Source organism: Schistocerca serialis, chromosome 9, assembly GCF_023864345.2.
Source record: "Schistocerca serialis cubense isolate TAMUIC-IGC-003099 chromosome 9, iqSchSeri2.2, whole genome shotgun sequence".
In the NCBI taxonomy this organism is placed as follows: Eukaryota; Metazoa; Arthropoda; class Insecta; order Orthoptera; family Acrididae; genus Schistocerca; species Schistocerca serialis.
This window is the reverse complement of record NC_064646.1, coordinates 34,241,339-34,732,367: the sequence shown is the minus strand read 5'-3', so window position 1 is coordinate 34,732,367 and position 491,029 is coordinate 34,241,339. Positions and strand designations below refer to the sequence as shown.

Below are 491,029 nucleotides of genomic sequence, written 5' to 3'. Positions count from 1 at the left end.
TTTCTTTCCCCCAACATTTGCAGGAATGAATGAAGTATTGTAAGAAAGGTTTTCTAACTGGCCTCTGACATTGCGTACTGATTTTGCACTAAAACTTACTATTTGTGGAACATGTTAACATAAAAGAGACTTTTAACTATCACAGGCAAAAGGGCATCATGGATCCCAGCTTCATGTGTATATTTTACTAAGCTAACTTATTAATAATGGATAAGAGACTTCTGTTTCTTGTTGCCTTATTACAAATATCATTTTATTTGTTTTAAAGTCCTTATTAACTGTATAATTTGTATTCAGCATTGTCATAGATAATAATCGTGACCACTGCAGTAGTCCATTATCTCTGCCCGCCATATAAGTCGACTTTTCTAAATGAATATACATTCCAAAATGACAAACACATTTGTCATTGCCACCTACTACCCGTATTCCTATGACTACACTTAATCCAAGTACTCTCGTTATTTACAAAAATAAAATTATGAAAGTTTTTCCAGGGTCCCCTGTTCACAAGTAATGCTCGACTGATTGACACCAGGGATAAACACCACCTGTTTCAAGCAAGCCTTTTCAATTGACAAGAAGACAGTTGTCTATTGAAATTGTATTTGCGATTACTGTAAATAAGTTGCAGTTTTTTTATTATTCAAGGACAATTGCATGTGCCTTCTCGAGGATGACTAAATCAACTAATACTTTTGTATCCCCTAAAGAAAGTGAAAAATAAAAAGTACAAGAAGATTACATTCTTTTGTCAAATACTGGTCGCACCGAGGTACTGTAATTGCTCTCTAAAGAATTCTGTTAAAAACTGTGAATGGGAGGATGGATACAAAGATGTATCACAAATTCATGATTATTACTTCACTTCATTCAGTTCATTTTTAAAGATGTTTTCTCTTCATCCCCACAACTATTCTTATAACCTGTGACTACACTTATTCACACTTTTTCCCAATGAATGAATGAATGAAAATGACCTGTGTTCTCCCGTTGAGGGCAAAGACTCCTACAAGTAGTGGTAGTTGCTTTTAAAGACTCACGCAGTGAGCTGGTCCATGTAAGAGTACCGCACTTAACGCACACTACACATTGAATTATACTTGATCACTTATTTGCAGTTCTAGTTCTTTCCACTCCTTTCTATTTTTGGCTATGCAGGTCCACTGTCTTCCTGTTTGTTTTCTGAATAAGTCCGACCATTTGCGTCTCGGTCTTCCTGGGAGTCTCTTGCCGATGTGGTATCTTGTGCCGTCCATCTGTCGTCCTGCATCCTTACCACGTGGGCGCCCCATTTCCATTTGATCTTCGCAACCTGTTGTGCTATGTCTGTTGTTGCTGACATCTTGTGTATCGAGGTGTTCAGTATTCTGTCTTTCAGAGAGATGCCAAGTATCTTCTTCTGCATTTTCCTTTGGCATACCTGTAGTGTGTTTCTCTCTTTGGCTTTGAGAGCCCATGTCTGACATCCATACAATAACACTGGAAAAATGCAGCTTTTGAGTGCCTCCATTTTGAGCCTCCTATTCAGGGTTCTGTCTAGCAATATGAACTTTAACGCCCAGAAAGCTTTCCAAGCTAAGGAAACTCTTCGTTTTATTTCTTTTTCCATTTTGTTGTTAAAGGAAATTATTTGGCCTAAGGATAAGTATTGTTATGCATACATTAGCTCCTTTCCTTCCCAATGACTGCACTTATTCCAAATACAGTCATTATTTAAAACTATAAAAGTGCAAGAGTTTCATATGGGTCCCCTGGTCTTGAATATTACAGATATTTTTTGAGTACACTATCCTCACTTATTACCTTTATTTCAAAGGCCACAAGTGTTTTCATAATGTATACACACGGAAAAACAGGAATACCAGAGATCTTGTTCCATTAAGTTTCGGGTGTGCAGCCGCAAGAAATCTCCTTCTTCTTTTAATATTTTGGCTGTATAACGTTCAACCATCTTCAGAGTGAGCCGCAAGACTGCGGCTCACTCTGAAGATGGTTGAACGTTATACAGCCGAAATATTAGAAGAAGAAAGAGATTTCTTGCGGCTGCACACCCGAAACTTAATGGAACAGTCTTTGCGCCGCCAAAACCTGAAGATTCACACCTGAGATCTTATACAACACTATGAATCAGGATGGATTGCTACTCACCACATAGGGGAGGTGTTAAGTGGCAGACATGCATACTTAAAAGTGCTCTAAGCTATTGTACAAAGTTCTGATTCAGATTTAGAAAACACACACCCATTCATGCACGACTCCCACACACTGTGATCTCTGGGCACTGAGACCCGTGCATGCTCCTATTACCAACTCCAATCTTGTCAGAGGCACTTCCCACCCCACAAAGGCAGGGCCATGTGGTCTACAAAATTAACTGCAACCACTGTGTGGCATTCTGTGTGAGAGTGACCACTAACAAGCTGTCGGTCCACAGGAATATTCATCACCAAACTGTGACTGGAAGATATTTGGAGCATCAAGTTGCTGAGCATGCTGCACGACAGGGTGTGCTCAACTTCAATAACTGCATCTGGATAGTTCCCTCTGGATAGTTCCCTCTGTGAGGGTATAGTGTCCATACATGGCAATGTATTTGTCATTTGTTAATAATTTAGATACATATATATATAGTTATCGATTAAGTTCATTGAGTGTGTTGTAGCCATGGGTACCAGTATAACTTAATCCCTGCTTGATGACAATATGCTGGAGACCAGTTATTGTTGTGGTGTGAATTAGTTGCAATTGGGCTCTCAGCCAGGACGGAATGAGCTGAGCTCGGATAGTGCATTCAATGGCACTGCTTGATAGCAGTCTTAATTCTTTTATAGTGTGACTGTACCATAATCAGTCGTTGCTTAAGTTTCAGTGTGGAAGCGATCGGTAGCAAATTGTGGCATGTAGATCGAAATGCTGAATGTTATCAACAGGGTAAATGTTTACTGAGTGTTTGAATGAATTATAATTAGTGACCCTTCAACGGTCGATGTTCTCACTTGAAACAGTCTTCTTAGTATCCCTGGAGGAATTATTTAATAGGATTAGCTGTACGGAAAGTTTGTTGGAAAATTAAGGCAAGAGTGTGACCTAATATAGTGGGCCTGGAGGAACATCGACATAGTCATTATACGTGGAGACTGATGACAAGGACGTCAAATCCTGCAACAATCTTTGATCCGGAGCCTGATTGCCAGCGTCTATGTATGGTGAGTGAACTACACATTTTTATTGCGCTCGACTTCCGAGCAGTGTTGGACAGGAAAAGAATGATAGGCTGTGAATAATCTCATTTTGATTATAATTTTCATGCGCAGTATATAACTGAACAACAATGCTTAATCAAGCAGATAATGATATCATAATTGACGGAGAGGACTGTGTTAATCAGGACAGTGGTGATATGGATCTTGTTAATGAATCAGATGTATGTGGGAGAATTCAAAATGTAGATGCCCTGGAAAGTGAAAATACAAACTTGAATGTAAATTTGAATCACATGAGGCAGTAACAGACAACAGTTGGATTGATTCGGGGATCAGAGTGAAATGTGACACATTCTACTCAACAGTTTCAACGAAATGATGCACTGTGGCAAGATAATTACAGATGTCAGTAGTGGGACCAACAACATGACAGTCAACAGCGACACAATGACAGGTGAGCAGATGAATGTCCAAGAAGTTACGGCATAGTGATTACCACACCTGAAACAATGAGAAGAGAGAAAATGATTTTGGTTGGTGTAACCAGCAGACAGTAGATGATTGAAGAGTTAGGGTCATTCGCCAATCATAGATACAGATGACAGACATTGACAACATGCATGATCTCCGGTAAGCTAAAAGTAGTTTGGGACGAGACCTGCTCTGGAACATCTGAACAGCCAAATGAGTCAAATAGGAGAATACAAGTGATTAAATGTGAAAATGAAGATATTAGAGCTGAGCTATTTAGACAAGATACACACAATGTAGATGAAGTGTTGTATACAATGATTGAACTTAATGTAAGTGGTCAAAAAATTACAGCAATTTTGGATTGTGGTAGGAGTAATCTCTAAAAGTTTTATGAACAGCTTTGTGAAATAGAAGCGATACCTGTTTTCCCTGTCAGTAACATGCATATCATTACAGCAACAGGACACAGAAGTCATGCTATTACTGGACAGGCATTCATTAGATGCAAGATTTTAGACAAACATTTTGAGCTGGTGGTATTGATTCTTGATTCTTTGACCATGGATTGGATTTTTGGCAATGACTGGCTGGCAGAAAGAAGATATAAGATTTATTATGGAATAGGATGTTTAAATATTTGTGATGGGTATGATGCTTTGGAGGTTAATTTCATCGGTGTAGTAGGAAAATGTGTGTGCAGGATTAGGAATTAGAGTGAGTCAGTCAAGACTCCTGTTGTACATTTTAGGCTATGGACAGACTGGGTGAAGATTTTTTCCTAGTGAGTTAGGATAAGAAACTGGTTGAGTTTTCTCCCTATGATCTGGTAGTAAGATGTCAGACTTAATTTGTTTGGGAATTAGTACTACATGAATGTACTTCAAGTTTGTCATTGCATCGCTTTGAATTGTACTGTGTGCATAGGACAATTACATTTTTTTGCGAGACGATCTGTTAAAGTGAAGTGATCCTGCATGTGTTCTTCCTGCATTTACAAGGTGCTGTAACATGACAACACTACAGCACTGCTACGTCAGAGCGTGCAAGCTGCTAGCTTACAGGAAGTAATCAACATCACAACACATGACATCCAACAGTTCGTGGATTCTCTGCCGAGCGGCACACGATGACAACTAGCTATGCTACCTTACCACCACCAACCCATTGTGACAAACAGAGCTGTCATCTGATAGTTTAAGAGTTGTCTGATGAGCAGTACTCAGTGACATCCAGTCATTCTGCATTACCAACACAGCTGTACCACAGTGAGTGGTGCAATCTTTATAACACCAGTCGACCACAGCATCTCAAGTGGACCGTTGTTCTGCCCAACAGGCCACGGATGATGGGTTGTTTATCAACAAATCCACGTGATGTGGAGCAGTAACATTGTTGTGAATCCTGTGTGAAGTGTTTATTGTATTAATTAGGTATTTATCAATAAAGTGGAGTACCCATGAGCATAGTAATTAAATGTGATACAAAAATGCAGCAGAGAAATATTGTTGGATATTGCAAAGATGTAAGGTATTTATGTATTCCAGTATTTGTTTCCTGCACTGCATGCCTCTGAAATTTTGCTCTTCTGCCTTTTCTTTTCTTTTCGAATCTGTTGATTACTAACAATAGTGGATGTCACATTGGTTAGTTTGTGTGTGTGTGTGTGTGTGTGTTTAGTAAAGCCCATGATTAATTCTCTTTTTCCTGTATCATTTCACCTTTGGTTATGATGATAGCAAGGACATTACATTTTATCAATGATAATTATGGTCCAGTTTATCAGTGCTTTATTGACTGATCTTATGAAACTGATTACTTCATTGTCTAATTAAAAAGTTGATTACTCATCAGCTACTTTAATGATGAACTTTAAAGTTGATTAATTCAGTTAGGAATTTGCATAACAGTGGTAGTTGAATGAATGTATATTGTGCATTACAGAAACTGACTGTTTATGACTTATTGATCTTTCAGGGACATAAAGTGGATTGTTTTGATGATGTTAAAAATACTTTCTCTTAGTAACGATATGGTGCAGTAACACTCTTTGAATGCCAATAACTTAATTATTTCTTTAATTAAGGTTATATTTTATACTCTTCTTCCATTTTTACTTTATGATGCCATAAATTTTGAGGCAAAATTAATTTTTAAGATTTGAGGATATGTGTGCGTACATGGCTATGTATCTGCCATATGTTGATTATATATAGTTATTGATGAAGTTTTCCATTGAGCATGTTATAGCCATGGCTACCAGCATAAGTTAATCTCTGCTTGCCGGCAATACGCCGGAGACTAGTTATCATTGTGTTACGAGTTAGTTGCAATTGGGTTCTCAGCCAGGACAGAGTGAGCCGAGCTTGGATAGTGCATTCATCAGCACTGCTCAGTAGCCGTCTTAATGCTTTTATAGCGCACTCTTGCCATGATCAATCATTGCTTAAGTTTCAGTTGAAAGTAATCAGTTGCAAATTGTGACATCTAGATTGAAATACTGAATGTTATCAAAAGTGTTAATTTTTACTGAGTGTATGAATAAATTATAATTCTTGACCCCTTAACAATTGATGTTCTCACCTGAAACAGTAGTCATAGTATCCCTGGAGGAGAGATTAGCTATAGGGAAAGTTTGTTGGAAAAGTAAGGAGGGACTGCGACTTAATATCTACATCTACATCTACATTGATACTCCGCAAGCCACCCAACGGTGTGTGGCGGAGGGCACTTTACGTGCCACTGTCATTACCTCCCTTTCCTGTTCCAGTCGCGTATGGTTCGCGGGAAGAACGACTGTCTGAAAGCCTCCATGCTCGCTCTAATCTCTCTAATTTTACATTCGTGATCTCCTCGGGAGGTGTAAGTAGGGGGAAGCAATATATTCGATACCTCATCCAGAAACGCACCCTCTCGAAACCTGGCGAGCAAGCTACACCGCGATGCAGAGCGCCTCTCTTGCAGAGTCTGCCACTTGAGTTTATTAAACATCTCCGTAACGCTATCACGGTTACCAAATAACCCGGTGACAAAACGCGCCGCTCTTCTTTGGATCTTCTCTATCTCCTCCGTCAACCCGACCTGGTACGGATCCCACACTGATGAGCAATACTCAAGTATAGGTCGAACGAGTGTTTTGTAAGCCACCTCCTTTGTTGATGGACTACATTTTCTAAGCACTCTCCCAATGAATCTCAACCTGGTACCCGCCTTACCAACAATTAATTTTATATGATCATTCCACTTCAAATCGTTCCGTACGCACACTCCCAGATATTTTACAGAAGTAACTGCTACCAGTGTTTGTCCCGCTATCATATAATCATACAATAAAGGATCCTTCTTTCTATGTATTCGCAATACATTACATTTGTCTATGTTAAGGGTCAGTTGCCACTCCCTGCACCAAGTGCCTATCCGCTGCAGATCTTCCTGTATTTCGCTACAATTTTCTAATGCAGCAACTTCTCTGTATACTACAGCATCATCCGCGAAAAGCCGCATGGAACTTCCGACACTATCTACTAGGTCATTTATATATATTGTGAAAAGCAATGGTCCCATAACACTCCCCTGTGGCACGCCAGAGGTTACTTTAACGTCTGTAGACGTCTCTCCATTGATAACAACATGCTGTGTTCTGTTTGCTAAAAACTCTTCAATCCAGCCACACAGCTGGTCTGATATTCCGTAGGCTCTTACTCTGTTTATCAGGCGACAGTGCGGAACTGTATCGAACGCCTTCCGGAAGTCAAGAAAAATAGCATCTACCTGGGAGCCTGTATCTAATATTTTCTGGGTCTCATGAACAAATAAGGCGAGTTGGGTCTCACACGATCGCTGTTTCCGGAATCCATGTTGATTCCTACATAGTAGATTCTGGGTTTCCAGAAATGACATGATACGTGAGCAAAAAACATGTTCTAAAATTCTACAAGAGATCGACGTAAGAGATATAGGTCTATAGTTTTGCGCATCTGCTCGACGACCCTTCTTGAAGACTGGGACTATCTGTGCTCTTTTCCAATCATTTGGAACCCTCCATTCCTCTAGAGACTTGCGGTACACTGCTGTTAGAAGGGGGGCAAGTTCTTTCGCGTACTCTGCGTAGAATCGAATTGGTATCCCGTCAGGTCCAGTGGACTTTCCTCTATTGAGTGATTCCAGTTGCTTTTCTATTCCTTGGACACTTATTTCGATGTCAGCCATTTTTTCGTTTGTGCGAGGATTTAGAGAAGGAACTGCAGTGCGGTCTTCCTCTGTGAAACAGCTTTGGAAAAAGGTGTTTAGTATTTCAGCTTTACGCGTGTCATCCTCTGTTTCAATGCCATCATCATCCCGTAGTGTCTGGATATGCTGTTTCGAGCCACTTACTGATTTAACGTAAGACCAGAACTTCCTAGGATTTTCTGTCAAGTCGGTACATAGAATTTTACTTTCGAATTCAATGAACGCTTCACGCATAGCCCTCCTTACGCTAACTTTGACATCGTTTAGCTTCTGTTTGTCTGAGAGGTTTTGGCTGCGTTTAAACTTGGAGTGGAGCTCTCTTTGCTTTCGCAGTAGTTTCCTAACTTTGTTGTTGTACCACGGTGGATTTTTCCCGTCCCTCACAGTTTTACTCGGCACGTACCTGTCTAAAACGCATTTTACGATTGCCTTGAACTTTTTCCATAAACACTCAACATTGTCAGTGTCGGAACAGAAATTTTCGTTTTGATCTGTTAGGTAGTCTGAAATCTGCCTTCTATTACTCTTGCTAAACAGATAAACCTTCCTCCCTTTTTTTATATTCCTATTAACTTCCATATTCAGGGATGCTGCAACGGCCTTATGATCACTGATTCCCTGTTCTGTACATACAGAGTCGAAAAGTTCGGGTCTGTTTGTTATCAGTAGGTCCAAGATGTTATCTCCACGAGTCGGTTCTCTGTTTAATTGCTCGAGGTAATTTTCGGATACTGCACTCAGTATAATGTCACTCGATGCTCTGTCCCTACCACCCGTCCTAAACATCTGAGTGTCCCAGTCTATATCTGGTAAATTGAAATCTCCACCTAAGACTATAACATGCTGAGAAAATTTATGTGAAATGTATTCCAAATTTTCTCTCAGTTGTTCTGCCATATAGTGGGCCTGCAGGAATACTGAAAGGGCCGTTAAACCTGCACCACCATCTTTTCTGAATTGCCACATATCCTTTGTTCCTGTAACCCGCCTGACCTCAACCTATGCTGGTCACTTTCTTCACATGCCCCTATCCACATCTCTGCTCCCTCTCTTGCCTCAACATGCCTTCTGTCTTCCCAGCGTCCTTACCGTTTCTCTGCTTAGCCTGCCATTCCTACAGCTAGCAGCCCACATCCTGTCCCTGCACATTCTGACAGGCAGCGCTACAGCATGTCCTTCTATCCCTACCATGCTACCCCCGCTCCCCCCCAGTCTCTTCCAAACCTCCACTATGCACCCCAGTTGAGATCACCATCACCACCACTCTTCAGCCAGATCTCAGCATTTGATGACGATAATTTTTTGTGTGTGTGTGTGTGTGTGTGTGTGTGTGTGTGTGTGTGTGTGTGTGTGTGTGTGTTTGGGGGTGGGGGATGCAGGTGTGTGTGTGTGTGTGTGTGTGTGTGTGTGTGTGTGTGTGTGTGAGTGCGTGCGCATTTCTCCATCCAATGAAGGACTTTGTTGCTAAGTTGTTTTGTGATGGTGTGATTCTTTCTTACTTCCCCCTTTTAACAGAAGTGTACGGTCATCTGCAAATATGATACTTTATGAACATCTACCTTTAGACTTAACACTGATAAGCCAAAACATTATGACCGTTGCCCAATGCAACGTTGGATGCTGCCTGGTGGCGTTATGGGCACGTGATGTGGTAACAAAAGTATGTAACTGGGAGCACTCAGATCGGGGGTCACCCTACCGAAGAACTAGGCTGCAAATGGGGAAATCCATTGAGAAAAGCAACTTTGACAAAGGGCAGATTATTATTAGCCAGAGCCCGTGAACGAATATCTCAAAAACTGCGAAGCTGGTCGAATATACACGTGGTACTCTTGTCAGCATATATGGAAAGATGGAGGAGGACTGTGAAACTACCACCAGATGCTAAATGGTTGGACATCCATGATTATTCACAGAATTTACGATTCATAGGCTTGTCTGCTGTGTAAAGTAGGACAGGTGATGATCTGTGGCATCTCTGTCGAAAGAGCAAATGCTGGTACGCGCGCAATGTTTCGGAGCACACTGTTCATCATATATTGTTGAACATGGAGTGCCACAGCATGCCACTCGTGTGTGTTCAGATGTTGACCCAACAACATTATCAAATTGTGATTGCAATGGGCATGGGACCATCGGGATTTGACTGTCAGTCGAAGGAAACATGTCAGCTCTTCGGGTAAATCACATTTTTGCTACTCCACATCGATAGTCTTCTGCGTCATCAAAGTGAATGGCAGCTATAAACATGCAGTGTGCCACAGACACAGGCTGGTGGAAGCAGTATTATGCTATTAGAGACATTCTCCTGCATTTGCATTGAACCTGCAGTAGCAATCGAAAGCACACTTGCAGCTGCAAACCACCTGCATCCCTTCATGCTTGATCTCTTCCCCAACAGTGGTGTCAACTTTCAGCAGTATAACTGTCCATGTCTCAGAGCCAGAAACTTGCTACAGTTGTTTGAGGAGCCTTATGGTGAACTCCTTTCTCCTGTTCTTGTCAATTGTTCCGTAATGCTGTTGCTGAAACTGTCTACAACTTGTGGTTTTTTCAGTTTATCCAGGTCCCATCTCCTGTCTCCTTAAATTCCTGCCTTTTTGCAGTTTCTTCAGTTTTATAACCAATAAATCGTCAGAGTCCACATCTGGCACTGGAAATGTCTTACAATTTAAAACCTGATTCCTAAATCCCTGTCTCACCATTATATAATATATCTGAAACTTTCCAGTATCTCCAGGCCTCTTCCACGTATACGACCTCCTTTCAAGATTCTTAAAACAGGTGTTAGCTATGATTGGGTTATGCTCTGTGCAAATTCCTTCCCCCCACTCCATATTCACCTACTATTTTTCCTTCTCTTCCTTTTCCTACTATCAAATTCCAGCCCCCACGAGTATTAAATTTTCATCTCTCTTAACTGTCTGAATAATTTCTTGTATCTCACCATACATTTCTTCAATTTCTTCATCTGTGGAGCTCATTGGCATATAAATTTCTACTACTGTGGTGGGTGTGGGCTTCGTGTCTATCTTGGCTACAATAATGTGTTCACTATACTGTTTGTAGTAGCTAACCGGCACTCCTATTTTTTTATTCATTATTAAACCTTCTCCTGCATTATCCTTATTTGATTTTGTATTTATAACCCTGTATTCACTTGAGCAAGAGTCCTGCTCCTTGTACCACTGAACTTCACTATTTCTAACTTTAACCTATCCATCTCCCTTTTTAAATTTTCTAACGTACCTGCCCAATTAAGTGATCTAACATTACAAGCTGTGATCTGTAGAACACCAGTTTTGTTTCTCCTGGTAACAACATCCTCCTGAGTAGTCCCCACCCGGAGATCGGAATGGGGAACTTTTACGTCCAGAATATTTTACCCAAAAGGGTGCCATCATCATTAAACCATAAATAAGAGCTGCATGCCCTCAGGAAAAATTATGGTTGTAGTTTCCCCTTGCTTTCAGCCGTTCACTGTACCAGCACAGTGAGGCCATTTTGATTGATGTTACAAAGCCAGATCAGTCAAGTCATCCAGACTGTAGCCCCTGCAACTACTGAAAAGGCTGCTACCCCTCTTCAGGGACCATATGTTTGTCTGCCTCCTCAACAGATAACCCTCTGTTCTGGTTGCACCTACGGTATGGCTATCTGTATCACTGAGGCATGCAAGCCTCCCCACCAATGGCAAGGAACATGGTTCATGGGGGGAACGAAATACAGTAGTAGAAGAATGGATAGCTTTGAGAGGTAACATAGTGGAGGCAGCAGAGAATCAAGTAGGTAAAAAGACAATGGCCGGTACAAATCTTTACGTAACAGAAGAGATATTGAATTTAACTGATGAAAGGAGAAAACATAAACATGCAGTAAATGAAGCAGGTGAAAAGGAATACAAATGTCTCAAAAATGAGACTGACAGGAAGTGCAAAATGGCTAAGCAGGGATAGCTAGAGGACTAATGCAAGGATGTAGAGTCATATATCACTAGGGGTAAGGTAGATACTGCCTACAGGAAAATTAGAGAGACCGTTGGAAAAAAGAAAGTCATCTGTATGAATATCAAGAGCTCAGATGGAAACCCAGTTCTAAGCAAAGAAGAAAAAGCAGAAAGGTGGAAGAGGTGTATAGAGGGTCTGTACGAGGATGATGTACTTGAGGGCAATATTATGCAAATGGAAGAGGAAGTAGATGAAGATGAAATGGGAGATATGATACTGTGTGATGAATTTGACAGATCACTGAAAGACCTAATTCGAAACAAGTCCCCAGAAGTAGATAACATTCCATTGGAACTACTGATAGCCTTGGGAGAGCCAACCATGAAAAAACTCTTCTGTCTGGTAAGCAAGATGTACAAGACAGTCGAAATACCCTCAATATAATAATAATAATCCCAGTTCCAAAGAAAGCAGGTGCTGACAGGTGTGAAAATTACCGAACTATCAGTTTAGTAAGCAAAATACTAACATGAATTCTTTACAGACGAATGGAAAAATTGGTAGAAGCTGACCTCGGGGAAGATCAGTTTGGATTCCATAGAAATGTTCGAACACGTGAGGCAATACTGACCCTACGAGTTGAAAGGCAAACCTATGTTTCTAGCATTTGTAGACTTAGAAAAAGAAGGTGGCGGGGGTAAAATACAGGGAGCGAAAGGCTATTTACAATTTGTACAGAAACCAGATGGCAGTTATAAGAGTCGAGGGGCATGAAAGGGAAGCAGTGGTTGGGAAGGGAGTGAGACAGGGTTGTAGCCTCTCCCCGATGTTATTCAATCTGTATATTGAGCAAGCAGTGAACGAAACAAAAGAAAAATTCGGAGTAGGTATTAAAATCCATGGAGAAGAAATAAAAATTTTGAGGTTTACCGATGACACTGTAATTCTGTCAAAGACAGCAAAGGACCTGGAAGAGCAGTTGAATGGAATGGACTGTGTCTTGAAAGGAGGACATACTCGTAAGATGAACATCAGCAATAGCTAAATGAGGAAAATGGAATGTAGTTGAACTAAGTCAGGTGATGCTGAGGGAATTATTAGAAAATGAGACACTTAAAGTAGTAGATGAGTTTTGCTGTTTGGAGAGCAAAATAACTGATGATTGCCGAAGTAGAGGAGATACAAAATGTAGACTGGCTATTACAAGGAAAGTATTTCTGAAGAAGAGAAATTTATTAACATCAAGTACAGATTTAAGTGTCAGGAAGTCTTTTCTGGAAGTATTTAAATGGGGTGTAGCCATGTTTGGAAGTGAAACATGGACGTTAAATAGTTTAGACAAGAAGAGAATAGAAGCTTTCAAAATGTGGTGCTACAGAAGAATGCCGAAGATTAGATGGGTAGATTACGTGGCTAATGAGGAGATATTGAATACAATTAGGGAGAAGAGGTATTTGTGGCAAAATTTGACTAGAAGGGATCGGCTGCTAGGACACATTCAGAGTCATCAAGGGATCACTAATTTAGTAGTGGAGGGAAGAGTGGGGGGTAAAAATTGTAGAGGGGGACCAAGAGATGAAAACACTGAGCAGATTCAGAAGGTGGGAGGTGAAGAAGCTTGCACAGGATAGAGTAGTACAGAGAGCTGCATCATACCAGTCTCTGGACTGAAGACAACAACAACAACAACATAGTGAACAATATATTGTCAACAAACTGTTGGATCACTGATATGCAGCATCAGTGATATTTTATATTTCGTTCCAAAGATGGACAAACAAGCTATTAAGGAGGTGGTGATAATGTTTTGGCTCATAAGTGTAGATCGTTAATGTACAATACAAACAGAAATGGTCCCATTAATGTCCCTTGAGCTACACCACTTTTAATTAGAGTATACTCTGGTAAGTGTTCAAAAATAATTTTAATGTCAAAATTAGTGCTCTAAATGCTACTGCTTGTTTACAACTCAGGAAGAAACTGAACCAACTCAAGTACCATACTTTTCAAGCTTTGATATCAGAATCTTATTATCAGCCATGTCAAAAAGCTTTTGATAGGTTGACAAATACTCCTGTTGTTCCTGTCTTCTGTCTATCGGGCTTAGTATTTACTTAATACACTCGTAAATGGCATTTATTTGTGACTGCTTATTTCTGAATCTGTTTTTCGTATTATATAAGATTTTACTCATATTCACATATTTCATAAGGTTCTAATACTTCTTTTAATTTTTTTAAGGCATGAGGAGATAGTATTGGTCCTGTAATTATTTATATTATTTCCCCACCTCATTTATAAACTGAAATTATCTCAACATTTTCAGTAGATCGGAGAAAGTGTCTGCTTCAACTGAGCACACACATTTATGTGTAACCATGTAACAGAGCAAGGTGCAGCTATCCTAACTGAACTGTTCTTATACCACTCCCAACATTAGTGTATTTTTTTCCTTTATTTAATGTCATTTCATTAACAGCACACACACAATTCACAAAATAATTAATTTCTTACTCTTACTTTATTTCATTGAACTTTAATATTTTCTGTATAGTTTCTCAGTTGCTAATGATTATATTATAGTTTGTTCGCACGAAATATTTTTTCTAAACAAATATTCACGATTTCAGTCATATAAAAAACGTGGAATGTGCAATTTTTATTGAGCAAATTTCTCTATTGGATTAGCACATCTGAACTACTTCTCGACAAATGTTATACTTTTTGCAAAAACTTCCTATATAAAAAGTTATTCATATTAAAAAATTTGGGTTCCAGCAAATTCAAATCTTAAGCAGTAATTATTTCCAAAATTCAGCACTAGTTTTCTATCCTGGATATTTTCTGATTCCAAAAATGGCTGCTTAGACTGGCTCTTTTGTATATGGTAATTTTGTGTCCTCTAATTTTACTGTCTTTTATGTTACTACCTAAAATGTGGGCTAATACCAAATTTTGATTTTTAAACTTACATGCATCTGTAAGTAGACACCTTGTACAATGACTGAGTCATTGGTTAGCTGTTGAAAAGTAAACTTCATTGAGAGTCAGTCAGTAGTAATCATCCAAAATGTATACACTGCATAGTCGGTATTGAGTTACTCAGAGTCCCTGGTCAACTATTACAATGTTAACTTCATGAGAGTCAGTCACTAGATTGTACCCATTGTGTGAGTAACATGTAGCGAGTTGGCAAATTGTACAATTACTATAATATCCTACCTGCGTGAAAAATTCTGTTTTGGGCCTCAACATGTGTATTTCAAAGCTGAATGGAGAATATTGTTGTGTTAATCTGCTATCAAATAATTATATGATATAGTGTTTGTGAACTTAACTATGAACTTCGTTTATATGTTTAAACTGTTTCATGTAACAAAGCTGGTCATCATACAGTGACAGTGATAAATAAACAAGAAGAGATCAAAAATAAATTATTGCAGTGTGGTGTATGTTATTTGCCATATGTTTGTAAATTTTGCTGCATCCTGTTTAGCTGTTGCTGGTGTACAGTACCGATTTTAATTGATAGTGGGTAAAGCATAAAGCATTTTCTTGGTTTTGCATAATATTCTGATGTTATTTGTAGCTCTTTATTTAGGAGCTTTTAATCTGCTTACACAGGCTGGTTTCTTAGGACAACAGTGTATGTAGTAGCCTTTGACTATGTTGCAAAATACAGTGAAGAGCCAAAGCATTATGACTTCCTGCTTAAATAGTGTGTTGGTCCATCTCTGCAACATAATAAAGCAGCAGTTCTACATGGTATGGACTCGAAAAGTCCACGATAGGTTTCCGGAGGTATTTGGTATTACATGTCTACACACAAGTCGTCCAATTCCCATAAATTACAGGCTGGCAATTTGTGGCCCTGGAGATGACATTCAATAGTGTCCCACATGTGTAGCATCGGGTTCAGACCGAGGGAATTTGGAGGACAAGACATCAACATGAGTTTGCTGTCATGTTCCGTGTATCTGCTTGGGAGAAGATATAAAGCAAGAAGTGATGTAAGTGTCAGCAATAATGTTCACATATTCCACAGCTGTCATAGTGCCTTCAGTTACTGCCTACCCATTGACACGCATGTGGACATCCCTCATAGCATAATAATGCCCCACCAGACCGTGTCCCTGGTGCAGTGCGTGTTTCCAGCAGCCTGTAGCCTGGATGATGGCATATTCACACACAACCATTGAGCTACTGTAATGAGAAATGTGATTTATCTGACCATGTGACATGGCCCAAACTCAATGATCCATTAGCCCACTGTAATCATAATTGATGGTGTAGTTACTTCAACACGGGAACATGATGTGGTTGCTGCTGCAGAACCCCATGTTCAACAATGCACACCAAATGGTGTGCTCTGAAACAGTTGTGTCTGCATCAGAATTGCACTCTGTCAGCAAATTCGTCCCAGATCGTCACCTACCTTACTTTATAGAGAGGAAAAGCCTCCGAACTGCACATTCAGTACTGAGACATGGGCTTCCAATACATTGCTGCTTACTTGTGGCTTCATTGTTCAACTGTTTCCAATAGATGCTCATGTCGGTGGCACGTGAACAGCCAACAAAATTCACTGTATCCGAAATGCTTGTTTCCAGGCACCAGGCCATAATAATCTGTCCTTTCTCAAAGTTGCCTATGTCAGCTGATTTTCCAATTTGGAGCCCATATCATAGTTAGAATTATTCTCAGTTCACTTATGGTCTTCTTATATACATTCCTTTCAGCATCACCTCCCTGCAGCACCCCAGGTAGCATTAAATCTTGCTGTGGGCAGTGGTTGTGATGTTTCGGTTTATCAGTGTAAATAATTTTTCATTTTCATTAACAACAGGTGTGTTGTGGACAACCTTCCAGATTATATTCCAGAAATATTTATTTGACTTAAAGCTGTGACTTCAAAAGTTCAGTGTGCATATAAAAATATTATTGATAGTAATGATTTCCATAATTTTTGTTGAATGAAGGGGATTAGATTATATGCGTGATTGTAAAGGTCTATAATGTATCTCAAAAACAATATTATGAGAAACAAAGTGGCCACTCACCATATAGTGGAGATGCTGAGTCACAGATAGGCACAACAAAAAGATTTTCATTTGCTTAACCAGATAATCGTCAGAGGTGTGTTTGGAGGCAACCCGTTCAGGCTGAATGCCTTAGACACACTGTCCTGCGAGTGCAACAAGGTGGAGGTTCCCTGATGTTTTGGGGTGTCATTATGTGGGGCCGAGGTATACTGCTGGTGGTGCCATAAGGGCTGTACGATACATGAATTCCATCTTCTGACCAATAGTGCAACCATATAAGGAGATATTTGCGAGGCATTTGTCTTCATGGATGACAAGTCATGCTCACATCGTGCACATCTTGTGAATGACTTCCTTCAGGATAATGACATTGCTCGACTAAAGTGGCCACCATGTTCTCCAGACATGAACCCTATCGAATGTGCCTGGGATAGATTGAAAAGGGCTGTTTGTGGATGACATGACCTTGCAACCACTCTGAGGGTTCTATGCCAAATCGCCATTGAGGAGTGGGACAATCTGGACTAACAGTGCCTTGATGAAATTGTGGATAGTATGCCACGACAAATACAGGCATGCATCAATGCAAGAGGACGTGCCACTGGGTATTAGAGGTACTGGTGTGTACAGAAATCTGGACCACCACCTCTGAAGGTCTCGCTGTATGGTGGTACAACATGCAATGTGTGGTTTTCATGAGCAATAAAAAGGGCAGAAATGGTGATTATGTTGATCTCTATTCCAATTTTCTGTACAGGTTCCGGAACTCTCGTAACTGAGGTGATTCAAAACTGTTTTGATGTGTGTAATTCCTTGTTGATCTGATTTACTGAGCTGGTAATCATACTAATGTTTCAAAAGAGGAATAAAACTCAGTATTTGTTTGGCTTATTGTCAAAGCTGTATTCACTGGGTCACAGTCAATACTATTTCTCTCCTTATCCATCCTTTCCACAAAGAACCTGTGTCCTTTACCACATGGCAAGACATGCACTTTGCTTGAATAAGTTTGTGCTCTGCTATATGCAACAATTTTCCCCATATCACTCTAGCCGTAGGATTTTCCTCCCATTTTTACTACTTTTTCTGAACCAATTTGTTATCTAGTGAAAGCTTGCTAAACCTTTGCTACATGTACATCTATGAGCAGCAGTGGCACCCCATTTTAAGACTATTTGTATCAGCTTTAAGGGGCCTAATTTTTCCTCTCCTATTCAGCTATTATCCTGTCTTGTGCTCAGGTTCTATAATACATGAAAAATCTTGCTCAGTTGAGACTTTGGCTATGGAAGAATCTATCATAGAAAGTGAAATTGACACACATTCATATGCAGTGCTTGTGCTGCCTCACAATTAGTGTTGCTTGTGGGGTCCATCAAGGATCTGATGGTTGAGAAAGTCTCTGAGTGATCATTGAACGGGGCATGTTTGGCATGTTCTACCGCCACTGCAGAGCACTAGTATTACAGTTCTGCACATTTGCAATCATCTCTCTGGTTAACAGTCTTTCCACTCATGATATTACAACTGGACTGCACCATGTATACATTTGATAGTGATTGTTCAAAATGTTTATGACTCTGAAGTCTGTTCTGTAATACAGTGTTTGAATGCAAAGAATTTTAAGCCAGCTGAAATTTGTCATCAGTTGTAGAGATTTATGGTGAAAATCTATTGACTGATGGTATAGTGAGAAAGTGGCTGAGAGAACTCAATGATGGATGAACCAATGTCCACGGAGAAGTTTGGAGAGGGTTGCCTTCTGTTATCATTGATGGTTTGATTCAGAAAGTGAATGAGAAAATTTGTGAAAATGGATGGATCATAATAAGCATATTTTGTGATGTTTTTCCACAAATTAAAAAAAAAAACTTTTTTGCATGAGACTGTCACAAATCACTTAAATTTTCACAAATTGTTTTCCCAATTGGGTTCCAAAAATGTTTATGGATGTCCACAAAACAAAGTGTCTTGGCAGCGCTTTGACATTTCTTACCTGATGCATTGATGAGGGATGTGAATTCTTGGACAGAATTGTGACTGGTGATGAAACTTGGGTTTGTCATGTCCCTCCGCAATCAAAACAACAGTTGATGAAGGGAAAGCACTACTGATCGCCCAATAACATAAAACTTGAAAACAATGTTGTCTGCACAAAAAAATGATGTGCTGTGTTCTGGGACAGACAGGACATTCTGCCCCCTAAGTTCCTTCCCAGTGCTGGAATTATCGATGCAGTGTGATACTGTCAAACATTGAGAAATCTTCGTTGCGCAATTCAAAACAAAAGTAGTGAAATGCTCAGTTGAAGCATTGTTTTGCTTCATGACAACGTATGTCCCCATTGTGCTGTCTCACTCAAAACCTTATTTGACATTTCGATTGGGAGCATTTCAGTCACCTGCCATATAGCCGTGATCTCACACCTTGTGGCTACAACCTGTTCTCCAACTTGAAGCACGCTTTTGGAGGAAGGAACTTTGACAGTGAAAAACAGTGCTCAGCAGTGGCTGTCTTCACTGGTAGCATCTTTCTGTGATAAGGGAATGGAAAAGTTGTTTTCACACCATCTCAGATGTCTGAACAATGGTGTCAACAATGCAGAAAAATAGTTTAAGAAGCGCTCTTTCTTGCAAAAATAAATTGTGGTTTGAAAAAAATGTTGTAAAAGGTTTTTTCCAAAATGGTTCTTTCTTTCTCAATATGCATCATACAACAGTTTGTCTTTCCATAAATACATGACATTTTCTTAAATATTCGGACTAATGTTCCTTTCTGCACCCTGTTGCCATCATCATAAAATTTTGTTACCCTATTCAGTTTTTTATACCACTTTAAAACACCTAAATGACAATTTAGTTGTGAGTTGCGCTTGTGTTTGTGTTTGTTGACGAAGGCCAATGGCTGAAAGCTATAATTGTGAGGTATTTTTGTTGTGCCTATCTGCGACTCAGCATCTCCACTATATGGTGAGTAGCAACTTTCCTTCACATAATATTGGTAAACGACAATCACGATTCATAACTCATCTTTAGATATAATTACTTTTGAATGTATTGCTTTTTATGATTTGTGTACAATATTTATAAACAGTTTAACTGACAGTGGTAGGCAAAAAGTTTTGAACAAAACTGGATCAGATAGGTTTAGACTACAAAAACAAACAAAGTAAAATTACGGTTTAACATCCTGTCAGCATTGAGATCAATAAAAAGGAGCATACACTTCAGTAGGATATGGGTGTAGGAAAAGGGGTGGATTGTCCTGGCTTTTTGAAGGAAGCATCCCAACCACTTATTATCAGATCTGACTTTCTCAGTTACCTACATACAGACTGTCCAGCTGACAATCTTGTATTGGGGTCTTCAGTGCAACCAAATAGGTCTGATTAGGAGAATATAGCGATGTTATGTGATATTTCATTGCTTTTAGTGGGGGGGGGGGGGGGGGGAAGTGCCTGCAAGTGAAATACAATAAACTTCAAATGATTCAACTGCAATTGAACAATGGTATATCTCTTTCCTGTCACTTAGATGATGTAAAGTAGTTCTTGTTCCAGTTCTTAAAGAGCACTGCCTCTTAATGCGTACCTGCCTGCTATGTTATGAATTGCTTCTTGAGTGGCTGTTTCGAGGTGTTACTATCACAATGTGCCATATTTTAACAGTATGGAGTTTTGCGGCAGATCGCTGTCAAATGAGTTGGTTGGAAGCTTGCTCTTTCTTTTAAACGATGAAACCACTAGTATCAAATGTGATGTATTGTATTGTATTGTATTGTATTGTATGTTAACCGGGGTCCTAGAAATGACAGAGAGGCTCCGTCCCTGCTGTAGCCACAGTGGTCCACAACCCCACGACGACTACCGCAGTCCACTTCATCCTTCCGCTGCCCCACACCGAACTATTCTTTCCAGGTTATTGTGTAGTTCGGCCCACAGTGGACCCCCACCCCCAGCGAAAGTCTCGCTCCAGATGAGTGAAACCCCTCTGTTTGCGTGATAGAGTAATGGTGGTGTAAGCACACATGAGAACTTGTTTGCGCAGCAGTTGCCGACATAGTGTAGCTGAGGCGGAATCAGGGGAACCATCCTGCATTTGCCGAGGCAGATGTAAAAGTGCCTAAGAACCATCCATAGACTGGCCGGCTCACCAGACCTCGACACAAGTCCGCTGGGTGGATTTGTGCTGGGGATCAGGAGCTCCTTCCCATTCCAGAAAGCCGTGCATTAGACTGCACAGCTACCTGGGCAGGCTGATGTGAGATATTACAAGTTGACTCCATGTCTTTTAAAATTGGTTTACTAATTATTATGGGTCTCAATATATTAAAGAAGATCATTTTTTAAGTGAGCTGTTTTGTTATTGGAAGGGTAGGGGGAAAAACCATTATGTTCAGATACAGCATTACGAGTGTACTGTTCGACACAATCACATCATTTAAATATCTGGGTGTGACATTGCAAATTGATATGAAATGGAATGAGCATGTGAGACTGTGGAAGGGAAGGCAAATGATTGACTTCTGTGAAGGAGACCACATATAGGACATTGGTGCAACCTATTTTTGAATAATCTGGAGTGTTTGGAATCCATACCAGGTCGGACTGAAGGAGGACCTCAAAGCAATTCAGGAGTTGGGCTGCTAGATTTGTTACCTGTAGGTTCAAACAACACATAAGTGTTACGGAGATGCTTCAGGAACTCAAATGTGAATCACTGGTGGAAAAGAGATGTTCTTTTTGAGAAATGCTATTGCGAAAATTTAGAGAACCAGTACTTGAAGGTGACTGATGAATGATTCTACTGCTGCCAGCATACATTGTGCGTAAGAGCCACAAAGATGATATATGAGAAATTAGGGCTTGTACGGAGGCATATAGGCAGTCGTTCTTCCCTCGCTCTTCAGATGCCCAAAGTGATTTTAAGCTTGACACGGTACAAGAAAACTTGTACTTTAGATTACATTTTTACAGCTTTGTTGTCTCCCATTTTAAGTACATAACATAGTCTCATCATTGTTTATATAGATGGATCCCAGCAAGAGAATGTCCTCGATTGTTCCACTGTTTTCCCCGATAGGGTTTTCAAAGAACGTCTTCTGGAACAATTTACAAACCGTGATGTGCAGTTATATGTCGTAATGATAGCACTGGAGAAGATTCACAGACATCACTGCACAAGGTTCCTCGTCTGTTCTGACTCTCTTAGTGCACTACAACTACTTCACCAAATGTATACAACTACTTCACCAAATGTATCCAGTAGACCAGTTGATTCAGCTCATCCATGATTCTTTACAATGGCACCAACACTGTGACAAGGAGGTGATCTTTTGCTGGGCACCTGGCCACATTGGGATATAGGGAACAACACAACTGACGAAGCACCCAAGGAAGCGTGTCGGGATGGTGTCGTCCGTCAATGTCCCCATCCTATTGCACACCGTCATCACACTTTTTGACAGACATATTATGTGTCAGTGGAAGAATGAATGGTTGAGGGTGACAGAAAACAAACTGCAGTCCCTCAGGTTGACCACACAGGCATGGTGGACCTCATGTCAGCCTCGCTGCTGGAAGGTGGTTCTGCTTACCAGGCTGCGAATCGGACGTAGCCCTTCCACCTCTGACAGGAGGATCCATCACTCAATGAGGTTTGTGATGTGCTACTTTCAGTTCGGTATATTCTGGCAGCGTGTGTCTTATATACTGATATCAGGGCAGCCCTCAGTCTCAATAGAGATCTGCCCACCACCCTTGCCGATACTGGCTCCAGTGTTACAAGAGTGTTGACTTTTGTAAATTGTCAGGCGTCATCCCTAAATTGGTGGGGAAGGGAGGCAGACTTAAATGCATTATAAACAGCACCACATGTGGTAACAGCCTTTGTCCCCACCCATGAGATTGACCTGCTTACTTTTCGTCAGGGTGCTAATGACCACGATATTGAGCACCCCTCGCCTAAAATCATCACCACCATCATCTTTAGGGTCATCACTGGCAGAATTCTAGTGACATTAAATCCACTGAACAGAGGGGAAATAGAGTCCTATTATTCTTCTGGTCCAGAGTCTCAAAATTAAGACAGCTCTGTAAATCTCATTGGTAATCTAATTGTTCAGTATCTTCTCGGACGTCCTCATTTGTCCTCAGATAATTATTTCTCATAATAATACAATGAAAGCTATGACAGTGTGAACAGTATTTTCAGATACTCATGGCCACTTGCTGTACTTTCAAAACAGACTTCTAGGTCAGTTTTTCCAAAACTGTGTTTCACGGAACACTAGTGTTCAGCAGGCAGTGAATAACAGCTCCATGAAAAACTATTAACAGCATGTGATGTTTCTTTTTTTACTATTTTTAAAAACATTATTTCTATGTTATTAATTACACAGCTCTACAACAAAAATGTTTTCTTGTTGCCAGGGATATTTGAACGTATACTGGGTATGATGAATCTGAAAGAGGATTTTCCCAATTGGCTCTAGTTTCTGACATGCAACATTTAATTGTTAAATTGTCAGTAAACTGCTTGTGAATTCCATAATTCTGTATGCCTATTCATTTTATATTTTGTGAGTGCATATGTACAAATTTAATATCTTATATGTTACATGTTTCATAGGAGAATGTGAGATTATGGGATGTGATAGTAATTTGAGACACCCTCTTGTGTCTCACAATTTCAAGTAGAGTCAGTTGGTAACACTGCTGCATTGAAGGTCAGGATCCCGCATCCACAAGAGAACACAAGAGAAAATCACACAATCAGAGTTTTTCCAAACGCTAATTGTAATGTTTCTAAAAGACTCTGTTTTTTCCTTTCTTCTTCTATTACATGCTGAATCAACAATGAAACTGCATTTTTGTTGTCCTTTTCATATGTTTTTTTTTCTCATTTTCATTTGACTGTACACAATGTGGGTCGATTAATATTTTGAATATTGAATATCTACATATTGTATGTTACCATAATAAATAGATCCAATCTAGCAAAATGAGTGACATATTCGAATTCAGAGCCATAAAGTTAACAGATTTTTCTTATTTTTTAAAAAAATTCATTAACCTTGAAATAAACAAGGTATTCCATCAAAGTACCAGGATTATAAAAGTGTTCTGTGAGCAGAAATCAATATAAAACCCCAGGGTGGGGGGAGAGAGAGAGAGAGAGAGAGAGAGAGAGAGAGAGAGAGAGGATAGTCAGTAGACGCTGCTAGTACTGGGTTATCAGCAGAATGGTACATCACATTTTTTAAAGTGTCCCAATGCTCCTGAAAACTGTTATAATGTTGAAAACTTGTCATTTGTTCAGCTTGGCCTGCAACCATTTACCATCAAGACAGTCTAACTTCAATTTAAGGCACAGCTGTTCCTGTTAGATGGGGCCAGATGAGAAAGTGGTCACTGGAGTGTAGACCACTGACCAGTTCGCACTGGACAGAAGTACCTAAGAGATATAATGACTTTTTAACTGTTCAGAAAAACACAATTCCTCCAATATTTATCGTGCAGATGTTCTCTTAACTCTAACTTCACCCACATGAACGAAAACGTCATCTACCTCTACATAAATACTCTGCAATCCATCTTGTGGCATGTGTTCGAGGATACATTATACCGCTACTAGCCATTTCCTTTCCTGTTCCACTCGCAGATAGAACAAGGGAAACATGACTGTCTATATGCCTCTGTATGAGCCCTAATTTCTTGTATCTTAGCTTCATGGTCTTACCCACAATGTATATTAGAGGCAACAGAATCGTTCTGCAGTCAGCTTCAAATGCCGGTTCTCTAAATTTTCTCAATAGTGTTTCTAAAAAAGAATGTCGCCTTCCCTCCTGAGATTCACATTTGATTTCCTGAAGCATCTCTGTAACACTTGCGCATTGTTCAAACCAACCAGTAACAAATCTAGCAGCCCACCTCTGAATTGCTTTGATGTCTTCTTTTAATCCAACATGGTATGGATCCCAAACACTTAAGCAGTGCCCAAGCACAAGTTGCACTAATATTCTATATGCAGTCTCTTTTACAGATGAACCACACTTTCCTAGAATTCTCCCAATAAATTGAAGTAGACCATTCGCCTCCTTCCCTACCACAATTCTCACATGCTCATTCCATTTCATATCGTTTTGCAGTGTTACACCCAGACATTTAAATCATGTGACTGTGTCAAGCAGGACAGTACTAATGCTGTGTCTGAACATTATGGGGTTATTTTTCCTACTCATCTGCATTAACTTACATTTTTCTACATCTAGAGCCAGTTGCTATTCATCACAACTAAACATTTTGTCCAAGTCATTTTCTGTCCTCCGACAGTGACTCAACTTCGACACCTTACCATCCACCATATCATCATCAGCAAACAACCACAATTTGCTGCCCAGCCTATCTGCCAAATTTTTTATATATAGAGAGAATACTAGCAGTCTTACCACACTTCCCTGTGGCACAAACACTCGCCGTCAAGAGAACACACTGGGTACTATAACTTAAGAAGTCATCAAGCCACTCACATATCTGTGAACTTATTCCATATGCTCATACTTTCTTTAACAGCTTGCAATGGGACACCGTGTCAAAATCTCTCCATAAATCTAGAAATATGGAATCTGCCTGTTGCCCTTCATCTATAGTTTGCAGTACTTCATGTGAGAAACAGGCAAGCTTATGTTTGCACTAGCAGAACTTTCTAAAACCGTGCATATTCATGGACATAAGCCTCTCGGTTCAGAAAATTTATTATGTTCAAACTGAGAATTTGTTCAAGGATTCTGTAGCAAACCTATGTTAGGGATATTGGTCTGTAATTTTGCACATCGGTTCTTTTGTCCTCCTTATACACTGAAGTCAACTGTGCTTTTTTCAGGTCACTTGGGACTTTGCACTGGTCGAGAGAGTTGTTATGAATGCAAGCTAAATAATGGGCCAATGCCATAGAGTACCCTTTGGAAAACCAAATTGGGATTCCATCTGGTCTCGGTGACTTATTTGTTTTCAACTCCGTCAGTTGTTTCTCTACATGAGGGATGCTTATCACTACGCCATCCATATGGGAGTCTGTTCTATGGTCAAACAACGGTACATTTGTACGATTCTCCTGCTTGAACAGTTTCTGCAACGTGAAATTTTAAAATTTGGCTTTGATTTTGGTATCTCCAATTGTCACCGACTGGTCAACAAGTGACTGTATGTTAGCCTTAGACCCACTTAGGACCAGAATTTTCTCAGGTTCTCTGCCAGATCTTTAGCTACGGTATGGCGCTGGTAGTGTAGTTGTATGCTTCATGTACAGACACACGAATCTCTACCCACCTTCGCTTTTATGATCGATTTAGACAGGTCCGCTTCAGTTGTACTAATGTTTATTTAAGCCACAAATCCAATGTGTTACCAAATACAATAATTTCATACACTGGAAGATCGGATTTTAAAATCCCAAAGCAGGTCGTGGTTTTAGTAGATATTAGTACAACTGAAGTGGATCTCTCTAAATTAATTATCATGTGTCTCAGTTGCAGATGTCCTACATACGAAATCTTGTGTAACCTTTGCTTTTCGTCATTTGTGTGTTCTCTTTTGAACTGGGAGTGTAACAATCTCTGCTTCCTCAGCAGTGTCCGAATCTTGTTACTAAACCGTGGTGGGTCTTTTCTGTCCTTAATCCATTTACTATGCACATAATTCTCTAGACCAATATGCTTAAACTTTGTCCATAATTCCTCTACATCAAACTTACTGGAAGTAAGTGATTTCAGTCCACTGTTTAAGTGAGATGCTAACAACTGCTTATCTGCTTTTTCTAGCAGAAATACTCTCCTAGTCTTCTTAACTGATTTATTAAATTTTATAACCATAGTTGCTGTAATAACATCATGATCACTAATCCCCGTTTCTGTAGTACACTGACAATGATCTCTGGCCTATTTTTAGATACAAGGTATAAGATATTTCCATTGTGTGTGTGGGCTGCTGAACTAGCTCTCAAGACAGTTTTCAGAAAATGTGTTCAAAAGTACTTCACACGACTGTGTCAGTACCTCCTGCAGTGAATCCATAGACATCCCACTCTATATGCAGTAGGTTGAAGTCGCCTCCAATTAGTAATGCATGATATGAGTATTTATGCACTATTGACCATAGACATTCTTTGAATGACTCTGAAACTGTCACAGCAGAATCGGGCAGCCAGTAAAAACATCCAATTGTTTACTTGGTTTCACCTAGACCTGTTATACACACCCAGATAATTTCACTGTCACACTCCATTTCGATCTCAATACAGGGAATATTTTTGTGAACTGCAATGAACACTCTCATTCCTATGGTCTCTAATTTGTCTTTCTGATATACATTCTGTGGCTCGCTATGTATATCAGAGCTTTCTGCTTCAGGTTCCAGCCAGCTCTCAGAGCTGAGAATAATTTGAGCACAAGAACTTCCCTGGGGCAGTAAATTCAGCAACTTTGTTATGAATATGTCGACAATTTACTGGTAAAATTTTAACAGTCAGTTTCTTTACTGTGGGCAGAGGGTAGTAGAGTCCCCAAAGCACATTTTGTGTTCGACTGGCGTAAAGATGTGCTTACAAGAACGTCACATTCTAGTGATTCACAGATTTGTGTAAGTGCAAGACTCACAGTGGAGAAACATACTCTGTGCAAGTATTAGACTTGGATTCAAGGCAGCTTCCTCTATTGAAACTGTACCATTACGTACCACACGGTGATGAAACAAATTACTTGTAAACATAAATCACAATACCATGTGGAAAGACATGAGATTGCAGGCATAAACCTAAAGATTTACCCCACTAAACTCAAGCCGTTTTTTCATGGCTGTTCATGGGTTAGCAGCAGGCTGAATCACTGTCTCACACTGTGACCACATGTAAACACAATAACCTAATCACACTTGAAACCTGCCAGCTCAGAATCAATTGCACATTTGGTGCACTACATCCTCACACTGTCTGTTATCGTTGTCATCAACTGCTCTGACCGTGAACGAAATTTAAGCAATACAAGGAGCAGCCTTGTGAAGTTTGTAACTCACACTCTTAGCTGGCTTCAATAGCTGTTAGTTCCCGAATATATTATAGTTATTGTTGAGTTTAGGGTGCTCTATGGTTTTGTTATTAGTGTCTACATCTGCATCTACATCTACATCGATACTCTGCATGCCGCTGTATGGTGTGGGACAGAGGGACCCTGTACCACTACTAGTCATTTCCTTCATGTTCCACTCATCATCATGGTCATCAGCACCCTGATGAAAAGTCAACAATCCGATCTCATGGCAGGGGACAAAGGCTGTCCCCACATGCGGTGCTGTTTATAATGAATTTAAGTCTGCCTCCCTTTCCCACCAATTTAGGGACGAGGCCTGTCAGTTCACAAAATGTCAACACACTTGTAACAATGGAATCAGTATTGGCGAGGATGGTGCGCAATCTCCATAGAGACTGATGGCTGCCCTGATATCAGTATATAAGTAACATGCTGCCAAAGTATGCTGAACTGAAAGTGGCACACCACAAACCTCATAGAGTGGTGGATCCTCCTGTCAGAGGTGGAAGCCATGTGTTAAAGGGCTATGTCTGATTCGCAGCCTGGTAAACAGAACCTCCTTCCAGTAGTGAGGCTGACATGAGGTCCACCATGCCTGTGTGGTCAACATGAGGGACTGCAGCTTGTTTTCTGTCACCCTCAGCCATCCATTCTCCCACTGACACATAATGTGTCTGTCAAAATGTGTGATGACGGTGTGCAATAGGATGGGACATTGACGAGCAACACCATCCCGACACGCTTCCTCGGGCACTTTGTCAGCCGTATCGTTCCCTATATCCCGATGTGGCCAGGTGTCGAGCAAAAGATCACCTCCTTGCCAAGGTGATGGATCCACTGTAAGGAATCATGGATGAGCTGAATCAACTGGTCTACTGGATACATTTGGTGAAGTAGATATAGTGCCCTAAGAGACTCGGAACAGACAAGAAACCTGGTTCGGTGATGACTGTGAATCCTTTCCAATGCCATCAAAATGCCATATAACTCCACATCACAATTTGTAAATTGTTCTGGAAGAGACACTTTGAAAATCCTATCAAGGGAAACAGTGGAACAACCGAGGACATTCTCTTGCTGGGATCCATCTGTACAAACAATGATGAAACTGTGGTACATACTTAAAATGAAGAAAACACAGTTTTAAAAATGTAATCTTAAGTACAAGTTTTCTTGCACCATGTCAAGCTTAAAATCAGTTTGGACCTCTGAGGGCATAAAGGCAGCAAAGCATTCCGTCCCTGGCTGTGTATTCGGAGGTCTGATAGATCCAGATCATTGAGACAGTCAGCAGCACGTATCCCGAATCACTTGGTCACAGGAGGCCGACTCCTGAACAGATGTTCAAAGTTGGGTTGGACCACTGCACTAAATGCCAATGACTGAGGTGATGCTGAGATTTTCAATGCCTGTTGAGCCAAAAGGACATGTCACCAAATCCAGAGTTGTGATCCACCAGCCTCTGCACACAGACTCTGAACTGGACTGGTCCGAAAGTCTCCAGTTGATATCTGAATGCCCTCATGGTGGACAGCATCTAACATCATGAGGTAGGAATTCGGTCTGATCTATAGACCACGCTGCCATAATCTAAATGTGATCAAAGAAATCCCCTCTAAAAATGCAGGAGTTGGGACCTGTCAGCTTTTCTGCTAAGGCATTTCAAAATATTCAATGGCTGGAAGCCCTTCATTCACAGGTCTTCCAGGTATGGGAGCCAAGTTAACTTTGGACACAGTTGCCTGAAAACATAAAATATAGTCCCCCATTGTGAGCACTGGACCCAGCAATACCCTCCAATGCCTTGTGAATATAGAAAGGGGAGGCCTTCTCAAAGGTTACCCCCGTTCTCTTGATTACAATAAAAGTGTTATGGCACACTAATGTCTTGTTACTACGAATCTGACTTTTTCTCAGGAGGACTGACCAACTGAACTCTCTCTGATGGGTGGGTGTAGGTAGTTGTTTGATGAGACCTTTCCATATGGATCGCATGAGAAGCTATGGAAGCAACCGTCGACCCAGGCAGAGCCCTGCCTGAGCAAGCCTCATACAACTGGGGGCAGCAGGTGGTGGAGGGGGTGGACCTAAAGAATTTTAAGTACTGTAGAAAATCTGAAAGAGCTTTTGCAAAAACCTGAAATGGTATGTGCTGCAGTCATAGCGACCATATTCTCTGGGGAAGTAGTAGTTGCCTGTATGTAGTCACCCATGCCTCAACAATGGTAGTGCTAGTTTTGAACAATTGTAATGACAATGGAAGTAAAATAAGGCAATGAGCTTGTCTTCATCTTCAGATATTCATAACAATGTATAATTATATGATTTACACAGTATCTATTTTTTCCTACATTTACGTTAGAAGCCCATCTTTTTATTGAAGATATTTCTTATGTTCCCATAGGATAGGGAATGAGTATATTTTACACAGTGGCTTAGCAGATGTAGGGTTCACTTTAGTATATTATACTGGTGAATCACTGCATCACATAAAGACTTTTTAGTTTAGTATTTTATTTGTTATTATGAAAACAATTTCTTTCTGAAAACTGTGTTTGGATATTAATGTTGTTTTCATGAAACATACATTGATCTACTTTGGCCACAATGATCAGATCATTGTCAGATAATAATATTTCCTGTAAGTTTCATTTAAAAAAAAAAATTGGTGGAAAGTTGTTATGATCTGTATTTTATTAGTAATAAAATGACAATATGCTACATGTTATTTTTAAAATGGTAAGGCATGGTAACTTTAATATCACTGGCACTCTCAGATTTGCATGATAATTACAGACAATGCAGAGAACAGTCATGGTTGAGCTTTCTTAGATGAAACAGTACAGAAAATACAGATATTTTACTTTGTTTTAATACATTTTATAAATTATTGTAATGTCAGTGTTTCATGTATCCATATCATTTTGCACAATAATAGAGATTTTGTAAGATAAAGGGTTTTCATTTGTCCTTCCTTACTTTCAATGTTTGAACTATTGCACATGAAGTGGTACAAATTTGGAACCAGAACTCCCCAGGCAAAATTGTATGTTTCATTGATCCATTTGTACTCAGTCGTGCAAATCACTCCAATAAAATGTAGTGCTCTTGTTGAGGGGGCAGTATACTTAGTCACTGGCTCCTTATCTGATTTTACCTCAATTGTGTTACATATGATTTAGTCACAATAAGAAATTTGCTACCAATAACAGGCTCATAAAATGTCTTTTGGAGATTACATTCTTCTTATTTACAAAAAGTGACTTAAAAATTTAAGATTATGAAACACTTGGTAATTTTCCTCCAGTGTTTATGCATTTCCAAAAGTTAGCGTTAATAAATTATATAATATAAAAGGTACCCAAGAACAATAAAGATTTCATGAAATAGAAAAATGTAACTTATTGTGGAGAGTGTGACTGATATTTTCTCATTTAGTTTCTTCTCAGGGTAGGCAGGTAGAATCCATAGCAACTGAACTATGATGATTACAAAAATGTTACACACAGATACAGTGAACGGAATGAGCCATTTCATGCTGTCCTGTCCAGTGGTCTTACATTATTTCATTAATTCCTTTGTAGTAATAATTTGTGGTTATATTTTCACAGCCTCAGCATTGTCATGTGTTACCAAACAATATAGGTATCAACTTTTAGATGTTCATTAGAGTGCAGTGTTAATATAAGTGTTGTCTTGTAAGGGTGATACTCCCTTACTAAAAAAAGCTAGAAAATTAATTTGGGGCTATGACAACAATGGAGTCGTTGTCTTCATCAATGACAAATTCACCTCTGCCTTGGTCTTCATTGAGTGCTGCCTCATCACGCAACACCTGAAAAAGAAAAATGTATGTTTTAGTGAAATGTGCTTGTGTAATTATAGTGTTTTTTTCTGAGACCGAAAGTCACATTTTTTAAGCTGTCATCCAAAGTATGTTATACATGTTTTAAATGTGAAAGTGTGTGTGTGTGTGTGTGTGTGTGTGTGTGTGTGTGTGTGTTTTACTGCTTCACTCTGAAATGGCTGTATGAATTTGTAATGGAGATAGATTATTCCCCAGATTAGCACATAGATTACCTTATATATACCTAGCTACATACTAACCAAAGGGGTTGAGGGGAGGGGAGGGAGGAATGAAGCGTATCCCACAAAGCTTTAATGTCCATAATTTATTCATCCAGTATTTGAGAATGAGAACAATTAGTGACTTGCAACAAACTTTACACATAATTTCAAACTCTTACAAAACTTTTTGTCACTGACAGCCCCCATAAAATGATGAAAGGAAAAAAGTTTACCACTTACTACATTTCACTGTTCATGTTGTGAAACTGCCGCATAAACCACGATGTTTTAATTTGTTACTTCTTTGCTGCCAACTGTATTCATGACAAATTTCACAGTCAATATTCACATCTACCACTGAATGTAGAAGCAAAATTATATCATTGTGTGACATAGTTCAGAAGTATGATGTCATAAATACAGATGTGTGACAAACTGCTGAATCGTGTATGACATTTAAATCCATTACTTCTTTGCTGCTAATTATATCCACAACATATTTCGCAGACAGTATCCACATATGTCGCTAAATGTACTTACAAAATATAATTATCATTGTACATTGCATAATTTAGGAGATATGACAAATACTGAGATGTGTGAGAAACTGTCATATCTTGCTTTGAATTTATTATTTCTTTACTACTAATTCTCTTCACAACACATTTCGCAGACACTAGTCACTATATCACTGGATGTACCTGCAAAATTATGTGATTCTATGACATAGTTCAGGAGATAACTTTGAGCTGTGTGAAAATGATACTGCAGGGCGAAATTTGCTAGAGATAGAGGTGAAATATAAGTATATTAAATATATGTGAAATATTATGAAATATATGTGAAATAGATTTGACATGTGAGCACGCAGGCAAAGCCAAGGATCAAAAGATCACCCTAAACCCCTGCAATGAGATTTAAACGAAGTTTGGTAGACATATTAATTATGACCTGGAAAATTATACTATGGACAAGCAGAGGAGGGAAGTGGTGATGTACAGTGTGTGTGTGTGTGTGTGTGTGTGTGTGTGTGTGTGTGTGTGTGTGTGGAGGGGGGGGGGGGGGAGTTTGGCTGAGAGAGGGGTAAGGAAATGGACAGAGAGAAGGAGAAGGAGGAGATAGGCTAATAGAATATTGAAGTAAATACACACTCCGGCAATGCCGGGTATTCAGCTGTCTCTACATACAGGTCTAGAGACATTGTTTACAGAACCATATTGCAGTATTTATGGCTCTTCTTACACACCCAGACAATTATGATCTTTCCTGTGCTAAGCACAATTTGCTCCCTTTTCTGGCACATTTTGTAATTCGCTACTTGGTCACATAAAAATGTTTTCTGTGAAAAGTACGTGTCAGTTCTGAGCGACGTGAGTTCTGTCAGCTTTTCCCGGCATCTCAAAATTCTGTGTCCCCCACCCTTCTGATGCCACACAGTTTGCTAGGCTGCAAGTGGCTCGTGCTGCAAAACTTCCAAGAAATAACTTTTGTGATGGTGCATACATGTCGATAACGAGCTTTTGTATTAACATTTTTTAGAAATTATTGTTTAACTGTAAGTAACACTGCGTACACAGCTAGTACCAAATAATTCTTATAGGTATAAAATATTGTTTGGTTGCGGGTTTCATTTATCCTAACATACAATAGTTCAAGAATAAAACAACAAATCAGTGTTGAAAGCAGAATATAAGATAAGATAATGAGAGTATTATAATCTAACATTATCAAAGTGGGAAAACAAGAAATAGTTTAATTTTAGGCCTGTCATTTCAATAAATATATGTAAAATAATGTTGAAAACCCCTGATTAATTACAGCTAAGTACTACACATGACTACCAACTCCAGAGATGCTGGAGTTGGTGGTTGTGTGTGTATGAGCCGCACTTGCTTGTGTCTATGAATGGTGTGTGTCTCTCTCTTACTGATGAAGGCTTTATGTGAGTGTCTTTCAATTATGCCTGTCTGCAGCCTAACGTGTTCTTTATGGTAAGTAGCAATGTGTTTTTTCCTACATTGTTGATATTCCTATCCGGAGTTCCCATTGTTTGAATATCAAATAGCATTCTCACTAAATTTTACTAAAGGCTCTTTACTAACAGCTGGCAGGAACCCTACAGTAGTGATAGTGTTATTTTTACCTATATAGCACAGGTTCTAATAGTTATACCTTCGTATACATTATCATCTTATCATATTATTTTCTTATGTTCTTATGTGCTGCGTGAGTGAGCAAGATGACTTATTTTCTCAAACAGGAACATTTCTTAATTCATTTACTTTTATTTCTGCAGATAGCGTAAGATGTGCATGAAAATGGCTTAAGTGATGACTTTTTTGACATACTTTTGTTTGTTAGGACAGGTCAGATTCCAAAAATTCCAGGATACTTTGAAAACAGTGTTGTATTAAGAGAGATTTTACAGTCATTTTAAATTTATTTAGATCTTGAATTTCTTTTATCAATGCTGGAAGGTGATTATGTAATTTAATTCCCATACATTTAAAACCATTACATTAGTCTTAAAGAGGTTTATGACCTCGTGTCATGATGGTGGCAATCCATATTTCTGTCAAGTTTGTTAATGCTTTTCTTAGTGAAATGTAATATGTTCGGTATGTATTGCCATCAAAGGGCCAATATACTCAGTTCCTTAGAGAGTGTTTACACATTAACTCTTTGCAGTTTGAATAAAATAGTTCTGATTATTGTCTTTTGAGGTTTAAATAATGTAATTGACTCAAAATTTGGACCCCAAAAAATAATTCTATAATTAAGTATTTAGTGGAAAAGAGTGTAATACAATGATATGTTTTTTTTTTTTTATAACATCCTTCACTGATCTGTTCACAAAACATTTTTACCGAGTTTTCTGCTAGCTAAATCAATGCACTTTTTCGAAGTTATGGAAACCTTCATGCCAAATTCAACATTATTTGTGTCCAGTGATATAGTTGGTACCATATGATTTCTGTTTTGGGTACTGTGAAAAGTTAGTCCAGCTGTTATTATGTAACAGCCTACTGCAGGCTTCATAGTTTCTTGTGTAGCAGATGTGAGAACAGTGGTACCATTAATATTTAAAACAGTCTTGATCACAATCTTGTTAAAATATTTTTTTTATTTGGAGTGAGTGACCGGTTTTGACGCTATGAAAGAGTCATCTTCAGACTCCAGAGTGGTGGATGGACACTGCTAGATGAGTTCCATCGACCCTCGATGCTCGTGTAACTGCTTACATGAGTGTCGAGGGTAGACGGAACTCATCTAGCAGCGTCCATCCACCGCTTTGGAGTCTGAAGATGACTCTCTCATAGAGTAGAAACCGGTCACTCATTCCAAATTAAAAAAAAAAAAGTATTTTAACAAGATTGCAATAAAGACTGTTTTAAATTTTAATTTTAACTACTTTTAAGATAGGTGACTATGTTTTCAAAAATTTTAGTGGTATCACTGGCTAACAGGAGAGTTCTGGTGTCTGGGGTATGTGGAAGATTGTTTATTTAAACTAAAAACAACAAGGGGCCTTGCTTCATGGTTTATGTGGAAGAATGTCCAGCTATTCCTGAGGGCTTGATTTCATTTAATTCAACATAATACTGATGATTCTTTCACATAGTTTTTAGACCAGCCATGTGTGTGTGGTTCCTCTTATTACATATGAATCCATCTTTTGCAGCAGTATTCTGTTGAAGGCCTTCGTGAGGTCTAGAAAAATACTTATGGTTGGAAATTTTTTGTCAACAAGCTCCAGAATTCATGTATTGCATCAACAGTTGTTTTCTTTCCTTGGAAGCCAGGTGACAAGATTTTTGCCTTGTTTACCAATGGCTTAAGGCTGATGGCCATTACATATTCAAATACTTTACTAAATATTGAGAGTATTGCTATAGATCTTTATTTCTCCTTTTATGAACAGGTATGGTTTCTGCAATTTTGAGCTTACTAAGAAATATACCATTCAAGAATGAGGGGTTTATTATGTGAGGCAATGATTTATTTCCTAAATATCTTTTTACATGAAGTACTTTGTAAATTGTTTGCTACTACCTAGTTCAGTTTTTCTTTGAGATGATATGATTATTCCTGGGGCGATCCTGGATTCCCTGTCCCTGTTTATACTTTTTGTTTTTAAGGGTAAGTTCAGAAAATGTTTCTAGGAATGCTTCATATTTGCGTCTACTTTGAGCCTCATACACATTTCGTCAATTTTCTTTCTGCTTCTCAGAGAGGTAAGTGTGCATATTGTTTTTAATTGAACTTTCTCCTATGTAAAATTTTGAGGCTTGTTGGCAGTTGCAAGCAAGAACACATGAATGTAAAAAATATGTAGTGCTTGTATAACATTTTGAGAGTATACTGTACATTCTGTACGGTTGAGCTTTTATTTCTTCTAATAAATACTTAAGTACTACATGAATCAGTTTTGTTTGCATGTGTGCAATAACATGTAGTAATTTTCCAACCCACACTTGAACAATAACAAATTAGTATTTCCTTCATTCTGCTTTTCTAGTTTCTCAAGATAGTTCAAGTGTTGTAACAGAGTCATTCTCATATTTTCAAAATAGATGATGCAAAGTGAGGACGTAAGAAGACTACATGGCCATAGAATGGCTGTCTGATAGTGAAGATGGTGTAGATTTTGACAATTCAGATGAAGATCCTAGTATAACTGTAAATTTTCTGGAATCTGCAGGTAGTGATAGCAAGCCCGAGACTACTATAGGAATTACACATATTTATTATTATTCACATATAGGCCCAACAGGACCATGCAAGGTACAATCAATCAATGTCACTTTTGATGGTTGGCCTTCCTTTGTGTCCAAATTTGTTTCATCCTTTCAGAATGAAGTCTCTTTCTTCATCAGACAACAGTTACCAGTCTGTTTTCTAATTTCCCTATGACAAACTTTCCAATCAAATATCTGTAACGTCTCCCTGAATTATACTGGCTACTTTAAGATCCTCCTGAATCACGGTGACCCATTTAATTGGCCCAGTTTTGACCTTACTTCTGTTTTTGTATAATTCTACTATTTGTTTTGCCAACATAGTGGGTGCCTTTCTTTTAATGTGCCCATAAAATTTAAGTCCACCATGCATGTCTGTGTATTCTTCTATTTCCTTATTACTTCCCAGTCTATAAGTTTCTCCATCAGTTATTTTGGGTCTAACATTTTCCTAATAATCTTTCTTTCAGATTTCTTCAATATCCCTCTTTCTAATTAAATTTCAAGTTTCTGCTCCATAAAGGAATTCAGGCTTTATTACAGTGCTGTAATGCCTAAGTTCACTGAATTTAGAAAGTGATTTTTTTATTATAAATATTTTGTGTTAATCTGATTGCAGTTGCCATTTTTTGACAGAGAACTTTGTTTGCAGCTTCTTCCACACCATTCTCTTGTAAGATTTTCCCAAGTATCCAAATTCAGAAGCCCTTTTTATTTTTCCATATTTCATGTTCAAAAACTTTGGTGCTTGTTTGTTGCACATCATATATTCTGTTTTTCCAAATGATATTTGTAGTCCTACTTTTCCACAATTTCTTTAAGAATTTCAATTTGTTTTTGAGCTGTGGTAATATCCCAAGTTAAAATTGCCAGATTATCTGCAAAGGGACCTGAACTACAAAATATATTGTGATGGATATTATACCTCAATAGAGGTATAGAACACCAAATTTCAAAATGAAAAGGAGCTGAAGAAAGAAACATGTGGATATTCTGAGCAATACATTACTACCATTAACCAAGTTTACATTTCTTCCATGTTGTATAAAGAGAATAGTATTAGCTGTTTTCTGTTTACTTTTGTCAGTGAACTGCCAGAATCGGAAGTCAAAAGGTTTGACAGAAAGAAGAGAGAACACACACTGCTACAGTGTCCTGCTGTTGTTTCTGTTTAAAACTCAAATATGGGAAATGCAGATTTATTAGATAGCAACACTGGCAGATGTCATATAAAGTTTAGATCCAAATGATGCTATAAAAAGTTTGTTTATCCATCTCACTGATATATCTGTACTAAATTTGTGGATTCTCTACAGAAGGGTACTCACTCTTAAAATGAACCAAAAGTTTAAAACTGAACTGGCTCATGCTCTTTGCCAGATTGGTCCTGGAGCAACAAAGCCAGGTAGACCAGTTAGCACAGATCCAATATGGATCAGCCAGCTTAAATACAAGGTATCATCATTACTTCCAAAAAACATTAGATACTTTAATCCCCGACCAGTGTGGAATGAGAAGAGAACAATGTGAAAACGCTCTTAAGAAGTGCAAAGAAAAATTACATTTAAATACAGACAAAACTGCTTTCTTGCATTCAAGAGCATATAAAGATATGTGCCATAAATCCATTTTCAATAGTACCATTAATTCTATCATAATATTGTTCATTTAGTGTTTGAAACTATGATTTTATATTTAACAAATGTCTATTAATAGAGTAAATTCCACACAGTTTTGCAAAACTGTAAAGAGGAAAAAAAAATATTTTTTTACTCTTTGCATTTTAAGAATGTATATTTTTTCAACATTTTCCTAACATATTTGAACAATTTCAAACACAAAAAAATTATTCAGTGTCCTAAAAAATGTGCAGCCCTTTCTCTGTTGTGGGACTATCTATGGGCCAAGTGGAGATCGCTGCTGCATTTGAGATGTAGCAACAAGATGGGACAGTCCCACTTGCCACAATTCTACTACTTAAATGCATATGTGCTCTCCCCCCCCCCCTTTTACATTTAGTACATTACAATACTTACTTGAAATATTAAATTTCTTATTTAAGGAGAGATTATCAAAACTTTATTATTAACTGTATAGTTTCTTTGTTACTGATAACACATTAATTCATCTACCAGCATTAACTTTAAAAAAGAAATATTACTGATCAACAATAAATGGAAACCACATAAAGATGAAATTTTCAGTGAGCAAGTTTCTAAATTGGATTAGTTCATTTAAAAGTCATCACTAAAAAAAAAAACTTTATATTTCAAACATTACTTCCAAAATTTAGTACCACAGTTTTGTAACACTAAATTTTCTGGTTTCAAAAATATGTGCTTTCAAGAAAATAACTTGTTAGTTGGTTAATTATTGAATGCGGAATATTTTGTCTTTAGTAGGCTATCGGAACCTCCACATAAACAGAAATCATTTTCATAAAATAGTGGCTATAATTTCGTGATTTTCGAGTTATCCAGCTCATAGTTAAACTGATTTGCTTCTTTGATGATTATAGCTTTGTGTCCTCTAATTTTGTCTTTTATGTTTATTTTTAAAAAATAATAACAAATTCTGATTTTTATTGTTACACATATCTATATGTAAATGATTCAAGCAGTGTACGGGTAGAGATCAAAAAGTCAACAACAATGCCAGGAACAAAACCCAAGACAGGCCAGAGAAGTACACAACTGATGTCCGGAGTAAACAGACCTAAGAGTATTTAACTATGTTCTCAACAAAGAGTACTGTAAGTGAACGAAAACTTTGCAAGCCACGGAGGCCAGCTGACACCCCTCCCCCTACACCTCCCACCCTTTGATAGAAATGATATTCGCGAATGCAACTTGTCATTTTGCCCTACTGCAGAAACAAATGTATCAGTTCAGTATTACTTTGAGAAAGGCAGTGCATGTAATGAATAGTGGCTGGTAGAATCTGTCTGAAAACTCAAAACTATATTGTCATTCAGTGCAAAGCTACACTCCGTCCACTGCTTCCTCAACCTCCCTCCTGTTCCTTGGCCTTGCTCCCTTCTAGAGTCATGGATACTCTTTTAGGACAAAGTACTGTACATTCGTCAACTGGAAACTAAGTGCCCTCGTTTCAAAATACTTAGCAGATAACCGTAATCAACTTATGAAAGTTTGTCAGTAGAGATCTGCAAAAAATCTCAGTGAATCCTCTAAGTATGGATGACCCATGACTCATTCCCCCCCTCCCCACGATTTCATATGACAACTGGTCTCAGTTTGTAGGCTGCCCACTGAGGTGATATTTCCAGTCTATCAAACTATTTTTAGCATTCTGTGAGGATCGGGCTATACTTTCTGTGTATTTAAGTCAGTAACTATAAACGACAAATGTGTTGCATCAGTTGCACACGGGCAGTACCTGCAGGATGGGAGACTCCTTGGAGTTAACAAAGACGGAGAGGTTCGGCTGGGGTGCCGTCGACTGCACGACTCCGGCAGGGATCACGGGCTGCGGTGGCTCGCGGTTGCCCAGCCCGTCCTCCAGGGGTGGCTGGTAGAACAGTGAGCTGGGGGTGGCCACCGCCTCGGGAAAGTCCAGTACGGTCACCGTCAGTGGCGGCAGCACCGGCCGCCGGCTCGGGGTGTACGGCACAAACGGTCTGCAGTCGTCAAAGAATTCAGTTACCTCTCAGCTGTTTGATGTAAGACATAATAACAAAATAGTTTATGAAAATTGTAGCATTCAGAAAGAATGGCCCCAACAAATCAAAAATTTGACAATGTGTAGGTTAGTGTTGCAGAAACTGTAGAGAGAGTGTGTACATGCAGCACATCACTGCCCTTCTTTTGAGTCCAGAAATGTCAACATTATATCCAGCTCATCTGTGGAGAGCTGTTAAATGAGTTGAAAACATGGAAAGTAGTGCCATAATATTTCATCAATATCAAAGGGGCCAATATGAGTACGGGAGGAATTTTAACAGAGCAGAATGAAAAGCCAGCAGTCTTCCACCAACCATGTGTGATCCCTTGTGGATTCACATACTAATCACACTGAGGGTAATTTTCTAAGAACATATCTAGGCCCCCCTTGATACCATGGTGAGTTATTTTGAGGCTGTTATTGCAATCTGGGGCTTCACACTATACTGAATTCTCAAAGTTGGCAGTCATGTTCATTTAGTTAATCCTAATATTTATGTATTTCCACACATACAGTGTGTGGCCCAAGGTTGTTTTCAGTCACATGTGGCAGTCTTGGTATTGTAATATTCAAACCAATCTGGAAAAAGAAAAGAAGGGAAAAGAGTGGAGGAACAAGAAAGGTAGGTAGCTTGAAATTTTTCGCCCCATCGGAATAAACATTGATGTGATGAGAACTGCCTGTTTTAAATTTCAGTAACTGAGATCTGATGACATTCACCTCGATGCCCCGATCATTGCAGTATTTTGTTACTTCTGTTACACCACTAGTAGCAAAAGTTTATTACACGGAGTTTAAGGGTGCTGCAATGTCATTAATAGTAATGAGGAAGGGACTAAAAACTAGATACACCTTCCACTACTGCTCCACTGGTGAACTGAAAGTTTATATAATTTTATCATCTAATTTGTAAGCCAGCTTTGTGCACTGCTTACGAGTCAACAACTATGCGACCAGAAGATATGTGGGTTGTTGCCTGCACCATATGAGATCTGAAAATCACTTTCTAAATTCAGTGAACTTAGGCATTACAGCACTGTAATAAAGCCTGAATTCCTTTATGGAGCAGAAACTTGAAATTTAATTAGAAAGAGGGATATTGAAGAAATCTGAAAGAAAGATTATTAGGAAAATATTAGACCCAAAATAACTGATGGAGAAACTTATAGACTGGGAAGTAATAAGGAAATAGAAGAATACACAGACATGCATGGTGGACTTAAATTTTATGGGCACATTAAAAGAAAGGCACCCACTATGTTGGCAAAACAAATAGTAGAATTATACAAAAACAGAAGTAAGGTCAAAACTGGGCCAATTAAATGGGTCACCGTGATTCAGGAGGATCTTAAAGTAGCCAGTATAATTCAGGGAGACGTTACAGATATTTGATTGGAAAGTTTGTCATAGGGAAATTAGAAAACAGACTGGTAACTGTTGTCTGATGAAGAAAGAGACTTCATTCTGAAAGGATGAAACAAATTTGGACACAAAGGAAGGCCAACCATCAAAAGTGACATTGATTGATTGTACCTTGCATGGTCCTGTTGGGCCTATATGTGAACAGGGTAATAAGCAAGACAGAGATAGTTAACAGAATCTTCCATCTATTCTTGGTCGAACAACATTATAATAAATGAAAAGCACCAGTTTGCTTTTGTTGCAAAGTATTACTTTTATTGTGTTAAGCAGTTTTCGGCTTAAAGGCCATCTTCAGATAGTTACTGAGTGTTGTCACCAAAGAAGTTACAATGTTTACAAATAACATTGGAAGAGATGTAACATGTCTAGACTGAAGCAGAAACATACAGTAAGTAATATCTTTGACAGTGTGGTGGTAATGCGATGAAAAAGTAAAAAATTGAACAGTAAATAAATAAAAATGGAGCAGACAGGAAAAACTTTAACACAAAATAGGAACAGCATGCCTACATAACAGGCTCTATTAATAAACAAAACTAATAAAATACAATAAAATTAGTACTTGACAAGGCTACATCAGGAGGTATAAACATGGAGAGTGATACACAAATCAATTAAAAGAAGAAACAAATATCAATGTAACTACAGAATACATAAGGAACTTATCAATATCAATAAGATAAACAGAAATAAATAAATGCGGGAAAATGGAGGAGTTTGAGGGAACAAAGAGTAAATGCAATTTTTGAGAGTGTGGTGGCACTGCATTTTAACATTAACATTATATTTAAAACAGTGGCTATGTAACAGTTTGCATTAAATAAATGAACCAAGTAAAATAGAAACAATATCTGATGAGTCTACTACAGGAGGTGTTAAAAATGGGCAATAATACAAGTACCAGTTAAAAGAAAGCCTTAACTATTAAAACTACAGTCCATATAGAATACATAGACAACTTCAATAAAACAAAAACTTAATGAATGCAGGAAAATGGGAATATGTTGGAACAGACTTTCCACTCTGTCTTTGTATTTGTGATATTTTGTGTAGCTTGTGATGTCGACTGCACAGTTATTTTACTGCTGTTTCCGTGCTGATGTGTACCAGTTGGTCGGTTGCTGCAGATGTGATGTAGCACCAGTGGGGCATGCAGCGTCAGGAGGGTGCGGGTAGCCATTACTTGCTCAACGATTGTCCGAGTGGGGGCAACGTCGGTTGACCGTCGGTCGGTCGTCTTATTAGACGACGTGTATTTGGCTGGCAACTCGTGGTTTGTCCTCGTTACTGCACAGTCACTGCCGTGAGCATTGTCTAGTCCTCGTGCAGATGTTCGTGGGGCTGTGTGTAGTTTATGTGATTTTCACTGACAAGTTTATTTAAGTGTTGTCGGCGTACTGCCTCTGAGTTAGTCAGTCGTTTGATTAAACGACATGGGTTTTCGGGTCGTCCACCCCTTATGGATCGTCTGTGATTCATTCTTTTGGGTTCTACAGTCTCTGATGTCAGCATCATTGGAATTTTGCCGCAAGTGCAGAGTGGAACCTCGGTGCAAGTGTGGGGTGGAAACCACCTCGAACGTCGGTACGTCGACTGTCGGTCGGCTGGGTTGTCGTCGGATCGTGAACGGTTGGCCCGACTGACTGTTTCACCTAAGCAAGTGGTAGTGTTTGAAGTACAGGCCAACCGTCAAACATCTGGGCGCCCTTGTGTGTACTGCCTTATTTTTTAAATTTGTTCTTGTTGTTGGTACTTGTATGGCTTCTGGCCGGTTTTGTGTTTTAAATTAGAGTTGTTTTACTCTTAAGGCCTTCAGCCTAGTTTAAAGTACTGTTTCATGTAAGCATTTGGTATTTTAAAAAGTTTTTGAATTTTTAAGTCTTTGGCCTTCAGCTGATTTGAATTTAACTTGTTTACTTCAACCTATTGAATTTTTAAGTCTTTGTTTGTTCTTAAGGCCTTCGCCTAAATGAAAGAACTGTTTCATGTAAGGACTTTGGTATTTTTTAAAAAATTAATGATTTGGAGTTTTAAGTTTTCGGCCTTCAGCCAATTTGAACTGTTGTAAGATAGGGTTTGCCTTTTAAATTTCTGATTATGCTTGCGTTTGAAGTTATTGGCCTTCAGCCGTTTTTAAATTAAAGTGGCTTTCAGCCGGTAATTAAGTCCCAATAGTAAAGCTGTGTGCTTAAAAAAAATTTTTGGGCTCTTGTAATTTCTGATCAAAGAATAAAGTTGTATGTTCGAGTGTAACTGACAGCCCCTTAGTTTGGTCTCTTTCCACAATTTATTCTACCTGTCCTGTGCTGCGGGTCAATTTCTCACAGCCATGAGGCCAAACAAAAAAATATAGCCTACATATCTGAGGGAAAAAAAGACGCAGGTTTCAAAGCCGCCGACCCTAAGGCACGTTCCTCGAACTCTTCCACAACCAAATTTTCAGTAAAAGATGACGGCGGGCGCCCTATCGCAACTCCAGATCTCTGCTCATAGTACTGGCCGTTGGTTAAAAAGTAAGTAGAAGTAAACACACGTCGAAATAGGTTCTAACGACACCAAATCTAACCTCGATTAATCGTAATGGATCAGAGAGAGAGACGCAAGTGAAGAGAGACACCACATCAACACTTAATAGATCAGAGCCTTTCAAATGCATTCCCTCTAATCGACGTAAGAAACCCGCCGAGTTGTTAAGGTGAAGCTAGTGAGCTCAACAGGGTAACAAGGTGTTTTGCTGCACGATATGTCCGAGCACCAATGTTACAACTGGCCTAAAGAGGAACCCCTTCCTTGTGGACCTTCGGAAGGCCGTGTAACCTAGAGCGAACAGCTCGGTAAGAATGAAGACTCGATAGTCTCCTGCGACAGAGAATATTTCTTGAGGAGGCTGTTAAATTTTTCTCTTAACACTTGTTGTGAAGCCAGTACCGATCCTGCGACACGCTGATCGAGTCAGCGAACACTACATCTTTTGAATGTAATTCCGGTTGTCCAAAACAACTGTAGCATTTCCCTTGTCTGCGGTTAAAATAACAATACACGGATCAACTCTAATTGGACGTAAAGCAGCCCTCTCAGCTGCTGTTATTTTATTCCTGGAAGGACGTGCCCCAGTCAACACGCGGCATCCTGTTCCTTATCAAAAAACAGAGGAGAGAGTCAATGCTACCTTCCCTCTTGGCTATAAATTTTCACTGTTGATAACTTCTGACACCTGTCATCTTTGGTTGTGTGGCGCTAGTGTGTGTGTGTGTGTGTGTGTGTGTGTGTGTGTGTGTGTGTGCTATCTTTCCAGAATTGCTCTCTAAATCGAAATTTGAAATTCACTTGCACAGCGCCTACTTCCTGCAACTTTGCTTGAAAATGTCGAAATATCGGCGGTTGTCGACGACGTCCCGCTCTGCATTCCCATACGTCATGTGAACACTGTATACGGCGGAAGAAACTCAGGTCTCACATGTGTAAAAGGTCAGCGAGTTTTACGATCGCAGCGGATTTTCTTCGACGCGGTGACTGAAAAAACTTCTCGTAGAGGCGTGGCTGTATACGGGACGAACATTAATAAAACTGACAGACGGCAGGGACGCATTTCTGACTGGAAATGGAGGAAAAAAGATCCTACGAACATGTGTCCAGAAATGGACGGTGTGCGTCCAACGAGGGCAAATCACCCTGGAACACAGTACTGAGCTGCATCGCATCTACGCCACAACTGATATTCCAAGTGGGCTCCACAGGAACCCGATGCTCGCGTACACGCGTCGCATCACTGGTTGCTGCACTCTTTCGCACATGCCGGCCCTCTCTCCGAGTAGCGTCACAGGCGTCGTGAACACGCTGTTGAAGGGTGTGCACATCAGGAACTGGTTCAGCATCACAATGCATTTCAGATGCCCCAGTGGGTGAACTGTAATGCGGAAATGGGGCGGCACTCCGTCGCGTAGAAACCACATAAGCTATCGTATTGCCAAAGGCACACTTTCGAGCAGCCCAGGCAGAGTAGTAGGCGGGACGTATGCCCTCCGTCGAGGCGTTGTGGAACGAACGCCGGTACAACTGCGTGGTCGCGAAGAACTCCTGCCCGTCCACAGATGCTGAACCGACGCCGATGAGACGCCTCGACCACTCGCAGAGGATTGTTCAAATGGTTCAAATGGCTCTGAGCACTATGGGACTTAACAGCTATGGTCATCAGTCCCTTAGAACTTAGAACTACTTAAACCTAACTAACCTAAGGACAGCACACAACACCCAGCCATCACGAGGCAGAGAAAATCCCTGACCCCGCCGGGAATCGAACCCGGGAACCCGGGCGTGGGAAGCGAGAAGGCTACCGCACGACCACGAGATGCGGGCGCAGAGGATTGTCTGTAGCCCACAGATTACGATTATGCAGACTGATGACTAGAGTTCTGGTAAAGGTTGCTTCGTCGGTAAAGAGGACTGATGACAGAAATCCCACAGTTGTGGTGGTCTGGTGCAAAAACCGTCTACAAAATCTTTCTCGTAGAGGGAAATCCCCTGCTGATAATCCTTGAACTCGTTGCAGGTGATATGGGTGGTAGCGGCTGTCCCTAGTCCTGAATCGGTAGAAGTCGGTAAACGTCGGGAGGCTTCGGTAGGCACGCAGTTTCGACTGCTGCCAACATTACGTAGCTGACTGTGTTGTCCGAGGTAGCCATTGTCGTCTGCTTCGTTATTGTTTTGCGCTGTACTGTTCTGCGTGTTTTTATTGAGCAGTTGTGCTAAACATTATCAAAATGAGTGAAGAGGCAGTTGCTGGCCAATCTCGGGAGTCGCCAACAACCCCTACCGATAGGCCTACGGTTAGAAGGAAACCAGTATTACGTAGCGATGCTCGCAAAATTATATTGCGTGTTTAAGTATATTTAAATTTTATAATTAATAGTTTAACATTGCGGGGAATGAAAAAAAAAATTGCGAGTAGTGGGAATCGAATCCGGGTGCGCTGCATGACAAGCCTTTTCCTAATCAATTGCACTACGCATGCCACAGTGACCTATCTGTTGAAACATTGTCTATTACCGCTTTCGTGTAAGCATGACGCGCAACAATTTGTAGTGCCAGCACTGCAACTGGTAGACTTGCCTTGTCCCCGCCCCCCCCCCCCCATGGCTCCTCTCCCCTCACCAGCCAATGCACTGTACAGAATCATACTTTGCCTTACACCATCTTGGCGGGCCATTTGGCTGGAGTCGACTAGGAATCGACTCAAAATCCTCTAGAACGCGGTCCTCCAAATCTGGTGTACGCACAGTCCGCCCCCCCCCCCACCCCTCCCCTTGCACGTTCGTCTGTCTGAAAGGACCCGTGATCAGGAAACTGCAGAAAAAGGATTTGAAATGTTGTGTGATGTGGTCGGCGTCTGTCAGGTACTTGTTTCGGTATAGCCGTGCTGCCTCTCGACCGTTTCCATCAGCTTGGCCGTACAGAACCACCATCTCGGCTCATTCCCGACACGAATACCGGACCATTCTGGTGCTTACAGTACGCTGCGTCTGCCACACAAGGATCTCACAGCGCGTGGTCAGAGGAGCTGTTATTCAGCACAGCTGTCTAACGTGGCAACGATGCATTTCCTGACACATGTTCTAGGAGCTCTTTTCCTCCATTTCCAGAGAGGAGCGTTCCTGCTGTTTGCTGTTTTATTGATTTTCATTCTGTATCTACGAGGGCAGTTCAATAAGTAATGCAACACATTTTTTTTCTCGGCCAATTTTGGTTGAAACAACCGGAAATTTCTTGTGGAATATTTTCAAACATTCCCGCTTCGTCTCGTATAGTTTCATTGACTTCCGACAGGTGGCAGCGCTGAACGGAGCTGTTAAAATGGCGTCTGTAACGGATGTGCGTTGCAAACAACGGGCAGTGATCGAGTTTCTTTTGGCGGAAAACCAGGGCATCTCAGATATTCATAGGCGCTTGCAGAATGTCTACGGTGATCTGGCAGTGGACAAAAGCACGGTGAGTCGTTGGGCAAAGCGTGTGTCATCATCGCCGCAAGGTCAAGCAAGACTGTCTGATCTCCCGCGTGCGGGCCGGCCGTGCACAGCTGTGACTCCTGCAATGACGGAGCGTGCGAGCACACTCGTTCAAGATGATCGACGGATCACCATCAAACAACTCAGTGCTCAACTTGACATCTCTGTTGGTAGTGCTGTCACAATTGTTCACCAGTTGGGATATTCAAAGGTTTGTTCCCGCTGGGTCCCTCGTTGTCTAAGCGAACACCATAAAGAGCAAAGGAGAACCATCTGTGCGGAATTGCTTGCTCGTCATGTGGCTGAGGGTGACAATTTCTTGTCAAAGATTGTTACAGGCGATGAAACATGGGTTCATCACTTCGAACCTGAAACAAAACGGCAATCAATGGAGTGGCGCCACACCCACTCCCCTACCAAGAAAAAGTTTAAAGCCATACCCTCAGCTGGTAAAGTCATGGTTACAGTCTTCTGGGACGCTGAAGGGGTTATTCTGTTCGATGTCCTTCCCCATGGTCAAACGATCAACTCTGAAGTGTATTGTGCTACTCTTCAGAAATTGAAGAAACGACTTCAGCGTGTTCGTAGGCACAAAAATCTGAACGAACTTCTCCTTCTTCATGACAACGCAAGACCTCACACAAGTCTTTGCACCCGAGAGGAGCTCACAAAACTTCAGTGGACTGTTCTTCGTCATGCACCCTACAGCCCCGATCTCGCACCGTCGGATTTCCATATGTTTGGCCCAATGAAGGACGCAATCCGTGGGAGGCACTACGCGGATGATGAAGAAGTTATTGATGCAGTACGATGTTGGCTCCGACATCGACCAGTGGAATGGTATCGTGCAGGCATACAGGCCCTCATTTCAAGGTGGCGTAAGGCCGTAGCATTGAATGGAGATAACGTTGAAAAATAGTGTTGTGTAGTTAAAAGATTGGGGAATAACCTGGTGTATTTCAATGCTGAATAAAACAACCCCTGTTTCAGAAAAAAAATGTGTTGCATTACTTATTGAACTGCCCTCGTAACTGTAAGCTGAGGCGCCACGAACGTCGTGTAGCTGTACATCAGTGTCTCTTACCCATCGTGCGGACTGGTGAAAGCAGAACCCGCGAGCTAGCTGGTTCGCGAGGCTGAAACACGGGCAGTCCACATGGGCGAGCCGTCGCAGAGTAGCGTCCACACGAGGTGGCCTCGCATTACGTAAGGCTCTTCTCGGGTAGACGCGAAGAAAAGAAAAGAGAAGAGAAGAAGCGGGTCATTGCGACGCTGCGGGACGGCGCAGCGTAAACAGGGGGATCAATCAGGCGCGCTGCTGCAGCCACTCAAGGTCGGCGGCCAACAGAACCCCGGCTCCCGCTCCGTTATAAGGCTACGGCTACGGCCGCGGCCACACGTGCCATTTCCCCAGTGGGATTCGATCTGGAAGAAACGCGACGAAGAGGGTGGCCAGGCAGAGCGCCGCCGCTGCTCGCGTGCGCCCCGGCCTGCCTGTAGTTCTCAGCAGGAACTCCAGCTGACTGGCGGCAGTGTGCTCTCGACCTCCCAAAAGCGAGAGTGCGGGATGCGGAAGTTTTTATACTTGCGTCTGATACGTCCACACCAACGTTTTTGCAAGTGGCGTACAGTCCGCCGCGCGCTCACGACCAGATCGCCTCAGTGTTGATGTGGAACATATATTATGCGCACAAAAATATAAACATAGGAGTATGAATACAGAGTCGTGGCTAGCAATTACCATAGAGCTTACACATTTATTTACGAGCAAGTTCTTCAAGTTCCAATTCTCCAGGCAATCGCGTAAGATGTAGTCCTTACAGAAGATTTACTAAGTCTCTGATCGACGAATAGAAGAGAAATAGTTTGTAAAATGACCTTCGACAAATTTTTTGTTCGTGTCGCCTCCAGTTCCACACGTAGACCTGTTGTCACGCACACATCAGATTGTCGTCAAAGCTGTAATTGTCAACAATCCCCACTAACTGTGAGGTACACACGTTGCAGCTACAATGTGCGTCAGAAATTTCGGTCAGTGATCTCAGAATACGAAGGAAGGCCGGCCGAAGTGGCCGAGCGGTTCTAGGCGCTACAGTCTGCAACCGCGCGACCGCTACGGTCGCAGGTTCGAATCCTGCCTCGGGCATAGATCTGTGTGATGTCCTCAGGTTAGTTAGGTTTAACTAGTTCAAAGTTCTAGGGGACTGATGACCTTAGAAGTTAAGTCCCATAGTGCTCAGAGCCATTCGAACCAATACGAAGGAAGCAAGAGTTGCGAACAAAATATTTTTACTGGCCTTCAAATTAATCACTCGCTCGCTTACACGTTATGGCCCAAGAACTGGACCAACAGACTAACAGACCTGTTACCACTCGCCAACCACTCAGTTAACGTGCTACACACGGGAATTCCGAAATGGTTCCCTTTGATACATATAATTCCCCACTTACATCGAAATACCAGGTGAACTAATGGTCTTTGAAACTTGTCCTCGGAAGCTTATTTATTAGACGAAAAAAATTCGCCCTTTATCAAACGAATGTATAAAAATGCGACTGTTGGTTTTACGAAAAGGCCTTGCTCTGAACAGTTTTCGGCACGGTTTGCTCTTTTGACTGCACAAAAAACTATTTTCAAAAAATCATTTACAGATGATGCAAGTGACTTTGTAACTGATGTGGAATGTGTTGCGAATGGTTTACCAATATGATAGTCTGTTTAAAAATACGAACTTTATGGAGGCTAATTGCAACAGAGAATCAAATATTGATCACACATGACGACGAGATATCGTACTCGGAAAAAAATTATCAACACTAAAACGAAAGGCTTCTCTGTGACATATTCATTTGATTATGGATTGAAGTCCATCGCTGTGGCTCAGATCCTGTCGGTGTAATGTGTTACCTATTTCTATACACTGCAGCAGAAATCTTTGTTTACAGTGTTTGCTCATTTTCTAATTTCTTTGTCAATTTTTTTACTCACATTCTGCATACAATATATTAACTCGTCGCATTGCCTTGTAACTTAGTTCGTAGAACTTAAAAAAGAATTAAAATAATTTTTTTACGTCGTTAATTAAAATAGCTGTAGAGTGACCCATAGAATATTGTGACGCTTACAGAACTGCTGCTGTTGTCGGAATGTTAACAACACACGCCGTGCAGCTGAGTAAATGCATGATGGAAGTTTTGGAGGGCATCAGTGATGGACTAACTGTGGAACACGCGCAGTACAGAACGTGCCGAAATCAAGATAGAAGAAGACAATGAAACCAGTTTCATCCAATGAATGGTATGTGAGCGTACTAGAGGGCTACGAAATAGGAGCCGTACAGTAAGTGGCTAGAAATTACAACGTGGCAGCATATGGAAAGCGCGTTGAAACGTACAAGGTGACCATTATTGAACTATATGAAATGAAATCGTCATAACTTCTGAATCGCTTGCGTTACGACGTTCACGGTTGACCGCGGGGCAAGATGAGAACCAGCGTGTGAATATCGTTTGGTTTAGCGACGAAGCCCACTCTCGTTCGGATGGGTTCGTCAATAAGCAAAATTGGCGCATTTGGGCGACTAAGAAACAGCATTTCGAGATCGAGAACTCTCTTCACCCTCATCGGGTGAGTCTGTAGTGTGCAGTGTCCAGTCACGGAATAACCGTTGCGATATTCCTTGATGGCAGGGCGACTACCGGAAGGTACGTGAAGGTTTTGAAAGATGATTTCATTCCCGTTATCCAAAGCGACCCTGACAAGATGTGGTTCGTGCAAGACGAGTTAGACTCCATCGAAGCAGGAGAGTGTTCGATGTCCTGGAGGAGCGCTTTGGGGACCGTATTCTGGCTCTGGGGCACCCAGAGGCCACTGGCATGGGCCTCGATTGGCCGCCATATTCTCCGGATCTGAAGACATTCGACTCCTTTTTGCGGGGTATATTAAAAACAAGGTGTACAGCAATAATTCCAAAACCATTTCTAAGCTGAAAACGGCCACTCAGAAGATCATCGACAGCATCGGTGTTCCGATACTTCGGCGGGTCATGCAGAACTTCGCTGTTCGTCTGCGCCACATCATCGCCAATGATGGCAGGCATATCGAACAAGTCATAACCTAAATCTGAATATCTGTAGTGACGTTTACCTGCCGAATAAAGTGTTGCACGCCGTTGTTTGTAACTTATTTTCGTTTTCTTTTATATGTTTAAATAACTGTCACCCTGTGCTTGCACAACGTAACAATATAGGCTGCACTACTGTTCCGCCAGTTGACTCGTGGAGGACAAGTAAATTAGTGTCACTGATGAACAGTAGTTTAAGGAATAATAGAAACAGGGTTAACCTTGCAGGTAACAGAAATTTTGGATAGGACTTCTTTTATGGAATTGTAAGGTATGTCATCCAGTAAAGGGAAAGAATAGGTATATTGGCACGCTATGAAAAATCATAAATATCCCATCACAACCAGCCGCCTTCCCTCTTTTGAAGGACTTTAGTTGATTTTCCATCTACCAGTATGTTATTTCGACATCTGTCATTTTGGCATTCGTGCGAAGTTTGAGGGGACGAATTTGAAAATGGAATTTAATATTTCACCCTTCTCTCTGTCATCGTCCGTTTCAATGCCGTTACGCTCACTGAGTGTCTGGATGACACCAAAACTTCTTAGCATTTTCTGTCAGGTCGGTGGATAGGATTGTAGTCTCGAACTAGCTGAACGCTTGATGCATGGCTGTCTTTCAGGTAATTTAACGTGGTACGCGCAGTAACAGGGTCTCACAATTAACGTCACAGTTTTCACGGTGCCCACCAGCAGGAACCCCCATAGAGAAGGAAGATTGATGTGGATATCTCCTCCCCCCTCCCCTTTCCCCATTCATCCGATGGCGTACCGTGTTAATTGGTGTCATTATAGTCCGCATGCTTAGCTGGGTGGAAACGTGCTTGCCTCCCAGGCAAGTGCGCCCGGGTTCGATTCCCGGCCGTGTTGGAGATTTTCTCCGCTCGTGGACGGCGTGTTGTGTTGTCATCACCGGCACGCAAGTCGCCCAATGTGGCGTTAATTCAAGTAAGACTTGCAATCGGCAGCCGAACGTCCCCGGATGGGGCCTCCTGGCCAGCAATGCCATACAATCATTTCATGGTGTCATTGTGTGCCCAAAGAAAACTCTCCCTTTGCAGACGGATGAGTGCGAATATAAAGCAGTGTTGGAGTGTTCGCCGTGTGGTTGGCGGGCTCGCGCAAGCGCAAAACGCGTGAGATAGGTCCACCTGGAGGGTAGCCTATACCAGCCCTCATACCGTATGGCACAAATATTCCGAGCTTTCCCTGGTTGGTATTTCAAGGTCGCCTTCACGACTACAGACCTCAAGTGTCCACGTGGAGGACTAGGGTTGAAAAATATCTAACAGCAAATCAGCGCTTTATTCATAAGCAGAATCACAAAAAAATCACACAACAATCTAACGACACTGACGAGCAAACTGTTTACCAGTCTTGAACCACTAGATAAAGCAATTCCAATAAATCTCGCCACTATACATTCAGAACTGCACCATGTGCTCTAGTTGTACTTAGAATTACGTTATGTGCAAGTAATGAATTCCGATCTGTAACTATGCACTGTGCTCACAACGGAATCCACACGGAAGCCAATTAAACGCAAGTATCCAAGTGTAAATTGGAAGAATATCTGGCATAACATAAATAATACAGTTATGAATAGCGGAGATAGAGCAATGTGCTATGATATAGAACACGAGGTCGTACTGACAGCAGAGGGGCTGCACAAAGTAAGTCCTTCACTGGAATGCACGAAATGTCAACTAATTGAAACCTGCCACATATCTGTATTTGCGACGAACAGACTCAGATTTGGACATGTACCACGAAAAAAACTGGCAGTCACTGACAGAACCAGTTCAAATACCACAACAGTGCAATTTCAGCTACTACATTCTAAGTTTCGAAACTCTGTAAAAAGCCAACTACTGCTCAGAATGATACCGAATTTCAACGGATGTTGTCGAAGAAGGAGGAAACGTTACGGAGAAAAAAAATTAAATTAAAAAACTGAAAAAATAAAATAAACGAAAATTTTACCACTAGATGGCTCTGTAAGCGGGAGAATAAGCAAAATAAAAGACGCGGGGTACATAGCTGCTACTCAGTCGGCAGGTACATCGATGGGCAATGCTCCAGCGTTAGACGCCTGCAGGAAGGTCCCCCATAGAGCTCCGTCCTGTCCCCAACTCTTTTCATCGTTTGTGTTAACGACTCACCCCACCCTGCCCCAGGTCGTCCTAGCTCACTTTACCTGTGCCGCAACGGGCAAACGCTGTGACAGTCTTTTGCACACCAACGTCACCTAACCCTCCAACAGGATCATTTTTATTGAAGATAGTGCTCCAACGCACACGGCTCAGCCAATGAAGCGACTGCTGCAGAGGAATTTTGGAAATACTAGAATTATCATTAGTCATATCCCTACAGCCTGGCCGTCCAGATCACCTGATCTTAATGTCTGTGACTTCTGACAGTGGGGATCATCTGAAAGATACTGGGCCAATTACGAACGTCGCTCAGTTGAAGGCACGGACTGTGAACGCGACCCCCGAGGCACTCCGACCTGTTGTGGGACATTCCGTTTCTCGGTTTCAACTAGTAGCACAAAACGGCGGACGGCGTACTGAACATACATATCTTGTGACAGTCTCACGACAGTTGAAAGACGATTACACTGTTAGTTTTTATGCAGTTTCCCGTCTCAGAGCAATTAAAAAGCGATGTCTTTTTTATTTTTTATGCAGTTCTTGGCCTCAGGACAATTGAACACGGATTATTCCCATCCGTTGTGACGCGATCTTGCCGTGGTGGATGGGCTTACGTAACTGACAGTGCCAGAAGTGTCGAAATGCCGAACTTGGGTGGTGACGCGGATCGAACAGTACGGTCGGTGTAAAGCGCGACTGACGCCATAGCCGGACTGCCATTTGCAGCCGAACCCGTTTACGTTATGGCGATTACGGCGCCAAGAGTGGGACAGTTTGCGATAATTTCTATATTTTTTCTTGTTTTGGCAACTTTTCCTCGTTCTTCGATATGATTCCCCTCAAATTTGATGTCATTCTGAGCAGCAGTTCTTTTTTTAAGCGTTTTGAAATTGGAACTTTACTTATTATAATTCTGTATATTACATATCGGAAAAAGACAGAATTCTCCAGAATAAACGAAACTATAAGACGTGGTGCAACAACTTCGTCGCCGAGGCATTTTAGAGGAAATTAAGACTCCCTATCTGGAAAAGAAGTAAAGTTTATTCCGTCAGAAAAACAATGCAGTTTTCAGAGTAAAACTGCGTTCAACAGGACGGGAAATGCGTGGATTTGTCCAGAAAGAACGTAACGTTCCATTTTGAACCTTAATTGTAATTGCGAACACAAATGAACGGTATGAGGTAGCAGTCAGTAATGATCTGCATGTTGCAACTTAAAACTCACATAATACACGAGCGTTTGTACGTATTATGATGCAAGGCACTGTTTACTGTTTCTACACTGTTTTTTTTTAATTTTTTTTTATTTTTTTTTTAGCGATGTAGTGTCTGAGCCGTAGTAAAGTTAGCTTTGAAAAGCGCGCCGCAGCGCGTAGCGTGAAGCAGTCGCCCTCCTTTTTCTAGTGGTGGCGCCTTTGTCGCAGTTGAAGGCCTCGGTGTCTCCCTCTAGCGGGAAAGGGGAAAAGTGGGCTGTTGGCGTGGGTTTAAGAAGTGGCGGTATGGGCTCTCGGGAGAGTTGGCAGTCGGGGCATCAAGAAGCGACGCGACTTCTCTGCCGGTGCTAGAGGGACAACACACAGACTGCGGCATCAGCGTAAGCGATGGGGCGTTAACTGCTCGTCGCGAAAGGACTCTTCCTGAGCGTGGGTCCGCGAGGGGCCTAGTCTGCAGTTCGGCCGTATGCTGTCGACCGGCGAGGAGGTTCTGAGGATCGGCGCGCCTTCCTGCGTCCGTTGAAACGGCTGGCAGCGGGCGGCTCGGCAGAACATTTGGAGGTGCTACGTTGGTTCAGTCCTGGGCGTGGCAACGAACCAGAAATTGAGTACTGATTGTCAACAGATTTTATGAAGTTTAACTGAATTCAATTTACTTATTATTGTTAATTATACCAGCCGTATTTTTGGGGGTTTCCCGCCATTCATTCTCGTCTGCCCACCCGTCTGGAAGGTGTAACTCACGTAAATTTCTGTTTATGTATATTTGGCTATAATCAAGCAGGTTGTTAATGTACGCCGTAGTGGATTTTTTATATTGTTTGTAGTCAGCAAAAACTGTTGTGTGTTTTTCCAATTCAATACCTTTTAAGGCTTTTACTCAACGTCCTTGTGTGTTTTATACAGGTAGTTGGTTATTAGTGTGTTTTCTTGCCATGCAAAAGTTTGCCATTTCATTACGGGTAGAAATTGTTGCCTCGAAAGAAGAGTGTTGTAAAAGTTAGCAAGTCCTACTTGGTGAGCGTGTGTGTTTGCCGTAAGTTAACTGGCAGAAATTTGTAAAATTTGTTTTTTTTTAAATATATTTTGGAAATGTTAATGTTACTAACTGTGAGTGTCCTCCCCCCGTGTGCACGACTTGTGCGTTTTGGTTTTTCTATTTTGAGAACTTTCGTAAATAGGATTGTCCTTACAAGCTAGATTCTGCGCCATTTAATGAATGGAGTGAAATTCACCTGTAATGTAGCTGAGCTCGAAATATTATACAGCTTCGCGTTGTATACGTTAAGTTGCATGCCTGTACTTGCCTTTTACTGGCGTCAAATTTTTTATAATTAATAATTTAAAAGCTCCTTTCCTATCGTAAATGGTGACTCATTTGTTAAATGATTGTTGGTCCTTTTTTTTTAAAAAAAATATCGTTAAGTCTTGCACCAAATTTGAATGAAGAGTGTTATTGAAATGGGTGTGTAATTTCAAAAAATGGTTCAAATGGCTCTGAGCACTATGGGACTTAACTGCTGAGGCCATCAGTCCCCTAGAACTTAGAAGTACTTAAACCTAACTAACCTAAGGACATCACACACATCCACGCCCGATGCAGGATTCGAACCTGCGACCGCAGCGGTCACGCGGTTCCAGACTGAAGCGCGTAGGACCGCGCGGCCACACCGGCCGGCTGTGTGTAATTTCACCAGTTATTGATTGACACCTACTTTCACTTTACATTTTGTGTATTGATAGAGATTAAAAACCTTTGTTGAACCAGTAGTAATTGTACGGTTCAGTGTCCTAGTAATTGTATCTTTACGTAAGGAGTCTGCTTCGTGTTTGAAGTACGGGCTGGGGCAGCCCGCCACAGGAGTCGTAGTGTGGGCGTGGGCGTGGGGATTACCTGAGAGCGAGCGGCTGCACGGGCACGGCGTACAGCACGCGCACGGGGAAGTGCAGCGCGGCGGAGGCGGCGGGGGCGGCGGCGGCGGCCGGCACGGGGGCGATGAGGGCGCCGACGCGCAGCGGCACGCGGCGGCCGCCGTGGCGCACCGTGAAGGCGGCGGGGAACGGCACCGAGCACGACGACGCCGCCGGCACCATCAGCGGCCGGCGCAGCACCACGCGCACCGCCGGCAGCATCTGCTGCTGCTGCTGGCCCTTCCTCGCGGACGCCCCCTCCACCTGCCGGCACACGAGCAGAGCGTGTCTAGCCCATCTCCCATCTGGCAAAGGCCAACTGCAGTCTGTATAAAATGGTGGCAACTCAAATTCTGGCGGGACATCGAACAAAAGTAGAGCCGTCGTCCTAAGTATAAATTGGCAGCAATTTCAAAACGGTGTATTGTCACGCTGGCTGACTAGGAATACGAGCACACGATCACCGGCCTAACTGTGAAGTCAGAATGCGAGACCTCTGGCCGGGAATGCAAAGTGGCGACTGGGGCACACCTCTACGGCGTAACACTCCACTTCGGACCCGTCGGGCTGTTTGTGCAACTGTGTGCAAATCTGGCATAGTGGCCCACAGCTGCAATACTGGCTCCGGTTCTATGACGGCACAAAGCTGCTCTGACCCGTTGTGCTATTTATGTTGTTGTTGTTGTTGTTGTTGTGGTCTTCAGTCCTGAGATTGGTTTGATGCAGCTCTCCATGCTACTCTATCCTGTGCAAGCTTCATCTCCCAGTACCTACTGCAACCTACATCCTTCTGAATCTGCTTAGTATATTCATCTCTTGGTCTCCCTTTACGATTTTTACCCTCCACGCTCCCCTCCAATGCTAAATTTGTGATCCCTTGACGCCTCAGAACATGTCCTACCAACCGATCCCTTCTTCTAGTCAAGCTGTGCCACAAACTCCTCTTCTCCCCAATCCTATTCAATACCTCCTCATTAGTTACGTGATCTACCCATCTAATCTTCAGCATTCTTCTGTAGCACCACATTTCGAAAGCTTCTATTCTCCTCTTGTCCAAACTATTTATCGTCCATGTTTCACTTCCATACATGGCTACACTCCATACAAATACCTTCAGAAACGACTTTCTGACACTTAAATCTATACTCGATGTTAACAAATTTCTCTTCTTCAGAAACGCTTTCCTTGCCATTGCCAGTCTACATTTTATATCCTCTCTACTTCGACCATAATCAGTTATTTTACTCCCCAAATACCAAAACTCCTTTACTATTATAACAGTGTGGAATTCAGGCGTGCTGGCCTAGACTTTAGAGACAGGGACAGGTTAGGTTCTACGACGTTGGAATTCCCGTTCCGGAATACTGGCGCTATGACGTCCGAGACAAAGATGCTTGTGAAGCTCTTATCCTGCGTGGCACGTTTTCCCTAGCTTCTACTCACTGAGAGCTCCGTGGTCAGTTCTTCTCCTAGCTCTAAATTTGTTCTCTCCGCATTATATCTTTAACACCACAGTGGGAGTGAAAGCCTTTCACACAGAGTGCACGGTTACTTATAGAATTCGAGCGTACTGCTTCTGCTAACTCCTGTTCCTCTAAATCGCCCTGGAGTTGGACTGGTGACAGTTCCGTGCGCAGAGAGGTAGCGCGGATACCACCGATTCACCTACCACAAGCCAAGTGGGGAATGTCACTGCCGCTTGTCCTAAGATTGGCCCCGTATGTGCAGTGTTTCAAACAGCCGCAGGAAATAGAATACTAACGAATCATCTTTGTTTAAACAAACAAATACCCGGCCAGGCAGAAGTCCCGGTTCCTCGACTGCAGAGTTCGTGTTCGAGAAGTGCTTCCGCTGTCGGTGAGAGCCGCGTCGCCGCGCACCACTGTCGAGGCTGCAGGGCCGCACGGGCCCCTGCACCGCCTTCAGACGCGCCGGCCCCGACTTAAAACGTCGGGAAATGTGAAAGCGCCGTGCATGTTGCGCACCCGGAAAGAGATTTCATTACATAAATGTGTGTGGAGCGCATAGCGATAATAGCATAACAGACCAACTCAGAGCTATCGAACACGCAAATTTGTATGTGGAAGCCGTATGGCATCACTATTTGAGAATCAAACACGCTTATACGAATTTACAAGTTGAAACGCACCCACAAAAACGCAAATACGTATGATGGAAAAGTACGATATTTTCTACGACAGTAATCGTCAACAACATCCTCGTACATCGCATTTCGACACGAAAATATGAACTGCCGCCACCAACAGGGTGCAGCGCAAACTGGTTGCTAGCTCCATCTGCTGGAAGTACGGACGCTATGCCTCGGGAATGCCAACAGAGGCCAACGGGAGTGACGTGTGAAAGCCCTAGCTGCTGCGTGGCGTCACATACGAATCGTTCACGCTAAGCCGCGCCTACTCCTGTTGTAAGTCGCCGCTGCATAAAGGCTTCCATCAGACGTTTCCACTGCATTTCTACGTCCGACGTCGAAATACCGTGAAGAAAGCGGTGTGGTTTCCAAAGAAATCGGGAAACATATGAGATTTGCTGTCAGTTCTTGAAAAACGGAAATGGATGTTCAATAGCACATCAGTATTCATTGCAGCCTCGGTTCTGCGTTACACCAGAAAAATACGTTGCTAATGGCACAGACACATTTCGAATTTGTCACCCAAAACGTAGAATCCATCCTTTTATCTTGTGTTATTTTACAGTAAGTGCTGCAATTTATGAAATCAAAGAACTACCCACTGTAAGGGTGAAAGGTTTCTTTTCGGGGGTGGGGCAACCCATGACGTCATCGGTGACATACTCTGTGCCTGAACTCTCCTTGTTGAAACTGAAACTGTTCTTCTTGCAGATGACCTAATGAAAGATGGGAAACGTAATATAAATAATGTATCTAAATAGAGTGGTGAGTAACATCAGCATGTGGCTTTCAGTGAACATCTACATCTATAACACTACTTTACAATTCACTCTTTAGTCCCTTGCAGAAGGTTCATCCCGCGTCTGCGGTTGCAGTAAAGGCTCTTAATGACCTGCCAGGGGGCAGTGCTGTAAGTATGAGCAGGGCAACGGCCACTGAAAAGTGCCTACTTTCTGCTCCGGCCTACATTTGAAACAAGTTCGTGGGGCGGTGGGACGCCTGGACATCATGGCAGGCAGCCGAAGTGGTGTGCCCTCTGGGGCGGAGGCCGTGCTTTAGGGTGTATTTTGGAAGTCTGGGTTTCGTGATCAACGAGGCCATTGAGTGCAGTACGGAAGACAGAGTATCTGTGCCGTGTTCTCGTGTGTAGGCAGCGATTTCTGCTTTCACAGTATCCGGTTGTGCTTTGTGAGTGGTGAGGAGTAATAAGTGTGGGCTTTGGCGGTAACGTAAGGGCTCTGTCGAAACTTGGAGATTTTAGTTAGCCCGAAGTGGAAGTCAAATGAAAACGAGACAGATAGAAGTAAAAACTAGCCAGGTGCGAGTAGGACTAGCGTATTGAGGCTTCGGTGCGAACTTAATTCATCCACTCTGGGATTCGAGAATCTCTACGATTTTTGCATGTTTTCGATACAGTTACTGGCAAGATATCGGTCCCGGGAATTTCAAGACCGTATCAAAATCTGTACAGTAGTTCCTCACACTAGCCCAGACGTACAAACAGATGCTATCAGAGGACTTCAGTTTACGTCTATAAAAATAGAAGATTTAAGAAAATACTTTTATTTACTAACTAAAACATGACTACAACTTACATTTTATGTTTGCATGTAGTAATGTTCGTTTGCGATGCTTTGACAGATGACGAATGCAATGTATGTTCTAATGGCAAAAAATATTTTTATTTGATGTTATTACTGTTTAACAATTTCCAGATTTTTGTACTTTACGTGTACTGTGAAACCTTGCTTCTTGCTAAAGGTTTTGTCGAGTGAGTTTGCGAGTATCAAAATATGTGACATAAATGAGCGAATCTTTTGATTGCATTGACTTAGAAACTTCAATTTTTTGCACCACCAAAGGACTATACATCTTAGTAAGTGACATGTTCACCAGAAAAAGGGGTCTTAATTGAGGGTCAAGCAAACAGACAGATAAAAATGACAAAAAAATTGTGTTCGTGTTTTATAATTACAAATTAACAATTTTCGGATTTTTTTCCCTTTACTTGTACTGCAAAGCCTCGCTTCACGCCAAATTTCATGAATCTAGATCAACGGGAAGTACCCTGTTGGTTTTGATGAGTGAGTTTGGAATATAAAAATATGTGACATAAACGACCGCATCTTTTGATTGAATTGACTTATAAGCTTAAAATTTTTACAATGCCGAGGGGCCATTGACCTTAATATCTGGCAAGCTGATACGCCCACACCTTCCTGAAGAAAGTGGTTCTTAACAGTCGGACAGAGAGACACACAGCGACCCTACAAGGGGTTTGTTTTTTTACAGAGTGAGGCACAGAATCCTGAAAAGTGAGTAAACTGTGTGTTATTTCGAACGTGATCGCCATAACTGTTAACGCATTTGTCCCAGTGTGAGACAAGACAATCAGCACCTTCACTGGTGCCTACGGAACCACGATTGCACTCGGGCACGTCCCTCTTGGTCCGAAGCACATCGACAGCCACCAGTGTCTTTCTTCCGGTATTCAAAAATCTGGAAGTCGAATGGGGAGCGATCGGTACTGTACGGAGGGTGTGTAAGGGGTTCCCAGCGAAACTTGTGCAGCCAAGTCGAAACAACCTCGGCAGCATGTGTGCGGGCACTGTCCCGCAACAGAATGATGCCGACCGTCAACTCTCCTGGGCGTCTGGACTTTATGGGGCGCTTGAGTTTCTGCAGTGTCCACGTGCCTCTCTACGCTAGTATTCGGGTAGTGTTCCAGAAAGGCAATGATCAGTGGGGTCTTGCAGCCAAAGAAAAACGTTATCGTACCTTTCCCGGAACTGCCGTGTCTGTTGTTTCGACTACGCTGCAGGAGTTTCGTTACGAAGTCCTTACACATCCTCCGTACAGTCCCGATCTCTCCCCACGCGATTTCCGTATTTTTGGACTTCCGACTGAAGACACTGGAGGCGATGGATTTGCTTCGAATAAACAGACGCACGCCTGATTACAATCATTTTTCCGTAGGCGACCAGAAACATTGCTCCAGGAAGGCGTTGACCGCCTTGTCTCACAGTGGGATAGACGTGTTAACAGTCATGGGGTTTACTTTTGGAATAATAAACAGTTTACTTACCTTTTTTTCCATGTCTCTCGTTTTCATTTTTACAGATAAAAAGTGACGGACTTGGCTAGTGTTGTTCTAAACTAATAAATGTCATCTGTATCAGTGCAAATCTGAGAGTGACGTTTTCAGAGTGGCGTTTTACCTGTTGACACTGAACTGTTTTTGAGTCTGGTTGTCGAATAATTGTCAACGGTAATTGCGAGCAGCCAGCTGACAGTTATTTATTGAACTCTTAAAAAATGGCTCTGAGCACTATGGGACTCAACTTCTGAGGTCATTAGTCCCCTAGAACTTAGAACTACTTAAACCTAACTAACCTAAGGACATCACACACATCCATGCCCGAGGCAGGATTCGAACCTGCGACCGTAGCGGTCTCGCGGTTCCAGACTGCAGCGCCTAGAACCGCACGGCTTGAACTCTTAGCCGTTCCAAATCTTACCTGAAAGTAGTCGCGTAGCAATAGGTGTTTTTAATTGTCGACTTTGGAACTCTCGCCGGCCAGAGTGGCCGAGCGGTTCTAGGCTCTTCAGTCTGGAACCGCGCGACCGGTACGGTCGCAGGTTCGAATCCTGCCTCTGGCATGGATGCGTGTGATGTCCTTAGGTTAGTTAGGTTTAAGTAGTTCTAAGTTCTAGGGGACTGACGACCTCAGAAGTTAAGTCCCATAGTGCTCAGAGCCATTTGAACCATTTTTTGGAACCCTCCCTCGCTGGTCTAGGAGAGGTTAGCTGCCCTTATTTAATCTGACTGGACAGTGTGGCACAGTAATTAATACGGGTCCGCCAAAGACGTTTCCGTTTATATCCGCGGAGCAATACGTCGGATCACTGGTCCCGTGGGTCGCACACCTCTATGAGAGTACTGTGGGTTTTGGCGGCGAGTGTGACTCGGCGCAACGCCACAGATGCTTTCGAGTACGGGCGAAAGGAACGTTGCAACGAGACTCCTAAAAATCGAGACATCCGGTGGAAATCGCGACATCGGGCTGCACTACAAAGGCTGGCCCACAGGTGTGAAAGAACAGCCGTCCACGTGTTCCCGTCAGTCAGAGCGCGGCGTAATGGCGACAAACGCCGGTGCCGAATCGCAGCTGGGGACCTTCACGGCCGTGTTACACGCGTGTCGTTCTGCAGCCGCTATACCGACAGAGTTTCACACACTTGTCGAATGCGAGCCTCATACATAATTTATTCGCTCCCGCCCGGGAAAACATTTCCATAGAGATAGGTGCGCGGCCCTGAGCGGGGCTGGTAATGCCCCGGCACAGTACTTAGGCTAATGCCGCCCGCGGGAGGTCTCTGCCACGGCCGTAAACTCGGGGGCGGCCGATACTATCGCCGTTTGTAGCAGATACCATCACAGGCGGTTGGCGGTCCCCTTTCTGTCCTTTCCCCTTTTACGCCCGCGGCGGTAAACGAGACCGTCGGTGTCGCTGTTGCCCTTGCCCTACGGCAGGTCTACACATCCTCTCTCCAAACTAGGGCTTCGTACACGCGCCACCAATTTTCGGGGACCGGTCATAGGCAGCAGTCTTCGGGAAAGTACAATGCTGGTGCGCAGGAACTACAACCTCAGCCATTCTTAGCGGTCTGAGTACTGTCACAAGTTCATCCGTAAGTGCAGCTTGCACGGCGATTTCGACTATGTTCCGCTTAACACCTCCAGATCGTGTGGGCGCACCGAAGTCGTAAGACAGAACGAAGCGCAGAACAGGCAGAATAGCAGTTTCCATTTCTCAATTGTTCTCTGTCGTATGACGTCTGAGTAAAGATGTAGGACTTTTGTTCTGTGTGTTACATAAACAGCTGACAAAGCAACATTTTGAATGCAAGTAGCTCCGTCACACATTCATTCCGTTCCAGTTATTTCTGGATGTTCACGTAAGTCATTCAAGAGATATCACCTTGTTTTGTGCTGACGGAAAGCGTGCGTTAATGAAGATATGTAGATACTGGGTTAGCGAGATACAGTCTCAGATCTGCACAGCCGGGAGGATCACGTAATATTGGCTTTAACCGCCCACAGAGAAGATGGTATTCTTCGCGCCGTCAATTGAAACCGCTATTAACTAAACACGCCTTTCTTACATGCTTAATGACCAGGTTCCTTGGTAGCAGTCGAGGGTTTATGGATTCCAAAAATGTTCAAATGTGTGTTATTCCTAAGGGACCAATCTGTTGAGGCCATCGGTCCCTAGACTTACACACTACTTTAACTAATGCCAAGAAACACACACACACACACACACACACACACACACACACACAAACGATCGTTGTAGTGACCTGCACAACGACAACATCGATGGCACCATGGGGGGGAGATTTAGCGATGACTGCAGAGATGAAGGCTTCCCAGTCCGCCTTGTTTACAGCCCATCTGGATGGGCGTCCGTGGGCATGACGCTAGGGGAGTGACAGGAAGATGGGGAAGTGGTCACTATCACGCAGGTCGTCATGTGCTCTCCAGTGGACAGGTGGGAAAAGGTCAGAACTGCAAACCGAGAGATCAGTGGCCGAATATGTGCCATGTGCCACACTGAAATGTGTGGGGGCACCTGTATTTAAGAGGCAGAGGTCGAGTTGTGACAGTAAATTTTCGACCTCCCTACCTCAGCCAGTAAGCATGGCGCCACTCTACAAGGGGTTTTGCACGTTAAAATCTCCCAAAAATAGGAAAGGTTTAGAGAGTTGATCAATCAGTGCAGCCAATACTAACAGGGGTACAGCACCATCTGGAGGAAGATATACATTGCAGACAGTTATTTCCTGCATCGTCTTATCCTGACAGCCACAGCTTCAAGAGGGGTTTGAAGAGGTACAGGTTCACTACATACTGAGTTCAGGACATAGACGCAAACTCCACCTGAGGCCCTATTATAGTCGCTACGGTTCCTATAATATTCCTTACAGCCGCAGAGGGCAAGGGTCCGCATTGCTGGGAACCAGGTTTCCTGGAGGGTAATGTAGAAAGCAGGTGTAAAGCTTAGCAGTTGCCGTAGCTCAGCCGAGTGGTGGAAAAAACCGCCTCAATTCCACTGGAGGATTACGTGATTGTGAGACTAGGAAGGCATGAAAGACTCAATGAGGCAGTCTACGCCTCAGGGTCACCTGCTGCCACCAGATAAGTACCTGTGCGATCGACATCCATTGTGTCTGAGGGCCCAGCGAGATCTAGGTCCTCAGCAGACGCCATAATCTCCACCTCAGACACCGAGCTTGTAGATAGTGGTGGTGTCGTTGGCACCGCAGTGCCTTGATTCTTGAGGGTCTTTTTCTTTTTAGGTTTCTCTCGCTGCTATTTAGGTTTGTCCGGCTGGGAGGATTCAGCCTCAAGGACTGAGGAGGACCCAAGGGATCCCTACTTGGCGAGAGGAGCTGAAGAAGACTTACACTTCTCCAGCTGAGAAGTTGGGACTGACGTCCCCGGTGGTTGGGGGGGTTGCTCCTGAAGTAGGTTGTGCAGGAGCAGCAGGGAGGGAAGTGCCCCACCATCTAGGGGGCAGGAGGAGTGATTGCTCTGAGAGCCAACTGTATGTGGCGCAATGGAAGATCGTAGAACTGTTGTCGTAGCAATAGCGTAGGTTGACGTCATATGCACAGGATGTAGCCTCTCATTTTTTTCTCTTAGCCTCGGTGTAGGTCGATCGAGGGTCTTTCTTTCTGGAGAATCCAGCAGTCTGGCGAGCAAGGCAAATGGTGCTCTCCGCAGTTGTCACAGATGGGAGGCGGGGAACAGGGAGTATTGGGATATGAAGGACGTTCACAATCCCAACATCTGATGCTGGAAGTACAGCGGTAAGACATATGGCCGAACTTCCAGCACTTACAGCACCGCATCGGGGCAGTGATTTATGACTTTACGTCACATGGGTAGACAACCACATTTACCTTCTCAGGTAATGTCTCACACTCGAAGGTCAAGATGAGTGCACTGGTGGCAACCTGATTATCCCTCGGAACTCGGTGGACGTGCAGGACGAAATGGACACCTCGCCGCTCTAAATTAGTGCGCAGCTCATCGTCAGACCGCAAAAGAAGATCCCTGTGAGATATGATACCCTTGACCATATTCAAGCTCTTATGGGGCGTGATGGAAATAGAAACATCCCACAGATTGTCACAGGCGTGTAGTGCCTGTGACTGGGCAGAGGACGCTGTTTTGATCAAGACCGACCCTGACAGCATTTTGGACAAGCCCTCCACCTCCCCAAACTTTTCCTCTAGATGCTCCACAAAATCTGATGTTTCATTGACAAGAAAGATACCCCACCAAATCTTGTACATATGAGGTACCGGGGTGAATAAGCTTCGCTGCCATCCTTAGCCTGGAGTTCTTCCCATGGTGTGGCCAATGGGAGGGGGTGGGGGTGGACGATTTGGTGTCACTTAGAGACTGCTGGTGTTTGACCACCAGCAAGAAATGATATACTACACTTAATGCTGTGCCATCCGCCCCAATGCCACCCACTCCGACTAGGACCCCTCCCCACAGGCGCCACCCAGCCGCAGCAAGGGCCACTTGGCAGGAAGGCCATTGCCGGGAGTTCCGATGCCCCAGGGTGATGGACATCTATCTATTGCTTGTCATACGTGAGGAGTTAACGGCGGAGGCATCAGCAGAGCGATCCCAGTGTGGTCAGGGGGCTACAACCAACAGGGTACTTGGCAGCTTCACCGCAACGGACTGGCTTCTGTGCTGAATATCAGGCACAAACGAGCTAAGAAGTCCATTATCGTCGACAGCGCAGAAAGCGATACTGCACAGAGGATGGAGGAAAACGCACCTAGGAGGGTGACCTCACTCAACAGCAGTAGAATGAGCAGAAGTGCCGATCCACATCGACGAAGGATGAGAGAAGTCTCAGCACAAGATGGACGCTACGCACCATGTAAGGCGCCCATCCCCAGTTGGTTCGCTCTTCGGGAAAATTTCGAAAAATGGAGGTCAAACCCTACTGGGGACCAGCACATAAAGGCCGATACGTGTGAGACTCCTTTTAGTCGCCTCTTACGGTAGGCAGGTATACCTCAAGCCTGTTGTAACGTCCGGACCCGCAGGGGGAAAGCCAGTATTCTCTTACACAGCGACAGAATTTCAACATTTAAGAAATCGATGCCATCTTGACTATTATCAACTAGTCGAAATGTTCATTTTTACTAACTTAACCGGTCCTTCAGAATGTGTCAAATTGTCAGTGGGTTATTGTTATTTCCATTCAAAGGCTCACGATTGATGCTTGTGCGAAAATTCTCTAACGGTAATGAACACCTTCACCGAATGTAACCAATGCCCATGTTAGCACATGATGGCCACAGTGATTGTAGCACCAGTGGGTCTTTTCAGATGGATGTTTCAATACCGCAACACCACGCGCACAGAGCACGGGCACGTGCAACTTATCGCCAGTTTTCAGACTTTGGGGAAGGTCGAATTATTGGCTCGAGGTACACGGGAGCACTGTCAACAGATGGCTGTCTAGCAGCAGCAGCAGAACGAGCGCCGACGAAGCGAACAGTGTGGCGAGAGCAGCCGGCATGGAGGGACTGCACGACAACAAGGCTGTACGTCTGTTCGACTGGCTTTGACAAATGAAGCAGATTACGAGCAGAGTCGGGAGCAGTTTACTGGCGGCTGGTTTGACGTCTCGAGTTGCCACGCGTCAATTACGGCTGACACCGTACCGCAGACAGCAGAGACTTGTACGGTGTGAAGGAAAAGTCAATTGCGACACTGAGTGGCGTTCAGCGACGAGCCTCGTTTGTGCCTGTGGCGGTGACGTCGACGCCAACCTGGTGGCAGGTCACAGGCAGCAGCCACTTTCCTCCCCAACTCCTGGAGACGTGGCGAGGGGTGCGAACACGACTGCCTGAGGAATGCACGGTCTCCCAGTTTGTCGCTGACAGAGCATATCTGGGATGCGATGTGAAGAGACACACACTGAAACGCATCGATTAGAACTTTTTCCATACGGAAGGGTTCTCACTGTGAGCATTATTTTCAGACGGCGCTACAAATTACCTTTGTGTGATAGTAATATACCTTCGGAAGGAGGAGCTTTTATGTCCATCTACAGTGCCGTTTGCGAAAAGTGCAACACCGAGAAGGAATTACCCGAATAGCACCTTGCTTGGTGGAAGTGGCGACGGATGTGCAAGCAATGTGTGGTAAGTTTTGCAGCGAGATGGGGTACACGTAGGCCGAGCAGAGCCCTCTCGTGTCGGTCCGACAGGGTCGGTGTTGCGCCTAGTGTAGTCTGTGCAGAGCTGTCACACGAGGTGGGAACAATACAGTGAGTGCCAGTATGCCTCGTCGACATCAAAGGGAGCCATATCGGAATGTGAGGGAGTTCCAACGGGGCAGAATGATCGGGTTCCGGGAAACGGGGTTGTCATACCGTGACATTTCGGCTCGCACAGGGCATACTGTTACGACAGTGATGCGTTTGTGGAAGCAGCGACGAGCGGGAATTGGACCACGGAACGTGACCACAGCACGGGATGACCGTCATCTTGTCCGCACGGCCAGTACGGACCGTACAGCGTCTTCCACAGTGTTGGCTTGTCGCTGGAGCACTGCAACAGGAGTGAACTTGTCTGCATCGACGGTTCATCGCCGTCTGCTGCAGGTTGGACTGGTTACACGTATGCCATTACGTCGGTTTCCATTGTCCGGAAACCACAGCTCCTCCGACTGCAATGGGCAGGTGAACTCCGTCACTGGAGTGCTGAGTGGCAACAGGTTATCTTTTCGGATGAGTCCCGCTTCAACGTGTCCTACAGTGATGGCCGCATACGTGTCCGGCGGTACCGTCGTGAGCGCAACCTGGAGGGCTGCATGTGACGGTTTGGGGGGTCCTCGGTTACAACAACCGATCTCGCCTCGTACGTATTGCGGGCACTTTGAACATCAACTGGTGCCTAACGGAGGTTGTGGAGCCTGAGGTACTCCCCCTGCTTCAGGCATCTCCACAGGCCACATTTCAACAGGACAATGCCCGGCCACATTTTGCGAGGAATGTACAGGCCTTCTTCGAAGAGCGACGGGTACCATTGCTTCCCTGGTCAGCACGTTCGCGAGGCATGTCACGCACCGAATATCTTTGGGATATGGTTGGTCGGCACCTGGTGCGTCGCCGGCCGGGATGGCTGAGGGGTTCTAGGCGCTACAGTCAGGAACCGAGCGACCGCTGCGGTCGCAGGTTCGAATCCTGCCTCGGGCATGGATGTGTGTGATGTCCTTAGGTTAGTTAGGTTTAAGTAGTTCTCAGTTCTAGGGAACTGATGACCTCAGAAGTTAAGTCCCATAGTGCTCAGAGCCATTTTTTGAACCTGGTGCGTCACGATCCTCCAGTAGCTGGTGCCACGGACTTGTGGGCTTGGATACAAACTGCGTGGAGGGAACGTATGTAGAACCTTACCGATTCAATGCCACGGTGTATAGCAACTGTAATTGCAGCACATGGTGGCCACACAACATACTGAATAGTACGGCTCAAAGGACATGCACAAATTTGAAAAGGTAATCATTTGTTACTTGTTATGTAACTAACCTGTGGTATTAAATAAATTGAATTCGTGCGTTTCCTTCTCGGTGTTGCAATTTCCACAAATGGTAGTGTCGTATTATGTGAGGCATAGTCAAATAAAAACCGAATATCCTCCACAGCGGGACCACGGAATGGTTCGATTCTAAAGAGATGACAACACGCGTTAACAGATTTATCCCACTGGGAGACGAGACGATCGATTCCTGCTTCCTAAAACGCTGTCGGCCGCTGACGGATCCGAAACTGCGCGGACTCTTGCACTTTCTCGTGCGACTGAAACCGACGCCCACGCGTGTCTTTCTTCACGTCATCAAAGACGTGAAAATCACACAGTGAAAGAGCCTGGCTGTATGGAGGATGTTTCAGTGTTTTCCGCCTTGGTTCGACTGACGGTGTGGGAGCGGGCGTTATCGTGCAACAGGACGACAGCACTGCTGGGCGCCCCAGTTTCTGCATTCTTTTTGATTCCGCGCTCGAGGAACTCGAAGAGTAGAGGAAGCATCGAGGGTGGCAATTCCCCCCCACTGCCGATCGGACGAAGGCTACGCTTCAGTGATTTGGTTCGGAAACACAACAGCACTCCCCATAAAGTCCGAATCTTCCACCGTGTGATTTTTACGTCTTTTTTGTGACCTGAAGGAAGATATGGGTGGAAGTAGGTTTCAGTCGGACGAGTAAGCGCAAGAGTGAGCGTGGTTGTGGATCCGTCAGCGGCCGACCGTATTCCACGAAACAGGAATTGATCGTCTCGTCTTTTAGTGGGATACATGTGTTGACGTGTATGGTGATTACTTTTGAATGCAACCATTCAATCGTCCCGTCGCGATGGGTGTTTTCATTTGACTGCCCCTCGTATTTTTGTGCCTGTACCCCTCTGTTCGTGAAAGCAAGGATGAATGAACGTGTGATTGAAACTTTCGCGGGTAACTGTAACCTGTAGCGTATGGCAGTCCTAGCAGCACGAGATGGCGACGATAGGAAGCACAGGCGTTTCCTAAGTCCGCAGGACACGCCAGTTATTCCAAGACCAGGACAACACAAAGGCGTGCTCAACAGTGGTTGGTTCAAATGGCTCTGAGCACTATGGGACTTAACTTCTAAGGTCATCAGTCCCCTAGAACTTAGAACTAATTAAACCTAACTAACCTAAGGACAGCACACACATCCATGCCCGAGGCAGGATTCGAGCCTGCGACCGTAGCAGTCGCGCGGAAAACAGTGGTTGTTCTGTAGTTTCAGTTATCTACCGTAAAGTGGACACCTTTAGGGGAAAGCTGAAAGAATCTTAAAACTGTCAATAAGAGGTTGACGTTGACCGTGTGTAGAGGAAAAGCAAGACGTTAAGCGTTAATGTTCTTTCGATGACAACATCATTAGAATGCGAGCCAAGTTCGGACTGGACAGGGTTTAAAGAACCATTCCGTCATTCATCTTAATCGATTTAGGAAAACCCAAGGGAAACTTGGGTGGGCAGACAGAGTTTTGCCCCACTCCTCGCAAAGGCGAGTACGGAGCGTTTAGCACTACACCGTGCCGTTCGGTGAATACGACGGGATGGTCGAGTAAGACAAAGTCTGAAAATGATACTTATAAAAACAAAAGAAGAAGAAGTCACAAGTGCATTTACTTTTACGGAATATTCCGTCGGTACTTGACGAAACATACACATATTAATAACTCAAATACACATTATTAATGTTCCACAATAATTCGTAGTTTATATGTTTTTGCGAACCGAGTTTCGGTTTTGTTGGCCGTCAGCAGGCAACTTAAGACTGAACAAATAGTCCACGAGAGCTTACAGCTGTACGAAGACTTATCCCCCATGGTGCGTGAACTGACTGTTGAGTGTTGACTGACCGTCGAGTGTTAAGTTGCCTTTGGTGGCTGAAAGCCGGACTGGAACGAAATATAAATTAAATATCGTCACTGCGCAGGCTTTCCAGGCGGAATAATTGTTGGTAGCCTCCTCAGGTTTGCTGCCGATTCCTAAAATCGACACGTCTCGATATTTCGGTGACCCGCCTGTCCGCCAACTTTACGAGAATGATGCTTACTCCCGGGGAATCGCCGAAATAGCGATTCTTGTCATTTTAGGATACGGCAACAAACTCGAGGAAAATATTTAATATCATAGTAGAACATTAATATTGTGTGTTTCAGTTATTAATATATTTATTCTAAGACTGGCTCGAATCGAGATACTCTCCGTTAATGTCGCTGCGCTATCCGTGATACGCGGTTCGGCAAATGAAGACGTGAACTCTAAATGACAGTGCCGTATGACTGACAAATAACGGGCTATCGCTACCGGGGGCGCCGTGGATGGAAGTCGGTGGCGGCTACTTGTAAACACGTGGCCTACGCTCCTTCAGCAGGTACGGACGAGCGTTTGCTCGCTGCTGGTTCGGCTGCGCGCGACGGAGTGGCCTTTTAAAGGTAGACGCCCTAAGCTATCGAGCTATCGGTAGGAAGACGTGCGTAGCGTAACAATTAGGCTGTGAGAGCTCCATCTTGACACGTAATGGACTGTGACTGCCGGAGATTACGGCATTCAGTCTGGCGGCCGGCTACTCCCCACACAGAGTGTTTGCGGTACTTATTCTCTACCTCTGCCCCGTCCAGAGTCGCCGCTTACAGTAGTCGTTGAGTACACACACACACACACACACACACACACAGGGAGGGAGGCCCGCCGTGTCATTACGCGCCCGCCGGTTGGCTGCGTGGGCGGCAGAACTGAGCAGCTGGCCGTCCCGCCTGCGGCCGCGGGCAAATTGCTGTGTTTGCTCTCGGCCGGTAATGACAGCGCTACCTGCAGCCTGCTCTACACACACACACACACACACACACACACACACACACAGACCCGCCCCCTCCCTCCCGGCTGGTCATAGCCACAACACAGTAAAACACGGAGGAGAGACCAGGCACAGTGACACCAACTGGAAAATGCTTGTACAGAATTCAGGGTTTTAAACTCTGCCTTCTGCAATTTTCTATTTACCCAAGCATGTTTCGACACCTGTGTGTCATCTTTTCTGGGTCTCTATTTAGTATTTCTGTAAATTATCGAACAAAGTTCGATCGTTGTTTTATCCATCTTAGGCCTAAAAATGACGACAGGTGCGTTTTATGTTGTCTCGTTTCTTTCGCTCACCTGACACTAAGTTACTGGCGAAAAGTGGATTTCTACAGATTAGCTTGTTTTTATGAGTTTTATCGTTTGACGATATGTCACCCGCAAAGCAGTCTGAAGGCGTTGCTTATTTTTGAAAATATGTTTTCGTGACTAGTGGTTGTGTATTTCCTGTGCTTACGTTTTTCGTCCAGTTGTGCGTCTTTCTTGTGTTTTCTTTCTCTACTGTAATTATATACACGGTTTCCGAAGTTTTTCATTCTTCGCGCTCACGTCTTTTCACACAATTTTTACGCAATGCGATATTTGAGAAGATGCTTGCATTCCTAGACTTATACCTAAGTCTAGGTATGTCGCTATGTCGCCAGCCGGGGTGGCCGAGCGGTTATAGGCGGTACAGTCTGGAACCGCGCGACCGCTAAGGTCGCAGGTTCGAATCCTGCCGTGGGCATGGATGTGTGTGTGATGTCCTTCGGTTGGTTAGGTTTAAGTAGTTCTAAGTTCTAGGGGACTGATGACCTCAGAAGTTAAGTCCCATAGTTCTCAGAGCCATTTGAACCATTTCTTTGTCGCTGTGTCACTGTCGCCGTTCACTTGCCCATCGTTTAGTTACTGTTCAGCGTGGCGCTAATTTTGAATGTTTGATGAAAACGTTTCGCGGGGTGTGTTTTGGGGATGGCGGGGAAGGGGAGGGGGAGGAGAGGACGACGACGACTTATCTGACGTCTGCGTGTGTATAAGCGGATTTTATGCGTGCCTGTAATGAAAAACAGAAGAAAAAATATGTGGGAATACATCGTGTTTTGCAAAAGGTCAAATTTCATTTGCAGGCACGGGGAAGAAAGATCAATAAAAACTTCAAAACGCAGCAAGACGATTTCGTCGCACAGAAGGTGCAACTATGTAAGTTAGCAAACGTTCCTATTTTGTTTAATTTCTCACCTGTGAACATGAAATGAAATGCCAACATACCAGCATTGTGAGGTAGCAGGCGAAATTTTGAGACAGTCTGACAAATGAAGTGATAGACGTTAGAGTGGATGATCGTTTCATCAACTGAGGCAGGGGAGTCAACTTAAGTAAAGCGAGAGGTACGGCCATAGGCTTCCTTAAATAACTTCGGAAAACATCTCAATCCTCTCTCTCTCTGCTGATATGTAGTGCCTATTAGATGTTTTCTGGCCATTGGTATTGTCGTAGCGCGTTCAGTACTTAAATAACTTTTCACTTTTGGCATCTGTGGTAGTAATAACTTTTTACTTTGTGGCGTCTATATTAGTAAACTGGTAACCCGTTTCATGCCACAGGCACTGATTGCAGGTCGCGTATCTAAGAACTATCTCTGGAAACAAAAATATAATTGCAGTACTTCATCTAATTATCGAACGAATTTAAAATTTGAAAATGCTGTCATAATCTGGACATTAAGACGCTAAAGGTTTAACACAATAGGTCAAGTTGGAGACTGTGTGCGTGCTGAGGCAGCGTCAACTCAGTCGGCGCAAATACACGGATTGTATACGGAGGACAGAAACAGTCTGAAACACTTGTAAATGCGTTGCAGGGTACATTGTTCTGGGAAGTAATTGTTAAGCAAAAATTCGATACGTTGCACAGTTTGCGAGTAAATTAGCATCGGAGTTATCCAGTGACGCCGTTGCGTGCGCCAAATCGAGCGGCCTGCCAAAGGCGGTGTCGCCAAACGCGTTCTTCTTTTGTTTTCATAAAACCGAACGAGAGATCGATACAAAAAAACTGGATCGTACCCGAGCCAAAGGCCGGGAAGTCTCGTGCGCTATCATCTACGGTATGAGATCAACTGACGCCAATGGTATCTGGCGGTTTGCGCGCGCCACGGCCTGATGGCCTAACTGCAGTACTAATTTACTCGGAAACAGAGCAATGTATGGAATTTTTTTCTTAATAATTATTCCTTTCCACAACCTACTCTGCAACACCCTTGCAAGCTCCTCACACTGTTTCTGATCTCTCTATGTTTGTTCATTATTTGACAATGAAAGCTCTTATGGAAGAGGAGTCAAAATAAGCGAACACGTGTCTCAGCTTAGACGTAGATACTCGACCGTTTCTGAAAAAACGACTGTCCAAGTTCTCGAGGTATTTTCGAGGTACTTTGTGTGTCTTTTACCGCACGATAATACAGGTAGTAGACGAATAAGGACAACGATATATCAGTATACATCAGAAAACATTCGTGTTGTAACCTGCTACAGTCGTATGTATATATCGAGGTATTTTGCTTCGTGATATCATGAGCTGAAATGGTGGCTCGGTGGTTACCGTCGCGGCGTTTTAATTTTGCTCCCGGAATTCGAAACCCGATTATTCCGGGAGAAAAATTAAAACGCCGCGACGGTAACCACCGAGCCAACATTTCAGCTCATGATATCGCGAAAAAAATACCTCGAAAACTTTGAATGTCGTTTCTTTCAGAAACGGTTGAGAATCTACGGATCAGCCGAGACACGTTTTCGCTGTTTTGACCCCTCTTCCACTGAGCGAAGTTTCTGGACATCGGGTTGAGGCACTTGCCCTGTTCTCCTCGTTAGTGCCAATAAACTTTACACACAATTTCAGACCTTCTCCAGTCCGGCCTGGTGGTTAGCGGCAAAGCGTGTGTCTGGAAACAGAGGTCAACGGACTTCTGAGTCTTCGTTTTAACCTAGCCTTCATTTCTGAACGATGTGAGGAGTCGACAGAAACGATGCTTGATTCAGGTTCCACGTTAAAATCCCTTTTCCACGGATGAATAACGGTTGTAGGTTATGGACATGCAAGTCGCCAATGTAGCGTCCAAGCGTTAGGCCACTGAGCCGCACGTAATTTTTACACTTCCTCTAAACTTTTTCTCGCTTACATGCTTAACGTCAAGCATATAACACATTAACTTATTTGTAAAATAATCAGACGTCAAGAGCTGTTTTATACATGGGATTTAGGTTCTTTAAGGAATCGGGTATTTATTGGGAGCCATTGTTCTGTTGTTTAACGTTGCCGGGACGAGCGGCGTTCACACTCTGGTCGGAGTCCAAATATCGAGCAAAGGAATCTGCGCTCCACACCTGTCGAAATATCGCGAGAAGATAAAAACTACTTGGCCGCAATCCCTGAAACCTGTAGACCACTAACAACGCCGAAAACGACTGAAGGATCACAACACTGCTATCTTGCTGCAACGCAGTTAGTAATCATATCAGCACTGATTCGGCACGCTACACGTGGCATGGACTCTGCCAATGTCTGACACCATGAATCCTGCAGGACTGTCCATAAATCAGAAAGAATACGAGAGGTTGAAGATCTCTTCTGAACAGCTCGTTGCAAGGCATCCCGAATATGTTCAATAATGTTCATGACTGGGGAGTTGGTGGCCAGTGGAAGTGTTTAAACTCAGAAGAGTGATCCTGGAGCCACTCTGTAACAATTCTGGACGTGTAGGGTGTCGCACTGACCTGCTGGAATTGCTCAAATCTAATGGAATGTACGATGTACGTGGAGGGATGGAGGTGATCAGACAGGATGCTTACGGACGTGTCACCTGTCACAGTCGTATCTAGACGTATCAGGAGTCCCATATCACTCCAACTGCACACGTCCCACACCATTAAAGAGCCTCCATCAGCTAGAACAGTCCCCTCGTGACATACAGGGTCCTTGTATTCGTGAGGTTGTCTCCATACCCGTGCACGTCCATCAGCTCGATACAATTTGAAACGAGACTCGTCCGACCAGGCAACATGTTTCCGGTCACCAATAGTCCAATGTTGGTGTTGAGGGGCCCAGGCGAGGCGTAAAGCTTTGTCTCGTACAGTCGCGAAGGGTACACGGGTGGCCCTTCGACTCCCAAAGCCCACATCGAAGATGTTTCGTTGAATAGTTCGCAGGCTGGCACTTGTTGATGGCCCAGCACTGAAACTGATGCAATTTACGGATGGGTTGCACTTCTTTCACGTTGAACGATTTTCTTCAGTCGTCGTTGGCCCAGTTCTTGCAAGATCTTTTTCCGGCCGCAGCGATGTCGGAGATTTGATGTTTTACCGGATTACTGATACTCACGGTACACTCATGAAATGATCGTAGGGGAAAATCCCCACTTGATTGCTACCTCGGAGATGCTGTGTCCCATAGCTCGTGCGCCGACTATAACACCACGTTCAGACTGACTTAAATCTTGATAACCTGCCATTGTAGCATCAGTAACCGATATAACAACTGCGCCAGAAACTTTTTGTATCATATAGGCGTTGTCGACCGCAGCGCCGTATTCTGCCTGTTCACGTACCTCTGTACAGTATTTGAATACGCTTGCCTATATCAGTTTCTCTGGCGCTTCAGTGTAGTTGTTAGGAACTCATAGGACAGTTGCTTTGACATCATCTGAGCCAACTGAGTTGACGTGAGTGGAGCATTGGGTCCCTAAATAAAGTATTTCTGAAAAGGAGAGAGATACACGTACAGAATGTGTTAACATCAGGCATAAATATAAATGTAAGTGTTAAGAAATTTTTTATGAAGGTATTTATCTGGAATATAGTCTTGTACGGAAGATAAACATGGACGATAAGCAGTTCGACCAGGACAGACACTTTTGAAATGTGGTGCTACACAAGAATGCTGAAGATTAGACGGGTATATCGAGTGACTAATCGAATTGGGGAAGAAATGAAATTTACTGCACAACTTGACTAAAAAAAGGCGTCGGTGATAGGACACACCTTAAGGCATCAAGGAATCGTCAATCTGGTAATGGAAGGAATTCAGATTCAAATGGCTCTGAGCATACGAGACCTTACATCTGAGGTCATCAGTCCCCTAGAACTTAGAACTACTTAAACCTAACTAACCTAAGGACATCACACACATCCATGACCGAGGCAGGATTCGAACCTGCGACCGCAGCGGTCGCGCGGTTCCGGACTGAAGCGCCTAGAACCGTTCGGCCACACCGGCCGGCAAGGAATTTAGGGAGGGAGAACAAAATTGTAGAGGGAGACCAAGGCACGACTACAGTAAGCAGGTTTAAATAAAGGTAGGTAGCAGTACTTATTCGGAGAGGAATAGGCTTGCACAGGGTGCACTAGCGTGCAGAGCTGCATCAGACCAGGCTTCGGACTGAAGAGCACAACAGCAGTACGTATTACGGAAACAATCATCGCCGGCAGTGAAACAAATTCCCCGGTATTGTCTTTAACTGCGCACGACACTGTGTCCGCAGCGGAGTACGTGTGTGGAGGCGTGGCACACGTGCCACGGCGGCCACCAAGAGGTTCTCGGGACCCGGCGCCTCTTCTGAGAGTGTTTCCTCTGACTCGTCTCCGACGCAGCCACCGTGTCTCGTCGCCATTCGTGTGATCTGCCGTAACACCTAATGAAGTTATAATGCCCTGCTCAGACTAGGTCTCTAGAGACGGAGCACAAGGCCTGACTGGGGAAGGATGCGGAAAGACATCGGCAGGATCCTTTGGAAACGCCGCGGTCCAGTATTTGCCTCTAGCAATTTAGGGAAACGAGAGAAGGCGTAACTGTCTGTGGCCGGAAGGGGATTTTAAGCACCATCCTCCAGGATGCGATGCGAACGAGGCTCAGCCTGGTTCGCGTGATATAGGCGTCGATCAAATTTCACTGCACAACAGGACTGTTTTTCGTTAAGCAAACTGCGCCGTTGTTCCATTTTTAGTTTGATCTTCGGTGTACGCCTCTCATTCGTATTATGCTGTGCTATGCCTGACATTCGCTTGTACCTGGCTTTCACCACGGTTTTGTCTCTTGTACCATTATCAGTGAAGCGTTTAGCTGAAATATACACTTTCCCAAGACAGTTTCACATGTCCATCGCACATACGGATTTTTCCGTTAGTGAAGAGCGCTAATCTGGAATACTCGATCCGAAATTCGTTTTGTTGCTGCTCGGCGATCCTATTTGAGACAACTGCCGCTATATTCTTGAAATTTCATTGTTTGTTTACTGAATTCAGACATTAGTGTGTATCATAGAGGAATGGTTTTTGGGGGCCCATTTCACACGTTGACCCTACCAAACATCAGTTGCTGCCCTGTAGCTTCTGACATTACCGTGTGAAATCTCAAGCGAGGCTCATATATTTACTACGCGAACAGCAGGTGACTTGCTTTAGTGAACCTTTCATTACCAACGAAACCCGGTTGTCAGTTTTCGTGTTTGGTGAGTTCCAAATTCTCCCAAGTGCGCTCCAGGAGAGCTACAAGAAGCGCCGTTTGTCGGCTAATACTTCAGGTATGTTATTCTTGTCAGGAACGTGAAGAGAAAGTGGTGCAGCTTGGTAGTACGGACTTGATCAGCCGTCTGCCGTCTGGACAGAGCACATGAGCGTTCTCGCTGCTGCCATTATCAACTCAAATAACCGAATCTTGATATTAATTATATTGAGTTTTCTATGTGAAGAATCGAATTTGTCCCCGTACAGAATCAAGCAGGACCGAACAATTCAATAATTTGAAAATACCGTAAAATACGTTGCTTTAACTACTTTCGTTCTTAGGAATCACACTGTGTTTCCAATTAAATGAATTTTTTGTAGATTCTCTTTTAAATGTCTTTAGGGCTGTTGTGTTCATAAAATTCAAAATTCCTGGAAAAAAGCATGTCAAGCTGACTTCTTCCCATGTGTGGCACTGTAGACGCTTCGATTCGACTCCCAACCGCTGTAAGATGCCACACACACTGCTCCGCTCAGAACTCTGAAGACTTGCAGTGGGACAACGAGTGTTACAACTGAGTAGCGCGATGCTGTAGTGCAAGAAACTCATATTCAGGGATCAGCATTACCGTACAGACAGAAGTCTAATTTTCACCGTGCAGTCTCTATCCTGCTGCAGACACTTTGGAGAGATCGTCGTTTCCTGCCGACCCGATGCGTGGTGTTGCTGCGGTTGTAGCGGCTACTGCTGCGGACACACCAAGAGTCTCGGTCGTTCCTGGATAGCTCCGCCGAACTCTCCGCTGGATAACACTGACGTCTTGTATTGTAGTACAGCTCCGTACTGTAGTACAGTACAGTACTAGCGTGCAGTGATACTACAGCTGCGTACTATTCGCCGCACGTAACAAGTGACGTGCGACGTACTTCGTCGTTGGCTCCCTGTAACAGCAGCGTACTAGCTTCGCCTGGCGTGTATGCAGTCCTGGTCACCTACGATGGCTCAAGGGTAGACTACGCACACGGGTTGACATGAGCGCACCCCCCCCCCCCCCCCACTCAAAAAAAAAAATCCTTAAAGACTCGAACTCCCACGTATAAAACAGCTTCAAACTTCTTAATAAAGGAGCATTTTTCAGCTGGTTTGCAAATGACTTAATTGTCAAATATTTGACGCTAAGCACGTAAACGAAGAAAATTTAGAAAACGTTTGAAATTATGCTTAATGGCTGACTATAGTTTGGGTAATTTGCGCTTCATTTTTAAGCAAAAGCTAGATTTTTCACGCATCTCAGTTTTATGACGTCATATCTCTTACCTATGTGTCGTACAATGACATAATTTTGCATGTTCATTGAGTGGTACATTGTCTACCAAACGTGTTGCGAACAGAGTTAAAGTAAAGAATAATAAATTAAAAAGCCATGCTGTTGGTAAAGTTTTACTGCATGAACAGGGAAAATGTAGTAAGCAATGAACCTCGTTTTGTGGGGAGTGTCAGCGAGAAGACGTTTCGTAAATGTTTGGAATTAAGTGTAAAATTTATTGGGAGGCACTAAGTAAACACATTCTCAAATACTGGGCGAATATAGTCCGAGTACTTGTATGCTGTGAGTTACATGTCTCAAAACATATACACAGTTTATAATTTCTATAATTTTAAATCTCTTAATCAGTAGATAATGACAGCATTTCAAGTTTTTAAATTCACTCAATAACTATAAATTCAAATTTTTTACTGCCGCTGAAAGCTGTCGGATAGGCAACGTTCAAATGACGCCGCGTACCATGAACCAACTCAGCCATTTAGTAATATACACTACGCTGAACAATTACAGGATCACTTTTTCGAAACTCCGTAATTAGCTGCCATTGCGACGCAGAAGCGTTAAATTTGGATAAAAGGAGCCTGCAACGTTCCTCTGCAGTGGTGCGAAAGCGTGGCGTCCTGCAACGTCACACTCGGGCGACGCTTCCAACAGCAAGTATCGACACGTGTGAAAAAAAGACAAGAGCTTAGAAGTTCGTGTGAGCTCTTTAGCTGCGTTAACGACGTCACATCGGCGCTAAAATTCACAACAACTGTGCCCAACGCCACAGCAGACGTGTCACACGTTGGGAAGGTCGTCACAGCCCCTCTTATCCACATTTCACACCTTCGTTTGACGCCTCCCCGGAGCAAGTCAAAATCGCGGCTCCCGGCGTTGAAATCACGCGGTTTCATTATCGGTGGACAAGAAAAACATTTCAGACACACCGCCGCTCAGAATTGGCAGGGAAAGGACTCAGGAGGTAGCATAAGGGCCGACCATGGACCACCCCTTCCCTAGGAGAGTTCTTTTTTTACAACATTATTTGGTGCTCAACCCTTGTGCGACTGCAACCCAACTGAAAGTGATTTCGCCCCTTTGGGGTACAGGGTGGAACCAATAGGAACCGTTCAACACCATTCAAGGAAATTTGAACATGCTCTGAAGCAGAAAAGAGTAGGCGGGGGTGGGGTGGCGAGAGAGAGAGAGAGAGAGAGAGAGAGAGAGAGAGAGAGAGAGAGAGAATCTGCGACAGCGACGCGCATGTGAATCAAATGGCAAAGCGTCACTCTAAGGTGTCCCAGCTGGGCAACACCATGAATACCACCTCTATAACTTTTTTTGGGCATTTCAGAAATGTCTCTATCCAGAGACACACATCTTCCGATCTTTACCCACCGGTGAGGCAGGCAAACCGCTCCACAATTGCGCCTGATGGCCGCATACGAACCGGCGGCCGGGTAGGGATCGGTAGAAGGGTGTCTTTGCACAAAGACTTTTTGAAGTCCCCAACATGTGTGGTGGTGGTACCGATGGAACTGCCTAACTGGAAAGTCTTAGAGGGACCATTTGCCATTTCATTCACATGCGTGTCAATGCCTCACATCTCACATCCCTCACATCCCTCACCCCCCCCCCCCCCCCCCACGAGAAAGGAACGACGAAAGAGCATGAAAGATTTTTCAGCTTCAGATCACGTTCAAATTTCGTCGAATGGTTTCGAACGGCCCCTAGTGTTCCCACACTGTACATCAAAGAAAAATTTGCGGCAATGATACACTCCTAAGGGCCGTGGTGACGTTAAACGGTGTTGCAGCTTCACGATGGCCTTATAAAAGGTCGTCCAGCGGGCGTCAGCAGCGCCAACATTTATCAAGAACGTCGTCCCGTAGCACATCGCACTGTTAACTGTCGTTTTCGAGGGCGAAATAACGTTAAAAGAGGGAGTGGTGGTTCAGTGGAGGCTCTTATGCCACCTCCTGAGGCCTCTTCGTGTCGGTCTCGTGTGGTCTGTGTCTGAAATGTTTTCTTCGCCCACATGTAAGAAAACTGTGTGATTTCAACGCTGGGCGTTGCGGTTTGGACGTTCATCGCAGAGGCGCCAAACGGAGTGGTGAAATGTGGGTAAGAGGGGGTGCGACGAGTGTCCCATAGTGTGACGCGCCCGCGACCGTGTCAGGCAGAACTGTGGCAGCGTGACCTCGTTACCCCACGTCAACTTGTGGGCTCTGGTCCACACCTGGCTGTCCGAAGCGTCGCCCAGCTCGAGGGTGACGTCAGGGGGCGCCTCTCGCTTTCCCACCACCGTTACAGAGGGACATCGTAGCCACCTCTGAGTTAAATTTCGAACTTAAGCGTCACAACGGGAGACAATTAAGGCGTTTCAAAAGATCGATACTTCAACTGAGTTGCACAGTGTAGATGAAGTACAACGACCACATAAACTCAGTTGTATATAAAGGCAGAAAAATGGAGCTCGGCTACAGGTGTATAGCCTGTTACTGGAACGTTGCTCAAACCTGGGGGATCCGTATCAGGTCGGAGTAACGCGGGACACGGAGCGCATACAAAGTAGGACGAGGCGTGCGCGTTTGGTTGGCGAGAGAGAAACATAACTGCTGCAGTGTCTTAACTGGAAAGTTCGTAGATTTCGCGACAGCCCGCTTAAAGCATTTCGAAAAACGTTAACATATCCACCACACAGACATCGTGCAAATACAAAATTATACTAGCAACAGCTTGCAGAGAAGAGTAACAGCCAATCAATCTTCCCACGCCCCATCCGCGAAAGGAATGTGAAGCCTCCTCTGTGTATGGTGGATTATAAAGTACACTCTTCCATAGAGTTTATAAAGATTGACGGGGTTCAGCTGTAAAAGTTTAAACTTAAAATTTTATTAACTCCTTGTTCCAGTTTTTATATAATGAGAGTGCATGTACACGATATCGATAAAGAAATACCGTAACTGCCTAAATAATAGGTGATGAATATTAAATTGGGTAAGGCAGTGAACGCAATGGCTGAACGGTGTAATTTCATTCACACGTGTGATCTCTCACGAGAAAACAGTACAGTTAGCAGCAACTGGACCCACTGTAACTTGATCGCGGTAACCACCAACGTTCTCCGCCGGAGATTAAAACACTTGCCAGCCCAGGCACGCAGGTGCGCCTCTGGAAGCCGCCGTCTCCCGCGCCGCCGGCGTGGCGCTCCTATATATGGCAATGAGTGGCATTCCGAGGCGTCTCATTATACGCGAACAAGATCGCGAGCCTGCAACCGGACTTGTGTACCTGCGTGGTGGTGTTTTATCTCCGTGTATGACACTCCGCTGCAGCGCTGTCACGATGTCTCACATTGACATTAGCGCCGTGCGTTGCCATATGGCAACGTTTGTAACACTTTTTTAAAATCGTTGGTTCCACGATACCAACGAAGCGGGAGTGTTGGCAGCACTGGATTCCGTTCCGCAAGACTGTAAAGATCACTACAATGCAACAGTTTTAACAATACATTTAAATTCTGCGGCGTAAGCAGTGTTGGAAGTCGTCGTTTCCTGAATGACGAAGAAAAATGTGGTATAAGTTCGAGTAAGTATGTTTTACACAGTAACTTACGATATATAATTTGGTTTTTTAGTATGGTTGTGCTTTAAATACTCAAATATATATTGTCTGGAGGTTACTGCTTGCTGTGAAATAAATTACCTTCATTTAGGCCGTTTGAAAGTCGGTGTTGCCATATGGCAACGCTAGGCGCTTGTACTCAGTAAAAGGATGAATTTTTCTTTTTTGTTTTACAAGAGGTTTCTCGCTTGCTGAGGCGCTGGAGATTCTTTATAATGACGATATGGAAGGTGATGTGTTTGTTGAGCCCCCAGATCCGAATGTAGACACAGATGAAGATTCGGGAAATGAACAAGTTGGCGGTTAAGTATGCCTATCATTGGTTTGTAATTGTTTGTATACTGATGCCGAGTTTATTATGATTTGCTATTTCATTTCTTATTTTTACAGATTGTTAGACAACCTGTCCTCTCGTCAACTACGAGCTAATGCTGAAATAAGGATGCCAAATAACGAAAGGATCGGTGTTGATTATGAGCACTGTAATCCACCAGCACCATCAATGCGTACTGCACAAGATCCAATTGTACCTGAAACAACTACACAACGTCCAAATATACCAGAGCCATCTGTATCTGAGGTAACAAACCAAACTATTTCTCAGCTTGACTTCAAGAGAGAAGTAGGAACAGTGTACTTGCAAGGACACCAAGCTCTACCAAAAGGAGCCGGGAGACCATCCGCATCAAGGGCATGTTCCGACAGCCACATATCAGATTCAATTAGGTTTGATAAGACTGACCACCTCGTCCAGCACACAGAAGGAAAGAAGAAGAGAAGGTGTGCACACAAGGACTGTAAATATATTGTGAGAACAATGTGTTCAAAGTGTAATGTGTGATTGTGTATTGACTTTTTTATTCCATTTCATGTAAAATACTGCTGAGTTCAAGGTTTGATTTTTGATTATTAATTGTACTGTGTTATTAAGTATCAATTGTACGATGAAGACTGAATAATAAATTTGCACAAAACTTGTGATGTAATAAGAAATTTCAATAACCTACTTATTTTAATTGAAGTTGTAATCCATATAAATTTAGGTAATGAAAGCGCCTAGCGTTGCCATATGGCAACATCAAATATCTCGCTAATGGCGGTAATGACTTTCGTCGAAACAACTCTGTTGTGTAATTTATGCCTTTTACAGACATAATAACGCAATTTTTTTAAAAAATCACAAAAAAATTAATTCCAGCGGTAATGGGTTAACACTGCTTCAGTCTCGGTCCAAAAGTGCATCCGTGGCCAGTTCGTAGTGTAAAGTGAACTTCCTCTTCGGCTCCTTCCAAGCGCGACCGTGAAACTGTGGAAGAGCAGAGTACTGCGGCTCAAATCTACGTCTACATCTGTACTCCACTTGACGGTGGGTGGCTGTGTGTGCCTCTGTCACTTGCGTCCCTTCCTGTACATACGCGAACGACGGACGCGAAGGAAGAGTGTTGGAAAGCGTCGGTATGACCTCGGGTATCTCTTAATTTATCCGCATCATCTTTTCGCGAGGTACAAGTATGAGGAAGCAACATATTCCTTGGCTCTTCTGGGAATGTACGCTCTCGCAATTTTAACAGTGAAGCGCATCGCAATGCGTAACGTCTCTCATGTGGCTGCACAGCTCCGTGATGATCCCGCGCTTACTGAAACGAACCGACGACGAAACGCGCTGCTCTTCTTTGGATTTTCTCTATTTCCTCCATCAATCCTATTTCATTAGGGTTCCCGACTAACAAGCAATACTCAGATGAAGATCGAATGAGCGTTTTGTAACCTACGTCCTTCGTGGCTCGACTGTACTCCCTGAAGATTCTTCCAGCGAATCTCAATATGGCATTTGTATTTACTACGATTAATTTTATATGGTCTTTCCAACTTAATTCGCTTCGTACGCATACTTCAGGTATTTAATGGATGTGACTGCATCTACTGATTGTTCGTCAACGGTGCAATCACACAATAACGGGCTAAATTTATTTCTGTTGGGTGTGAACTGTCAATCCCTGGACCAGGAAAGTCATCCTGCGTTTCGCTGCAATTTTCTAGCGTTGTAACTTCTCTGTACACGACATCACTATCCACTAATAGCCTGCTGGAGCTTCCGACGTTATAAGCTAGGTGATCTGCATACGTACTGTGAACACTAATTGTCCAATATTACTCCACTGTCGTATCTCCGAAGCTACTGTTATCTTACTTTGGTCTTCTTGTTCACAAGAAACTGCATTATTTGATTTATCAGCTTCACCTGGTCCATGCGAAGGATGTGTCTGAAGAACACGGTCCTCTTTTTCCCTGGCTGTGTCCGACAGCCTCTCACTATCTGGTTATACAGTTCATGGTTCGCTCGTCTTCGAGACTGAACATTCCCGCTCTTCTTCGTGCCAACGCCCTCCTGAGAATCCTTCACCCCACAACTTTTAGCCCCTTAAGTAAACCTACTTTTGCGAGATCCAGACTTTCTAGTGCGTATAAGGGTTTAGGATCGATCACCCTCTGGTAATATCTCAGTTTCTCATTTATCGAAACATTCTGCTTAAGCTAGGCCTTCGTATTGAGTTTGTATCCTAAGTTCGTCTTGTTTATCCGGGCTGCCATAGCTTCTTTTCCTGTCAGAGCAGGTTCTGTGCGTTCACCTAGGTATTTAAATCTTTCTCTCTACTTTCTGAATATCCACTCTATCCACCGTCATCCATTCAGGAACTGCCTTGATGTCCGTCATATACCGTGTCGTCTCGACACAGATCTGTGGGCCAGCTTTAGCCGCTAGTTTCTGCAGTGGGTGATTAAATTGGTCGCTTCTTCTAATGGTTCCGACAATATCACGATATCACCTGAGAATGCCAGACAAACTACCCATATCCCTTTTTTCTTGCATTCCAGTCGTATTCCATCACTCCTTTCGTCTCTCTTCGCCGTCCCCTGATCACATTATCAAAACCACATTTAAGGAGTAAGAGAGAGAGAGAGAGAGAGAGAGAGAGAGAGAGAGAGAGAGAGAGAGTCTGTCCCAGCGTCTGATTCCATTTTTGGTCTTCTAGATCTCTGACTGTTTTCCTCTCAACTCAACGTCTGAAGTCAGTTCGATTAAGATTTTCTGTCCAAACTCATCTTCCCCAAAATTTGGGACAGCGTTGGTCCATCTAATGAATCATAGGGCTTCATGAAGTCTACGAATGTGTACACGCAGTTCTTCTGTTTTTTGGGAAGCGATTACCAGTTTCAGATTGAAGATTTGTTCCGCTCATGATCCATCCTTTTTGAAGCCTCGTTTGTACACGCTAGTTTGAGCATTTAGTGAACTTTTCACTCTGTTCAGTAACGCTTTTGAGAATATCTTCTAAGCCATTGGTGTTAACGATATTCCTGTGTCGTTACCAGGCTGCAACTTTTCTTTTTTGTGTAAATAATGTATTGTGCCGACGTCCACCCTTCAGGAATCTGCTCTTCTTTCTAAATTTTACTTATGATATGGGACAGTCCCATGATCGTTTTCTCGTTAGCACACTCCAAAGTTCTACAATGATCCCATCATCCCCTGAAGCTTCACTGTTTTCAGAATGAACGATTCCTCAGGCAGTGGCTAGTCATGTCTCCGCTATATCCTCTCTTCCAGGAGTTTTACTCCCTCAAGGTATGCAGGAAAGTTTGGAAGGCCGCCGATGAGGTTCTGGCAGAAGTAAAGCTGTGAGAGCGATACTTTAGTCGGTGTGTTAAATCGCGAACCGTAAGACTACATTTTAAACACAGATTGCTATCGTTCTATTAATAATGGTTTTGCGGTAAAAGATCAGATAATTGTGTAGAGACATAGACACACAGGAAAAAGGGTACACAACCTAACATGGACACGCATAGAAAACAGAAGCAGTGGACTTGGCTTATCAAATATTTAAGAATTGGGACGTCGTATAGAAATGTTTTGGCTGGTGTATTTCTACGTATTAACTGAGACGGTTACGTAATTCTTGGCTCGTGCAGCGAACGTCTGAAAACTGGAAATGGTGTAAATATGGATGAGACAGGAGTGATGGAACCGGTAATGTCTTCTGGACGTCATATAGTATTAATATCCCTAGATGAAGTTATGAAATTGTTCAGGACGTAATATGGTAATGTTATATGAAATTACAAGAAGGTAAAGTGGTAACATGTAACGCCGGAAATGCATATCCTCCTATTTCCATCTATTGTACTATTATTTTTTTTTCCTTGTTTTGTTACCTCAAGATATGACATTTCTGTCTCTTTATATATTGTAATTGTTTTACTGTTTGTATGTATATATTTATGCACTCATGTCGATGTATAATTGGTTTGTTTCGTAAATATTATTTGTATTTTTACGCTGGGTCTTGCCTAGGGAAAACTGCTATCGAACGATTACATCGATGGGTCGTGTGAAGAATCAAAGTGTGTAGGATCTTTGGGAGTGTTAACTCTGCCGAGTGGAGCGCGGGCAGAGGGAGTCTGGCTGGAGTAGCGAGTGGAGCAGGTGTGCTGTGTGACGCTCCCGCGAGTTGCCGCGCTTTCGGGGTTTGGCAGCATGTAATTGCGCTCGACTCGCGATGATAGTTTCTGACATGGTGTCGCGGACGGGAAGCATTAGCTGGCGCACATCAAGAGCCCGTTTCGCCTGGTGACCGTGTCGAGAAGAAGGCGCGCCAACATCCAGCTTCTGCAACAGCGACGGCCGACAATGAGTGACTGTCGCCACCTCCTCGATCGACGGCTTCAAACCTTCAATCAACCAACAAGGAAGACTAAAGGCACGTAAAGTTTCAGAACTGTATGGCAGACCTCAGCTTTTCAAATTGTTCCATTTGCCTCGCAAAATTACAGCAACTTAGCATGAACCTTTGTTGCTCATTGTCCCAATTGCATTGCCAAGCAGGGTCCCTTCCTTTTCCGAAATGAACCCGAGTGTCGTTGAAATTCAAACGCCAGCATAATTCCATTTCACTGCTTTAATTTCAAAGTTCAATTTAAGCATTAGCTGGCTACAATAGTTAGATTACACAAGCACAAATTAAGAGTGCGAGTTTTGTTACCCTATTTTAGCTTACCTGTGACTGCAGCTCAGCTTGGTACGTACTAAATTTTACTATTGTTAATTGTTCAGAATCGTTTAATTCAAGTTCAAAGTTAAATCCCTTCTTTCTAAATTGCGTAGATTCAAGTAGCTTTTGAAATGATTGTTGAGGTAGTCCAAGACTAACCTTATTTTACTGAATGTCGATGTGCTTCAGAAAGAAAGCTCACTATTAACTTCAGTCACTAAATTAACTTTCGATTTTCCAGTTTTATTAATTCTTTTGCTAAATTAAGTCAGAGTGTAGCGAAATTTATTACTTCTGACAAACTTTCAGTTTTCACACTACACGTGTCAACCTTCAGTTGCCACGCTTCTAGTGCTAATTATATGTGTAATTACCTTTCTTTTTCAGTTACTATAGTAATTGTCCTTAGGACTGGCGACCGTAATTTCCCCCAAATCTCAAATATCTAATTACCGCTAGTTAATTGTTAACGTAACGGCCGCACATTTACTTTCTTCATTAACTTTACCCCTTTTCAAAATTAATTTCCACCAGTTTCATTTGCATTTTTCCTTTCATTTAGATGTAACCCTTTCCTCCCTCTTTACCGACAGGTTAACTTCGGTGACGATTGCTTTTCCAAAATTCCCATTAGGTACACGCGGTTTCATTTTTCACTGTCATTAAGGCCGATAAGTGAGGGGGAGGTTACACGTGGCGACCTGGTGACAGGACAATCTTCGGATTTGAGGTTGTTCTGGACACGAATTTTGTATGTTGCAAATCTTGTAACGAAGTACTGGTTACGTACAGGCCGTTACGTCAGCGAGAATAAGTAGTGGGAGTAATCCTAATTTTATTTGAGATTTGGCATTTATATTGAAAATTATTAAAATGAGTGAAGGCAACAATTACCAAAATTTGGTAGACTTGGATACGGAACAATCGGTCGAACAGTGGGAAACGCGCACCGCGGTACCCATCGTTCAGGGGCAGGCGGCGAACATGAAAGACGCGACCGCCGAAACGCAACAAAGAGCAGAAATGGAATTCCAAACTTTAGAAAATGTTTCGGAATCGGAAGTGAAAATCAAATCTGAATCCCTTGATGACGAATACGGGGGGAAAATTAAAGAGGAAGCCGCTGCGGAAGTAAAACCGGTAGTTTCCGGGAATTTAACTGATTTATTGAATGTTTTGATTAACGAAATCAAGAGTCAATCGGCCAAGCAAGAAGATCAGGCTGCCAAGCAAGAAGCTCAGTCTGAAAAATTTGAACGGATGCTAGACAATCAGAACAAAGCTATTAACGTTGTTATCAACAATGTTGGAGTTGTTAACACAAAAGTTGATAAAATCAAAGAAGATATTGTTGTAATTAATACCGAAATCGGTAATCTTAAACAGGAAATGATAGGCGTTCAGGCGGAAATTGCGAGCATAAATACTCGTTTTTAATTCTGAAATTAGCAGAATCGAGAAAAGTGTAGGAGAATCAGTTGCTCCGATCATCGAGAATAAGGTGACGGAACAAATTCAATTAGTGAAAAAAGAGGATCAAAAGAAGGTGGAAACTTTAAAGGCTTTAGTATCCGAAGTAGATACCAAAGTGACGAAGCAGGCTAATACCTGCGAAGAGAAAAAAAGGGAAGTAGAAACGTTTGCGACAACCACTTGCCAAGTAATTACGAGAGTGTCGGAATTAGAAAAGAAACTTGACGAAAAACAGAGCTATGTGCCAATCTGTGCACATAGTTCGGAATTGTTGACGAAAGAGGAGCGGTTCGACCCCTTGAAAAAAGGCGGTATACAAGCGACGGATTTCATTAAGAATTGTGAAAGAGTTTTACCCAGATCATGGACTGATGAGAGAAAAATTAATGCGATTATTGATGTGTTGGCTGGTGATGCCAAGCGTTGGGGCTTAAACCTCAACATTACGAACCTGACTTTTGACGAATTTAAAAATTTGTTTCTGGCTGAATACTGGTCAGAGCAAAAACAGCAAAGTGTCTGGCGCGAATTTGTCGTATCGAGGCCTTTCGATGCGAATTCGCGCGGTTCAATGAAGGAGTTTTGTGAGGGCTGGATCCGCAAGTTGGAATATTTGCGTGACCGCCGCTCGGAATCCGAAATAGTCTGGGAACTCTACAAGAAGCTTCCAGATGATACAAAACGATACGTAGGAAGCAATTACAGGACAATCAATGATTTCCTGGAAAGAGTGGAGGACGAGGACAATTGGCGCAATAATCGCGACAGTGGCAGAGGCCGTGGTAACAACAACGGGTACCACAGCAACCACAACAACGATAACCACGGGAATAATGCATACCGCAACCATGGCAGCAATAACAATAATGGTTCGGACCGTAATAACAATCGGTACAATGCAAATAATAACAGGAATGACGGAAACCAGTATCATACTAACGTGATACGGGCTTCACAGAATAGTAATAACGCCAGAGGGTGTGATCAGCCGCCTCAGCAGCATCCGGGGAGCGTATCTGCTGGGACGAGACAGGGAAACCATTAGCCGCGCCGGTGAGGGGCCGACCAGGCGTGGAGAAATTTTGGCGACCCAATAACAGGAGAAAACCCAGGTGTCGTCGTTATGAAAATTCCGTGTGGAATAATCAACGGCGGGAGAGCGTGCCAGTGTTAGGAGAAAGGAGTGCGCCCGCAAGTAATAGATCAACTGTATACACGGCAGTAGAAAATACATCCACTGTCACTGAGAACAATTTAAGTAGTGTTCCGGAAATCGATTATAAAGGGGCAGCTGTAATACCCACAGCGGAACTGGAGATTGAGTTTAAGAATGATTCGCAATTGTTGAGAGAAGATCAGATGTCGGATAACACGTCAGTCATTGAGCGAGGGGATGCAGAGAGGGATGAGGTCTGGTTAAGGCAGTTCGGTCGCTTATACGACGAACTAAGAGATTATAGGGGCCTGTACGGGAGAAGCATTTATGGAGAGCGCGGGCAGAATTTGCCGCGTCTCGTCCCGCAGGAAGATAGTATTTGTGAAGTGATGGAAAGTTCTGGCCCTAACCGGCAGACTTTACCAGAAATAGTTGATGTTAATGGGGAGCACGAGCAAGATTCGTCGTGTTTCGTCCCGCAGGAGTTAGATGTTGAAGTAGTAACGGAAAGTTCTGGCCCTAACCGGCAGACTTTACCGAAAGTTATAGTGATAGAAGTAGCCGACCCATCCGACGCAAACCTCCAGTTTAAACGTTGCGAGAGTATTAAGGAGAAAGATTACGAAAATTTTAGTGATAGCCGGACACGATTGGTAGAAAAGCACATAGATTACAGCGTGTATGAGGTTAGAGCTGACATTATACAGTCAGACGATAGCAGTGTGGGTTGCGCAGATCCAGAGGAAGTAATTTCAGATGCTACTGGGCACATTCCTCCAGGTAGATTGGCAGATGAGATCAATCTGACCAAAGTGGAATCAACGAAGGTGACAATTAGTGAATTGATAGCAAAGCAACACTCACTAGTTGACGAGTTACAGGAAAAGGTTTCGGTATTGGAGGCGAAGCTAGAGACTAAGCCTCAGGACAAACGTGTTGAAATTAAAACTGTAAGTGGACAGAGGCTGAAAAAGCCGCCAGATAAACCGGATTTAGGATCAAAGCCGGATGGTTTGTTCTGGAATGACCTGGATATAGAGGAGGATTTACTGTGGGAAAATAAAGAAACAGTCGAGGACAAGTGTAGACAGATAGTAGTGTCTGTTAATATGCACGACCTACAACTAAACGCGTTGATGGACACCGGTGCAGAACTGAGTGCTGTATCTGGGAAAATATTTGAGTTACTGAAAAACAGACCCGGCATCGTAGTTATGCCAGTAACAGGAGTGAAAATTATCGGTGCTACTGGGAAGGCCAGTAAACCGGTCACAAAACAGATTTTTGTCAACTTCGAGATATGTGGGGCACGATTTGAGCAAGAGTTTGTCGTCGTGCCAGACTTAACTAAGGAAGTAATTATCGGGTTAGATTGGCTATTAAAGTACCGTGCAGTGATTAATTGCGAAAGCAAAACTTTGACATGTACGTCCCAAGATAAAACAATAGTAGTTAGTTTTGACGAGGCAGGAGACGGTGTGCATAGGCAATACCAGGCTATACACATTGTTAACTGGCCCAATGGTATTGACGTAGGTATGAATTTGAACTACTGTAATGTGAGGAATCTCGGCATTGACAATAGTATAGAAAGTGAGGGTTACCTATGGGACCGTAAGGTGATTGTTCATACGGACCATAAGGCGCTCACTTATCTGAAGGATTGTAAACTACTTCACGAAAGACTGACTAGGTGGTCGTTGTATTTACAGCAATTTAACTATGACATCTGTTACGTAAAAGGGACCGACAATTGCGTAGCGGATGCGCTGTCGCGGTTGCCCGAGTCTAATCAAGGTCTATTGAAAGATGAGGCAGATGGAGTGGTCAAATTGTACTATTTTAAAGAAGTTGAGGGACGTAAATTAATAATGAACATCTGTAAAAACCCGATATGATGAAAAGAGTCCAGAAGGAGAGAAATTAAGGAAGTATTACAAGATATACGATCATATCTTGTACATACGTAAGGGTGAAGATAGTAATATTTGGCGGGTATGCTGGCCCACCAAATACGTCACGGAAATAATAGACTACTACCATTTGGCGTATTGTCACTGTGGACCAAAGAAATGTACGTAAAAGCTGAGTGAAGTAGTGCATTTTAACAACATGTTAAAACGAGTTACTGACAGAGTGAAAACTTGCGATTTATGTCAGAAGGTGAAGGTTACCAACTGTACGAGTCGTGGTCCTATGCAAAGTATAAGGCCTAACGACACCTTTGAGTTACTGTGCGTGGACTTGTACGGACCTTTGCCCAAGTCATCAGGAAACTTTGCCTACATTTTAGTAGTGCTAGAAGCTTTTTCCAAGTTCATCAAACTATACCCGATTAGGAAAGCTACAGCCAAAGCGGTCTATAGCAAGCTTGTGAACGATTATTTTGTTCATATTGGTAAGCCCAAGGCGATTCTATCAGACAATGGGGCACAATTTACTTCTAAGTTGTGGAATGAAGGCATGGAAAGTAATGGGGTCGAGGTGATCCATATTTCTGCTTATTGTCCGGCTGGGAATCCCGCTGAGAGGTATATGCGCGAGCTAGGCCGACTGTGCCGTACCTATTGCCATCACAACCATAGGGCATGGGGCAAATATGTAGCAGTATTTGAGAGAATTATGAACACCTTGAGACATGAATCGACGGGATTTTCTCCAGAGGAAATCCTGTTGGATGACAGAAGTAAAAGTTTAGTGGAAGAGATATTCAAATTCCCTCCACGGATTGACATTAGTATTGGTGTGAAAAAAGATCGTTTGCGAGAAGTAATGAAGCTTAAAGCCGATGCTCGCATACGTCGTCATGACGCTAAAGCGCGTTTTGCTAAGTTTGCGATCGGAGACTTAGTACTTGTAAAAGCTCATGAGAAATCGAGCGAGATAGACAATGAAATCTCTAAATTTAAGTTTGTTTATAATGGACCATATAAAGTCATTGGTATACCTCACACAAATGCTTATTGCTTAGAGTATCCAAGCTCTGGAAAGCTATTAGGTATACGAAACATTGTAGACCTGAAATTGTACCAACCAAGGATTGATTAGTACCACAGATAGGGTAATTTGTACAGTATGTAGATATAGAGTGTAAGATTTAAGGATGTGCCATGTGGCGATGCTTTTGCCTGACCTAGAGGTCATTAAAGAAGTTGTAATTAATAAGTAATTTATGTTGATTAAATGATTTAAGAGTTACTGAATATTAATCAATTTAAAAATCCAAGCTGCTAGTTTAAGTTTTCAGCTGAGTCACAGTAGATTGAGCAATGTAAATATGATTTTGTAACTAGCTGTAAGATTCCATGAATATGTGTTTTACTAGTCATTGCCGATGTACTTAGACGCTGTTTTAAGTTTCAGGCTTGTACATGTGTGATGATGGACAGTGTTGAGTTATCCACTGTGATAGTGTTAATGGACTCCTTGAGATTACTCGGGAGTGAGTTTTTCCGAAAGAATTCAGTGAAACGGACGTTCTGGAAATGCCGTTACACAGGCGAGTGAGATCAAGCGTGCCGCACAGGCGGGCGCAACAATACTGGCGAGGCGGTGCCGCTGTCGGCTCTTGTGCCGCTGTCGGCATTCTTTGTACTTGCGAGTACGGAAGGCGGAATTGTTTTTCTTCCCGGACAGATGATGTGAAAGAATTCTGCTGTCAATACTTACGTTTTTTTCGATCTACTGAATATTATTTTCTTGTTTAGCATTAAGTGGACTCTCATGGCAAGCGTATTAATTACGAAAAGGTTATATATAAAATGTGTATTCTATGTAATTAATAATTAATTTGCGTATTTTGATCTACCTGTTTTTATGACCATGTACTCTGATTAATTTTGTAAATAGTATTCCATTTCATGATAGTGTTACGGATTTTGACGATTTTGGAATAGCTAAACCATTTTCTATATCTTCTATGAATTTTAATATGTTGTCAACCTGTTTTATTTTGTGCAAGATGACAGAGTGGAATAAGATTAGGAGTGTCTCCACTCAATTATTATGGTCTAAAAATTGATTTATGATTAATTAGACGATTGCTAAATTTTGTTGATGTTTTGAGCATATGCATTTCCGCTGTTTCTTTTTTGGGACATTTTCTGAGTCTGTTTACGTTACACGAACATCCTCAGACAATGTGGGGCACGTGTAACGCCGGAAATGCATATCCTCCTATTTCCATCTATTGTACTATTATTTTTTTTTTCTTGTTTTGTTACCTCAAGATATGACATTTCTGTCTCTTTATATATTGTAATTGTTTTACTGTTTGTATATATATATTTATGCACTCATGTCGATGTATAATTGGTTTGTTTCGTAAATATTATTTGTATTTTTACGCTGGGTCTTGCCTGGAGAAAACTGCTATCGAACGATTACATCGATGGGTCGTGTGAAGAATCAAAGTGTGTAGGATCTTTGGGAGTGTTAACTCTGCCGCGTGGAGCGCGGGCAGAGGGAGTCTGGCTGGAGTAGCGAGTGGAGCAGGTGTGCTGTGTGACGCTCCCGCGAGTTGCCGCGCTTTCGGGGTTTGGCAGCATGTAATTGCGCTCGACTCGCGATGATAGTTTCTGACATGGTGTCGCGGACGGGAAGCATTAGCTGGCGCACATCAAGAGCCCGTTTCGCCTGGTGACCGTGTCGAGAAGAAGGCGCGCCAACATCCAGCTTCTGCAACAGCGACGGCCGACAATGAGTGACTGTCGCCACCTCCTCGATCGACGGCTTCAAACCTTCAATCAACCAACAAGGAAGACTAAAGGCACGTAAAGTTTCAGAACTGTATGGCAGACCTCAGCTTTTCAAATTGTTCCATTTGCCTCGCAAAATTACAGCAACTTAGCATGAACCTTTGTTGCTCATTGTCCCAATTGCATTGCCAAGCAGGGTCTCTTCCTTTTCCGAAATGAACCCGAGTGTCGTTGAAATTCAAACGCCAGCATAATTCCATTTCACTGCTTTAATTTCAAAGTTCAATTTAAGCATTAGCTGGCTACAATAGTTAGATTACACAAGCACAAATTAAGAGTGCGAGTTTTGTTACCCTATTTTAGCTTACCTGTGACTGCAGCTCAGCTTGGTACGTACTAAATTTTACTATTGTTAATTGTTCAGAATCGTTTAATTCAAGTTCAAAGTTAAATCCCTTCTTTCTAAATTGCGTAGATTCAAGTAGCTTTTGAAATGATTGTTGAGGTAGTCCAAGACTAACCTTATTTTACTGAATGTCGATGTGCTTCAGAAAGAAAGCTCACTATTAACTTCAGTCACTAAATTAACTTTCGATTTTCCAGTTTTATTAATTCTTTTGCTAAATTAAGTCAGAGTGTAGCGAAATTTATTACTTCTGACAAACTTTCAGTTTTCACACTACACGTGTCAACCTTCAGTTGCCACGCTTCTAGTGCTAATTATATGTGTAATTACCTTTCTTTTTCAGTTACTATAGTAATTGTCCTTAGGACTGGCGACCGTAATTTCCCCCAAATCTCAAATATCTAATTACCGCTAGTTAATTGTTAACGTAACGGCCGCACATTTACTTTCTTCATTAACTTTACCCCTTTTCAAAATTAATTTCCACCAGTTTCATTTGCATTTTTCCTTTCATTTAGATGTAACCCTTTCCTCCCTCTTTACCGACAGGTTAACTTCGGTGACGATTGCTTTTCCAAAATTCCCATTAGGTACACGCGGTTTCATTTTTCACTGTCATTAAGGCCGATAAGTGAGGGGGAGGTTACAAACAGACACTACTGTCTTTTTCCTGTCGAAACGATGTTCACAGGTATGTCTCTATTTGTGGACCTAAGTATATTCGTTAGTGTTTCGCACTTGCCCGCAAAAGGAAAAGTTCCCACGTTGGAGTCTCGGTCCGGGATACAGTTTTAATATGCGCACGAAGTTGCAGCTTTATTGTTCTTCGAGCTCCTAATCTCTTCTACAGTTGCTGGTTCCGAGTCCGGATTTGGTTCTTTCCCATTACAGATGAAAGTGAGACAGTACTTCAAAATTCAGTAGCTCTTCAAAGTACTTAGCCAACATCTCGCATGACAGTTTTCCTTCCTTGTTTTTAAAGCTGACGTTTGATGGGCTGTACCTACATAAGTTAGTGTCCTATGTTCAACGGAAGTCTCGCGTACTGGTGTCTCGGATGTTCTCCTCTAATTGAGTTAAGCGTACCTCCTCATACCTTCACTTGAGATTTATGGTTGTTTTGGGGCGATGTTTATGAGAACAGCAACCAACCAACGCTTTCGGACGCTTTCCGATTGCCCTCTTTCAGGAGACAACCACGCGTGTCGCCTCCTTTTCTCCAGGGGAACTGTTTCCTTGACGCTTTCAGCTAGATCGTCTATGTTCTTTTCCCATTCTTCAAAATACTACTTATTCTGGATCAGCTTCAAAGCTTTATTGGTTCTACGTTTCTCTGAATCACAGTATTTTTAGTACGCTAGCCTCCTGCTAGAATTTTTACCGTCATGTCGGAAAGAAACCGATGCATTCTAGGTTTGGCCCTTGAGGAGTTTGAAATTATTATTATTATAATTATTATTGTGCATTTACTAATGGGAGCTTCGCTCATTTCGCCGTCTACGGTTCGCATTTCATTTTATAATCGAGAGGGGAACGGATAGGTAATCTGAATATTCCTCCTGCATCTCCGACGTTGTGACCTCGTCTTTGGCGCTGGAACCGTATCGTGTCGACGTGGCTGCAGCCGACGCAGCTGGAGGCAGACAGTGATATTTCGTGACGGATCGGCCCACGCGCGGGCACACTGCGAGACGGAGTCGCACTGCTCGTACATCGCAGCAGGCCATTACGCCGTCAGTCGGGGCCCGCTCCGCTCCCACGGCTTTTTCTTTGTTTTCTGCCCTCCCCCCTTTCCTCTGTTTCTGGTCGGGGGACAATCTGCATAAATTCCGAGAGGGAAAGAGCGGGCGGCCGCTCGTCGAGCTGATCAAGGTCTCTCTGGTGGAGAGTTCGTCGCGAAGGACAATCGACAGCCGCATGCGTGCAGCTTTATCCCCACCTGACAGTGGTGACGCCGTAGCGATGTAGAAGTGCTCTTTCAAAGTATTTGCAACAGACGAGTAGGGGTGATAGATCACGTCACGGAGAACAACTTCTGCAACAGATAAAACGTTCGCAGATACTTCCCGATGACTCTAGGCGTTCCTCTACTGAATTCGGTTGCGTGGGACGGCGAGATTCACCGAACTAGCAGGTGTGCTGCAGCTACCATAGTACCGACCCCAAGGAAATTGATAAAGTGATTTGGAAGAAGTAAACCTTGAGAATGAAGGTCTCTAAAGAGAGATAGCTGATTTAGAACCTCTGCCTGCCCCTCTTTCACACGGAACAGATGACTGGATTATGCGCGCGCGCGCACACACACACACACACACACACACACACACACACACACACAAATAAATCTCACACACGATTAATGTCCCTGGCTGCGGAGGCCAGAGACAGCGGTCATGTGTGTCTGAGTTGTGCTTGAGTGAATGTGTCGGTATAGTCTACTTCAGAAGAAGGCCTATTGGCCAAAAGCTCACATGTTTGGCGGTCTTTTTGTTGTGCCCGTCTGCGACTCAACATCTCAACTACATGGTGAGTAGCAATCGATCCTTTTCATTATATTGTCATTATTCCCTCCTGGATTTTCTACTGTTTAATACAAGAGTACGATAGACAATTTACAGTGCGATTAGCTTTAAAGTGGTTTAAATTTTGAATACCGATACAGTTAATTTCATCCATCCAGAGACCATATTACTGGGCGGATAACTGCGTGCAACTTCATTTTTTTGTAACGCGCCAGCTATCTGCGAGTGCTTCCGTATACTAGTATCCCATAACTTGAAATTCATGCATACGTATGAGCATTTCTTAAGAACCAGGAAATTCTTCGTGTAGCACGACAGTCAGATGCGTTAACTGTAACTGTAGTTACAGGTCCATTACTTCAGTTGTGCTGCAGAACCTATGTTCAAGTACGTGCTTCCACAGGGTTATACGTTATACGTTGTGAATCGTATTGCGGCGGTATAGTAAAATGCCTTAATTAAATAAATTACCTGTATGGAGGTATTTCGATCTCGTATATAGACTGTAATGCTTCAGTATACTTTGCAATGAAAGTAAGTTAAGCAGTGCTCCTGCATCGGGTTTTGTGGCTCTGGTTCGTGGAAGCATACCCCCCCCCCCCCCCCTCCTTGAATACCTGCTATGCCATTGCAAATAAGAAGAGGTGGTTCTGAATTTTAATGAATGTTAGTAATTGTGCGAATAATTTCTAAAATATAAACAAAATGCTTAAACTCGACTCTCACGAACAAAGCTATTAAAGCAAGTCTAAGTGAAGAGGTTGGTCTGAAAAGAGGCAGATAATTTCAAGCAACTTTAAGTTGTAGCAGACGGTGTACGTTATGTTACATCAGAACCCTCTTTAGTTGCACAAACATTTAGGTTAAGAGCCTTCGCTCTGTACCTGTCGATTAGGTATTGTAGGAGCGTTTGTAATATACGTTTCATTTACAAATAGACGAGAAAATTGAATAGGATTCTGTGCAAAGGTGTCTCGGCAGTAAAGATGCCGGACTTTGGATTCGGAAGACGTGGTTTTGAGATGACCATAAGGTGGTTAGATTTATATTTTCAGTTATTCCTCCAAATAGCTGGAGGCGAATAATGAAATGGTTCCGTCAATAAAACAACCGACGATCATAGTCCGCAGTGACATATAGTTGTGTGCGTTGGGATGTACTGACAAGAGGTAGTTCTACGTGCGTTTCTGCACCTAGTGGTCAAATTTGATTTTCAGAACGTTAACCAGTAATTTTTTAAGAAAACCGGCATGCGAAGAAAGAGTGAAAACTGGGAAAATAGGAGAGGAGGGTGAGCGAGAGAGAGATATGGAAGAAAAAGAGCGAGAGGAATGGGAACGGAAGGTAGAACAGTGACGTAGGGTAACTGACAAAGAAGCAAAATACGAGCTCCTAAGTAGACAATATTTTGACTGAGACAAGGGCAGGCATTTCGCTACCTGAGTGCAATGCGTTTCTACATCACTCCAGGACAATACCGAAGGACAACTCTTCTGTGAATGTCACCGCCAATTTCTTCTTTCATCACCTTCGAACTTCTCAAATTTTCTTTTTTTTTCGCAAAAGGCTAAATCGGAACAAAATAAATCAAGCAACTGCGTCTGTTGCCTTGACCATTCTGTATGTAGAGTTGCACAAAACTGTCAAAAACCTGCAGCTGTGGTTTCAGAACGTGTTAAAATGGTTTGATATACGAAAGTCATATTCTCCAGTGACTCATTGTTTAGTAACTGCGTTTCTTATTCCTGTTTTAAACTCTATAATCTTTGTGTACGATAGTGCGGAACTAGTTTCAGTAATATGTCTTCTATTTATGGCGATTATGTCATGTGCGTTGCAGTGTGCCTTAAACTAATAAATATTTGCATTGTATAATCATTCGAAATGTGCTACAATTATCATCATTTGCCTAAAAGTCAGCTGTTTGCTATCTCGACTATAACGTGGCTACACAGATGTTCAACGTAATGTGAGTATGGAGGCGTACTTGCTAGTTTTTAAGCCAGCTGCTTAGTCAGAAAGAAAGTACTAACAGACTTGTTTAGGTATTTTAGGTGTCGAAGGTGGAAGCCCAAACGCTGTTGGGAAGTTTAAGGATACAGTGTACTTATAAATGGTGGAAAAATCGAAATTTTTTATGACTTTATCAAATTCTATATTCTTTCCTGATTACATAGATATATACATTATAGGGTTTCAAATGAAAAATGACCTATATATACAAAATTTTGAAGTTACAGTTGTGTATGCCACCACGCTCCCTTTATTTCTATTACAGAAACCAGTATTATTTCGAAAAGAACTGTTAACTCTCTGTTTCCAGCGATTATACGTATGATACATTGTATATGTTGGTAACAGTACAGGTTTCCAGTGTCTGCAAATGATTTTCTTTGCTAGTATTTACTTTTGTTTCGCTGAAGGAATTTGTTCACGTGTTACTGAATGTTTGTTGCGCAAGTGCTACATATATTCGCGGAAGTACATATCCAATACGAACTATGCCACGCATCAAGAAATTCAATAAAAGAAAATTCCGTTGTAACCAGCTCACAAGCAAAGCAAGCCACACTGTTGAAAGTAACCTATTTATCAGTTCTTCAGGGAAGAAACTCCCACCTGGCATGCCTCCTGGTGATTCAAATTTTTGTGTTAACAATGACGCTGTTTGTAATGGATTTGTTGTTGTTGATGTGCGCCTCTTATCTTCTTTGATAAAGGAAGTGGCGAAATGTAAACAAAGTGATGGTGTAGGCTGTCTGGAAATAACTCAACAACAAAGAAACAGGAAGGGTTTAGTGTCAAAATTAGTTGTTCTGTGTAGATCCTGCAATACATCTACCTCGAAAATGACTTCGAACATTGTGCATACTTCATATGATGTGAATTTGAATTGAGTGTATGCGATGGTTGCAATAGGAAAAGAAAAAAGGCTGCTCAAATGTTTTGTGGTTTGATGGACCTTCCTCCTCCTCCCAGTAGGTTCAGCAAGTACATAAAAATACTTTGGTGCCTTGATGGTTGTGTATAAAGCATCTATGAAACGTGCAGTAGAAGAAACTGTAAATATTAGTGGAACCAGGGACATTGTAATTGCACTTGATGGAACACGGCAACGTCGAGGACATCGTCCCTTGAATGGTGTTGTAAGTTCTACTTCTCTGGAGAATGGAAAAGTTGTTGATGTTGAGTGCTTATCTTAGTACTGCCACACCTGCCTTGGTAACACTGAACGACATATTAAACACCAGCACGGTTACAGTGGAGGTATGGAGTGTGATGGAGGTCTAAAAATATTTCAGAGGTCGGTGCCCGTTTATAACGTTAGACATACGAAGTACCTAGGTGGTGGGGACTCTACAGCTTTCAATAAAATTAATGAGTTCAATGTTTATGGTGATACCTTGGTAACAAAACTGGAGTCTTGTGGACATGTGCAAAAGAAGTGGGTGCTAGATTGAGAAATGAAATGGAAGTTTGCTATCTGATGGAAAATCTCTGTCTGGCCGAGGAAGATTGACATAAACTGACAGACCTTCTGGCCATTAGACGAACTGCACCTCTGAATGATGTTACAGTAATGAGATAAGCCGTATGGGCCACCTACTTTCATAAGTTGTCCACAGATGACCACCCTGTTCACGGACTTTGCCCTAAAGGAGCAGATTTTTGGTGTGGTTACCAAAAATCAAAAGAGTGGTCAAATATACCATCATAAGCATTCTCTTCCTGAGCCTGTTATGTATGAAATAAAACCAATTTTTAGAGACCTGAGTGACCCTGTTTTGCTTAGTAAATGTCTTCGTGGAGGCACTCAGAATACAAATGGAAGTTTCAACCTTTGCATATGGGAAAGAGTACCCAAGAATGTTTTTGTAGGACTAAATACATTAAACGTTGGTGTACTAGATGCAGTGATATGTTTCAATGATGGAGTGATGGGAAGGTTGGAAGTCCTGAGAAATTTAGGCAAAAAAATGTGGCTCTAATATGGAAGATCAATTGCTTTCGTGTGACAGACAACTGGTGCATAAAGCTGAAAGATTCGCTCTTCCAGTTACCAAAGAAGCAATAAGTGCTAAGAGGAATGTCAAGAGGAAGCGTGAAGATGAAGAAATGCTGCAGGATGAAGACTATGCTTCAGGAATGTTCTGTCGCGCAGTTTAATTGGACTCATATATTCATTCGCAATTCCCGCAAGTTGTGTTTTTAAGAATTCAGGTAAAATATTTCCTAAAATTTATAAAGCATTGCTCTAATTTTTTTCTGTAAATTGCAATAGTCCATACTTATGTAGTAGACCTAAGTTTTATTGTAGAATCAACTAAACTATAGAAAAAATAACATTTGTATTAGGAAAAAATTACAAAAATTAAAATGTAAGGTGTGATATTTTTTATCGTTGTAATATACATAATAGGTGGAATTAAATAGGTCTGGTACCTCAGCCATCATGTCATACATATCTGGTAACAATCTGGTCTCTTTCAAATGTATAACATTGGATTAAATGGTACCTCAATTTGAAGAAGCGTTTTGGAAAAAAATTGCATAAATTTCTTTGTAATTTTTTTAATAACCCTAAGCAGGTTCAAAAATATTCGAAACACTTCTCATTTGTTTAGAAAGTGTGCTGCATTACCTGATATCAACAAAAAATCTGTAAAACATATACATTATAAACAGTGCCTGAAAGAATTAGGTGTTGATTTTTACATAATATTGAGCCGGAAAAGCACCCTATATCCTTAAAGCACCGGTATTCGAGACGGGCTACATACGATTCTCCTGTCTTTGTCGTGTATCTCGTATGCATGGAAAGGATGATAAGAACAAGGCTACGCAGATTAGGATGCCAATTCCCTCCCACCCTTGTCTGAAGCTGATAATCGATAGGGATAAACAATGGCATGAAGGACACGGCGGCACACATTAGATGCAATGGGCTGCGGATTGCTTTTGTGGACTATCTTGCAGACAGAAATTCTTCTTCATTTGGGAACGCTCACCTTCTTTTCCAACGTCGTCGAGAAACTGTTTACGCACTTACAGAGAGCCATAACCTTAACTGTCGTATTACGTTTAAGTGGCATTAACTATAAACATACAGCATTTCTGGATATGTATTTACGATAAAAATTAGCCGATTTCTTTCAATAACTACGTAGAGATTTGTTCCGATTTGTTGTTAACAATAATTGAACAAACGCAAGAAAACATTGGCTCTAGACGAAAAGGAGAATGTTTGTAGTTATTTTTCCGACTGAGCAAACTTCCCTTAAGACTGTTGTCTCGCATTCATCACCAGAGTGGAATTTCCCGTCAAAGCGCTCTTTATCTGAAAAACGCAATTAACAAGTAACTATGTATGATTCCTGGAAGCACCATTTATTAGTTATTTTACGGTTACCACTAATGAGAGTATGGAGCTGATTAAATGTGCTGAAAGAAAGAGGGCGGTATTTGTTTGTATATTAGAAAGCGTTCTCCTTAAATCGTTGCTCGTTTGTCGGCATGTGTAATTTTCAAATAGTCACAGCTAGCAGAAGAAACCTATCCAACCCCACCAGCACAAAAAGCTAATGGTAGCACATAATAATTATGATAATTTGTGCCGGGCCTGTTCTCCGAACGACAGAAAAGCAATTTAGTTAATATCATGGTTGCGAGATGAAGATGGATCGTGTAGGTGTCAGCTACACACTACGCCTGTTAAATGATGTAAGCACACAAGAGGGGGACCGAGGTCGGCGCCCTTCACAGATTTCTTTCCGCTGCCATCGTTACACGTATTGGGCATTCACTGAAAAGACACCAAAGAGAGCTTTAGGCAGTGAACGACAAAGTGACACGACTGAGCTTGAGCCAGACAAAAAGCAGACTGCCTAACGTGTCTTCAAGGGACGCTGTACCACTGACCTTAAAAAGGAAACCGACACGGACCAAAGACGCGTTTGAAACTCACTGCCTCTGACAAGGCGTGACACTCGACAAGCATCCCTGCTCTTAGGGGATACAGGTGTTCTCAACCAGTTTCCGAGAGAACACTGCGAAAGGAGCTGCATCGAGTGGACTTCAGGTGTCGTCGGGTAAGTGGCAAAAGGCCACGTCCCACAACGGTACACTAGGGGTGTGGTTCTGATTCAGAAATTTGTAATACGGTGTTTGGCATTGTGAGGGAGCCCTCTGTGCTGCCTGACCGGCCCTTTGCTCATGAAAACACCAGGGAGGCACCAGGGAGGCGCCACAGAGGCGGTTCCGGCCGTTGGAAGAAATCATTCTCTGGCAACCTAACTCAAGCAAGCCTCTGTCCGGAACGTACAAATGAAGGCAGTAAGGTTGGCTATGAAAAGCAGAGCCCTCTGTGCAGTCGGCCGTTTGATTTGAAACCCGAGGTGTTAAAAAACTACCATGACAAAGGTCTGTCTCACTGGAACCCGGTTTCTTCTGCCGGCATGACGCGTTTCCCTGGATAGCAGTACTGCCAAGCTCCAGAGCACATGGCCGTCCCGATTATGCGTCATGTAGAGAGAGTGTAACTAAGTTCTACAGGAAACAGATGGCCAGCTAGTCGGAGAAACAATAAATGATTGTGTCACTCGCCAGTTGCGACTACAAGATCATCCAGAATTTCGGTGGCAACTCGTAATTACGATTGCATTCCAACTACCGGGGCCCCGACGTCTCCGCTCAGATAATGTGCAACGTTCCACTGTCTACTGCTCGCCCTCAGTAACGTGTACAGTTATTCCGACTGACAGACTATTGTCTAGCGATCCAGCAGCAACTTTCCGGTAGGCAACACTTAAGCTGAGCTATGGCATCCCTTCAGTCCCTCATCTATCCACTGCGACTGCGGAGACGAAGTCGAATAACGCCTGTGGTACGATATGTACCGACAGGGCAGGGAGTAGGGTAGTGGGTGTTCGTTTCCAAATGAGACAGCTGGAAACGCGGTTCCAGCTTTCCAAATAATTCTGGAAAGAAGAGCGAGCAGAGAATGAAGAAATACTGGCGAAAGAATCTACGATGTGAAAACAGGTGGTTAATCTTAGGGAACAGTCGGCTGAAACAAATAAAGTACATTGCTTAAACATTTTTAACGGACACTGAAGAGCGGCAGACTGATCGTTGCCAACCCACCCTCCTCCCCCTCCAAAATAACGAGAAGTTAAAATGTCGACGAGCGGTCTAAGGCGCTGCAGTCGTGTGCGGCTGGTCCCGGCGAAGGGGTTCGAGTCCTCCCTCGGGCATGGGTGTGTGTGTTTGTCCTTAGGAAAATTTAGGTTAAAGGGGTGTGTAAGCTTAGGGACTGATGACCTTAGCAGTTAAGTCCCATAAGATTTCACACACATTTGAACATTTTTTTTAAATATCGAGCAAAAAACATGCGGATTGGGAACAAATTCGTCCTAAAGCACGATGTCGGAGGCCCCTCGTCGAAAGCAGGGCCTACTATAGATATTTTGCCGCACCGTGCGAAAATTTCAAGCGACCCCCTCCCCCCCCCCCCTCCGCAACACCACCACCACCTTTTGTATTTTCAGACAGTCAACTGTTTTCACAATGTCCTTCACCAATTGCGTCTTTTTTCACATCACATTTATATCACTGACTCATATGTCTTTCTGACTTAAGGGGGGTAGAACGTCAAACGGGCCGACTTGGAGAAGGAGAGGCACCACAGGACATTTTAATTTGCACTGTCTATACTTTTACAAATACATTCATATAACTTTGTCAGCGTGACCAGGAAGGATTCAGAATTCACACTCATAGCCGTGGAAGTTCGAAAACATAACGAAGAAATTTTTTTTACATGCGAAATTTCATCATTGTTTCACTTACTAATGGCAGCATTTGTTGCTATAGCTACACTTTTCTTCATAAGTAAGAGAGATTCTTCGATGAATTTTGCACAGCATACAAACCATACTTAAAGGTGTATGAAACTCTAGATTTTCCAAATCTATTAAAAACTGTGGTAAAAGTTGAGGTAATTAACTATAAAATTTGTGTTTTTCCTAAACATGAAGTTTAAAATATAACAGCTCATTCGTTTTTTCACAAATTAAATGAATTCTAGAGTTTTATACACCTGTAAGTATGGTATGTACGCAGTGCAAAATTCATCGAAGAATATCTCTAATTTATGAAGAAAAGTGTACCTATAGCAACAAATGCAGCCATTAGTAAGTGAAAAAATAATGAAATTTCGCGCGTAAAAAAGAAAATTATTTTGTTATGTTTTCGAACTTCCACTGCAATGAGTGTGAATCCTGAATCCTTCCTGGTGATGCTGACAAAGTTTTATGAACTTATTTGTAAAACTATAGACACTGGAAATTAAAATGTAGTGTGATGCCTCTCCTGCTCCAGGTCGGCCCGTTTGACGTCCTACCCCCCTTAATAAGTATGAAAGGCCAGATCCAGGTATGGGGCACCAGGATGTGAAACGTCTACAGTGTACTACATTTTGAAGTATAACTCCAAAATTTATTATATCAGCCACAGTTAAGTTACGTCACACGCTGATTGTATAATTAAAACCTGTTCACACTTTCTCGTTCTGTGAGCAGACGGTAGCGTGCGCCGTGAGAGCTGCAGCAGCCGGTACAGCCGAGCACTGTGAGTACCGCATTGTCGGCGCTTCTGCTGCGCAAAGTGGAAGGTAATAGGACGGTCGGATGTCGACGAGCCGTGCTTTCCAGCATGCCGCGACTTGGATTTATTGCTGAATACGAGCAGTTTTGAAAGCATTTTTGCTATCTTTGAAAGTAATTATATGCACTTATATTCCTCAATTCTTGCATACCAGTTTCATTGGAAGTCACGTTGCTATTCTAAAGAATTTAGGCCGACGTGCTCGGAGCAGTCGTTATATATTCACTAAATGTAGAAAGTGCTACTTGCCTTCAGAAATTAGTGGAAGGTCTCGTGTTTGCTTGCTGCAGTTGTAATCCAGGGTAGTTATGCAATGTGACTCCGATAATTGGCGATTCTGTGGACGAACGTTGAGCAGGAAAGGTAGGTTTTCGAGGAGAAGCAGTACTGCTATATACATGGTGTCCCAAAAATGTTGCGACAGACTTCGAGGGGTTGTAGAGGAACAAACCGAGCATAGGAACCCGTGCCCGGAAACGTCATCCAACGATGCCGGCGCCTGCGGCAGTAAACGTGGGTCTGTACGCTGACGGTCCGTAGGCGCAACGTCACGCAATGTTGCTTGTCCTTCAGTGGTAGCGACCGATTGCCACGATCGCCAGTGGAGAAGATGGAGTTAGGTGCCGCGTAGACAGTCCTTGTACCCTACGAATGCGATGTCCTGTTGCCTCGCTGGATGACGGGTTCGGACACGGGTTTCCATCGTCGGTTTATTTTTCTCCTGGAACCCTCAAAATTTTGCAATGTGTTTCGGTGCACAGGAGGTGTCTGAAACCGTACTCCAGCAGGGCAACAGTGCATTCGATTCGAAGGGTACAAGGCCTGTCTACGCGGCAGTTAGGTCCATCTTCTCCACTGGCGATCGTGGCGTTAAGTCGCCATCACTCGACGACAAGCGACATTGCGAGGCGCTCCGCCTACGGTTCGTCAGCGTTCAGATTCACGCTTGCTGCCGCAGCGGTGGCCCAGTGATGGTCGCCGGCGCCTGTTGACTTCGACGCTCTGTAGCGTCTTTGGATGACCTTTCCGGACACAGATTCCTATGCTCGGTTTGTTGCTCAACACATACTCTACAACCCCCTCGAAGTTTGGTGCAACATTTTTGGGACACACTATATACAGGGTGGTCAGAAACAGTGTGGGAAGCTTGAAAGGATGTTGCAGGGTAGGTTGAGTTGGGAAATAACCGTTAAAAAAATTCGGTACGGTGCGCTCTTTCGGTATTAATTAGCATTGAGGTTAGACAGTCAGGCCGTCGCGCGCAAATTCGAGCTGTTGGCAGATATTGTCAGTTGTTCTCATATTGGAGATGATAGCGCACGAGCCTTCGGCTCGGGTTCGATCCCATGTCCGACTTCTGTATCGCTCTCTTGATCGAACGGACACGTTTGGCGACTACCTTGTATGTCTGTGGCGCGCAGCTTGAATTTCCGCGCACAGCTGCCTGCCTGACTGCATAGCTTCAATGCTAATTAACTCGGAAACGGGGCAACGTATCGAATTTTTTTTCTTAACAGTTATTTCTCTGTACACCCTACGCTGCAACACCCTTACAAGCGTTTCAGGCCGCTCCTGACCACCCTGTATGAATTGTGATTGTCTGGTGGACTGTATTGCCGCGCGGGACTAGCCGGGCGATCTAGGGCGCTGCAGTCATGGACTGTGCAGCTGGTCCCGGCGGAGGCTGAGTCCTCCCTTGGGCATGGGTGTGTGTGTGTTTGTCCTTAGGATAGTTTAGGTTAAGTAGTGTGTAAGGTTAGGGACTGATGATGACCTTAGCAGTTAAGTCCCATAAGATTTTACATACAAATGAACATTTTTTTCTTTTTTTTTTGGACTGTATTTCTGGTCAATTATGCAGACAGAGTGCGCATGCCCCTAGAAATGCAGAGGCTATAAGCGACGTCGCATACACATTTTCACAGAGAGTGGGACGTTTATTACAACTATTCACGTTCATGTAAATTCACTTTCTTTTGCTAGGACCACAGCTAACCGTTGCACTAAAGTAAGTGTTCGGTACTTAGTGCATATTCTATGAGATTAGCAGTCAGATGACGCTACTAATTTGCTTCTTGGGACAAAATATTGTACACCAGAGGGAAATTTTTTGATTTGAGGCTTATTCGGACTTACTTTCGTGAGTAACGCGTATTTTAAATCCTAACGGGTATCTTAGCTATCTTACAACGTATGCGAAAGACACCTGTAAATGTCAAGTTACACTCTACCTAATCTACGGTTCGATAGTTTTCGTGCAGTACATAAATGACATAATAAATAGTAAAAGATTACCGGCAGTACTGGTTCCACTGGTAGGAAAAGAAACATAAATAAATGTGTGAGAGAGGAAAAGTTAGCCGACGACTCCTCTTTGTTTTTTGATTGTTTGTTTTGCACTTAATTAGAACAGCGCATCGTTCAGTGTGAAACGTCACCTTTGAACAATTTATACAAGACTGTGCTTAAACTGACACACAATGTTTTTAGCGCAACGCAATCTGACTTTCAAAATTCCCTACAAAAGAATGGCCTTGACTAACATTAAACTATACCTTTCACAAAAAACACTTACCTCACAAAAATCTTCGCTACTCAAGCTACTGCAATACAGCAAGCGCCACTACTGCCAGCTAAATAAAAGATTCAAACTACTGAAGGCACTAACTACTGATAGGGATAGTTAGCAAATGAAAGATATTAATAAAGAACAAACAATGTATTTACCTTGATATCATCATATATAAATATAGCAGTTCATGAAAATTTCAAAACTCCGTCATCTCTCTCCCCACATCCACCACTGCTGGCGGCTCACCTCCAACTGCCAACGCTACGCGCTGTTCACATCCAGCTGCCGCTGCCCAACACTACAATGGCAGACAACAATGCAAACTAGCCACAGACTGCACACAGCACAGCCAGTGATTTTCATACAGAGGTGGCGTTACCAATAAAAAAACCTAAACAGCCTACTTACATAAAGAAAACATGAACAGCCTACTTACATAGCCCCCATGCTCCCCACAAAAAAATTTTCAAATTGGATTGGGCAGTGGCCAATACAGATTTGAAAAGCAGTGGTGGATGTGGGGAGAGAGATGACGGAGTTTTGAAATTTTCATGAACTGCTATACTTATATATGATGATATCAAGGTAAATACATTGTTTGTTTATTAATATCTTTCATTTGCTAACTATCCCTATCAGTAGTTAGTGCCTTCAGTAGTTTGAATCTTTTATTTAGCTGGCAGTAGTGGCGCTTGCTGTATTGCAGTAGCTTGAGTAGCGAAGATTTTTGTGAGGTAAGTGATTTGTGAAAGGTATAGTTTAATGTTAGTCAGGGCCATTCTTTTGTAGGGAATTTTGAAAGTCAGATTGCGTTGCGCTAAAAACATTGTATGTCAGTTTAAGCACAGTCTTGTATAAATTGTTCAAAGGTGACGTTTCAAGTGTTAGTCCATTGTGCGTTCTACATCTTTACGAAATATAAACTGCATTTTATAAGTACAAAAAAGCTACTAGCGTAATTTCTGAACTTTTATGTAACTAAAACAATTTATTTTGATGGAAGTACGGTTTACACGCACAATAACAAGAAATCTATATACGAGTAATTATTGTGTTATTTTGTACTCAACAGAACGCTCTTCCTCATAATCAAAGACAAGGGATTCCTGTTATTGGTGAAAGTTGTTTATGAATAACAAAGGTATGTTTTATATATGCTGACCCCAGTAGTGAGGCGATGTTATGTTTTTGTTTTGCGGTTTTTTTTAAATTTGCATTTTTTGAGGAAATTGCGTTTCTGGCACTATGTGATACATCTGTATCTTTTTTTTCACTACAACATCGCTCTGTTTCACGTTACAGATCAACAGTTTTTGATTGAAACATGAATTAAACAATGAAACTTTCCATTTTGCTATAAATAATGTTTATTTTCTGCTACGCGACAGGAGTATAACAACGTAGAACTAAAACATTCTGTAGGTCACGTGGCCCTTTATACTCTTGTATCCACACTCACATTCCAGACGGTTCACGGCGTCTGGTTTCTAGGGGAACCTAGTGACACACTGATCGCATAGGCATACGAAGCCAACGAAATGATGTAACGCCCGACGGATATGCAACACACTTAACGTGGAGGTAACGCGGTAAAACTACTAGGAAAGCTACCGCAGTCCGCGCTTACTTAAGTATAGTCTACGGTGGCTTTACAGCTATGTCTGGAGGAATGTTCGGACGCTGATATGCCAGGTGGCAGAGAAGCGAATGAAACGGGACGGGCAGGAGAGGCTAGGCAGTAGTGCGAGGTGTCCTGATGAACACTTACCAGTCGACGTGCAGGCATGGAAATCAGGACGCGCTCACTCTAAAGATACTTCAGCTATCAAGATATTAGCAGTAAATTTTCAGAGTGTTCGGAATAAAGTTCCTGAATTTACTGCCCTCCAGGAAGCGTGTGACGCGCAAATTATTCTCGGGACTGAGACCTCGCTGAACCCTGAGATAGGAAGTTCTGAAATATTTAGTGAGGGTTGGAACGTGTATTGGAAAGACAGATTAGACAGCGTAGGAGGTGGTGTCTTCATTGCAGTTGACAAAAATATGTGTCTAGTGAGATCGAAGTAGAGTGTGATTGTAAAGTTATCTGTACACGTTTAACAGGGTTAGGGGAAATAAAGTTAATTGCGGGGTGCTATTACCGGCCACCAGGTTCCAACGTGACAGTTCTAGAATCATTCAAAGGGACTCTACACTCTGTATCGCAGAAGTACCCGGATCATGCTATATTAGTCGGAGGCGACTTCAACCTACCTAGTATAGACTGGGATTTCTATGGATTCATTACAGGTGGTACAGACAAGGCGTCGTGTGAATTACTTTTGAACACATTATCCGGAAACTGTCTTGAGCAGCTAAATCGACAGCCAACGCGTAATGGAAATATTTCAGATGTGGTAGCCACGAACAGACCAGACCTCATCGACGGAGTCAGTGTTGAGACAGGGATTAGTGATCATGATGTCATTACGACTATGGTTACGAAAGTTAAAAAGTCGGTGAAGAAGGCTAGGAGAGTATTCTTACTAGAAAGAGCAGATAAGCAGTTGTTAGCATCCCACTTAGTAAATGAATCGAGTTCATTTACTTCCGGTACGATGGACGTGGAAGAATTATGGGTAAATTTTAAACACATTGTAAATCACGCATTGGACAAGTACGTGCCGAAAAAGTGGGTTACGGACGGAAAAGACCCACCGTGGCTTAACAGCGCAATTCGGAGAATGCTCAGGAAGCAAAGGCAGTTGCACTCGCGGTACAAGAAAGATCGGGAGAATGAGGACAGGTAAAAGTTAGTAGAGATTCGTGCTGCCGTAAAAAGAGCAATGCGTGAAGCATTCAACCACTACCACCGTCATACCTTAGCAAAATATCTTGCTGAAAACCCAAGGAAATTCTGGTCTTACGTAAAATCGGTAAGCGGGTCGAAGGCTTCCATCCAGTTGTAACGCCGGAAATGCATATCCTCCTATTACCATCCATTGTACTATAAATTTGTTTTCCTTAATTTTGTTACCTGAAGATATAACATTTCTGTGTCTTTGTATATTGTAATTGTTTTACTATTTGTATATATATATGCATTTATGTCGATGTATAATTGGTTTGTTTTGTGAATATTATTTATATTTTACGCTGGGTCTTGCCTAGGGAAAACTGCTATCGAACGATTACATCGATAGGTCGTGTGAAGAATCAAAGTGTGTAGGATCTTTGGTAGTGTTAACTCTGTCGCGTGGAGCGCGGGCAGAGAGGGAGTCTGGCTGGAGTAGCGAGTGGAGCACGTGTGTTGTGTGAAGCTCCCGCGAGTTGCCGCGATTTGGGGGTTTGTCAGCATGTAATTGCGCTCGACTTGTGATGATAGATTCTGACATGGTGTCGCGGACGGGAAGCATTAGCTGGCGCACGTCAAGAGCCCGTTTCGTCTGGTGACCGTGTCGAGAAGAAGGCGCGCCAACATCCAGCTTCTGCAACAGCGACGGCCGACAATGAGTGACTGTCGCCACATCCTCGATCGACGGCTTCAAACCTTCAATCAACCAACAAGGAAGACTAAAAGCACGTAAAGTTTCAGAACTGTATGGCAGACCTCAGCTTTTCAAACTGTTCCATTTGCCTCGCAAAATTACAGCAACTTAGCATGAACTTTTGTTACTCATTGTCCCAATTGCATTACCAAGCAGGGTCCCTTCCTTTTCCGAAATGAACCCGAGTGTCGTTGAAATTCAGACGCCAGCATTAAAGTACAATCATTCCATTTCACTGCTTTAATTTCAAAGTTCAGTTTAAGTATTCATAGCTGGCTACAATATTTAGATTACGCAAGCACAAATTAAGAGTGCGAGTTTTGTTACCGTATTTTAGCTTACCTGTGACTGCAGCTCAGCTTGGTACGTACTAAATTTTACTATTGTTAATTGTTCAGAATCATTTAATTCAAGTTCAAAGCTAAATCTCTTATTTCTAAATTGCGTAGATTCAAGTAGCTTTTGAAATGATTGTTGAGGTAGTCCAAGACTAACCGTATTTTACTGAATTTCGATGTGCTTAAGAAAGAAAGCTTCTTATTAATTTCAGTCACTAAATTAACTTTCAGTTTTCCGGTTTTATTAATTCTTTTGCTAAATTAAGTCAGAGTGCAGCGAAAGTTATTACTTTTGACAAACTTTCAGTTTTCACACTACACGTGTCAACCTTCAGTTGCCACGCTTCTAGTGCTAATTATATGTGTAATTACCTTTCTTTTTCAGTTACTATAGTAATTGTCCTTAGGACTGGCGACCGTAATTTCCCCCAAATCTCAAATATCTAATTACCGCTAGTTAATTGTTAACGTAACGGCCGCACATTTACTTTCTTCATTAACTTTACCCCTTTTCAAAATTAATTTCCACCAGATTCATTTGCATTATTCCTTTCACTTAGATGTAACCCTTTCCTCCCTCTTTACCGACAGATTAACTTCGGTGACGATTGCTTTTCCCAAATTTCCATTAGGTACACGCGGTTTAATTTTTCACTGTCATTAAGGTCGATAAGTGAGGGGGAGGTTACACAGTCACTCACTGATCAGTCTGGCCTGGCAACGGAAGACAGCAAAACGAAAGCTGAAATTTTAAATTTAGTATTTGAGAAATATTTCACGCAGGAGGATCGTACAAACATACCGCCGTTTTAGTCTCGTACAGATTCCCGTATGGAGGACATAGTGATAGACATTCCTGGGGTTGTGAAGCAGCTGAATGGGTCGAAAATAAATAAATCGCCAGGTCCTGATGGGATTACAATTCGGTTTTACAGAGAGTACTCTACTGCATTGGCTCCTTACTTAGCTTGCATTTATCGCGAATCTCTTGCCCAACGTAAAGTCCCGAGCGACTGGAAAAAAGCGCAGGTGACGCCTGTATATAAGAAGGATAGAAGGACGGATCCTCAAAATTACAGACCAATATGCCTAACATAGGTTTGTTGCAGGATTCTCGAACATATTCTCAGTTCCAATATAATGAATTTCCTCGAGACGGAGAAGTTGCTGTCCATGCATCAGCACGGCTTTAGAAAGCATCGCTCCTGCGAAACGCAACTCGCCTTTTTTTCTCATGATATCTTGCGAACCATGGATGAAGGGTATCAGACGGATGCCATATTCCTCGACATCCGGAAAGCGTTTGACTCGGTGCCCCACTGCAGACTCCTAACTAAGGTACGAGTATGTGAGCGGCTCGAAGACTTCTTAAGTAATAGAACCCAGTACGTTGTCCTCGATGGTGAGTGTTCATCGGAGGTGAGGGTATCATGTGGAGTGCCTCAGGGAAGTGTGGAAGGTCCGCTGTTGTTTTCTATCTACATAAATGATCTTTTGGATAGGATGGCTGGCAATGTGCGGCTGTTTGCTTATGATGCTGTGGTGTACGGGAAGGTGTCGTCGTTGAGTGACTGTAGGAGGACAGAAGATGACTTGGACAGGATTTGTGATTGGTGTAAAGAATGGCAGCTAACTCTAAATATAGATAAATGTAAATTAATGCAGATGAATAGGAAAAAGAGTCCCGTAATGTTTGAATACTCCAGCAGTAGTGTAGAGCTTGGCACAGTCACGTCGATTAAATATTTGGGCGTAACATTGCAGAGCGATATGAAGTGGGACAAGCATGTAACGGCAGTTGTGGGGAAGGCGGATAGTCATGTTCGGTAAAGGAGTCCGCTTATAGAACGCTGGTGCGACTTATTCTCGAGTACTGCTCGAGCGTTTGGGATTCCTATCAGGTCGGATTGAGGGAGGACATAGAAGCAATTCAGAGGCGGGCTGCTAGACTTGTTACTGGTAGGTTTGATCGTCACGCGAGTGTTACGGAAATGCTTCAGGAACTTGGGTGGGAGTCTCTGGAGGAAAGGAGGCTTTCTTTTTGTGAATTGCTACTGAGGAAATTTAGAGAACCAGTATTTGAGGCTGACTGCAGTACAATTTTACTGCCGGCAACTTATATTTCGCGGAAAGACCACAAAGATAAGATAAGACAGATTAGGGCTCGTACAGAGGCATATAGGCAGTCATTCTGTCGTTCTGTTTGGGAGTGGAACAGGGAGAGAAGATGCTAGTTGTGTTACGATGTACCCTCCGCCACGGACCGTATGGTGGACTGCGGAGTATGTATGTAATGTAGATGTAGGTGTGGGTACCTGCTTGGCGAGGGCGGCGGAGTCGTGCAGGACGCGGATGCGGTCCCCGGGCACGGCCAGCAGCGGCACGGCGACCAGCGTGTCGTCGACGGCGGCGGGCGGCTCGGCCAGCACGGTGAGCAGCGGCTGTGCGGCGGCCGGCCGGTGGTAGAGGTGGCCGTAGCCGAGCCCTAGGCCCAGGCCGTAGCTGGGGTAGGCGCCCGCGTAGCCGCGCCCGTACGCGCCCGACCACGACGCCGCCGCCGCCGCCAGCGCGCACAGCAGCCACGCCGCTCTCGTCTGCAACACCACCGACACACACACACACCGGTCAGCCACTGTCACCACTGAATGTGAAGCCTAACTTAACACCGACACACTGCGTTGCCAAACTAAGTTTCAGAACTGGGCTCCCAGCCACTACGGATGCGCGACCTGCAGTCGCCAAACTCTGCGGCGAAACTATCCACTTTCGTGGCGTTCCAAATTCCGCGAACACGAAGCTACACTACTGGCCATTAAAATTGCTACGCCAAGAAGAAATGCAGGTGATAAACGGGTATTCGTTGTACAAATATATTATACTAGAACTGACATCTGATTATATTTTCACGCATTTTTTGTGCATAGATCCTGAGAAATCAGTACCCGGAACAACCACCTCTGGCCGTAATAACGGCCTTGACACGCCTGGGCATTGAGTCAAACAGAGCTTCGATGGCGTGTACAGGTACAGCTGCCCATGCAGCTTCAACACGATACCACAGTTCATCGAGAGTACTGGCTGGCGTATGGTGACGAGCCAGTTGCTCGGCCACCATTCACCAGACGTTTTCAATTGGTGAGAGATCTGGAGAATGTGCCGGCCAGGGCACCAGTCGAACATTTTCTGTATCCAGAAAGGCCCGTACAGGACCTGCAACATGCGGTCGTGCATTATCCTGCTGAAAAGTAGGGTTTCGCAGGGATCGAATGAATGGTAGAGCCACGGCTCGTAACACATCAGAAATGTAACGTCCTCTGTTCAAAGTACCGTCAATGCGAACAAGAGGTCACTGAGACGTGTAACCAATGGCACCCCATACCATCACGCTCGGTGATTTTCCAGTATGGCGATGACGAATACACGCTTCCAATGTGCGTTCACTGCGATGTCGCCAAACACGGATGCGACCATCGTGATGCTGTAAACAGAACCTGGATTAATCCGGAAAAAAATGACGTTTTGCCATTCGTGCACCCAGGTTCGTCGTTGAGTACACCATCGCAGGCGCTCCTGTCTGTGATGCAGCGTCAAGGGTAACCGCAGCCGTGGTCTCCGAGCTGATAGTCCATGCTGCTGCAAATGTCGTCGAACTGTTCCTGCAGATGGTTGTTGTCTTGGAAACGTCCCCATCTGTTGACTCAGGGATCGAGACGTGGCTGCACGATCCGTCACAGCCGTGCGGATAAGATGCCTGTCATCTCGACTGCTAGTGATACGAGGCCGTTCGGATCCAGCACGGCGTTCCGTATTACCTTCCTGAACCCACCGATTGCATATTTTGCTAACAGACATTGGATATCGACCAACGCGACTAACAATGTCGCGATATGATAAACTGCAATCGCGATAAGCGGAAACGTGATGGTACGCATTTCTCCTCCTTACACGAGGCATCACAACAACGTTTCACCAGACAACGCCGGTCAACTTCTGTTTGTGTATGAGAAATCGGTTGGAAACTTTCCTCATGTCAGCACGTTGGAGGTGCCGCCACCGGCGCCAACCTTGTCTGAATGCTCCGAAAACCTAATATTTGCATGTCGCAGCATCTTCTTCCTGTCGGTTAAATTTCGAGTCTGTAGCACGTCAGCTTCGTGGTGTACCAATTTTAATGGCCAGTAGTGTATTAGATGCGTGAGTTTTTAAATTAGGTGGTGTTTCACTTATTCCGACACGTAGTCGGTAACTGATAAAAATGACAGGTTTTTTTCGGCAGGTAACACTGTGTACTGGTGCATGTGGGACGTTTTGACAATCGTTACGAGAACGAAGTGCCACGAACTGCTCCACCCGAGAAATTTCTTCGTCATTCTTGTAAAGTCGTCAGATGATCGAAACAAACTGCAAAATGATTTACACAAGATACCTGTATAATGCAAAAAGTGGCAACTGATTCTAAATCATGAAAGTTTGAAGTTATCCACATGACTATTAAACGAAATCCGCTGAATTTCCGTTAGCCTATAAATTACACAAATTTAAAGACTGTAAATTCAACTAAATGTTTAGGGATTACAATTACGAATAACTAAATTGGAAGCATTAGATAGATAATCTTGTGACGAAAGCAAACCAACGACTGCGAAAGATCCATACCCAAAGACTGGAAAATTGCACAGGTCACAGCAATATTCAAGAAAGGTAGTAGGAGTAATCCACTTAATTACAGGCCCTTATCATTAACGTCGATATGCCGCAGCATTCTGGAACATATAATGTGTTCGAACACTGTGAATTACGTCGAGGAAAACGTTGTATTAACACACAGACAACACGGATGTAGAAAACATTGTTCTTCAGAAAGAGAACTAGCTCTTTACTTGAACGAAGTGTTGACTGCTATTCCCAAGCGATTTCAAAAAAATTGGAAACTTGTGGTAAGATCTTATGGGACCAAACTGCTGAGGTCATCGGTCCCTAGCCGGTCACTGTGGCCGGCCGCTGGTGGCCGAGCGGTTCTGGCGCTACAGTCTGGAACCGCGCGACCGCTACGGTCGCAGGTTCGAATCCTGCCTCGGGCATGGATGTGTGTGTTGTCCTTAGGTTAGTTAGGTTTAAGTAGTTCTAAGTTCTAGGGGACTTATGACCTCAGCAGTTGAGTCCCGTAGTGCTCAGAGCCATTTGAACCGGTCACTGTGGCCGAGCGGTTCTAGGCGCTTCAGTCCGGAACCTCGCCGCTGCTACGGTCGCAGCTGCGAATCCTGCCTCGGACATGGATGTGTGTGATGTCCTTAGATTAGTTAGGTATAAGTAGGGACTGACGACGTCAGAAGTCCCATAGTGATTAGAGCAATTGGAATATTTTGAACTACCGGTCCCTAAGCCTACACCCTACTTACTGGAATTCCGGAAGGCTTCTGACATTGTAGCACACATGTGGTTTCTAGTGAAATTGTGTGCTTATGGAATATCGTCTCAGTTATGTGACTGGATTCGTGATTTCCTGTCAGAGAGGTCACAATTTGTAATAATTGGTGGAAAGTCATCGAGTAAAAGACAAGTGATTTCTTACGTTCCCCAAGGCAATGTTAGAGGCACTCTCCTGTTCCCTATCTGTATAAACGATATGGGAGACAATCTCGTCGTTTGCAGATGACGCTGTGGTTAATCGACTAGTGATGTAATCAGGAGATCGAAAAAAATTGCAAAACAATTTTAAAAAGATGTCTGTAAGGTGCGAAAATTTTCAAATGACCCTAAATAATGAGAAGTGTGACGTCATCCACATGAGTGCAAAAGGAATCCGTTAAACTTTGGTTACACGATAAATCAGTCAAATCTAAAGGCCGTAAATTCAACTAAATATCTAGGAATTGCAAACTGCGTTTTAGTGGCAGAACACTTAAGAAATGTAACAGATCTACTAAGGAGACTGCCTACACTGCGCTTCTCCGTCCTGCAGCGCGGCCTGGAATCCTTACCAGATAGGATTGACAGAGCACACCGAAAAAGTTCAAAGAAGGGCAGCACGTCTTGTACTATCGCGACATAGAGGAGAGAGTGTCACTGAAATGATATTTGGGATGGACATCATTAAAACAAAGGCGTTTTCCGTTGCGGCGGAATTTTCTCACGAAATTCCAATGAACAATTTTCGCCTCAGAATGCGAAAATATTTTGTTGGTGCCGACGTACATAGGGACAAACGATCACCATGAAAGAATAAGGGAAATCACAGCTCTTACGGAAAGATAGAGGTCCTCTTTCTTTCCGCGCTCTATACGAGATTGGAATAATAGAGAATTGTGAAGCTGGTTGAATGAACCCTCACCCAGACACTTAAATGTTGTTTTCAGCGTATCCATGTAGATGTAGATGTAGATATTGGCAGAACACTTAGAAAACATAACAGTTCTACTATTACGCTTTTCCAGCCTCGTCTGGAGTATTGCTGTGAGGAGTGGGATCTGCATTAGATGGGATTGACGGATGACACTGAAAAAAGTTCAAAAAAGGACAGCTTGTTTTGCACTATCGCGAACCAGGGCAGAGTACCATAGATATCATACTCGATTTGGGATGGCTATCGTTCCAACAAAGATGTTTTTCGCTGTCGCAGCACCTTCTCGTGAAACTGCAAACCACCAACTTTCTCCTAAGACTGTGAAGATACTTCGTTGGCGCTCGCCTACATACGGAGAACTGATCAGCATAACAAAATAAATCATAACTCACACGGAAAGGTTTAAGTGTTCGTTTTCCCGCATACTTTTCGAGAGTGTTACGGTAGAGAAATATGTTAAAGGTAATTCCATGAACCCAGTGCCAGGTAGTTAATAGTGAATTGTAGAGTAAATCATGTAGATATGAACATCAAAGGACTGAGGATGAGCAGTTACTGGTCAACAGTGGATATTCCTTTCATATAGCATCTTAAACTCTGTGAATTGTTCTGGCGTCAGCCGGCCGGTGTGACCGAGCGGTTCTAGGTGCTACAGTCTGGAACCGTGTGACTGCTACGGTCGCAGGTTCGAATCCTGCCTCGGGCATGGATGTGTGTGATGTCCTTAGGTTAGTTAGGTTTAAGTAGTTCTAAGTTCTAGGGGACTGATGACCTCAGAAGTTAAGTCCTATAGTGCTCAGAGCCGTTTGAACCATTTGTTCTGGCGTCATTGTAGGGTAGTTGAAGTAGGTTCTGCAGTAACCTACTAAAATTTTGTCGCTCAGCACTTTACCCAGCATTCTCTCTCTATCCAGTCAACTACCAATGTAAGTGCCACAACATTCATTTCAGAGACGGAAATGTTTTTTCGCTATTAGTTTCGCAACGCTTGTTTCGAAAAATTAGTTTCGCAGCTCAATGGCTCCATGTATATCAGCCTCAAGTACTGTTCTAAAGACTGTGACGTTAGGTGAACACAATGTAAAATTAGCAGACCGGACTAAACACGGGTGCCCCCTGAGGAGCCACCCCACCTCTGGCCTCGATAACGTTCGCAGACGAAGCCAGTCCACGAGTTTCTTCAGGTGTGCCACATACAGCTGGGGACAGTCAGTGACGCGGAGCTACCAGTCTGCGGGGACTTGAGTCGGTACGTTTCAGCCGCTATTCCACACAGCCCCAGACGTAATGTAGGTGATTAAAATCGGGAGATACAGCGGGCCACTCGGTGGTGCGATTGGGCGCTCGAGTGTTCGTCATTCCAGGAACAAATGCTTGAATGCCTGTGAAACGGCTGTTCTCCTCACAAGAGGACTGTCCACAGCATTCTCAACATGCAGATGTACGAGACGGTGCAACGCGGGAGAGGGCCCAGGACATGGAACGAAACACACGCACAAAACATCACGGAACCACGTCCGGTCTCAACTATACCCTCTGTAATCGTCAAGTTGAAGCCCTCCTCCCTGGGTGGCCGGCGCCATCGCTGCATCCAGTAGTCGGCTAGTGTCCTGTGTGTGTTTTGTTTTTGTTTTGCCCGCTGATGTTGTTCAGCTTTATGAGCAGCTCTTAGGCTGGAACGTACCCTACTCCAAACGTCCAGGGCACGCAGTTCCCTCCGTAATGTTCGTTCGGAAACTATCTGAGCTGGACCTGCATTCACTGACAGCTTGGATTCCTCTTGGTTTTGAGGCCGATTGTCACTGACATGGCGCGATACTCGTCTCCCGTCCCTGTCGGTGAAAACCTTTTTGCGACCATTGTTTTTTGACGCCGTGTTACAGGGCTGCCAGCAGCGCAGCATTCCTATTAGACACGTTGGACAATCCGCGCTGATACAACAACACACAGGACAACGTCATTCGCGGCGTGGTGATGGGCACCTCCAAACATGACAGCTCACTCCTCGCATTCTGACACCTCCCCCCGTCGACCAATCTTACTGCGCTGAATCCATATATACATATCCATATATACATATCCATATATACATATATACAGACCAGTTCACTGCCGAGACTTATGTCACGCCGTAACGTGGGTTGCGGAGTATATGGATGTAGATTACAGTAGTCCAATATGTCGCCTATCTGGGAAGCCCGGTTTTGGATAGGATCCTCTGCTAAAATTATTCTAAAGAGCAATCCTATCGGTAAATATTGTATTTAATACAGTTTTGTCGACCATGTATACTGCCCAGTAATTAGCATTAAAGTGGCGGAACTGCATTGTAAAAACTCGCTCCATTGGTGACGTAGCTCGTTACACCTGGAGGATTTGCAAATGCAATAGCGCGTGAATTCCTAAGGGACCAAACTGATGAGATCATCGGTCCCTAGACTTACAGACTACTATGCTAGGAACAACACCCACACACCCATGCCCGAGGGAGGACTTGAACCACCGGCGGGAGGGGCTGCGCATGCGGGAAATGGTGCCTCAAACCACGCGGCCACTCCGCACGACACGTTGTTACAAATTAGTCTCCAAATCTTAATGACGTAAAGTGTCAATATGTGTGCACGGTACCCTTAAGTTTATTTTTAAGTAGGAATAAACGTGTCAACAAATCACCTTTATCGTCACAAAACCCCTTAAGGGGGGTAAGACGTCAAACGGGCCGAGAAGGAGAGGCGCCACAGGACATTTTAATCTGCACTGTCTATACTTTTACAAATAAATTAATAAAGCTTTGTCAGCATGACCAGGAAGGATTAAGGATTCACACTCATAGCCGTGGAAGTTCAAAAACACGAAAAATAATATTTTTTAAATGTGAAATTTCATTATTTTTTTTCACTTACTGTTGGGCTGCATTTGTTGCTATAGGTACACTTATCTTCATAAATAAGAGAGATTCTTCGATGAATTTTGCACAGCTTACAAACCATACTTACAGGTCATACAATGTAAGCTTTCATGGCCGGTATGTCTTCACTTAAAACTTCCGGGCTGATAGGCCGTGGTCAGGCAGTTCGCCGCTTTACCTCCGAGGATGTCTCCCGCAGTCGGAGACGAAACGTCAGGAGAGAGTTTTATACTTCGACCACGGCCTATCAGCCCGGAAGTTTTAAGTGAAGACATACTTACAGATATTTGAAACTCTAGAATTTATTTAATCTATGGAAAAATGAATGGGCTATTACGTTTTAAACTTCGTGTTTAGAGAAAACTCGAATTTTATAGTTAATTATCTCAATTTTTAGCACAGTTTTTAACAGATTTGGGAAATTCTAGAGTTTCATGCACCTGTAAGTATGGTTTGTATGCTGTGCAAAATTCATCGAAGAATCTCTTACTTATTAAGAAAAACGTACCTTCAGCAACAAATGCAGCCAATACCAAGTGAAATTTCACATGTAAAAAAAATTGTTTTGTTATGTTTTTGAACTTCCTGCACTATGAGTGTGAATCCTGAATCCTTCCTGGTCACGCTAACAAAGTTTTATGAATTTGTTTGTAAAAGTATAGACAGTGTAAATTAAAATGTCCTGTTGTGCCTCTCCTGCTGCAAGTCTGCCCGTTTTACGTCCTACCCCCCTTAAATTCCATAGCCTCAGTTGCATTTAACGTCAAATATAATAGCGTCATTGTTAGTACATTTTGCGTGAGTCCATATCTTGTACTGCGTGCGCTGCACCCATTGTTGCCATATGTCAACAGACATCGAAGTTTCAGTCATGTGAGGCGCACAGAGTTAAATCTTTGCCATTAGAACTTGACGGTAAGTGCTGTAGTTCTACAGGCTGTTTTCAATAAGTAGGCGTAGATTCGTGCTTCTTCGACTTCATATGCATTTGCTTTCTTTTTTGTTTTCGTGATTCTGCTTTTATGACTCTCTTCATTGGAGTACTAGTCGAGAAGGCAGATTAGTTTTTCTTTCCGATTGTCTGCTTTCTGTTCTCTTTACTCCGTGAGTGTGGGGCAAAGATCCTGCGGACTGAGTTACAGTGCAACATGCTCTCCCACCCCTCTTACAACATGCCCCAACTCGTGCCGTGACGTCACAGTAAACAGCGCAGCACTATGCATTGGTTTTACCATAAACGCGCTCCCAATATTTCAGTACGTAGTTTAACTGCGCATTGACTGTTTAAAACGGTTTTGGAGCTGCAGCATTCGTAAGAAGACAAAATATCTAGGTTCTAAGCAGGATTTTACAACTATCGTAGCAATTTCACACGCTAGTGCTGACAATAACAGCCTCGAAATTTGTCTTGTCCTAAAAGTGCTGCTGCTAGCGGCCTTGGGGTAAAACAGACTGCAACAGAATACTCTTGTCAAAATTTATCGTCCTTCATTGTTGGTGCGACAGTTAAGTACTGTGTGAGCACGAATGTATTTTTGATACAGAGGCAGTAACGAGGCGATGAAGGGGATTACGGCAGGGGGCATACGAACGACAGCTCCACCAAAGCACTCGTCACTTTATCGCCGAGTAACGTCAAGCAGCGAGCAGCCGTATCATCCAGAACCACCTCCTCCCTACAGAATAAACGTGTGCCTCTGCTCGTAGTACGTCACAGCCACAGGTAACTCGCAAATACATCACCACTGCTATCTCGAAAGGACGCCTAGCTGATGAGTCGCAAAACGGGCTAGAAGGGTTCGAAGACCTGGTACGACAACGTCAAAATCGCGCCATGCTAATTGTTATTTAGAGCTTTTCCTTTTTGATACTGACCTCAAGAAACGAATCGTACGGATATTCACAGCAAAAAATGCGGGATGCATATTGAAGAGAGAATCTCTAGAACGGGCCTTGAATGCGTTACCTGTAGTTTAAGTGAGCACAGCCAGAAGACATTCTCATCCAGATTCTGGTCTCCAGCTTCCGCTGCAACTGTCTGTCCACACTACACCGTGGCAGAGCACTGCTGGAGTGTTCTCCGTAGTTGGGCCGTTATTTACGCTATCGCTGGGATTGGTAATTTAGATACGGCCAGAACGCTGGTGATTAAAGACGAGGCAATTTACTGGATGGATTCTGTCTTATAGGCGTAGGTGAAGGAACGGCCCTGACCTTTGTCGGAGTGCGCGCGCCCGCTCTCATGAATCGCGATCCACTGTATCTTATTATCTGGGACTTTGTACTTGAGCGATAAGTCTAACCTAAGTGGAAGTCTCCTGGAGACACAGGTGGCAATGTGACTGTTTACCACCACGTCTCCAGGTTTACGACGTATTCGTACAGGGAAGAAAGTCGCCCAATTCTCAGATGGATAAAAGCTAACGTTCGTCGTATTCTGGATGTTCTACGGATCAGTGCAATAGCTGCGTAAAATTTTCTCGGTTTCCTTGTAGTGTAAGAAATTATCTAACTTGCAGCTTTAGAAGTGTTCGGCAGATCGGTGGGTAAGGAGACGGCAGACATATTAGTGTATCATTGTTGCTCAGAGACGGCAACGTGAACGACAGGTTGTCTTATTTCTCGATGCTTATTCGAAACTAGTGCCAGTGGTTGTATGATTCCAATACCAACGTACAGGCTGGCAACGTTTCTTTTTTATTGGGGATCAAAGACTCCAGTTTTCGACTTGACGCGCTTTTACTCGTTGTATTATTATCAGCAACAATTGGTAGGATTTTACTTCAGTCAGTCATAAGCAGTTTCAAATATTCCTGCCCATCATGAAGTGCTTATGAATGCAAAAGCGTTCTATTATAGTCTGGTGACGACTAGAAATCCTAAAAAGTTCAGTAAAATGTCAATAATTTTCGTAGTTGTAATGAGGAACATCGTCCACGATAAATACACTCCTGGAAATTGAAATAAGAACACCGTGAATTCATTGTCTCAGGAAGGGGAAACTTTATTGACACATTCCTGGGGTCAGATACATCACATGATCACACTGACAGAACCACAGGCACATAGACACAGGCAACAGAGCATGCACAATGTCGGCACTAGTACAGTGTATATCCACCTTTCGCAGCAATGCAGGCTGCTATTCTCCCATGGAGACGATCGTAGAGATGCTGGATGTAGTCCTGTGGAACGGCTTGCCATGCCATTTCCACCTGGCGCCTCAGTTGGACCAGCGTTCGTGCTGGACGTGCAGACCGCGTGAGACGACGCTTCATCCAGTCCCAAACATGCTCAATGGGGGACAGATCCGGTGATCTTGCTGGCCAGGGTAGTTGACTTACACCTTCTAGAGCATGTTGGGTGGCACGGGATACATGCGGACGTGCATTGTCCTGTTGGAACAGCAAGTTCCCTTGCCGGTCTAGGAATGGTAGAACGATGGGTTCGATGACGGTTTGGATGTACCGTGCACTATTCAGCGTCCCCTCGACGATCACCAGTGGTGTACGGCCAGTGTAGGAGATCGCTCCCCACACCATGATGCCGGGTGTTGGCCCTGTGTGCCTCGGTCGTATGCAGTCCTGATTGTGGCGCTCACCTGCACGGCGCCAAACACGCATACGACCATCATTGGCACCAAGGCAGAAGCGACTCTCATCGCTGAAGACGACACGTCTCCATTCGTCCCTCCATTCACGCCTGTCGCGACACCACTGGAGGCGGGCTGCACGATGTTGGGGCGTGAGCGGAAGATGGCCTAACGGTGTGCGGGACCGTAGCCCAGCTTCATGGAGACGGTTGCGAATGGTCCTCGCCGATACCCCAGGAGCAACAGTGTCCCTAATTTGCTGGGAAGTGGCGGTGCGGTCCCCTACGGCACTGCGTAGGATCCTACGGTCTTGGCGTGCATCCGTGCGTCGCTGCGGTCCGGTCCCAGGTCGACGGGCACGTGCACCTTCCGCCGACCACTGGCGACAACATCGATGTACTGTGGAGACCTCACGCCCCACGTGTTGAGCAATTCGGCGGTACATCCACCCGGCCTCCCGCATGCCCACTATACGCCCTCGCTCAAAGTCCGTCAACTGCCCATACGGTTCACGTCCACGCTGTCGCGGCATGCTACCAGTGTTAAAGACTGCGATGGAGCTCCGTATGCCACGGCAAACTGGCTCACACTGACGGCGGCGGTGCACAAATGCTGCGCAGCTAGCGCCATTCGACGGCCAAAACCGCGGTTCCTGGTGTGTCCGCTGTGCCGTGCGTGTGATCATTGCTTGTACAGCCCTCTCACAGTGTCAGGAGCAAGTATGGTGGGCCTGACACATCGGTGTCAATGTGTTCTTTTTTCCATTTCCAGGAGTGTATATTAGTGTCATGTGACACTAGTTCATGAAAGGGGAACAGTATTTGGTAAGGTAGTAAGACACGGTTGAAGCCAATTCCCGATGTAATTCAATCTGTAAACTGAGCAAGCAGTCAAGGGAACTCGGAAAAAATTTGGGAACGGTATTATAATTCAGGGAGAAGAAACAAAAAATTGAGTTTAGCCTATGGAATTATAACTCTGTCAAAAACAGCAAATGATTTGGAAGATCAATTGAACGGAAACTACAGTGTCTTGCAATGTATTTGTATTACAAGGTCAACAAAAATAAAACGAGGATAATGGAATGTAGTCGAATCAAATCATGCGATGCCGAAAGAATTGGATTAGGAACTGAGACAATAAAAGTTGTACGTTAGATTTTGTACTTTGGTAGAAAAATCACTGACGACGGCTGAAGTAGAGGGAATACAAAACGCAGAGTAGCCAATAGCAAGTATGGTATCTCTGAAAAGAGGAATTTATTTAACATCAAAGTATTTTCTGAGGGTAATTGGCGTGAAGCCCGTACGGAAGTAAAACGTGGACAATAAAAACAAAAAGTGAGTAGAAACTTTTCAAATTTGTTGTTAGAGAAGAATGCTGATGACTGAATGGGTAGATCGACCTACTAATAAGGAAGTAGCGACTGGAATTGGGGAGAAAAAGAATTTCACTAAGAGAAGGGATTGGTTGATAAGTCACGTCCAAAGGCGTGATGGAATATTGATTGGGTAATAAAGGTCAATACGTGTGTGTGTGTGTGTGTGTGTGTGTGTGTGTGTGTGCGCGCTCGCGGTGTGAATGGGGTTGAGGTTTGGGGGAGGGGGGGGGGGGAGCACTTGCAGGGTGAGTTCAAGACTTAAAATGAAATGAATACCCTTAGATGCTTACAGGCGTTGACATACGTCAACGGAGACAGATGAAAGTGTGTGCCCCGACCGGGACGCGAACCCGGGATCTCCTGCTTACATGGCAGCCGCTCTATCCATCTGAGCCACCGAGGACACAGAGGATAGCGCGACTGCAGGGATTTATCTCTGGCACGCCTCCCGCGAAACCCACATTCTCAACGTATTGTCCCGCACTATATTCGAAGTGGCCCCGCCCATTATCTTCCATTACTCGCGGCGCGTTGCCGATTCCCGTAAGAGTTCTGACACTGTTTGTGCATTCGCATAGAAGAAGAAGATGTTCAAGTGGCCGGTGAGCCTTAGATAGATGCAGGTTTGAAGGCTACAGCAGTTATGCAGAAACGAAGAGGCTTACGCAGGAAAGACTTTTTTGGAGAGTTGAATCACACTAGTCTTTGGACTGGAGACCACGACAACGTGTGATGTTAGTCACTTTATTGACGAAGAAATGATTAATTTAAAAAATGAATGGGCAGTGGAAACGACGGAAGCAACCGTCGTGTAATACAACTACTCTAACTACGAAATGTGTAGCGTTTCAGTAAGAAACTCTTAGAACCACCTGAGGAGAACAACTTGTAACCATTTTCCCAAACAGCCGTCCTCGCCACAAAACGTTCAAGAACCTGCGACGAGCGGTCGCTTTTGCGGTCACCGGTTCTGAAGGCTGCGTCCGTGACTCCCGGCGGCCAAGGTAAGACACAGTTACCGCATCATCGGATCCTGAGGACGTAATCCGCAGATGGGCGGAACGTGAGGGGGCGGAGTTTTATGGTGGTTTCACGACGGAGCGGGCTGCCGTGCACCTGCTGGCGGACATCACGGAAGGTCATCTCTCGGCTCATACGGCCCCCCTGCCTGTTCCTGGCTCAAGGCGACTAGAATAGACGCCTCTGTCGCCGAGGACTGTCTAGCGCTTCTGCAGTGGGCTCACAGGACACAGACCTCTGAAAATTAAGAAACTGCCTTTTCCTTTTTTTAAAAAAAAAAAAAAAACTGCAACAGACTGCAAAAACACGTTTTGGTCGAGCCATTGTGTCTATATGTCATCCAAAGAAACTTTACAATTTGTATCTACGTCTACATCGTACTCAATAAGCCACCTAGTGGTGCGTGTCGGTGGGTACTTCTGACAGCACTATCTGATTCTCCCTACCCTGTTACAATTGCGAATGGGGCGTAGAAGAGAGACTGGCGTTAAGCCTGTGTACTGGCTCCAATTTCTCAAATTTTCTCTTCGTGTTCATTACGAGAGATGTATGTGGGAGGAAGTAATATGTTGTCTCACTCTTCCTCTAATGTGCTCTCTCGAAATTTCAATAATAAATCTGTCTGTGATGCCCAACGTCGACCAAATACGACTGACGCTGCAGCAAAGTCTGTAACTACACTCCTGGAAATTGAAATAAGAACACCGTGAATTCATTGTCCCAGGAAGGGGAAACTTTATTGACACATTCCTGGGGTCAGATACATCACATGATCACACTAACAGAACCACAGGCACATAGACACAGGCAACAGAGCATGCACAATGTCGGCACTAGCACAGTGTATATCCACCTTTCGCAGCAATGCAGGCTGCTATTCTCCCATGGAGACGATCGTAGAGATGCTGGATGTAGTCCTGTGGAACGGCTTGCCATGCCATTTCCACCTGGCGCCTCAGTTGGACCAGCGTTCGTGCTGGACGTGCAGACCGCGTGAGACGACGCTTCATCCAGTCCCAAACATGCTCAATGGGGGACAGATCCGGAGATCTTGCTGGCCAGGGTAGTTGACTTACACCTTCTAGAGCATGTTGGGTGGCACGGGATACATGCGGACGTGCATTGTCCTGTTGGAACAGCAAGTTCCCTTGCCGGTCTAGGAATGGTAGAACGATGGGTTCGATGACGGTTTGGATGTACCGTGCACTATTCAGTGTCCCCTCGACGATCACCAGTGGTGTACGGCCAGTGTAGGAGATCGCTCCCCACACCATGATGCCGGGTGTTGGCCCTGTGTGCCTCGGTCGTATGCAGTCCTGATTGTGGCGCTCACCTGCACGGCGCCAAACACGCATACGACCATCATTGGCACCAAGGCAGAAGCGACTCTCATCGCTGAAGACGATACGTCTCCATTCGTCCCTCCATTCACGCCTGTCGCGACACCACTGGAGGCGGGCTGCACGATGTTGGTGTGTGAGCGGAAGACGGCGTAACGGTGTGCGGGACCGTAGCCCAGCTTCATGGAGACGGTTGCGAATGGTCCTCGCCGATACCCCAGGAGCAACAGTGTCCCTAATTTGCTGGGAAGTGGCGGTGCGGTCCCCTACGGCACTGCGTAGGATCCTACGGTCTTGGCGTGCATCCGTGCGTCGCTGCGGTCCGGTCCCAGGTCGACGGGCACGTGCACCTTCCGCCGACCACTGGCGACAACATCGATGTACTGTGGAGACCTCACGCCCCACGTGTTGAGCAATTCGGCGGCACGTCCACCCGGCCTCCCGCATGCCCACTATACGCCCTCGCTCAAAGTCCGTCAACTGCACTTACGGTTCACGTCCACGCTGTCGCGGCATGCTACCAGTGTTAAAGACTGCGATGGAGCTCCGTATGCTCCGTATGCCACGGACGGCGGCGGTGCACAAATGCTGCGCAGCTAGCGCCATTCGACGGCCAACACCGCGGTTCCTGGTGTGTCCGCTGTGCCGTGCGTGTGATCATTGCTCGTACAGCCCTCTCGCAGTGTCCGGAGCAAGTATGGTGGGTCTGACACACCGGTGTCAATGTGTTCTTTTTTCCATTTCCAGGAGTGTATCTTTTAGGCTGGTGTCGCAGGAATTGGCGATTAGCAAAGACAACCTGAACGCCATCGTTCACCGTTCACAAATAACTGGGGAAGCCATCGACCTGCTCCCTGTTTGTGCCGTATAAATTGATTGACGAGCACTGAGACGAATTTTTCCTCCCTGGAAGCTGTCGCCATCTGCTTCACAAGAACTGCCACAGCACCAGCGCGACAGTCTGCGGAAAGATCTCTGCGTCTCGAATTTAAACTCTTTTCGAGTGTTTCCTGTCGGATTGTTGGCAACAAGTCTTGCTTCCACCTTTAAGCGACTGCTAATCGATGATGAGGCATTCTGCGTCGTATTTTGACGGATATAAAAGTATGTGTGAGCGACTACGTCTGACCCTGTTAGATGTTAGCGCTTTCAGTTGTTACTTCTGTCGCAAATGCAAGGTGGGATGTGTTATGCTATAGTTAAGATAACTTATAACGTGTATTTATATCGTTTAATGGCACAAATCGTTTTGTACTTTCGAATTGTTTAAAGCAACGAAAAGCAGCTGTCAAGTTCTTCAAGCATGCAATATTGACCACTGAATGTCCATACTGTGATGAAAATAAAGTACATGTGTGCGGACACAATTAGTTGCATCATTTCTCGGACTGCGCATACTAATTTAACAACCGTGTGAAATAACATAACAGTGATGTGACTGACTACAAGATAGACGTTCACTCGCTCTTCCCAGTAGATTTGTAAACGTTTTCAGAAACGTGTCTACATCACTAAACGGCTAAAACGCAGGTTGCCATCTAACGTCTTTCGCGGGTCACAAAAATTTGATTTTCAATATTTCACACAATTAATGACCGAATTTAAAAATTTAAAATGCCGTCTGTTGTACTCAATAAAAGGTACAACCTTACGTTTAAGTTTTAACTCAATAAGCTACGTATTAAAATTACAGACTGTGTATACGTGTTGACCAAATTATTAACACTATATTTTCCCAGTATTTCAGAATGAAAGCACTTAGCGCCTTCCGACATACTTCAACCGTAGTTTCAAGCCTTTTTGAAACTCTTCCTCGCTGACACCCCCCACACTCACAAAATAATGAAAGGAAAAAGATTAATTACTTACTACATATTCGCTATTCATGTAGTAAAACTTCAACGTCAGATATGACATTTTAATTTATTACTTCTTCACTACTAACTCTGTACGTAGGCCACTTAGTATCTACAAATATCACTGAATGTACCTGCAAAATTATGTCACTGTACGAATCATAGTTCACGAGATATGGCGTCATAAACATCGTGCTGCGTGAGAAACTAGCTTTTATTAAAAGGGAATCGATTATTTGAAGAATCGGAGGTGTGGTTGTGTCTAATGGAGATCATTCTGAATGCAAATAAGGATATACTAATTATATATTTTGTTTCATTCACTTTACGGTATGATTACATGGCTACCCGTCATTACTTGTTACTTGCTTATCTCCATCTTCTATTCGAATGTGATTGATTGGCGACGCCGAAAACTATGGATTCAACACTAAAATCGGTCACTTTCTATTATTTTTAAGCATCACCTACTTTCCACATCCTATGGTCCTCTGGAAGGGCTAGAGCAACCCAACCCAACAGTACCATCTTCCAGACAGTAAGTCATATATGTGGGATAGAAAAAAACACCGCGAGAAACGCATGATCTAACATAAATGCAGGTGTTAGCTAAGCCTGCAGGTTGCGCTGTTGTATCTGACTACGAACGGCACCTGGACAATGTCCTCAAGTGTCAGTCGTGGTGAGAAAAACGATGCGTGTAGTTCTGAGCGCACCATGGTGGAGCTAACTGAATTCGAATGTGGGCAAATTGTTGCTGCTCGCATGGTTGGTGCACCCGTAACCAAGGTACCCGAAGTTTTTAATGTTGCAAGAGACACCGTATCGAAGATTGACACCGCATATAGAGAAAGCGGAAAACCATCATCCGCTAAGTCACAACGCGGATGAAATTTTATGTTGGGTGATCGTGACGGACGGCCACTGAACAGCAGTGTGACGAAAAATAAGAGTACGTCAGTTGCAAAAGTCATTACAGAAGCCGGCCGCGGTGGCCGTGCGGTTCTAGGCACGTCAGTCCGGAACCGCGTGACTGCTACGGTCGCAGGTTCGAATCCTGCCTCGGGCATGGATGTGTGTGATGTCCTTAGGTTAGTTAGGTTTAAGTAATTGTAAGTTCTAGGGGACTGATGACCTCAGATGTCAAGTCCCATAGTGCTCAGAGCCATTTGAACCATTTTTCACTACAGAACTGAGTGTAGCACTCGCGAAACCTTTCAGCACCAAAAGAACATGAAGGAACTGCCGGCCGAGCTGGAATTCGAAAACCACGTATCAGTGACGCAAATACCCGTATAACTTTTGACCTTTACAGGGTTTTATATTCAGGGCCACCTGGAAACGAGCTAAGTGTGGTAACCATTACTGCACTTTGTTCGTCTCTTTTCCTGTTTTTTTGTAATCAAATGGTGTGATACGCGGAGCCACAGTCCGTGAGTCCGAAAACTGCCGCGGCCAAATGTTTCTCAGTGACGGTAGGAAAAACGGAAGACTATCGTTGCACGCTGGCTTTGTTTAACTGGTTGCTGGCCGTAAATTTGAGAAAATTTATAAACATAATAAAAAATTCTAGCTCGTCCTCGGCTCTCGTCGCATCACGTGACAGCTGACATTTCGCGAGTACGGCTAAAGCTGCTGCCCGTCTCGCAGAGCTGTCGGCAGCCGTACGGCTAGACAGCAGAAGCACGGAGCAGTCCAAAGGGGGCGCAAGAAGAAAGACAAAACACTACAAGTTGCGGACGGGAACTCGAGCTTCCAGATCATTAATGAGCTCTCTTTAACGTAGCGTTTCCCTTGTTTTTCTCCCAGTAACTAGTTTACGGCGCGTTTATAGGCTATTAGTTTGTCTCATCAAGCGTTTCGATTATGGGCGGAGATAACGTTAGCGTCAATTAACTCCACCCGATCTCGACACGCTCTAGGATATGAGCAGTTGTTCACAACATATGGTGTCAACAATGATTACGGTGTGACCCCTTACCTTCGTAAAAGTGGACATACTATTTGTACAGTGACCCCTAATTGCTTTGAAACTTTCGACCATTAGTACCTCCGAACAGCAGATCGAGAAACCCTGATAGGGATTTCAGTATACAGGCATGTATTTCTTTTCCTCTCTTGCCTTTCATTCCTGATGTAATTTATAGCTGCGTCTATTTTTCTCACAGATCTGTGATATTGTGTCCAGCAAGTTCTTTGAAACCCGACTGATGCAATGAGAGAACCACAGACGTCACATTCATTATGGTCAGAGCCACCTCTTGGCAACCTACTCTTTGGCATCATGTCTATATCATATCGTTTTAACATTAACAATGAAGACTGCCGTGTCTAATGCTCTTTTCACACTCAGAAATTAAAAAGAAATGAAGATTAGAGTTTCACGTCGTTTCGACAACGGGATCTGTCCCAGCGTTGTTCCCTTTTTCAGAGTATTAAATGTAATTACCGATTTGTTCTCCCACCAGCACACATGTGACAACAGGTGAGAGTGCTGTACCCAGGTGACAGTGTACCTTGGTACAAGTGATGCTGCCGGGACGGTTCATCAGTCTCGTGACTGCTTTAAGAACCGCCTACAGAACACCATAAGCAGCAATGCATTAAAACTAATTGGAATATAGTTCTAATTCTTCAGTTGCAATAGTTTATGGCGAGTAAAATGCTACGTATTTTTATGACTACTTATGTAACATTCGGAGTGATAATGTCTCAATAATTTTAGCTGCCTCGAAAACGCAAATCTGTGTTAGTTTCCAATAGCTTCTGCTTCAAAATCTATTTAACACGTAACTGTTTTTTTTACAATAGTTCTGTTTTGTTTGATTTCTGCTGCTGATTCGGTGCGTAGCAGAGTAATAATGTACCAGATAGACGATTAAATACATTACTGACAAGATTTTCTCAACTGAAGCGCTTTTAGATTTCAATAGAACACTTGTTCCTAGGTAAATGACCTTGGAACATGTTTCACATTTGGAATAATTTTAATTTTCCTGGGTAATTTATGTAATTTCAGAAAAAAGACTAAAGGATAAAAAGTGAATGCTATCATTTCAAATTGGAATAAGAAAATATATTAAACTTCTATTGCAGGGCTGACTAGAGGTGGAAGCCTGAAAAGGATACTCAGCTATAACACTCTCCCCTACCAAACACGGATGTTTCCTCTTAACTGTTTGAGTGGCACTTGTAAATGACAATCGATGAAAGGTACACATTACAGTACAGATCCACCAATAAGACGTAAAAAAGAACTCCAGTAACAATCCCTGGATCGACACTTTCGTCACATCATCCCGTGATGAGAGAACCGTCTTCTGAAAGGTAATTCGATGAAATTACATAGGAAGAAAACTGAAGATCTTACGTACAGGATGTGCTTTGGGGTGTACATTGTCTAAAACGAAAGCTGAAGCTGAAGATATTAACGCTATTTGTCATTCAGTATCAAAAGTTTTTGCATCACACAACAGTAATATGCTCAGATATAGGCGCTGGATGTTCGGACAGAGCAACCATTAACAGGATGAATGGCGTGCTAAACGAACACCATCAAAGGCTTGTTAAGGGACCCGTCTGTCAGTTACATCACTTATGATAGTAGTGGCCGAATTAAAATGTGACCGTACTGCTCTTTAACGCGATCTACACTGTGTGATCAAAAGTATCCCGACACCTAGCTGAAAATAACTTACAAGTTCGTGGCACCCTCCATCGGTAATGCTGGAATTCAATATGATGTTGATGACAGATTCCACTCTCTCAGGGATACGTTCAATAAGGTGCTGGAGGTTTCTTGGGGAATGGCAGCCCAATCTTCACGGAGTGTGGCACTGAGAAGAGGTGTCGATGTCGGTCGGTGAGGCATGGCCCAAAGTCGGCTTTCCAAAACATCCCAAAGGAATTCTGTAGGATTCCGGTCAGGACTCTGTGCAGGCCAGTCCATTACAGGGATGTTATTGTCGTGTAACCACTCCACCACAGGCCGTGCATTATGAACAGGTGCTCGATCGTGTTGAGAGATGCAGTCGCCATCCCCGAATTTCTCTTCAACAGTGGGAAGCAAGAAGGTGCTTAAAACATTAATGCAGACCTGTGCTGTGACTGTGCCACGCAAAAAAACAAGGGGTGGAAGCTCCCTCCATGACACGACCACACCAAAACACCGCCGCCTCCGAATTTTACTGTTGGCATTACACGCGCTGGTAGATGACATTAACCGGCCATTCGCCGTAGCCACACCCTGCCATCGGATCGCCACATTGTGTACCGTGATTTATCACTCCACACAACGTATTTCCACTGTTCAATCGTCCAATTTTTACGCTCCCTACACCAGCCGAGGCGTCGTTTGGCATTTACCAGCATGATGTGTAGCTTATGAGCAGCCGCTCAACCATGAAATCCAAGTTTTCTCACTTCCCGCCTAACTGTCATAGTACTTGGAATGTATCCTGATGCAGTTTGGAATTCCTGTGTGATGGTCTGGATAGATGTCTGGCTATTACACATTACGACCCTCTTCGACTGTCGGCTGTCTCTGTCAGTCAACAGACAAGGTCGGGCTGTACCCTTTTGTGCTGCACGTGTCCCTTCACGTTTCCACTTCAATATCACATCGGAAACAGTTGATCTAGGGATGTTTAGGAGTGTGGAAATCTCGCGTACAGACGTATGATACACGTGACATCCAATCACCAGACGACGTTCGAAGTCCGTGAGTTCCACGGAGTGCCCAAGTCTACTCTTGGCTGGTTCAAATGGCTCTGAGCACTATGGGACTTAACATCTGTGGTCATCAGTCCCCTAGAACTTAGAACTACTTAAACCTAACTAACCTAAGGACATCACACACATCCATGCCCGAGGCAGGATTCGAACCTGCGACCGTAGCAGTCCCTCGGTTCCGGACTGAGGGCCTAGAACCGCTAGACCACCGCGGCCGACCAAAGTCTACTCTCTCATGATGTCTAATGACTACTGAGGTCGCTGGTGTGGCAGCACAATGCACCTCATATGAAAAACATACGGTTTTTGGGGTGTTTGGAGACTTTTGATCTTGTAGCGTCTATCAAGTACGTCCACAAGAATTGAAAAACTCATTATGAGAACATCGATAAAGATACACAACAGGGAAAACTAGACGATCGGCTTTTAGAGTTGTATGAAATAGCTGATGCTAAAGGCATGCAAAACGAAAGAACACGGCGAATTTTACATGAACTAGGAGAGAGGGCTATTTGAAAAGTTGTTGATACGAGTGCTGAATCGTGAGTTTAATTACGTGAAGAAATGAAATTTCTCAGCAATGTACGGACTGTTTTAACTAGACCCCAACTGATTTCATGCACCTATTTATGACTACTGATAACTGGGTCACCACTGCAGGCGAAAAATGAAAAGCAGTGGATGAAAGCCAGTTATTCGGCACCAAAAAAAAACAAAGTGTATTTCATTTACCGAAAACGTAGTGTCCATTTTTTGAGATATAAAATGGAATTCTTCCAACAGATTACCTTTGAAAGGGTGAAACAAAAACTAGCGAGTATTACTCAAATGATTTGGATGAAGCGAATGAAAAGACTGAAGGGTAGTACAATAATAGCGACTATTACTCAAATAATTTGGATCTATTGTTGGTGCATCCACCCTATTAATGTATGTAATTTTGCACCGAATAACTTTCATTTATTTCCACATTCGCAGAAATTTTCAGCTGAAAAACGATTTGAATCTGATGAAGAGGTTATGGCAGTCGTAGATGGGTATTTTGCAGACCTCTTAGATTCCCGCTTCACGGATGAAATCTATACTGGTGGTGGGAGGGATGGTTCAAATGGTTCAAATGGCTCTGAGCACTATGGGACTTAACAGCTGTGGTCATCAGTCCCCTAGAACTTAGAACTACTTAAACCTAACTAACCTAAGGACATCACACACATCCATGCCCGAGGCAGGATTCGAACCTGCGACCGTAGCAGCCGCGCGGTTCCGGACTGCGCGCCTAGAACCGCGAGACCACCGCGGCCGGCGACGGTGGGAGGGAGGGAGGGGATTGGACGCCCATTAAGACTTCTCCAATTCATTTAAAATTTATTACAGAAGTAATACATACGGAGTGCACGGAATCGTTACAGATCAACAGGTCAAGCGGCTCAGAGGTACCAGGTACCCATACTGAAACACCCACATTAGTGCGCAGTGTAGTCTCTACGGGTTCTAATGCAGGCACTGACAGACATGGAATCGATCATAAATGTGTTGAATATTGTCTCTGGATGCGTTATTTCGCACCTACTCGCTCAGTTCCCGCTGTGGGTGGCGGAGGTTCAGCAGTCACTTGTCGTCCCACAGCTTCCCACAAGTGCACATTGCAAACAGGCGCAGCGGTCGTTCTGACAGTGAAGTTGCTGCCAGCCTTGCAGAGCACACAATGTGTGCGCAAGATTTATCCTACTGGGACAGCACTTTACCTTCCTGTTGCAAGAGCGGCAAAAGACTTGGACGAGTGCTGTTCAGTGTTCCCTCCACAAACACCAAAGGCTACAGGAAACTGCAGCTTATCGAACCCCAGACCACAAGGCCCAGGGTGGGCCCAGTGTGTGGTGGACCAATGCACTTTACGAGACAGCGCGCACCAGGTGTACGACGTACGCGCAAACGACCGTCACTTTTGTGCAGGCAGAATCTGCTTTCATTTCTGAAGACCACGGCGCGCCATTACATCAGCCAAGTAATCTTCTGACGAGAGAAGTCGAGTCGTGAACGTCGAAGCTGTGGCGTGAGTGGGTGACGTGCCCGCCGTACCACTGCTGGTCACCGGTCCGCGACACTCCGTGTTGACGCTTGAGGGTCCAAATTTTCTGTGGAAGGTATTCGATCTGCCACTGCTGCACTTACAGTTCGACGGTTGTGCTGTGTGGACGTTCTGAACGTCGTCTGTGAGTGCGAGAATGTTCACTAGATCCACTTTTGGCCAGTCGCACGTCCAACGTGTGTGGCAATTCTCCGAAGAGAGCAGGCCGTCATTCGAGAGGCCACTCGCTCTGTTGGCTGTAGGGACACCCGTGCGTCTCTGTGACGTGGCGCCTGCTTGCTCTACACGTCTGCAACAAGTTGAGACACTCCCTCCCCCGATGGGCATTCTCTTTCAAGAGTACACAAAGACGGAGTTCTGGTAGCTGCGTCACTACTCCATCTGCTGATGCATGACGTTCATACTGATACTGTTACCACTACTTTCACAAGCTTCGACAGCGTCGCGAAAAAACACAGTGACCCGTATATGTAATAAGTTTCCTTTGATTTACGTCTATGGTCACAGTCTTTTTTGTTTAACAGATTACCGATTTCGGTCTTCAATGACCATCGTCAGACCTGCAGCAAAAATGGGAAAAATATAAATACACTCGCAAACTGTATACAGCTTAAGAACAATACATAGAGCATATTGAAAAGTAGTACTGACAAAATTTACATTTGTGCGCTTTAAATATGAAGAGGCATACCTGTTTCGCAAAAACAAAGTCCTAATGTACTGCAGCCATAGTGGCATCGTCAAATGTAATATGCGAAATCAGCACCAGCATCGTCAAATACATATAAATCACATCACATGCACGATTCATGTTGTCAGTAGTACTACTGTTTAAAACAAGCTGCCGCACAGTAGCCACAAGATGTTTGTGTTGTAAGTTGACCAGATATCGTTAATGTCGGCATACGCTAGCTTTCAATAATTAATTGAAACATCTACTGTCCCACAGATGGCATATCTGTCACCGAATTCACACCAACGTCGACATTCAAGGTACGCTATTTTTCCGCACCAGCATATTTATTCCTCGCCGGTTCCCGTGAGATCAGCGAAGTTAGACGTTGAGGGCTGGCCTAGCACTTGGATGGGTGACCATCCGGTCTGTCTAGCGCTATTGCCAAGCAGGGTGCACTCAGCCCTTGTGAGCCAAACAGAGGAGCTACTCGATTGAGAAGTAGCGGCTCTGGTCACGTAAACTGACATTCGGCCGGGAGAGCGGTGTGCTGACAACATCGCCTTCCATATCTGCATGCAGTGACGCCTGTGGGCTGAGAATGACACGGCAGCCGGTCGATGCCGTCGGGCCTTCGTGGCCTGCTGGGGCGGAGTTTAGTTTTATCGTATTTATTAGATAAACAATGGATAAGGTGCACCGGTGTGAAAGGTGGCTGCGTCGACTCGTGCCTGCTCGTGGTGAGACGCGTCGGCGTGCCCTCGCGGATGGGCTCCCCCAACGCTGGTAGCGGCGGCGGGGCGGGGCCAGCGGCCGGCTCATTTGTGTGCTAATGCGCGAGATCGCAGCGCGAGGTAAGTGCAGCAATTACTGCGGCCGGGACCACCGCCCGTTCTTCGTGGGAGAGTGCGCGGCCGTGCGGAAAGCCGGTGGCAGAACACAGGGAGCCGCCAGCCGGCGCACTCACTTCCCGCGTTACGCTCCTGTCGTGAGCCGTGCTGCACGCCCGTACATGACCCGCGAACGACGCCCCGCCGTACGCCCTCTGAAGACTTTTCCTTTTGGCGTCACCTTGCTGCATTCCGGCAAACTGGGGAAGCCTGCACTCTGGTCACGACCGCTATTCAAACTTGTGCGCTCGGCGTTAGTCTTCGCGGTTGCACGATCTGTTCGATGTACCGGAGTTGCTACCTTTCAGGCCACTTGCAATCTGTTGCATCCCCCTTGCTTTAATACGCGAAGGAGATACACTGTCTTTCACTCAGTAGCACCAACATCGACTCGAAGGAAGGCTTCGGCGCTTGTTGGTGACGTCACGTCAGCTAGGCACAGCGAACGCCAGGTCTGCTGCAGGCAGAAACGCCTGGGCGTGCTTATCACTATAAATCTCTTATTTTTGGACGAACTGTTTGGTATTGTTTTGGATTCTGCAGTTTTATTTAGATGAAAGATTGTCTTACTATCATAAAGCTACAAATGAAGATCATAGTTCTGTATTACTGAATCCTGTCGAAACAAACATAGATCAATATGAGAAGACGCTTTGCCCCATTGCAAGCTTCGGAATTTTTACATTCCAGTAACTATATTTACTTGATCCATTTTGTTACCGAAACTTACCCCAACCCCCTTACAACGAACTCGTTTCTTTTATTTCTTTATTTTCGTTTGACATCGTCACTGGAAATGTGAACTAATTTACATGTATAAATGTCCAACTGTTGCCAGTCATTAGATTACAGTCGTTTTCAACGAAAGGAATTCTAAACAGTACACAAAATAGCTTCGTACATCGAAAATACTGCTGAGCTTAAACTTTTTTAAACATGCACATTAGGAAAGATAAATATTCCCCTCTGGCAACTGAAAGGAGAAACTTTATAAGATAAAAAAAATTTATTTGATAAAACAAGTATCTCTCTTCTGCCTTTTCTTCTGTCCCCCACCCCCTCCCCCAACGTGTACAATCGCAATATATTTCATTAATATTCAGTGCTCCTCACCCCATAGCCAACCAAGATACCTAAAGAAGAGCACCAATATGTTCACAGTTTCTTGTAAAAGCAACCCAGTACAAACGTAACTTCCTCAGATTTCCAAATAATGTAAAGAAGCACGAATTCTGTTTCTGCTGGACCATGAAGTTGTTTTTGTATGTCAATCCTTAAAACAGGTGGAAATTTAAGTTCAGGAGTACACTATTTGTTAAGAAGTGTAATGAATTGCACAATTAATTGATTGCAGAAATCTCTCAGAACAATGTGTGTCGGTCAACTACCGCGAATAGTTCCACATTTTCCTGTGTCAGAGAGGGAGACACCACCATTATGAGTATGCCTGCAACAGACCTGGCGTTCGCCGTGCCTAGCTGACGTGACGTCACGAACAAGCGCCGAGGCCTTCCTTTGAGCCGGTGTTGGTAGCACACGGGGTAAGCTGTTTTGACACTGAGACACGTATCCTTCAGAGAGCACAGCTACATTTATGAAATTGTGTGAAAAATAAATACGCGCCTCTCCAGTTGATATTTACTGCTGGAAACTTTCCGAAACTATTTGGGGGTGACGGTCTTCGAAATTTACAGAATATCTCTGTCTCTGACTGTATCGAAATACCCTGTAATTTAACTGAAATCTAGCCTCGTAATTCTTAACACAAGTACCTTAAGCATCTTTCCCGTATTACCCTAAGAAATTTAGTATCGACGATGGCAAAACGGCGCGTTCTCTCTTCCGTTTTGCAGCGACGATACAGGCTTAAATAATTCTCCCATTAATCTTCTTTTCGTTTCTCGCTTCACTCAAACAGCACTGTCTCTGTTGCCAAAATCACAAAACTTCAATTACTATTACCACTCCTACTGTCACTGTCGACAATTTCCTTTCTTTCATTAAAAATGTTGTTATTACAGTTAACAGTCTCGACAAAGTTCAGTGCAAATTCAACGCATTTTGAAGCATTGTGAACACCAGACTAGCAAGACTGACTACGGAGCGCTCATGTTGAACACATTTAATAAACGTTTTTAGAAACTTCATCACAGAACAACAATCTCTCTAGATGCAAATCATTGCAGTCTATCAAAAACAAACGAAGTGTCAGACAAGAGTTCACTTCACCACCCGCTTATTTACTTCCAACAGGATAGTACGGAAACCACGAGAAGTGAGAGAGCAGTGTGACGCATAAAAGTGAAGCGGGACTCCAAAGCGGCATTGGCCAAGCCGTTGGCCATTTTTGTAGTGTGCCGCTGTATTCGGTGTGGCGAGTACGAGTTTATGTAACAAGTTCATCCGAAGTCTAAAATGCGAAAAGCAATCCGTGGCTCATAATCTACGTTAGTACGCTTCACCATTAATTTCTTCGCCAGTGAAGCGTATACTAAATTGCGAAATTGGATATTTTATAAACCCCGTGTTTCATACTCCTCATCCCAACTCCGACATGGTGTCAACACGAGGGGCTCAAAGGCCTGGGCCGCCTCCGTCTTTCAAGCTCCTTCTCTACGGCATCGATATCGCCAACAATTAAATCTCTGGTTTTAATTCCACACTCTCTGATACCTTCATGACTTGTGAACTAGTATAATGTCGAACATTTAATATAGTGAAACGAGAAACAGGATAACTTCATTACTGAACTGAATGGAAGGGCTATAAATGACCAGTCACAGATATCAAATACACTCCTGGAAATTGAAATAAGAACACCGTGAATTCATTGTCCCAGGAAGGTGAAACTTTATTGACACATTCCTGGGGTCAGATACATCACATGATCACACTGACAGAACCACAGGCACATAGACACACGCAACAGAGCATGCACAATGTCGGCACTAGTACAGTGTATATCCACCTTTCGCAGCAATGCAGGCTGCTATTCTCCCATGGAGACGATCGTAGAGATGCTGGATGTAGTCCTGTGGAACGGCTTGCCATGCCATTTCCACCTGGCGCCTCAGTTGGACCAGCGTTCGTGCTGGACGTGCAGACCGCGTGAGACGACGCTTCATCCAGTCCCAAACATGCTCAATGGGGCACAGATCCGGAGATCTTGCTGGCCAGGGTAGTTGACTTACACCTTCTAGAGCACGTTGGGTGGCACGGGATACATGCGGACGTGCATTGTCCTGTTGGAACAGTAAGTTCCCTTGTCGGTCTAGGAATGGTAGAACGATGGGTTCGATGACGGTTTGGATGTACCGTGCTCTATTCAGTGTCCCCTCGACGATCACCAGTGATGTACGGCCAGTGTAGGAGATCGCTCCCCACACCATGATGCCGGGTGTTGGCCCTGTGTGCCTCGGTCGTATGCAGTCCTGATTGTGGCGCTCACCTGCACGGCGCCAAACACGCATACGACCATCATTGGCACCAAGGCAGAAGCGACTCTCATCGCTGAAGACGACACGTCTCCATTCGTCCCTCCATTCACGCCTGTCGCGACACCACTGGAGGCGGGCTGCACGATGTTGGGGCGTGAGCGGAAGACGGCCTAACGGTGTGCGGGACCGTAGCCCAGCTTCATGGAGACGGTTGCGAATGGTCCTCGCCGATACCCCAGGAGCAACAGTGTCCCTAATTTGCTGGGAAGTGGCGGTGCGGTCCCCTACGGCACTGCGTAGGATCCTACGGTCTTGGCGTGCATCCGTGCGTCGCTGCGGTCTGGTCCCAGGTCGACGGGCACGTGCACCTTCCGCCGACCACTGGCGACAACATCTTGTACTGTGGAGACCTCACGCCCCACGTGTTGAGCAATTCGGCGGTACGTCCACCCGGCCTCCCGCATGCCCACTATACGCCCTCGCTCAAAGCCCGTCAACTGCACATACGGTTCACGTCCACGCTGTCGCGGCATGCTACCAGTGTTAAAGACTGCGATGGAGCTCCGTATGCCACGGCAAACTGGCTGACACTGACGGCGGCGGTGCACAAATGCTGCGCAGCTAGCGCCATTCGACGGCCAACACCGCGGTTCCTGGTGTGTCCGCTGTGCCGTACGTGTGATCATTGCTTGTACAGCCCTCTCGCAGTGTCCGGAGCAAGTATGGTGGGTCTGACACACCGGTGTCAATGTGTTCTTTTTTCCATTTCCAGGAGTGTATATCCCATTTCTTAAACATAGTAGAAAATATAGCGACAAACAATTCAAGAGAAAAGCATAGCAGTAAGTTGGATAAAACAGCTGTCATAAAATTCAATCTTACGAAAGTATCACCAATTTATTCTTCTGAAATTAAGAATCATCCGGATTTGATGAGGTTTCCTGTAGAGTGCTAAAGATTGGTTTCCTTATAATAAACGCTATCGTATCTGAAATATGTAATACATCACTAATTCAAGGCATTTTCCAGATTGAAATATGCCGTTGTTAAACCCCTGTATAAGAAAGCTGATAGGAGAGATGTCGGTAACTGCCCACCTATCTCACTACTGACGTCATTTTCTAAAATTTTTGCGAAGGTGATGTGTTCAAGAATAGCATCTCACCTGAGCAACAATAATATCCTCCGTAAATCAGTTTGGATTTCAGAAGAGTTGCACAATTCAGAAAGCCATTTACACGTTCGCTCATCAAATTTCACAAGCGTTAAACAACAAAATTGTGTCAGTTGGTATTTTCTTCGGCCAGTCTAAGGCATCTGACTTTTTGAATCACAATATTCTCCTAGATAAACTGAGGTTTTATGGTACTGGTGGTATAGCCAACTAATGGATTAGGTCATATCTAACCAAAAGAATACGGAAAAAGTTGTGCTTTGGAGTTCGACTATCGCAGTCCGGGGACATTATTCTGGTTGAGGATTCATCACATAATCACACATGGGGTAGTGCAAGACTCAGTCTTGCATAAAAAGAATATTCGGTTCTGCACATCTAGGGATACTACACCAATGATAAGAGTAATAATTGATGAGGAAATAATAAATAAGGTGGAAACTTCAAAATTCTTAGGTGACCGTAACGATGAGAATTTAAACAGGTAAACGCACGTTTTGGAACTCCTAAAACAACTTAGTTCAGCCACATTTGCACTTAGAATCACTGCAAATCTTAGGGAGAGGGCAAATCAGTAAGTTAACATATTTTGCATATTTCCATTCAATAATGTCATATACGATCATGTTCCGTCACACAGAATAATGTTCCGTGGGGTAACTCATCTTCAAAAAAGAAAGTCTTCATTGCTCAAAAGCGAGCTGTAAGAATAAAAATGTGGTTCAAAAGGTATAGTGATGTACATAATTACAGTTCTAGAAGGAAAAAAGGACTTTTACTACAACACATTAACGTTGTCTTCAGAACGAAAAGGTGTGCACAATGCAGCAAACAAAACTTTTGATAACTTATCCAGTGACAGAAAATGTCTGACAGCCAGCAAAGTAAAAATTGAAAAAACAATTTAAAAAACAAAAGAAAAAGGAGCTGCTTGTGAATGATCAGCATGTAGGCATATTTATAAAATAATTTAAAGTGACTCTTTCCACATCATTACCATTTAGCCTACAGGTGATCCATGGGACATGGAACTAAGTAACTAAATTAGGAAATTCCAGAGCTGGCAACATGTCCCATGTTCATAGTAAGAGGAGGGAGGCAAGTACTCGATGTGTGCGTTCTGTTCGATGTCTAAATAATTAATGACGGAGGGATAGATCTGTTGGAGGAGACTGGTGGAATTTTAACACTGAGACTTTCCATAGACCGAATGTCGAGTCTCTAAACGTGTCCAGCCCAGTCCCTCTACAAAGAGGGATAAAACAGAAACGAAGAAGCTGTTCCGATCACAGGATCGGGTGGCTTATACGACACGTGGTAGGCGCGAGGCTGCACAGCCGTTTATTAAAAATACGACGGATTTAACTCTTTTACGAGTAGAGAACTATCAGGTAGTGCAGACGGGGAAATTTCTGTGACCGATAATCAGTTAATTCACAGATCCCTCAAAATGGCTGAAGTTTCAGTGGCCGTCGGTTTCAAAAACCTACGGTAAGGCGGCGGTTGCGCAGACTAATGCCAACATGCGGCGCGGCCTGGACGAACAGCCCCCCGGCTGAAAGCCTAGGCTCAGAGGCAACACGTGTCTGTGGGGACCTTTTGTTCTCGGAGGAAGCACACAGTGTGTGAGGACCAGAGTCTACAAAACTGCTGAGAGGCGCCCTCTCGGCCTCAGTTCGTGACCGGCCGTCGCGCGATACTAACTGTCATTTTGCTTTTCACATGTTTCTTACCGTCATCGCCTTGGAAACAATCACGCACAGCTACGCTCAGTTTTTACCAACTAATTCGCGGTAGAACGCTCTTAGCGAAGCCGAGTGTACCCATAAAAGGGCAATCACTGTGACCTACGGCGTTAGTTAGCGAACGTCGAGCAGGTCGTTGCTCAAGTGTTTCGCGATTCCTACTCTGCCGTCCTACAACATTAAGTCTGTCATGAGATTTGCAGCAAATAAAATGGAGTCATTCAAAAGGAACTGCCACATTAACTACTGAACAATAGATGGAGAAAAAAAATTGCACTCTTTAACCATTGTGTAGAAAGGTGAATGGTATTCTGCAAATTTGATTTTCGGCAGAACTAAAATATTTGTGATCTTCAAAACTGATTTGAAAGGCAACAGCTGAGAACTCTGCAGTGTAACGTATTATTCGTGGAACATACTTGTACAAATCTTTGTGTTTTTTATATATTTTTGGTTCAGTTAGGGCCTTCTGTGGGTGACGTCAATAAGAACTGTTTTAACTTTCGGTTGAACCAATAATCTTTCATTCGATAAGAGCGTTGTTTTTCTCCCGAATTTCTGACCCCTTTGCTCCAGCTTTCTTTTGAGGTTTTCTCTGGAGACGGTTGTTTAAAACCATCTTTTGAAATGTATCTCTGTTCATAATTTATATTGTCACACTATTCTTTCCTAACTTTCATTTTTTATAATTTACTTTCTATAAATTAAGTAGTAGTTCGTTCCACGGTCGGGTATGTTTGGCTCACGCGATATTATGGAACCTGATGAGGTGAATAACAAAATAAAAGAAAAGTTCTTACGTGCAGCGTCACACTGCTCTGCCACATATAATGGAGAACAATTTCTTTCGCCTAATTAAGTTGCTCCGCTGGCCTGCTCGTAGAGCCCGACGCGCAGTGCGAGGGAGAGGAGGGGTGAGAGAAGGAAGAGACAGACAGACAAGGAGTGAATTCGCGGGGGTGTAGCGACCACTGGTCTGGCGCACCTGATAGACTGCGGGCGATTTGTAGGCGGTTTTCCACAGTCAATAACGTAAATGCCGGGCTAGTCCCCAATTTCGATAACAGATACTGCACACGAGTTCACACGATTCGTAGTCAGGCGGCGCAGAAAACTTCCCTCCCTTAGTTTTACCGACTACTGTAGCAACAGGAAAGTCGTCCGGCCACAGATGTAAAATAAAATAAAATTTGCGAAATCTTGAAAATAACGAACCCTGCAAGACCGCATAAACCCTAAGAAATACAATTAAGTCGTTGAGGCACGATGCGTGGTCAGTTACGCAGTTACGCGCAAGAAGACGAGAGAGGAAGAGACGCCACGCGTGGTTTAGTGGATGGATGGGGTCTACTGCCAGCATCTCTGTAGCACGACGCTGCAGCCTTAACGCACAGCTACGAACAGTGTAAGCGGTAACTGTTTATGACGTACTGCAGTAGTACAGGACACCTGCGGTCTATGAAGCCAGGAAACAACCTCAAACTGGCCTCGAAACGCCGCCTCAACTACAGCGCATGCGTGCCGCCGTGCCGCACGGAATTTTCAATATTCTCTCGCTCTCTTACGCCACCGGATTAGTCGGCTACTTGGTTAACATTATGAATTCGAGCTCCTCTCTGAGGTATGTGAAAGAAATGGCTCAAATGGCTCTGAGCACTATGGGACTTAACATCTGAGGTCATCAGTCCCGTAGAACCTAGAACTACTTAAACCTAACTAACCTAAGGACATCACACACATCCATGCCCGAGGCAGGATTCGGACCTGCGACCGCAGCGGTCGCGCGGTTCCAGACTGAAGCGCCTAGAACCGCTCGGCCACAACGGCCGGCTATGTGAAAGAAAAACAGACTTTTGTAAACATTAGGCAAAATCTAAATCTGTTTGCAGTTTGATGTAAACTTAATAGTTACAAACACAGTAGTTTCGTAGTAAGAAGGTCAGACAAACAAGGTGATTTAACTGTTAACTTGACAGTGTTGAAATTCACAATGTTGTGAGATAAAATTTACAGAAAGTGGAAGAATAAGGAGTTTTTAATATTCGAGGACGTTGTTATGTGTGTAGCACACACGAGTGGGTGTGCCGCCCGGGGCAGAAGCGTGCACCGGCCACAGCCGTAGCCCGCCTGCCAGGTGGACTGCGCAGCTGGCCTTGGGCACATGGGATCAGAGATGGGCAAACTCGTTCATCCTTGGGAACTAGTTCACTCCTGATCGTTCTTTTTTGGGAACCGTTCATTTTTACTCGTTCACCGCTCATTTGTGCTTGGTATATGGTTCTTATGAAAAACTGAAAACAAATAGTGTAGGTGGCTGAAGGATGGAGGGCACCAAGAGTGGGCACTTGCCTCTCCCCTGGAGTATACAGTTTTTATTCATTACAGAATTCTTACACACTTTTAGAAGTAATTTCTGTGATTCTGCAGAACCTCTCGTTTAGCCAACTGTAGCGTTGTGTGACTGATCGCAGAGAAATAATATAGGATGGCGCACGGAAAACCGGCCACGAGTACAGACTGCTCGCCAATTACGGACGATGTGTTGCCCGTTACGAGCAGATACAACAAAAAGACAAACATGTAATAATTAGGCAGTGAAGAAATAACAAGCTAATGCAAGCAACAATGGCGAAACAATCGATGACGATGTGTAGAGAGCTGGAGAAGAGAACATGAAAATCTCACGCGACGCGCATGGGCTATAACTCGTGTAGCCTTGTAAACCTGTTCGTGGCTGTTTCCAACTTAATAGACCATAAGTGTCTTGTATAAAATTCTTCGTTTCGACTTCCACTACATAGCTATGGTACGTTGTAAACAATAATCGTTTACACCCTATATATACACTCCTGGAAATTGAAATAAGAACACCGTGAATTCATTGTCCCAGGAAGGGGAAACTTTATTGACACATTCCTGGGGTCAGATACATCACATGATCACACTGACAGAACCACAGGCACATAGACACACGCAACAGAGCATGCACAATGTCGGCACTAGTACAGTGTATATCCACCTTTCGCAGCAATGCAGGCTGCTATTCTCCCATGGAGACGATCGTAGAGATGCTGGATGTAGTCCTGTGGAACGGCTTGCCATGCCATTTCCACCTGGCGCCTCAGTTGGACCAGCGTTCGTGCTGGACGTGCAGACCGCGTGAGACGACGCTTCATCCAGTCCCAAACATGCTCAATGGGGGACAGATCCGGAGATCTTGCTGGCCAGGGTAGTTGACTTACACCTTCTAGAGCACGTTGGGTGGCACGGGATACATGCGGACGTGCATTGTCCTGTTGGAACAGCAAGTTCCCTTGCCGGTCTAGGAATGGTAGAACGATGGGTTCGATGACGGTTTGGATGTACCGTGCACTATTCAGTGTCCGCTCGACGATCACCAGTGGTGTACGGCCAGTGTAGGAGATCGCTCCCCACACCATGATGCCGGGTGTTGGCCCTGTGTGCCTCGGTCGTATGCAGTCCTGATTGTGGCGCTCACCTGCACGGCGCCAAACACGCATACGACCATCATTGGCACCAAGGCAGAAGCGACTCTCATCGCTGAAGACGACACGTCTCCATTCGTCCCTCCATTCACGCCTGTCGCGACACCACTGGAGGCGGGCTGCACGATGTTGGGGCGTGAGCAGAAGACGGCCTAACGGTGTGTGGGACCGTAGCCCAGCTTCATGGAGACGGTTGCGAATGGTCCTCGCCGATACCCCAGGAGCAACAGTGTCCCTAGTTTGCTGGGAAGTGGCGGTGCGGTCCCCTACGGCACTGCGTAGGATCCTACGGTCTTGGCGTGCATCCGTGCGTCGCTGCGGTCCGGTCCCAGGTCGACGGGCACGTGCACCTTCCGCCGACCACTGGCGACAACATCGATGTACTGTGGAGACCTCACGCCCCACGTGTTGAGCAATTCGGCGGTACGTCCACCCGGCCTCCCACATGCCCACTATACGCCCTCGCTCAAAGTCCGTCAACTGCACATACGGTTCACGTCCACGCTGTCGCGGCATGCTACCAGTGTTAAAGACTGCGATGGAGCTCCGTATGCCACGGCAAACTGGCTGACACTGACGGCGGCGGTGCACAAATGCTGCGCAGCTAGCGCCATTCGACGGCCAACACCGCGGTTCCTGGTGTGTCCGCTGTGCCGTGCGTGTGATCATTGCTTGTACAGCCCTCTCGCAGTGTCCGGAGCAAGTATGGTGGGTCTGACACACCGGTGTCAATGTGTTCTTTTTTCCACTTCCATGAGTGTACTTCACGTTGTCTCTGAGTTCGTAGGCGAAGTAGAGACTTTATGGAAGCATAAAATAAAATGTGGTTTTCTCATCGTACTTGCGTCACACGCTTAGTAAAAATTAGGTTTTTATGTTGCATTATTAATGTTAATGCAGCAATAATAATAATAATAAAGTTCGCAGTAATAAAGTTTTTGGTTTGGAAGCTCCTTCTCAACAAATGTTTTTGAGATAATAAGTAAATACGATGTTATGGCAATCATGTCTTTTCAAATGGAGAGGCACCGCTTTTCCTACTGAGCCAAAATGACCCGCAACCCACTGTTTTTTTTTTCAAAGAAACCTAACTAGCAGGTAATGCAAATTGGAAACAACCAAACTTAAAAATAATTGGAACCATCCTAAATGTAATGTTTCGTATATGAAGGATACAAGAAAATCGTTTTATATGAATTTTCTTACACTAAAAATTAAGCAAATTATTGAAAGTTAGTTGCTAAATCATGTCGATGAAACCAAAAAATATATGAATTACAAAAAAATTGCCTTGTTATAAGTATGTCTTCTGCTGTTGATCGATATAATGAAGTGAGCTGATATGCCCTTTTGTTACCTGAAAAGACGTATCTATTAGATACAACGTAACTATAAAATACTTTTTGATTACCGGTCGTGGACGCATAATAGCCAGAACCAAGAGCAAGAATAGTTTCTAACACATGTAAAATGGGCGAGCGCAGTGAACGAAACGAACAACTGGATACTGAACTAACTAGGAGCAGTCGGCAGTGGAACTGCGACAGGTGGTGATGCGAAGAACGACGAGTGCGGCCGAGGGAGACCGAGACTGAGACGAGCACGCGACCGAGGCTGGAACGAGAACTGCCGAAGTGTCCGCCGCGACCGAAGCGAACTATGAACCGATCGTTCCTCGTTCCCGGGAACTATAAGTAGACCGCCGCGACCGAAGTGAACTATGAACCGATCGTTCCTTGGAATTCGTTCCTCGGTCCTTTCGTTCATCTCGGTGAACCGTTCCTTTGCACCCTTTCGTTCTTAACACGGGATCGCGGCAGAGCTGTCGCTCGCAGCGCTTGCTCGACCCGCGTAATTTAAGCCGTAAAGCCGGCTGAACGGCAGACCGGCCGCCTTTTCTGGATAGCGCAGACCGCCCGACCACCACGCGCGACATTCCCGTCGCTGATGATGATGATCTTTGGTTTGTGGGTCGCTCAACTGCGCGGTTATCAGCGCCCGTACAAAGTCCCAGCCTTTGTTCAGCCCAACCTCGCCACTTTCACGAATGATGATGAAATGATGAGGACAACACAAACACCCAGTCATCTCGAAGCAAGTGAAAATCCCTGACCTTTCCCGTCGCTAATGCCGCCATTTCGATTAGGCCGTCCACGACTGGGCTTCACCGAAGGTAATGTGTAAGACAGCACGGGCGTAACAGCCGCAGATTTAAGGGTATGAAGAACTATGTTACATGTTTAACATCGTAGCTGCGTTAATGTGACACCTAATTCCGTATTACTCGAATTTGATAGCTAAGGATACTAGAGACCACAATCTTAGCTCGAATGACGCTATCGCGGTGGAAAGGGCGACACACTTCACAACGATACGAAAAATTTGTCAGATTACTTCGGCGCATACACACGCACCTACGTGATAGTACATTTAGATATTTTTCCAGTTCTGTGATTGAGAGATGTTTCCTTTCGTTCTATGACAAATCCGCAACTTGAAATATCCTCACAGTTATTACAAGCTGGGAACCATTCCCTCGCTTCCAATCTTGAGACACTCCCTGCTTGCTGGAATATGGCTGACAACAGCCAGACTCCACAATGAGTGGAGGTCCAAGACAGCCCGCTCCCTCCATTTTTGTTCCTCTTCCATTGGTCAGATAGAGTTGAGCAATTGAACGAATGTAAACTGCTGCTGAGTCTGCGATATTAATGATTGGGTCCTTACATATTTGTAATCTGAATGTCACTTGTCGATACGTGAGACGGTAATCCTCACCATCGACGATTAGTCTTGCACCATGGTAACATGATCTCATTGCCCGGGAGAAGAGTCATTAGGTCCACACTCCTAATTAAAATTACGAAGTGCATAACCGAACACAGGTGTGTGTGTGTGTGTGGCACCACCAGAAGACAGCGTGTGGAACACCCCTTGAAATGAAACCGTGACATGTTCATCCACATCCATTGGCAGACGCTACAAGAGAGGCGTTTTGCACCACGGCCTACTCTGTAACTACAATTCCGAGAGCGTACGTTACTAAGAGAGTATATGTTTTCCACACGTAAGTACAACTGGCAGAAAACACCACGAGTGTAAAGCTAGAGAGAGTCAAGCTGACACGGAGGCTTACCGAACAACCGTTCTTCCCGCGGATCGTCCGCGACTTCAACGGGAGAGCGGAAGCTGACTCTGGTACACAATAGGACACCGCCGAACACCATACTGTCGCTTGCTGCTTACAGATGTATAACGGACAGTCAAATAAAAAGGAGACATTAGGAGAAAAGTAAGTAAACTGCTTATTACTTCAAAAGTAATAGTCGCCACTGTTAATACATTTACCGCACTGTGAGACACGAGGCTCAGTCCCTTCGTGGGAAAATGTTTGCGGCTAACTACGAAACCGTGACTGTACCGAGGCGTCTACCTCTCCGTACGAAGCAAATCGACGGCCAGAAATGCCTTTCTTCAGGAATCCAAAATAATGGAAATAGCACGAGGAAAGCTCGGGACTACACGGAGGATGTAGAAGGGCTTCCCAGCGAAACTTCTGGAGCGCAGTGCAAACAACCCTAACAAGTGGGCCTGCCCACAATCACGATCCCGTTGCCAACTGCGAGCGATTTTCCACGAAGGCACTGACCATCTTCTCTGACAGTGGGAAAAATCTATTAAGTTACGGCGATTACTTTTCAAACAATAAACAGTTTATTCCTCCAGTAAGTTTGGGGTGAGCAGCTGCAAGAATTCTCCTCCTCCTAATATTTCGGCTGTATAACGTTCAGCCATCTTCAGAATGAGCCGCAAGACTGCCGCTCCAGTGCTGGCTTCGTCCCTTTATACTCGTGTACCGCGCGACTGCGCATGCGGCCACAGATGCAAATGCGCCAGAGACGTCGGTGGGCGGCAGAGACGTGCACAGTGCGTCGCACACAGCACGGGCGTGAACTGCCGCCGGGCTGTCAGCCGCGCATGCGCAGTCGCGACCTTGGCCGCGGTCAACTCCGTGCCGATGGCGGCTGCAGATAGCGGGGTCGCTCCCAATGCCGTAAGCTCTCCATTAATAACCGCCGCTGCACTTTAATGCCGCCGCAGGTACGCTATCGATCTCTTTCGCAACGCTTTCTAATGACAAAAAAGAGCAGAGACATTTCTTCCGAACGGCGTGGATTGAATGAAAGGGATTACTTCTACAAGCGTGCGAAGCATAATGCCGAAGGGGAGTGCGGTGCTGTCAGAGGCAATTGATGTGACTAACGTAGATCTTCAGGTAAGAAATGAGGCTAATACATTCCGAATTTTTTCTTCTTACAAGTACTGCCCCGGACTGACGTCTCAAAAACGTGCAGGTAAACTTTATTACAGTCGGTGCAGTTTGTCGCAGAAGGTGCGCCGAAATGTTTGGTGAATGTATGGTAGTTACCGTGCCAAGGTGTTGGACGTTTTATGAATTTTTGTTAATTGGGTATCGGGTGAACTTAGATTTCGATACGCGTTACAGTGACTCCAACTTGCTGTACGCGTGCAAGGCTACTGTTAAAAAAAAAAGGGGGGGGGGAGCACAGGCGGAGTAGAGTGCGACAGATAGTGGGGGTGGAGTGGCACGAGGACCGGCCGACTCCCTGAGGAAAGCTGTTGGTGCGTACGAGCAACTGGGCGGCTGCTGAGGCGCCGAAGCGAAATTATCTAGCAACGAATAACAACTACACTCTAAAAATAAAAAATAAAAAAAATCTATCACTAGGCAACTACCCGAATGGTACCGATATTTGCATCTACATCTACGTGATTCCTCTGTTATTCACAATAAAGTGGCTGGCAATGGGTTCAATGAACCACATTCAAGCTGTCTCTCTACCGTTCCACTCTCGAACGGCGGGAAAAACGAGGAGTTAAATTTTTCTGTGCGAGCCCCGATTTCTCTTATGTTATTGTGTTGATCATTTCTCCCTATGTAGGCGGGTGCCAACAGAATGTTTTCGCAATCGGAGGAGAAAACTGAAATTTCATGAGAAGATCCCGTTGCAACGAAAAACGCCTTTGTTTTAATTATTGCCACTCCAATTCATGTATAATGTCTGTGACACTATGTCCCCTATTTCTCGACAATACGAAAAGAGCTGCCGTTCTTTGTACTTTTTCGAAGTCATCCGTCAGTCCCACCTGATGCGGATCGGTAGATGTGATGTACATATGCAAACAAATAAGTGATTACCATTTTAAAAAGTGGATGATACTTTCTAGGTTCACAAGTTGAGCAAGTCAATAACGCGTTGATCCACATCTTTCTCTTATGCAACCAGTTATTCGGATTGGCACTGATTGATAGCATTGTTGAATGTCCTCCTGAGGCATATCGTGCCAAATTCTGTCCAATTGGCTCGTTATATAGTGAAACTCGCGAGACGATTGGGGGGGGGGGGGCGTACAATGTTCCAAACTACCTAAATCGGGGAGAGATCCTGCGACCTTGCAGGCCAAGGTAGGGTTTGACAAGCGCGAAGACAAACAGTAGAAGCTGCAGCAGTGTCCGCGTGGGCAGTATCTTGGCGGAATACAGGCCCAGGGTGGCTTGCCACGAAGGGCAACAAACCGGGGCGTAGAGTATCGTCGACGTACGGCTGTGCTATGAGGATGTCGCGTACGACAAGCAAAGCAGCCTCGTGTAAAGAAACGGCACTCCAGGCCGTCACTGCTGGTCGTCGGACCGTAAGGCGGGCGACGCGCAGGCTGCTACTCCACCGCTGTCCGGGGCGCCTCCAGAGTCGCACTGGCTGGAGTAGAGTTGTCTTCAGCGATGAGTTCCGCATCCGACTGATTCCCGATGGCCAGCGAAGACGTGTGTGGAGGCAGGGCAGGGCAGTCACTACTCGCGGCCGCCCGCCTCACTCCTCGCCAGACACCGGCCGAGCGGCGTCGCGGTCAGCGGTCCCTCCGCGGCACCGCGGTTCCAGTCCTGGACCCGCCATGCAGATCTGTGTTGCCCAGATTTCTCTAAATCGCTTAAGACAAATAACGGGACTGTCGGTCTAAAGAGAACAGTGCCGATTTCCCGCGCTCCCCCCATACACACACCACCTCCCCGCCACAGGATCACGTGCTCTACCACCTCTAACGATCGGCGGACGCTAAGCTCTGATCTTCCATTCCTTCCACGGACGTGTGACGTCAGTGCTACGATCAGTTCCAAAATAACTCTCGTCGGATCATTTTCTAAAGTTTTATAACGCTGTCAAAAGGACGTTATGTGGCCAACAGTGACCATTTTGAAGACGAATAAAGGTGCACTTTTTACGAATTGAATCGGTACAGTCGCTTCCGCTACATAAGCAGCAGGTTTCGCTGCCAGTTTTATTGCACAGCACGGCCGGCTGCGGGTGCAACAGAACCCATGTGGACGGGTCCAAAGAAATGTGTCGGGCTTCATAATACATATTTATATGTGTCGTGTATTATGCATTTCTTGTACGTGGATATGAATTTGCACATGAACTTTCCTAATCCTCCTCACACCTTTCTGTAAAGCGTGGCCGAAACTTAGTTGGGAAGTAGTTCTGTAGTACAGTAGTGCCAACCTGACTCCTGGGTGGGGGATGAGAGAGACAGCACAGGCAGGTAAAAGTCAAAGACGTTCCGGTGTCACAAGATTTGGGGTGGAGAGGTTGGTCACGGCCAAGTGGTTCTACCACCCCCTCCACCGGGGCCCAGGAAGACCTCCGGGTGGCCGCCATATTCGAGGAGTGTTACAGAAGACGGGTAAGTGAGCAGACGTGCCCTCATTGCGTTTGTCTCGACGTTCACGCGTGGAAGGGAGGTATTAGAATATTTGGACTGATTCTTTTATTTCCAGCTTCGGATTGTGTAAGGAAATGTATGTTCTCGTTTAATTTCGGAAATTTGACACCCTGTGTTAAAGTATCTGGTCCCAAGTTTGCCCGTTATCCTCCTCAATAGTGGATGTCCCACGCAAAATATTGGGAGACTTTGGTGGTATACATTTGGCCAACGCAATTCCGCCTTGCCTATAGAAATGTGTGTGCAGATTAGTACACAATATACCCGAGCTGTAAGTTGTAAAATTGTAATATCTGTAAACTGGAACAATTGCTGCAATCGCTGTAAAGTTGAGTGATAATGTTTAAAATAAATAGGTAACCAGTTGTGATCTATCTTTAACATACCCCAAAAATCACATAGGAGTCAAGTTAAAGGAATTTATTTAAAATAAAAGCTATAGAATACAGGGACCCACAAATCAGCGTGTGAGCCCTCCAGCTCCTTGCCTAGTATCGTACAGGAAGGGCACACTCTCTAGGTAGCGCTCTCAAGCTCCCCTCCCCAGTTATGCGTTGTGCAATTTTCATTCAGTGCTTGGCGGCATCTACTTTCCTCTGGCGTCCCTAAGCAAGGAGGTTTGACGGTAATCTTTCAGAATAAAGGTGGACTTTTTACACAGTTTCCTGTAGAAATACGGAAGCCGTCTACTTTTTATATAATTTTCTTCACGCAAAGACACGTTTCGCGGTTGCATCCATTTCCAGTAGGCGTAATATCTTCATCACTACGAAGCTGTAGCTACTGAATTTCTCGAGTTTCTTTTTTTTTATATACTGACGCTTGACTTCCAGTTAGATGAATTTTTTCTTATTGTGTTGTTCGTAGCTGCCTGTCTCGCATTTATATGTGCAACACACACACTCTGGATTCACTGGTAGGCTGATGCTGCGCAGCATTCGCCTCCTGGCGTCTCCCGCGTTCGTTTACATAAGGAAATAAGCACGCAGTCGACATAAATTCAGCACTGATGAAAACATGAATGTATTGCGCCAAGTGAGAACTCGAAAAAGTGTCTTGCCATAAATAAAGTTGTATAAAAAGTGGGTGGCTGCCGTAATTTAATCCGTAGCAACGGAGCTCAACTACCATTATCCTGGATAAATTAATGTTATTACTTTGTTTCCGTCTTCCGTTTTATCATTTTTTCGTGCAGTGCCTTCAAGACCAGAGATAACAAGCAACCGCCTTTATTTCCCGTCCAAGCAACTACAAGGATTAAAATAAATCTTACGACAGCATTGGCCACAGGCGGTACATCGTTCTCTCGTTTAGTAGCTTTGGCAGAGCAATTACGAGTGAGTCCTGAGCCGCTGCCCTTCGCTACTCCGCTTCCCACCGCACTCTCTGACTGCCACGTGGAGGTCGCGGGGTCAGCACGTAGAGGCGAAGCTAATGCCAGCTACAGCGCCGATATCTCGCGACCGTTTAAAATCGATTTTGTTGCGGTCTGTCGCGTGGGTGCGGGACAGTAACGGCCTATAAACCTGTCCTGTGTGGAAAGGGCACCGTACGAAACAAAGTGACTCGCTGTTGGGGAGCACTGCGGCTGCCGTCGCAATTTAAAGGCCTGGCAGCCATATTTCGTGTCCTGTCGAGCTAAATATCTCAATGTGAACGAGCAACTCGTATAAAATGAAGTAATAGGTATTTCTAGACGTTTAAAATTTCTGCTGTATTATCCGATTCTCTGTGCATGCAGACGTAAAAACTCCACTGGACGGACTCTGGCACCCATCCAGCCTGGACGAAATTTTTTTGCTGCTCGCCCACATCGATCTGGGTGAACTGAGTGGGAGTCCCAAGTGCGTCACCACTGCAGGGTAGGCAAGGGGCGGACACTGACGGCAAACACGAGGACAAAGATACTCAGGAAGGTAGTCCTCTTTGGAAATTTCAAAAAATCGATTTTTTTGTTTAAATGTTGTCTGGCTTGTCTATCGTAGTAATCATCTCAAGTTCGCCGAAAACTCCGTTATCTATTACAGGGCCATTTGTGAAAAAGTGTCTCCGAAAAGCATTCGCAGTGGGAACAAAGTAGTCGATATGTAGTTTCAGCATTATGAATATTACGAACGTGTTCGCACTTGAGATCGGACCGGCCTGTTAACAACTGCTGCACAAAGGCGCATGGAGTGGGTGTCGAGCGAGCGGAGCCGCGGGTGACGGAAGCTGCCAGAGGCCCACAGGACCGCCTTGGCCACGATGGAGATGGACAACGACCTCCTTTTGGACCTGGGAGGATTGCTGTATGGTCCGGGGACTCCTGACTAGAAGTATGTTTAACTTAAATATAGAAAATGCAAATCTTTAAATGCGTTCTGATTTGTAAATTGTCTTCTTGAAATTGATGGGAGACGTAACTTGAGAACGGTAAATACGGCTTTGGTCGAAATTTCAAGCCGGCATCCAAAGTCGAATTTTCTACCACCATACATACCCGTTTTGAGAAATCTTCAATAATATATTTTCGGTGTACGTTTTTGTCTCTATTTTGTGGACGAATAAAATGACATTTGTACAACACGTCACCATTTTGTTAGAGCTTAACATTTTTCAGCTATCCTATGAATGCTGATACAATATATATTGAAAATGACGTAAAAAAATTTATTTTGCTGCAAATTCAGTAGGAGGGCTTCGGGAATACCCGCCGTTGACCACCTTCTACCAGGTGCAGCGGCTACAGGGAGCGTTAGATGTGGACACAAAAAGGTTCCTTAAAGACAAAACTCTAAGGAATAAACCTATATCACCAGGTTTAGCATTACCTTTTATTTTACGTGAAGAGGAAAAGAGGACAACCCCCTCAATACGCAGACAGTGGTGACGTCCTGCCCTGCAATCTCTCTTATCTTTCCTTTCTTCTTCTTCTTCTAACGCTTGCAACGCTAAGAAAAGAGCCTGCAAGTGCATTATTTAAGGAATTATCCAGGCGCTTGCCTCGAGTCTTTCGTCTGAACAGTTGAAGGAGCTTGCTGAATATCTAATTGGTTATTGCTTTGCTTTGAACATAGTGAACGGCAGTGTACAGAAAAAAAAAACCAAATGGGCAGTCAAAGGAATCTTAAGAAAAACAACAAAATTGTGTGAGTTCTCTGCTTGATTTCAGTACGGCTCTTTTTTCAAATTTTAACTTCTGTGAACAAACACGACCCTTTAATACATGCACAGAGGAAGACGGAATACAAGTAGACTAACGACAACAGTAAAAATAGGATCACGTAACGTTCTACTGAAAGAATTACAAATCGTGATTTATACATCACTTCTAAGTTCCTCTACAGCTAATCAGAAAAAGTAAAAAAACATATCCACAAAACCTGTTTATTTGAGATGCATTATGGGAGAAACGCACAGAAGTACTGAATCTACAGATAAAAAACTCGGAACACCAAGAACGGACTGTGCGACATAAAGTTGGCAGCCGTGTTTCTGCATCTGAAAGAGGTCTATTCAAATTTTGCGCCAGTTGCGTAAGAGAGGCGCTAGTAGTGCCATTATGAGGATGCAAATCACGTTTGCTTCAAATACACGGTGTAACGGCAGTGAGCGTTGGTTACCTCTGAGACTGGACGTGGTGAGTAGATGTTAGTCAAATTCAAATGGCTCCGAACACTATGGGACTTAACTTCTGGGGTCATCAGTCCCCTAGAACTTGGAACTACTTAAACCTAACTAACCTAAGGACATCACACACATCCATGCCCGAGGCGGATTCGAACCTGCGACCGTAGCGGTCGTGCGGTTCCAGACTGTAGCGCCTAGAACCGCTCGGCCACCCCGGCCGGCTAGATGTTAGTCAACAATGCCTTTAAGGTAACAAAGACGCTATTATCCACACCTCACTGAGCTTGAACGAGGTCGTGTAATAGGGCTACGATAAGCTGGATACACATTCTGCGATACTGCAAAGGACTTGGCGGGAATATATCCACTGCCCATGGTTGCTGGCAATGGTGGTCACGGGGCCCAGAACGGCCACGTGGGACCACCGAGTGGGTGGATCACCGTATTCGGCGTCTGGCTCTGGCGCATCGTACATCATCTGCAGCTGCAGTATGAACAGCAGTTGGCACCGTAGTGAGACAAGGAACTGTTACACACTGGTTACTTCAAGGACAGCTCCGAGCATGACGCGCTTAGCACGCATTCCACTGGCCCGAAACCACCCCCATTTGCGCCTTCAGAGATGTCAAGCGTGAATCGAGAGCTCATTGGAGGGCAGGGTGGAGGTCTGTTGTGTTTTCTGATGAAAGCTGGTTCTGCCTCAGTGCCAGTGATGGCCGTCTGTTGGTTACGAGGAGGACAGCTGAGAGTCTGCAACACACCTGTCTGTGTTCTTCACATACTGGACCTACACCTAGAGTTATGGTCTAGGGTGCGATTTCGTATGACAGCAGGAGCACTCTCATAGTTATCCCACACAGCCTGAATGCAAATCTGTACGTCAGTCTGGCCGCGCGGGATTAGCCGACCGGTTGAAAGTTTAACGTCTTACCTCCTTGCCTAGGGACGCCAGATGAAAGTTGATGCGGTCAAGCCCTGAATCAAAGTTGCGCAACGGATAACTGGGGAGAGGAGCTTGAGACCGCTACCTAGAGAGCGTGTCCTTTCTGTACTGTACTAGGCAAGGGGCTCGAGGGCTCACACACTGATGTGTGAGTCCCTGCATTCTATAGCTTTTGTTTTAAATAAATTCCTGTAACTTGACTTCTTTGTGATTTTTAAGGTACATTAAAGATTGATGACAGTTGATTCCCTATTTATTTTAAACATTATCACTCGACTTTACAGCGATAGCAGCAATTGTTCCAGTTTACAGATATTACAATTTTACAACTTATAGCTCGGGTATATTATATACTAATCTGCACGCACATTTCTATGGGTAAGACGGAATTGCGTTGGCCAAATGAATACCACCAAAGTCTCCCAATATTTTACATAGGACATTCACTATGTGAGGAGGATAACGGGCAAACTGGGGACCGGATACTTTAACACAGGGGGTCAAATTTCCGGAATTAAACGAGCACGTTCATTACCTTACACAATCCGAAGCTGGAAATAAAAGAATTAGTACAAATATTCAAATACCTCACTTCCATGCTTGAACATTGAGACAGACGCAATGAGGGCACGTCTTCTCACTCACCCGTCTTCTGTAACACTCCTCGAATATGGCGGGCACCCGGAGGTCTTCCTGGGCCACGGTGGACGGGGTGGTAGAACCACTTGACCGTGACCAACCTCTCCACCCCAAATCTTGTGACACTGGAAAGTATTTGACTTTTACCTGCCTGTGCTGTCTCTCTGATCCCCTAGCCAGGAGTAATGTTGGCACTACTATACTACAGAACTACTTCCCAACAAAGATTTGGCCACGCTTTACTGAAAGGTGTGAGGAGGATTAGGAAAGTTCATGTGCAGATTCACAACCACGTACAAGAAATGCATAATACACGGCACATGTAAATACGTATCATGAAGGCTGACACATTTCTTTCCACCCGTCCACACGGGTTCTGTTGCACCCGCGGCCGGCCGCGTCGTGTAATAAAATTGGCTGCGGAGCCGCCCCTGTTTCGTTTCTATTTCCCGGTGCGAGCGAGCAGCGAAACCTGCTGCTTATAGAGCAGAAACTACTGTACTGTTTCACGGTCTCCGACGCTGCAGTCATGGACTGTGCTGCTGGTCCCGGCGGAGGTTCGAGTCCTCCCTCGGGCATGGGTGTGTGTGTTTGTCCTTAGGATAATTTAGGTTAAGTAGTGTGAAAGCTTAGGGACTGATGACCTTAGCAGTTAATTCCCATAAGGTTTCACAAACATTTGAACTTTTTTGAACGTCAGTCTGTTCCGTTCATGAACAGCATGTTAGGGGGTAGTTTCCGACAGGATAACGCTCGCCCACAGACTGCTCTGTAACCCAACGTGCTCTGCAGAGTGTCGACGTGTTGGTCTGGCGTACTCGATCACCGGATCTGTCTTCAGACGAGCACGTATGGGGCATCACCAGACCAGTGTCGTCCGCAAAAAGCATTAACCGTCTTCTGTGTTGACCGACCGAGTGCAACAGGCATGGAATTCCACTCCACAAACTGACATCCGGCGCCTGCACAACACAATGCACGCACGTTTACATGCTTGCATTCAACATTCTGGCGATTACAACGGTTATTATTGTACCAGCACTTCACATTTGCAATGGCTTATCTCGCGCAAACATTAACCTGTGTTTATCACCTAAATATGTTATCTACACAAATGTTTTCTGGTAAATTCATTACTCTGCATTAATTAATTTTCGGTGTTGCGATTTTTTTCTGTCAGTGTATATCTCGATTTCGCTTATAAGTAATCTTTACACACGAGACACTTCCGAATTCGTCACAGTTTTGAAATTTTCCGCTCATCCGTTCTTTTCCCATATCACTGCCAACTCACCGACAAGCTAACTTAGGTTTACAGCAGACTTTGGAAAAACTGAAAGACCAGTATTATTAATTATGAACTGGAAGCAGTAGTCGTTTAGCGGTTTCAAGCTCAATATGCTGATCTTATTTCTCAGTAACACAGTTTAGGCATCGACTCAGTGTACAGCAGAACACGGGGCTGCTGTGTTAGTTTCGCAAGCAGCGGCGTTCACGCCCAGTTATGACTACAAGAAGCTCACGGCGAGCTGTTTTTAATAATCTCGATTAAGAAATGCGAGGAGGACTACTTAATGGAGAATTGTGGGAGTCCTTGAAAACGGAGGAGTTCTGACACGCAAATAAATTGGTACAACATTCTTATGGATGAGCTGTCTTGCGTGACCTCCATGTTAAGTGACGTTTGCTGACACTTGTTCGGATATCTTTTTTGTGAGTAGCCAACTAAACTGGCCCTGCGCAAATCAGATGAAACGGAAAGAGCGTGTTACGTGACTCAGCAGACAGAGAACCATTACTGAACGTCCTTGCATCGGCAGGTTTGATTCTGGCTCAGTTGAATAGTGAAGTGTGGATTAAAAAAGGAAGCAACACATCACTTTGGCATCTGATGCGAAATAAAAATATGTTTTCCACTCCCCGAAAAGATGTGATGACTGATATATTTTTTTTAAATAATTTCAGTAATGGCATTTTCCAAGACCAGCGCACAGAATACACAGTTTCAGGCGAAACTGAAGACATCTGCTTGAGCATATTAATTAATGTCAACCTAATCCATCAGCGTAGGCCATCACTTGCTAATGTGAATGGTGTCTTCTTTTGGGACCTCTCAATTTTCGTACCCCAAGCACTTCCACAATTTAGATAAACGTTTACATTAACGACAGCTTCCTCAGGCGGTTGTTTATCCGAGAGGTCTTTCGTTCCTTCTTTGCCCGTCGCTTATAAATTTCATGCTTGCGACGTGTCTGTTCCAAGTGTCGTAGGTCTTCACAAACAATTCCGCGCCAGGCTTGCCTAGTAGAGATTTCGGCCTCCTAGTTTTCAGTATTGTTCAAGCACTACAGAGCATGTTTATATCCTTTACGTCATCCCCACATCTCCAGCGTACAGGATTCTGCTAGGGAGACGAGGGTCTGCCTCACGGACCAAATGGCCATACTTTATTATTGTTGCCTCAATGCTTATAGCATTTGCCCAATTATTTTTTATCTCAATGAAGTACACAATTTTCCAGCAATTGAAGTATTAGGTCAATAAGAGAAAGGGTACTGCAATGCGCCAAAATTGCAATCTGAGCTTTTGTGAGGGCGAGCAGCTGTTAGGATAGAATTCGCAATAAAGGTTAAGACTTTCAAGAGCAGCAGATACGAAATTATCTAATCGCACATTGTCGAAACACATTGCAGAATGCAGATCAACTGCAGGGAGTGTTACAACCTCTTGCAAGACGGAGAATATCAACCCTCTTGTGGTGAACAGTATTTTTCAGAATCTCGCTAACAAACTTTGATGAACGATACCCGTGATTACACTTCGTTAAGGAACAACAAATACTAAAGACTTCTGAGCAGGAGACGTCCGTAAGCTCCAGAGAATGAACGACAGTAGTTATACACATTGGTCATATTACTATAGGTACATTCCAATAACTTTACAGCATGTATATTCAAACTTACTGCCACGTTTCCAGACTAATATTCACACTGCAGCTGAGTGTGCGCTGATATGAAACTTTCTGGAAATATGAACAATTAGTTCATGAGCCCACTCGAAGCGTAAATGGTTGTGAAAGCATACTTAACCTCTTAGCAGTAAATAATCCTGGACACATAGGGAGTGTCATGACGAATACAGGGATTAGGGACCACATGGGAGGTGCTGCTAGGCTGAATACCGTAATATCCACAACCATAAAAAAGAAACGCAAAGTACATCTACTTTAAAAAATCTGATAAAAAATGCTCTTAACGCCTTTTTAAGAGACAGTCTCCACTCCTTCCGATCTGATCACGTAAGCGTAGAAAAGATGTGGAATGATGTCAAAGAGATAGTATCGACGGCAATTGAGAGATAAGTACCACATAAATTAATAAGTGATGGTACTGATCCCCCATGTTACACAAAACGGGTCAGATCGCTGTTGCAGAAGTAACGAAAAAAGCATGCCAATTTGAAAAGAACGCAAAAGATTGGCAAAGTTTTGCAGAAGTTCGAAATATAGTGCGTGCTTCAATGCGAGATGCTTTTAATAATTTCCACTACGGAACTCTGTCTCGGAATCTGGCAGAAAACCCAAAGAGATTCCGGTTATATATAAAGCACACCAGTGGCAAGACGCAATCAATACCTTCACTGCGCGATAACAACAGTGAAGTCAGCTGATGACAGTGCCACCAAAGCAGTGTTATTAAACACGGTTTTCCGAATCTCCTTCACCAAAGAAGACGAAGTAAATATTACCGAATTCCAATCAAGAACAACTGCCAAGATGAGAAACATATTGTAGAAGTAGATATCCTCCGTGTAGCAAAGCAGCTTAAATCACTTAGTTTAGGCAAGGCTCCCGGTCCAGATGGTATACCAGTCAGGTTCCTTTCAGAGTATGCAGAAGACTGGAAAATTGCCCAAGTCACACCAATACCCAAAAAGGGAAATAGGAGTAATCCGCTGAATCGCAGGCCCATTTCACTAACGTCAATCGCAGTAGGATTTTGGAACATATACTGTATTCGAAAATAATGAAGTACCTAGAAGAAAACGATTTATTGACACATAGTGAGCACGGATTCAGAAAATATCGTTCTTGCGGAACACAACTAGCTCTTTATGCTCATGAAGTAATGAGTGCTATCTACAGGAGATGTCAAATTGACTCCATATTTTTAGATTTTCAGAAGGCTTCCGAAACCGTTCCTCACAAGCGTCTTCTAACCAAACTGCGCGCCTAGGGAATATCGCCTCATTGTGCGACTGGATTCGTGATTTCCTGTCAGAAAGGTCACAGTTCGTAGTAATAGACGGAAAGTCATCGAGTAAAACAGAAGTAATATCCGGCGTTCCCCAAGGAAGTGTTACAGGCCCTCTATTGTTCCTGATCTATATTAACGACATAGGAGACAATCTTAGTAGCCCTCTTAGATTGTTTGCAGATGATGCTGTCATTTGCCGTCTTGTAAAATCATTAGATGACCAAAACGAATTGCAAAATGATTTAGATAATATATCTGTATGGCGCGAAAAGTGGCAATTGACCCTGAATAAGGAAAAGTGTGAAGTTATTCACATGAGTAATAAAAGAAATCCGCTAAATTTTGATTAAGCGATAAGTCACACAAATCTGAAGGCTGTAAATTCAACTAAATACTTAGGGATTACAACTACAAGTAACCTGAATTGGAACGATCACATAGATAATATTGAGGGTAGAGCAAACCGAAGACTGCGATTCATTGGCAGAACACTTAGAAGGTGCAACACATCTACTAAAGAGACTGCTTACTCCACGCTGGTACGCCCTATTCTGGAGTATTGTTGTGCGGTGTGGGATCCGCATCATGTGGGACCGATGGATGACATCGGAAAAGTTCAAAGACGGGCGGCTCGTTTTGTATTTTCGCGAAGTAGGGGAGATAGTGCCACAGACATAATACGTGAATTGGAGTGGCAATCATTAAAACAAAGGCGTTTTTCGTTTTACGACGGGATCTTCTCATAAAATTTCAATCACCAATTTTCTCCTCCGATTGTGAAAACATTCTGTTAGCACCCACCTACATAGGGAGAAATGGTCATCACGATAAAATAAGAGAAATCAGGGCTAGCACAAAATAATTTAAGTGCTTGTTTTTCCCGCGCGACGTTCGAGAGTGGAACGGTAGAGAGACAGCTTGAAGGTGGTTCATTGAATCCTCTGCCAGGCACTTAATTGTGAATAGTAGAGTAATCATGTAGATGTAGATTAAAACTGTCTGCCGGACTGAAACTCGAACTCGGAACCTTTGCAAGAACTGCGGAAGGTCCCGAGTTCGAGTCTCGGTCCAGCACAGAATTTTAATGCCAGGAAGTTTCATATCAGCGCACACTCCTCTGCAAAGTGAAAATTTCATTCTGGAAACGTACCCCGACTGTGGTTGAGCCATGTCTCTGCATTGTCCTTTCTTGCAGCAATTCTAATTTTGCAAATTTCTCAGGAGACCTCCTTTAAGTTTCGAATGTAGGAGCCGAGGTATTGGCGGAAGTGAGGCTGTGATGATGGGTCGTGAGTTTTAATCTGCCAGGAAGTTTCACTCTGTCATGTGTCGCATGTCACGCTTGATACTTTGGCAGCGTGGGCGGTCAACTATGCCGGACGTAGCCGGATTCCGTTTGATGTTATGTAACGCTTAACTCATTCAGACAATCCTCTTTCCTCTAGTGGCGATTGAAGTAATGTACATTACACTGATGACATACCTCCAAAGATTACAAAAAGAAAACAAAAAAGAAAGAGCACACTAATTACGGTAACTAAATCGTGTTAACAGACTAGGTAAGCAATAGCTTCTGCTTCCATTGTTTACCAGAGTCCACACTCACGCCAGCAGCCGGCCGGCGTGGCCGAGCGGTTCTAGGCGCTACAGTCTGGAACCGTGTGACCGCTGCGGTCGCAGGTTCGAATCCTGCCTCGGGCATGGATGTGTGTGATGTCCTTAGGTTAGTTAGGTTTAAGTAGTTCTAAGTTCGAGGGGACTGATGACCTCAGAAGTTAAGTCCCATAGTGCTCAGAGCCATTTGAACCACGGCAGCACCCCAAATGTAAATAATATGTCGTAAGGCATACAGAATACCCGGGACAGAAGAACAACAAAGATGGAAGTACTTACGCTCTGTTGCAGACTGTGAGTAATACGCGCTGCTCATGCGGGACATCAGTAAACGGCCGCTTAGAAACGACAGGTCGCCGTTGTCGTTACTTTACACACACAGCCATTAGGCTGTTTGCCCGTTTCTTTTTGATGAGCTCATGTCAATGCGTCTTCGGTCGCCGTATGTCTCTCCTTCCTTTCGGGTTGTTGCTCAGGATTTTCTTGGCTTATCTTTCATCTCCAATTCTATTCACATGCTGTTTCCACCTCTCTCGATATTCACTTATTTTCTCATTAACAGCATACACAGTAAATTCGAATGATTTAGAAAGTCTTTATTCTGAAATTCTGATTAATGTTCTGCCCAGCCACTCACGTAAAGTCAGTCTAAACAACTGTCGTAAGTCACGCTTTGACCCGCGGGACATGGTTGAACTCCTTACTATTCCAAAGTAAGTAGTTAAATGCCGTGCATGTATCCAACAATTTTAAGGATATATTTCGAGATCCCGATCACTGTACTGGAATATGTGCACCACTAACAGTTAGTGCGCTACCTCCGACTGGCTACCAGCGACTCCCACCGTTCATCTACCAGCCCCCCCCCCCCCCCTTTAAAAAATTCGTTTAAAGCCAAGGGGAAAGGAGTCACACGAAGAAAACACCACTCTCAAATTTGCACAGAGACGAACATAATTTATTATTGGCTCCTTTCAACCCTCGCCAAGTCCATCTCATTCACTGAACACCACCGCCCGGCTAACTAGTTGTCTGCACGACTTAAAACGAGGTCTCTGGCTACTGGATCGAACGAGGTGGTGCAGTGGTTAGCATACTGGATTCGCATTTGGGAGGACGACAGTTCACACCCGCGTCCTGCCATCCTGATTTAGGGTTTCCGTGATTTCCCTAAATCGCTTCAGGCAAATACCGGGATGGTTCCTTCAAAACGTCACGGCCGATTTCCTCCCCCACCCTTCCCTAAACCGAGCTTATGCTCCGTCTCTAACGACCTTTTTGTCGACGGGGCGTTAAACACTAATCGCAGCTAGAAAACCAGAAGGTTCAACCCGACATCCACGGCTGCACTGGGGAAGCAACTACTGAAAGTTTCGGCTTTCCGTAATGCAAGAACAAACTGGGCTGATCACTAAGAACCAACTTCTCCACTCTCGGCCCAGACGGCACACGACTTTTGCATCTCACCAGGGCTGTCGGCCGACTCCTCGACTTCGTGAACTCCAGTCCTCTCGCGAAATTGTTGTAACATTAAGGCGTTTCAGCCAGTTAAAATCAGGAGTAGTAAAGCAACCATTTCCTCCGACCATTGACAGAAGTCAGTAAAGGTCTCGATCCGACCACGGCTTTCCAAGTTTGTTTCCCAACCGAAACGCTGGCCATCGTGCGTAAATCATTAACCCTTAAACCAGCCGTGCACGCCACTTAGGAGGACTAGAGAAAGGCCGGTCCGTCATCTGCAGGCTGGAGAACAGCTCTTTCCTCTTCAGACTGGCTATGGAGGACTCAACAGCCTGGCCGAGCGGTTCTAGGCGCTACAGTCGAATCCTGCCTCGGGCATGGATATGTGTGATGCCCTTAGGTTAGTTAGTCTTAAGTAGTTCTGAGTTCTAGGGGACTGATGACCTCAGAAGTTAAGTCCCATAGTGCTCAGAGCCATTTGAACCATTTATTTGAGTCAACAGCCACCTGACGAACGCTTGTGTAAGCGCTTGTGTAAGCGTGCGCGAGCGAACACCACCAGGGTGCAGCCCTTTACCCTCCTCAGCCCATGGCAAATGGATTCACTTTGCATGTACAAGAGGACGAAAGACGGGCCTCTGGCACCTTAAACCTGCAACTTTTCGGCTGATGGAGACAAAAAATGGTTCAAATGGCTCTGAGCACTATGGGACTTAACATCTGTGGTCATCAGTCCCCTAGAACTTAGAACTACTTAAACCTAACTAACCTAAGGACATCACACACATCCATGCCCGAGGCAGGATTCGAACCTGCGACCGTAGCCGTCGCGCGGTTCCTGACTGAGCGCCTAGAACCGCTAGACCACCGCGGCCGGCGGATGGAGACAACCCCGAAGAAAAACTGGTAGACTGCTCCATTAGACAAGCTAACTACCCCAGTTATAGAGTCGTATTCGACATTGGAGGGTAACCTTTTACATACAATCTTTACAAAGTAATTCCGGTTGGATCTAATATAAGAAAATGACGTAACTTTTGACGTATAAGACACACCCTTTGTATGTGAAATCAGTCATGTGTCAAGTTTTTTGGTGAAGTCCCGAGAACTGCTGTATTCAGGACGAATTCTGTGGTCCCAAAGATACCGAGGCCTTGAGGTCACTGGGCCACTCGTTTGAGCAATGCTGGAGGAACAGCAGCAGCCTGCCCCTGCCCTGCCCTGCCGGGGGAAGCACCGCACCGCACCGCACGCGACAGTCCGTCACTCCGGCCGGCGCACCTTGCCAAGTCCCGCACGGCCGTTCGTCCCCACTGTCGGTCGCGCCTCGACTGCGGACCGTTAGGCGTGCACCGACGGCTCGTGCAGACAGCGGACACCCAGCTCACTCTCGGGTCGTGCGTCCCGGGACGTCGTCTTCTCCGCAGAAGCTACTGGCACAAATACACTCTGTGATTTGGAAGAACTCGACGTGTATTCTCGGAGAAAAGGGCTGTCACGACGAATGATAAACGAGCAGACGGATTTTAGTAAAAATTGATTCTTTGACATCTTCTATGATCTGTTGTGACCTCTGACTGCTTTAACAAACCGACCCCACCCCCACCTCATTATCTTTTATTGGTTTCAGAAGGATTACGCACCAGTTGCCTTGGAGGAATTTTACCTACCCTTTTCACCGAGCGAGGTGGCGCAGCGGTTAGCACACTGGACTCGCATTCGGGAGGACGATGGTTCAATACCGCGTCCGGCCATCCTGATTTAGGTTTTCCGTGATTTCCCTAAATCGCTCCAGGCAAATGCCGACTTCCTTCCCAATCCTTCCCCAATCCGATGAGGTCTCCTCCCTCAAAAGAACCCCCCCCCCCCCAACCCTACCCTTTTCTCATTGCTCTTTATTGTATTTCTGTTAATGTCTCTGTTTTTTGCTAGATTTGAGCTCCACGATTTCTCTCTTTTTTGTCTGCAGTTTTGCGTTTGGTGCTTCAATATTTTACTGTAGGTTGTGTTACGTTCTACCACTCTTCTATTACTTCATGTCTGTCAAAATCTCGCGAGAGGTAGGTAGATGTACATGTATTAATGCACTCGGATTTGTCATGTTAATGTTTAACACAGTAACAAAAGAAAGGAAGTATATTTTCAATTCAATTGACATTTTATTCGTGTCTGCACTAATGTTTCATCTATCAAATAGAGTGCGCTGTTGCTGTGCTTTGGGTACCACCTGATGGCGCAAGTAATGTGCGTCTACATATACACAATTATTGTGCGATTCACAATTAAGTTCCTGGCAGAAAGTTCATCGAATCACCTTTAAGTTACTTCTCTACTATTCAACTCTCGAACAGCGTGTGGGAAAAACGAACACTTAAATCTTCCCGTCTTATCTCTAATTTCTCTGATTGTATTATGATGATCATTTCTGCCTATGTAGGTGGGCCCCAACAAAATATTTTCACACTCTAAGGTTAAAGCTGCTAACTAAAATTTCATGAGAAGGTCCTGCCGTAGCGAAAAACGCCTTTGTTTTAATGATTGGCACCCCAATCACATCCGTGGCCCTCTCTCCCCCTATTTTGCGAGAATACAAAACGAGCTGCCATTCTTTGAAGTTTTTGGATGTCCTCGGTCAATCCTATCTGATACGGATCCCACATCGCACAGCAGTACTTCAGAAGAGGGCGGACAAGCGTACAGTAAGCAGTCTTTTTAACAGACCTGTTACATTTTCTAATTTTTCTGCCAATAAATCACACCCACAACATTATCTACGTGATCGTTCCAAGTTATTCGTAACTGTATTTAGTTGAGTTTACAACCTTTCGAATTGTGTCATTTATCGTGTAACTGAAATTTAGCTGATTCTTTTTACTGGTACTCTGTATGACTTAGACACCTTTCATGGTTTAGAGTCGATTGCCACTTTTTGCGCCATTCAGATATCTTGTCTAAATCATTTTTTTAATCATTTGATGAGTTTACATGTCTATTAATGACAACCCAGGTAGCACAATGACTGTGTGGGGAGTTAAATGGGCTACAATGGTGGAACAGGTCCTCATAAGCAACACATTTCTGCAGTCTGTAGTAGGCGGCACTTGAGGCAGTGTGACGGGTAACGCCACTGGTCGGTGAATGACTGGAAACGAGTGATTCGGAGTGATGAATCACGCTACACACTTTGGTAATCCTGCGGAAGGGTTTGGGTTTGGCGAATTCCTGGAGAACGTTGCCTCCCACCGTGTGTAGTGCTAACAGCGAAGTACAGAGGAGTTGGTGTTACGGTTGGGGGTGTTTTCCGTGGTTAAGGTGTAGTTCCCTTATTCCACGTCAGAAAACACTAAATGCGGAAGCGTGCGAACACATTTTGAAGCAATGTGTACTGCCTACAGTAGAGAAGTAGTGTGGAGAAGATAGCTGTTTGTATCAGCCTGACGATATACCCTGTCATTAAGCAGCATCCACGAGGCACTCGTTTCTTAACAGTAACATTCCTGAAATGGACTGGCCTGCCCATACGCCCGACCTGAACCCAAGGGAACACCTTTGGGGTGAGTTAGATAGTCGACATTCAGGAGATACCCGTCTGGATTCGGCTCTTGAGGAAGAATGGGCTGCCATTCTTCGACAGATATTCAAATACACCACTGGCCATTAAAATTGATACACCACGAAGATGACGTGCTACAGACGCGAAATTTAACCTACGGGAAGAAGATGCTGTGATACGCAAATGATTAGCTTTTCAGAGCATTCACACAAGGTTGGCGCCGGTGGCGACACCTACAACGTGCCGGCATGAGGAACGTTTCCAACCGATTTCTCAAACACAAACAGCAGTTGACCGGCGTTGCCTGGTGAAACGTTGTTGTGATGCCTCGTGTAACGAGGAGAAATGCGTACCATCACGTTTCCGACTTTGATAAAGGACGGATTGTAGCCTATCGCGATTACGGTTTATCGTATCGCGACATGGCTGCTCGCGTTGGTACAGATCCAATGACAGTTAGCAGAATATGGAATCGGTGGGTTCAGGAAGGTAATACGGAACGCCGTGCAGGATCCCAGCGGCCTCGTATCACTAGCAGTCGAGATGGCAGGCATCTTATTCGCATGGCTGTAACGGATCGTGCAGCCACGTCTCGATCCCTGAGTCAACAGATGGGGGGGTTTGCAAGACAACAACCATCTGCACGAACAATTCGACGACGTTTGCAGCAGCATGCACTATCAGCTCGGAGACCGTGGCTGCGGTTACCCTAGACGACGACGTTTGCAGCAGCATGCACTATCAGCTCGGAGACCGTGGCTGCGGTTACCCTAGACGCTGCATGACAGACAGTAGCGTCTGCGATGGTGTACCCGACGTCGAACCTGGGTGCACGAATGGCAAATCGTCACTTTTTCGGATGAATCCAGATTCTGTTTACAGCATCATGATTGTCGCATCCGTGTTTGGCGACATCGTGGTGAACGCACATTGAAAGCGTGTATTCGTCATCGCCATACTGGCGTATCATCCGGTGTGATAGTATGGGGTGCCATCGGTTACACGCCTCTGTCACCTCTTTCTCGCATTTACGGCATCTTGAACAGTGGACGTTACATTTCAGATGTGTTACGACCCGTGGCTCTACCCTTTATTCGATCCCTGTGAAACCCTACTTTTCAGCAGGATAATGCACGACCGCATGTTGCAGGTCTTGTACGGGCCTTTGTGGATACAGAAAATGTTCGACTGCTGCCCTGGCCAGCACATTCTCCAAATCTCTCACCAATTGAAAACGTCTGGTCAATGGTGGCCGAGCAACTGGCTCGTCACAATACGACAGTCACTACTCTCGATGAACTGTGTTATCGTGCTGAAGCTGCATGGGCAGCTGTACCTGTACACGCCACCCAAGCTCTGTTTGACTCAATGCCCAGGCGTATCAAGGCCGTTATTACCGGCAGAGCTGGTTGTTCTGGGTACTGATTTCTCACGATCTATGCACCGAAACTGCGTCAGTTCTAGTATAATATATTTGTCCAATGATTACCCGTTTATCATCTGCATTTCTTCTTGGCGTAGCAATTTTAGTGGCCAGTAACGTATCTCACTGAAAGTGTCTCCAGCAGAATTCAAGTCGTGATAAAGCGTGCACACACTCCGTATTAATTAGCACTAATTGGTGTCGGACCACTTTCGATCTCGTAGTGTATAGTCTGCACAGTGCGCCTACTGTAATTGAAGGAATTTACGCAAAATAGTTCGGCTCTGGGGAGACAGTGTGCACGAGCGCAGCAGTCAGAGCACTCGGAGCCCCTGGTGCAGCCGTGCTGGCGGGTTACCGTCGATACGCCGTCAGGTGCAGACGGTCTGCTGGCCCGGCTCCAGGAATGCCGCGGCCTCTAAATTAGGTTGGCGACCCTGGCGAATCGGCGGCTCGGCTCGGCCCGCGGCGACATCCGCCGCCGGGTGACATTCCACCTGCCGCCTTTATAAGCCGGGCGCCCTTGGCTTCCGGGGCCGCCCGCGAGTCGGAATAACGGAAAGCGGAGAAAATGACGCCAGCGAAAGGAAGGGCGAGAGGAGGAGGAGGAGGAGGAGGAGGAGACGGCCGGCTGGCGGCGTAATCGGGCGGGCGCGGGTGGCGCACGGGCTGCGGTTTGCGCGACCCCTGGAGCGGCGGTGCGGCCGTGGCGGCGCGGCTAGGGTTCCCTCCCGCAGAAATAGAAACCAGTCGGCCACGCCTCTGACACACCACCCAACGGCAACTTCGCTGTCGCCCCTGGCCCTTATGACACTCTACTGGCCTAATTTGTCCCTCTCGTTCTTGTACCGGCAAGTAGCTTTCTGGCCCAACAGCTGTTGCTCGTAACCCTCATTTTCTACCGCCAATACTCCTCGTCGTTCCACTATTTTATCAGACTTAATTATATACGGTTTCGTCGACTTCCTTCTTCACGCATTGGCGTGTTAGTGAAGAAGTCAGCTCTCGAGATAACTAGGGCCTTTTCTCCAGCAACAACTTTCCTGTTTTTGCATTAAAAACAATGACAGTGGAAATTTGTGCTGGACCGGCACTCGAACCCGGGTTTTTCCGCTTATCGCGAGCTGTCGCACAGACGCACGGTTGACGACGTATGGGAGTTTGGCTCTGGCCGTCAGACGCGCACGGTTAGCAAAATGTTAAAAAAGGTAGGCGACGGCTCGCAATCTGGGTTCGAGTCCCGATCCACAAATTTTCATTGTCGTCATTCGTCATTCTATTGTACAGCTGATGGTCGTCGTTATTCGCATTTACTGTATTTCGTAACAGATGTAGGCCACGCGGGATTAGCCGAGTGGTCTAAGGCGCTGCAGTCATGGACTGTGCGGCTGATCCCGGCGGAGGTTCGAGTCCTCCCTCGGGCATGGGTGTGTGTGTGTGTGTGTGTGTGTGTTTGTCCTTAGGATAATTTAGGTTAAGTAGTGTGTAAGCTTAGGGACTGATGCCCTTAGCAGTTAACTCCCATAAGATTTCACACACATTTGAACATTTTTGAACAGATGTAGTCGCCGCAGTGCCTGTTCCTTTGGACATGCGTGGATGTGCAAAGGAATTTTGCATCGTATTCAGAATAACACAGACGCTGCAATATCGTCTCGTACTTTCCTATTTGTCGGTCTCGCAGCTTTTCACTAAATATTAGTTACTTCTTGATGCAATAATTTACAAACAGCCGTATGTATTGTAAAAATTTATTTTATTTTATGAACTTCTATGTGCTACCAGTTTCGTGGATCCGTGAATCAATCGTCCTGCAACAGTTTGAGCTGTTGCAGGACGATTGATTCACGGATCCAGTTACATGGCTCCTTCCGTGAATAGCGATTGTACGACTGACGAGTGGGGCCTGAAGATGGCATCAATGTAATGCCGAAACTGGTAGCACATAGAAGTGCATAAAATAAAATAAATTTCTACAATACATACGGCTGTTGGTAAATTATTGCATCAAGAAGTTCATGCCAGCCGTCGTCCCACGATCCATAATGGATCAACGAAGATTAAATACTAATAAAGTCCATTTCGTCTTTTTCTTTCAGCAGAAGATGCGCTCAAGAGTACCGCAGTAGAGTGCGGTGCCGCGTTATTCAGCAACATTCGTGTCCGCTGTCTCAGATGAGTTTCTGTTTATCAGGGCGTGACAGTTTCGTCCTAGACGTGAAGTTCTTTAAAACCTGTTCCCGTTACGGACGTCGGAGGGTGTAAAAAAGTCTTAAATCACACTTCGTCTATTGGAAGAATATCAACAAAAGTACCAACGATAACGAAATGTAGGCAAACTACATTCATAGGTAATCATAAGGGAATAAGATTAGGAAATGAGACACTTGAAGGAAATCAGTTTTCTCTTCTGAGCAGCATGAAACCGACAATGCCACAAGCAGACCAGTCGTCATACTGAAGACAATAACAATTTAGAGTGTCTTACCAGCGTGATGTAGAGTAAAGTGACGATGTGCTGAGCACACTGGACTCTCGCTTTAGAGCGAAAGCGCGCAAAACTCCGTTCTTTGTCCAGTCGTGATTGCAGCTACAGGTTTGACGGATTCGATATATTTCTCCAACGTCCCTCGGGCTCCTTCCTCGCACCTCATTTACGACTCATAACTGTGAAGAAACTGCAAAAAGGTGGGAATTTAAGGAGATGGGACCTGGATAAACTGACTAAACCAGAGGTTGTACAGAGTTTCAGGGAGAGCGTAAGGGGACAAATGGCAAGAATAGGGGAAAGAAATACAGTAGAAGAAGAATGGGTAGCTTTGAGGGATGAAGTAGTGAAGGCAGCAGAGGATCAAGTCGGCAAAAAGACAAGGGCTAGTAGAAATCCTTGGGTAACAGAAGAAATACTGAATTTAATTGATGAAAGGAGAAAATATAAAAATGCAGTAAATGAAGCGGGCAAAAAGGAATACAAACGTCTCAAAAATGAGATCGACAGGAAGTGTAAAATGGCTAAGCAGGGATGGCTAGAGGATAAATGTAAGGATGTAGAGGCTTATCTCACTAGGGGTAAGATAGATACTGCCTACAGGAAAATTAAAGAGACCTTTGGAGAAAAGAGAACCACTTGTATGAATATCAAGAGCTCAGATGGAAACCCAGTTCTAAGCAAAGAACGGAAAGCAGAAAGGTGGAAGGAGTATATAGAGGGTCTATACAAGGGCGATGTACTTGAGGACAATATTATGGAAATGTAAGAGGATGTAGATGAAGATGAAATGGGAGATATGATACTGCGTGAAGAGTTCGACAGAGCACTGAAAGACCTGAGTCGAAACAAGGCCCCCGGAGTAGACAAAATTCCATTAGAACTGCTGACGGCCTTGGGAGAGCCAGTCCTGACAAAACTCTACCATCTGGTGAGCAAGATGTATGAGACAGGCAAAATACCCTCAGACTTCAAGAAGAATATAATAATCCCAATCCCAAAGAAAGCAGGTGTTGACAGATGTGAAAATTACCGAACTATCAGTCTAATAAGTCACGGCTGCAAAATACTAACGCGAATTCTTTACAGACGAACGGAAAAACTAGTAGAAGCCGACCGTGCGGAAGATCAGTTTGGATTCCGTAGAAATGTTGGAACACGTGAGACAATACTGACCCTACGGCTTATCTTAGAAACTAGATTAAGGAAAGGCAAACCTACGTTTCTAGCATTTGTAGACTTAGAGAAAGCTTTTGACAATGTTGACTGGAATACTCTCTTTCAAATTCTGAAGGTGGCATGGGTAAAATACAGGCAGCGAAAGGCTATTTACAATTTGTATAGAAACCAAATGGCAGTTATAAGAGTTGAGGGGCATGAAAGGGAAGCAGTGGTTGGGAAGGGAGTGAGACAGGGTTGTAGCCTCTCCCCGATGATATTCAAAAATGGTTCAAATGGCTCTGAGCACTATGGGACTTAACATCTATGGTCATCAGTCCCCTAGAACTTAGAACTACATAGACCTAACTAACCTAAGGACATCACACAACACCCAGCCATCACGAGGCAGAGAAAATCCCTGACCCCGCCGGGAATCGAACCCGGGAACCCGGGCGTGGGAAGCGAGAACGCTACCGCACGACCACGAGATGCGGGCGATGATATTCAATCTGTATATTGAGCAGGTAGTGAAGGAAACAAAAGAAAAATTCGGAGTAGGTATTAAAATCCATGGAGAAGAAATAAAAACGTTGAGGTTCGCCGATGACATTGTAATTCTGTCAGAGACAGCAAAGGACTTGGAAGAGCAGTTGAATGGAAAGGATAGCGTCTTGAAAGGAGGATATAAGAGGAAATCAACAAAAGCAAAAGCAAAACGAGGATAATGGAATGTAGTCAAATTAAATCGGGTGATGCTGAGGGAATTAGATTAGGAAATGAGACACCTAAAGTAGGAAAGGCTTTTTGCTATTTGGGGAGCAAAATAACTGATGATGGTCGAAGTAGACAGGATATAAAACGTAGACTGGCAATGGGAAGGAAAGCGTTTCTGAAGAAGAGAAATTTGTTAACATCGAGAATTGATTTAAGTGTTAGGAAGTAGTTTCTGAAAGTATTTATATGGAGTGTAGCCATGTATGGAAGTGAAGCATGGACGATAAATAGTTTGGACATGAAGAGAATAGAAGCTTTCGAAATGTGGTGCTACAGAAGAATGCTGAAGATTAGATGGGTAGATCACATAACTAATGAGAAGGTGTTGAATAGAATAGAGGAGAAGAGGAGTTTGTGGCACAACTTGACAAGAAGAAGGGACCGGTTGGTAGGGCATGTTCTGAGGCATCGAGGGATCACCTATTTAGTAATGGAGGGCAGCGTGGAGGCTAAAAATCGTAGAGGGAGACCAAGAGATGAATTCACTAAGCAGATTCAGAAGGATGTAGGCTGCAGTAGGTACTGGGAGATGATGAAGCTTGCACAGGATAGAGTAGCATGGAGAGCTGCATCAAACCAGTCTCAGGACTGAAGTCCGCAACAACAACAACAACAACTGTGTCCTATACATCAACGGAACGTTAAGAGACGATATCTTGTAAACAAAGCGATGGGTATGTGACTTGTTCAACAGTAAATAAGAGGACATTTTTTATACTTTGAATGTGGGTAGCAGTCCGTACTAATGGCCTCTTATATGAAGCTATAACAATCATTACATCTGGAAAGAGGGAGAAAGATGCTGGCAGACCGAATATTTGAGCCTGTACGCCTGGATGGCTCATCTTGTAAGGCTACTGCCTGCTGAATGCTAGTGTCCTGGTTATAGCTGCGTTCCTGAAAATAATTTTGATATCGCAGGTAATTTTGTAACGCTGCTATTTTCAAGAGAGGCCTTAATCCTTAACACTATGAGTTACTTACATCTGAACACACGGCAATTTATCACTCAAATTATCATCGCTGTGTAATGATGCAAATGGTTAGGTTTCGTTTCCGTGTTTTTCTCTCTCGGAAAGGCTTGGACAGTGGTCCATTCAGACTTGTGAGGCCAATGAGCAAGTAGTAAAACTGATACTCAGGCGAGTGAGGAGCCGTAAAATGTGAAGGCCAGGCAGGGAGACACACCATACTTGTCTTTCCCTGCACAGAAATTCTCTAGGAAAGGTACAGGCAATTTTGGTAACTATGTTCATAAGTAGATTACATAATTGGGCAATTTGAGGAAAAAGCCGGTATTTGCACTAGCAAAAGATAAAGTATGTACGGATTCGAGGTTGGTACATACACGGGTGTTTTAACCACAGTTTGGACTGCAGAGCTTTGAACCCGCGCTTTCTGGCACTCTCCGCTTATTCGTGCGCAGTGCGTCGCTCTTCTGTGAATATTATCAGAGCAGTTAATCGTGGCACGATTTGGCAGCTTTCTGAAGGTCTTTTCGGGCGTGCCTCGCTGTCGTTTCCAAGTGACAGCCTCTCCCGCTCGGCTACGCGTGGGAATATTCCACGTTAGCGAGTTTGTTAAAATCACTGATATCTGAATACAATTGGATTTGGTGTCCTGTAGCGTCGAGCCCGACGCTACACACATCAAGTTTTCCTTGCAGATGCTGACAGTAACGTGAATCCCTAACCAGGATCTGAAAGGACCCTCATTCTTTTCGAGTACAACTGAACTCAGATAATGATGTGACGAATTACAAAATTTCTCACCTGTGTTTTCCTATTTATTTACAGATTCTGTAACTTCGCGCCAGAAATAAGTGATTTTTTAACTGGTAAGACAATGTCTATGATATACTGCCAGTTTATTAGCAAATGCAATTGTAGGTTACACTCTGAGAGGCCGGCGCTGTGAAGCAAAAAACAATTTCTTTTCTTTTGTGCATACGATAACTTTACTTCTATTTATTTGAAAGAAGCTGGTAACAAGATTCTTTTGCTGCATTAAATGAAAAAGCAGAAGTTAACTGCCGAAAAAGTACGTTTCTTTGATGAAGGAGGCTGCGGAGCAGAGAACTGAATAAAGAAATTGGGCGTGATGACGAGTGAGGCGTTTCGAAACGTGAAACTGATCAGTACGTGAGTGCTGGTAAAATGTTTGTATTTCCATACACTGACTATTAATGCAGCTAGAGTGTTGATACAACTCGCCTTCAAATTTCACTTGTTGCTCGGGATAATTCTGAAAGAAAAACAGAGCAAAGTCCTCAGGCGGATCGTGCAGCTTTTGAAATAAAATGTAACTGATCTTAGCGTTTTATTGCTTCAGTAGTTAAATGTCCGCCCCGGTAGCTGAGTGGTCAGCGTGACGGGTTCCGCCCTACGGGCCCGGGCTCGATTCCCGGCTGGGACGGGGATTTTCTCCGCCCAGGGACTGGGTGTTGTGCTGTCTTCATCATCATTTCACCCCCATCCGGCGCGCAGGTCGCCCAATGTGGCGTCGAATGTAGTAAGACCATCACCAAGGCGGCCGGACCTGTCCCGTAAGGTGCCTCCCGGCCAATGACCCCAAACGCTCATTTACAGTAGTTAAATAGCTAAATAATGCTGAGACACTTTCGAAAAAGGAATTTCGCAGAGAACTGGCGAATGAATCTGGAAGCACAGGAAGAGCACCTGAAAAAAAATAATGCTGCAGGTTATTTTAAAGGGAGGTCTTCGCGTTCTGAAAGCCTGTAATGAAATGTAGTTATGGTTTAAGAGCCATATTTGAGCCGTATCCAACAAAGTTTCACGAGGAAAGTGTTGCCTTTCAGTGATTTCCATTTAAGTTCACTCACATCTCCGTAATAACTTCCTGTGACCTAGCTGAAGTGGTTCCACGTTTCCACATTACGCTTCTGACCGACGTGCTCCTTTACAGATTTCGTCTCGTTTATTTAATCTCACAATACTTCTTCGCATTACTTCCACCGGCCGCTGGTGGCCGAGCGGTTCTAGGCGCTTCAGTCTGGAACCGCGCGACCGCTACGGTCACAGGTTCGAATCCTGCCTCGGGCGTGGATGTGTGTGATGTCCTTAGGTTAGTTAGGTTTAAGTAGTTCTAAGTTCTAGGGGACTGATGACCTGAGATGTTAAGTCCCATAGTACTCCGAGCCATTTTTGAGCATCATTTCCGGTACTTAATGAATATGCGAGTCAAAAGATTTACCGCTGCTGCAGTAAAATACAGTGGTTGGCTGGGAGACCCTCCGGGGTAGTTTCAGCTGCCCAGTGTCTAAGGATTTTCTTCTCTCGTGCCCAACGCTATTTTACCAACGCTAAATATGAGAGGTGTCTTTGGTGTACCTGTTAGCTTGGCGACTAAGAGTAATTGTTAGTCAGAACAGCAGAGGCTCGTACGTGACCGGACCCACCCACTATTTACTATTTGTTCTGCCAACAAGGGCGGACTCAGTAGCATCACGAGACTCGGAGTAAGGGAGGAAAAGTTATCTTTGAAACAAAGTCAGTGTGGAAATATCACTGGTGTACGCCATGACGGTGTAACGCGTTCCCGCGTGATCAGCCCCACCCGTATACGTAAGGGTAGGAGCTTCCAGAAGGATGGGGCCGTGCGCAAAGACGGATATAAAAGAGCTACCTACCCTACTTCTTGTTGTATAGTCGTCGAGAGGTGGTTAGCTAGGGTCACTGTGGACTTGGAAGAATTCGATGTAGTCGACACTTAGGCCGGAACGCTCGCCTCTGCACCACGAGACTTAGGCTCAGGGAAGAATAGGAAGTCTTACAACCAAATGAAATGGATCTGAGCACTATGGGACTTAACATGTGAGGTCATCAGTCCCCTAGAACTTAGAACTACTTAAACCTAACTAACCTAAGGACATCACACACATCCATGCACGAGGCAGGATTCGAACCTGCGACCGTAGCGGTCGCGCGGTTCCAGACTGAAGCGTCTAGAAACGCTCGGTCACAACGGCCGGCACAACCAAATGAAGACACTTTGTAGATACACTTGTACATAGAGAATATGCCAGGGGGTGCTTCCAGTAATGGTAATCATCTCCCGCTTTATGTAATCCTCCGCGGATCCCTGAGATTCTTGCCGAGTTCCGTACTGTAACCCACTAAATAGCCTAGTTTACAGTCAAGCAAGTGAAGAGCAGGCGGCCCACGAGCAGAAGTTGTTCTCGACGTACCTTGTCGGTGAGTTCCATAACGCACTTTCGTGCAGTCCTTCCGCCTCCCTCTCAGGACTCGTCAGTGCGAGGCAACAATGTTGTCGTATTTGTATTACAGGACGACGAAAACAGTGAGGTAGAAAACGCAGCGCCGGATCGCAGACGGCTCTCCTCAATGAAATCGCAGCAAGGCGGGCGTCCGGCTTAGTGTTCCAGTCCGAGGGGCGGATCATCGTGAACAGCGTCTCAGGCAGAGGCACTGCGGAGGTGTTTGCTACTCGGTCCACGTCACTGGACCGAAGTGTGGTCAGCAGGAGATGTGCGCCTACGCCGCTCCTTCCGTCTGCAGGCAAATACTGGTGAGGAAAATTTTCGTCTCCACCAGGATAAGACGTACGCAATCCTGTGCGTTCGTCACTTGTGCCAGTTGTGAAACGACGGAGGCCACAGTATTAATATTTAGCCACTGTGATAACACATGGTATATTTTCTGAAATATTGGAATGTGAAAGTTTGTGTTAAGAAGTGCTACTGTTAATAAATTAACAAGTCTATTTCTAAACATGACGACCATTATCAGGGGTATATGTGCCGTGTTGTCATTGATGTCTATGCTGTAACCTAATGACAAGGTTCACATCAGACCAGGAAAGTATTAACGCATTAAATGCATTTACATATTGCGAGAGTGAAGAATGAACGACAAGAAAGTAACGCGAGAGTACGAGTGCTAAGGTAGTAGTCGTAGAACCAGCGGGAAATTGCACCCGGCGCAGCACATACGGCGAATATGTTCATTTTTATAAGACTGGCACAAAAGTGGAAACCAGGTGCCTCAACCATCATTACGTCTTCCTCACCAAAAACGTTATGATGCAAACATTTTCGCGCTCTTTTAACACACATTCCAAATCCTTTTATCCATACTCATACTCAGCATCATACTCAGCATCTCCCTCTCACTGCCACTGTCTATACAGGCTGAACACTAATAAAACCGACAACCTGCGCTGCAGTCATGGACTGCGCGGCTGGTCCCGGCGGAGGTTCGAGTCCCCCCTCGGGCACGTGTGTGTGTGTTTGTCCTTAGCCTAATTTAGGTTAAGTAGTGTGTAAGCTTAGGGACTGATGACCTTAGCAGTTAAGTCCCATAAGACTTCACAAACATTTGAACATTTTTTTTACAAACCTTCAAGGAAATGCTAAACGCTAACTTGGATTCAGATTAGCACACACTGTCCAGAATTATCACACTCTTGGGGAGATATTCTGTATGACTATACGTTTATCAGGATGTCAACTGGGCATAAATTCCTCGGTCAAATGCGGAATCATGTCAGGAGCTGTTTACGCCTCTGGGTCTACTGCCACGTTCGAAGTACGTCAGTAAAGAGAGCATTAAAATATCACTGTTACACCTACAAAAAATAGTTTCCCCGAGACGCTACGAACCTGCTGACCTGTGGGTGAGGCGAGCGCTGCTTGTAAAGCGCACCTACACAGCGCCCGTCCTGCGACACAGAGGTGCGTGGCAGGCTGTGGGGGAGGGGGCAGCTCTGCCGAAGCCGACGTGTGGTGCCGCCGCTGCTCACGCAGTGGCGCGTGCGTGCTGCGTCCAGCCGTACTGCAGGCGGTATGCCAAGTACATTCCACGCCAGCATCGAGGCGCCTCTGCGTATGACAACCAGCTTACTCTGCCCTTTCCCGTACGAGAATTTCGGAGAATTTCAAGGCGAAGTCTGCATTTCATCTCTGTGCGGTAAATGTCAGAATTTCTGTCGTAAATAAACATCTGTCCCCCTGGATTCTCCCGAGGAGGTCGAAGTGAGTGGAAAGTTGATACGGTGCGCCACACGGCCCACGAAGTGTAGAATGAGATTATACGAGGTGAATCCGAACTGCAAAGACAAGTTTTAGGAGGTTGTTCAGGGATATTTTGGAATGAGGGGCCCGTCGTTTCTTGTTTCTTTCCGTATCTTGCGTCCATTTACAAAGCCTTACAAAAAAAGTGAAGCATTCAGATGGAGAAGAGGAAACGAAACCTTACGGTGTAAAGTCTCCCTTTACGTAACCGGCTTTTGCGAAAACATGTTTGACCGTGTTCGCGTGTGCCTAGCAGAGAGTAGAATTTGGCAAGGGCTATGATTTTCGAAGGAAAATGCAACACCGGTTAGTGAGGGAGAGGCTTACAACAACTTATGTCTGAGGAAAACTTATTCCGCCTACTCTACTTTCAGTTAAATTACCAAAAATTGTTCAGTCATTCACGTATTGTGCCAATGAAAAGGGGTAACACGGGACTCGAGATATAAACTTCATTAATACTTTTCGAATGACTGGAAAAAACTGTCGCCAGCCAAACTGGACACTGTCTGTTCACCGAGTAATTACAGTTGCGAACAACCGTGAGTAAGGAATAATCTGAGTACGTGCGGCAACAGACGCGTGCACGCGCGTTTGCAGTAACAAAAAACGTCACAAAATATTAATGAGAGAGAATTTCAGTTATTACTGCACCCGTTATTAAACACAATCAAATGAACCTGGAATAAATAAATCTCTCACTGAGTAACAGGAGACTGCTAAACAGTGGCGTAACCTCACGGTAGCGTTTAGGCGCTTTTGCCAACTTGGCAATTGGCAATGAAACAACTAGCGCTGAATATCAACACAACTGCAACGTCAAAATATAAACCGGACTATCAGACAAAACAGCATCACAAGTTTAACTAAAATTAGCAAGTATGAATAACTGTTTTCTTGTAAATAAAATCTTTAGTCTGAAGTCCCAGGAATTAATTTACTTTCAGATAACTTAATTTACTTTTGATCTGCAAGATTAATTTTGCCTCAAACAATACTGATGTCAATAGTGAATCTACTGAAGCTCATTAAAAGATACTTTTATCCTGTTTTCAAAACTGTTAAAAAATATAGAAACGAACTGGCAATGAGATTAGTTTTAATGTATTCCTTTCTTTTGAACTAACCGATACTGGGATTGCGGCAGTAACAGGAATGGATGTGGGAGCTACTTGGTCATAATGATTTGCGATAATTATTAGGTTATTTTTACAGTAATTACTACTAAAACTAAAAATTCGCCAATATCAATGGGTAATGCCGTTGTAGTTGTAAAAACCGTGAGCTGAGTGGAACAGTCTTGCAGTCGTTCATTGTTGAAGAGATGGTGCCTAACCGTCGTCGACAATGCTGCAGTACCTCCACACAAAAATTTGCAAAGCTTTGCTTACGAAAGACCATTGGAGGACCTGGATCTCGGTGTAAATGGAGCTGCCTTTTCACCTGACCACGCTGGTCAAATGCTATTGTGCCGCCAACTAAAACCTCCCTTAAATTGACACCCATGACGTCAGAGTCGTCACTCCACTAGCGTCCGGAGACGCCGCTTCACAATGCGTTCTTACCCTTTCATACATGTCCGTGACATTTCCCCAACACTTCCCTAACCAACACTGACCCAGTATAAATTATTGTTTACACAGATCAATAACTTTTCTTTACATGCACAAATAGCTTGTAAGGTTTAAAAGAACATAGAAATACAATGTCCGCAGTATATAAAGGAAAAAATTTGAAATACGTACATATTTATTAAAGTGTAACATCGGGGTGAGAGAGTTTGTACTGTTACATGGGTGATTACAAAATCCAAGGAAGGAAGATTAGAGTTTAATGTCCCATCGACAGCGCGGTCTTTAGAGATGAGCTCAAATTGCGAGAGAATGGGACAGTAAACCGGCCATGCCCTTTTCGAAGGATCCACCCCGTCATTTTGCCAGGAGTGATTTACGGTCACGGAAAACCTACAGCTGGATGCGCGCACGGAGATTTGATCCTTCCCTCCCCACCAACGCAAGTCCAGTGTGCTATCGTGGCGGTAAGAGTCCATTTATCAGTACACCCACTACGGCCTAAATGCATTCTCTGATTTGGTTGCGAGGGGTGTCACGAAGCAGTTGTGTCCGCTCCTGAGGCCAGCTGGTCCTGAGCTGTTGCTACTGGCCCTCGACATCCTGGAGTTGATGTCCCAGCTGGTGGCAGACAGCTTCTACACTACTGGTCACTAAAATTGCTACACCACGAAGATAACGTGCTACACACGCCAAATTTAACCGACAGGAAGAAGATGCTGTGATATCGAAATGATTAACTTTTCAGAGCATTCAAACAAGGTTGGCGCCGCTGGCGACACCTACAACATGCTGACATGAGGATCGTTTCCAACTGATTTCTCATACACAAACAGCAGTTGGCCGGCGTTGCCTGGTGAAACGTTCTTGTGATGCCTCGTGTAAGGAGGAGAAATGCGTACCATCACGTTTCAGACTTTGGTAAAGGTCGGATTGTAGCCTATAGCGATTGCGGTTTATCGTATAGCGACATTGCTGCTCGCATTGGTCGAGATCCAATGACTGTTAGCAGAATATGCAATCGGTGGGTGCAGGAGGGTAATACGGAACGCCGTGCTGGATCCCAACGGCCTCGTGTCACTAGCAGTCGAGTTGACAGGCATCTTATCCGCATGGCTGTAAAGGATTGTGCAGCCACGTCTCGATCCCTGAGTCAACAGATGGGGACGTTTGCAAGACAACAACCGTTTGCACGAACAGTTCGACGACGTTTGCAGCAGCATGGACTATCAGCTCGGAGACCGTGGCTACGGTTACGCTTCACGCAGCATCACAGACCGGAGCGCCTGCGATGGTGTACTCGACGACGAACCTGGTTGCGCGAATGGCAAAACGTCAATTTTTCGGACTAATCCAGGTTCTGTTTACAGCATCATGATGGTCGCATCCGTGTTTGGCGACATCGCGGTGAACGCACATTGGAAGCGTGTATTCGTGATCGCCATACTGGCGTATCACCCGGCGTGACGGTATGGGGTGCCATCGGTTACACGTCTCGGTCACCTCTTGTTCGCATTGACGGCACGTTGAACAGTGGACGTTACATTTCAGATGTGTTGCGACCCGTGGCTCTACCCTTCATCCGATCCCTGCGAAACCCTATATTTCAGCAGGATAATGCACGACCGCATCTTGCAGGTCCTGTACGGGCCTTTCTAGATACAGAAAATGTTCGACTGCTGCCTTGGCCAGCACATTCTCCAGATCTTTCACCAATTGAAAACGTGTGGTGAATGGTGGCCGAGCAACTGGCTCGTCACAATACGCCAGTCACTACTCTTGATGAACTGTGGTATCGTGTTGAAGCTGCATGGGCAGCTGTACCTGTACACGCCATCGAAGCTCTGTTTGACTCAATGCCCAGGCGTATCAAGGCCGTTATTACGGCCAGAGGCGGTTGTTCTGGGTACTGATTTCTAAGGATCTATGCATCCAAATTGCGTGAAAATGTAATCACATGTCAGTTGTAGTATAATATATTTGTCCAATGAATACACGTTTATCATCTGCATTTCTTCTTGGCGTAGCAATTTTAATGGCCAGTAGTGTATTAGACACAGGGGAGCACCTCGTTATCACGCAGACAGTTGACAGAGAAACGTGCCACATGTGGCCGACCGTCGTCCTCTTGGGGAATGGGGGCAGAGGGCACTGTGGCGTGAGAAGTTCGACCGGAGGAAGCAGGATGTCCGCGATGAGCCACTGTGCAGCCACTGGCAGCCGTCACCTCAAGTCGTACCCGACGGCTCGAGTAACACCGCTGTGCCTCCTCAAAACACTGGAAGAGCAACACTCCTCCCCTCGTCGGCGCCATTCTCGTCGGCGATTGTCGTTCGGGGGTCGTGCAGAGCTGCGATTCGTCGCGGAACACAGTACGACGCCGTTCGTTAGGAGCCCGCGCTTTCCGATGACGGCACCTCTCCAAGAGCGACCTTTCGTGTTGCGGTGTTAACAGTCGCATTCCACGGAGTCATCGGGGCACGTTTTTCTTTCATTTTGCGAAAACTGGAAAGGTGGCCCTGTAGATGTAGGCGCCGAGGTGGGTGCAGACGAGGCCAGTGGAAGACGTCCGCTGGCGGGTGCGTGGGCGGTGGGGTGGCGAGGGCGGCGTCGCCGTGACAGGCGTCGGCGAGCAGCCGAGCCCAGCGTGGCGCGGCGCAGAGTGGGGCAGGGCAGGGCAGCGGCAGGCGCTGTCTGTCTGGCTGGCTGGCTGTGTGTGTGTGTGTGTGTGTGTGTGTGTGTGTGTGTGTGTGTGTGTGTGTGTGCTGCGGCAGGCCGTGGGAGCGACGTGCTCCGGCCGACTCGCGAGGACAGCCACCCTCTCAGTCACCAGCTCCACACTGGAGCTGGAAGCGCGACGTTAGTGTTTCAACTTTCTTTGCGGTGTGGCGCGCTCAGCCGCACTCGACAACCCATTGACATCCGCCTCGACTTGTACAAAGATATATCGATTTCACGAGTGCTCCATTGTCGCTTTCGAGAGGATCTTCGGGCAAAACTGTAAACGGTCTAGCTCAGGACGTCTTAAGACACCTTACTATGGCGAATAATCTCCCCAAATCAATGTACGACCTTGTTACTGAGCTATCCAACGTTCCCATCGGTTTCTTAATTCTAGCCGCAAGCACAAGTGTACTGTCATCACACATGGCTACGGAGGAAAAAAAAAACACGGAACATCTGTTAGACTCAACACCCTCTCTAAATCGCTATTAGTATTCAATGATTTGCATGGAAGTGTGTAAAATATAAGAAAAGGGTGAAAACACTAAACGGAGGCGCCGGCCGTAGTGGCCGTGAGGTTCTAGGCGCTTCAGTCTGGAACCGAGCGACCGCTACGGTCGCAGGTTCGAATCCTGCCTCGGGCATGTATGTGTGTGATGTCCTTAGGTTACTTAGGTTTAATTAGTTCTAAGTTCTAGACGACTGATGACCTCAGAAGTTAAGTCGCATAGTGCTCAGAGCCATTTGAACCATTTTGAACTAAATGGAGGCCTCAAAATTCTTATTACTTCTAATCTCCTCCTAATAGTTCTAATTTCTTTGATCTGTCAAAGGTGCAAATGTATTTATTCATTACACTCTGTCAAAGGGATCCTCAATGATTCTTTATGTTTTACGGAATTGGGTCCTTAATTTCGGTACTTATGCAAAATGTTATCTTTCAACGACACAATGTTCTATGTCTTTATATTCATGACAAGAAAGTGAACGATATTACAACAAATTCCACAACGTCCATGTCCTATATATAAACTATTCACAACTTAATTTTGCTTCCTGCCTTTGTATCTTATACTTGGTTGTACACATAATTGCCAGAAACCATTTAAAATAAAATAAATGGTACTTAGACTATGTTGTTGCCTGTAGAGGGGGACAGGCGTGTAAAAGAAAATATAGGGAAGGAGAATGGCAAACTTACAAAGTCAGATATGTTGGAAACGTTGTAGCAAAGTATGTCGCATGTGAAAAAAAAAAAAACAACAAGGAGCTTGTGCAACCACTTCTCCTGCACTGTCGCAAGAGTCCTTATCGAATATCCGTGACAGCAGAACACGGACGAATTCGTGGACAAATTGCAGGTGACATCACTTAAGCGCACAGGAAAGAGGAACACAGATGTGTAGGGAACTTAAAATGTGAATCATTGCATTAAAGACGATATATATGACTCCTTAGCATATCCGACGTAGGGATTGTGAGAATATGGCAGATTAGGTCGCGTATTGAACAGCTCATGTACTCGTTGGCTTCGTGAAATAAACGGAAAATCAAGTTGTTTTCGATAGATCCAGAAACTGAATTCCTCTCGAAACAAAAACACTCTGACTGAAACTTATAAATGCTTGATTCGGTATTACAATAGAAGAAACGTTTGCTTTTATTATTAGTGTAGCTAATTACGGTGCAGACTGAAAGCTTCTGAGTTTCAGACTTGCCAGAAGGTGATGTGGGATACTATTAAATACGTAGAAGATATACTAGTAATTACAAAAAAGCAAAAAATCTCGCTCCCCGAAAAGTGCCCGCGCTGTTAAACGCCGCGGCAGGGGAAATTAACTGGGGCGCTGACAGTCCTCGCTCGACTCTCGAGCATCCCTTGCCGCGCCCCACGCTCCCCGCAAACTGTGTGGGGCGAGAGAGCGGCGCCTGGCAGGCACGCGCTGGCCGTGGTGCGGCGTTGCGTAAGCAGGCCGAGGCTGAGCAGCTCAGCCCGTCAGCCCGCGGGGTCGAGAACGCGGAACCGCCGACGGCCGGGGACGGTCCCGCCCCGCAGCCGCGACCTTGCCCGCACCTGCTGGCCCTCACATCTTCCTCTCCGATAACATCAGCCGCGATACAATTATCCGCCTACAGTCTCGCATACCCGTAATTGCTACCACTCACAGTGATCGTAGCTTTTTGGGGCTTTCAGTGCGAAGGACGCAAGAGCACACGTTTCACTTTACTTAACATACTTCAGGGAGATGTTTCCCTATCTTCGTGATTAGTTACGGAGTACATTTCAACATGCTTGTGACTTCTTTTTGCGGATACAGTGTTGTAGTTCGAAGCGATGTCTATCCATACGCTTCTGCCCCCCGTAACTGGATTTAACAACAAGGTAGGAGCCCAACACTGTGGATGACGCAGGCAGGCCTGTAGAGTCGTCCTAGAAGTAAAAGCGGCACTCGCGGTGGAGGGTTTGCCTTGCCTACAGAGACATGGGCCTACGTGCGATTCTTGGCTGTAGTCTCCCGAGCATCCCTTACACAGCAGCTGCAGGAACACTGCTAGCATGAAGACACTCATAAGCATGTCTGCATCAGCACTGAAGCGAAACGACGGCCACCCCAGTGCCAGGGGCACGCCCACTGGGGTTAGCTTGGTGGGCAAGGCCAACAACAATTAGGTTTATAGATTACTGGCACACCTGTAACGCTGCATGTACTATAGGGCAGGAGGATAAATTAGATGTATCTTAATAACAGATTTCAGAGAAAGATATATAATACCTAATACTTACACATAGGTAGAAACTAAATAATAGAAGAATGGAGATCCCTGTAGTAGTAGAGTAATTATAAGTACTTATCTGTAGTGTAGAAACAATAGCTGCAAAAATGTAAAATATGAAATTAGGACCGACTAATGTATTTAGGTAGTGGGTTAACATGTATAGGGACAATAATTGAATAAATAATTTTTTTAACCAAAAAAAAGTCTGCCTCAGCTGGCGGTCACTTGCAAAGACTTCCGTGAGGCACTGCCCCTTTCTGTAGGCGTCACCCCGTTTCACTGACGTCCGAAATCGAAAGAGCTCAGTAATGTAAGAATGCCTTCGAATGTGCTCATGCACTTACAAAAAAAAAAAAAAAAAAAAAAAATCCGACTGAAGAACGACATGTGAAAATCCATGGACCTCTTTTCTGGGTGGTTTACGATATTAGTAAGGTTCATAATTTGAAACACCAACCACTCCTAAGTATAGTTAAATAAAGTTCAAACCATTACCAGTTTCGGACTAATTATAAATCCATCTTCAGATGATATTACGCATTTTCATCCCTTCCTGCTGGGGCCGCGCATTGTATTATTTCTATAATTATAATTTTACTTTCTCTTTTTGATTTCAAATTAATTTCGCAGTTCTAGCAAAGACATATGTTACTGTGCTCATACAACGTTTGTAGTTCAGCAGTAGTGGAGCGAAGAGAGCACAGCCCCACTCTCCATTGTTGCCAAATTAATTCAAGATGGCGGAACCAAGATGGCGGCAATAGATATGGCCACATCACAATGACGCCATGGCGGGTAGTTCAAATTTTGGCGGGAAAATAGGTCAATTAGGCTATCTCCACTAACATAACCCCCTCCCCTCCCCACACCCAGAAAATGGCGGGAAGTTCATATTACACCAGGACAATGCAACATACCACAGCAACCTCCACTAACCCAAGAAAATGGCGGGAAAAAAGGTCACTTGGGCTACCTCCACTAACCTAAGTCATCTGACCGTCACCTCTTCCTAGGAATTGGTGCGAAGAGGACTCAGTCTCTGCTGGATAGGATAGATGTAAGTCTTTATTTTACAGGCAGTCCTTATTTATACAATTTGAGGCACTAGCTCCATCCACAGTGTTCACCACGTGGATTGGATACTAACTGACCTAGTGCACAATAGTGCCACCAGAGGGCGCTGTCGTCCATCCCATGACGTAATCCAAGATAGCGGTTTGGAGGAAAAATGGTGGGAGAAGGACTCAGCCTGCACTGGGCTCCTCGAGAGAGGAAAGAGGGTTCTTTATTTATTTTTGGAATAATTTATTTAGGGACGAATTTCATGTGGTTTACTTATTACACTAATACAAAACACTTGCTCTGACATACTTGGGCTCACAGTATACAGTTTACAGACATGCCAACTACTCGTAAATCACCGAAATAATGCGGTACACTGATGTACAGTCAGCAAACAAATCGTGAACTGTGGAAATAATACATTGCACAGCCTACAGACAAATCGTAAATTATCGATATAATGCAGTACACGGCATACAGACGTGCAAACTACTCGTAACTCACCGAAATAAAGCGGTACACTGATGCAGAGACACGCAAACTACTCGTAAACTGTCGAAATAATGCATTGCACAGCCTACAGACCTGCAAATTCATCGTAAATCACCGAAATAATGCAGTACACTGATGTAGAGACACGAGAACAACTCGTAAACTGTTGTAAAAACGCATACAGTTTATTGAGGGACGGATTTCACGTAGTTTATTTATTACACTGGTTCAAAATACTGACCCTCACGTGTTTGAGGTTGCAGTAAATGGTCTACAGACCTACAGACTACTCGTAAATCACCACAATAATCCGCGCGACTGCTACGGTCGCAGGTTCGAATCCTGCCTCGGGCATGAATGTGTGTGGTGTCCTTAGGTTAGTTTGGTTTAAGCAGTTCTAAGTTCTAGGGGACTGATGACCACAGATGTTAAGTCCCATAATGCTGAGAGCCATTTGAACCATTTTTTGAACCAAAATAATGCACTACACTGATGTGCAGAGACGCAAACAGCTCCTAAATTGTCAATATAACGCATGTAAAAGGCTATGCAAAGAAGCTTGCTAATTGTCAACTGTCGAAATCGAGCATTGCACACCCTGCTCATCTGTTCGCAAAATAATGCAACAGACACTGAAACAGCTCATGAATTGTCAAAAGATAATGCATGTGTAATGCAATTCAAACACGCTCACAACGCTTGAACACCCGAAAATAATATAGTCCACAAACACTTAGTGCACCTGAAAAACGCGACGTATCAGCGAACTGTTCCAACACGTGCACGCACTTTGCAGGGCCAACCGAACACAAGTCAGCGCCAGAGCGCGACCTATTGCTCTCAGGCCGCTGCCGACGGCAGGTGAAAGTTGCGTCTACAGTTAGACTTCTTCGAGTGTTATACTGACGTCACATGTCTATGTAAATAAGCACCGAGTCACCCTCTCGACCATGTGCACGTGTTCATCATTTCTGGTATGATCCTTCTCTCTACCTACGTTACAGCGAAAACGTAATTGCTGAGCGACTCACCCTCAAAGACACTGCAGAAATCCGTTCCATTGCTTCCCACAATAGCACTGGGTGCACTGTTCCTAGCGATCCTAACGAGACACCCAAGCTGCGTCTAGCCATGCACGCATGCTTACCTGCCCACTGTGGCTGAAGCATTGTCTTGAAATGTTAGTCCTGCTGTCAACATTCGTCTCAGAAACGTTAAACTTTCTTTACCGCTAAAAGCCTTTATCATGTCTGTACAGCTACTGGTCTGGAGAAGTCCTAATGCCACAGTGGTGGATGAGTGTTGGCATCCATGCCAGAGAGGGATGGTCTGCTTCAACTTGTCTTTGAACACTTGCTTTCTCAAAACTTTCCATAGATACCTTGCCTCCATCTTGTTCGAATCAGTTTGTAGATGCTCCTGTGTCCCAGCACAAAGAATGTCTTGTGAATGAATGGGGCATTATGATTGGCTCTTATTGAATTTCCCTGCCGAATTGCTGATACCACTGGTGTGGAAGCACTGTCTGCCTTTTTTTTTTTCTTTCTTTCCGCAGATGAGACTTTCAGCAGCAAAAAACTATTTTGTACAGATCAACATATTGCGCTGACAATTAAACCCTGTAAAGTAGCCTAGAGATCGTCAAATACGGAAAGACTCTTACTGAATTACACTGCTCTGCCACCGAGGACGGGAGCTTGAATACTAGAGCGTGAAGCCGATCTCCAACCTGGCAATATATCACTGCGTACCATGTCGATGTAGTAAACATACAATTCGCATCCTGCGCCATACAAAGTTGCCCTTTTTACATCATTTGTGTAGCTATCAACTGCCAGACACTGGTACATATACCACGAAGACAGAAAGCATAAGCAATTGTGCCAAGGACATACTCCTCACTGCACTGGATATTTCGTGCGAGATCAGGCGGTCATCCACTCCCGACACATGACCAGAACGCCCTCAGTGGACCGAAGTCACCCTCAGAACTGTTGTACAAAGGCTGGGTCGGTTCCCCTCGGATCAAAGACGTTACTGTTTCTGGTCCCAACTTGCTTGCTTGCTTGATTTTCTTCACCCATCTCCAGACTATGGGATTACAAGAACACATATAACTTCACATGGTTCGACAGAATATCATACCATTTTCGCTATACTTCTCGATATCAAGCACATAGCAATATCGCTTGCATGAAAGTGCCACTCGCACAACATAATTAATAGAAACCCAAAACTTTAGCCAAGTGGAGCATGCTGTAAACCATTGAGTAACTAGAAACTTATCCCATCTGCAAAGATCATTACGTGAAAACTCGAAAAAAACTAGAGAAATTGATATTTCCACTCGCGAATACCGATGTCGGTGATATAACAGATTCCAAATCATCCCTATAATTCTTTATCATGTCTAGAGGACCAACAAACGTATCTTCCATCTGTCTTTCACCTGCTAGATACACACACCACAATCAATGTTCCTCAACAAAATAAAGGCGCGATATGTGCAGAAGCAGTCAACTGGGCAATTTACATAGGAGGGAATAATGGTGCAGCACAAACACATGTCCATATTGAATCTTCTCAACCTGTGACCTGTGGTGGGAAAGATTCACATTTCTAGCTAACAGTAGGAGCTGTCTGAATGGAGAGGCCTGTTGGGGTGTAGGAATACAGCTGACTTAACAGTACCGTCCTCTAGTCGGACGAATAGTGAACTAATACTTGGTATGTGTTGGACAGCTTTCATGATCGCGTGGAAATTTGAGAAGATTCAGTATGGACATGTGTCTGCACTGGACCATTATTACCTCCCATATAAATTGTCCAGTTGACTGCTTCTGCACGTATCGCGCCTTTATTTAGTTGAGGAACATCAACTGTGTTGTACGCATCTAGCAGGTGAAAGACAGATGGAAGATATGTTTGCTGGTTCTCTAGACATGAGAAACACCTTAGTTGACTTTGTAAATTATAGGGATGATTTGGAATCTGTTATATAACTGACATCAGTTTTCATGAGTGGAAAAAACCAGTTTCCTCTTTTTTTCCGTGTTTTCACAGAAGGTTTTTGCAGACGGGACAAGTTTCTAGTTACTCCATGGCTTACAGCACGGTCCACCTGGCTAAAGGTTCAGGTGTCTAGGAAAATAATTTCCAGTCTATATCTTCGGAATTGTGTTGCACAAGCGGTACAGGTATGCAAGCAATGTTGCTATGTGCTTGATATCGAGAAGTGTCGCGAAAATGGTCCGATATTCTGATGAACTACGCACCGTGTGCTATTCTGGGAAGCAATGGAACCGATTTCTGCTGCGTCTTCGAGGGTGAGTCGCTCGGCAATTAGGTCTTCAGTGGACTGCAGGTAGAGAGATGGATTCCACCAGCAATGGTGAACACGTGCGTGCGGCCCAGACAGTGACTTGGCATTTATTTACATAGACATGTGAAGTCAGTATAACACTCAAAGAACTCTAACTATAGACACAACTTTCACCTGCCATCGGCAGCGGCCGGAGAGCAATAGGTCGCGCTCTGGCACTGGTTTGTGTCTGGCTGGTCCTGCAAAGCGAGTGCACGTGTTGGAACAGTTCGCTGATATGTCACGTTTTGTACGTGCACTTAGTGTTTGTGGACTATATTATTTTCGGATGTTCAAGTAATGTGAGTGTGTTTGAATAGCATTACACATGCATTATGTTTTGACAATTTATGAGTTGTTTCTATGTCTGTTGCATTATTTTGTGGATAGGTGTGCAGGCTGTGCAATGCATGATTTCGACAGTTTATGAGTTGTTTGGATGGCTGTACATCAGTGTACCGCATTATTTCGGTAATTTACAAGTAGTTGGCACATCTTTAAACTGTATATTGTGACCCCAAGCATGTCAGAGCTAGTGTTTTGTACTAGTGTAACAAATAAACTACATGAAATTCGCCCATAAATAAATTGTTCCAAAAATAAATAAAGAACACTCCCTCCTCTCTCCAGCAGCTCAGAGCAGATTGAGTCTTCTTCCCATCATTTTTCCCCCAGACCACCGTCTTGGATTACGTCATGATATGGATGACAGCACTCTCTGGTGGCAGTAGTGTGTACTGCATTAGTTGGACTCCAGATGTCATAATGGATACAATGGATGGAGCTACTGCCTCAAATTGTTTAAATAAAGACTGTATGCAAAATAAAGACTTATGTTGATCCTATCCATCACCCCACCACAGGCTGAGTCCTTTTCCTACCTATTTCCCCATCCCTGGGACGACAGCTCCCTCTGGTGGCAGTACTGTGCACTAGGTCAGTTGGTCTCCAATCCTCGTGCTGAACACACTGTATGGAGCTACTGCCTCAAATTGCATAAATAAGGACTGCCTGCAAAATAAAGACTTACACCCATCCTATCCAGCAGAGCCTGAGTCCTTTTCGAGCCAATTCCTATGAAGAGGTGGCGGTTGGATGACTTAGGTTAGTGGAGGTTGCCCAAGTGACCTTTTTCCCCACCATTTTCTTAGGCTAGTGGAGGTAGCTGTGGTATGTTGCACTGTGCTGCTGGAATTTGGACTTCCCACCGTTTTCTGGGGGTGGGGAGAGGATGGGCGAGTAGATGGGGTTAGGTTATGGAGGTAGCCCAATTGAACTATTTTCCTGCCAAAATTTGAACTTCCCATCATGATGTCATTGTGATGTTGCCATATCTAATCTCCGCCATCTTGGATCCGCCATACTGAATAAATTCGGAAACAATGGAGAGTGGGGCCATGCTCCCTTTCCTCTACTACTCTCAGCATCTTTGCCACTTCTTTGAAACCAAAGTTTTGTTAGTTATGTGAAGCTGGGCCAAGTTTTGTAAACGTTGACTCGTGTGTGTGTTCAACCAGTTTCCCGAGAATTTAACAGCACTTATACTGCGCACATGCCAAAATGTGGAAACTTTAAAATGTATAACTGAAATATACGATTGTTTTATTAACTTTAAGACCACTTCGTATACGTTTATGTGAAGTACAAAAATAAAAATAAAAATTTCTCATGTCCACCGAATTTTGAAAGAAAAGCTTTTTGTTTTTCTTAGTGCACAAAACCAACAACTATGACAAACCCCGGCACCAGCAGCAAAGCAAGAGAATCTGTAACAGCCATCTGAAGACAGATTCGTAATAAACATGAAACCAACACAGGTTTGGTTTAAATAAACATTTTCAAAACATACTTGTTGCTAGTTGCTGTTTCAGATTATGAATCTTATAATACAACCACAGTTCTCACGATGTCTGATTTCGACAAGGTATCGATTGCGATATTGGAGCTGCTAACTGCCGAACTTGAACTACGTGAGAAAAGCGAATATTTCCTTCTCTCTTTGATCAGCAAGTACAAGGATACTCTGAAAAATCACACTCAAGATCCTGCAGAGGGTTGATCGAACCACCTTCACAATTATTCTCTATTATTCCAGTCTCGTATAGCGCCCGGAAAAAATGAACACCTATTTCTTTCTGCGTAAACTCTGATTTCCCTTATTTTATTATGATGATTGTTTCTCTCTAAGTAGGTCGGTGCCAACAAAATATTTTCGCATTCAGAGGAGTAAGTTGGCGATTGAAATTTCGTGAGAAGACTCCACTTTTGTTTTAATGATGTCCAATCCAAATACTGTATCATGTCAGGGACACACTCTCCCCTGTTTCTCGATAATACAAAACATGCTGCCCTTCTTTGAACTTTTTCGATATACTCCGTCAATCCTGTCTGGTAAGAATTCCACACCGTGCAGCAGTATTCTAAAAGAGAACGGAGAAGCGTAGTGTAGGCAGTCTCCTCAGTAGATCTGTTACATTTTCTAAGTGTTCTGCCAATAGAAGGGAGTCTTTGGTTAGCCATCCCCACAACATTTTCTATGTGTTCCTTCCAATTGAAGTTGTTCGTAATTGTAATACCTAGATATTTAGTTCAGTTTGCGGCCTTCAGATTTGAGTGATTTATCGCGTAACCGAAGTATGATGGATTCCTTTTAGCAATATGTGGATGACCTCACACTTTTCATTATTTAGGGTCAATTGCCAATTTTCGGACCATAGAGATATCTTTGCTAAATCGTTTTGCAATTTGTTTTGTTCTTCTGATGACCTTGCTAGTCGGCAAACGACAGCTTCATCTGCAAACAAGCTAAGAGGGTTGCTCAGATTGTCTCCCAAGTCGTTTATATAGGTAAGGAACAGCAGTGGGGCTGTAACACTTCCTTGAGGAACGCCAGAAATCACTTGTGTTTCACTAGAAGACTTTTCTTCAATCACTACGATCCGTGACAGGAAGTCACGAATCCAGTCACATAACTGAGACGATATTCCATACTCACGCAATCTCACTACAAGTCGCTTGCATGGTACCGTGTCATAAGCCTTCTGGAAATTTAGAAACACGGGATCAATTTGAAATGCCTTGTCAATAGCACTCAACAGTTGGTGTGTGTAAAGAGCTAGTTGTGTTTCGCAAATCCGTGTTCAAGGTGTGTCAATACACCGTTCTCTTCGAGGTAATTCATAATGTTCGAACACAATATATGTTCCAAAATCCCGCTGCATATCGACGTTAGTAACATGGGCCTGTAATTTAGTGGACTACTTCTACTACCTTTCTCGAATATTGGTGGAACTGTGCAACTTTGTAGTTTTTGGGGACGAATCTTTCGTCGTTCTTATACTTGTTTTCTCGAGAAAGCCAAAACAAATGGACTGTGAATGAACTTAATTTGTAGCCCGGAGTGGCTGTCAGCAGACTGTCTGGTAACGAAACCGTTCCGCCCTGTGATGGTCGCAGAGAGACTTTGCTATATAGAAACTGCCGAAGATATCCTTACGGGTGACCTAGGGATTCTCAGCGAGTACTTTAGAAAATGGAGGCTACAACCTAGTGTTACAAAGACGGAAGTATCTGCCTTCCATTTGAACAACAAAATGGCCAACAGAGAATTACATGTATATCTAAACGGGAAAATACTAAATCACAACAAACACCCAAAGTACCTTGGGGTTACCCTGGATAGGACACTAACATTCAAAGAAAACCTTACGAAAACTGCAGCGAAACTAAAAACATGCAACAACATATTGCAGAAGCTCTGTGGCACCACTTGGGGCTCCACAACATCTACCTTAAGGACATTCGCATTTGGCTTGGTGTATCCAGTGGCAGAACACTGTGCCCCAGTGTGGCTCAACAGCAAACACACACACATGGTAGATAGCCAACTTAATGCAACAATGCGTATTATATCAGGCATAATCAGGCCAACTCCTACAGTGTGGCTGCCCGTTCTCAGTAACATAGCCCCTCCTAACCTGCACCGAGAATACGCTCTGGTTAGAGAATTTCATAAAATCATGACCAACCCTGAATTACAAATCTGTGACGATACTCACGACATCCAAGGAAACCAACTCTGGTCCATGCATCCTCCACTAAAGACCGCACAGGCGCTGCACCAAACCAACTTTGAAATAAATGACCGATGGAAAGAGGAATGGGAGAGCAGAACAGCAGTAAACTGCCACAGTATGCCATGCATCTTTAGTAAACCAAAAGGATTTGATTGCCCTCGCAAAGTTTGGTCAACTCTTAATCACATCAGAACCAACTGTGGGAGATTCGCCGACTCCTTACACAGATGGGGTAAACTTCCTTTGGCCCATTGCGACTGTGGCGCTGAGAGACAGACGGTCAAACACATCGTGTAGGAATGCCCACTAAGGGCATATGAGGGTGACCCACAGGATTTCCTAATGGTGACCCAAGAGGTAATCGACTATATATTATCTAAGCTGGACGTTTGTTTGTGATTGCTCGTCTGTGAGTGTAAATTTACAATTGGTGGTGTCCTTATATACAAACTGTTATTAATTGTTCTGTTTATACATATGTGATTTTTTTGAAATCGGGTTGTTTCTGTGATTTTTATTGTGATAAAAAAAACTGCCAGCCTCAGGCAGCACGCGCTCCCACACACAGTGTGGAGCGCCCGACAGGTGGCAGCCGGCCGGTACTCCACAGCGCAGCACAGCACAGCACAGGACAGCACAGCTCACTACGGCACAGTACGGTACGGGGCAGCCTCGCCACTGTAGTCAGCCAGTGCTGGCCCATGCCCGAACGCCGGCGCGGAAACACGGGGCGCCGGCAATACTCCAGGCCCTGCTGTCTTCGCCTCGCCGAGTTATTTCTCGAGACTATCCCACATGTCATACATTTAAATTTACAAAGTCCCACAGAAGAAAATAAGAGACGTTTACACATCCAGGGGCTGGAACATCATACAGAGGCAACATTTTTCCTTGTGCAACACATACTGCACTTTCATCCACTGGTAAGTATAACAGCCAGTATGTCTCTGATGCACAACTGTACACATACGTTTGCTGTTTACTGTCCTGAGAAACTGCAGCGGTATCTAGAACAACACCTATAGAGATCATCGTATGTAGTGGTTCCTAAAACTGTTGATTTGAGATGTTTTCGTCTTTCCTGAAAGCGGAGTTTAATTAGTGCAGAGGAGATTTGTCGTCTAGCCTCGGCACATCTACATCTACATACATACTCGGCAAGGCTCGTCTGAGGAAACTTCTAACACTACTGGCCGTTCCCTTTCTTGTTCCACCTGCAAATGGAGCGAGGGTGAAGCGACTCTCTGTGTGCCTTCGTACGAGCCCGATTCTCTTGCCTTCGACGTCCTTACACAGAATGTACATTGGCGGCAGTAAAATCGTTCCCCAGTCAGCAGCAAATGTCGGTTATCTAAGTTTTCTCAATAGTGTTTCGCGAAAAGAACGTCGTCTTTCCTTCAGGGATTCCAACTTTAGTTCGCGGAGCATTCCTTCATACTCGCGCGGTGATCTAACCTGCCGGTAGCAAGTCTAGCAGGGAAGCATCCGAATTTATTACACGTCTTCTTTCTATCTGACCTGGTACGAATCCTAAGTACTCGACAGTACTCAAGAATGGGGCGCACAACCGTTATATACGCTGTCTCCCCTATACGTTAACTACACTTTCCTACAATTCTCCCAACAAGCCTCTCCTATAACTGACCTTTCGAGCGACACAGTGGCGGCTGCGCGCTATGACGATCCCGCAGCTCCTCCCCTCCCCTACCGTCACCTTCCCTCCCATTTTGATGAGGCGAGCCGGATCTGCGCCGACCTTCCACTTCTGCAGACGCGACCTTCGGTAGGCCATTGTGCCTGGTGGCCGTCGTGTCCATCCGGCATGTGCCGGAAGCTCACGGCTGCCTCGTCTGCCGCCTCCGCCAGGGATCTTCTACTGCGCCTTTTGTAACTACAGGATACGCCAGGCTGTCGCCGGTGCCCTCTGGAGGGCATCGACACGACACCGATATATCGTCTCTAACGTCGGTCACTCGCCTCGATCCTGCCGCGAGGAAATTATCCGAGCAGTTTCGAACGCCACAGTGTCAAGAAATTATGTTTAGAAAATAAACTGCTATGTTCGACAACAGTAGCAGTTCATCTCGGTATACTGACAAACACAGAATGAAACGACAAACCCTAAGAGTGAGTGCCTTTAAGCAGTGAAAGGTACTTTAGAAGCTCGGCCCACACCCTTTCAATAGGAGCAGATGCCTAGATGACAGACAACACACACAGCCTACGGACGCTGCGAGTGTCTACACACTGCACCTCTCAGGGGCGCAACCAATTATAAAACACGCCGAGCGGTCTAAGGCGCTGCAGTCATGCATTGTGCGGCTGGTCCCGGCGGAGGTTCGAGTCCTCCCTCGGGCATGGATGTGTGTATTTGTCCTTAGGATAATTTAGGTTAAGTAGTGTGTAAGCTTAGGGACTGATGACCTTAGCAGTTAAGTCCCATAAGATTTCACACACATTTGAACATTTTATATCGGCACGTGCGCTTCTCGTCAGGTCTAGTGGTGAATTCTTTATTGCAGAGTGGTCTCCCGAGGCTTTTGAACAGACAGTGTGTGTTTTAACGTAAAAAAATTCAGAAATGACTGACACACACTCCTCTGTATTGCGTTTCAGAACTGAAACTGGAATAGGTTCAAGTCGAAGAGCTTAGATGGTAACACGTGGAAAGTGCAGACTGTCAACTTCACATGTCTTTTATTGAACATAATGCTGGCACTGTCTGGTTAAGGTATCCAGATCTTCGAGACGGCGTCTGGACCGCGTCTATAGTTCAGAAGTGCCCAATTGGACTTTCTAGGAAGGAAGATTGGGTTTAACGTCCCGTCGATATCGAGGTCACTACAAACGCACCAAAAGCTCGGATTGTGTCAAGGATGTGGAAGGAAGTTAGCCGCGTCCTTTCAAGGGAACCATCCGGGCATTTGCTTCGACCGATTTAGGGAAATCACGGAAAACCTAAATCTCGTCCTCCCGAATGCGAGTCCAGTGTACAACCACTGCTCCACGTCTCTGGGTTGGGCACTCTAGTAATTATATTAGTTACTGTTCACTGGCTTCAGGACTAGAGCAGAGCTTAAGCCAGGCCAGTGCAAATGAACACTGTCATGCACCAGTTCCACGCCAAGTTACGCAGTGTATAATTTCTTCTAATACATTATTGTAAATTGTTGCTGAACTGTATTGCCATATATTTTGTTTACCTGTTTGTAGGCGCATTTTGACTATGTGACGAGGCTGTACAGTAGGTGCGTTCAACCGAACTACCACATAACGGCAACTACTTTCGATGACACGGAGTTCTCTTCCTGCCACGTTTGTATATTGGACGCCAAGAGTGTTTGGTGGATACAACAATTACATAACGAATTCATAAAACTTATCCTGGAAGCAAAAATCCGGATAAGGGGAACAAGAAACTGGTCCCGAAGATCTATTCTAAAAGTGTGAACTCTAGGATGAGCTACGAAAGTTAGAAACTAATGGTACGGAGGGCCGCAGACAAAGAACGACGGCTGTATCAAACGAGGAAGTGTTTCAAGTACGATAACTACGACGATTATTGATGGCTATCTGGTATTTCAATTAAATTTGTGCAGCAGAGCCTGGAAGCGGAACAGACGAGTCATCAAGCCGGAGGGACGGTGGGAGAGGAAGTTGGAGAGGAGGCCGTGTAACTGGTCAGGGAGGCGCGTCCTGCGGGCCTCCGCAGCTGCCCGCGACCGTCAGGAGACGCCGTCACTTGCAGACAGAGACGGCCAGTCACGGCCGCCCACCGCCCGCGTCTGCTCCAGCACACAGACGTCATTGTTTCGGCTTCGACGCGCCGCGGGGGTCCCGACGTCTGCTAATTGACGGCCGGCCGAGTCGCCCGCCACTCCACAAGAGCCGGTCCAGGTGCGCTGCCTGCTCACAAGGATCTGCACACACCGCTAGTAATGCGCAACTGACCGCCGTATTTCACGGACATCCAGCACAAAAGGAGGTGGGGAGTGTGTGTTGACAGTAGACAACTAACAATATCAGCCAGTCAACCACTGTGCGACGCTGATGGATATACCTCATCTTATTCAACGTCCGACACTTACGAATAACACACTGATGCCAGGTGAGACAGTGTCTGAAACTCTGCACTTGTGTTGGAAAGAAGCGCGGTTAAAGGCTCCCTATATAACTTTGGACGAGGGACGACATGTTTCCTTCGAACACGTAAAGGGTCCTCATAATAATGTGAACTGTTTAGGTACGTTGTTACGAGACATCTACGTGAATTCTAGGCGCTACGGTCTGGAACCGCGCGACCGCTACGGTCACAGGTTCGAATCTTGCCGTGGGCATGGATGTGTGTGACGTCCTTAGGTAAGTTATGTTTAAGTACTTCTAAGTTCTAGGGGACTGATGACCTCAGATGTTGAGTCCCATAGTGCTCAGAGCCATTTGAACCATTTTTGATAACAGATATACAGCAGCTTACGCTAAAGATGGGAGTGCAAACAAATACAGGGTGAGTCACCTAACATTACCGCTGGATATATTTCGTAAACCACATCAAATACTGACGAATCGATTCCACAGACCGAACGTGAGGAGAGAGGCTAGTGTAATTGGTTAATACAAACCACAAAAAAAAAAATGCACGGAAGTATGTTTGTTTACACAAACCTACGTTTTTTTAAATGGAACCCGTTAGTTCTGTTAGAACATCTGAACATATAAACAAATACGTAACCAGTGCCGTTTGTTGCATTGTAAAATGTTAATTACATCCGGAGATATTGTAACCTAAAGTTGACGCTTGAGCACCACTCCTCCGCTGTTCGATAGTGTGTATCGGAGAGCACCGAATTACGTAGGGATCCAAGGCGAACGGTGATGGTCCTTAGGTACAGAAGAGACTGGAACAGCACATTACGTCCACATTCTAACACCTTTTTATTGGTCTTTTTCACTGACGCACATGTACATTACCATGAGGGGTGAGGTACACGTACACACGTGGTTTCCGTTTTCAATTACGGAGTGGAATAGAGTGTGTCCCGACATGTCAGGCCAATAGATGCTCAATGTGGTGGCCATCATTTGCTGCACACAATTGCAATCTCTGGCGTAATGAATGTCGTACACGCCGCAGTACATCTGGTGTAATGTCGCCGCAGGCTGCCACAATACGTTGTTTCATATCCTCTGGGGTTGTAGGCACATCACGGTACACATTCTCCTTTAACGTACCCCACAGAAAGAAGTCAAGAGGTGTAAGATCAGTAGAACGGGCTGGCCAATTTATGCGTCCTCCACGTCCTATGAAACGCACGTCGAACATCCTGTCAAGGGTCAGCCTAGTGTTAATTACGGAATGTGCAGGTGCACCATCATGCTGATACCACATATGTCGACGCGTTTGCAGTGGGACATTTTCGAGCATTCTGTAGAAACGCGATGTATGTTGCAGCTGTTTGGGCCCCTGCAATGAAGTGAGGACCAATGAGGTGGTCGCCAATGATTCCGCACCATACATTTACAGTCCACTGTCTGAGCCAGCGAGGATTGTCCACGGACCAGTAATGCATTTTCCGTAGATTCACTGCCCCATGGTTTGTGAAACCCGCTTCATCGGTAAACAGGATGAACTGCAACGCATTCTCTGTTAATGCCCATTGACAGAATTGCACTCGATGATTAAAGTCATCACCATGTAATTGCTGATGTAGCGACACATGAAACGGGTGAAAGCGGTGACGATGCAGTATGCGCATGACACTACTTTGACTCAGTCCACCGGCTCTCGCAATGTCCCGTGTACTCATGTGTGGGTTCATGGCAACAGCAGCTAACACACCAACTGCACCCGCTTCTCCTGTGACGGGCCTGTTACGGACCCGTTTGCGTGCTACGACCATACCTGTTGCATACAGTTGGCGGTAGATGTTTTGCAATGTGCGGCACATTGGATGCTCTCTGTCCGGGTACCGTTCTGCATACACCCTGCAGGCTTCAGCTGCATTTCGTCGACACTCGCCATAGATGAGTATCATCTCCGCCTTTTCAGAGTTCGAATACACCAAGGTCACAGTTCCTACAACACTACACTATCACAGACGTCTGGTAACACGGTGTACTACAGTTGGTCTGCGTGCGGAGACGAATGCAGAATAACAATAGCAGCAAGCGCTACATGCGGACACTGCGACAGCTAGACCAAACCACAACAGTGCACTACAGCCACACTCGTAAACACGGTCGTCAGCGTAAACATGTCCCTGCAGATGCTGCTTGCCGACCGTGGCCCGTTTTTGTTACAACACGCAACTGAACGTCGGAGGTTTCAAGCGTCAACTTCAGGTTACAATATCTCCGGATGTAATTAACATTTTACAATGCAACAAACGGCACTGATTACGTATTTGTTTATATGTTCAGATGTGCTAACAAAACTAACGGGGTTCCATTTAAAAAAACGTAGGTTTGTATTAAAAAACATACTTCCGTGCATTTTTGTATGGTTTGTATTAAACAATTACATTAGCCTCTCTCCTCACGTTCGGTCTGTGGAATCGGTTCGTCAGTATTGGATGTGGTTTACGAAATATATCCAACGGTAACGTTAGGTGACTCACCCTGTATATGATGAGGACTGCATTTTGACTACGACAGTTATTCGTATTGTATTTGCTAACAAGCAGAAAACGTAGCCTCTAGAAGACCTGCTACGTTAACAGCGCGTAGCCCAATATTTGACAAGTCCTATATAATATAGATTGTTAATCTATATTAAATGACTCTCAGATGATGGACTCGTGGACGAAACGTGTTTCAGCATGGCGACAATTAATACACACAACAAAATAATCTAAAGGATGTACTGCCGGCTACTGGGGTCCAAAGGAAACCCTTTAGACGTCGGCAGCCGGCAGCGGTTTTCTCATCAAGTACGCTGTGAGAAACTGAAGGACGATAAAATTCATTACGTACCAATCCACGTTTGTGTACAGTTCGGATCATTATAATTTATCATGACAACAATACTGTAGTTCAGGTTCAAATGGCTCTGAGCACTATGCGATTTAACTTCTGGGATCATCAGTCGCCTAGAACATAGAACTAATTAAACCTAACTAATTTAAGGACATCACACGCATCCATGCCCGAGGCAGGGTTCGAACCTGCGACCGTAGCGGTCGCTCGGCTCCCGACTGTAGCGCCTAGAACCGCACGGCCACTCCGGCCGGCTGCAGTTTAGAATCATTGTTGTTAGCGCATATTGGCAATTTGGTTGTCAGACAAAACCTTAAGTTTTTGCATTCGATCCGCACAATGTAACAGAATTTTTCGTTGTCACAGTGACAATGATTTTTTGTACGTATATAAATAAGCAACCTAATTCGAGCTGGACGCTGAACTGCAGGTCAGCTAATAACGCTTCAGGGTGAGGAAACGGCATCGCACGAGCAACAGGATGACGGTCACAAGGGAACCTCCCCGTCGCACCCCCCTCAGATTTAGTTATAAGTTGGCACAGTGGATAGGACTTGAAAAACTGAACATAGATCAATCGAGAAAACAGGAAGAAGTTGTGTGGAACTATGAAAAAAATAAGCAAAATATACAATCTGAGTAGTCTATCCACAAGATAGGCAACATCAAGGATAATACTTCAGGAGCGCCGTGGTCCCTTGGTTAGCGTGAGCAGCTGCGGAATGAGAGGTCTTCCCTCGAGTGAAAATTTTTACTTTATTTATTTTCACAAAGTTATGATCTGTACGTTCGTTCATTGACGTCTCTGTTCACTGTAATAAGTTTAGTGTCTGTGTTTTGCGACCGCACCGCAAAACCGTGCGATTAGTAGATGAAAGGACGTGCCTCTCCAATGGGAACCGAAAACATTTGATCGCAAGGTCATAGGTCAATCGATTCCTCCACAGGAAAATACGTCTGATATATTCTATACGACACTGGTGACGGCACGTGCGTCACATGACAGGAATATGTTGTCGACCCACCTAACTTGTACACTTGGCGAATGGGTAAAAAAGATTCTTCTACCTTGCCCGATTTAGGTTTTCTTGTGGATGTGATAATGACTCCCAAAAAAGTGATGAAAACATAAGAATTTGTCACATAAACTGCAACAAATGAATGCAACAGTTTCACAGTCGCACAGTTTTCCCTGTGCTCTGTCAAAACGTATGTTTTTAACGTTTTCAAAAGTTCCGTGTGTAGACCGTCAAGTCCTGCATATGTCCAAGCAAATCTGAACATGTCCTGGAATTTTGGAGAGCGAAGTTGATTGTATAAAAAATTAAACTTTTCACTAGAGGGAAGTCTCGAACCAAGGACCTCTCGTTCCGCAGCTGCTGACGCTGACCACGGGCAACGACGCTGCGGAGCTGACACTATCCTTGATGTTGCCTATGTTAGGCATGGACTACTCAGTTTGTATATTTTGTTTACGTTTTTGATAGTTCCACATAACTTCCTCCTGTTTTCTCGATTGATCTGTGTTCAGTTTTTCAAGGCCTGTCCACCGTGCCAACTTGTAACTAAATCTGAGGGGGGTGCGATGGGGAGGTTCCCTTGTCAGTAAACGGCTGTCGTGTTAAAACCGACATTCCGCTTTCCCTCGGGCACGAGACGACGCGGCAGCGCGACACGCGGCGCAGGCGGGCGACAGCCGTGGACGGCGCGTGGGCGCCGGCGCGGCCTTGGCGGACCAGTCGGGAGTCGGGAGTCGACAGCAGTTCGCAGTCGGGACCGCGGAGGCTCTGCTCTGCCCTGGCCTGCCCTGGCGCGTCCCGCCGTGCTGACCTTTGAGGGTGCGCCTCCCAACGTTTACGGGCTACTTTCCGCCAACCTCGGTGCAGCGGGCATTAACTGCTGCACAGACGCTCGCTACAAAGTTTTCGTGCTGACCATCTTCTTAACACGGGACGCTGATTCAAGCAGCCCGTCCGGTTTGTGCCGGGCAGCTGCCGTCCACATTACGCGGAAAATTCTACGTTCTTATATGCTGCTCGGTGGACGGCAAATAAAATAAACTGTCGGATCCGCAACCGCCGTTGCACTCCACAGATTCGAGATCCGACCGAGTACCGGCTCGCGAACTCCGCACGTGTCTGTAACATCCGCATCCCGAAAATTCCTCGGCTTCGTAGCACGTCAGCCCGTTGGCCACTCGGTCGTGCAGCGGGTTTAGCAGTAGCAACCGAGTAAGAAGGAAATCTTGTTGAAGCAACAGGAGATATTAAACACCTGGTTTTACGGTCACCTGTCATTTCTGTGACTGCCGTGCTCTCTCTTTCGATGTTTACGTTTCGCTCCACGTCTCTGTAAATTTTATTACCCTTCCTAGGTGATGTCAGCAAGTCACAGCGATCACAAATTCCACTTAAAGCACTTTAATTACAAGCCGGCCCATTCGTAAAATCTTTTTTATTTTATTTGTTTATATCTTTGAATGACGTTGTCGCCATTTCACTAATAATTTTTATTTTACTGTTATGCGATCCAGTATTCGTCCTTAGGTCACTTTCAAATACAAAAACTGAAATAAACAATAAAAGTATAAATAACAAAAGCAAGACAGGACAACAATGAAAAATAGTATATAAATACCATGATTCTTTACGTTATATTTTGTACGTCAAAATACATCAGACTGGTATGAAATATAGCTCTTTGTCGAAGAAAACATATCTGGTCATGTAGGCCAGATCTGTCACTAGTAGCCGGCCGGAGTGGCCGACCGGTTGTAGGCGCTACGTTCTGGAACCGCGCGACCGCTACGGTCGCAGGTTCGAATCCTGCCTCGGGCATGTATGTGTTCGATGTCCTTAGGTTTAAGTAGTTCTAAGGTTTGAGTAGTTCTAAGTTCTAGGGGACTGATGACCTCAGCAGTGAAGTCCCATAGTGCTCATAGCCATTTCAACCATCTGTCACTAGTAAAGGTCAGAACATCTCTAAAACGCGTAAATATACTGAAGACTTTCATTTCTGGTTAGCAGTTTCTGTTATATGAAACTGCTAACCAATAAACGGGTATGCGCTATACTATCGTGGCTTAACCACATCTGACATGGATATAGATTAAAGGATCTTCCAAAGACCGCCTGAGAGACATCGCAGTCTGCACGATGTAGTCAGTGGTCTGTTAGGGAAGAAGGTACCTAAACTGTCTATTTTGCTTGATAAGTATATTATCTTTGCGTACATTGGTACATAATAGTGTTTACAATATATGACGTGGAGGTCCACTCTTGAAGTTCACAAGTAAACATCGTGAGGTGTCTTATCGTAACATATTTCTAAAGAATATGGAATTTCTACCTTGTAATACAGTTAATTACGTACAATATGGTGCACTATATAGGCGTTACGAAATAAAACTGCAGTACGCAAATGCTCCCAGACGTCCCTCACATCAGCGCAATAAACCAAGACAACCATAACGCAATGTTACGGAGGGGGAAGGAACATGGATCCAACTGTAGAGTCAACAGAATACGAAACATTATTGAAACTAGATAGGCGTGGCAGCTGTGTGTGGGTGGCAAGGCCGAAATCAGGATCATATAACAATAAAATAAAAATTTTTACAGTCAAATGGCGATAGCATCATTCAAAAAGCTTCACTATGACTATCGCTCCAGCCCAAATAAAAATCATAATATATTCTTTGTCTAGTTTTAACAAAGAAACAAAAAAAAGAAAAAAGAAGGAAGATCAGCAATCTACGTCGCATAGGCGGGGAGAATACTAAAGACAGACCACAAGATCTGAACGGACAAAAATGGCGCTGGGAACAGGTCATCACCCTTTCAAGAGAACCATCCCAGCATTCACCTAAATCCATGTGGGCTGTCGGAGGTTTGAACACCCCTCCTCCGGAATGCTATGACAGAGCACGTACCACTGCACAATGTCTTTGGACGCAGAAGAAGTGTTAGCACGGCTGCGCTCCATCAGTGGTTTATTTATTTAACAAATATATGAAAGGAAAAATGTCTACGGGTAATGGTTGTTCAAAAATTGTGTATATATGGTGTGTTTCCCATTTATCTCCTTTGTATCGAAAATCAATTACGGGTACACACCAGAGGCGTCCCAGATTACATGACCGACGGACAGGTCTGAGAGAGAACGTCAATCGTACATATCACGAGAAGGTATATCGGTGAAAGAGACGACTTCGTTTAGAGGCAGTGTAATGTTTCAGAGATCACAGACTGGGACTCACTTGTCAGTACTGCACACAGCCTCTGTGCGGTAGTCTGTAGATATGACATGCGTGAACGTCCCTGGCCTCTTAACTTCGTACTTGTTGAAGTAGATAGCATAATGTCTAGAAATTTCTAACTGTAATCGCATTCTAAATTTTAAATTTATCGCAAAATTTTGTCGAAGTTGCATATCGATAAGTATTTTAATACTGCTGCTCTTATAAAATTCTTACTACTTGTATAAAAAAAATTCTGAAAAAAGCGCTCGAATGTTCTGTGAAATGTTTTGTCTGAAAGTAAGAAATGAAATACGTTAGAGAAACATTTGACAAAACTATGAATGATGCTCGAATTCATGTACAGCTTGTGAAACTGCTTTTTCTACAGAATCCTCAAGACAAATATCCAATAAAGTCTTTACAGTTCTGAGATAAACACTGAACATTAAATTGTCAAGAGGCACTTCATATGCTGTACATCATTTCGACCATCATTCAAATGCCCATGAAATGTTTCTCTGATCTGGTTCATTGGTTACTTTTAGCCAAATAACTTGACGCTCTTTTTTCAATTATTTTATCTAAAAAATTTTTATTCGTAATTAAATATCACAGCAGCGCAACTTTTAGCGTAAAATAGCCAGGCGTGCTGAAGAGAACTTTTTGACAATTTATTTACATAGCTAGCAGCAGCTGTCCGTGAAATATTTCAATTTTCCTTCAAATCACTAATACTTTTGCCCAATAGTATGGAATAGAACGGCCACATAAGCCAAAAGATACGGAAATCTACTGCTATTAACTAAAAATGTAAAATTATTAAGTCGCATTGAAAGTAAATCGAGGTTTAAACCCTCAATTATTTCCGGTTTTATTAACAGTAGCTCCCATTCCCGAAATTCCTTTCAGTTTATTCTTCGCACCTTCCGTGTTGAACCGTAAACTCGTAAATAGTGACGACAGAGTACAGCAAATTGTGATGAAAAGATATCTGCCAAGAAGGGACATGTCATATTTCCTCTTAACTATGCTGCCTCGCAGTAAATGTTCAGTATGGCAAAGGAAGAGCGTGAAAAGACAGCGCACAGATAGCTGCACATTAGGCAAAGAGGTTAAAACCAAGATGAGTCTTTCACTATGTTAAACAAACAAAAATGTTAAGATAAATAAACAGCTTCATCTTTGAAACTTCTTGGCAGTTTAAAACTGTGTGCCGGGCCGAGACTCGAACTCGGGACCTTTGCCTTTGGCGGGCAAGTGCTCTACCAGGGCAAGTGTTCTGCCAGGAAGTTTCGTATCAGCGCACACTCCGCTACAGAGTGAAAATCTCATTCTGGAAGCTTCACCTTTGTCTGCTATCGAAAATTTGATAAAAATTAATAATTTAGCTGTGCGGACTGCCTCTCAGTTACACACACACACACACACACACACACACCGAGAAGAAACTGAAAGAAGACAACGAAATGATTGTAACGAATCATAGCGACCTCTAAACCAAAGGAGAGCCCGGGCACAGCCTTTCACCGCTGACAGCTGAAAATCGCAGCCGTAGACTGCCTGCGGCCCGCCGCGCCGTGTGGAGGCCGCACGCAGGCCGCCGGTACTGCAGTGCATCAGAGGTCCGTTTGCGGAAGCGGTTCTCTGCTCGGTCTCCTTTCAAGGTGCGACCGCTATTACCGAAAACTTATCCGCCGTGCAATCGGCAGGTGGAATGATACACCGCCGGCCGCTGCGGTCGCGGCGCCCTTGCCCTGCATCCTTACACGGCGATTCGCCGATAATAATCGCTCTTCAGCGGTTCTCACAATTGATTTAATGGCAGTATGTCTGTCTGCCGAAGCACTTCCGTCTGCTGGCGCCTTCGATTTCTTTCTTCATTACCATTCCTCACCAATTTTTGTGCAAGATTTTAACAAGTACTGACTTGACAATAAGTTATCGTATCTTAATGTCGCGATACTGCTGTTTCTTAGGACTTATCTTTTTTTTGTCTGTTTTATTTCCCGAGACACAAAGACAGATGGTGCAACTAACAAATTCCGTAGAATGGACTTTAAAGCGAGAAGAACGATTCGTTTTCGTCTGTGTAACTAACAAGGAACAAAACCCGCGGCGGAGTCTCGAAGTATTGGTATTGTACACTAACAGAAATTAATAAGTTGAAGCACAATTTTTTGAACGTTATAAATGGACTCGCTCTTACTTTAAGAACTTCCTTATGTTCAAGAAAATCGTTGGCGTACATTGAGAATATTTAAGCACATTGACTTTTCGTTATACTTAGTCTCAGATAGGTGAGAGATGCGATGGACTGCGAATTATATTACCCTGGCAAATATTCAGAAAGAAATTCTTCTACAGTTAACACAACCTTTATAAAAACACAATAGACATCAGAATACGCTATCTGATCAAAAATATCCGGACACCCTCATGTAATGCGCAAATGACCACTATATGTCACGACAGCCGTACCCGCCAGTTGTCAGTGAAGAAGCAGTAACAGAGGAATAAGTCAGTCAGGATAAAGTTTAATACTGATTGGATGTCACCTAACAACTCCATCAGGGACATTTAAACCTTCTAAAGCTGTGATGGTGATGTGATCGTGAAGTGGAAAAGGGAAGGAACGAACACATCTAAAGCAGGACCAGACAAACCTCATGTACTGCTGGACCGGGACCATCGAGCATTGCGGGACATGGTTGAAAAACAATCACGGGACCAGAGGATGGAATCACCAGTGACTTCTAAAGTGCTACCAGCACTCTAAGTAACACAATCACTGTGCTTAGGAAGTCCAAAACAACGCCCTACGCTGGTCGACCAGCTACTTATAAGCTACACCATTATTGTTGTCAGTATTCAGAGATTCTTGAGCTGGATAATGGACGACTGGAAGCAATTGATTTGGAGTAATAAACCGCGCTATAGCCTGCGGTAATCCGATGGAAGTTGGCGAATGCCTCGAGAACCTTACCTGACATCACGTGTAATGCCACCAATGAAGTACGGGGGAGGTGGCGTTGAGGCATGTTTCTCGTGGTTAGGGTGTGACCTCCTTATCGCGCTTAAGGAATCGCCAAATGCGGAATTGTATGAAAACGTTTTACAGCGTTGTGCAATGCGTACAGTAGAGGAGCAGTCCGGAGAAGATAGCTTTATATCAGCGTGCAGTGTACCCCGTCATAAAAAGCTTCTGAGAGGCAACGATTTGCGGTCAATAACATTCGTGACACGTAGTGACTGGCCCACAGTCCCCACATGAAGCCGACGGAAAACCTTTAGACCCGCAGCGCCCAGCTCTACCTGCTCTGGCTTCGGCTCTTGAGGAAGAATGGGCCGCCATTTCTCCACAGGAACTGAGACACTTCATGCCGCAACAAAGGCGAACGGTCGACGTTAACGTTCCATTAATAGGCGTCCAGGCGCTTTTGATCAGATACTGTCGGGCAAAATCTTAGCTCGTTCGTTATCGATGAGCTAATGAGAAATACCATAATTCCTGTTTGTGTCTGTTAGTTTATGTTAACGTAAAAGAAACAGAAGGGTGATCGAGCCTTCACAGGAAAGCAACTTTCCATCCAGAAGAGGAGTGCAGTTCAAAAACATTCGCCCACACAAGCGACACATCATCTCATACCCCTGTCCTGCTCCCTACTCTTTCCTTGGGCTCTTGGTAAGACTCTTAAATATCGGGTGGCCATAATCAAACTTTCGCTGGGGTATCCAACTTTATACTAAAGCAGTTAGGAATTGTTTTGTTAGTAGTGTTAGTGTTATCACATGGCGTTAGGCGGCGACACTGAAACGTTGACGTAGGGCTGAAACACAAGCATGAGTGTGCATTACAGTCGCTGACAGTCAACACTGGTCTGGACAAGGTGAGCAGGGCTGTACTCGTGGAGATGTTTTATCAACACAGCAGCAGTAGTCCTGCCGCTTTTCGCGTGTGTCTACGCATTAAAACAATACAGAGAGGTCCCTCTTTCCGCACCGGTGTTTTCGGAAGTTCCAATCAACTAGCGATTTGGGAATTGCTCCTGGGACAGGCCGACGGTCAACTGCGCCACAATTTGTTGAAGTTTACAGTTGCCACGGCTGAGAATGCTGGACGCAGTGTGCGATCTTCACGCAGCGCGCGAGCTGCGTCACGACCGTTCGGAAAATGCTGCGAACAATTATTGTCAAACGGTACCTCCAGTGCGCATCCAGGCTGTCCTAGATGCAGACAGCCGTCACACTCAGCAATGTCTGTAGCCTGGAACGTAAACAACTGACAAATGTTACCCTCTCACTTGGAAATTGAAATATGTTTACTTTGGATCATTTCTGTTCCGTATGTGCTTACAAACGTTTCCAATACGTTTCACTGTCCCTCGATTACATGTTTTTCACAGGGGCCCTCTCAAGCAGCGAAACTTTAATAATAATCACCCTGTATTTTGAGTTTGCTGTGCCCCTCCCAGAGGGCCACTTGTGTCGTTTGGGCCTTAAACCGGCCTTGCTGGTAAGTCAATTATGGCGCTGTGGTTGACAGGTTCTGACTAGGAATCAAACTGGTGATGTTCACTGGTAACAAAGCAAACATCTTGCTACCAGGTTCAATAGAAACAACCCAAAAGAGTGCAAAATACCTCTAGAATCGGTCAGTTTCACAGAAAAGTGCTTAGGAATTGGCAGTACTTACTATCCACTTACTTTATTTCACTGCCTGTTTCAAAATTCTCTGTCCTGGAACATTCATTTGACGACAGAATCGTTTTTCAAAATCTGACTGGTGACTGCTCCTCGGAATAAGCGGATTTGTTGAATTTCCGTACTGACAGACTGTCTTGAGCAGTGAAAACCCAGTTGTTGCTAATCAGGGTGTGTTTTAAGACATTATATCACTAGCTGCCAGCACGTCGAAAATACGCGGACTACGTATCTACTTCGCTACATGCATGTAGCTATGAAACTTAAAGGACTGCAGACTGCCTTCAGCTTCCTTGCAGTGCTTGCTGAACTGCATAAAATGAAAATTCTTAAGGAATTGGATACACCTTCACGGATAACGCTTTGTAAATCGAATGTAGCCGTAACTGGTTACATAACTGACATGCTGGACTGATCCTTTAGAGGCACTTTTAGTTACTGTAACAATAAACTTGATTCCATTACTACAGTTACTAACAAAGGAACACCCAGGGTCATTTTTTCATATTTCCAAGACACAGTTCTTCAACAGAATACCGCGCGGAGTGGCCGCGCGTTTTGACGCGCCACGTCACGGATTGCACGGCCCCTCCCGCCGGAGGTTCGAGTCCTCCCTCGTGTGTGTGTGTGTGTGTGTGTGTGTGTGTGTGTGTGTGTGTGTGTGTATGTGTGTGTGTGTGTGTGTGTGTGTTGTTCTTAGCATAAGTTAGTTTAAGTAGTGTGTAAGTTTAGGGACCGATAACATCAGCAGTTTGGTCCCTTACGCATTCACACACACACACATTTTATATATACATATATATATATATATTTATATATATATATATATATATATATATATATATATATTTTCCAATAGAATCTAACGATCTGTGAGAACAATTAGTCGTTGCCAAGAGCAAGAATCTCAAGTCTGTAACAGAACCGAGTCGTTTAAGCTGTAAATTTTAAATATTTTCGTTCCGTAATAAAGTAAAATAAATGGTTCAAATGGCTCTGAGCACTATGGGACTTAACATCTGTGGTCATCAGTCCCCTAGAACTTACAACTACTTAAACCTAACCAACCTAAGGACATCACACACATCCATGCCCGAGGCAGGATTCGAACCTGCGACCGTAGCGGTCACGCGGCTCCAGACTGAAGTGCCTAGAACCGCACGGCCACACCGGCCGGCAAAGTAAAATACTCTTGACATCTGGTGCAGTATACTTTACTTATTGAGACCTGGACTACAAGCACTCTCATCCATTAACTGAGCACTGTGTTATTTTCATATGGTTCAAATAAACCCCGTCAACAACAACAAAAATCCTGAGCTACAAAATGGATAATGACAGCGATACTCAAGAGACAGAGACACAACGGCTATATTTAATACCGTCCGACATTGCTAATTCGAAAAAGAGGACTTTGGCAGAATTTTTTCGGGGCCAATAAATCTTGCGAAGAGGTACAATAAAATAATGCTTTACAAAAGTGTTAACGGCTATGATCGAGAATTTTCAGTGATCATCTGTATGGGAATGAGTCACATTTACTGTTACGAGATCTGAGAAATGCAACGATTATTTTTATAAACCTTCAGTTATGACAACTCTAACGCCACTTAATGTACTCAAAAATATAATTTCATGCACATTGTAATATCAAATAAACCTGTCACTAATGCCAACCGTTTTCAATCTACTGCTTCAAAATTATACCAACCGTCGCTACACTGCACAGCATAAGGTACTTCATAATATTCTTAATCACAATTTATGGTCTCTCCTCTACGCCACTCGGATTTTTTTACTATAAAAGTAAAAATAGGGAACACGTAATGGCGTAATGACGTAATTCTACAGTAATGAGACAAGACTGAGATGACTGAATGCTATTGAAAAGATGTACTTTGTTATGGGTTATTGCTACTTAGCCGGTGTTCATTATAGCCACGTCGAGGAAATTAGTTCACTGCCTTATTATCAGAAATACCTTTAATTACAAATTCAGACATAGCTAAGATGATTAGCATTTGAAGTATTGCTGCCTATACGAAACCGCAAGGTTCTGTACACTTTGTGGCCAACGCAATTCAGCGATGCCAGTGTTACCCAATTTCGGCCACTGAAATTCTACAGCCTACACTGAATTTCACTGAGGAGAGCAAATACATCTTTCTTTTATTTTACACATAACATGTACTGATTATGACTTACATGTTTATTTACTGGTGGTTTGTAGGAGAGTTGTTCGGTTTACACACAATTCAGTGCGGTAGCGTTCTCGCTTCCCGCGCCCGGGTTCCCGGGTTCGATTCCCGGCGGGGTCAGGGATTTTCTCTGCCTCGTGATGATTGTGTGTTGTGTGCTGTCCTTAGGTTAGTTAGGTTTAAGTAGTTCTAAGTTCTAGGGGACTGATGACCATAGATGTTAAGTCCCATAGTGCTCAGAGCCATTTGAGCCATTTTGAACCACAATTCAGTCTTTCACTGACATGTTTATGAAATTGCTGAGGAGACAAAAAAAAAAGACATTCCATGACGTTTTGTCACCTGTCATGGGGGACATTTTCGTACTACATATCAAAGTGCAGAATATTCTTCCAATTACATTTATTGTAACATCATAATTAATACAGTAAATATTTTGTACTGATTAACTCTGTTTAATGTCAAGTATGTATTTTTTAATTATGTAATGTCTTTGACCTATTGTAATGAAGCGGAGAGTTGTGTAAAACGTTCTCTCTTTACCATTTAAATTCTTGTATTAATTGGAAAATAGTAGTATTTAATTACAGTTATTTTATTTTGACTTAAAATGTGTTTAAATATTGGGATTTTATTAAATATGTTTTCTTACAACTCTGTATAAGCTGGTTCATACATAGGGACTTGCAGAGTATAAAATGAAAAGCAACAGTACTTCGCATCTGCAACGGAAGTGAGTTGGCGAGCTAGGAAGAGGTGGATGTGGCGCTCAGTCTGGGCGCCAAGTGAGAGAGCACAGTCAGTCGGCAGCTGGCTACTGGACATGTCTGGTCTGGTCTGAGAAGCACTAGAGTGGGCTGCACAGGTGCCGGGTGAGGCTTCCAGTACCTGGATGTAATATGGAAAGGCCTCTGATGTGTGTGCGGCTATAAAATGGTGCTCTGTTAATGGAAAAGGCTCTAATGTTGGAAATGTCGTCGCCAAGTAGAAGATAATACAGCCAATTACATCCAGAGGAGAGACCAGTAGCCGTTATGTACTCGCCACCGATACTGCGCAATCACTCCGGCAGGTATAAGAGGTCAGAATTTTGTCAAAGTATGAATCAGTACATTTAAGTGTTGTTTAATTTGCAATAATCAGGCAAATTATGTGAAACTTGTGAACGATCCTTGATTTAGTTCCTCTCATGATACCTCTTAGGACCCACTCCACATAAATACTGACATCCGAGTATCCTCTGTATTAAAATCTAACGAAAATATGTTTATTTGCATAATTCTGAATGCAAAAAGATCTCTAGAGATATTGTGGTTTCAACTGAAGTTAAGGGAGGAAGTTAGTGTTGCATTTATGAAAACCTCCTTAATGACTGATTTGCTTTAAGTCAAAGTGTTTGTGCTTTAAAGATAAACTGCATTAAATTCTGTTAATGAAAATTACTGGTTGTATCAATGACAATAAGACAGCACGTTGTCTTGAAGTTAGAGTGTAAATGCATTTAAACTCATACTTAAGAACCTGCATAAAAGGTCACGGCATTAACTGTTTTAAAAGTCCTGCAAGATGAATGAAACTTGTGAAAGAGTAATACCATAATTTGCATCTTACAAATTTTCTTAGAAAAGTGTGTTAGTTTGCTTTACGGTAATGGACAATTTTGAGTTGCGTAAAATGAATAAACCTGCTTGAATAATGAATATATTAATTGCAGTTGAAGTAAATTTTGAATTTTGTGTACTTCGTGTGATGAAAATTGGAAAGCCAGTTTGAGAGCCTCCACCAACGATTTTGCTTATTGAAGATTAAGTTACTTAATTGCCCTTATCCATAAAAAATAGAAACAATATTACTTCTTAAAGAGTGTAAAAATCCTATTGCAAGTGACTTTTAATTATATTTGTACTATTTGGAAAGTTACTGTTGAAATAGGACTAAATCCATGTACATTGCTGGTTTAATATTGACTTTCATAACTTTTGGTGATCACGTAATTCATATATAACAAAGTAATTACTATTGAGAAGAAATAAGCTGTTAACTGTTTCTATGAGAATTTGCATATACTACTTATAACTGCTAGCATCATTGTACCATTAATCCGATTATAGTCGAGTTCATTGCACTTCTTTGGGAAAGAAGTAATAGTAGGTTTCCTTTATTATAACTCTATACAAATTATATAAAAGTAATGTTTCACATTACTATGCCTAATTAGGCTGGCGATCGTTTTCTATTTCATTTAAGTAAACTTGATTACTTAAAATATTTTTCAAATTTCAATCTTTAGCTTTCTCGTTTCTTCTGTAGTACTGAATTCAGGTCCGATAAGCCAAACCCATTAAGGTAACTCACGGTCAATTTTTCTTAAATCCTCCCAGACGGTAACATTTACTGCTTCGTAATACCATATTTGGTAATACACATTTTATGTTGATATAATACGCGGTGCAGTATAGTGTTATACAATGTACAGGGCTATTGCAAATGATTGAAGCTATTTCATAAATTCACTGTAGCTCCATTCATTGACATATGGTCACGACACACTACAGATACGTAGAAAAACTCATAAAGTTTTGTTCGGGTGAAGCCGCACTTCAGGTTTCTGCCGCCAGAGCGCACGAGAGCACCGTGAGACAAAATGGCGACAGGAGCCGAGAAAGCGTATGTCGTGCTTGAAATGCACTCACATCAGTCAGTCATAGCAGTGCAACAACACTTCAGGACGAAGTTCAGCATAGATCCACCAACTGCTAACTCCATTCGGCGATGGTATGCGCAGTTTAAAGCTTCTGGATGCCGCTGTAAGGGGAAATCAACGGGTCGGCCTGCAGTGAGCGAAGAAACGGTTGAACGCGTGCGGACAAGTTTCACGCGTAGCCCGCGGAAGTCGACGAATAAAGCAAGCAGGGAGCTAAACGTACCACAGCCGACGGTTTGGAAAATCTTACGGAAAAGGCTAAAGCAGAAGCCTTACCGTTTACAATTGCTACAAGCCCTGACACCCGATGAAAAAGTCAAACGCTTTGAATTTTCGGCGCGGTTGCAACAGCTCATGGAAGAGGATGCGTTCAGTGCGAAACTTGTTTTCAGTGATGAAGCGACATTTTTTCTTAATGGTGAAGTGAACAGACACAATGTGCGAATCTGGGCAGTAGAGAATCCTCACGCATTCGTGCAGCAAATTCGCAAATCACCAAAAGTTAACGTGTTTTGTGCAATCTCGCGGTTTAAAATTTACGGCCCTTTTTCTTCTGCGAAAAAAACGTTACAGGACACGTGTATCTGGACATGCTGAAAATTGGCTCATGCCACAACTGGAGACCGACAGCGCCGACTTCATCTTTCAACAGGATGGTGCTCCACCGCACTTCTATCATGATGTTCGGCATTTCTTAAACAGGATATTGGAAAACTGATGGATCGGTCGTGGTGGAGATCATGATCAGCAATTCATGTCATGGCCTCCACGCTCTCCCGACTTAACCCCATGCGATTTCTTTCTGGGGGGTTATGTGAAAGATTCAGTGTTTAAACCTCCTCTACCAAGAAACGTGCCAGAACTGCGAGCTCGCATCAACGATGCTTTCGAACTCATTGATGGGGACATGCTGCGCCGAGTGTGGGAGGAACTCGATTATCGGCTTGATGTCTGCCGAATCACTAAAGGGGCACATATCGAACATTTGTGAATGCCTAAAAAAACTTTTTGAGTTTTTGTTTGTGTGTGCAAAGCATTGTGAAAATATCTCAAATAATAAAGTTATTGTAGAGCTGTGAAATCGCTTCAATCATTTGTAATAACCCTGTATTTAACTTCAGTTGCGCTATTTCATCTCTACTGGTCTGCCACAAGATGGATATTCCCTTCACTGATTTTGCTTATGGGTTCGGTTAATTTAGTATACGAAATTAAGGAAACGTTCAAAGCGCACACAAAAATAGAATACTGATTGTTCATGTCAAGAGCTTAATAAACTACACAAAGATAGACAGTTGTAGTTGTGAACACTGTAGATATCGCAAGACTACGCATGTTTAGAAGCAGTGTATTAGCATGTTTAAATTGATGAACTAACTGTTGAATTGGATGAAACTGAAGTGCAACGCATGCTGTGCGTCAAATAAAGATTTTGGGAACAGTTGCATATTATCTGTTTCATAACGGAAATGCAATTATCGATCGCACTGACTCGAGTCAGTCGACAGTCTTATTCGATAGAATTTCTTGCATTGTTCATTGCATTTCAAACATCGAAACTGAGCAAAATTTACGTCAGGGATTAGTGTAGTCAAAGCGTTATTATATTTCTACATTTCTTTGATTTCTTTGTAGACTGTAGCGCAGTAATTCTTTGATTTGACCAGAAATTTATAAAGCGGTAAACTGAATTACGATGCGTCCTATGAAAATTGCATGTTTGACAAATCCCAATATAAACTGTAGAGCTCACAGGCTTGGTATATTACTTCATTTAAACAGCTAAATGGTTCACATTTACAGCCCCTCAACAGATCTACAAGAGGATAATAAAAATGAAGATTTTTCACATTTGTGAAATATGAACATGAACCTACTACACAGAAACGGAAAAAACAACTGAGCTTGTTGCGTAACATTGTTTAGCCATTCACCTTTACCTTTGGCTCTTCAGTGTAACTACTCAAAACTGAAACAACTACAAGCACAGTGCAGGACTGTAGTAATGCCGGCAGCCTAATGATACTCTTAAAACGCGTCCACTGATACTTCTTACTGTTATGTCTGGTCAAGATTCATTAAGCTGGAAGTCACACAGTGAACAACTTACGACCTCTAGTGCGTTACGAATACGTAGTGCCGGATCAGTTAGTCGATAAATATACTAGCTGCTGGCTCGTTGAATGAAATAGCTGCATGTGCAGGATCTTAGATAAGCGAGCTCGGCCGGCCGGCCGGCAGTGGTGTACATAATGCTGCAGCGCACGTGACTCTAAATAAAACCGCCGAGCCAGGGACGGGTAATAGAATTACGGGCCCGGCAGTCGGCGCGCACGCCCGTCTCAAGGCGAGCTGAACCGGTTACCTCGATCCACAGCGCGAGAGGCGCCGAAGGTGAGATCGAAAATATGCGTCCAGCTACACCCATACCGGTTAAGACGTCGATACACTCGGACGACTTGCGTTACAGATGTAGACTGAAAAAGAACTTCGTTACTCCCCTGTGTTTGTTGCGAGCAATATTCCATAGTAAAAGACTCAGAAATGGAGACCACAAAAGTTGCTCTTCTAACCGCGCATTGAAATCTCCGAGTAGTACAAAATCTCGTTTGGAGTGAACTACATTTTGTTGAAGACTATATCTACAGAAGATGGGATACAAAAGTTGCTCTTCGAATTGTGCACTGAAGTCACTAAATACTCTAAACGCTTCAGTCATAAAACTTGTCACTCCCGCCATTAAAATACATTTGATAATTACCATTTGTTGATGCAAGGTGTTAAATATAGTGTTTTTCTAAAACGATAAACTATCTATCAATTAATTCGAAAAATTCGTGAGTTCCGTACCATCTAGCGGATAGGTTACTGTCACCATGTGAGCCGCAGATTCTTTCTATGGTCTTTCTCAGAGGCATTAATTTAATTCTTTGACTTCATAGTTAGTTTTTAAATGTCGCCACCTAATATTGCGCAACGAATGTTGAACACTTCTTACTTTAACTTTTTACGTTTTTTCGATACCAGCAGTCGGGACATCTGCACAGATTCTCTCGTGACATGTCGCGAAGTGGTGGTAAAATGATGGTTTTCACGAATAATCTGTACAGCTTATTAAAGAAATGTAGAATTAAATGGGCACCATGCGGCTGGTATACGTCCAGTAACAGAATGTGACAGAAGAAGGTTCGCACATTTAAATTTTATTACAATTTTCCGTATGGTGCTGTTGGTGACTTGGGAGTGTTTTTTTTTGTTTTTTTTGTTTTTTTACACCAGCAGGCAAAGATATTGCCCTTTTTGTAATAAATAATCCACGGAAAATCTAAAAAACCATTTGCTTTTTGAATCGGGCCTACCACCTAAATGAAGTTCCGTTGCCTTCCAAACGCTTATTAGGGTGTCATCTTAATGCACTCATGTTAAAAATGCACAAAGGAAATAACAAAATTAATTCTGCCTTCGAGCACAAAATGTTATTGATTTTTAGATAAGTTGAATTAGAAATTAGAAGTTTTAATTAAAATTAATGCACCATACAGCCGTGTGAAAACGAATGTAGGAGAAGTTGTCAAATGTGGAATTATTATGCGGTTTATTTAAAGTAGTATTAACGCATTTACATGAAGCTAGCACGTTTAGAAATACAAAAACATGGCCATGAGTTACAAAACGCATATATTGTTTCCAGAATGTCGCGCAATAAGTGGCAAATAAATTTATTTCTAGCTGTCAGACACGCAAGCAAAAATGGGGGAATAGTTTATCGTTCCGCTGGAATCTGTCACTAAAGAGGGAGGGGGATAAAGGACTGACTGTGGTTGTGCTTACAGAATTAGTCGGGAATTCAACTGGACTGATTTGATGAAGCTATGAAGCTTGGACCAATGACTTCTGAAGAACATTGCAGTTTCTTCTTCATAAATGCGCCAATTCGCTCAGTGATAACGTTTTTATACAGGACAGAATGGAATATCGTGAACACTAGTGTCCAGAACGATATCATACTCAATTAACGAGAGCAAGATCTCAAATGTTACGGACTGAGGCAGAGATTAACCAATAGACATTCAGTAAAACACTGGGCGCAAGAGACCTAGACGTAAAAACTAGATACTGTATGATAATCACTGCGTTACTTAATCCAATAACGTTCCTTGAGTTGTGGTCCACGGTTTTGATAACATATGTTTCTACATGTGACGCCAAAAAATTGGTATACAACTTAATTTTTACTGTCTGTAGTCTCGATTATTTCGTAATAATCTCGCAGGTTTTGAAGCTGAAAATGTGGTATGTTGACATACAGTACCGTTGCAAACTTTCAAACTTGCCATATTACGAAATCGATTAAACTACTAACGGTAAATTAAATAAATAAATACTTAGGAATTAAACTTGGCCGTATACTTTTATACAGGCACCACCCAGAAGAAGTGAAGCAGAAACTGAAACAAGCAGGCAGTTCATGGGGAAGCGAAGCAAACACAATGCGCACATCAGCATTGGCACTGGTATATCGTATACTGAAGATATTGCGACGCAGTATGGGCAATAAATCTATGAGGATCAACGTGGCTCACTAAAACCGACTCCCACAACCTGGCTACCAGCGTAGCCAATATCCGACCACTAAGGATCTGACGCAAAAAAGGAAGAACATGTGAAACCAATTAGATCTCCCAGCTGATCATCATTTACACGCAAAGGATCGAATGAATTCGAGGACGTCTCTCTCGAAAACCATCCAAATATTAGAAGTTTTTGAGGAAGAAAGCGACTGGCATATTGGGCTCGAAAATGTAGGGATGGAAAAGTACAGAACTATTTGCCACTTCGAATCACGTCGAATGGGATTTAACAGCCCGTAATGATTCAAAGTTGTACAGTAGAGCAAAAATTACGGTCGCTCTGCGCTCCAAAGGAGTCAGAGCCCGTTCGGTGGGGTAGCAGCCCCACGACGTCCTCAGAGTAGGGTTAAGACGCCCAGAGGGGGGTGGGGGTGACAACAGTGAACTGTGTCGAACGTTATGAAGAGAGCCGTGCTGTTACTCATCGCACTGCGAGCTGTCGTTTTCGACCGCGAAGTGTCTGGGAATTAATGGCACAAGCGAAGGGCTGGTTTTATTGACGTTCTAATGCCGCCCCCTGAGGCGTTTTCGTGTCGACTGTGAGCGGCGATATGTCTGAAACGTTTTGCGCCGCCACCCATAAGAAAACCGCGTGTTTTCAACTCTGGCTGTCGCGGTTGTGACCTCCGTCACTGAGGCGTCAAAGGAAGGCGTGAAACGTACGTAAGAAAGGGTGTGACGACCTTCCCATCGTGTCACAGGTGCGTGGTGGCTCTGGGCAGAATCGTGGGGAACTTTGGTGCCAATGTGACGTCATTAACTTTTGAGCTGTGGCCTTTTCATCTGCACGTGTCGACACCTTGCTGTTTGAAGTGTCGCAGAGGCCCTGGGTGAGGTCACAGGGCACCAGCCTTCGTTCCAAAGGAAGACTGTAGGCATCTTTGAACCAAGTTTCAAACTTCAGAATGGGAGACAATTACGGAGTTTCGACAAAATGATCCTCTAATATTGTTTGCATTGTATGTAGAACAGCAGCATTCAGGTGGTATATATAAACTGTAAAGGCAACTATTTACAGCGAACCACAGTGGTGTAGGGGAAATCGAGACGATCAGTTTCACACAGCACACTTGCGTGTCTCAGGCCCGGAATCAACCTCAAATTGGCTTACACAAGCCAGCAAAGTTAGAGCGCATGCGTGCCTCGCGAGATTTTCAATATTCTCTTGTTCTCTTAAGTCACCTGACTTGTCGACTATTTCGTTAACACAATTAACTTGCCCTTGAGGGTGATGAGAGAAAAAAGACTCCTGTGCAAAAACCAATCACGTTTACAGCGTAAGCTGGAAGATTCACCCTTTTAAGCGCAGTAGCTTCGTAGTAACAAGGCGAGACGAACATAACGATGTAACTGGCAATTTTATGCTGTTGAAATTCACAATATGTTGGGGTAAAATTTACACACCCGTAATTTTTACATTTTGCAAGTGTAAGAACAACGGGTTTCTCGTATTTAAGAAAGATTTTAGCCAAACTTTGGCGCAGCAGGCATGCGCTATAGCTTAGGTGGCTTTTGCAAGCTAATCTGAGGCCGCCCAGCGGCGTGACGGACCGCGAGTGTGCTGCGAAGAACTGCACTCTCCCCACACCACTGTGATGTCTTCTAAACAATTACTGTATGTACACTTGTATAAAGGATGAACCAGAACTCCACCGACAAACATTCACAGGTTGTTCGCGGAAACCTGAGTGCTTTCGTGCAAGGGATCCACGAGCCCCTGCGGCTCGTTGTAAAGATTTTCCCATTTCTTGCCCCAATTGGATTTGTAACTGTAATGCACTGACAACAGCGCACAACAGTGCAAATATCGACGGTGTTATTATGGATAGGTTTAGTGGCAAAGAGTCTGTCGATGTGCACCTCGTGCGTGAATTCTCTGAATGCCACGGAACAGCGACACAACGACACTATCCACGGACGGCAACCACGTCACAGTAATGTTGCAGCTGTGCGTTGTGTATTGTACATTTTGGTTATTGCACATTACAAGCTTCTTCACTCTTGAGGAGGTATTTTCACAGAAACCACTTTGGTTGCGATAGCAAACCAAATAAACCGTAATTACATTATTAGTCTGTAACGACCCGCCGGAGACCGTGGGTCCCTAGTTCCAAAACGGACACGTGACATCCCTGAGCATAGTCAAATGGAAACTAGACAGATGGAAAAATTTAAGTAATCTGTTGATTAGCTCAAAAGTACTCGCCATAAAAGTTAATAAATGTATCCCACTGTGAGACAACGTTAATGCCTTGATGCAGAAATGTTTGCTGTTACCTATGGAACCATGATTGTACCCCCGCGTCAACCTCTCCATCTAAAGCAAATCGACGGCCACGAATGTCTTTCTTCAGAAACGAGATATCGTATGGCACTGACGGCCGGGAGGTGTCTTCCGGGGGCAAGTCTGCAAGTCTGATTCAAGGTGTCGCCACATTGGGCCAATTGTGCGTCGGTGATAAGATGATGACGAGGCCATCACAACACCCAGTCCACGAGCTAAGAGAATCTCCAACCCGGCCGGGAATCGAACCCGTGGTAGGCAAACACGTGCCACTCAGCTAAGCAGGCGGACTTCTTTCTTCAGAGCCCCAAAAATATGGAAATCGCGGGGGCAGATATCGGCACTCCATGGAAAACGTGTAAGCGCCCACATGTCGCCAAGGCTGTTTCGACTACGCTGCACAAGTTTTGCTGGGTAACTCTTCCACATCCTCCACACAGTCCTGCTTTCTTCCCATGTGATTTCCATGGTTTTGAAGACGTTAAGAAAGACATTCGTGGCCGCCGATTTGCGTCGGACGAAGAGGTGCACATCTGGGTGCAACCATAGTTCCGTAGGCAGCCGGAAACATTTCTCCATGAAGGCCCAGACGGTCTTGTTTCACAGTGGGATAAATGTATTAACAGTGTTGGCAATTACTTTTGAAGTAATACACCGTTATCCATCTGTCTCGTTTTCATTTGACTGCCCCTTAGGCGTTTCAAAGACTTTCCATGAAACGTCTAGGGGTGAGAGATCTGGTCATTGAGAACATCTTTCCTTAGAGACAAGAAAAGTTCGCTGACGCTTTCCACCTGCTCTAGGCATCTTTTCATTGAATTCGCCGGATCTGGGACGACAAGATTTCACAGAACTAGCATGGTCTACCAATCAAGTGTGATGCTTTGGCTTACAAATCACCCAGTAAATCGATAGAGTGGTTTTCAAGAAGAAAACGTTAAGAATGAGTGTCTCTAATCAGGGGAAGATATTTTAGAAGATAATCAGGAACTCGGCCAACCCTTTTTCAGAGGAAGCATACGACCGTACGGCAGACAACACACATGGCCCACGCACAACGCTGAGGGCCCGTGTGCTGCCGCGTCTCAGTGACACAACCGTTAAGAAAAAGACGCCTAGCGTCTTAGAAACAGCCACTCTAATGTGCCGCTCACAACGGCACTTTGCTTGCACTTGATGCTCGTGCGGTGTCTAACCTGCAGTAATTGGACTGTTGATGTGAGTTAGTTCCTCGCCACACGTTACTCGAAAAGTCTGCGGTAACTTTTCGCATTCTGTTTCTTGAATAAGAACTAAATCAGGCGAGCGCTGAACTACATTTTCCATAAGAATTTAACTTAGAATACTGTGCTGACATATCTTCGATAAGTCGCAGAAGATACCAGTCGGTTGATATTGTATCATTTAAAGATTTTATTATGGGCTGAGTGAATTTATAAGGAGGTGACTCAGGAGAATGATAAGCGTAAGTTCCACATTCTGGCCCTAGATGGTTCAATCGCCTTCGACCGACCGCCGTGTCATCCTCTGTCGATGACGTAACGGATCCAGTTTCTTGACGTTGAAACCGAGACTAATTGGTCGAGTGGTTCCTGGGCCGATCTCACGATGCTGTGTGCACCCTGCGCCAGTCCTCCCACCGAGGAAAGACCTCTGGCAGTACCAGAAATCGAACCCGGCTCCCCCGCATGACAGGCAGCCGCGCCGACCAATAAGCGACAGAGGCGGACTGTCAGCAGGATGGTCCTTTTCAAATTCAAATGTGATTGACTAAGCGACAAACATGGAGTACATTACAACCCTCGAGTACATCATCATCTCAAAAAAAAAAAAAATAAAAAAAAAAAATTAGGAAATGATGTAGGGAGCGACGATGTGGAGTAGATATTGAGGTCCGTGAAGCCTAAGAACCCCATATTTGAATATTTCTGTGAAAACACCCTGAGTGACTAAGAACGTTACATATTATAGGCCCACACCTTTTTGTTTCTTATTGGAGATGTTATCACCCAATACGAAGTTTTACTTTTTAGTGTGTCGTCCATGATTTTCGGTTTCTCAGATGGGGATGTGAGATTAATTTTTACTTCACTAAATGTATTCTGTGTTTCATCTTGGATGTACTGTTTTGCTTTCTCTTCTGAAGCATTCTCATTAACTTTCTCATCTATTTTTAAAAAGTGCTAAAAATGGAAGGATTCCAAGGCAGGAGGGAGAAGAATACAGGGTCAAAATGGTCCGAGGAGAGAAAAAGGATATATAGTGAAAAGATGAAAGAATACTGGAGGAAAAAGAAGAGCAACAAAGAAGGAAGCATTGAAATTGCTGCGTGGTCCTTAGATGACCCAAGCGAAGAAAGAAGAAGTAATTATTAAAACAGATGATACACATGACATATTTTTACACTCATGCAGCTCTCTATAACGGAAATAGTTTCATCTTCTACGGATTCTCTTTTAACAATATTCTATATTGATTTTGTTTTATCATCTTATCCGTCAATTTCACATTTTCTGGATTTTTTACAACTTTTCTTAATACGTCGCAGCGTTGTCTATAGTAAGATAGTACTTTTGGGTCATACTGGAGAATGTTGCTCACTGTTGCCTACGAAGCTGACGTATTACAGTTGGCGTAGGGACACCAGCAGCGGTCACGGATGAGTATAAGTGGTTCATCTGATCAAACAACTCACATCCATATTTGTTTGTAGGTGATGCAAGGCGCCCACTTCTGGAAGTCTACTGGAAGGGACTCCAGTTTCGAGTTGTTTTGGGGAACGTTTGTTGACTCTACAGAATGTTGTCTTGTTGAGGTAAAAGGTACTGTGTACAGAAACAGCATTATCGACGTGTGGCGTGCCTAATTTTGTCCAATGCTTGTACTTCTACGAGGACCGTAACATACCAGTTCAGTCTTAGAAACAATGCAATTGACTATGAAAAAGATACCTTACAGAATACATGGACATCCATTAGCTGTTTGAGAGTGTTGGGATCCACACTTTGTTGGAATAACAGGGAGCAGTCGGACTGAAGGAAGAGGCCAACCATCCCACAAAAAGACATTGTTTACGGTCGTTCTTCAACTCCGCGCAGTAATATTCACGGGTGTAAAGTGCAAATGCGCCTCAGATCGACGACTGGGCGGTTCCCGGGTGACGGCGGTAATGGATCCGCGACAGGTGGTTGCACAGCTGGTGGCCGCAACTTTCCCCGGCAGACCGCGGTCCTGACCCGCGCCAGATGACGCCAAGCATTGACCCACAAAAGCCACACACGATACCTGACACTAGCCGCACTCACAGCTGAGGGAGATACCCGAACCTTATTTGTCTGTGGCGAGCCGAAAAGAAACCACCTCCAGCCTGCAGTAACGGGACGACCGAACCGGGAGGGGGCCAGATCTGCGGTTCGGCCGCCGTTGCTCCCCGTCCGGGAACCGAAGTCGGGCCTCCAAGGCGAGGCGGCCGCGTCCCTGTACCGTTAGGTCCCTCTCGCCTGTCCCGTCAGAACTGAGCTGTGATTGAGTTACCGCCACGTGAAGCGCCGGCCTTCATCAGTATGCACCGGTCGACGGGGACTTAACGCTAACGACGCCGAATTTAAATTTTAATTCCATCGTGTATTCGTGGACGTACCATGTAAAAGCTGTGGCAAAAATGGAAACTCTTGCTCCCTGTTGTCTGCGACATTTCCAGTTAATGCCGTAAGGAAGGAGGTGGGAGAAAACAACTGACATTTGGTCTAGTCGTATCATTAATGCTTCTCCCGAGACCTACAGCCAAGATTAGACTGTTACTTCCTGAGAGATTCTACGATTAACTGACGAGAAGAGATTTCAGCTGAGTACACTTCATCGATAGAATAATATATTTTGCCCCACCCGGTTTAGTATTTAAAACTATTTCTGCAAGAGAGTAGGGCGTTGCTGGCTGGGATCTCCACAAGTGTTGGTTCAGCCGCATAATCTCTCTGTCCCCTCAAAATGCTCGCTTTCCTCGTAATGTTTGAGAGTAGTCTAGTAAGTGTGTCTGTTGAGTGTAATGTTGAGGGACGGCGTGGTGTCTTGTTTGAGTCGTATTACGATGAGAGTAGGGAGAGGGTGAAATTCACTGCCGGAACGTATCCTGTTTCACTCGAACAGCACCGAGGGCGCCGCCGAATATAACGTCGCCATCCGACGGACGGATTATCATCAACAGTGACGCATGCTGTCACACAATAGGACTCCGAGGACCTTAGAATTTAATCCAGGGTATGGTATTGTATTGTATTGCATTAAACCGGGGAGTTACAAAGGACGGAGAGGCTTCGTGGCGCCGTAGCCCGCAGTGGTTCACAACCCCACAACAGGTTACAGCAGTCCACTCACCCCACCGCCGCCCGACACCGAACCCAGGGTTATTGTGCGTTTCTGCCCCTAGTGGAACCTCCGGGGAAAGTCTCATACCAGACGAGTGTAACCCCAAATGTTTGCGTGGTAGAGTAATTATGTTGTTGAAAGGTGGCTACACTGAGCCACAGCGCCAGAGATTGCGCCAAAGAGTATTATTCAGCCGCCTCCACTGGCAGTGCTTATCGAAAAGTCGTGGTGGAGAGTGCTTGTTGAGATGTGGCAGTAGCGAGTCGTAGTTGAGAAGTTGCGGTAGTGAGTGCTTGTTCAGAATTTGTAGTTGTTTTGATGGGCTAGACAGCAGATGTTGTTCGAATGGAGATATTGTAATGATCAGAGTGCTTTTCGTCATTATATATGAAGGTAAAAAAAATTCCTTTTTTTTTCATTATTTCAATGTCTTAAACAATAATGCCTCTTGGTCACAGGTTCAGTCAAAAAGCATCTGGCTCGTGTTCGTGTATTAGACTGTATTTCTGGTTTCGAAGTGCAATTATAGTATTTCTGTTTATTTTTTTAAATTACTTCAGTATAAATGGTATTTAAAATATCTTGTCTTGTTGAGGAAGAACCGTGCCAGATGTGTACGTTGAATCACGCTTCCACACACAGAACAGTTACACTTGTGCTTTGGTTTCGTAGGTTTTATAGTTGCTGGGGACTTAATTAATTAATTGAGTTAATGGAAATTTTTCTTTCATTCTTTGTTATTATTCTATGCAGTCAGATTGCGTAATAATACTAGTCAGGGCCAACCGTTTACAAGATTTCGTAATCGGACAGACAGCTACTAAAAAATAAAAAAATTATTTGCATTCATTATATAATTAAGCCCCCATGCATTGTACACAATCGTGGAAACAGTGTTTGCGCAGCAATCGCCAACATAGTGTAACTGAGGAGGAATGAGGGGAACCAGCCCGCATTCGCCGAGACAAATGGAAAACCGCCTTAAAAACCATCCACAGGCTGGCCGGCACACCGGACCTCGACACTAATCCGCCGGGCGGATTCGTGCCGGGGACCGGCACGGCTTCCCGCTCGGGAAGCAGCGCGTTTTTTTTTTTTTTTTTTTTTTTTTTTTTTGTGCTCTACCAACTTTTTTTTTTTTTTTGAGTGAGGGTTTTTTTTTTTATTTATTTATATGAAGGAAGGTAGGAGAAACAGAAACCTTTATTATTCACAAAATAAACATAGTACGTCCTGTTCGTTAAACCGCGTGGCTAGCCGGGTGGGCTCTTAATCCAGGGCACTGGGGCAAAGTATGATGAAAGCGAACGTTATCCTTCCCCAACACGGTTGGTGACAATTTCTTCCAGCATCAGGATCCGAGTTCCTACCTATCAGTTGATAAGGATGCATTAGTGATCTCTACTAAAGTGGTGGGACAATGTAATATTAACAGAATTTCTCGCTTACAAGTCTGCTGTGTGAGAGCGTGGAGAAAAGTGATGCACCTTGGAGATGAAGACATTTCTCCCATCGAGAGATCAATTTGTTCATTCCATCACTGTAGAATGTCTTGACTTTGTTCACGAAGCCACAACCTCCCCTCTGCTCGCACCGCCTCATCAGTATCAAAGTGAAGCCCTTGAAGGTGTTCCTTAAAGTTTGGAAACAGATGAAACTCGGATGGTGTCAAGTCTGGAGTGTACGGAGGATGGTCGGTGCCAGTGAACGCAAGGCATCGGACTGTTGCAGATGTTGCTGCGCTTGTGTGTGGTCTGGCATGTATTGTCATGCTGAAGGAGACAGTGCTCCATGTGTGGGCGAACACTTCGAATTCGAACCTCGACTCCAGCACGCTGTGTCTCACGCAGCGAGACAGTCATGTTACACACCGCTACTTTAAACGCTACAATTGGGAACCCTCTAGCGGCAGAGGGTGGCAAATGGCGTCAGTGAAGCGGAAAAGTCGACCGAGTGATATGCATCACATCTAATATCTCAGCCCATATCACCACACTCCCGTATATGTTAATTGTGACATTAACTCCTCCCATTTATGTTAATTGTGACATTTATTCGAAAATAAAAGATAATTGTAACTGATTCTTCCCGGTTACTTGTAAAAGAAGTTCATAGCTATAAATGAAAAGCACAGTGCTGTGCATTTTATATGGAATTAAATTTGTTTTGTTAGCCAGTTTTTCGCTAACAAAGTCATCATCGAACTTTAACTGACCACCTGTGTCAAAGATGGTACACTATTCGTACACAAAATTTAAAAAGGTTTATACATCGAGAGTTAGCCACGAACACAGGCTAACTACCATATTTGATAGTGCAACAGGAATGTAATTACAATATGAAGCAGTAAAAAATGTAAAGGGAACAACCAGAAAAAAATTAACACTAAACCTCGAAAAAACATTGCCTATATAGCAGTTTAAATTAAGAGCCACAACGAAATAAATTTAATGCAACAAAATAGTGCTGAAAAACTGTTGAAACAGGTATTACACATGAAAGATGATACCACAACAGAATGAAACACCGATTACGAATGTGGAATGCACTCAATGACTGTGATTTGTCTTTCAAAATAATGAAGCACAGCAATCAGTGGTCCTTTCCTTTCAGGCTTTATTGAAGGAATATTAGATTTCGACTAGTGCCCAGCCATTATCAATGCACTATTTCACGGTGTCAGTACATGTCCTAGTACGGCAGTCCCCTATTCGGGCTTCCGTCACAGTTCATTTGAGACTACTGTATTGCAGTGGCAACTTCTGCCACCGAAGGTATCAGGATGACCAAATGTAGCGGGAAGAGGTAGAAGGCACCGTATTAAGACTTGTCCGAGCTTTCCGAGTGATTTATTGTTTCAAAGTACAGTGCCGCGTTCCCCTCAGTGTGCGTCACCGGGTCCCGCACTGCTGAGGACACCACTTGGCTGTCTGTGAAACGGCTCGGTGCGGACTGGCTGCCTCAGCAACCCGTGCACACACTGTGTGTCGGCCTCGTACGCCAGCGGAGTCGTGGCGTCGTCTGGATGCCGGCAGTCTGCGTCCCCGCCGACTCGTGAGTCGCAGGCGGCCAGCCGCGCCATTCTCGCCGGCGTGGCCGAGATCGCGGCGACAAAGAGCGCCCGCCATCCGGAGTCCGAATCTGCGGCCCTCGCCTCGGGATGTCTCCAGGCCCTCGCCTCGGGATGCCTCCAGCGTGTGTCGGAAGCCAGGACGACTGCTGCGGTAGCGAGCCGCGGAGTGACCGGCCGCTGGCCGGCTACGGACCCCGCGTCGGCCTCAGAGGGTCGAACCGGCGACCCGCCGTGGACTGGAATGCTGGCGCCCCATTCGCTGCTGCGTGTAGCTGGTGGTGTGACACGCCCCGCCAGCCAGGAGAGCTGCCACACTCGAATGAATCTCGGACCTGTTTATACGCAGCTGTGCGCCTCCATTTTACCATATGCACCGCTCTGCGTCACATACTTGTAACACGCTAGTTTGCCCAGTGGGCCCCTTCTGCCTGTGATTTGTGACACGCAAAACCGCTACGTATACTCTTTCAGCAATTTGACGGACCTGTGGCCTCTATTCTACTTCGCAACTGTCGGTATGCGTAACTCACTGCAATCCGGCCCGCACCTGGATGTAACTTGTGCTCAGAATATTGCACAAAACTAACTTTCCCTAACCTGAATGGTGGTGCCGCTACAGTATAACGAAAGTAGGCTTTGCACAGAACACTTTCATTACAGAGTAGTCTCGAATTAACTGTGGCAGAAGCCCGAACAATAGGGGACTGACAAACTAGGAAATGTATTGAAATTATGAAACAGCGCACTGATAATGGCTAAGCACTAGCTGAATTCTCCATTTACTTTAATAAAGCCCCAAAGGCAAGGACGCTTGATTGCTGTGCTGCATCATTTTGACAAAACTGACTATTTCAACGGGAAATACATATCATTGGCATGATAAATTTCTCTTACTATAGCGAAGATGAGCGTATTATAAAACAACAGAATATAATCACAATAAAATAAATACAGGAAAAATGGGAGAATAGAATGGAACTAACTCGGTTTAGGAACCATTAAGGAAGTGTAACGAGTAAGTGAAGTTTAGAGGAGGAAAAGTGTTGAGCTGTGGTTGGTCATTCAATCTTACATTAGAACTGTGGGCCACATTTTTGTTGACTTCCAGGGCTTTTGATAGATTTTTTACTGGTTGTGATTCTTGAGTTTCTCCCGGCGCATTTGATAATCAAAATATCCACGGGTGTATTGCTGGTCTACAGTGTCCAACGGGCACAATATTTCGGCGATCATACATGTCGCCATCATCAGGTGAACTGACGGACTGAGCTCCTGTGAACGTGCCGGCACGGTGATTCGTACGCTATGGCTGCTCCTGAGCTGGTTGTTTGCTAGATGGAGGACATGGGACTGTGGCAGGTAAAAAATCTGTGTTAAGGTCTTGTGGGACCAAACTGCTCAGGTCCTCGGTCCCTAAGCTCGCCCACTACTTAATCTAACTTACGCTAAGGTCAACCCGTGCCCGTGGGAGGACTCGAACCTCTGACGGGGGGACCATGACCGTCACCCCGCGCGGCTATGGCTGGTAGCTGTGCCCCTTATTCACTAGATGCTCAGCAAATGCGTCAGACTTGTGCAACTCCAGCTGCGCTCACATTCGGCGAGCCTAGTTCCTCTCTCTCTCTTTAACTCACCAATATTAGTTTGTCGTAATCGGGGCAAGTAATTTTTATAGCCCCTGTTAAAGTGCGGGCCTGGGAGTAAGGGAATTGCATGCCGTCCCCAGCTGGACCGTGTGTGGAAAAAATATTTGTTCAAACTAGCTTTCACGTTGTGACATCTTTGCCTTGTCTTACCAAAAGAACACTGCGTGTTCCTTAGCCAACCGCAGGCACTGTTGTCAGTGGCTGGCCGGTGTGGCGCAGCGGTTCTAGGCGCTTCAGTCTGCAACCGCGCGACCGCTACGGCCGCAGGTTCGAATCCAGCCTGGGGCATGGATGTGTGTGATGTGCTTAGGTTAGTTAGGTTTAAGTAGTTGTAAGTTCTAGGGGACTCATGACCTCAGATGTTAAGTCCCATAGTGCTCAGAGCCATTTGAACCCTTTGTTACCAGTGCACCGTCCAGAGGCAGCCCCAGACGGACCGGTTGACCTGAGAGATCAACGCTCGCGAGACGACCACCCGGTCCCCCTCGGCCACTTTGGATCCCCGCCGTCTGTCGTTAAGGCAGCTGGCAGCGCGGAACCCGCCACGGCGGCCGGCGCGTCTCTGGCCGCTCGCACTACATCACCGGGCGGCGATCGTAACTCGCCAGCGGTCAGCGGCGAGGGGGCCGCCGTATGGACTGAGGTAGGCGACGCCGCGCCGCCTCATTAGCGCGGCAGAGTGACGGTCGCGGGCCTGAGTTAGGTGCCGGCTGTCCGGTGCTGTAAAAGGGCGGGCCCCGCCGGCCGCAGTCCGTCATCCCGCGCAACAGGATCTGCCTGAGCCTCGGCCGGGCGTGGGCGACGCGCGGAGTGCGATACCCCCTGCGCTCGGCTGGGCGCCGCGAGAGAGGACCGGCCGCGTCAGACTGGAGGACGTGTGCCATGGCACCGTCACGAATGAGGGCTTCGATTTTCTTCAGACCGAAACTGGATAACAGGGCTGGCGCACTTTATTGGGCGTGGGACGACCAGTGGCGGCACGGGTACATCTACATCTACATCTACGTTGATACTCCGCAAGCCACCCAACGGTGTGTGGCGGAGGGCACTTTACGTGCCACTGTCATTACCTCCCTTTCCTGTTCCAGTCGTGTATGGTTCGCGGGAAGAACGACTGTCTGAAAGCCTCCGTGCGCGCTCTAATCTCTCTAATTTTACATTCGTGATCTCCTCGGGAGGTATAAGTAGGGGGAAGCAATATATTCGATACCTCATCCAGAAACGCACCCTCTCGAAACCTGGACAGCAAGCTACACCGCGATGCAGAGCGCCTCTCTTGCAGAGTCTGCCACTTGAGTTTATTAAACATCTCCGTAACGCTATCACGGTTACCAAATAACCCTGTGACGAAACGCGCCGCTCTTCTTTGGATCTTCTCTATCTCCTCCGTCAGACCGATCTGGTACGGATCCCACATTGATGAGCAATACTCAAGTATAGGTCGAACGAGTGTTTTGTAAGCCACCTCCTTTGTTGACGGACTACATTTTCTAAGCACTCTCCCAATGAATCTCAACCTGGTACCCGCCTTACCAACAATTAATTTTATATGATCATTCCACTTCAAATCGTTCCGCACGCATACTCCCAGATATTTTACAGAAGTAACTGCTACCAGTGTTTGTTCCGCTATCATATAATCATACAATAAAGGATCCTTCTTTCTATGTATTCGCAATACATTACATTTGTCTATGTTAAGGGTCAGTTGCCACTCCCTGCACCAAGTGCCTATTCGCTGCAGATCTTCCTGCATTTCGCTACAATTTTCTAATGCTGCAACTTCTCTGTATACTACAGCATCATCCGCGAAAAGCCGCATGGAACTTCCGACACTATCTACTAAGTCATTTATATATATTGTGAAAAGCAATGGTCCCATAACACTCCCCTGTGGCACGCCAGAGGTTACTTTAACGTCTGTAGACGTCTCTCCATTGATAACAACATGCTGTGTTCTGTTTGCTAAAAACTCTTCAATCCAGCCACACAGCTGGTCTGATATTTCGTAGGCTCTTACTTTGTTTATCAGGCGACAGTGCGGAACTGTATCGAACGCCTTCCGGAAGTCAAGAAAAATAGCATCTACCTGGGAGCCTGTATCTAATATTTTCTGGGTCTCATGAACAAATAAGGCGAGTTGGGTCTCACACGATCGCTGTTTCCGGAATCCATGTTGATTCCTACATAGTAGATTCTGGGTTTCCAGAAATGACATGATACGCGAGCAAAAAACATGTTCTAAAATTCTACAAGAGATCGACGTAAGAGATATAGGTCTATAGTTTTGCGCATCTGCTCGACGACCCTTCTTGAAGACTGGGACTATCTGTGCTCTTTTCCAATCATTTGGAACCCTCCGTTCCTCTAGAGACTTGCGGTACACGGCTGTTAGAAGGGGGGCAAGTTCTTTCGCGTACTCTGTGTAGAATCGAATTGGTATCCCGTCAGGTCCAGTGGACTTTCCTCTATTGAGTGATTCCAGTTGCTTTTCTATTCCTTGGATACTTATTTCGATGTCAGCCATTTTTTCGTTTGTGCGAGGATTTAGAGAAAGAACTGCAGTGCGGTCTTCCTCTGTGAAACAGCTTTGGAAAAAGGTGTTTAGTATTTCAGCTTTACGCGTGTCATCCTCTGTTTCAATGCCATCATCATCCCGTAGTGTCTGGATATGCTGTTTCGAGCCACTTACTGATTTAACGTAAGACCAGAACTTCCTAGGATTTTCTGTCAAGTCGGTACATAGAATTTCACTTTCGAATTCAATGAACGCTTCACGCATAGCCCTCCTTACGCTAACTTTGACATCGTTTAGCTTCTGTTTGTCTGAGATGTTTTGGCTGCGTTTAAACTTGGAGTGGAGCTCTCTTTGCTTTCGCAGTAGTTTCCTAACTTTGTTGTTGTACCACGGTGGGTTTTTCCCGTCCCTCACAGTTTTACTCGGCACGTACCTGTCTAAAACGCATTTTACGATTGCCTTGAACTTTTTCCATAAACACTCAACATTGTCAGTGTCGGAACAGAAATTTTCGTTTTGATCTGTTAGGTAGTCTGAAATCTGCCTTCTATTACTCTTGGTAAACAGATAAACCTTCCTCCCTTTTTTTATATTCCTATTAACTTCCATATTCAGGGATGCTGCAACGGCCTTATGATCACTGATTCCCTGTTCTGTACATACAGAGTCGAAAAGTTCGGGTCTGTTTGTTATCAGTAGGTCCAAGATGTTATCTCCACGAGTCGGTTCTCTGTTTAATTGCTCGAGGTAATTTTCGGATAGTGCACTCAGTATAATGTCACTCGATGCTCTGTCCCTACCACCCGTCCTAAACATCTGAGTGTCCCAGTCTATATCTGGTAAATTGAAATCTCCACCTAAGACTATAACATGCTGAGAAAATTTATGTGAAATGTATTCCAAATTTTCTCTCAGTTGTTCTGCCACTAATGCTGCTGAGTCGGGAGGTCGGTAAAAGGAGCCAATTATTAACCTAGTTCGGTTGTTTAGTGTAACCTCCACCCATAATAATTCACAGGAACTATCCACTTCTACTTCACTACAGGATAAACTACTACTAACAGCGACGAACACTCCACCACCGGTTGCATGCAATCTATCCTTTCTAAACACCGTCTGTACCTTTGTAAAAATTTCGGCAGAATTTATCTCTGACTTAAGCCAGCTTTCTGTACCTATAACGATTTCAGCTTCGGTGCTTTCTATCAGCGCTTGAAGTTCCGGTACTTTACCAACGCAGCTTCGACAGTTGACAATTACAATACCGATTGCTGCTTGGTCCCCGCATGTCCTGACTTTGCCCCGCACCCGTTGAGGCTGTTGCCCTTTCTGTACTTGCCCAAGGCCATCTAACCTAAAAAACCGCCCAGCCCACGCCACACAACCCCTGCTACCTGTGTAGCCGCATGTTGCGTGTAGTGGACTCCTGACCTATCCAGCGGAACCCGAAACCCCACCACCCTATGGCGCAAGTCGAGGAATCTGCAGCCCACACGGTCGCAGAACCGTCTCAGCCTCTGATTCAGACCCTCCACTCGGCTCTGTACGCGGGCGATAAGAGCCGGAGGGACTGGGGCAGCTGAGCCCCGTGTTTGGAGAGGTCGGCCAGATTCGCACAGTAGCAGAGTACGGCCCGCTCGTGGCACCATTGCGGGTGCCTCACGTTTTCCCCTTCTGCAGCGAGGCAAGCAGGGGGCTGGGACGTCGGCAGCGTCGGAGCCGGCGCCTCACGTATCGTTTTTAGTGCACTGCGGTCCACAGCTCGCCTACCGGGCGACGCCGGGCGGCTACGCATTGTCTCTGTCGGCTAGGAGAATTTCAGTGTCTGCATTCATGGGGGTCTACATTAGAGTACAGCGCCCATTGCCGTCCGACGGCCAGAGGCAGTTTCAGACCTACGCTTTCCCGCGCGCAGACCAAAAACGCCAATTAATTGCTAGACTGTTTCGATGTGTGCTGATATAAAAGAGCATACTCCGAATTTGGCGGGATGACTCGCGATAGGAGGGCAATTTGTTGTAATGGTTTGGACGGGGAAGAACGGCAAAATACGACAGTATGATGGGCGGCTGTTTCTGTGTCCTCCCACGATTAGAAATTTTCCTGCGCGGTGGGGACAAGGCGCTAGTCTTTTGGTGTGAAGGCAAAGTGAGGAGTTCACGGGATTCGCATCCGGATGGCCTGGGAGATCGGTTGTGTTTTGCTTCTGTACCGCCGCAGCGAACATTACAATTCCTCGCTTCTGGTATGAAGGTGATCGCAGGAGCCACAAGTATTGCTGTCACGGTAGTTGGCGCAGTGCCAGTCGGTTACCATTTGTTGTCAACAGTCGGTACTGTCCCTCGTTTCGCGCTCACACTATTTCAGTCGGGTCTTCACCCACGGACGCGGACCTCCACTGACAGCGCATGCAACATCACCCCTGAGCTCCCACTCTTGCAGGTGGTAATGCAGTCGCAGTAACGGCGCAGTAGGAACTTGTCTAATTAATCTGAACTCTATCAGCTTACACTGTCGCCATACAAGCCGGCCGGAGTGGCGGAGCGGTTCTAGGCGCTACAGTGTGGAACCGCGTGACCGCTACCGTCGCAGGTTCGAATCCTGCCTAGGGCATGGATGCGTGTGGTGTCCGTAGGTTAGTTAGGTTTATCTAGTTCTAAGTTCTAGAGGACTGATGACCACAGCAGTTAAGTCCCATAGTGTTCAGAGCCATTTTTTTGTCGCCACACATAGTCACGGCTTCCGTGAGAGGTCTGTATCAAGGACTCTCATTCCTGATCGATGTTGTTCGTAATAGTCAGGAATAACGTGTTAAGGCATACTCACCAAGTTGTAGTATTCCTTGCCTCATCCCATTCCTGTACACGAGTTCAGCCAACATCTCATTACCAAAGTTACATTGTTCTTATTTACATTCCATTCAATATTTGTGTCTAGTAACACGCAAGGAATTCTCGTAATAAATAGTCTTGTAATAACAAACTCTTCGTATTAATTAATACAGTATATAATATATATACGGTATACAACAATAATAGTTGAAATTCACCTTTATTATCATGGCCCTTTGCCAGATACAAGTGATCAGCTACGAAATTATCATAAATGGAATTATGTCGAAGGCGCAACCATAAGCAGGGCCGTATGATAATTTCCTGCATGTCTGATGCGTGACAGAAACTTCAATCACAAACTTTCTCCCCCGAATGCGAAGATATTCTGTTGGCTTACACTTACTGTACGTAGGCAGAAACGATATCGTAATGAGTGAAAAAGAATCAGAGCTCGTACAGAAAGATTTAAGTGCTAATTTGTCCCCCGTGCTATTCGAGCAAAACGGTCGAGAAATAGCCTGGAAGAGGTCCTCAGAACTCTGTCAAGTACTGGACATGTATATGTGTATTTAAATGAACGGACGAGCATCCTAGCTCACGCTTCGAACTACTAGGACTGTGTTGTGGAAATCCTCAGGGCGTAGAGTTTAGTGACAGTGACAGAAGACTCGCCGATTTAAGCTCGCCCTGCATGCTGACGACGCTGTACTATATACGCGCAGCTCGGACGTCCAGGCCATGCAGCTCACATTCCAGGCCGCCTAAAACGACACGATGTCATGGGCGACACAGCGGATTTTTGGCCTCCAATAGCGTAAAGAACTAAGCACTTGTAGTAGCGAGATGGACATCCTGGGTGTAGCTCAGCAGTAGGTAAGCATGGCCAAGTACCAAGGTGCCATTCTCGACAAGCGTATAATTGGCGCCAACAAGTCGAAGAACTCAGGGATCGAGGGGTGTGGAGGCCTCGCCAGCTCTGCTCCGCGCTAAACCAGACGTCGACAGCTGCACAGGACGCTTGAGTTGTTCCGTACAAGACGTTGCAGCTTCCAGTTTTGAGGTCTGCGACTGTTGTCTGGGAGAAATACTGCCGACGCGCACATTCATCGCCTATAGAGGGAGCAGAACTGAGCACTGACGCTCGCTTTACGCCTATTTCGTGATTTGCCGACACCGGGTGGCCGGAACACAATGCCCTCGAAGAGGTCTGGGCGATCGGCCAGTGACTTGTAAGAGAACTGCAGGGCGTCACGGAACCGTTGCATGTGAAAGCTGGCCGCCAGGGTGCTGCACCGTAGCGCTGTCACGTGGCCGCTCCTGCTGCCGGATTGAGATTATCCTTACAGCAGCGTTACTTCGCGTGTTTCAAGTCGCCAGCAGATACGGCAGCCAAGAACAAAAGTCGCTAGAATTGGATCAACGGACGTCTGAAGGAACAGTCTAGAGGGCTAAGGCAACAGGAGAATTCCCCCTATGAAGATCCTGCAGGGTTATGACAGTCAGACTTGCCCCCTGACGATTATGGAGGCAGGTACGGAAAGCTTGGAATTTTATCCGGACAATGGCGGCAAATTAACCGTAACCTTTAATCCATGTACTGATTCGTGAAAGGTGTAGAGTAGCCACCCCGGCATTAGCCGCAGCTGGTTTAGGGAAGCAACACGAGACCCAAATCTCAGCATTTTTTGGGAAGGAGGAGGGGCCCTGTGCGTCCCAGTCACCCTCATCTGGTTCCTTTCCAGAGTCTCAACCACAGCACCATTTCGTCTGGAGAGAGCAGTCGAGGTTCGATGCGATCATTACGTCACGCACATAAACATTACCTAATGCACTGAAAACGTTTCAACAGAAAAATCTGCAGGCCGAATTCTTGGCAAGCTAATATATTATGTTCACTAAACTCTGTACCCCAGCCGAATTAATACTTCAGAGTCCTGTCTGACATAGAGTAGTGGCGAAACAAGCGTCGTACCATTGTGAGAGATACAGAGGCGAGTGGATGTGCCGGCACTTTTCCCAGTTCACTGCTACAAGTGCCACGTCATCATAATGCAGCCTCGCGTAGCATACAAAGTACTCCGCCATAATCTACGAATGAAATTAAAAATTAAAATAATTTTACGAAACTTTGTCAGTGTATGATTCAGCATATTAATGTTGACATTGTGAAGTATCAGAATGACTTAATGAATATGTTTCGCTAAATATATTATTTTAAGAAAAAATGAATGGCGCTTAAGTAGTAAAGCTAGAAAGCTAAAAATTGTTCAGAATGTACAAATGTATATCAAAATCAACTTGATGGGAGCAATATTTTGGTCAAAATCGCCGTTTTTACGCAAATTTGAAAGTGCTTAATATTAGGCTCAGAAAAATGAAAATTCGTATCTATCCTCATTTTGTTATAAAACATTAACTAAGTGGCTCCATTAAGCTACCTCTCTTAGTTTTCAAGTTATTTACTGAAAACTAAATTTGGAACGAAAATGTCTATTCAAATTCGATTAAGTATCATTTATATTTTTTAATAGAAAGTTGTAATTGCAACACTTGATTGCATTCATTAAATAACGCAGGTGTACCGACTTTTAAAACTTTATTGTAAATAACAATCGTTATAAGAGATCTTAAAGAGGCAGTTCAGAGGTGATGTTTTACTGTCGATTTTATTCTAAAAATTCTAGCCGACAAAGTTTAGCTAAAACTTTTTCATTAACTAAAGCCAACTTAACTCTTTTCACACAAAATTTATGATGATTGTGAATTGTTACTGATCAGAGATATTAATTAACACGTTTTCGAAAAAGGGGCCGTTGAGATGCTACTACTTGTGCCTACGGCGGTTGGTAGCAGATGCTCCGTTCGGCGGTCGGCTGCGCCCATATACTGTATAAAAAAGGCCAGAGAGGCAGCGAAAAGTGAGGCTCGGCACCGAAGTATCAATCTGTCCACGTCAGTCAAACGCCTGCGCGCGGTGTGCCTCGGATGAAGTCACAGTCAGGCAGCTACTAAACGTGTTTTCGGTAGAAGTAGTATGTGAACTCGCGAGGCCTGTAGACCGTCCTGGATCGCTTACATCTCACGGAAAGAGCTGTTTGTGTGCCGCCCGTAATGTTGATAATACCGCGTCGCAAGTGGTGAGATTAGTTTTCCACTTTTTAAGTAAAGCAATTAGATGTCAGACCAGTTTAGTTGGAACTTCCCGCAAGGATCGCCACTGAATTGTCAGTAGTGCTGTTTCCGATAGGAACATTATTATTATTAGTATTATTATTATTATCATCAGGAATATTATTAGGTATTATGCGTGTGAACTTTTATTGAATATAGCAACCAGTTTAAAACTCTAAACTTTTATTTGTGGTGACAGTTTCCAGACCCTGATGAGTAAATAGAAACTAGGAACATTTTCTATCAGTGGGCACAATGAGTAATGTGGACTTTCAGAATGGAAATTTGTGATCAGTATGTTCTCCATCGCTTTCTGGCTGACCACGAAAACAGTTTTCAGACTCTTGTAAACGGCGAAGGTTATTGATTGATTGATTGCCGGCCTGGTTGGCCAAGCGGTTCTAGGCGCTACAGTCTGGAACCGCGCGACCGCTACGGTCGCACGTTCGAATCCTGCCTCGGGCATGGATGTGTGTGATGTCTTTAGGTTAGTTAGGTTTAAGTAGTTCTAAGTTCTAGGGGACTGATGACCTCAGAAGTTAAGTCCCATAGTGCTCAGAACCATTTGAACCATTGATTGATTGATTGATTGATTTACCCGCCGTCCTACAGAGTCAGAAATACTACTTTTTACGACTTATTGGTATTTTCACATAACCACTAATGGTGTATGTTGTTCTATTACAGTGTAATAATTTTAAAACTTGCAACTACCTAAGGAAGAGAGGACAGAAAGGCGAAAGACGACTGGGAAAGAACAAAAGTGGAAGAAGAACGCTACCAAAAGTACGCATAATGCTTTGAATTACAAATTATAGGGAAATATACGATGTACTAACATGTTGTCTGGGACGCGCAATTTGAAAATGAGGAAACGTTTAATTGCGAGGAGTTTATTCTGTACTCGGAGGCTTCTAACACAGGACGTCGTTTACGCACTCACTTTTGCTCCTAAGGGGAGGGCTGAAGTCGGATGTAAGAATGTAATGTGTCCCGACTGTTGTTCATGGAGGGATGTTGTATTCGGCCTAACGTAAAAGTCTTAGAATCGAGAGCATAACATCAGGAATTACGTCAGCCTAAAAAACTGTGCACCCAGCTACACCGATTCGCGTTTTTTGTGCTTTCTCTAAATTAATCTGGGGAACTGTTGCGCTCTCTCTTTAAAGAAGCAATGCTTTATTCGTTACCACGGGTTTCTCTATCGTAAATCACTGATATGGACCAGATACTGATCTCTAGCCTCTCTTGCTTTCTTCCATAGCGAAGGTTTTGTACGGTGTAATGTGTTACGTGGGGATGTACGGTAATCTATACTAAAAATCACTGTAAGATGCAGCGAATAGAAGCTTAGCTAAATGTACGTAGAAAAAGCGTAGAGTAAAAGGGAATTATTATATGTTTGTTACAGACCGTCTTTAACGTCGTCCTGGTAGGTCCTACATTTATCGCCATTTAAAATTACCAAATCTACTGCGACAAACCTACTGACACGACTTAGTTTGCCCCCAGTACCAGCATATACAGACGCGCGTGTGGTTACCTATCTTCTCCCTGTATTTGCTCACAACTTGTGTGATGTGTAGTGAAATGGAAATGAGCGTATGGCATCGTTGGCCTGGAGGCCCCTAATCGGGGAAGTTCGGCCGCCAAGTGCAAGTCTTACTTCATTCGACGCCACACTGGGCGACTTGTGCGCCCGTGATGAGGATGAAATGATAATTAGGACAACTCAACACCCAGTCCACGAGTGGAGAAAATCTCCAACCCGCCGGGGAATCGAACCGGGCCCGCTTGTATGGGAGGCGAGCCACCCAGCGAAGCAGGCGGACTTTATGTGTAGCAATGAGCGTTAACTTAATAAATAGCAATGAGCGTTAACTTAATAAATGTTTCTTCCTCAACAGTCAAGTTAAAGCATATTTTATATCCACAGGATACGGTAATACGGGCAGCCGTAAATAAACATTATTGTAAACTAGTGTTTCCTAAAAGTGATGATATTTCATGTATCAGCAAGCTAAGAAGGTTGTTTATAATGTTATACCTGTTCCATGGACAGAAAGACTGTCAACCTCTTGCGGTGGAATATTAGAAAAGGTGTGCCGTAGTTTTTTCTTTGGTTGTTCTGTTAACAGTTTTTTCTATTTATTTTACTGTTTCTGTTTTTCATTTAGATTTCACGAAATACCTATATCTGCAACTATTACTCCGGTGTGTGGCTGAGGATACTTGTACCGCCATCACTTCCCTCCATGCCTTTTCCATTCGCGAAAGCCACGTGGGAACAATATTTGTCGGTAAACCTTCGTATTAGCTATAATTCTCTCACTTTCCCGTCGTTATCATTTTGCGAGACGTACGTAGGTGGAAGTAATACGTTCCGTTGCTCTCCTCGGAACGTACTCTCTGAATGTATAGCAGACGACTCTGTAAGCCGCCGTATAAACGCCAAGAAGGGTAACAGACTATGCGTGAGATTACAGTCGACCTGAGTGCAAAGCTTATGAAAAAGAAATCTGAACGAAAAAGAAATCCGAACGAAAGCTCTGTTGGTCGAAAATTTAACTTCCCAAAGTTTGTTCCCGTAACGAGTCTTTAGTAATTCTTTTCCGTGAAGAAAAGACGTAACTGCCCTACCTAAGAATAAGAAGTGACTGAGAATTCTCAGCCTAAAATGCGTTGATTTTCTCGGACGGGACACTTCGTAGGGTGCAATTGTAGGTTGTGTATGAGTCACTGCTTAGATTCCTGCCGTAGTCGCCCAAGACTTCTAGTATAACATGTCACCGCCATTCTGCCATAGGTATACTGTCGAAAGTACGCGGAGAGGCGGAAAGAGGTCCAAGGCACAGTGTTCTCCTTTCGATGGGAAGACGGAATACAGCAATGACAGAAAACGGAACGAGGATGCAAAACGCTACAGAAACCGCCACATTACAGACAGGGAAAGTGCATACACAGGAAATGTAGCTTGTCATCGAGAAAAGTCGTGGTGAGTCGCATGAAAACGTCAGAAAACTGACGACAGAAGGAATGTCTACTTGAATCATTTGTCTAGCATTTGCACTGCCACGTATATATTTATCTAAAAATCCTGAGATGTTTCGATTGTATAGGGTTACATAAACGCCGCGAGTGGGTGCTGATGTTGCCACATTCCTGAATGCGGGCTGTAAATAAATACTGCCTAAGTCGGCCGTTGCGAAATTAATTCCTCGTCCTTGAAAGTTAATGAAGTGCCCGTTATGCGGTCTAGGCACAGATTATGATCTTTAAACAAAGGCACGTACGTTCCTCTTTTTTCCTTGTATGTACTGCTCGACGCGAAATTATAAGCTATTTCGCTTTTCACTGGCCTGCTACATTTTACGCCGTCTAAAGATTGTCGTTCGCGTGACTAGTAACTTCTGTCAACTAAAAAGCACGTTGAACGGCAATGATTTTGTCCGAGTAAGCAGATTACGCAATCAACATTCTTTTCAGGGATGTACAAAATATAAGAGAGAATTCCAGGCCACGACTGCTCAAAGAATTTTGCGTAATTTGGCGGACTGGGTACTATTTTCGCTATGTCAACGGAAATTACAATAATTAGTCGTTCTGTTTAAAATCTGCTGCAGTCGAGATCGGGATTTCTAAGTATTGCTACTTAGATCATACGCTTAATTGTTTCACCTGTAATTTGCATGCTATGTCGCTCCAGAGTGGAGCAGGCCTCAGAGTCTTCCGTGCATCCACCTGTGTGCCAGTTGACGACCGCCGTCGTGGTCTAGCTTGGCTCCTGTTGCAGGTGCCCACGTTTAATGTTCCTACGGTGGGAAGCTCTGGGCCGGGGTCCACTGAGCCCTGTGACGCGGTCTGTGTGGGTTCGGACGCGGCAGCATCACCACGGACGACGCAGAAGTACACACAAATGTAAAGACTTCCACACTGGGTGCGGGAATATAGGGGATGGAGAAAAATATGGAAACACGGCGAGAAAAGCGTGCTTGAACATAGAAGCGGATGCCGGCCAAGCCTGCAGACTGCACTGCTGTCGTTGACCACGAACGGCGCCTGTGCAGTGTCTCCAACTCGTTGCAGGTGTCAGTTACGCTCAGAAGAGTGTTCTGTGCAGTTGTTAGTGCATTGTGTAGGAGCTAGGCGAATTCGAACGTGAGAGAGTTATTATCGCCCGTACGTGGGTGCTTCCTTAAACAAGGTAACCGAAGTATGTTTGGTGTTTCAAGAGAAACTGTATCGAAGAATTACTACCACATACAAGTAAAGCGAAAACATACCATCCGCTAAGTCACAATACGGACCGAGGTATGTGTGTTGAATGATACGTAGTGACGGACGGTCGCTGAAGAGAAATGTGACGTAAAATATGAGGCAGAGGGCTGCGAAAGTCACTGCGCGACTGCATGTCGCACTCGCGAAGCCTGTCGTCTCCAAAACGGCACAAAGGGAGCTGCGTAAGCTGGGAATTACAGACCCAACTGGAAATTCAAAACCACTCATCAGTGATGCAAACGACAGTAGCAGTAAAAACTGATGCGGAAGCCATGAGACCCATACTGTGGAGTAATTGAAAAAAAGTGAGCCGGCCGGTGTGACCGAGCGGTTCTAGGCGCTTTCGAAATGTGGTGCTACAGAAGAATGCTGAAGATTAGATGGGTAGGTCACATAACTAATGAGGAGGTATTGAACAGAATTGGAGAGAAGAGAAATTTGTGGCACAACTTGACTAGAACAAGGGATCGGTTGGTAGGGCATATTCTGAGGCATCAAGGGATCACCAATTTAGTATTGGAGGGTAGCGTGGAGGGTAAAAATCGTAGAGGGAGACAAAGAGATGAATACACTAAGCAGATTCAGAAGGATGTAGGTTGCAGTAAGTACTGGGAGATTAAGAAACTTGCACAGGAGAGAGTAGCATGGAGAGCTGCATCCAAGCAGTCTCTGGACGGAAGACCACAACAACAACAACAACAACAAACATTTAAAAAGATTTTCTCACTCATTCTAACTTTATCTCTATTTCAGTTTTAACTTAACGTCATAGAAACACGAATAAATATTTTTTGTGAAAATTTTCTAGCTTTATTTCATAACTCGCTGAATACCGTTGGTGTAATTTTCAGATTGTTGAATCAACCATATTCATCCTAACATAAAGGAATGCAGTTTGATGTCCAAACAATAATCTTGTTTCAACAGTATATACAAAGTAATCTGTCTTAAACGTAATACACTGGTATGAGTCGTTTCTGACTTAATAAGATTTCTTATCTTCGCACAAAATTTAGGACTTGAAGTACGGGCGGCCGGGGTGGCCGAGCGGTTCTTGGCGCTACACCCGGAACCGCGCTGCTGCTATGGTCGCAGGTTCGAATCCTGCCTCGGGTATGGACGTGTGTGATGTCCTTAGGTTAGTTATGGTCAAGTAGTTATAAGTTCTAGGGGACTGATGACCTAAGATGTTAAGTCCCATAGTGCTTAGAGCCATTTGAACCATTTGAAAAAAGTCATTTCATCGGATGAGTGTTGTTTGCCGAGTTTACCTCCCAGACGTGAAACATGGCTCGGGTTCGGTGATGATTTGGGCAGACGTTTCCTGGTGTTCCATGAGCCCCACGGTTACTCTGAAACGGTGCCATACTGCAAAGGATTATGTGAGCATTTTGGCTGATTATGTCGCCACACTGGCAAAGTGTTTGTTCCCAGACGATGGCGCCGCCGCTCACGCAGCTTGCAACGTCCAAGACTCGTACTGTGAGCGCGAGGAGAGTGGCCGCCACAGTCACCAGACCTCAGTGCTGACGGGCTTCTGTGGCCTAGCTGGGACAGGAGGGAGCGTCACCTCCACCATCGTCAGCTGCACTTGCCACTATTTTGCAGGACAAACGGGACGAGGTTTAAGAGGAACTGTATTTATCCATTCCGAGACGAATGGAAGCTGTTTAGAATGCCAACGCTTTTCCTACATCGTATTAGCCAAGCTAACGTGTTGTGTTCTGAGTGTTTCCACATTTTTGTCCGCTCCCTGTACGTTTATTTACAAATCGCAGTACTGGGTGTATCGTAACAACGGGATGCTAGATAATGAAGCGAGTGTAGCGTCATCTGAAAATCAGTGAAAGTATGGCAGACAAATTTTAAAACGTCCTGACATTTGCAAGCTGGTGAGAAATATTCGTTTGAAATTTTGTACAATGCGAACACATTACTTTGCTTTTTTTTTTTTTTTTTTTTTTTTTTTAAGGCATAATTCACATTTCTACTAAGATATTGTGTTCATTTCTTTATTTTTTTATGTACGCTAAGAAAGAAGGCAAAGGCGAAAGTAGTGGCTGTTCATGCAGTTACTTCCTCTTTAGCGGAAGTGTCAAACCGTATGTGTGATGCATCTGGGCAGAACGCTAGTAAACTGCTTTAACCATTATGCTGAAACTACGAGCGATTCAGTCGCGGTGTCACAGAAATCTCCAGTGATTTGTATTGAATGTAGAAAAATATATCCAGGTCACTCTTGGAAAAGTTCGCGTTGCTGTCACTGACTGTTTAACGTCCGGAGTTTACAGGACTGTAGTCGTGAATAGAGTTACATAATACAGATTAGCGTCTGGACTTGGTTATCAGTTGGGATCAACTTCTGACAGTTACCACTGCTTCCAGCAAAGGTACTCTCATGTACGAACAGCAGTACGAACATAGCTGTAGCTCTTTCGTTCCCGAAGTGCGTGCACCTGAAAACAAAGCACAAATGTGAAAGGAGGTGACACTCGAGTGACAGAACGAATGAGCAGTCAAATTTCGTACTGTACTGTACTATCAAAGAGGGCTTTTAACTACGACACACATACTGTAGGCCTCTAGTCGCACATCATCATCGAATACATTTGATACGCCAGCCGGTCGCTGCATTTGGTAGTAAAACAGTGAAACGAGAAGCACTTCCCTTACTTAGTTAGGCACATGTTCCATACATGATTTGAAATTTTTTATAAGGAATTACGTGGAACGAGTCAGATTATAGCACCTGTATAGGTAAAGAACCCCTTTTTTTGTACAGGCTGCCGGTTTTTGAAATAAAAATTCGTCTATGCGATAGGAGGAGTTGATCAGACGAAATGATTTTTAGTTTAAATTCAGAATTTGATTTATTGTCTACCAGACATTTTATGTTACTGGGCAAATGAACAGAACTTTTGTTGATTCATATTGACGTCCTTTTGAGCGCTGATAATGTAATAACAGTAACACTCCCCTCTCTCACAAAAAATGTCTTATGGAATCGAACTCCCATGTATTAAACACCTATTTAACGTCTGATTACTTTACATATCAATTAGTATGTGAAATATTTGACTTTAAGCAGGTAACCGAGAAAAATTTTAGAAATGGTTTCGGACTATACAGGGTGATTCACGAAGATATTTAAATTTTTTAATAGGTTATTCTACAAGTAAAACTAAAGAAAAAAGTTCGTATAAAGATATGTTCGCAAATGTTTAGTTACGGAGTTACGGCTAATAAAAGATTTTGGCTGAAATTTAGCAACTTCGCTAATATGAAGCCATCGCAAAACTGTACGAGGTTAAAGTAAAGGACGATTTGTTGTTATTGGTCTGGTGAATCTAATGAAACAAGTCCCAGACGTGTATGTGCAGTAGTTTTCCTGAACACACACAGAAGTAAAGATTATTATACAAGTAACTTTTTTTTTTTACTTTCCATTACGAATGTAGAAATGTTTATGTCATTGTTGACAACCGTTAGTGAGTTGTTTCAGTCGTTTCCTAACCTTGAAACGAGTTAGTTTTCTGTATTGTTCAGTGGAAGAACATAATAACAGTGTATTTAAGTGAAATCACATAGTAACTGTTTTAGTTTGTTGTAGATTATCTGACACACTCATACAGTTTTAGTTAACGTTATTACCATCATTTTTCGAAAATTAAATTCTCTGCAGCTTCTGTTGAAAACTATGTGTAATTGTCTGGAATTTAAAAAAACAAATTGGGCCAAGTAAATCGGAAATATGTGGTAAGTTCTATGGGACCAAACTGCTGAGGTCATCGGTCCCTAGGCTTACACACTACTTAATCTAACTTAAACTAACTTACATTAAGGACAAAACACACACACACACACACACACACACACACACATACACACACACACACACACACACACACACACACACACACACACACAAGGGAGGACTCGGACCTCCGACGAGGGGAGCCGCGCAAACCGTGGCAAGGCGCCCCAGGCCGCACGGCTACCCCGCGCGGCTGGGCCAAGTAGTTAATAAATTTAAAATTTACGAAATTACTTCTTTGCTTCTCTGGATGTTCTGGAAAACTACTGCAGATACACGTATGCGACACGTTTTATTAGATTCACCGGATCAATAACAACAAAATAAATCGAAATCCTGCTCTACTTTAACCTCGCACAGTTTTGCGATGTCTTCATATTAAAGAAATTTCAGACAAAATCTTTTATTAGCCGTAACTCCGTAACCAAACATTTGCGGGCCTATGTTTATATGAACTTTTTTCTTTAGTTTTACTTGTAGAATAACATATTAAAAGTTTTGAACAGTTTGTGATTGACCCTGTATTTACAGTGTGTGGGAAGACGCTTAAGGCTCTCGTTATGAAACACTGCGTGAGTATAATATGGGTAGTTTAGACTCCGTTTTAAGCAAAAGGTAGTTTCTCGCGCATTTTTAATGATTACAATGTCACACCTCCTGAACTATGTGTCGTACAATGATGTGGTATACATGGATAATGCCTGCAAAGTGTGTTGCGAATGGTGTTAGTAGGAAAGAAGTAATAAATTAAAATCATTATGCGTGACGCTGAAGTTCTACTGCATGAACAGCGAAAATGTAGTAAGCCATAGAGTTTTTTTATTTTCATCATTTTGTGGAGTGTGTCAGCGAGGAGAAGTCCGTAAAGGTTTGACATCATGTGTAAAGTTCGTTGTAAGACACTAAGTGCTGCAATTGTCAAATGTGAGGAATTTGCTCCCTTTGAGTTACGCTACCTCATCAAATAAACACAGTTTCCAAGTGCAATACTTGTCCTACTATGTTAAACTTTTAGCATAAGATCATGTCTCTTAATGATTTGATTATGACAGCGTTTTAAATTTTTTAATTTGGTAAATAATTGTTTGAAATATGAAAAGTAAAAGTTTTGTTGCCCCTGAAATCCGTTAGGTAGGCAACATGCAATAGGAAGCGTGGAACATGAATCAGGTCAGCCGTTAGTAATATACACACTGTCTACTCACGTTACTGTGACCACCTGTCAAATCCCTGAACAACAACCTTTTTCAATGACTATGATGTCATACCTCCTGACCTGTGCTACGTGTCGTACAATGATGTGATACGTATGGGTACTGGCTGCAAAATGAGTTGCGAATAGAGTAAGTAGTGAAGAAGTAACGACCGACAGGGATGTGGAGCGAAGCCGACTGCAGTGCAGTGGCATGGTCGGCTGCACTGTATTTCTCGGTTCAGGATCGACGGCGAGAACAGCTCGATCGAGGTGGTCCCGCAGAGTCTCGATCGCGTTTCAATTCGGGGAGTTTGGTGACCAGGGGAGTACGGTGAACTCGTCTTCGAACCACGCACGTACAGTGCGAGCCGTGTGGCAGGTTGCGTCGCCCCGCTGGTAGGCGCCGTCGTGTAGGGGGAAAACAAACTGCGTGTAGGGGTGGACACGGTCACCGGGGAAAGATCCACTGTGCCTTCGACAATGACGGGATCGCTCAGGGAAGGCCACGAAAACATCGCCAGACCAAAACGCTCGCTCGTCCGGCCTAGACCCTTCAGACGACTGTTGCGAGGTGTTTGCTGTCAGACGTTTCACGCCTACGGAGCATCAAACGTGATTGTCCTGTGAAGACCACCCGTCGCCACTCAGTCAGGTCCAGTTGCACTACTGGTGCGCAAATTCAAGCCGTCGTCGCCGACGGACAGCGGTCACCAGGGGCGTACGCAGGAGGCACCTGCTGCTCAGCCCGGTGCTCGGCAACGTCCGCCAAACGGTTGTTGAGCAGACACTGTTGGTAGCCCCTCGGTTCCCCTGGGCTGATAGCTCGTCAACAGTTGCCGTCTATTCTCCCGTACAATGTCTCCGCAGCGGCCGTCCACCTCTGCCTTCAACGGTCCGTGAAGCATCACAGTTGAGTCGGCGCCGATTTTTGGACAGCGTCATTTTGCTATGCGCGGTATACCTCAACCACGGCGGCACGGTAAGAGTTGACAAAGTTAATAATTTCGGAGATAGTTCCACCCTCGGTTTCGAAAGCCAATGGTCACGTCCTTTTGGACGTCAGGTAAAGCGCTCCGCTTCCGCACTACGACAACGACTGCACTGTTTGCCGCGCTGCCACCTGCGGTGTTGGAGTGGCTGTTGCACGCTGACATTAGCGAGACTTGGCCCGTGTGTATCGTGGAGGCGCGTGTAAAATGTACAGCTGCTTACAAAGCCACGTACAAAACGGCAGCGTGTGAGCGCCACATGTTATTCTTGCTGTTCGCTTTGGTGCAGTCAATACATTCTTTCGAAGTGATATGTTGCACCAGAAAATTATGCCGATGACCTGCTCTACGTATAATTGGTAATCTTAATTGTTTGAGATCATTAATTTTTCTTCCAGTTCAAGTTTTCGTCAATGTGTATATCCAAAACAGTAGCTTCGCCCGGTTTTTACGAGGTACCTGCGTACGTCGTAGACGCTGTCGATGTAATGGTAGGGAGAGCGTGCGCCAGCAGCTGGTGGCAGCCACCGTCAGAGGTGCAGCAGCGGCCTTGGGCGGCGCCGATGACCCGCTGCTGCTAGGTGGACGGGTGGGTGGGTGGGTGTGACGCCCACGCCGCTACGCCGCGCCGCTCGGGCCCGACCCGTGGGAGCGCCACACTTGTGTACAGTAGTCACGTGACACCGCTGCCACGCGGAGGTTTGGAGATGTAGCCGTTAAAGAGCACACCGGACAAACAGTTCGTCAGTCCGCGGCGAGATCGCGCTGACACCGTACGATAACGACTCTAACCGTCGCGGGGGCCGCAGTCCGGCGGAGAAGAGAATCCGCAAGTTTGTTCAGATACGCCGGTGACCGCTTTAAGGCCCGAGTGACACGAAGGGGACGGCTTCTGGCGTAAAGCTGAGTGGGGCTCCAGTGGCGGCCGAGTGCGGTTTTTGTATGCAGCTTGTATCCTGATTAGTAATAAAAACTGGCAGACGTGAAAACATACGATAAACTTTGTGTTCTGCCTTACGGCAGGTCTTGTCATGGGGAAGCCTCGACAGAGAGTTCCACCGCATGAGCGTCTAGGGATTGCAGTGGTGGTTTCCCGTTGCCTTCCAGGGCTGATGATGAAATGATAATGAGGACAACAAAACACCCAGTCGCTGAGCGGAGAAAATCCCCGACCCAGCCGGGAATCGAACTCGGGCCCATTGGCGTGACAGACCGCCGCCCTGACCACTCAGCTATCGGTGCGAACAAATATACGATAATAGTATCAATAACGTTTCAGAAAACATAGTTCCGCGAGCGCGCCATTTGCGAGATGATTGCCAATGCGTGGTTACGAGCGACCACCGACTTCAATGTCAAATGTGTTCGCAGTCGGTACAAATATAACCGACGCTCCCTCGGCGGCCCCCTCACCGCGATTTTGCGTGGTTTGCTCACGGTGGCGCAGGAGAATGCCAGGGGGAGCGAGTTACGTGCACCCACCAAATGCGAGCACCGGCAAGCGAGGAAGCAGGACTGCAGGATGCTGACGAATGCGGCCGCGGCCGGCTCCATCGCCCCCTCCCCCTCACGACTCCGAGGGAGGGGTGTCGTGTACCGAGCAAAAGGTACCCCGAGCAGCCGCCACCACACCAGCACAATCTCTGGAGTCCGTGCTTCTCTGCACCACCTCCTTCAGTGCGTCGTAGACGCCATAGGATAACAGCCACCACAGAAAGAGCTGACAACCGTCGACTACACTGCTCCCAACTTGCACTAACAGCCCTGCAAATTCTTCCGGCAAGTGGCACAAAACATGACGCGTAGCGATCTCTCAGACAGTTACGAACCAACAGTCTTGACAGTTAAGCCGCGCGTCGTAGCTGCGCGGTTTGAGGCGTCATGTCACGGACTGCGCGGCCTCTCCCGCCGGAGGTTGGAGTCCTCCCTCGGGCATGGGTGTGTGTGTATGTTGTTCTTAGCGTAAGTTAGTTCAAATAGTGTATAAGTCTACGGACCGATGACCTTAGCAGTTTGGTCCCTCAGGAATTCACACACATCTCAACATTTTGAGTTCAGCTCAGCGTCCGGAGCAAGCGCCGCACAGTACTCTAAAGACGTTCCGAATTGGCAGTAATTGGACTATCAAGAATATCTGCAATCATTACTTTCCCTCATAGCTACAATATCGTACACTGCCGAGACGGCACAGTTATTTACATTTCATTGTATTACCTTTAGGATATCAACTGACACGCATCAAACGGTACCAAAATTAAGCACTGTACTACATTGTGACACACTTCTAATAAATGTTACTAGTTACATGTCATAGTGTTGCCAAAAATCTGTTACAGTACTGCCCCTTTTAATTAGCAAGCGTGCAGTCAGTCACCTTTAATAAAGTACAGCATGGAAACACTTTTCTGGTACCGTGGATGTTTGGGCTGAGTTAATAATAGCATTCACTTGCTACATTCCCAACACAGAATACATCTCACGGCTAATGTTTGACCAGTTTTTAAATGAACCTTTATCCACTTCCCTCAATCAGGGACCCCTTGGAGCTAGGTACAAAGCCGATACTTTGAGCAGCTGGGACTGAGCGGGAAATTAATCTTAATCCCAGTTGCGTATTCATCTTACCTCTTACCCCCCCCCCCCCCCCCCCCCCCCGCCTCCCCCGTTTCTGACGACTGCGTGTGTCCCACGATAATTTGATAAGTTACCTTACTGCAGAATGAAGCTTCCCTACTTTCCAATCCCACCAGTGTAGGCGAGTTTCACTGGAGATCGCCCGGTGCCATTCACCTTACCTCACAGATCGTTCCAGACTTCAGGTTCTGACATCATACCCTGCTGAGGCACTAACCAATCGTGCTAACAGGGCCAAGGTTATTTTCTCAACTGAGTGCCCGAGCCCACACAGTCTTAGCCTCTGTTCGTGTAACAATGTCTGATTTTTATCTGTAATGAGAGCGGATAATAAACGTTATCCTGTCTTACACACCCCATACAAACTGATTAATATAAGTTCTGGCCCTGGTTTCAGACCTGTTGCGTTGATCTAGAGTGGGTCTGTCTGCGAAATAATGTTTTCTCAGCATTTGCTTCAGGCATCTTTTCTCAACTGAGGTGGTAAATTTTCTAGCAACGATGTGGTTTTCACACCACAAAACGAATCAGTTATCATCTCTCTTAGCTGAACAACTCTTTCTTTGACAAAGCGCTGTGTCCATAACAGTGAGATGTTCACACTGATACACAACGTAGCTCATCGAGAGTAATATTCATTGCAGATATTTCAGCCGAGATTTTTTTAAAGGACTTACGTCACTATCAAGCAAATGCAATTAAGGACAAGCACTACAGCATTTACGAGTTGATAATCTGAGAGATTGCGATCGGTGAACTACACCCACGAAATGTGGCACAGTGATAAAAAAGTGTTAATGACTTGCCTCTGCCCATCTAGAGACTTAGATAGGGCAATGGAACTGATGTATTCGTCAAATCATAACCATGTATTTGGAGACGTGCTTCCACTTACCCTGTCGTTAGCTGCGCCTCTGTAAATGAGTGAGAAGTAAACATTGAATATTTACTATCAGGATGAAATTGAAAGTATGGGATACAATTAACAGTGCAACAATACTCTCTCTAGCAACGAGTCGTGCTGAGACTATATGGTTTCCTAAAAAAAAAAAAAAAAAAAAAAAAAAAAAAAAAAAAAAAAAAAAAAAAAAAATTGCAACTGTAACTAACTGCGATGTAAATCTGTGATAATTATGTATACCGTCACACAATTTTCATGCGTCGAGAATGGGATATCACATATGGACGTACCGCATAAGCAACGGGCGCTTGTAGCTGTATTTACATAATGGAAGCGCTCACCTCCGACCTTCTGACGCTATCGTCTAGTTGGTAACAAAATTTATGTCCGCAGGAAACTGTTTTAAAGAAATTACTGAGCGACAACAAACTGGTCCCGGGAATAAAGAACAGTTTACAAAAGGCATGTTTTGATATACTGCGTCATAATTTCGGTAGCAAGGAAACATTGCTAAACAACTTACATCGAGTGGACAGTTGGCAGTCAGATGGCAATTACTGGTCCAACCGCAACCGCCTACAGCTCCAAGTCCGGCTCACAACGGCTTACTTCGTCACCAAAGCAAAGCGAGTCCGCGCCTCTTCCAAACCAATTATCTTAAAGATGTGGTTTTACGGCTCGATCGGTATTCACGACTTACTTCCCTAATAACCTAGGAAAACCACTACATCGCTAGACTACGTAACAGCTTGCCATTTTGTCGCGATTTTATTTGTGATTGTTTTAATTCTCTCACAAATGGTTCCGTTTAATGGTAAAATCCTGAGTCAGCTCGATACGGGAGGCAACAATTTTTGTTATCCACTTATATCGGCTGGGCTACGCTTTCATTTCCTTTAGGGGCTCGGTAGCGACTTAAACCTCTATTTGTTCTTTCGAGAACGGCTATAATTGTGAAAGAAAAAAAATAGTCGGATCGACAATAATTATTCTTAGATAATTAGTATCTTTCTTTGTTCCCTAATAGACAAGTCTAAAGATTGTGAGAATAAAGTTTCTCGCTCTTCACGTGAAATTTAAGAGAGATCTTAGACTCACAACGAACGTCTGCTAAGCATGGATTCTAACTCAGGTCTCTACGAATACGTGAACAATACTGTCTATACGATCGCGCGTCACACATTGGATCAAACCACGTTTGCCTAAAATGGAACTCTTAGGAACTCAGTAGGCAGCGAGGCGACCATGAAATTCTAAGACTGTATTTCCATCATCTGGAAGGCCAAACGTGTCAATTCTTGATGGCCGTCAATTCCGTCCACTTCGCAACAATATTATGCTGGGGAGAGCCGTCGTCACCACATATTGTGGAAAGAAAGGCACCCGTAAACTGTGCACTTGGACGGTCTTAAGTGTATCCTGAAGTAGACAACATTCTCTCAGAATTGCTGAGATTTGTGGGAGAGCGAGCCATGACAAAATTATTCCATCTTGTAAGCAAGATATACGACACACGCGGGATACCCTCAGACTTCAGGAAGAACATAATAATTTCAATTCTGAAGAAGGCAGGACCTAACAGATGTCAATACGATCGAACCATCGTTCTGATTCGTCATGCTTGCAAAATATTGACACGAATTATTCATTGTAGAACAGAAACACTGGTAGAGGCTGACTTTCGCGCAGACTGGTTTGGGTTCCAGAGAATTGTAGAAACAGGCGAGGAAATGCTGACCCTAAGAGCTATCTTAGAATACGTGTCGAAGAAAGGTAATTCTAAATTTATGGCATTTCTAGATTTAGAAGACTAGCCTATTCTCTTTGAAATTTTGCAACTTTTACAGATACCACAGTGCAGTTATAAGATACGTAGAATAGGAGAGGGGAGCCATAACTGAGAAGGGAGTGAGACAGGTTTTGTAGTCTATCCCCGATGTTATTCGCTTTGCACATTGAACAAACTGTGAAGGAAAAGCAATGAGAAATTTTGAAAGGCAGTTAAAGTTCAGGGAGAAGGAATTTATTTTAATTATCCCAGTCCAAAGAAAACGGAAACACAATGTAATATAAAATTACAATCTAATATTAAGGCCTGAGAGAATTTCACACTTTGTGAGTCCAATTTTCAGCCAGAATGACGCTGTCATACGGTGCACGCAAGTCCTCCATGTCACAGACTTCTTTCAGGTTACTGCAGATCAGCAAGTGTTCAGAATCTTGTCTTGCCCCACATTCGCATAATTCATCACCATGATACACCACTTCTCCAAATTAGCCTTCGCATCGTCACCCCCGTTCTCAACCTGTTGAGGGCCTTCCATCTCCCGTCTTGGAGATGGCAGCCCGATACCAGCTTTTCGGTCTGCGGTGCTGCCAGTCTTCTTACATGTGGAGGGATAAAAACTTTGCGGTTTGCCGATGACATTGTAATTCTGCCAGGTAGGACTAAGGTCTCGGAGGAGCAGCTGAATGAAGTGGATAGTGCCGTGAAACGAGATGATAACATGAATATCAATAAAAGTACAAGAAAGATAATTGATTGCAGTCGAAGTAAGTCAGAATAGCTGAGCGAATTATATTAGGAAAGGAGACGATAAAAGTGGTAGATGAGTTTTGTTATTTAGGCTGCAAAATGACTGATAATGACAGCAGCAAGGAAGAGATAAAATGCTGACTGGCAATAGCAAGAAAGACGTTTGTTGAAAAAAGGAATTTGGTAACCCCTAATATAAATTTAAGGAAGTCTTTTGTGAAGGTGTTTGTGTGGGGTTTAGTCTTCTATGGAAGTGAAACGCGGATGGCAGGCAATACAGACAAGAAGAAGATGAAGTGTTTGAATGTGGTGCTATAGAAGAAAATGATTCAAATGGCTCTGAGCACTATGAGACTTAAGGTCTGAGGTCATCAGTCCCCTATAACTTAGAACTACTTAAACCCAACTAACCTAAGAACATCACACTCATCCATTCCAGAGGCAGGATTCGAAACTGCGACCGTAGCTGTCGCGCGGTTCCAGACTGAAGCGCCTAGATCCGCTCGGCCACAGCGGCCAGCTGCTATAGAAGAATGCTGAAGATCAGATTGATAGATCGATTAACAAATGAGGAGGTACTGAGTCTAACTGGAGAGAAAAAAAAATTATGGCGCACCTCGAGTAAAAAGCAGGATCGGGTGACAGGACACATCTTGAGAGGTCAATGAATTTGGTAATATAAGGAAGTGTGAGTTGGGTTGGAAGGGGAGTGGGGGTAACAATTGTAGAGGGTGAGAGTAAGGCACGAGTACAGTAAGGAGCCTCAAATGGATGTAGGCTGCGGTAGTCGTGCAGTCGTGAAGAGGCTTGCACACGACGAACTAGCGCGCAGGGCTGCACGAAACCAAGGCCGCCACCACTGCCACAACAACAGCAGCAGCAGCAGCAGCAGCAATCTAAAGTGCACGTAGAAGTCTGTAAGCTGCTTCAAACTAAGTGTGCTGTTTCATCAGTTTTACTCCCTATACAGTTTTGGCATTGTGCTCCTTTTATGACGTCACTGTAATCCAGTGTAACTGTTGCTGTTAAACAAACTGTGCGGCAAATGGTGTTTGACCTCAACTGATCACTTATTAATGAATACTTTTAAGAGCAGGTTACGATGCTACGTGTCATTTATGAAAACCGTGTTATATAGTACAAAATGGTGCCTTCAAATAACAAGAAGTCGGCTATGACTGAAAACTGAACCACCGGGACGTGTTTGGAGTAAGCATCCACGTGCTGAACTGCACGCAATGCATAATCTGAGACGGTAAATGAGAATCTGTGGATTATGCAGCAGACGCCGCCGTTCGGCTTTTGTCGACAGGCGCGCCGGCGCTCCCAGCCACCTTCTGTCAGGCTCGGAGGCCGCCGGGCCGTCCTGCGACGCCATTGTTGCGAAAGCGATCCCCACCTGCAGCAGCTGCAACTGCTGCTCCAAATGCGACCGTCTGGCCCACTCCAGCTGCTGCCTCCTGCTGTCCGCAAATGGAAACGCCGACACTCTCCAAACTTGGTCAGATTTTTTTTTCCCCTGGCAAAGTCTTCCCCCTGTTTACCTGCACCGCTGCCTTTCTTATTGGAATTACTCGATTCATCTGCTGCTAATGGGCGTGGGTTACAGGCTGCCTGCCTGCTTCACTGGTTTCAGTTTCGCTCGTCCTGCATTGCCTTTAAGGGGCCCGCAGGTCTTGACCAGCTTCGACCAGCTGCCTGAGTGTATGTGAGGCGACGCTGCCGGCGCGCGGGTCGTTGGCAGCCGCCTGCCCACGGCACCTGCGGCAGCGCCGGCCGGGTCGCGGCTTCCTCTCCTCTCCTCTCCTCTGCGCCGCGCCGCGCCGCGCGCTCCCAAGGCCCGCCCCAGACCTTCCTTGGAGCTCACCTTGAAACCGCCTACTCGCCTCGCCCGTTATCCTCCGCTACGGCTGCCAGCGTCTCCACTAACCAAACAAATACCGCCGGCTCACACTCCGCCGCTAAGAAGACGTATTTAAACTCGAGAGTTCGTTATGTAATGTGACGCCTTATAGGTAACACGAGACGGGCGGCAGTGTACTGATGAAGTCTGCAAAGGTAATTGCAGTTCGGCGGTCTCTGTGAACTAGCTCGACGTTACCGTTGAACTCGTCGTATCTGCCACACGGTATCACGCTGTCTACACCCTTACGTCGTAGTGCACTGAATTCGTCAACCAATGGTGGCGAATTTACTTGGATTCCCACAAGAGGGAGAATCAGATAACGAGGAATCTAAACCAATGTCGTATGCCATCCTAGGCTTGTAATACATACACGCACGTGTGAAACAACAGACAGTGCAGACGATCCACAGCTGTACGAAATAATTCGAAATTGTTGTGCTGAATGCGAATAGCTTGGCCTCAGCTGTATTAGGTACCGGTCTACTGCCCATAAATTTTCGTATAACACTATTGGGTAGTAAATATGCATCTAATACAGCTTATGTCAAGGAATACCCATTCAGCGAATTAGTTTCGAATTCGTACAGCTTCCGATCGTCAACAGTGTGTGTGTTCTTTCAGGCGTACGTGCAATGTATCATGCTCACTGAACGATTCTACTTTGAGCGCTGATTTGCGAGAATTTTATTAAACAGGCAACGGATCCACTAACACGTTTAGAGAGAAACTGCTTTATTTAATTACCTTTCATTAAAAGCATGATACGGAACTTCTCTGTATGTCGTGTGTTATCACTACCTTTTTCAGTTAATGTCCATCACGACAGCATAAAAATTCAAATAGAGAGTGTTTCAAACTCTTTGCACCAAAAGCAGAGATGACGGACCAGGCCGCGGGGAACAAGTTACTCTTCGTGTTGACGCTAGGCGTCTTTTTGTATCAATATGCCCCTGAGAGAAGCAAAGAGTAGGCACTCCGCCGTGTGCGTACGTAGTGTGTGTTGCCTATAACACAACTATAACAACTTCCGGTCAAACGCTGCAGGCCAAGTACCCGATTCGTTTCTAAAATAGACTGCGCAACAGAGTTAAAGGATCACTCTTTCGTAACCCTTCCTACTGTGAAGGCTAAGTTTAAAATTTGGCTCAAAGATGCGCAAAACCTTCCTTACTAATGGTGCAAAAGCGTGGTGCCCTGCGACGTCACTCTTGCGCTCGACGCTTCCAATGGCGAGGTGTCGACACGCGCGAGAAAAGGCCACAGCTCGTATGTTGGTCTGACGTGTCAATGGAACCAAATCACCACGATTCTGTCCAGCGCCAACACGGACGTGTCGCGCGGTGGGAAGGTGTCAACACTCCCCTCTTACACACCTTTCATAACTTCTTTGGACGCCTCTGCGACAGAGACCAGAACCGCGACGCCCGACACGCGCCAACACGGACGTGTCGCGCGGTGGGAAGGTGTCAACACTCCCCTCTTACACACCTTTCATTACTTCTTTGGACGCCTCTGCGACAGAGACCAGAACCGCGACGCCCGACGTTGAAATCACACATTTTTGTTATGACTGGACGAGAAAAACATCCCAGACACACCGCCGTTCAGAATCGGTACGATAAGGTCGCAGGAGATGCCATACAGGGCGTCAATGGAACCGCCCCTTTCCCTGGAGCGTCGATTGCCAAGTATTTCGCAGTCGAAAACGACAGTTCGTAGTCCGGTGAGCAACACGAACACGTGCTTCACAACCATTGACACAACACGTGTTTGACAGCCTTTGACACTGCCGACACCCTCGGTCGTTTCAACCCTCACTGAGGACATTGCAGGGCTGCATCCCCCTCGGACGTGACCGCAATTTTTGCTATAGTGTACAACTTGGAACCACTAGCGACTGTTCAACGCCATTCGACGAATCCTGATCACATTATAATCGTCAATATTCGACCGGGACAGGGTGGCGAGTTGTGGTGTAAATTTTCTGACCACCAGACTCTGCGACCGCGTCGTGGATTAAATTCGAGACTTCTCCGCAGTGTCTCGTGAAGTGATGCGACGTGACACTGTCGACGGTGATCGGTCCGTCGGATGGGCACATAAAGCTCGGCGGCCCCCGGGGTGCTGTTCGAGAAGATTAGGCTACGTGCCGGCACCGGATTTAACCCTCTCTCTTCCCTCAACCCCGTTATGCAGGACAAACTCACAAATACTCTCTAAAGCATCCATTACACACAGCTACACTGTACAGGAAGACATACGACGCAAATTTCACACATTCGCAAGGAAAGGGACCAGTGTGCACGGAGGAAGAATACATTTCCCGACAGACGTCTGAAAACACTGTGTGCGATAGCCCAACCAACAAAGCTATACGACGTTTGCGATTCTTAATACGGCCGTGACGTGATAGGAAACCTGTCTTCTGTGATGATTGTTCTTAACCAAAACAGGACTTATGGAGTGGTACTAGTCATGAATTTCATTAAATACCTAATAACTCTCGGCAATCTTCTTCAGAATATGTGTAACCTCTTTAACTGCGTTGCTAACAAGAAAGTTGATGTATTGTGCACTTAAAGAATTTTGCTGTAATAGGTACTGAGAAATAACGGTCTTCTACAGGCTGTTGACAATCGTCCCTCGAATGCGAGGACGATTACGTCGCAGAGATCATTAGAGGTGGAACAGAAGCTCAGATTTTGGAAAATACGGGGGCGGAAATCGGTGGTGTACTTTCAAGGGAACCACTCCGGCATTGGCCTTAAGGGATTTATGGGAAACTTCGACAAAACTAAATCTGGCAGCACAGCGGTTGTAACCAGCGACTGCTGAGTGCGAGTGCAGCGCCTGTCGCGGTCCCGACTTTCGGCTTTGTTATATCGACTCACTGTAACATCCACATACACCTCCAAACCAACGCACAGTGCATGCTGAAGCTTACTTCATACCGATACTACATAACCCACTCATGTACAGGGCTGTTCATGAGAACGTCTGAGGTTTCGAGAGACGACTCTGCGGGAACTACAAAACATACGAAAAACAGACACGTATCAGTGTACAGAGCACCACTCCAAGCTATTGGCTGACATTACAGGCGCACATTGTGGGTACTGCCGGTGACGCAGCAAACGTCAGTACGCGCGTACTACTGAGTGAAGCGGCTGCTGCACGAAGGCGTGACGCTGCCCGCTGTTTACTGGGCTGCCCGCCTGTAGGTGCGAACTACCTCGATGCGACAATAGGGAGCAGAGCGGATGATCTGCCTGCATGCTGCCGATACGCCTGATACATAGAAGTGTGCGCTGCATTTACGCCACAACGCATAGTTACGGATCGAAAACTGGCGAGATGCTCTATCGACTGACCGTGTCACTTTTGTGTATATTTTGTAGTTAATACGCGTTCGACTTCTGAAAGCCGGGAGATAACTATGGACACCGTTTATTTCTTCGCTCCAGGCAAATGCCGCGATGGTTCCCTCGAAAGGATAAGGTCAGTTTCCCTCCCCATCCTTAACACACTACGAGCTTGTGTTCCATCTCTAATGATCTCGATGTCGACGGGACGTTAAACACAATCTTCCATCCTTTTCGTGTCTTTCTCTTAGTCTCACGATCCCTGAGCGATGAATAATTACGTATGTTTCAGCAGGCTGATCGAAACTCACCAGTAGAAAAATTGCCTATATAATGCCACCTCGAGGGACGTAACTATTATTAACTGAAGACAGGTAAAAATTGTCTGCCACAACGGCACTCGAATCCCGGACCTTTCCTTTCGGCTGCAACGATTTCACCGCCTGAGCTATCCAGGCGCCAGTCACGACCCGCTTAGACGGATTCAGTTCTGCCAGCCTTCTCTCCCACTCCCCAAAAGTGCACAAACGTTCTCTGACATATCATACGGGACTAGCATTCCGCGAAAAGAAGTGTAGAAACAGAGCGAGTGAAAGCTCATACTGGGCCGTAGCTTCGCAGGAGCAGCCGCTGCACTAGCGACTGCAACACTCGGGCACGCCTCGCGGACCGACTGAAGCCTTCAGCTTGGCTCAGATTTCTCTTCACACTTGTAACACTACACTGAGGAGCACAAACCTCTCTTTAACTGAAATCAAGTCGAACTCTGCCCTGCATGGAGCCACGAGTTATGGCCGAACGACGCAGTTGGTAGTGCGCTGCCTGTCGCTGGTAGGGATGAGGGTTTCAGTTCTGTTTTTACGTTATCTTACTTGTGGTGCATATTCGTAAGTAATAGAAGGAAAATTTGAAAGACTTGTATAATGTACCTCCTGCATACTCAGAATGCTCGTAGTACAAGTGCACTCCCAGCAACGATGGAGCATAGATTCAACCACGTTTGTTGTTTCAGTAGGTTCTCATTGAGTTTTGCTGAAGTGTAAGTCTTTCTTCGCCCACTGATTTCGGAATTCGAAACAAAAAAGCTCTAAAATAAACCAAGTCTCTTCTGCTTCTCTTTCTGGAGCTTATATTCGCTTCAATAATGAGAGTAACTCCACCGCACCAATCATTCTCATGGATGCTGTAAATAAAGTTGAATTGTAGTGAAAGCAAATCCCAAGGCGAATCATGACAGTTGCTCGCAAGTTACTTTTACTGGAAACACCTATCAGTCGTGGGATATCTGCAACCACCTAAACACATTTTGTTCAGGTGCTAAGAAAGAACGCGTACAAAATAAGGATGTAAGTTTTTCCTTATCGATTTGTCCCGGCATCAGGTACAAACGAGAACACAAAAGTAACAAGAAGTTATCAAATACGGTTACTGACTTTCCCAGGAAATATATGAAATCGTATCGCGTATGAAATAGTGCCTCATCCAATTCTTCATAATCCACATTGTTTATTATGTCGTCTAAAGATATAATATGTAATCCACTCCGTCCACAGGCCACGAGTGGCCCATCGGGACCATCTGACCGCCGTGTCATCCTCCGAGCAGGAAGCGGATAGGAAGTGGCAGGGCGTCAGCACGCCGCTCTCCGGGTCGTTATGACGGTATTCATGACCGAAGCCACAACTATTCGGTCGAGTAGATCCTCAATTGGCATTACGAAGCTCAGTGCACCCCCAAAAATGAAAACAGCGCATGGCGGCCTGGATTGTCACCCATCCACGTGCCGACCACGCCCGATAGCGCTTAACTTCGGTGATCTCACGGGAACCGGAGTATCCACTGCGGCAAGGCTGTTGCCTATATAATATGTAATGCTCCCAGCGATTTTAGTTCCAGCGCTTCTATGTTGTGAAAACGGTTCCGTTTTAAGAACCTTTTTATTATAATAAACAGGAAAATTTACAGGGGTCCATCGTCGGTTAGCAGAGTGAGTGCGAAACTACTGTTATCTTCTTTTTTCGCCGAAAATTTCTATTTTTACCCCATCGCTTCTCATGAAATGATTTAAGCACGTTTTCACGTTGTTCTTCTACACGTAGAAAAGGAATGATCTTTCCTCTTAGCCCTCTCCCACCCGCTCCTCGTATGCTACGTTGTGAATACATTCAGGCGCCCTGTAAAAGTAGATCCCATTGTAAAATATACGAAGAAGGTTCACAAAAACTACCATACAGAGCGGTTTTGGATTGTTACAATCGATATTGCAGAGATGATTGCTATCGCAAACTTCCGAGATTCAACTCATGTGATATTAGAACATCTACCGAAATAAAAGTTGGGAAAGTTGCAGGAATGCAATTCTGGGCAAGGTCTGAGGAAAGGTTGTTCGCCTTTGTCTTCGACCGACCTGTTACGCAGTCTCTAGTGTATTAGTACGTCGTGCGTACGACTGATCAGTGCGTATTCCGTGTGGTATTGTGTTTGTGTTGTTACGGAAATGTAGGGCAAACACCTTCCAGAAGCAGGAGTCGAACCGGCAAGTAGCGAGCGGAGCAGCACACTTGCGGGTCAGCAAACTATGCTTTGTAGGTCGGATCATTCTTAGACGACCAACTAAGTTTAATTACAGATCGTGTTCCTGATGGGCGCTGAGATCAACACACACTTTCCTTCAAGACTTGAATAGGCTTCCCAAATACAAGAAAACAAGTCGGAGGGTAGGAAAGTTATTTTCCCGCTGTGGTGATTAGGGAGGGAAAATTAGCTTAGGACGGTGTAGGTTGAAGAAGAACAGTATCTTTGTTTTGCCACAAATGACCCAGGAAAACCACAGAGAAACCACTTCAGGATGACGACGTGCAGGCGCCAACGCCGTTCCTCTACCAAATGAGACCCGTTTTTCCTAACCGGGTGCGAGGGCCATCTTATGGGTTATTTGCCAACTACTGTTTGCCCTCGCAGTAGCGTTTACCTGCTTGATCGTGTCCGGTCAACAAAATTGTTATCTTCGCTACGTATTGCGGAAGGCTCGTAGTAACCACCCACAAATGACTCGCCAACAAAACTCGTGAACAGAAGTTTCTCAAATAAGGCTCCGACATTCCATTTGGAAAATCGTCGCATTTTACCTAGTGAATATTAAATAGTGACGCTACGGAGGACATCTACATTCACTTCACATACGGCTATAGATGCTATATCCAAGTTTGGTTTGTGAAGATGGTGACTTCGACATTTCGTAAAGTATGAGACTGGGGATATTACGAAACCCTTCAGTCACGGAAGAGCAGTTTCCTTGCCATTAGACTACAAAACTACAGCGATCTCATAACAACCCTGGCGCAATGTTCAGTGTTGATGTATTACCGATGTCGATTACTGTGAGTCTACTTATTCTGCTACCTCGGAGACGTTAAAACCTGTCAGTAAAACTTCTATATGCGAACGTAAATAGGTAAACATATGGGTCAATCCACATCCAGTAATAAGAAACTCAGCATTAAAGAAAAACCCATTGGAGAAATTTTCCAGCAAAGATTAGTATCTGATTGGGTCCCGACAGAGGTTAAAATATGGAGACGGTTAAACTACTGGTACTAAAATGTGTTAGCGAGTGACAGATGGGTCAGCGGATAGTGATATTACCAAATGGCGCAGAGTAAACATTGATGCTGCGGTGTAACGAACATCACGATGGGCATTCAGTGCGACTAAGAGTTCCGACCAAACTGCGATTTGCCTCCGTCGATCGACGTTGTCACGAATCGACGACGGAGCTACTTTAAGCACGTGATAACAGCATCAGAACCCCCCCCCCCTTTCTCCTTTGCCTCTCTCCCCTAACACTTCCGCGCGCTAGGGCGTTCTTATTAATACTGCGTGCTGTAAAAGGTTTCAGCCAACGCACATATAAAACAGAGAGGGAAATTAATGGAATACGCAACACGAAAGTTAACCGGTATTTTAGAACGATGGGCGTTTCATTCATGGTGGAGACGTTTGTGATTGATAAAATAATTTTTAATTGGTTTATTCTCAACATATTCACGTAAAATTTAAACTACTGATTTCAGTCCTCAGAGGAGGATCGGTTACGGCCAAAACAGGTAATTATATTTTAAATAAATTTTACGTAATTGTGGCACTGAGTAAGCAATTTAAAAAGAAATTTTTGTAATTTTAGTATTGCTGCTACGTGGAGCTATACGAAAAGTCAAAAATAGGTTTATAATTAGGTCGTAGGTATTGGAGCAGGGAGGGAGACAGAACTGCCGTCTTCGGGGAGCTCCTGGTTTGCTCTCAGCTTCGCCTTGCCCGTTATGAAGTGTCAAGTGTGTGTCTGTGTCGTGTGGATGACTGGAGAGCTGAGTGCTTGTGAGGTGTTGTGTTTGTTATGGATGAGTACGAGATGAAAGAAATGGTGGGGGTGAAACTCAGAGCTGACACAACTGGGAAATGTGAGCTACTTTTGGTAACGCGCGATGCTTCCAGGTAGTGCGACAGTAAATTCTGTAAGCAAACTAATTGTTTCTTTACGAAGCCACTTTATTCGGACCTAGGAAATCTGAAGAAACAACTTCTCTCATTGGTTATATTATAACTCAGACAAGGATGTTGCAAGCGTTTACCATTCCTATTCGTACAAGTCCATTCAAAGTCCCAGCTGGCGAGACTCGTGGTACTTGTACTGTGTCGATTAGCGCTGCTCTTACGATTTTACAGGTGATGCTACCAGATCATTGTTTCATTGTCGTAGAATTGTCAAGTCATTCTGAGAGACGGCGTCAGAAATTGTCCACAAATATATAAAACAGGATTAACGGCGCACTGAAGAGTTCGTTGCCTGGACTCCAGCCACACTGCATTAGTTGTCAGAACAGTGTGCTCAGTAGCAGAGTCAACACCCAAAAACATACCACAGATAAATCATGCCGACGAAAACTTCATAAATATAAAAAGTTTATACGGAAAATCTAACGAAACAATAATTTATGACTGTGCGTTTTACGAAACTGAATCAGAAACAGACACGCAAGGTAGTTAGAAAACATATGTGAAAAGGACGGACGTAATACGGCATGTAGGTGATATCTCAACTCAAACTAGAAGGAAGTGATAGTCAATGCGGCAGTTGTAGCACATGAATACGGTTAGAGTAAAATTCAAATCTGAAAAAGCACCTTCTGATAAAGAGATCAAATATGAGGCGACACGAAGTTTAATAGTTGAGTGCTGTATTTTCTCCGCTACTTATGTGTAACACAGCTATGGAAGGGAAAATGATCAATATTCCACAATATTTGCAACAACTATACTTCGTAAATCCGGGATATTCCTTTACATATCCAGAATAAAATATACGCATATAATTAATTGCTTCACTGGGTTAAAAATAAAATCCGCGTTGAGTCACGCGTGTTCTTTTATTCATACATTTCGGATACTGTTGGGCCATGATCTGTTTGCTCAAAGCTCTGGGTCAAGATAGTTTCACAGCTTGGACTACTGGGTACATCGTCCGTTACTAAACTAAGAACTATGACTATAGGCGGGCTCTATTTTGTGAGTCAGGTTTGAAATATTTTCAAAATGCATAGAAAAAAAAACTCCTTGCAACGTCAGGGTATTACAGTGTTATATCAACCATATGCTAGTAGCCTGAATGAATTGTTGATGGTTGAACTACAATTTAGTATAATACGAGCAGAACATATTTGATCACTTGTGAATTGCAATGGCTACGCCACCTCTAGACTTCCTAAATGCATGTCTAAATCGTCATGAACAGTACTTGTTTTCTTTCACTGTTGCTTCAGACGTATTATAATGCTTTATATAAACAACTCACCAATGGGATTATAGTTTCAATTACTGTTGTAAACCACGCTACGTGTTTTGGAGGTGAGTTTATGTAGGTTGTTAACTACAGTTTCAGTCGTTGTATATGTAAATGAAATATTTGCGCCGGCAAGATCTCTCCAGAAACGCGAAGAGAAACACGCAGCAATAACAAAACTTGTAATGTGAAGGTGCAGTCCCGATTATATAGAAAGAATGTGGATTCAGGCAAGTATGAGTACTTGTACATAACAAAGAAACTGACAACACAGATCCATTTTATCTGTCCAGATAATAAAGGGTTTTGGCAACATCAGCGGATTAAAGACGTTCCGTATAGTCTACAGGAGGACACTCTTTGTAGATTCATACTCATGTCCAGTAGCTGTCGTAGTTTTTGGAAAAAAGTCAAAACTATTTGTTACGAACAGAAGGCATACTTAACAAGTTAGGCTACGTTTCCAGGTTAGGAGACTATTTGCTGGTAACAGCTCGAGTGTTCCAGAATTTGACGCTGTCGTAATATGTAGCGGAGAGTGAAACTTCGGGTTAGTCAGGCTAGTTCAGGAGTCGGGCGTACTCACCAGGTGGTGCGCTAGTCCCATGACTCGAGGTGATCGGCTAGAGGAGAGCGGAGAAGAGCAGAGTACAGAGGAGGAGCAGGTGGAGACGCCGACTGGCCCGTCAGCTGATGGCGGCTGCTGCTCGTCGGGGGTAACGGACCGCACTGGGAGCGCCACACTCAAAACTCTACCTTTTAATATCGGGCTGTCGGTATAAAACTGGCATTAAACAAAAACGGTATCGCTGTCCGGAGGAGGAGGAGTAGGATGGCGGGCGGGGTCCGCGGCGAGGGGTGGGGGTGGCGAGCGCCGGCTGCATGCGACACATCACCGAGGACGCACGGCGCATGCGCGAGCCGCGGCGTGGGCAAGGTCGCGGCGCGTGCCGGCTGGACCGGTTCGCGGCGTCCTCCTCACCACCCAGGGGGGCAGGGGGGCTATGGGGCCGGGGGGCAGGGGGCAGGGGGCCGGCGCGAGAGCGGGGCCGCTCCCAATTACCGCACTGCCCTGCCGCGGCCGCAGTACCGCACGGATTACGCCAAGGGCGCGCGCGCGCTTTGGGATCGGCGCGCCATTTAGGAGTGGCCCGCCAAATGCCGGACAGCGCTCTCACTTTCTGGTGTTTCGCAAGGCAGGAGCCTCTAAGCGACTTGCCTACAACAAATAACTGCATAGCCGCCCGGTATAATGAGTTAACGAAAAAATATTTATTCGCAAAAACTCACAATCAGAAGAAACTAAACACCTGTCTCGGACGATGTACTGAGCGGTGTTTTGGTATGCTCTGCGTCCATCATGTGTTGATGCACTGCTGGTGTCAGAGGTCGGAGAGGGTAAAACCCGTGCTGGCTCGACACGCTCAATCGATACCTTTGTCGGAACACCGTTGTACATAATGTCCACGGTATGCTTATTTCTACTCAGCACCTGAAATGGGCCGGTATATGGTGGTTGTAAAGGCGATTTGACTGAGTCTAATGGCTCTGAGCACTGTGGGACTTAACTTCTCAGGTCATCAGTCCCCTAGAACTTAGAACTACTACAACCTAACTAACCTAAGGACATGACACACATCCATGCCCGAGGCAGGATTAGAACCTGCGACCGCAGCGGTCGCGCGGTTTCAGTCTGTAGCGCCTACAACCGCTCGGCCACTCCGGCCGGCTGACTGAGTCTGTTTGAAACATTACGTGAGAGCAACTGTATGAGTCTTTGTGTACAAACACCTTACGGTTGCCATGGCGAGAAGGTGGCGGGCAACGTATATTTGTGCAGTGACGTTTTAGCTGCTGCACCCAGTGTGTGTGGCCCTCTGATCCAGGTAATGAGGTTGATACTAAATAATCTGCAGGAATCCGTAGCTGCTCGCCGTAAACCATCTCGGCAACTGATGCGCCAATATCGGGTTTGTGAGCTGTCCGCAGGCCTAAAACACTAATGGTAATACTTCCGTCCATCTCTCTTGATGACACATCAATGCTGCTTTGAGTGTTCTGTGCCATCGTTCGACCGTACCATTACTGGCAGGGTGATGAGTAGTCGTGTGGTGGCGTTGGAAACCGCACATTTTGGATAGCTCGAGGAACAACGTTGATTCGAACTGACGTCCTTGGCCAGTTGTGACATGAAGGGGCATCCAAAACGGGCAACCCACGTACACAGAAACGTCTTCGCAGTAGTTTCGGCTTAAATATCGACTATTTAAGTTGCTTCTGCCCATCTTGTGCACCTATCTATGGCCGTAAACAAATATCTGTAACCCTCTGACTGTGGGAGAGGTCCAACCAGGTCCACGTGAACGTGTGCGAATCTAGCAGAGGCACCTTGAAAATCTCCAATATCAGCACGCACATGTTGTCCTACTTTACTTTGTTCACAAGGAATGCAGGACCGTACCCAAAGCCGCGCGTCTCTTTTCATAGAAGGCCACACATAGCGGTCTGTCAGCAGCTTGATTGTAGCGTTGGCTCCTGGGTGCGATAGTGTGTGGACACTGTCGAATACCGTCTTTCGCAATATTTCTGAAATGAATGGTCTTGGTCTGCCTTGAGAAAAGTCGCACCACAGCTTCCGCTTGGAGTTAGGCACCAGAATTTGCTCGAACTTCAGACCTGTAGACGGGTCGTTTAACAGCTGACGTAGCTCTGCATCCTTGATCTGCTCCACTGCAAGTTTATCATAGTCTATAATTTCTGAAATCCCGCAAATACGTGAAAAATATCACTGCCACAAGCCATCAGCAGGTCTGAACAACTCTGGCAGGATATACCATTCGTCTTACGTTATTGATTTCAAGCAGGTCTGTCTATATACAGGTGAATAATACGTATTTTATCATGCAACGCGTGTCTCGACTTTGTATTTTGCAAGGCATCATCGGTGGCCTGAAATATATGAATGTATACTATCGTTATAAATGACTATCTGTTACGTTTTCGTGACCAAACCGCTGACCGATTTTGACAAAAGTTGACATGGAGATAGCTTGAACGCCGAGGAAAAACATAAGCCTACTTTATGATATGTGAGGAACAACATATTTATTGATTTAGAGAATATAGCGCGAAATATGGAACAATGATTACTCTTTGAAAAAGCTATTTACTCTTCGAATTTTGGAGTTCATCATTTCTGAAAATGTTTTTATTGTTTGATATGTTCTACATAATACGATTCGACGTAATGAATACAATGGTTGTACAGTCCTCACGTGGTTAATCCATACTAATACCGCTATTATTAATTGCGAAAGTAACTGACTCTTGTTAAGTTTTCACTCTACCGGTGAACCGATTCCGATGGTATTTAATACAGAGGTAGCTTGAAACCTGAAGCAGACCCCAGGCTAGTCTAAATAGTTGTACCTTTTTCTGTATTCATTAACATTATGAAATATCGTATACGTGAATAGCATGCATAGGATGCTGGCGCGACTCTTAATGTTTATAGATTATTCCGTGAAAAAACATATCCAATGTTGTTGTGCACGTGGTTTGTAACACTGAGTTCCTACACCACCTGGCATAGCTGGAGAGTTCTACTGCAGATACAACGATATAATCGGACGGTAAGCCCGAGAATCGTATTTAAAACTATTACTACAAGCATCGCAGACGTAAGTCTGATTGAGCGCATAGTTCTCAGGGAGCTCAAGCTACGACAGAAAGTTACTAGAGTCCAACAAACTTCAGTGCAGTCTCACGCCCGCTGAAACATAGGCGCAGAACGTCGGGCGGCCTTAAGAGCTGCAGAGACATTAGAACAGTCACAGACCAGTCGGTTTTATAGGCATTAAGCGTCACGCGTCTCTTACAGTTTCCAAGACGCTTCAAGACTCACAATGACGGCGTCATTTAAAGGCTGTACGACAAACACAGAGTCGTACCTTAACATGTGGAACGTGCGAGGTTTTTGGTGAGGCTGAGTTCGATTATGATCTACTAACTGACTGTGTTAATCATAAATTGATCACCATAGGGGGATGGATCAAAAATGTAGACAACGTAGCGCATTAAAATGGAAGGGAGAAACGCTTGATATGTGTTGCTCTTGTGCCAAAATCGCATATCCAGTACCAGGTGAGCCAGAAAAACCCCTAATGACTACTTCAGTATGAATGTAATTAATTCAGGCATTTTTCAAATATTATTAGAAAATATAATGCGTGCTTTCAGATTCGACATATAGCAAAATTACAGAAACACATTTATTATGTACCTACATATCGGCATTGTATACATTTTTATGTATACAACACTATATATACAGTATATACAGACATCTCATAAAATTATTAGTTTACTTACTCATCATGAACAGAAATACTGACGTGCGAAAGAAGCAGCGGGTAACAGCTACTATATACACATTTTTGTAAGCATCGTTTTGTTTGATGTATCACACCTGTACACTGAGGATAGAATAGTTCTCATTTCTACTTACACTGAGTTTGTACACGCTGCTCTGTTCATGTTCCTTTTCTGGTTTTAGAGTTGACCTTCTGCTTTCTGCCATTCGAGGTTTTTTAGCACGGCACTGCACCTCCTTTACTTCATGTTATATTTGGAATGTTGTTGCCAACTGTCTAGTACATGTTTGTGATATTTGTGGTACGCGCGCTCGCTTGTGTTTTCTAACTTTGATGTTTCGTGTTTGCCATGTAAACCAGAATAGTATACACTAAAATAAACGTATATAAGTTAGGCCACTGAAGATACCTTTCAAAAAATAAAGGTGAAACACATAGTGTACGGTAAAATTCGTTTTGTTCAGCTGCATGTAATTGGACCTATCTGAAAATTATCAACGCTTACTACACGCAACTGAGGACAACGGCCCAACAAAACTTGACGATGTTGCAGCAGTCGCTCGTTTCTGCCACAACAGACGCTACGGACACAGCAGCCGTTAGGAATTAACGTACTGTCCTTGGTCGCTTTTACTCGTCTTATTGCTACGAGGGTATATAAATATTTTCTATCCCCTATCGCCCGCGAAATTAAAACCACAGTGAAAATCCGGTGAAGCTTTGCACACATGTGCCGCAATGTCCCTGGTATGGCCTTCTATAGCGTCACATCGCACTTTTAAGTTCTGGGCGCACAGTGAGCGAACAAAGGTGCTCAGAAAACAGTGTCTCCCGCCAATAGTGAAGTCCTGCTGTGGCGTTCCGCCTGATTCCATGCAGCCCGTATAAAGTAACTGCCGTGTGTTTCTTTCTTCACGACAGTTCTCGGCCACACATCGCATGGGCAATGAGGACGCTCCTGCAGCGTTTTCCACGGGAGGCGTTCCATCACCCATCATACAGCCCCGGACTTGGCTCCCTCTCATTTTCATCTCTTCGCTCGCACGAACCGCTGGCTACGGGGATAGCGTTTTGGCACAGACAACGAGCTGCAGACCAGCGTAGAGAATTGGCGAAAAGAACAGGGGGCTGACTTCTTTGACGAGAGTACTGGATAGTTAGTAGCACGCTATGTCTTAGTCAGAGCGGCGACTGTGTAAAGAAGTAGCCGGAAAATATATCTAATGTAGCACAAAAAAAAATTTCTGACTGTCACTGTGGTTTCCATTTGGTGACCTATCTGAAGATGAAAAAGGAAAAAATACCCCTTGTATTTTCGCTCATCAGACGCGAGCATCTTCAGCATCTCTTTAGAGTTTTGAATACTCACTCAGTGCCGTCTTCAGAAGAAGGTGGTGTGAGTTTCGCATATTGTTTGGACTGGTGTATGAGCCAAAGCACAAGTGGAAAAACTATCGCGTGTCATTTGGAAAGCAAGAACAATATCGATATGTACAAAGGTTGTAGGTGTTGACACTGCCAGAGTCACGCACGATTTCTGGTTTGATGAACTTTCGGGCCCCGTATCTTACCTCCACTGGAGTACTATGCACCTCGATCTTGTTCCTACACCGACTATTTGTAACAGAGGATTAAGCATAGCAGTCAACACGCCCCCTCCCACCCCCCACCCCCCAATCTGGTAGAGCTCCGTTGGCTCTCATCGTGAATGGGTGGATCAGCTGCATACGACACACTTTCAGAAACTCGTGCTCCCCGCCTCGGTGAACTGACGCCAGCCTGAAGGCCACAACCATACGGTAGTACGTGATATATCCTCTCCTTTCTCACAATCAGTTTTAATTACGATAGCAGGGCGTACTCATTTTAAACGAGTTTAGTTCCCAATCAAGGTTTAGTTCTAATAATAATAAGAAAGGCTAAAGACCAGATAGAGATTGGTTGATTGATTTGGAGGAGGGGACCAAACAGCGAGATCATCGGTTCCATGGGATTAGGGAAGGATGGGGAAGGTAGTCGGCCGTGCCCTTTCAAAAGGACCATCCTAACATTTGCCTGAAGCGATTTAGGGAAATCACGGAAAACCTAAATCAGGACGGCCGGATGCGGGTTTGAATCGTCGTCCTCCCGAATGCGAGTCCAGTGTGCTAACCACTGCACAACCTCGCTCGGTCCAGACAGAGGGCGGAGGAGGAGATAAATCTGGGGAGGGGGGGGGGGGGGCTGGACACAGAGAGGGGTAGGAGTAGACGGGAGAGAGGGGGGCGGCAAGAGGAGATGGGAGAGAGGGGGGGGGGGAGATCAAGTCGTGTATGCAATTTCAATACATATTTAGTAATTCAGAAGCACTGCTGGGTTCGCTAGTAACACCATACAGACCAAGGATGTAACGCAAGTGCCCTCATGTAGGACAGTCTGTAAAAGATAAGAAGTGTTCAAACAAATGTCAGAAGGACAAATGGTACCTCGCTAAGTATAACGCTTCAATGTCTAAGTACCTAGGTTAGTTAATTAACTTACAAATGATATGTTCTACATCTACATCCATACTCCGCAAGCCACCATACGGTATGTGACGGAGGGTGCCATGTACCACTACTAGTCATTTCCTTCCCTGTTCCACTCGCAAAGACAGCGAGGGAAAAACGTCTATCTATATACCTCTGTATGAGCCCTAATTTCTCTTATCTCCTTGGTCCTTACGCAAATGTACATTGGCAGCTGCTGAAGGGTTCTGCAGCCCGCTTCAAATGTAAGTTGTTTAAATTTTATCATTACCGTTCCTCGGAAAGAACATCGCGTTCCCTCCAGGGATTCTCATTTGTGTTCTCGAAATATCTCTGTAATACTTGCGCGTTGTTCGAATCTACCGGTTATAAATCTAGCAGCCCACCTCTGGATTACTTCGATGTCCCCCTTTAATTCAAATTAGTGTCAAACACGAACATTCGAGCAGTACCCAAGAATAGGTTGCACATGTGTCTTATATGCGGTCTCCTTTACAGATGGACCACACTTTCCCAAAATTCTCTTGACAGATGATCCACACTTTCCTAAAAGTCTCCCAATAAACCGAAGTCGACCATTCTCCTTCCCTACTACAGTACTTACATGCTCGTTCTATTTCGTATTGTTTTGCAACGTTGCGGTGTCAGACAGACACTACTAATGCTGTATTCGAACACTATGGGTTTCTTTTTCTACTCACCTGCGTTAACTTACATTTCTCTACATTGAGAGCTGGCTGCCATTCATCACACCAATTAGAAATTATATCTGACTCATCTCGTATCATCCTAAAGTAACTCAACGACGACACCTTCCCCTGAACCACAGCACCGTCAGCAAACAGCCGCAGATTGCTGCTCATCTGTCACCCAAGTCTGTTATGTACACAGAGAGCAATAGCTGTCCTGTCACGTAATCCTGGTGCAGTCCTGGCGACGCCGTCGTCCCTGATGAACACTCACCATCGAGCTAAACGTACTGGGTTCTGTTACTTAAGAAATCTTCGAGGCACTCACATACCTGGAAAGCTATTCTGTACACGCTCGTACCTTCGTTAACAGTCTGTAGTGGGGCGCCCTTTCAAATCCTCTTCGGAAATCTAGGAATATGGAATCTGCTTGTTTCCCTTGATCCACAGTTTCCAGGATATCGTGTGAGAAAACGGCAAACTCAGTTTCGCAAACGCGATGCTCTCTAAAACGGTGCCAATTCGTGGACAAAAGCTTTTCGGTCTCCAGGAAATTAATTTTATTGGAACTCAGACTATGTTCAAGAATCCTGCAGAAAACCGATGTTAAGGATATTGGTCTATAATTCTGTGGGTCCGTTCTGTTATCCTTTTTATATACAGCAGTGCCTTGCGCTCATTTCCAGTCGTTTGGGAATTCGTTCTGGGGGAGAGATTCGCGATGAATAGAACCTAAGCAAGGGGCAATGCCGTGGAGTATTCTTTGTAAAATCGAATTGGGATTCCAGTCGAACATGGTGACTTATTTGTTTTCAACTCTTTTAGTTTTTCCCTGCACCTCGGATGCGTATTACTATGTCCTCCATACGGAGGTCTGTGCGATGGTCAAAATACGGCATGTTTGTAGGATTCTCCTGCGTAAACGATTTCTTAAACGCTCAGTTTAAAACAGGAACGTTAGAACTTTACGTACATCTTCAAACATTTCACTGGTTATTACTTTATGGTGGTTTATATGAAGAAAATACTCTGCACCCTATCACGTCTTATCAGTAATAATAGTTCCCGTCGTTGTACTTAAAATATTCTAGCTACAGTACCTATGTTTTCTGCTCAAATTACATTTCATTTGAATGCGATTGTGCTCATCTTGACAATCACATACAGTTAATTTTCGCTATTGACCCCCATGTATCGCATTACTTGGTTGTTAGTTATTAGTTGTAAAGTATCAGTAAATTCTGCCATTTGAAAAAACGCATGCAAGAATAATTCGATTCTTGATGTTTTATTTTCAAGCATACTATCTGGAAATAATCATACGATGTAAGCTCCGCAATACGGGCCACCACTCCATAGTCAGTGCTGTGACAGTGTCCCATAAACGTACAGGTCACTAATTCCCTGGAAGTGTTTTGTGCTCTTACAGCCGCAGCAGTAAGTGCAGTTGTTAAACCATTTATTTTCCAAAATGCATGTTTCAAAAATGGCTCTGAGCACTATGGGACTTAACTTCTGTGGTCACCAGTCCCCTAGAACTTAGAACTACTTAAACCTAACTAACCTAAGGACATCACACACATCCATGCCCGAGGCAGGATTCGAACCTGCGACCGTAGCAGTCGCGCGGTTCCGGACTGAGCGCCTTAACCGCGAGACCATCGCGGCCGGCCAACGCATGTTTCTTTTGTTTACGTAAGATCATAACATCTCTGAGATTTGATTGCTTCATCACGTCATGACGAAAAGCGTCGAGTGTACCTTCCAAATCTTGACGATGGAGCTATCGATTCGAAACACGCATCGAAAATAAAAACCTGAGCAACCAAAATAAAGGATTTTTATTCGTTAAATCTATATTTTTCACTGTCTGTGTGGCACGTGAAATCGTTATGGATTCGTTAGAATGAGTAATGCTTTATGCATGAGGTAGATTGCCACCTACTCTGTTTTACGTGACGCGACAGTTGTGCCACCAACTCCTCTTCTGTGAGATACTTACCTCGTTTCAGTGGTAGCAAGGCATCAAGTCACTGAATATAGTTATTGCTGTAATTGTTTCGCGACGTAACAACTTACTAAAGGAATGAAGTAGCTCAAAAGTGACAGCCTGTAACATTTTTAGTTACAAACAAACAAAACAGAGTAAAAAGGAAAGAACGGGATCCTATGCAGCAAGGTGGTTGTGCCTTGCTACGAAATTCCGAACCGAATCATCTTCTAAAAATCGATTCCACGCGGGTCTTCGGACTCTTCCCGGATCTGCTGTCAGAAGTTCCCAGCCCGCCGGTCGGAGACGGCTTGCAGCTAACGCCCAACAGGTTTCCCATGGCGTAATGGCCACTGCTTAAGTCACCGCGGCCGGGAAGCAACGCGGGCTCTCGTGCGGGATGTACTGTCTCATTTTGGGGAAACACAAAAATTCCGTAGTCGTGTTCCTTAAAAGTACTCGTTCCCAAGTTCCTGTTCCGGACTTAACTAACGTCACAGGAGTACTGGGAACGACTGTGTGCTGGCTTAACAATTTCTGATACGTGTTACTGAAGTTGTGTTCACAAAGGTCAAACGGTAACTTACAATCCACAGAAGTTCGATAACGGTATGCAACGCGAAAATGAAATTTCGTAAGCAGAAAGTTCAGTACCTTACAAATGTCTGTCACTGTATAACTGACTGCCTTCGTTTGCATCACAAGAATACACTGTCCCAAAACTGCTGAAATGGTTTATCGTATCACTTTTCCACACATGAAGCGTCATCTCCAAACTGTTTCCTACAGAAATGAAGGAAAAGAAATACATGGCGCTAGGTCGACACTGCATGAAGGTTGCTATATGTCCATCTTTTCAGAGATGGTTGCGGGACTCGGCTGTTCGACACAAGATGTCAAATCCAACACCTTTCAGCCGTATAGTTTCCAAACTTATTTTATTTCGCTACCAGTTTCGGCGAATTACTACGCAATCTTCAGGCCTCTGACCGACGTGTAGGAAGATTCCACTTCGGTTCTGGTAAAAACATAGACCAACATTCGAATACTGGTATCTGTAGATTTCTGCTTGCTATAGCGGTCACTTCAACCATCACCTGTCGACCAAAACGAAGGGACTTGAAGCCCACCGCACGCAGCTCCAACTGCTTCACTGCTAGCATACTCCATTGCGTGTCCAACAACGAACATTCCTAAGCGGTGTTATTCCACGTTCGAGGAAGTCTTACACAGTCTCGCCCCCGCCTTTTAATGACTAGTTAGTATTTTTCTCTCCTTTTAAGAGCAGACGTAATAGTCTGACTATGAAGTGTGTTATTTGCTGTTAAAAGAAGGCTCACGAATACGAAACATGAAGTAATAAGTTTGGAGGAACAAGTAAGTTATCTTTGTAAAGCAATATCCGTCTTTCGTCTGACATACGTCACTTCTCTTTACCTTTCTTACCTTTCCTCCTCCTAGCCGCGATTAGTTAAGATGCGTATATTAAAGTATGTTACCTTAACTGAGGATAATTACTCATTTTTGCTGAAACATTGTGCCATGTTCTTTTATCTTCTAACATCGTTGCTATGTTATTGACAGGTTTTACAGTAGAAGTGCGGATGAGTCTTATTTTATGAACGGGAATAACCGGTTGGGGCGATATCCGCTTAACCGCCATTGCGGCCATCTCACCGAGATAATCACGAAATGTAGTAATTACCTACAACGTGCTTGCAATTAAGTTCTCGAAGTCTGATTGCTCAGTGCGAATAAAATTGCCACATTTAAGATAGTCGGAACTTCTATGATGGCGAAAATAAGGAGCCAAAGCAGAACTCCTAAAGAGTGATACCGTGTCTTATGGGAATGCCATATGTAGATTTCTTCGTCTGCTCAACTCGCTCTCTGAAAAGCAACTTACTGTGAATTGATGTTGCTGGATAATCCCGACGTGTAGGAAATTACGATCGCCCAGCGTAGTTAACTACACGAGGCTGGTCATCCACAATGGCTTACCTGAAACAAAAAACGACAACAATCAGATCGACGGTAGGTGATACAAAAGCCAGTGCTTCTACCTACAAAATATTTCTCCACAGCTTAACTAGCAACAGTGGATTATACCTTACTTTCTGACCGACTTTTGTAATACGTAACTGAAATATTGAGACACTGTGTCGGACTGAGATCAATATGGGGCTTGTTTTTCGCAGAACGTGCTTTCAGCAAATGAAGTACTCAGACGCGCTTCAAGGGGATCAAAATACACTAACTAAACCTATGCGGACACACCTGTGCAATGCGGAATCTATATTAACATGTTTTTATTACGTCGCTTTCTAGTCTGTCTGTTCGGTACAAATTTTGCAATAGATTTTAAACAAACTTCCCGATGAGATGGATACTTGAGACTTTGGATATAGTTCAGAAATGGACGGCAATGCAATATTAACTCGCTTTCGTGTCTGGTGCGAAGCGGAGGGTACTCTGTGTCCCATTGCTATTTCCCCGTCTTCCTGTCCCAGCGGCGAATGTTTCGCGGTAAGAAAAATAGCCGGTAGGGCTACGTGTGAGCTCGATTCCCTCTAATTCTTACTTTCACGGTCTTATCGCAAGATATACGTAAATATACATATGGGTTCACTCAGCTGAAGAGAGACTGAAATAAACCAGAAATTTACCACATGTCTCTATTCTCATTCCTTCAAAACGTATGAAATCGACTCAAAATTTCCACACACAAAACACTAAAAAGCAGAAAACAAAAAAGATTTTTGATATAAAATGTTTCTAAAACGGAAAAAAACTATAAAATAATTTCTTCTAGCCCCATACAGATAATACTGAGAAGTTGTGCTTGTGCTGTATGACAATACTTGTGAAGTTTGAAACGAAAAACGCTTGGCGCGTGCAGTAGATATTAGTAAGGGCTGTAGAGATTAGCTGTCGTTGCGAAAAATCGCACAACAGTGAAATAAAATAGTTACTGACTTAGATACGATAACTGATGCACGAATAGTTCACCTATTTCCCGGGCCCCACGTTTTACGCTTTAAATTTTATTTGTATTGTCATGTTGTTGTAGTCTTCAGTCCTGAGACTGGTTTGATGCAGCTCTCCATGCTACTCTATCCTGTGCAAGCTCCTTCATCTCCCAGTACCTACTGCAACCTACATCCTTCAGAAGATGCTTACTGTATTAATCTCTTGGCCTCCCTCTGCGATTTTTACCCTTCACGGTTCCCTCCAATACTAAATTGGTGATCCCTTGATGTCCCAGAATGTGTCCTACCAACCCATCCCTTTTTCTAATCAGGTTGTGTCACAAATTTCTTTTCTCCCCAATTATATTCAGTACCTCCTCGTTAGTTACGTGATCTAATCTTCACCATTCTTCTGTAGCACAATATTTCAAAAGCTTCTATTCTCTTCTTGTGTAAACTGTTTATCGTCCATGTTTCGGTTTGATACATGGCTACACTGACAAATACCTTCAGAAAGGCCTTCCTAACACTTAAATCGATACTTAATGTTAGAAAGTTTCTGTTCTTCAGAAACGCTTTTCTTGTCTTCGCCAGTCTATATTTTATATCCTCTCTACTTCGACCATCATCTCTTATTTTGCTGTCCAAAAAGCAAAACTCATCTACTACTTTAAGTGTCTCATTTCCTAATCTCTCTCAGCATCACCTGATTTAATTCGTCTGAATCCTATTATCCTGATTTTGCTTTCGCTGATGTTCATCTTATATCCTTCATTCAGGACACTATCCATTCCGTTCAACTACTCTTCTAAGTCTTTTGCTGTCTCTGACAGAATTACAATGTCATCGGCAAACTTCTTCTCCCGGAATTTTAATTTCTATTCCAAATTTTTCTTTTGTTTCTTTTATGCCTGCTCAATATATAGATCCAATAACATCGGGGACAGGCTACAATCCCTGTCTAGCTACCTCCTCAACCACTGCTTCCCTTTGATGACCTTCGACTCTTATACCAGCAGTCTGGTTTCTGTGCAAATTTTATATAGCCTTTCGCTTCCTGTATTTTACTCCTGTTACTTTCAGAATTTGAAAGGGAGTATTCCAGTCAACATTGTCAAAATCTTCTTCTAAGTCTACAAATGCTAGAAACGTCTGTCTTCTATGAGAAGGCGCAGGGTCAGTATTACTTCGTGTGTTCCTACATTTCTCTGGAATCCAAAATGGCCTTCTCCGAGGTCGGCTTCTACTAGTTTTTCCATTCTTCTATAAAGAATTCGTGTCAGTATCCTGCAACCATGACTTATTAACTGATAGCTCGGTGATTTTCACCCCCATCAGCACCTGCTTTCTTTGGAATTTGAATTATTATATCCTTCTTGAAGTCTGAGGATATTTCGCCTGTCTCATACATCATGCTCACCAGATGGAAGAGTTTCGTCATGCCTCGCTCTCCCAAGGCTATCAATAGTTGTAAGTGAATTTTGTCTACTCCGGGGGCCTTGTTTCGACTTAGGACTTCCAGTGCTGTGGCAAATTCTTCATGTAGTCTTGTATCTCCCACTTCATCTTCATCTACGTTTCTTCCATTTCCATAAACTGCCCTCAAGTACATCGCCCTTGTATAGACCTTCTATACACTCTTTCCACCTTTCTGCTTTCCCTTCTTTGCTTGGAACCGGTTTTCCGTCTGAGATATTGATATTCATACAGGTGGTTCCCTTTTCTCCAAAGTTCTCTGTAATTTTTCTGTAGGCAGCTTATATCTTTCCCTTAGTGAAACATGCTTCTAAATCCTTGTTTGTTCTCTAGCCATTTCTGCTTAGCCATTTTGCACTTCCTGTCAGTCTCATTTTTAGACGTTTGTATTCCTTTTCACCTGCTTCATTAACTGCATTCTTATATTTTGTGCTTTCATCAATTAAATTCAATATCTCCTGCGTTATCCAGGGATTTCACGTAGCCCTAGCATTTTTACCTACTTGATCTTTTGAGTGTGTGTGTGTGTGTGTGTGTGTGTGTGTGTGTGTGTGTGTGTGAATTGCTGAAGGACCAAACTGAAATGCCGAGGTCATTGGTCCCGAGACTTAAACACTGCTTAAAGTAACTTAAAGTAACTTATGCTAAGAACAAGACAAACACCCATGCTAAAGGGACGACTGGAATCTCCGGCGGGAGGGACCGCGCAATCCGTGACATAGCGCCTCAAACCACACGGCCACGTAGCGCGACACTTGATCCTTTTCTGCCTTCACTATTTCATCTCTCTAAGCTGCCAATTCTTCTTCTACTGTATTCCTTTCCCCTGTTCTTGTAAGTAGTTATCTCTGAAACTCGCTACAACCTCTGCTTCCCACCACCTTAACATTCCTGCCCTTTTGCAGTTTCTTCAGCTTTCATCTACTGTGTGTAAACAATAAATTATGGTCAGAGTCCACATCTGCCCGTGAAATGTCTTTACAATCTAAAACCGTTTCCGAAATCTCTGTCCTACCATCATATAATCAGTCTGAAACCTTCCGGTGTCTCCAGGTCTCTTCCACATATACAACCTTCTTTCACGATTCTTAAACCAAAATTTATCTATGATTAAATTGTGCTGTGTGCAGAATTCTACCGAGCGGCTTCCTCTTTTATTCCTTTCCTCCAGTCTATGTTCACCTACTACCTTTCCTTCTCCTTCTTTCCCTATTATCGAATTCCAGTCCCCCAAGACTACTACATTTTCGTCTCCCTTAACTAACAGAATAATATCTGTTATCTCATGATGCATTTCTTCAATCTCTTCGCATCTGCGGAGCTAGTCGGCACATAGACTTGTCCTACTGTTTGTGTACTGTCATAACTATTAAAAACACAATCACAATTTTTCAAGACTATCGGTATGGGATTAGGAATCTGTATGGGGGCTAGGAAAAATTCTTTTATACTCTTTAGTCCGTTTTAAAACGTGTTATACTAAAAATTAATTTTATTTAAATAAATCTCACTAATCAACTAAACCGGTTCATGGTTCAGAGAGCATGGAGCACTAAAATTGCTTACAGGTTGCCTATCTCTCAGAGACAAAGAAATTTGATTTTCAATATTTCATATAATTTCATATAAATAAACGGTGCACCGATTATAAAAATTTCAAATTCTGTGATAATCTACTCATTAAGAGGTATACACTTATGTATAACACATTAAGACGGGTATTACTGTTAGAAACTGTGTAGTCTTGACGGAGCGTAGCTCATGGCGCTCAAATACGCAGTTTATGTTCGCGCAGTATGTAAGAGTAAGAACACTTAAGTGACTTGAAGCAAATTTAGCACGTAATTTCAGACCTGTACGAAACTTTTCCTGGCAGATTATCCTGATTATATTCATCTACTCTTTAACAATGAGAGAACTTAAGCGACTTCCAATAAGGGTTAAACATAATTTCAAATATTTAAAAAAAATTCTCTCTCACTTAAAGTCAGATATTATCTCATTTGTAATGAAAAGTCTGAAGCGGACCCGCCAGTATAAAAGGAGGCAGGGAATACTGTGTTGTAACTGGAGAAGCAGTAACAGTATAATAGGTCGGTCAGTAGACTAAAGTGACTTCGAACGTGGATCAGTCACTGGACGTCACTTGCCTAACAAACCAATCAGGGACATTTCAATCCCTCTAATACTGCCCACGTCGGCTGTGGGTGATGTAGATGTGAAGTGGGAACGCCGAGCATTGTGCAAGGTCGTTCTAAAATATAGCAATAATTAAACTGAGAGAATCACTCGTGGGTTCCAAAGCGGGAACAGTAGTCCAGCTAGTACAGTGACTGTGCTTACGGAATTGAAAAGAACGGGGTACACTGAGCAAGCAGCTTCTCATAAGCCACATCTTTCCGTAGTGAATACTGTGCGGCGTGTGGTGTAAAGAGCGAAGCCACTGGACAGTGGATGACTGGAAACAAGTGATTAGCGCTCATGACCCTGCGGCAATCCGATGGAAGGTTTGGATTTGGCAAATGCCTCGAGAACGTTACCTGCGGTCAACTGCATTGCTAACGGAGGTGGTTGTGTTACAGTACGGATGTATTTTTCGCGGCTAGAGAGTGGGCCTCTTATCACTAAATGCGGAAGGATATGGACACAATTTGTGTACTGAATACAGTACAGGAGCATTACGGAGAGGAATGATTGTTTCAGCACAATAATGTACCCTGTTTGAAAGCAGTACATTTGGAGCAACGGTTCATGAACCACAATATTCCTGAAATGGACTGGCCCGCCCAGAGTCCCGTCTAGTGAGACAACTTCCAAATGAAACACCTTCTGGACGTGTCAGAACGTGGGCTTCATTCCAGCCCCAGCGTCCAACATCATCACTACCTTCTACACTTTCGGTTCTTCAGGAATTCCTCCGCAGACATTCAGACGCGTCACTGGATGCGCTGCCGGCAGGACTGAAGGTGTCATAAAAGCGAAGGATGGATATGGACGTCCACCACTAGGTGTGCGGATACTTTTCACCAGGTGGTGAGCCTTCCACCTGATTTCCATATTCCACAGAGTCGCGTGTGCTGCCTGACTAGAAACTTCAGGAGGTGGGATGTGGTGAAGAATGGCCGATCCACAGCCTCTGCGTCGTTGAGCATTCACTCTGAAACGGAGTGTAACCTGCAACACAATGCTGCACCAAGGTAAGCAAACTGTACGGGTCATTCCGAAAGGACGAAGTTAGCCTCACTTGTCTCCTTACAGGGCAATGTTTTACGGGACAGGGAGTTATACTTTGTGGGAGGAACCAATGGTGTGGTGTTGTGGCTTAAAAGTCACCTTACACCACATTATAACGCAGACTGCCTGGAGGTTTTGGTGTGTTGCGGAATTGCCGTTTTATTTAATGGGACCTTTTCATTGATTTAATCAAACTTTTATGATAAGACTGGCTTCAGAGCGGTGGTCGAAGACATCTCATTCGCCCTCGTAAAGGCCATCAACTTCTGCACCAGTCTCATTTTCCCTATTTTTATTCAAATGGTTCAAATGGCTCTGAGCACTATGGGACTTAACATCTGAGGTCATCAGTCCCCTAGACTTAGAACTACTTAAACCTAACTAACCTAAGGACATCACACATATCCATGCCCAAGGCAGGATTCGAACCTGCGACCGTAGCAGTCGCGCGGTTCCAGACTGAAGCGCCTAGAACCGATCGGCCACCAACGGTTGGCCCTATTTTTATTCAAGAACGTGTAACTAGGCTGTCTATGTTTTCTTATTGGCAACGTTACGTAGCGCTCTGTATGAAAATCACTGTCTGTGCTGTGTGCAGTCTGTGGCTAGTTTGGTTCAAATGGCTCTGAGCACTATGCGACTTAACTTCTGAGGTCATCAGTCGCCTAGAACTTAGAACTAATTAAACCTAAGGACATCACACACATCCATGCCCGAGGCAGGATTCGAACCTGCGACCGTAGCGGTCACGCGGTTCCAGACTGAAGCGCCTTTAACCGCACGGCCACACCGGCCGGCTGTGGCTAGTTTGCATTGTTGTCTGCCATTGTAGTGTTGGGCAGCGGCAGCTGGATGTGAACAGCGCGTAGCGTTGCGCAGTTGGTGGTGAGCCGCCAGCAGTGGTGGATGTGGGGAGAGAAATGGCGGAGTTTTGAAATTTGTAAGACTGGATGTCATGAACTACTATGTATATTATGAGTTTTCAACACTATTAAGGTAAAGCCGGCCGAAGTGGCCGTGCGGTTAAAGGCGCTGCAGTCTGGAACCGCAAGACCGCTACGGTCGCAGGTTCGAATCCTGCCTCGGGCATGGATGTTTGTGATGTCCTTAGGTTAGTTAGGTTTAACTAGTTATAAGTTCTAGGGGACTAATGACCTCAGAAGTTGAGTCCTATAGTGCTCAGAGCCACTATTAAGGTAAATACATTGCTTGTTCTCTATCAAAATCTTTATATGAAACGTCCCCTTTGAACAATTACTGACACACAATATTTTTAGCGCAACGCAATCTGACTTTCAATAATCCCTACAAAAGAATGGCCCTGACCAACATTAACCTATACGTTTCACAAATCACTTAGCTCACAAAAATCTTCGTTACTCGAACTACTGCAATACAGCGAGCGCCACTACTGCCAGCTAAATAAAAGATTCAAACTACTGAATGCACTAACTACTGATAGGCACAGTTAGCAAAAGAAAGATTTTGATAGAGAACAAGCAATGTATTTACCTTAATAGTGTTGAAAACTCATAATGTACATAGCAGTTCATGACATCCAGTCTTACAAATTTCAAAACTCCGCCATTTCTCTCCCCACATCCACCACTGCTGGCGGCTCACCTCCAACTGCGCAACGCTACGCGCTGTTCACATCCAGCTGCCGCTGCCCAACACTACAATGGCAGACAACAATGCAAACAAGTCACAGATTGCACACAGCACAGCCAGTGATGTTCATACAGAGCGCTACGTAACGTTGCCAATAAGAAAACAAACAGCCTACTTACAAATGTAATGGGGGAAGAGAGATTTTTCAGTAACTCTTTGCGTACGCTCTAATTTTTCGTATGGTCCCACACTGGTAATTACTCGAGAGTTTTGTTAGAGGAAGCAACATTGCGTTTCTAGACTCGGTGTGGAATGTGGAATCTGAGTGATACACAAAGCGTTCTGGTTGCGTATCCCTCTGCACTTCTGCGATACTTTCGAGCTGACTAAACCATCCCATCACGTGAAAGGGTGTCTCGTCTGATAACGCAAGTAAAAATTGTCTTCCAGCAGGTGTATGTGCCATCACAAACTATTCGCTTTCTTTCTTCTCGGGGCCGGCCGAAGTGGCCGAGCGGTTTTAGGCGCTACAGTCTGGAACCGCGCGACCGTTACGGTCGCAGGTTCGAATCCTGCCTCGGGCATGGATGTGTGTGATGTCCTTAGGTTAGTTCGGTTTAAGTAGCTGTAAGTTCTCGGGGACTGATGACCTCAGAAGTTAAGTCCCATAGTGCTCGGAGCCATTTGAACCATTTCTTCTTGGGACAGTTTGGTGACAATAATGCAGCTCTATTGGTCTGTTACATACCAATTACCTTTAAGTACTGTTAAGTGATGTTAGGTTTAACATTTTGCTCTTCTTACGATCCCTTCATGTTGATCCTGCCTTTTAGTTCTTACGTCTGGTACCAGTAACAACATCTACGTCTATACTTCGTACATCATTATGACGTAAGAGTTATTTTCCATTCCATTCTCGAACGGAGCGTCTGAGGAAAATTTATTTATAAAGCTCTGATGTGAGGTGCTTCTGATATAATTTCATCTTCAGATTCTCAACTGGAGAGGTATCTCGAGGGCAGAAGAGCAACCAGTAAACCGACTCTTGGAATTCTCTGTAGATTTTTGTCTCCTCCTTCAAGATGTTTTTAGATTTTTCAGCACTTCTGTTACCATCTCCCGATTCAAACACGTCAGTCACCATACTCAGCCATTATAAGCAAAATCTTTCGATGTCAAACTAAAGTTCCTCAGTACTGCACCGATAAATCCAAAATTGAAACCTGATGTCAGCTTTACCTAAAGTGAGGATTCGTGGTCCTTGCAGTTAACATCCTGATGCATTCTTACTCCCAGGCACTTTATGTAAGACGACGTATTCTAGTCGTGACTCGATTTGTAATTAAAGGAAGAAAAAATGTGTCGTGTACTTCACAACTGGACATCAGCCCACATTAAGAACTAGTAGCCACTCTTTAGCTTAAGCTGATGTTTTTCCAAGATCTGACTGACTATTGTTGTAATTTTTAGTGACACAATACTGTCTCTGCTCAACGACTGAGATTACGGGTAGTACCATACGCCAAATTATTAACTTACAACATGAACGTAATGGCCCTATCAAACAGTGGCACAGTCCAAACTGAACCGTCCGCATGAACAACACCGCATGGCACGTCTTGTCGAATGTTCGGTTTCTGAATGAATAATTCTGTTTGCAACTTCTCGTTACGTGAGTGGCAGTGGTTCTGACGATACCTATCCGGGTGGGCAGTCACTTGTTTCGCACGCTGGACCACCAGCGGCGGGTGAGTCCAGAGCCTCTGAGAGCCAGGACTGAGCCTGGGGCAAGGTGTGTGATGGGCCCCATTTCCAAACATACCAACCATATTTCATTGTTATTTTAAAACAAGGTTTGACATGATTTAAACGTAAGGTACGGCAGTGCACGGTACCAATATGTTCCGTAAAGACGCGCGGAAAAAGCAATTTTTCAGAACATACCTTGGGTCTTATTGATCACAGAAATAAGGTGTCAACGATTTCGGATAGCCCTTGGTCTATCGACCATTTGTATGCCTATCGGAAGAACTGGTATACTATAGCTATCCTGCAATACAGGGTCAAAACTTGAACATCATACACTTTCTTCAGTCTAGGCAAATTGAGCAAATCAGTTGGTTCTTCTGCATTAGATGTGGTCTAGGGTGCACCCGAGACGGCTTATAAAAGCGCCATTTGTTCATGGGCGATTCTACATCTACATCTACATTTATACTCCGCAAGCTACCCAACGGTGTGTGGCGGAGGGCACTTTATGTGCCACTGTCATTACCTCCCTTTCCTGTTCCAGTCGCGTATGGTTCGCGGGAAGAACGACTGCCGGAAAGCCTCCGTGCGCGCTCTGATCTCTCTAATTTTACATTCGCGATCTCCTCGGGAGGTATAAGTAGGGGGAAGCAATATATTCGATACCTCATCCAGAAACGCACCCTCTCGAAACCTGGATAGCAAGCTACACCGCGATGCAGAGCGCCTCTCTTGCAGAGTCTGCCACTTGAGTTTGCTACACATCTCCGTAACGCTATCACGCTTACCAAATAACCCTGCGACGAAACGCGCCGCTCTTCTTTGGAACTTCTCTATCTCCTCCGTCAACCCGACCTGGTACGGATCCCACACTGATGAGAAATACTCAAGTATAGGTCGAACCATTGTTCTGTAAGCCACCTCCTTTGTTGATGGACTACATTTTCTAAGGGATATCCCAATGAATCTCAACCTGGTACCCGCCTTACCAACAATTAATTTTATATGATCATTCCACTTCAAATCGTTCCGCACGCATACTCCCAGATATTTTACAGAAGTAACCGCTACCAGTGTTTGTTCCGCTATCATATAATCATACAATAAAGGATCCTTTTTTCTATGTATTCGCAATACATTACGTTTGTCTATGTTAAGGGTCAGTTGACACTCCCTGCGCCAAGTGCCTATCCGCTGCAGATCTTCCTGCATTTCGCTGCAATTTTCTAATGCTGCAACTTCTCTATATACTACAGCATCATCCGCGAAAAGCCGCATGGAACTTCCGACACTATCTACTAGGTCATTTATATATTTTCTCTCCTGGAGAGAGAAAAAAAAATCCGATAAATTACAACTTTTAGGTACGAAAAGTGGAGACTGCCACTTCTGTACTTACTATTCAAAGTAATTCGACGAAAAAAATATTCTCGGAGAACTTAGACTTTTTTTGGGTATCATTATCAGTTACCAAGGTCCAGAGGTTCAAAGTTGTCGTACTCATGCAGTAAAATATGCATGTAAAATCCGGTCTGAGGTGTAAATGTTCTTTTAACTGACATTGTGGGCACGAGGAAAGAGTTCTAGGGTCATCGCAAGGGTTCTGAGGTCACCAAACTATGTTTTCGTCGACATTTTTATACCAATAAGGCTTTATGACACACTGTCTCTCTATAAAGGGCACTTCACGCCTATACAAATATGCCCAAGGTGGTATTGCAGTAACAAAAAACGGGCTAAAAAAGTCTCAACATACCTGAAAAAACTTAAAATTACTGCCAAAAAATTATGTACAACTGCAAAAGACTGCAAATCCAGAAAAATATTTCTAATAACATTTTTACTCATTCATTTCCGATGAATACCGATCAATGAGCTACATATTGAAGAGAAATTTTAATCTTATGTTATGGGTACTTTTTTGTTATTTACGTGTATCAAAGTTTATAAATGTGTCGAAATATGTAAATAAACTGTCAGAACTTAAGTGATCTACAGAATTTATTGTATAGAAGCTGTATACGCTGCTATAGCAGGGAAAAGAAGGGAACCGGCGGAAAAAAGCTCGCGTCTGAGCATGAAAAGGCGAATATGCTCGTCTTGGAAAGACTATGACAGAAAATCGGGGAACGAGCAGCCACAAATCTGAATCCGCCTTCCTCACCAAAAATTTTCGCATGTGAACATAGCCGAGCTTTTTTGTGCCGAAAGAGAATAGCAACAGACAGTGACGGTGGAAGGGAGAGAAGACAGTGCCAGTGGGGAGAGAAAGAGAGAGGAGGCAGTGATGGTTAGAAAGCCAGAAAGCGAGATGGATGAAGAAGATAGCAACGGCTGCCAAAGACAGAGCAAATATTGATTGTCGGTGAGAGACAGAGACAATAAAAGAAAAGAGATCCATGACTATAGAAACAGTGGGAGAAAAAGAGAGAGAAGACGTTAGAAATGAAAAAGATATGAATGGACACCATACACAGGCTGTGAGGGGGGTGGGGGGAGGGGGGATCTGGAGTCTTCTAGCCTGGCGAACTTCAACTCGTAGGTGTATGGGGAGGGAGCATTGTGGACCGAAAAATTAAAAAAGTCTGTACAGACTATAGGGGGAAAAATATGCTGGATCCCTCAGAATTTCTGAGCTGCCGATGTATGGTGTAGACAGTGAGAGAGGATACAGTGGCTATGGGATACACCGTAAATCAACGGGAGAAAAATGAGACGGTAGGTGAGAGACTCAGACGGTGGCAGTGAGATGGATATGCTGTTGTCTGAAGGTTTCACTGCAAAGAGAGACTGGATGAAAGGATTCTGAATGTGCTGTCAAAAGAGTTCGAATATGTTCACATGCAAAAATTTGTGTTGAGATACGCGAAATGAGGACTGAGGCAGGTGTTTTCCCACTTTTCTGTAAGAGTCATTTCGAAAGGAACATATTCGTCTCTTTGCACTCTGACAGGAGCATTGCCCCGCTGGTTTATACGGTGATACTTACTGTATGTTGCACGAAATACTGGTGGCAGAATTTGAGAAAATTAGCAGTTGTTGGTGTTTCAGTAGGTTGAATCAGAGTGCTCACTAGTAATATACACCTGTATCATACAGCGACTGTTAGCAGTACTAACTTTAGTTCCATGTTGGATAGTGTGTTATTTTGTATTACAAAGCATGTGAACATTCCGGGATATTACACAGAATGTGACATGTCATTGCACTGTATTGTATGTAGAAAGTGGGTACACTGAACAAATAGAACGACGCAGAGCAGAAGGTTTCTGCACACATGTTTCAGACTAACTGATCCTAATTTTTTCATGTTGTGAAGGATAAGAACGTAAACATCACTAATCAATAAAACACTGTCTACAATTTCTTTTTCTATACAAAACTCTATACATAACTCAGAGGTTTACATGCTTTTGCTTGAGCTGTTATTTTTAAGACGGAAACAATGAATTACTGAACTTAGTTTGTTACTATTGGTCACAGAATATATTCTACGAAACTTGTTTGATTAGTTCCGGGTATTAAAACACGTAACATTGTTTTATATGAAAGTTGGGAAATACAAGCATTCTAATTACAGAACGGACACTGAAAGTTAAATTTGCTGCCTCGAAAATGTAATTTTTTCCGAGCACATTTTCCGCATTCAAATTTGATTTCCATACACACTTTCTAGCGGAATTAGAGGAGATTGCGGTAGCTACAAATTTAAATAATGTTTATAAATATATTTGCAATTTTCATTGTATTTAATTATAAAAAATTTCGTAGAAAGAAAACAGTTAGTAGCACACCTGTATGATGTGCCCTCGCCAACATCGTGCTCTAAACGTCACACTCGTTTTCCAGCGAAGACCTTCCAGCACTTTATTACAATATGCCGTTTCCTTCATCCCAGTACAAGTTCAAAACAACTCATTACTGGACACTGTTTTATTAAGAAAAACGTTTAATTTCAAGCTCTGTTATTTCAGAAAACTGGTAATAGCTATTATGATACACCTTGTATAACGTTCTATTACTATTCAGAATGTAATAAAAAAATAGTCACAAACCCACTCTCTAGATTCCCACTGCGTCGAGCTAACACACAAATCAGATGAAAGAGTGTGCAAAGGTTAAATATCTCGATAAAGAATATTAGTGCTATAACGTTTACATGGAGTAGCAGACTTAAAGTACAGTAGCAAAATGCTTTGAATAGTAGTAACGAAGACAGTTATCAGGAGCCCAAACCACCACAGCTAGGGAATTGGATGATAGCTTAGCCATGACTTAGAAGGCAAGGGAGAAAACTGAGATGGCTGACAAACTTATAAGTTAGGCTTCAAATGCTACTCAATAATGAATTATTGTAAAATGTATGTAAGGCCCATTTAATTTAATTTAATTTTTGAAACACGTTTAATTTTCTTCCACTTCACTTTAAAACAAAAGGCTAAATATTATACTAAATTGAACGTTGACGAAATGTCTGGTGCTAGTAACGCTGCGTTATGGAGTTTTCTGTCCCCACTCGGTCCTTGGCACACCCACACATTTTAGGAAATAGACGTCAGCACATTCGCATGTAAACTGCCATGGGTAGCGTGTTATAACCTACTTGTCTATAACACTGTCTAGGTGCTTTGCGAGCCTTTTGTGTAGGAAATAGTACCGATACGCTGTACAGAGTGTTGAATCGTGCAGCGACAAATCGGACACAAAACAAAGTAAAATGACAATTTTAAAACTCTGAAAATGTTCGTGTAATTAACTGTCATAACGGTAGTTTGTAATGAAACGAAATAATAATGGTACAAACAGATTTAATAAGAGAACTGTATAGAATCCATGTAGTAATGTAATTGTTCTTTTACTCGCTGGTCCAAGAAACCAGAAACACCAGCGTTATTACACACTCTCTCCTCTAGCCTTGAAGATAACGCACGCTACGGCAGCCATCTCGCACTGTAAGTTGTGAATTTTAAATAATGTATCGTAATTTATTCTAATCGTGCATTTTTCTTTCATGTGTATAGTGACCTTCATGCAGAATTAAGAATAAGGTCTATTTTCAAGATTGTCATTACGCTGGATAAACAACAAGAACGCCGAACAATCGACAATTCTTGACGGACATCTTGCGCAGGAATAATTTTATTATAATTTCATCAACCGGCGCTTTAAAAGACTCGTATCATAAATAGTAAAGGAAAGAAAGTGCATAAATTAATTTATTTCGTATTAAAGTAAAAAACTAAGAACATTCAGTTGAGTACAGACATTGGCTGCTTCTCGGCAAAACAAAGATTATCCCGTTTAAAAAAGGAAATACTTTCTTTAATTCAAAGGTTTCTTTTAATTGAATCTTGCTACGGTAACGATATCCCGCAGCAATATTTTTAATGTGATAACACGAAATATAACCCCTGAGAGTAGTTTAAGTCTTTTTGCCACTATGAACGCCCCACGTAAACATCAATTTTAACAAATTCTAAAAGCACCTCACCCAATCCTGTATTAACAAGGCGGTGAGTCGCGCGGTGTTAAGTAATCAGAGCTCAGACATCTGTTTTATTAAAGTATAGATTCCGCCCCCCCCCCCCCCCCCCATATTATTATGATTCTTTCTTGTGTCCGCTCCGCCAAATAAGTGCTCTATTCACGCTCTTGCCGCGCGTAAATATCAGTAAAGTTAGGCGGTAAGATTTTCTTATATTCTTTTCGTCACGTCCTTTGAGTCTATTTGAGACGGTGTCCGGATCTGTGCGGTAGCGGTGCAAAATGTCTGAATCACACAATCAGTCTAGTTGTTGCCAGATTATAGTTAGCTGCTCTGGTTCCCGAATCTGTGAGACGTTGTTGATTCATAGTTGATCCGAGACAACTTTTAACACTAGCCAGCTAAAGTTATTGGAAGAGTGTAAAACATGCGTATAGCTACACACACACACATTCGAAAACAAGCTTAAAATTTTAAGCTCGTGTGTCTTATTTAAGGACTCTCATGGTTCCAAAGTTATGTATTCAAACCACCGGCAATGGACGGTGAAACTTTGACAATGCCAGCCACTCGTGCTGGCGAAACGTCAGAAAAACCATTAGATGAACGTCGGCAGAAGAACCCGAGACAGAAGCCAATGGGCAGTTTGTCAACAAGTGACCACGAAAGCCTTAACAATTATGTATTCAAAGTTAGAAGTGGACTATGAATTGATTTCAAGTATTTAATTTCGTCTTCTAAATCTGTTGTGACATTATGGTATTCATTGATAAATAACGTGCATGCCTCAGCGACATTGTCTTTGAGTATTTCCATAAAACCTAAATGTTTCATTTAAAATCTTCACTGTTTCATATTGGGTTTTCAAGTCATACTAGATTGTCAATAATGACGTCAAGTACACTTTTCTTGACTAAATCTTCTGAATTTAAATCTTTTACTACATTCTTGGTTTCATCATGAAATGATTCCCTCTTCCGGAATTAATTGCACTGACAACAACTTTAGATCAGGTAGAATTGCATCCCAATTTTCGCGAAGATATTTCAAGACATGTAATAAGTTCTCGAAGGATCTTTCCTCAACATAAATTGTAGTATTTCGAGCTTGTAGTAATTTGCTTCTGTAATCAATTTGTACCGACAACTTTAGCTAAACCGATGCCATGAACAAACAGTTGAATGATCGCACATAGCCCATAATATCCCGTACCACAGAACATGTTTCAGGTGACAAATTTAACTCAGTGAGAGTTTCAACAGCAATGGCAGCCTTATTCAAGTGAGCTGCAATTAGTGTTGCAGCTTCAGCTCGAGCACTCAAACAGGTGTCAGGTATGGAATATAGAGAACTTCCAACACACTGTTTCAGAGCTTCCCACCGTTGTGGACTGCTACTGATCTACTTCATGACAACTCTCAACCGTATGTACTCCATATTAGGCTACAACTTTAGATCAGGGAGAATGGCGTCCCAATTTTTGCGAAGATATTTTAAGACAAGCACACAGTGAAAATTTTGCAGGAGGACTTCACTGAAGAAAGTGTGCCTGAACTCCTTTATAAGACTCACAAATATTTCTTCCGTTACCATAATCTTGTCCACGGCATTTACCGGTAGGAACTGAGTGTTTCACAAGTTTTGATTAAATTAAATGTGCAATAGCACCTCTTGCTTTCTTATTACAATCTACGAATGCCGAAAACCATTCATTTATTTCACGTTTATCAATTTCCTTCTTTAAGTAAATATAACGCAGGATGAATGTTGTTCGTTCAATATGATTAGAATCTGGAGTTGTACTAACAATAGTTGAACAATACTTCTAATTTTCTCCCGCTTCCAGGATGGCACTTCTGACTTTATGGGCATTACTACAAATAAACTCATTCTGGGTATCAGTTGACAGACAGTACACTTGAAAACGCTTTCCAGCTTCTTGTCGTTCTCTGACATTGCTAATGTACTTTACAAGCAGTGGATCATTGTTACACAAGATTTCCATTATTTGGATATCCACTTTTCTGAGCTGAACCTCTAAAGGCCAAGCCTTTTTGACGAAGAAATAATGTCACATCAAGTCACGTGACTATACCCCTGTAAGTTCGCTAGCCTGCAGACGAACAAAAGAAGAACATTACCTCTGTACTCCGAGTATTAGCATGGCTAATGCACCTCGTTCATGTCAATTCATTTCTTCACTTTCGCGATTCTTCCAGGACAGCTATAGAGAAATGGAAATATTTTATGTTGTGTTTACTCCTGAACGCAAAAGATTTTCCATATACTCGTTTTTTGTGTAAAATAATCTTGTGATGGAATCAGAAGTGCCTTATCTTCGAGTGTTATCGGCGAAACTACTACATTTAGCAATGTTTCACAGTTGTTGCCGTGTACATTTGTTGGGGTTATTTTTAGTAGGATTTTCAACACCTTTGAAAAAAGCGGATTTTCGACTCCAGCACAACGTGGCTTTAGTGCTCGCCGCCCAAAGAAAATACTATGCACTGAGGATTAAACACGAAATATAACTAAATGCAATTGACTGGTATGAGACATATAACTGAAGAACCAAAGTGAAAAGGAAGATCTAGACTGGCTATGCTGGTGTGGGGTAATGATGCCTTATTTTTTGTATGATACAGAATTTATTTTACAATAGCGGTCTAATAATTCCTAACTTAATACCATGGGGGACCTGATACCATGAGAGACTGCCCCCCCCCCCCCTGCCCCGTCCTTTTGTCGGCCCTTGGTGAGTCTCGCGCATACTGTAATGTAAGATGTGACAATAACGCTCGAGTAAGAAAAAGTAATCTTAGAGGTTCGCCAGGAGAAGCAACCTCCAACAAAGCTGACTAGAATAGCGCTGTACAGCAGTTTTTATAATCAATGTGCTTAATGCTGTAGATGTACACTGTACCTTGTAAGGAATACAGCCTGTCACTAAAGATAGACGTGTAGGTCACAAGAACAATCGTAATACAGGGCTGTAACGAAGCGGATATCAATGAAGCGAGCAGGTTTAAAAAAGAGATTTGGTCAAGGTCCCAGAGCCAAAATAGAAGCGATTTTGTGAAACTCTTGAATGTCAACAATGACTCCATACGTTCAAAATGACTTGATTCATTATTCTAACAGATATGACAGAAAGTTATTCTTTACTATTCTGTTAAGAGCATCGCCATTTCTTCAGTTTTCTTTCTGAGTTCTCAGATGACTTAATGCAGGTAGTACATGTTCATTTTCAAACAATCAGCTGAGTCGTTCTTGTGTTGGTGATGAAACAACATTTGAAGACGTCGAGTTGTTCTCAACAGTTAACATTTCAACATTCTGTGTCCTTGGTGCTACCAACTACTACATACTGATATTAGTCAGAGTAAAATAGCATCAAGGACACAGAATGTTCAAGTCAGTAATAACACTAAGTAAAGTATAACTATTATGTGTATTGAGTGGTTTTATCGTACTGTATCCAGAGATATTCGATAGTCTATAAAGACTGAACATATTTGTTACCCTGCGTTAAAACTTTTGATATAGCACGGAGAAAATTCTAAGTTGTGAAGAGGGTTGACTTTATTTTGTACGAACGATGTTTTCAGGAACTGAGTCGTGCTTCAAAATTACGAACAGTAGAGCTTTGTAATAGATGCAACCTAGTGATGTAACAGTAGAAACAAGCAGCACTTCCCAATAGACTAAGTAATTCAGCTCGCAGGTTATTTCAAGCAAACACCGATGGTGATGTAATACACGGTGAACAAGTTTAGACTGAACGACATTGGACAAACTCCTAACCGATAATTAATTAAGATTTTGCATAAGACGAGAAAGGCAAGCTACGGCTTTTGTAGAGCAATATATTATCGTTTAAATTGATTACGTTCACACCACGTCATTACTAATTATGTAGGACGTCGCTGACGGCTCGTTTCCTCGGTTTGAACTGCAGTGTGCTCTGGTTCTATACACGGGAAATGAGTGGCCGTGTGGTCAACTGGAGGGAAGTCCCATGAGGTTACGCAGATAGGCTTTGGTATAAGAGGACGAGAGAAAGCCGGTCGACGGGACGGGACGAGTCCTGGTACGGAAACCCCTGGTTCAGGGAAGCCCGCCTGCTGATTCATATGCCGCCTGCAGCGGACACCTAGCGTGCTGAAGGGGACCGCCTGCCAAGGAAGCGAGGGGCGCAGCGCCTGCCGTTAACCCGCCGTCGCGAGCAGCGGCTGCATAGCAAATACGGCTTGGGTACGAACGAGTACATAGCGCTCCTTCCCTTACACTCATCTCGTAGGTCTCTACCTTCTTTCATTACGGATCAGGAAACTGTTCTACACGAGGATTCCTATTGATAACAACAATAATATTCTTGCTGTTAGTTCTCTCCAATATTGACATCTACACTGCGCAAGTCACAGTACGGTATGTGGTTGAGGGAACTTCGTCACTTTCCGCATCCCAGTTCCAGTAGCGAATGATTCGCGGGAAAAACAATTGTTGGTAAGGCCCGAATTACACTATAAAAGATCTTTCTTAAATATCTGTTAAAATATTTGTAATAAAAGACGTTTTTTAAAATCTTTAAGGCTCTGCTGCAGCACTTTCTTCGTAACCTTTACTAGATTTTTCTACCTTAATGGTGTTTTCGCGAGATGTAAGTAGAAGGCAGAGAAACATTCGTTGACTCCTCCAGCAACGTTCGCTCTAGGAACTGTAATAGTAAACCACACCGTGATGCAGAAGCCTTTTTTTGCTGCGACTGCCGCTGGAGGGCTTGGTAACCACAGGCGTCCGCCAACGAGGGAGGGGCGGGGGCGGGGGCGGGGACGACGACAAGAGGTGTGGCTCTTGATCCCACCTGGAATCTAAATTCTAATTCGTTGCAGTATTCTCGCTAATGACCAGCAATCAAAGTTTGCGACTCCACCTAACAGCAGATCTGACATTGCCGAATATGACGTAAAACACTGACTTTATCTGATATTATATGGCCTGATGTTTTTAAGCCGTTCACTGGAAACTATACTGAATCTTTGGCGCGGCGGCGGTTTTGGGACTTTTCTGCAGTGAAGGTGGATGCGAATCGCCTTAACAGAATAGTACCGTTAATCTTCTGTCTGCCACTTCCGCGTAACGCCCTTATCGAACTGCAGAAATGGGCCGAGCCGACACCTTGCTGTGTGGGTTCCCAGCACAACATAATAAACACGGCAGCAGGAAACGAGCTCAAATGTAAAGTTCTGCGCACAAAGAAAGTGTTGTAGAAAGCACCAAAGTTGGATCGGTCTTTTCTACTGTTTATTCCCTGTTTCTCCATTTCGAGCAGTATCTTCTGTTCGTTATTTTCGTCGATATTCAAAAAGATTTTCTCGCTCATTGTAACTTTCTCTCTATTTCAATTTCAACTTAACGTTATGGAAACATGAATAAATATTTTATGTGAAAGTTTTCTAGCTTTATTTCATAACTCGCTATCAGTAGTTTCTGACTTAATAAGATTTCTTATCTTCCCACAAAATTTAGGACTTGGAGCATGACAGGATTTCAGACTCGCCGAATCAGTTCACATAACGCTATCTACCACTGACTTCAACGGTACTATTCGACCAGCAGTTTCATTGAACACTGACCAATTTTGCACGACCAACTTCCTCATCATCGTCAGGTGAGTCATCTCGGAGCTAAATTCTCGCGACCGAGCCGTACAACGCCTCACTAAGACAGCTCGCCAACGACTCTGCCCACCGACCGCCGCTCTAAACATAGAGCGAGGCGAAACACACTAACTGTTCTGGACAGATATGCAGTTTCACTTATTCTCACAACCCCCGATGCCATCCCTCGCAAGGTTCGTATGCATATATCGATGTTCCATCGAGCTGTAAGAAACGGTGACAGTAACAAGTACATATGTTCACTCCGATGGTTTATTTATTTCTTATTTTTATTATTTAAAAATAATGCAGCAATTCTGAATAGAGGATACCACACTGCACAAAAGATTTTACAAGAGGACTACCTCTCACATTACTTAAATTGCAGTACACATCACATTTTTCTCATTTTATGTATCAAATTACACAGTTCTCTCAAAATCCTTCACATATATCGGCAATAAGTGCTGATAACACTGAGGAAATCCAACGTTGTTGTCCAGGTAAGATCCTCCAACGTAGCACAAAATGTCAACTGTGTATCTGTGCCCTGTGTATGATGACGACGACGAGTACTAAACCAGAATACCGCTGCACGGAAGAGTTGTGTACGAAAGGAAAGAAGGGAGTACCAGTTGCAGCTCATAACCTCCTCCCACGGAGTAACACAAGGGATGCTGCTGAGTTCCTCATCTGACGGGCGGATCACTGTCACATCCTCTTCTCAATGAGATACACCATAGATGTTCCACATGCACAATCTGATGATGACAATAAGGAACTTGATCGTCGTATTCTCCAACTCCCGGCCTGTCGACCAGGTACTGTCGATGAAGATTTCTTCCGTTACCAGTATCCACGTCGACTACATACTAGCCGCCTCACTGGCTTGTCTGGTAACACTCCTCTCGTTTCACTCGAACCTTCAGTCGAAGGGAAGGCGACTCTCGGGAATTCTGTTGGACACGCGTGCTGCCGTTCAGTGCAGCTCCCTTCCCGTCGTTTCCTGACGTCGTTTGTTTGTCGTGGCCTTGGCCTACATCTAAATTCACTTTTATAGGTCATGTTTCGCAAGCTTAATCTTTTTTGTCGCGTATTTTAGTGATAATACAAGGCAGACAAAAGAACGATTTGCAACTTTTCACCAGTTTTAACACAGCATTATGTTAAGTCTATAACTTTGCTTCCGCCGTTTTCTCCCGAAGTTCGAGGCTTTATTGTGGAAAGCTTACAACAAAATTTACTACCGAAAGTATTGGTTATCGGTCGCCACTACTTTCTCCCATCTTTCTGGCAACATAAGAACCACGTGGGGGAAGAACTGGGCGTCTTTTAAGGAGATCCATTAATTGATCAAATTTTGCACTTATTCATATGACCGTATGTGCTGATCAGCCAGGCTGTGTGTCAATGGTTGGAGAAGGTGGTAGACAGTGTGAGCAATGTCTGAAGAATACGGTGGCTGGGGTAGGACTTCCCATTTCAATGTTCCCAAATATGTTTTGAAAGGTTTGCGATATGAGGTCGAACACTGCCATGCTGCAAATTCACTGTTTCATGTTCATTGCTCTAATGTCACCGTTTGTCTTTCAGTGCTCGGCTGAAACACATCAGCTGCTTTCTATAACGATCTCCTGCGATTGTTTCCGTCGCTTTTAGTAGCTTCAAAAACCTTCTCTTTTCCACCGCCATGCTGGTCTTCGATGTCAAAGTTACTATTCTTGTCGCGTTGAAATCATTCTCAGCACGTTCTTTCCCTAATAGGTGCCTCACCATAGATACGTATTACCCAGAATATTACGACCCGCAGCCGCAAATTTCTTGACGAAGAAAATTAAAATTTCCCGCATATGACGAGAATTGGGCTCGTAAGTTGACTTATTCAAGCGAAAATTAGTTTATGGTGCTGTCGCAAATCTACTACTTTTTTGGTGGCGTTATGTTTACAAATGTCTTAGTTTACTGTATGACACGACCTACGAGCTGCACCACCACTTGCCGCTTCCGCCATCTACTGCAACAGGGCGAAGCAAAGCTGTAAACCTAACATACCGTTCTATGTACACTTGAGTCCACAGCTCGTGGTCTCGTGGTACCGTTCTCGATTCCCGAACACGGGGTCCCGGGTTCGATTCCCGGCGGGGTCAGATTACTGCGTTTTGTTGTATCGCTTTCATCATCATCATCCATCTCCATTACGGTCGAAGGTAGGCAACGGCAAACCACCTGCTTAAGGACCTTGCCTAGTACGTCGGTGCAGGTCTCCCGCATCGTTCCCCTACAGTCTGTCAAGAAGCATGGGACTTCATTTCCATGTATACTACAGGCGGATTTCCGAGCTGATTGAAACATACATGGTGTTTCAAAGTCTTTGTCACAAACGCCTAGGGATGGTAGAGCACCTCACGTGAAACAACTTTTGTTACAGACAAAATGCTCGCCGACGTTTCCTGGCGACACTGTCATTAACGGTTGTGCCCCCTGAGAAGCGACAGGGCTACCGCACCCTGCGGTGTGCGTATGCAATGTGTGTTGCCTATAATCCAGTCATCTGCTCCTTGTGACAGGCTGTTGGCCGAACAAAATTAAAGGTATTAATTCACTTCTAAAATACCTTTCTGAGCTTAGAGACAATCGTTCTTAAGGTCTCTTTGTTGAAAATCACTATAAGTTTACTGGGGCAGGTACTATACAGATGCAGGCACCCGGTTAGTCCAAGTCCAGTGGCTACAGTAAATAGACACCTAGCGTCACCGAGTAGCGTCCGCAACCATTTTGCCTCTAGCAAAAGTTGTTCTATGTGAGTTACTCTACCACCTCTAGACGTTTTATGCAAAGCCTTTTAAACACCCTGCATATATGAGGCCGTATATGGTCTAATTCTGCAGTAATAACTACACCGCAAGGACATTGAAATTACAACACCATGAAGGTAGCATAAATCAGACCTCAAACTAGAATCAAGCGTACTACATGTTTAAATGTGCAAATGATTATCATCTCAGCTTAACAGCACAAAGTGCGCTAAACTAACGCTGTCTATGTTCTGTGAATAAGGAGAGGTTATGCAGCGGGTTTCTCATACAGAGTTCGCATTTGAATGTTTGGTTGTCAGGGAATGGGGTTGCACTTCTTGTGAGAAGCAGGAAAGTCTACAAGCACGTGTCGTAAATCACCAGCAGCAGTACAACGAACGTAGGCAGATGCCACTAGCCATACCGGCCATGCACTGATATGCAGTGCCATCAGGTACACAGCAGGGTCACATCTGGTAATCTGTACAGCGGGCGTTATGTTTTATGTCGTGTTAAAACCGGTTGCTGTGTCCTACAGTTCACACCTCCGTGCCGTTACGTTCCAACAAGATAACGCAAGACCGCATGTTGACCGTGCAGCCCTGACATACCCACTGGAAATATCTGTCGGTGAGTTGCGGGCAGACTGGGACGCCACAGCCGCCAGCCACTACGACTGGTGGCCTCTGGCATGGAACTGAACTAGCAGTCAACAACGTACCCGCGTCTGCCACGAAAGCTCACTTCGACTCGATACTCGGCCTGGTTGGAGCCGTTGTCTCTGCCAGGGCTGCCTCCTCCATTTTCTAAATTTCGCTCACTCTACACTCGCATATCACCCGTAAATATAGATGATGATGATGATTTTGGATGCAAGGTGATGATGATCTTCGATGCGGGGCGCTCAACAGCATGAATATCAGCGCCCTGACAAAAAGTCAGCATGTGATCCTCATGTGGGGGACGGGGGGAGGGGGACGAAGATTGTCTCCAATACTATTTAAGTCCGCCTCCCCTCCCCAACGATTTAGGGACGAAGCATGACGGTTCATAAAATTTCAGAACCCGCATAACACTGGTGCCGTGTCGGCGAGGCCGGTGGACAGATCTCCAGCCTGACCGAGGGCTGCCCTGGCGTCAGTATACAAGACACACGTAGCCAAAACATGCTGAACCGAAAATGGCAGATCACAAACGTCGCCGTGTGTTAGGGGCTATGTACTATGCGAAGTACGGTGAGCAGCAATTCCCCCCCATCAGTGTGGTTGCCATGAAGTCCATTATGCCTTGTGCGGCCGATTTGAGTGACTACAGCTTGTTTTCCGCCACCTGCAGTTTCCCACCGACGCATAATTCGTCTGTCAGGTAACGAGATGATGGTGTGCAAGGGAACGGCACATCGACGTACAACATCCCGACACGCTTCTTTGGCTGCTTTGTTGCCTACGTCGTTTCCCCGTATCCCGATGTTTCCAGGTACTAAGAAAAAAGACCATCTTCTTGCCACAGTGACGGACCTGCTGTAATGAGTCAGGATGAGCTGAATCCACTGGTCTATGGAATACATTTGGTGGACCGCCTGTAGCGCACTGAGCGAGTCAGTGAAGACAAGAAACCTTGTATCGTAATGCCTGTGAATCAACTCCACTGTCGTCATAATACCATACTCGTAATTTGTAAGTTGTTACAGAAGTAGAACTTTGAAAGCATTATTAGGGAAAACAGCTGGACAACCAAGGGAAATAGCTTGCTACGATCCCTCTGTAAAACCAACAGAAAAACTGTTGTGTGTACTTACAACTGAAGAAAATGAGTTGTAAGAATACAATCCGGAGTTCAAGTTTTCTTAAAATGCGTCAAGCTTGATACAACTTTGGGCTTATGAAGACGACAAGGCGGCAGTTTGTTTCACTCCTGGCTGTGTATTCGGAGACAGTCTGTAGCACGTATCCCGAACGGCTTGGTCGCGTGGGGCCGATATCTGAACAGCCGCTCAAAGTTGTGGCGGACCGCCGCACTAAACGTCAATGGCTGAGACAGCGCTGATATTCTTAGGGTCTGTCGAGCCAGGAGGAGGCGCCGCCGAATCCAGAGTGGTGGCTCACCAGCCTCTGTGCACAGGCTCTGCACTGGGGGCTGGTCCGATAGGCTCCACTCCATATACAAATACCCTCATTGTGGGCAGCGTCTATCATCTTGAAGCAGGAAATAAGAGCTGAACCATAAATCACGCTGCTGTAATTTAACCGTGAGCTGACAAATGCCCTGTAAAATTGTAGGCGGCGGGACCTGTCAGCTCCCCTCGCCTTTCTGTTGAGGTTGGTGCGGCAGCCAGATTAATCTAGAGCCAAATAGTAGGCCCAAAAAGGCGCACAGTGTCCTTAAAATGAAAAATATTGTCATCCTTTGTGAGCTCTGGTTGGTTAGAACTCCGACGAGGAAGGATAAAATTGACACACGTAGTATTCTCTGGTGAGAACCAAAGACCAGTTTTATTGGCCTATGCTCTGAGCCTCCTCCATAAATGTATGCATTCTGCTATCTATAATTTATCTGCCGTCCTTCCAGGTGTTGTGGTATATGCTGCTTCCGTGGGTATGTTTAAACTGCGCTGCTTTCCATCACAATTAATGTTTTTGTGTAATGACACTTGGGATATTCGCTAAAAGCTTATTTTCTGCAAACTGCTCTCATTTTATTAAGTATTTCATTCAGGCATCATAACGACCGTATGGAATGGGAGTTCCACGACTAGGCCGTTAGTCTGAGTGGCTGCTACGGCAGATTGCTTTGCACTGGAACGTGTCGAAGTAACACACTGTTTAATCAGAAGCCGAACGAAACTCAGGCTGACATTATCAAAATGGGGCTGTTGAACAATGCGGTACAACGGATATGTAACAATAATTTTTTCTCTTTTCAGTAGCGTGTAAATACACGATCTTGCCGTCGTTGATAAGTTGGAGATATTTGTATGTGAAAATAATAGGGGCCAAATTTCAAAATATGAATCTCTGGTAACAAGTTACTAGTAAATATCACTACTGAAGATTTGCAGAGGTGCTCGATTTATTGCCTGCAAATACGAGAACAGTTTAGTCATCTGCTAGTCCAGAGTTGGAGTTTCTCCTCCTGCGTGAACACTCAGATGAGCAGCCCACTATTAGTACGATGACACTGTTTTGCGTTAGTTATGTGGTCTAAGTCAACGGTGTTTATTCTCAGTATTTTCTGAGAAAACAAATCATACCCTACTCTGTAAGTGGTCTTGGCTATTTACTCTCTCTCTCTCTCTCTCTCTCTCTCTCTCTCTCTCTCTCTCTGTCCTTCTCCGCTCGCCGACAGCGCCCTACGGTTTGCATTTCCTCTGTGCAATGTCCGTATTCATATGTAGCTACGAGCAGCCTGATTCGAGACACTCACAAGTATTTTTTCTCGGTACTAGGATTAAAAGAGTGTCCTAGTGCGAAGTACGATGTCCACCCACCCATCCTTTCTAATACATCTGCAACAGATGGTTAAGGTGAAACTCTGTCTCCGAAGTTTCAACGCTGATATTAACCACAGGCTGAGCGTTGTTCTGACTACGTTGCGTAACAACACGTATTCAGCACTCCAACCACAATGCTCTGCCCTTAGCTCCTTGAGGAACAGCACTATTCGTATTTTAGTACTTTTGTTTCTGAAGAACAATGCCTGGAAGACTTCTGTCGAGAATTCACGCAGCTGACGTAAAATGAATTTGTTTAAAGTCGTTCGACGTTCACGTAACTTGTTAAAACATATACGAAGAAAAAAGAGACTCAGAACCTGACGTTGATGCGAAGTTGGTATTTTCGTCAGAGACAGCCGGAAGATTGATGGCGCCAGACGGCTATCTCCTTACATATAAAATACATAAGCCGCCATCAGGCATGCGCAAAACGTTCAGAGAGTGTGTCTTGACTGAAGGACGCGTTTTCGGCCGTATATATTCATTATGCTGCTGACCATGGGAGCTGCAGCTGAAACTGCTCATAATTTTCTGCCGGAGATAGCTTCATTTTGGTTCAAGCAGGTCCATAAAAAATTCATTCGTGTTTGAAATGTCCACTCTTTAGATACATATTTGCTATAACAGAAAAAAACCTCGCTGCGAAAACAACAAAAAAAGTGTGATATGTGAACGTAGCAACCACAAGGTATGTGTATGCGCACAATTATAACATTCAGAGAAACATACGAACCAACAAAGGTTTATCAATAACTTTATTAACTGCCTAGGTCAAGTCATCATATTATTCACACCTTCTGAAAGATAGGGCGTTCTTTCAGAACTGTACATGTCTAAGTTACGCTTGTGATTCCCCAGTTTCTGCGTGCTCCATCACAAGTACCGAAACAGTCGCCGAAATAGTCGTACTTTTGCAGTTATTGTCATGAATCTTGATGAAGCAAGTGCAATTCTTAGGTAGAAACTGACGCGCCTCAAATCTGCATATTACGAAAATTTGTAACAATATGATGTCATACTGTGCTCTATAAGGTAAATAAGGTTATTAAAACAACATGAAAAGTAATTTCGACTTGTCTCGAACAGGCATAGTGTCAGTGATGTTTAAAAGTTAGTTTGTAGAAATGTTGTTAGGGAGGAGAGAGACTAGTCTACTAATATAGCAAGTACTTACTCGCATCAACTTTGGAAGTCTAACCGCAAAAGGAAAAGTCAACAGGAGACTCAGCACTGCGTGTATGTGTTAGTACAAAAAAGGGTGATACGTCGATATAGTTGTTTTCTGCAGACCTTCATATTTAGGTGGAAGTTGACTGTTTTCCTTTCACTTTAAATTAAAAACTCTGGTTTCTACTTGTACGCATCTGTGCAATGAAGCAGGAATAATAGTAAGTTCTGAACGCTGGTTCACTGTTTAATGGCAGTTTTAAGATATCTAAAAATTGAATTCACTTGGAACAACTGTAGAGAAAACTAACAGTGCGGTACGATAAGAGTAAAAGGGGTAGTGAATTTCATTCAAACTGCTTTTGCCTGTACTTGTAGAGAAAGCACAGAGGGACTTAACGCCAGGTAGGCAACTGACCTTGACTTCTGTGGAACAGCCAGTACCCAGAGAGCGCGAAACACCACCCAGTGACACAGTTACAGTTATCTCCTTTTTCCTTATTGATCAAAGTAGTCAGGCAAAATTTCACCATCTTTACAAATTCAATGAACAGCGCCAAATATCCGTTCATCTCAGAGTCACGCTTATGTCCATATCTCTGAACGATTTAACGTATGGTAGGAACAAAGCAAGTGTGAAATTAAAAAAAAAAAGAAGAGAAATATTTCCGCTTATCAACGATTTTATCACATGGAGGAAGCAAAATGCATGTCAGTATGTATAAAATAAAAAAAAATAAAAAAAAAAACATGATCATATGTTGGATCTTAATTACTGTCTTTCGTGCCTCTTCAGTAAATCTACTGCTCTGAAGCTGTAGAGATCACAGTCGACAGGTGACGAATAGAAATGAATACTAATGGCGACAGCTTTTCTATTTCCTACACGCAACTAAATACCACTAACATCACCAATAGTAACGTATTCACAATGTCAGTAATTTGTCCCCAACCAGTTTATACGGTAGACACGGAAGGTTGTAATGGTTAAATCTTAGGTGACTGATCATTGTGGTGAAACAGTAGCTGGTCCAGATTTTATCGAATCAAAGATGGAATATCTAGCCGTGTAATACATACTTTGTTGTACATATAGTTCCAACCATTTTGCCCCCTTCTACCGCTCTTCTCCTTCTCTGGGCATAAAAATATGAATTATATAAGGCCGTAGATACTGCGATAATGAACATCACAGTAGGCAGCTCACCTGCAGAGAAAATGGAATCTCTAAAAAGGGCAATCACAAACGTTGGCGAGAAAAACATAGACACAAGGAAGTTAACTCGAAATAACCTTGGGTAACAGAACAGATACTCCGATTGACTGACGGAAGAAGGACGTACAAAAATGCTTATGAAGAGACAGGAATACAACACTGTAGGTCACTTAGAAATGAAATAAATAGGAATTTTACGAAAGCTAAAGCGAAATGGTTACAGGAAAAAAAAGTGAAGAAATGATCGTCAGAAGGACAGATTCTGCATATAGAAAACTCAAAATAACCTTCGGTGAAATTAAAAGCAAAGCGCCAGCATCAAGAATGGAGGAGGAATTCCGCTGCTAACTTCAGAGCACGGGGTCCCGGGTTCGATTCCCGGCGGGGTCAGGGATTTTCACCTGCCTCGAGATGACTGAGAGTTTGTGTTATCATTTCATCATCACTCATGAAAGTGGCGAGATTGGACTGAGCAAAGGTTGTGAATTTGTACGGGTGCTGATAACCGCGCAGTTGAGCGCCCCATAAACCAAACCATCTTCATCATCATCATCATCCACTGCTAAACGCAGAGGAAAGAGTAGATGACAGGAGTACATCGAAGTCCTCTATGAGAGGGATGAACACTCTAATGGTGTTGGAAGAAGAAACTGAGTTGGTATAAATCACATAGGTGATCCATCAATAGAACCAGAGATTAACAGACTTCTGGAAAACTTGAGATCAAAACAGCAGAAGGAATAGATAACGTTCGAGTTTCAGAACCATTGGGTGAAATGGTAACCAAACGACTATTCAAATTGGTGTGTAGAATCCTTGAGAATGGACATAACATCAGACTTTCGGAAAAAATATCATCCACACAGTTCTGACGATAACAAGGGGGGTTAAGTGCGAAAGCTATAGTGCAGCTCACACATCAAAGTTGCTGAGAAGAATAATATGCAAAAGACATTATTAAGAGGAATCAGGACTTTAGCCACCTACAGGCACTGAAACAAATCAATGGTGAAGCTTGAAAAGTTGAGGCGCACCAGGACTCAAACCTGGATGCTCCACTTCTCTAGAACTGTTGCCTTAACCGACGCGAACCTGCTACTCCCTTCACAGTTTTTCTAGGTAGGGGAGTCAGTTTCAGGCCAGTAGAGACAGGACGAGCAGGGGTCGAAACTCGAGGCTTAGTCACGATGTATCCCCCTTCCCATCCCTAAACATCACCTCTGATTATTATCATAATAATTATAATTATAATAATAATAATTATTATTATAGCAGGAAGGAGGGTAAACAAAACATCTTTATTCTCTATGCAATTGTGCCCTTCTAGGGGTAAAGAAAAAATGTAAACAACAAAAAAGCAAATTAAAGCTTAAATACAACACAAAGGCCGCCCTTCGGGCTGAACCAACATTAGACTCTACAACCGAAGGGAATCCTTCAAACCTGCCATTGGGGCCAGACGCATCTTCACAAAGAAAGATTCTGCATGGCTCTGTCATTTTTAGGGTCTTTAAAATTGACATGCGCATAAGATTAACTTTTCATACCCATTATACCCCAACTGCAACGAGGGTCCACAAAGACACTACACAGGTAATTAGCAAAGTATTGGCTGTAGAGCGGGTAGCGTCAGGGATGAATGAGTGGTACCAATAGGAATGTCCAAAAGTAGAGGAACTGCTTGTCACCATCCTGGCAAAGGTACAAGATGGTCAAACCATTGATCTATATCACTGCACGCATCTTAGTAGGTCGTATCTGGGATAAGAAGAGATGTCGGTGTCACTGCAGTTGGGGTGGTCTGCTGAATAAGGGCCAACATCAGTCTCGTAATCATCCATATCAGGCATATGGCACTGGAGGCATAATGGAGAATCTGCCATACATATGGCATGGAGTCTCTGGCGATTCATCGATTCATATATTTATGGTTTACCACCAAATACCAGGCCGCTCTAGCATCCGAATCGAGGAGATTCGACATGTGCAATGAACGCCAGATCACCGCCCAAGTAACCGAGGGCAGACTGCTTTCAATCGGATTTCAGGGGTGGTGTCGCGTCATCCAGCAATAAACATCGTTGCCCCACTGCAACCGCTCACACGTCAGGTCGGTGTTTGACTTAACTGAAGTCCACAAAAAAATTCTTAAAGTGATATTGTTTCGGGGGAATATGTGCCAGTGCACTTTTTGGTTCGTGAGGGGTGGGGGCCAGTTCTTCGATCAGTCCCCATGAACCTGAGCTCGTTATGAGCCCACGTCTTCATAATCGTGGCGACATATAAAGCAGTTGCTGTAACCTGCACTCTGGTCGTTCCAAGACCTCCCTCTGTGGTAGGGAGGGTGAGCACTTTCATTGTCATTCCCTCACTGGCGAAGTAATGAAAGGCAGCCTGTAAACTGTGTGCTATCGTCTTTAGCACTGGGAAGCACTTAGCGAGATGGCGAACCCTGGACGCCAGATAGACGCTGAAATAAGCCACCTGCTGGACCATGTTCAAAGATTCTAGAATGTTGCTATGGACATGCAAACATATACCTTGTAGGAGACGAGCATAAGTAAGGTACACTGACCATCGATTGTCGTGCATGTTGATAATTTCCAAACATTTGAGGCTAACCTGGAGTGAGTATGGAGCCAAGCTACCTTCTGGGAGGCCCCTGTCGATGGCCATCCCCTCAGACGTCCCCAACCTCATGCAGGTTACAGCTGCAGAACCACATTGAGCAGTCCATTCCAGTGATCTTTGGACTTTGTCTGCCGTATGCACTAAAATACCAGACTGTCCGCAAATATGCGGCAAATGAAAGGTATGGTCTCTCAATGTAAGCTCCTGCAGCTGGCATCATAGTCCATGTAACAGTCACTCCATCGCAATGGCATACATAACCACCAACATGGGGCAACCTCGTCTCAAAGAGTGGGTGATAGTGATGATGCGCACTGTATGGCCATTCATCATGACCTGTGAAGTTGTGCCACACAGAAGGCGCATGATGATGTTAATGAAGGACTGGGGAAGTACACCCACTGCAGCACCTTTTCAACATAGTTGTGCTGTACCCTATCGAAAGCATGGTCAGAGTCTACTGACACCAATGGCCTGTGCACGCCACATGCCTCCGTCAGTCTGATAACATTGCTTAATTACCACGCGCCGCCTTGATGTTGCTGTTACCAGATAGACACGTCTGGTCTGTAGAGACGACTTAGGGCAGGACACTCGGAATGCAGGCAGCTAAAATACTCAAAGATCGCGAAACCGCTGTTGAGCAGTGTAAGGGACCAGTTATGTTCAACTCCCCGACCAGGAGATGGCTCGGGGACCAATATAAGACTTCTGTCAACAAAGGCAAGTGGCACCTGTACTTCATCAGTTCTTGGTGCGTAGTAACCCCTCAGGGCATCATAAAACCATGGAACATATGATAAAATTCTATCAGGAGACCATCTAGGACTGGCGATTTGTTGATCACTCCCTTAGTGAGAGTGTCACCAGCATCCTCCACCATTACAGGGTCCTTGAGGGTTACCATCATGTCTCCATAGGACTTCATCCATCCCTGGAGAGTAGAGGTCTTTTGTGATGTAGAACTGCTGGGAAGGATCCAACAAGGCGTTGGTGATATCATTTTGGGCGCCAGGTACCGACCATTCAGCATGGAAATCAATGCCCTTGACATCTGCAACATTTGCAGATAATGTGTTGCATGGCCAGTGGCGACCCCTGACCTGATCTTGACGATGTGTGAGCACAAGTGTGCCCTCAAGACATCATTGTGTAAGTGGAGAAATTCTTGTTTGCAGTCACTGAACGCCAGCCTAACATCTTGGCAATGGTGGTTGGGCGGATATCTCCAATAGTAGCATAAAATGATATTCCACAGTGTGCTTTTGCCAACACATAGCCTCTCGAACACAGTGCACCATCATGTGCTGCAGAGCAGGTTTTTTTTTTTGCACAATGGAGCCACAACTGTATTGTGGAAGGAAATGTCCGATGTTCTAGGCGCTTCAGTCGGGAACCGCGAGACTGCTACGGTCGCAGGTTCGAATCCTGCCTCGGGCATGGATGTTTGTGATGTCCTTAGGTTGGTTAGGTTTAAGTAGTTCTGAGTTCTAGGGGACTGATGACCTCAGACGTTAAGTCCCATAGTGCTCAGAGCCATTTGAACCATCCGATGTCGCTTCTCACAGTTCCCCCATGTCTCCACTATTTTCTGCCAACAATCTATTTTCTGCCAACAATCTGGATCCTCAAGCAGCGTGATATTCATCTTCCTGAAGCTCCTGCTCCAACAGCCCTCCGTTTTAGGAGGGAGATGGTGGAGAGGTAGGCATCACGATCGGTAAAGGCTGTCAGCCATATCTCAATGTCAGGAACTTAATGTCGTCGCCCTAAGTCCCTGGGAAATGTAGACCCAGTCAAGGTGACTAGCCAAATGTCCAGTAATGTATGTGTATCCCTGTCTGTCGCCATGAATCCTCATACAGGTATTGACGAGGTGAAAGTCTCGCACCAGCAACTGCAGTTTCCACACTTTCTAAACTGTGGCATTTGATCTGTGGTGACATGAGACAATTGAAGTCACCGCCAAGGATGATATGATCATAGCATCCCTCGAATAAGGGTATGACCTCCTCCACATAAAACCTCAAATGGTGGTCTCTCCTCTTGTCTATACTGGACAGGGTGTACACATTCATGACCCTGATGCCCTGATATGTGATACAAAGTCCTCGTGGTGATGAGATGTAGGTCACACCTTCGATCATAATATGTTCCTTCACAAGAATGGACATACCACTGTCGTTGTCTGTGCATGCTGCCTCATAAACATTGTATCCTAAACAGATGGGAACTGGTAGAGACACATATCCTGTAGGTGTGTGACATCGAGATTCGCCACCCACAACACGTCACGAAACATCTGCTGGTTTTCCTTGGATTTGATAGTATTGAGGTTGATGGTGCCAATCCGTTAGGCCTGGCAAGGGGAGGCGGTATTGTTTGCACCCATTGGGATGGACAGTGGTGGGGGACCTAAAGAAGGTCCCACTGTTGACAACATGGCCCTCCACTAACTGTCGTGATATGAAGCAACTGCAACTGGTTTAGCTATCAAAGCAGTCTTCGCATCCTGAATATCGTCAGCACATTCAGTCAAGCTTATGCAGCGATCATCCCACAGAATTTATGGGATGGCTGAAGGTTGCCGCATGTCTATGATTGTAGCAGAAATGATCTGCCGTCCATCATCCAAAAGGAGGACACTGTGAGAGCTTGCCTGCAAATCTGCTGCTGGTCGAATCCCATCAGAGGAACTGACGATCAAGGGATGGTCGCCACCACAGAAATCTTCGTCCTCTGTGAACATTTTCCTCTAGGTAATGAATGTATCCAGTTGGCTTTTTGTCCATTGTTTTGGAGCCCAAGGTTTATGGACATGAGTGTCGATATACGACTAGAAGTTGGGGTCGTTGCCATCGGCAACAAAAGCGACAGTTCTCACCACCACGTCTGTGGCAGCCAACCTGACCTGTGGGACCATTCCCCCTTCAATTGACAATAGCGCTCTGGCAATGCAGACTGTCCATCCATAGCGCCCTGCCGCAGCATCAGGGGCTGTTCAGGTCGACTGAAGATGATACTACTGTCGACAGTCAATGATCAGATGGTACAGACTGGAGGGCCCCCATGTATGTCAATCAGAGCACCGCCAGATGAGGCGACATATTCACCTTCCCTGGAAGTATGCAACTTGATCTGAATGCCCCTCTCACCTATATCCAAAATTTGTCTTTGGCTGATCGTCGTAAATTACGACGGCATGGCATCTGTCTATGTTCAAATACAATGAGACATGTTTAGTAAAATCCATTTGCACCTGGCACAACTTGTTCAGAATGGGGTACGTGGAAAAGTGTGCCCATTTTCGATAGTATAACTTACCATGATACCATTGGGTCTCAATGCTGTGATCACTATCTCTGCTGGCGTCTCAGATTGCCGAACATACACAGAACCACTCTTCTGGCCGAGACCTGCATGTTCCACATTCGTGGTGCCAATGTGTCCACCCGAATGTGAAGGTCACTCATCTTACTGAGGAACCTCTGACAAGCTGCTTCAGCCAAGAGTTTCATCTAGACAATGATCATGAGGTGAATCCCTATTAGCCCATGATAATAGATGTGTACATCATCTCATAAAAATTGTCTAATTCCCAATGCTTTTGGTCACACATAATTGGTCTTAAAGCTGAACTTCAATATCGATTTTCGTTGTGAAAATGTCATGGTGTATATAAGGAAGTAAGCTGCATGGAGACGAGTAAATCACAATGAAACCACGCACACACTAACGCATCAGAGACATAAGCAAGATGTCCGTGCCGCTTCAACGCCCAAGACAAATTTGCCATCAGGTACCGTCTCGGCCAGTTGGACACGCTTCCGGTCTGACCCAAATTCTCAACCACCCACGCGAAAGTAGCGCCTCCATCCATTAACCCCATTGATCGTAACATTGGCTAAGTCCCGCAGGGGTTTGTGAGATTTGGTGCATCCGCTCTGAAAGTACCTCAGACACACGTATATATATGAGATGTGTGCTCTGCTGGACTTAGCGAATGCTGCCATTGCATCAGTGGGGCTAATGAATGGGGGCGCCACTTGCTCGTGACATATTGAAAATTTGGATCAGACGAGAAGCGTGTCTGGCTGGCCGAGACAGTTAAGGCAACCGTTCTGGAGAGAAACGGAGCATCCGTGTTTGAGTCCTGGACCAGCAACCTTTATCATTGACTTATTTCAATGCCTTTAGGCTGCTGAAATCCTGATTTCTATTGATAATGTATTCTATATGGCTGCTGTAACACCAGTGGTGTCTGTTCTGTTGGACATGCGCAATAGAAAAAAAAACACTAAGAACTGAAAATAAAATTGAGGACCTGTTAAATGATGATCATTTGGCTTTAGGAAAGGTAAAGGTGCCAGACAACCAGTCCTGATAATGAAAGCAGGACAAGTTCATGTCGTTTATCGACCTAGAAGGAGTGTTCAACGACGTAAAATGGTGCAAGATCTTCGAAAAAATAGGTATAAGTTGCACAATATGTACGAAAACCAAAAGGGAATAATAAGAATCGAAGGGCAAGAACGAAGTGCCCGGATTAAAAGGATGTAAAACAGGGATGCAGTCTTCCACCATATTGTTCATTTTACACACTAAGTACGAAATCATGTAATAAAAGCAAATTTCAAGAGTAGGTAAAGGAGGGGAAGTGGTGGTGGGCCGAATGAAGCCAGTCAGACTGTTCTTGTACTTCAGGAAGACATTCTGTGTAGCTACGCACTGTCACCTAAGAGAATAAGAGCTTATGGACTGGACATGTGTGGTGACTAGGCTGAGGCCTTCCTAACAGATAAATCTCAGCACGTCGTTTGGGGAGAAACAGTAACATGTGGAAGTCATTTCGAGAGTGCCTGAAGGGGATGTTAAAGGTCAGATCCTACTCACGGTATATGTAAATTCTGTAACCGCAGCGAGACTGTCTGCTGCTGCTGCTGCTGATGATGATGATGATGCTACTCTTGTATATAGGAAAGTAGCAAAGACGAAATACAGTAGCAACCTGCAGGAAGACCTCAACGATTGGTGAGGGAGAAAGAAAAAGAAAGAAAGCTCCGCCGTTACGGCCACAGACGGGCCACTCGGGTCCGCCCGACCGCCGTGTCATCCGTCAGCCAATGGCGTCATGTGGACACGGCATGGATGAGCGCGTGGTGAGCACACCGCTCTCCCGGCCGTCCTCTGATTAAAATGACTTGCAGCCGTTCCTTCTCGGTCAAGTAGCTCCTCAGTTGGCATACGAGGCTGAATGCTCTAACTTCCAGTCCTCCCACCAATAAAAAAAAGTCTGGCAGTACCAGGAATCGAACCCAGGTCCTCCGCATGGCATCCATCTGCGCAGGTCATTCAGCTACGGAGACAGACGCTAGTGCAGCGACTGACACAAATGAATCTAAGGACAGATCTGTAATCGTGCGATTACATTAATGGTGATCAGTCGCTAGAATCGATTACAATAGTGAGACAACCAGAAATGTGCGTCCATATGGCCTAAAGTAGAATGACCACACAAAACTGGTTGCATAAAATGCCAACACCGAGCTGATACTCATTGGAACAACCTTACCGGTAACTAAATTTTGTCCATCCACAGAAAAAGTGACTCACAAAACCCTAATTCTTGAATATTGCTCAACACTTATCAGGTAGTGATTAAGAGAGGACACGGAGTGGATCCAAAGAAGAGTGAATACTTTCGTGGCAGTTTACGTTTGGTAAGCACGAGATCATCAGAGGTGCTCATCTACATAATTTCAATGTCAGACGCTGCGAGAAAGCTGTTGCACTTCGCGGAGAGGTTTACTATTACGTTCCGAGAACAGTCAATCACCTGTATCTCGTGAAATAATCACGGTGGTAAACTGGAATAATTTCAGCCTCACACGGAGACTTACCCAATCAGCCTTCTCGCATACCATTCGCGCACTGAACACCAAGGGGGGCTATGACAGTGGAAGTACTTTAGAATCTAAACGATTTACCTTAAGGTGGCATGTGGAATATTGATGCTGAAGATACTGAGATTGACTGATGTTCACAGAGTGTTTCTGGAGAAAACGAAAGGGGGTTCTTCTCATGGAAAACTTTTGCAATTACAGCATTTCACCTCAGAGACAAGAAACTAACTGTCACGACAGGGTTCTTGCAGTGTTCTCCGTTAGTTATTTTTATCAGACTCAATGACAATACATAGGCTTTCAAGTTGTGTAACCTCCAGTACAGAACTTGTTGAAGGACACTATATCACTCATTATTTTCATGTTGGATTTCGATGCGCTGCTTTACTTAACATACTCGTCCAGTTTATTTGTACTGTGCAGATAATTACCGGCGGTAATCGAAATTGAGCTGCATGACAGTCGTTTCTTGCAGCGAGCTAATATTCGTGGCTAGTTCTTGAAAGATGCAAATTGTACTTAATTCTGCCGCAACTCGGTGATTCGGCATTTTTGCCTTGCACACATGCACATACCTCTCGCCTTCGCGCAGGCACGCTCACATCATTTACACAGCTGTCAACCAGGCCTTTGATCGGACACCTCTGGCTCTTTTCTAAACATTCTTGTTTTTTGTTTAGTACTATTATCTGCCTTGATACAGCTGTCTCCGACGGCTTTTCATGCATCCTCCAGCCAATTACAGATTAACAACACTCCAAGAGTTAACTTCTTCACCTGTCAAGCGGTGTAATTCCTTTGTAATCCCCTCCAGCATAGAAAATCTTAACCAGTTAAAACTGCGTATCGGATCGTCACTCGAACCTCCCTAGCAGCTATGGTATTCAAGCACGCCTGTCAGTTTAGTCATAACTTCATTCAGATATTGGTGTCCGTGAGGCGTCTTAGAACTGTTCACTTGGTGAACACGTTGTATCTAACCAAACAGTTCACTGTAGCTTATACCGTTACTCCACTTAAGAGAAAAAAATTAAAAATTTTAAGAAAATAGTAGACATTTATAGGAGTAGAAAGGATTTAAATTTACAATTACATTGGCTCTTTGTGCGAAACTGGCCGAAAATTTGATAAGAAACGAATTTCATAAATATGGACCCATTTGTTATAACGACCAAATAAGATAATGTAAGATTGTCTTATTTTTTTAACACATTAGTGCATTTTCGTGACACATTTCTGCATAGGTAATGTACTGTTTTGTGTAGGGTGCTATCCCGAAACAAGAGCACACAGTTAGCGACCGAATATAAAATAATGATCAGAATCTGATAAAGTACTAATGCAGTTCTATGCGATTTCACAGACGATTTCCCAGTGCGGGGAAGCCGAATTTGATGTGTATTTTGCAATGAAACATCTACAGCTGCGTTTATCTCTTCACTTGCTCTAAAAAAATTTTCCAAACGAAAAGCTCTTAGGACGTGGGACTTTAAGTGGTAATCAGAGGATGCCGATTGTTGGAGATCAGGTGGTTACCCAAACAGTGCCACCCTAGCAGGACGTTCCCTTCACCTCGTGGAAGACTTTTTTTTTTTGTTTTATGCAAAACGGCGCACTCTCCACAAAGCCGTGTGAATTCAAGAACGAAAGTGCTATTACGAGAACAAGAATAATTATTGAGAACCTAAAACTGTTTCAGTGGAACTCTACAGTCGTATCTTCCGACTGCAGAGTAGAGTATCGTGGTATCGTAGGCAAGGACGTATTTTCTATATGTCTGTACAAGACAGAAAGAAGTCGTCAACTGGAAAGTTACTTAGATAGTGCTTCATTAGGAATAGACGAGATTACTCATTTAGTTGTAGGAGAATATAAATACACTCCTGGAAATTGAAATAAGAACACCGTGAATTCATTGCCCCAGGAAGGGGAAACTTTATTGACACATTCCTGGGGTCAGATACATCACATGATCACACTGACAGAACCACTGGCACATAGACACAGGCAACAGAGCATGCACAATGTCGGCACTAGTACAGTGTATATCCACCTTTCGCAGCAATGCAGGCTGCTATTCTCCCATGGAGACGATCGTAGAGATGCTGGATGTAGTCCTGTGGAACGGCTTGCCATGCCATTTCCACCTGGCGCCTCAGTTGGACCAGCGTTCGTGCTGGACGTGCAGACCGCGTGAGACGACGCTTCATCCAGTCCCAAACATGCTCAATGGGGGACAGATCCGGAGATCTTGCTGGCCAGGGTAGTTGACTTAAACCTTCTAGAGCACGTTGGGTGGCACGGGATACATGCGGACGTGCATTGTCCTGTTGGAACAGCAAGTTCCCTTGCCGGTCTTGGAATGGTAGAACGATGGGTTCGATGACGGCTTGGATGTACCGTGCACTATTCAGTGTCCCCTCGACGATCACCAGTGGTGTACGGCCAGTGTACGAGATCGCTCCCCACACCATGATGCCGGGTGTTGGCCCTGTGTGCCTCGGTCGTATGCAGTCCTGATTGTGGCGCTCACCTGCACGGCGCCAAACACGCATACGACCATCATTGGCACCAAGGCAGAAGCGACTCTCATCGCTGAAGACGACACGTCTCCATTCGTCCCTCCATTCACGCCTGTCGCGACACCACTGGAGGCGGGATGCACGATGTTGGGGCGTGAGCGGAAGACGGCCTAACGGTTTGCGGGACCGTAGCCCAGCTTCATGGAGACGGTTGCGAATGGTCCTCGCCGATACCCCAGGAGCAACAGTGTCCCTAATTTGCTGGGAAATGGCGGTGCGGTCCCCTACGGCACTGCGTAGGATCCTACGGTCTTGGCGTGCATCCGTGCGTCTCTGCGGTCCGGTCCCAGGTCGACGGGCACGTGCACCTTCCGCCGACCACTGGCGACAACATCGATGTACTGTGGAGACCTTACGCCCCATGTGTTGAGCAATTCGGCGGTACGTCCACCCGGCCTCCCGCATGCCCACTATACGCCCTCGCTCAAAGTCCGTCAACTGCACATACGGTTCACGTCCACGCTGTCGCGGCATGCTACCAGTGTTAAAGACTGCGATGGAGCTCCGTATGCCACGGCAAACTGGCTGACACTGACGGCGGCGGTGCACAAATGCTGCGCAGCTAGCGCCATTCGACGTCCAACACCGCGGTTCCTGGTGTGTCCGCTGTGCCATGCGTGTGATCATTGCTTGTACAGCCCTCTCGCAGTGTCCGGAGCAAGTATGGTGGGTCTGACACACCGGTGTCAATGTGTTCTTTTTTCCATTTCCAGGAGTGTATAAGGCTTTCATATTTAACTGTTATACAGTCATGGATAGAACCACAGAGGTTTACTTTTGTATTCCGGCACTTATCTGCGCAGTCGTCCAGACGTGTGGCTGTGTCTGTAACCAGGCATCAGGTCGCCAAATATTGGAGCGGAGTGGTATTTCTAATATAAACACGTATCGTAACCGAATACGCTACAGTTTCCTTGAGACAAAAATTTCATTGTGTACATGCAAACGAGATTGTCTGAAAATACCAACACTGATTTCAGATGACTGAAATTTTATTTCAAATTAAGATAGCATAGTTGAACATAATGTGGAATCATCGGTCTACACTATTATCGGTCCTGATTAAATACTGAAATATCTATTTGATCTGGCACTATTACGTATTAGTTGCCGCACTGTAGGGAGGTGGAAGGGAATTCGTTATGACACACCAGGGCACAACCTTTCCACACGTCGACACGCTGAAGTACACAGCGAAGCACTGCGCAAAATGCCGCTACTATATAATGTAAGGCAAAAGCGCGATCGCACAGAGATGCCTGAGCACATAATTTTCAAGTGCTCTCGTGGGACGAACCGAAGAGGGGACGTTGGCTCGCGAACTGTGTCTACTATGATACACCGCATTTCATTTCACTACATCTTACTACCTTCCAGACGGGGCGTCTTCGCACTGCCTCCTTTCCTCATCACGTCCCGGCTACTGTTCCCCAAGACACGCTACCGAACTGCCACCCCGGATGATGGAGCGGGTGATGTAGCCCCTTAGGGAAATAGCGGAAAGGTCGGGGAAGATGGTCAGTGTTCACTCTGTCTGCTTGCCGGGGGTCTCATCCGAGATGTGGAGGAGGCCCTGCCGGCGGCGATAGAGAGCACTGGGTGCACCCGACTGCAGTTTGTTGCTCATGTCGGCACCAATGACTCCTGCCGTCTGGGTTCAGAGGTTATCCTCAGTTCGTACAGGCGGTTGGCGGAATTGGTGAAGGCGGAAAGCCTCGCTCGCGGGGTGGAATCAGAGCTAACTATTTGTGGTATCGTTCCCAGAACCGATCGCGATCCTCTGGTTTGGAGCCGAGTAGAAGGCTTAAACCAGAGGCTCAGACGATTCTGCAGAGATCTGGGGTGCAAATTTCTCGACCTCCGCTATCGGGTGGAGAAATGTATGTTCCCCCTGAATAGGTCAGGCGTGCACTACACGCCGGAAGCGGCTACAAGGGTAGCGGAGTACGTGTGGAGTGCACATGTGGTTTTTTTTAGGTTCCCTCCCTAGGCCCGAGAAGACGCTTCCTGAGACGCGGCGAGGTAGGAGTAGGCAAAATGCAACAGGGAATAGCAATATTAATGTGCTAATAGTAAACTGCAGGAGCGTCTACAGAAAGGTCCCAGAACTGCTCTCATTAATAAACGGTCACAATGCCCATATAGTACTAGGGACAGAAAGTTGGCTGAAACCAGACGTAAACAGTAATGAAATCCTAAACTCAGATTGGAATATATACCGCAGACAGGCTGGACAGTGAAGAGGGAGGCGTGCTTATAGCGATGAGAAGTGCAATAGTATCGAAGGAAATTGACGGAGATCCTAAATGTGAAATAACTTGGATGAAGGTCACGGTTAAAGCAGGCTCAGACATGTTAATTGGATGTCTCTATAGACCCCTCTATAGGCTCAGCAGCTGTTGTGGCTGAGCACCTGAAGGATAATCTGGAAAATATTTCGAGTGGATTTCCCCACCATGTTATAGTTCTGGGTGGAGATTATAACGGGTGGCAGGGACAAAGAATACAATGAAATTTTTTAAGTGCATTATCTGAAAACTACCTTGAGCAGTTAAACAGAGAACCGACTCGTGGCGATAACATATTAGACCTTCTGGTGACAAACAGACCCGAAATATTTGAAACAGTTAACGCAGAACAGGGAATCAGCGATCATAAAGCGGTTACTGCATCGATGATTTCAGCCGTAAATAGAAATATTAAAAAAGGTAGGAAGATTTTTCTGTTTAGCAAAAGTGACAAAAAGCAGATTTCAAATTACCTGACGGCTCAACACGAAAGTTTTGTTTTAAGTACAGATAGTGTTGAGGATCAGTGGACAAAGCTCAAAACCATCGTACAATATGCGTTAGATGAGTATGTGCCAAGCAAGATCGTAAGAGATGGAAAAGAGCCACCGTGGTACAACAACCGAGTTAGAAAACTGCTGCGGAAGCAAAGGGAACTTCACAGCAAACATAAACATAGCCAAAGACTTGCAGACAAACAAAAATTACGCGAAGCGAAATGTAGTGTGAGGAGGGCTATGCGAGAGGCGTTCAATGAACTGGAAAGTAAAGTTCTATGTACTGACTTGGCAGAAAATCCTAAGAAATTTTGGTCTTACGTCAAAGCGGTAGGTGGATCAAAACAGAATGTCCAGACACTGTGACCAAAATGGAACTGAAACAGAGGATGACAGACTAAAGGCCGAAATACTAAATGTCTTTTTCCAAAGCTGTTTCACAGAGGAAGACTGCACTGTAGTTCCTTCTCTAGATTGTCGCACAGATGACAAAATGGTAGATATCGAAATAGACGACAGAGGGATAGAGAAACGATTAAAATCGCTCAAAAGAGGAAAGGCCGCTGGACCTGATGGGATACCAGTTCGATTTTACTCAGTGTACGCGAAGGAACTTGCCGCCCCCCCCCCCCCCCCCCTCTTCTTGCAGCGGTGTACCTTAGGTCTCTAGAAGAGCGTAGCGTTCCAAAGGATTGGAAAACGGCACAGGTCATCCCCGTTTCCAAGAAGGGACGTCGAACAGATGTGCAGAACTATAGACCTATATCTCTAACGTCGATCAGTTGTAGAATTTTGGAACACGTATTATGTTAGAGTATAATGACTTTTCGGGAGACTAGAAATCTACTCTGTAGGAATCAGCATGGGTTTCGAAAAAGACAGTCGTGTGAAACCCAGCTCGCGCAATTCGTCCACGAGACTCAGAGGGCCATAGACACGGGTTCACAGGTAGATGCCGTGTTTCTTGACTTCCGCAAGGCGTTCGATACATTTCCTCACAGTCGTTTAATGAACAAAGTAAGAACATGTGGACTATCAGACCAATTGTGTGATTGGATTGAAGAGTTCCTAGATAACAGAACGCAGCATGTCATTCTCAATGGAGAGAAGTCTTCCGAAGTAAGAGTGATTTCAGGTGTGCCGCAGGGGAGTGTCATAGGACCGTTGCTATTCACAATATACATAAATGACCTTGTGGATGACATCGGAAGTTCACTGAGGCTTTTCGCGGATGATGCTGTGGTAAATCGAGAGGTTGTAACAATGGAAAATTGTACTGAAATGCAGGAGGATCTGCAGCGAATTGACGCATGGTGCAGGGAATGGCAATTGAATCTCAATGTAGACAAGTGTAATGTGCTGCGAACACATAGAAAGATAGATTCCTTATCATTTAGCTACAAAATAGCAGGTCAGCAACTGGAAGCAGTTATTTCCATAAATTATCTGGGAGTACGCATTAGGAGTGATTTAAAATGGAATGATCATATAAAGTTGATCGTCGGTAAAGCAGATGCCAGACTGAGATTCATTGGAAGAATCCTAAGGAAATGCAATCCGAAAACAAAGGAAGTAGGTTACAGTACGCTTGTTCGCCCACTGCTTGAATACTGCTCAGCAGTGTGGGATCCGTACCAGATATGGTTGATACAAGAGATAGAGAAGATCCAACGGAGAGCAGCGCGCTTCGTTACAGGATCATTTAGTAATCGCGAAAGTGTTACGGAGATGATAGATAAACTCCAGTGGAAGGCTCTGCAGGAGAGACGCGCAGTAGCTCGGAACGGGCTTTTGTTGAAGTTTCGAGAACATACCTTCACCGAAGACTCATGTATTATATTGCTCCCTCCTACGTATATCTCGCGAAGAGACCATGAGGATAAAATCAGAGAGATTAGAGCCCACACAGAAGCATACAGACAATCCTTCTTTCCACGAACAATACGAGAATGGAATAGAAGGGAGAACCGATAGAGGTCCTCAAGGTACCCTTCGCCACACACCGTCAGGTGGCTTGCGGAGTATGGATGTAGATGTAGGTGTAGATGTTGTCTGAATTGCCACGTCCCTATTGGCTGAAGGCCAGCCTCGGCCTTCTACAATCCTCAGAACCGATCTTTCTGAAGTCTCTCAGGCAATCCCTGTGTTAAGCTTCCCTAGTTTCTCTTTTGAGAAGCCTACTGCATCTACTGACAATCATCTCACCTTTCTAAGCCCAACACATTACGCAACATGCCCTCGTACATATTGGAAAGGTACAGAGAGGACGGGGAAGTGTAACACATTGAAAAAGCAATCGAAATAAAACAATTACCTTTCCATGTCCGTTAGTCGGGTTATTGAAAAAACATGTAAGTATCATATGGTAATGCTGCAATCAGCTGATTAATTTCTGATGTCCCTCAACTGGGATATATTCAACTCAGGTATGTTTTGGGCTGACGAAGTATACTCACATTACCGCTTCAATATTTCTGACTTGTCGCCATCACGAGTGGCTGGCATTGTCCAAGCTTCACCCTGCATTGCTGGTGGCAGACTGTCCGCCATCAGCAATATAGGGTGTAGCTTGGACAATGCCAGCCACTAGTACTGGCGAACGAAACGTCAGAAAAATCATCATACCGACGTCAGTCGAAGAACCGAGACAGAATTCAACAGGTAATTTATGACTGAATGATCGACAAACGGTTTTGATCACGATAAAGATAAAATTGTGTGCACCTGGAAACGAAATTCTGTATTTTGTAATTGCTCTGGCTCTAGTAGAAGAGTAAATTGTAAGTAGGCTGTTTATGTTTTCTCTATGTAAGTAGGCTGTTTATGTTTTCTTATTGGCAACGTTACGTAGCGCTCAATATGAAAATCACTGGCTGTGCTGTGTGCAGTCTGTCGCTAGTTTGCATTGTTGTCTGCCATTGTAGTGTTGGGCAGCGGCAGCTGGATGTGAACAGCGCGTAGCGTTGCGCAGTTGGAGGTGAGCCGCCAGCAGTGGTGGATGTGGGGAGAGAGATGGCGGAGTTTTGTAATTTTTCATGAACTGATATATTTATATATGATGATATTAAGGTAAATACATTGTTTGTTCTCTATTAATATCTTTCATTTGCTAACTATCCCTATCAGTAGTTAGTGCCTTTAGTAGTTTGAATCTTTTATTTAGCTGGGAGTAGTGGCGCTTGCTGTATTGCAGTAGTGGGAGAAACGAAGATTATTGTGAGGTAAGTGATTTAGTGATTTGTGAAAGGTATAGTTTAATGTTTGTCAGGGCCATTCTTTAGTAGGGAATTTTGAAAGTCAGATTGCGTTGCGCTAAAAATATTGTGTGTTAGGTTAAGCACAGTCATGTAAGAATTGTTGAAAGGGGACGTTTCATATGTCGACCCTTAGCCTAGGATACCTCACTGGAATCTTCTGACTTTTCTTGTAGTTTGTGTATTTAGTGTAGCTTTTGTTTATTGCTAGCGCGTAATTGTAGAGAGAATCTCCTTTGTAGTTGTAGTTTTCATTGTTGTAGAGTAAAACAGTTGTGGCATGCATGTAGATTTGCACCAAGTATTTCGCAGCTGCAATTAACTAGACATTATTTCCATTGCTACGTTATTTTATTTTGCTCTTCAAATTGTGTTTTTCTGTGTTGTCGTGTGAAATACTGTGACAATAATGGCGTGTGAAAAACGTAATACTAGGCTCCAAAGTAAACTGAGAAATGACAGTGAAGACGAAGGCAGTGTGTTAGCGCCGCAGAGTAATGAATTAACTGATGTTCAAAGTAGTAATTTGGTAATCGTGCATAGGGAAATGGAGCGGGCGGCAAACAATGGCACGGACAGTGAAACAATTAGTGAAGAGGGAAGCATTATCGATCGATCGGTCGGCAACAGCTCGCCTCAGGAATCCGAAATGACAGGACACAATTTCGCAAATACTGTAGATTCAGGTTTTGGGTCATCACCGTTTTCTCAAATAAGTCAAGACACATTTTCTGCTTGTCAAAATGTGAATGTTGTCGGTGCAAATGCACTGCCGAAAAGCGTAGAGAAACAGATTCCAGACACTAATACATTATTATTGCAATTAATGCAACAAATGGAACAAAATCAGAGACAAACACAGCAAAAGCTTGAAAAGTTAGACACAATGGAACAAAATCAGAGACAAACACAGCAAAAGCTTCAAAAGTTAGACACAATGGAACAAAATCAGAGACAAACACAGCAAAAGCTTCAAAAGTTAGACACAATGGAACAAAATCTTCAAAAGTTAGACACCACACTTGAACAAACACGTGAAGATTTAACTACTGAGTTGCATAAAATCGAATCGAAATGTCAAAAAGTCTGTAACGACGTAAAAACACAAATTTGTGAGCATTTTCAACCTATTTTTTCGCGGCATGAAAATGCATTACAGAATCACGAAGCAGCCATAAAAGAACTGCAAATTATTGTTCATGAAAATCATGAGACCTTGCAAGCTAAAATTGACTCAGTTGCATCTACCGATTCGGTTACGCAACTTGCAAAAACTCAGGAAAACTTAAAGGACACAGTAGAAAGACACATGGAGGAAATTAGTTCATTATCAGAGAAAGTAGTTGAACTTTCGGATCAGCTAAATAATTTATCTACGAAGGTAGACGATAATCTGAATGACACAAAACCGGTAGTCTTTAATAACACAGAAGAGAGCGAACAAATTAGGAAATTCAAACAAAATCAAAATCAAATCAATACACAGTACAAAAGAGAAATCCGGGAAGTGCAAGATCAGTTGGCACAAGTAGTACAAGAATTACGTATTTCAGAGGACACTCGCGCCCCAATACGGGAAGAGGGACATACAAATACGGAACAGACACAAAATAACACAGGGCATTTCGGAAGTAATGAAAGAAATTGGGAATGTGCACCGAATTTTGAGAGGGAACGGCCGACACGACCTAACAATGACCGATATGCGACTCGCCGACATGATGATTTTGACTATAAGCTGTTCATTACTACACGTAAATTCAAAACATTTAAGAATTCTGGCAACGACATTCATCCACAAGCATGGCTCCATCAATTCTCTCATTGTTTTCCTCCCAACTGGTCGTTGGAACACAGATTAGAATTTATGTGTGGCTACTTAGAGAATGAACCAGCTGTAAGAATGCGATCGGTCATTCACGATTGTCACAGTGAAGGAGATTTTTATCATGCCTTCCTCTCTGCATATTGGTCTCAAACTACACAAGAACGAGTAAAACATAGCATCATAATGATGAAACGTTTCGAACAATCTGAATTTTCCAGTCTTATGAAATATTTTGAAGACATGTTGCATAAGAATCAATATCTTTCAAACCCATACAGCCCCTCAGAACTCATCCGCATTTGCTTAATCAAAATGCCTGAACATTTACGACATATTATTTTGGCAGGACGTTGCAAAGACGACATTGAAGCATTTCAGGGACTCTTACAAGAATTAGGAACTGACACTGACAATCGCGGAAAGCGGAAACAGGAACATAACAATTACAGGTCATATCCGTCGCAATTCCGCGATGAAAGAAATAATAAGTGGACACGACGAGGCTATTCTTACAACGCAAATCGTGAACAAAACAGACACCACCCATATGACAACCACTAGCAGAGTAATAATAGTTACAGAGAAAGATCGCATTCCGGTAGTAATGAATATGACAGAGACAATCATAGAAATAGACAATATGACAACCAGAACTATTATTATCAAGGGAGACAGAATAACTTCAGACGCAACAGTTCAGCGCGCAGTTACGACTCAGGGAGAAATTCTCCACCACATGACCGACAAACAAGAAACTATGTAAACTACCGACAAAACGACAGACGTGAATTTCATCAGAACTGGCGGGATTCTAACAGAGCTGGGCCCTCTCGGCAAGGCGAATTCGTAGACGTTAGATCTCCTAATCCCAATAACGACGCGCGCCAACAAAGAGACAGACAATGACTCGCACAGCAGGCAGCCGCGTGCGCCAGGTGGCTCAGAGAAAAATAACATAGACGCTAACCTTGAGAAAAATTCCAGCATTCCTTACCGACGTATACAACATGATAATTGCATTCAAATCAAACTGTGAGTACTAGGATGAGTAAAGGTTTACACCACATTTCACATGTAAAACCATTTATTGAGAGATAATCTGCTTTTTAACTTTGTCTTTGCCATAAAACTTTTCACTTTACATTACTACTATGCTTTGAAAGACTTAAGAATCTGTTAACATACAACAATGTTTGAAGTTAAATATCCAATCAAGAACCAAGAGAACTTATTTAAACAGAAATGACGAATGCATTGTTATAGTAAACAGACGTCACAGTGTTATTGTGTGTGTACATTCTTGCTTGTTTGTTGCACGATTACGTAACGACTATAAGGCTCACATACTTAGAACATTTACCAGTACTGCTAATGAGATTTTAATGCAACATTTTGGTTTATTTGAAAATACATTCTGAATTTAAAGTGCTTTCTAAGAGATACCAGATGACACAGAGGTTAGTTTATGTAACAGCTACACGATTTTTATCACGACGCTACTAATGAGTGACAATTTACAATGTTGCTTTTGCGGTGTATCTGTTTTATATCTGCACAGTTTTCTGAATTCTTCTGGAAATCAAAACATGTTTTATTAGTAACTTTTGTGGTATAGCTACAAGGAGACAGCCTTTTCCATAGCACAACAATACGTTACAGCACAGTACTTTCATCATCACAACAATAAGCGTAATAACTAAGATATCTCTACGCAAAGCATTTCACTTTTGTTTATCATGAGGTAAGTACATTGGCTTCTGCAGAACTTAGCTTTTGGAGGAAAATAACTACGACACTTTCACAGAGATTATGCACATTTAGCGCTACAGGACACGCATTTCAGTGATTAATTTTGTACTTAAAACATTTATTTTTAAAGATTTTTGAATTACAAAGAAAGTTTTCCGTGATACATTTAATTCCATTGCTGTAATCTGTAACACCTGAGGGTATAATTACATTAATCCTCAGGGGGGTACACGCCTGCTTTGGGTACCATGTGTTTGGCAAGCACAAGGAGCCCTAGCTAATATGGTATTTGCTTATACAACTTTACACATCGGTACCATATTTCTCTAACACACAAATTACACAGCTATCTGATTATTTAACTGAGAGAGACAAACCTTTTTACTACGTCAGTGACAGATGTTTACGCAATTACACAGTTGGGTAACTTCACACTTAAGAAATTGTATTTTGTCTGTACTGTGTGAACTCTTCATAGTTTTTCGGACCCATTGTGATACTATGAGAGATTTGAATGATGTATTTGGTATGGATTCATGATTTTTAAAGTACGTTTGAGGCAGATGACACTTTTGACATGAGCAGAGAATTTTTTAGGGTTTGAAATTATTGCAGAAAGCTACGACGTTTTTGAGATTTGACTGAGGTGTAATGATGTTATTTTTACGACGACGATGTGCACTATGCTGTTGAGGTATGTTTATGGTCACTAAGCTGATGTTATATGAGGAATCTGATTATGCTATGTAGTTATTATGTGTTGATGAATACGAATATGTATATGTGTAATAAGGTAAGGAATAATGAGTAGTGATTAGGGACTCTGATTTGTGGAAAAGGTTGTTGGAAACCAAGAATCGTACTTTAAGAGTTATGAAATGTGTGACTGTATCACAATGCTGACGAATATTTTTTTTGGATACTTATATTTATAGGATTTTGTTTCTACAGATTTGCAACGCTAATTCTTGACCTGTGAATTATGTGAGACTGTTACCGTAGCGGAAGCTGGTGTCGTAAATATTTCCGTAAGAACGTTAAGTGACCACCTGCACATAATGCGTCGCGGGCACCCACCTGGGCAACAGCCGCCCGAAAAAAAAAGCCATTAGCCTTTCCGGAAGCACAGGTAGAAAAAAAAAAAGGGAAGGCCATTATCCTCGGTATTGACATTTCCTTGTTGAAAGTATAATGTGGAGCTCGTAATTTATGATATTTACTGAAATGCCTAATGAAATGACGAGAAATATTCGTACATCTGCACACCTGATTATGACAAGCGTCTTTCTACGAGAGTTGAGAGAATTTCTACTAACTTATGAAATGTCACATGACTATTGAATGATATTTTTATGCTTTGGTTTGCGTAATTGCTTATTTCATTTGACATCTGTTTTCCAGCTGTGTTGCAGCTTTGCTTTTATAAAATGAAATGCATTTGCTAATGTGAACACTTTCTGTCAACAGATCTATTAAATAATAATTTTATGATCCACATTCTTTAAAAAAGGAGCACTTGGAAAGGAAAGAACAATAAGAAGGAACTAGTAACTGCATTCATAATTTTCTTTTCAAGTAATTGGTAACTTTTTGGTAGAATAACTTCTTGTGGTGCACCACTTTAATTACATAGACATTAAGATGATACATTTCCCTTATCTTCATTGTTGTTTAATGTAATATTTTTTCTGCTTGCGCTATGTCATGTTTAGGTATAAGTTGCTGCTGTTTGCCAGGCATAGTGTTATTGAATTTGACTTTTGCTCATTTATGCTGCTAGCTTTGCCAATTTGCATTTTTTGCATTGCTGTTTGTGTTGATTTGTTACGTGATGCTGCATTGCCTCGTCCCTTAGTTTAGCATCTGAGCTCAGTAGATTTAAGTTAGCTTAAGAGGGGGTAGCCTCTAAGAGAATGAGTTGCGATGAATTGGAAGAAATGCACTGAGAAAACAGGTTTAGGTAGGTTTTTCTTGGAAATAAATAATGAGGTAAGAAATATGTGAACATATAAATACAGAAAGCATGCTGGGATAGGATTTTTTTGGTGGAAACAAATGTTGAAATAAGAGGAAAGATATATGAAGTTTTGGGTTGGACCGCAGTACCACATGTTACACTGAAAACGAACCCTGTCCTTTCCTTTTGTGTTTTCCCACTATGTGTTTGTGTACCCTTGAGTATTTGTTTTCTTCCTGTCTCTGTGTACTGTTTCATAGAATTTTTTTTCTCTTCTAATACTAAGCTATATTCACTATGAGGAGGAATACTGTTATCCTCAAATATAAGTTGCATTAATAATATGTTATTTTCTTTGTAAAGTTGTTTACAATTCTGTTCTGTTTCAATGTTCATGTGTGAAATTAATGTTTCGAAAACTATTCTCATTATTTTATGTATGTACTTATGTCACTATTTTTGTAACACTGATGTATATGTTTATTTCTATTCTTTTGTAAAGCCTGTACTACAAATGTTATCTGTATTATTATGTTCTTTAATGATGTATTTTGTACCTTTGTAATTGTATTTTCATGTTGTAAATTTATAAAATTGTAATTGTCACCAGTTCATCTTATTATTAACTTGTAAGTTACATTTCACTGCACACGTTTCTGTTGGTCATAGTATATGGACAATATGTGAGAAGTTGGGACTGTTAGTGTTTGCACGTGTGTTGATAATTCAGCAAGGGACTGGATAACAGCATTGCTGGTTCTAAGGACAATTCCAAAAACTTTGTGAGTGCACAAGTGGTGGTTTATGGACTTGCTATATTCTCTGCAAGACTCTTTGCTGTTGAATGTGCACCTGCACAATCGCAACAGATGGCTGCTGGCCGTCTCTACAAGGACTACAGTGGGTCTGCACCTCTGGTGGCCCACCAATACCATTATCTCTGCAAGGACTGCAGTGGGTCTGCACCTCTGGTGGCCCACCAATACCACAATCTCTACCAGGACTCCAGTGGGTCTGCTCTGTGATGACCTACCTACCAATATTCTTCCAAACTTCGAATGACTCTGCTGTGGGTTTGCTCTGTTGTGGCCCATTACCTGTCAGCATGTCGAGAGTCAGCACTGTCTTTCCATTGGAAGGACAACACTACTTCTTCAAGACTGCATGGAAATCCACTACTTCCGTGTGCATTTTCTTTTACTGCTCAGACTTTGAGACAAACACTGCTATTCTCCTGTTATGTACGATTAGGACTGTCTTTAGGGACTGTGAGAAAATTTGAGCTTTTGACCAACGTTGTATCAATAAGTGTGTGCATTTTATATCTTTGTTATTGTAATTATGAAAAATTTTTTTCAAATCTGTATTGGCCACTGCCCCATCCAATTTGTAAAAATTTTTGTGGGGAGCGTGGGGGCTATGTAAGTAGGCTGTTTATGTTTTCTCTATGTAAGTAGGCTGTTTATGTTTTCTCTATGTAAGTAGGCTGTTTATGTTTTCTTATTGGCAACGTTACGTAGCGCTCAATATGAAAATCACTGGCTGTGCTGTGTGCAGTCTGTCGCTAGTTTGCATTGTTGTCTGCCATTGTAGTGTTGGGCAGCGGCAGCTGGATGTGAACAGCGCGTAGCGTTGCGCAGTTGGAGGTGAGCCGCCAGCAGTGGTGGATGTGGGGAGAGAGATGGCGGAGTTTTGTAATTTTTCATGAACTGATATATTTATATATGATGATATTAAGGTAAATACATTGTTTGTTCTCTATTAATATCTTTCATTTGCTAACTATCCCTATCAGTAGTTAGTGCCTTTAGTAGTTTGAATCTTTTATTTAGCTGGGAGTAGTGGCGCTTGCTGTATTGCAGTAGTGGGAGAAACGAAGATTATTGTGAGGTAAGTGATTTAGTGATTTGTGAAAGGTATAGTTTAATGTTTGTCAGGGCCATTCTTTAGTAGGGAATTTTGAAAGTCAGATTGCGTTGCGCTAAAAATATTGTGTGTTAGGTTAAGCACAGTCATGTAAGAATTGTTGAAAGGGGACGTTTCAAAATAAAGTACCCATTGCAAAGAAAGAACTTTCCACATATTCTAGATTTTTAAGTTGTGGACCAGGCACCCGTCCGTCATCTAGACGCAGAAAGTCAACTACGAGGGTTGCCCCGAAATTAATGCATCGCATTTTTTTTCTCAGCCGTAAGCAATGCTACGAATGCGAGACGTTACGTATGCATTATTTGAAGTGTCCTGAGTGAGTGCGCCAAGTTTCCGTCACTTCCGACAGACAGCTTAGCTGTAGTACAGTTTCAAAATGGCGTCTGTAGTTGATGTACGTTACAAGCAACGCGCAGTCATTTAATTTCTCACTGCTGAGATGGAAACTGTGGGGAATATTCACAAACGATTGTGCGAAGACTATGGAGCATCTGCTGTCGACAGAAGTGCAGTTAGCCGCTGGACGCGGAGGGTGAGGTCATCAGAGGGCGGTGCGGCGGAGCTCCACGATTTGCAGCGGTCGGGGAGCCCATTCACGGAAGACATTTTGAGGAGGTGATTCACACTGTGGATCACTGTCTCCACCACCAGGACAGGGATTGGTACCCCTTGTTTCGCGCTGGAGGAAGGCCATAGAACGGGATGGAGATTACGTGGAAAAATAGGGTGAGTAGATAAAACACCATTCTTTCGGTGTGTAATTCTCATTATGTTCAATAAAGTATTGTTGAAGAAAAAAATGCGGTGCATTACTTTCTGGGCAACTGTCGTAGATACCCGCCATGGCTGGTAGTTCCAGGAAAGAGCTGGTCCCGTATAGGCGGTAACGCACCAGCGTGCATTGTTCGGGAAGTAACCTTGAGGGACCAAACAGGGAGTGTGAGAGCCGTGGCCAGGTTCCGCGGCGCGCTCCTGTCTCACGTCCAGGTCGCGTGTTCGCATCCCCGCGCTCTTTTTTTGCCCGCTGCGGATCGAGCGCTCCCGCTGAACGGGTGCGAGCGCAGCAAATTGCTGCCGCAGCGGCGCCTTCTCTTTTTACCCGCTAGCTGCTGCATCAGCCGCCATCATCCTAATACGCGATGTCGCTGTCCTTATAATAGCCTAACGCAAAAAGCCACAAGGGAACCCATTTACTCGGTTTTAAAAGCCTTTAATTTCGATTCATATTGAAAGGAAGGGGAACCAAACTGCTTTGGGAATCGTTGGCTTATCTGTATTACACTGCCTGTTCAATCTTCGTGTCGTCTTCATTATTCAGAAACTCATCACATGCACTGTACACAACGTTTTCCCAGTAACAAAAAAAGTCCATAGCATAGGAATTCCATAACGACTGGCAGATTTTGGTTCTGTCTTCGAATAATGTAACTTCCGAACCGCTCAGAAAGAAGCACTGGCGAAAGCGCAAAGTTTGTTGATTGGTTCGAACCAGTACCCCCCCTCCCCCCCACTCCCATCCTTTACAGAATCGAACATTTGCGCTACGTCGTCAGAGCTGTTTGTTTAGTACGCATCTCAGTGTTGATGACGTCACATCTCCTGAAATACATGTCGCACATCGATACAACTTTGCAGCTAATTCACCAGTATATATTGGCATTGTCTGCAAGATGTGTTGTGGCTAGACTTAGTAATAAATTAAAACATCATGCCTGATGCCGAACTTTTACTGCATCTACAGCGAAAACTTAATAAGAGATGACCTTTTTCACGTTCGTTATTTTGCAGAGTGTGTCATCGAGAAAAATTTTCGAAAAAGTTTGAAATTGTGAGGAAAGATTGTTGGAAGTCGCCAGGTGCTCTGATTCTCAAATGCCAAACCAACATATAAGGGGCGTTCAAAAAGAAACGAGCCGGAGGTATAATTACGGAAACCGCTACCTATATGATAGAATTATTGACTCTGGCTGTTGATACACTTGTCCCACTGTGACACAAGACGGTGAATGGCTGTCTCATAAAATTCCTGGGGCTGCACGAACAGCTGGACGTCATCATCCACACGACTGCAGGAAAGGTTATGCTGATGTTCTTCTTTGACCAAGATGGTCCCCTTCAGACTCACTTCCTTCAGCACGGGACAACAGTGAATGCCCAGCGTTACACGCAGACCTTGACCACCCTTCCCCAAGCGATAAAATCTGAACGACCAGGCAATCTCACCCGTGGGGTCATTCTTCTCAATGACAATGCAAAGCCTCATACGGCCAACACTCCTGCAGAAATTCAAATGGGAGGTTCTCGGCCACCCTCCATACAGTCCGGACCTCTCTCTCTGTGATTACACCAATTTTGCCCCCCTTAAAAAGGCTCTGAGGGGCAAACGATTCACCTTGCACGACGACGTCCAGCTGAACGTGTGGAAATGGTCAACACTGCAGCCCCAGGAATTTTATGAGACAGCGAGTCATCGCCGTATGTCACAGTGGGACAAGTGTCTCAACAGCCAGGATAGGTGCTTTCAACATACAGGTACTGGTTTCTATAATTAGGGCTCCGGGCTGTTTCTTTTTGAACTCCCCTCATAGTTTGGATAATTTGCGCACTATACCTTTATGTATCTAGTGAGGTGACAAAAGTCATGGGCTAGCGATACGGACATATAATGGAAATGCTGTGTGGCTGGGGCTTCCCGTCGGGCAGAGCGTTCGCGTGGTGCAAGTCTTTCGAGTTGACGCCATGTCGGCTACTTGCGTGTTGATGGGGATGAAATGATGATTATAAGGACAACACAACACCCAGTCCCTGAGCGGAGAAAATCTCCGACCCAGCCGGGAATCGAACCCGGGCCGTTAGGTATGACAGTCTGTCGCGCTAACTACTCAGCTATCAGAAATCAATGTGAAACGTACTACGAACTTTAATGGAAAGGGCTATGGCAGCAGACAACCGACGCGAGTGCCTTTGCTAACAGCACTACGTTGCCTGGAGCGATTGTGATCGGTCCGTGACGAAATCGGTTGGACCCCTGACGACAACCGTGGCCTGGTCATATGAGCCCCATGTCAGCTGGTAAGGGTTCGAGTGGGGCGCAGACCACACGAAGCCATGGAACCAAGTCGTTAACAACGCCTTGTGCAGGCTGGTAGCGGCACCATGATGGTGTGGGCGGCGTTTACATGAAATGGACGAGGTCCTTTGGTCCAGCTGAACCGATCGTTGATTGGAAATGGTTATGTTCGGCTACTCGGAGACCATTTGCAGCCGTTCATGGACTTTATGTTCCCAAACAACGATGGAAAGCCACAATTGTTCGCAGCTGGCTTAAAGAACATTCTGGACAGTTCAAGCGAATTATTTGGCCACCCTGAACCCAGATCGCCCGACATAAATCTCATCGAACATTTACGGCACATAATCGAGAGGTAAGTTCATACATAAAATCCTGCAGCGGCAACACTTTCGCAATTATGGACGGCTATTGAGGCAGCACGGATCAATATTTCTGCACGCAGTTCCAACGACTTGTTGAGTCCACGCCACGTCGAGTTTCTGCCCTACACCGGGTAAAAGGAGGTTACCTCAGTATATGCATAGTTTCGAACTTGAATACTTGTGCTAAACCCCTGCCGTAATTATACCTAATAATGAGTAGATTAATTTTTAAAGTCAGGAAATAATACACGAAACATCGAAATCATATTTTTGGTGCACCTAGGAGACGTTAAGTGGGCAACCTTGCAACCATCAGGATGGCCAGGGTTTGCCATTTACCAATCTAGATTACCTTCGCTGATAGAGCATTTAGATACATTCAGTAATCAATAAAATGTGCGCTCCTATTTACGCAGAAGCTACGAAAATAATGTCGGTGGTTAATTTGCTTGATCCAAGTAGAGTACATACTGCTATGATTGTGAGTGCGATGGTGTGACCGTCTGCCAGACCGGGATTCGAACTCCGATGCCTGCCTATAGCGGGACTGAGACTTTTAATCGCACCTCCTCACGACCCACTCGAAGCTCCATGGATCCATCCTCTTGGAGGTGCTAACCTCAAAATATCAAGGAAAACCTTTATATAGTTTCGAAAAGAAGGAAAAAGCCTGTGACAAGTAGAAGCTTTGAGTCGGTCTGTGAGGCGTGGTGTAGTGCGCTACTCCTATACCGAGGTATCCAGATTCTGATCCCCGTCCCCCCCCCCCCACAAAACAACTGCTAGGCCGATCGACGGTGTTGGTATTGCTTAGGAAAACAAAACCCAATAGTCTGCTTTGTATCAGCGGTGTTCCTGAACGGTTGTCAAGATGCAGCATTACTCGTTAAGAGAACCTGCAGACATGCATTTAACATGTGGCTCAGCACGACGTTTTGCCGAGAAAGCCGAGTAAATGTACAGAGGAGGATCATTCCTGAGGATATGGTTTATGATCGTGGGAGACACGATCAACCAGTAAGCACTAGTCATCGTACTTGTGAAATATACGCTTCAAGCTGCTATTATTATTATTAATTGTATCAAAAGCATCGCATGTATTCCAAAGCCTATTTCCCGACTGACTAAAAATAATAAATGAGTACAAGTCCTTGTACTATATAACTTTAGCGCAGGAACGGAACACATTAACTTCCTTCGGATGAGCTGATATAATTTCTTCACGGGAATACCTACAACGTCTGTTTACATTACATTCGCAATGTCTACGAAACCCCAGGCGTATAAAGTTTCATTGCGACTAACAACATCAAGCAGAAGCCAGTTCAGAGATTTCCATTTGGTGGTAACTCTCCTTGCATCGATTTGCAAGCTTTTCTGATGGTTGGATTCAGCGGTGTTCCTGAACTTTATACACCTCTTCAGTCGGGAAGGGGCTTCACCTGTATCTGATTCTGAGTCTGCATATACATCTACATCTACATCTACATCTATACTCCGCGAGCCACCTTACGGTGTTTGGCGGAGGGTACTTATTGTACCACTATCTGATCCCCCCTTCCCTGTTCCATTCACGAATTGTGCGTGGGAAGAACGACTGCTTGTAAGTCTCCGTATTTGCTCTAATTTCTCGGATCTTTTCGTTGTGATCATTACGCGAGATATATGTGGGCGGTAGTAATATGTTGCCCATCTCTTCCCGGAATGTGCTCTCTCGTAATTTCGATAATAAACCTCTCCGTATTGCGTAACGCCTTTCTTGAAGTGTCCGCCACTGGAGCTTGTTCAGCATCTCCGTAACGCTCTCGCGCTGACTAAATGTCCCCATGACGAATCGCGCTGCTTTTCGCTGGATCATGTCTATCTCTTCTATTAATCCAACCTGGTAAGGGTCCCATACTGATGAGCAATACTCAAGAATCGGACGAACAAGCGTTTTGTAAGCTACTTCTTTCGTCGATGAGTCACATTTTCTTAGAATTCTTCCTATGAATCTCAACCTGGCGCCTGCTTTTCCCACTAATTGTTTTATGTGATCATTCCACTTCAGATCGCTCCGGATAGTAACTCCTAAGTATTTTACGGTCGTTACCGCTTCCAATGATTTACCACCTATGGCATAATCGTACTGGAATGGATTTCTGCCCCTATGTATGCGCATTATATTACATTTATCTACGTTTAGGGAAAGCTGCCAGCTGTCGCACCATGCATTAATCCTCTGCAGGTCCTCCTGGAGTACGTACGAGTCTTCTGATGTTGCTACTTTCTTGTAGACAACCGTGTCATCTGCAAATAGCCTCACGGAGCTACCGATGTTGTCAACTAAGTCATTTATGTATATTGTAAACAATAAAGGTCCTATCACGCTTCCCTGCGGTACTCCCGAAATTACCTCTACATCTGCAGATTTTGAACCGTTAAGAATGACATGTTGTGTTCTTTCTTCTAGGAAATCCTGAATCCAATCACAAACCTGGTCCGATATTCCGTAAGCTCGTATTTTTTTCACTAAACGTAAGTGCAGAACCGTATCAAATGCCTTCCTGAAGTCCAGGAATACGGCATCAATCTGCTCGCCAGTGTCTACGGCACTGTGAATTTCTTGGGCAAATAGGGCGAGCTGAGTTTCACATGATCTCTGTTTGCGGAATCCATGTTGGTTATGATGAAGGAGATTTGTATTATCTAAGAACGTCATAATACGAGAACACAAAACATGTTCCATTATTCTACAACAGATTGACGTAAGCGAAATAGGCCTATAATTATTCGCATCTGATTTATGACCCTTCTTGAAAATGGGAACGACCTGCGCTTTCTTCCAGTCGCTAGGTACTTTACGTTCTTCCAGCGATCTACGATAAATTGCTGATAGAAAGGGGGCAAGTTCTTTAGCATAATCACTGTAGAATCTTAAGGGTATCTCGTCTGGTCCGGATGCTTTTCCGCTACTAAGTGATAGCAGTTGTTTTTCAATTCCGATATCGTTTATTTCAATATTTTCCATTTTGGCGTCCGTGCGACGGCTGAAGCCAGGGACCGTGTTACGATTTTCTGCAGTTTCGGAACACTGAATTCAGTATTTCTGCCTTTCTTCGGTCGTCCTCTGTTTCGGTGCCATCGTGGTCAACGAGTGACTGAATAGGGGATTTAGATCCGCTTACCGATTTTACATATGACCAGAACTTTTTAGGGTTCTTGTTTAGATTGTTTGCCAATGTTTTATGTTCGAATTCGTTGAATGCTTCTCTCATTGCTCTCTTTACGCTCTTTTTCGCTTCGTTCAGCTTTTCCTTATCAGCTATGATTCGACTACTCTTAAACCTATGATGAAGCTTTCTTTGTTTTCGTAGTACCTTTCGTACATGATTGTTATACCACGGTGGATCTTTCCCCTCGCTTTGGACCTTAGTCGGTACGAACTTATCTAAGGCGTACTGGACGATGTTTCTGAATTTTTTCCATTTTTGTTCCACATCCTCTTCCTCAGAAATGAACGTTTGATGGTGGTCACTCAGATATTCTGCGATTTGTGCCCTATCACTCTTGTTAAGCAAATATATTTTCCTTCCTTTCTTGGCATTTCTTATTACACTTGTAGTCATTGATGCTACCACTGACTTATGATCACTGATACCCTCTTCTACATTCACGGAGTCGAAAAGTTCCGGTCTATTTGTTGCTATGAGGTCTAAAACGTTAGCTTCACGAGTTGGTTCTCTAACTATATGCTCGAAGTAATTCTCGGACAAGGCAGTCAGGATAATGTCACAAGAGTCTCTGTCCCTGGCTCCAGTTCTGATTGTGTGACTATCCCATTCTATACCTGGTAGATTGAAGTCTCCCCCTATTACAATAGTATGATCACGAAACTTCTTCACGACGTTCTGCAGGTTCTCTCTGAGGCGCTCAACTACTACGGTTGCTGATGCAGGTGGTCTATAGAAGCATCCGACTATCATATCTGACCCACCTTTGATACTTAACTTAACCCAGATTATTTCACATTCGCATTCGCTAATAACTTCACTGGATATTATTGAATTCTTTACTGCTATAAATACTCCTCCACCATTGGCGTTTATCCTATCCTTGCGGTATATATTCCATTCTGTGTCTAGGATTTCGTTACTGTTCACTTCCGGTTTTAACCAACTTTCCGTTCCTAATACTATATGCGCACTATTTCCTTCAATAAGAGATACTAATTCAGGAACCTTGCCCTGGATACTCCTGCAGTTTACCAATATTACGTTAACTTTTCCTGTTTTTGGTCTCTGAGGACGGACGTTCTTTATCAACGATGATAGTGTCCTCTCTGGTAAGCCGTCAGGTATTTTATCGTTTCGCCCAAGGGGGGGTCCCTCTAACCTAAAAAAACCCCGTGTGCACGCCACACGTACTCTGCTACCCTAGTAGCTGCTTCCGGTGTGTAGTGCACGCCTGACCTGTCTAGGGGGGCCCTACAGTTCTCCACCCAATAACGGAGGTCGATGAATTTGCAACCATTATAGTCGCAGAGTCGTCTGAGCCTCTGGTTTAGACCCTCCACACGGCTCCAAACCAGAGGACCGCGATCGACTCTGGGCACTATGCTGCAGATATTAAGCTCAGCTTGCACTCCGCGTGCGATGCTGGTTGTCTTCACCAAATCAGCCAGCCGCCGGAAGGAACCAAGGATGGCCTCAGAACCCAAGCGGCAGGCGTCATTCGTTCCCACATGTGCTACTATCTGCAGCCGGTCACACCCAGTGCGTTCAATAGCTGCCGGAAGGGCCTCCTCCACATTACGGACGAGACCCCCCGGCAAGCACACCGAGTGCACACTGGCATTCTTCCCCGACCTACCCGCTATTTTCCTGAGGGGCTCCATAACCCGCCTAACGTTGGAGCTCCCTATAACTAATAGGCCCGCCCTCTGTGACTGTCGGGACCTTGCCGGAGAATATATAGTCCGCAAGCCTCTGCATAGTGCATGGTCGAGGGTACATCTCACCAACGTGAGTTATTTTCGATCCTGTTGCATTCGCGAATTGAGCGATAGACTGACAGTCGTACTACATCTACAGAGGGTGGACAAAACTATGGAAACAGGAAAAACACATTATGATGCCTAATACGATGTACGAAAGCCCTTGGCACTCAAAGCACATTCCAGTCGTCTCGGAATGGGTAAATACAGGTCCTGCATGGTTTTGAAGGGAGTCTGATACCATTCTTCCTGCAAAATAGTGGCATGTTCAGGGAACGATGATGGAGGTGAACAGCCATCACCCACCCTCCTCTCCGAAGTAGACCACAAACGTTCAGTTGTATTGAGATGTGCTGACAGTGGTGGACCGGGTAGATACGACACGTCATCCTCGTGCTCACAAAACCTGTCATGGACGGTGCGAGCTATGTGAACAGCGATCCTGTCATCTAGGAATATAGCTTCACTACTGAGGGACAAACATTGTACCAGGGGACGGACCTGGTCAGCAGGAAGGGTCACATAACTCTTGGCAGTAATGCGCCTTTGCAGTGTAACCATGGGGCCCACGGAATACCACGACATGGCTGCCCGAGTCATCAGTGATTCTCCGCAAACTCGGCTATAGAACCTGGAAATAGTATGTAACACGAGTCATCCGATCAAATGACTTCCTTCCATTGTCCATGTTTTATGATCCCGGCACCATGTTTACCTATCACGGAGATGTACATCACTGGTGAGTTTTTTGAAATTCCAGTTCGCCCTGCAGTCCCCTTCATGTTGTTCTGCTACTGACAGGGTTCGCGAATGACAAATTCACTTCTGCAGTGACTTTTGCACCTATCGTCTTATTTTTCGTCACAATCCTGTTTAATGGCCGTCCGTCACGATCGCTGAACACACACAACTTCTCGTGTGTTGTGAGTTACCGGATGGTGTTTCTCCCCTTTTCTGTGTGCGGCATAAACCTGTGTGTGTTGGCACAGAAAACACTGCGACTACCTTCGTTGCTGAAGCAGCAGCAATTTGTCCACGTGCGAATTCAGTGAGCTCCAACAAAGTGTACTAGCTGTACAACACGCCGTTCTGAGCACCACTGACACTTGCAACGTACTGAAGACACTGCACAGGTGCTGTTCGTGGTCATACACAACAGTGCAATTCGCAGTTTGGCTGGCATCTGCATTTATGTTCCAGTATGCATTTCTCGCGGCGTTTCCGTATTTTCCTCCAGCTTTTGTACATGCTGGAGACTGCAATAGATCGAAGATATATCAGTTACATCCATTAATCCTTTATGACTTATGTTTTCAGAGCTGCGACTGCCATGTAAAAATGAAGAAAAAAATAGTTCTACGTCAGTCACGAAGGTAATAAAGTAATTCAGTCAGTTCTAATAAAATTGTTTTTGAACTTGAGTTCTGGAGCAGCTGGTTGTACACATGGTTGTCACGTGCAAGTAAGAATTTCGGCTCTCTGCTTGTAGCCCATTACTTGCCTTCTCTTTGCTGGCAGTTTCTCAGCTGCGGCAGTTGCTGTATTTTCCAAGAACGTTTAGCGTCGGTGACGAATGTGGCAGAAAGAGAGCCTGCTCCCGCCGAATGCCGCTGCTGTTATGAAGTGGCTTACTTGCACGCAGCAGCTGTGTAGCTTCTTGTTAGAGCCCGACAGGGTTAGGTAACAGCTATGGCTTGAATATATGACAACGCAGATTAGCAACAATTTAACAGTTATTTATTAGGAGAAAGTATACGCTACGTAACTTGAGTGTAAGGAGGGTGCATGGCTATGTTATATGTTCACTGGTACTGATGAATCTTTACACTCATATCTAGTCCTGCATCCAGTGAACGATGACCGGTATTGCTAGTAGAACGTACAGTTGCGCCTTTCTGGGTAGCTGCTGTAGATGCTTCCTTGAGGCAATATATTGATAATACGCTTCTGACTGCGGATACTGTGCTGATATTCGGCGTATACTGACACGAGTAGAGCCGTCCACCCGCTCATAGGCTCGGACTGACGACCACTTCGGAACAATTTCAGCGATGTACGGCGGAAGCGCGGTGTGTGCGTCCTCTACGGCGCCTGACCACGACTACAGCGCTTTGTGCCCTGCGGAGGCTGGCCTCGGTGTGCGGCGCAACTTATGGCTGGCACAGCAGTTGTTCGTAGGCTGCCAATTATCAATTTGGAACTTCCGGTCGACTTTCTTGGTTTGTGCTGATGTATACCACACTGAAAGGGGCGCGCTGACTGCTGAATCTGTAGTTTCCACAACTGTCCACTGGTCAGTCTCCGAGATATGTTAAAACTGATCCTAGGTAGCACAACACTCCTGCATGGTAACTCGCCGTTCAGTGCAAATTTTCGGCAGAGACGACCAGGAAGTCAGCTTTTACAAAGGCAGCACTTCCACACTGTCCGTGAAGCCTATCAGTCATCAACCGCAAGCTTTGCAGTCTTAGCCATTTGCCCACAATACTGTGTCAGTCCCCTGGATATCGCAACTATGTTTCGTGCATAATGTGTGCAGAATTTCTTCTTTGGAGTTGATCAGGCCTTCTGATTGTAATAAATGATGGCAGTGCAACTCCTCAGATGGAATGTTCGTAACTGACTTCAAGGAATATAATGTGGAAGGTCCTAGTGAAGCAGGAATTACATTCACAAAACAAAACAATACGTACAAGCACTAGCGGCAAATGATTTTGAGCGCAGATTTCAGTTCGTCAACGAGTCTTGTACAAGGTGGCCAAAATGAAACTGGCCTAAAAAATATTTGGACATAACCCGTTTTCCAACTCACAGAGTCAAAGTTTTTTCATGACACGTTTACCGGGGATACTTTAACACCTGTACGTATGGTATGGCATAAAAGAGGGTCATGTCCTATCAACAGAAGAGATCGTTAGATGGGTATTGAGTCAGAGAAGGGCCCATGTCCAGATAACCGAGCATATAGCGGACCTGTTCCAATAAAAAATAAGAAACTAGACGATGTAAAGAAAATTTTGCAATAAATACCCGACGAACCAGTGGCCAGCACAGGATGGATAAGATGAATATGACTGAAGCACAACCATCACTGTCTACTTTGCTGTATTTTGACTGTTGTTGTATTTTGGGTACATTACGAAAAACCTGTATGCTCATAACACACTCTTTTGTTGCTATATGAATACGAATAATATAAACGTACATGACAATCCTTCCACTGCAGGCAGAAAGATGTCGTCAGGTCCGTGAAACGGTCATCTATAGTTCATTCACACTGAATTACTTAGCACACTGGATGGCTAGAGTATGCTGTAATGGTGTATATTGTTTCACCTTGAGGCCAGTTGCTTCATAGCAACACGACGACAACATGCTTAAGCCCCATTGTGTAGTGGCTCTGAGCACTATGGGACTTAACATCTATGGTCATCAGTCCCCTAGAACTTAGAACTACTTAAACCTAACTAACCTAAGGACATCACACAACACCCAGTCATCACGAGGCAGAGAAAATCCCTGACCCCGCCGGGAATCGAACCCGGGAACCCGGGCGCGGGAAGCGGGAACGCTAACGCACAACCACGAGCTGCGGACCCCATTGTGTAGTAACACAATTATTGTGTCTCCTGCAAAATTTACTTTGTTGGACATGACTCCTTTTCCGACTCACAGATTATTTTACACGAGATACTGAGGTGGTATTGACCGTTGCTAATGAACAGGAGAACATCCTATTACAGAAAATACTGCAAACTATGGTCGTTGGTAGTTGTCACACGTCTGTGGGTACCAATATCCCGCATACTCCGTCCCGAGTACTTAGCTGTGTCATTATGTTTGAGTGATTGAGAGGAACAGACGTGTTTAAAGATCAGTTGCATACAACGCAAAATACTGGTCACCACAACACAGCGTGTGTTCATTGTCGAGTGCTATGCGAAGTACAAGTTGTGGAAAACGTGTGCTGGATTATTTGCTTAACAGTGTAAGATCGGAAGCGTTTTGCCAAAACCTTCATAAACGTGTGCAATCCAAAATTTAGTGGCAAGCAAAAATTAAGAGTGGTAGTGTCGAAACATTATTAAAAAAAGGGCCTGCACCTATATCGTCACAAATTTAGTGCCGTTCATGAGTTAAAGCGTTCAGACGAACTTTCACGTGTTGATTTCCGCCGGTGGTTACTGAATGAAGCGGAATGACGACTTTTGGAACTTCAGATTTTCATGCCTTCACATCAGGTCTGGTTCAGCACCTTTGGGTATGTATGTGCACAGAATATGCGCCATTATCCATCAGAAAAAAATCCAATAGGTACTATGGACAACAGCTGCATTATCTCCAGATTGGTGTTTGGTGTGCTACGTCTGATGTCCGCATCGTAGCAAGATTCTTTCACCAAACTGTTGACATAAACTGGTATCTACAGAAACGGTTTAATCCATATGTGGGTCACCTTTCAGAAGATGGAAGGCAGTACAGATATTTTCAGCGAGACGGAGAAAACTTGTCACAAGTGCACGAGGAGAGGACAGTCAGCAGACGCAGAGTAATCTCCAGGCCACCACGATCGCCTCATCTCCTTCCCTGTGATTTTTACCTGTGAGCCAGTTGAAGGGTCAGGTATAGTAGCACAGCGGTGCATCGGTAACAGTGGCCATTTCCAGCGCCTTCCATTAACAAAGGTCAGTCCCGCATCAATCTGCTGCAAATATGTACATTGCGGTCGAGTTTCACTGTGGCCAGCCTGTAACGCAAGCCCTGAGGCAGGCAGCCTCCACTCTGAACACGTGCTGTGACCTTAAGCGATCGCTGGGGGGGTTTATGTTGGAAGTTGTTAAAGTCAATTAAAGAAACTAAATCTTCATTTCCCACCATCAATTCCGGATCTCGAGATACCCGGTGTAGGGTTCTCTATCATTTGTATAATTTTGAGCCTAAAGCTTTGTGGTACTCTGAAAATTCGTTCCTGCAGGAGTTAAGCGGTCTCAAAGCACGGGTTCCTACGCTAATTGTTATCTACCGGTAGCCAGCGATTCCTGAAAGATCGAACTCCCAGGTATGAAATAGCTACAAATTTGACAAATGAGTTAATGTATCAAATATTTCACGTTAAACATGTAAGCGACAAAAAGTTGAGAAATGGTTTGAAATTATGTTTAAAGTTTGTTGGAAGTAGCTAAGTGCTTGCATTGTGAACCACTGGGTAATTTGCGCCCCATTATGTTTTTGACGCATCTCGTTGTCTATGACATCATATGTCGAGAATTATGTATCCTACAAAGATATAATTTTGCAGATACATTCATTGATATATGTGAATACTGTCCGAAAACTTTGTTGCGAATAGTTAGGAATAAAGAACTAATAAATTAAATGCGTAAAGTTGTTTACTGCACGCCATTTTAAGCACAAGCTAGTTTCCCACGCATCTCAACGTCTAAGACACCTCATGCACTGTGTGTCGTACAATGAGAGAAGATTGCAGGTAGATTCAGTGCTATTTGTGGATTCCGCCTGCCGGCCGGTGTGGCCGAGCGGTTCTAGGCGCTACAGTCTGGAACTGCTCGACCGCTACGGTCGCAGGTTCGAATCCTGCCTCGGGCATGGATGTATGTGATGTCCTTAGGCTAGTTAGGTTTAAGTAGTTCTAAGTTCTAGGGCACTGACGACCTCAGCAGTTAAGTCGCATAGTGCTCAGAACCATTTGATACCGCATGCAAACTGTGTTGCGAATACAGTCGGTAGCGAAAGTTAATATATTAAAACATGACCTCTCATGCTGAAATTTTACTGCATGAACCCTGAAATTTTGTAGCAAGCGATAAACTTTTCCTTTTCATCATTTTGTGGAAGGGGGCGGATCAGGTTTGTTAGAAGTCGATAAGCGGTCTCATTATCAAATACTGGATGAATATATAATCGATATTTGCACGTGGTAAACTATGTTGCTTCAGCACGTATACACTGTCTCAAGTCATGATACTTTTCTTATTGTGTTAAACCCATAACATAAGATTATAGCTCTTCGTGGGTAGATTATGACAAAATTTTAAGTTTTTAAACTCTGTCAATAAGTATACGAAATATTTGAAATCAATTTTTTGTCGACCCTGGAATCCAGTAGATAGGCAAACAGTAAGTGACGCCACGCAGCGGGTTAGCCGTTTAACAAACTGAGGGACGGCCCAGCAGCTGAAGTTTCATCTCTCCTTTTGGGAAAATTGTTTCCTCGTGTCCATAGAACTTGACGAACTGCACTTGAGTCAATAACGAATACCTTGCTGTACTCCATCATAACGTTACTGCTCAAGAGAGAAACGAAGAAGCGGCCTTCCAGGAGTGAATGACGAATGTACGCCACTTGCTGCACAGACGTTATGTCGGTATTTTTCGTCTAAGTTTAGCGGAGAGCCGGCAGAATGCTGAAAGGCGCAGGGTAGTTAGTAAATTAGTGCGTCAGAGCCGCGCGGCAGGGCGATTTAGCATCGCGCGGGAGACTGGCCGGCGCCCGTGCGAGGCCCCGCACCGCCTCGTTATGCAGAATTCCGGATGCGGGGTGCCAACTCCTCCGGCAATAACTCGCCCGCCATATGGAGAACTGCCAGCAGCCGTCACGTCCGGACGCCACGAATTTCAAAACAGGTGGCCGCTTCGTGCAGTACTCGCAGTCGCCTTAACGACGGGGATGAAAAATGACCGCCAATTACGATCGTATGGCGTCAGCGCCAGCATATACGGAAACAATTATCTTCCTAACGATGCGATTGTCTATTACGGGAAAATTAATTACGGCGAGGCTGTGGTTTTCGGCATTTTCTCACCGCGGCGTGGCGGCGTCAACCGCCGCCGCCACATATCCGGGTAATAAAAGTTTCCTCCCAAAATATTACGCTTAATAAAAACCCGAACAGGTACCAGAATTTCTCGCACTACTTAGCGCGGAGTCTGTCGCGGTGATTTGCATGAAACGGCTCGTTCAGAGGAAATTTATTCCGCTGCAGTAAAAATTAAGTGAGGGAAATTAAAAGTGTTTGGCCTTGCGGCGGAGTGGCCATACAGACCCGCATAGGGTCGTATGAAAGCGGTCCTAGTAACGGTGGTGGTCGAGCGTATGCGGCAACGACTGCGAGGCAGTTTGAAGAGACAGGTGGGGATCCGAAGAGGGCGCGCCCCTTTACCTGACAGGCTCCTTGCGTCGAACCCTGTTTAGGCAACCGATATTATGTACTTACAGCTATGCTATTGAAGAAATAAGAACACTAAGCAGAGAAGAGCGGACAGCTGCTCGTCTACATCCTGATGGTTAGAGGCGGCATAGGAGCTCAGCTGCATAGAGAAAAAGGGGGGCGGTTGGTAAAACGGTGGCCTGGTTTATTAAATAAACTTGGTGTTCGCCTCAAGTGATTCACTGAACCTTTATGTCATCAGTCTTTTGATTGGTTTAACGCCGATCACCAGGACTGTGTCCTTTGTCTATCTCTTCACCTCAGAGTAGCACTGTCGTCAAACTTTCTCACTTATTTAGTCTATCTCGTCACTCCAAAAAAGTTTTTAATTTGGATTATTAAAGAGTATAAAAACTTAAAATGATGAATTTAATACTTCACATGTTCTACGCAATCTCCCTCCACTTGACAACAAAGGACAGGGAGTTCTTCCAGTCATAGGATAATGTCAGAAAAGTTGCTCTTTGGGATATTGCTCAACTCGCACGTGACATTGGCTTCCATGTCGGTTATGTCGTCAAAGCGACGACCTTTCATGCGAATTCCTGTACTTTGTCATTTTTTGTAGGTTCGCCTTGAGAACAATAAGTCTCCCCACCCGTGATGATCTTTTCCAGGAAAGAACTGTCCACTTTTTGCACTCCTATCAAGTTGCAGCGAGCGTTCACGGTCGTTGCTTGTATTCGGGAGTCAAGGTGTACGGGAAAAATTTTGCACACACTTCTTTCTTCGTGAAAACATTCTGGAGAATGTCTGGAACACTTGATTCGAGGCACTGCGGCCGCACGTCCACTGCTTAGCATCGCCTGCTCACGAATGACTGGCCGAATCTGCATCTGTTTTTCACGGTTTCAAGCAGCCGTCATAGCCACAGCGCTGACGTTGCTTATACGCGAGGTACAAAATCAGTCTCGAATTTTCCTGAGCCGGCGGGCTATATGGTTCAATCTCTATCTGCCCCTACATTTTTTTGCCTCCATTCAGTTTCACCTACACTTAGTCTTTTTTACATGACACAGTGCGTTTATGTGAGTAGTATAGCAGGAAGAATGCACGATTTGACTTATGATTTCAGTTCAGACAGGGTGTCAAATTTAGTGTGACTTTCCGTATAGACGCTTTGCGCAAAAGCTGAATAAAGTAACGTAGCTACTGCATACAAAATAAACGGTAAGAGACCTTATTGGTTGTTACCCGACTGATATTCAGTTTCTGGTAACACTCGTAAAAACCGTAAAATGCATACGTGTGTGTTTCTGAGCGACTTAGAGCGGGACAACCGCATATTGCTAAGTCTCCCATGTACTAGACCGAGCATAATCTGAAGAACCCTAAGGAAACGCAATTCATCAACGAAAGAAGTAGCTTGCAAAATCCTCGTGTGAGAAATTCTTCAGCATTTCGCATCACTCTGAAACCCTTAGAATATCCAAAGGAGAACAGCGCGTTTCGTTTAGTGATAGTGAGAGCGTCAGCGAGATCCTCATCAAGCTCCCACAAGACAGTGCGCCTTCAAAGAAGAGCCACGCAACATTTTACTTCATTCCTCATATATTTTGCAAAATTACCAAGGCGATAAATCAGATGTATTCGAGCTCATACAGTCGTTCTTTGTTGATTGATTTATTGCATTCGCTGTTTACATTCAACTTACAGTTAGCCATCACAGGGGATCTTTTGACCCTTTCGTGCAATCTGAAACTGCTTTAGTCTCGTAACGTTATTACAGGGTGCCCCAAAAGTCCGTTAACATTTGGAAACGTACTAATTCACGGAATAACGTAGATGGAGAAGTAAAACTTGACACACAAGCCTGAAATGACACGGGGTTTTATTGAAACTGAAAACAAGTGCAAAACCGGCCAACATATGGCGCTGGGCAGCAACACGCCAGCGCCAGCCACTGCCGCGTGAGGATCGTGTATTAATATGAGAGAGGGAGTCAGATGCGCCACCAATCACGGCGTGTCGGCTTTACTAGGAGAGGCACTGTCAGCAAAGCTTTACTATCGAATGGAGAATCCGCTGCTGCAGCTTTATTATGCTATCGCTATAAGAAGCATATTCGAACCAGTGAAGGCCCTGTGACAAGTGTCGTCGTGAAGAAAATGATCACGAAATTCGAAGCCACGGGGTGTTTACACGCTCGGCCCCGTGGTGTGGGTCTAGACACAAGTGCTGCTACTCCTCGGGCAGTTCTGGAACAAATGGAGACCTTGGCGGGTTCACCTCGGCGTGGTGAATTCAGCGCTCGTGAAGTTGTTATTGTTTTTGGGGGAGGAGACCAGACAGCGAGGACATCGGTCTCATCGGATTATGGATGGACGGGGAAGGAAGTTGGCCGTGCCCTTTCAAAGGAACCATCCCGGAATTTGCCTGGAGCGATTTAGGGAAATCACGGAAAACCTAAATCAGGATGCCGGACGCGGGATTGAACAGTCGTCCTTCCGAATGCGAGTACAGTTTGTTAGCCACTGCGCCACCTCGCTCGGTGCTCGTGAAGTCGCACCGGTTTTCCGTGCAGTGCTGTCACGAAAGGGCTAAGGCGTATCCTCCAATGCCATCCATACAAAATCCAGTGCTATTATGAACTGTTAGCCATGACATTACTGGTGGTGCGGTTACCTGAAGTCTTCAGTCTACCGCGACGGATCTACCTCGTTAGGGATGCTAAAAGACAACATCCCACGGCAATTTCTCACCATACCTACTGATACGTTGTACAGTGTTGTTCACAAGATTGTCTCTCGACTACAGGTATTGTTGATGAGCAACGGCAGACGTGTTGAGCACGTGTTATAAGATCACCGTCTTTGCTCAGAATCAGTTATGCTAATTACTACTTTTGCATCATATGAAGCGCAGTTTGTTGATCATTCTGTGCAATTTCTTTTTTTTTTTTTTTTTTTTTTTGCTTTCAATAAAACTCCATCTCATTTCAAGTATGTGTGTCAGTTTTTATCTCTCTACCTTCGTTACTCCGTGAAGTATTGAATTTTCAAACGTTAACGGACTTCGAGTCACCCTGTACATTCTGGAAGCATCCCTATTCCTCCGAAAGATGAGAAACAGTTGATGATGAATCTTCTAGGAGTGAACACTCGGGTGCAACATGGATACTTCTTCCTTCACGGCAGGTTTCCTGGGTCAAAGATCTTTTTCATGTAAATAACCGCAGCCACTCAAGAACCGAAGTGATACAGCTACGAGACAAATCGTGACATACAGTGGACTTGACTTCGCTCCAGGTCGACTCGGCACGCCATTCAAATGAGAATCTCGGCGGGAGATTGGTTTCTGCTGTAGAAGGTAAAACCGGTCGGCAGCACTGCCTTGTTTTAAGATCCGGCTTATGTGCAGCCACGATCCTAGGGTGAAAGGTAGTCCGAAAACACAGTCTATGTACGATGATTACAAGATTCCACAATACAGTAGCCTGTATGACTAGGACAATGAAAGGCCTAGGGCTCAGACCGACCTTTTTTTTTCAGATATAGAGGTCCACTATTGTGCCGACCGATTACGGCTTAAGAATAGCCTGAAAAGTTCGTCTTCCAGTGCCTTTCCGCGTAGCCATCGTCGCAGAAGCGTGTGGCACAGAAGGGCTAATTAGCAACCAAGAGGTAAGTTCCATAACGAAATATAAATTTGAACAAAATAACGCAGTGATCAATTGTTTATGAAGTGAATAATCAGCTACAGAGTGAAAATGAGAAGCAGTGTTCTTCGCCTTCATGGACGGTAAAGCAGTTGTCGACATACGTACAGCGGCCCGTTCCCAGAACCACCTGGCTGCCCATGTTTAAAGCGTTAATCACTAGCATTTGGACTAAGACATCGTGTCGCTCTGTTCTATCCCATCAAACTGCCGCTTTTTTATCAGGGTGCCTCCTCTTTTTCAAAACTGCCTCGGGCCCTGTCTGCTTGCTGTCACACAGCTAACGTACGGTACTACGGTTTGGTCAAATTCTATAGTAGATCTGAAGCGTGTTCACGAGGGCGTGCTGAAATGTAGAGACTCCGAATTTATGTGAAAACTCTTAAAGCTTTAAAGAATCGTTAATAACGTTCTACATCTTAGTTGTTCACATCTACACATTGGCAGCCCTCTGCCGCTGGAGGGCTCCGAATTGTAGCGTGTAACATGGCGGCGTGGTGTGTGAGGTGGCAATGTCGGTGCGTGAGAAACAGCGTGCTGGAGTCGAGTTTCGAATACAGAGAGTTGGCCCACACGTGGAGCACCCTCTCCTCCAGCATGACCACCCACGAGCACAGCCACATCTGCAACAGTCCAACGCCTTGTGTTCACTGTCATCGACCATCCTCCACAGACGCTCCACTTGGCCCCATTCGATTGTCATATGTTTCCAAAACTTAAGGAACACCTCCGAGGACTTCACTTCGATAGTGATGCCATGCAAGCAGAGGGGAGGTTGTCGCTCCATCAACAAATTCAAATATTCTACAGTGACGGTATCAACAAATTGGTCTCCCGTTGGGAGAAATGTGTTCATCGCCAGGGTGACAATGTTGAGAAATAAATACGTCGACATCAAGAATTAAGTTGCAGAATGTTAGTAAAGTTTGTTTTGTTTTAAAAGCTTCAAGAATTCTCACATAAAACGTTCGGAGGCATTTCTTTTCAGCACGCCATCCTACATCAGCGATTGATGAAACTTTTTGACGCAAGTCGGGTTTATATCAGTATTAGAAACGTTCCAGCATCCGTTCTGGGTATCTCACCGTTTGTACATTTAACACGCGGCCAAATCTATCCGTATGATCTGCTACTTCGAGTCATTCAACAATATCAAGACACCTCGACTTTCTCTCTACCCCTATCACCTCTAAATCCTCTTCGACTCTTTTCGGTGGGTGAATATTTCAGAGATGCCCTTGGATGTTGCTCATTTTCCATAACTGTCTTTCCTAAAAGCGTCTCTGTATTCTTTGTAGCCCGACGAGGATGTTATTTCTGTCCTATGTATCGCGTCACATAGTGCACTTTGCATTAAATAACGGCGAACGATTCATTAATAGCTTAGAAGAGAACGTCTTAAAATAAGATAGATTATTAGAAACATTATTTAGACGACACACTGAGGCTCGCATTAATAATTAAATTTGAAATGAGGAAATTGACAGCACTGTAGAGCACTAAAGTAACGTGGTGACTGCACTGTAGAGCACTAAAGTAACGTGTTGAACGTTTAGACCTAGCTGTAATAAAGAAAGAAAAATGGCACGTCTTTCAAGTGTTCAGGAAGCCTTCTAGAACAGACGTCCAGCCTGCAAAGGAATTGTGCTCCTCGCGAACTTACAAAGAAGCTGAGTTCAGAAATTCAGTGCACAAGGTGGACAGCGTAATTATAGTTTAGGAGCAAAGTCAATAATAGGTATGACAGAGTTATATATAGGGATATTCTTTTGTACTGCCTCAGAAGAGCGAGCTCGTCTGGTCGGAGGTAAGAGAGGAGTTGAACAGATACGACGTGCATCAAATTAGAAGCTAGGAGTAAACAAAACTAAGAAGAAAAATTATGAAGGGTAGCATAAGTTCCGGTCACCATTCCTGATGTTCGATACGGTATTGCACTGCCTGTGTTATTCCGAACTACGATGCACAAAGTAAGCACTACGCAATGCTCAATACGTTTATGAAATATAGCCACATTGCGTTGTAAATTATTTAATACATCAAACCTTTATCTATAAAGGACCACTAATATCCAGGGCATTTTTTTGAAAACATATTTTCCTGTACTTAGAATGCTACCCAAAAAGAGTAGATGACTTACAGTTGTCATGGAGCACCGCCCCAGAAAAAGGGCCAAGTTAGTGGAACACCTGTTACGGCATACAAGAATAGTAAACTTCAGGGATAGAGAGGAAAACTTGGTGGAAGTGGGAGAAAACTATAATATGTAAACCCAGTCATGGAACTTGGTGAATGCAGAAGGTATCTACAGATAGAGAGATTAGAGTAAGTCAGAAAGAGATTGAGAACTGAATAAAACAAGACACAAGGAGATCACTTGAAACAGGAAGACGGTAAGGTAATACAGCGCAGCAAGCGTCAGATTTGGTGTGGTTCGAACCACGCACAGGACAAGAGTCCATATCCAAGTAGACTCACATTTGATTTGAGAAGAGCAACGAAATTTTTGGACATGTTCTCTTTTTAGGGGCACGAACTCTGCGATGACAATCCTGTCACACGTACACGTCACGTTCTTTTCCTGTGTGCCTCACTTACCTTCGCCCTTCCCTATCAGCGATGTCCCATTTCGTATGCAAGGAGTACAGAAAGCGTAAGTGCTAGAGCACGGAAGCCGGAGGGTAAAATTATCTCAGTTTACCTGAAAATACACGAAATCACCACCCAAATCTGTTAGCCAGCAGAAAATACTCTGCCTGCCGAAAAAAAAGAAAAAAAAATGAAGCACCCAGAAAACATATTCGGATGTCCATTTTACCTCATACGCGTACTTCTAAATGACTGGGGTTGTGAGTGCAGAGAGAATTAGTGTTGTTTGTGTATAGTGTCGTTACAAGGCCTGGTACGGTATGTAACGGGCGTGAACAGCTCCAGCGTTGAGTGATCACCGCGGAAGACACGGAGAGCCTGCGTACTCGTATGGGACAGTGTTATCAGCACCTGATAGAGTTTGAAAGGGGGAATCACTGAGTCTCCACTTAACGGATTGTTCGATTCGTGCAATGTCCAGATTTGTAAGGTATGCGGATGTGACAATGGCCCGATATAGGACTGTATGGGAATGTGAGGACCGGTATATTTGTCATCAAGGTTCCAGTCTTCCACATTTGATCACCACAAGGGAGGATCACCATACTGCGCACTGACTCCTCAACATCTGCGCCTGCCCCCACAAAGCACGGTACTCCCTGCAACATTCTGTGTCATCCTGCACCGTTGGTCGGAGACCAGCGGCAGTTGGAGAAGGGAATTATTGTCCCTTGAGTAGACTGCAATTAACAGCTCAACACTACGGCTAAGTTTGTAGTGATTTCGTGATCGAAAGCATGGACTGCTGATAAATGGCGTCAGGCTGTATTCAGTGATGAATCACGGATAGCGTTACCGCGGACGAACATCGTCGGAGGGTATGATGGCGACCTGGGAGAGGCACAGTGGGTTCATGGTGCAGGGAGCCATCAGGTGTGATTTCTGATTACGGCTGGTGGTGACTGAGGGCTCTCTGATGGCGACAGTAGCGTGGCACCGTTTTCCTATAGGACGATGCTCCTCCACTCATGGCACGTGTCCCTATGGGCTGTTTTCGTGATGCTGCGGTACTTCTGTAGCCAGCAACATCCCCAGACCTATTCACGACGGAATGTGTGGAACCACCTCGGACGTAAACTCCGCCCCAGTTCCAGAATCCAGGATACTAAGGGCCAGTCAGAATATTTTTGAACCAGCTCATCATACATGTTGTTGGATGTGGACTTCGGAAGACAACGCACCTAGTTCAATCACTCTGTGATGCACTTACCCTCTGTTTTTTTTTCAGGTCGGCTTGTCCAACCGGTCTTCTTAGTTACCGTTGGACAAATGCCAACCCAATCTTTGAACTTACGTCACTTGCGTCAACCGTTCAGACGGCAAAGTCAATATAATCGTTTGATCGATGTTAAACTACAGATTTTAGGAAGACAGACGTTTAACTATTCTTTCTCTTTAAATTGTAGTCTCTTAATGATGTGCCGGACGCGGTGGCCGTGCGGTTCTAGGCGCTGCAGTCCGGAACCGCGGGACCGCTACGGTCGCAGGTTCGAATCCTGCCTCGGGCATGGATGTGTGTGATGTCCTTAGGTTAGTTAGGTTTAAGTAGTTCTAAGTTCTAGGGGACTGATGACCTCAGATGTTAAGTCCCATAGTGCTCAGAGCCATTTCTTAATGATGTCAACAAATACACGAATATAAAAGGCGTACTTCCTCCTAGACCCACACGTCAAGAAAGCTTTACTGAACCCCCATTTGGCAGTTTGAACAGGTGAGGGAGTTTAACATGTTCATTCATAATGTAAGAATCTACTTCGCTTTGGCAACAGTCGCTCAGTCCAGAACATAAAGAATGCAATTTAATAAGCATCTAAATTTCACCACCTACGACTGTTGGAGATAATTTATCGTAGAGGAAAAGGTGTAAAAATGGACACAGGTGTAATTGTGGGCACCCCTCACGGAGAGGGTATGAGACGTGCTGCGGTCTGGCGACCAGGACTGGAAACGGTGCCTGTTATTGGCAGACAGTAACAGTGAACAGTTGGAAGCATTGTTTCAAGCAGTGCACTTACAGCGTCGGTTATTGTGAGAATCGGTGTTTGTTCAAGACTGCAAACGTTTGGCAGGTGTGTGACATCGTTTTCTTTCTATATCCTTCTGATTAGTTTAAAACAATTTCTCAATGATAACCGGAATAACGGAATCGTAAGCTACTTTTAGAAACACGTTTTACGTTACACACGCTTTTAGGTTACACGTGATAGTGGCCATGTTGCTTAAGAATGGTTTGTACAAATATGTGACCGTTGTGTTGGTGTAAAAATGGGTCCCTATTTAAGAAGGGTCCATAATTACAACATCGCTTCTCTTAAACAATATGAAACATTTAAATAATTCTATGGAGATATGGTTAGTCGAATTTAGTTTACAGTTCATATATACATCTCACATGGCAACATACAAACAAATAGAATTTTCAAATTGCGGTAATACATCCTAGTGCTTGGAGAATGCTGAGAACGAAGAAGCGCTATGAATGTGAGAACCAGAGGCATCAGTGGCATAAATTTGAGATGGTACGTGCCATAGCAGTGTAAGTAGGCTGTTTATGTTTTCTTATTGGCAATGTTACGTAGCGGTCTGTGTGAGAATCACTGGCTGTGCTGTGTGCAGTCTGTGGCTGGTTTGCATTGTTGTCTGCCATTGTAGTGTTGGGCAGCGGCAGCTGGATGTGAACAGCGCGTAGCGTTGTGCAGTTCGAGGTGAGCCGCCAGCAGTGGTGGATGTGGGGAGAGAGATGGCGGAGTTTTGTAATTTGTCATGAACTGCTATATATATTATGACTATTAAGGTAAATACATTGTTTGTTCTCTATTAAAATCTTTCATTTGCTAACTATGCGTATCAGTAGTTAGTGCCTTCCGTAGTTTGAATCTTTTATTTAGCTGGCAGTAGTGGCGCTTGCTGTGTTGCAGTAGTTCGAGTAACCAAGATTTTTGTGAGGTAAGCGATTTGTGAAATGCATAGGTTAATGTTAGTCAGAGCCATTATTTTGTAGGGATTTTTGAAAGTCAGATTGCGTTGCGCTAAAAATATTGTGTGTCAGGTTAAGCACAGTCATGTATCATTGTTCAAAAGGGGATGTTTCATATGGCGACCCTGCCAGGATACCTCACTGGAATCTTCTGATTTTTTCTTGTAGTTAGTGTAATTACTGTAGCTATTGTTTATTGCTAGTGCATAATTGTAGAGAGAATTTCCTTTGTAGTAGTAGTTTTTCATTGTTGTACAGTAAAACAGTTGTGGCATGCATGTAGATTTGCACCAAGTATTTCGCAGCTGCGCTTGCAATTAACTACTTATTATTTTCAGTGCTATGTTAATGTGTTCTCTTATTTTTGCTGTTCAAATTGTGCTTTTCTGTGTTATCGTGTGAAATATTGTGACAATAATGGCGTGTGAAAAACGTAACACTAGGCTCCAAAGTAAACTGAGAAATAATAGTGACGACGAGTGTAGCTTACCAGCACCGCTGAGTAATGAATTAGCAGACGTTCAGAGTAGTAATTTGGTAAGTGTGCATAGGGAAATGGAGTGGGCTGCAAACAATGGCGTAGACAGTGAAACAGGTAGTGAACAGGGAAGCATTATCGATCGATCACTCGGCAACAGCTCGCCTCAGGAATCCGAAATGACAGGACACAATTTTGCAAATACTGTAGATTCAGGTTTTGCGTCCTCACTGTTTTCTCAAATGAGTCAAGACACATTTTCCACTTGTCAAAATGTGAATGTTGCCGCTGCAAATTCACTGCCGAAAAGCACTGAGGAACATGTTTCAGACACCAGTACATTGTTATTACAATTAATGCAACAAATGGGACAAAAGCTTGAAAAGTTAGACACAATGGAACAAAATCAGAGACAAACACAGCAACAGTTAGGCACAATGGAACAAAATCAGAGTCAAACACAGCAAAAGCTACAAAAGTTAGACAGAATGGAACAAAATCTTCAAAAGTTAGACACAATGGAACAACACCAGAGACAAACACAGCAACAGTTAGACATAATGGAACAACACGAGAGACAAACACAGCAACAGTTAGACGCAATGGAACAAAATCTTCACACCACGCTGGAACAAACACGTGAAGATTTAACTACTGGGTTACATAACATCGAATCGAAATGTCAAAAAGTCTGTAATGACGTAAAAACACAAATTTGTGAACATTTCCAACCTATTTTTTCGCGTCATGAAAATGTATAACAGAATCACGAAGCAGCCATAAAAGAACTGCAAATTATTGTTCATGAAAATCATGAGACCTTGCAAGCTAAAATTGACTCAGTTGCATCTACCGATTTGGTTACGCAACTTGCAAAAACTCAGGAAAACTTAAAGGACACAGTAGATACTCTGAAAATTGGTTCAGAAAGACACATGGAGGAAATTAGTTCATTATCAGAGAAAGAAGTTGAACTTGCGGATCAGCTATATAATTTATCTACGAAGGTAGATGATAATCTGAATGACACAAAACCAGTAGTCTTTAATGACACAGAAGAGTGTGAACAAATTAGGAAATTCAAACAAAAGCAGAATCAAATTAATACGCAACAGCAAAGAGAAATCCGCGAAGTACAAGATCAGCTGACACAGGTAATACAAGAATTACGTATTTCTGAGGACACTCGCGCCCCAATACGGGAAGAGGGACATAAAAATACGGAACAGCCACAAAATAATTACGCAGCGCATTTCGGAAATTGTGAAAGAAATTGGCAAGGTGTACCGAATTTTGAAATGGAACCGCCGAAACGACGTAACAATGACCGATATGCGACTCGCCGACATGATGATTTTGACTATAGGCTGTTCATTACTACATGTAAATTCAAAACATTTAAGAATTCTGGCAACGACATTCATCCACAAGCATGGCTCCATCAATTCTCTCATTGTTTTCCTCCCAACTGGTCGTTAGGACACAGATTAGAATTTATGTGTGGCTATTTAGAGAATGAACCAGCTGTAAGAATGTGATCGGTCATTCACGATTGTCACAGTGAAGGGGAATTTTACCATGCCTTCCTCTCAGCATATTGGTCTCAAGCTACACAAGTCCGAGTAAAACATAGCATCATGATGATGAAACGCTTTGAACAATCTGAATTTTCCAGTCTTGTCAAATATTTTGAAGACATGTTGCATAAGAATCAGTATCTTTCAAACCCATACAGTGATTTAGAACTCATCCGCATTTGCTTAATCAAATTGCCTGAACATTTACGACATATTATTTTAGCAGGACGTTGCAAAGACGACATTGAAGCTTTTCAGGGACTCTTACAAGAATTAGAAATTGACACAGACAGTCGCGGGATGCGAAAACAGGAAAACAATCACTACAGGTCACATCCGTCACAATTCCGTGACGACAGAAGCAATAACTGGACACGACAAGCCTATTCTTACAATGTAAATCGTGACCAAAACAGACACCACCCGTATGACAACCACTGGCAGAGTAATAGTTACAGAGAAAGATCGCATTTCCGTAGTAATGAATATGACAGAGACAATCATAGAAACAGACAATTTGGCAACCAGAACTGTTATTATCACGGGAGACAGAATAACTTCAGACGCAATGGTCCACCGTGCAGTGATAATTCAGGGAGAAATTCTCCACCACTTAACCGACAAGAAAGAAACTACAGGAACTACCGACATGACGATAGACGATATAATCATAACGACAGACCTGAATTTCATCAGAACTGGCAGGATTTAAACAGGGCTGGGCCCTCTGGGCAAGGTGAATTTGTAGAAGTTAGACCTCCAAATCCCAATAACGACGCACGCCAACAAAGAGACAGACAATGACTTGCACCGCAGGCGGCCACGTGCGCCGGCTGGGCTTGAGAAAAATAACATAAGCAACCTTGAGAAAAGTTTTAGCATTCCTTATGGAGGTATACAACATGATAACGGTTTTGAAGTTGAAACTCTGCTTACTAGGAAGAGTAAAGCATTGCACCACATTTCGCATGTAAAACCGTTTATTGAAAAATAATCTGCTGTTTAGCTTTGTCTTTGCCATATAACTTTTCACGTTACATTACTGGTATGCTTGTCAGACTTAAGAAACTGTTAACATGCAACAATGTTTGAAGTTAAATATCCAGTCAAGAACCAAGAGAACTTATTTAAACAGAAATTACGAATGCATTGTTATAGTGAACAGACGACCCAGTGTTGTATTTGTACATTCTTGCTTGTTAGTTGCACGATTACGTAACGAATATAAGGCTCACATACTTAGAACATTTACCAGTACTGCTAATGAGATTTTAATGCAACATTTTGGTTTACTTGAAAATACATTCTGGATTTAAAGTACTTTCTGTGAGATACCAGATGAGACAGTGGTTAGTTTATGTGACAGCTACACGATTTTATCATGACGCTACTAATGAGTGACAATTTACAATGTTGCTTTTGCTGTGTATCTGTTTTATATCTGCACAGTTTTTCTGCATTATTCTGGAAAGTAAAACATGTTTTAGGAGTAACATTTTAGTGGAAGTTGAAACTCTGCTTTCCGTAGCACAACAATACATCACAGCACAGTAATTTCTTCATCACAACAATAAGTGTAATAACTAAGATAACTATATGCAAAGCATTTCACTTTTGTTTATCATGAGGTAAGTACATTGGCTTCTGCAGAACTTAGCTTTCGGAGGACAATAACTACAACACTTCCACAGAGATTATCTTACAGCAAGACGCACATTTAGCGCTACAGGACACGTATTTGAGTGATTAATTTTGCACTTAAATCATTTATTTTTAAAGATATTTGAAGTACAACGATACAAAGGTTTTCAGTGACACATTTCATTCCATTGCTGTAATCTGTAACACCTGACGGTATTATTCATTAATCCTCAGGGGGGTACACACTTACTTTGTGTACCATGTGTTTGGCAAGCACAAGGAGCCCTAGCTAATATGGTATTTGCTTATACAACTTTACACATCGGTACCATATTTCTCTAACACAGAATTACACAGCTATCTGATTATTTGACAGAGAAACAAACATTCTTTTTAGTACGTCAGTGACAGATGTTTACGCAATTACACAGTTGGATAACTTCACACTTATGAAACTGTATTTTGTCTGTACTTTGTAAACTGTTCATAATTTTCCGGAACCATTGTGATACTATGAGAGCTTTGAATGATGTATTTGGTATGGGATCATGATTTTTAAAGTGCGTTTGAGGCAGATGACACTTGTGACATGAGCAGAGAATTTTTTTAGGTTTTGAAATTATTGGAGGAAGCTACGACGATTTTGAGAGTTGACTGAGGTGTTATGATGTTATTTTTACGACGACAATATGTATTATGCTGTTGTGGTATGTTTATGATCAATAAGATGATGCTACCGTATATGAGGAATTTGATTATGCTACGTATTTCTTATGATGAAGTATTGAAGAAGTGTCGACGAATATGTATATGTATAATATGGTAAGGAATAATGAGTAGTGGTTAGGGACTCTGACTTGTGAAAAAGGATGTTGGAAACCAAGAATCATACTTTAAGAGTTATGAAATGTGTGTACGTGCGTGAATGTATCACAATGCCGGCGAAAATTTTTTGGACACTGTTATATTCGTAAGATTTTGTATCTACACATTTGCAACGCAAATTCTCGACCTCTGAAATTTTTATATGAGACTGCCACTGTAGCGGAAACTGCTGTCATAAATATTTCCGTAAGAAAGTTAAGTGACCACCTGCACGTTATGCGTTTTGGGCGCCCAGCTGAGAGGTAGACGTCTGACAAAAGAAAGCCATTAGATGCAAAAAAAAAAGGGAGGCCATTATCCTCGCTATTGACATTCCTTTGTAGAAAGCATCGCAAATACGACACTCTCAAACTTGGAAACATATGATTATACTGTGGAGCTCTTAATTTATGATATTTACTAAAATGCCTAATGAAACGATGAGAAACATTTCACGGCTGTTGTCTTGCTTGTTGAGAGAAATGCCATATGGCTTGCTTTATGTGTTTATTTACTCATTTTGTTTAATATCTAGTTTCTAGCGGCACTGCAGCATTGGTTAAAATAAAATTTTATAGATGTACTAATATAAATATTTTCTGTCTACAGATCGAGTAAATAATAATTTTTTTAAAAAAATGAGGGAGCACAAAAAGACATTTACCTTCACAGGAACTGCATTCATAATTTTCTTTTCAAGTACTTGGTAACTTTTTTGGTAGAATAACTTCTTGCGGTGCACACTTTAATTACATGGACATTAAGATGCGATTATACACTACCTTTATCTGCATTGTTGTCTTTAGTGTACTATTTTTTCTGCTTGAGCTTTGTCATGCTTAGGTATACGTTATAGCATTTACTGCTGCTGTTTGCCAGGCATAGTGCTACTGAATTTTGATTTGTGTTACTCTGCTAAGCCAGTTTACTACTGATTTATTTTTCTTGTTTGCTGCTCATTGCCTTATATTAGTTGTAATTTATGCTGCTTGCTTTGCCTTTTGTATTTTTTATCATTGCTGTTTGTGTTAATTGTTTTGTGCTGCTTCATTGCCTCGTTCCTTAGTTTAGTATCTGAGCTCAGTAGATTTAAGTTAGCTTAACAGGGGTAGACTATATAAGAGAATGAGTTGCGATGAAGTGCATTGAGAAGTCATACGAAAAAAGTACAGAAAGCAGGTATAGATAGGACTTTTTGGAAATAATGAAGAACGAAGGGAGATCTCCGAGAAGTAAAGAAAGTTTTGTTTGCAAAATACTGCAGTAAAAGAAACCCTGTCCTTTCCTTGTGTTATCCCACTATGTGTGTGTGTACTCTTGTATATTTGTGTTTTTCCTGTCTTTATGTGTTTAGCTGATGTTCTGTTGTAGAATTTTTCTAATACTGTGTTATTTACTTTGTAAAGATGTTTAGACATTATTTATTCTGTTTTGTTTTCATGCTCATGTGTGAAGTTGATGTTTCGAAAGTCATTCTTATCTTTTATGTATGTACTCATGTCATAATTCCTGTAACACTGATGTATATGTTATTTCGATTCTTTTGTAAAGCCCCTATTACTACAAAAGTTATCTGTATTGTTATGTTCTTTAATGATGTATTTTGTACCTTTGTAATTGTATTCTTATGTTATAAAATTGTAATTGACACCAGTTCATCAAATTAAGTAACTTGTAAGTTACATTTCACTGCACACGTTTCTGTTGGTCATAGTATATGGACAATATGTGAGAAGTAGGGACTGTTAGTGTTTGCACGTGTGTTAATAATTCAGCAAGGGACTGGATAACAGCATTGCTGGTTCTAAGGACATTTCAAATAAATTTTTTGTGAGTGGACATGTGGTGGTTTATGGACTTGCTATATTCTCCGCAAGATTCTTCGATGGTGATTGTGCACCTGCACAGTAGCAACAGATGGCTGCTGGCCGTCTCTACAAGGACTACAGTGGGTCTGCACCTTTGATGACCCACCAGTACCATTATTTCTACAAGGACTGCAGTGGGTCTGCATCTTTGATGGCCCACCAATACCATTATTTCTACAAGGACTGCAGTGGGTCTGCATCTTTGATGGCCCACCAATACCATTATTTCTACAAGGACTACAGTGGGTCTGCACCTCTGGTGGCCCACCAATATCGTAATCTCTACCAGAACTACAGTGGGTCTGCTCTGTGATGACCTACCTACCAATATTCTTCAAAACGTCGAATGACTCTGCTGTGGGTTTGCTCTGTTGTGGCCAATTACCTGTCAGCATGTCAAGAGTCAGCACTGTCTTTCCGTTGGAAGGACAACACTACTTCTTCAAGACTGCATGGAAATCCGCTGCTTCCGTGTGCATTGTCTTTTACTGCTCAGACTTTGAGAAAGGAAACGGCAGTTTCACTGTGATGAATGATCAGGCCTGTCTTTATGGACTGTGAGAAAATTTTAGCTTTTGACCAACATTGTTTTAACAAGTGTGTGCATTTGATATTTTTCTTACTGTAATTATGAAAAATTTTTTCAAATCTGTATTGGCTAGTACCCAAAACAATCTGTAAAATTTTTTGTGGGGAGCATGGGGGCTATGTAAGTAGGCTGTTTATGTTTTCTTATTGGCAACGTTACGTAGCGGTCTGTGTGAGAATCACTGGCTGTGCTGTGTGCAGTCTGTGGCTGGTTTGCATTGTTGTCTGCCATTGTAGTGTTGGGCAGCGGCAGCTGGATGTGAACAGCGCGTAGCGTTGTGCAGTTCGAGGTGAGCCGCCAGCAGTGGTGGATGTGGGGAGAGAGATGGCGGAGTTTTGTAATTTGTCATGAACTGCTATATATATTATGACTATTAAGGTAAATACATTGTTTGTTCTCTATTAAAATCTTTCATTTGCTAACTATGCGTATCAGTAGTTAGTGCCTTCCGTAGTTTGAATCTTTTATTTAGCTGGCAGTAGTGGCGCTTGCTGTATTGCTGTAGTTCGAGTAACCAAGATTTTTGTGAGGTAAGCGATTTGTGAAATGCATAGGTTAATGTTAGTCAGGGCCATTCTTTTGTAGGGGTTTTTGAAAGTCAGATTGCGTTGCGCTAAAAATATTGTGTGTCAGGTTAAGCACAGTCATGTATAATTGTTCAAAAGGGGACGTTTCAGCAGCTGTGAAAGCAAAGGAGGCTACTGTGAAAGGTTCTGCAAGAACATTCGAAATGCCTCGTACCACTTTGCAGAGATTTCGTAAACTTGATAAAACCCCTGAACAAGCGGTTCAAGAGACAAACCTCGGAAGGAAACCTATTTTAAATGCAAACACCGAAAAACAGCTAGTTTATCTCCTTTAGATGGAGCAAAATTTCTTTGGGTGCACTTTGGCGGATCTGAGAGGAATGGCTTTTTTACTTGGCCAGAGAAATAATCTGACCACCCCTTTGGAGGAGAAGCAGGACAAGCTTGAGCTGATCTTTTTCTTGAGAGACGCAAGGATCAGCTGTCTATTCGCAAACCTTGTGGAACTTCATATGGCAGAGCCTTAGGTTTCAAGAAAGAGAATTTGTTGGTTTTCGTTGATTTAGTGGCAGACTCTTTCAACACACACTCATATCCAGCAGACCGAGTGTATAACATGGACGAGCTACGCTTGTCCATTGTCCAAAGCAAAATTCCAAAAGTGATAGGGATGAAAGGGAAGAAACAAACTGCAGCTCTAACATCTGCAGAAAGATGCGCCACAACCACAGTTATCGCAGGCATGACCACTTCGGGACATTATTGCCCCGCCAATGATAGTTTTCCCAAGAACTGACATGTCCCAAGTTCTAATGAGAGACTGCCCCCCTGATGCAAATGGTAGCGCCCATCCTTCAAAACAATTTGTTCACCGAATGGTTCGTTCACTTCATTGAGAAAATATGTGCGCCTGCTTAGCTGGATGGTAACATGCTTGCCTCCAATGCAGGGTTCCCGGGTTCGATTCCCGACCCGGTTGGAGATTTTCTCCGCTTGTGGACTGGGTGTTATCATCGTTTCACCCTCGTCACCGGCACGCAAGTCTCCCAATGTGGCGTCGACTGAAATAAGACTTGCACTTGGTGGCCGAACTTCCCCAGATGGGACCTGCCGGCCAACAATGCCGTACGCTCATTTCATTTCAAAGCCTATTCTCTTCATCTCGGATAGTCATTATAGCGACGTTCGAAATCCAGATGTGATTAACTTGGCGAAAGAACACCGCGTGACCATCATGTCACTTCCTCCACATTGCACCCACAAACTGCAGCCTCTAGATAAGACGTTCATGGGACCTCTGAAAACTTACTATATCGTCCTCTCACACCTTACGACGTTATGGAGGTTTTTGGCGAAGCCTACCTTTGTACTCAATCACCTGAGATAGCAATAAACGGATTCAAAGTAACTAGGTTATACCCTATGAACCGTTACATTTTCACCGACGTTGATTTCATAGCTGCTCAGTTGGTTGCAGTGAAAACTTGCTCCACAGTGGAACATAGACCTGATGCTTCTGAATCACATGCTCCTCTACTTGCTATCTGTGGACCATCGACATCATCTGCTTCTTCTTCGAGTTATCCTGATGTACAGTCACATCAAGCTCTAGCTACGCCTGTTGATGAAGCCATTGAAACACCTGGAAGTTCTCCAGGGACTTCAACAAATGCAGTTTCACCATTCGGCATATCTCCTGTCCCCAACCTTAAGAAGAGAACCACAAAGCGGGGATGAAAAGCAGCAACCCCCTGCCACATCACTGGAACGCCATACAAAGTACAGTTGACAAAGTCGCTTGACAAAAGTGCTGTCGAGAAGAGGTCGTTGAATTTCAAGAAAAAGAAGGCCTTCTGATTCATCAACGGACTCTTCAGCCCTTACCTTGTGGACAGCGATAATGACCTTGATGTGAACGACGGGGATACACCAGACTCAAGCGATGCGACTTGAATCTTTTGCGATGAAAAGTTCTCTCGAGACAGGAGAGGAGAGGTGTGGATTAAATGTGTTATGTGCGAAATGTGGGCACACTTAGATTATGCTGGCGCTGAATGAGCTACTTAAGTTCGCGATTACTGTAGATAATTGCAGATTTCATGCATAAATGTAAGAAAGTTGCTTTTTGTAGACTATACCATTCTGTATTGTTTTAACCCATTTGACTAAAGCATTTCAAAATATTTCTTGCACTTTTTTATGGATGCCGGTACACACACCCTCTCTCTTTAAGTTCCATTTTACAAGCTTTTTGTAAATCTTTGTTTTCGAATAGAAATAATGGATACTAATTGTTGTTTCACCTCTCATCATTTCTTAAACTTGTTATAATTGTTAATGAAAGTATAAAACGTAGAATTTTTACAAAAGAAGGTACCTTTAAGTCAAAAACAAAAGAAGGTGTCCATACTTACACTTTTTGCAGTATTGCAATAGTGTGTAGTTAATATTTACTAAATAGCGTAAGTTCTCAGAAAAGCTGGCGTGTCTAAAGTGATACATAAAGAAAAATCACCTGGCTGCTGTAATGCGCAGCTGCGCATGGAAGAAAATCTTACTGTGTTCCTTTCTCGAAGCTGTGCTTCTGTAGGCGGACAAACCGTATTTTCTAATGACGAGGGGTTTCTAAGCTGAGCGATAAACTATCATTTCAAGTGCAGATAGAATACTGTACAGTATTCAGGAGATTTTTTCGTTAAGAGAACGTGGAGAGTATCCCCATTATAAATCTAATGCATGGCTTGGAGAATACGTGGTACTTTTTTTGCACGTCTGTCGAGTAATGGTGGAGTTTAATAGCCAGGCAGCTACAAATGGTCACGGTACATTGATCTAGTACGCCTATTGGACGTAAATACTAGGGTAAGTCAATTATTATCCGCAATTTAGTTACATTTTTGGTTATTTTGGCAGTTGATGTATGATTTGTTTATTTGTTCTTATATATTTGCAATTTTCAAGCTGCTAGGTTAGTTTCGTTGTCGCTGCCGTGCTGTTAATCCTGGCTGCTCCGCTGTCTATTTGCACCAAAGAAGAGCTACGTTCAGTGATCCGTTTTTTTGTGGTCAGTAGGCGTATCAGGGGCCGAAATTCATCGAAGACTTTCGGTACAGTACGGGAACAGTGTTTTGCCATAACGGAGTGTCTACGAATGGATTGAAAAATCCCGAAATGGTCGCACCAGCGTTACGCCCGAAGAAGGAGATGGACGACCGTTCACGTGAAATGATTCTTGTAGACAGACGATTAATTATTGACGAAGTGGCACATCGTCTGCAAATTAGTCACGGTTCTGCCCACGAAATCATCCACAACAGACTTCGGTTTCATAAAGTTTGTGCAAGATGGGTCCCAAAACAACTCACATAGTTGCCAAACGCGCTTGGACATCTGCAAAAAACATTTGGATCGCTATGGTAACGAAGGGGACAACTTCTTAGACAGGATCGTTAATAGTGACGAAACATGGATCCGTAATTACGAGCCGGAGAGTAAACGGCAGAGAATGGAATGGAAACATCCAAATTCTCCGTGCAAGAAAAAGTTCAAGACCCAACCGTCCGCAGGAAAACTGATGCTTACGGCTTTTTGGGACGCACAAGTTCCAGTAATGGAACATTATGGGGAAAGGGGGACAGCAACAAACACTGTACGTACATGACAGTGAAATGCTTACTGCTAGGCTAAAGCCTGCAATTCGAAGCAAACACCGAAGATTGCTGTCAAAAGGTGTTGTGTTGTTGCACGAAAATGCCCACACTGCTGAAACACTCCAGAAACTCAAATTTGAAGTACTGGATCATCCTCCGTATAGTCCCGATCTTGCCCCTTCTGACTATCACTTGTTTGGTCCACTCAAATAGGCATTAAGGGGCCGTCGATTTGCCTCGGACGAAATAGTGAAAGAAGCGGTGAGTGCATTCCTGGCTCGCAGCACAACCAAGAATGTTCTTTTACGAGGGCATCAGGAAGCTTGTACAACGATGGACCAAGCGCGTTGAAATGCAAGAAGACTATGCCGAAAAATGATGTTCTTGTAAAGTTTCCTATTTCATAATAATAAAATGTTGTAATTACTTTGCGGATAGTAATTGACTTATCCTAGTATCCGATATGAGGCTGTCCGAGTCGCCACATTAATCACGCGATCCACTATTTCCAACTGCTCCACAAAAACGGCAAAGCCAATGGCATTTAACAGCCATGACAGTACCCTGAAACGCAAAATTACTGTGAATCTAAATACAAAAAAATACACGTTGTGTTGTAGTACTCGCCTCTGCAGCCTATGTCGCTCACGTTCACTTGTGCAGTGGCACAGATATCTGTTTCGAATACTGACAGTGGAAGAAATCTTCCTCGAGAGCATGTTGCCAGCAAAACGTGAAGTTAGTGATTGTTAGAATATGCACCAGTGTTCTGGGTTATGTTCTAAATGTGCGTGGAAAATCTCGTGGAGTAAGAGTAATTTGACAACACCATGCTTTGAGGAGTGTTGGCTCAAGGTTGACGTGAATATGGTTTCTTTCTGACACAAAAAGGTCATTAATGTTGTTAGACACAAAGGAAAAAAAAAGTTTGAATGTGACATAAAATGTGCGTAATATGAACAGCGAGCTAACCAGAATTTGAATCGTCGAGTCTAAATATGCTGATGAACTACAGAAGGAATATGTAAAGAGATGTACTTCAACTTTAATTCTAAAAACTACAAACAAGAAAACAACAGAACCGTTGTGCACTTAGCTGCAGAGTGAAACTCATTATGAGAGATCAGTCTTGGTGACAATAAATTTATTCCAGCTTGTGACACAATTCGTAAAGAAACAATGGTAGTTTATTGTTTTATTTCGAGCATCAGGCATGACACGATAGAAAAGGGACGGGTTTTATAACAGGACTAAATTCTTGGTACTGACTTCACTCAGAAGTACACTCGCATTAAGGTCAACTAGCATTATTATTCCAAAGAAAACAATGAGGCAGTATTTGATAAACGGTTTTAAAGGTGGGACAATAAATTTTTACAAAGCGAAACACTGTCAGCATGTCTTGGTGGGTAACAAACGATGAAGAGTGTTGTTAGTACCAGAAGAAACAAAGTCTGCAATTGATTTTTTGTGAAACGTTGTTTGGAACGATTCTGAACAGAAAATACATACGTTCTGTTCTGTTCTTCTGTGAGTAAGTCGTCAATCAGTAATCACTATATACATAAATGACAGCACTACACTCTGAAAGGATATGGTGCCTCTCTTTATCCAAATCACAGGGAGTGGTTGTTGAGGTGCCTCATGCTTCGTTAAAGAACCATACACTTTGAAGTGGCTTCTTACACTGAAGCCCCTGGATGATAGGCAGCTTAAAACACCCATGTGTTGGCTGGGTTGCGCAAAACAGGTCTGCGTTGCGTCCTTGTCACGCTGCCACATACTCTGCGTGTGTCGATTTCTAATGATATATTATCTGTTAATTTCTAATGATCTCTCTGCTGTTTTTTTATGTTGTCAGAAATTGCCGAATACATTTTCGGGACTTTTTTGTTATCCTGTATCACAGATTAGACAGTCTTGTGGACGTTTGCCGTCTCTTACGTAAGTGATTAAGAATCTTGGATATTTGGTCATAATTCACTTAGTTTAGAAAAATTGAAGACAGGAAGATTAAAGTTTAATGTAGATCGGATCGGAGGGTCGAAGGAATAGGGACGGAAATTGGCCTTGTTTTCAGAGGAATCATGTCCCCAATTTTCGATAACCGATTTAGGTTCAAAATGGTTCAAATGGCTCTGAGCACTATGGGACTTAACATCTATGGTCATCAGTCCCCTAGAACTTAGAACTACTTAAACCTAACTAACCTAAGGACATCACACAACACCCAGTCATCACGAGGCAGAGAAAATCCCTGACCCCGCCGGGAATCGAACCCGAGGGGAAGCGAGAACGCTACCGCACGACCACGAGCTGCGGAGACCGATTTAGGGAAATCAGGAAAAACCTAAGCCCGCATTCCCTGTCGAAGATCTGAACCGTTCCACGTCATAATGTGTTCTCCCGTATTCCTCTTTTTAACTGCCTTCAGGAGTCTGGTAACTCCCATCTCCTTAGAAAGCACGACGTGAAGTGCTGCGGCGGTTAACGTACTGACTTCAGTTAAGTGGTGAGATGGTTCCTCCAACAGACCACGGCCATTTCATTTTCAGTTCCGAGTCCACTCTGAGTTAATATTCCATCTACAAAGGCCTTTAAGTCGACAGTGCCTTAATCTCTATATTTCCTACTTTTGTAGTCAGACCCTGCTTTCCCCTTTTTTCTGATCTCTTTTACTTTTCCCCTACTGCTCCTCGTTAATTTATTATTCATCAATTATTTCACTTCACAGCTTCGAAAACACATTACTGTTCTCTGTATACGCAGCGATCTTTCGCAGTCTTTGCGTCTCTTTTACGACACGGATTTTTTTCTCCAGAGCGTATGTATTTTTATATTATGGCATCTAATAACATTCTTGTCGATATGTCGTCGTGTACGACACCGTAAATTTAAAACCGAAATTTTGCCCAGAGTATTTCTTTGCTATTATAGTTATAGACATAATTGGCGTGCTTTTTGGCATTTAGTGATTCTGTTTAGTCGGGAGGTATTTTGATTTTATAGCTTTAGGATAACGATTTGAAGTGATCTGTTGCCTTTTGGAATTTTTCGAGTTAATATACCGTTGTACTGAAATACTCATGTGTACTGAGCGTTATTTTTCTTTCATTTAACTTGTCTCCAAACGTATAAAATATCTTAATCGAAGATACATTGTTGTCTGAAGCCTTCCTCACTACCACATCTGCAAATTTTTGGGTTGCATAATTTGCAACTGTTTTGATCAATTGCCTGTTTTTCAGACCGGTATCTCTTCTCACGCTAACGTCGCGCAACCTTAGTCTAACAAAGTTAAAGAAAGACAAAATGAGGGTGTTAAGGTCTTTGCATCACACGCCGAGGGGTGATGGATCATATCATGGAGAATAGGTTTCTTTTAAATTTTTTTAATGAGACAAAATGAGAGCTGACACATACTAGCGATGGTAATGGTCGTTTCGTTGAATTCGCCGGTCCTGGGACGACGAGATGTCACCCAACTAGCACGCTCTACTAGCCAGGTGGGCTGCACCTGCTGCATACTGCCGGCCCCAATGAATTGAGAAGAGTGGTTTTCAACAAGAATGCCATGAGAATGATTGTCTCTAAGCGGAGGAAGATAGTTGAGAAGCCAATACGGAACTTAATTTTGCTAAGCCTAACCCTTTCCTACAGTGCCTACGCCCTCCTGCCTCTCAGGAAAATAAAGAATAATGAAAGATCAAGATGTCACTAGATCAATAATGAAAGACTAATAGAAGCCTAAAGCTGGCGGGAAACATCCATGAACATTATGTCTCTAACAAAAGTTATTCCCTATTACGTGATTCGTCTCTCCTAGACGGAATATTTTAAGTGAATTACTGTCACGTGGTAAAGTTGTTGAAAAAATTCTAGAAATTTCGTTAGTAAAGACGTATGCATCATGAGATGAGGAACTGATATTGTCGCACCAGCTTCCTCTTACCGCCCACAAACACAAACTCTACTGGAGCTGTTAAGAGGAAATCCATTAGAAATCGTTCCTTGAAAGCCACGTACTCTGTTGGCAAGGTAACTCCCTACTGTCAAAAATATCAGTCCGAATGGAGGCTTGTAAATATGACATTCCATACTGAGGCGTAGCGCCGTATACCGATCCTGCCTTGGAGGCGGTTAAGTGGGAGGTGCGTCTCAGAGCTGCATAGTGACAGATGGTGACGCGAGACTGGACGCGCACATAGTTTATGTATCAGCCGATAGAGGACACTATTGGATAGGGGACTGTGATTTTAGATTCGATTGTGCCCACTAGAGTGCACTAAAGTAATAGAATGTGTTTCATAATCTGTTCTAGTATTTTAATAAAGTGTTATTATGTCCTTTTGTGCATGTAAAATGTTATGTGTTTTAGCAATATGAATCATGCGTGAGTTGGTTTAAGTTTAATATGAAGATAATTGTTTAACGAGTTATGTAGTGGGATTTAGTGTGGGAACATTTCGAAGAAGTATGGATGTGGGCAAAGGGGATTTTAGTAGAACAGATTTGCAAAGTAAGTTTACGGTAAAGGGAAAGTTAATTCAGGTATAAATAACAACAGTAAATAACTTTTTGCTTAAACAAAACTTCAGCATATTAGATAATTACGTCAGTAAAAAGTGCAGTCGTTAGGTTTACTATTTTGCGATTGGTTATTGACGAAAAGCGCGGACTGACGCGGGAGAATGTTGTTTTGCTGTTGACTGTTGAGTAAACTGACCAATGGTAAAGCAATATTCTTCACGCGCCTTTCTCTGCTGGCAGAGAAGACATGGAGTATTCTAGAGAGGAGTCGGAGCCTAGCCATCAAACAGTTCGGACGTGTGTAGTAGTAGTTCCGATGGCAATGATAAGTTGCCGGATCTAGCAGTGTTTCATACATCAAAAGTGTTGTAAAGTGACGGCATAATTATTTCGATGGGTGTGTAGAAATTTCGGAATTTTTAAGTGCATTTTGTGACGAGAAAAGTATTATATTATTGTATTGTATTAAGAAGGTCGGTGGCTAAAACCTGTGACTGCATTAGGTTCCGACAGACTTAATATTTGTCGAGCATTCTCAATCAAAAACAATCCGTATTTTTGTAGCTATTACGTTTTCGGGAAATGCAACACCATAAACTTGCTAACGTGAGTGAAAGGGATTGTGAGTGACTATGTTAAGACTAGCACGGGCTTGGCAGTGGTACTTGTTCACCTAACGTTCAGAATATATTAATTAAGGACAAAATTTCCAACCTTTCATTTCATGTGAAAACTTTCTCCCGAAACGTAGATTAGTGACTTTAATTGCAGCCTGGTTCACGTCGAAGTACAGTAGGTTTCGCTCGGCTTCCCTGCTGATGATCTGCTGGGACAATGTTCACAGGTAGGTGCAGGTTCGTCGTAAAGGGACGGAAGGAACCGCGCCGCCGCAATACGTACTACTCTTGCTTGGCGTTTTCAGTTGCTTTAGCCATTAATGTTCCACATATGATTCTGAGAAGACTTTCGGTGATATGGGTAATGGGGGTAGCGAATCGATAAAAATCAATTATTGTCGACGTGTACTGAATTCTTTCCGGTCGCTACCAACGTCAGCATGGAGACAACAATGTGTTTAACTCTGACAGTATGTCAATAATAAGATTATTTCCAGTTCGTTTACATGAAGATTTCTACGAGTATCAACTCAAGAAATCGCTTGTGTCTTCGCAGAGAGCCGACCGCCGTGGCCGAGCGGTTCTAGGCGCTTCAGTCCGGAATCACGCGACTGCTACGGTCCCAGGTTCGAATCCTGCCTCGGGCATGGGTGTGTGTGATGTCCTTAGGTTAGTTAGGTTTAAGTAGTTCTAAGTTCTAGGGGACTGATGACCCCGATGTTAAGTCCCATAGTGCTCAGAGCCATTTGAACCATTTTTCTTCGCAGAGAGAGAGAGAGAGAGAGAGAGAGAGAGAGAGAGAGAGACTGTCACGCCTGATAGCTAATGTTGGGCGTCGGCAGAATTCAGTGAAATACCAGTCACTGCGATATGGTTTGTATGGAATCAGCTGCGCGCATCAGCCATCTGACCGAGAGTCTTCTTCGACATCGTTCCTGTCTGACATGTTGGTGGCACGGGGCTGGAGAGAGCACACTACATTAGATTACAGGGGACTCAATAGGAAGGCTGAGGAGATGAACGCACATACTGATGCAGTCATCAGCTAAGGTCTACTGAGAAATGACACCACAGTCTAAACCGGCGTAGCCGACAAACAGCATATGTGAGCAGTGACTATTAACTTGTGTAGTGTTTATTGGACTTGCTACACGCCATTTGTCTGTCAAGGCCAGGCAGAGGAAGGCAGACAGCAGCAGCCCCTTCCCACCCAGGGTCACGTGAGCGGGCGGAAGCCGCCAGGCTGTGTTGTGTGCCAGCCGCCACCAGTTGTTTGCCCCGGGCGAGGCAGCCGTGTTCGCCAGCCGCGCTTCGTCTACTGCTTCCGTTCCGCTCGCCACGTCCCAACACAAAGACGCTCGTGTGCAGACGGACCCCTTTTTGTTTTGCTATAGTTTCATCCTCCTGCCCTATGGGTGGTGGGTGGGCTGGCATCGGTACAACACCCGCTCATCCAAAAGTTTTAAAATATACGTAAAGGCTGAACAAAACCGGCTAGAAGGTAAAAAATTCACAAGTGTTTTAAAAATCTGTAAGAAGACGACTTTTTATGGTACTTGCATAAAGGTAAACTGCTGATTACTTCATTTCTTAATTATATCAGAAAGACTTAAAAGTTTAAAAACGAAGACACTGCAGAAACGGTGACGTTCTTTGAAAAGTATCACTGCACTTCCCTTCAATTGCCGAAGGACCTGCACTAGGGAAAAATTGTTTTTGGGGAGGGAAACATTAGGTGTCCTGTAGAGTCGAAGAGTGTCGGCATAAACGCAGGAGTCCGCTGGAGTAGAAGGCAGGTTTTTTTATCTGGGAAGACAGAAAGGAAGGAGAAGTTTGATGTTTGGGCACAGCCATCGTCTGAAGCGGAGGGGAGGCAGGGAAGGATGTGAGTCGTGGCCTCTAACCTCTACGCCACGTGTTGCCAACCCCAGTTTGGTTTATGGTTTAACACGTCGCAAATCAACGGAGCAGATGTCTATATTGAAATGTCTGCTGTTACAAGCTTTCCTTAAGACAAAACTGTAGAATGTAAACTAGCTACGGTGTCGTGAAGTATCCGCACAAAATGTGTGGTTCGTCAGTGATACTTCCGAAAACAAAAACGGTGTTTTCAAGCCATCGTGGATTGATTTTGTTGCAGGCGAATTTGAAAGGTAGGCAAACAAGGTAGAAATGCAATGCACGAATAGTGCATTTCGTAATGTATTGCTTGCTGTATTGAGGTACCTGTGTTCCTGTCCTCGGCAGACATGCAATTTTTACTTAACACGAGTGTTTTCCTTGGTCAAATCTGTTATCTAAAACGAAATGGCGTGTTTTAGAGCCTTTTCCCAACATGTTAAACATCCTTGAATCCATTGATGTCTCCACGAAGTGTTTTCGGAAATTATCTCCATCGATTATCGACAGTTAACGTGTCTATTTCACGCATGCCCATTTTCTAAAATAAAATCTGTGATGTTGACGCCAGATGTGCCTTCGATTTGTTCTCCAGGCACATCACGTTGACGAACAAGTCCCATGTTATCGCTTCTAATCACTCACCAAACATGCAGTAAACCACGCGCCTTTCAGTTCCACGTTAGCGCTCGCGTTTCGCGTATGGAAGGCTTTACATGCATTTTGTGGGAATTCCTACCTTTACCGCCGCTCATCTGCGCGTCCAATTTTACAAGAAAGAATACGTGACGCCATTAGCGCGTTTGTTCCTCACATAACGGTACAAGCGTCGCCGCAGGTGAAATTGTAACACAGAAACTGAATGAAACCGTGGGCTGTACAAAGGCCGACAGTTCCACCAAAATCATTAATGGGAACCCACATGGCGTCAAAAATTCATTTTCGTTATTCAGATGATCATGAACCCTAGTGATGTCATTGAAAGAAAGTACGTGTTTTAACAAAATCCCAATACCAACGATATTATTGTGTGAAGAAAAAACCACACAGCGTTTGAATGTATACTTTATTCTGGTTCCAGACAACAGGTGTCGTTTCCCGTTTCCCTTGTGGGCACACGTGGTGCCATATACCACTGCTTCACAAACAAGCGAATGTGAGTGCATACATTACGTACATATATGATTCTGTCTACTGCAATAACTCATTTTCAGCAAATAGGTTATGAAGCATCTGGAGCCTTGGGAAATCAGAAGGAAGTGATCGACGGAAATTCGAACAAGGTGGCGTGGGTATTTTCTGCTGGTGGCTGCCGATGTTAGAGACCCCGCAGGACAACGCAAATCAGTTGTTCAAAAGGGGTTGTGAATTTCAGATGTCCTAAAAGGGGATATCAGATTTCTTCGAACAAAAGACCTCGTGATACAAAGTTTAAACGATATGCATTCACCTACAAGTGATTCTTATAATACGCCGCATATGTTTTGTATTTAACAGCGCTTGGAAAACTAATTTTCAAAGGTGATTTTTAGAGAATTTTGCCTTTAGTGAATTAGGTAATTATTGACCTTCAAATTCTGTAAGCATGGAGCAAATGAAAGAGGGCCAGTTCTTGTTAGTGTAGCGGCTTATCAAACGCTGGAGTGCTCACACGATGAGACGTATCAGAGATGACACAGTTATCACAGCTTTGAATTTTCTCGCCATTCCGAAAATCCTGTGGGCAGTAGTAGCCCAAGAGTGGTGCCTTCGAAGTTTCGTGTAAGAGCAAAACTTCTACACCAAATCAAGAAGATTATTACTGACGATTTCAGTCAGGTGACTTTGCGGTAAAGAGGGCGAAGTGCGAGAATTGCTCAAGGAGAGAGAAATAGTATCGGGAGAGTTGAGAAGGACTTTGCAGCTTCCACTTTCACACCGTTACTAGAGGAGATGCAATGCGATTAAGAAAGCGTACGCCGACTCACTGACGAAGTTGGATGTGCTGGCACTTTTACAAACGACACCCCCAACTATGGAAACTTTCTCTTCAGCCAAAAAACAGTATAAATACCTAGTACTATATCCCTTCCTAGGCTAGACTGGTTCAGTATTTTCCAACTAACCACACACGTCAAGTACAGATAATACTTTTTGTGTATGTCTCTAGACAGCTTAATATATATTTTTTTCATTTATGGTTTCGTTTCGGCTGTTGCCATCATCAGTTCTGTAATTAATATTAAAGGAGCATGAGAGGTGCGTTAGAAGACTACAAAAAAATGTATAATTAAAAAGTTAAAATTTTTAAAAGATCACACACCAAAGCAAAGAACATCTAAAACAAAAACCAGGAGATCCTGAGGAAGATCCCAGCAGAGGGGTCGAAACGTCGATTAGCAGGTGGTTCACAGCCGTCAGCGTGACACATTACTACCACAGATCCCACGCAAGTGCAGGAGAATGCTTCCCACTGCACTCTACTGCTCTCACGAGCCTGCGTCCGTGGCGCGCTGCATGATCCGAGCCGTCGTTCACCTCGATGACGGCGATTGTGGAGACGACCATCGACCTATTGTAGCAAAACTGTGATTCATCCGAAGATTTCAACGATCGAATCACGAAGGTCCCGTGCCCACTGCAATCGTAACTGACGATGTCGTAGGATCAACAAGTGAACACGTAGGGGTGATCTGTTGCGGAGCTCCATGTTCAACAATATACGTTGAACGGCGTGCTTCAAAACACTTGTGCGTGCACCAGCATTGTATTATTTCGGCATAAATGCCACAGATCACCGTCTATTCTACTTTACAGATCAGACAAGCCTCCGTACGCCACGTCCAGTGAAGAGTCGTGGACGTCAAACCATTTAGCGCATAGTGGTAGTTTCAATGTCCTACCCCTTCCCGTAAAAGCTCACGGCAGCAATGCAGCTCATATCTTTGCTACAGTGATTCCACAGGTGTCTGCTCCGCTTATATACATTTGTCAACCGGTCACTTGCCCGGAACGCCAGCATGTGGTATCCAACGTCACGCTGGGCAGTTGTCATACTGTTTTGGCTTCTCAGGGAATGATCGCTGGTGAATGACTGTGCGCGTATGGATACAGTGTGACTATGCCAAAGCGAATGTAAAAACGAGTGTGTTATGTGTGTCTGTTCCTTTGGTCTTACTATTAAGTTTCAGTTGTTGTGATTATGTGATTCTTTAAATTCTCCGACGCACTTCAAGACGAAACAGTTCAGGGATGAACTGCCAGATGTCAATGTCGAACGGACACAATATGTAGTCAAGCGATGAGTTTGATCAGAGCTCCTGATGATGGTAAGGTGATCGCTTGCCGAAATACTGCGTCCGTTGCACACTGACATCCGGCCGTTGGCCCGTGGACTATGCTGTGATACTGCTGTGTCGTGCGTAAATTGGTGTTGCAGGAACTTGCGCTCACTGAAATCATATTTTTAGGCAATAATTGGATTTTTCGATACACATGGTGGAAATACCTCAGGACATTTTAATTTTCAGGGAGTTTAGTGTTATTTTGACACGGCCCTTCTATTCTTACGCTAACTGCGGTTTTAGGCAATTTTCAATTTCAATTCCCGTAATACCGCATACAATATTTGAAAGCTACCACGCTAGATGTTCTTGGCTTTGGTGGGTAATCTTTTAAAAATTTTTAACTTTTTAATTATGCATTTTTGGCAGTCTTATGATGATGAAGTCCCATACTCTGAAGAGCGTAGGGGACGATGCGGGAGACCCGGACCTCTGTACTAGGCAAGGTCCTAGTGGAGGTGGTTTGCCATTACCTTCCTCCGACCGTAATGGGGATGAATGATGATGATGATGATGATGAAGACGACACAACAACACCCAGTCATCTCGAGACGGGGAAAAATCCCTGACGCCGTCGGGAATCGAACCCGGGACCCCATGCGCGGAAGCGAGAACGCTACCGCAAGACCACGAGCTGCGGACTGGAGTCTTATGACGCATAGCAAAAACCTCTGATGCTCCTTTAATATCAGTTAAAGATCTGATCATGGTAACAGCCGAAACGAAACCATAAATGAAAAAAAAAATTATTAAGCTGTCTAGACGGCTTCATACACGAAAAATATTATTTGTACTTGACGTGTGTGATTAGTTGGAAAATACTGAAGCATTCTAGAGTAGGGAGGGATATAGTACTAGATATTTATACTGTTTTTTTCGGCCGCAGGCTGGAGAGAAAGTTTCCATAGTTGGGGGTGGCGTTTGTAAGAGTGGTGAAAATGTGTGTTCGTAAAGTGTACGCGGATCAATGGTGTTAAAGTAAACAAAGGTTACTTAGTAATTCTGTTTCTATTCATATGTTTCCTTCGCTGTAATTAGTTTGCTTCGCTTAGATGTTTTTGTACGGTGTGCTTCACTGTTTGCCGAGCTTGTCTGTTGAGGATTTCCGCGCATTTTTTGATGCTACGGTCTACTCTGATTTTAGAGACTTAGGGGAGAAAGTTTAGTAGGTTGACAGCCTATGTCTCACGTGGTTTGAAATTAAAGCGACGCTGACGACCGCAGTACACCACCTATGAGAGATGGAAAAACCCTTAGTAAGGCCAGTTAGTGCCGTCTCTAGGGAAGGCAGTACTGTTTCCGAAGAATATGGCTGGGAGAAAATACGTATGATAGTCACCACTTTTAATCACTTCTTTTTTGTAACATGTTTTCGGGTCAGTGGAGATCAAGTTTTCCGGTTCGGCGTTTTTCCACAACTGCCAGCATTGTCCGAAAACTCTGATGACATTATCCATAAAGGCGTAAATACAGGGTGTTTCAAAAATGACCGGTATATTTGAAACGGCAATAAAAACTAAACGAGCAGCGATAGAACTACACCGTTTGTTGCAATATGCTTGGGACAACAGTACATTTTCAGGCGGACAAACTTTCGAAATTACAGTAGTTACAATTTTCAACAACAGATGGCACTGCAAGTGATGTGAAAGATATAGAAGACAACGCAGTCTGTGGGTGCGCCATTCTGTACGTCGTCTTTCTGCTGTAAGCGTGTGCTGTTCACAACGCGCAAGTGTGCTGTAGACAACATGGTTTATTCCTTAGAACAGAGGATTTGTCTGGTGTTGGAATTCCACCGTCTAGAACACAGTGTTGTTGCAACAAGACGAAGTTTTCAACGGAGGTTTAATGTAACCAAAGGACCGAAAAGCGATACAATAAAGGATCTGTTTGAAAAATTTCAACGGACTGGGAACGTGACGGATGAACGTGCTGGAAAGGTAGGGCGACCGCGTACGGCAACCACAGAGGGCAACGCGCAGCTAGTGCAGCAGATGATCCAACAGCAGCCTCGGGTTTCCGTTCGCCGTGTTGCAGCTGCGGTCCAAATGACGCCAACGTCCACGTATCGCCTCATGCGCCAGAGTTTACACCTCTATCCATACAAAATTCAAACGCGGCAACCCCTCAGCGCCGCTACCATTGCTGCACGAGAGACATTCGCTAACGATATAGTGCACGGGATTGATGACGGCGATATGCATGTGGGCAGCATTTGGTTTACTGACGAAGCTTATTTTTACCTGGACGGCTTCGTCAATAAACAGAACTGGCGCATATGGGGAACCGAAAAGCCCCATGTTGCAGTCCCAACGTCCCTGCATCCTCAAAAAGTACTGGTCTGGGCCGCCATTTCTTCCAAAGGAATCATTGGCCCATTTTTCAGATCCGAAACGATTACTGCATCACGCTATCTGGACATTATTCGTGAATTTGTGGCGGTACAAACTGCCTTAGACGACACTGCGAACACCTCGTGGTTTATGCAAGATGGTGCCCGGCCACATCGCACGGCCGACGTCTTTAATTTCCTGAATGAATATTTCGATGATCGTGTGATTGCTTTGGGCTATCCGAAACATACAGGAGGTGGCGTGGATTGGCCTCCCTATTCGCCAGACATGAACCCCTGTGACTTCTTTCTGTGGGGACACTTGAAAGACCAGGTGTACCGCCAGAATCCAGAAACAATTGAACAGCTGAAGTAGTACATCTCATCTGCATGTGAAGCCATTCCGCCAGACACGTTGTCAAAGGTGTCGGGTAATTTCATTCAGAGACTACGCCATATTATTGCTACGCATGGTGGATATGTGGAAAATATCGTACTATAGAGTTTCCCAGACCGCAGCGCCATCTGTTGTTGAAAATTGTAACTACTGTAATTTCGAATGTTTGTCTGCCTGAAAATGTACTGTTGTCCCAAGCATATTGCAACAAACGGTGTATTTCTACCGCTGCTCGTTTAGTTTTTATTGCCGTTTCAAATATACCGGTCATTTTTGAAACACCCTGTATACGCGTCTGATGGAGCTTCGTTTTCAGGATCTGAACCATTGGTGAGATCGTGATGTTACCTCAAGCCTACAATTACGTTCAAGTAGTGTAAATTGGCAGCTGAAGATTTGGGGTTCAGCTCACGTCCTGCTTAGAAGTTTATCTTCCTGTTGCGTGATGTCAAAACCGCTACCGCCGCTTCACTTTACAGTTCTTTGCTTATGTGAAAAATTCCATCTCTTACCTTAACTGGGCTTCTACGTTAAACTGTACATCCCGCTATAGAAGCCTGGGTAAGACAATGCAAAGGCCGGAATAAGGCAACGGCACACCTGCAATGGAACTCTTACATACAAAGCAAATTTCTGTCCTGACTAACGCCTCAACTGCCAACTCCTGTTTTGTTTGATCCACCAGCTACGAACAGCTATACCGAATTTACGCTTTCAGTGGTGAGATATTGCCTGTGAGTACGAGCTGTAAGTCACGTGAGGTTTTATTTGATGCAGTAGAACAGAGTTCCACATCGAATCCTTTCTTAATTAAGACCCCGCAATGGCTGCTACATTCTCCACTGACCTGAATATGATAAGTGATGGTGGCCGGGTCAGCTTTGCAAAAGACTTCTCGATCGACGCGATTCCAAAGCACATAAAATTGGCCTGTCTACCGCGACTAGAAAGGCGTTCATTTGTATTCCGTCCTGGCTACTTGCTGTTACGTAGAAGTTCGCCACAACCAACCAGCATATAATTTTGCTCATAACCTAGCACAGACTGCGCACATAAATTCATTGTAACTGGCAGTGGTACAATAATGACTTTGCTCATAGCGCGGAAGGAGTCTATCATAGATATACGGCGGCGTGACTCACGCTAGAAACTTGTGCGCCCGTACGTTACTGGTGGGGGTCTCGCGCACTAGGTAAGCCATTTGCGCCAAGCTGGCTAGTCTAGCCTCAGCTGCGTTGCAGTGCGCCGAGTAGTCTAGTCTTGGGCTTGATGCGGTGAACATTTGAAAGCGGGCAGTGTTTTAATTCGCGGAAATAGAACTCCAATAGTCCCTCACAGAATGCAAGACTGTGTCGCGATAGTGTGTCGTTTGTAAAAAAAATACGTTTCTCAAAGTGTCCGTATATACTGTATCACCAGAGAGTGAAACTTCTCGTTTACCTTCAATAATTATGCATCACCATGTGTTTTGCGTACTGAGTTCCTGTTACATCAGCACACAAGGATGATTCTTGATGCGTCTTATTACAACCGTGGTAGAAATCTGTGGCCCAGTGAAGCGGAGCTACAAGTAAGTATATGAAGGAGTGAAAGTATTCTGAAGTATTGCGACATATTGATGCAGGCTGAGTTTTGAAGCTCCTTTCCTCTTCACTGCAACCTTTCTGCTTTCTTACTGCTAATGGACTGAGCAAATGAAACGTGGACTATTTCTGTATCCGATGAGCTACCGTTCCGCGACAGGTTTAATCCCATTATAAATATGTCAGTGGATCCGCATTGCCGAAAACAAAATTTCTCAAATATAAGTATTCTCACGCAAATCCGGGCGTTAACAGCTAGATTATGCAAATTAAACAACTGTTGAGTGCCATTCGCAGACTGATTTCTATGTAACCACCGACAATCCTTTAATCTGACTCGTCTCTGGTGTCGCAGTTACCCTTAGTTTTGTTTGTTGAGAATATGAGGCAATGTGGGCCCTCACAGGCGAGGTGTTGACTGGCACAGGTGCGCGTGTGCTCAGTACCGAGTTTGACGCGGCTGTGGTTAGGCCTGCAGCTCTAGACTGTTCCACTAGTACCTGGTAAGAGAGGCGCTACACTCCATATAAGATTTAATTCGTTCATGATTTTACGAAATTATTTACCGAAAGTCGGGACAGTTCCTATAGCGAAGCCGACTAATTCGCCAGTTACCACCACGGACAAGTCTTTAAGGCCTTCCATATGACGATACGTTGATTCACCCCCCCCCCTCCCCCCTCTCTTTCTCTGTCTTAGTGCGAAGGTAAAGCACCGAAAATCAGTGCTTCATGTTCAAAGTTCCACGTGAAAATCAGATAAGTGTGTTTCGGAACGGGCTGTGGCGAGTGAAGTGGGAGGAAGCTTACGGTGAGAAGCTGCGATGTGACGTGTTGCCTCTGCTCAACAGCGTCGGATCTCGCTCTTATTTTCAATTTTTAAGTAATATCTTTTTACTTTCGACCCATGGCGGACACCGAAGAGAGTCCAGGATCAAGGGAGATCTCATTTTGTTACTCTTACTAACTTCTGATCTATGGCTCAGAATAACAGTGACTTTACAGGACAGCTACCACAGAAACAAAAAATCAGAAATAAGCTCTGTCTCGCCATGCGTTCTTTCTACATGTCTTGTCGCACAACGTCTGTGTCTTTGACAGCTTACAATTTTCCGAGCGTTGTTAACTACCAAACATTTCGTCTGGCTTACTGTATTGTCGGTGGCTGAGTAAGTTTGTAATTTCAAAGTCGATGGTTCCAAGCTGGGTAGCAGTCACATTTTTTTGTCTTTCATTTAAATTCTTCCTGTTTCTGCTTGTGTCAGATGTATGCCTGTTATGCCCTCTCAGTTAAAATTATTCACCTTTCCATCTTTTCTTCCATCTTCATAGAGATCTTCTGCCCACTCGGCAATAATTAACTGTAGTATTCTCCCATCTTCCATTCTTGTGACATGGTTCTTACATTAGTTTCTGCATGCCTTAATCAACTCACATAAGCTTTCCACTATCAGCTATTCTCTGATTCCTCCTCCAGTTACTCTTCTCAGCAATCGCATCTCCAATGCTTGTATCCTTTGTTCATTTCCTTTGTTTATAGTCCAGGACACAATTCCATACTGCATGTCATGATTGGTACGTTGTTCTGTAGAATTTAGTTTCATTATTTCTGAGGGTTTTATAATTGTTCAGTTAATGTAATTAAACCTTCTTACTTTTTGTATGTACATGTTCGTCATTTATTAAGAAATGGAATTGTTAATACGGAAATAATGAACCATGATGTTCTAATGAAAATACCGTTTCATTTTTAATTACCATTCGTTTGAAAAACTTAAAATTTGACATATACATGCGAAATGACCTTTTGTTGTACGAAAAAAGATCATAAAAATTACATCAACATCACTGTTCGTTCTTTAGAAATTAAAAAAGTATTTCATTTTCTGTCTGATGACTCGCATAAGTCTTTTTATCAACTTTTAATTTACTTTGAGCACTTGTATTTTGGTACGAACACTAATTAAAATTAAAATGTTACTCTTATTGAAAAATAACGTTAAATATTTCTTAACATTTCCACTTGTTAATACGTTAGGAATTTAAGTATTAGAAAGAAATGCCGGTAGCGAGGTTCGAATTAGCAGCAATACGATTAATAACTCATAATTGGATTTCGTCTTCCGAAACTGTTTCATCATGGAAGATCGTAAAATGGTCCCTCCTTTCAATCATCGTACGAACGTCGAAATGGCAGATATTGAGGTAACAGATCGCGCAGTCCAAAAGCAACTACAATTGCTTAGTAGTGGAACGGCTGACAAATGCGCAGGTCATTCCCGTTTTCAGGAAGGGTTATAGAACATACAGGCCTATATCATTGACGTAATCTGTTGTAGAATTATGGAACATATTTTATGGCCAAGAATTATGACGTTTTTGGAGAACTAAAATTTCTTCTATAAAATCAACATGTGTTCCTCGAACACAGACCTTGCGGAACTCAACTCGCTCTGTTCCTCCTCGAGATCCACTGTGCTGTAGACGACGACACTCAGGTTGACTCTGTGTACCTTGAGGAACGCATTTGACATAGTCCCGCATTCCTGCTTAATGAAAAAAATGATAGCTTCCCGAGTATCGGCCCACATTTGTGACTGGATTCAAGACTTCTGTGTGACTGAATTCAACACTTCGCTCTTAGAGGAAAAACAAATCGATAGATGTAAAAGTAATTTCCGGAGTACTCCAAGGAAGTGTGATACGACCGTCGCCGTTTAAAAATGACGCGGTTGTTTATAAGAAAGTAACAACGCCAGAAGACAGTATCGATTTGCAGAATGATCTGCGGAGGATTGATAAACGGTATAGTCTCTGCAGATGACCATGACCGTAAATAAATGTAGCATATTGCACATACACAGGGAAAAAAATCGACTACTGAACTGCTACACTATTCATGCAAATTGGTGGAACAGTATTCACCGTAAAATATCTATGAGTGGCTATCCAGAGCGACCGTAAGTGGAATGACTTTATAGAGGAAATAGTAGTATAGAGGAAATAGTAGGCACAGAAATCCATAGGGAGAATTGTAAGGAAATGTATCTCAGTCACGAGGGAAGTAGCATACAAGGCGCTTATTCGACCGATTCTTAAGTATTGTTTATCTGCCAGGTATGAGTGGTAGAAGAGAGAGAGAAAAAAAATGGCTCTGAGCACTATGGGATTCAACTGCTGTGGTCATAAGTCCCCTAGAACTTAGAACTACTTAAACCTAACTAACCTAAGGACATCACACACATCCATGCCCGAGGCAGGATTCGAACCTGCGACCGTAGCGGTCGTGCGGTTCCAGACTGAAGCGCCTTTAACCACGCGGCCACTCCGGCCGGCAAGAGAGAGAGAAGATCCAACGAATAGGGGCGCGTTTCGTCAGGGGACAGTTTAGTCGGCGCGAGAGCGTTACAGAGATGATCAACAAACTCCAGTGGCAGACGCCACAGGAAAGATGTGCATCACGAAGAATCTTACTGTTGAAGTTTCGAGAGAGTACTTTTTGGGAAGAGTCTGATACGTTACTTACACATACATCTCGTGAAATGACCACGATGAGAAAATTCGAGAAATTAGAGTTAATACAGAGGCTTACCAACAATCATTTTTCCCACGCGCTATTCGGGACTGGTACAGGGAAGTTAATACTCGAAGGCGAATTTTTCAAAGTACCCGTATTTTTCGAGAATTGTGTCGTACTGCTTCAGGAAATTGATATCGGGGCACAGACTTTCATCTACATCTACATACATACTCCGCAATCCACCATACGGTGCGTGGCGCAGGGTACCTCGCACCACAAATAGCATCTCCTCTCCCTGTTCTACTCCCAAACAGAACGAGGGAAAAATGACTGCCTATATGCCTCTGTACGAGCCCTAATCTCTCTTATCTTTGTGGTCTTTCCGTGAAATGTAAGTTGGCGGCCATAAAATTGTACTGCAGTCAGCCTCAAATGCTGGTTCTCTAAATTTCATCAGTAGCGATTCACGAAAAGAAAGCCTCCTTTCCTCTAGAGACTCCCTCCCGAGTTACTGAAGCATTTCCGTAACACTCGCGTGATGATCAAACCTACCAGTAACAAGTCCAGCAGCCCGCCTCTGAATTGCTTCTATGTCCTCCCTCAATCCGACCTGATAGGGATCGAGCAGTACTCAAGAATAGGTCGTATTAGTGTTTTATAAGCGGTCTCCTTTACAGATGAACCACATCTTCCCAAAATTCTACCAATGAACCGAAGACGACTATCCGCCTTCCCCACAACTGCCATTACTTGCTTGTCCCACTTCATATCGCTCTGCAATGTTTCGCCCAAATATTTAATCGACGTGACTCTGTCAAGCGCAACACTACTAATGGAGTATTCAAACATTACGGGATTCTTTTTTCTATTCATCTGTATTAATTTACATTTATCTATATTTAGAGTTAGCTGCCATTCTTTACACCAATCACAAATCCTGTCGAAGTCATCTTGTATCCTCCTACATTCACTCAACGACGACACATTCCCGTACACCACAGCATCATCAGCAAACAGCCGCACATTGCTATCCACCCTATTCAAAAGATAGTTTATGTAGATTGAAGTACGGAGAGAAGTGAATTAGACCAGTAAGTAAGGAGCGTAAGTTTCCAGCAATGGAATGATGCCGTTGTTGGCCCTGCAACCGACTCAGTTCGGTTTGTTGCGGTTCTCCATAGCTGTTGCTTACCAGCTATAACTTCATTTCATTCCAGCATAACTGTCTCATACTACGACCACTGTACGGTATTCTCATATGCATGCTTGTCTCCACTATGCCTACCCTTCTTTTCCAGCCCTTCTAGTCCAGTTTTCAGTAATGACTGATACGGTAATGTGTCCCAATCCATTCTATTTCGATCCACAGAGTCCTTTATTCGGCATTTTTCCCACTTACTCGAAGTAGGACTCGTTCCTCCTGGGCTCTAAGGGAATTCAGTGCTGCATGTTTACAGTGAGTGGGGGAACGCATTCAGTATGGAACCGTAATATCCGCTTCCATGCTCAACTGCAGTACACTTTCTTATTATGATCCACGTTTAGTGTTCAGTATTCTCACTCCTGCCTCCAATACTTATCAGAAAAATTGATGGTAACCGTGCGTGTGCTAGAGGACAGTGGCACCCACGCAAAAAGGAACTTTTAAGTAGTGATATTCGGACGCCGCGGTTCTAGCCATCTACATATTTTTTTCGCTTTGTAAAAAATTAGTCGCTTGAGGTACACGTATTCTTTGCCTCAGTAATCAGAGACATGTATTGACTGTTTTAAAAACTTATTTTGTACAAAATGTTTGGTTGATAATTTGCTATAATTATTCAATTTGTTCGTACAGGGTGAGTTACTAACTATTGCCACCTAGAGTAACTCCGAAAGTATGATAGTAGATGAAAAGTTTGTGGGACAGATGTTGCATGGGACAACGGGGGCCATAACATGACGTTGGTGTTTCGTTGCTAGGTGGGGTCGCGTCACAGACAGGAAGGTCAACTTCGAACACCTTCTGTAAATGTACGTTCATGCCACCTTTTGGACCTTCGTTGACCTTCAAAGACCTTACTGTTACACATCATTGGATTCGTCTCGATAGCCGCTATCAGAAAATAAGTACCAAACTATAGCACTCCACTTAAAAAAAAAAAAAAAAAAAAAAAAAAAAAAATTGACCTTCATATCTCTGACACGACCCCACCTAGCAACAAAAAACCAACGTCTTATTATGCGCCCGTTGTCCCATGCAACATTTGTCCCACAAACGTATCAGCTCCTATCACACTTTCGGAGTTATTCTAGGTGGCAATCGTTAGTGACTCACCCAGTATATTCACAACGTATAACGCTGTGAAATGCAGCCGGCCGGAGTGGCCGAGCGGTTCTAGGCGCTTCAGTCTGGAACCGCGCGACCGCTACGGTCGCAGGTTCGAATCCTGCCTCGGGCATGGATGTGTGTGATGTCCTTAGGTTAGTTAGGTTTAAGTAGTTCTGAGTTCTAGGGGACTGATGACCTCAGATGTTAAGTCCCATAGTGCTCAGAGCCATTTGAACCATTTGTCAAACGCGCTTGCTTGAAAAAGGTGGCCGGGTAGGCACTCTCGCTGTCTCCACACACTGACCACTGCTGCACACTCAGGCACTGGGAGACAAAAACAAAGCAGACAGATTTATTCAACAAGAACAGACGTACGCCCCAGCAGCGAATTACATTTCTCACAGATTTATTACTTATTGTTTTATTTTGTGCCAAAGTGTTTCAGTGTTTCTAAATTATTTCGTAGTTTTGGTGGGGAATTATTTCATATTTCATATTTCATTATGTTCAAGCAATGTCCTGCCGAAGGAACTGCCAGTCTAACTCGGCCGTAAACAATTTAGTTGCATTTCAAACAGAATATTACGCCTATTTAGCCGTGAGGTTTACTCTATCGTGTGTGTGTCGTCTCCGCTTAATTTATTTTATACAGGGTGTTACAAAAAGGTACGGCCAGACTTTCAGAAAACATTCCTCACACACAAATAAAGAAAAGATGTTATGTGGACATGTGTCCGGAAACGCTTAATTTCCATGTTAGAGCTCATTTTAGTTTTGTCAGTATGTACTGTACTTCCTCTATTCACCGCCATGATTTCATACGGGATACTCTACATGTGCTGCTAGAACATGTGCCTTTACAAGTACGACACAACATGTGGTTCATGCACGATGGAGCTCCTGCACATTTCAGTCGAAGTGTTCGTACGCTTCTCAACAATAGGTTCGGTGACCGATGGATTGGTAGAGGCGGACCAATTCCCTGGCCTCCACGCTCTCCTGACCTCAACCCTCTTGTCTTTCATTTATGGGGGCATTTGAAAGCTCTCGTCTACGCAACCCCGGTACCAAATGTAGAGACTCTTCGTGCTCGTATTGTGGACGGCTGTGATACAATACGCCATTCTCCAGGGCTGCATCAGCGCATCAGGGATTCCATGCGACGGAGGGTGGATGCATGTATCCTCGCTAACGGAGGACATTTTGAGCATTTCCTGTAACAAAGTGTTTGAAGTCACGCTGGTACGTTCTGTTGCTGTGTGTTTCCATTCCATGATTAATGTGATTTAAAGAGAAGTAATAAAATGAGCTCTAACATGGAAAGTAAGCGTTTCGGGACACATGTCCACATAACATATTTTCTTTCTTTGTGTGTGAGGAATGTTTCCTGAAAGTTTGGCCGTACCTTTTTGTAACACGCTGTATACACTCTAGTGACCACGACGCGTCGTCGCACTGCTGTCCGCCGTGAAGTTAAATTTTATTCTGCGGGTTTTGACTTCTCCCGCCTTTCTTGTCTCGTCCTTCTTTCTGATAACCTTATTATGTGTGAGTACCTACTGTACAAGCACCCTCAATAATCTGTTTTCAAACTGTTATTTTGGGAAGGAAAATAATTGCTTTGTACCGAAATCGCGAAATTGGTCGTTATAACATACAGTATTGCTGCCAATGTCTGACCATAAACCGCCGTTTTGCATAAAACAACGCGTACAGGCATTAAGGTTCCCACACACGAGGGATGGATTGCAGCGATCCGTCTAATTGGTCGCTTCGCAGATCGCACGTGTGTGGGCAAATCGCAGCGATTGGTCGCTGATCGCATGGAAATTACAGGCAGTCTGATGGGCCGCATGCGATTCGTGCACGCAACATGGCTGCCTGGCTCTTTAAAAAAATTGTGGTAAGGTATTATGGAACCAAAGTACTGAGATCATCGGTCCCTAAGCTTACGCGCTACTAAACCTAACTTAAACTGGCTTACGCTAAGGACAACACACACACCCGTGCCCGAGGGAGGACTCGAACCTCCGACGGGGGGAGCCGCGCGGACAGTGACGCTACGCTCTAGACCACGCGGCTACCCCGCGCGGCTCCTGGCTGGTTAACAGTGATGTGTTGCAATATGAATGCGACTCGTTTCCTAAGTACGGTTGTGCATTTTTGTTTCGTTTCACCTTTTCAACATCGAGTAAGAAATTAACGTTAGAATTAATAATTATCCATGAACCATGAACCACTCGAAGAACTGCCATAGTTGCCATTTGTATTAAGAAATAAAACAGAATATACACTCTGGTTTTGCACTGATTAGCATTTTGAAGCTTGTGCTATAGAAGTAGAATTGATGGGAGCTTCATTTTAATGGTCGCGATACAATGGCCTCAATCTGATGATTTTGAGTTATTTATGAAATAATTATACGCATTATTAAAACTTTTAACCCCTAAAGATAATGACATACATCTTTCACATGTACTCAAGACGCGTGTCATTTAAAATAATCAGAATCTCGCTCCTACAGTAATTTTTTATAGTAATCAGTACTGAGGCTATTGACAACATTTCTACAGATACACTGACACTAAAAACGAATTATGCAAATCATTGAAAAACTATGAGATTAATGAAAGAAAGAGGAATTGAGGACCAATCAAAGAGAGATGAACTGTATTAGCACACTGGCAAGATGTGCACAATCCATTCTGCGTCACTAAAAACGCAATTTAGTCTGAAAAATAACATATAGTTCCCACGTAAAGCACTTCAGAAGAAGTTTAATAAATAACAACTTGTTGTTTTGCATATATTCATGGGGATAAGGAAATCAAGTGCGTCAGCTGCTGAAGATAGCAGATCCTTTTCCAACTAGAACTTCTCCACAGAGTGACGTTCGTAATACTGTTTGAAACTCCTTGGCAAATGGCTGGCGTGTGACGATGTGGACGCGGTCGGCTGCATCGGTATAACATGCGAGGGGTGGCTGCGATCCGTCGCTCACATGTCATACCTTTTAAATTTTTTATGACAATTCCACTTTGTGGTAACGGCTAGCTTCTCTGATATTCTTCCGTGTGTATATTATTTGTCCCAAAAACACTGTTCATATTTTACAGTATTTTCAGGACACTGTATAACGTGCCAGGTTTATTCATCGTGGTAGGAAACAGTCTGGAAAGCTTCCCACGGTGTTGTTGCCACCACGCGGGGTAGCCGCGCGGTCTCCTCGTCAGAGGTTCCAGTCCTCCCTCGGGCGTGCGTGCGTGCGTGTGCGTATGTGTGTGTGTGTGTGTGTGTGTGTGTGTGTGTGTGCGTGTGTGTGTGTGTGTTGTTGTTGTTGTTGTTGTTGTCAGCGTTAGTTTAAGTTAGATTAAGTAGTGTGTAAGCCTAAGGACCGATGACCTCAGCAGTTTAGTCCCATAGGAACTTACCAAAAATTTCCAAAGGGGTTGCAGGGTAGGTTGTGCTGAGAAAATAATTGTTAAGACAAATTCGATACGTTGCGCCATTTGATAGATATTTAGCACTGAAATTAGCCATTCAGGCCGTTGCTCGCGCAAATTCAAGCAGCCCGCCAGATAGAATTACTATCCGATCAACGAACGGTGCGGTACGTGCATACACGTGTTTTGTGTTTGATGTAAGCGCGTGTCCTGCAAATTACATCTCTCACTTGCTTGTGTAGATTTTGTCGGTTAACACCATCATCATCCATGAAAACTCGCAACAAACGGAACAAAAGATCGCTAAATAACTCACTACGGTCAACGTTTAATGCTCGCATAGGCTCGACATTCACCCCAGCGCGCTCAAAACGCTACTGAACGCTCACTGGCTGTCGGAGAATTTCGTGACGTAGGTGGGCAGAACGAGCCTAATCTCGGCGGGCGTCATTTGTGGCTCAGACTATAGTGTCTGTTGTTATTATAGCGAAGATGACAGAGCACGAGACTGCTCCTTTGGCTCAGGTGCGATCTTTACTACCGTCCCGTGTCCCGTTTTTGTATCACTCTTGTTCGGTTTTAGGAAACCAAACGAGGAACACATACGGCGACACCGTCTCCGGCGGGCCGCTCGAATTTGCGTGCGCAACAAGTGGATTGCGTAACTTGAGTGGTAATTAACTCGGACACGGTGCAACGTGTCGACTTTTCTTTCTCGGCACAACATACTTTGCAACACCCTTACAAACTTTTCAGACTGTTTCTGAACACCCAGCACATTCTTCGCCCAATATAGTTTTGGTGAACCAATCAGCGACAAACCACTAATATTCCTTTCCTTCCCTGACGTTTACTATCATTTTCGCGGAACTACTTGTATACTTGTACACTATTTGGTTGTAACCATAGTTGCATACTGACAATAAAATAATAGTTTAACAAAAGAGTATAGATTTTATGAAACCGAAAAGTAATATTTGGGTTATTAAATAAACCCATTTAGGGAGAGTTCTGCCATATTGGCTACGCATTTTTTCCCATGAGGTAGGAAATTTTGTATTGACACAAGGATGTCTGTATGTCATTACGCTATTTATGTCTTCTTGCTGCAATGGTAGAACCGAAAATAAGTGCAATTGCGTTCGTTTATCGTCACTGAGTTGTGCAGTATTACACAGAAACGAAAGTGAAGCATCTCATGCAGTTCCTGAAACCGGTCACACAAATTTAGCTCTTTATATTACTAAACAGGTAACTCTGTTCATGGTACACAGTGGCAGTTGCGTTTCTAACACCTTCCAGCGCCAGGAAAAAAATCGATTTTCAATATTTCATACAGTTATTTATCGCATTTAGAATTTTAAAGTACTACCACAATCTACTCAACAAGAGCTGTAATGTTATGTTACGGTTTAACACAGAGGTGGAAACAGTGTATACTTCCTGAGGCAGCGTCACTCGTAGCGCACAAGTTACTGAGAATGTATTCGACCAGTACTGGAGAGTCAGGTTGCTCAACGACTTCTAACAAATATTACGGTATATTGATAATTTTTACTTATGGACCCTCTGACAGCAACTGAATAAAACACAATTTTAGTGCCATACGCGTTTCGCCTTTATTTTCTGCAAGACTGTCTCACATACGTCCAAAGTGACGTTCATGACAAAGGTCTCAGAACCATCCGAAATCAAGACAAGATTGAGACTGGGAGATGGTCTGTCACCCATTCTGTTTACTCATTTTTAGAGAAGATAATCAGGACATGGAACAAAAGGGGGAAAGGTGGCTGGAGATAAGGAAAGAACCATCAACATAAAATGTCTGGCCTTTGCTGATGACATTTTGATCATAGCAAATAAAACAAATGAAGCCAATGAATTTCCAGAATGAGATTTTCACTTTACAGCGGAGTGTGCGCTGATGTGAAACTTGCTGGCAGATTAAAACTGTGTGCCGGACGGAGATTCGAACTCGGGACCTTTGCCTTTCAAGGGCAAGTGCTCTACCAACTGAGCTACCCAAGCACGATGAAGTACTAGATACACTACACGAAACCTCAGCGAAAACAGGACTACAAATCTCATATAGAAAAATACAATATATAGGCACAAAATCCACAGATCGCGCCACTGTAAACTAAGTATGGAAAGATAACAAAAGTATAAGGTATCAGATACCTGGAAGAGATTATACAGTAAACAGCACTGCACTCGAAAACAGACGAGGAAAGGATCACAAAATTACAGAAAGCATATAAACTTACATGGAACCACTACAACAAAAGAAGTGTGTCCACCAGTCGCTATAATAAGTTAGTGTTACCAGAAGCCTTGTACGCCTCAGAAACAACAATAATCAAGGTAAGAACAAAAATCGAGTAGACACAAGAATAAGAGGAAAGTGGTGGGAAAGTTCTGCGGGCCAGGTCCGAAAAAGGGGATTTGGATAAAGAGACTGACGAAAAAACTGTAGGAACAGACAGAGATAATTACAAGCATCAGAAGAAGGAGGGCAAAGTCCCACGGACACTAAAGAGAACGGACGAAAATAGACTGCCCAAGAAGGTTTTATAACACGACAAATACACTGAAAAGCAACTGGGTAAAGGAAACCATCAAAGGACTCAAGAAACAGGATGTCTCCACAGATGACAGGACAGACAGGAAACAGTACACAGAGAGAGAAAAAAAAACGAATGTGGAAAAAAGGGGAAAGACATGGGCAGAAGAGGATAAGAAGAGGGGAAGAAGAGACACAATGAATACATGGGAAGTATATATATATATATATATATATATATATATATATATATATATATATATATATAGAAATAACATCAAGAAGGATATGGAATTCATCAATGCCACCTATGAAGATGCCCTAGGCAGACCCAAATGGAGGCGCACCCTGCTAGCGCAGGATAAACGCTACGAATAATAATAATAATATAGGAATGTATGGTATTATAAAACTATTTGTCTTCTACGGTGTTCGGTTTACCACGAGGAAAATCGTATTTTTTCTTCTATACCATTGGACAAATATGAAAGGAATATATTACATTTATTTCTTCATTTTGGCTTTGGGTTATAAGGATCATACAACCAACAACGGCTATAAAGTGCCAAAGAAACACAAACGCAAAACAGCAGAATAGCACAAAATTACCAAGTTACCAGATAAAATAAAAGCACAATTAGACAAAGACTAGACAGCCAACGAAAGTGATGACAATGGAACTGCAGCACAATTACAAACTGCACTTCACAGCAACATATGCTCTTACAGAAAAGGCAAAACATTGAAGGACAAACACCTTACATCATACAATACGTACAACGATAGCTGAAGAAAAGAATTGCAAATAACACCGTACAGCAACGTGAGAATTGCAGCATACAGACAGACGTACTTAAAATGAAAGAAAAACCAAAATGACAAACAACACAACCGAAGGCATGTAGAATAGTGCCAGTAGAACAGTGGCATAAAATGCATGAGACACCAATAATGAAAATTTAATGTACAAGAACAACAGAGGTACGTACGCAAGTTAAAACAATAATTACAAATCCGATTACGAACCGGTCTGATGCCATTTGAAAAATGAAGATCTCGGCAAATCAAATTAAATTTGGATCCTGGTGGCTTTCAAAGTCTGTGAGCAAGTTATATTTATCAAAACGGTGGAGTAAAACAGGAACTACTGGGGAGGCGGTAATCTCCCGCAACCAATTTCTTATACAAGTCTGATTGTGCAGTCGTGAACTTGGAACATGCCAATATGGCGAAGTTAAGATCAGCTACTGCCGTTGTGTCCTGGTAGCAGAACGGAAGATAAGTAGAATATTTAACAGAAAAATCAGGTATCACACTGCTCACAACCGAAGATCGATTCAGTAAAATATTTATTTCAAAATAACGACTTACACGTTCAAGCCATCATGTTACGTGACTGGTCGAGGTAGCTCCGAGGAAAAAATCTGCGTACATGAAGCTCTGTTCATCGTGTTCAAAGTGCTCAACACATTCGGAAGACTAAAATTACGAGTCTTGTACCGAAACTAAACCTCTGTTCGAAATGTGTAAAGTATGGACGTAATTTTTATGTGACGAAAGGTTCTGGATATTTCCAAAAGTGAAGAACTTGAAATACCCGTATCCGAGGAGGTGGGTTGGCGTGTTGCCATTACTTCAAAATAGGCCGCTTCTCCTTTATTTTTGTTTACGATCCAGGAGCCAAAGGACGACCACATTAAGTGCTCCAGCTGCCCGGTAGCTGTACTACCTGTCTTACCCAATAGCAAAACGTATAATGTAATCTCTGCAGGCATCTAGAAATCTTCAGACTGATTTACAGTTCATAATAAGATGGGCACAGCGTTTACTAACCGAGTTTGTTAAAAGCAGCTTTTCGAATAACAAGCGTCAACCGTTTTAGAGTTTTTACACTGCAGAGAAACTGCTGACACGCTAGAAACAGGGTATTTATCATCTGATGACGGCTGTCATGATCTTTTGCGGTTCGGACGACGTAACAAATAAGGAGCAACGTAATTGCTACTCGCGTATCACAGTTTTTTCGAAAACAGAACAACTCCGTGTCAAAACGACGTTCATTGAAACCGATCGTGTGAAACTCGGGTCGCTCTTTACATTGTTGAGACAAGTTAATTTCTTCTTTGTAGGCTTGTGGAAAGTCAAATATGGAAAAACACTGGCTTACGGGATATAAGAATTGCCTAGGTATTCTGCCCGCTTAGAACAGAATGACGACAGTTCTTGGACCTTCGTCACACAAACTGAGATGCTGAGGAAGGCTGCGCGTTTTTTCGGTTTAGGGTGTCTCACGAGCTACAATTTGTAGCTAGCGGCACTAAGCTGGTGTAGTTGACAGCTGGCGACCACTGCGAGACGGAAGTTCCAACGTTTCGGGTCCCGGCGTACAGTTTCAATGTTCGTGTACCGCAATTCGGCGGCCAAATTCTAGTGCCGACATCACTTGCTGCCGTGTGCACGTACGGACTAAACTCGAAACGACCGTCGAGGTATACTGACAGACTGACCAACGGTTGTAAGCCGCAGTATCTCGTTCACGCTTGGAGTCACTGTGCGCTCCGCTGAAGTGCACCGAGAGTGCTGGCTTAAATTTATCACCATTACGCAGGTGAGTGTCCGTAGCGAATTTCAATAGTCAAAAGACTGATGACCAAGAAGGTATCAGATTTTTTTAAAAGCATATAAACTGCCAAATCATGAGGGAGGCGCAAAATTTTCTTGAGCAGCTTACTACCGCAGGGATGATGGTGGGTCGCTACTCTAGGAGAGTGGATAATCGGGTTCATTCACCGGGATTATGACGACAGTACAAACCTGTCATACACAATGAAGAGCTCAAACATTATCACCACTTGCTTAGCAGCTTGATGGCCCATCTCTGGAACACAATAAAGCAGCTGTTCTGAATAGCACAAATTCTTCAAGTCGTTGGCAGGTAGCCCAACGTACCCGGTACCAGATATCTACACACACGTCCCGTAATCACAGGCCAGTGGTTTGTGAGCGCGGAGCTGGCGCCCGATAGCTTCCCAGACGCGTTCCATCGAGTTCAGATCAGGCGAATTTCGTGACCGAGAAAGAAAGTGATACCGCTTTCATGTTGCTCAGACCACTGTAGCACGATTCTGGCCTCGTGACACGGACAGTTATCCTGCTGGAGTATGCACAGCCGTCGGGGAAGACATTCAGCATAAGGTGATGCAGGTATCCGCCATTAACGTTCACGTGGTCCACAGCTGTCTCGCCGCTTTCGATTACAGCCACAGGTCCCGTTGCAGCCCAGATGAATGCCCTCCGTAGCATGAAGTTACGCCCACCAACCCGCATCCGTGGCGTAGTGCATATCTGGAGTAACCTTTCTACTGCATGACGATGTATCCATACCTATCATCAACGTGATGTAACGAGAAACGTGATTTATCCAGTCGTGCCACACGTTTCCGTTGATTCACAGTCCAATCTCTGTGATCCTGTGCCCAATGTCATCGTAACTGACCGTGTCGTCACTTCAACGACGCCACACGCAGTGGCCGTCTGCTGCCGATCTCCACCTTCAAGAATGTGCGCTGCGAAGCAATCTGCCGTCAGATCTGCCACAGTCGCTTTACAGAGTAGGCAAGCCTCCGACCTCCACGTTCTGCTGTGGGGCGGGGACGTCGCCTACTCGTGGTTTCGCCGTCCTTCAACCATTGTCCACAGATTCCTCAACAGCAGCACGTGAACAGCCGACCAGCTTCGGCATTTCCGAGGGGATCGTTCCCAGGCGCCGGGCCATTAACAGTCTGCCGCTTGTCAGAGTCGCGTAAGTCACTGTACCTGTATCTCCCTCAGTCACGGTCCGTATTGTCCTCACACGGGGGATTCGTCTCTGCTTCGCTCGTATGTTCTCCTTATGGCTCGCGTGCCCGCTACCTCAGCAGGTGGCGGGAAATCTCGCGTTGGGCACTAGTCCTAGTGCTTTGTCTCATAACTGTACGGACCATCGGCAAGTACTTACCAAATTCCCACGAGACCTGTACAGCGAAACCCTACTGAGCAGTTTTAAACGACACTGAAGATCAGAACCGATTTCCCCTTTTGAAATGAAATTACAAGTTCTGCTGAAAAGAGTTGCAAATTTATATACAAGATCGTGTAGTTGTCTTTTTACAAATTCCTGTTTCTTAATGATTGTCATTTTTAATTTTTACAAATACAAGTAAATACACAGTCTGAGTCAAAGTTCCTATTACAGACTTCTAGGGGCTGTAGAGGGGCTTAGTAGGTGAAGTTTTGATAAGGAACCCATACCCGGAAATGTACCGTTTGGATGTAAAATAAGTTTGAAGATCGGGTCATTTTCGAGGATCCCACTTCACAGTACGCACACAAGCTGACGACAGGGCGCCACCTTGAGTCCCGGTTGTAATTACGACAAGGCGTAACGCCTTAGTCCGACTACAACGACGGCTGCGAGGAATTCGTACGTTCACGAACAGGGGGTTGACTGTGGTCCTCCACGGACACGCTGCACTCTCGACTCTGAAGACGACGTCCTTCGTCACGTAACAGAGAACCCGAGGACAAGTACTCCAAACACTGCACATCCCGTCTGCTCCTACAGCACACGTGTCAAAGCACATCCTCTCTACCGTGTAGTGGAGCGTAAATTTGAAAATTATCCGATCCTCAAACTGATTATTCATGCAAGCGGCACATTTACCGACAAGGTTTCCTTATCAAAACTTCATCTGGTAAGTTCCCTCTACAACCCCTAGAAGCCTGTAACGAGAATTTTGAATGACGCTGTATGAACACAAAAATGTTACACGCGTACCAATCCCACCAACAACAACGATCTCTGCCACGCACAAAAAATAAATTAATTTCCGTCCCACATGAGACGAAGACTTTGGACATGGCGTGTGGCGGGGCTCAGGCCAGAGCTGGCGTAAATCCAGACACGTGGCGGCTTTCTGCGAGCTGTGACCACTGCGTTCCGACGGCACATCCAACAGGACGCCGGAAAGATTCACGGCTGGCTCATAGAGGGCAGATTTATTTGTAATGAGTTTGTTTACACAACAGGGGAGTGCCTCTCGCATGCAGAGTGGTCGTAAAAGGAGCCATTAGTGTACGGGCAGCAGCAGGTGGCACATAAAGCAGACGCTGTTGGTTCTGGTCCCATCTCGGACAGGGCCTTTGCCTTTAAATACGGTGCCGCTTTAAAGCTAACGATGCATTTCAAATTACCTGTATGTCAGCCACAGCAGTATTAATCTGGTTGATTTTCGTATTACCTAAAGGCGACTACATTTTTAGAGTCAAAATAATGCACACGTTATAGGAACGTAACTTATTTTGACATAAGGAGCCAATGGTGAGTGTGCCGTGAGAATCACCAGTTACCGAAGGGGAGGGGGGGGGGGGGGGGAGCGCTACAGTTTGGACTACGAATCATGATTAAGCTCGGCATATTTCACACTAAAACATTGTCAGAAGTAAAGAGTAATAAGTGACAGATTGATGTCTTAAGACTGACCCGGGATCGAACTCGAGACCTTGGGGTCCTTGATCTAATACTTGACCACGAGCCAACCTAGAAGACAATGTTAATAGTAATCTCTGACTTTTTGCAGATGATGCAGTTACTTATAATGAAATACTGTCTGAAAAAAGCTGCACAATTATTTAGTAAGTGCTTCATAAACCATCAGACTAATGCAAAAATTGGTAAATTGTTTTAAATATTTAGAAATTTTAAATTGTGGACTTAACAGAACAGAGAAATACAGTGCCATATGACTACAAAAATCAGTGAGTCTTATTTGGAAGAGTCAACTCATAAATACCTGAGTAACAATTTCTGACGATATAAAATTGAGTGATCACACAGTAGTAGGTAAAGCAGGTATCATGCTTAGGTTCATTGGTAGGACACTCGTAAAATGAGATCAGCCTACAAAGGAGGTTGTCTACAAAATACTCAGGTGATCCATGCTGTAATACTTCTAAAGTGTATGGGTCCCTACCAAACAGGACTAATCCTGTATAATGCGTGTATAGAAATCAGGGCAATACGGCTGGCCACAGATTCGTTTCACCCATAGGAGAACATTATAGCCTCACTGAAAAAGTATGGGACATCTGAAGATATACGTCACTATGTTATGGCAGCCTACTTACAAAGTTCCAAGAACCAGTACTAAGTGATACATTTAAAAATTTACTGCAGCGCCTACATATCGCTCCCACAGGGACAGCGTAGAAGAGATTATACTAGTCGCAGCACGAACAGGTGCCTTTAAGCAGTCGTTCTGCCTAAACTCCATAAGGGAATGGAAAGGGTAGCAACCATGAAGGGTCTGTCGCACAGTTCAGAGTCGGTTTACAGAGTGTGGGTATAGATGTAGATGTAGTTTTGGTATGTAATGTTCGCTCACGCTTGGGGTACATTTTAAATCGCAGCCTTATAAGATACACTCATAAAAACTACTTTTTTTATTGGCGCTGAAACAATTTTTCGGCTATCTGACATCGTTTTGTTTATGATGTTGAGTTTGATTAAATAATGTAAGATCTGCTTATTCAAAAGCGAACGTTAAGGACTGCAGAAAAGCTCATTCTATGTAGATATTTGGCACTCCTTGTTCCAGCTACTCCAAGAGTCGTAATCGCCGGTACACTACGCACATCAGTGCCTCACCTCACCCTCCCCCCCCCCCCCCCCTCACCACCCAACCGACCACACCGCTTTCACTTTCAATATTTCTCGTATTTGGGCGTTGCGCATGAAAGTGATACGTCGCAAATTAACACTTATTACAGTCATACCACTACATTGTTATATTAATAATTAATTAATAATTGTGGTTGAGAATGGTTCAAAATTTTTAATTTTTTCTGCCTAAAATAAAACAGTAGTATCTTATTCAGTAATAAATACAGCAGTGTAAGAGTTTATATGATTAAACATCGCCTGTGTTCTAAATTGCCTCAGGTTCTCAACAATGACAGGCTTTTGTCTGATCTTAATGACGTTCGCCCCAGCACAATCTATCTGCTGTGTAAAAGACTCAAGTGCGTACATCTTTTTACCCTTGAACAGTTTTGTGCCGTATCTGACAACTTGAAAAAAAAAATCGAAATATCTTCGTTTATATAAATACTCTGCAAGCCACTGTATACGGTGCACGGTGGAGGATACCCTGTATACACTGCTAATCACTTCCTATCTCGTTCCACTCGCAAATAGAGAGAGAGAAAAATGACTGGCTATATGCCTCCGCGAAATGTACATTTGCGGCAGTAGAATCGTTGTGCAGTTACCTCAAAGTGCTGTTTCTCTAAATTTTCTCAGTGGTGTTTAGCGAAAAGAACGTCTTGTTCTCTCCAACCCCTCCCATTTGAGTTCATGAAGCATCTCCGGAATACTTGTCTGCTAATTGAACCTACCAGTAACAAGTCTAGCTCAAATTTTTGAATTACTTTGATGTCTTTCTGTAATCCGAAATGGTAGGGCTCCTACAAACTCTGCCAGTACTCAAGAACGGGTCACACTAGTTTCATGTAAGCTGCCACCTTTATAAATGAGCTGCGCTGTTCCAAAATTCTCCAAATAAACCAAAGTCGACCATTCACCTTCCCGCCTGCTGTCCTTACGTGCTTATTCCACTTCACGTCACTCTGCATGGATATTTAATCGACGTGACTGTGCCAAACGGCACACTACTAATGCTATATTCGAACATTAAGGTTTTGTTTTAGCTACCCATCCACATTTAGAACTAGCTGCAACTCATCACACACCCAGAAATTTGTCCAAGTCAGCCCGCATCTCGTGGTCGTGCGGTAGCGTTCTCGCTTCCCACGCCCGGGTTCCCGGGTTCGATTCCCGGGGGGGTCAGGGATTTTCTCTGCCTTGTGATGGCTGGGTGTTGTGTGATGTCCTTAGGTTAGTTAGGTTTAAGTAGTTCTAAGTTCTAGGGGACTGATGACCATAGATGTTAAGTCCCATAGTGCTCAGAGCCATTTTTTTTGTCCAAGTCATCTTGTATCTTCCTACAGTCACTCAACGAGGACACATGAAAGTAGCATAGCGTCGTCAGCAAACAACCGCAAATTGCTGCCTGCTCTGTCCGCTACATCATTTATTTTATAGATAATGATAGCGGTCCGATCACACTTCCCTGGGACATTCCTGACGATACCCTCGTCTCCGATGAACACTTGCCGTCGAACGCAACGTACTGGATTCTATTACTTAAGAAGTCCTCGAGGCACTCACATATCTGGGAACCTACTCCATATTCTCGTACCTTCGTTAACAGTTTGCAATGGGGCATCGTGAAAGTGCTTTTCGGTAATCTAGAAATATGGAATCCGCTTGTTGCCCTTCATCCATAGTTCGCAGTATATCATGTGAGAAAAGGGAAAGCTGAGTTTCGCACGACCGATGCTTTCTAAAACTGTGCTGATTCGTGGACATAAGTTTCTCTGTCTCAAGAAAATATATTAGAACTGAAGATTTGTTCAAGGATTCTGCAGCAAACCGATGTTACGGATATTGGTCCGTTTTTTGGCCCTTCTTGTATAAGGGAGTCAGCTGCGCCTTTTTACTAGTCGCTTGGGACTTTGCGCTGGGCGAGAGGTTAGCGATAAATGCAGGCTAAATAAGGGGCCACTTTCCTTACCTGTCCTTCCCCAGATCTGGCTCGTGTTCCGCCTCTGGTGATATCCTCCCCCCTTCCTTCGGCGCCTAACAACCCCGAATGCAGTTAACGGTGGCTCTGGTGTTTCAGGAAGCATTCCGGCATTCGCACGGACAGACGGCGCTGCCCAGCTCCAGCTCCAGCTCCAGCCAGAGATGGCAGGTTCCTCCGGAGCACCGCCATTGGCCACGGCTGCTGCGCGCTGCTCTCTTCCCCGCCCGATGGGCCGCGCTCATCGTTTTGTTTCCGCTCCGCCGGCTGCTCGTGGCAGCCACTTCCAGTTCCAGCTCCAGTGCCGGCCTGCCGGCGACGCCGACAGCCGTCCGTCGCTGCGCGTCCCAGCACCAGGTGAGTGCAGCACACCACGGCACGGCTTCCTCGCCGCTCTGTTAGACCACCCTACCGACAGCCCTAGACTGTTCTGGCATTCCTCGACTTCAGTGCCTGATATGACGTCGCTGTAGCAGTCACCACGTAAGTAGAAACGAATGAAGGTTAGAGTTTAACACGTTGTCAGTATCGAAGTAACTAGAGGCTGGGCGCCGATTTGGATAACGACAAGGACGGGGAACGAATCGACTGTGACCTTATTCACGGAATCATTCTCTGATTCGTCTGAAGCGATTTAGAAAAACTATGGAAAACAAGTCCGAATCTCACGACTATCTGCTCACTCTCTTTCCAATACAGTCACAAAGAAATAGGTCAAAAATTAATAATGGTATTCCACAAGAACGAAACAAAAATTATGTTACTGTAACCTACACAGTCAGAATTACTGTTATTATTGTCTTCTAGGTTGGCTGGTGGTCAAGTGCTAGACCAAGGACCCCAAGGTCTCGAGTTCGATGCCGTGTCAGTCTTAAGACATTCATCTGTCACTTGTTACTTTTTTCACTTCTGACAATGTTTTTAGTGTGAAATATGCCGTTAAAACTTCTAGGAATTTTAGAGGTAAGTGATTACATAACATTTTGAATAAATACCCACGTCCGGAAAAGTACCGTTTCCGTTCTGCGACGGTTTCATTTGAGAAGTTAAACTCATCCACTTCTGCCTTCTGCCGGAGGAACTGAATTAGGCGTGACCCAGTTCAGTTATTAGGTAACAATTCGAAAGAACACATAACTAAATATCCATTTATCACTTAAGTACATTTGTTTGTTTTGACACTTAAACATTACGTGTTTACATTATTCCAAAACTTAAAAAAATGGCTCTGAGCACTATGGGACTCAACTGCTGAGGTCATTAGTCCCCTAGAACTTAGAACTAGTTAAACCTAACCAACCTAAGGACATCACAAACATCCATGCCCGAGGCAGGATTCGAACCTGCGACCGTAGCGGTCTTGCGGTTCCAGACTGCAGCGCCTTTAACCGCACGGCCACTTCGGCCGGCAAAACTTAAAAGAATCCAGCGTACTGTACGTACAGAACAGTAGTGCAGTACAAAAGCGGCTCGATGTGGCGACCACCAACGTTGTTACAGACAAGGTGTTCTGCCACACACTCTCCATCCCACCTGGTGTCTCCTCAGTTTCTAGCGCAGCGACCAGAACTCGTGCCAACAGATCTTCCTCTGTCTCTACAGGAGAGGGTTAAGTGGCGTCAGTACACGTCACCCCGTCTGCCCTGCTGCACACCGGGACGAGCAGCTCTGACACTTTTCTCTTTGATTCAGCACAGGTGGAGGCGTTGCACATCTGAACTGAAACCGTCGTAGAACGAAAACGGTACGCTTCAGGACACGGGTTTCTATTCACAATACTACGCACTCACTCGCCTTTGCAAGTCCTGGAAGTTGATAACGGGAGCTTCCGAACACACCGCTTTTGAATTATTTTAGATGCATTGTTAACTAAAGCCATTAAAATGACAAATTTTTGAAATAATTATGAAATTATAACTACAAAATATTTTTGTAGTCTAGGAATAACGATTTAACTTATCTAAAAGACATTACATTTTCACACTTTCCGGAGCAGCAGGAGTGAAACAGCGCAGGAGAAGTAAAAATAAATGTAGCCACAGCTTGCCACTGAAGAAATCAGAAGTGTTTCCAAAGCTAAACGATGACGAAATATGTTTTCTTTTTTATTTTTGTACCCCCCTCCCCCCTAAATTACGGCAAGCGAAACCTGAACTCGAGAAAATTGACGACTCAGGGACCAAGAAATCATGTATATACGAACAAGCCTGGGGATTACGACAGAAGATTTGCAAACTAAGGGGAGAGTACTCCTTGACTGCAAGCGACAAGCGGTAACCGATTTAGATTTATTATTGTTGCGTTTTTGCGGTGTGTGGACTCTGAATGATTTCTTGTTAGCTACGGTATTAGCTACGACCTCTCTCGCACGTTTTACGTGACTATTTGCCAGGCAGGTAATAATGGACTTTCGAATGTCACGTATATTTAACAGAATGTGTAAAAATTAACACTGAAGGACAGAAATTTCGTAAAGAGAAACTTGAAGCACAACGCAGGTGTTTGAATATTATGCCACTTTCAGTGCTATCTTTAGTAAAGAAATGAATAGGTAGTTAAGGGTATTGCTTGAAATATAAAAATGCGCTGCCAAGCTGCCACGTATTTTTACTACACTGCACCTTTTACTAATAACTTGACTCTTAGCTTAGCTGTTAAATACACAAGAATCACATTAAGACGCATGGTTCGCCTTCACAGCAAATGCTCGATATTTTAGAGGTTGGATCACAGTTCAACTCGTTAATTAATTCATCGAAGAATTGATTTATGTACGGAATTTTTTATTAACATCCGGAACGGTTATATCATTCTAAAAATAATTGTTCAACCACAAATGATTTAAGTTATATTTTTCAAGGATTTTTGTCCTGCAGTAAGACAGATGGAAATTGAAGAAACACAAACGACATGCTGTAATTCGCCCGTAATTGTTTTTGTGGAGCTGCGAATGATTAAGCCTACTAATAACATCAGTTGTCTGTTTAGTTACTGCTTTACGTGTTTGCGGGCCATATCCTCGTCAGAGTAATTTCGTATTGTTATACATTTTGGACTGCGATTGTGATGTGTTTTTAACAGCCAGTGATGCGACGAGGTGCCTCCTTGCATTAGTGGCAAAGTATTTAGGGGAAAAAGAACTGAAGCTGAAAATCGATATCGTTTGTGCACAAATTTTCACACATTTAACAGTAGCTGGGATGAGAAGGAAAATCTTGCAAGGTAAAATAGACGATGGAGCTTTCGAAATAGAACTTTTCCATCTACGACTGGAGACAAAAGTCCGAAGGAACAGCGTCCCATATTGTAGGAACCAACACGGATCCTTAAAAGAATGATCGTGCGAAACCCAGCTCGCTCTGTTCGTCCACGAGACCCGGAAATCAGTAGATAAGGGCGCCCAGGTAGATGCCGCGTTCCTTCACTTCTGGCAAATATTCGATACAGTTCCGCAGTGCAGCCGAACGATCAAAATACGAACATATGGAATATCAGACCAACTGTGTGACTGGATTGAAAAGTTTGCTACAAACAGAACACAGCATGTTAGCCTGAACGGAGAGAAGCCTTCAGATGTGAAAGTAACTTCGGCCGTGTTCCAGGGGAGTGCCTTAGGACCATTACCTTTCACAATAGATATACATGACCTATTAGCTAACGTCGGACGTTCCACGAGGCTTTACGCGGATGACGCTGTTGAACACACAGAAGTCGCGACATAGGAAAACCTGCAGAGGATCTGCGCTTGGAGAGGGAGTGGTAATTGATTCTCGTCAGTATGGGGTGCGTACCAGGTGGAGATTCAAAGAAGAGCATCATGTTTCGTTACAGATATAGGTGCGTAAGTGCGTAGCCTTTTTGTTTTGGATGTTGTTACTCCGGTGGCTACGGGTTTATTTGTCGACTGTCGTTTTGTATTTGTAGTTCACTATTGGTATCCGAGTTTACATATTGTCATTTTGTCGCTTGGGGTTAGTAAGTGGAGCTATGGATGCTAGATGGTGCAGCGCCAAATGGAGAAATCGGAACATATTCCGACATATTCTCCTATTTGAGTTCAATGGAGGGGTGACAGAAACGGAGGCGGCCAGGAACATTTGCACCGTGTGTGGGGATAATTCCATCGAACAGTGCATGGCCAGGAGATGGTTTTCTTGTTTTAAGGAAGATCGTTTTCAAATTAGTGACTCTTCGTGTCTAGGAAGACCTTCTGGGTTTGATGTAGATATTTTAAACGCATTAATCCACAATGATTCACATCAGTGAACTCGAGAACTGGCAAATGTGATCAACTGTGATCACTCCACCGTCGTGCGACATTTGCGTGCAAAGGGAAGGTTGAAAGATCGAGTGCATGCTCTAAGCCAAAATCACAAAAATCAGACGGTGGTCGCGTGTGCATTTCTACTCCCTCGTCATCAATTGGCTCGTGGACGACACCGACCTCTCCTGTCCTGTATCGTTACTGGTGACGACAAATTGTATCTCCATAAGAACACAACGAAAAGAAAGACAAAGAAATTAGCAATTCTCCGTACAAAGACCTGCACGTATGAGCAAAAGGCCGTGTAATGCACCCGGTGGAACAAGGACTGTGTGGACTACTACCAGTTTCTTCCCCGAGGTGTGAACATAACTGCTGATATTTATTTGTGAACAACTGAGACGTCTTGCAGACACAATCCAAGAACAACGACCAGCAAGACTACGTAAAGTTTTGCTACTCCACGTTAACGGACGCCCGCATTCTGCTAGGCTAACAAAAAACACTACACAGGAGTTGGTTTGGGAAGTCATTCCTACCCACCTTATTCTCCCGATCTGGCACCCTCAGATTTCCACCTTTTCCGTTCTCTATATAACAAGCTTCGGGGAACACGCTGCTTCCCGACGGATTAGTGTCGAGGTCTGGTATGTCGGCCAGCCTGTGGATGGTTTTTAACCGATTTTCCATCTACCTCGGTGAATGCGGGCTGGTTCCCCTTATTCCGCCTCAGTTACACTGTGTTGGCAATTGCTGCGCAAACAAGTCTCCACGTATGCGTACACCATAATTACTCTCCCATGCAAACGTTTGGGGCTACACTCGTCTGGTATGAGAAGTTCCCGGCGGGGGGAGGGACTCGGGGCCGAACCGCACAATAACCCTGGCTTCGGTGTGGGACGGCGGTGTGGTGGGTGGGCTGCTGTGGCCTGTTGTGGGGTTGTGAACCAGTGAGGGCTACGGCGGGACGAAGCCTCGCCGTCGTTTCTAGGTCCCCGGTTTAATACAATACAACACAATGAATCTTATGCCACTTCAATCGGACGTGTTTAATGAGCAATGTTAAATGTTTGTCGATAAATTATGTTTTTGCCTGCTTTGATTGACTTGTTAGTTATAGATAATGCAGTAAAAGCAATTTCAAAAATGTTTTAAAATTTGCTTGTTACTGTGCAAGTATAAGGAATAGCCCGTGGTTGCAAATGAGAAAACTGGAATGGATTCATCCTCTGGAAATGGAAACTGCGAAGAGGAGAAATAACCTGAAAGCTAATTCCATTCAGAGGAGTTTGCAGTTGCGCGCGGTGCTAGTTAGATGCAGACCTCTCTAGCGGGCCCATGCTGTCTGCCAGCCCGTGAGGGGGCTCCGGCAGTGGACTAGCATTCCAGAGAACGGCGGTTCAAATCCCAGTCTGGCCACCCTGAGTTTGGTTTTCCGTGGTTTCCCTAAATTATTTGGGGCAAATTGCCGCGATGGTCCCTTCGGGAGTCGAAGTGATGGTTGATTTCTTTTCCCTCAGATATTTGAAGATATGCGTGGTGAGTCTGTTTTGATAAATTTCAGGATTAATTCACAATTTCCTAAATGCTGCGTTTTTCTGAGGAGCTAATATTTTCCGTATAATTATTCTTTCTAATACCTTAATTTATCAAGCTAATAATTCGATACTAGACGGTCTTCAGCATCCAGACATTCTGGATTCACCACTGTGTTGGTGTGCTGCTTCAGATAAACATTATTTGTTGTACGTGTTCTTAGTTATAACATACTCTTTTTCCATCTGTGTATCCTTTCCTCTAAAGCAGATTTTTCTGAATTGTTTTCTTGAATACTCTCCAGCAAATTTTGAATTTTGTTGTAAGTGTATTACGTGTGTGTGTGTGTGTGTGTGTGTGTGTGTGTGTGCGTGTGTGTGTGTGTGTGTGTGTGTGTGTGTGTGCAGGTGCAGTTACGTCTATCTTCTTTAAGAGGTTTCTGCAAGATGACCGGTTCCTGAAAGGGACCATGGCTCCTTTTAATCTGTATTCATGTTTTAAGGTGATATTCGTTTTTGGATGAAGTCTGTTGCGAAGCGAAATTGGCGAGCACCATGTATAAACCGTGTGTTAGTAGCGTGTATTTTGTCACACAACTGTTAATTAAGAACGTGGAAAAAGCGGTCCTGGCTACCGGCTGCTACTCAGAGGTGCCGCAGAGAGGACTATGTGTGAGTGGAATTGGGGGGGGGGGGGGGGGGGGGTGTTGTCGCTGCTATGCTAGCACACGCCACACTGCGTCATTTGCATGCGACGAGATGGGGGCACAGTCACAGGAGCACAGGCTGCGTGTGCTGTTTCACGGCTGGTCAGTTAACGAACAAGGCTGCATGCTGCGTTCACCACATTACTCGCTCCCAGACTTTACCATTATTAAGAAGCCATCGCTGGCTTATGAGAATAAATCGGCTGTACTTTAAAAAAATTTGTCCTCACTCTCAGTAAAATAGGATTAACATCAATTTAGTTTCCCGCAAATCACAGAGAGAAAACAGTTACTGGAATATTTTTTCGGAGCTTCTGCACTTTGGTATTTGGGTCATCATCAGTGATACAGAATTCTTTTTACATATCGTCTCAAGTTTCAGGATACATTTTTATATGTATTAAATTTCATAAAAAGTTGTCCTTGTGAATTTCTATTGCAGGTGGTTTGACTCAGAAGTGGTTCTAAATTCAAAGACAATTTAGAACCACTTTCGTGTCTAACGACCTGTAATAGAAATGCAAGAGGGAAAGTCTTTACGACTAGCAATGAATATATTTAAAAACTGTCTACTGCGGCTGGAGGCGATACGTACACAAAATTATGTCTTTGGCTACGGCCCAAACCCCAAAATGTAGAGGCTACACAGAATACGTTGCAAGAAATGTTTTCTTTTATGATGTGGGGTAAGCTTAATTCTAGAAACTTAACTAAAATGTGTGATGAGGTCCTCAAGACCACGCGGTGTCGACGAAATCAGCTTGATACTAATTGTCCCCTATGTTTTGCGAAGGTTCAAATGGCTCTGAGCACTATGGGACTTAACTTCTGTGGTCATCAGTGCCCTAGAACTTAGAACTACTTAAACCTAACCAACCTAAGGCCATAACACACAGCCATGCCAAAGGCAGGATTCGAACCTGCGACCGTAGCGGTCGCGCCTCTAGATTGTAGCGCCTAGAACCGCTCGGCCACACCGGCTGGCTTTTGCTAAGGGAGGGACACGATTATTGTTCGTATTGCAACCAAAGTTATATGTAATAAGAGTGTTTAATGAAACATAGTGAGTAAAATGACATGGAAACATACCTCTACTTTCGAAACGATGAATATAGTTCTGGGTATCTTAGAACGTCACACAAATACTAAGAGGGAACTTGCTCCCTAACGTCCAGCAGAAGCTGACTAATTAATGCTAAGTGCTCCAGAGTCCCTACACGTCTATAGTCACACATTTCTGAGTGTCGTTTCGCACTCTTAAACATGTATTGCGGGAAGGGGCCATTATACTGAGGCGCACTGCTCCGAGACTTGGCTGGAAGTGTTTCAACTGTAATCTTTCTCTGATGTCAGGGGATACGTGGTGAACTCTTCTGGGGTCCTCAACTCGTGATCCAGTGCTTAGCGTCGCTGCCTCTATATCACGGGGCCTCGTGTTCGATTCCCTGGCCGGCTTGGAGATTTTCTTAGCTCGCGGACTCTATGATGTCCCAGTCACGTCACCTAATCTCAAAATCAAAAATGGCTCTGAGCACTATGGGATTTAACATCTGAGGTCATCAGTCCCCTAGAACTTGGAACTACTTAAAGCTAACTAATTTAAGAACATCACACACATCCATGCCCGAGGCAGGATTCGAACCTGCGACCGTAGCGGTAGCGCGGTTCCAGACTGAATCACCTAGAACCGCTCGGCCACAGCGGCCGGCATCTCGTCTCATCTCCATCGCAGAGACGCGCAAGGCGCCGAAATGGCGTCAAACAGAAAGACTTGCATCAGGCGGCCGCACAGACCTAGAAGCGGTCTCCCCGCCAATAATGCCAGGCCATCATTCATTCATTAAACTCTTGTAGCTTTTTTAATTTCATGCCATTCACACTGCCATTCATTTACCTTGTAAAGATTTGGTCTACGTTCGTCCGCTATTTTGGGACATGTAATTTCTTCAGCCGGCGTAGTCCTGAAAGCCGGAGTGAGTCTACACACGCACATATTTAACTTGTTGGCAGCGCCGCCCTGCCTTGTTTCTGCGTCAGGCCGTGTTGGTCGAGTCGCAGCTTGGTATAACAAAGAGCAAAAACTCTTAGGCCTAGACAAGGTGAATGAAAGCTGTGGACATAGACACGGTTGTTTCAAAGGAAGAAATTCACCCACGCTTAGTTACTGAAGGACACGACGATTTCCGAATTTTTTTAACCATGGACGAGAAACGCTCTTTTGAGCTGTGAAAGATCGCTGAGCCTCATTTGACGAGAAATAATGCCGATAATGTGATGTGGTGAGATTCACTGTAAGCTATGTTAGGGGTACTAACCATTTGCAGACTTCTAATTCACTGCAGATTATCTGTACAGTTACTATGTAAAATTACCCCTGAAACCTGCAGCGTTATTTATAGCTGCCTGAAGAAATAAATCATGGTAAAGCAAAAGAAATAAAGCAAATTATGTTAAGGGGCTCCGGAACGCCTATACTTGCAATGTTAAAATAACGCTTATAAATTACATCTTTCCTTACAAAGTATTTGAGGTAGGAAGTTGAACCTTTTACAGATTATTTATTGGAATATGGGCTACAACTTAACACAGGGATTTTACAAAATTTTAGTTCAGTTATTAAAGATGATTTTTTTTCAATTGTAATGAAAATTCACAACTTTTTTGCAATTTTTTATTTATATATTCAAAAATATACAGTTTTTTGGAAAAAGGCTGTGTTAAATTATGCAGAAGGTACTGTGTAACATTTACTGAAAGTTTGAAACAAATATGTTTGGAAGATCCTTAGAAAACATGTAATTAGTATGAGAAAATAAAAGTTTTGGGAATCGAACGACAAAGATTGGATTAACTTTTTAGTGCATTCCAGGTCCATAGGATGGATTATCTTCATCCTCTGAAAACTCCTCCTCCAGCTTCCTCTTGTTCCTCCTCCTGTTTACTCTTGCTTGTATTTCTAGACTCTTTACAGCCCTGTCTGCAGCCCGAAGGCGTTCCTTGTCTAAAGCAAGCATCGCTCGTTGTTGTGTTCGTAGATTTTGCTACCATTTTCTTCAGTTGCAGTTAGTGCAACACTGTTCCAAAAGGTGGTCATATATGAACACTTATTACATTTCATTTGTATTTCACTAGCAAGTCCTACGTGCTTTATTATGGAGAGTTCCAGACCAACTTCACTACAATAAATACATCTTACACAGTTTGAAAAAATTCCTTTGAGAACCGACATATCAAATATTTCATTCACATCCGATTCGCCCATAAAACATTCATAGTTTTCACTCATTGAACCAAGCTTCTTCTGTGAAGTATTTTCTTTCCCACTTTGACCGCTATGGGCAGGTGTACTTGAGAGGTTAGGTTCACTCACTTGGTTATCGTATTTATTGTTTACACTAATAACACATACCTTTGGCTTTCCAACATTTCTCCTTTTCTTAAAAGCCTTCAGAGGATTTCTAATAACTTTACTTTTACTCATTATTATACTTCAACAAAACAGAGACTCAAGAAACAGAATTAATTACGAATATTTTCGAGATAACGACAGAGTAAATAAACATGAAACAATCGACAATCACACCAGCGATATATATTCAACCATCACAGGTTAGCCACAACACATACTTTATCTCACATCACTAAAATGTACCTGATGAACACGGACGTTAATAATAACACCATTTGACAGCAGTTTAACAGCGCCACAGTGCGTCACGCCCATGTAGAACACATTTCAAAAAAAATTTAAAAATAGTTGTAGTCTTCGGAATTGAATAAATTATATATCTATTAAAACGTAATAGTCTGCAGATTCAGAAAACGCAAAAAAGTAAAAATTGAACTTTTCATGATTTTGAGCCTTTCCGGAGCCCCTTAATCTAAACTTAAGGTGTTTATTTATTTATATATTTAGTAAAAAATGTCACTATAAGTTTAAGAAAAGGATTTCAAATTCGAAGCAGAAATATTACAAATTGTCGTGGAGCACATAATGTAATAAATGCAGCAACAGATGAACAAGAAATGAAGCATTTAGCAACCGTTAGAGCAGAGAAGGAAACAAGAACAAGAAGAAAAAAAGTTCAGGTCTACACTTTACTTTTCTCAGCAGAGGACGCAGTGTTCGGCCGGACTAACACTTCTTTGAATGAAGCAAGTTTTTTTTATGGAAAAAGTACGTAGACTGTGTGCAAAACATAAAAATCAAAGTACAGTCAGTCCACGGTCTACTATTTCTAAAATGTACCTTTCACTGGCGCTGTATGCTACATGAAAACCATTACGCTACATTTATTGCATCTCTGTTCCCATATTTCTCGCACGACGTGTCGCACGTATGCAGTCTTTTAAATTCCTCCAGAAATTCTGTCATCAAAGTTTCGTCTGCCTCGCACTCTATCATGTTAGCCATATGTAAACATCTTTTATTCCCGTGCGCAATTCGAAAACGAACTTCTATCTGGCGACTGTCACGACAGCTCCACATACGGTAGAATTTGTTGGGCGAGATGGTGGGGAGGATTAACTATCGGTGGTCAGACCCAACCGCCCCACCACTCGATAAACAAACTCTGTCTGTCGGTCGTCCAGCAAGCCCGCGCACGAGTAAACTGTTGGTCGGTCGCCGACAAATCGGAATGTGTTTAGGGCTCTTCAGCGCTCGCTTCAGTATTCTGCATTAGTTTTTCAGTCACAATCAATGTGCCCATACGCTTGCTTCTTGGCTCACTACTACAATGAAGATTCGGTGGTATTTTGTAATCTGCAGTGCTGTGCATTATTTTCACTGCCTTCGGGCGAAACTATGCTTATATTTGCCAATTTGCAAACCTAGGTTCTTGCATACAGTATTTCTCTGTATTAAAGGAGACATCTTCAAAGGTAGTTAACATGAATTTAGGACGTTTACTGTCCTTAAAAAGTGAATACTTTAAACACTGTACTGATCTAGTTGACCAGTACAGCTGATCCGTTTATTCACAGAGGTCCAGCGGCCATCTTGTCATGATGTCATCCGAATACTGGCAGAATATCGTAAAGTCGTGACTTAGACCCCGTTAGGCGGATGGCTTAACGTTCTTTGATCTTATTAACACTAAGGATCACATGTTGTCTAATTCAAGTCCTTTTCCGTTTAAGTTCTCGTGTTTTTGAATTTATGTGGCCTCTCACGTTGTATCGCAGTGATTACTGCACTTGTTGCAAGCTTATGAAAACCATATTTGGTGGTTTCGTAAGCTGCTGCTGCTGCCGCCGATGTATGTCACCCTGCAGCCAATTTTTCTCGTGTTTTTTCATCTGACTGTTGACAATTCTTCCCGCGTTTCCAGGGTAACGAAAGCAACTCTTTTGTGAAATTCAGGTATTTATGCTGCTTTATTTTAGATTTGAATACTGTCAGTAGACTTTACTTGTTTTTGTTTTCACGAACTGAAGGGAAAAATGTATTTTAGAACGCGGGTTTTCACGACTGGTATTTACGTTGTTGCTGACTTCTGTTTTCTGTGCTTTAGGCCATAGTCCAAGGCATATTTCTCTGCCTAGCGTTTCGTCTTCCAATGCTGTGGCAATCTCAAACAAGGTCAGCAAACTCAACTGTTTATACGTATCCACGCACGATCTCATCATTCCTATGCTAAGATGTACAGAGAGACTACAGAAATTCGAAACCACAAAACAACTTTGACAGAAAAGGAGGAGGATTGACATCATACAAGTGCTAAATAAAACGAACAGCAAGAATAGACAAGACGAGATGACGACGCAGCTGCTTGGATATGAAGATGATCTTGAGTGATCAAAACATGTAACCTAATTAAAAAAATAATGTGCAACTGAGACGGAATAAAACATATGCCGGCGCGACAACCCAGCGGTCTGATGCGTGTAAACAATTCGGATAGATAAGATTCTTTAAGATGGTAACTGCTTCCTGAATTTATAGCCTCTTATGATGTCTTCAGCACTAGAAGAATAAACGTCAGAGAGGGAATTATACGTTGGACTACGCCCTAATGCCCTTAAAACAAAAATTACCAACAATGAAAAAAACGTAGCCACAGTCCTGACAGAAGTTCTGAGTTTTCAGAATCTTGTACTCCATTTCTCTCTGACAGAGCAACCATTTCATCTAAAGATTTAGTTGTTTCTCAAGGTATTCAATAGCCTCTGAAGATCTCTCTCTTTAATCTGAACACGTCTCTCTTTATTCTTAATACCGATGCACATGGTGCGATTTTAATCTTTGCTGTATAGACACAGTGTTGACAATGCCCAGTGAAAAGAAAACAAGCCACGTCTCATCACCTGTTAAGGTACTGCCTGCCTTTGTGACACAGTTCAGATGTGTCACAGCAAGCTCCGTTGTTTTTCTCTTGTTCTGAATGTCAGTGTCTTCAGCAGCCATGTGGTACCCAGCTTCCGTAACCGCAGAGACTTTGTGGTAGTCACTTATAAGAAAGACAGGGATATTTGGGGGAAACTGCTGGCGGCTTTTAATTCGTGAAGCGACTGCTTCCTGAACGTGCTGCTGCACCTGCCCCACGGTGTGGTGGTTAGCGTCGGACGGCGCGCTCAGTGTGCTGTTTATTTTGACAAACTTTCGACACGTTATTGTAGTAGTATAATAATCGACACACTGAAACCCACCGAAAGGCATAGCCGAGAGTACTTCCTATTGCACTGCGTGTTAGTTTCCTTCCATCCGGTTCCAGCACGACGCTCAGGAAGAAATGACACCGCATGTGTTGTCATTAGACCAATCTTGTCTTCGCGATCCCCACGGGACTGATAGATAGGAGGCTGTATACTCCTCACTTAATAGTGCTTCTTGAAACATTGTTAGTAAACTTTCGCAAAGTATACAATCTGCGTTACCTACGATTGAGCGTATCTGATCATTCAATTTCATACCCCCAGAAATAGGTATGAGTTTACGGATTCCATTTGTGAATTCTTTGTATTTTAGGTCTAAGATTCATGTTTTTGCGTTTTGTGAAGCGCGTTATTTTACATTTGTGAACGTTTAAGGCAAGCTTCCAATCTCTGCACCACTTCCAAATCTGATCTGCTAATATTTGTGAAGCTTTTTTCAGATAACGGTAGATTTAAGATAACTGCATTATCTAGAAATTGCACAATACTTTCTCGTCTCGGGGATTAATTCATCTAATTGTGATCTGTTTACCTCCATAGCTCCTAAGATAATACGTAACTTTTCACTTTCGCTTAATCGGTAGCGATTAATACAGCCATCAATTGACGAGAACATCCAGTTTTTCAGTACTTACGTGTGCTCGCCAACAAATGGACTGATGCAGATTGTGAATTACCCAGGGAGTCTGGAAAACAATCATCATGAGACGGCCGTGTGGTGACGCAGGTAATTTCGGCAAGTCTCTGTCGTTTCACAGTATGAACGTCTTGACTAGAAGACTGCGTCCCGGAGAAGGTAGCGAGAGAGCAAGCACAGAGGAGAGTGGGCACGAAATAACTGCAGCATAGATCGGAAGACCACGCATTGTAACTTCTAGATAAGAAGGTATGATCGTTGGGTCTTTAAAATCCGACACACAGAAATACTCGAACCTCGCGCAAAATGTATTTCTTTAATGTTGTCTCGCAGACGAGGCAGAAAATTAAATCACTCGTGTAAACTGGCGTGAGCAGTCTTCCTTTCCGTGTGTTCCAATCGAGATACACTGTCAAGTTTATTTCCACCGTTGAATCACCAATCTTATCATCTTGTTGTGACGAAAATTTTTTGTAGAATGTTTAACGTGCCTCACCATTCCTTCAGTAACAGCTACAATAAAACAATGTCAGTCGCGTAAATGTGAAATTGTGGATTCCAAATAATGTCGGGAGATTAACTGAAAATCTGGTGTGGTGCACGTAGAACGCTGTGTATGTCAAACTGCACTTTAGAAAATAACTTCGTAGGCTTATAGCGAGCGAGAAGTCAGTGGAAAGCTTAAACTAGGTAACGCGTTGTATTGAAGACAAGACACGGTACAAGAGACAGCGAAAGTGAACGTAAGTATACAGATAAAACCGAGCGGTTCTCTGTGGCGCCGAAACGTTCTAGACCTGACCACTAAAGTAATTTAGTGTGAAGTAACCCTGGAAAATGTCCTATTGACAGAATTTAGAAACAACTATAGTGTGCGGCTAGTCCAGTTTCCGCGAACGCGACAATCGACGGAACAGTACTATGAAAGTTACGTTGTGCTCTTCATTATGAGCATGTTGTCCACTTCGAAACGCCTTCAGAAATATCAGGGCAAGCGGGACTATCCATGCCTCTCCACTACAGTCACGGGTGCGTCATTCGGTGGCCGTAACTTATAGGTTAGCAGTACTTTTGTGGGTAATATGCAATCACAATTTTTAATTTATCAGTTTTAATCGCATATGTTTGGAGGGGTACAAATCAATTTTCAAAAACTATGCTTATGATTTTCAGGAGTTACATCTGTTTCAGTTTACCACCTAGCAGTAAATGACATATCACATGAGATAAAAAAATGACGTTATTAATGGATACCTTTATTTAGCCACGAGATGTTCACCTTATAAATAGGCGAAAGACTTCGACATCTGCACTTACACTTCAAATAATATAACGTGTTTATGGCTGTACCACATTATTATCATCGCAAACTTTAATTTGATTCTGGGATGTATTAAGGAAGCGAAGGTCACAGTTATCGTATACACAAACAGATGAAATAAAATTTAGAAGTTCACAGTAGCAGTAGTTACAAATTATTTTTATTTTCGTGCCTCTACTACACATTATGTACACGATAATAATAAGACTTCTCCATCAGTAAATCATAGAACTACAAATTAAATTATTCATGCTGTACTATCATAAACATGTTGCATTATTTGGAGTGTTAAGCGCAAACATGGAATATTAAATTTTGATGGCCAAATGAAGGTAACTTGACAACAATTAATTCATTTATCTCATCAGTGGTGGATTTCCTGAAAAACTAAGACTTTGTCGTTTGCTTACTGGTAAATGATTGGACATAAATTGAAGCACATGTAACGCCCAAAAACAACAATGTAGTCCTAGAAAATGCAACTCCGAAACGTACTGCACTAAGTTAAGGAAAAACTGAGGGCAACACGTTAAAAGAAAAATAATCTTAACCTATAGTAGATAAGTCTGCTTGGACTAGTGAAGGCACGTCTGGATGCCTTCCTCGTAAACTAGTGTGATGTATCGCATACAACCACAAACAGAGTCCCTGCACTGAATAAAAGTTCATCGATATGCACACGTAACCTATTGCACACTGTTTTCCGCCGTCGTCTTGCAACCTGTAGCTATAACCGTTCTAAATAAACATTTGAGTAATTTTCTGTTATGTAAATAAACTCTTTTATGATCCCTGACTTCCAGGTTCCTACTGGAACAAACTGCAAAAGCAATTTCATATCCACAGATAATATCCACAGATAATTTCCACAAACTTCCGAGCCACACACACCTTGCTCAGTCAGAAAATTTGCGTATCCGAATTTATAAGACATTTTAATACTATATTAATTTAAAATCTGTGGCGCCACGCTAGTGGGTTTATATTGTCAACTGCCGTGGCTTCATGACGTTTCAGATAAACGATCAGTAATAATTAATATTCTGCTCCTCAGAGAAACGTGCGCCATTTTGAAATTTAAAACTGTGTCAGACCGGGACTCGAATAGTCGGTGTTTCCACGTATCTGCAAAAGGAAAGAGTGGGGATTAGGATGTAACATTCCGTCGATAATGAGGCTATTACAGACGGACGACTAGTTCCGAAAGAAGATGCACGAGAACAGTCATTTTCCCGAAAGAACCACAGCGGCTTTTGTTTTGGGGGAGCCACGGAATACCTAAATCAGGATGGCCGGATGGGAATGTAGCTCGCTGTCCCCAAAACTGCACCTCCAGTGTGAAGGCTCGACAGGTGGATAACAAGGTACCTAACTTGGGAAAAATATCGTTCAACTTCTGCAATGAAATTTTCCTTAAGAGTTCCACGGAAGTCTAGCGTTAGCCAACACATCGCGATAGGTAATCCCCGAGGTTAAACTGTGTTTTCAATGGGGCTAGATATTAATTTTCCACATCTACTTAATGCTCTCATAATACAGCGAACGCTACTTAAACTGTAACGTTTGCGTCCTCGTAACTAGCACACTATATGTTTTAACTCTCCCGCGGCTATCAATTCTCCCCCCCCCCCCCCCCTCCCCGCACACACACTTTTGTACATCCGGTGCTATCGCCATAATTATTGGCTGGTGTGTGGGCCTGACCCTGAGGAAGTGGCCGTAACTACAGGGTCGCTAAAGTGTTGGTTCAGACACTCTCTCCACTTCTCCAATCACCGCTCAGTTCGCTACTTCTTGCCCAACAGGTAAATTAAACCCTGACCTCTTCTGAGAGCCTCATATCGTTTTCCGATCTCTGCATTTAATCTCATCGCAAGCCATTTGAATAATGGGAGGTCGGCAGCTCCATGACTTTTGCCTCCCCGCCAGATGCTGCGTATAACCACCGCCTTCTCCATGTTCCGTCACAGTAAGTCCGTGAATGTGAACAACCTGTCCTCGAGACGCCTGAACAATAGAACGTTTGTGAACCGGAGTGCTTGTTTCCTAATATCCACTTAGTTATTCTAGTAGGAGTTTCATCTCAGAAAAAAGTTGGCAGCATTGTGTTCCTCTGTTTAATAGCCCCTTGTTCCTGACGTAAACAAAATATTATGTACTGCTATGTTTGTAACTTTGTTAGTCACGTAAGGGTCATATAGCGGACTTCAGAGATGTTAAGCCAAAGCACTGCGGAAAAAATCCATTTAGGACTCCATCAAAGAAGTGTTGCAGCATTCGACTGAATTTGTGCAGTTCGCTAAGGGCGACGGATGACGTCGAAGAAATTCAGATCTATATCTGCATCTATACTCGTACCCTGCAAAGATGCGTAACGTAGGATAGCTTATCTTGTACCACTCTAGTGATTCGCTTTCCTGTTCCACTTGCTAATGGAACGAGGGGGAAAAGAGACTTTACATCCTTCCGTACGAGCACTGATTTCTTTTACTATGCCTTTACCGTTATTACGCTGTGTGTTCGTTGGCAGCGGTAGAATTTTTCTGTAGTCTGTCGCAGAATGATTCTATTGCCACATCAATGGGCATCGTAAAATTACAGCCCATATGAGAAACGTTCCGGAGTCGATAGAAATCGTTTGACTCCGTTGCTGAAAGGTTAGGGTACTTAGTGTAGTTAAGACGACTGGAATTTAGCTCCAGAACTGAACAAAACGTTGTTGTTGTTGTTGTTGTTGTGGTCTTCAGTCCTGAGACTGGTTTGATGCAGCTCTCCATGCTACTCTATCCTGTGCAAGCTTTTTCATCTCCCAGTACCTACTGCAACCTACATCCTTCTGAATCTGCTTAGTGTATTCATCTCTTGGTCTCCCTCTACGATTTTTACCCTCCACGCTGCCCTCCAATACTAAATTGGTGATCCCTTGATGCCTCAGAACATGTCCTACCAACCGATCCCTTCTTCTGGTCAAGTTGTGCCACAAACTTCTCTTCTCCCCAATCCTATTCAATACTTCCTCATTAGTTATGTGATCTACCCATCTAATCTTCAGCATTCTTCTGTAGCACCACATTTCGAAAGCTTCTATTCTCTTCTTATCCAAACTATTTATCGTCCATGTTTCACTTCCATACATGGCTACACTCCATACGAATACTTTCAGAAATGACTTCCTGACACTTAAATCAATACTGGATGTTAACAAATTTCTCTTCTTCAGAAACGCTTTCCTTGCCATATTATTATTAACCTGCTAACGACATCCTCTTGAGTAGTCCCCGCCCGGAGATCCGAATGGGGGACTATTTTACCTCCGGAATATTTTACCCAAGAGGACGCCATCATCATGTAATCATACAGTAAAGCTGCATGCCCTCGGGAAAAATTACGGCTGTAGTTTCCCCTTGCTTTCAGCCGTTCGCAGTACCAGCACAGCAAGGCCGTTTTGGTTATTGTTACAAGGCCAGATCAGTCAATCATCCAGACTGTTGCCCTTGCAACTACGTAGAATGGAATAATAGTTTCAACATCGGAGCTCCCTGGAGCAGGTGGCTCCTACCTCCCTGCTCACAGTGACAACCAGGACCTTAAATTGTCTTTGTGAAACTGGGCAGACAGCTCTGGAAAGGGGCGAGACGACTGAAGCAGGAGGTCTTATTCGCCACCTGGTTCACTCTTCGCTCTTTTTTTTTTGTTTTATTCTTCTCCGGCAGTGTTTCACACATTCGCATTCACATTATACCAGCTTTTTGTGCCGAGTTTTGATGACAGCTCTTTAAGGTAAGTAGAGCCGCTAGGCAGCTGGACTCACTGAAGCGCAACGACAAGGTATTATTAAGTTATCACAAGATCAGGTAACGATGGCTATCATCTCAGGAAATTTTTTTCGCGTTCTTCATGAATAAAACCCAGTATGATTCTTGTCACACTTGTCCAATTGTATCCACAGCCTTAAAACTGTTGATTTTCGTGTAGGAAAAAGAATAATATGGTCCAGTGGATAATAAGACCTCGCTTTCAGACAGGCTGCGCATAATTACGAGACGAATTATGTAAGTGCTTGTGCTAGAAGTCCAATACGCAACTGATTCTGAATAAATCTCCAGCACATTTATCGCATATGAAACTAATAAACTTTTACAAGTGCACAAAAAATGTGGACAGTTTTCCTCTAGTGAGTACAACCACGCCCTTTTTCTCCTCGAACATTTGAAATTATTGTCCTGGACCAGTAAACAGAAATCGTACGTACCAATTTCCTCCTTTTGAGACATTTTAATGTGGACAGCTACAGCCGCATGGCAAGGGGTAAGTAATGTACCAGCGTCCTGTTTTACTTGGGCCGTGGTACCAGGAAGCTTAGCATCAAGAGCACATACAGCAAGATAGAAGTACAACATACCGCACCGCCATCGTAATGGCGAGTGTCCAGTTGTGTACGCCCGGTATATGAGCTCTTGATAGTAATCTTCCTGGTTACACGACACAAACAAAAATTTAAAGGTTGCCGATTGAGCTAAACACTTAAGAGATTACAATTACGAACAACTTGAACTGGAACCATCACTAAAAAAATATTGGGGAAGGTGGACCAAATGCTGCGTTTTATTGGCAGAACCGTTAGAACATGCAACAGGTCTACTGAAGAGACTGCCTCAGATACGTTTGTCCGTCCTCTTCTGGAGTACTGGCAACCGCACCAGACAGGATTGACGGAGGACACACACCAAAAAAAAAAAAAAATCGAAGAAAGGCAGCAAGTTTCCTATATGCGCGAGACAAGGGAGAGAGTGTCACGGATATGATAAGCGATTTGGCACGGTAGTCATTAAAACAAAGACATTTTTCGTTGCGGAGATCTTTTAACGAAATTTCAATCAGCGATTCTCTCCTCCGAATGTCCGCCCGTTTAGCTGGGCGGCAGCGCTTCTCACTGGAGCAGGCCTGGGGCCGTATTCCTGTCCGGGTTTGAGATTGCCTCCGCTCGGTGACTGGGCGCTGTGTTGTCATCATCACTTCATTATCATCGACACGCAAGTGGCCCAATGTGAGGCCAACTGAAAAGACTTGAAACTGGGCGACCGAGTTTCCCCAGATGGGGCTCCCGGCCATCAGTGCCATACGATCTTTTAATTTCATTCCTCTGAATGCAAAAACATTTGGTTGACTCCCATTTACATAGGCAGAAATGATCATAGTACTAAAATACGACATATCAGAGCTCGCACGAAAAGATTTTGTTGTTCATTTCTCCCCGCGTGCTATTAGGGAGTGGAACGGTGGAGATATAGTAGGAAAGCAGTTCGACGAACCCTCTGCCAGGTAATTAAAATTGAACTGAAGAGTAGTCATGTAGAAATAGACGTAGATGACCCAAGTAAAATTGGCGGCTGGTATATCATGCTTTGCCAAATGACTGCAATCGTTCACCTTAAAATGCCTAAAGGCATAGGAAAGTTGTAACATTATACGTAAGACATCGTGACAGAGGTTGAATTTTTTTTACTACATTCAATAACCACCATGGACACATCGCCGCACGGATAAGCTTATATTCCCGAATCATTAGACCAACCGTTCTGTACTGATAAAAACGCTGAAGAAATAATAATAATAATAATAATAATAATAATAATAATAATAATAATAATAGTCTAATAATAGTACCCGGACGGTAGTCATAGTACACGCTTTGACAACACATGGGACGCTCGCGTAGCTTATGTTGTCGGCTGTTCGTTGGTGGTTCAAATGGCTCTCAGCACTATGGAACTTAACATCTATGGTCATCAGCCCTCTAGAACTTAGAACTAGTTAAACCTAACTAACCAAAGGACATGACACACATCCACACCCGAGTCAGGATTCGAAGCTGCGACCGTAGCGGTTGCGCGGTTCCAGACTGAAGCGCCTAGAACCATTCGACCACAGCGGCCGGCCGTTCGTTGGTGGAAAATATACACGAGCGTGTCTGCTTTTGTCATTACAGGGCCCAGTACTTCCCTGAAAAACATGTATGAGGGGCATTTTGTAGCTTGAAATAGGCTGACAAGACGGTTTTTTCATCGGAAATTATACAGTTCGCGACCTAAAACAGACACGACATTCATCATTGACGATTGTCTTTTATACATTGAAGGTCGTCTTTTATCAATTGAGGAGGTGTGAAAGCTATACCTAGTCACGCCAGTTGTTACTCTGCGGCATTCTTTAACCTATGACATAGCGTTATATTTACACCAGAAGATGCAACTTAAAAGTCTGTAAGTGACCTGAACAAATGCAGCTACAGCCGACCACTGGTCATTTCAACCAGTTTCATTTTAATAGTTTTAACACTTGTATTTTTAAAAACTGTTCATTGTATGATCTGTCAAGCAATCATGTGAAATAATTTCCTCGTGACAAGCCGATTCCTCGCACTTATCAATCCTGTAACTCACAGTTACAGAGCCGGTGCCAACCAGTAAATACGGCAATGTAGGACATTGTATACGAGCCAAAATCAAAAGCGATACAGTAACTCAAGTAGCAACCTGTACGATGGCGGTTCGCGCATGTCGAGGCTCGGACGGGGATTGCATTCTTTGCGATTCCAAGCAACAGTTGCGGTACGCGCATGAAGTGTGCTTTCCGCTTGAAGACAGCGTATATCCTGCAAATTATGTCTCTCGCTTGCGTATGCAGAATTTATTACTTACCACCACTATAAGCGATGACAACTCGCAACAAATGGAATAGAAATTCAGTAAACAACTCGCTACGATCATTTTAATCGCATTAGATACTGCATACACACCAGTGTGTTCAGATCACTTCTGAACGCTCATTGTCTGTCTGAGAATGCGTGACGTAGATGCGCAGAACAAGCCTAAACTCGACCTCCATCGTTCTTGACTCCAACTATAGTGAACAGTTTTCCACTAGGTTCAAAGGAATTGGCAACTAATTTTCGGTGGCAGCATGTCTCTTAAAGTAAACAATTTGCAGTTCAGTCTGTCACGAGAATTTCGTGAACTGAAGTTCCGATAGTGGAAGCGAAGCGCTGGTAAGCCGAAAGGCGGGTATTTTTTTCTTACCTCTGGAGTCATCTCGCGCGAGGGGTTCAGCTGCAGCGGCCCGGGTCACGAGGGGAGGGACTGTCAGCACGCCGTGCCCCCAGCACAGCTTTTATACTCCGATTAATGCGGCCTGCCAGGCCCCTACCTACCGTGTCCGCAAAGCCAGGCGGGGCGCCAAAAAAGCAAAACGAAGCCGCCCCGCAAAAGGAGGGAAAAATAGAAGGACGTGACGGGACGGGACGGTAGCGGCCGACGAGACGCGAGCGGCTCCCCACCCGTGAGCCTGGACACGTGGCCACTCCCGGTATTGCGCAAGCGCGCGCGTCCCATAGGTCAGGTCCGGCGAGCAAGGCGGGGTCCGCCGCGGGGTCAGGGGTCGCGGCCACGCGCGAGCGGCCAATCTCCTGCCCGGTAGGCAACCCAACCGACGCCTGCGTGACTCAGCGCACCACCAGTCGGCCAGTAGGCGTCCAGGGCGTGCAGAGCCCGCAGCTGACGTCCTCGGCTAGGAAGCCGTGTCGATCTCTAAAGCAGAGACTTGCAAATACACCGAGTACCCATGTCGCGGGCAGACACTGTGAATGGGAGTCGGTTATCGTCTGCTCAATCTTGTGCGGCGCATTTGTCTCCATACAGTTTGGTAGAAAAGGGTTCTTGGCGCCGCACTTTCAAATGGACACCGATCTGACTCACAGAGAACCACTCGCCCCGTATGGTTCTAAGGACGCGACGTGACGTTCGCCACACAATTTTCGTCGGCGTCGCTGTGATACGCACGTTGGTACGTGAACATGTGATTGCGTACCGTGGATATCATACTTCACTCCGCTGTTTGTGTAAAAGTATAACTGTATTATATTTGTTATACATGTGTCAGTCTGTGGTTAATCCGTGGGTCACAGGCAGCGATCGCAGGTAATATTTTCTTTAGAAACTCATTAGCGGGTTCAGTGATATGAAGACGGCAATACTTCTAAAATATGCAATGTACCAGGCGTAAGAGCAAAATTAAACTCGGAAGTCCAATTGCATAGGAGTTAGAGATACAAAAGACTCAATGCAGGAGTTCCACGGAGTCAGAGTTACTACTGTCTCGCATTCAACTTTATTTTTTCGACGTGAATGGCTGCGTGTAAATGAAAACTGATGAGTAAGTAGCTTCTTAGATTCTACATTAAACAGTAGATCCTCTACAACTGAATGACCCAGACAAACTAGTACCTAACATTCCAGCGGAAAATCTCGTTCTACTTTCCTCAGCACCTTTAAAAATTTCCCAAAAATTTCAGCCACTTTCTGTGCGTTGCAATCTTGGAATCAACGGCTCGGTATTGGTACGAAAAAGTAGTATATATCCTCATTTTGGAATTTCTAAGGAAATGGCCGCGACCTAAGCCCCGTCAGGCCCACCATAAGCCACATCAAATGTAAAAGGAATCGACCGATTTGCTCCATTTGCATGAGCAGGAGGAAGTGTGTAATATTCATCCAGCGACCCCGTACTTTGGATACTGACACTACGACGATCCTTCTGCTGGATGTACAAACTGTCTCTCGCCAAAGGGCTATGCAAAGCACTTGACCCTACCATTCTGTTACCAACAGAACCCGAGGTAGGAGCACCGGTAGAATCTCGTTTTGATGCATGGCGTTTTGGAACATATTAGGTAAGCGTGCTGTCCAAGCGTGCCGATAACACTACCTTAACCAGCAATGAACTGTGGTTTTGAACTTTTTAAGCATTCCGTGCTGGAATGCCATAACGAAAAAATTACACGTTTAATTAATATCACAGTTAACCTACACTTAAAACTTGTGCTGAATCTCGAAACATACAAATATCTGCTTTCGGTAAAAGACAATTTCGTGCCTCTTCTGTTAAACCTTACATGTTTACGTAATTTTAAGTCATCAGAGGTTTTTCTTTTTCGTACTGTAAAATGTAAGTCAATAAAGAATTAAATTTCATGTGTGTTGGTATTATATCCATCAGATTCACCGAAATGTTTCACCTGATTGTACTTTTGTGGTGATGGTGTAACATCGATGAAACTAGTACGGGAAAACAGAAAAAGCCAAGAAATTCTATTTTCCTCGAAGCAGAATCCCATGTACAAACGAACAGGTACCAAAACTGTGAGTATTCTGATGAGAACTGCCTCAAAATGAATATCTCAAGTCCTCGAAGGAACAAAGATGTAAATGTTTGCCACGAAGTAATGAAACTGAAGGGTACGTTGTTTAAACATCACAGAAAGTGGTTAATGTGATACACGACTAATATACACGGTATATTCCGCGACTCGTAGTATAGTTAAATGAACATGTTATCCTCTTCCTGTTCCATTCGCGGATTCCTTGGAAGGAGCGACTGACAGCGCCCTTTTGCGTGGGCCCCATTCTCTCTGTTTTACCATTGTTGTCATCATGTGACACGTACATTGGAGGAAGCAATATGTTTCTTTACCGGCTATCAGAATTTGAAAATTAATACTCTTGTCCACGCAGTGCACCTTCCTTGGAGCGTCTCCCGATGAGGGGTTTGACGAGCACTTCAGTTCTGTGACGCTCTTGCCGTGACTATATACATCCATGGCGACCAGAGGAACCCTCGATAAAGACGAACATTCCTGTACAAATGAGAGTTTTATAAGCGATCTGTATTGTGGTTCAATTTTTTTCTTGTGTGACGAGTCGAATGGACATGTCTTCCCTTAACTGGTCGATCCACCTGAAATTACTCCGGACATAATATACTGCTAGGTACTTGACGACTGAACGATTGCGTTGACTGCTCACCGATCGTGTGGTCAAACTGTATCGGGTTTCCTCGTCTATTGTCAAGCATGTAATTATGATGAGCTTCAGCTGTCCCACTTCTGCACCAAGCACTCGCTATCCGCAAATCTATCTGCATCTTGCAACATTTTTCTACGTCACCTCCCTTATGAGACTCTGCCGCCAGTTAACCCCGGTTGTCGCACTTCACTACTCTGAGGATCACCAGGCACTCCACTTACTTTCGGAAAATCCCATTTGTAAAGACATTCTGAGTTCTGTCTGCTAGAAAGTCTTTGATCCAATCAAATGTACATTCAGACGTTAGGTACGCATGCGTTAGTTACAAGGCGAAGGTGCAGAACCGTAACAAAGGCTTTCAGGAAGAGAAACGCAGCATCAACTTGTCTGCTGCCACCAACCATCTTAAAGATCTCCAAAGTGAACCGAGCAAGCTAGGTTCCACACGATCGACGGTTATGGAAAACATATTCACACGGGCAAAGCATATGTTCCACAATTTCTTATCACATTGACGTTAATGAGATTGACCTATAGACCTGCGAACTTTCATTCCCTTGGTACCGTTCATTGTTCCTTAAACCTACGACAAACTCTAGTTAGAAGTTTATTCCGTATATTCGACATGGAACCTAACGTGCACTTCATCAGGACCCGTTCTTTACGTGTGCACTTTCCTTCATCGAGAGACTACTCGATTTTCATTCTACACTCATTTATTTCTATGTATGACATTTTTACATCTGTGTGTCCGTCAAACGTCGGAACTCCGATGTGATTTCGTTGAAGCAATTTCGGAGGAAAGAATTTAGCATTTTGGTCTTCGTTTTATCGCCATGATGATCCGGACAAATCACTGTTTCGCAAATTAAAAGTGGGACAAAAACATTTCAGTTTGTTTCACAACTCGACAGGTTAGATCTGACTACTGTTTTTAAGCAGGTATGAATATGAGACACGGGTTTGTTTGCACTATTAGTAGCTTTCTAATACTGTTATTCAACCATGGTGCTCTCCCCCATTCCTCACAATCTCCTCCGTAACAATCTACACAGTCTCTGCATGTCTCTGCAGTTCGGAAATAGTAATGCGACGAAATGTGTTTTATGAATATCTGACGGAGGAACTGAACATTACTGCAGTCTGAGACACGGTAACAAAGTGTTGCTGCATGATCGAGCAATGGCTGATACGTATGTAAATGTCTACTTGATTTAGGAAAAACAATATAATTGCGTATTAAACCATTAGGATTATATTAATATGAACTTTGAGATCCATTAAACCGTCTATAGCAGCGGAAGAACAGGTCGAAAATAAAGTTTGGTTTAATTTCCCAGTAAAACAGCCGAACTTCTGCTTCCGAGAAGGGCAGCCGGCTTACATGAGGTGGCGCCGAACAGAGATCGATAACTGGAAGAAAGGGTGGTTGTCGAAACCCAGGCACGCTGCAGGCGTCCCACAGGCAGGGGACTTCGTAAACTACAGAGAGCTTGTTGACGAACTTAAGTGGCATAATGATGAATACGATAATTCTGGCCACTGATCTCCACAAGATAGCTCTGTCAGTCTACAGATCGTTCCGCTACGAAAGGGGGGCGATGACGAGAACGAAACAAGCAAATAATCGTAATAAACTACGTCCAGAAATCAATGGTTTCCCGGATACGGCGTATGCACAAGTGTAGTCACGCCAGTGCTACAACACTTAACGTCTGAGGCGCAGATAATGCTGCTGCTGTTCCTTTCGTTGAAGTGGTACATAAGTGATGACGCACCAACACACTTTCTTGTGGCTAATGGGGAATACGTAGCACGAATTTTCGACAAGTGTATTCGACGGGCTCGGCAATACAACAGCCTCCCACGACCCCCGACTTGAATCCGTTTAATTTTCTTATGTGTGGTTATTTAAAGGCTTTGGTGTCTTCCGACGCTGTTTATAGGATCAATGAACACCTGGACCGCTATTATGGATCGTTATCAACGCATTCGGAACACGATTTGGATTTTTGATCGCATGCAGACATCGATGAGGAGACGTGCTGAAGCCTGCCTTAACGTGAACTGTGACCATCTGAAAACCTGTTGTACTATGTTTGTCCTCAAGAGCATATCTGTGGTTTGGATCATCGATCGGGGACTCGGTTGTAAGATGTTCACGTACTCAATAGTAATAAGCTGCAGCGGAGAAACCATTTCCTTTCGTTTGTTCCTATAATAGTCAAACGCTGTGCATATTACGTCTAGGTACTACAGATTAATGTCAGTTTGCTTTTTAGCTGTTTCCCTTTAACAAAGAGATTTCTCTGCTACTTCACCACACTTTGCGTTTTCACTGCTTGTGATCACAAAAAAACGGACAATAAAACTTGTGAAGAAAGCTACAACCCCACATCACAAGAATAAGAGCAGATCCGCCGAAAATAAACGTTACGCAGCATTCAGTACTGACTGGAAACGAATACATATTTTTTGTGAATGTATAATCTGAAGAATAAATAAATAAATAAATAAATAAATGTCTTCTCACGATGTCGCAACTGTGACTTAGATCAAGAGAAACATAAAGCTATGTTCTGCTAGAAAGCCGTTACCATATCTACGAGAACTTCTCGAACACGATTGCAGCTAAAGCCAGTTTAGACAGACGCAGCGCAATAGTCTGCAATGTTACTGAGTCAAAAGAGTTACGGTTTACAATGTGGCACACTATTTCTGCAATTTTCCGAAACATTCAGTTGTAGACAGTTTTCATATTTTATAATTTATGAATTAACAACCAACTTGTATGGACAGTATGTTGTTGTCTTCTTCTCCTTCTTCTTCTTCTTCTTCTTCTTCTTCTTCTTCAGTCCGAACACTGGTTTGATGCAGCTCCCCATGCTACTCTATACTGTGCACGACTCATCTACGAATTACAGCTGCAACCTACATCCTTCTGAATCTGCTTACTGTGTTCATCTCTCGGCCTTCCACTACGAATTTTACCCTCCATGCTTCCCTTTAATACTAAACTGGTGATGCCTTGATGCCTCAGAACGTGTCCTACCAACTGATCCCATCTTCTAGTAAAGTTGTGTCACAAATTCCTCTTCTCCCCAATTCTATTCAATACCTCCTAATTAGTTACGTGATCTACCTATACGATCTTCAACATTCTTCTGTAGAACGCCATTTCAAAAGCTTCTATTCTCTTTTTGTCTAAATTGTTTATCGTCCATGTTTCACTTCCATACATAGTTACACTCCATATCTCTACTCGATATTAACAAATGTCTCTTTTTCGGAAACACTTTTCTTGCCATTGCCTGTGTACATTCTATATCCTTGCTACTACGGCCATCAACAGTTATTTTGCTGCTCAGATAGCAAAACCCATCTACTACTTTATGTATATCGTTTCCTAATCTAATTCACTCACAGCAGCACCTGACTTTGGTCTACTTTCCATTATTCTTGTTTTGCTTTTGCTGATGTTAATCTTATATCCTCCTTTCAAGACACTATCCATTCCGTTCAACTGCTCTTCCAGGTCCTTTGCTGTCTCTGATAGAATTACAATGTCATCGGCAAACCTCAAAGTTTTTATTTCTTCTCCATGGATTTTAATTGCTACTCCGAATTTTACTTTTGTTTACTTTACTGCTTGCTCAATATACACACTGAATAACATCGGAGACAGGCTACAACCCTGTGTCACTCCCTTCCCTAGCAGTGGTTCCCTTTCACGCCCCTCGACTCATAAATGCCATCTGGTTTGCGTACAAATTGTAAATAGCCTTTCGCTACCTGTATTTTACCCCTGCCACGCTTAGAATTTGAAAGAAAGTATTCCAGTCAACACAGTCAAAAGCCTTCTCAAAGTCTACAAATGCTATAAACATAGGTTTGCCTTTCCTTGAACTATCCTCTATCAGACGTCATAGAGTCAGTATTGCCTGGCATGTTCCTACGTTTTTCCGGAATCTAACTGACCTTCCCCAAGGTCGGTTTTTATCACTTTTCCTTTCCTCTGTGAAGAATTCGTGTTAGTATTTTGCAGCTGTGACTTATTGAACTGGTAGTTCAGTAGTTAGTTGGTTAGTTAGTTACGTGTTTTCGTGTTCCAGTGATCAATCTCACGGAATCCGTTATGATGTGGAACGTGTCAAGTGCATAAGATATGCACATATGAATGAAGGTGTTTTCCTTTTGTTTCTTCTTTTTTAGCTTGAAATTTTTATTACCGACCCCATTCCCTTGAATGGCACAAAATGAATATATTTAACTTACAGATTTATTTATTCCTATTCAATAGTTCATTTATGGTATAGAAGAAGTTCCCGTGGAGATATGAGTTCAATTTATTTTTGAAACTATTACTGCTGTCTGTCAGACATTTTATTTAATCTGGTAATTTATCGAAAAGTTTTACACCAGCATATTTTACACCTTTGTGTGCCACAGATAGGTTAAGTAGAGGATAGTGTAAGTCTTTCTTTCTTTCTTTCTTCTGGTATTATACTACTGGCCATTAAAATTGCTACACCACGAAGATGACGCGCTACAGACGCGAAATTTAACCGACAGGAAGATGATGTTGTGATATGCAAATTATTAGCTTTTCAGAGCATTCACACAAGGTTGGCGCCGGTGGCGACACCTACAACGTGTTGACGTGAGGAAAGTTTCCAACCGATTTCTCATACACAAACATCAGTTGACCGGCGTTGCCTGGTGAAACGTTGTTGTGATGCCTCTTGTAAGGAGGAGAAATGCGTACCATCACGTTTCCGACTTTTATACAGATCGGATTGTAGCCTATCGCGATTGCGGTTTATCGTATCGCGTTGGTCGAGATCCAATGACTATTAGCAGAATATGGAATCTGTCGGTTCAGGAGGGTAATACGGAACGCCGTGCTGGATCCCGACGGCCTCGTATCACTAGCAGTCGTGATGACAGGCATCTTATCCGCATGGCTGTAACGGATCGTGCAGCCATGTCTCGATCCCTGAGTCAACAGATGGGGGGGTTTGCAAGACAATAACCATCTGCACGAACAGTTCGACGATGTTTGCAGCAGCATGGACTATCAGCTCGGAGACCATGGCTGCGGTTACCCTTGACGCTGCATCGAAGAGAGGAGCGCCTGCGATGGTGTACTAAACGACGAACATAGGTGCACGAATGGCAAGCATCATGATGGTCGCATCCGTGTTTGGCGACATCGCGGTGGACGCACATTGGAAGCGAGGATTCGTCATCGGCATACTGGCGTATCCCCCGGCGTGATGGTATGGGGTGCCATTGGTTACACATCTCGGTCACCTCTTGTTCGCATTGACGGCACTTTGAACAGTGGACGTTACATTCAGATGTGTTACGACCCGTGGCTCTACCCTTCATTCGATCCCTGCGAAACCCTACATTTAAACAGGATAATGCACGACCGCATGTTGCAGGTCCTGTACGGGCCTTTCTGGATACAGAAAATGTTCGACTGCTGCCTTGGCCAGCACATTCTCCAGATCTCTCACCAACTGAAAACGTCTGGTCAATGGTGGCCGAGCAACTGGTTCGTTACAATACGCCAGTCACTACTCCTGATGAACTGTGGTATCGTGTTGAAGCTGCATGGGCAGCTGTACCTGTACACGCCATCCAAGCTCTGACTCAATGCCCAGGCGTATCGAGGCCGTTACTACGGCCGAGGTGGTTGTTCTGGATACTGATTTCTCAGGATCTATGCACCCAAATTGCGTGAAGATGCAATCACATGTCAGTTCTAGTATAATATATTTGTCCAATGAATACCCATTTATAATCTATATTTCTTCTTGATGTAGCAGTTTTAATGGCCAGTAGTGTATAATCATGAATATGACTGTTGTTTTTAAACTGGTCAATGTTGATGAGAACAACTTTCATTACTGAGTACATGTCCTGTGAGGCTATTGTAAGAATTCATAACCTTTTTAAACGGATGCCTACAAGATGTGCGACTATGTTTCTTTTGAGCAGTGAATACTGTTTGCCTAACTGTTGAGTTACCCCAAAATATTATTCCATATATCATGGAGTAAAAGTATGCAAAGAATGTTACCTTGCTAATTTCTAGATCCTCAAAATTGCGAATTACTCTGATTGCAAAAGTTGCTGAACCTAGACACTTTAGGAGATCCAAAACATGAATTTTCCAATTAAGATTCTCATCTATATTTGCATCTAAAAACTCAGTATGCTCTAACCTGGCTACTGACTTCTGTTGATGTGTTATATTTATTGAAGGAACTGTACTCTTTGCAGTAGAAAATTGGGTGTACTGTGTTTTTTGAAAAGTTCAGAGCAAGCCCATTCGCAGAAAACCAAATAATAACTTTTCCAAAGACATTATCTGTATCGTTTTCTGTTGAAGTTTCTTTTACTGGATTAATAATGAGGATTGTGTCATCAGCAAACAGTGTCAGTTTAGATTCTTGTTTGAGATAACAAGCAATATCATTCACATACATTAAGAACAAAAGGGGACCCATGATCGAACCTTGTGGGACACCTAATGTAATTTTACCCCAGTTATATCAAATGGGAAACTTCCTTAAATCACTTAAATTACATAAAGAAACTTTTTCCATCTTGTTCTGTAGATATGGCTTAAAACACACATATGCTGTTCCATTTATACCATAGAATTGTAATTTCTGTAACGTGATGTTATTCATACCTGCCAGCTCCTGCTTTCTTTGGAATTGGAATTATTACATTCTTCTTTAAGTATGAGGGAATTTTGCGCGCGTCACACATGTTGCACACCAGAGGGAAGAGTTTTGTCACGTCTGGCTCTCCTAAGCTATCAGTACTTCTAACGGAATGTTGTCTCCCCCTTGGACCTTGTTTCGCCTCACGTCCTTCAGTGATCTGTCAATTTTCTTCTAGCAGTGTCATAGCCCGCACCTCATCTTCTCTTCCATTTCTATAATATTACCTTTAGTTCATTTCCCTTATGTAGACCCTCTATATATTCCCTACATCTTTCAGCGTTCCCTTCTTAGATTAACTGAGGTCTTCATATTCATACAGTTGCTTCTCTTCCCTCCAAAGGTCTCTTTAATTCCCCTGTAGTCGGCATCTATTTGTCCCCTGCTGAAATATGCTTCTAAATCCTTACATTTGTCCTCTAGTATATGATCTCATAAAATTTGTGACTTATCATGGGTGCGTTATCAGGGGTCATTCAACGTAACTCATAACGCGCTATATTGTAAGGGCATAGAGGCCTAACAACATTTAGCGCCGTTTCTTCTCTATAGACGATTGAACCATACTTTTATTCACGACGTATACACAAACAAGATTATGTATCAATAACGCTTATGTAGTGGCACACGAAAGGAAACAAGATTAGATTAGTTTCTGTGCGAGTTAATTATGGATCATGTTTGGATGGTAAAAGGTTTGCGTGTACTGAAAACCTTACGATACTTTGCTGCTATGGTGTGTGAAGCAGTTTAGGTCACTTCATCTGGAAGAACACAAATCGTAGAGAGTTCTGTCAGTTGTTCGTGGGTAGAACGGAAGACTAAGAGACTCGGGAACAGACGTTTAATTGTCAGTTCACAGAACTTCGCACCTAGCGTTAGTGTTACTGCGCTCTGCGCTTATTTCGTTGTTTCTGGGTCAATTAACCTGCCCTGATTTTTTTTTTCAGCTAAGCCGACAGAGCAGCAAAAACTGTGCACTCCTTATATAAGCGACTTTTACAGCAGACTTTCACCTCGGGGAGGAGCATGTTCTGCTGCAGAAGGTCAGCCGAAACAAGTCTTCCCTTCCGGTGACACATCCGTAGATACGCGAAGGTAGGGTTTGCTGCTATACCAAAGAATATTTAGAGAAGCGTTATATAAGACTGAATGCTGTGAGGCCGTTTTGCCTTCGTGCAGGAATTTATACTACAACAATCGTGTCGAGGAACCTGATGCTTGGTTCTATAAGGCTTATTTTGCTACTTCTCGGTGTTGTGGAATACTATGTACTGCGCTCCAAAGAATATGCTGGACTCACTCCAGAGCGTTCCATCAATAATGATCCTGGAGGTGTGTTTAGTGGAACACTAGTAACCCGAAACCCCCACATCACATTCGTTGGAAACCGAACTTACATGTATATAGTGTGCAAATTGAGTAGCAAACTGAGTTAATTGTAAAGAAAATATAAACTAAAAAGTTATGCTTGATGCAGAAGTTCTGTCACATGAATGAGGAAGATTTATTAAGCGATATACTCCAGAATGAGATTTTCACTCTGCAGCGGAGTGTGCGCTGATATGAAACTTCCTGGCAGATTAAAACTGTGTGCCCGACCGAGACTCGAACTCGGGACCCTTGCCTTTCGCGGGCAAGTGCTCCACCAACTGAGCCACCGAAGCACGACTCACGCTCGGTACTCACAGCTTTACTTCTGCCAGTACCTCGTCTCCTACCTTCCAAACTTTACAGAAGCTCTCCTGCGAACCTTGCAGAACTAGCACTCCTGAAAGAAAGGATACTGCGGAGACATGGCTTAGCCACAGCCTGGGGGATGTTTCCAGAATGAGATTTTCACTCTGCAGCGGAGTGTGCGCTGATATGAAACTTCCTGGCAGATTAAAACTGTGTGCCCGACCGAGACTCGAACTCGGGACCCTTGCCTTTCGCGGGCAAGTGCTCCACCAACTGAGCCACCGAAGCACGACTCACGCCCGGTACTCACAGCTTTACTTCTGCCAGTACCTCGTCTCCTACCTTCCAAACTTTACAGAAGCTCTCCTGCGAACCTTGCAGAACTAGCACTCCTGAAAGAAAGGATAATGCGGAGACATGGCTTAGCCACAGCCTGGGGGATGTTTCCAGAATGAGATTTTCACTCTGCAGCGGAGTGTGCGCTGATATGAAACTTCCTGGCAGATTAAAACTATGTGCCCGACCGAGACTCGAACTCGGGACCCTTGCCTTTCGCGGGCAAGTGCTCCACCAACTGAGCCACCGAAGCACGACTCACGCCCGGTACTCACAGCTTTACTTCTGCCAGTACCTCGTCTCCTACCTTCCAAACTTTACAGAAGCTCTCCTGCGAACCTTGCAGAACTGGCAGAAGTAAAGCTGTGAGTACCGGGCGTGAGTCGTGCTTCGGCGGCTCAGTTGGTGGAGCACTTGCCCGCGAAAGGCAAGGGTCCCGAGTTCGAGTCTCGGTCGGGCACACAGTTTTAATCTGCCAGGAAGTTTCATATCAGCGCACACTCCGCTGCAGAGTGAAAATCTCATTCTGGAAACATCCCCCAGGCTGTGGCTAAGCCATGTATCCGCAATATCCTTTCTTTCAGGAGTGCTAGTTCTGCAAGGTTCGCAGGAGAGCTTCTGTAAAGTTTGGAAGGTAGGAGACGAGGTACTGGCAGAAGTAAAGCTGTGAGTACCGGGCGTGAGTCGTGCTTCGGTGGCTCAGTTGGTGGAGCACTTGCCCGCGAAAGGCAAGGGTCCCGAGTTCGAGTCTCGGTCGGGCACACAGTTTTAATCTGCCAGGAAGTTTCAAGCGATATACTTTTTTCCATTGATTGCGTGGTGATAAGCGAGGAAAAGTTAGGTAAAGTGTGAAATTATGTTTACAGTTTGTTTGAAGTCGCTAAGTGCTGTCATTGTCAAATGCTGGATGAATGTACGCTACTTTCAAGCAGACATTGTCAGGATCGTGCTTCTAGTATAATTATAACGTACAAATTGTTGAGGGGTACAGCGGCAACGAGCCACAAATTTGTCTCGGTTTACCATCCTGAACAGGCGGCGTGAAACAATTCATCATAAGACGGCACGCATGCTTTCGTCGAAACATGTTATGTTGTTTTAGAGGTGAGTTGCACTAGGATTTACAATAATTCTCCGATTTAAAAGCGTAATAATGATGGCTGCGGTAGAGACTTGTGTTAGAATGCAACTCACGTTAAATGTCCGCTTGGGAAATTTGTTTTTAAAATTCCTCTCCAAATGTTCCAGGCGGAAGCAACGAGACGACCGGAAGGCGAGGATCCGCCGGACCATCGGCAGGATGCAGAGGCAGAGGCAGAGGCAGGGTGGCGCAGTCGGCTGCTCAAACAGCGGGCCGCCAGTGTAGCGGGGCGCTGAGCAGACCACCAGTCATTACTTGTTGTGTAGTATTCACAGTTTCTTGATCGCTCTTATGTACGTATTGTTTGAATATTCTGGCATTTTCAACGTTTGCACTGATAGCTGTACTCTCCGTCTGGCAGACCCGTTGGTGTCGGCAACAGACGTGCTTTCAATGTCTAGTGTTGCACTTCGCTGACGGACGTGGCTTCGCATTTGTACTTGCCAGTGCTTTCGACGTGACAATACTTAACTGCAATCAGAATTCTTTTGATCACACGGTGTATGTGATACTAAGTCCTACGCCTTACAGTGTGATTCGCAGTGCAAAGTTGTAAATTCAAACTACGCTTTCCTTAAGCCGTCGACACACGGACCGTACATTCGAAAGTTGAGCGTGCCCAGATTCTGCCGTCAAAGCGTGCGAGAAGCAACTTGGGGAGTCTTTCCGAACGTGTAGAGCAATATATAACACGGGAGACATCCTGAACGTGCGTTTAAACGATGACCAGTGTAGTGGAAGAACGCAATCTACATCACATGCACGCCATCTCTCTTCAGTACAGAGTAGCGGGACGCCATATTGGCTTTCAGTTGAAGCCCATACTTACGTACGCCGTATTCAAACGTCAGCAAATTGAGGACTTTTCGAAAAGCCGTTGCTAATTTATGATTTGTTGCAATAAAACGACAGGAAACGTGAATTGTCACAGGAAACGTTGAATTGTGTAACCTGCGTACTATGAAAGTATGCCGTTTCAGGCAACGCTCACTGAGTATCTCTGAAGCCTGGTTTACACGACATTGGGTTGCGCCACTCGTTGCGTGGAATGAGTTGTACGCAGATGGTTGCATATTTGACAGTACACACGGCGAAACCAGTACACACTTCAGTTTTGTCGTTCTGTGGGTTCCTGAGTCCTCTCTGAAATGAAAGTTTTGGAAGCTGTACGTCTCACGAGTTGTGTTGGAGCTAAAGCTTGTTGCGTGGAATCGCTGCATGAGAAAAAAATAAGAAACGTGTTTCGATTCGTCACTGGATGAGGAAAAGACGTCAGTTCGATTGCTCAGTATCCTTGCTGAAATAATTTGTGATGGAAGACCCAAGAAGTTCTTTTAATTATCTTAGAATGTCACCAGTACTGTTATAACGTTTCTTCTAAATAGTTAAATAGTTGATTATGCGATGTTGTTGTTGTTGTGGTCTTCAGTCCTGAGACTGGTTTGATGCAGCTCTCCATGCTACTCTATCCTGTGCAAGCTTTTTCATCTCCCAGTACCTACTGCAACCTACATCCTTCTGAATCTGCTTAGTGTATTCATCTCTTGGTCCCCCTCTACGATTTTTACCCTCCACACTGCCCTCCAATACTAAATTGGTGATCCCTTGATGCCTCAGAACATGTCCTACCAACCGATCCCTTCTTCTGGTCAAGTTGTGCCACAAACTTCTCTTCTCCCCAATCCTATTCAATACTTCCTCATTAGTTATGCGATCTACCCATCTAATCTTTAGCATTCTTCTGTAGCACCACATTTCGAAAGCTTCTATTCTCTTCTTGTCCAAACTATTTATCGTCCATGTTTCACTTCCATACATGGCTACACTCCATACGAATACTTTCAGAAATGACTTCCTGACACTTAAATCAATACTGGATGTTAACAAATTTCTCTTCTTCAGAAACGCTTTCCTTGCCATTGCCAGCCTACATTTTATATCCTCTCTACTTCGACCATCATCAGTTATTTTGCTCCCCAAATAGCAAAACTCCTTTACTACTTTAAGTGCCTCATTTCCTAATCTAATTCCCTCAGCATCACCCGACTTAATTAGACTACATTCCATTACCCTTGTTTTGCTTTTGTTGATGTTCATCTTATATCCTCCTTTCAAGACACTGTCCATTCCATTCAACTGCTCTTCCAAGTCCTTTGCTGTCTCTGACAGAATTACAATGTCATCAGCGAACCTCAAAGTTTTTATTTCTTCTCCATGAATTTTAATACCTACTCCGAATTTTTCTTTTGTTTCCTTTACTGCTTGCTCAATATACAGATTGAACAACATCGGGGAGAGGCTACAACCCTGTCTTACTCCCTTCCCAACCACTGCTTCCCTTTCATGCCCCTCGACTCTTATAACTGCCATCTGGTTTCTGTACAAATTGTAAATAGCCTTTCGCTCCCTGTATTTCACCCCTGCCACCTTTAGAATTTGAAAGAGAGTATTCCAGTCAACATTGTCAAAAGCTTTCTCTAAGTCTACAAATGCTAGAAACGTAGGTTTGCCTTTCCTTAATCTTTCTTCTAAGATAAGTCGTAAGGTCATTGCCTCACGTGTTCCAGTGTTTCTACGGAATCCAAACTGATCTTCCCCGAGGTTGGCTTCTACTAGTTTTTCCATTCGTCTGTAAAGAATTCGTGTTAGTATTTTGCAGCTGTGACTTATTAAGCTGATAGTTCGGTAATTTTCACATCTGTCAACACCTGTTTTCTTTGGGATTGGAATTATTATATTCTTCTTGAAGTCTGAGGGTATTTCGCCTGTTTCATACATCTTGCTCACCAGATGGTAGAGTTTTGTCTGGACTGGCTCTCCCACGGCCGTCAGTAGTTCCAATGGAATATTGTCTACTCCGGGGGCCTTGTTTCGACTCAGGTCTTTCAGTGCTCTGTCAAACTCTTCACGCAGTATCATATCTCCCATTTCATCTTCATCTACATCCTCTTCCATTTCCATAATATTGTCCTCAAGTACATCGCCCTTATATAGACCCTCTATATACTCCTTCCACCTTTCTGCTTTCCCTTCTTTGCTTAGAACTGGGTTTCCATCTGAGCTCTTGATATTCATACAAGTCGTTCTCTTATCTCCAAAGGTCTCTTTAATTTTCCTGTAGGCGGTATCTATCTTACCCCTAGTGAGATAGGCCTCTACATCCTTACATTTGTCCTCTAGCCATCCCTGCTTAGCCATTTGGCCCTTCCTGTCGATCTCATTTTTGAGACGTCTGTATTCCTTTTTGCCTGTTTCACTTACTGAATTTTTATATTTTCTCCTTTCATCAATTAAATTCAATATTTCTTCTGTTACCCAAGGATTTCTACTAGCCCTCGTCTTTTTACCCACTTGATCCTCTGCTGCTGTCACTACTTCATCCCTCAAAGCTACCCATTCTTCTTCTACTGTATTTATTTCCCCCATTCCTGTCAATTGCTCCCTTATGCTCTCCCTGAATCTCTGTACAACCTCTGGTTCTTTTAGTTTATCCAGGTCCCATCTCCTTAAATTCCCACCTTTTTGCAGTTTCTTCAGTTTTAATCTACAGGTCATAACCAATAGATTGTGGTCAGAGTCAGAGTCAGAGTCCACATCTGCCCCTGGAAATGTCTTACAATTTAAAACCTGGTTCCTAAATCTCTGTCTTACCATTATATAATCTATCTGATACCTTTTAGTATCTCCAGGGTTCTTCCATGCATTATGCGATAAGGTTCAAAAAATGATTCAAATGGTTCTGAGCACTATGGGACTTAACATCTGAGGTCATCTGTCCCCTAGGCTTAGAACTACTTAAACCTAACTAACCTAAGGACATCACACACACCCATGCCCGAGGCAGGATTCGAACCTGCGACCGTAGCAGCAGCGCGGTTCCGGACTGAAGCGCCTAGAACCGCTCGTCCACAAGGGCCGGCTTATGCGATAAGGAATCAAGATATTGCAATGTATGAAGCACTGTCGCCAGAACTGAAATTACATATCACATTGCATGCATTACAATAGAGAACACTCGGCATGCTATAAGATGCGGTTTTAGTTGGTGCTGACGCTTTTTCATTAACACCAATAATTAACAGTAATAATTATTAACATTAACAGCAGTAATTCTTCGAAGCAGGCCGTATCAAGAAGAAATGGTTTGCAAACTACTCTCTTGAAGATAGATCTGTACAGTGGCAGTATTTCACAATTCTAACATATGTGAATGGGGAGTACTGCTGCGACGTTTTAAATAGATTAATATTAAATAAACAATGCAGCTTCTTTAATTGTGTAGCCTTCCCTCCTGTCAACAAAATTCCTTAAAAAAAAGTCTGCCAACTCGAACGATGGGATTTTAGTCTTGTAGACAAGAGCATTTGTACAGCTAGAATTACATTTGCTTGTATTTTTCTTAATTCAGTTGTATATGTGCTCCTAATTCAATAAATTTTGCCCTGCAGCTCAGATATTGTCGAACTATCTATGTTCTGATCGCACGCGACGGTCTCATAAGCAGCAACACTTTGCTTATTTTTGTAATCAGCATCACTGAAATCCCACAAACACCTACGCAAAGCATAGATATCCAAAATGCGAACATTATTCTCCGTTCCCCACTTCACATTTCAGTTTGTCTACACTCGACGAACACACACAACGTCAGAACTCATGCAACTAGTGTCGGCAAAGTGGAAACACGCCTAAAGTGTTTAGTTTCACAGACGAGTTGCGCAGTGGCCGGTTGCGCAGTTGCCTGCAAACTAGGCTTAAGAAACGCAATTTGTTCTTGTTACAGTATGTTGCAATTAAGTGTCAGTTAATAACATATCTTCGATTGAAGCTTATAACGTTGATAAATTAAGGGGTTCTGAAAGCGGTGCTGATATTCAAGACAATAAAAGCGGGTTAAAAGCTGTGAGCTATCTGGGGAAGTTAACCTTGCATTACTGAGCAACTGTTTCACCAGGTATACAGTCTAGCTTACCAAGTTCCCAACCAGACTAACATTAATTATAATCTTTTAGTACTCGTCTTACGATAACCGGTGATTTTTATATATATATATATATATATATATATATATATATATATATATATATATATATATATATGGACAATTTAAATAAAAATAAATATATATCAGTTTATATTTGGACATTTATTTTAACATTGATCATTGTTCCGTTAACATTTCAGCATATCAAACTTCATTCATAACTAAACTGGTGCCTTATTTAGGATTGTGAAAATGTGAGTTTGTAATCTTACGGAACATATCAAATATGGAGCCAAGATTGGGAGACTGCATACAACACTGCATTCATAAAATAACAGACGAAGAGTGTTGAAACATATGCAAGAGGAAATTAACCAGAACCAACCGATTCAATTTTCACCCAAAGAAGTTACGTTCATAGCGCAATCCTGTCCGTCATGAAATTACCACACACTGGTATACTAAATTCATACTAACTCTTTGTGAAATCTTCCCGAAAAGAATAGCTGAGGGCTACTTTGATGCTTACACCACATGCTTCACGTGGTCAACTTGGTTTACACAAGGAGTGTAAATCCACAATAATTTTGGTAATTAAAATAAATTACATCGAAACGCAATTTACAAAGGAAAAACCTCGAACTGGTTACTATCGTCTTACTATTAACCTGATGGGTCAAACAATTGTATAAGCACGTGGTACTGGTCTCACAAAGTATACCCCACGTGGATTGAACATAAAGAAAAGTTGCTATACTGAAAAATATTGTCAAGACGAGACGTTATAATCTCACGCACATTCGCATTTAACATTGATGATCTTAGTTAGAGTTACTGATCAACACGTGGTTCCACTTTACTCACAAAGTAGTGACAAATCAACTACCGGAAGATATTCTGAACTTCACACGCGAATTACACTGCGTTGAAATTTAAGATAACATTAGATATTTTAGATCTAAACCTGAAATAAAGGTGATTAAATTTTCAGTTAGGCTGAACTTAAGAAATCCATTGTCCTAGAGACTTAGCAGAGACGCGCATAGCCGGAGATCTTACCACTTCAGACGCTCGTCTCGGACAGACTGGCCTGGGCCCCTACTGAGGGTGCTTCACAGATACAAACGGAAGTGACCAGAGAGGCAGCTTCCTATACCAACATGACAAGGGACGGACACGACCATGCTAAGAATAGAAACCTCTTTGCTTTTAGAAAGCGTAGCTACCCGTTCCGACGTTGGTCCTACTGTTCTCTAGCAGACAGGCTTGCCTGCTACCAACAAGCATGCAACTAGAAATACATTTGCTCATTCATCTTTCACACAGAAGGGAAGGAGGATGACAGTATCTTATCATATACAGTATATAAAAGAAAGCGGATGTAGGTTCCGTATGAGACTGTGTGACATGAATTATATATAAACTGTGTTTTAAAGTGTAGTAGTGTGACAGATCGTTCTTGTTTATGTGTAAAAGTAACGCGCTCCTGTGCTCAGTCTCCTCCCAGATACAGTCAGAAACACCACAGTAAATTCAGAAGTGGAATTTATGCCGTAAATGACAACAGATTTAAGAAATAAACATGAAAGGAATCCGACAGAGACCTTTCAAGCTTTCATTTAATAACAAATCTACGAATAAAGCTTTCACATAAGCCACGGTCGAAAGAGCACAATGAGCGGAGCTGTCGAATTGCAAGATATCGGCTGATCTGTTGCTGGTTCACGTCTCAATGCATTCAAAAGCTGCGCGGGATTAGCCGAGCGGTCTAGGCGCTGCAGTCATGGTTTGTGCGGCTGGTCCCGGCGGAGGTTCGTTTTTTTTTTTTTTTGCATTCTAAATTTTTTCTTAAGAGTCTTCGGGTTTATGTTCGATGTTATGTAAACGTAAGTGCGCTCTTCCTGTGAAGTAAGTTTGTTCGATTGGCTTAATCTACAGGTCAGCTTTCACTACTTCTAGTAAGATATTTTGCATATTCTTGTTTTATGTTTTGTAGTAAAAATGCTGCTGCTGAGTAAGAACGGTGATAAACTAAGAATGACCTTAGGATTTTGCATGTAGGAACGATGATCGAGTAACAATGATCTTAGGATTTTGATACAAGTGGCAATGATGAAGTAATTTGTGTGTTATGTGAAGAACCATTGTAAAATTTTATTGCGCTATTTGTAATGCAACCTTTATAAGCCGATGTCCTTATTGACTGGACATGGTACATCCCTTTTTTCCTCATAACATGTTCAGGAATACTGAAGTTTTTATTTACGTACACTACAGAGAGAAGAACATGACTGTCATGTGGGCCACGGGAGAAAAGTGAGTTTTCATAGAGCTAGCTCAGGAATTTAACGTCCGCCCACTTCGTAAAGACATTTGCGAGGCAGACACAGCCGACAACTGCCGCTGCGATCGCGCACACCCCGTTACCGCACTCGTATCGTGTCCACACGTCGCGTCGTTTCTGAACTGCTGACGTTCGGCAGCCGCGTCGCTCCTGCTGCGGCGGCGGCCGCGCCCGGCCTTGACCTGGGGTCAGCCGTGATCCGGCGGCGCGGTCGCGCGCGCGCCGGTAGCTCGCCGCCCACGCGTGGGCCGCGCCCAGCCGTGCCCGCTGCCCTCTGCGGGGCGACAACCGCCGGCGTGGGCGGCGCGGCGGGCGGCGCCACTAAATCCCGGCTCGGCCGGCGTGCGTCACGCGGCGCCGACACACCTCCCCCCCCCCCCCCCCCCCCCCCAGGCCGCCGGTGCATCAAAGCCGACCGTGACGAGACCAGGCGTCGGTCCTCCAGCCATTTCTTGACATCAACCCTTTAAATTCTAATCTCCGTCTGCCTTCCTACCTTCCATAAACTCACCCAAAATTGCTTCTAACACGCCCATTTCTTCCAGTAACGTACCTACTTACTGTAAGTAACAAACATTAATACAAACCTATTTCTAGCAACATAATTCATTTGAAGGTTCCCGTGGATTCATCTTCTCCAGGTAAGATAAATATCAAGTTTCACATTGAAACACGCTGAAGTCCATTTACTTTTTCTCTTGTTAACGTGAATCAATCGTTCATGTTTTTGCAAACTTTCATTGAATCTTCCCTCGGTCAAATAGAGACACACAGAAAGCACGCACTACTCGTGCGAAGCTGGGCCAAGCTTTGTAAATGTTTATCGTGTGTGCTGCTGTTAAACATATAATGGTGTGGTTGTAGCGTTTTCCAGTGAACTGAACACGACTCACATAGTGCACATCCAAAAGTGTGTAAATTTTAAAATTCGGGACAAAAACACAGGGAGATTTCGTCACAGAGTTACACATCCCTGCAGCATACAAAAACGAGGCCCCAGCAAGAAAGCAGAGAAACCTGTAACAACCATATGTAGATGGAGTTTTAAGAAATCCGAAACCAGTCGTGCTTTGATTAAAGTAAACTTTTTTAAACCACATTTGCGACTGGTTGCTGTTTAAATTATGAACCTTAGGCCACAACACTGGTTTCCATCGAAAAAGTTTTATTTGTTAAACTTTCTAGTTTTATTGAACTTTGTATCATTTCCGCCTGACGTTGCATACCTCCCTGCAAAATTTAAAGTAGAACGTTATCGTAAACGCCTGAGCCAATATGGCTACTTATTTTATGTAATTGGTGAAATACAGGGTAACGAAACTTTAACTAAAAGACGAACAGAAACCAAGCTACAGTTCTAAGAACTGAAAGACGTGAAACGGTAAAGGAGAAGGGAGTGAGGCAGCTCCGTAGCCTATACCCCAACTTCATTCAATCACTACGCAAAGAAAGCAGTGAAAGAAAGTAAGGAGAAGTCACTAAAGGAACTGAAGTTCTGGGAGAAGAAATAAAACATATTGTTTCTGCCAGAGACAGTAAAGGACTTGGAAAAAGAGTTAAATGGCACGGACAGTGTCTTTCAAGTTGAAGATCATCATAAAAAGTAAGAACAAGGTAACGGAGTGTAGGTGATACGTGACGAACTACTTTACGAAATAAAACGCTAAAAGTGGTAGACCAGTGTTGCTATTTGGGTAACAAAGTGCCTGACGACAGCGGAAGTAAATAAAACACAAAATTCATTGGAAACATCGATGTTACCGTTCGGGTCAAGGTTCGTTACAGGTCATTTCTCAACCCCTTGAGTTTACATCTCTCTCAGCAAGTATCAACACACTACTACATCTTGCTCTTGCAAACAAAAGCAGAGGCCTTTCATAACGTACCTCACACTTATCTGTAGCCGATTAACGGTGTTATTCTCTTGGCTGTCCCTTAACACCGAGTCCCTCCGCTTCCATTTTTCTACCTAGTAATATCCCGTGCAGTTATGATATTACGTTCATATTTATCATTGGAACCGCAATTTCACAGAAAGGTAACGAAACTGCATCTCATCTGACGCCTGTTCGATCCGCTACAGATTATGCAAAACAACTGTGCCTTTCCAACACCAGTTTAACATATGTCTCCGCAGGAATAAAGCGTCCAAATTGATGAAACTGGGGCATGCCTATGAGTGACACCCAACAGAAGAGAAAATTGTATGCCCGTATCACTAACGCCAGTCTGGCGCAGAATAACACGACGCTTTTTCTTGCGGTTCACCTCCTCGGCGTGAATCAGTATGGATTCCACAACAGGCGGCCACGTGGAGCCGTCCACTGCTGCCCCCAGTCGATACCGCGTTCTTTCACTTATGGAGGCAATCGGTACAATCCCGCACCGTCGTCTAGGTAACAAAGTATGAACTTACTGTGTACTCGGTTCAGGACTTCCTAACAGATACAGCGTAACACGGTCTTGACGAGGCGAAACCGTCAAATGTAAATGTAATTTCGGCCATACCCAAAGGGAGTTGCATTGGACCGTTACTTACTTTACTTTACTTTTTCGTGTCCGGAGATTTGTTTCAAAGCCTTTCAGCCAATGTCGGGCCAAGTCCAATGTTTCTCTCTTCTCAAGCCATAGTTCGTCAAGGGTACACCTTGTGGGGCAGATGGAACACTGTAGAAGGTGTTCCATATCCTGAACTCCACCACAGTCGCATTTGTTGTCTCATTCGTCCTTGAAACCCCATTTGACTAGGTTTGCTTTAACTGGTGCTACGCCTGTTCTGATGCGGTTCAGTGTTCTCCAAATCTTCCAGCTTGATGTACTGCCGCTGAATATTTCTTGTGAGGCAGGGTAGTCCTTCGGAGGCTCGTTCAATTCACTAGTGAGAAATTTCTTGCGGGATTTAAGTCTGCTAAGTCCACATGAAGAGCCATGCAGCGGGTGGCGCTCGTCGAAAATCTGTTTAAATTTTTCTGTATGTTCGTGCGCAATTCTTCGGGATTCAGGAGATGAGAATCCAGCTGCTTTGTATATTTTCCCAAGTGGAGTGGGTTTCATCCATCCTGTTGTTAGCCTGCATGTTTCATTAAGGACTGTAGTGAGTTTTTTGGCATGTGTGGATCGAGACCATACAGGGCATGCATATTCTGCCGTGGAGAAGTAAAGTGCTTGAGCAGTTGTTCATAATACAGTAGGACTAGCTCCCCATTTACTATTCGTCAGTTTTCTTAAAATATTGTTCCTGCAGCAAGTTTTTGGCAGGTTTTTTCACCGTGATATCTGTACGTCAGTGATCAAAGCAGCACGACAACAAGGTTTGTTGGTTTGTCCGTATGGTCCAGTTTGTTGCCATTCCAGGTGACGTTCAGCTTCCTGTTTGCCTGTTTTGTGCGGAGGTGGAAAGCGCTAACCTATGTCTTAGACGGATTTGGTTTGAGGGAGTTCTCTTTATAGTATTCAGACATTACGTGTAGCGAGCTTTCTAATTTCCCTTCTACTTCCTCGAAGCTATTTCCTTGCGATGTAATGGCCAGATCATCGGCATACAAGAAATGGGTAGTACGTTCCGGTGTTGGTTGATCATTGGTGTATAGGTTAAATAGTAGGGGGGCCAGCACACTGCCCTGGGCGAGGCCGTTCTTTTGTCGACGCCATCGGCTTTTTTTCCGTCCAGCATTACATAGAACTGTCTGTTTTGCAGCAGAGATGCAATGATTTTTGTGAACTGATGATCCTTAAATGTACAGTACAGTTTTTCCATGAGCTTTCTGTGGTTGACGGTGTCGTATGCAGAACTTAAGTCCACCAATGCTACACCTGTTATTCGTTTGTTTTCAAACCCTTCCTCTATGTGTTCTGTGAGTGCTAGGATTTGATTGGTGCATGATTTCCCGGGTCTGAATCCTGCCTGTTGGGGAATGAGCTTTTGGTCTGCGATATTTTCTATGCGGTTTAGGATTATTCGTTCGTACAGTTTGTACAGGTGGCACAGGAGTGCTATTGGGTGGTAGTTCTTCGGTTGACCTGCGTCTTTCCCAGGTTTTAGTAGCGCCACTACCTTTGATTTCCTCCACACTTTTGGGACCTTACACGTTTTTAAGCAATGATTAAAGAGCTGCAGGATCCATTGCTTGGCACTAGGTCCGAGCTGTTTGATCTGTTCCACGCATATATCGTCGACTCCCGCTGCTTTCCCGTTTTTCATTCAGTTCATTCCATGATTAAGATCTTTCATGGTTAATGGTATTTCGAACATGCTTGACTCTTGACTCTGATTTCTGGTGATTTTTATTTTCTGACATTTCTTGTTGGGTTTTCCATTTAGTAGGAGCTGATGGGCAATTTGATTGGGTGTTACTGAAGAGCATTGTTTATCTGTCCCAAAGTAACAATTAAGTTTTTTTATTAAGTTCCAAGAGACTTTGCTACTATGGGTCATATCCATTCTTTCCAGAGTTTCGACCCACTTCCTTTGTCTTGATTCAGTAATCATTTCCATTAGTGTTTCTCCACATTGGACTACTTCTTCACAAAAGGGGTCCTGTTCGTAAAGCATTTCGTACTCCCTCAGGATGTTCTTTGATTCGTCAGAGAGACCTGGGATGAAATGCTCTCTGAAGCCTTGGGGTATGTGTCTTCGAGAAATCTTTTAGAGAGTCTCTACGAAAGTTTGATAATTTTCTGGAATTGGGTGTAGATTTTTTATTTCTGCATCCAGTTCCACAGCATATTCTGCCCATTTAGCTTTTTTAAAGTTGAAGCGTCTGCGGAATGGTATTTGCGTTGTTCTCAGAGCAGCGTATATTTGGATTCCGATAGGTCGGTGTTGTGTTTTAGGAAGAGGTGCGTATGCACTTTTTAAGTATCGGTCTTCCACGTTTGCGCTTACAAAACAAATATCAGGGTTGTATTCGCGCTTCCAGATTTTGCTGCTGAACGAGCATGGTAGCTTGGGATCATGGATCAGGGATAAGTTATTTATTTCCGCCCACTGCTCTAATTTATGTCCGTTGTCGTCTGTATGTTTGTAGCCCCATGATGTGCTGTGGCAGTTGAAGTCTCCTAAGATGAACTGTGTTTTCTGGTTGTTGAAGTTTGGTGGCAAAGTCAAGTTGAACTTCTCTCCGGGAGGCTTGTATACTGACGTTACGGCGAAGGTGCTACACTCGACAGTCAGTAATTCTATGTTATTGTATGTAGTTCTGTTAGTTGATATTATGGCCATCTCAGGTTTTGTGAAGACAGCGCTGCCATATTTAGGATGTGGATTTTCTATGGCTAATTTCATTCCTTCTGTTTCTGGTCTTATTGCCCCTTCTTTCTTGTGTGTTTCTTGTATACACAGTATGTCCCATTTGTGCGTGCGGCAAAGTTGTGATATGATTTGTTTGTTTTTGGTGATACCCCCTACGTTTACGCTTGTAATCGTCAGAGTTTGCTCTGAGAAGGGCCCATTCTTTTTGCTTTTGCGGTGTTGGAAGGATTGGCCGTTGCCTTTTATTGCAACGTTTCCGGGGGACGCCGGCATTATCTGACAAATGATTCTCGGTCTCTTATCTCAGATAGTGCTCGCGTGGAAGCTCCTTTACAATATGTATAGATGACGTACTCGCTAACTTAAAGACGCTCTTTGAGGCTGTTCTCGGATGATGATGTATGTAGACGAGTTGAAAGCCGTTAATTTGAAAACGTCTTCCATTTTCTGTATCTTTTGCAACTTGTTAGTCGCTGGGGATGTGCACAGACACTCTAAGCACAGGTTTCGCCTGCTAGGAACGCCACCGACTTTCACGGTAGCGTGAAAACACATCTATACACTACACTTTGGAGACGCTCCCTGTCTGACCAGTTCTGTGTCACCGCGTTAGAATGTTGAGTTAACGTGCCCATGTGGACTGACAGATAGATACTTGTTGTTCCCGACTGCTTGGGTTAGACGCATCACGTGAACCCGCGTCTCCACTTTTCATGGCTTACCTCGACGACTTATCTAATGTTTCATTTCAGTGGACATTTCAACACTGCAATACATGGGAAATTATGGTGAGAATGTTGCTTACAAGCGCGCTATGGCATAATATCTCATTAGCAGAATTTTCAGGTTTACAGACCTACTTTCTTTGTGATTAACGTTAAATCCGTTATTCAAAGCGTGACACTTTGTTCCATGTTCGAGGATCACTTATCAATAAACGAAAGAACGTTATTGAATATAGGTCATGGCATATCTTCCTATCCTACTCATTTAGCATTATTACGCATATTAGAAATTATGTGGGGTTTTAGTTTTGTTCTGATTTTGCTCCTCCCCGGTCTTCTGAACCACGTGGTCCGTTGCAGGACATACGTAGCGTTTCTACTACATTTTCCTACTCTTTTATTCAATAATAATACGAAATGCTTCCAAATTTCTCTTTTCTCACCTTGAAGCAATTTATACTTTATTACGTTTTTCCTGGGTTATTGCCGTGAACTCAATTGTGCTAATTTGAATGAACAGTTGATGCGGGGGCAATTTATAAAGGCCGAGATCAGAGACGACCGGCCTTCAGCGGAATCGTTACTCAGGCGCGCTGCCATCCGCACGAATATATTTACTTTCTTTGCATATTACAGCAAGTATAAGGTAGGTTTGTGCCGATGCCAATTCGTAAATTCCTGCTGATTCTGAATATATTCCGACTGAATATTGTGAATCATGTTTTCTGCGAATAGGTATCAGCCTATACAACGTCGGTTTTACATCCACATCGCACACGTTGTCTCTGTGACGGAGGATGCAAATTTACTTTCAGATCGCGCTGGAAGATTTGAGTGTGTTGATAACTTTGCATTCACTTAAGATGATGTTCACGATACCCTTATACTTTCCGTTGCGCCATAAACGCCCATTCTACTCTTGACTGTATCAACTGAAGTTAGACAGCGTTATTAATCACGGGTTAAAATTTTGTATTAAAAAGGGAAATATTTACAGAGCACTTACAACGAAGTCATACTAATTATGTACTTGGCTTAGGATGAAAAAGGAGAAGTGTTTCAAAGACGCAACGTAGAAAGTAGCACGCTAGGTACAATTACAAGATCCATTACTGTTTGATTACATGAAAGACGATCAGTCACCGGAAAGAGCAACACCCATGAAGTTGGAAAGTAGTATCCGATCGAAGCTACATAAAAGTACAACAACTACATAAAACTGATGGTAGGATAACCAGATCGCAGACATGTACATTGGGAAAAACTAAGGTAAATATAACTGACCTACGAAATTCACTTTCGACCGATTCTTTAGTATTGCTCTTCACTATCGAACCTTAACTAGTCAGGAATACTAGTGCAGACACAAAAGCTGAAGAAAGAGCACACTAGTTTCGCGCATACGACAGCGTCGCGGAGACGTCGCTCGAACTGCGGTGGCAGATGTTACAAGGTCGCGAAGAGACTCTATTGAAGTTCTGAGAGCGGATGTCCCAAGAATGGTAAGGAGAGAAACTTGAGCTCTTACCGAGACTCTCTTCTCGCACACTGCTCACGAGAGGAGCGAGATGAGTGGTCAGCGCGGAAGGTTTGGTTTAAAAGAGGGGAAAGGGACCAAACTACGAGGTCATCGGTCCACTGTTCCTAATAAAACAATGCCACGAAGGAAAGGCAACGAACACTAGAAGAAACAAAAGAGGCCAAGAAAACACAGAGACGCAAGAAACAGAAGAGAGTAAAACAAGGAAGCAGATTACAGTGGCTGGCCGACCACGAAAATTAAAATGATAAGCCAGCCACCCTGCAACACATTAAAACCTCCACCCTAAAAGCACTAGGGTGGAGGACACAGAGGGATAAAGGACATGCGCTAAAACCTACATAGAAGTATAAAACCCACTCTCACGGATAAAACCTAAAACAAAAGCTGCTGCTGAGGCATCGTCGCCCAACACCGAAGATAGGGTGCTGGGAATGTTCAAAGTACGCCGCAGAGCGGCTAAAAGTGGGCAGTCCAGTAAGAGGTGAACGAATGTCATTTGTGAGCCATAGCAACACCGATGTCGGTCCTCGCGACGGAGGAGGTAACCATGCGTTAGCCACGTATGGCCAATGCGGAGCCGGCAGAGGACTACTGATTCCCTGCAAGAGGACCGCATGGAAGACTTCCACACACGTAATCTCCTTAATGACACGCAGTTTGTTGTGCGTAATGTTATGCCATTCCGTCTCCGAAAGCCGGAAAACCCTGCGGCGTAAGACAGAACGCAAGTCAGCTTCGGAGATGCCCATCTCCGGAAGCGGTTTCCGCGTCGCCTGTTTGGCCAGCCTGTCGGCATGTTTGTTGCCTGGGATTCCAACGTGTGCTGGGATCCACTAAAAAACACCACTGAACGACAGGACCGTTCCAGGGCATGGATGGACTCCTGGGTGGACACTACCAGAGGATGGTGAGGGTGGTACTGGTCGATAGTTTGTAGGCTGCTCAATGCGTCAGTACACAGGAGAAATGACGCGGCAGGGCACGAGCGGATGTGCTCAAGAGCACGAGGTAAGGCCGTCAGCTCTGCAGTGAAAACACTGCAGCCATCTGGCAAGGAGTGCTGTTCAATACGTCCTCCATGAACATACGCAAAGCCTACATGACCATTAGCCATCGAGCCGTCGGTATAAACCACGTCAGAGCCTCGAAACACGTCAAGAATCGAGAGGAAGTGACAGCGGAGAGCGGCGGGGTTAACGGAGTCCTTAGGGCCATGCAAAAGGCTGCGGCCGAGGCGTACACCATGGAGGGGCACGTGAACGGACCGCAAGTAGAGGTGGTAAAGGGAAGACCTCCAGTTCGGAGAGAAGGGACCGCACGCTAATCGCAAACGTTAGTCCCGACCTGCGCCGCCGATGCGGCAGACGGACTGCCGCGGGTGGGAAAAGGAGACGGTAACTCGGATGCTCAGGAGAACTACGAATGTGTGCTACGCAACTGGCGAGCGATTGTGCACGTCTGATCTGCAATAGAGGGACCCCAGCCTCCGCCAGTGCGCTGGTCACTAGACTCGTCCTAAAAGCTCCTGTCGCTTGTCGAACCCCGCAGTAGCGCACAGGGTCGAGTAAATGCAACGCTGAGGGCGCTGTCGAACCATAAACTGCACTCCCTTAGTCAATTCTGGATTGGACAAGGGCTCTGTAGAGCTGCAGCAGCGTAGAGCGATCTGCACCCCAGTTGGTGTTGCTCAGGCAGCGGAGGGCACTGAGATGCTGCCAGCACTTCCGCTTAAGCTGACGAAGATGAGGAAGCCAAGTCAATGGAGCTTCTAAAACCAGTCCTAAGAATCGATATGTCTCCTCTACAATGAGTGGATCGTCATGTAGGTAAAGTTCTGGGTCCGGATGAACGGTACGACGCCGACAAAAGTGAATGACACACGACTTTGCGGCTGAAAACTGGGAGCCGTGAGCTAGAGCCCATGACTGCGCCTTGGGGATGGCTCACTGTAGACACGCTCAGCCAACACCAGTACTGGAGCAGCAGTACGAAATGCACAAGTCGTCTGCATACAGAGAAGGGGAGACGGAGGGCCCGACAGCTGCTGTTAGACTGCTAATGGCGACTGAAAATAGACACACTCAATACAGAGTCCTGCGAGACTCTATTCTCCTGGATATGGATGGAACTATGGGAGGAACCAACTTGGACGCGGAAACTATGGAGCAACAGGAAGTTTTGGATAAAAATCGGGAGCGGGTCCCGGAGACCCCACTCATACAATGTGGCAGGGATATGATGTCGCCAGGTCGTGTCGTATGCTTTACGTAAGTCAAAAAAGACGGTAACCAGGTGTTGCCGTCCGGAGAAGGCTGTTGGGATGGCAGACTCGAGGGACACAAGATTATCAGTGGTAGAGCGACCCTAGCGGAAGCCGCCCTGACATGGAGCCAGTAGGCCATGTGACTGCAGGACCCAACCCAACCGCCGACATACCATACGTTCCAGCAGGTTACAGAGAACGTTGGGGAGGCTGATGGGCTGATGAGAGATGTTTAATCGTCTCGCTGTGGATGCGATCAGGCCCAGGAGCGGTGTCGGGGCAATGTGCAAGGCCACAGAGGAGCTCCCACTCTGTAAATGGGGCGTTATAGGATTCACTGTGGCGTGTAGCGAATGAGAGGATGTGTAACCTCCCTCTTACTAATCGGCCATCCTGCTTGCGATATAAAATATGACCGTGGATCGCGTGTACGCCTAATGGATTTTTTTATAATTGGATAAGGCTATCGTTCCCGAAGAAGTGATACCGATAAGGAGGAGGACAGTGTACAACCGACCCTTCTGATGGAAAGTCTACTAAAAATAAAAGGTAATTAAACCGGACAGGGCTATAATTTGGAAAATATAAGTTATTTTGTGCATTCACTAACGGACAACACTGCACAGAAAAGGACTACCACTGAATTCATAAGTTAATTAATGAACGAAAGAGAAATAATTAACGGTCGCCAGCCCACTACGGCAATTTACATCCAAAATCCTGTACAACTCGATGGGAAAGAAAAACATGTATTATTAAACACTGACGTGGCAACTGAAGGTTGTCACGTTTTCACACGAATTTTAAGTGAGTATGTAATGATAAACAAAACTGAGAAGTCACTCTTACGTTATGTTTGGCATGCAGTCGAGTAATGATTTGAAAATATGCACTTAAACTGTATGTTAGTACTAAACTTCGATACGTGAACAATGACTGTCAGTGACCTCAGCATAACGTCATCAAAGAAATTTAGGAAAAAAAGCAAGCACTTTTTACTTTACCGTACTTATTTTGCAAATTGGATTTCATATTATTGTCTCAACAACTGAGCCTTTTTTTACTGACTTGAACAGAATTGTATACTACAATAGGTACCAAACCAAACAGCCATGTGCTCCAAGCTATATGTAAAGTAAACAAAACTTCTGCACTCTTAATTTGTGCATTTCTTTACATTTGGATTTTTTCCAATGATTGATTCTCAAACTTGAAAACTGAAATTGCTTTACTTTAGTCATATACTGAAGCCTCTGTTGCACAACAAATGGTTCAAATGGCTCTGAGCACTATGGGACTTAACATCTGTGGTCATCAGTCCCCTAGAACTTAGAACTACTTAAACCTAACTAACCTAAGGACATCACACACATCCATGCCCGAGGCAGGATTCGAACCCGCGACCGTAGCAGTCGAGCGGTTCCGGACTGAGCGCCTAGAACCGCTAGACCACCGCGGCCGGCTGTTGCACAACAGTTAATTGAAAGTATACTGAGGCTAAAATTCTTACAAGAGAATTTATTCATTAATAAACTGGGTGTAACTATTCAATTTGGTTCTTATGACACACAGTTAGCATATTAGGGGAAAAAAGGAACAAGGATCCTGCTTGGTAACAATGTATGGGGGCAATGAGGACACAATCGCCCTGAGTTTAACTAATTATTATTTTAATAAATCTTATCAATCAAATCACATTCAGTTGTGCTGCTGGGTTAGCCGTTAATACTTTCTACCAATGAACAGTCTTACTTCAGTGCTGCGCACACGACGAAACTCTGAGCCAACCACGAAACTGTTGCTGGAACTGTTGCCGTTGCTGCAGACGGTAGCACTTTGTGGAGCCATGGCTAATTACAGGAACGGGCAATCGTAACTCCTGCTACTAGACATGTGGCCGGCGCGCGTACATGATGCCGCCGAAAATGGTACTCCCTACTGCGAGAGCGTTAACACCACACTTCCGCACACTACAAGCGCTGGAACCCGTCTCTCGCTCTCTCCGCCCGCTCTGCGCAACATCTCCCAAAGATTTTACAACGCACAAAAAGCACTGCTATTATCGTTGCTAGTAAACGCAAATAGCAATTCCTTTGACTTTTTCCCAGAGCTTATAAGTTTCACAGTAAAACGCAGATAAATACAATGAAATGTCAACAGACTTCTACCTAAATTTACACATACAGTGAAGCAATGTCCTTACTTATTAAAAGAAAGCATTTAAATTACAAATATTTACATACAATTAAAAAAAATTATATATGGGTAGCAGGTGCCATGCATCCTGCATTTTCGGTGCACACTTCAGAAACCGTTAAGTAAAAGTGTGAGGGTGCTCAATCCGGTATCCATAGATCACTTCAGAGAAAGTTTAAGAAATGTAAACTTGGAAGATGTATATAATGAGCCAAATGCTAATGATAGAAGCAGCATATTTCTTGATAAATTTATATCCCTTTTTGAACACTGTTTTCCAAAGAACATTACTAAATGTAACACCAAAAACTTTTCAAAGAAACCTTTGATTACTACAAGTATTAAAGTGTCTTCGTAAAGAAAAATAAAACCGTATGTGACACCAAGAACTAGTAAAGATCCAGAAGTAGTTTTACACTATAAAAATTATTGTAACATACTGAGAAAAGTTGTAAGGAAATCAAGAAATGTGTGTGTTAGAGTAGAAATCAACAACTCCAGCAATAAAATCAAATCAATATGGAATATTGTTAGAAGGGACACAGCAAAAGTAACCTCTGGCGTAAGTAGTATTACTGTTAAAGAGAATGAGACCATCTTAACTAACAGTACACAGGTAGCCAATGTATTTAAAAATCACTTCTTAAGTGTAGGAGAAAAAATTGGTGAGAATAGCTCAAAAGAAAAAAACCAGGCAGTACATGGAAGAGTCAGTTTTGAAAAATTTTAGTCAGATTAAGTTTCATCCAACAACCTGTTGTGAAATAAGGAAAATTATTAAATCTTTGAAAAATAAATGTTTTGTTGGAGTAGATGAAAACAAGTAATTAAAACAATGTGGAGCAATTACAGCTGATGTTTTGAGCCACATATTTAATGCATCACTGACTCAGGGTATTTTTCCAGACAGGTTAAAATATGACATTGTCAGGCCTCTCTACAAAAAGGGGGAAACCACAGATGGCAATAATTACCAGCCAGTATCGTTACTTACAGCATTTTCAAAAATCTTTGAGGAAGTAATGTACTCAAGAGTGGTTAGCCATCTCAACAGTAATGGGATACTTAGTAAATTACAGTTCGGATTTCGGAAATATTGTTCCACTAAGATATGCAATTTCACTGTCCACATAATGGAGTCTTTAAATAGTAAAATGTCACCAGTAGGAATATTCTGTGACTTATCCAAAGCATTTGATTGTGTAAACCATGACATTATGTTAGAGAAATTACAATTCTATGGTATAAATGGAACAGCATATGAGTGGTTTAAGTGATATCTACAGAACAGGAAGCAAAAAGTCTCTATGTGCTTCAAGTGATACAAAGGAGTTTGCCACTTCATCTAACTGGGGTGGAATTACATTAGGTGTTCCACAAGATTCAATCATGGGTCCCCTCCTGTTCTTGATATATGTGAATGACCTCCCTTCTTATGTGAAACAAGATGCTGAACTAACACTGTTCTCTGATGATACAAGCATAATTATCAGTCCAGTAAAAGAAAGTCCGACAGAAAATGATACAAATAAGGTCTTTGGAAAAGTTATTAATCGGTTTTCTGCGAATGGGCTTGCTCTGAACTTTGAAAAAACACAGTACATCCAATTTTCTGCTGCAAAAAGTATAATTCCTTCAATAAACGTAACATCAAAAGAAGTCAGTAGCCTGGGTGGAGCATACTAAGTTTTTGGGTGTACATATTGATGAGAATCTTAATTGGAAAAGTCATATTTTGGATCTCCTAAAGCGACTAGGTTCAGCAACTTTTGAAATCAGAATAATTGCCAATTCTGAGGATGTAGAAATTAGTAAGCTGAGATACTTTGCATACTTCCACTCTCTGATGTCATACAGAATAATAGTCTGGGGCAAGTCAACATTTACACAAAAGGTATTCACTGTTCAAAAGAAAGTAGTTACAATAATGTTAGGGGTTCGTACTCGCGCATCTAGTAGGCATCTGTTTAAAAGGTTAGGAATTCTTACAAATTACCAGATGAAATTAAATGTCTGACAGACAGCGGTAATAGTTTCAAAAACAATTTAAAATCATACCTCCTTGACAACTCCTATACCATAGATGAATTCTTGAATATGAGTAAATAAATCTTGAGATATAATATATGCATTTTGTGTCATTTAAGGGAATGGGATAGGTAATAGAAATATTTAGGTATAACACTGTAATGTAAAAAAAAGAAAAAAAAACAAACAAAAACTTCTTTCCTGTGCTCATTTCTTGTGCATTTGACACATTCCACATCATAACGGTTTTTCCGTGCTATTGATCAATGGAACACGCTAACTAACTGACCGACGTTCCCTTCCAGTTGCCGTTTGAGAGTGCGAGAGGCTGGAGGGTAATTCTCCGACGCAGAGGCTCGAGTAAAGTGCTCGGCATTCGCATTTGCGTCGGTAGATACACGCCATTTATGGTAACACCGGGAACGGCTGTTGGGGAGTGGTACCCGAAAACATGTTTGATCTTTGCCCAGACTTGGCAAGGTGACGTATGGCACCCAATGGTGGGCGCGGAAGGGCTTAGGGTGGAAAATGGCAGGGCTAAGCGACGTACCCTCTACCACACACGGCTAGGTGACCTGAGAAACATGTGGGAGCGTATTCCCTTTGTTCTCCATTGCTTCAAAAGTGGACATAATCATGTAAAATACGGTTTTCTTCTTGTACCACTCTCAGATTGTCATCAGATCGTTCCTCCTGCTATGTAGGAGCACTTTCATTATATTCTCTATGAACAGGTCAAAAAGATACAGATACGATGGAGACGTGCGTGGCTCGTGTTCCCGCCATCATGTATTTTACATCCTGTTTTTAACGTACTTCCACCTCACTACGTTAATTTAAATTACTACTGTCACTGAGTTGCTCCTTTGCCTGACCGTGAGCGGCGTTAGCAGCGCGTATCGGTATATCTCCTCTCGTAGTATCTTTGCTTGACTGCTATTACTTCCCGGTCGTTGTCTGTCGTAGGGCAGTTCGTCGAGAGTTCGGGTTGTGAGTTCGGGTCTACCAGTCAGTTGGAACGTGTCTGGAGCGTAGTCCGGACCTGTTAGTCGGGGAGTTGTGATGCGGCACTAGTGCAGTCGGGTTGGAGCAGTGAGGTTTGCGACGACATTGCTCGCCCGACCATTGCCGCCATGCATCACTTGAGCCGGGCCATGGTCTTGGTGGATTGTCGGTCGGTCGTCCTACCGGACGACGCGTTTTGGCTCGACGATCGTTCATGAGTCGGCTGTGTGTGTGTGTGTGTGTGTGTGTGTGTGTGTGTGTGTGTGTGTGTGTGTGTCTGCTCCCGATTTCACTTCATGCGTGCTTAGTTGCTGTTGTATCGTTCAGGTCTTCGTGCAAGTGTTGTAAGGTTGTGCGTCTAGTTGACGTTAGTTCCACTGCCGATTATGTTAAACTGGGCCCCTTCAATTACCTTCTTGTGGAACTTGGGTCCCTCCTTTCCTGGTGCAGGGATGTCGCTTAGCCAGTGGGCGTGTTCCCTTTGCATGGTTGCGTCCGAGCCAGTATTTCCTCCTCGTGGGTCTGGAAGTGAGTGGGAGACGCACCAGCAGTGCAGTCGGTCGGTTGCTGCGGACCAGGTAGTTATCTCTGCGCGGTGCAGTCGCCGGGTCCGCTGGCGGTCCCTGCACAGTGTCGGAGCGTGTGTGGAGCTGTCCGATCGCTAGGAGCTTCGTGGTTCACCGACCCAGGACGTCAAAGTTGAGTGGTGTGTTATGCACCCAAGCCTCGTCCATTCATGTTGTGGTTCGTTTCGGTGGTCCGCTGTTGGGGTGGTTTTCCTGTGAGCGACACCGAGTGTTTGTACATATTCCATTGTGCATTATCACGTTTGTAACTTTTTTCTGTTTAAGTTCTCATGTACTGATTGACGGGAAGCTAGTCGTTGTGCCGGTCGGTCCGTGGCTGTCCCCTGGTTGCGTTCTGACGGGTCAAGTGTAGCTGGGCTCGCCATCTGTCTGTTTCGCCTAAGCGGACGAGGGCAGACCGACCTCCCTGGAGACTTCCGAGTGCCACCGGTGTTTAATTATCTGTTTTCAGCTACTTAAAATTTAAGGTTTATGGTTATTTTTTTCTTTTTTTCTTAAAAATTTTGCAACATTAATTGTTAAATTTATCTTTCAAGCTTTGACATTGCGGCCTTCTGTCTTTAAAAGATTATGGTGATATATTTTAAAATTTTGAAACTTAATTGCTGCCTTCAGCCATTTGTATTGCACCTTTCATATGTTTGTTCTACTTTGCTCTGGTGTTTTTTTAATTATTTTATTGCTATCTTAATTGGATTTTTTATCTTGATTAGTTAAGATTTCTTGTTTGGAGACCTTCAGCCGTGAAAGAGTTGCATTCGGTTAACGTCCGGCTATGTGCCGCTTTGGTTGTAAAAGTTATTAAATTACAATAAATTACGATTAGAAGGTGAAACTGACCTCAACCTATGTGGCCCTTTCCACAATCCTATTACCTGTTTTGCCCAGTGGGTTTAGCGGGCACATCAGCGATTTTTCAGCAATACGTGGCGTGAACAAAATCGTGCAAAATTTTGAGGTTACAAATTTAAATTTCATCACATTATTTCCCCGAAGGATGTAAGTAGGTTTGGCCGTGTAGCGCGCTCTTGCTCGCAGGGTAGCAAACCACTGATGGAGCAGTAAAGACGAGCGTTACCAACCTGGGAATGCTGAAGACTGAAAAAACCATTGTGTGAAACACGGAAAGCTTGTCCCAGTGTGTGCTGTGCTCGCAACACCAACATGTTTGCTTTCATGTAAGATGTTCTCTGCACTTGATTCGCAGTTGTGGACTGTTACAAGATGTAATTATATACGTTAGCAGTTCTGAAAATTTTTCTTTTTTAGTCCACACAAGAATTGAGAATGAATTCTATAATAGCTGTACTTGAGAGAGACTGATGCCAAACCAAAGTTACAGTAGTTTTAAATTTCCAGTGGAACGTAATATAACGTCTAAATTCGTAATCAAAGTTAAGTTATGGTAATGAACAGGGTACAGACCCTATTTTCAGTAAGAATGCTAACAGTCTCCTGGCAGCCGGAAAGAAGAGGCTGCAGCAGCGAACAGGTCGATAAAAAGTATACGGAAAAGTGCAGTGAGTGCTATTTTAGGAACGATTTGTTGCCTTAGCGATATTCCTTCCACAAGTGACTAGTAAAAAACGCTCAGATACGAACACGCTTGTCATAGATAGGGGAACGATTTGCTCAACGTCGACGGTGTGCACCCTATTTAGTAAGCACGACGAAGCTGTGCGCTCGCCAGCGTCGCCTCGTCATTGCAACGTCAGATATGGACATCGCTAATAATGTCCCCATTGCGGTACAATGACTGCGTAGACATCTTGTGGCAGGCAGTCGCCTTCATGCGTTACATCCGTGACAAGATAATGTTGTATTTTTATTTTCTCTTTAGCTCGCACTTTATAATTGGTATGCATGCGAGAGAATGAGTACCTAATATGATTGAAAACGCCGCGCATACAAACGGGATTTTCCGGTGCTCATACCGCGGGTTCTACTGGCGATAAAAAGGTAGGATCAGGTGTTTTGGACAGTACTTGGGCTGGGGACCATTTGTATACCCAGCAGAAGGATCGTCCTACTGTCAGCATCCTACAGTACAGAGTCGAAGTATGAATATTACACAGTTCCTCCCCCTTAGGCAAATGGAAAAATCGGTTGGTTCTTCTTGTATTTGATATGATCTACCGTGAGCTTTGTACGACTTATGGGAGCACCATTAGTTCATGGGCGGTTTCTCGGAAAACGCTACAAAAAGGATTTTTGCTTTATTTTCACAGTCACTAGCTAACCAAAAACCAGTCAAGGATGTATTCCTCTCTTGATATATATATCCGTTTCCAGGATACAGAGGTTCAAAGGTACCCTATTTCCAGACGTAAAATACGGTCTGAGGCGAAATCCAAACAATACGTAACCGCATCAAATTTATGAAATTTCAAAGGCATATTTCTAGACAAGTCATCTCCCGGTTTTCAAAAACCTTTATCCGTTATCGGCAAACACCTCAAAAATTGATACCAAAACCGAGCCGCGGATTCCGAGATGGCTATGCATAACAAACGGTTGTAATTTGGCCAATGTATTCCTAAGAGACCGATCTTCAATAACCTTGAGAATTTTTTCCATATTTTTATCTCTTTCTAAGATACAGAGGTTCAAAATTATCCTACTCGTAAACGTAAAATACGCACGTAAAATCCGGCATGAGTGAAAACGTAATAAAGTAACGTAGCAAAGAGAAATATATTGTAAAATATTTCCGTTATCATAACGGTTTTGGGAACCCCATGCCGTAGTACTGAAGGACATCTAAAATTCTTTTGCACGTAAAATCCAGTATGAGGTGTAAATTACTTTTGTGTTATTTCAATTTCGCATAAGTATACTATATATATTTCAGTGACCAATATATCCTCTTCGTATGAGTTACATGTCCTGCTGCAGCATGGAAAAGTAGGGAAGCAGTGGAAAAACGCTTCTATCGGAGCACAGAAAATGCGAATATGTTGTAAGTAGGCTGTTTAGGTTTTTATATTGGTAACGCCACGTAGCGCTCTGTATGAAAATTACTGGCTGTGCTGTGTGCAGTCTGTGGCTGGTTTGCATTGTTGTTCGCTATTGTAGTGTTGGGCAGTTGGCTGTTAACAGCGCGTAGCGTTGCGCAGATGGAGGTGAGCCGCCAGCAATGGTGGATGTGGGGAAGTGAGATGGCGGATTTTTGAGAGCGGATGATCTGGACGTGTGTCCATCAGAGACAGTAAATTTGTAAGACTGGATGTCATGAACTGATATATATATTATGACTTTTGAACACTATTAAGGTAAATAAATTTTTTGTTCTCTATCAAAACCTTTCATTTGCTAACTATGCCTATCAGTAGTTAGTGCCCTCAGTAGTTTGAATCTTTTATTTATCTGGCAGTAATGGCGCTCGCTGTATTGCAGTAGTTCGAGTAACGAAGATTTTTGTCAGGTAAGTGATTCATGAGAGGTATAGGTTATTGCTAGTCAGGGCCATTCTTTTGTAGGAATTATTGAAAGTCAGACTGCGTTGCGCTAAAAATATTGTGTGTCAGTTTAGTGATGATCAGAATAAGTTAAGAGAAAAATGTCTGAGTACGTTCAGTTTTGCTCAGCTGTTTGAAAATCAAATTACGTAAGGGGTTTATCAGCACAGTCATTCATAAAATTTTCCAAGGGGACGTTTCAATGTTCCTGTTTATTTAAAATACTCTGACTGACAAGTGAAGTACCATAGCTACCTCATTCTACCTTCCTCAGCAACTTCAAAGATTTTCCCAAAAATTTTGGTATGCAAACTTATTCGTGCTTTCAATGCTGAGACAGAAGGAGGCAGTGGCAGTGGTAAACAGACAGAACAACAATAATAAATACTGGAAGATAGTAGACAGTGATTTTGTTATAGAAAGAGCGAAGGGGGCAATGGCAGTGTGAGAGAAAGAGAGGAATACAGTGGCAGTGGACACACCGTTGACGGTGACAGAATAGCTAGGAAAATAGTGACCGAGACGGCGCCAGAAAGAGAGGAATACAGAGAAAGAGAAAATGGAAGTGAAAGTGGAAGTGGGTGAGAGCCAGTGATAAGGAGAGGCAGAGTGTATGACAATGACAACGACAAAGAGAGAAATAGTGACATTGAGAAGAACAGCAGCAGTAGGAAGGAACGGATGAGGTATTAGCAGCAAGAGGGAGATAGCCACAGTGGTGGGAGGAGACATTAGTAGTGGGGCAGAACGAAGGCGGCTGTAGCAGTGACGCAGGGCAGAGTGACGGAGAGGCAAAAAAAGATAACGACAATGTGTTGGGTTGAATGAGTGAGTGAGAAAGAGCAACTGGGAGTGGATGGGTTTGAGTGACTTACAGCGATGGACTCGTGGCTTTGAGCCAGTTACGGTTAGGGCAGTTCGTAGGAGTTTGAGGTGGCTTGCAAGTTAACAAAAGGGCTAGTTTGTTCGCATGTCAAAAATTTGTGGGAAGTATTTAAAGGTGCTAAGGAAAGTAGAATGAGGCAGCTGATACCTCACTCTTCAGTCAGTCTTTTGAATAAATAGGAACGTATACGCCATTTTTGTGTTCCGATAGAAGCATTTTTCCTGTAGTACTTTTATAACTGTTTCTCTTTAGAAGTAATTTTTTATTTCTTTTCTAGATTTTTAATTCTGATTTGGACCCATTAGGAGCGAAAGTGGTTAACTGAAATCTATCAGTCAAATGCGACCAAGACATTCTCGAGAGAAAAAAAAAAAAAGGTAGTTCAAATACATTATTTGCTCCAGAATGACAGTGCAAACTTTCTGATGGTTGGCTTTGCTGCAATTAACATGCTCCTAGTAACACATTCACAAATGCTTATACTCGTATTTTTAGGATCTGTAACGCTGCCGACGCAGACACCGATACAAGGGGCTGCTGGTACCACTGATTAATCTCCTCCTCCCTATCCCACCCGCAAATGGCGCGTGGGAAGAATGTTTGTCGCTAAACCTCTCTGTCAGGTCTAATTTCTCCAATTTTCGTCTCGTGGTCATTTCGTGAGACGTATGTGGAAGGAAGTGATATGTTATCTAACTCTTCCCGGAAAGCGCTCCCTCGAAAATTCAATATACGATAAGTACTTCATTATTTTTAATAAATTCATTTCGACTTTTTAGCAGTCTAAACATTTCACGCTTTCTTCTCATTCTATGCAATCGTTGAAGTGGTCAGTTGACTTCCGACTGGCCAGTCGGTGGATCTCCCATCAATCTGAATCCATCGAATCGTCTTCTTGTGTGAGGCTATTCGTGTGTGTCCGCTTGTCAATCGAGTCAACGTGACGTGCTGCGTGTTAACTGTTTATTTGCTGCTGACGAAACGATATAGTATCTTTCGTTGTCTTGTTACCGAGTGGTGTAAGTTGCTAAGCAAGAACCATGGATCTTAAATGTGATGTGAAGTGACACTTTATGAAACCAGTAGAATTGATGTTAAAAGTAACATTTGTGCCAAAGTGAGTGCTACAGGGGACCGATCCTTTAGATACGTGGTAGCATCACAAGTCGATAGGACCGAACACAAACTAAGAGAATGGGAGTGCGTTTGTCCCATGCTACAAGCCTGAATCAGCAAAATATCCCTCCACTTGTGAACACTTTTAATCGTCAACAACAGAGCCAATCCTTTAGAGATATGTGGAAATTTCAAGCGTGTTTGCCAAACAGTGTATAGTTCAACAAAGCAGTACTCGAATGTTGTGACTCCTGGTTCACCTGACGGGCTATTTTCGAGGGGTGACAACACCTTCACTGAAGAAAGAAACAGTGCGGCGCTCTCTTGCCAATGTTGCTCATGCCAGATTTCTGGCATTGCTTAATAACGTCTGATGTGAGGTAGCGCTGCGCTGTCCCACGAAATCGCCAACACATTTGCCTTCCGTACTGTTGTTCAATAGGCCTGCTTTTTCACTTCTAGTTATGTAAGGGAAGGGACACACTGCGTATTCTACCACTAATCCTGTGATCGGGAAAAAAACGATTCGTTTCCCTTGTTTACTGGCGTTGCCTTGCATGTATTCACATTTATCGAGAGTTACCACTCGATACATCAAGTGGAAATACTGTCTTAATCGTTCTGAATTTCCTTACATCCGGTGAAGACAGTATTCTGAAGAGAACAGATACGCGAGATTGTAGCACGCATGATGAATCTGGCAAGACAGCCGTACAGTGTTCAGTATTCATTCCTCGCTCTTTGAGAATTACCTCAGATACATTTCTCACAATAACTACGAAGGAAAAGCTTAAAATTCTTCTCCAGTTGTTCATGTTGAAGTAAAACGGAAACGGTTTGGGAATTGTAAGTGTCTTGGAACACTGGTGTATACTACGCAGCGTCGTGCGTAGCAGGCAGAACAAACATCTACGCTGGTGGGCGGGCAGAGTACCTACTTGGTTACTGTAGGAGGCGTCTGTCTTTGTAACTGACATGAAAATGACAGGAAACGAAGGCTAACGAAAAATCAACAGTGGAGTAGCTGTGTACCGAACTATCGGTAAGTGCTGGTTACCGCCTCGCGCTCACAGAGTGGCCAGCTATTTCGGTCTCGTACACAATAATTTATTAAGACATCGGTGCTTATTACGATCTCTATCGAAGCGGCTGGCAGACTGGAGATTGCAGCCATTACGCTGCGAGGACCTTGGCGAGAACTGTGTGCGTCGGCAGGTGCAGCGGCGTGCGGCTGCCAGCTCCCACGCCCCCGGAGTTAGGCAATTCTGGCTACCGCGCACGCTTCGAGCTGTTCCAGTTAACGATACACGCCCCACACCATTTCCTTGTTGGCCGAGTGGAACCGCCAATCTACCACCGGAACTAATACTACTGCAACCCTACACGCAACTATCGGCAGTAACAGCTTAAAGATTCGTAGCCATAATGTTACGGACGCATCTTATCTGTTTCATAATCTTAGACCCCCAACCTATATGTCCAAAAAGGGAGAAGGAACGAAGATTAGAATTTGACGTCCCATCAACAGCGCGAGCATTAAAGACGGAGCACATGCTCGGATTACGAGGAGATGGGGAAGGAAATCGGCCGTGCCCTTTTGAAAGGAGCCATTCAAGCATTTGCCTCGAGCGGTTTAGGGAAATCACGTAAAATCTAGATCTGGATGGCCAGACGGGAACCTGAACCGTCGTCTTCCCGAATGCGAGTCCAGTGTGCTAATTACAGGACCATCTCTCTCGGTCTTTAACATTCACTTTCGTTACTATCTCGAAAACGGGGAGACTTGCACGTAACTGCTAACGATAGAGTACCGTTTCAGGCATGTATGTCGATTACACTAGTCAACAGTCATTTTGCATCTGGTTCAAAAAAGGCTCTGAGCACTATGGGACTCAACTGCTGAGGTCATAAGTCCCCTAGAACTTAGAACTACTTAAACCTAACTAACCTAAGGACAACACACACATCCATGCCCGAGGCAGGATTCGAACCTGCGACCGTAGCGGTCGCGCGGTTCCAGACTGTAGCGCCAGAACCGCTCGGCCACCAGCGGCCGGCTTTTGCATCTGGGATGTGATACATCAACTAGTATGTATTTTGGTGTGCAGAATGCGAATATACCTTTCAAAATGTTCTAGCACGTACCATTTTGAGTTTTTAAAGGTTTTTTATTTTTCGGATTCAGTATTTCGCTTTTTCCTGTTCTCCTGTTTTGATGTTTACTTGTTTTCGATTTGCAGAGGAGAGCTAGAAGATCTACAAATTGTCAGTAAATGGTTGGTGTAGTAATCCAGTGGTGTGAAAGAGATCCTCAGTGAGTGTTTCCTGTGAAAGACTCACTAGTGCAAACTTTTTGTGTTTAAAACTAACACTAAGAAAAATAGTAACTAGTAAATCTCGTTGCTGTGTAAACCACCCTGACAACTTTTGTTATGAGTGTGGGAAATTCACTCTAAAAGCCCAAAGGAAACCAATCACTGATTTGGTTAAGAAGGCATATAAAATTTATTTTGATTGTCCTGTTGATCATCAAGATAATTTTGCACCTCATACTGCCTGCGTAACCTGTACTACAACCTTAACCGAATTGCTGAAAGGAAAACGCCGAGCCATGCCATTCGCTGTACCGATGGTGTGGTGTGAGGCTAATGACCATTATTCAGACTGTTACTTCAGTCTTACAAATATTTCGGGACATTCGGGACATAAAGTATCCAAATGTATCCTCAGTGCATTTTCCTGTGCACCAGGATGAGGGGTTGCCTGTTCCTATCTGTAACTTGAAAGCCACGAAACCAGACACCGTGTCAAGTGAATCAGAAAGTATTGAACATAAAGAAGAGTACTGCCCTCAATATCATGACACTTCGCCTCAGGTTCTTAATCAAAAGGAATTGAACGATTTTCTCGATCTAAAACTTTCGAAACAGAAAGATGAACTCTTGGGGGTTAGGTTAGGTTAGTGTTGTTTTAACGTCCCGTCGACAACGAGGTCATTAGAGACTGAGCGCAAGCTCGGGTTAGGGAAGGATGGGGAAGGAAATCGGCCGTGCCCTTTCAAAGGAACCATCCCGGCCTTGGGGGTCGAGACTGCAACAACGGAACCTTCTAGCTCCAGGGACAAAAGTTTCCTGTTTTAAATCAAGAGGTGCTTCATTCGCTCAGTATTTCGATATGCAGAATTCAATGTGTGTATGTAGAGATGTCAACGGTCTGACGATGCAGCTAGGTGTACAACATAATCCAGAGGAGTGGCGACTATTTACTGACTCCATCTTGAAAGCAGTACTACTGCATAAGGTACATATGAAAGAAATTTATGAAACCATAGCTTTGCTGTTAGAGGCAATCAAATAGAAGGATCATGAATGGCAGCTTTGCTGTGATTTAAAAGTCGTTGCACTCTTTACAGGTTTACAGGCTGAATTCACGAAATACTGTTTCTTTTTGTGCCTTTGGGACAGCCGTGAAACCAAGAACCACTACACAGTCAAGGAATGCCCTATAAGGAAGTCATATGTTCCTGGAAACGTAAATGTGAACAATACCCCATTGGTTGAGCCCCAATAAAATCATTTTGCTTCCCCTTCATATCAAGTTTGGCCTTATCAAGAACTTTGGAAAAGCTCTGGATAAAGAAGGTGAGGCCTTCAATCACTTAAAAGAAAAGCATGCCAAATTAAGTGAGGCAAAGCTGAAAGAGGGTATATTTGTTGGACCACAAATAAGAAAATTGCTGAAAGATCCCACCTTTGATACCAAACTCTCAGATATCCAATGAGCTGCTTGGTCTTCTTCTAAGGCAAGTGTGAAGGACTTTTTGGGTAACAGAAAAGACTAAAACTATGTTACCATTGTGAATTATTTGTTGGGCAACTATAAGAACATGGGGTGTAGAATGTCGCTTAAAATTCACTCCTTACTTTCTCATCTTGATTTCTTCCCGGAAAGTTTGGGAGGCGTAAGCGATGAGCATGGTGAACGCTTTCACCAAGACATTCTTACCGTGGAACACCGTTACCAAGGCCATTGGAACCCTTCGATGATGGGTGACTACTGCTGGGATCTTGTTAGGGAGAGTGCTGAAACGGCAAACGAAAGAAGAGCTCCGTCGTCGCATTTCTCAAAAACCAAAGACGATTAAAGGCAAAAATATCTTCTGAACTAATTTGGACCTTTTATTGGCATCTGCCCATATATACATACAAAATAGTGTTGATTTCAAACGTTCTGAATGTGTGTTTTCGTTTGAATGAACTGTGTCAATTTTCGCTGTTACCACTTTTTATTCTGCTGTGTATCTAGGAAATGTGACGTCATAGAGAAAAACCGATTTTACCAGTGCATTCAGCGCCCCAAAATGAGGTAAATCCTCCATTTACAAACCAGATGCAGAAAAAAAGCTTAAATTTGTTAATTAGTGTTATCACCTCTGAAGAGTTATAACAGCCCGGTCGTGCATCCGTGAACAATCTCCTGAAAACCAAAGTGAAGCGTATTTTTTTTTCCTACACGAATATTGCAGAAGCCATGGCGTGCACATCAGAGGCGACGGCAGATCACCTATATAAACAGTGTGGTCCCTGATTAGCTGAGAACTCTTGTTTCTTAGCTGTCTTCTATTTCCTTCGGCTAGTACTGTGTGCAGTGACGTTGAAGACTGCATTACAGTTGCAAATACAGATTACAGGGTACATTGTTTGTAGAGAATGTAATAATTCCAATTGCTAAGATGCCAGGTATTGACAGTTGTCAACACTACCCAGTCATCAGTGTAATAGTCATGGTTGTAAAATACTGACACGAATTATTTACTGAAGAGCGGAAAAACTGTTAGACGCCAACGTTGGGGGAGAACAGTGGGTTCTGTAGAATTCCAGAAACGCGCGTGTCAATACTGTTCCTGCGACTTTTCTTAGAAGATACGTTGTAAAACATTTTTAGATTTAGAAAAAGCATTTTGTCAATACAGTGTAACGTTCTTTTAAAGAAATGAATATAACAAACTTTACGATTACGTTGACTGAAGTCTGTACTGTGGAATGGATACAAAACTCGAATTGTCGTGTTGCGTGTTGTAAGAGCAAGTGGTGTGATTACTCTGTCTTACTGTTAGCAAAATTTTACACGAATCGATTGGGCAATGCAACTCCTAATATCAATAAAAAAATACAGTCACTGCAAAACACATTCAGCCCCTTAGCTCTGAGTCCTAAGGCCCTGTTCACATAACAAATAAACTGAACTGTCTTACCTCTAAAGCAACAACGGAGTATGCGATATATTCTGGTATCTCATAAAAAATACGAATATGCTAACCACAGGCTCAGCAGCGTGCAATGCTGGTCATAATACTTGAAATGCCCTTGAAATTCTTTTGGCTGATAAACGATAACATTTAAGAAAATTCAACTTCCTTATATATATATATATATATATATATATATATATATATATATATATATATATATATATATATATATATATGACCTGGACTGGGAGGCGGTACTGATGGTGGTGAAATACTAACACGCTTCTTTTTAGCAGAGTTATATTGCAAGTTAAGTTTGTCTTTCCAAAAACATCTGACAGTTGATGTTACATTACTCACAATTGATTCACAAACAATGAGATTTAAACAGAAAGTACTATCTAACTTAATTAATCCAACATAAGTGCAAATCGTCAAATTACACAGAGCTCTGTTAACAAATCTTAAAAGCATTACAACAATGAAATATCTAACTAGCCTTCTTATCAAAACCGTTTACGTACATTCTGGGGCTACTCAACAATTACAAATTATCAGCCAACTCATCTATACTAACGCGCTAGCAAAAACAGAAATCATAATTATTTAAATCTTTACCTTATTTGCCTGAAGACTTCTGCTTCCATGTTCAACAATATTGACATACCTACATTAATCTAATTCTTGGTGGCTTCGCACAGCACACCACAGAGAATGCCTACTCATTCACTATTTATAGTACACTAGTGTCATTTTAATTTATTAATGTTCTTATCTTATTCTGGTGCCACATAAAGTGTGTCCCAGTATATTCCTTTCAACAGAATGGACTACACTCTTTTACATTCTGAAGGTAGTATATGCAAAACGTAGGGACCGAAAAGAACCCTTACAGAAACCAGACAGCAGTTACAAGATTCAAAGGGCATGAAAGAGAAGCAGTTAATGAGAAGGGAGTGAGACAGTATTGTAGCCTGTCCCCAATATTATTGAATTTGTAAATGAAATCAAGGTATAACCTCCCCCTCACTTATCGACATTAATGACAGTGAAAAATTAAACCACGTACAACTAATGGAAATTTGGGAAAAGCAATCATCATCGACGTTAATTTGTCGGTAAAGAGGGAGGAAAGGGTTACATCTAAATGAAAGGAAAAATGCAAATGAAATAGGTGGAAATCAATTTTGAGAAAAGGGTAAAATTAATAAAGAAAGTAAATGTGCGGTCGTTACGTTAACAATCAACTGGCGTTAATTAGATATTTGAGATTTGGGGAAATTACGGTCGCCAGTCCTATGGACAACTACTATAATAACTGAAAAAGAAAGGTTATTGCATATATAATTAGCACTGAAAACGTGGCAACTGAAGGTTGACACGTGTTGTGTGAAAACTGAATGTTTTTCCGAAGTAATGAATTTCGCTATACTCTGACTTAATTTAGCAAAGGAATTAATAAAATCGGAAAATTGGAAGTTAATTTAGTGACTGAAATTAATAGTGCGCTTTGTTTCTGAAGCACTACGAAATTCAGTAAAATAAGGTTAGTCTTGGGCTACCTCAACAATCATTTCAAAAGCTACCTGAATCTACGCAATTTAGAAATAAGAGGTTTAACTTTGAACTTGAATTAAATGATTCTGAACAATTAACAATAGTAAAATTTAGTACGTACGAAGCTGAACTGCAGTCACAGGTAAGCTAAAAAATGGTAACAAAACTCGCTCTCTTAATTCGTGCTTGTGTAATCTAAATATTGTAGCCAGCTATGAATACTTTAACTGAACTTTGAAATTAAAGCAGTGAAATGGAATGCTATTGCTTTAATGCTGGCGTTTGAATTTCGATGACACTCGGGTTCATTCCGGAAAAGGAAAGGACCCTGCATGGTAATGCAATTGGGACAATGAGCAACAAAGGTTCATGCTACATTGCTGTAATTTTGTGAGACAAATTTAACAGTTTGAAAAGCTGAGGTCTGCCATACAGTTCTAAAACTTCCTTGTTGGTTGATTGAAGGTTTGAAGTCGTCGATCGAGGAGGTGGCGACAGTCGCTCATTGTCGGCCGTCGATGTTGCAGAAGCTGGATGTTGGCGCGCCTTCTTCTCGACACGGTCACCAGGCGAAACGGGCTCTTGATGTGCGCCAGCTAATGCTTCCCGTCCGCGACACCGTGTCAGAAACTATCATAGCAAGTCGAGCGCCATTACATGCTGCCAAACCCCGAAAGCGCGGCAACTCGCGGGAGCGTCACACAACACACCTGCTCCGCCGCCCTACTCCAGCCAGACTCTCTCTGCCCGCGCTCCATGCGGCAGAGTTAACACCACCAAAGATCCTAAACACTTTGGTTCTCCACACGACCTATCGATGTAATCGTTCGATAGCATAGTTTTCCCTAGGCCAGACCCAGCGTAAAAATACAAATAATATTTACAAAACAAACCAATTATACATCGACATAAATGCATAATTTATAGTACAATAGATGGAAATAGGAGAATATGCATTTTCGGCGTTAGAAAGGATTAATTTGCAGAGAGAATTAAAGTTCGCGAAGAAGAAATAAAAGTACTGCGGTTTGCCGATGACATTGTAATTCTGTCGGATACGGCTAAGGACGTGGACGAGCAGTTGAACGGAATGTACAGTGTCTGGTTATAAAATGAACATCAGTAAATCAAAACATTGGTACTGGAATACAGCTGACTTAAATCAAGCGCTGCTGAGGCAAACTGATTAAGAAATGAGACGATAAAGTAGTAGAGGTGTTTAGCAATCTGGGCAGTAGTGTGGCTAATGAGGGAAGAAGAGAGGATACAAAGTGAAGACTGGCTACAACAAGCAAAGCATTTCTGAAAAACCGAAAATCGTTAATATGTATACATATTACTGAAGTCCCTCGCCACGTTTTTCTGTATGTACGTGAAGGCTAATCTCACGAACTACTGTCGGGATCTTGCGAGTCAGTCACTAGTCCAATATAAATTCATGAACTACGAAGTCTTTTCTAAAGGTAATTGTCTTGAGTGGAGCACTGTACGGATGTGAATCGTGAACTACCACTAGTTCAGGTAACAAGAGAATAGAAGCTTCTGAAACGTGGCGGTACAGAAGAACACTGAAGATTAGGTGGTTAGATCGAGTACCTGCTAAGGAGCTAATGAATCGAACTAGGGAAAAGAGAAGTTGGTGGCACAGCTCGATGAAAAGAAAAGACCAGTTGACAGGGCACATCCTGTGGAAACGTCAGTCTGGTAATGGAGGAAAGTGCAGTTTGGTGGTCGCGGGGTGTAAGAATTGTAGAGGGAGACCAAGGCATTAATACAGTAAGTAGGTTCAAATATATGTAGGTTGCAGTAGTTACTTGGAGATGAACGGAGCAGCGTGGAGAGCTGCATTTAACAGCCACAACGCCATTTTTTGCGTACGGAAATTGGGGTACATCTCGCCGTACTGCTGTTCGTCTTTTCTCGTTCTATTCTACGTGATTCGGCATCGATAAACACTTGTGCTGTAAGTTTTATCTACGGCGATAGTTTGCGAATTTGACTTTGACAGCAGTTTTTGTGGCCTATTTAAACAAGCAATTTGCTGACTAGAACTGGTACGACCCAGATAATTATTAGCGAGATTCTAATGATGTGCCGGTTTGTTCCGCTATTTGCTACAAAAGTAGAAATGGAGATGACTTCATGAGCCTGTTATTTCCAGAAAAAAAGTGGATGCAGTGGACAGTGGGTGTTTAATCTGGACCATGAAGTCTTAAAGCTGGAGTATGGAAAACGACAAATAATTCCTTTCTGTATAAGGTATAAATACCTTGCATTGTGATAAGACATTAGTAATGCTCAGCCAATAATATTTCTCTGCATCTATTGTTGAAAAACCTGCTACTGCTGCAACGAGCAATTTTTATGTCGTTAATGGAAAACTATGATATGATATTTTCATCGCCAAACAGTCGATATCCTGCAATCTTAATGGTGCAGTGATCTTTGAAATCGCTTCCTATTATATGCACAATGGACTGCAGGCATAGATAGGTAATGCTGTATTACATAATAATGATCTATCAAACCACGTTTCAACCCGACCTTTTGATACTTGTTGATATTCCACCAGAGAATTTCTTATTGGTTCCGTTGAGATAATGACAAATGTTTAAATTTGCCTCATATATATTATTTTTCATTTTGTCTCCTTTGACGATGCTTCGATGTAACGAATAAGTGTTACAAAACTTATATATATGATTGGAAAACAGTGATCTAAATTCAGTTTTAATAAGTGATCAGTCTTGATCGCAAAATATTTTATTCATGGTAACCGGATTCAATCTTTGAAGATCATCTTCAGACGTCAGAGGTCTCCGTCAGCGATCTGCATAGAAGGCGAGCGGAGCCAAACATAGGCAGGAAAGTACATTCGTAGTCCGCTCAAGAGAGTTGGGTGGGGGCGGAAAGAAAACAAAATGTGATAATCTATTATGGAAGGCAGACCTATGAGAAAATGTTAGGAACATCTGAAGTGGTACCAAACACAATGTAATAAGTACGAAAGGCGTGGTACGAGGGCGATGGGAGAAGACTGACGATTCGAAAGCTCGACAAGAGTCCACCCAGATTACACAGCAGGTTTTTAGCGTGCGCGGCCTGCAAATGCCGCAGTAAAAGATCGAATGGCTGTTGGTTTTCAGATCCAGTTCATGCATTCAGTCTTCTTTAAAGTGTGTTCTGTATCAACGAATAATCTTGTTATAAAAGGGACTGAGCAATCAGCTAACGAAATATTTGTAAGTATCAATGGGTGTTTCACAGCAAATGGATTGTCACTGAGTTTTGACAAGACGAGTACATACAGTTTAGCACCTCACAAAGAATATCTGACTCTGTAAGTATAATGTATTCAAACAATGAAATTAAAGCTGTAGATAGTGTGAAATTTTTAGGGCTACAAATTGACCACAATCTAAATAGGAAAGCTCACACTCTAGACTTAATGAAACGTCTTAGTTCAGCTGCATTTGCAGTACGCATGATAGCAGAAATAGGTGATTTAAAAATGAAGAAGTTAGTTTATTCGGCTTACTTCCAATCACTGAGTTATGGAATCATCTTTTGGGGAAACTCCTCTCACAAAGAGAACGTTTTCAAAATTCAGAAACGAATCATTAGAATTATATCTGGTGTCAGTCCTAGATCATCACGCAGAGACCTCCTTAAGAAACTTGGTATTCTAACTACTACTTCTCAGTACATATACTCATTGATGTCCTTTGTCGTTTCCAACATATTTCTTTTTTACACCAAATAGTGCAAAACATGTTAATACCAGAACCAAAACCGATCTGTATAAGGACTATAAAAGCTTAACATTAGTACAAAAAGGATTCAAATACATGGGTACTCATATATTCAGTAACTTACCAGAGCATATCAAAGGTCTTGTAAGTGATAAAGATCGCTTTCAAAGTGAATTAAGGAACTTGCTGTTGGGTCAACTCCTTCTACTCCATAGATGAATATCTTCACAAGGATTATAGCTCAAAACTCTGTCTGCATTAGAATTGTACAATATTAATGTATCTGAGTAAAAATAAATAAATAAAAAAAAAACACCTTTAACTCTTTCCACATCCCAGAGACTCCTCTCCAAGGGATCCGTGGAAAACGATAAATGTAATGTAATAAGTACGCTTAGACTATGCGCATTGTCTTACGTCGTTTCGTTTCTCCATGTCAGTGCTTTTCCGCTAATGACCAAATAGTCGCAGTATAGCGCACTCAGTGAATGCGTAATACTCTACTTAAGTTATCAATGTGTGAGTGAAACATAAAATGGTCTGTATAGTGTTATGATAACTTTATTTCACCCAAGGGGCAAAGAAAGTAACTTTACAGAATGTTAAGGGTACGAGCAAGATTAGCTCCGCAACCTCTGTAAAGACGAAGTTTCACTGGGTTCCATAACTTCATCCTGGATACGCAGGGAGAGTGTATTCTTCGTTTTCTGTGGGGGCTCTTTGTGTTACTGTACAGAACACAGACTACGCCAATGTGCTACTACCACACGCCAAGCAAGACGTTTAGAGGCGACTTTGTCTCCATAAAATTTGTTTGCAGCAACATTTGGTTATGCTCTTGCTTGTATGCCGTATCACTCCCCATCCCTGCCCTAAACACACTGTGGCGTTTTGACGTCAAACAACTGTGACCAGACAAACTCGTTATCTGGGAGTGTTCTGGTAATCAGGTAGGTTCACAGGATGGCGTAGTGCATCACTAACCAAGCAATCAAAATTAATGTCGCGGCGAAGTTCCCTGATAAGGTCCACTCGGATGAGGCCGTCGTCAACCGCACACTGGACCATAGTCAGCAAAATGGTTCAAATGGCTCTGTGCACTATGGGACTCAACTGCTGTGGTCATAAGTCCCCTAGAACTTAGAACTACTTAAACCTAACTAACCTAAGGACATCACACACATCCATGCCCGAGGCAGGATTCGAACCTGCGACCGTAGCGGTCGTGCGGTTCCAGACTGTAGCGCCTTTAACCGCTCGGCCACTCCGGCCGGCCCATAGTCAGCAGCCGTGTACTTAACTGTAGGCCGTACTATAGTAAGCACTAAGGACAAACTGTTCAACAGCATGAAGAACTAAAGTTGTCTACTAGGCGCTTTGCAAAACTTTCCACTGCCTACCGTTTCAACAGATTGTTGCACATGCTAGGAATGTATGAATCATTTTTTTCGCTAATCTACAAAGAAGCTGAACTGATTTTCTAGGTGAATCACCCTTAGTCTAGGTACAGGCATCCAGAACGCCGAGCGACTGAGCGATTCGCTGTACTATTCTGATTTCTGGGTGACTCAAAACAGCTGCATCCTGACGAGAGATTCTCCTCTTTGTTTCAGTCGGTCCGCTCTTCGCCGTCTGACTACTGCGACGTCTGTGGAGGCGGTAGCGGGCTAACCTAACGAGGCGCCAGATAGCATCTGACACCGCATTTGCATCCACACCTCGGCGTGCCGGGCCAAGCAGGGTCGTCGCACCACGTCCCGTGCGCTCACTCCTTACAAGTACTTCGTGTCTCGACAGACAGGACTGGCTCAGCACAAACGGTTCAGCTACGCTCTCTCTGTTTTGTACCATCATTTGGTCTTCCACCCTAATTGATGCAGCAGTCGATTTTACAAATACTTAATCTGTCCATACGGACCGCAAATGGTTCAATTACCTGTGTCATACCACCCCAAGTTCCTCTCGCCGCACCTCCAAATGTTACTCCCAGCCCACTGTCAGTTACCTGATGTTGGATGAAGAACGGCATCCTTCGCTCTACAACAATGTGTCGCTTGAATGAACGCTGTTGACAGACCGCAACTTTAGACACTTCTCTCGGGTTCGGGATGGGCAGGATTACAAATCCCTGCGTGGCCATCCTGCTTAAATAATTTCGTGGCCGTCTATACGCATTTTATCACATCTCAAAAACAGTTTCGGCAAGTGCAGTAACGCAAAAACGGACTCACATCATTCCACTACGTCCATTTCCACCGTTGCCGCCTAACAGCTATTGCAAATACCGTTTACTAGGTGTCTGGCACGCCCCATGTACCCGACACAGGAAAGGTGTGCTATCGTCCGAAGATAGCGGCGCCACACCAAAGTCGGCAACGCTCATCGGTAGCAAGACATTAGCGATGTCTGCCTGCAATCTGCAACGATGAATGGGAGAGGCTGAAGAAGATACGCCCTCTCTCCCAGCACAGCAACAACTCCTCACGGAGGTCGATATAGAGCCGAGCTACGAAGTTCTCAGCCCAGTTCGTGACCCCAAATGACGCAATTAACAGCGTCGGGTAGAACTAAAGAGTTATTGGAGTCTCAAATAGAAATGTTCTTTTGTAAATGGTGAAAATTATATTTCAGAGTAGACTTTGTCACTTAATGCAAGCGATGCCTTAATAGTCAATGACAGCTGTAAATAATCAAACGCTCCTGTGGCAAAGGCTTGTATCAAGTCAAGTAAATCTTTCTATCATTCATGAAATAAAATGAATGAATACCTCATGTTTTAGTTCAGATGAGCCATTTTCCAGAGCAATCAAAGAATCCACGGTTATGAGCGGACGATAATAGTTTCGTCTGGTCATAACAAAACGAAGCTGCATTTACAACGGGAAATGCCACGGCATTCTAGCGCGAACTGCTGGAACATCATAACAGATTATTACACACGTCTCTTCGCTTCCAGCAAACCCCAGATGCAAGTAATCTGCGACTGGAAAACCTATTTAGTCGCCGGCCGGTGTGGCCGAGCGGTTCTAGGCGCGTCTGTCTGGAACCGCGCGACCGCAACGGTCGCATGTTCGAATCCTGCCACGGGCATGGATGTGTGTGATTTCCTTAGGTTAGTTAGGTTCAAGCAGTTCTAGGGGACTGATGACCTCAGATGTTAAGTCCCATAGTGCTCAGAGCAATTTGAACCTATTTAGTCGAGTGTGAGGCTGTGGCAGGCAGTGATGGATATGTTGGCAATCTTCCAGTAAAAAGTTGCCTTATTATCCTGAGATGGGACTACGCCGAAAGATAAGCGCGCTCTTTACTTAACAGACGCTGCATTTCTCTGTCATGTTGACGTCCACATCGCGCCTGACACGTTAACTGCACTGTCGGCTTCCGACACTCCAACGATGGGGAAAGACGACAAATTTTATCCCATCAACATATTGCAGAATGTGGTTGACCTATGAAAGTGTGCAATGTCAGCGAACTTTGTGTGCCAACATATCAAGACAGCCCACGAAATGAGTAAGTAGACTTCTTCACAAAGGACGCACAGCACAACGGTCAGTTACTTGTTCCCGATTTCAACGCATCCGACCTAAAGTGAGGGCATGTAAAGCGCGGAAAGAAGAGTGGGTAGAAATACGACGGGTCAACAGTACGGTGATATACGAACTGTGCCTTCCAGAAGATCGTGGTCTGTAGATTGGACATGCCGCACACTTTTTCAGTAACTCATTAGTCATTTATTTTAAAATGGTATATAAAATCATCAATTGGTTCAAAAAATGGCTCTGAGCACTATGGGACTTAACATCTGAGGTCATCAGTCCCCTAGAACTTAGAACTACTTAAACCTAACTAACCTAAGGACATCACACACATCCATGCCCGAGGCAGGATTCGAACCTGCGACCGTAGCGGTCGCGCGGTTCCAGACTGAAGCGCCTAGAACCGCTCGGCCACACCGGCCGGCAATCACCAACTAGTGTCTCGATTTCAAGTCAGTACCTGGAATGAAGAGGAAATTATTACACGCTGTTCTATTCTACTCGTGGTGTAGATAAATACAATTGTACGAAAAGAAAATTTCTATCCTTTATCTGTTGAGAAAAAAGGCGTGTAGTTTGATTTTTCCTGCCGGCATAACATAAGGAAAAGCTGGAAAAGATGGTAGATATTGGCTACAACCAACTCATCTGGAAGTCATCGCCAGAACAAAATCCTGAAATGTCGCATTTGCTTTAACATATGTTACAGCGTTCAGAGATATCATTAGGTGGTCGTAGAGAAACTGATACTGGCACACAGCCAACAGGCTTCAGCGCCGTCCGCTGGAGCACAGCATTCCAGACAGCAATAAATATGTGCACAGCCTATAAAACATTCAGTGTCATTACATACTTTCATTTGAAGTATGAAGATAATCTCTGCACAACAGACATGCTGTACTTAGTGTTGACATGATGAATTATGCACATGTCTACAATCTGCAAGTGACCTGTACAGTTAGCAGGAAGAAACGCCAACGTTCTTTGAGTACCTTTCGATAGTCTCCATCATAGTTTGCCTGAAACTTGTCGATGAAGCAGCGTGCTAACGACTTCTTCGCCGTTCCACCGATGGATAGCGTTTCCACCATTCGGATGGCAACGTGGGTGTAGTGACTGTCGACTGTGCAGGACTCTGCGTTCGGAACATACGAATCTTCGAGTTGCCGTTTGAAGTTTCGGTCACGCTTGTCGTGAACGCGCTGCGGCCTTACGGGGAAGTACTAACTCACGTGGAAGAAAAGTGGCAAACGTTCGAGACATATCCTGTACTGAATGGAGTGCGTCAGGTGCGAATCGAACTGCGTAAGCACACCCCATCGTACGTAACCGTTGGTGAGTGTCCCTATCAGGTCGGATTGAGGGAGGACATAGAAGCAATTCAGAGGCGGGCTGCTAGATTTGTTACTGGTAGGTTTGATCATCACGCGAGTGTTACGGAAATGCTTCAGGAACGCGGGTGGGAGTCTCTAGAGGAAAGGAGGCGTTCTTTTCGTGAATCGCTACTGAGGAAATTTAGAGAGCCAGAATTGAGGCTGACTGCAGTACAATTTTACTGCCGGCAACTTACATTTCGCGGAAAGACCACAAAGATAAGATAAGAGAGATGAGGGCTCGTACAGAGGCATATAGGCAGTCATTTCTGTTTGGGAGTGGAACAGGTAGAGAAGATGCTAGTTGTGGTACGAGGAACCCTCCGCCACGCAACGTATGGTGGATTGCGGAGTATGTATGTAGATGTAGATCGTCATTTATGACTGTCAACTGCGGACTTATTCAGGGTGAGGGCAGGAAGGGCTGTGGACCACACATCAACGGTTCCCGGTTCGCTGCTGCCAACGTCTGCCCAAGGACAAAGCCTAGTTGACGATGCTCAGCTCACCGACGAGCCTCCTGGCGACTTTGCGGCTAAGACATCGGATGAACGTCATGCGTCGCCTAACGTACCACACTTCCAGCTTGGTGATTGGGCGTCCGAGATGGAGCTGGAAGAATGATACCAGACTCGAGCGACAACCATATGCCCGCGGCCGGCGGATCGTCGGACGGACATCTTGTCTCAGCCGATCAATAATATATACGGTGCTGGTGACAGGGAAGGTCGGTCGGACAGACGACGAGGCGCATACTGGCTTAAACGACTGCAGTGAAATGCCCTGCTTAACCCGCAGGACAGGACAGACAAAATAAATTGTGGAAATGGGCCAAAATAAGGGGCTGTCAGTTACACTCGAACATACAACTGTATTATTT

General features: G+C 43.8%; 1 protein-coding gene across 2 annotated transcripts; it reads right to left on the bottom strand.

The window, feature by feature from the left end:
* Positions 1 to 30,654: 30,654 nt before the first annotated feature.
* LOC126419057 (uncharacterized) lies at positions 30,655 to 433,668 on the bottom strand. Of its 2 annotated transcripts, none has more exons than XM_050086133.1 (5): positions 433,614 to 433,668; positions 117,068 to 117,346; positions 57,277 to 57,557; positions 40,182 to 40,422; positions 30,655 to 31,813 (listed from the first exon to the last, which is right to left on the bottom strand). In XM_050086133.1, the coding sequence occupies exons 1-5, from the start codon at positions 433,623 to 433,625 to the stop codon at positions 31,715 to 31,717; spliced, it is 912 nt and encodes a 303-aa protein (XP_049942090.1). In that variant the 5' UTR covers positions 433,626 to 433,668; the 3' UTR covers positions 30,655 to 31,714. The 2 variants fall into 2 exon arrangements, with proteins under 2 accessions (XP_049942090.1, XP_049942089.1); XM_050086132.1 differs by lacking the exon at positions 433,614 to 433,668 and adding an exon at positions 275,650 to 275,872.
* Between the last annotated feature and the right edge of the window lie 57,361 nt (positions 433,669 to 491,029).

Excerpts from the sequence above, each read along its gene's own strand:
- LOC126419057 (XM_050086132.1), bottom strand. The coding sequence starts at position 275,670 with ATGGGACTAGCGCACCACCTG. Across the intron at positions 117,347-275,649 it reads TGGGACTAGCGCACCACCTG|ACGAGAGCGGCGTGGCTGCT; the intron begins GTGAGTACGCCC and ends GTGGTGTTGCAG. Across the intron at positions 40,423-57,276 it reads GTGCAGCCGCTCGCTCTCAG|ACCGTTTGTGCCGTACACCC; the intron begins GTAATCCCCACG and ends TGACGACTGCAG.